Genomic DNA, 576716 nt, shown 5'->3' on the forward strand with positions numbered 1-576716 from the left:
GGCCCCAGCCAGTTACACACCTGTTGAACATCTGAGTGCTCCAAAACTAGATCCCTCCGTCAGTGAAAGGCGTAAGTGTTGCCAGCTGGTGCTTTTGCCTTGGGCGCGGGCCGTCGGGGGTGGGGGGGGGGGCGGGCTGTTATGAGACTCCGAGCCGGGCTGCTGTACAGCACCGGGAGTTGACCGGGGCACCTCGTTCCTTCACACACTGGGAGGAAATCTGGAAGCAGAAGTTGAGTAAATATTAACCCCTTACTCTAGCCCTATGCAATACGCAGTATTATATGTCTGTAGTCTTCTCTGTATTTAACATGGTGCTCTCGTCTGGTATTTTTTCTAAATATTAGGGTTGTTTGTTTGTTTTTTTTTTTAATGGACTTTAGGGGCATCTGGGTGGCTCAGTGGGTTAAAGCCTCTGCCTTCGGCTCAGGTCATGATCTCAGGGTCCTGGGAGCGAGCCCCGCATCGGGCTCTCTGCTCAGCAGGGAGCCTGCTTCCTCCTCTCTCTGACTGCCTCTCTGCCTACTTGTGATCTCTGTCTGTCAAATAAGCAAATAAAAAAAAATAATTAAAAAAGTAAAAAAATTAAAAATTTAAAAATGGACTTGATTTTTTATTTTAGAGAAATTTTAGGTTCACAGCAAAACTACCTGAAAGGTACAGAGATTTCCCACATACCTTCTCCCTCCCTCATCTGGTCTGTTTTTAATTGAATTAAAATAGACACACAATATTGTATTAGTTTCAGGTGTACAAGATAGTAAGTATATTTTTATACATTATGAAATGATCGGCATCATAGGTCTAGTTGCCATCTATCACTATACAAAGTTATTACAATATTATTCACTCTATTCCCTATGTTGTACATTACATCCTCATGACTTATTTATTTTTATCTAGAACTTAGTGCCTCTTAATCCCCTACACCTATTTTGTCCCTCTTCTATCTGCCTCCCCTCTGGCAACCACCTGTTAGTTCTCTGTATCTATATATCTATAAGGCTGTTTATGTTTTGTTTTGTCTTGTTTTTAGATTTCATATATAAGTGAAATTATATGGTATTTGTCTTCCTCTGACCTATTTCACTTAACATAATGCCCTCTAGGTCCATCCATGTTCTTGAAAATGGCTAGATTTCATTCTTTTTAAGGGCCGAGTAATATTCCATATATATTCACTGAACCTTCTGCATGAATTTACATTCCAACCAATAGTGCACGCCCTCACCAACACTTGTTATTTCTTGTCTTTTTGATAATAGCCATCCTAACAGCTGTGGGTGGCTATCTCCTGATGGTTCGGACTCCCATCTCACTGATGACTAGTGATGCTGAACATCTTTCATATGTATGTCGACCATCTGTGTGTCTTCTTTGAAAAATTGTCGATTCAGGACCTCTGCCGATTTTTTTAAATGAGGTTGTTTGCTTTTTGTTATTGAGTTGTATGAGTTCTTTATATATTTTGGATATCAACCCTTTATCAGGTATATGATTTGCAAGTATCTTCTCCCATTTGGTAGGTTATATTTTGTTTTATCGGTGGTTTCCTTCACTGTGCCAAAACTTTAGTCAGAGACAGTCCCATTTGTTTATTTTGGGTTTTTTTGCCCTTGCCTGAAGAGACATCAAAAAAATATTGAGTGATAAAGAGCTTACTGCTTGGTTTTTCTTCTAGGATTTTTATGGTTTCAGGTCTACATTTAAGTTTTTAATCCTCTTTGAATTTATTTTTGAATATGGTATAAGAATGTGGTCCACTTTTATTCTTTTGTATGTAGCTGCCCAGTTTTCCCAGACTGCTTTTTATTTTTTATTTTTTTTTAGATTTTATTTATTGGACACAGAGAGAGAGAGAGAGGACAAGCAGGCAGAGCAGCAGGCAGAGGGAGAGGGAAAAGCAGGCTCCTCTGAGCAGAGAATCTGAAGTGGGGCTCAATTCCAGGACCCTGAGATCATGACCTGAGCCAAAGGAAGTTGCTTAACCAGCAGAGCCCCACAGGTGCCCCTCCCAAACTGCTTTTAAAAGATACTGTCTTTTCCACATTGTGTTCTTGCCTCCTTTGTTACAGATTGGCCATGTAAGCATGGGTTTATTTCTAGACTCCCTGTTCTGTTCTACTGATCTGTGTGTCTGTTTTTGTGCAAGTAACGTGTGTGTCTGTTTTTGTGCAAGTAACGTACTGTATTGATTACTATAGCTCTGTAGTATAGTTTTATCTGAAAGCATGATACCTGCAACTTTGTTCTTTCTCAAGATTGCTTTGCTGTTCTGGGTCTCTGGCAGTTCCATACAAATGTTAGCATTATTTGTTCCAGTTCTGTGAGAAATACTATTGGTATTTTGGTAGGGATTGCATTAAATCTGTAGATTGCTTTGAGCAGTGTGGGCATTGAAATAATACTAATTCTTCCATCCTGTAGGTATGGCATGTCTTTTCATTTATTTGTGTCATCTTCAGTTTCTTTTAGCAACGTCTCATAATTTTCAGCATATAGATCTTTCACTTCATTTGTTAAACTTACTCCTAGGTTGGGGCACGTGGGTAGGCTCAGTTGGTTGAGCATCTGACTCTTGGTTTCAGCTCAGGGCATATTCTTAAGGTCATGAGATCAAACCCCCAAGATCAAACCCCATGTCTGATTCCATGGTCAGCACAGAGTCTTCTTGTCCCTCTCCCTTTGCTCCTTCCCCCACTCATGCTCTCTCTCTCTCTCTGTCAAATAAGTAAGTAAGTAAGTAAGTAAGTAAATAAATAAATAAATAAGTAAAATCTTAAAAAAAAACTGTTCCTAAGTATTTCATTCTGTTTCATGCAATTGTAAATGAAATTTTTTCTTAATTTCTTTTTCTGATAATTTGTTATTTGTGTACAGAAATGCAACAGATTTCTGCATATTAATTTTGTATCCTGCAACATTACTGAATTCATTTGTTCTAATAGCTCTTTGGTGAAAGCTTTAGGGTTTTCTATATATAATATCATGTCGTCTGCAAATAGTGACAGTTTTACTTCTTCCTTTCCAATTTGGATGTTTTTATTTGTTTTTCTTGCCTAATTGCTGTGGTGAGGACTTCCAATACCATGTTGACTAAAAGTGGGGAGAGTGGCCATCCTTGTCTTCTTCCTGATCTAAGAGGAAACCTTTTAGCTTTTTGTGTCGATTATGATGTCAGCCGTGGGTGTGTCATATATGGCCTTTGTTACGTTGAAGTACATTTTCTCTATACAGACTTTGTTCAGAATTTTTATTGTCAAATACCTTTTCCTGACTCTATTATGATAATCATGGGATTTTTTTTTTCTCCATTTTGTTGATGTGGTATATATCACATTTGTTTGCAGATCTTAAACTATCCTTGCCTCCCTGGATGAATCCCATTTGATGATGGAGTATGATCCTTTTAATGCATTGTTGAACTTGGTGTGCTCTTCTGGGTGTTCTCTGGTTCCATACAAATATTAGGATTATTTGTTCCAGCTCTGTGAAGAATGCCGATAGTACTCTGATAGGGAATGCATTGAGTGTGTAAATTGCTTTGGGTAGCATGGACATTTTACCAATATTTGTTCTTCCAATCCATGAGCATTGAGTGTTTTTCCATGTCTTGTGTCTTCTTCAATTTCTTTCATAAGTGTTCTATAGTTTTCAGAGTACAGAACCTTTACTTTGGTTAGGTTTATTTCTAGGTATCTTATGGTTTTTGGCGCAATTGTAAATGGGATCAATTCCTTGATTTCTCTTTTTTTCTGCCTATTATTGTATAGAAATGCACCTGACTTCTGTGGCTTGATTTTATATGCTGCGACTTCACTGAATTCCTGTATCAGTTCTAGCGATTTTCTTGCTGGAGTCTTTTGGGTTTTCTACACAGAGTTTCAAGTCATTTATGAAGAGTGAAAGTTGGACTTCTGCCTTGCCATTTGGATGCATTTATTTCTTTTTGTTGTCTGATTGCTGAGGCTAGCACTTCTAGTACTATGTTGAACAACAGTGGTGATAGTGGACATCCCTGTCATGTCTGACCTTAAGGGGAAAAGCTCTGTTTTTCCCCACCGAAGATTATATTCCTTGTGGGTTTTCCATATATAGCTTTTATGATATTGAGGGATGTACCCTCTACCCCTACACTGTGGAGAGTTTTAATCATGGAAGGATACTGTATTTTGTCAAATGCTTTTACTGCATCAATTGAGAGGATCATATGGTTCTTGTCCTTTGTTTTATTAATGTGGTGTATCATATTGATTGATTTGCAGATGTTGAACCACCCTTGCAGCCCAGGAATAAATCCCACTTGGTCACGGTGAATAATCCTTTTAATGTACTGTTGGATCCTAGTAAGGTAGCATCTTGGTGAGACTTTTTGCATCCTGGTTTATCTGGGATATTGGTCTGTAGTTCTCCTTTCTAGTGGGGCCTTTGTCTGGTTTTGGGATTGGGGTAATGCTGACCTCATAGAATGAGTTGTAAAGTTTTCCTTCCATGTCTATTTTTTGAAACAGCTTCAGGAGAATAGGTATTAGTTCTTCTTTAAGTGTTTGGTGGAATTGTGCTGGGAAGCCATCAGCCCTGGGCTTTTGTTTGTTGGGAGATTTTTGATGACTGCGTCAATTCCCTTGCTGGTTATGGGCCTGTTCGGGTTTTCTATTTCTTCCTGTTTCAAATTTGGTAGTTTACAAAGTTTTTAGGAATGCTTCCATTTTCTTCCAGATTGCCTAAATTATTGGCAAATAATTGCTCATAATATTCTCTTATAATTGTATTTTTTTTGGTGTTGATTGTGATCTCTCTTCTTTCATTCATGATTTTATTTATGTGGGTCCTTTCTCTTTTCTTTTTGATAAGTCTTTCCAGGAGTTTTTCTCTTTATCTCTGAAATTTGCAAGCTTCACTATTATATGTTGAGGTGTTGACCTATTTTTATTGATTTTGAGGGGGGTTCCTTGTGCCTCTTGGACTTGAATGCCTATTTCTTTCCCCAGATTAGGGAAGTTCTCAGCTATAATTTGTTCAAATAACCCTTCTCCCCTCTGTTATCAGGGTATTATTTCGCTTTCTGGCACTGCTGATTTCTCAAGTCTCCCTTGGTGATCCAGTAGCTGTCTTCCTCTCTTTTTCCTGGCTTCTTTTCCATCCTTTTATTTTTTACATCACTGACTCTCTCTTCTGCCTCATTTATCCTTTCTGCTAGAGTTTCCATTTTTGACTACATCTCAGTAATCGCCCTGCCCTGCCTGTCTCCCAAAAGTAGGACACAGAGCTCCACACAGAGCCCCATGTGGTTCCTGCCCCTGTGGTGAGGGTGAGGAGACTGGAGGGGCAGGCCTGGTCCACCAGACGTCCTTGGCCTGGTGCCTCCCTGCCAGGCTCATTTCATTTGCTCTGGATTGCACTATGTGGTGCTGTTTTGCTCCCTCAATGCTTTCAGCACCAAGATGGGGGATAAATATGGCAGTGCCCAGACCTCTAGCCCCGGAGCTGAAAGCTCGCATCCCCCATTCTTCAGTGATCTCTGACAGAAAAGCAGTTAACCCCTCTTGTCCCTCTATTTTCCATTAGAACTCTGTGTTCATTCAGCCTGTGACTGAGTGTTTTCATCTCAGGCATTGGACCCAGTTTTGAGTCTCAAGACTTTACAGACTCCTGGGGTGTGCACCCACACTGCTCCTCCCCGGCGAGGTAGGGAGGTCTCCCCACCTTGCCTTTTGTCGGGCCCCTGTCAGGAAAGTAGTTGCGTGTTTATGGCAGTTTATGGCAACATCGAGCAAAAAGTGGGTGCGTAGCCTGGCTACAGACAGCTTCCCCGCTCTGATGCCCAGGAACCCTACCACACTCGGGCACCCCCATTCTTTTAGTGGCCCCAGGGATCCTGAGACTACACTGTCCCACCTGGGATTCTGGCCTGCTTCACCACCTGAGCACCTTTAAGCCAGGGACATCCTCTACCGTGGCAGGCTTCTAAAAGTTCTGATTTGGGGCTGCTTATAATACTTTGCAGTGACCTCCTTAAGCCGGTGCCCTCCCTCTGCCATATCCTCTGATAGATCACCCCGACTCATGTCTCTGCACCACCTACCTTCCAAAAAGTGGTGGCTTTTCTATTTGTAGAATTGCAGCATTTCTTTTCTCAGGTCTCTGATTGATTTCACAGGTGTTCAGAATGATTTGATCATTATCTTGCTGAATTCTAGGGATCAGAGGAAATCAGGGTCCCTTGTTCCTCCACCATCTTAACTCAAGAAGCAGACTCTTAATTATGGAAAACAAACTGATGGTTACCAGAGGGGAGGGGTTAGAGGTTGGGTTAAATAGATTATGGCGTTGAAGGAGTGCACTTGTGATGAACACCGGGTATCGAAATGGAAGCGTTGAATTGTTACATTGCACACCTGAAGCTGATGTAACACTGTATGTTAACCGACTGCAATTAGAAGCTGAAGAAAATGACATTGTTACTCCCCCCACGACTCTACAAGTAGTTTCTACTATTTACAGTTCTGAGATCTGAAGACATAGTGTTAAAAAAGATTAATACACTTGCTTACAAAATCATTTCTGATGATATATCCAGGAAATGAGAGGAGAATAAAGGTCAGTCTTTTTTTTTTTTTTAAGATTTTATTTTTTTTATTTGTCAGAGAGAGAGAGAGCACAAGCAAGGGGAGTAGCAGACTCCCTGCTGAGCAAGGAGCCCAATGCAGGTCTCGATCCTATGCCATATGGTACTATACACGTATTTTTTCTTAGGATTTTCTTAAAAACATGTTCCTGTCTCTAGCGTAGAGAGACATTATTGTGAGAATAGAGTATATAATACATATACAAAATATGTGTTAATTGACTGTTTATATTATTGGTAAGGTTTTTGGTCTGTAGCAGGCTATTAGTAGTGAAGTTTTGGGGGCATCAAAAGTTATATATAGATGTTCAACTGCGTGGGGAGTCAGCACCCCAAGCCTGGTATTGTTCAAGGGTCAGCTGTACAAGACAATGTCCGTAGAGATAAGTAGTATGAAAAGACATGAAGCAAAAATAGGATGTAGGGAGGGACTGGGGGCCATATTTCAGAAGGATTGGCCAGGAGATATCTTTGTGAGAAGGTGACAATAGAGAGAGAGACCTGAATAAAGCCAGGAAGGGAATCTTTCAGACGTGCAGAAGAAGAGCATTTCGAGCAGAGGAAATCATGACTGCAAATGCTCTCAGGGGAAAAGGAGTCTGGGGTGTGTGGCTAGGAGAGAGAGGTAAGAGATAAGAGAGGTTAACTCATGGTGAATCATGGTAGGGTTTGAAAACTGATGGGAAATCACTGAAGGATTGAAACTGAAGAGTGACATGCTTTAACACATGTCTTATGATGATGATTTGGCTGCGGTGTAGAGGACAGACTGTAGCGTTGTGACCTGGATACAGGACAGCTGGCTAGGAGACTGTGACAGTCACATCGGTGCACGATTACTGTGGCTCAGAGAAGGGACATGGCGACGGGATTGACGAAAAGTTCCAACAGGAATCGCTGGCGGATTGGATGAAGAGTTTAGGAGAAGGATCTCTTTCTGCAGTTTCTTTGAGTCGGGGGTCGGAAATGGGTGCAGCTCCACGATGGAAGGAACCATTGCTTTCGGAAGGTCACTGTGCTGAGGAGGCTTCTAGTTTGTTCTCATTCATTTCAGTTTATCTCAGCTCCTTATTCTAGTTCCCTCCTGTTTAATATCTGGCTTTTCCTCCGATTCAGGTGAACCACTAGCTGCACGGCTTCCACGGATTTATTCCCCAGCTCCCACAACTGTGTAAGGTCCGTCTCTGTAATAAATTCCTTGTTCTGGATCAGAGTGACTGTACTTTCCTGGCCAAAATCCTGACTGATACACATATGATTTATTAGCCCACTGAATAGAGATGTTCAATGGCCAGTTGAATATGTAAGGATAAGTTTTTGCTATTTCCATGAGTTAGGGATAACTCGTGTTCTGTTATTATCCCATGGTAAATAATTTTTTTAAGCATTGGCTTTTAATTATGTTGCATTGTGGTCAGAGAATGTGGGGCTATAATTTCTTTGGCATTTTTTCAGACATTGTAGTCTTTTTTTTTCTTTTAATGTTTCATGTGCTTGGGAAGAATGCATATTCTCTGTGTGTTGGGTAAAGGATCTTATGGGTATCCACATAGTAGGTGAATGTAGATATTCATAGAACCCTTAATAACTCTTAATAACCAAGAGAGTAGAATTTTAGGTGAATATTGATGGGCACTAAGAAGTTCATTACATATTTGTAAAAGAAACAAGCCACCAAGGAGACCTAACAGTCATAAACTTATAGACACATCATACATAGTCTCAAAATAAATGAACTATAAATTCAAAGAATTTTGGTTTATAATTTATGCAAATTAGTAACAAGAAGTAATTTAAACCCAAATCATATTTATGTATATGTATGTGTTGCTCTGCCACTGAAACAAATTATATTTACTATGACAAACAAATTTTAAAAAGATTTATTAAACAACTATAAATCTATTTTTTTGGAAAGTTGAAGTTCAACATTCTTAAGGTAGAAGTTCAGCATTTGTGCATTCTTATCTCAACCTGAACTTGAATTTATAAAATGAAAACTAACAGAGCATTTATTTATTTTTACTATGCAATTATGATAAAGGTACATTTTGTAAACACATATATATGAGAAATATAGATTCATTTATTTTAGAAGGCACGTCTTTCAAGTGCTGTGAGCTGCTATACATTTTCATACAAGTTAAATACCTAAAGAATTCAAGAGGCTTGTTCTAGGAAAAAAAAAAAAAGGGAAAAAAAATCTCAGTATTGTCCTTTTCAAGCCTGCCTTTCTAGGCCTATAATCTCTGTTTCTGATTTATGTATTTTATCATTTCCTTGTCTGTTTGAACATTTCAAAGTACTTACCTTATACTTCTCTTAGATTGTGGTATATTTCGAGTTTCTCCCGTTCATTCTATCTGTGGATTCTGTGGATTTCCTGGCACTGGAGTTCTTCATGCATTTTATAATTTTTTGTTGATGAGCTCATGTAAATATGCCAATTTCTCTTCTGTCTTCAGTCTCATTATTAATTTAAACAGTGACTACCATGCATAGTGGATGCATTCATACCATTAAACTAAACTTTCTGTTTCAAAAGTTTGGTTTCAAAAGTTATCCCAGAAAGGAAAAGATGCCTAATGGTCTTTGAACTGGTTATGCACTTGCCACAATAATAGTGTATAACAATCACAAAATATCACTGGCATATAACTATGAACTTATATTTCACGTTTCTGGGATCAGCTGGAATTTGGCTTACGTAGCTTTCATAATCTTGGCTGCGTTTACTCAAATACCTGGGGGGTCATCTGGCTGTTGGTTGACTGAGCCTGGTCTCATCACTGCTCCCCACGTGCTCATCCTCTTCTTATACCAGGCCTCTGCTTCCATGACAGTTGAGTATAAAGAGAGAGATGGGTTAAGCTCAACTGTGCAAGTAATTTACATGCCTCTGGGCTTGGCTCCCTGTCAGAGGTGACTGGGTATGGCTAATAGGAAGGGATGAAGAATTGAGGCCATTTAATGCGATCTATCACAATCTTAGAAAAGAGACTCTCTCTATTATCATTTAATTTTCCCTACTAAAGTAATAAACTTAAAAGAAGAGTGGTTCTTTTTAAAAACAACAAATATTAAAGTTTGGACATGATAAAAGTCATGATCCCATTTTTATTACATTAAAAAAGTAACAGGGACTATGTAACTATAAAGGAAAAAAGAAAACTGTAAGATATACCCTTTAGAAAAAGATGGAAAGAAATACAAATTCTTGAGTATTTGTGAGATGATTAATTTCAACACATTTTGACACTAATTCACTCAGCAATTCCAGGCATTAAAATAAATCTCTTTCCAGCACTCATCTCCCAGGTCCTCAAGGTATAAAGTTTCTTTCTTTTTTTTTTTTTTTTAAGATTTTATTTATTTATTTGACAGAGAGACACAACGGGAGAGGAAACACAAGCAGGGCGAGTGGGGTGGGAGAAACAGGCCACCTGCCAAGGAGGGAGCCCGATGTCAGGCTCTATCCCAGGACCCTGGGACCACGACCTGAGCCAAAGGCAGATGCTTAACGACTGAGCCACCCTAGGTATGAAGGTTCTTAGGCTGATTTGGTCATTTCTCATCCCTTCTGTTACTATTTCATTCCTCTCCAATGGACCCAATGGCTCTTGTTTTCTTTTCCCCAGAGCATTTTGCTTATTTATTATTGTTTTTTTAAATGCCATCATACCTTACTCATATGTGTAAGGAGCTGGGGTGAGGTTGCAGCAGGAGGGACGTTTCATATCAAAAACAGGGGTCAAATCTCACATGAAGCAGAAGAATGAATTGTGTATTGCTAGACCATGAACTCTGTGAGGCAAATATTACCATTTTCCCCCTGTACCCAGCACAGTATTCAATAAATGGTTAATTCAAGGAAGGTGGTGTGTGGTGGTGTTGAGTGTTTGGCCTCTGGAAGGAGTCCAGCCTCCCATTCAGATCTTGGCTATATCATTTGCTTTGGGCAAACTAATTGGCTTCTCTATGTTTCAGGTTTTTGTCAGCTTAAGATAGGGATGTAAGTTATCTCATAGGGTTATACATGAAAAGCACAAATTAGTTCTTAAGTAGTGAAAAAATTCATTGTGATCACAGTCATTTTCATTAATCCACTGATTAAGTAGATGCCACAGGGGTGCCTGGGTGGCTCCGTGGGTTAAAGCCTCTGCCTTCAGCTCAGGTCATGATCCCGGGGTCCTGGGATCAAGCCCCGAATCGGGCTCTCTGCTCAGCAGGGAGCCTGCTTCCCTCTCTCTCTCTCTCTGCTTCCCTCTCTGCCTACTTGTGATCTCTGTCAAATAAATAAAATCTTTTAAAAAAATAGATGCCACAATATTAATTATTGATTTATATACTAAACTATTTTAAAAAGCAGTAAACTTACAGGCAATGTTTTTTATTCCTTCTGTGATTTTTGTAAGAGCAATAAAAGAGCCTAGTGAACAGTGTGGTTCTAAATATAAGTTAGCTTTTATTATTATTACTGTTACTGTCGGGGCTGATGACATGTGGCAGGAAGGAGGATAACATGGGATTGGATTGTGTCCCCCATAAATAATACTTTGGAGTCCTAACTCCCAGTACCTCAAAAACATGGACTTATTTGAAGTTAGGGTCTTTACAGAGGTAACCAAGTTAAAATGAGGCCATAGAGCGGGCCCTAATCCACTATGACTTGCTGTCCTTATAAAAAGGAGAAATTTGGACACACACACACACACACACACACACACACGCAATGTCACATGAAAATGAAGGCTGGGGTCTCTGAGCCTAGGAAGGCCCAGGATAGCCAGCAAATCCCTGCAAGCTAGGAGAGCGGGATGGGACGGATCCTCTCTCAGAGGGAGTCAACTCCACCATCACCTTGATCTTAGACTTTCAGCCCAGGTTAAGCCAGTTTGTGGTCCTTTGTTATAGCGGCCCCAGCAAAGCCATGTGGAGGGTCTGTAGCCGTAGGCAGCCCGCATCCTTCTTTGGCGAGTTCACACTGACTGGATTCCTGGCATACCCCATGGCGCGCCAGATGGATAACCGCCTCCCTCTCCCACCCTCCTGGCCAATTTCTTCATGGTTATACCAGGTCCAGGAGCTCAGGACCCCAAGAGATATTTTGTGACAGGGCATACCTTTAGCCCTCAAGATAAAGCCTGGTGGCCTTGAGCAAATCATCTCTCCTGGCCCCAGATTCTTTACCTCCAAGAGAAAATTCGTCAGACAGGAGTGTCCAAGTGTCCCTCCCCAGCCAAAATTGTAAGGTTTTCTGCAGCAGTGATAAAGGTTAGCCTGACCTTCCATTAATTATTCATTTCTCTTCATTAATTATTAGACAACTGTCCTCTACAAACATACCTAAACTGTGTCTGGGCTTTAAGATATATGTGCCTTTCCCCCCCCCACAGTTGTCAGCTCTGTGTGTTGGAAAAGCATGGCCACAGAACTGGGGAGATTTGAAATCTAATCTTGATTTCAGAATAATGATCAGATTAAAATATCAAATAACATCATCTACTTTCTGTAAATTATGGTTTAGGTTAATTTTTTTATTATGCCTTAAGAGAAAAATTATTTTCAGTTAGAATGAATCTAAAGTAACCCAGAATGTGCATAAAAGTGCAATATTGAAGCTTCTCTGGTTTTTTGGTCTCTCAGTCCTACCCACACTATCTGATGTTTTTTTTTTTCCCCTCAAAGAATAACTCAGCTTCTGACTGCCCAGCGACAGCCACACGGTGTGTCTTTTACGGACTCCCAAGACCATGGCGATATTGGGAGCTCCGGTACATGCCACTGGACACAACATTTCTGCCTACTGCTCTTTTCTGAGGGTCACCCTAGGTGTTGGGCTGTAACCTGGAGTCTTTGTGGAAGCATCTCGACACGCAGGAATGTAATAAAACCGTGTGTGCCTGGTTCAACATGAAGGACACTCACAAGCACGGCCCACGTGGCTTGTGTGCTGTCCTAACAGGCATACAGAAGGAACTCGTTACAAAACCTGTTCCATTATTCATGGATTTGTGAACACGTACTCTGCTCTTTTGGTAAATAATTTTTCCAGGGATGGTCTCTCACAGCAGCTGACCGCCTTCCGTGCTGTTTTACTGCTTACATCCAGTGAGAGTATGAGCATGACACAAACTGTTATGCATTACCCTAGACTTCTGCTTGCAATAAGGAGGACACACGATGCCATACCAAAGTGAGTTTATTGACATTCCTTGAAGGTGGTATGATGGAAGAGAAAGCTCGGCCTGAGTATCACGTGACATTTTTCTTGATGGAAGCAAAAGCAGCCCAGCTCTGTGGACTTCTCCTGCTACCGACTAGAACAAAGACTTTTAACAAAACTGTTATAGACATTTCCTTAGGTAAGTTGGAAGCTGCAGGAAGTAGGCTAATGGAACAAGATTTACTCTATACACTACCTCTAGGCACCTTTTTTTCTACGAGAACAAAGGGACTACATGTCACTAACAGGAAAATAACATTTTCTCTTTTCAACCGTATGATGGGTAGAATATCCATCCCAGATTTTTATGATATAGTATTGCAGTAGTTTTAATACTGGACACTGAAGTACATAATAATAATAATAATAATAATAATAATAAAGCACCACATTTTTTTATGTAAAGTTCTAACTACTTGCATTTGAAAGTGTTTCATCTTGACTGGGAAAACATTTGTGGCAATTGAGAAATTTTTTGAACCCAAATTTTGGACACATGGTTTGACACATGGACTGACAAATACCATAGATGTAACATTAGAATTGTTCTGGAAATTCTGGCTTATCAACTTGCCACACAAAGATACTTACCATTAATAGACATATGGTCATGTATTAAAAGAGAAAAAAAGATTTAAAAATCTGCCAAAGGATCCTTTTTCTCTTTTTCTCAATTTCCTCATCGCCCTTTAAACAATTGTGCTACGATGGTAGGAAAAAAAGTTCTCACAACTGCTGTCAACTTACATACGCAGGAAGCTATAAAGAACTACTGACCCAGCAGAGGCAGTTTCTGTCTTCGTATGATACAATAAAATGTCCTATCCATGAAATTATAATACTTCGTAGCATTTTACAAGTATTTTTCTACTTGAAATGTATGTTTTCTCTTATTAATTGTTGTTTGTTCACCAATTAAGCGTAATATATTCTTACCAGAACTAGCTCTAAAAGGTCTTGTTTTAGGGGAATGGTGGTTTATAAGTGATTGATATTATTATATGCCTCCATGGAGAAAACTCATACTTTGAATTAAAAAAGAAAATATAGGGGCGCCTGGGTGGCTCAGTGGGTTAAGCCGCTGCCTTCGGCTCACGTCATGATCCCAGGTCCTGGGTTCGAGCCCCACATCGGGCTTTCTGCTCAGCAGGGAGCCTGCTTCCTCCTCTCTCTCTGCCTGCCTCTCTGCCTACTTGAGATTTCTCTCTGTCAAATAAATAAATAAAATCTTAAAAAAAAATAAAATAAAAATAAAAAAGAAAATATAGTGGTAACAAACAGATCTGCCTCGCTGGTTGTGTCATATGATTGGGGGCGGCTCACATCTCCAGCTGGTGGAATTAATAGCATAATTATATACACACGATTTTCATGTATTCTAGCCTCATATATTAGTGAATAATAGCTAAAGAAGCATCACTTGGAACATAGAGAAATCATAGGATCTTTCCATAACAACTGTATGTACTGCTTTTCTCTTTGTTTACCTTCCTTCAGGATTCTACGCGAGGCTGTCACAGAATCCGGGACCCTGCTCAGCAAACTTTGCATCCTTTCAGCTAACTTTGACATCAGTACTTCTTTTTGGAATTTTATACTTTTACGAAATACTGATCCTGCAAAGCTTTGTGGGATACATTTAGAGTCAGGGCATCCGGGTGGGAGGAGGGGGAACAGGAAGAAGGAAAACTTAGTTGAAAAACCATTCGTGCCCAAGGTATCTACCTCTGTATATTTCCTAGGATACCTTGTTCCTTCTGTGTATCGGTAGAATGGGTATCAAGTAATCTAATTAATATGTTAATTAGGTATTTGTGTAAATTGCAAAGCTCCCCAGGAGCCTGTTCCGTCTTTTGAACACCTTCCTCCCTTGCCAATGCCTAACAAATAAGGTAAGTACTAAAAAAAGAATCAAGTGATTGAATTAATTAAGAGTATTTACACATGGATAACACCAAGTTCTAAAAATGAAAGATGCTCCCTAAACTAGAGATGCTGTTCAATGAGGTAAAATGGTGAGATGATTTGCATTATTCTATAAATAATAGCTCTATTGGAACCCATAACTTTTCAGATATGGACATGTGTACTGAATTTTACAGATCCCCCAAATTTATGTTATGTGACTTACACATTCCATCTTACCTTGGTAAATATTCTTTTCAGACAACAACAGAAAGCTAAACTTCTGTAACATATTATTTCCTGATTGACTACGGATACACAGCAGCCAGGGGTGCTGGGCATTATAAAGAATTCCTACTAAAAGAAGTTTTCCTTTTGGAGCCCAGGAAACACAATGTAGTGCCTGGACACACACTGATACCATGAGCACAAGGCATGGCTTCCTGCTGGATTAACTCTGTCTCACATTTCTCACATTTCTCACTCTTCTCCCTTGCTTAATATATTAGAAGTAACAATGTGACATCTCAACAGTGGGGGAGGGGCCTTTAACTCTTCTTTTCCCAGTGAAGAAAAACACTTTCACTTATGACATATTTCAGACAACACGGATAACAAGGTTAGAAAAATAGAAATGACCATTAAGTTTGGGCTTATTCCAAATGTAATCAAGAGGTTAGTCTGTCTCTGGAGCCGGCAACTGTTTTTCTGAAAACACTTGAGTTTTCTGAGCTATCTCCTCACTGAGTGCTGAAAGAAACTGGGTATTTATTTTGACAAAACTACGTGCCTTTGGGGTGTTAGGTGTCTGCTCCAGGAGGACTGCTGCGGATGAAGGAGGAGTATTATATTGCCCTTGACCCCGAACAAGCACCGTCACTCTCTGCAGCTTCTCGTTTAACGTGTCCCCATGGACAATCCCATGTGAAGGAATTCGAACACCACAGCAAAGAAAAGTTAAAAAAAAAAAAAAAAGCATGAAAAAAACATCAAAGTTAAAACACAAGTCCACTTGCCATTTCCCTTTAACAAAAACCATGAGATGATCTTTACATTTTCTTTTCCCTTTGCGAAGGAGAACCATAGCTTGACCAAACAAAGCAAAGCAAAGGAAAACAGAATAGAACCCCGGTATTCAAACTAACCTAACGTGGCCTTCTTCCCTCTCTCCTGTTCGCTCCGTCACGTTCTACTGCACACCATGGGGGTGGAAGCCTCGGGCTTCAGGCTACGTAATGAGATCTCCTTCGTGTGCACAAGCTTCTGCTTCTTGGTGGTGAGTGTTCACGGGGGCTGTGCCCCTCCTGGACTTCTCTAAACTCAGGCTAAGCCACAATCCCCACAACCAACGAGATACACTGTGTTGCATCAGCAGGGGGCGTTTTCCCGTTGTTGTTACTTGTTGGAAAGTGTGGTATTTGCACCATTATGTCTAGGCCAGTTCCAGCTGATGGGACTGATGCCACACAGGACTCATGAGTTGAACGTATAAAAATTTCAGCTTTGCCACTGCTGTTTCTGGATGGATGGTATGCATGGGGCAAAAGGAGAGTGGGAGGAAAAGAAACTGTTGATTGGCTCCTAGACCTGGAGTTGGTTGTTAGAAATTATAAAAAATGGTGGCTCTGCTCAGAAGAAGACATGGGCGTATAAAAGCTCGGAATGCTTAATGCTCAAATTTCCCTAAAATTATATAAATGGAAGTAAACTTTGATTACCATTTGGTCAAGTGTAGCATCGTTTGCATTCCTATTTCAGTGTTAGTAATGGAGGTATGTGGAGATACACACAGACCTTGAGACGGCTGCTGTTTAATATTGCATACAGGCTAGCAGTTGATCGAGAATAGAGGTGATAAGCCTGAAGGTTGGATCTCAGAAGAAGGCAGTTCTTCATGCACAGCTTTTGTCAATCCTGATTTGGTCTGAAAATCAAAATCATGGGATACCAAAAATCAAAGGAGAATTGATTTAGGGAAAGGGCACGGGGATCATCCCGGAAAGGGCGATGTGACTGCCAGGAAAATGTCAGGTGAGTTTCCAGGTCCTCATTCAAGTCCAAAGGTGCTGGTTTCTTCTACTGCCGTGAGCAGCTTTTCATACAACATGGAGTATGAGGGATACGGTGGAAGATCCAGTCGGTTGAAGCACGTGTGTGCCCTGAATGGGGAAAAAAGACCGGTGAAGGCGTTTGCATGTATCTGCGATCAGAAGCTACGAAGCAAAAGGGAGTACAAAGTGAGCGCAACCATGATTTCGGACCACCATGAAGCAACTAGTTTAATCTTGCAACTAAGAACAACAGCCTTCCAGACACACATGAACCAGCTGAGGGAGGAGAGTAATGGAAACAGACGGTTTGCCTTCATAAGCAAACCATACTAATGCAGGGCTGTACTGGAGGATCGGCCGGCTTCTCTGTGGGGTCTGCTCTATTCTGCGCCTGAGCTGTGAACTTGGATGTGACCAGTGAAGGCGGCCGAAGCATGATCATTATTAGAGGATCATAGTCCCACGTCCCCTTGTCCAGCTCTGATTTCTGGGCCACAGTAAACTACGTGCATCAATGCATGGCTGCCACGAGATGCCCCGGAGTCCTGACATCCAAAGCTCCATCAAGTCAGGTGAGCCCTGGAGACGATCAGACTCCCCCACTTGCAGTGCGACACAGCCAACCTGACACCCGCACGTGGATTTCCAAGGACAGCTGAGCTCATGGAATAGTCTTCCCTGGTTGCCCGGATCATGCCTGCACCCTGCGTTCTGCCTTACTTGTCCTGTCCTATATTCATCCTCGGGGCCCACGCACGACAGCACCTGGTTTGGACAAGGAACGGTTTCCCCCACCAGGACCAGATCCTGTGTCATCCGTATGGGGCTCCGTGGGGAGCCCCAGAGACCCAGAACAGGTTCCTCCTGTGGAACTTCAAGTCACCTGACTGGTTTCTCCCTGTCAGATGGTCTCTGTTTTCACGGACTCTCTGGTTGAGGCCATGGCCTGCATTAAGTAGGGAGGAAGGCAGGTGGGTGCCCCTCAGGTAAACTGAATGCCTTTTGCTCCCTCGAAGGGGCGGTGTGTTGCAGCGGTGTTTTGAGAAGCCAACCAGCACAAAAAAGGGCACATTTAGAGGAAATGAAATAAAATAATAAAAAATAAATGAGAAGAAGATAACATATCACAAGTATATATACAAACAAATAAACAAAACTCTAACTGAAGAGACCATTCTCCCTTCATCTGAATTTCATTTGGGATATGGAATGCTTCTAATCACAAGATCCCCAGGGAAGTTGTGTATTATTTATTATACCTTTGTTTTCAGAGTTCCTGATGAGGCTGACCCAGTGCTCAGGGGGAGGAGACTGTTATGTTTGCCTCTCAACATCCATTCCTCCTTCACCTGGTCACAGCTCCCTCACTGTCCTTGGGAAACTACCCCCCAATCTCCTCCCCTCACAAGCGCCAATGGTGAGTAGAGGATAGTAGTGCAACTGGCCTTAGGCCTCAAGGACTTAACTGGGAAGAAGCATAAAAACAGACCAAGATTAGTAGAGGTCTCAGATTATGATCTAATATTCCAGTAGGCCTAGGTTGACTTCACAAGAGAATAATTAAAATATTTTACCTAAACTCATTTGAGTAAAAGTGAAAAAGCCCTCAGGAAAATGAGCAGGATGACAATGTCAGTGGCTTCTCTGTTTAGAAAGATTAAAACTAGGACTACTTTGGGCTCTGGCTAGCTATGTTAAGTGGGGCAGGAACATCCCAGTTATGCTTTTGAACCTGGCTGAGCTAGCTGGGTGCGAGATGTGAGCAGACATCATCGTCTTGGTTTTTTGTTTTTTTTTTTTTTAAGTGGCACTCATCGGTGGAAATGTTACAGCAAAAAATCCCCTATTTGCAAACTAAATGAATTCTATAAAAGGTAATTTCTGGGAATAATCTGAAAGCATTAGCAAATGGCACTTTTAAGACCTTGTGTGAACACCCAGAGTTTCTCTGCGGCTTTTACTGTTTTTATGACCAGCTTTGGTTAACGCTAGATTCTAGTTTGTGAACTAGGATGAACACACACAATCCAGTCACGGTTCAGTTTCGCATTCTTAGATGCTCACCGTCCTCCAGGAGCGGTTCTGCCCGCTCAGAGCTCCTGCTCACTTTCCCCGCTGGGCACTGGGCCCCGTGCTCTGGGGTGCACTGGGGTGCTGGGGAAAGCCCGAAACCAGGGGCTGGAAGACGTCTCTTTCGACTGCGGTCTAGCTGCTTATTAGCTTTATCCCCTTGGGAAAGTCAATTAGTCTTTCTGAGCCTCAGTCTTCTCCCTTGTGAAATGGGGGTAATAACATGTTTTGTGTACCTCGGGGGTCTATTGTGAGGAGCAATGTTAGAATACACATAAATGCCTCTTCTAATCCGTGATTCATCATTTAGACACAAGGTTCTCTCGATGTGGCCATGACTGCGGATGATTGCAGGAAGCATGTCGCACATGAACTACTGGCAGATGAGTCACCCGGATTTCCCATTTGTGCGGTTGCTATTTTGGAACTCCACACGGATCTTTCCAATCCTGCCAGGTCAATTTTCACTCTGTTGGTGTTAATCTAGGATTCCAGTATTTTGAGGTTAATTCAGGATTTAAATTGCGTCAATCACTGTATTATTTGCCCTTTAATTTGTATCATCTGCACGACTGATCTCCCTGTCTCCTCTGTTTTTTTTTTTCAAGTTACTGATGAAGATGGTAACCAAGGCCAAGGACAGTATGCTTCTCCCCAGAAGACACCACTTTGAGGCTGGTCAAAAGCAAACAACACTACTAAAATCAGGAAAATACCTGCCCCCTGCGGCTGCTTGTTCGGCGAGCTGTAAGGACAGTGTTCCATGTCCAGTCTTCCCTTCGTGCCGTCTTCTTCCCCACCCAACCACAGCCTCACTCTGTGATGCTTCTCACTCTTGTCACTACTGAACCTACTCTTTCTCAACCTCTTCGAGAACCTCTTGGTCCCCAATCCAAGGACCCATTCTCTACCCTCATTTACTCAGGCTCCTTAAGATCCTTCTTGAACATCTCTCTCCGCTTGGCTTCTCTGGTTTCTCAGTGGTTGGCAATTTCTTTTCTGAACTCCCAATGGCTCCCTGAAGCCTTACAGTCCGCAGAGCAGGGTTTCTCAGCTTGGTACTACTAACATTTTAAACGAATTTTCTGTTGGGAGGGGCTGTCCAGTGTACCATAAAATGCTTAGAAAGATCTTTGGCCTCTACTTGCCAGATGCCAATAGCACCTCCCCCCACAACCAGAAATGTCTCCAGACCTTGCTGAATGTCCTGTAGGGGGGCAAAATCACCTCTCCCAGCCCACTTGAGAGCCATCCCTATAGAGTGAGCCAACAGCCCACCTTAACCAGGCCTCCCCCTCCCCCGCGCTTGTGCTCAGTTTACTTCTGCAGTGAAGCTTGTTGTTAGAATTCCATTTGCAACTTTTATGCTAATCTGCCCATGACCCACAGTTCTGTAATCCCTGGTCCCTACTCCAAATGTAGACCCTGAAGTTTCTCTCCTCTCCTTTATTCCATCTCCATGCTGTCGTGTGCTGTGTCTACTCTAACTTCCCTGCTTTTCTTTTCTTTGGAGCCTCCCCAGTCCTTGTTCCATAGTAAGGAAACTCTCCCACTCTTCCTTTCTGGACATGACTTGCAAGTCCTAGCATCCCTTCCCAGCGCTCCTGAGTGGAGACGGCCCACGATCACTCTGCCACATTCTGGGATGTGGGTGAGCCCTGCTCACTCCCCACAGCCAATTCTAGATTGTTACTTTCAAATCCTCAATCAAAAATTTCTGTTCTTTTTACTCAGCCATAGAAAAAGGATGAGATCTTGCCATTTGTGACACCAGGGATGGACTTGGAGGGTATTCTGTTAAGTGAAATAAGCCAGACAAAGAAAGACAAATACTAAATGATCTCACATATACATGTAATCTAAAAAATAAAATAAACAAAGAAAAAGCAGAAACAAACTCATAAATACAGAAAATAAGCTGGTGGTGGCCAGAGGCGTGGGGGTGGGAGGATGGGGAAAATGCAGAAAGGGGAGCGGGAGGTACAGACTTCCAGTTATGGAATGAAAACGTCACAATAATAAAAGGCACGATCCAGGAAATATAGTCAATGACATCGTCATAGTGTTTTAAGGTGACAGATGGTAGCCACACTCATGGTGAGCACGGCATAACTTACAGACGTGGGGAATCACAATGCTGTACACCTGAAACTAATGTAACACGCTGTGTCAAGTACACTTCAATAAATATGGATAAATTTTAAAAAGAGGGAATCAAATGTTTAAAAAATTCTGTTCCTTCAACTCTCTTAAATTCTGCCCCCCCCCATAACTACAGGTTTTTTTTTTTTTTTTTTTTAAGATTTTATTTATGTATTTGACACAGAGAGAGAGATCACAAGTAGGCAGAGAGGCAGGCAGAGGGGGAGGGGGAAGCAGGCTCCCCGCTGAGCAGAGAGCCCGATGCGGGCCTCGCTCCCAGGACCCTGAGATCATGACCTGACCTGAAGGCAGAGGCTTTAACCCACTGAGCCACCCAGGAGCCCTAACTACAGGTTTTATCTGGCATTTTATTTCAATCCAACAGGAGAGATTAGAAGATACAGCATGTTATCTGCAGGCAAGGAGGTAAAGTGTCATCTTGAGGGACTTATATGTCAGACACACAGACACACACACATACACAAAGCAAATACGCATGGACTGGGTTGTAACGTTATATAAAAAACGTATTTCTTTCTGTGGCCTATGGTTAAAAAGTTTGAAAATTAGTGATCTCGCTCTATCTTCCATACCTTCTGACCTTCCAGCTAACTACATTTATTAAAACCTCTGGTTCTTTGCTTAAATCCTTGCCATTTCAGGTGTTCCCGCCAGATTGTGTGGTACCTGAGTCCACATGGTGACCTGCCTGTCCAATGCCCTAACCTGACAGCTCCTTGGCCTCAACCCCAGTGACTATCCCGCCCATCTGGTATGGAAGTTTCTTCACCAGACACTGTAAAATGACACCCTGGAAACCACTGCTCTCATAGTCCTCCTTCCTAACCCTCCTACAGTTTTTAGGAGGCAAGGACTTGAATTGATGTGAAGGTTTTATTTAGCCTGGGTTATGATTCGGGTTTGGTTGTGATGCTATTTGGCACTCTGGTCTGGGAAGCCAGCTGCCTCTCCATGGGGGGAAGATCTGAGAACAAAGTAGTTCCAGACCACCTTTCCTCCCAGTCTGGGCAGTGTGTGTTGGGCTTCTGTTCTTTGGGAAGTCCCGGGTTGTCCTGTGTCTGGTGCTCTGCTAGCTCTGGGCTTCCTACTATCTACCATGTGGTCTGGCTAGTATACCCAAACTACTGTTCTTGGAAGTCAGAAGTTATTTCTTTCTTTGAACACATTGGTGAACTTTTTCAGTTCTTGGATCTTCAGAAAATGCACAGGAAAGACTAGTTAGGGGTTACTATCCAGAGGGTCATTTTTACTGTCCTCCCAGAGGCATCTGAGCACTTGCTTCTTGGGACCCTCTTGGCCCAAGGTAAAGTCTCTGTCTCCCCAAGGAATCCTCTCTGTGGTTTGCAGAACAGCAGCTTTTTCAGGGATGCCTTGGCCCGGATGTGAAGAGCTCCATGATAAGCCCAATGTCCATCTTACAAACCCCTTGTGTGGGTTAATAGTATTAATGTATATTTCAAAGCTTCTCAAAGAAAATATGTAATTAGGCTCAATCTGTGACCTCTAAATGACAAAAAGCAATTCCTATTCCCTTTCCTAGAGTAAATCAGAGCCTCCTCAGCACAGCCCTCTCCCTGTGACCCACCAAACTATCTTTCTCAATCTCATCCCTTGTGAGCATCACTTTGGATATCTTGACCTCCACGCTGGTTCAGCGATCCTTCCTGCTTCAGCTTGGAACTCTGCTCTACTCATTTATTGCCCCCTCAGTGCTCACCTAAGTGCCATCTTCTTGTGGCATGTCCTCTTCCCAACTCAATCGGGATTTGGTCTGTATTCTACATTACAGACCTTCCCAGTACCTTCCATTTACACTCCTTCTCAGTGCCTCTCCGATTCCACTTCGTGTTGTAACTTATTATTACTGGGCTGTGCTCCTTCCTAGACTATAAGCTCCTCTGGGAAGGTAGACGGTTGTGTCTTAGCCACTCTTCAGAGTACACACGGTGCTGGTGTTGGGGGGGGGCGTGTGCTATCATCAAACAGTGATGCAAACCCATTTCTCTAAAAACAGACTGTTTCCAAATAACCTCATGTACCGAATCTGTCATTAAACTACATAAATGGAAATCTTGCCTTTTTATGCCTTATTTTCTTGCCAGATTTAATTCAGTAGGCTCAGCTCTCAGCAGACCCAAGCGAATGAGCACCAAGGGTCTGCTGAACAAGTCCATGAAGCCAGGGCTGGAAACTGTGCCAAGACGGTAGGCTGTCATTGACCAGGTGGGCATGTACTCTGTTTCCTGGGCCTCCTGACGCTCACTGACATCAGCTGACTAGTCTTCAGGACATGGGAAGGTCTGGGAGATCTGGATGCCAATCATAGTTCAGTAGATCCTTCCACTAGGATTTAGCAATAGTGTCCAGGAGACCATGTGGAAAGAGCCGAATTAAATGTGGATCGTCTTTTATAATCAGAAAATATCATAGTAGAAGAAAATAATATGGATCAGTCTTTTCTTCTGCTGTTGAGCAGTATTTATTACTGTGGTACCTATGCAGAGGTGCCCTTTTATTTCACTGAGCAGGAAAAGGCTGCTCAAGGTGGTTGGGGAAGGACCCAGGAAGTGTTAGAACTCGTGGTGGAGGGAATTCCTTCTGTTACATTGCCTAGATCCCTAGTGTCTCCTTTACTGCCTTTATCTCACCATCCTGTGTCTCACCAGACACAGGACAACCCGGGACTTCCCAAAGAACAGAAACCCAACACACATCTCACCTTGGCAGCCTGCCATACTGAAGTCACTACAGAGACTTGAGATACACATGGCCTTGTCCTCGCATGTTTCAAAACACAGTAGGAAAAATGTGACACGTACGAGCATAACCATCCTACCGAGTACAAGTCATGTGCCGGAGAAGGACAGATACAGAGCTGGAAGGCTTATGTTGGGCTTCTAGCCTCTCTTCCCACCCTTACTTGCTGAGACATTCCTCCTCAAGTTAAACTGGGCTACATACAGCTGGGAAGGCTTCCCACAACAGACACACGGGCCATGACACTACAGCCTAAATGCTATCAGTCATCAAAAAACCAACCAAGAATATGGTCTAAATTCACCTGCCAGAGACTCCTCACGGGTGCCTTTCGTCAGTAAGTCACATAAGAGTAACTCGGGTGGCAGGAAAGAATTCCATCCCGAAGGACAATCCCCCAAACTCCAATATCAAAGTGTGTGGCCCTCTTCGGTGGGTTCGTGAGGGCCGGCAGGAGCACCTACCTGGGGAGAGATGTAATCTTCCCCCACTTCTCTATGCAGAAGCGCCGGAGCCCATTGCTTCCTCGGAGGGCCGCAAAGCCTTCATAGGGCACACTCGACGTTCCCGTGACAAACTGAAGTAACCTCAGCCTCTGCTCATTATTGAAGCGCTCCACAGCAGCCCAGAACCAGCGGATCACAAGATGCCCGTCGTGGTAACCTGAGGGGAGCGGAGGGACGGGGACAGGGAGGATGTGCAGAGAGGAGAGGAGGAAGGGAGAGAGGCGACATGTATCGCAGGGGTGAGGAGGACCGAACTGCTCCTGTCGGTCTGCCAGGTTCTCTAACGTGGGCCTTCACACAGGTCGAAGGCAATCTGTGCACCTAGGTCAGGTTTTATAGCAAAAGCTGATTTACAAAATGGCCATTTTATAAGATTTTATGCTCTGAGGGATGTCCTCAGAGATGTCTGCTTCCTACGTGAACAACTGGGACCCCACCAACCGTTTTCCTGCCTGGTGAACGTGAGACAAGGAGTGGCTATGTTAATTTCACTGCAGTATACGTTTTCTTAAAAACAGACAACTGCATCTGGGCCAGCCCTTCGGCTCACCTCCCCGGTACTCCGTGTTATTCCGCCAGTCGTTCAGGTCGATCTCCGCCGTGCCAGCTATCACCAGCTCCAGCTCCCTGGCGTCGAACACGGAGACAAGCCTCGAGTCTACGACCTGAAATACACATTAGGCTTCAGGTCCAACCACACTGAAGTTCTAGTCGTTATTATCACTTCTGTGGTTTTACACTGGGAAACGGACCATCATTTCCAACTTTTTTCTTTTTTAAACCAATGTACTATCGTGTTCAAGTTCAAAGTCATGACTTAAACATTCTGAAACACAACCATCAATGAGCTGGGAACTCCAAAAAGGCCCCAGGGTTTTCACTACCTCTGAAAGTCCCTCTCAGAACGCTGTCATGAGCAAATCTGACTTGACTTTCTCTGGTCGCACTGAAGTTGCCAAGTATCATTGCATTTTAAAGGCAAAAGGTCCCAACATGTTGAAGTGGATGAGGGCTTTTACTATGATCATTTCACTTATAAGGTATCCTCTCTTCCACATAAAACTATGACTTATTTCCTAGAAATGGGCATTCTATATTAAAACAACTGTATTTCCCTTCCTTTCTCCCTTCAGTTCCTTCCTCCTGCCTTCAAAGATCTGGAAGGACCTCCTTAGCTAGGGCTCTGAGCTCTGACTTTACGCTTTGTTTTCAAATAGATCAGACACAAGTCACAGCTCCTCCAATCAGACTCATGGTGGACCAGCCAGTGAGCCATGTTGTCCTCCATTACGGGCAGGGAAAGAAAACCTTCCAAGGCCCGAGCCCCGAGAAAACATTTACAGTGTCTTGTTTCTAAACTGCAAAAGGTTAAGGATGTCAATATTTGGTGCATGGGAAGTTGGCAGCTGTCCCTGTCCTCTTGACTTACCACCTTAGTCATGGCACAAAGTGACACTATAACACGAGAAATCTAGCAGGAACGGACAGTGCCCTCCAATGCCTTCAGGTCACTTATTTTCATTTCACTGAATGAAAGGAAACACGCAGCATGCACATACCTTGACAGGAGATACTGAGTGTTTTCCTAACTGCCACAGCGGGGCCACAGCAACACCATTTTTGTGAGGGCATTTTTCACCTACCACAAGAGCTAGGTCTCCCAGAGAACTCTGACCCCTCTGTCATCTGTCCCAAGTGTGTCCTCTTTGCAATGTGGTGACTGGAGCCGAGCCCTTTGCCTGACTTGGTTCTTCTTCTCCTTTCCCCCTACAAGCTGTGCCGGTGACGAGGGAAGGCCCCGACTGCAGCCTGTCTTCCTCAGCAGGGCCTGGGCCTCACCTCACAGAAGCCCCGTACCAGGGCCTCGGTCTGCTGTACCACACCGCGTTCCACCCGCCACTTCACCATCCTCTCGATGTACTCCTTCTTGTTCTTCTCCGTCACCTGGGTGTTGGCCCCTCCGGATTTTAACTCCCTCTCTGTTACCTTGTGGGCAAACAGAAAGATGGCGTTGCTTGTCAACTCAGCTTATCTGGCCATGACACATGTCAATTCTAGGAGGACGAACGATTTATAAAAAGTCTTCCTCACATGGGTTCAGCATTATTACCTCCTTCAGTCTTTTTCCTTTTCTGGAAGTTACTAAAAAAAAGCTCTGGTTCTTCTCAGATGATGGTTTGAGCTGGAAGCTGGAAAGCTGCATTTTTGTTTTTTTTATTAAGGGGAAACATATTTCCTTAACTCAAGAGGCATAACAGAAATAAAAGAAAAATGCCCCTCGTTGTCCCAGGGAAAGAGATGAACCGGAAAGTCCTTATACTCAATTCCCCCAAATCCCACTTAGATCACATCCTCAAAAGCCACCAGCCTCCCCACCCAGAGCAGGTCATTGACAGGAAAATAGCAGAAGGTGGGAAGATGGTTTTTATAGCCGGTATAATATTGACTAAAGAATGACAGACTAACCTTGAGAAAGGAAACAGAAAATGACCTTGCCACTTTGTATAGTGGTGCTTGTAGGACAAAGGAATCATTAAGAAAAGCTATGATCTGTGCTCTATCTTTTGAAAGGCAGGAGGGTAGATAACATGTTAGCCATTTTTATCAGGAAGTGTTGGGGTGCCTGGGTGGCTCAGTCAGTTAAATGGCTGCCTTCGGCTCAGGTCATGATCTTGGAGTCTGGGGATTAAGCCCCACATTGGGTTCTCTGTTCAGTGGGGAGTCTGCTTCTCCTTCTGACTCTCCCCCTGCTCATCGTCTCTCAAATCAATAAATAAAATCTTAAAAAAAAAAAAAGTGTTGGTGTTTTAAGGAGTTGTCAGTCACTTAAGGGGCTCAGCTCACCACTCGAAGCTGTAAGAAATGAGGCATAACTGTATTTAGCCATGGGTTTAAGAAATGTAGATACGTACATTTGGCATTCAGGGACTTAGGTACCTAAACAAGCAGTCCACAGAAGTCTGATGGTTATTTTTTCTTCTATCACTTAGGTGACTAGTGCTAGTTACAAAATACTGGCTAATTCTAACATCTTAATTGCCACTCAGTATCCACATTCCGTGGAACCTCTGATTTTCAGCTGCCCAGTTAAAGACTAATTCCTAACCCCACCTGCAGCCAGGTGTGCCAGGTAACTAAATCTAGGCAGGTACGGTGTAAGCAGAAGTATTGTATGGCCCGTTCGGGGACCTCCTTGAAGGGAGGGGCTGTCGTTCCTTTGTCCAGCAGCCTCAGGCCCCACCATGATGGCTGGGCCACAAGTGCAGGTGCCCACGGTAGGCACTGTAGCCGTGGCTTGTCTGCCTCTATACTTGGATGCGAGAGAAAAATAAACTGTTAATTTCAGCAGGCTCATTTTGGGTTTCCTCACACGCAGCTGACCCTAATCCCAACTAACACACCCAGGAAAAGCCTATGATGTCCTTCACTGGCAGCTCTTCAGGATCTCATAACTTGCTAAAAGAAGGGCTAAGACTCAGTTCTCCAGAATCAAAGTCATTGTTCTTAGCGACCTCGTTTGAAGAAGAATGAGATCTGTTTACACTGTACGCAGAGAGACATTTTTCTAGATCTACACCACATCCTCATTTTTATCATTGGGAACACTGTGAACTTCTGAGTTGTTCCCATGCCACACACACACACGAGGAGTATGCTTTTGTATTTTCAGTGTTATTTTTTCCCTCTAATTTTGTGTATTCAGTTATGTGTAGCTTACTTCATTTTTCTCTGAGTAGGTAATATGTATCCACGGAGTAACATTCGAGCGGTATAAAAAGCCATGAGTGAAAAGCAAGTTTCTCTCCCATCTCATCTCCCAGCCATATAGTCTCCCTACCCAGAGAAAACTGCCCTTTACTTCTCTTCCAGGGAGAACTGACCAATATAGCAGGGAACATGTGTAAATCATCTCCTTTCCCCCATAAATTGCATATTTTACACACTATTCATCGCCGTACTTTTTTCACTTAAAAATGGACCCTGACAGTTGTCGTGAACCAATTCGGAACTGACTTACTCTGTTCTAGCTGTTGTTGTTGCAATTTCCCGTTCACTGTCTATGATTTACAAGGAAGCTGACGGGCTGGGATGTCTTGCACTTTTCAGTCCCACATCCCACTGGCTCACTATTCCACTGTGTGAATGTATCAGAATTTATTTAGCCAGTGCTCTATTTCTGGACATTCAGAGTATTCAGATCTTTTGCAACTATCAACAAGGGTGCGGTGAAGATCTTAGTATGTTACTCATTTGAATCAGGTGTGAATCCGTAGGACAAATTCCTAGACATGGGTCTGACTCAACGGCAGGTGCATTTGTTTTTTTATTTTTTTATTTAAATTCCAAGTTAGTTAACATACAAGGTAATACTAGTTTCAGGTGCAGAATTTAGTGATTCATCACTTAACATACAATACCCGGAAGGGCGGGTGCATTTAGAATGAGGGTAGCTATCATAAAGGTGCCTTTCACAGGGAGTGAACCAAACTTCCACTTACTCCCACCTACACTCCTGTGCAGCCATGTCTGCTCCCTACACCACCTCCCAAATGGAATATTGCTAACCAGTCCGATTCTTGACAATCGTGTAAGGGAAAACGGCATTTCACTATACTTTAATTTACATTTTTACAACTTGTGAATGAGATTATTTCCTCTTACTTCCTTTTTTGAGAATCACTTATGTTTTGCTGATTATCTACTTGTTGATCATTGCCTATTGGTCTGTGGAATCTCTTTCTATGTTGAAAGACTAGCCTTAGTCTATTCAATATTATGATGCTCTTACTTTGTTTATGCTGTATTTTTGCCACACAGAATTAAACAGTAATTTTAGCTCACTAGGTCAGTCTCTTCTTTTATGACTTTGAAAGTTGTGTCACATCTATAGTAGCATTCCTTACTGGAAGACTAAAAATAAAAATTCTATCATTTTTTTTTCTTATTTATTTATTTATTTATTTTTAATAGTCAGCTTTCTAATCTAGGTGGCATTTATTGTGATATAATGAGTTAGGTTAGAAATCTAACTTAAAGAGAAAAGAAGAGCTATATGCTCATATGTTCATAGCAGCGATGTCCACAACAGCCAAACTCTGGAAGGAGCTGAGATGTCCTTCAACAGACAAATGGATAAAGAAGATGTGGTTCATAGATACAAAGGAATATTCCTCAGCCGCCAGAAAGGATGAAAGTCTGTCATCTGCATCGACATAGATGGAAATGGAGGGGATTAAGATGAGTGAAATAGGTCAAGCAGAGAAAGACAATTATCATATGGTTTCACTTATAAGTGGAACACAGGAATAGCAGGGAGGACATTAGGAGAAAGAAGGGAAAAATGAAGGGAGGGTGGGAATCAGAGGGGGAGATGAACCATGAGAGACTATGGACTCTGGGAAACAGACTGAGGGTTTCAGAGGGGAGGGGATGGGGGGATGGGTGAGCCTGGTGATGGGTATTGAGGAGGGCACGTATTGCATGGAGCACTGGGTGTTATACGCGAACAATGAATCTTGGAACACTGCATCAAAAACTAATACTGTACTGTATGGTGACTAACATAACATAATAAAATTTAAAAAAAGGAATCTAACTTAAAATTTTTTTTAACTTAAAATTTTTTAAGATGGCTACTCCATTGTCTTAATAAAACTTGCTAAATGATTGAGCTTATTTTACAAATTTACCCTCTACTACAAGGCAAATGTAAAGAATGGGCCAAAAGAAGTCATGCACAGGGAAGTATATTTCATACTTTCACCCAGTACATGGCAGGACAGTTCAGTGAACTGTATATTCTTTTTGTTTTTTGGGGGAAGATTTTATTTCTAAGTAATCTCTACACCCAACATGGGGCTCAAACTTACAACTCCAAGATCGAGAGTCACATGCTCTATCAACTGAGCCAGTCAGGGGCCCCCAAAAATCATATATTTTTGAACATATTTAAATGTGCCCTCTACAGTTGTAAAAAGAAAAGAAAATTCTCAAATATGGAAGAGGGTATTCTTCAGAGGTATGTTTACAAAGAGGAAATTCAACAGAATGTTGATATCTTCCAGGACCTGTCCAAAATTCTTGACTATGGTACGGGTGCCACCAAGTTCAGTGGGTGCCTCTTACACTTGGACTCAGCAAGCCGCCCGCATTTGTGCTTATACTTACGCTCATAGGTACTTACAAAGCCTACCAACTCCACTCTCACAACAACCCATTACAAGTTATCACGTGTCACAGGCTTTTGAAATCTCTTGTAAATGACTCAGGTTATGGTTAACCTGATAAAACTGTAACCCAGAAGATTCAAAAATATATAAATACTGATGGACAAAAATGAGAAGCTTTATCTTATTAAATAATATTTATATACATGCATTTTGGAGGAGCAAATATCTAGATGCTAGTGATAAAAAGAAGTATTTTGTAGTGGCACAGATCACAGAAATACCTTCCAAATGTATTTCACACTTCATAAAAATGTTTTCTAATCCACTATCACTTTGATTTTCAAAATATCTATAAAGTAGATCCATGAAAAGGAAAAGAAGGAAGAAGACAAGGGCAGCTTTACTAAAGAAAGTAGTCCTCAACGAATTATATTTTAAATGAATGAGATTCTTTTTTTTCTAGATTAAAAACAAAAGAATGGAAAGCAAGGGCTTGAACAGATAAACGTACACCTATGTACACAGCAGCATTATTTACAATAGCTAAAACATGGAAGAAACCAAAGCGTTCATCAATAGGTGAATGGGTAAATTAATTTTTTATATGAGTAAATACATAAACCACACACACACACACACACACACACATACACACACACACACACACACATTTTCCACCACACACACATATATATGGTGGAATACTATTCAGCCCTAAAAAATAAGGAAATCTTATTATGTGCTATAATGTAGACAAACCTTGAGGACAATGTGTTAAGTGAAATAAGCCAGTCATGAAAAGACAAATACTGTATGAGGTATCTAGAGCAGCCGAATTCACAGAAAGAGAAAGTAGAATGGCTGTTGCCAGGGACTGGGTAGGAGGAAAAATGAGGAATTATTATTTAATGGCTACACTTCCAGTTGTGCAAAATAAACGAGTCCTAGAGATTGTACAACAGTGTGACTATATTCAACAATGCTGGACTGTAGACTTAAAAACAATTAAGGTGGCAAACTTTGTGTCATGTGAATGTTCAACAGTAAAAAACAAATGCTCTTTCCAAGCTCCGCATCTCACAAACCTGTCCAAAAACTTCTTCGTTAACAGTGAACGTGAGGTCTAGGATATCTGTGATATTGTTGTCCTTCATCCACTGCAAACTCTGGTGGAACTCCTCATCCAGATATTCCAGGTCGCTCAGATCGCAGGGCCTGGATGCATTCCAAGGGCAAAACGTAACCAGTTAGTTAATTGAACAGATGCCCAGCCTGGCTAAAACAACATAGGCTGATTCTAACAATTTTGATACTCTGGAATATACTGATGAGTCTTTTCAGTGCATTCAATGCTTGTTTTTGAAAATTTGTTTTTCAAATTGAAATTTGAAATTCAATTGTGAAATTGAATGCAATTATCCCAGTAATAAACATGGGATGATTATTAATGGCAACTGGAGAAACGTTTTTAAAAAATATTTTAAAACAATGAAGTTTTAGATTAATTCTACTTAGTGTAATGCAAAGTTTGCAATATAACTGTAATTATTTACATAAACTGATTCATTCCATTATATGAAGTTTTAATAGTCTTCTCCTATGCTTACATAAAAACTCCAAATGCCTTTATATTGTATTAAAAGTTTTATGTGACGTCTAAGCACTCAGAAAAGTCAACGAACAGGAATGGTTAGGGTAAACCAGGGACAGAGTCCGAGGTACCAGGGAGACCAGACCTTAGTGCGTGGACCGCGGCCTATAGTAATACACTTACAGTCTCAGGAGTGCCTTGTAGAAGGGTCTTGTGAAGAAGGCGTCAAGAAGGTACTGATGGATCAAAGCCAGGCCTAGGATACGACCACTAAACCTGAACCTGAAACACAGACAAGGCAGAAAAATTGAAGGGCAGGTGGAAATTCACATTGTTAAAAAATTTAATTTGTACTTGTATTTGATGTGTTTCTTGACAGTAAGCTGTTTATGGAATTTGCTATTGATGACACAAGGGAGGTGCCCATTCTCCTCCTCCTTACACTTTATCCTAAACCACGCCTGCGTGCTTGTTATGTATTAAAGGAACTCTCCTCTCCCCCAAGCACCAGAAGAGAGTCCTTCTGCTGGAGTCCTCTTCTCAGAGCTGACAGTATAAGGACCCAAGAGAAGAAACGCACTGGTAAAGGGGAAGTCTGGAAGCCCAGATAAAGAGTCCACATTGAACCTGAGAGGACCTGAACCCAAGGACATAGAAAGCTTTCTGGACCATATCTCCTTATCCATTCAAGCATTCCAGAGATACCACCGGAAGGTCTAATGTGTGCTCAATATACTCCAGGAGGCAGAAGACTTGAGTATGAGTCCTTCACGGCTTCTGTGCTCAGAGTCAGCAGGAAGAGCTCCGTGGAATCCCACTGTGGTAAGCATAAGCTGAGCCTACACGGCTATTTACTATTGCCACACACAAGCGAAGAACAGGTCTCTGCTGGGAAGAACTGGTCCTGTAGATTTGGCTACCTCCAGATACACGGGCCTTTAATGATTTAAATCCTTATCGGGGAAAATCCTGGGATTTTTTTTCTAATAATCTGGAATTTTCACTAATAACCTGCTTGGCTGATTGCTGGAGCTTGATCCCACGGCTGCCCTGCTCCTAAACCAGAAGCTCGTCTGCTTGGTCTAGCACACGGTTTCCTCACCATGTGGGCCTTGCCCATCTCTAGCTCCTGCCTCCATAACAGGGGTCTCCCTGGTCTCTTTCCATCTAAGCAGTCTTTCACCCAACTGTAGACTCTGCTGTGACTTTTTTTCAGATCCTCCCAGTTGGAATTTTCAACTAACCCACCTCCACTACCTTTCATGAGACTTTTTTCAGACTCAGAAGATTTTCTACCTTACAACTACTATAAACATTGTTACAATGAATACATCCTCTGATCCCATAGAATGAGCATAATTCTAAATAACACTTCAAACTGGGATATTTCAAGCGTTCAATTCTATTCGCAGGAGATAACATGCCAACATCAACGTACAAGTACGATCAACTCTGAAGAGAGTGGAGGTGAGGGGAATCTCAGCTGAGAGGCACTGTGGATGGGGAAGCTCCCAGAGTGATCAGATGTCTTGGAGTCCCTGAGGCCAGTGTGCCCCACTAGTGCTTTGTCCCAGGGCTGTCTCCTGACCCGCTTAATAAATGACCAGTCCCCAACATGAGGACCACAATACTGTATATACAAACACAGCTTACTTCTACCCCAATACAGGCGTGCCTACTCTAACTGGACTCCAAGCATTACGGCTGAGGCTTCTAGCGTTATGGTGGGGTCCAGATGGAGATGACTGAGACCACCCAAAGCAGGAAGAGCGCAAATATCAACCCGGGTGTCTGGCTGAGGACCCTCTTCCCTGACAGGAGGCCCCCAGAGGCCTGGTAAAGAAGAACTGTAATCTCAGCAGGCAGTAAGTATCCACAGATAGGGAGTAGATGAAAATATTACACAAGGACACAATTTTCAGTCAATGTTTTAAAAAATGGAATATTCCAGTGAATTGTAAATGTCCTAACAGACTATTAATTATTCAAATCTGTTCAGGAAGAAGCAGAAAACTTAAATAGGGAAAGAACCACAGTATGAACTAGAAAATTATAAGGAAAAAGGACTATATACAAAATTGATGCTGGGACTGGATACACACACACACACACACAAACACGTATTTAAAGATATATTCTTTCAAATCCTCCATGGATAGATAGAAAAACCTTCTACTATTTATATAGTTCCAGAAATCAGAAAAGGACAGAAAACTTCTTAATTCATCATTATGAGCTACCATCATCACAAAATGGAATCTGGAAAAAAGCAAAAGAAAGAACACTAAAGATATTTCACTTATATATTTAAAAAATTATAGTTTAAAACATGAGAACCTACCAATCCATTCCCAGAACAATGCAAAATGATTAAAGATATTTGATTTTAGAAAACTGAGGACAGTTTAATATTAGGTATTCTATTAGTAACACTGGAATTCTATTATTAAAATGAATTATGGGGGCACCTGGGTGGCTCAGTTGGTTAAGCCACTGCCTTCGGCTCAGGTCGTGATCCCGGAGTCCTGGGATGGAGTCCCACATTGGGCTCCCAGCTCTGCAGGGAGTCTGCTTCTCCCTCTGACCTTCTCCCCTCTCATGCTCTCTCTCTCCTTCTCTCTCTCAAATAAATAAAATCTTTAGAAAAATGAATTATGAAATCAAAAGACAAAAATCGTATGGCTTTTGCTGTTGTTGGAAGCTGAAGTTACCTGATAGTATCTGCCATTCATTTCTGAGGAAAAAAAATCTTTGTAGTAAACCACGAATAGAAGAATAGTCCCTTACCACAATGAGGAAGGTCGATCCCAGCACCCTATTTAACAGTAAAAACGCAGAAGGATGCTGGTTACCACCGCCCTTTACAATGTGCCAGGAGCTCCAGTGACTGCAATTACTTCTGAGTGAAAAATTGGAAACAGATTGGAAATAACTTTCACTGAATGCCTACTGAACCAACATGTTACTGGTATTATCTCCCTGACCCTTGCAACAACTCTATTTTCACAATTTTTCTATGTTCATTTCACAGATTAAGAAACTGAAGGCCAATATTTAGCCCCAAGCAAGTGGTACGGTGAAGACACCGATGTGTATCTGTCAGGCCTTTCCTTCTGTGTCCATTTGGAGAAGCCAAACGGCAGAGAAGTTAATCCTCTGGTCCAGGGGCCGGGCTGCCTGGTGTGTGATCTCCTGCAAGGACTTAACTACCTGCTCTCTGTTTCCTCTTTGGCAAAACGGCACTTTTTACATATTATTATCTTATTTTATGTTGACTTCCAACACCAACTTGTGTCAAGTGAACTTCAACTAGCTTAAGCCAAGGGGGGAATTCCTTGCAAGTTCTTGGTGGTATCTCATGGAATCCAGGGTCAAGAAGGCAGCTGGGAGTCAGCCAGATGAGGCACTGGAGTGACTTCACTGTCCCTCATCAACCTTCTCCCCTTGACTTCTCTTTGTGCACCTCTGCTCCTTTCTCCTCTCTTGCTGTCAAAACTTCCTGTGGTTTTCATCCTAGAAAGGCCAAGTTGACTCTTTCTGACTTAGTCCAAATTTCCAACACGATTCCCTGCTTTGTTGCGACTCAGGTTGGCTGCCCATCCTGGACCAATCGTAAGTGATCAGGAAAGCAAGTTCTGGGGAGCAGACTCAGGGTTTGGTGTCTTGCCAGTACCGTGTAGCGAAGATCGCCACCGCCTACCTCTCAACAAGGGGCTGCGACCCGATGGGAGTGCGGCAGATGGCCTGGTTTCCAGCACAGGACACTTGCAATGCAGACTACCAACAGACAGCTGCTGATTGACTTTGAATGGGTAGACTGTAAGATGGAATTTCTAAAGACAGAATTATACCAGTTTCACAGGCTGATGTGGGCCACTAGTAAGCTCTAGATATTTTTTTGTAGGTGTGTAAGCAATCCATGATAATGTGGCTTGCTTTACATAAACACAGACAGGATGGCTCATAGCCAGACCAATATATATTATATAGTAAAATATTTTCCAGAGCAATGAACTATGATCTGGGATGTGTCTGTATGAAGCACAGTACAATTGTACAACTCAAATCCAAGAGGATAGCTTAAAAAGCATGGATTGAAATGGAAAACCTTAACAGCTGGTGAATTGCCATGGTGTATAATTTCATTTATAAGAAAACATCTTCTAGTAATTGTGCACTTCCTTGGTTTATCTCACTTAGCTTGAACAACTACTTGCTAAGAAATTTATTATCCTTTTGTTACAAATGTGTAGGAATTATAAAATGAAAAGAAACTGTATATCTTTAGTCTCTGTATTGATAATTTAAGAAACTATACACATAATTTAAGCAAAAGAAGTTTATGTTTGTTCTAAATTACTTGGCACAAATAGTACTTTTTGAAGATTTTGTTTATTTATTTATTTATTTATTTATGAGAGAGAGAGAGAAAAAGAAAGAGAGAGAGAGAGTGCACAAGCGGGAGTGTGCGGAAGGGTAGAGGAGGAGGGTGAGGGACAAACAGACTTTATGCTGAGCGCAGAGCCCAATGCGGGGCTCAATCTCAGGACCCCGCGATCATGACCTGAGCTGAAACCAAGAACTGGACACTCCACTGAATGAGCCACTCAGGCGCCCCACAAATAATAAGTTTTAGGGACAAATAAAAGTCCCCATGGAAGTAGCAGACTGTGCCTCCCCTGCCTGTGGATATTCCTGTGTCACTTCAACATCCAGGCCCCAGGGTCCCCAGCTGCAGAGCCCCCATGTGTGAACTTGCAGGACCTCCAACCCTCCTTCCTCAGCAGGGACCCCACGAGGAGTCTCAGCTGATACTGCCGGTCAGCCTGACTCCCAGGGTGTGGCACTGTTCCTCCTTTCCCCGGCTGCCATTTTTGAAAGTGTACCGATCTCAGCCCATCCCAGCGATGGCTAATGTGCTCCATGATCTAGTGTGGTGCCACTGCCATCGACCCCCAGGCCGCTGCTGCCCAAGACCTGCTCATTTCTGTTTTGCTGGTAGGGCACAGCTCCTCTGTGTTGACCTGCTCTGTTGGACAGACTTCACAGCAGAGTTGCTAGGGACCTGAGAGTTTACTGGAACTACTTTTGAAGTTTACTCACTGTCCTTCAACCCCTCAGCTGGCAAAGTCATGGTGGACCTAGGGAGCAGCTCCCCCATCTCGGCCTCAGGCTTGTGGACCACTCTGGTTTGCTGTGCCATTCTTCTGCTTCTCTTGTGTTATTTCCGGGACCCCAGACTCCCTGCTCACACTTGCTTCCTATTGGGCTCCCCTTTGTGAGCATATCAGACAGGCCCACATGGGTCCAATTCCAGTGGGGGGCATCATTCAACTTCTCTTCACGGGAGGGGCCTCAGGTCCCAGGTACATCAGCAGGTGCAAGTGCACTCAGACACGGAGGTGTCTGAGGACATGGGAAGACAAGGCATGTCCCCCAACTGCATGTACCAGACATGACAGCTATACCACGCAGGTCTCTCAGGAACCCTGCCCCTGGCACTAGATGGTGGGTCTCAATCTTTCCTCCATTCCAGCCACCTGAAGGATACAGTACTCTGATGGGTCAGGAATGGGGCCTTCCTTCATCAGTAATCCTCATGTCTGGAGATGAGTTTCCCTCTAGCTCCACCTTGGGTATAATATGAAAACTCCTAGGATATTGTGATATGCCGTCCCCTTAAGATGTATTCCTGACTCTTTAAAAACACATAAGCCATTTTTTCCTATTTATTTCCCGATCAGAGATTAATCCACAGAAATCCATCCTAAGATGCCACAAAAATATGATCAATATACCAAAATACTAAGAACCCCACATTTAACAGGAAAGAAAAAATCCCTTCTATTGAGTCAGTCACCTATGGGTTTCATCATTACAAAGAAAGTGGACAGCTCACAGTGACATTTCTCAACCTAGCCCCACCAACCCTGCGATTTATAGAAACAATCCTTGGGACTCTATGTTCTTTTCCTTGGTTTTCCATATGTTACCAGTTTTTGGTTTTTGTTATCATCAACCCTTATCCTCCTGCCAAACAAAACAGAATTGGGTATTTTTTAGTGTAAAGAAAAATACACACGGCATAGAAGGCATCAAATAAAAGTACATCAACTCTGTCACATGCGGTAACGTCTTTGACCTTGATGGGTCTTCTTCCTGCATGTCAGTTACTGAGCACAGACACACTTGTGTGAATGGGACCACCTTGCCACTCCTGCTTCTCTGCAGCTTCCTCTTTTCATACCACAGGACAGCACAGACCCCCTCACATATCTGCAAATACAGGTTTTCATCATGCGATTTAAATAAACTCACAAAGCATTTCATTTCATAAATGTCCTTCACTTGGTTTGGCCCTTCCCACTCTGATGGAAACCCAAGTGGTTTTCATCTTTAACCATCTGCTCATCAGTATTGGGGGAGGCAGCAAGTAGCCAGTTAACTCTGGGACCCCTAGAAGACTTCTGAAGCAGGCCGGTGGCACTCTTCAAGCATCCTTCTGAACACCTCACCTCCACCTCCTCTGGAGGTTTGCCTCCGATGAAAGCAACAGCAGCCACTCTGAGCTTTCATAAAGACATGGAGGGAGGTGATGGCAGGAGATACGAAAGGAACCGATGGTACTGGCAAGGATTTATCTCAGTACCATCTGGGTTTTGTACATTTTAGTGAGTTCAGAAGGTAATGGAGTTTCACACATTTCTGGCACATCTTCCCACGTGGGTTGAAGGCCCAACAAAGACTCGACTCTCCCCTTGAGTATTTAACCATTTGCTGACTCATCATTCTTCGGGCCGTTAGCCAATAATCCAAAGAAGGCAGCGTGGTGGGAAGGACAAAACTGTAAGTTCCAATGTCAGGCTGCCTCAGTTTAACTCTTCTGACTCGTGTGACTTTGGGCAAGCTGCTAAACAACCACGGTCCTCAGTTTACTCATCTGCAAAATGGGGGTCAAAATGTTGTAGAGGGCAACTGCGAAGACACTACAAGACTTTGCCCAGGGACTAGTGGAGGTCAGTCCACCTGGGTGTTTAATAAACACCACTGCACACTGGCACGTCTGATCCCTCAGAACCCCAGGGCCATACACACCATGCTGGACTGAGGGGTGTGAATGAATGTGGACTGAGTCCGTGGCTGCTACAGAACTAAGGCTTTTGCTCTGCTCACACGCAACATTCACGCATCACAATGCCTGGCACAGGTTAAGGACCCCATTAAGCTTTGCTGAATTGAATTAAATTAAAAATCATCATCAGATTTTATCCCAGTGGAGCATGACTAGACAAGCCTACTGAACATTTCTCTGAGACATCATTTACCACTGGATGCCCATTTCCAATATCCACAGTAGACCCCATTCGGGAAGACAGGTGGAAAGATGGAACCGCAGAGGAGACTGTGTGACTTGAGTCAACGGATGGAAAGATGTGGCGAATGTTTCCCACCAAGAAGCCAACATAGCAGGCTTCTCCCTCCCTTCCTCTCCCTCTTTAGTCTCTCAGGTGGAACTTTGGATGGGAACATGTTTTAGCAGGAGGTAGCATGTAATGATTTCACAGTGTATTTTTCAACTGATTCTTGAAACAAAAGCAGTTTGCGCAATGGTGAAAAAATTCAGTCAGGAAGTTTGGGAGAGGACTTTCTTGTTCGCAGGCTGGATTTATGGAAGGGAAAGCAGATGGCTTGACAAAGAAGAAAATAAGACCTAATGATACCCTGGAGGACACTACGGATAGTGAAACAAAATACTCTTAAAAGGCTTCCAATTAATGTCTTTATATGAAAGTGATATAAAAACGTAATAAAACCCTCAGTGCAGTACCCAGGTAACATGTCAAGTCAAAAAGATTCTGCTGTGGTGTATCTGGTAGTTTGATCCCCTGGCATTAAACTTGGGCCCCTAATAATTGTGTCAAGGTATCTCTGGGTTTACTGATCTTCTCAGTTTCTTCTCAATCTGTAAGCCTTCAGTCTCCTCCTGTGTGACTCTGATTTCTGCATCTTTTTTTTTTTTAAGATTTTATTTATTTATTTGACAGACAGAGATCACAAATAGGCAGAGAGGCAGGCAGAGAGAGAGGAGGAAGCAGGCTCCCTGCTGAGCAGAGAACCCGATGCGTGGCTCGATCCCAGGACCCTGAGACCATGACTTGAGCCGAAGGCAGAGGCTTAACCCACTGAGCCACCCAGGCCCCCATGATTTCTGGATCTTTTGGTGCTCAGCATCAGAGAGACCCCTTGGATCAGCTTCAGCCTTGAACGAACTAAAGCTGACCCTATCTCCTGGCCTTCCTGCCTGGAAAGGTGATCAGACAGTATATTGGGCAAGAGGCTGGAAAACTGGTGATAATATGCTTGCCCCTGCTGCCTGTGAGAGGCTGGGGGCTGATGAGAGGCAGATGTTCAAACGTTTGGCAGGAAATGGAGGTCTGCTCAAAATCCTGTATACAGTCTGCAGACTTTGGAGGCCTTTTCAAAATGTCACAAGGTCTCCTAGAGCACAAACACCTGTCAGAACCAGCACTCTACTGGCAAATCCCAAGGGTTTGAGAACATTGTGCTGAGTCAACAAAGGAGGCCAGAGTGCTTCCAAAACTGTATGCATGTCTGAATGCTCCCAGGATACCATCACCATGGCCGGCCTCATAAGCTAGGGCTCTGTGACTGCACCCACCTGCTCACTGCCTAGCACCTGCAGACTGACAGTAAATGATTTGTGTTGGCTAAATTCTAGAATTCTCTCTGAAGCAGCTGTGTTTTCCATTCCTGCTACTTTGTAGATCATCCTAGGTCACTTCTTCCCTGCAAATGACAGGACTCTGCAGGGTTATAAGGTCCTTTGTGACTCTCAAAAGAATAGAGCTGGTTGGGGCGCCTGGGTGGCTCAGTGGGTTAAAGCCTCTGCCTTCGGCTCAGGTCATGATCCCAGGGTCCTGGGATCGAGCCCCACATCGGGCTTCTCTGCTCAACGGGGAGCCTGCTTCTCCCTCTCTCTCTCTGCCTGCCTCTCTGCCTACTTGTGATCTCTGTCAAATAAATAAATAAAATCTTAAAAAAAAATAGAGCTGGTTCCTCAGTTGTAGCATTACCGACTAGCTGTTCTCTCTCCCCCTCTCTCTTTTACAATAATAGTAGGGGACTTTATTTATTTATTTTTTACTATTTTTTATTGTGTTATGTTAGTCACCATACAGTACATCATCAGTTTTTGATGTAGTGTTCCATGATAAAGATGTGGTCCTTATATACAATGGAATATTATGCAGCCATCAGAAGGGGTGAACACCCAACTTTTGCATTGACATGGATGGAACTGGAGGAGATTGTGCTGAGTGAAGTAAGTCAGGCAGAGAAAGTCAATTATCTATGATTTCACTTATTTGTGGGGCATAAGGAATAGCATGGACTATTGCTGTTCTGTGCACTTTAAGACATCTGACACTACTGGTGGCCTTTTCCCACTAGCTGCCAGTACCAGTCATGATAGCCCAAACTGTCTCCAAACACTGCTCAATGTCCCTTGGTGGGAGTGAGGGCAAAGCCACCCTCTTGGAGGAATATCCAAATAGGTCATTATAGTCTCCTTTCTAACTGACATACGTATCACATGCCTCTCCTGGGCCCTCGGTGGCAACTAAGGGCACCAGTCTCAAGGCTTTGTTTTCCACTCTGCAATACCTGAGCAGTTTTTCACCACTCCTAGAATCTCTAAGAATCTCCAAGAATCTCCAGGAACCCTACTCCACCAAATATAATTTTATATTCCCACCAGAAACCCGGCCTCTAGGTTTCTCTTGGGGAAAAGATGGGAGGCAATATTGATTCCTTCCAAACACACCAGACTGTGTCATCCTTTCTGAGGGGATGACTTCTGATCTGAATTATGGAAAGGAGTGAGCCTTCAGGAGAATGAGCATTATACGTTGGGGGAACAGCGATATCCAAGGCGGGAACACGTACAGTTTATTTGAATGACAGAGAAGGGAGCAATGGGACTGGACCTCGGACAGAGAGAGAGAGGAGGATAGAACATGAGTTTGGAGAGACACCCAGAGGACAGAACATTAGGGCTCGGCAATCCATAGTAAGGACTTTGGATTTTATCCAAAGTATGATGGGAATCCCCTGCGGGTTTCGCGTAGGGTCTATAAATGAACTGACTGATTCAATGAAATGATCTCTCTGGATACTGCATGCAGAGAGGTGAGTGTGGCGAGAGTGGAAGCAGAGGGACCAGTTTAAAAGTTCCTGCAGTAATCCAGATGGGAGGTGATGGTAGCTTATACGAGGGTGGTGACAGTAGAGGCAATGAAGTCAGATTCAGGATGTATTTTCATGACAGAGCCAAAAGAACTTGCTGATGGATTGGATGGGAGATGTGAGAAAAAGAGAGGCACCAAAGATAATCCATGGTCTCAGACCAGAGCAATTGTGTGGATGGTGGTGCCACCTACCAGATGGGAAACACCAGAAGAGAAGGCTGCAGGACAAACTGGAGAGTTCTCTTTTACACACATTAAGGTTGTCATGCTTATTCAGTATCTGGGTAGAGCTGTCGAGCAGGCAGCTGTAGCAGTGAGTCCGTACTTCTGGGAACAGGGCCTTCTGCAGATGTTAATGTGAGGGCTGGCAGGATGTAGACTGCATTTGAAGTTATGCAGCTGGATAAGACTTTCCCCAAAGAGGTATGTGCAGATAGAGAGGTGGACGAAGGGCTGAGCATTTGTAACATGCACGGGTCTGGATGATGAGGAGGGACAATAAAATAGACTGAGAAGGGATAACAAAGAGGTTGGAGAGGAACCAAGAGAACATGCTTCAGGATGGAGGCAGAGACCAACAGTGTCAAGTGCCTCTGAGATCAGGTAACAGGAGGTCTGAGAGTTGCCCAGCGGATTTGGCACCTTGATGAGAGCTGTTTCCATGGGGGTAAAGGGGAGGAAAGGCTGGCTGGAGAGAACGGGAGAAAACGAAGTAGAGAATGTGGCAGGATAACTCTTTGTACAAATGTGTCTCTAAGGGGGAGTGGTAAATCAGGGTAGTAGGTGAAGGAGGGTGTGACACCAAAGGAGGCCTGGTTTGTTTTTCAGATGTAAGAGAAATTATGCTGTGTTCATACATTTTCAATTTCAACAAATTTACTGATTTTCTACCATGTGCCAGGTGTGTACAAAGATGCCAAAGGTAAACGTTCACTTTGAAGAGTTTACAGGACAGGGGGATAGATGTAACAATGCAACAATAGATAAAACAATGCCATGATTAATTGCCGTGTAAGACGTGCTTAGAAAAGTACTCAGGTGTGTGAAAACACAGAGGAAGGATGCCTGCTGATTTGGAAGGGATTAAATCTAGCTGGGCTCCTGGAGGAAGTGATGACTGAGGTGAACTTTGAAAAATGAGTAGAAATTAGGTCACGTAAGGCAGGGGAGGGCTTTCCAAGAAAATAACATCACATGAGGAAAGAGGCAGGAAATAGAACGGAATGTGTTCATGATGACTACAGCACACACACAGAGAGCAGCGGCAAGATTAGGTTAAAGAAAGAGGAAGTGGGAAGTCCTGGGAGGTCTTACTTTCCATGCCAACAAGCTCAGCTTTTTTAAATCCTAGAGAATGGGGACCTCTTGAAGGGTTTAAGCAAGGCAGTGATGTACTTGGATGACATTTTAAGAAATCGGTCTGCAGTCACGTGAAGGGATGGATTTGTTGAGAGGGCAGATTGGAGGGTGACTGACACTATGTCCAGGTCATTGTGAGAAAAATTTTGAAAGTAAAAATGTCAGGACATGGAGCGTCATGTGAGCCGAATGAGCAGTGAAGGATGGCAGGAAGCGGCTTGTGGGAGATTAGATAGATGCTAACTTGGGGGAGGATCAAAATAAAGACGTCTAGTAGCAACGCATTTGGATAAAAGAGTTTGCCGCTCAACACAGAGGTCAGATAAAACATATAGCGTTAGAATTTATACTGCAACATGGAGAGAACTTTAAAAAGCAGGAAACTTTGATTCTGTTATATTTTATATAGGATTCTATCTATCTTTCCATCCTATCCACCTATCCAACCATCCATAAAATATCCTGGAAGGACTGGAGTCCAAAAATATTTTTTTAAAGATTAATTTACTTATCTGAGAAAGAGAGAGAACGAATGAGAGAGCGTGGGGAGAAGGGCAGAGGGAGAGGGAGAGATGGTCCCAAGCAGATGCCCTGATGAGCACGGAGCCCCACGGGGTGGGCCTCCCTCTCACTTCCCTGAGATCACACTCTGAGCTAAAACCAAGAGACGGGCATTTCACTGACTGTGCCGCCCTGTGCCCCTCGAGTCAAAATATTAACAGTATTTGTTTCTGTGTGGAGATATTTCCTTATGCGAATTAAATTTCTTACAATGAATGCACATTACTGAGGTTATAAAATCATATATGTTTATTGACATATAAAAATCCGTGAGTAAAGGTTTCCACTAAGGTAAGGAGTGATGATAGCTCATCGGGTTTGTTGACTAGGTGGTCTGTGCTGCTCACGGAAAGGGCAGCTTTGGTGACAAATAGAGACATTAGATTCCGTAGGAGAAGTGAACAAAGGAAAGGAGCCATAACCAGGGGGAGAACGTGTAAAGGTGGGGAGAAAAAGGAAACTGTTGGAGCGAGGGCACAGAGGCGAGGGGAGTGGATGGATCCTGAGCCTGAGTGGAAGGGTCTGTCTTAAGCAGGAGGAGGGAGGGGCTGGTCAGCACCGGGCATTTGTAGTTGGGGTGTGAAATTGAGGGGAGAGCCTCAGTGTTTCTACTTGAGGGGGATCTGAAGTCATCTCCTCAACGTGGAAGAGCTTTCAGGACAGTGGAAGGGAAGAAGCATCAAAGGCCCGGGGAGCTCTGCTGTAGAACCTGCTGAGGTCAGACACTGTACCATCTCTCAGAATTATTTCATCTTCTTTGGTGCTAGAGGTATAGGAAATAGCTCTGGCACTGAATGTGGGAGAGTGCCTTATGACACTGATCCAAGGTGGCGTTTTGCGCATCAGATGGAGTGCAAGCACGGAGGCCTGGGGTGAAGGCAGCCATGCCAGATGGGTAGGGGATGGTGAGTCGGAGGTGCAAATGAACTTGGGGAGCAGCTGTGGTAGGGGGAGGAGGTGGGAACACCGCATGTACAATGATTGATGGTGGGATTTTAAATTTTTCAATTTCAGATATGGCACGGTTCTGGGTGATAATGAGGCTGGGAGGGCCGTTGTGGGAGCAGGTGGCCAGAGTGGAATGTAGTTCAAGGCCTCTGGGGTTAGGTAGATTATGTCTATTCTCTACACCCACCTTTATTCAGAGAATGTTTCAAGGAATGTGCAAAGAATCCCCTCTGTCACACCCCCAAAGTTGTTTAAATACTGCAGATGGAAGGCATGATTTTTATTTGGTTTTCATAGCTCCTTGTGTGAGGAAACAGTATTGCAATTAGCTGAGAAAACTTGAATTTTTCTTCATCTGCCATGAAAGAGACTCTGCCAACCCAAGATAATGACAGGATATTATCTTCTGATTGCTAATTAGCAACTGAAACGAATGTCTAGCCCTGATGCCTGCCAAGCGCCCACTATTAATATCAGCCCCACAGGGGGCAAACGAGTAAGAACAGGGCTGCTTGGTCCTCAATATGGTGGCCAAATGAGGGACTCCTTTTTAGAGAAAGCTCTTCTAGAAGGATATGATGCAAATTATCTGTGCCTTTTAGTGGGTTGAATGTTGGCCCCCAAGAAGATATGTCTACTTCCCAGATCCTGGAATCTGCTTTCCAAACCCTGGAACCTGTGAATAGGAAAAAGGGTCTTTGCGGATAGGATTCAGGATCTCAAGAAGAGATCATCTTGGATTATTCACGTGAGCCCTAAATCCACTGACAAATGTCCTTATTAGAGAGAGAAGGGAAGACACAGAAACAGAGGGAAAGGCCACAAAAAGACAGAAGAAGAGATAGGAGTGATGCAGCCCCGGCCAAGACATCCTCAGAGCCCCCTTACCAGAAGGTAAGGAAGGATTCTCCCTCTCGAGGCTTCCGAAGGAGGATGTCTTTGCCAACACCTTGATTTTGGGCTTCTGGCTTCCAGACTGAGAATGCCCAGTTTGTGGTAATTTGGTGTGGCAATCCTAGGAAAGGTATAGAGAACACAAATATGGAATCCAAAAATCGTCTTTAGTTTTCTGGAATTCTTCTCAATAAGCATATTATTGTGTCGTTTGTAAGTTGATCCACTAAAGTCATTTCATTTCATGCCAGAGGAGAATTTACCTAATTTCGAACGAGACATGGAGTCTGGGCCCACGCCGAGAATTATGCAGAGAAGTTGACCAGAAACGGACGCTTGCCTGCATAGCTAAAATGTTCTGAAATCTACTATATCATCATCTGAGTAATCCAGGAAGGTGAAGGTTGGAAAGGTCTTAATTATCTGAGCTACAGAAAGCAGAGAGTCTGGGAGAGCAACGTCGCCGTGCTCCAAGCAGAATCTACAATGCCTTGAAATGTTGTATCCCTCTCTTGCCTGTGACTCATTGAGCAATGCACGATATTTTACTAAAACTCAGTTTAGAAAGAAAACAATCGATCTGATAGAGCCTAGCAACTTTAGGTCTGCCTTCTTTCCTTCTGACAAATCATGAGCTCCTTACCATTTCTGAGAAACTGGGCTAGTTGTTGGGCTACTCAGGGAACCCAACAGATAAGGCTCCCAAGCTCCCATGGAGCATACTGTCTAGTGACATTATTAGGGTTCAGGAAGTGACTTCCTGAAGCTTCAACTTCAATGACATTCTATAGATTTTATGCAATTGGCAAAATAATAATGGCTCTGACAACATCAAGTTCTTATACCCCACAGGTACGGATACATCCAGAACAATAGGACTCCTTACAGGAATTTAAGTAATTGGTTCTGAATTAACTGTATTGATAGAGGGGGAGTATGGGAACATCATAAACCAAACAAAATAATAAATAAATATGACACTGAGGTGTGCAACTATGTTTTATCTGGCTTGACTGTTTTGAAGATTTATTGTTTGGAAGATTTGAAGATTTATCTGCTGACTTCTTTAGATAATAGAATTAATTGATATTCTTTGGGGCTAGAATATAAAAAGACAAAGTCCCTAGAAGTCTGGCCAGCAGGGAAAGCTAATCTTAAGGGTCTACCTTTGTTATTCATCATCTGAAAACTGGAAGCCCTTCTTTTTTTTTTTTTTTAATCTTTCATTTTTTTTTTTTTAATTTTTTTTATTTTTTTCAGCATAACAGTATTCATTATTTTCTGGAAGCCTTTCTTGCCCCTTTAGTGCCCTTACAGACTCCAAGGTCCCAAGATCTGTGCTCAGCCTGTGCCTGGGGATCTGCGTCCTGGATCATATCGTGCACCTCCTTAGAAGTCTAGAGTGATTCATGTGTATCTTTCAAAATGATACTCTTTTTTTTTTTTTTTTAAAGATTTTATTTACTTATTTGACAGACAGAGATCACAAGCAGGCAGAGAGGCAGGCAGAGAGAGAGGAGGAAGCAGGCTCCCCGCTGAGCAGAGAGCCCGATGCGGGGCTCGATCCCAGGACTCTGAGATCATGACCTGAGCCGAAGGCAGCGGCTTAACCCACTGAGCCACCCAGGCGCCCCTGATACTCTTTTTTTAAATTGAAAAAAAATTTAAAGCTTTTATTTATTTATTTGGGAGAAAGAGTGTACTGGCAAGCGGGGCAGGGAGAAGCAGAGGGAGAAGGAGAAGCAGACTCCCTGCTGATCAGGGAGCCAGATGCCAGGCTTGATCCCAGGACACTGGGATCACGACCTGAGCAGAAGGCAGACGCTTAACTGACTAAGCCACCCAGGCGCCCCATCACAATGATATTCTTGATAATCAGATTTGTATGTCTGCACCCATTATCCCCTTTCTCAGATCATTTGGAGCCCCCGATCCTATTCTCAACTTGGTTAAGGTTAAACATCTGTCCCTGGCTGACCTCTGCAAATGCCATTTCCACACTTTTTTTCAGACAGCTTAACTATTCTCAATTTAGAAAACCCATTCTGTGTGGGTTACATTGGCCCTGACCCTCAGTTCATTCCAGTTTCCGCTGCCGTCCAACTCAATCCTGCCCAATGCTCTGAAAGCACATTTCCTCTCCCGAGATGGAGGCTAAGCAGAAAAGAAGCCTCCATAGTTTCACAGAATTTGTGTTTTTTTAAACCTCTTCCAATAAACAAGATGCTGTTGACTCTGTTAGTTCTATTTGGTATTTAAACAAATCAGAAAACGAACAAATTTTGTGGGAAGTATATCTTCCAGTGACTTAAACAATAATTCCAACTTTGTGAATTTTTATACTTAGAAAGCGTCAAGCTTAGGGAATTCTTGGCCTAAATGTATTCATAAAAAAGAGTCTGAATCATGTAACCAAAGCACAATTTTTAATCCCTACTTCATATGTATGCTGAAGTAAGGTAATGTAAATAGTGTGGTCAAATTAATTACCTGTGATTCTTTCAAAAGCCTTCCTCAGGGGCGCCTGGGTGGCTCAGTGGGTTAAAGCCTCTGCCTTCAGCTCAGGTCATGATCTCAGGGTCCTGGGATCGAGCCCCGCATCGGGCTCTCTGCTCGGCGGGGAGCCTGCTTCACCCTCTCTTTCTCTGCCTGCCTCTCTGCCTACTTGTGATCTGTCTGTCAAATAAATAAATAAAATCTTAAAAAAAAAAAAAAACCTTCCTCAGTTTAAGTCCTAATGCACCAGGGAAATCAAGGGAACGGTAAGCGGCCTTCCCCATCCCTGTGCCGCAATGACCTTCTTCCATCCCTCCACCAACAGGCGATCATACACATCTGCTATAACTTCTTTTTCAATAATATAAGCATACAGGAAACCAAAGGCGAAATTACAGCCTGAAAACCCACATCTCCTATATGATGGGAACTTCTTTTTCTTTTAAGTCTTTTCAATTCTAGGTCTACATGGGCATGTCACAGCTTCTCTAGTCCTCTCTTCCCATCTACAAATAAGGGATAATAATGTTAAAATTTGCTTACCTACCTCATAGGAGAATTAAAAAGAAGAGTAATTTAATGTTAATAGGTTCTTTGAAGATGAAAAGCACTTCATAATTGCTAAGTTCTATTTCACTTTATAAACCTATCTCAAAGATACTCCTCTTTCCTTATGCTCACGGCAATTATTAATTAAAAATAATTATCCTTTCTTGACCTCATTACTTACATGCATACAATATTTATGATGTTCCCACACAACTGTATGCTTCTGTGCTTTACCCAATATTATTGCCTTCATTTTTGGAGCTTTATGTTTTTTGACTTCTCACATATTGGTAAACTGAGAGAAAAGCTATTGTTTCTGCCTGCGGTGATTTCGTTTCTCTGTGCGAAAACTGTACGAACACCTAGTTTTCCTCTTCTCCTGCTCTCTGAGGGCTCTGGAAGCTGCCAGGTCCATTAGACTCTGTGGGGTGGGTTCTGGAAGTATGCTTGTAAATCAAGTTTGGCATTTGCCAACTAAAGAGAATTACTCTAAATCCCTCATCATTTTTTTTTTTTTAAACTGGGGTGGGGGGAGGGGACGGGACGGGTGGGGAAAAATGGTCTGAAAGTCAGAAGTGAAGTTTTGCCTTAGGCATCGGCCCCCGCATTTTATGCGAAGACCCCAGAGAGGGCGTGGAGTGTAAAGACCCATCTCTTCTCAAAGCAGATGGGACACTTACACTCAGCCCACTCGCCCGCACCCACATGCATCTGTCTTTGCCACCTTCCACCACAGTAAACAGGGGAGGGGTTCTTCTTTTTTGCCCAAACTACCCCCCTCCGTGTGTCCCCAGCCTCAAGCGTGCACCTGTAACCCACACTTGTCATTTCTCTCCCTCCAACCCAAAGAGGGAGCCGTCCCCGGTCCAAAGCTTCTCTCTTCATTAGCGTGATGGGTCTTCTTCCCTCCTGCCTCCTCAGGGCTCTTTCCCATCAATTTCCTGCTCTCTCTTATAATTCTATATAATTCTCTCTTATAATTTGCCTCTCTTCTTATTATCTGCTCAGAAATCTTATATGCTTCTGCTGCTAGGCACAACTAGGCTCCCAGAAAGAGCCATTTTTAGGGCTATTGATTGCTAATATATTTTTTTATTCAATTATAACTCACATACTAATGTCCTACTAGTAGGACAGGTACATGTCATAGTAATTTAATATTTTTATACATTACAGAATGCTCACCATGTTGAGACTAGTTATCCGTCACCATACAAAGTGGTCATAATATTATTAACTACATTCTGTCTGCTGTACGTTACATCCCTATAACTTATGTGAGCAGAACTCCCTTTGGAAAGTGAACACAGGTTGCAAACGGTGGGGTCAAGGGCCAGCAATAATGACCTCCTTGCTATGGAGCTGTTCTGGCCTAGGTGTTAGGAAAGTGGAGCTGGGAACTCTTTGCGGCGCTCTGTCCTCCAACAGGGTGACATTTCCCCAGCTCCTTGCTCCCATGCCGCGCCCAGCATTGTTTTCGTTCCCTCTGTTCAGTGCACATTCCTGCCTGCTGAGTGCTGGGTTTGGCCCCAAGCTCATCTCCCGGTGCCACAGCTACTAGTGGGTTGGACTTGGCCCCGGCAGCCCCACCAGCAGTTTGCTCTGGTGCTGCTCCCTCCGGGTCTACAGGAAGACTGCCGTGGGGTACCAGGCCCTCCTGCACAGCTGCAGGCCCACTGGGAGGGAGCAGGTGGTCTGCGGGGCAGGTGACAGCACCCGGCCAGAGCGAACTCCCTGTCTGCAACCAGCCCAAGGAACCCCACGTGCCTCCTGATTCCTGAGAGGTCCGGCCTCTCTCTAAGCTTTGCTGCTGAGTCCAACAGGCAAGTGTCCTGGAAGCAAATGATTAAAGCAAGTGGGAGGCTCCCTTGTGGATGGACTAGAAGGAATCAGAGCCTGGAGTCAGGGACCTGGCGGCACCGAGGCTCTTACCTGGTCCCTGCTCAGAGGCTGGGTTATGAGGATCCAGTAACCAAAGATATCGAAAAAAAAAATGACTTATTCCAACACGAAACATGTTTTTACGACACGATAAGCCTGCAGAAATATTCTTTATCCTGCAAAAATGTGGCTGCCCTTGTTCAGCCGGGAGGTACTTTTCTTTGCCCAACCCCTTTCCATATAGGAACATAAAAGCAGGGGTCCACAACGGGGAGACGTCTGCCTCCCAGGAGACATCTGGCAACCTCTGGAGACATTTTGGGTTGTCACAACTGGCTACGGCGGGGGTGGCACAACCATTCCCAGAGAGCAGAGGCTAGGGATGCTGCTAAACATTCGACAACACACGGGACAAACCCTCCAATAATTATCTGGTCCCCAAATGTCACCAGTGCTGAGGTCGAGAAACTGTGGATGGAAGGAACCACTCTAGCTCTCTCTGGCACTTTCCAATGTGCTGCAGAACATCGAGGACAGAATGATGGCATCTACATGTACAACCTTCTGCTCTACTTTCTGCTCCATCATGCAGAACAGGCACCGTTCTCTCAAGGAGGCTGAGATTCAGATAGGTTAGGAAAGCTGCTCAGGTTCACACAGCACTGAAGAAGGGAGTAGAAATGTGCAAGCAGGTTTGCCAGGCTCTGAAATCATCACCTCATGCTGAGTGACTCCCCGGCTCAGGAACTGGGGTGCTGCCTCTATGCCAGACACCACGCTGGGTGCAAAGAGCAAAGACAGCAAGGTGTTGCCTGATCCAGTTTCCAAACTAACACAAATCTTCACAATGCGAAGACCCAGGGAGGCAGAAGGAGGATCTGAGTGGGCAAGTGAGCAGCCACCGGCACCTGACGGAGACTGGCTCTACTTGCCTTGTTCTAGATGCTGGATTGAACGCGCATTCCACTGGCGAGCAGTTTCAGTTGAAAGGGTTTGAACACCTTGGGTTCTCAAAGAACTCAAGAGAAGAAGCTGTTTTCCGGAAGAAAGTTCAGCAAAGAAATCTGGAAGGAACTACTAAATATTTTAAGTGGGCTTTAAGGGCGGATGAAATGTGGACCCCTATGACTGAGGGACAATAGGAACCACAGGGAGCGGAGGAGAGTGGAGTGTAGCCCTGGGAGACGCAGGAGGAGGACAAAGGAGGAACTGGTCAGAGAGGCAGACGGTGTCTCAAGGCCAGCTGTCTCAGACCTCCTGGGCTGTCCTGAGGATCTGAGGAATCTGGACTGCATTCTGTAGACAGTGGGAATTAGTACAGATTTTTGTGCTGAGTAACGGGGGTGGGTGGTGGGTGGGTGGTGGCAGAATGGGATAGAGAAAGGAGAGACCAGGTTGGGAGAGCAAGGCAGCAGCACGAACACGTAGCATTTATAACACGCCCGAGGAAGCTCGCTGGCAGGCAGGCTGTGTGACGGGCACCAAATCCCCAGGAGCAGGAGTGTGTGGAGGGGTTCATATCTGAGACATGCTTCCAACTAGTAATTCAGCTAAGCCCTTTGTACCAAATGGCATTTTAGTCTTTAGGAATGTATTTAAAGATTTGTTTTTAAAGATTTATTTATTTGAGAGAGAAGCAGAGAGAATGCAAGCGGCGGGGGGAGGGGCAGAGAGAGTTTTAAGCAGACTCAGTGTCAAGTGCAGAGCCTGACATGGAGCTCCATTCTGGGACCCGAGATCATGACCTGAGCCGAAACCATGAGTCAGATGCTTAACTGACTGTGCCACCCAGGTGTCCTTAGGAATTTTAAAAAAAATTTTTAAAAAGATTTTATTTATTTATTTGACAAAGAGAGACACAGAGAGAGAGGGAACACAAGCAGGGGGAGTGGGAGAGGGAGAAGCAGACTCCCCCTGAGCAGGGAGCCCTGTGTAGGGCTTGATCCCAGGACCCTGAGATCATGATCCGAGCCGAAGGCAGATGCTTAACGACTGAGCCAGCCAGGTGCCCCTACGAATTTATTTTTTAAAAAATTGCACATGTTATCTTTAAATAAATTCATTAAAATGACCATAGATCCATTTTTTAAGCTTGCCTTTTGAATTTGTTTGTGGTATTTCTGCCATAAAAAAGTCTTCTGATTTTTATATATATTCAAATGTCTTTTCTATGATAGGTTCTAGGGTTCCAATCATGATTTAAGAAGTCTCTACAACACAAGGTTTCTTGTTTCTTTTACATCCTCAATAATTTTTATATTCTAGAATATTTATGGCACCTAGATTTGCTTGAAGAAATTTTGCTATAATTTTTACATATGCTTTCAGATTAGAGAGAAATTTAACCTAATGTTTTGTTGCACAGCTCATTGTATTGGCATCATTAACGGAGGAGCCCACTCTTTCCCAACTGAATTGAGTATTTTAAATATACTAAATCCTCAGGTCTATTTCTAGATAATGCAAGTGTTCAAAGTGAGCATTCTTTCTAAGTTTTGAAATCTTGCCCAAACTTCCTCGCAAGTTCTGAAGAAAGCTGGGTTAATAAAGGAACAGAATGGACACAATCACAACAGGTCACGCACACTTTAATGGTGATTTCTAACCTAGTTTCTGTGCCATAGTGACTTGATAGCACGGCTGGGAAGGCTACTCAGATTCAGCCAGACAGGACCCATGAAGCTCTTGGTCCACAGAAAGCCCTAGCGACTGCTGCTGGATGACGTGGCGTAAGGGAGTTTATCTGATCCTGACTCAAATAAAAACTATACACTGAGCTCTTCTGTCAGGAGGGATCCTGGGGAGGTTGAAAGGCCAGGAGACATCCAATGGGATCTTGTGATATTGTGGTTTCTACCTACTAATTCAAGACTCTGCACATGTAGCAAGGGACATTTAAAGTATGTTATCCAGGACTTCTTAAGTTCCATAAAACTCTACAATTACACTTAATACCCACTTGGCCAACCTCTAAACATGTTCAAAGGAGTCTCCCTCCTCCCCGCACCTCCCTTTGCTAAAGACCTGAAAGCAGAAGATTTTTACCACCCAAGTAGTGTCTGCTTGGAAAGGGAGAGAGGCCAAGGCAGAGGCAAAAGGAGGGGAAGAGTCTATGCTACAGTTACAAAGCTTCTTGGAGATTTTGACTTGAGAGGTCTTAGAGTTCTGGTTATGACACTGGTAGGGTCAGATGGGTCACCGTCACTGACATGAAATGACCACACGGACCTTCTAGCTGTTGAACAGAAACTGATTAAACAGTGTCAGATTTGAAGCCTGGCTTCTGAAAATCTGCTGCTGATGATAATGTAAAGAGTGACTCACATCACAGTAATTGTTTTAAAGTGATGCATGCTAGTACTTAAAGCAGAGCACGTGTGACACTCTAGCACTCTGCCTCAGAACAGAGAAGCCATCCACTTGTTTCGATTGTTTGGTCTTCAGCGCTAAGATCTTAGGTTTGCTCTGGGAGAAGCAGCATTTAGAATCACTGAGACAGGAAAAGAACTTCCACTGGTGATCTTAGAGAGGACAATTGGTAGAATCTTAAATGACATTCAAAAATGAGCACTGTTTTTCTGAATCCCAAATATTCTGAACTAAAAATTGAAATGAGGGGCACCTGGGTGGCTCAGTGGTTTAAGCCTCTGCCTTCGGCTCAGGTCATGATCTCAGGGTCCTGGGATTGAGCCCCACATTGGGCTCTCTGCTCAGCGGGGAGCCTGCTTCCCCCTCTCTCTCTGCCTGATGCTCTGCCTACCTGTGATCTCTCTTTGCTTCTACATGTATTTATTGAGTGCCAAGTTTGTGACTAGGAAAACAAGGCCGTGGTCTTACAGAGCTTACATTCTAGGGGGAGAGACAAATCAATAATGAGTTATAAATATATAAGATAAATATATAAATATACTTTATTTCATACGGCAATAAGTTCTGTCACTATGAAAAGCTGTTAAGTTGGAGAGATATAAATGGATGGGCTATTTTATTTTTTTTTAAGATTTTATTTATTTCTTTGACACAGAGAGAGAGAGAGAGATCACAAGTAGGCAGAGAGGCAGGCAGAGAGAGAGGGAGAAGCAGGCTCCCCACTGAGCAGACAGCCCGATGTGGGGCTCGATCCCAGGACCCCGAGATCATGACCTGAGCTGAAGGCAGAGGCTTAAACCACTGAGCCACCCAGGCACCCCTGGATGGGCTATTTTAAATCAACTGATCAGGGTAAGCCCTTAGAGGAGATATTTAAACTGAATGTGAATCTTTCCTACTCAAACATAATAATTTGAAAATATATGCATTTTGCACCATTCATACTTTGTATTAGACATAAAAATACGTTTAGAGCTTTGCACATTACAGTTTTGTCACCTTCATTCAGAATACATGATAAGTTTTTACTTGGTATTTTCTTATATATCACTTTATAGCAAGTGGAAAATTTCATATACTTAACTCTCTATCATCTATGATTCATCACCAAGCTTTGCTCATTTGCCCATTCTCCTTCTGAAATAAGTCCATTCCCACTGCTTTTGCCCTATTTTCTTTTGAAAGAACAGTTTCAACAGCCTCTTAAATGACACCCCCATTGCCCACTCCAATTCAACTACTTATAACCAGAGTTGACTTTTGAAAATACAGATCTGATCAAGACATTCCTCTAAAGATATCACATTGTCATCTTCATGATAAAATCCAAAGTCCCTGGCATGCCATCAGATGCCCTTTCCTACTAATATGAGGACGCCTTTAGAGCCTCTTTATCTCTGTTTTGTAGCCACACCAAACGGACACATGTGTGTTCACACTGCCACCCTGCTGGGAATGTTGGGACCTCTATCTGGAAGTCCCTTTCCCCACACATTTATTTATTTTTTTGACACAGAGAGAGAGAGAGAGAGAGAGAGGGAGAGAGGGAGAGCACACACAAGCAGGGGGAGGAGCAGAGGGAGAGGGAGGAGCAGGCTCCTGGCTGAGCAGGGAGCCCAAGGTGGGGCTCGATCCCAAGATCCTGGGATCATGACCTGAGCTCAGGGCAGAGGCTAAATGACCGAGCCACCCAGGTGCCCCAACTTCCCTTTTTTTTTTTTTTTTTTTAAATATAAAGGATACTTATTTAAATGTTCACACAGTTTTTTTAAAAAAATGGAATAACCCAGGCACCTGGGTGACTCGGTTGGTTAAGCATCTACCCTCTGCTCAGGTCACGATCCCAGGGTCCTGGGGTCATTCCCCGCTCAGGGGGGCAGGTCTATTTCTCCCTCTCCCTCTGCTCCTCCACCTGCTCCCTCTCTCTCTCTCTCAAATAAGTAAATAAATAAAAATCTTTTTAAAAATAGAATAAACCTAAACGTCCAACAATATAATACTCTCGCGCTCATTCTTAAGGCTCTTGTACCTAATGCTCATTACCATACAATGTGGTAAGGGCATAACATGTTATATATAGCAATTATCATATTGTATTGTAATCTGTCCATTTAAATACCTGCCTTTGCCCTAGTAAGTGGTCTAGAGCCTGATGCTGGAGCCAGGATGCCTGGGTTCCCCTCTCTACTTGGTTGGTGACTGTCTCTGTGACACTGGTTACATCTGTACCTTATTGTCTTCATCTGTACCAGCATCTTCATCTACTCAGTATCTGGGTTATAATATTGTTACACAAAAGTGTCTAGAACAGTGCCTGGCATGGTTAGCAAGCTTTCAATGGATGTTTTATTATTTAGCTTTGTATTAGCTCCTGTATTTCCAGGCCATAAAATCAGTCTAAAATAGCAATTAAAAGAATAAAAAGGTCAGCATATGAGCACCTCGTTAATATGCAAATGGCAAAGAATGAAGATACAGACTTTGGAATAGGACTTGGAGGCTTCTGTAGTCAAAGACACATATGATAGACACACAGAGTCTAGCAAATGGTAATATTCTGAGCTCTAGAGGCTCTTCTAGTTATTTTTAATCCTGGCCTTTCACCTCCATGGGTTTCCCACCATTCTTTGCCTTGCACAGTAACCCTGGGGACAGGCTGCTATGGGCTGCAATGTCTGGAGATCCCTTGCCCTCTGGTTTACGGGTGGTTTGGCCAGTGGGGCTGGAGGATGGGAGAAGAGTGTCGAGATGCTCTTTACCAGCCCACTGCTACCTGACTCATGTCCAGCAGGGCTGCATGCTCCTGTGACTGTAGCTTCTATGGAAGGATCTCTCTCTTACTTGTCAGGAGTGTTATCACTGCTGACTCTGACAGGGTCCTTCTCATTTTGTAAAGTCAGTGGACAAATAAGTAAAGAAACAGCAATTACAAGAAGTCCCTTTAGGCCTATGACACCCCCCCCCCCAAATCAGATTTTTTTCAGTTTCCTTAATGTGTGTACAATATATTCACTCATACTGGGATCTTTCAACATTTGAGTAGGTACAAAGGGGAGTGGGTAGAATCCATATGCCCCATGGTATAGGCTTCTGATTTCACTGGCTGTTTCCCAGCGTATGTGAAGCCCACACATTAGCAAGCAGGGGCCAGAGAATTTCAGGTAGCTGCAGTCAAACGGGAGCGGGCAGGGAAGGCTCCTCTGCCCATCTCTGCGGGGAGGCTGGCCTGGAAGCAGCTGATGGAGAGGCCCAGCACAGTGTGAGAAGAGGTGGAGGCTCTCCATCAGTAACAGCAGAGTGCAAAGCTCCCAGGGGACATGTGCATTTATTGCTGACACTGTAAGGGCTTTAAAATCACAGATGGCAACAAAGGGTCACCTTTGAGCAACTAATTGTACATGGAAGATAGGAGCCCTCTATTTTAACGGCCTTGGTACAAGGAAGTGACTGGTGTGGCTTGTGGAGCAACACTCAGTTATCCAGCCAATCCTCAAAGACAGGTTATTTTAACACTTCAAATTGGCAGGCATGTGCTAGAGTAAAAATAAGACAGACCTGTCTCTGCTCCAATGAAGGTAACTTTTCCAGGGAGAACCACATAAATCAGAGTATGGGACACAGAAGAAGGCCAGTGACAGATAAAGATCAGTAAACAAAAAGAAAGAAAGAAAAAAAAAAAAGACCAGTGCAAGGATGCCTCCTCCAGCCACACCTGAGCAAGGTTTCCATCCTGGGTGATGTCGGGATCCTGTAAACCTGATGAATTTTCTCTCTGTTTATTTCTGGTGTGTAGAGTGAAGAGGTGGGCAGGGGGCAGGAGTGACTCCTCCTTCCAGGCAGACCCCTGCCCAGGCCTGTTCTGCATCGGGGACAATTTCCAGCTTTACAGAATCAAGGCTGCAACCATGATGGGTCCTCTACTCTTTTGGTCTGCTTTCTGCTTTTGGTCTGCAAATGTGTGAAGTATTGGTCACAGCAAGAATCATCCTCCTGAGAGCCCACGTGGATCGTGGGAGAAAGAGTCCTGGGAGTGAGGAAGGAAGGAGAGCCCTGTACCTAGACCCGAGATCAGCCACAGCCCCGCCCATCCTGCTGGCGGGGGTGTGGCACCTGCTTTGAGGTTTGAGAACTCAGGATTCACTGTGTCATCATCTCCCAGCTGCAGGAGTGACATTGACGAAGCCTCAGGCAGGGGCCTCGGCACCCACTCCGTGCTCACCCATTGTGTAAGGCCCAGAGTGACTCCAAGATGTGAGTCCTCCTTGGCGCCCCTCTTTAAAATGTCTGCCAATGAGCTGACCGAGCACTTCAGGGTGCTCAGTTTTCTTTGTAAAACTATTTGCTACTAGGCACAAGGACAGCTCCTATCAAGACACCCAGAAGGAATATTCTCTGCGATGCCCACAGCCCAGCAGGGCTTCCCATCTAAAGCTAAAGCAGGCTGTGCCCTAGTGGCTCGAGTTTTCTCAGCCATGGCTCTGACCGCCCAACAAGCTTGCTCCCCACTCCCAGGCCCCCTACGCGCAGACGAGAGAAGGGTCCGAGTCTCTGTGAGGCTCCCTGTGCTGTCCAGCTCCTGTGCTCGTTCTGCACCCCCATGTCTCTACTGGCCCAGGGTGTGGAGGACTGGAAGTTTCCAGTTTCTGCCTTGCATCAAAGGGGAAGTCCCTGCTCACCTTATAACGATTCTCCCTCCAATGTACAGCACTACAGCGGCCTCGTCCGCCAGGGCTCCGTGGAAATGGCGAGCTGCTCAGAAAGCTACCTGCAGTTTTGTTCTAGGCTGCACAGCCAATATACTCAACACGAGTAGGGACCTTGGCAGAGCAAAGTCCCCAGGTACTTTCCTCTGGAAAGCAGTGGTTTCCTACTTCTGGGTACAGGGTACCTACTTCTGGGCCTCTGATGTTTATAAAGCATTCACCCAGAGAACTCTGTGAATGCTTGTAACACCCCTGTGTAACAGTCCCCTTCCTCACTGCAATAAAGTGTAACTTACACATCTACATGGCTGTCCTCCGCCGCTCATGCCAGAGGTGAGCAGAAGGCACCCGAGTCCGGTGTGAGAGCAGGGGCTGGGCGGCGGCCTAGCAACCTTCCCCAGTGGAAAGTGACTGAGGCCACTCCCGGGTAGCAAGCCACAAGTCTTTGTTTGTGGCCTTGCTCTGTGTTTGCACTAAAACATGCTTGACTGCAAGGTTTCCTTCAAAACTCTGGGTCCCAACAATGCCACCATGGCGCTGACCCTGCTTACCTTGTGCCACCATCCAAATGTAGCCCCCTTGGTCATCTGAATGCCCTTACTTCCTGGATCCCCTCAGTTCTGTCCACCAAATGCTAGGTTCTGGAGCCCTACAGACCCCATTCTGCTGCCTACATGTCCCCTCTGCCTCCCCCTCTCCAGACTGCCTCCCCTGTCCCCAGCAGGCGTCTCCTGAGCACCTTCTGCTCCCACCAGCGTGCTCTTTTCCTCATCATGCTCCTCCCAGGAGCTCAGCTCTCAGGTTCTTCCTTCTTAGCTCTCTCAGGGTCTGCCCATGCCCAGCGCACCCCCTCTGTCCCCGTCTTGTGGGCCTTGGCTCTGCTCATCGTCTGCACAAGCTCTGAGGGCTCTCTCCTCTCCTCTCAAAGTGCAGCCACTCTGCAATCTCAGTTTCTACCCCGGCTGCTCTCCAGCTCACCAGGGCCATAGTTCTAGTTACACAACACATCAACCTGTCCTTAGAGAAGAAAGTGCAAACTACTGGCCAAAGGGTGAATTCCTCATCTTTCCTCTAAACATCATTGAGGGGCACCTGGGGGGCTCAGTCAGTTGAACATCTGACTCTTGGTTTTGACTCAGGTCATGATCTCCCTGTGGTGGTGAGATCGAGCCCCGTGCTGGGCTTAGCACTTGGTGGGCGGCTGCTTCAGACCATCTCTCCCTCTCCCTGTCCCTTCTGCTCATGTGCTCTCTCTCTCTCTCTCAATTAAATAAATAAAATCTTTGAGTACTGTTTACCTCATGTAACTCCCATCACAGCCAGTAGTATCGGCCCACCCAACCAGGCAACTCTATGCTTCTCTCCTTCCCTTGAGGCTCCATTACTTCAGTGAGCCAACTAGTTCAATCTCTTCTCCGTCCAAGATGCCCTTCAAGCCAGTCTCTTCCTTCCTGGGACACCACCTCTGCCTGAGTGTGAACCCCTTGACTCATCAACAGCTTTATAGCTGGTTTCACTCTTTCCAGTCTTACCCCTCAAATGTGTCTCCCCGCAACGGCAAGATTTACTTTTCAAAACCACAAATCTAATTACAGTATACTCCATGTAGGTTATGACCAACTGCCTCTTCTGCCCCAGCCTCACTTCCCACCACAACCCTGAGGTCATTCTCTGCTCTGATATGTCTGCACTGCTTGCGGAAGCTCCATTTCCTCTCATGCTTTTCAGTTCTTAATCCCTATTTGGTTCCTGGGCATATCTTCTCTCCCCTTCTCTGCTGAGTCTCTCATCCCCTCTTTTTGTAAGATCCACTGGCTTCACTCCCCACACCCCCACCTTGTGTGGAGTGGTTTTGAGAGTTGTACAACGTATTTCAATACATGGCTTTAATACAATGTAGTACAATTTTATATAATACAATTCTCAGGCTTATATATGCATCCCAGGCTTATACACACATGTGCATGTGTGTGAAGTATGTGTAGCCTGGCATTTAAGACACTGCAGCACAGCTGTTGGGTCAACGCACTCCACCACTCTGTGGGAGAAAGAGCTTCCTCATTTCATCTTTGTATCTCCCTGGCACACAGTGTGTGTTTGGTTCGTCAATGCTAAATTAATGAAGACATCCCCACAACACCTTAGCACAGTCGTATATTTGAAGGAAATACTTCTTTCTTGATCGCTGACTGTAAGTCACTACTTCTAAGACACCATCTTAAATGTCACGCTCGCAAACTAAGGGATAATTGAGGGACTGTACTGAGGACAACATGCGTATGCATGTACTCTCGTGTCGCGGGTGCTACCGCGCTCTCTACTGTTGGAATGAACCCCGCCTGATGTGACCTAAGTCAGAGCTGGCCTTCAATTCTCAGGGTCACAAACCCCTTTAGTGGCCACTTGCACGCTCCACCTGCCCTGCCTCTGTGCTTCTGCCTCACAGACTTCAACATCCACTTATGGATAAACAGGAAATGGAACAACAATGGGCAACTTTGGGTTCCTCACTTGGGCCAAACACTGAGTGCAGATACACTGCGGCTCCGCTCAAGAACTTCCGAGCTAAGGGTTTTTGGAGAGAGAGGACATGTGCAATAGCTCTAAGTCTTAGCAGAGGTGGGTTATTCTGATGCTATACATCAAAATATGGGCATCGGGGCTCTAAGCCAGGAGGCCAGGGATCACCCCAGGAGCTCCATCCCCCAGCAGCTGTCACAACACATCAAAAATGAGCAACGTAAGATATTATCAGTTTCTAGGACTCATTTCCCTCTTAACAGCAGTAGCTCCTACAGTGAGAGTAGGAATACTTTTCAATCAGGCGTGGTGGTGCCACAGCAGGAAGAAGCTTGCATCCTAGATGTACGACACAACTTTCTGGAGACTTCTAATACCCACATCTGAGGTATCTCACACACAGAATGGCAGACAGTTGACTGACAGTTATCTTCTTACACATCTCGGTTAAGTGGTAATGGACGCCTCCATAAAACAAACCAAAGAAATAATGAATTTTCAAGCTGAGAGGATGTTCGGAGAGCACCCGGCCCAGCAGCCTTACTTGCTTCACAGTAAGAGGCACAAGCTGATATCGACAGTTCTGGAGCCACTGGTCCACCGTCAAGAACATGTCCAGCCCAGTGTATACTTCCAAGAAGCCTCCACTGGGGACTCTCATGATTTTAGTAGACTTTTCAACATTTGGTAAACATTTCAACGTTCAACTACGTCTACTTACCTCAGTGTTTCCTCAGAAGGCAATTACTGGCTCTTTCAGCGATTTGCCGTTGATAGTATATCTGCAGTGTCTTTAGTAATTCCTTTCATGTTCTGGGTGAAAACTAACAGAATCTTCTTTCTAGGGCTTTCTTGTTCACTCTCATTACCCCTCTTAGTATCTGGCCCACTGCTCTAAACAAGAAATAGTGCTGCTCAAGTCAGTACTACTGACGTCTGACTGAGAAAGACCAGAACTTTTGAGCAGAGAAAGCGAGCCTTCCAGATCTTACCATTCAAGATGGTTTTCCACAAACGCGGACATGGGGCTGATCTGCACTGTGTAGGTATCATTTGCAGAGTACTCAAAGAGTCCGTAGTAAGGGTTGAATAGCTCCTGAGACAAAAGGAAGAAGAACTCTCGCGAAGGACCACTGTAGTCCAGGCTGCAAAGGAAGCAGAGGCCCAAGAAGTCTGTTACTTGTGGGGGGAGGGGCCTGTTTCTACCCAGGTGCTAGTCTGTTCTTTCAGTCAGTGTAGGGAAAGCAGATGCCTGTGGGAGCATAATCTGCTGCAGAAAGTGAGGAAGCAGTTTCGGGATGTTTCTTACTAGATGTCCATGAAAAAATTCCTATGGCAGTGTTTCTTAGCCTTTATTCAATCATATGATCCTACTGGATAAAACACACAGCTGGCCCATTTGAAAGAAAGAGCTTGCTGTGAGAGGCATAAAAGAGTTTCCCATGATAGTACCTGTGTGAGAACCAAGAAAACTTCCAAGTTTGTTGTGATACGCCCTCCTAGGTAGGCTTATCTTCCAGTGTTGGAGATGGTTTTTCACAAAATCACTGAAATGCTAGGGAAAATTTGCTATGTAGTTCTTTATGTGCACTCTAGGAGGAAGAGCTTTTTGATCAGATACTCAAAAGTGTACACAACCTGAAAAAGTAAAGATCCATTAGCTTAAGTCTGAATTTTTGCTTATGCACAGTATAAATGTGTAACCTCAGACTATAGCACAAGCCAATAATCTTGGGCTTTTGAAGAACATAATTCTAAAGTTTGGCAGTGCCTGGAGAGAGAAAGACCTCCTGGAAGGACATGATCAGAATCACCCTGGGGCAAAGGCTAAGAGCTACCCTGCTCTTTTTTGAGAAAAATCATGAAGATCTGGTGACTATGGCCTGCCCACACTGAATTCGGTGTTTGCATAAAACTGCTGGTGCCTCACCCCTCCTCTCCAACAAAGGTGACGTAGAGTTTGTTTCGCTGAAGCTCCTTCCGGGAATAGGCCATCACCTGATTGAAGGTTCCCTCCAACAAATGGTCCCGACGAATGATGAGCCTGGGAAGAAGCCATGTGGGCAGTGAGTAGTGGCTCTGGGCTCTGATGTTGGAGAGTGCTCTAGATGAGTTGTGAGCACCCAAGCTTATGGTCTGGCTTGGCGCTCACAATGAGACCTCTCCAACTTGGTGCAGATCCCACGGGTTCAGCAATGGATTTATTTTAATGCTCTTTTCAAAACACTGGGAGCACAAGAACAACATGTACGTTTTTATAATTGGATGCTCTCCATCATATTGCCCTACTTTTAGGATTCTTTTGACCAATTCCAAAGAGAATCTCTTAAGTTGGATTCCTGAGTTAAGATTTAGTTTTTAAAGATGAACACAATAAACCCAGAGGGGAAAAATATAACTATTCACTTAGACCTCTGTTACAAAGTTATAGAATGTATGAATTTGACCAATGAATTAAATTTGCTCCAAGAATAAGTAAGAGGAAATACATAATTTTTAAAATTTAGTTCAAGATTCTTGGTTTTCTGGAAGGGTCTACCATTAATTTTGTATATGCCTTTGTCTGAAATGTTTTTTTCTCTCTCTCCTTCTCTTCTCTTTCCTTCCTTCCTGCTTCTCTTCCAATTTAACTTCCTTCCTTCTTTCTTCCCAACTTTTTTTTTTTTTACCTTCCTCCTTTCTATGAACATAACTGTTAGCACACCATAGAATCCGATCTCCAAAAAGTATCACAAAGGTATAGGGGAGAAAAGGATAGGAACATCTAGCATCCGAATTCGGTAAACAAGCATTGGAACACTCACTTAATTTTCCCTGGACCCTGACCAAATCCTTTGGCTTCCAATTTTCGGTAGAAATTTCGGAGCTTGGCTTCAAAGTCTCTCCGGTAGGGTGAAGGGGCTCTTGCACTGGCTCTCTGTAAGCCTGCAGAGAGAAGCACACGGTCTGAAGGTCATCACTGATATGTGGAGCAATGTCAGAAGAAGGGCCAACCGGAGGCACATTCCTATGTCTTATTTTTCCTCTCAAAAAAGCTTCCTTTGATTTCCATTACTCTTTCAGTTTCTTTTGTAATAAATGGAAGTAATATAATAAAGAGAAAACTGAATTCTGATGACAATAAACATTTATGTCTTCCACTCCACCTCAAGTTGTATTTCTCTTAACAATACCTTGGTCAGCATATCTGTTGGCTGAACTGTACTTAAATAACCTAAATCAACATATCAAACTAGTCTAAATTTTTCTTGTAAGTTTCTATGTTATAATAAGTGATTGTAACTATAACGAGGCAACTCAGACTATCACATGTGTATGTCGTACTTGTCTAACTATACTGACCCTAAAATAAACAGAGGTGTCCTGTAGGGCCCAGAGCATTGAGAATTTTATATTAGATTATCTTGTATCATAGTGGAAACATTTGTAATAATAATAATAACGACTTGCTGATTCTATTTAGAAAAGAGTTTTTATATCACTGTTTTGTGAATGCTTTGTTATCCTTATACACTTTTTAATGAGAAAAGGAGTGGAAAAATAACATTCTTCTCCAAGTTTTACAGATGACCAGAATCATGGCCTGCCCTTTCAATAACTACTATATTCCAGGTATTGAATTAATATTCTAAAGAAGACTGATACCAATAAACTCACAGGAAGGACAATATAATTACAAGTTGAGATGACTGCTAGCTATGAAGGAAAGGAACTCAGTTCTCTGATATCAGAGAACACTCTGGCCAAGTTTGGGAAGGCTTCCCTGGGGAATATTCCCTGGGGAAGAATAAGTAAGCATGAATTAGACTGAATTAGTTGGGAAAGGCTTCCCTTTAATTAAGACACAAGATGAGCTGGGAGAAGAGCAGTCTAGGTAGAAGATCAGCATGTACAAAGGTACTGAGGCAGAATGGAAAGTGGGGCTCAGGGTACATGGATCAGAGTGATGCAAACAAGGTTTGCGAGGTGGGTGGATGATCAAAAGGATAAGGTCCATTCAGCTAAACAATTCTGTTTAATACTAAGCACAGTAGGAAGCCACTGCACGAGGACTGACAGGATGACAATTGAGTTATGAAAACATTAGTCTTTCTGTAGCAAAGAGAAAAATGAGAGGACTGGGGTGGATTTAGAGAGCCTAAACTGGACTAGGGTGGTGTCAGTGGAGTTGAGGAGGGGATAGACTGTGGTATGTTTAGAAGGCAATGAACTGGACATAGGTAGTGAGGGAGAGGTGGGCTTTAGATTTTTGTAATTGAAGGAACTGCACTGATAATCACTGAGATGGGAACAATGAAAGAACAAATCTGGGGGGGGCGGAGCTTAGTCTTTGATGGTGCTACCCTTGAATGTCTAATTGGAAAGAGACATGTTTTGAGAGAGAGAAGAGAAGAAACCTGAGACTGAGTTTTGGGCATGGCAGGAAGTGAAGGATGAGTCTGCACTGGTGGCCAAAGAAGTAGTTGAAATGCATACAGTAGTGTCACAGAAGCTTACTGAAGAGGTGACTTAAGAGGGGGAGCAATCAATAATGTCAAATGTGGCTTAATGTTAAATGTGAGAATTACCCACTGGACTGTGTGTCTGGAGGTCATGGTGACCTTAGTGAAGGCAGGTCCTCTGATGCCCCAGTGTGGAGTGGAAGGAGGGGTAGGTTTTAATTTGAATCTCCCTGATGGCTAGTGATGATACAGGGGTAGGCTTGGAAGGCTTGTAGGATTGGCAGCAGGCATTTGAGAAAATGTCTACCTAATGGCTTCAGTTTTCTCAGTGAAGGGAGAAGGGACATCATTTGCTTGATGGAGAGAGGGAGAGACACAGAGAGCTGGAGTTTTGAGGGGCGCATAAACATTCAATATAGCAGTAGGGGGCACCTGGGTGGCTTAGTTGGTTAAGTGTCTGACTCTTGATTTTGGCTCAGAGGTCATGATCTCAGGGTTTTGAGATCAAGCCCTGTGTTGGGCCCCTCCCCCTGCATACTCTCTCTCTAAAAAAAAAAAAAAGAAAAGAAAAAAAAAAAAGAAAAAATAAACAGCAGTAGGGAAGTTTACCTAGGAAACATGGTCAAGTTTTCTTTTGGGTATTCAAGGTCCAGGTGAGGTAAGAGATGACTAACATATAGTTTGTAATCTGCCCTGTCAGATGAATTTGCCCAAGAGGTCCTGAGCATAGATGCAGAGGAAGCATAGTATGTTTATCAAGGGGCAGAGTTCTGCAAACAAAATGGAGAGGACTGGGGAGTTTAGGCCATTGGCATAGATGTTACGAAGAAAATGAACTGTGGAATTTATGCTGGGTAAGGGAAGAACAGAAAGGAAAGGAGAGACATGCATGAACTAAGGTCCTGATGAGGACAAGGGACAGTAATGGGGAGAGTAGTTGAACAAGCATGTTGGATGGGAGTAAGATGCTTGAATCAGTGATTTTAGAGATAATGACAGGGGTGGGAAGATGACTGTGGGAACAAGTGGTTGCACTGGGGGGAAGGTCATTGCAGACCAGAAATTCCAGAAACCAGGAGCCCAGGGAAATGAATGGGTGTCCTTGTGTATGCTGAAGTCATTCAGGATGATGGAAGCACTTGAGAAGGAGAGGGAGATTATGAGACAGGTGCCGCAGTCTTTGAGAATGACAGAAAGGCTGGGAGATGACAGCAACTGGGGGTGGTGGGAAGAGACAGCTGAGTAGTATAATCAAGGAAGCATGAAGGGCCCTAGCCTCACCTTTGTGCCCCCCAGCACCTGAGTGTAAGGGAACCAACAGCCACCACTTGAAAAGAGCTATCCTAAGTGAAATGACAGGTTTCAGGCTACAGGTTCAACTAGAATACAAGTCTTGAGGTGCAAGTAGCATTTTCTGCCCAGTAGAATGCAGTGTATTTTATAATATGACTTCTATTACTGCTGGTACTACCACTATGCCTATGATCACTACTATGTATTTTTCTAATAATTTATGCTTTACAAAGTACTTTGGCATAAATATTTATGATTTGCTATCTCTGTAGCACCGAGGTAAATTTCATGAAGGTCTAAAAATATGGGAATTATAAAACTTAACATCAAAATATTTGGATTACATAATCTAGGACCCCATGATCAGAGCTAGGAGAATTAAAAATTAAAATGAGTTGGATGATTATTTGGGTTCGTGGTATTAGTAATGCCTCATTAGGAAAGTTGATGCCTTTTATAAAAGTTATGCAAATAATTATCATTTAGCAAATAACTCTTTATTCTCTTTTATTTTTCTATTTGTACTATGATATCTCCCCCATGTCAAGATGTTAAAATCATACTCTACTGTCAACTGTTTGAACCAAAGTGCAGATACTTTATCAGGCTAGGACAATATCTATGATAAAACGAAAGATCATGGTGGAGACCCGCAGTTGTCCCCAAATGGAAGGCTCTGCTCCCCAAAAGTAAGTCATCCTGTGTGCACCAGAAACATTTGGCTGTCCTGATGTTGGCTCAGGCAAAGCTCCTCATCCTCCTTTCCCAGGTCACGGCATCTCAATTACACTGTATGTCCTTAACTAAGCCTTTGGTGCACTGGTTTGGAGGAAGCAACAGTGAGGAGATACTGACTTAGAAACAGATTCTAGCAATTAATAAAACTACCTCTAAGAGATAATTCTGAGTGACATGACTTGGAGGAGCCAAACTAATATATTCGTTTTAGAGACCTACAGCAGATCCAAGTAATGCCGAGTGAGACATCCCTTCGGAGGGACGGAACACACTATTATAATCTCTCTCTTGTGACTTTCTCCAGTGGCTTCAAAAACTAAGCTTGGACAGACTCTAGAGGCTGTGAGATATGAACCTACTAGATTTTTATTTTATTATTTTTCTCCTTCCTTCCTTCCTTTTTAAATTAAGTTCAATTAGCCAATATACAGTACATTAGTTTTTTTTTATTGTGTTCAGTTAGGCAACATATAGTAGATCATTAGTTTTTGACAGTGTTCAATGAGTTGAGTTCAATGAGTTGCGTAGAATACCCAGTGCTCTTCACAACATGTGCCTTCCTTGATACCCATCACCCAGCTACCAATCACCCACCCTTCTCCCTTCTCAAACCTTCAGTTTATTTCCCAGAATCTATAGTCTCTCATCGCTTGTCTCCCTCTCAGATTTCTTCCCATTCAGTTTTATACATCATTAGTTTTTGATGTAGTATTCAATGATTCATTTGTTGCGTATAACACCTAGTGCTCATCAGATCACGTGCCCTCCTTAATGCCCATCACCCAGTCACCTACCTACTACGTTTTTATAACTAAATCCCTTTACTTTTTAAGCTATAAAAAGAAATTTGGGTTTACCACCAAGACTCTGACCAAGGTGGTATGTAAACCAAGTAACTGAGGAAAAACTCTACAATGTCTCGATCCCATTTGGGAGTATGGATTTTACTTAAACTAATCATTTTGATTAGATCTGATGAACCCTTTGTCACTAAAGAGTTCAGTTATTCATTTCCTTATTTGGAATGGAAGATATCTATAAAGAATTTCTGTATCATAAGTAAATTAATCCTAATACATAAAAGAAAACAGTGGGGGAACAATTGTGCATGTAAGAAAATTCTTCAACGTCTTCATGGGGGACATTATGGTGGCCCCCAGTAACCATATCACTGAGCAATTCCTTTACATCTTAGCACAAAGTTACCAAGATTGGTATCTAGTAACATTCTGAGTCATAAGGCAGAATGTTTTGGAAACGGTTCTTCCCTTCTAAATGCCTGCGGGGTACCTTGGGATACAAAAGCAATTTAGAGCAGGGTCAGCAGACCTTTCCTGTGAGGGGCCAGATAGTAAATATTTTAAGCTTTTGCAGCCATCTGGTCTCATCGTTATTACTCCTCTACACCCTTATAGTGTGAAAGTTGCTACAGAAAACACAAATGAACAGGTGTGGCCGGGGTCCAATAACATTTTATTTACGGACACTGAGATTTGAATTTCACAGAATTTTCACATGTCATGAAATACTGTTTTTGTAAAAAAAAGATTTTCCAATTATTTAAAAATGTAGAACATAGGGGCTCCTGGGTGGCTCAGTGGGTTAAGACCTTTGGCTCAGGTCATAATCTCAGCGTCCTGGGATCGAGCTCCACATCAGGCTCTCAGCTCAGGGGGGGAGCCTGCTTCTCCCTCTCTCTCTCTCTCTGCCTGTCTCTCTGCCTACTTGTGATCTCTCTCTCTGTCAAATAAATAAATGAAATCTTCAAAAAAAAAAAAAAAGTAGAACGCAGTATTACACAAACAGGCAGCAAACTGTCAACACCCAATCTTGGCAGTGTGCTTTCAATCAGAAAATTGAGAGGGAGGAAGAGAGAGAGGGCACGTATACAACTGCCCTTCTCCCACCTCCGTCTGCGGGAAACACGGGTGGCCATTGACAGGAGACAGAATGCCAGATGCTCAAGTTACCTGGGGAGTTCTGAGGTGAGGAACAGGGTGAACAGCGGGGAGAGAAGCTGTACCCGGGGAGGAAGGCAGCCTGCAGTGGGACGTAGGACATAATCTCTTCTTCAAAGAGACTGCAAAATAAAAAAGAAGAAGAGAAATAAGAAGAAGCAGAGGAGAAGGAAGAAGAAGAAAGGAAAAAAGTTAGTTTTCTGTCCATGAGAGAATATTCATGAACTGGGGTAACAGTGGTTACAGTTCTCACAAGGCAACAACAAAAGCACTTAGGTTCACTTAGGTAGGCAGATGCCGGCATGCAATAGTCTCAGCGTTATTTTAAACCCTAAATAATCCTGACATAATAGTCTCTATTAAGGACTATGCACAGTTCTTGATACCCCAGTTGTAAATGTAAAGGAGGCAATGGACAGCAGGTACAAGGGTGGGGGACCTACTTTAGTTGTAGCCAGCAGAATCCTCTAGAACAAACAGTGAGTGTTTCAGTCATAGCTGTAGTGGAGGAAGACTGCCCAGAGCAGCCTTTCTAGAAGCGTTTCAGGTTTAGGCCCTTACCTTAGCAAAATGACTAGATCTGCATCACAGGACAACTTTTCAAGCCCATGATTACCCTCAGTCCGAATGTAATGGATTTTCTCCCTAGAATAGTGTGGGAAACAAAGTATGAATTACCAACAGGTAAGTTAGGGAATAAATCCCCCGTTTTTTCCTCTCTCTGATGATATTAATGTGAACCCAAATCCTCATCATTACTTGCATATTTTCAGGCAACAATATAATAAATTTGACCTTTTGGTGGGTATATTTTTGAAAAGGGAAAATTTGGGCCTCTACAAAGATACACAAAATAAGATTAAACAGAGAAATGCACTGTGACTCAACCTCTCAGTATAGGTAGCCCATCAAAACCTGGGGGATGTTCACAGTGTCTTCACTGACTGGGGTTTTGAAAAATGGAGTGGAACTGTCCGCACCACTTCGCAGGGAAGATGTGGAAGCCCAGCCGAGTGTGCAAGTGCCATGCCTCCTCCACCAGCTGTCTCTCCCCTCATGTTCCTGTTCTCGACTCCGTGTTCCTGAGCGTTGGCCTCTAAATTCTGATACCACCTCACAGAACTCTTGTTTGGAAGACTTTGGTGGATCTGCTTCCCTGGACTACTGACTCAGCCTCACAAAGAACTCTCAAATTTATGTCCTTCCAAAGACAGTGCCCCTGGGGCCGATCATCCCATTCACCAAGGGACCTCTATGTGGGAAAGCCCCTGGTCTCTTTGTCTGGAGGAAAAATGGAAAGAACATTCTAGGGATTGCCCTTTGTTCCCAGTGTCCCTGAGGACATGAAGTCCAAAGCGGGTCAACTCTACTAGTGCAGCAGAGTGCCCACAGAAAGTGGCATTGCCCTGTAGTGGTTTTATTATCCCACTGCCCACATGAACCACATCCATATATGAGAAAGCTGAACACAGTTTTCTGAGACTTTCAGTGGCTCTCCATAGGACATAGCACCTTCTGTCATGTCTATGAAAATTTCATGCAGACCCAGTCGTCTGGGGGGCCTCCAAATGCCCCTGGGACTCAATCCCAAAGGTACTGGCACTGGGAAGGATCTAAAGGTTAGAATACCTCTCTTACACATAACCCTTGCCCACCAGGAAAACTCCAGTGCAAAACTCTCCTCAAGACTCTGTTCACTAGAGCCACCTGCCTCCTTGACATCTTGACATCTCCCCTTGTGGCCTCAAAACTTATTATCCAAAGGAAATCCTTGAAGTTCATTCGTCTTTATCGCTGAACTCTGATCTTGTCCTTTGTGGCCTTTAACACATTCTATAGCTATATATTTGGCTTAAGGGAAAAAAAAGGCAAACTTGCCTATCATCTGCCTTCCTCAGTAGATGGCAAATACCATGCAAAGTAGGGCCAATGTCTGCTTTGTTTTGCTACTGTGTACACAGCCTCCCACTGTTCTGATTCAGAACACCGGCACAATAAAAACACCAGGTGAAGGAAGAATGAATGAATGAAAACTGCTACCATGATCCTTAAAGTGAAGAAATGTCATTAGCCGCTGGGTTTTCCGGCTCCATCTTCCCTTTCCACATGTGGCTTCCTTATGATTCACTGCTGTCTGCTGAACAGTTTTCTGAGGACTCACCCTCCACCCTTTAACCCAGAAACTGGCTTTGTGGACTCACGATAGTGGATCCATGGCTCCCTGAGAAGCGCAAGGCTGAACAGGGGTCACAGCCCCACCTGGAGACCACAGAGGAAGCAGTAATTTCTTCCTCTGAACAGTGTCATGGGGAAAGAAGGTTTTCTTTTTAACCTCTGGGCTTTTTTTTTTTTTTTTAAGATTTTTATTTATTTATTTGACAGACAGAGATCACAAGTAGGCAGAGAGGAAGGCAGAGAGAGAGAGGTGGAGGCAGGCTCCCTGTGGAGCAGAGAGCCCGATGCGGGGCTCGATCCCAGGACACTGGGATCATGACCTGAGCTGAAGGCAGAGGCTTAACCCACTGAGCCACCCAAGCGCCCCATCCTCTGGGCTTTTAAAATAGAGCTGACTCACCCTCCTGTCATACTCAGGGGCAAGCACAGGCCCAGTCATAGCAAGTAATGCCCAGCTTCCTGGCTCCTGGAAGCTGCCTCCCTGAAGAGCAGTTTCTTCCTCTTACTGTTCCCCCTTTTTTAGTCCATAGCTTCTTAGTTACTGTGGGCCTTCAGCTTTTGACGAGATATTCGGGCTCTCATCCTGGGCCTACAGGTCCTTAAAGGAGTCCATAATCTTTTTTTTTTTTTTTTTTAAAGATTTTATTTATTTACTTGACAGAGAGATCACAAGCAGGCAGAGAGGCAGGCAGAGAGAGAGGAGGAAGCAGGCTCCCTGCCGAGCAGAAAGCCCGATGCGGGGCTCGATCCCAGGACTCTGAGATCATGACCTGAGCCGAAGGCAGCGGCTTAACCCACTGAGCCACCCAGGCGCCCCAAGGAGTCTATAATCTTAAAGACGCTATTAGTTTCTGTACTAAATAATTGCCAAGATTTTTTCCAATTACAAGATGTCCTAATTCCAAGCTCCCCCACATCTGGAAAATTGTAATTGTACAATTCTGCACTGCAACAAAGCCTTTAAGGTTTCTTGAATTTTGTTATAATGCAAGACTATGCAATAGTGTTGAAAATAGTTTACTTTCACTCTTTTACCCATGGGATTACATTTTTCACTTTTAAAGATGATTTAAATGAGACTCTAGTGCCTTTGGTGAGTTCAAATTCCTCAAAAGAATTAGCTACGAACTCATTACTTAGTAACAGAATCAGTAACATATAAAATGTTTAAGAGCAGCAATCTCTCAGAAACTTTCCAGAGAGTACAATCCCTCTGAAAATCCTTTGGAAATTCCCTTAAATTATGATATACTGTGAGTCATAGAGTAGCCCACAAATAAATGACCCATATGACTGAGTATGGCACTGCCTTCTGTGGCACAGTAATAAAATGGGCAGAGCTAACAGAAGTGGATGTGACAATCACTCGTGCTGAAGGTCACCTGTTCACAATAAAGATCTTCCATTCACTCTAAATGTAATTAATGTTTCTTATCTTCAAAGCAGAGGACTAGGTTCTGAGGGGGAGAGTAGTACAAAGGCAAGGACCAGAAGGTCCTGCTGTAAGGAGCTTACATATCACAGGGAGACATCAGTACAGACAGTACTCAAGAGATAATGGAAAAAATATAGTAGAAGGACAAAAAAGGAGTATTAATAAAGTAAGGCAAAAGAAGTACTGAAGTTTGTCTAGGTCAGTGAACCTTGCCATTTGGTTTGAGCCTTTAAAAGGAATGAGAGGTCCTTAAGAGAAAAGCCATTCCTGAGAGGGCAGAACAAGGAGAGGACACAGCTTGTTTAATGGAGGTGGAAGACACCAGAAGGAAAAAATTAGCACGGGATGGAGAGTTAGGTTAGGGCCAGACTTTGGAAACTGTGCTTAGAAATCCTGACTTTATTTTATACACAATGGAAAGCTTTTTTAAAGGCCAGTGTGATGATTTATTCTGTGCTATAAGAAGGTAATTTTGTCCTAGATCTAGGGGACACCTTCTAGGACACCCCTACAAAATCCAGGAGAGAAATGTTGAGCACCCAAACACAGGCCATGATAGGGAAGAAAAAAAAAAGAAAAATAAAAAGGCTGGAAGAGAGGAAGGGAGAGGCAGACGTTTGGATGCAGAGACAGGGAAAGAGGGAAGAGTGGAGATCTGGCAACGGGGAAGGCAGTGATTCTAATTCACACGGAGTAAAAAGCAGGGAAAAGAGGTGTCTGTGAGGGTGTGAGGGTGTGTGGGGGGAGAACAGTGAGTGATCCACCCAGGCAGGAGTAATAGGAATTTGAATAGCAAAGAGGCTATGTTCAGGTGTTGGTGATTCACTGAGGAAGTCAAAGCAGAGTACTACAGTTGTCGGCTAGATGCAAAAGACCACCAAATGGGAGATGACGAGTCAGTGACTGCACTCGTGCCCACCTTCTCTGATCCTTTACACATACTCATAAAAGCATCTCCACAGTGCCCACCTGATAACTGTATCTGAAGAGATCAAGGGCATCTATGGGCTGAATAACAGGCCCAGATCAATGGTCTCTAAGAGATGGAGTAAGAATTCAAACTCCAAGAGGAAACACTTAACCATCACGTATAGCCAGCTTCCAAATGTTATGTAGTCAGCTGAAGCAGAGAGATACCTGAATATCTTGCAAAGAAAGTGGGATCTAAGTTCAGAGGATGTGTTCTCTTGTTATCACCTTGAGTGGCTGTCCTTTCCAAATGAAGTTGGATTCAGTTTCAGAGACACTCATGCAACAATGACACTAATGGATATTAAGATATAAGTAGTTAGAACACAGGATACTTCTGATACTTTTGGTTTGCTTGTTGGTGTATTTTTGAATATGTTCATCTAATAGTTGGTTTACCATTAACTGTGATATTTTAAAGATAAAACATTTAAAATGGATTAAAGACCTAAATGTGAGACCTAAAACCATAAAATTCCTAAAAGAGAACATAGGCAGTAATTGCTCTGACATTGGCTGTAGAAGCATCTTTATAGATATGTCTCCTTTGGCAAAGGAAACAAAAGCAAAAATAAACTTTTGGGACTACGCCAAAATAAAAAGCTTTTGCAAGTGAAGGAAACCAACAACAAAAGACAATGTAGTGAGTGAGAGAAGATATTTGCAACTGATATACCCAATAAGGGGTTAACATCCAAAATATTTAAAGAACTTATACAACTCAACATCAAAACCTCCCTAAATAATCTAATTAAAAGTGGAAAGGGGACATGAATAGATATTTTTCTAAAGAAGACATCCAGATGGCCAACAGACACATGAAAAGATGCTCAACACCACTCATCATCAGGGAAATGCAAATCAGTACCACAATGAGACATCACCTCACACCTGTCAGAATGGCTAAAATCAGAAACACAAGAAACAACAAATGCTGGTAAGGATGTGGAGAAAAAGGAACCCACAAGCAGTGTGAGTGGGAATACAAGCTGGTGCGCTACTATGGAAAAGAGTATGGAGGTTCCTAAAAAAAAAAAAAAATAGAATTACTACACAATCTAATAATTCCACTAGTGGGTACTCACCCCCAAAATTGAAAACACTAATTCAAAAAGATATATGCACCCCTGTGTTTATGGTAGCATATATATGTAACAGCCAAGATATGGATGCAATCCAAGTGTCCACCCACAGATGAATGGATAAAGAAGATGTGGTACATGGAACATTACTCAGTCATAAAAAGAATGAGATCTTGCCATGTGCGACAACATGGATAGATCTAAATGGTATAATGCCAAGTAAAATAGGTCAGTCAGAGAAAAATACCATAGGGTCTCACTCATATGTAGAATTTAAGAAACAAAACAAATAAGCAAGGCAAAACAGAGACAAAGAAAAAACAGACCCTTAACAACAGGGAAGAAACTGATGGTTACATGAGGGGAGGTGGGTGAGGAAATGGGTGAGATAAGTTAAGAAGGTTAAGGGTACAGGGACCACGATGAGCACTGGGGAATGCACAGAACTGCTGAATCACTATATTGCACACCTGAAACTAATATAACATTAGTTACTGTGTTAATAACACTTGAATGAAAAATTTATATGGTGCTTTACATAAGTAATTCTTTCATGAAAGCTATTTTACTTTTCCTGTGCCTCCCTCCGAATCAACGGAAGTCATATTGGCATTGTATGAATAGTATGTGACCCGGCAACATGGCTAGCTCCAATTATTGTGACACCGCAGAGAATATTAGAACCCCCTGGATCCTTCCTTTTCAGTATTTAAGACATAATTAAATACATGAACAAAACACATCGTAGGCTTCTGTTCTCTCCCCACGGAGGTGCTGTCCCACCTGGAAGACCAGCTGGAGAGACCCAGAGCTAGAGGATGAGGGACAAGCCCCTACCTGAGTGCGTGGTTTCTCGCCAGGCTTGGCTGACGCTCTTGCAGCATTTCAAAAATGTTTGGTTGGCGAAGAAATGCCACAATCTTGTCATTATATGCTGAAACAGACAGAAGGGCGAGTTGTGGTTGAGTCTTCAGCCCAGAGGTAATTTCTCTAATGGTTGGAAAATGGCTGCTTGATACCAGGATTAACCCAGGAGTTTGAAGGGCAGGTGACATACTCTTCAAAAAATGTAAGCTCTTGCGGGTTGTTTTCTGTGACATAATAGCATTATCATTTTTAAAAGAGCAAACCAAAAAGGAACCAGATCTAAGTTAATTATCCTTAATATTCCAGGAACTTAACTGCGTGTTGTTAACTCATCCCTGTGTGAACAGGTGAAGGAAAATAAAATAGCTCTTCCATGAGGAGAGTTGTATTCTCTTCCTTCTGACTTCTCTTGGTCAGTTATTATGGCAAAAAATTTTACATGAATTTAAAGAAACCGTTTTTTGAGCACTTGACCCTGACAACCTGTAGCCAAGGTTGATTTCCCAGTAGTGATAATGGAAATATCCAAATCCACTGGGGCTCTCTCACCTCACTTCCCTTGATACAAGTGGCATGTGCCTCAGGAGGTAACTGAGGTTAGGAATGAAGACTGTGCTGACTTATCCCCATACACGAGAGAAGGGAGTTCTAAATCAAAAACTGCATCTAAGAGTAACAGGTCCCATCACCTCATTTAAACTATGCTCTCCTGGACTCAGCTAACAAATCACTGACTGGAATACAGAAGAGGGGGACGAGGGTCAGAAGAGAGCAGAAGAGAAACAGGGAAGATGGTAGGTCAAATTGAGGAGCGAAGGGAAAGGAAAAAGGGGCAAAATGGGGATGGAAATAAAGGGTAGGGGTAGATTACACCATAGGGGAGGAAAAAAGAGAACACAGAATCCTAAATATTAAAAGATTCATGACAAGAAAAAAAAAAAAGGCTAAGTGTTGGGTATCCGGGGTCCCCAAAGCAAGATACGTACCTAGTGGCAATGACTCATGTTGGTGTTGGCTTCGAATAGCAGCTACTAGGCTGTGTCCTGGCCTGGCCAGTAAAGAGGCTCCTCTGTTTCTAGAGACTTCTGAAGCCTAATTTCAAAATAAAATTGTTAGCATTGGAAATCTTATCAATTTCAGATGGTCTTTTGATACTAATTTTTCAATACGAGGGGTAAAAGATCCTGATATCACCTAAGTTAAGAAAGAAATGAAGTTACAGTCCTGAAAGTGAATATTAAGCAAGTTAATAAAAAAGGACTAAATAGGATGGTTGATGGTTTTTTAAGAAAGTGAATGTGCCAAATGTTATTAATGTTATCCGAATTAATACACTGTATCGACTAAGAAACATTTCTCTTCATCAATACGTTGAAGAGACTTATTTCCTCCAGTCCTGGAAATAAGTCTCTTCAACGTATTGATGAAGAGAAATGTTTCTTAGAGGGTTTTGGAGGGGAGGGGGTGAGAGGAGGGGTGATCCTGGTGGTGGGTATCAAAGAGGGCACGTATTACAAGGAGCACCGGGTGTGGTGCATAAACCATGAATCTTGGAATGCTGAAAAGAGAAAATTAAATTAAAAAAATAGATTGAAGAGACAAATTCAACATGAATACTCTCAGTAAAGATTAAGCATCTGTTTGACTCCTCTCCTGCTATTAGCCTGCATCCAATACCCTGGTTTTGGATGCCCATTTTGATAAAATTTCATAAATATAAAATTTGCTTAGCTTAAAACTGATATTTGTGATGATTAATTAAGCTCAGTTTTAAGTTTTAACAAACGCCCTAAGTTCTAGAGCACAGCAGTGAGCTTCCTACCATGATTCCATGCACCTCTGTTCCTTAAAGGACCCTGTAGGGTAACCTATTTAAACAGAGGCCCTATAGATTTTCCCCATTGGAGTACATTCACCAGATATATGGGGTTTGCTGTAGAGTATGACTCATTCGATGGTGTCTGGTAAAGTACACCAATATAGGCTTTGCAAACATTTCAGAATTACATTGACGATTACTTTGTGATATTACTTAAAAAGTGTGCAACATCTGGACAAATAAGGAAAGAAAATTCTCCCTCTGAGAGTGGTGCACGGTTCACTTCCACCGAATTCAGGAGCATTATTGAGATCCTATGCTACGAAGTCCAGAAAGGGGACTTTCAGGCTAATCCGCGTATCATATAGCAAATGACAAATAGGATAGATGACTTAGGGCTTACTCATTAAAGACATGGTAATTGCTGGTTTTCATTTGGGTTCTCCTTCCACACTCCACACAGAGACGGGTAACATCCTTTCTTTGCAAGATGTGCTAGCAGTTCTGTCTGTACACGGCAGTCTTTGAATTGCTCTTTTTTTTTTTTTTTTTAAAGATTTATTTATTTGACAGAGAGAGAGATTACAACTAGGCAGAGCAGCAGGCAAAGAGAGGGGGAAGCAGGCTCCCTGCTCCTAAAACCCTGAGATTATGACCTGAGCTGAAGGCAGAGGCTTAACCCACTGAGCCACCCAGGCACCCCTGAATTGCTCTTGTTGAAGTAGTAGCCATGGAGATCCATCCTTTCTCTCCTGGCCCTTCTCCTTGCCCACTGCTTACTTGGGGGACCAGGACATAGATTCCTTGGGCCACTGAGGTGGACTCCTCACTTCGATGCCATTAGCTCTCAGCTCTGTACTGCTCCTGTTCAGCCACCAAGATTTAGAAGCTAGTACTTCTGCAACAGCACTTTCTAGTCCCATTTACATGGTTACAGTGCAAGGTGATGAAAGAAAAGCTTGCTGATTATTAAAATAGGCAGTGTGGAGTCTTTACATTTCTTTCTCCTTGAATTAATACATATGTGAAGCTTTTCTGGGACTGAAATGATAGGTCTCTTTTCCTTGGAAGGAGTTACATCAGTCTGCTTGAATGTGTGTTTGAAATATTTTGGATGCGGCAGAGACAGGACTCTGAAAGACCACTCAGTTGAAGATTATCTAAATGATGTATTACAAACCGAGGAAGCAGGTCTGATAACAGACCTCAGGAAGGCATGGCTGTATTCCGAACACAGGGGACGCCTGCTGTCCCACCCTGAGCCAAAGTGTCTCCTTGTTGGTGGCTTGCCCTGAAATAAAGGGCACTCTGAAACAGGAGGAGGCTCACTTCTATTCCTGGCTGCTGTAGGGAATTCATATGTCGCAGATACGTTTTAGGGAAACCTGGTGCCTACTTCTGAAGTTGCCTGCTCACTGGCAAAACTAAGCCCGATGGAAAAACTTCAGAAACCAGATGAGGGCCAGCTACCCTGCAGGTCGATGACTGACTGATGAATGTGCTTCAGGTGAACTAGGAGTGAGGTGGAGCAAACGACACAGGGGGAAGGGAGGGCTCATGGGGTACCTGAACCATGAGAGACATCTGCTGAGGGTAAAGGAGGTAGCGGAGGGCCTACCGATGAGGACAGATGGGAGGGTTAAATAGAAACAGGCTTGTCCAACCAGGAGCCAGGAATTTATAGAGATGGAGAGAATTTCAAGCAGGGCTGGGAAAGACTTTGACATCGGTCTGGAATTTACTATGTGCTAGAATCCTTGTACCCCTCAAGTACTACTAAATGGTCCATCCTGAGGAATGTTTGCTATCAGCTGAGTGACCTGATTTGGATCTCACTGCAAACATGATGCTAACATTTGTCTTCCTAACTACTGAAAATGACTAGAAAAATGGATTTTCCATTTAAAACCAAAATTACATGACTCACTGAAGTGCATTTGACACTTTTTGTGTTATGAGTTTCTCACAGGTGCGTGTGTGTGTGTGAGACAGAGAGACAAAGAAGGGACACCCCTGCCCTTGCACAAGGGCCCACCCCTCCCCAGATATGCCATGACTATTCTATGACTGGCTAAAACCCAGTTTGCAGTAGGAACTAATTTAAAGATTTCTTTTCCTTTTGATGCTGAGATAGCTTTAATCATAATTGCAAATGTGAAAACTTCAAACATTTAGCTCTCTAGAAAAAAAAATATGCTCAGAAAATAGTTTTCAGTAACTGGTAAACAAGCTTCTCTTCTGTGTTGCAATTTAGAAATGTAAACTGGTGGTTTTTTTAAAGCCCTGATTGAAATTGCAGGTTTTAGACTGAGTTTGGGTTAATAATCAGCTAACGTTCTCTTTGAAAATGCTGGAGACCTAATGATAAAATATTGAGTTCAGAGGAAAGGCCCAAGTGATGAATTTGCACTCATCTCTAGATTCCTTTTGTATTCTGAAAGTAGATCATTAACAGAGTTTTCAGAATTATCTTAAAGAAACAAGAGAGAGATCTATGCTTGAGTCATTTAACATATTTATAATAGTGAAAGTGAATAATAAACATAATTACAAAGGAAGGCTTGAGCTAAATTACGGTAGATTCATAAGATTAAAATACAGAAGAATTTTAATGGCCTGGGAACCGTCTCCAGGGTATTGTACTGGTAAAGCAGGATACAGAACCATGGACATGATTCAATTTTTTATTTCTGTGTAGACCAGAAGTGTCTCCAGATGGGATATTATACCCTCCTTTCAACTTCTTTCCCATCTGTGTCTGTGTTTTCTACACTCTTTACTTACTGTTGATTCAAAACTTTATTTTCATAAGTGTCTGAATTTTATCAACGTCCAGTAAAACCTATAACCACGTACAGGTTACATGGAATCAAGAGGAAAATTCCCAATTTTTAGAAGTGGTAAGGAAGTTACCTTCCCCAAAGGCAAGCTTCCTGAATGATGACTTCTCTGTGTCATCAGAACCACTGGAATAACTTCTACCATCAAAAAAAGCTCGCTGCAAAGAATGACCCAGAGTGTACTCTGCTTTCAAAGTGAAAAGTCAGTTTCTCTTCTCTACCAGATCCCTGCCCTTCCCTGAGGCAATTACTATTATCCTTTCTTGTGTGTACCCTTCCAGAACTTTCCTATGGCTAATGACTTTCTAACCTGGCCAAAATAAGGTGTTAAAAGAAATAAAAATTATGTACCCTGTTATCCATCCATATTGTTAATTTATACTGTTACTTGCTGTAAAAACAAGACAAATGTGATCTTTAGTCATTTCCTTACTGAGAGGTGGGACCCAATATTTATAGCCCAATACGCTCTTTCCATTTATCTGTGTCCATTTCCTTTTGGACACTATGGGAAGAGTTAGGCCTGTTCTGTTAACACCTTTTTTTTTTTTTTTTTGTATATTGCAGACAATGTGACACTGTACTAAAATGCAGGCTAAAGCATCCAATCATGATCTTTTTATGCATAAAGTACTATATTCCTGATAACTGCTTTCAGCAAAATGCCTGAAAAATTTTCATTTGAAGTAAAAAAAATCTAAAAGAAATGTGACAGTGCCTCTGTTAATAACCTATCACGGGGGTTTGAAGGAAATTTTTACCATTTAGGATCCTGAATATAGGAGCTGACTTCACTTCTGTCTTTAAAAGCAATTGATAAAACATTCAGTGCTGAGCAGCACTCAAGGGAATGGCTCATGAAGGTGAAACAGAAAATACTGATTCCTAAGGTTGTGGCCTAAGAAACATCTATAGCAAATTCCCCGGTGCCCCTGACATGTGACACATAAAAATCACGGATTGTGGAAATAGTTCACTGATTATTCCCAAGTCTCATATTTCCATCTGCTTAACTATCATTTCAAATTGAATAGCCTACTGCTTTCTTACTCACTATCTAACTTACATGAGAGCAAACCCGCCATCTCCCCAACTGGCTCTCCTGTTCATCTCACCTGTGTGTTGTTAATGTGCCACAAGGCTCACAGACTGAGAATCACAGAGCCAGCCATCTAGTCCCCCGGTGCCCCCTGCAGATGAGGGAACTGAGCCCCCAGAAAGGAAAGGAAGGACGAGTGACACACACCTCCTCTGTGGCAAAGCCAGGGCTGAGACTCCATCTGCTAACTGAGGTCCCAGGTACCCCTTCCTCCCACCTCCTGACCTCTGCAGTCTTCTTCCCAAGGGGTGTTCTTCATCTTGGGTCTCTTGGCCACCTCCAGTGACCTCTAATGGGCCTTTCTCTTGCAGATCACTCCTTTCTTTCCTCTTCCTGGCTGCCATTGTCTGTTTTCTAAAATACTAGTTTACACTGGACTAGGAGTTAGATCTGAACTGTGGTCTTGAACTCCCTGTGTGACCTGAATTTCTGACTTTTAAGTTTGCCTGACTATAAAATACAATTCTTAACTAAAGTGGTACGACCACATGGGAATATTTGGAAACGCTTAGAGGTATTTTGGGTTTTTTTTTTGTTTGTTTCGGTTGTCATAGTGATGACTGAGGTGAGGGCTCTCCTGACAGTTAATGGATGTGAGCAGGAAAAAAGGTCCTGCAATGGCAGGGGACAATTCCACACATTACAGAAGTGTCCTCAAAATGCCAATAGTCTTCTCCTCTAAAGCCACTTTTCCACAAAAACCATCATGTTATTCCTCTCAAATTCATTCAGTGGGCTCATGGGGAAGTGTCAACCATATGGCATTCAATGCTTTTAAAAAAGAGCCAAGATGCCCTTCAACAGATGAATGGATAAAGAAGGTATGGTTCATATATACAATGGAGTATTATGCCTCCATCAGAAAGGATGAATACCCAACTTTTGTATCAGCATGGGTGGGACTGGAGAGGATTATGCTGAGTGAAATATGTCAAGCAGAGAGAGTCAGTTATCATACGGTTTCCCTTACTTGAAGAGTATAAGGAATAACACTGAGGACATTAGATGAAGGAAAGGAAAAATGAATTGGGGGCAAATCGGAGGGGGAGATGAACCAGGAGAGACTGTGGATTCTGAGAAACAAACAGTTTGGGAAGGGAGGGGGTGGGGATTGGTGAGCCTGGTGCTGGGTATTAAGGAGGGCACGTATAGAATGGAGCACTGGGTGTGGTGCCTAAAAAATGAATCTTGGAACACGGAAAAAGTAATAAAGTAATAATAAATAAATAATACATAAAAATAATAAAAAATAAATATAATTTAAATAAATAAATAAATAATAAAAGAAAAAAATAAATAAAATATATAAATATAAATAAAAAAATTTTAAAAAATAATAAATAAATAAAAAACCAAGACAAAACACAAGTGGAAACCCTATTCTGGTCACAGTGATATATTCGTTGTCTCTTTACTGCCCTTTCTCGACCCTACCGCTGCACCTCTGCTCACGCGGGCTCTCTGTGGGGTGGCCCTTCCTCTTCCTTTGTACCTGGCTAGATACTACGGTTAGGTCAAGTACGTTAACTTTAAAGATGTCTTTCCTTGGCCTCTTTTGAACTTCTGTGGCACTTGTCCTAACATCTCTCTTGGCACGCAATCATATTCTAATTGTTCTTGATACTTAACTCTGTGTTTTCTGGCCTGGCTTCAAACACAGGCTATAAAATCCCCCAAGGCAGGGATCATATCTCATACTTCTTTGCATTCCACAGTGCTCATAGCAAGCCACACACTTAATCGATGTTTGCTGAGCAAAATCATATCACAGCAAACACAATTAACATTTCCCACCACCCCCTCCTCCTGTTTTTATACCAAGATCCTCCTGTCGTCTCATTCCCTGGGCTCTGGGCTTTCACAGCAGGACGAACCAGAAACTGATTTTCATAGACGCTGGGTCTTTGTTTTCTCTGGAATGCTACCCCAATGAGCGATTCTCTGCCTCCCAGCTTTTCTCGGTTTCTCCTTGTGTCAGCGCAAAGCGACCAGGGGATGTGCGGAGGGATGGGATGGGTTTAAAAACCTGATCAACTGAGTCAGTGGGAGAGTGAATGAATTAGGAAGAATGCAGATGGCTGAGGCACACGTATGCCCTGTCACCATTCTTCGTTAAGTGTTACAGTCTTTCTTGGCTGATGCAGGTGGGACTCTGTCATTAATGTTGCTATTCAGTGTAACCGCGCTTGGGCTCTTCAGTCAGATTAAGTAAGTGTTTCAGAGAGGGTAAGGCAAGTGGCACTCATGACTTGAATCTCATTTCAACAGAAATGTCTTAATACTTGTATTTTCAGGTTACTTTCTTATACATGTAAGAGATCTAGAGCTTTAGGGGGTTTACCTTAGGTAGGTAGGAGGTAGGAGGAACCTACCTTTTCATTTTATTGACAGTGAACCTGACTTGAGGACTCAGCTTCTTTTATCAAATGTGGTTCATCTCTCGTAACAATGAAATCGCCTTAATAATACTAAAGACCTTGGATATTTTAAATAAATTAAATGGCATATTTCAAGTTGATTCAGAATCTTGAGTTTATCCACTATGATCTCATAAATGCCATACTTTCTGAAGTGTTATAAGTGAGTGCCACCAGAGAGGGATACAATCAATGCCTGTTGAGCCGGGAAGTTGGGCGCTGCTTTTTGTCATCTGCGAGCATGGCAGCTGCAGAATGTCTTGCTATCTGTGCTCCTGACACCCACGTAACCTGCGGGAATGCATAATATTTTTCTCTGCATGGTCAGGTGCACATTTTACATATACGCAGAACGAAAGAATCAGCATGTTTTCAGCAGTATCCTAAAACAAAACCCAAGATGACCCATGAAAGAGAAATCCGTTTTCTCACACTGGCATTATACCGTGAGCGCCCTCGGTTGGGAAGTGTTAGGCCTGTCAGGATACAGATGCTTCCCCTAAAAGAGTAGTAAACTGGTACCAATAGGTCAGGAACAAGCTCTTCCCTTGAGACTTGCTGTCTGAGGCTGCCAGGTGGATTGTTATTTTCCCCATTTCTCCTGAGACATTCACCCTAGTTCTCCCTGGAATGATGCGGGGGCAGTGGGGAGCCGCACACATGCGCGTGCACGCGCACACACACACATACACACACACACACATACACAACTTCTTCTTTTACCCTGTACTACTTCATTTTTTGCCTCATTGTAATCCAACACAACAGGCTGTTTTACGAGAAAGGGTTCTCAGTGGCCACCACCTCCTGAGATCCTGCTGGTCTCCAGGATGGTACTGATACCTGGGAAACATCAGTAAGGGATTTACTTAAAGTATTGCCAGGAACGGACTAGAAGTAGAAAAGAGCTATGTTTGGAGTTTTGGTTTGAGAAGGGAGGCCAGGAAAGGGTATGGGATAAAGAGATAGTACTTGAGAAAGGCAATGCCCATAATGTTTAAGAAGGACAGTTTCACGATTCAACAGAAGGTGACCATAGGCAGTGACTAAAGATATAAACCAGGAAAGAGCACGTGGTAGGATGCAGAGAGAGTATTCATGTCCCCAGTGGATTTCCCCCAGTTTTTGCTCCATGCATGTCTTGGTACTGATGTCTTCTCCGGGATCTATGAAGAGCCCAAAGTTTAATGTCAGTCATATCCTTAGGATCGTTTAGGAATTCACATGTGACTGGCAGGCCTAAGGAAGCACAGTCCAGGACTGGTGTGCGGGTCTCCTGAGCCTGCATTTTCCATGTCCCTTAAGCTAGACACAGTGGCGACTGTTAGGACAAAACGGAAGGCAGAAGGAAGGCGGTCTGAAGATGGGTCTATGGAGTTCAGTGGGTGTCCCTGACTCTGAATTCTTCTAAAGACCAGTGGGGATATGGCAGAGCCCTTTGGGGAGCAGGCAATCCTAGATCCCAGTCACGAAAACGGACCAAGGCCTGTGGAACCATGAACCTGGCGGGAAGGGGGGGGGGTTACCTCTCCAGCGCTGTAGCTCCGAAGCCTCTGCAGGTGCTGTCGGTGGGTCAGGTGGTTGGGGAGACGCCCGTTCTGAAGAGGGATTCGGGGGTCAATGAAAGTGGTAGCTCGACTGTTGTGGTCCACGAAGAAAGACTGCAGATAGACCAGTAAAAAAGCGCACTGCATGAGAACGAGCCAGAGTGAGGTCAATAAAGTAAGGGAGTGCTACAGAGCTCAGTCTTTGAGTTTATTTCTGACCCTCCTTTTTATCTGCTCAAAACTAGATGGAAGATGGGGGCATGCCAGTCACTGATAAACACTTCACAGCGGAGTTACAGACTCGTGGTCATAACACTTTACTCACCGTGGAAAGTAAGAGAAATAGAGCCTTCAGTGTATTAAAATAACACTAGTAATAATTCATGAAACATTTTATTTTAAAAATAAAGTCTCTTTCTTTGATTATAGAATTAGCAGTCTCATTGAGAAAAAAATTTAAAAGGATAAAAAAGTAAGAAGAAAATCAAAATTACCTCAAATATCACAATCCAAGGGTAATCATCAAAATATTATGGTGACCTTTCCACCAGTTTTTCTTTTCTCATGCAAATATACAAATATTTACATATTTTCCCCACAGCGGCACCTACAATTTTGTTAGAAGATTTTTTTCCATCTCCTATTTTATGAGAATTTCCCTAAGTTATCAGACATTCTTTTAACACAATTTTAGCAGGTATATACCTTGATGGATGTATAGTAATTTTGGTACCCTCTATCATTGGACATTTTACTTTTTTACTGTTTTAAAAATAATGCTTCAATAAACATTCTTGTTCGTAAATCTTTGCAGCATGTCTGATTACTGTACATGTTCCAATATGTGACAAAAGTTATTCTCTAAATCTAAAATTACCTCTCATAAAATTGGTACCTTCTCAGGAAAAAAACCCCTTTTGTACTACTAAACAATCTTTCAAATACTATCTTGAACAAAATGTAATGTTTGGTGAAGGTGACTTCCTCTTAAAGACCTCAATCATTGCTCATTGTAGACGCACTCAGATGCCACCTCACATAGGTAGTCCAAGTCAAATACAGATGTAAAAATTATTCTTGGGAAGTATGAGCTTATAATTTCAAGTATTACATGTCCTTGCAAACAAGTCTCTTTTGTTAAAGAGCTCTATAAAAAGTGATACAGGAAGTGCTTTCATTATGGGGACCAAAAGTTACCTCCACAGGACATATAGGAGATTAACTCCCCTAATATCATGTGACTCAGTATCTGTGACTTGCTGTAAAATTCCCAGGACAGCATTCCACACAGATTCAAAAAGGCCTATTTGGGGGCATCTGGGTGGCTCAGTGCCTTAAGTATCTGCCTTCGGTTCAAGTTGTGATCTCAGGGTCTTGAGATCAGCCTCTAGTTGGGCTTCCCCTCAGTGGGAAGTCTTCTTCTTCCTCTGCCCCTCCCCCTGCTTGTGCTCTCTGTCTCTCAAATAAATAAATAAAATCTTAGAAATATAAAATAAAAGTAAAAAAAGTCTGTATGTCCAATCTGGATGGGACTAAAGATGATGTGCCCTGAAAAACTGGGTTCGGTGTTTCAAAAGTGGCACTGGTGATATCGAAAAGATGAGTAAAGAATCTGAAGAAGAAAAAATGTGAGTAAAAAAAAAACCAAAACCATTTATCAACGTGTTTCTATAACATGAGATTTTAAACACACAAGTATAAGCTGAAGTCAATATGTCAAGGGGTCTTTTTATTATTGAACTATATGCCTGCAAGTTTATAAATTAAAGTTAAATGGGTTTCTTGTTATTAGTGCATATGTGGCAATTCTTTAGTATAAATTCCTAAAAGTTGAGTTAATTACTGGGTTAAAATTAGAAAAAATTTGCTTATTGGTCTATATTAACAAATTACCTTCTTATCCTCATCATAAGTCCACGAGTGCTTTTCATGGACTTTATAAATGTGGAGTATTTGAAAGACCCCTTAGAAATGCTGAATGGTAAATGATGCTGAATTATTGCTTACAGGGGACGCCAAACATTTTCTCACAGTTTTATGGGTTAGTTAATTAATATGTGGTACAATATTAATTAATTTCAGGAGTAGAATTCAGTGATTCATCACTTAGAAAAAACACCCAGTGCTCATCACAAGTGCCAACCCTCATCAACCCTCAGTTTCTTCTCTATCATTACGAGTCTGCTTTATGGTTTGCCTCTCTTTTCCCTCCCATGTTCATCTGTTTCATTTCTTAAATTCCACACGGAATGAAATCATACAGTATGTCTTTTCCTGACTGACTCTAAATTTGTTGTTTAAAATTTAGCTCTATTGCTTACGGCCATGGAATGCAACATGAGTATTTTATGCTTTTCTGTTTCCTTTGTGTTATAAAATATTATCATTTATTAAAAAAAAGCTCCAAGGATCTCATAAAGGAGTTATAAACTGTTTTTTTATTTTTTTAAGAAAATTGTGGTAAAATGTACAAAACGTAAATTTTGCCATTTTAATCAGTTTTAAGTATACAGTTTAGTGGCATTAAATACATTCTCATTGTCATGTAACCGTCACCATTGCTCATCTCCTGAAGTTTTTCATCTTCTTAAACTGAAACTCTGTACTCATTAAGGACAAACTCCTCATTACTTCCTTCCCCCAAACCCTGGGAATCTCTATTCTACTTTCTGTCTCTATGAATTTCACTATTTTTAGATACCTCATGTGAGATAAAATATTTGTCCTTTTGTTTCTGACTTGTTTAACTTAGCATGATATTTTCAAGGTCCATTCATGCTGTAGCATGTGTCAGAATTTCACTGCTTCTCAAGGATGCATAATCTTCCATTGTATGGGTGATACCACATTTTGTTTATCCATTCATATAACTTCTATTTTTTTCTACCCTTATTGAGGTATAATTGACAAATAAAAATTGTATGTAATTAAGGTCTACTACATAAAGTCTATTTTTAACAAAATAATATATATCCATTATTACAAAACTATATTATTCAAATCCTGACTTATTTTGTCCTTCTGTCAAACTGATAGATATAAAACTCATTTTCCTACAATGCATTTTTTAATTTCCTTTTGTATTTCTCTTTTAGTTTTCTTTATGTATGATATGATGCTATTTGGCTCATAATATATATGAATAATGTATCTTTATTTTAGTTGTGCCTTTGATTTATAAAAAATCTTATTTGACTCCATTTAATGGTGTGAATTTGAACTCTTCTTTCTATGATATTAATATACCACCACTGATTTTCTTGTTATGGTTTTTACATTCTATTAATATTTATTCTTTTATTTTTTAAACTTTGAATCATTTCTTGGGTATGTCTTTTACTAAGCTGGATCTGTTTGTTACCAAATCTGAAAGTGTTTTCCTTTTTGGTACATAAGTTTATCCTATTTCTACCTATCACTATGACTATTACGCTCGGCTGTACTTTTGTTATTTTATTTTGGTTATTTCCAATTTTTTTGCTTCCTGGTGGATTTTTGGGGTATTTTGCTAGGTAAACCGTATTTTGCTTGATCTTATTTTGGTAGAAATTTGAAACAGAAAAATCTTGCTTTCAATGGTACAAACAATTGTCTTCTAAGTTGATCAAATAACTATATTTAGCCATTGTTTTTCAAATTACTCAACTATGAACATTGGCACAACTTTCCTTGCCCTGTTCACTGGCCCTCTTCCCTTGTCCATTTTATTTTAGGTTAGGAATATGATTCAGATAGTTGTTATTCAATTTTTCCATTTTTGTTATACATATTCTCCCATATTTTATTGAATCTTTTTCAAAATATTTTAAAGCATTTTAACAATTATTTACACTTACATTCACATATTTGATTGATTTAAATATTCACCACCATAGTCCTTTTATACTGTTTTCTCCATTATTGATTTCCTGTTCTGCTTCATTTGTAAGTCATCGGGGGAATGGATTTTGGTGTTTTCTTTGGACAGGCAAGAGAGTACATGTAATCCTGCATGTAAGGTGGTTTTTCTAGTATTTTCACACTTGAATGACACCAATTTGTTTGGATATAGAATTTGGGGGCTGCAAATTTTTCTCATCAATAACCTGTACTCCTTGCTCTGTGAATTTCTGTAGTTGAGTTTCATGGATGGAAAATTTTAAGCTTGCCTGATTTTTATTCTTTTTAAGGTAACTTTCATATTATCATGGCTATATACTGATAAGATTTTTAAAAAAATCCCCATTTAAAGATAATTCCAGAGTATGTGTATAGAATTTTAATTAATTTTAATATAGCTCAGCGAGCCCCATTAATCTGCCTACCTGAACAATTTATTTTAGAGCACAAAATTTTATTTTCAATATTTAATAAGTGAATTTTTATATTTCCCCAAATTTAATTTTTGTTGTTCTACCTATTATTCTGGTTTCTTCTTTAGGAACATCCCTAAACCATTCCCCAACAGAGATTTTAACTGAGTGGTAATTATATGCTAGGAATATTCTAAGCCCTTGGGGTTTCATCAATGAGCAAAGATCCCTGCTCTCAAGGAGCTCAAAATCTTGTCAGGAGAAACAGACAAAACAATAAATCTAACAAGTATATAACTTATATGGGGGAGCACATGGGTTGGGGATCTTGGGTGCTTTTGGTATTAAATAAAATGGTTAGGACAGGCCTGGCTGAGAAAGAGATATGGTCTTTTTGCTTTTATTTATTTATTTATTTATTTATTTATTTATTTATTTATTTATTTTCAACTTACCCCTCCCTGTTTGCGATCTGGTTTCTTCCCCCATTTTGGAGGTCGTTTCCATGTTCTCTCTCAGTGATCGGATTTTTAAATAGCATCAGTTCTGCTCGCTTTTATCCCTATGCTATTACATGTTGTTCTTCCTTGCGATCTTAAAACGTTTACTTTCAGCCTTTTTTTTTTTTAATTTTAGAAGAACATGTGAGACTTAATCACTTATTCTCTAACAAAATTTTAGCCGTATGGTATTAAGTGCACAGAGCAGAACAGTATTGTTAACACAAGTCTGTACAGCGGGTCTCTAGAACTTTCTCATCTTGTATAACTGAAACTGCACCCATTGAACCCAAACTCCCCATTTCCTCCTGCCCCAGCCCTGGCCGCCGCCATCCTGCTCTGTCACTCTGAGGCTATTTCCAAATACTTCCCGTAAGGGGAATTATGCAGTACTTGTCCCTCTGTGACTGGCTAATTTCACAGAGCATAATGTCCTCCAGGTTCATCCTTCATTTTTAAGGAACACTGAATAATGTTCCACTATACGTATATACCACATTTTCTTTTTTTAAATAAGTTTTCGAATTCCAGTTAAGACATAGTATCATATTGGGGCACCTGGGTGGCTCAGTGGGTTAAAGCCTCTGCCTTCAGCTCAGGTCGTGATCCCAGGGTCCTGGGATCGAGCCCCGTATCAGGCTCTCTGCTCAGTGGGGAGCCTGCTTCCTCCTCTCTCTCTCTCTCTGCCTGCCTCTCCACCTACTTGTGATCTCTCTCTCTCTCTGTCAAATAAATAAAATCTTAAAAAAAAAAAAAGACATAGTATCATATTAATTTCAGGTGTACAATACAGTGATTCAACACTTTCATGCAACACCTGGGGCTCATTACAAGTTCACTGGAGAATCCCCATCACCTATTTCCCCCCATCCCTTCCCACTCACCTCCCTCCTAGTAACCACCAGTTTTTTGGGTGTTGAGTTTGAAAAGGCGGGCACATATTGCACAGAGCGTGGCATGTTATATGCGAACAATGAATCTTGGAACACTGCATCAAAAAACTACTGATGACTATATGGTGGCTAACATACTAATAAAAAAACAAAATCAGGGCGCCTGGGTGGCTCAGTGGGTTAAGCCGCTGCCTTCGGCTCGGGTCATGATCTCAGAGTCCTGGGATCGAGGCCCACATCGGGCTCTCTGCTCAGCAGGGAGCCTGCTTCCCTCTCTCTCTCTCTCTGCCTGCCTCTCCGTCTGCTTGTGATCTCTCTCTGTCAAATAAATAAAATCTTAAAAACAAAACGAAACAAAACAAAAAACAAAATCAGTTTGTTCTCTATAGTTAAGAGTCTCTTTCTCAGTTTGCCTCTTTCCCCCCGCCCTCTGCTTTTTCACTTTGTTTCTTAAATTCCACACGTAGGTAAAATCACACAGTATTTGTCTTTGACAAGACTTATTTTGCTTAGCGTAATGCACTCTAGTTCCATCCACATCCTTGCAACTGACAAGATTGCATTCCTTTTTATGGTTGGTAACACTGCACTGTATTATCAGTTGATGGGCACTTGGGCTGTTTCCATACTTTGGCTATTGCTGACGCTGCTGCTGTAAACACTGGGGCCTGTATCCCTTTGAATTAGTATTTCTGTATTCTTTGGGTAAATACCTAGTAGTGCAATAGCTGGATGGTAGGGTAGCTCTATTTTTAACTTTTTGAGGAACCTCCATACTGTTTTCCAGAGTGGCTGCCCCAGTTTGCATTTCCACCACCAGTGCAAGAGGGCTCCCCTTTCTCCGCAACCTCGCCAACACCTGTTTAACACTAATATCTTAATGAAAGATGCTACTTGACAGACACATTATGCACTGTGCAGTTTCACTGAGTTAGGAGCAGTTCTATTCCCATATGCTTCTGCACATACATTTACAAACATACCTTTTAAAAAGTTTTTAGTTTAACTCCAGCTCGTTAACATACAGTACATTAGTTTCCAGTGTACAATATCGTGATTCGACACTCCCGTATGTCACCCAGTGCTCCTCCTAACACATGTACTCCTTAACCCCCATCACTGTTTAACACCCCCTACCTCCCTTCTTATACACCACATTTTCTTTACCCATTCATCTGTCAGTGGGCATTTAGGTTGCCTGATTATTGTTACTAACGCTTCGAGGAACATAGCAATGCAGGTATCTCTTTGAGATTTTGATTTCAATTTTTTCGGATACATATTCAGAAGTGGGATTTCCAGATCATATGGTAGTTCTGTTTTCTTACATCTACCTCCTCTCAGCTTTTCTCAGTTCGTGGCTGCTTCTTCTTGCTCAATAGAAACCACGTGCTCCTAAACCATCTTGTGTATGATTGGCAGGTGCCTTTTAAATTCTTTTATTTTCTGAAGGAAATTATACTGTAAGATTTTTTTTTTCTCAAAGGTTCGGTTTCCTTCATGTAGTAGTGGGTCTCTTCATAGGCTCCTGTTCATTTTGCTGTTGTGTGTTCATTCCTTAGTAGAGGCTGCCTCTGTCGCATGCCGGCCACAGGCAGACCCTCCCCTGCCCACCACCTGCAGCCCCACACCTTCTCTGGATGATAAGCCTCCCCCTCACTCAAGCCTGGAACCTTCTTAAGGTCCACATCCAATCTCTACCGAAGCTGGCAGAAGGCTATGACCTCCTTTCTCAGACTTCCAAGACAACGGATGAATCAGATGCCATTTGGGCCTTCACTCTGGTCCTCCCGAAGTGGTGCCACTCTCAGAGCACTGTTCCTGAACCCCTTTGTGGTATGATCATTCATTCAAAGACATCAAACAGCCAGCCCTGGTCTTCTATGCCCACCATGGCGTACACTAAAAACAAAGGCTGTTGTCTTCACACATGTCAATAAAGCAAGAAGCAGATTGGCTAGAATGAGGAACCAGAAGGTGCTGTGGCATTCTGGAACCTTCTCTGGCCATCTGTGAAAATGTCTTTTGCATAGAAAGCTATGACCCCCTGATTTTTCAGTGAGTGCTGTTCCTAGATCCCAGGCTCCTGTGCACATTCTTTCCAAGTCAGAGAGGTGAGCCTGAAGGAGACAGTCCACAAATGTTCTTCTCAACCTATTCCCATCATCGATGGCTTTAGCAATGAGGTATTCTTGTATTTTCTCCAGTTGCCAGTCCGATGTTGCATTTTTTTGGATTGGACAATTCCCACAGCATCAAGAGGAAGAACAGCAGGAATTACTAATCTACTCTATTATCATGGATGCCCACATTCACTTATTTACTCTTTATAACTGGCATGAAGGCAATAATAATTATTGCTACTTTGTGACGGACAAAGTGAGGCTCAGAGCAGTAAAGGAACTTGCTCATGGTCATGTGTTTAGAATGGAATGGGGTAGTCCTTGTACACCTTCCCCACTATCCTCCATTGTTCCTCTCTACCCTATGGATTGTGATAATACATTTTTTTTTAAAGATTTTATTTATTTATTTGACAGAGAGATCACAAGCAGGCAGAGAGGCAGGCAGAGAGAGAGGAGGAAGCAGGCCCCCTGCTGAGCAGAGCGCCCGATGCGGGGCTCGATCCCAGGACTCTGAGATCATGACCTGAGCCGAAGGCAGCGGCTTAACCTACTGAGCCACCCAGGTGCCCCTGTGATAATACATTTTTAATTGAAGGCTACTTCCCCTTCCCCCACCCCCGCAACAATTCAGTGCATGGTATGCTTCTTAGAAGTTTTTGTTTGCCAACTCTGAGTCTGTGTGTGCTCAATTAGTAAAGAATTAGACCATTTTATGTGTGTGTACCTAGTCACACAGCTGGTTTGTGTCATAACTGAAAGCAGAATTCAAGCCCTCTCATTTTAGATTCAGACTTCCTTCTTTCTTATATATGGTACCATATCACTGAACAAAATTAGGGGGAAAATGTTTTGCCAGAAATCCCCTAATATACATTTCAAAATGGCTAAAATTTTTTTTTTAAACATTTTATTTATTTATTTGAGAGAGAGAGAGACAGTGAGAGAGAGCATGAGCAAGGAGAAGGTCAGAGGGAGAAGCAGACTCGTGGAGCTGGGAGCCTGATGCGGGACTCGATCCCAGGACTCCAGGATCATGACCTGAGCTGAAGGTAGTCGCTTAACCAACTGAGCCACCCAGGCGCCCTCAAAATGGCTAAAATTCTTGGTGCAAGTCTCAGCTACTGTGTTTCTTTGCTAGTGTGATGCACCCTGGAGAAACAGGGCTGATGGCACTGGGGGGTTTCGTAGCATTCTGCTGGGTGTTTGCATCCTAGTGTGAGAGCTGTATGCACTTAGGGAGTTATGGAAATCTGGGCTAAGCAAGTTGTTTGCATTAGTGTGCTATTTGCATAATAAACCATAATGACCCTTTCCGTTCACTGATTCCTAGTGGTGTAGTCTTGACAACTTAGTTAAGTAATAATGTAAATATGGTGACCACAGACCACCAAGATGAGGCACGGGCACTCTGGTTCCTTTCCTTTCTATCTGGCTCAGGATTTATTTCCCACCCTAACACACATCCTCAGGTCCTCCCAGCATAAATCACTGTCATTCTCCAAGTGGAGGACACACCCAGTAAAAGAGAAGGTCCTTAGGAGCAGATTCTGGCTCTCAAGGTTTTTCTACTACACAAAGCACACCCCTCACCCAAGACCCTTTTCCAATTCACCCAACTACACAGGACCCGGTCATACAGACTTACTGAGTAACAGACTTGCATTAGTGGACACTCTTTCTCCACACACTTCAGAGAGTCCAGGTACTGAGACATGCTAAGGGGTTTGTGGGGAGGAGGTCCCCTGTGGTTCCCAGGGGACAATGGCACCCTATCAGCCCACTTTGGGGAACTGTGGCACATTGAACTTCACAGAGACTGAGACATGTCTACTGACAAAATTTCTGATTCCTTTGACCCTAAAAAAGGGAGGGATTCTCTCTACCACAGACCCCACCTCTCAAAAAAATATTACACAGAGATAAGTCTTTCATAAACTGTTTGGCCTGTCCTATAAATACATTGATGTGACTGGTGATGATTAAGAAAGAACATTTTTGCTGCAGCAAACTCAGCAAGGCTTCCAAAGCATCCCTGGGAAAGATCAGTTTTGGCTAAGGTCACACAAAGGCAATACGCAAGCCAGTAACATCACATGGGCCCAAGATACCCTGCCCATTTGTCAGGCTGTTTTAATGAGAACTGAAGGCTTATTAGGAAAATCACCACAAGTAATCTAATAACGTCAATCCCACTTAACTAATAATCTCATTCCCTGAGAGTTAGCTGTCTATGGAGGCATAACCATAGAAAGGTCATTGAACAGACTCTGGTTTCAATTTCCAAACACATAGGCAGCAATTCTCAACTGGGCATGATTTGCTCTCTAGGGAACATCTAGCAATATCCCAAGTTGGTGTTGATGCTATTGGCATCAGGGGGCAAGAGGCCGGGGACGCCGCAGGACAGAAACCCTGCTGCAGGACGGGAACCTCTCTTCCTCCTGGTAGCTGATGGCACATCTCTGAGACACAGACTTTCCTGTCCTCACTCATCTCCCCCACCCCTCGCTTTCTCATGGGTCTTCTTCAGATAAAGAGCTGTTGAAAGGCCCACCTGTCAGTCACACTCACCTTTCCCTGCTGGTCCGTTTTGATCTCCCAGCCCCGGGGCAGTTCCAGCCGCGTGTCTGCAAACATGTTGATGAAATTCACCAAGTCGCGGTTGTGCTGGTAGCGTTCGAAATTGCGTGCGTCCCGCCGGACTTTCAGAATCATGTGCTTTAAGCAGGTGCTACTGGTGAAGACTCGGTAGGCACCCTGAGAGGGGGGTCAGGGCCGGTTGGGATAGAGGGTTGGGGGAAGGGGGTAGGAAAAATACAGACCAAGTACACCTTGAGCACCTTATCGCAATGTAACCTGATTGCTAACACAGTGATTTATTGTGCGCATGGAGGGGGAAGCCTCAGAAGGGGAGATCTTGCTCAAAAATTAAATGTGCACGATAAACACACATGGATCTGCTTGATCTGTATGGGTGTTTCCTCAGCCTCTGATACGGTCACATTCTGGGCGGGGCAGGGGGGGACACTCAAAGGCTCCCCTCCCCCTTCTCCCCAGTCAGCGCTAGGCTGGGCTCTCCTCAGTCTCCCTCCATCACTGGGAGCATTGCCCCCTTCTCTTCTCCACCCTTCTCTGCCTGCACCAGTCCTCCCTTGCTCCACTTCTGCGTCTATAACAAGGAGGATTAATTTAGGGTCCCTGGGGACTTAAGACTGGCCTTCAGAGGTCTGTCACAAACTTCTCTGTGTGGAGGGGATGGGGATGAGAAGAAAGGAAAACGTTTCCAGAGTTTTTAGTTGTGCCAAATGATGATTTTCTGGTCTACAGGGCTGGAAGCCAACCCCACTTGCTGCCAGAGTGGGGCCGTGGCTCGTCCTGGCCAGGGCCACCTGGTGCCCAGTGCTTGAGGGCATCAACATCTGGCATCCTTGTCCCCCTTTGTGACTCATCCCTGCCCCAGTAGGCAGCCACTCTGAATCTAACGAACAGATGTCCCAGAGGCTTCTCAAATAAAACCTGCTAAAAACTGGTCTCCTCCCACTGTCACCTAATCAAATAATTGCACCTGCTCAGGTGCAGGTAATTTCACCCCTAACTCAGGTGCCCAAAGCAGAAAAGACTCCGACTTTCTCGAGTCCTCACCCTTGCCTGTCTCCATCACCATGGTCCGACCCCTTTCTGTCCTCCCAGCCCCTTCCCCAGGGTGGGCCTCGATCATCTCTCACTTGTGACACTGGATCAGCCTCTAGCCTTATAGCCCCCCAGTCTCGGCGCTTCTGATAGAGAAGATGTTTAATCGAACACCTGATCCTGTAATGTAAATGCCTAGGACTGTTGTTTGTTCCTACCGCCTTCTGAGGCATAGCTATGCTTCTTCTCATGACTTCCCCTGAGTTTTGCTACTTCTTCTCCAGCCCTTCCTCCTACCTTTGCCCGTCACCACATCCCAACCTCACATACCCAACCCTGAGCCTCTTCATAGCTGCGTCCTTTCTCCGTCTCTCTGGAGCTTCTTCCCACTCCCTTGCAACCTTCCTGACTCAGCTCAGCAGCCCTGTCCTCGGGGATGCTCCCCTAGACTGTATCTTTGGTGTTTCCAGAGCATTTGATTCCTCCCTGAGGTTGGGTGCTGTCCTCTCACGTCAGACTAGTCTTTGTACGTGTCTGTTGCTCCACAAATTGGGAGCTTGTGCGGTTCAGCTGTCATGCTGTGTCTGTGAGGCCAGCACCTAGATCTGCATCTGTCCACAGAAAATGTTTATCTAATGAAGAATTAATGAATATAGGGAAAGCATGTAATTGCTTTCTTGAAAATACAAAAAAAAACTATATATGCAAAAATAACTTAAGTATGGTATTTGAACATCTCATTTCATTAAAGGGAAAACTAGATATTTATCTAGGAGAAATCTAATTTAACATTTCTTTAATGAAAGTGATTTTATAAAATGATACAGGCTGAGGGGACTCTGTCAACTTCATAATCTTGTTCCTTTAAATAAAATTTTAGCAGTAACAGAAACACCTGTTTCCAAAGGACTTTCACTGATATTGATACATTTGTGCCTAATGAGAACAAAGAAGCAACAGCATTGCCAAATCCAGCTCTTCTCCTTTTTGGGAGACTCCCAGATAGAAAGAGTGGACTGAGTTGTTTTGTTTTGTTTTGGTTTCAGTCTTGCCTGGGTTAAAACGCCTTCCTTTTTCATCCTTTAAACAACTTAGCAAAGGAGTGTTTTGAGTTTTGATGGAAGCCAAGTGGGTCCCCCCTGTATTCAAGAGTACTCACATAATTGGCGTGTAGTACAGTGAAGAACTCGGGGTTGGTGATGAACTTCACCGCTGGGGACTGCAGCAACAAGGTGATTTTCTGTGAAGTCACTGGAGAAAGTGACCCTTCTCTCCGCAGATCTGGAAAAAGGAAAGCAAAGCAATGGACACGTTGGAAAAAAGTCATTTCAAATGCAGTACTTCTCTCTCTATACCAGCAGTGCATTAAGCTTTGACTGGACAGCTGGGACCAGACTGTGGTTCTGAATAGTGATAAGATCAGGTATCCCGGTGATAGGACCAGGTGTCCTCTCATGTTGTGTGTGCCAAGAAGAGTCATTATCTCCTAGGAGTGCTCCTGCATAACTCCAGTAGGCTCACGTCCTCGAACATCTTGTCCCTTTTATAACAATGTCGTTCTTATTTTATGAGTGGCTAAGCATAGTTAAGGTGGTTTGCAGAAAGAGGCACAATTCTTCCCCTCCCTGCATCCACACCCACCTGCACGAGACTCTGCACTTCTCCTCTCGCCGAACTGAGCTAGCCTGTGTCTTCCTTAGAGTAACAGAGTTTGGCAGAACTTGTAAGCCAGGGTTCCAGGAAGTCTTCACGTCCCCACTCTGTCTTAGGACCCTGCCACCACTGTGAGAACACGCTTGGGCTAGTCTGGGACAAGATGAGAAGCTATAGGGAGCAGGGACCAGCCAGCCCGATGAGACCACGTCAGGGTAGTCAGCCTGCAGCGGACTGGGCAGCGGACTGAGGACGCATGCGCAAGCCCCACCGCAAATACAATTGCTCTCCTGTGTGATAAATGCAAGGCTGGGAGTTTAAGCTGCTACCTTTTGGGATGGTTTGTTACATAGCAAATGCAAAACTTCCCAAAACCAAACTCAGAAAGGGATTTTCTATTCCTTTTTTACCTCTTGCTTTTAATTACTTGACCACTTGAGCACACCTCTCTCAGAGGACACAAAAATGAATACATAGGAAAACTAAAACCAGTCAGTTTAACTGGCGTATCTGGTAAAATGAAGAGAGTGGACGCACTTACAGTCGTTGGTGGGACTGTGTGTGTGCACGGAAATCCACTGTTCTGCCCCGAGCTTCGAACGTGCCATCACTCAACCCAACTTAAGAGAAAGTGGATTGGGATGTCACTGTAATAATCTTTTGTCATTACGGGTATAAAAAAACTGAAGCCAGTCTTCTATGCCTCTTGAATATTCTCGTCTGAGTCCACTCAGGCAGATTCAAAGAAATGAAAAGCAGACAACTGGCGGAGGCCTGGCCTACAGTATTAGGTAACCAGGCACAGGGGCAGAAGAGTACCTAAGGTAAGCTTTTGGGAAAACCTCTTTCCTCCCAGGTTGCTCCCTCAAGGGGGAATTGTATTTTATTTTAAATGCAAACAAATAATTATTCCTAGTGTTGTTATGTAGGTTCTTTGATGTAGACTGAATTTTCAATGCATGTTTTATTTATAAGTGGAAAATTCTTAGGACACCCACAAATAAATTCGCTCAATGAGAAATCATTAGGCCACTGGAAAAATTGCCTCAATGCACAAGTATGAGTACTCTTACTATGAATTCACTTCTCCTTTATGTTCATGGTGGGAAACTGCTATCTGTTTCACACTGCTGACACCAAGCCTCTTTCCCCTCCCCCCTGCCTGACCGCCCCCATTCCACTGCTCTTCCCCTCAGGACCTAGTCCATCCCCAAGGCAGGGCAGGGGTCCACACACTGTCACGCTGCCACCGGATGCCAACCCAGGAGACTCAGGTCCCCTCCTTCCATACCTAAGCTTGACTGAGAAGATTCAGCCTCTGAGTCGCTCCCACCACCTCCTCCATTGCCTCCTGCCGGGACCTGCTCACAACTCTGGCTGCCAGAATCTTCTTCTGACCTCTCTGTTGCAATGGTTCGCTGAATGTTTTGATACCTTTGCATCAGAAAATGGAAAGATAGGAGTTAACTTTTGCTTATCGCCTTGCTGGGGGCTGATGCTCTGAATCAGGGAACTGGAGAAATCTGTAAAGAATCATCTTGAATACTGGCAAATAAATGCTTAAAATTCCCACAAGATACCGAAACAACTGGCAAGACAAGTGTGTCCAGATGAGTGGACTTCTTTTTGTTTTGTAAACTGTGATAAGTTTCAACTATGGTGACTTTTACACATTAACACAGATAATTAGTCACAAAAAAACCAGCCTCTCTGCCTTGCATTAAACAAAACCAGACTAAGTCTAAAAGAACGGTTTGGGAAATAACTTCAAATGTTACCACTAAGATATCAAATTACTTCTACATTATTGTACATATTGTGGTCTATAAACCAGAGTAATAATTCTACTCCCTTATTGTCATCTGACAGGTAACTGATACCACTGGCAGGAACTGTGGAAATATTACATACTAAGAGCATGCTGGCCGACTAGCAGATGTTTTCTGCTGATTTGAAGGCTCATTTTATTTTTCTTCCCAAGTTGAGGATTCGGCCAGTCAACCACCTTCCCAGGTACTTACTACGTATGTACTGACTCTCCCAATATGCCCAGGCTCCGTGCTGGACTTTCAGGTCCAAGTCAGGATGGGAATAGGATATTGGCCTCTGAACACACACAGTGGAGAGAGAACAAAGAGGGGAATGGCATGCAAGCCATCACTCTAACAATGTCAAAAAGCTGTCCCAAAGCACAATACACAGACGGGAAACTCCTCGATGCCTACATTTTGAATCAGTATGAGCCTGTTGGGGATCTTTCAGGGAAAGAATGTAGACTAACACAGAAGAGTTCAGTCTTGTGGAACTCTGAGCAGCTGGGTGGGTGCCCGGGAGGACTGGGGCTCAGGCAGCGAAGGGACCAGCAGAGGGGGAGGCAGGGAGCCTTGACAGGGTGCCCCTCTAGGGACGGGTTCTTGAGCTGCCGCAGAACCACCTGCGGGCTTGTGGAAACACAGACAGCTGGGCCCCACTCCCGGAATTTCTCAGATTCAGTAGGTCTGGGGAGGGAGGAGGCAAGACCCTGCATTTCTAACTAGTTCCCAGGTGATGCTGTTGCTGCTGGCCCAGGGACCAACTCTGAGAACCACTGTGGCAGGATCTGGCTAGTTGCTGAAAAAGAGGTTGAGCTAGCCACTGAGAATGAGGACTTCCGTCAAGGTGGGGCATGCACTGGAGGAGGAGAGCATGAGTTGGGGAGAGCAGCTGGGAAGCAGCCGCAGCAACAGCCCAGTCTGGAGGTGCTAAAGGCCTGGATGCAGGCGGGCATGGGGACGATGGTGGCTCTGCAAGCATGCTACTGGGGGAGGGGAACACCCCCACACGGCAGGGAGAATAAGATCTCCTGTCTCTGCCCCCAAATGCAGACATTTCCTAGACCTCCCTGCCTCTGATAGCCCGCTCTGCCTCATTTACGCTGTAATTTATAGGCCGATGTCTTGCCATGTCTTTCCTCTTTGCTCTACTTCCCTCAGTCCATGTAGCCCCCTTCTCCTCCCTGCCTGACCTCTGTTTTGCCTAATGTCTCAGCCTACCAAGGCATACACGCAGGCTTCAGCTTCCCCTTTCCTCAAGGCCCAGCAGGAATGGGAGAAGGAGCTGAATTCCAGAGAGACTTCGTGGCAGAATCGGTGTAATCTTACATGCAGACTGCGCAGGACTTGGGGGCCTGTCTGGATGCAGAGGTTGAAGAAGGAGGAGACAACTGTGACGGTAAGTGAGGGAGCCAACCCTGAAAAGGGACATGTAGGAGAACAGGCAGGAGGGAAGGGAAGATCTGGGTGTGGATTTGGACATGTTGACTTGGAGGTCGTTGATTTCATGCAAGTGACAAGAGGCAAAGGAGCATTGCTGTATGAGTCTTGCACCCATAAGGAAATACAGGGGTGGAGAAAGAGGTGTGAAGAGGAAGAGGAGAGTGAGAGCCCAAGGAACAGTGAATAACCAGGTCTCCGAATGCAATCCAACATGGGGCAAGGGGGAAATATCATTACAGAGTCCACTGTGACGGGGCTTCTGAAGACCAGAGACCTCCTTCTTTGGCCTTTAAAGGAATTTTTTTTTCTAAAGTGTGGTCTCTACACCCCTTGAAAGAGAATCAGCTGAGTGATTGTTATAATCACATAAATTGAAGCAAAATTGAAATCTGCATTTCTAAGAAGTCCTTCAGGTGGCATTACTTACATCTAGGTTTAAGAGTCACCAGTTGCTTTCTGTAAGTTGTATTTTATCTACAGAGGCTCAGCCACTCACTCATGACGTGTGTCACGAGACACCTTTGCCTGCAGCAGTTACTGTGAGGCATTTTTGAGAAGGCCTCTAATAAGAAAACAGGGAGAGGGCAGGAATGAGCAAAGGATTACATAGAGGAATACCCATGTTTATTTGCCGTGTCAACCTGTCTGTGGTCTGGAGGTTGTGGGGAAGGTGAAGGATGGCTGTCTGCTGTTCTGCTTGTTGGAACTCAGAGAGTGCTACCATGGTGGGAAGGACAGAGTGGGCCACTGAGAAGCTGCCTAAGTGTGTAACCTTGACCAGGCGAGGAATGGGACTGCCAAAGACCAAGGGAGCTATTGTCAGGGAGATTCCCTAAATGACTCACGGCAGGCTGCATTTTCCAAAAATGGCTCAACAATATTTTTAGTCCCACATGCTCTTCTGGGACCTAATTACTCATCTGTTAAGACATAGAATCAATGTCCCCTCCCCTTGAACCTGGGAAGAGCTTGTGGCTACCTTGACAAATTGAGGATAACATAAGTGACAGTCTGCAGTGCCCATGCTGTGAGGTCCCATGGAAAGGCCATGGATAGGTGTTTTGGCTGACAGTCACAGCCAGCATCAACCTCCAGATATGTGGGTCACCAGCCCCGGCCACCCTCTGCAACCACAAGACAATACAATACCCCAAGAGAGAATGGCTTCACTGAACCCAGTTAGCCATGGAAACCGTGACAAATAAAAGTGATATATAATAACAATGATGGTAGCAATAAATTATCATTGTTTCATGCCGCCAAGTTTGGGTGGTTTGTTACTCTGTGATAGATAACCCAGAACAGAGCACAGACAAATATAAAGTTGTAGCCTCACTTTTCCTTCCCAAAGTGCAGTGACCACAGAAGAGAATGTCTGTGAATCAATTCGATCTTATTTGATGATGAAAATGTCAGTAATTTCACAACCTGCTGCGTGTCCTCAGTTGGACTTTGGTTGTCTTGGGCTTTACTGTGTCAACAGCCTCAAGTCCCAGGTACTACACCCCAGCCCTGATCTGTCCTGAAGTACAGGAACAGTTCTGGGGAAGCAGGACACACAGAAGTTTGTGGAGGGATCACTCAGCGAGGGCAGCCTCAGACACTCACTCTGTTTTAAAGATGAGAGAGGAAGTCAGAACAGGTTCTCTCGCATTTCATCAAGAATTATCCTTCCATGTCCTCCTTCATGCTTTTAAAAATATTATAAAAAGAGTTTATGGCAAGATGGGATCGGGAGGGAGACTTTCAATCTCACAAAACAAACTGAGGGTTGCTGGGGAGTGGTGGGGGGTTAGGGATGGGGTGGCTGGGTGATGGACATTGGGGATGGTATGTGCTATGGTGAGTGCTGTGAAGTGTGTAAGACTGATGAATCACAGACCTGTTCCCCTGGGGCAAATAATACATTATATGTTAATAAAAATTAAAAAAATACTCTATTAAAAAAAAAGAGTTCATGGAAATTGGTAAGAAAGTCAGCCAGAATATCTAATTTATAAATGAATACACACACAGGGATGCACAAAACCAAGCAAGAGAAAAACCTTTCAGAATTGAGCCAAACCAAACACAAAAGCCCAAGACCATACAGTTCTCATGGGAGGAGCTACAACTGGTAAAAGAAAAACTTATGGAAACAAAAGTTGACCCTCCCTGTCAGAAGTCAAATATAAGAACCCAAATCCCAGGAGCACCTCTTAAGTCCACAAAACCACACCCAAAGATGGGACAGGAGTGAAGTTGTTGCTGGGAGAGTGAGCCCGAAAAAACACTTTAGGAAACATCAGGCATTGATATCAAATACCAAAACCACAGTGATCCCCCGTCGCCTGCTTTTTGGAGAATATAACTCCAAGGAAACACTCCTGTGAGACAATACTAATATTTTACAGGGCCTTCAGCCTTATCCAAAATAGTGATGAAAGCAATAAGGAAAACATCCAGCACTATGGCAAATGAAGTTAACTAAAGTACGGTCCATTCGTTGGAATACTATACAACCATTTAAATGATATTCTAAGTCTCTGTAGCAATATGAAAATGCTTATAGTGAGGCAAGTGAGAAGAGAAAATAAAACTAACTACATATTATCATTACAGCTACACAAGGTCTACGCATGCACATGGAAATTAAGGACAAGATTTTTTTCAAAAGGTAAAGCCTGGGGTCGTAGAATTATATATACATCATTTTTTTTTTTTCATTTTAAAAACTTCCATGTCTCAATAATAGAAATATTTTATCCAAATAACTAAAAAACCCCAAACTTTAGTTGATTATTTGAAGTGAGAATACATATTTATATTTTCTGCTTGTTTGATAAATATCTGTGAAGGTGCATCGAGTTAATTCAGAATATTCTGAAAGTGAAAGAATTAACTAGAGAAACTGTCTTACGCTGAGTCCTGTTAGACTCTGGTACCCACCAGGCATGGGGAGGGGTACCCAGGAGGACAAGGCAGAAAGTTTCAATCACAGAAGAGGCAACCACTAGCTGTGCGTGGAGGATTCTGGGAGATTTCAGGGACCACAGGACATTCTCATGGGCCTTAGCAGAATGGAGCATGCAGGCAGGTGGTGAGGGATGTCTCTGCCGCAGAAGCACATGGTCAAGCCATAAAGGCCAGGAAAGGTGTGCTGCGTTTGGGGACTGGCGCGTTTGCACGTGGTAGCCCTAGGCTGCATTGTGCACTCTGCCTTTCTCAGTGTGCGTCTCCTTGCACAAACACACTTGACTTTCATAATCACGCTGTCAGGAGTCCAGGGAAACCCCATTGATAAGGTCCAGGGCAGGCCACTCCAAAATACGCCATTTTGGCCTATTGATTATTTTGAATTAAAGTTACTTAAGAAACCACCAGTGCAGAAGGACCCTCTGACCGTCCTCTGTTCTCCGAAGGCAGGAAGTGAATTTCCCTTGTGAATTCTCACCTGGAGGGCGGTAGTCCTCATCACCAGGGATAGGGATTAGGCTCAAAAAGGCTGGTAAACCAACCTTGTTCCTCTTCACCAATTTACTACCCCAAGCCCAAACTGGTTTGTTAATTCTTCACACACAAAAAATGTTTCTTGTCATTTCTTTGAGTCTCATAGTTCTGTGAGCTTCCCTGCATATGAAATTAAATTTACTTTTCTCCTTTTAATCTTTTTCTTATGTCGATTTAAGTATTAAGTCAGCCAAAGAACTTAGAAGGGAAGAAAGAAGGCTTTCCTTCCCTTACACCTTGCAACACCGAGAAATATTTGTTTTGCTGTGAGACGGGATTGCTGTAAATTCCTTCTGATAACCAACAAAGGTTTTCAGAAAAAACACCCCCCAGGAGTGATCACATCCCGAAGACCAGCAGTATACTTTCTGTGGCCGCCTTATCATGCCAGGTCAGTGAAAAACTCTACAAACTTGAACTATTAGGTTAAGATAAGGGCTGAAGAGCCGGATGCTTATCTCGAGGTTATCTGGCCTTCCCTAAGTAGGTTTTCTCACAAGAAATAAGTACTTCCTCAAGTCGCCAAATTCCTTTTCTTTTTATCTGTCCAGATGGATGCGCCAAACACCACTTCCTGTTTCACAAAGTCTGGCTGCCTCTCCCAGCCGTTCAGCTCCTGGAGGGCACAGGAATTTACACATGAAAGCCTGTAGAACTTCTCTGGAGGCCTGATTCAGGATGGATTTGGCCCAATTTTTATATTATACAACCTGAATATGATGAATTTTCATGGATTTTTTGTCCTAAGTCAAGGTGCTTACTTCTGCTTCAACCTATTGTTTTCTTTCAGTGCTTGGAATTGTACCTCCCGTAGATAATAGCCTGGTGATACTCTCCCTATGTCTCAGCCTGCCAAGTTCAGCTCCTAATCAAGTTCAGCTTCTCTGTTTGGGCAGGAAAGATCTACAGACTATTTCTGCCTATGGAATCTCAGTGCAGTCTCTGTGTAAAATGAGCGTGCTGTGTCCTCCACTTTTTTATTGACAGGAGTTTCGTTGTAATCACCAGGAAAGGGCTCTCCTATGGATTTCTGGTACGTTCTTAACCAATAAAGTTGGGTTATCACAAGTTCTGTAACGTGTTTTCTTTCTGTGGGAACGACCGTAGAGAAATGTACTGCCGATGAACATCCCACACGGTTCTCATTAATGCCTTTAAATGCTCGGCTACTGATGGACAAAAAATGGAAAGTGAATGTCTTTCAAATGCTCGAGCGATCAAAGAATCCTGGCGATTTTCACCTAAGCGTGTTCTTCTGCGTGCAACAGTAACCAGAAGTTCAATTTTTTGCCTCTGTGTGTTTTTCATAGGACTAAATTGCCCACTTTATTTTTTCTGGCTGATATAGTCAGCTTCTAGTTCCTTATACTGTATAGTTCCTTTCAACTTTTCCTTTATTTCATCCTAATGAGATGGCTTGTGGATAAGGCTGAATTCAAGCATGCAGTTTGTGGTCCTGGCTACGAAAAGTATCCCAAAGCTGCCATCTTGGCCTTAAAGAAGCAAGAGGTCGGATATGAAGCTCGTGCGAGCTTACAGCGTGACAGAAATGTTATTTAGGATCTCATTTGCAGGTTAAAAACAAAATGGCATCTTGACAATTTCACAGGTAAGAGTCTGGTTTTTAGACCAAACAACCCTCAAAAACTGTTTTTAAACATTTTCTTTTTCTAAGATGAAAGCATTTTAGGAATTACTGAGTATATAGCAATGAGGGGACCGGGGCAGACATGAATACAGACAGACATGAATACAGGATGATACTGTTTTTTCTCCAAACAGCTTTTAGTGTTCTACGGAACCCATCTTTGGAGGGTTCTCAGCTGTTTGAGTTCTGGGCCCTTTTGAGAATCTCATGAGAGATATGGACCAGTCTGATGGGAAAATGTGCATCCACGTATAATTTTGCATACAGTTTCTGGAGGGTTCATGGACCAAAGGCATCCTCAGTGAATACCTAGGGAGGAGGGTGGTCTGAGAGCCCCTGGTTAAGGAACACCTGTTTTTGAGCACATGCCATCAAGAAGTTCAGAGAATTCTCCATCTTTAAATGACACTCAGGCTTAATTAGTCTCCTGCCACCAAATTCTAAACCTAGCTTTCTAAGTACCTGCTACAAATGGGTTTCTTAAGGTACGTAATTACTTTCCAGGCTCCTCAGACAGTCTGAGCAGAAACGTGTAAGTGGGGGGGATTTTCGCTGGCTGCCCTTCTCCTTTCCAAGGGGTTCCCAGGGGCTCCCCACATGCTGATCACCAACCGCCTGTTGAGTTGCTCCATCTGCTGGATGGACCCCGATCTCCGCATCCCATCAGGGGTGGCTGCTGCTGTCGGACGCTGCCAGGTGGTCGTGCGGTTCACGTGGTCCACATAGAAGACCCGCCCGTGGCTGTCAATGCGAGCTTCCCAGTCTGGTGTGTGATAAAAAGGCAAAAAGAGAAATCAAGGACAAACTCCTGATTCACGGGAAACAGATACCACTGCCAGGTCTTCCGTAGGTAGAACTCACTGTTGGTGACCTGCTAAAGGTCAGACCCTGCCCCCAGCACCCGCCATGACTTCGGAGGTACTAGTGCTGGACTGGCTTTCCGAAAAACAGCCTCCTGCGCTCAGCGTCTCTTAGTAGCTGGGGTTCCTCAAATATGACCTATGCTACGATTCTACTGTTTTCTAAATAGAAAGTCTGACGTTTACTTTATCTCTTCCCTTAACAATCTCCATCCTGTCAATCTTGTTGGCTACTCCAAGGACAGCTGCAAGACTGGAAACACCCTCCAGGGAGAGCTGACAGTCTGATGCTGGAGAATCCTTTCTTCGCTAAATCTGAGAGACAGCGACTCGTCAGTGAGGGGATGATGGCCCTCGTATTAAAACCACTTTTAGCTACAGTTCTATGATACTGTACCTGAAACTTTAGATGACCTCTATCCAATACTCTGCAACTTTAATTCATTGCCATTCCTCTTGAGGAAGAATGGAAGGACCTGAGCCCTTCAAACCATCCTTTCGGTAAGTTGTAAGTTCAGTGTATTTTCAACCCACCTGTGGCTGCCAAATATCTCTTGACAAAACAAAACAAAACCAATAACAACTATTAACACACATCAAGATTTTAAATACCTCTTCACTGATAAATAATGAACACACATCAAGCTTCGGACTACCTCTTTGTTGATAAGGAACCATCACAAACAGCAGGGGGAGCCCAAGACAAAGATAAATTCCTTTCCTGCTCGGATTTCAAAACCAACCAATTAAACGCGCACACATGGGGGGATACAGGACATAAATACACGGGGTAGGGCGGGGTAGGTGCCAAAGTCCTCAAAACCGGGAGAGCTGGAAGTAATATACACATAAATAAGCTTCACACAGAAGAGCAATGTCTGCTGTACAGCAATGGGCAAAGCTTTTAGAGTCCAAATGTGAAAACGTGGTGGAAATAATAGCTTCATGATAAAGTTATGCCGCAAAATGCGTTAGGCTAAGGAAGAAAAAGCAAAAAATGACTGCAAATGGAGGAAAACTATTCAGCCTTTTAAGTAAGAAAATCCATAGCTTTTGGGAGTAGGTCAGATATTAATTCTATTGAGAAATGATCATTCAGGTAATGACATAGCAACTCTCAATTTTTTTAAATGAGAAAAAACAATATACTTGGTATATTTATGGTTTTATGTATGCATGGTACATCTGTGACGATGATAGCTTATGTCTGACATTTACCTGAGGAATTGCCAAATAATGCACAATGGAAACCAAAATACCAGAACACAACAAATCTTGTTTAAGACACACTGAAGGAAAAACGTAGTCAGATTGTATAAATATGTTCTAGAATGTGTGGATGAAAATTGTCTACTAGATAATCCAGCTCAACTGTTAGCTGTAAATGAAAAATAGCCCACTGATGAAACTGGGTATATGTGTAACTACTAGGTAATTAATCTTGATCCAAAAATTGTTAAAATTTCAGTGATTCCCCAACTAGGAGAAACTGGACAATTTTTTTTTTCCTTGAACTCAACATGACTGTCATTCAACAAAGAAGGAACATGAGTCTTTGAAGAGGATTGCGGTATCTGGTCCAGTTGAACAAACTCCTCTCAGCACTCCCTATGAACGAAAAACTATGCCAGGTCCCATGGGCACACTGCTGAGAAATGAATGTCCCCACCCTCCAGGTTCCAGCCATGAAGGAAGGACTCCAGTCTCATAAATTCTCCAAGGAAAACACTAGCAAATGGGGTGATGCAGTGGTAATAACAATTTCTCTCTACAAGTTCCCATATTTCCCAATCTCTCGTGGAAAAGGATGGGAGGCCAGCCAGACATGTCCTTCTATCAATATATTAAATATGTAATAGTGCTAACTATAAATGCATAACTCTAAATTCATATAAGTATTCAGAAATATTTATATATTTCTATTTATATATTTATATATTCTTGTATATATTTCTTATATATATTTATATATTTATAATCTCTAGAGATTATAAGCATTTTTTTCTGGGTTAGTTTGTAAAGAATTTACTTTTACATATTGTGTAAAGAAAGATTTCCAAATAGAACTTCAGGCCTCAGTGTATCCTGACAGACATGGCACTGTGTTGGCTAGACAGATTACCTTTATGATGCTGGGGTAAGTTAGGGTGATTCATTTGTGACCAAAAGCCCTAGAAAATATAAAATTCTATCCTTTCCATGAAGTCTAGGAACAATGTAGAGCCTAAAAATGTACCATCTTTAGTTATTATACTAAAAAAAGCCTGTAAAATTATTCTCCCTTTTTTCTTTTTAACAAATGCAATACCATGTTTGTAGTCTACACCTTTCTCTTAAACTTCAGCCACACATCCAATTGCCTTCTTGACATCACTACCTAGATGACATCTCCAATAGAACATGGTCAAAATCAAGCTTCAGATCTTTCCCACCTAAACCTTATCTGCAGCCTTCCCTTCCCACCCCCGTTGAAGGCAATTCCATCTTTCTAGGTTAAAATGCTTGAGATCATTCTTGATTTCTTTTTCTGTCTCAGACATCACATCTAATCTGTAGGCAAACCTACCTATGGAACATAGGTCTGGAACTCAACCGCTCTCCTCGCTACCTCCACTGCTCCCACCCTGGCCCTAGCCTCCTCTGTCTCTCACCTGGGCCACAACAATAACCATATGTTGGGTTTCATGCTTCTATCTTTCCTCCTCAAAATTTAATGCCAGTAGAGCAACCGCAGAAAAACTTACAAAACTTAAGTCAGAGAATGTCACTTCTCTGTTCTAAACCTAAATGTTCTCCTTTCTTCCAGAGTCAAAGCTGAAGCTCTTAAGTGGCCTACAGGGCCCTCTGTGATCTGGGTCCCTGGTATCTCCCTGACCTTATCCGCCACTGCTGTCTCCCGGCTCCAGACACACTGGTCTCCCAGCTATTCCTCAACCTCCTCTAAGCCTAGCTTCCAATGTTGCCTCTCAAGGAAGCCTGCCTGAGCACCGGATTTAAAACGGCGAACCAGCCGCCAACGCATCCTCCAAATCCCACCTTGCCACACTCTGCTTGTGATTGCCCACAGCACTGTCCACCATCTAACCTGTTACACTATTGCCTTGTTCACTCTTTTCATTATGTGTGGGTCTCCGCCCGGCTACACCGTATGCTCCGCGAGGGCAGGGATCTTTGTCTATTTTGTTTACCTTTTATTGAATATTTGTTGCATTTAATGAATATTTGTTGAAAGAATGACTATCAAGAAAATTCTGTTGTTAGGCTTCCCTACCAATATTTGTCATATTTTTCAGGGTTGAATGAACAGAGAACTGAGACCCAACTGGAGAAATTTGTCTTCATTACTGAAAACAGCTTATATAAAGTAAATCTTTAAAATAGACTTATATTCAATTATTTACCAGGTCCGGAATATAACTAGTAATTACTCTTGCATGGATTGGAAGTCAATTCATGCACACAGGAATTGATAGGTTTTTGTTGTGGGGAAGTGTTCCTTTCCTGGTGAGAACATGTTATATATATGTATTTGTAATAGATATTTTTTACATAAGTGCTAAGTATAGTGACGCTGAAATTTTACTAGTCATTTGTGGACTATCCATAAATCAATATATAAAGAAAGGAATCAGGTATCAAAAATTAAAAAACATAATGTTTGCCCTGATCCCCCAAATAAATACCGTGTTCTTTTAAGTGTTTACATATTAAAGGTATTTATTCTTTTCTCATTGATAGATTACAACTGAATAGGACAAGAATGGTGTAAATGCAAAATACATCATGTTACCAAGAATAGATGAATCAGGAAATTTTTTTTTTTTTAACTGTAACCTCCTAATTTAAGCACAGGCAAAGGAATGTAAAGAAATATCGATTCCTTGCATCCTGGCAAGATTCTGCAGTTGTAAAATTTATCAAATCTTAAAGGTTATCTCTGCTTGAAAAATAAGCCTAAGCCAAAACAGAGATGTTCTAGAATTATTCATGAACATATATGATGTGAAGTGACTGTATAATGTCCAGGGTATCAGTTCCTTCTTAGAAATATATGATAATGTAGTATTATAAGGTTAAGGCCAAAATGATATCTAGGAACTACCCAGTCTAGATCTAGCATGTAGCTAATGAGAAAATTAAGGCTTTACTTTACAAATAAGAAAACTCAGTCTCTGAGATATTACATGATTTTCCCAAGTTCAAATGACTAGTTAAATAGTAATGAGTTACACCATTACTATGGATGGAACACCATCCCTAAAGATGATATTTTTTTTCTGGAAGCTGCTAAGAACTACCGAAGAAGTAGGCTGTCACCTATTGATGGAAGTTATAGCAAGGCAACACGAGTCCTTGCATCCTGATGGGTTGAATGTTTTATTATATGGAGGCGCCTGCGATATAACAGGTTCAATGGAGAACAATAGGATTAGTCTATCTTGAGCTGTGAACTTCTGAACAGAAAATAGTAAAATTCAGGACTTAAAGGTCATGTACAGTTTGCAAGGACTAGTCAAGTCTCGTAAGAAATACTCTGTTTCAGAAGCTGAGGGGCACTGAAGGTAATGGATTATCTCTTCAAGATCCCATACTGAAATCATTCATCAAAACACCCCATTTTTACAGTAGGTGCCATGTATATAAATGTATTTATTTTATAGTCATGTAAGGTATGGAGTTGGGGAAGACTTTGGATCTGTACACACAAGTTCATACTGACCTGTTTAGACTCTATAGGAAGAATTAAGACATAGACTTTAAACACTAAAGCTTACTTGGTGGAAGAGGCTCATCGATTGTTGGGTAGTGATGATGTTCAGGTCTCAAGGAAGGAAGCTGGCTTACTGGCTGGGAATTATGGAGTATAGGACATTCACCTATGGACAAGATAGTCAAGACATTCAGATTCACTCATTGCTGCAGCAACTTCATCAAAAAAGCATGACTGTAAAACAAATGACTACAAGGAAAAAAAAAAACAAAACAACCCAGAGCGGGCAATCTATTTTTGTGTGTGTCCGTTTGCTACATTCACAGTCATTCATGAGAGAGGGAATAGGGGGATTCTTTTTTTTTTTTTTTAAAGCCCAAGAAAATAAATACTTCACGACTATGATCTGTACCACACAGACTAGCATGTAGGATCAGGGTCTGATTCTGTACCCACTTGACTTTTGTTAATGGGAGGGTGGCATCAGACGGGGACACAAAAGAAAATGAGCAGAGCCTGACTTGAGCCCAGCTAAAGAAACAGGCCTGTTTGAGGGAAGTGCAGCATTTGTGAAGTCCTGTAAAAGCTTGGTGAGCCCATACAAAACCAAAGGTCCTCATTTGGATAGGTTTCATCAGAGGGCTGCCAAGAGGCTGTTTTACAGATTTCGATTTCAGAATGAAACTCTTAGATGGTGCCTTTCCAAGATGGCGCTGAGGAACTGGTGGGCCAAGAAGGTAAATTCCTATAGTATGGAAGCTTAGGGACTGGGGTGAGGAGCAAGTAGCTATGGGATCTTGTGATTGTTCTGGATTATTCTGAGGAAAAATCAGACAAGCCAGGGTACTCTGGAGAGAGAGAAAAGGACAAGAGATGAAGGAAGTAGATAAGAGGCAGGAAGACTGAGACAGGAAAACTTGAAACACAGAAGTGGGATAGAAGGAAGAAAGACAGACATGGAGAAATTTTAGAAATAAACATATCCATGGAATGCATACCTTGATTATTATAGACATAGTTAATATTACTGTCAGTCAGACTTAGAGTGAACTAAACAATGTGCTAAAATGATGTTGCTATTTCATGACGTCCTCAGGTTCTGGTAATCCTGCACAAGAGTGGCTATGTGGAGGGGAGGCCCATAGGGTCAGGTCACATCATCAGAGGCAATCGCTCTTGACCTTTGAAGAGCTAGGAAGGCCTACGCCATGAGACAGCCCCCATTCAGAGTGGTATCCCTCTAACTCACACACTCCTGGCTCACTGGCAATAGCCTCTATTGGCCCGAAGACAAAGGTCAGGCCTTCTCCTTCCTCTGCCCTCCACGGCTGATGCAAATAGCAAGCGTTCCATCATCCCTTAGGTCAAAAAGGAGAGAAACTAAAAAAGAGTGGTGAAGATCTTTATGGGATCCCAAATTTCAAACATGTCCTAGAATGTCCATACATGGAAAGGATAATTTCTTCTCACTCTAGATCCAAAACAAAAAACAAAAAACAAAAAACAAAAAACAAAAAAAAAACCAACCAAAAAAACCCCCAAAAAAACCTGATAAAAAAATTAATTAGGAAGGAAGTTAGGTGGGTTTAATTTAGCCATTTAATTCCTAGAGCTAACTGTAAAACAAAAACAGAGATGTATTCAGGAACCACGGGTCCTTTTAAATGCTAAATATATAGCATGATTTCTTGTGTAAGCTTTGGTATGTTACTCAAATCCTGGGGGCCTTCTGAGACCCTGAGGAGACTGAGGAAGGGGTCCCTTGTGCTGGTGCACCACTCCTTGTGACTGGACTCCTGGTTCAGACAGGGGCTCTCTTTTTAGTGCATCCCACATTCATGTTTGCTTTTGCATGTGCTCAGTGTCAGAAACGAAAAAGCGATGGTACCGTTGTTATGTCACCAGCTGCTGCATTTTTTAATTTGGTTTCTTAAAAAGAACAACAAACTTACCTCTTGTAATTAATTCGACCAATCGGGTTAATTACTCCTCCAAGCTAGTGGAAACACAATACTGCCGTTTGCTGGGGTTAATGGAGCGGACCCCACCTGCTCGTGAACCCCAAGCAAATGCAATGATGTGACAGGCGCAGCTCAGCCCACTGAATGGATGGAGCGCAAGGAAGAAGCAAGCGGGTCTGTTCTGCGGGAGGGCAGGGCGCCACACACTCACCCTTGCCTCAAACACAAAGCAAGTGGTCAGACCTGCTAGAATCCCTGAGAAGGAAACATACTCCACTTTCAAAGTTAGCCTCCCTGCTTCTCTGCCTGGAAGAGCCCTTCCTCGGTCAGAGCCGAGCCCTCCACGTGCATCATCTCATTTCATCCTTCCCAGAACCCTTGGAAAGCGAGTCTCCCTTCACACCCACTCCACACACGAGGCACAGAGCCTTCCAGGAAGCTGGCTTAGGTGGCACAGCTAGGAAGGGGTGGGAGACTGAATTAAACCCAGGAGGCCTGACTCCAAAGTCTGGAGCTCAAATCACATTATATTGCTCTTTTCATTCGATCTGCAGACAATTTTTCAAAAACTATTTTATGCTGAGGTTAAAAAGGAGGTTGTCACAGAGAGGGGAAGAAACAAAAGGGAGATACGGAACCCATCTTCCCTAAACGGCTGCAGATTCAGTTATGTGGGCACGTGTATGGCCAGCCTACCTTAGCTAACTTAGTGAAGGAATTCCCTGTCTTGGAAGCCACAGGAAGGGGCGAGAGTGAGTCTTGTGGAAGAACAGGGCACACGCGCCAAGGTCAGGCGGGTGGTGTGAAGCGCTGCTTTCTTCAAGCGTGTGCTGGTGAGGGTCAGTGACTCACCACCGAGAGGGGACAGGGCAGGCTCATGCAGCCTGTGCCCAGCTGTCATGGGACTGGCCATCTCAGGAATCTTTGCGTTGCCCCCAGCAGGCACCAGAGTAAAGCCTGTAGGTGCTTCTCAGCCATTTTTGAGTTTACAGTTGGCAGAATTCAGAAATTCACAATTTTCTTTCAAAATTGCCCTGCCTAGAGGTCCACTATGGCCCCCAAACACTTTCCTGTCCTTTCTGTTAAGGTGGAGTTTTCCCAGTTGGACTGTTCATCTGTCAAGGGCATGGAGAGTGTTTGTTCTGTTTTGTTTTGTTTTGTTTTTTTGTAAAACATGCCTTTGTAAACTGAACCAATTTTCAAGTAATGATTACCTCCCGACATGGTGGTCAAAATACACATCACAGGCTACAGCAGGTGACAAACCATGACTCTGGCCTTGTTATGCGGCTCTGAGCTAAGAATGGTTTTTACACTTTTAAGTGTAAAACTGTTAAAAAAAAAAAAAGTAGCCTTTGGGAAGAAGAGTAGCTTAATTTTGCCCTCTTGATCTACAAAGTCTAAAATACTCGTTATCAGGTCCTTTACAGAAAAGGTTTGCCAACCTCTGGACTAAAACACCCCGGCCAGCTCCTAGTTGTGCCTCTTACGTGTGTATCCCCAGATCTCTTTATACTATAATTATTTTTAATTCTGTTGTAATTACTGAGCCCCTCTCACACCTTCTAACAGTTGTCCATCTTCCTGGGCTCAGCACATAGCATCTGGCCCAGAGCAACTCAAAACATCCGCATTAAAGAAAGGAATTGTCCATCCCATTCTCAGTCCTGCCTTTCCATATTGTATGTCACTGTGGTTTTCCTCCCTGTGTTTCTCTTTCTTTACCAATCTCTTGGCACTCCTCCTTATCCCATGTGCTACTTTCCTCCACTCCGTCTTTCTCCGAAATGTAGAACTGGGCATTGTCGAATACTCAAAAGATTAATTTTTATGCTTTGGTTTTTAAAAGATTAATTTTTATCACTTTGGTTGCTATAAAATTTTATAGGTGCTAAGAATAAAATTTTATACGTGCTAAGAATCAATCAGAGAGAAAATACGGTTCTGGCCCTTGATGAGCTTACAATCTAGAGACAATACCACCACCTCTATTTGGAGGCTAATGTAAACAGGAGAGCAGGAAAATAGCAGAATCTGTATTTTTCTCCTTTAGAGCAATGGAATTATTTCATAGTATCATGTGACCTTTGAATTATTTCCCCCATGTCACTGTCATTGACTGGAAGATGGTTCCCAAATCTGGATAAAGAAATGTGACTTAATTTTATAGAAGATTCCACAGGGATGACTAAGAACAAACATCTCGGGTTAAAATATAGAATATATTTTAAAACTAAAGGTAGCAGCTTTTGGATCAGAATCCCACTTGAAACGAGGTGACTTACGAATTCATGTGATTTTTTCCCCCTTCCATTAGCCAAAATAGCCAAATTAAAACAAAACAAACAAGAAACAACAACAACACACAAAAAAAAACAAAACCAGAATTAGTTACTATAGCTTTGTAGTTTGAAATCTGAGTGTGAGTCTTCCAGCTTCGTCCTTTATCAAGACTGCTTTGGCTATTTGGGGTCTTTCATGGTTCCATATAAATTATAGGATAGTTCTATTTTTGTAAAAAATGCCATTGGAATTTTCATAGGGATTCTCACAATCTTGTAATACTGCTTTGGGCAGTGTGGACATTTAACAGTATTGATTCTTCCAATCCATCAGCATGGAAGATCTTTCCATTTATTTGTGTCTTCTTCAATTTCTTTCATTAATGTCTTGTAGTTTTCAAGAGAACAGGCAACAGATGGATGGTTGCCAGAGGCGGGAGTGGGAATGGGAGAAATGGGTGAGCTGTTTATATTTTTAGATTGAATAAATAGAATAATAGTAAAAAAAAACCAACAGTAACGAGAACTGAACAGACAGAAATAATGACAAATATATGTAGGCTATACATTTCCATATGTACATAGGCTACGTTAAATTCTAAAGCAAAGGTAAAAATCAATGTTCTTCAATTTATATTAACATTTATTGCTAATCTTCAGTATGTTTGGGGAAGTCAGCAGATATTTATACATTACCCACCGAATGTTGCCGAATATTTTCTGCTTGTATCATTCAAGACTACCTAGGGTGCTCTGGTCATTGTCAAGACCAGAAGGGTCACATGTACACTAACCAGTTCTGGTGATTAGGTAAAACAGACAGGCACGCATACTAGAGCACACTCACATGAGTGCACTAGTTGTACTTCTTGGTGTGTATCTGAGAGGTGGAGGATGTCTGCTAGTCACAGTCACGAATACTTACATACACAGATACACACGCACATACATGTACAGGACAGGCATACATTGCCCCGGCAACCCCATTTGAGACTGATCTCTCACTTGTTTTGAAACCTTGCTGGTGAGACCTGGGTCCCCCTGGTGGTCCTATTCTCACTCTGATCAGGTTTGAGGTCTAACCTTCTCTCCGATTGCTTGGCCCTGCCACGGGGGACTCCAGACCTTCCACGGTTCTTGCCACGCTCCCGGCGGGGGTGGCCAGCTCGTCGTGCCACGGCCCGGCCCCGTTGGCCGACTCCGGGTCCAGCTCCGGGCTCTGCACCGAGTCTGGCACAGACTCGAACGCACTGTTCTCCTCCTCGTCGTCGTCTTGCGACGAGAAGACAGTGCTCTCGGAGATCTTGGCGCTGTCCACGGAGGAGAAACGCGTGTGGCTGGCGAACCTGCTGCCGTTGTAGCAGGAAGGGCTGTAGCAGGAGGCGCTGTAGCAGGAGCTGCTGTAGCAGGACGTGCTGTAGCACGAGGAGCTGTAGCAGGACGGGCTGCAGCAGGACGTGTCACAGCCCTCGCAGCTGTGGTCCCCGCCCTGCCGGGGGCTCGAGTCGCTCTCACTCCCCGTGCTGGGCAGCAAGTCGCCATCGGGCACCAGGCCGTTGGTCAGGCTGGAGTGGCCCGGGGTCGCCGTGCCTGGAGTGGCCCCCTCGGGTCCCTCTCCGCCCTCCTCCAGGGGAGGTGGCGCGGCGGCGAGCGTGTCCACCTCGCTAAGCCCGTCCTTTTCCGAGGCATCCTGGAGGGTGACCTCCTCCTCCGGGCCGTCGTCGCCCCCCTGGGCGGAGGGCATGCTGTGCAGCAGGGTGTGGATGCGGATGTAGTGTGTCCGCGGGGTCTCGGGGTCCCCGCACGCCGACGCAATCACCGTCTCCAGCTCGGACACCGGCAGGGAGCACGGCCTGCTTTTCCTCTTCACGGAGGAGGCCCGCAGCGGCAGCCTGTCCTCCCCCTGCCCCAGGGCAGACACGTCGCCCTCCTCCTCCTCGGCCTGCTCCTTCTCCTCTCCCCCCGCGCGGCTCTCTGCGGCCGCTTCCTCCGCCTCCGGCTCCCCGGGGCTGCCCCGGGCTTCGCCGTCCTCCAGCAGCCCCGGCGGGGGCGCCTCCCCACCCAGCTCCAGCCGCTCGGCCAGTTCTTCCGCACTCAGGGCTGGCTCGGCGTCCTCGCGCCCCGGGCCCAGAAGCTCCCCAGCCCCGTCAGGTCCCACAGAGCCCGCGCCGTCGTCTCCTGCCTCGGTGGTACCTGCCGCTTCCTCAACCGGCTCGGCAGGCTGCAGGCTCTCGCTCCCGGCAGCGTCCCCGGAACTGCCCTGGCTCGGCGGCTCGGGCTTCGAGCTCCTGGAAGGCTCCAGGGCCTCGCCCGCAGGCTCCCCGTGGCTGCTGGCCACCAGGCTGTTCATGGGGCTGTCCTGAGTTTCCGCGGACTCGGGATCGGCGCTCAGGGATATCTCCTCGTCATCTGCGGGCGAGAAGAAAATGTCATTTCTCCCAGAAGAGGGCATTGTGGGGTTCGTGCATTAGTGTACTCTGCGGGCCCCGTAAGCCATCCTAAAGGATTTCTGCATGAGGATATCGGATGGAGGCGTTGATGAGGATTTCTCATAGGCCAAAGCTCTGCTAAAAAATTCTGTAAGAATGAATTCTCCGTATGTTAATGACAATTTGCGATCGTGATCTTTCAGAATTCTGTTCCAAGGGAATTCATAGTTTTGGTTAAAATACCCAAACCCTATACAACTACCCCAGTTTCTAGCACGTAGTGGGTGCTCAACAATGTTTGCTTCAGGGAAGACTGTACAGAAGCCTTTGGGGTGGGGGGCGGTTATAGGGCCTTGCCCTACAGGCAAGGCTGATGCTTGCTGAGTGTCCTCTGGTGGGGTCCAGCAGGTGGCAGAATGGGTAAGCCAGGTTCTTAGCAACTACAGAGCAGAAAATGACTACTTGATGGGAGCAACCAGGGTCCTTCTGTAGCCTGTTGCGGGTTATCGCAATGGAAAATAAACGAGGTCTCCACATCAACCAACCATTCAAGGAACAGCAAGCACTGTTTACTTCTACCTTCTCCCAGCTGCTTGCTCTGTTGGGTGCCTGCCTGGTGTGAACTTCCCATTTCAAGAGCACTAGTGCAATGCACTCACTGAAGATGAATGATCTCTCTGGTGAGCCGTGAGGCCATCTTTACCGCTACAGTGAAGGAAGAGTCCATTTCATTCTCAGGATGAGTGTGAAAGGACAAAGCAGTCAGGGTGTTTTCTCACAATCTGCATTATCTGTTGGGCACAGACCACTACAACTGGACTTTGACGAGTGGGCCGTGAAAAACTACAGACTTAAGAGTTTTCAAAGCCTCATTAGCTTTAACAGCAACTCATAAATGTGGCCCAGAAGGACTAATTCTGGCTAATTCTCAGCATGATCTACACTCAGTTAGGGGGTTGTGGGAGAACACCAAAGTAGAATTATGAGGCATCTCATCATTCTTGTTTGGAAATGTGTTTTGGCTTGACAAACAGAAAACTGGATGATTCTGAAGTTTTCTGTCTGATTTATGTTTTTCATTTTCCCCTGTGATAAATCCATTGTACAATAATAATTCTTCAATAATGTGATATGTATCACATTCATTCATGTTTCTCATTCATTCATTCATTCATGTATGCAATGATTAAGCATCTATGGAGCATCTCCGATGTGGGTGCTGGGAGTAAAATGATAAATTAGACACGGCTCCATACCCGTGCTGGCCTCATTGTCAATTCCCCCTCCACTGTCTAACCCTCTACCTTTGGGTCACCAGAATGAAGAGGAGCCTCTCAATCAAGGGGACAGCAACCTGGCTTCCAGAACAGATCACTGCCTTCTGGGTCTCAGATGGAGAAGGGAGAGAACCACAAAACCTAGGACATGTCTGGAGAGAACCATGGTTATTGTATTTTAAGAGAAAGGAACCACACCAACCCTAGGCTAGGACAAGACATAAAGCTGATGCCAAAAATACCTGGGTGGATGGAGGAAGTGATCTCAAACCGGAATTGCAGCTGTCCACTCACATGATCTGTTGGAAGCCTGCGGCCCAGTGTATAGCTGACCACCCTATCCCTAGAAGGAAATAAGCACCATTACAATCTGGTCAGTACCTCTCCTTAAAGATTAGACAGCATGCTGTCTATGCCGGTAGGTAAGATAGGCAAGTCCAGGGAGGCCCTGCTAACAGGAGGTGATGATCCACTCAGGTGCAGAGAAGACAGACAGAAGCTAAAGGTGAGGAAGTACATCTGCTCAACAGCAGTGAAAAAATTTAAGAAAATCCTTATTGAATATTCTACAGCAGGAGTCAGGAAACTGTAGCCCAGGGCTCAAATCTGGCCCCCTACCTTTTTTTTTTTTTTTTTTTTTTTTTAAATCTGAGCTCTGAGCTTTTTACATTTTAATAATTTTTTTTAAAGATTATTTATTTATTTATTTGACAGAGAGAGATCACAAGCAGGCAGAGAGGGAGGAGGAAGCAGGCTCTCTGCCGAGCAGAGAGCCCGATGCGGGGCTCGATCCCAGGACCCTGAGATCATGACCTGAGCCAAAGGCAGCAGCTTAACCCGCTGAGCCACCCAGGCGCCCCAGCTTTTTACATTTTAAAACGGTTAGAAAAAAAGCCGAGTAATATTTTTGTGACACATGAAAATTGTCTGAAATTCAAATTTCAGTTCCTCGAATAGAAGTTTTATTGGAATGCAGCCATGCTTATTAGTTTAGTTATTGTCTGGTGCTGCTTTCATGCCACAACGGCAGAGATGAATAGTTGAAACAGAGACTACATGGTCCACAAAGCCTAAAATATTTACTACTTGGCCCTTTATAGAAAGTTTGCTGCCAACCTGTGCTCTAAGCCAAGAAACCCCCCAAAAGACAACCATAACAACAAAAAAGACATGGGTATCTTTGCCTGCTTTTCCTGTGCAGGCTGACGTTTTCCAGTGCCCTCAATGGACATTGCCAGCAAGAGAGACATGTCTTGGAGTCTATATACATACTGGCTAAGAAAGGATGCTGTCATGGTAACTGGAGCGGTCTGGAGAGCTGTGGAGTGCTTCCAAAGGGCACCTGCTGCAGGACGGACTGAAGCAAAACTGGTAGGTTGCTTTCCAGTTATGCTAACTCCACGGTCCCGCATACAGACTCTGAAACTCTGCCCTGGAGTCTGGCATATTCCCCTCTGCCCACTCAAGGCTATTTCTTGATTACCAAGAAGAGAATTATCCAGGGGGAATCAACGTGAAACTTTGCTTTCATAGTTTCATCAACAATGGAGCTTTAGCAGAGCGCTTTCCCCTCCTCCCAGCCCACCTTGGCTTCAATAGGAAAGGTGACTATTTTGGATATTCAAGAATCAACAAATCCAGTTTAATAATAACAAGACATATTCCAAAACTGTTTGTTACTCAAATGATTCTGTATTCACTCCATTTATTCACTGGGCATGCTAAAATAGAAAGATAAATGGCTGGCTGGTAGCGTTTTAATGTTTCTAGAAAATACCAGCATTATGAAACAGCCTATATCCCAATGATACACTGAGTTAATATATTTCTTTGGTCAGCCATAGTTTAGCGTTTGAGGTTCCTAGGAGGTCCATTAAATAAAGCATTATAGGGAACAAAACCCAATGAACCACAATCTTTATTTAGAAAGGACCTTGGTCAATATTATGAAGCAAATCTACTACGACCACAGGAAAGAGATCTTGAACCCAAAAACCTAGTTGAAATCAGGGGATGCTTAAAGACAACCAGGCAGTGAGACAAAATTTAAATTTGCTATTTGTTCCAGGCTTTTCTTTCTTCTGTCCCTCACTCACTTCATTAACAAATATTTTTTGGAGCCTGTGCCACGTGAAAAGTGTCACCGTTGATACAAAGCTTGTAACGCATAGGCCTGCCTTTAAATAGCTTACATCCAGCTAGAGGCATAAGGCAGGACTACTCTAAAAAGTTCAAGGAAGCCACGGCTATCCCACGTGAAGCTGAGGTGGTCCAGCTATAGGACTCAGGGAAGGTGGAGAACCAGCCTAGGGCTGGGGTGTTACAGGCAAAGGAAATGAAGGTGCCTTCTGAGCTGCCTTTATTTTATAAGCCATGATTATGCTATTTTTTAAAAAAATGAACAGTCTAGAGTCTTTTAGTCCCTATGTGCCAGGGACTGCTTTGCATTCTTTATGTACATTTGTTTGTTTGTTTAATCCTCACAACCATAAACAGAAAGCGCAAACACTGTGTCTGACACAAGGACATGGCTGTAGCTCCATAAGTGTCTCTCCCTTTGGCTTGAGAGTTAATGGCACACCAGTATGCATGCAGATGCACACAGGCTATAATGCACTAATTAAATTATGATAATCATTTGTGATTCCAAAGTCCTGAAAATCCAAAAAGCTTTAAATGAAGACACTTGGAAATTCTGCAAATTCTCCTCATTCCTTCAATATCATTCTAAGGGCTGCAGTGGCACAACACAGCATAGCATACATTTATGTCCCAAGAACTCTACCTAGCAGTTTCAAATATAGTTGCTGTTAACTAGGGAAATATATACTATATATTAATATCTCATCTGCTAAGAGTCTGTTTTAATGAGAATCATGAGAGGACATGAAAATGAAAGATACAAACAGAAACATTCTTAAATATAACTGAATTCTGCAAGTGACCTAATTGCTGTTGTCCATGAGAATTCATGCTTTTAAAATTTCATACATATTATCTAGCATTTTCTACAAATACTAGCATCTTCTAAATCTCTCTATGCTAGTAACCCAGCATTTCATCTTGTTATAGATGTCCCAAATGATTAAATTCTATACACAAGCAGAAATAATATTCTCGATAGCAAAATAAATTTTAATTTCTACCTGTATAGAAAAATACCCCATTAAGGGCTCCTTTCAGTGTATACATCTTGGGATTTTTCTACTCTTCTGCAGAAATACCCAGTACATAAACAAGAGGAAAGGGAAAGGTTGGTGTAATTCAATGTTGTGTCTCGAGCAACATAATTAATGGGAGAAGCCAAGGAAGTTCAATACCACCATTTTAGTCTGAGTCCCCACGAGACTACATTGTGGCGGCTTGGAGGTGTCCCCTCGCCTGCTCACTGAAGACTTAGTGATACTGAGGTCTCAGGCACAGGTTTACCCTATGGCGTGTCTTTCCAGGAGTCTTTGGACAGGCATCGACAGCTTTCCCAAGAAGCGCTTGATGATGGGGCGGCTCTTAGCAAACTTGTCCTTCACTTCAATTTCCAGTACATCAGTGGGCAAGGACACAAAGCTGAATTGCTGTAATGAAACAATATGTCACATCAATATTATTTGATATTGATCAAATAATATTTTATTATTTTGATAAATAGAATATTTTATTTATTTTTATAATTTTTATAAAAATAAATATTTATATTTTTTATAAAAATAAACTTTATTTTTATAAAAATCATTATAAAAATAAATATTTTCATTTATTTTATTTTATTTATTTTATTTTCACCTCTCAGTTTTTAACTGAGAGGTGAAAGGGCTGGCCAATTCCCAGCCCATCTGCCTTGGATGAAGTCATTATAAAACATCCCAGTGGCAATATATATATCAAGGCCTTAGAAATGTTATGAGCCCTGTTTATTCAGTAAATGAATAATAACTACACTGAGGCACTTTTTTTGATGCTTAAAAATAAAGCTATTCTCCAAGATTTGAAGAATAAAAACAGCTCACCGTAAAGAGAAAGAATCCACTTAGGTCCCATTATACTAAAGGTATTAACATATTTAAAGAAAGAACAAGCATGAAGTCATCTATAATTAAGGAAATGCACTTTAAACCATAACAAAATACCTCTTTTTCTTGATTATAATGGCAGAGATTTAAAAATGTTTCATAGTACCCTGTGTTCTTGACAGTGGAAAAAGAAATCTCGCACTATTTTTTTTTTTTTAAAGATTTTATTTATTTATTTGTTAGAAAGAGAGAGAGAGAGAGAGAGGGAGCGAGCATGAGCACAGGCAGACAGAGTGGTAGGCAGAGGCAGAGGGAGAAGCAGGCTCCCCGCTGAGCAAGGAGCCCAATGTGGGACTCGATCCCAGGACGCTGGGATCATGACCTGAGCCGAAGGCAGCCGCTTAACCAACTGAGCCACCCAGGCGTCCCTGAAATCTCACACTATTGATGAACAATCCCATTCAACTGATTCAACCTTTGGGAAAGGAATTGGTAATATTTACTGGCATTTAAGCTGCAAATTCCCTGCAACTCAGAATCCCAATTTTAGGAATTTTCCCTCTGGATTAACTTGCACATTTGTGCAAATTAACAATAGTAAAAGACTGAAAAGACCAAAAATGTCCATCAACAGCAACCAGTTAAACTAAGGAGAGTAAATCTCTAAAATAGAAAACTCTGTTGTCATTAAAAAGAAACAGGTAAATATGTACCAACATGAATAGATACTTGAAAAACAAAGTAAAAAAGCAAGATGTATAACAATATGAAGAGTGGATTTCATTTGTACTTGGAACTGCAAAGAAAATGCCTGGAGGGGTAGGCTCCAAACTTAGCCTTAGGAAGTAGGTTAGTAGGGAGGAGAGAAAACATCTTTTGCATTTGATTCTTAAACTGTTCATTTTTTAAATAGCTGCATGACCAGTTAAATTAAGGATAGTAAATCTTTGAAACAGAAAACTCTGTTGTCATTAAAAAGAAACAGGTAATTTAAATTAAGTAGGCTAGTAGGCTAGAGGAGAGAAAGCAGATCTTTTTCATTTGATTCTAAACTGTCATTTTTAAAATAACTGTATGACTTTTAAAACAAAGGCAGCAACAATTAAAGAAAGATTGTGACCATCAGAAGGTGGCATAGTGAACAATGAAAAGTGTAGAAAGAATACACAACCTAACTTTATACCTAAAGGAGCTAGAAAAAGAAGATCAAATAAAACTCAATGACAGCAAAAGGAAGGAAATAAAGATTAGAGCAGAAAGAAATGGTATAGAAACTAAAACAAAACAAAACAAAACAAAAACAAACAAACAAACAAAAAAACAAAAAAAAACAATAGAACAGATCAATGAAACCAGGAGCTGGTTCTTTGGGGGAAAAAAAAATACAATTGATAAACCTCTAGCCAAACTCATCAGAGAGAGAGAGAGAGAGAGAGAGAGAGAAACAGAGAGAGGAAAGAGAGGACTCAAACAAAATAACAAAATAGAGAAATAACAACAAACACCACAGAAATATAAACAACTATAAGAAAATACTATGAAAAATTTTATGCCAACAAATTGGGCAACCTGGAAGAAACTGATAAATTCCCAGAAACATAACCTATCAAAACTGAAGCAGGAAAAAACAGAAAATTTGAACAGACCAATTACTAGGAAGGCAACTGAATCAGTAATCAAAAAACTCCCAATAAACAAAAGTCCAGGAGCAGATGGGAATATAGGGGAATTCTACCAAACATTTTAAAAAGAGCTGATACACATTGAGGTTGATACCTCAACAAAATACCAGCAAACCGAATCCAACAATACATTAAAAAAAATCATTCAGCACTATAAAGTGGGATGTATTCCCAGGATGCAAAGGTGATTCCATATTAACAAATCAATCAGAGTGATATTTCATATCATTAAGAGAAAGGACAAAAACCATATGATCATTTCAATAGATGCAGAAAAAGCATTTGACAAAGAACAATATCCACTCATGATAAAAATCCCTCAACAAAGTAGGGTTAGACAGTATATACCTCAACATATATGAACATCATACTCCATGGAGAAAACATCATACTCCATGGAGAAAATGGAGAGCTTTTCCCCAAAGGTCAAGAACAAAACAAAATGTCCACTCTCACCACTTTTATTCAACGTAGTACTGGAGTCCTAACTACAGCCATCAGATAAGAAAAAGGAACAAAAGGCATCTAAGTAGGTAAAGAAGAAGTCAAACTTATTTGCAAATTATTTTCAGATGACATGATGCTCTATACAGAAATCCAAAAGACCACCAAAATACTGCCAGAACTGATAAATGAATTCAGTAAAGTCTCAGGATACAAAACCAATGTACAGAAAACTGTTACATCTCTATATATTAATAATGAAGCAGCAGAAAAAGAAATTAATAAAACAAACCATTTACAATTGCACCAAAAAATAATCAAGTACCTAGAAACAGACTTAACCACAGATGTGAAAGATCTGTACTCTAAAAAGTATAAAACATACTGATGGAAGAAATTGAAGAAGGCACAAAAAAAATGGAAAGACATTCCATGCTTATGTATTGGAAGAACAAATATTGTTAAACTGTCTATATTACCCAAAGCAAGTTACAGATTTAATACAATCCCTATCAAAATACCAATAGCATTTTTCTCAGAACTGGAACAAACAATCCTAAAATTTGTATGGAACCACAAAAGATCCTGAATAACCACAGCAATTTTAAAAAAGAAAAACAAAACTAAAGATGAACTATCTCCAGACTTCATGTCATACTACAAAGCTATAGTGATCAAAACAGTATGGCACAAAAATAGACACACAGATCAATGGAACAGAATAGAAAACCCAGAAATAAACCCACAATTATATGGTCAATTAATCTTTGATGAAGGAGGAAAGAATATGCAGTGGGAAAAAGTCTCTTCAACAAATGGTGGTGTGAAAATTGGACAGCTACATGTAAAAGAATGAAACTGGACCACTTTCTTATACCATTCACAGAAATAAATTTAAAATGGATGAGAGACCTAAATCCATAAAAATCCTGGAACAGAGCACTGATAGTAATTTCTGAGACATCAGCTATAGTAATGTTTTTCTAGACGTGTCTCCTGAGGCAAGGGAAATAAAAGCAAAAATAAACTATTGGGACTACATCAAAATAAAAGCCTTCTGTACAGCAAAGGAAACAGTCCACAAAACTAAAAGGCAACCTAAGAATGGGAGAAGATATTTGCAAATGACATTTCTGATAAAGGGTCAGTATCCAAGATATATAAAGAACTCATGAAACACAACACCCAAAAACCAGATAATACAATTAAAAATGGGCAGAAAACATGAACAGACATTTCTCCAAAGGAGACATTCAGATGGCCAATAGACACACAAAAAGACGTTCAACATCACTCATCATTAGGGAAGTACAAATCAAAACTACAATATATCATCTCACACATATTAGAATGGTTAAGATCAACAGCACAAGAAACAAGTATTGACAAGGACATGGAGAAAAAGGAACACTTGGGTACTGTTGGTGGGAATGCAAACTTGGTGGAGCCACTATGGAAAACAGTATGGAGATTCCTCGGAAGTTAAAAATAGAACTACCTTGGGTGCCTGGGTGGCTCAGTGGGTTAAGCCTCTGCCTTTGGCTCAGGTCATGATCTCAGGGTCCTGGGATCAAGCTCTCTGCTCAGCAGGAAGCCTGCTTCCTTCTCTCTCTCTCTGCCTACTCTCTGCCTACTTGTAATCTCTCTCTGTGTGTCAAATAAATAAATAAAATCTTTAAAAAAAATAGAACTACCTTATGATCCAGTAATGGCCCTACTGTGTATATTTATGCAAAAACCAACCAACCAACCAACCAACCAACCAACCCCAAAAACACTAATTCAAGAGGATATATCCACCCCTATGTTTACTGCAGCATTATTTACAATATCCAAATTATGGAAACAGCCCACCTGTCCATTGGTAGATGAATGGATAAAGAAGATAAAAAAAGAATGAAATCGTGCCATTTACAATAACATGGATGGAGCTAAAGAGTGTAACACTAAGTGAAATAAGTCATAGAAAGACATATGGTTTCACTCATATGTGGCATTTAAGAAACAAAACTAATGAGCAAAGTGAAAAAAAGGGACAAACCAGAAACAGATTCTTAACTATAACTAAAATACAGAAACAAACCAAGAAACAGATTCTTAACTATAGAGAACAAACTGATGGTTACCAGAGGGGAGGTGGGTTGGAGGATGGGGGAAATAGGTGTTAGGGATTAAGGAAAGCATTTAACCATGACGAGTACCATGTGATCTATAGAGCTGTTGATTCACTATATTGTACACCCAAAAATAATATAACACTGTATGTTACCCATACTGGAATTAAAATAAAAACTTAATAAACAAACAAAAAAAAAGTGCAGAAAAGGAGAAGGTACATGTTGGCATTGACTAGCTCAGACTACCTGGGAGAAGGGAGTTATTAATAATATTGAACATCACAGTACCCTTAATCAAGGGTTGTATAACAGCTGAAATATATAATTATTTCCTTTTACCGTGATTAATTTCTAATAGCAATCTTTTAACTTTTGTTGATTTCGAATTACAGAGATTAAGTACGTTAAATACACTAATGTTAAAGTCTCCTTTGTACCATGACAACAGGCTAAGTCAAGCTGCAGTAACAACCAAATTTCAAGTTTCAGTGACTTTTGATGGTAAAGTTTTGTTCCTTGTTCACACTGCCATTGAGGGCTGGCAGAGGGCTCTGCTAGTGACCACTCAAGGAGCCAGTCTGATGAGCAGACACCTTCTCAAAAGTTGCCAGCCACAGTGACAGAGGAAAGGAGACTCTGGGGGGGTCTTCTCCCTAAGTGTTCACTTCCAAACCCAACTCCTCATCAAGACTAGACACATGGTTCAGCCAACGACAGGGAGGACTTAGGATCCTATAATGTGTTTGGGAGGCGGAGACCAGAAATATTTGACAAACAGCACTAATGACCTCCGTACCTCCATGTAGTGCTTCTAATTTCCATAATACATTAGTATAGTTCAATTCCTAAGAATCAATCATTTCATGTACTAACAAAACTTATGGACAGGCAAACTTGAGGATCAAACCAGGAATAGGTACTTCTCTAAGAAGGCCTACCTAAGCCAGAATCTAGCCCCAGTAACTGTCTCAGATCCTTAAAACTTCTAGATCTTTGATCTAGTAACTCCATTCTGAAGTGTACTGTAATCAATATCCTAACCTAAATGTCCACAATAGGCTAGGTACATTGTAGTAAATGCATATGATAGAATAGTTTATAATTTTCTAAATTATAATAAATTATGTTTGGCTTATATATATAGCTATAATATTATAATGTTGAACAAAAGATAGAAAATGCTTGTTTTACAATGTTAAATGATAAGAGCATCCTATTCTTAACATTTAATTCGTGATCACAAGAATATGAATTACATGAATAAAAAACCTGAAAGAATTACAATCGTTTTTTTTTTTAAGATTTTATTTATTTATTTGACAAAGAGAGATCACAAGTAGGCAGAGAGAGAGAGAGAGGAGGAAGCAGACTCCCTGCTGGGCAGAGAGCCCGATGCAGGACTTGATCCCAGGATCCTGAGATCATGACCTGAGCTGAAGGCAGAGGCTTAACCCACTGAGCCACCCAGGTGCCCCTACAATCAGTTTTAATGGCAGTTGTCTTTCCAAGTAGGATTGTTTCCCCCTATTTCTTTTTCTGTATTTTCCATACTTCCTGTAATGAGCATATATTATTTTCAAAATGAAAAACTTAATCACATTTATTAAAACAAGAGTATTTCTGGTTATAGCAGCCTACACTGGACACCAAAGTCAGCTTAGCAAAACTCACTGTGAAATTAAGTAGCAATGCTTGAGTTTTTCCTTCTTTCCCCATCAAGCTCTCCCCACTAGGCCCTTCCTTCCATTCCATAGATCCTGGAGTCCACGTAAGCCCCCAGCTATGTGAGGTTCTTCTAAGAACCAGTGAGCAGCTCTGAAAATGTAAAAGGCTGTCTATTCATGAGCAAGCTCCTTGTACTGGTGAGCCAAGGGTGTTTCTCCTGGCTGCTTCTGTTGACCTGGCTTTTACTTGAAGCTCCTGAAGAACCGTTGGTGTGACATTGGACTTGGTTTTTATTTCTAGTTCTGCACATCCAAATTCTTGTGTCTCATGAACAACCTCCCTGAAGCTATGCATCTTTAATTGTCAAATGGGAAAAGAAGTTTCATTCCATGTTAAATTAAACTGTATTATTTCCTTCCAATTCTGTTCTACCCAGACTCTATCTGCCACATCCACTACAGATCTTCAACTTACAATGGAGTTACATCCTCAAAAATCCATTTTAAATTAAAAATATCATAAGTTGAAAATACATGCAATACATCTAATACTAAACATCATAGCTTAGCTAGCCTGCCTTACACATGCTCAAAACACATTAGTTTACAGTTGGGCAAAATCATCTAATACAAGCCTTTTTTTTTTGCATATCTCATGTAATCAATTGAATACTATACTGAAAGTGGAAACAGAATGTTTGTACAGGTACAGAATGGTTGTAAGTGCATTGGTTGTTGACCATCATGATCACCTGGTGGGAGTTGTGGCATCACCAGATAAGCTAAGCATCATGAAAGTATAACACACCCATATCCCTAGCCCAAGAAAAGATAAAAATAAAAAATTTGAAGTATAGTCTCTACCGAATGCATATCACCTTTCATGCTGTCATGAAGTTGAAAATTGCTAAGTCCAGTCATCATAAGTTGGGGATCATCTATCCTATCTCCTTCTCCTTTTGACTTTCTAATTATTGTACTTTTTTCAAATTCCCTACCTCATTTCATCTGGCCCATAATGACCAATAATTCCATAGCTGTTTGTAGTAATCCATAAGGCCTGGTTCAAATACCTACAGCTCAGACAAAAGCTATAGTTTCCTACTGCTAATGTTCCCTCTGTCTTTCTATCCAGAGAAATGGCTTGGCTATTGGCCAAAAGAGAAATCTCTGAACTGTATCTGAAAAAGATTTTTTGAAAAGATGCATTACTGCTCTAAGCCCTCTCTGTTTGGGGAATTTTATCTTTTTTATCCTAATTCACCTGTGAAAGAAAACCAATGTGGCAAATGAAGGAGCCAACCCTGAACATTCTTAGGGTCTAAAGTCTGGGCATTTCCCACTTCACCCTCTTTTTGCTCATGGGCATCCAAAAGCAACTGAAACATTGTTGGTGAACACTATAAAGAAAGACCGCTGCTTGAGGGGCACCCAGATGGCTCAATTGGTTAACATCTGACTCTTGATTTTGGTTCAGGTCATGATCTCAGGGTCCTGGGATCGAGTCCCATGATGGGCACCGCACTCAGCGAGAAGTCCGCTTGAGATTCTCTCTCCCTCAACCTCTGCCTGTTCCCAGTCTCTCTCTCTCTCATATAAATAAAATTAGAAACTCTTAAAACACAAACAAACAACACTGATTGACCTGTGAGCTGGACCCAGACACAGCTCTTTGCTGCAACACACCCCCATCCTTGGGACGTGGGTTTGCTTGCCTTTCTTACTGCCAGAGGCTGCTCCAAGGACACAGCCTCGAGATGGTGATGTGATGTTGAAAACAGCTGCATGGTGCCTGTGACTAAACCCATTTAGGGCCTCTTCATCACCTTTTAAGATTTAGAGGGTAGGTATGGGGATCCATTCATCTTGCTGCTGCCCAAGACAAGCCTCATATATAAGTTCCCTTTGTTACTGTTAAAACTGCCATCTACCAACCTGGAATGGCATGCCTCTCTCTTCGTCTCTCCCTGCCCTCCACATATGGGGTGTGGTTTCAGACCACACCTGGGAAGTCTCCCTGGAGAACTGCGAATCTACAAACACAGGCTTGGACCAACCAATTCATAAATGGCTCCTTATCTCCACCTAAACACAAGACTGTCCTAAACAAAGGAACTCCTGGTGTCCCCAGGGTCAGAGAAGTTAAGTTCTTCAGGTCACCTTTCCATTATAGCATTGGATTCTGTTCTTGGGTGTACTTTAGGCAAATAATTGTCAGATCTCTTACACTTGGGCAGCAAGGGCAGGAAGAAAGCTATGCAAGGCCCAACACCTGGGTATAAGCTGGAGTGTTATATGCAGTACTCCTACAGCATCAAGCCTCCTTTTGGTTAAAAGTAAACTTCACAGAAAAGTAAACTTTCCAACACAAAGTAAAAGTTTTGCTTAAGCACATATTGTTGGGACTCTTATTTTTTGCTTTGGGCCATTGGTACACAGCTCCGGCTCTTGTTAGAATAATCTGGGAAGCTTTCACGAAAATACCTGTAAGTGGATCCCATTCTTGACTATTTAAATCAGATTTCCTTGGGGGTGGAGCTGGAAACTGGTTATGGTTCAAGCTTCCCAGTTTACTTTGCTGTGCACCCAGAATGAAGAGCCACAGTTCTCTGAGTAACAATCCATTTTAACTTCAAATACTCTCATTGTTAGGAAAATATTCCTTAGATCAAATCTAAATCTTTTTCTGTGGCTTAAATATTTAGTCCAATGATTCATAACTTATTATTCATCCCCAATTTAATAATTTTTTATTTTGGTCTTGGCATTCTTAATAATAGCAACGGATGTTAGTGGGTGTCTACCCAACAGATGCCAGTAATACCTAGTTGTGACAACCAAACATAGCTCCAGACATTGACCAATGTCCCCCGGGGAAAAAAAATCACCCTTGTTGAGAACCACTGACCTAGGCCTGACAACTTCAGTCTTCCAGAGAGATATGAGGACTGGTGTTACAATCTGTGGGGGAATTTGTTTATTTTGGTTTGCACTGTTACTCAATATGCCTTTTATAGAAAGAAGATACTTTATTTATTATGTCCCATTTTGCTTCAGGAAAAATACGAGGCAGATCTTTTATAAAAAGAACTTCCATGAATTGAACTTATTGAAATAAAAAGAGTAGCTAATTAAAGGGAATATTTAGTTGGCAATTATGTAAACTGGCAGCAGTTCCACAATGGGAAAGAAATCAGGAGTGTCATTAATGAAGGAGGCAATGACTCAGGAGAAGGGGAATGTTGTACACTCACTCAAAAACACTCACTGAGCACTGACTCTGAGCTGAGTGCTGATGGCACAGCCACCACCCTTAAGTGCTGGGGCCTTAGGTCTCTAACCTTAAGAGTCACAGTGTTTATGTTGCAAGTAGACAACCATAAGACAGGAAGTGCTATAGTGAGAGTCCCCAAAGGCTCATCCTAATGAATGAATAAAGAGAAGAGCTATGATGGTGGGGAGGAGCCTGATGGACAGGTAGAGATGACATCCCAGAGGGTGCAATGCTTTAAATGAATCTCAACACATAGGCACACATCTGCCAGGTAAAGAAGATGTGGGAAGAACATTCCAGGGAGGAAGAGTACCATGGACAAGGGGTTGAACTTCACAGAATGCACAGGTCCCTTTGGGGACTGTGCACTGCTCAGTATGTTTGGGTTCTGGTGCGGGTCATGTTGTGAGATAAAACTCCTGGCCAGAGCTTGGACTTACTCCAAAGGCATCTGGGATGAATCGAAGGATCTGAATCATGCAAATGACAGACACACAAAGGTCTTGCATTTGAGGAATGTAGTAGTGCTGAGGAGGTGGTCCATACATATGTCAGATCTGAAAGTTGGCAGATCAGGTAAGACAAGTGAGATATGAGGAGGAAGACCGGCAGGGAAGGAGGAGAGGGTGGCAGATTTGTGGACTGGCTAAATGTCGGTGAGAGCCATGGCATGTGGGAGAGAATGAGGATACAAATTTCCAAGATTGGATTCCCAGGATTGAGGGCATGTGGGAGGAATTATATTTAGGAATAAGAGAAGGGTTGAGTGACCAAATGTCCCAAAGTAATGAGAGAACAGAGTGATGGAAATAAAGAGTTGGGTATCAAACAGTTGACTGTAAAGAAAGCTGAGAGTTTGTGATATTTTAACAAGATCTAGGGTTTAAGTGTTGGAGTGGATGGTTGGTGATGAATGGAAGTGAAGGTCAAGGAAACTGAGGAGGTTAAGGAAACTGGGAAGTTTGATAAGTCATTTGTGTGGACCATGATCATCCATAATAATAGGAGGTCTTAGGTAGAAAGGGAAGATGTCACCACAGGTAGAAACGTCTTTAGTGGTCACGTAAGTGAGTCCTTTAATGGGACTCATTATTGCCTCAATGTAGCTAAGATGATACGGGTATCAATGTGAGGGTGATATGATAATAAAAATGAGGAAATAGTCGTGGGAAATTTAAGAGACATGTTCATCATGATCTGGAAAGTATTTTTCCATTGAGTGTTTAAGGAGGGGTATGAGAAAAAGATGACTCCAGTATTTAACAGCAGTAGTATAGTGTTTTGTTTATAAACTTATGCAAGTTGGAAAAGGTTGAGAATCGAAAAATGGCAGAGATGGTTAACTTTGCTTTCGAAAAGGTAGGAGGATATTCAGGAGTAAGGCAGGGACACCAACTAGAAGGCAAGATTATGTAACTGGTGATATGGAGTAAGAGTGGTCCAGTTTGGTGAAACAGGTCAGTTAGAAGGGACATCTAGTTTTGCCTTGCCTCTCTTGCAGTGGGGCTTAATAGGGAAATAAGTCAGTTCCGTTCACCAAAGGCTGCTGGTACCAACCAGCCAACACTATTATTCATTGCTAATGAAAGTTAAATGGACTAGGTCTGCTACTTCCTCTGCAAAAGTTCTTCAAAGAGGAGGAAAGCAGGAAAGAAGCAAATGGAGCATACAAACTGCAGCTACTCTCCCTTGGAACCTTGCATGGTATATGGCTTTCTATCCAGGTGGCATTATTCATTGAGTTTAAAAATGGCCCTTGAAAGCAGGGCTGCCTAAAGTCAGGGATAGAAAAACAACTCCATCAGTAGAGCAATACTTGAATCAAGAGGAACTTTTTAACTCTCCCTAGCAACATCACAGGGTTTTATACTAAAAAGGGATGGCCCTGGAGTCCAGGCATAAGTCCCTCTAAGCAGTGTGTGGCTTAACTTTGTGCTAGGAAGGAAGTGCCAGAGACAATTCTGCTGGGACATGAGCCTTGTAACTGCAGGGAATCTAACTGTTTTGAATAGTAAAGTCTGCTCTTGCAAATCTGTGATATATACGAAGTTTCCATCTCTTCTAATGCCCAAGAGTGAACGAACTGGATTTTGACAGGGCCTCAAGCATCTCCATATGAGCCTCTAAGAATCCCCAGCTTCAGAATACAGTATTCTCAATTTCATTTTTAGGTACTGCTATGGCAAAGTTAGGCCAAGATTTACTCGTGGCTTGGTTGAGTGGGAAGTAAGATCTGTATGTGTGTGCCTATAAATATGTAATGTGTATATGATTACATATTACACATAAAATATATCAAAAGCAAAAGTGTATATTATATATACATGTACTCCATCTATATCCATCCATATCCTTATCCACATCTATATCTCTAATCTTTTATTTCTGGAGATGATTCCCTTAAACACTTACAAAGAAGGAATAGGATTAGGTTACTAGATTGGAAACAAAGACCAAAATTTGCTGTGTGATCACAAGCAACTTACTTAACCTTTCTGTCCCGACTTTATGGTACCCCTCACAGAGTAGAAAGAAAAGAGCTCTTCTTTCATCTTCAGCATCTGCACATGCTTTGTTGGTAAACTGCCATCATCACTGATGTGGTTCCTCACCTGAGCACCTTGGGCCACCCTACTTGTTCTTGTACTTGCAGAAGCTCAAATCCAGTCAGTCAGAGCCTAAACTCTCTTACTGACTCTCCATTCTCCCCTCTTCACTCTGGCTGCACTGGCCTACATATGGCTCTTGTCTCCCTGTATTCAGCTTCTCTCTTACAGTTGCCAGTAAAGGTATGTCTCTGAAACACAGATCTGATCATTTCATTCTCCTGCATAGCTATTTCCTTTTTCTTCTCATTTACAGGATGAAATCTAAATTTCCCAATGACGTGTCCAGCTCCTGCCAGCCTTTCCAGGTCCATTTAACATACTTATTCCCTGAAATACTCAGAAATGAAATGGAATACTCATTTTCTTTCACACATTCTCAGATTTGCTCTTTGCCTGGTAGTTGTTCTTTCCTTATTTCCTTGCCATGTTACTCAGGCTTTAAAAACTCATTCACATAAAATTTATTCCGTGAAGCCTCTTCTGACTTTGGGAACCACCAACAGAGGCAGTGACTCTTCTTCTGCTTCAATAGCTCCTCTACAGTCCATTTATTTTCTTGTGGTTAATAAGGATGCACATGTCGTATCTGTTTTTAATAAAGCTGTTTGCACACAGAAGCCACACATTACCTTTGTATCCAGCACACCAATAAATGAGGTAATGAATGACTGGCTAGTTCTTGAAGTAATTCCACTCCATGTGAAACACCAATGCTGTAAAAGTGGAATACACTCCAAGCTTGTGAGTGAGCCAAAATATTCTATGAACACTAGATTGAAATATCAGTGCCCATGCCACACTAGTTATTGTTCTGGAAGAAAACCTGGGAATTATACTATAGTGGACTTTTCTGAAATAAAAGGAAAGTGAAACTCCTCATTTGGGTATGTGATGTAGATACTCACAGGCTGGCAAAGATGAATAATAAATGTGGTAGGGAGAATTCTGAGATGACCCCTCCAGTTTCTCCCTTCTCCACCTGTGCCATATAACCCCCTCCACGGTGTGGGTGGGGCTTGTGAACATGATGGATGTGACACCCATATTTGGGAATTACCAATCAATGGACTTTGACCTAATACAAAAGAAAATAATCTGGGTGGGCCAGACCCAATCGGGAGGGCCCTTTAGAAAAGACTGGGCACTTTCTGAAGTCAGAGAGATGAAAAGTATTGAGACAGATTTGATGCATGGGAGAGTCCCCATTACTGGCTTTGCTGACGGAGAAGACCACATGACAAGGACCAGAGAACAGTCCATAGTGGCTGAGAGTGGTCTTCAGCCAACAACCAGCAGAGAACTGATTCTGCCAACAACCCTCATGATCTTATAAACAGTCTTTCTTCTAGACAAGCCTAGATGAAGACACAGGTCAGCTAATACCTTGATCTCAGCCTCTTAGACGGGGAGCAGAGAACCCAGATAAGCTGAGCCCAGACTTCTGACTTACAGGACTGTAAGGTAATAAACATTGTGGTTTTAAGTTGCTAAATTTGTGGTAACTTGTTACACAGTAATAGAAACCTAACACAGTAAGGTAGGGTAAGTAAGAGCAGGATGAGACCTTATGAATATGTATGTGATTATTTGTAGATAGTATTTAAATCAGTGTACTGTAGTATCTCTTGAACTGGTTTCCCCATCATGGTGAGAGGTCCCCCTCAAAAAAAGAAGAAAGAGAAAGCTCTGGTAAGAAACACTGAGCTAAACATAGGAAACAGTTCTTTAATAGCAGGTGATGCAGGGGCTTTAATTATTCAAATATGCATCATGAGTCTGCAAGATAGAATTCAGTGTTTACATATTTGACTACAGCACCTCTCTGGGCACATGTGCATGCATGCGTGTGTGTATGTGTGACTGTGTGTGTTGTTACGTGGTAGACGGCTGTAAGCTAGATCATAATCTGGGAAATTGGTGTTTTGTGCCCAGTTATAATTCAAAGTGCTGAGGGAAAAATAACTGTCAACCTAAAGTTTTATACCCACTAAACTCTCATTCAAGAGTGAAGTAAAAATTAAAAACATTTTCAAATAATAAAGACTTGGAGAAGGGAGGCAAGATGGCAGAAGAGTAGTGGACCTCATTTCACCTGGTCCTTTGAATTTAGCTAGATAACTATCAAATCATCTGTACACCTATGAAATCAACCTGAGATGAAAGAGAACTGCTGGAATTTTACGAATAGAAAAGTGACCACTTTTTACAAGGTAGGAGGTGCAGAGAGATGATTCAGAAGGGATATATTGAAAGATAACTGGTGGGGGTGTGTGGGAAAGGAGCCTACATTAAGCCGGCTTCCAGAAAGTGATATAGCCCCTGAGCAGAAAATTGGAACTTTTAGAAATTTGCTCCACTGAGAGAAAGGTTTGTCTGAAAGGTGCTCAGGTGGCAAAGTGGGACAGAATCCTAGCGGGGAGACTGAACCCTGTGGTCTCAGGATCCCTAGGGTCACAGAAAGAATGGGGGTGCCTGAGCCAGCAGAGTTCCCAAGCATTGGGGCGGGGAAACTGGCTATAGTCAGTGAGCCTGGGAGTGGGGTCTCAGCTGTGTTTGCCATAAAATGCAAAAAGTGGCAGGGTCAGGTGACTGCTCTCTGTGTGGGGGCTCTGCAAAGGGCAGAAACCTGGTGATCCTCCACCTTTCCTCAGGAGGATCGGAGCTGGTGTGCACCAAAGGAGTCTGCAGAGTTTGGTGCACACAAAAGTGAACACAAAAGGGAAGACTGTTTTCCCTGAGGATTTACTGAAGAAAGGCAGCCAAGATCTTTCAGGCCCAGGGCTGGAGATTGGCAGCGAGGGGGTGGGGAGTCATCTTTATTTTCATCCTCTGAAGTGGCATGGAAAGCCTTCAGGGAACAAAAGCCATATAGAAGAACCTGAAGCAGCTCACATTGAACCTGGACCCCAGCAATGAACAGTGCAACTCTGCCCAGGCAAAGACATCTGAGAATCAGCACAGCAGGCCCCTCCCACAGAAGACCAGCTGGAACAACAGGTGAACACGTTTACAGAGCATATAGGACTGCAAAACTCTGGTGCTAGGGGAAAACAGTATATAGAATTTGAGGTTTTTTTCCTCATGATTCCTTTCCTTTCAATTTAAAATTTTCATTTTCTTTTTCCTTTTCAACTAGTTTCCCATTTTATTACCTCTTTGTTTTTAAGTTTTTTAAAATTTTCACTTTTTTTATTTACATTTTATAGATATATTCTCATTTTTGGCTTCCTTTCACTGTATTCAATTTTTTTGTATATATATAAATTTTGCTTTCTTTAGAATTTTGAGATTTAGTGTCTTCTAACAAACATACCAAAATGCACCTAGGACCAAGTGGACCACCCTGTTTTGTCCACCTGGGAGATTATATTATCTCCTCCCCCTTTTTGTCTCTAATTTTTCTTTTCTTTTTCTGGTTTCAGATTTCTTCAAGTTTGTCTAGTGTGCACTTTACTTGGGTGATGGTTGATATTTTTGATTTTGTTCTCTTGTTCATTCTTCTCTGGGCAAAATGACTAGAAGGAGGAATTCATAACAAAAGAAAGAATCAGAGGTAATACTCTCTGCCACAGATCTAATCGATATGGATATAAGTAAAATGTTAGGGGTGGAATTTAGGATAATGATTATAAAGTTACTAGCTGGGCTTGAAAAAGCATAAAAGACACTAAAGGATCTGAGTGTAGAAATAAGATCTAATCAGGCCAAAATTTAAAAATGGTTTAACTGGATTTAACTAAACTGGATGCTCTAACAGCTAGGATAAGTAAGGCAGAAGAGAGTCAGTGACAGAGAAGATAAGATGACAGAAAGGAAGGAAGCCGAGGAAATGAGAGAAAAATAACTATGGACCATGAGGGGAGGCTTCGAGAAATCAGTGATACCATAAAGTGAAACAATATTAGAATTACTGGAGTCCCAGAGGAAGAAGAAAGAGAGGACCAGAAGGTATATTTTAGCAAATCATACCTGAGAAATTTCCTAATCTGTGGAAAGAAATAGGCATTCAAGTCTAAGAGGTAGAGAGAACACCCCCAAAATCAATTAAAATAGATGAACACCCCAATAGTGAAGTTTGAGAATTTCAAAGACAAAAGAAAATTTCTAAAAGCAGCTAAAGGCAAGAGCTCCTTAACCTACAATGGTAGAAACATCAGACTGGCAGAGACCTATCCACAGAGACCCGGCAAGCAAAAAAGGGCTATCATGATATATTCAGGGTGCTAAATGAGGGGGGAAAAAAAGTAGCCAAGAATACTTTATCCAGCAGGGCTGTCATTCAGAATGGAAGGAGAGATAAAGAGCTTCCAGGACAAACAGAATCTAAAAGAATTTGTGATCACTAAAGCAGACCTGCAAGAAATACTAAAGAGGATCCTGTAAGCAAAGAGAGAACCCGGAAGTAACAGACCAGAGAGAAACAGAGACAATCTACAGAAACAGGGAATTTACAGGCGATACAATGGCACTAAAGTAATATCTGTCAATAGTTACTCTGCATTTAAATGGGTTAAATACTCTCATCAAAAGACACAGGGTATCAGATTGGATAAAAAAGCAAGACCCATCCATACGCTATCTCAAGAGATTCATTTTAGACTTAAAGACACCTCCAGATTGAGGGTGAGGGGGTGGAGAATCATTTATCATGCCAATGGATATCAAAAGAAAGCTGGGATAGCAATCCTTGTATCAGACAAATTAGATTTTAAACCAAAGACTGTAGTAAGGTATGAAGAGGGGCACTATATCATACTTAAAGGGTATATCCAATGAGAAGATCTAACAATTATAAATATTTATGCTCCTAACTTGGGAGCAGGCAATTATATAAACCAATTAATAACCAAAATTAAAGAAACATGTTGATAATAATACAATAATAGTAGGGGATGTTAACACTCCACTCACTACAAAGGACAGATCATCTAAGCAGATCAAAAAGGAAATAAGGGCTTTGAATGACACACGGACAAGTTGGACTTCACAGATATATACAGAGCATTCCATTCTGAAGCAACAAAATATACATTCTGCACACAGAATACATACTGCACATGGAATATTCTCCAGAACAGATTACATACTGGGTCACAAGTCAGGTCTTAACTGATACCAAAAGATTGGGATTATTCCCTGCATATTTTCAGACCACAGTGTTTTGAAACTTGGACTCATTCACAAGAGGAAATTTGGAAAGAACTCAAATATATGGAGGCTAACAAGCATGCTACTAAAGAATAAATGGGTTAACCAGAAAATTGAAGAAAAATCTTAAAAATTCATGGCAACAAATGAAAATGAAAACACACTGTTCTAAATCTTTGGGATGCAGCAAAGTTGGTCCTAAGACAGAAGTACATGGCAAAACAAGCCTTTCTCAAGAAACAAGAAAGGTCTCAAATATACAACCTAACCTTATACCTGACAGAGCTGGAGAAAGAAGAGCAAATAAAACTTAAACCAAGCAGAAGAAAATTAATAAAGATCAGAGCAGAAATTAATGAAACAGAAACCAAAAGAACATTGGAAGCAATCAATGAAACAAGAAGCTGGTTCTCTGAAAGAATTAATAAGATTGATATACACCTGGCCAGACTTATCAGAAAGAAAAGAGAGAGAGGACCCAAATAAATAAAATCATGAATGAAAGAGGAAAGATCACAACCAACACTGAAGAAAGACAAACAATTATAGGAACATATTATGAGCAACTATATGCCAACAAATTCAGCAATCAGGAAGAAATGGATGCATTCTCAGAAACATAAAAGTACTAAAACGGAAACAGGAAGAAATAGAAAACCTGAGCAGATCCATAACCAGCAAGGAAATTGAAGCAGTCATCAAAAATTTCCCAAAAAAAAAAGATTCCAGGGCCAGATGGCTTCCCAGAGGGATTCTACCAAACATTTAAAGAAGAATTTAATACCTAATTCTTCCGAAACAGTTTCAAAAAAATAGAAATGGAAGGAAAGCTTCCCAACTCATTTTATGAGGCCAGCATTACCTTGGTCCCAAAACTAGACAAAGACCCTCCCCAAAATGAGAATTACAGACCAATATCCCTGATGAACACAGACGCCAAAATCCTCACCAAGATATTAGCCAGCAAGATCCAACAGTACATTCAAAGGATTAGGCACCGTGACCAAGTAGGATTTATTCCTGGGATGCAAGAGTGGTTTAACATCTGCAAATCAATCAATGTGATATACTACATTAATAAAAGAAAGAACAAGGACCATATGATCCTCCCTATAGATGCAGAAGAAGCATTTGGCAGAATACAGCATTCTTTCTTGATTAAAACTCCCCACAGTGTAGGGATAGAGGGAACATACCTCACTATTATAAAAGCCATTTATGAAAAGCCCACAGAGAATATCATTTTCAATGGGGGAAAACTGAGAGCATTTACCCTAAGGTCAGGAACATGACAGGGACACCCACTCTCACCACTTTTGTTCAACATAGTACTAGAAGTCCTAGCCTCAGCAATCAGACAACAAAAAGAAATAAAAGGTATTCAAATTGGCAAAGAAGAAGCCAAACTCCCTCTTCACAGATGACATGATATTTTATGTGGAAAACCCAAAAGACTCTAACCCAAACCTTCTAGAACTCATACAGGAATTCAGCAATGTAGCAGGATATCAAATCAAGGCACAGAAATCAATGTATTTGTATACACTAACAATGAGGTAGAGGAAAGAGAAATAAATCTGTCTTATTTACAACTGTATCAAAAAACATAAGTTACCTACAAATAAACCTAACCAAAGAGGTAAAGGATCTGTACTCTACAAACTACAGAACACTTATGAAAGAAATTGAGGAAGATACAAAGAAATGGAAAAATATTCCATGCTCATGGATTTGAGGAACCAATATTGTTAAAATTTCTATGCTGCCCAGAGCAATCTACAAATTCAATGTAATCCCTATCAAAATACCATCGACATTTTTCACAGAGCTGGAACAAATAATCCTAAAATTTGCATGGAACCAGAAAAGACCCTGAATTGCCAGAGGAATGTTGAAAAAGAAAACCAAAGCTGATGGCATCAAAATACCAGACTTCAAACTATATTTCAAAGCTTTAATCATCATCAAGAGAGTATGATGGCGTAAGAACAGACCCACAGATCAATGGAATAGAATAGAGAACCCAGAAAAGGACTCTCAACTCTATGGTCAACTAATCCTTGACAAACAGGAATGAATATTGAATGGAAAAGGGCAGTCTCTTCAATAAATGGTACTGGGAAAATTGGATAGTCACATACAGAAGAATGAAACCAGATCATTCTTTTACACCATACACAAAGATAAACCCAAAATGGATGAAAGACCTAAATGGGAGACAGAAATCCATAAAATCCCAGAGGAGAACGCAGACAGTAGTAACTTCTTTGATCTCTGCCACAGCAACTTCTTGGAGACACATCTCCAAAGACAAGAGAAACAAAAGCAAAAGTGAACTAATGGGACTTCATCAAGACAAAAAGCTTCTGCACAGCAAGGAAACAATCAACAAAACTAAAAGGCAACCTATGGAATGGGAGAAGATATTTCCAAATGACATATCAGATAAAGGGCTAGTATCCAGGATCTAGAAAGAACTTATCAAAATCACCATTCAAAAAACAAAGAATCCTTCTCTGCCTGCCTCTCTGTCTACTTGTAATCTCTCTCTGTCAAATAAATAAATGAAATCTTTAAAAAAAAAAAAAAAGGGGGCGCCTGGGTGGCTCAGTGGGTTAAGCCGCTGCCTTCGGCTCGGGTCATGATCTCAGGGTCCTGGGATCGAGTCCCGCATCGGGCTCTCTGCTCAGCAGGGAGCCTGCTTCCCTCTCTCTCTGCCTGCCTCTCTGTCTACTTGTAATCTCTCTCTGTCAAATAAATAAATGAAATCTTCAAAAAACAAAGAATCCAGTCAAGAAATGGGCAGAAGACATAAACAGACATTTCTCCAAAGAAGACATACAAATGGCCAACAGACACATGAAAAAATGCTCCACATCTCTTGGCATCAGGAAAATACAAATCAAAACCACAATGAGATACCACCTCACACCAGTCAGAATGGCTAAAATTAATAAGACAGTAAACAACAAATGCTGGAGAGGATGTGGAGAAAGGGGAACCCTCTTACACTATTGGTTGGAATGCAAGTTGGTGCAGCCACTTTGGAAAACAGCACGGAGGTTCATCAAGATGTTAAAAGTAGAACTACCCTACAGCACAGCAATTGCAGTACTAGGTATTTACCCCAAAGAATGTGCAAGTGTGATCCGAAGGGGCACCTGCACCCCAACATTCACAGCAGCATGTCCACAATAGTCAAACTACGGAAAGAGCCTAGATGTCCATCAACAGATGAATGGATAAAGTAGATGTGGTTTATATATACAATGGAACATTACTCAGCCCTCAGAAAGGATGATTACTTACAATTTACATCAATGTGGATGGAACTGGAGGGTACTATACTGAGCAAAATAAGTCAATCAGAGAAGACAATTATCATATGGTTTCACTCATACGTGGAATATAAGAAATATCGCAGAGGATCATTGGGGAAGGGAGGGAAAACTGTATGGGAAGAAATCAAAGAGGGAGAAAAACCATGAGAGACTTAACTATATGAAACAAACTGAGGTTGCTGGAGGGGAGGTGGGTGGGTGAGGGAGTAACTGGGTGATGGGCATTAAGATGGGCATGTGATGTGATGAGCACTGGGTGTTATGAGAAACTGATGAATTATTGAACACAACATCTAAAACTAATGAGCTAATTGAATTAAAAAAAAAAACTTGGAGAGTTTACCAGCCACAAATTTTCAGGGCCCTTTAGGTGAATAAAATCAAGGCATCAGATTAATACAAAGAGAAATAGTAGAGACATAAAAATCATACATATATATACACACACAGCATACGGCCTCCATATTTGTATCTTGTATATATTTTTATGAAAAATTTTATAAAAATAAATAGAAAACATGTAAATAGATACTTTCTAGAAAAATTTTAAAATTGATTCAGGAAGAAATAGGAAACCTGAATAAATTAATAACATTAAACAGTTGACTTGGTAATCAATCATTCTGTCACCAGGTCACTTTAGAAGTAAATTTTACCAAAACTCGTAGAGTAAATAATCTCTTCTTATATAAACTGTTCAAAGAAAGTAAAAATAAAAAAGGAGACAGCTACCCAAATGATTTGCTGAGGACGAGACACCTTTTCTACAAACTGTGCAATAATGTAAGAAAAGAAAATTAAAAATATCTTACTTGTTAACATAGATAATTGCACAAATTCTAAATAAAATTAGTTGCAAATCAAAATCAGCATTTGTATGAAAAGTACCAAAGTATGTCTTCTAGGCTAAGTACCACCTGTGTGACCATTCCTCTGAGATCAAAAGGCCTTTTCTCCTTGGTCATTCCTAACATTCTTCTAGAGGGTGCACAAGACTTTGAACATTCATTTTGTGTACTACATTCATCTCTACTAAAAATTTATTTCCTTTTTAAAAAAAAGATTATTTATTTATTTATTTGACAGGCAGAGATCACAAGTAGGCAGAAAGGCAGGCAAGGAAGGGGGGTGGGGAAGCAGGATCCCTGCTAAGCAGAGAGCCTGATGTGGGGCTCGATCCCAGCACCCTGAGATCATGACCTGAGCCGAAGGCAGACTTAACCCACTGAGTCACCCAGGCGCCCCCAAAATTTATTTTCTGATTTCCTTCTTCTCGCTTATATTAAATATATTTTATCTTGCTATATTGTATGCATTTTGTTTGTTTCCGGGCACAAGAAGAGAGGTGAATATTTAAAATACTATATTAAAATGTGAACTTTTTAAACAGTATGTGTGCTGTGTTGCCTAGATTTGGCACTTGTGGGCTCATAGGAAAAGTCAGGTCACTGAGGGGTCCATATCTAAAGAGCTGGTCCAACAAATGGAGCCAGAGTCCCTCCTCTTCCCTGCACCATCAGGTGGATTTGCTTTCTGCTTTTTCACGTTCTGTGTGGGCTGCCTGGTACCCCCTTTCCATCACTCTGGAAGTCACCAGACTAGTGCTGTATTACTTCTGTCTGAACGTCTCTTTCACAAATGTTCTAAGTTACACCCATACCCAGTAACGCCTCCCTTAAATACAACGGTTTCTCAGCCAAAGACGGACGCAGTTAGCAGCCTAGTTTACCAGATTTTTGAAGATAAATATATTCTCTTTGAAACAAACAAAACCCCAGGAACTGTGAGATTAGCTAATTAATCATGGTAGCACCATAATGATAATGTTATAATACAGGAAATCAATAGCCTAATAGTAATACCATTGTAAAAAATTTGCAAATTAAAGTCATTGATAATATGACACGAACTCTATTGATTTTCCCTGATATTTTTAACATTAAAAATACTGTTATCTATATTTACTTTTGTTCATATATCTTTATTGTTTTCCAGGTTAATTACCTACAGCACTGGAAAAGCTGACAAAGTTAAACAGATTAAAGACCTGACTTGGAATTTGTCCCTGGGGGACGGTCATTACTTCCAGCAAGACAAGCATAAGGGAGGCAAAGATGGGGACCTGCTGCAGGCCCCCAGAAGGACAGGATCACTGTCAGGGTTGGGCCTTACCGAAGCAGAATTTCTGCTGAATGAATAAGGAAAGAGAATGCACAGTATTTGGTTTCTATGACTTAGTCCACACTGGCTTTTTTTTTTCTTTCATTTTTTAAGATAAATGTGACCAGCTTATATGGCTACACTAAGCACAACTGCATGCCTCCTCTGAAATTTCTCACGGCCTCTTCCCACTGTCTGCTCCCCCATTCCTTATCCTTGTCTTCCTTGGTTCCTCCTCTTTGGCTCATCTGCATTTGATTTCTTTAACTCTCAAGTCTCTATTCTTGGAAATCCACTTAGATCTGTTTTTTACTAACTCTAGCCTCACTTTTGATTTTGGTATCAGCCCTATAGGATGTCATTAGCTTAACAGCCAGCTGACATCAAACCGTGTGCCTCTGAGTTCAGTGCAGGAGCCTCAGGCATCACCTGGGAAACAGAGGCAGTAGCTCTGGAGCCGAGCCCCTTGTGTTTTTACGCTGGTGTTCCATTCACGAGTTCCTTTCAGAAAAGTGTTCAGCTCCTGAATTCGTCAATTAAAATAACTTACTTGGTGCTGAGATTATCACTGTTTGTATCAGGAAACTTCGAAAAATCTTTATTTTTTTATTTTTTATTTACTAGAGAGAGAGAATCACAAGTAGGCAGAGAGGCAGGCAGAGATAGATGAGGAAGCAGACTCCCCACTGAGCAGAGAGCCTGATACGGGGCTCGATCCTAGGACCCTGAGATCATGATCTAAGCTGAAAGCAGAGGCTTAACCCACTGAGCCACCCAGGTGCCCTGATCTTTGTTTTGTTTTAAGATTTTATTTACTTATTTGTCATAGAGAGAGAGAGAGAGAGAAAGAGAGATCACAAGTGCTCAGAGCAGCAGGCAGAGATAGATGAGAAAGCAGAATCCGCGCTCAGCAAAGATCCCAATTCAGGACTCGATCCCAGGACCCCAGGATCATGACCTGAGCCAAAGGCAGCCACTCAACCGAGCCAGGCATCCCATTCAAAAAATCTTTTTAAAAACTACTGTCCTGGGACGCCTGGGTGGCTCAGTTGGTTGAGTGGCTGCCTTTGGCTCAGGTCATGATCCCGGGGTCCAGGGATCGAGTCCCCCATCGGGCTCTCTGCTCAGCAGGGAGCATGCTTCTCCATCTGCCTGTTCTGCCTGCTGTTCCCCCTGCTTAAGCTCTCTCTCTCTGGCAAATAAATAAACAACATCTTTAAAAAACAAAACAAAAAACTATTGTCCTGGGACAGGGCTGTTGTCTAGGGCTTCTCTCTTACCACCAGTGCCAGCTTTGCATTTTGAAGAATGCTTTTCTTCCATAAATGTGATTTTTGCGTTTATGAAAACTGTTCATCTAGTCCAGGTTAAAAGTACAATTTAATTTCTGGATTAAATTACCTTTCAATTTCTAATCAACCAGCACTGAGGTTAACCATCTTTTGTAAACCAATCAGAGCTTGATTAAAGCCTGTTAGGGCTGGCTGATTACAGTAATCATCTAGCATTGCCCTTACAGATCAGGGGCCTTAGCCAGGGTCCTTTATCTCATCTCTAGAACATGAAGCTTGTAGCCTAACGTGGTCCACTTGCTCTGCTTGGTCAGTGAGGTTTTTGGCAATCTCTCTGACAATAAGTCTCATTCTTACCCACTCGTGATGTTGCTGGGGTGATTAAATGTGAAAACTCTGGTAACAGCCTCTTAGCACTTGGCATCTACAAGAATGTTCTAAATGTCGAGCCCAAGCCCGACTCTTGTGAGTTTATGCCCACATCTGACCCATCTGGTGGTTTGTGGTTTGCTTAACTGTAAGCTAATCTTTTGGGGTTTTTTGTGCCTAATACTGGACTTACAGCCAGCCCCAGCACTAGATGCTGCTCTGAGCTACCTGCTAGAGCCCTATTTTAAGTGCCTGGTATCTGGGAGATATGGAAGGGACCCAGTAGACAAAAGTGAGGCATAATGGCTAATTATATCTACATCTACACTTCTCCATGTTCACTGCCACCTTTCTGGTCCAAGCTTCATCGTCTCCCACCTAGCTTCGGCAACTGCCTCCTAACTGATGTCCTTTCTCCCCCTCCTCCCTCTCACTCCGCCCCCACTATCAGCAGAGTGTGAGTCTTACTTGTTCCATACCTCACCAGCGTAGTCATTGTCCATTTCCTTCATTTTAGCCATGCTGGTGGGTGTGCAGTGGAATCACACTGCACTTTTAATTTTTAGTCCTGGATGACTAATGAAGCTGAGAAGCTTTTTATATGTTTATTGGCATTTGGACAACCTCCTCTGGGAGGTGCCTGTTCAAGTCTTTGCTCCATTTTTTTGTGAGTGTCTGTCCTTTCCTTCTTGATTTGTAGAGGTAGTGTGTGCTATCTAGATACAGTTCAATATATTTTCCCACTCTGTGGCTTTCATATTCTACTTAACAGCCCCCTCCTTTTTTTTCGGCTTCCATAGGGTCATGAAGGAATTCTCATGTTATGATTTAGAAACCTTATTGTTAAACTTCTGTAGCTAGATTTACAATCTATTGGGAACTGATTTTTGTCTATGCTATGAGACTACATTAGAGACTCATGTGCTTTGTATATGGATAGCGCACTGACCCAACATCAAATTCTGAACATGCTATCCTTCCCTTACTATATATGGCAGTACCACTGTTGTCATAAAACAGTGATACTACGTGTGTATATAATTGTCATTCTAATCTTTTCAACGAGCCATTCATCTATTCTAAGCCAACGCATATCATTGTAATTCCTGTCGCTTTATATTTATCATGGCATCTGTAAGCGTAAGTCCTTTTTTTTTTTTTTCAAGATTTTCCTGCCTATTCTTGGCCTTTTTAAAAATTTTTGTATAGACTTAGAATTAGCTTGTCAAGTGACATTAAAAATACCTCTTAGAATTTTGATTGGGATTTCACTGAATCCACAGATCAATTTGAGAATGAATTGCCCCCATACAATATTGAATTTTCAAATCCTTAAGTATATAATATCTCTTTTATTTAGGGTGTTTTTAATTTCTCTCAGAAATGTTGCAGTACTTAGTATAGACGTCTTTTATATTTTTGCTAGATTTACTCCTAGGTATTTGATGTTTTGTGATGCTATTGTAAATGGAATCTTTCAAAGTTTTCATTTTCTATTTGCATGTAGAAATAGTTTGTGTTTATATATTAACCTTTTATTTATTTAGTGACATTAAATTCACTTATTAATTCTAATGGTTTATTATTTTACACTGTTCACTTATATGACAATGTTATTTGAGAATAAGTAAGTCTTCCTTTCCAACTGTGGTATATTTTCTTTATTTTTGCCTTATTCCATTGGATGGATCTTCAGTAAAACAGTAAACAGAAGTGGCTAAAGCATGTATCCTTATCTTGTTCTCAAGGTAAAGTATTTCAATATGATGTTTACTCTAGATTTTATTCTTATTATTCTTAGTATTTTAAGTCCTCTTTCAGAGTGAAGAAGTTCTCTTCTATTCTCAGTTTTCTGAAAGTTGTTAAAAATCAGGAATAGATATTAAATTTTATCAACTACACTTTCTGGATCTACTAAGATAAACATGTTTTTTCTCCTTCATTAAATTTAAATAAATTTTAATAGCACACTTAAAATGAACACCACAGAAGACAGCTGGCCATTGTTGCTTCTTTACAAAAAATTCAAATTCTGGCAATGTCCAGAAAAATGTAAAAGGATTGCTTATATGTAAAAAAAAAAAATGTAAAAGGATTGTGATATAGTTGAACTGTGAGGACTTGTTCACTGAAATAAGAGACTGGGGGTCTTTGACTCGAATGCGGCTATAGTCTACTCCAATAGTGGTAAAGAGCAGCTAAAACTTCAGTAAAAACCCCATCATTGTTTTGGCTGGAAGAACCAGGCAAAGGAGCCTGCAGTAACCAGCATCACCAAAAAGTGAAGGAAAAGTGCCAGAAAGAAGAAAGGCAAAGATGGAAAGTGCCAAATTCTTTTTTTTAAACTCAGCCCAAGTTTCTGGCTGATCACAGAATCATATAGGTACAGGGAAAATGAAATCAGCTTGCAGTTAGGTCTTAAGGTCTGAAGTGCTGGCCACCACGTTCACAGCAGTGTGAGCCCAACCAAGTTAACTGCCTGCTACCACAAAACAACAAAATAATGAATAACAACAAAAAAGGGGCACATATGTTAGAATTATCAGGAAAGGACTCTGAAGCAACTATTTTAACTACACTCAGTGAGGTAAAGGAAAATCTACTTGTCATGAATAAATAGATAAGAAACATCATCAGCAAAACATAAATAACAAAAACAAGACCAAACTGCAACTTCAGAGTTAAAAATTCTAATATATGAAAAAAATTCACTGAATAGAGGTAATAGTAAAATGGAGGTGATAAAGAGTCAGTGGAATTGAAGACAGATTGACAGAAATGATCCAATTATAGGAAGAGAGAGAATTGCCTTAGAGACCTGTGGGACAGTATCTAAAGGTCTAGCGTATAATATTGGGAGTCCAAGAAAAAAAGGAGAGAGAGCATTCAACAGAAAAATATTGGAAGAAATGATGGCCAAACTTCACCAATTTGGTGAAAACATAAGTTTATAGATCCCAGAAGTTCAATGAACCAACAGGATAAATTAGAAGAAAACTGTTATAGGTTGAATTATGTTGTTCTCCAAAAGTGTGTTGAAGCTCTAAACATGTGAATGTAATCATATTTGGAAATAGAATCTTTGTGATGTAATCAAGTTAGGATGAGATCAGTAGACTGGGCCCCAGTCCAATGTGTCTGTTGCATTTATAAGAAGAGAGGAATATGGACACAGAGGCATATGGTGAGAATACCATGTGAAGAAGGAGGCAGAGATTGGAACAACACATCTACATGCCAAGGAATGGCCAAGATGCCAGCATCACCAGAAGCTAGGGCAGAGGCATGGAACAGATTCTCTTTCAGGGCAATCACAAGGAGTCAGCCCTGCTTACTCCTTGATTTTGGACTTCTAGTTTCCAGAACTATGAAATAATACATTCTGTATGTGGCAGGACAATGTATGCAGCAGGCCTAGAAAACGTATACAAAAACCATACCTAGGAATGTCATAATCAAACTTGAAAACCAAAGATAAAGGGACAAACTTGAACCAACCAAAGAAAAATGACACATTCCACACAGGAGAGCAATGATTCAAATGATTACAGATTTCTTAGTGGAGACTATGGGGACCATAACACAGTGGAACTACATTTTTAAAGTGTTGGGGGGGATACCAGTCACCCAGAATTTTATATTCAGTGAAAATATCTTCCAAGATGAAGATGAAATTAAAACACTCAGATAAACAAAAAACTAAGAGAACTGCCACCAGGCTCACTCTACAAGAAATGCCAAGGGAAAGATTTCATGCTGAAGGGAAATGATACCTGAAGGAAAACTCAGATCTTTAGACGTGAGTGAAAACATTAGAAATAGGAAACAAATGGGGAAAGTATAGGGGACTGTACTGTTTCTTAACTTCTTTAAAATACTTATGTCTGGTCTTTTTTTTATTAGAGATGGGGAGAGGAGGGAAGGGCAGCGGCAGAGAGAAAATCTTAAGCAGGTTCCATACCCAGTGTATAGCTTGATGTGGGGCTTGATCTCACAACCTTGAGATCATGACCTGAGCCAAAATCAAGTCAGTTGTTTAACCAAATGAGCCACTCAGGCACCACTAAAATACATATACATCTGTTTAAAGCAAAAATTATAACATAGTTATGTGGGGTTTATAATGTATGAAAAATGTACTATATATGGCAACCATAACATAAAGGATCATGGGCACAGGTAAATGCAGGTAAATATTGTTGAAATGTTACCACATTTTTGTGAAGTGGTATACTATTAAGTCAATGTGAATAATGAATATATAAGAAGGTATAATGTAGTCCCTAAAGCAACTACAAAGAAAGTTATCAAAAAATGTGTGGCTAAAAATCCAACAGATGAATTAAAACAGAATAAGTATTCAAATAATCCAAAACAAGAAAAAAATGAAAAAAAAGAGGACAGACAGAAAATAATAAAAGAACAGACCTAAACACAACCATATGAATAATGACATTAAATGACAATGAACTAAAGACTCTTATTTAAAGGTAGAGATTATTACACTAGGTGAAAAACTGTCTACAGGATATGCACCTTTTATATAGGAACACAAATATCTAGAACGTAAATGGATGAGAATAGGCATATCATTCAAATATCAAACATAAGAAGGCTGGAGTTATTATATTAATGTGAGATAAAATAGCCTTCAAGAGAAAGGGGATTGCCAAAGACAGGGTATTTCAAAGAGAGATATTTCATAATGTTAAAAGGGCCAATTCATCAGGACAACATTACTATGCATGTACCTAACAAAAGAGAGCCTCAAAATACAGAAAGCAAAAGTTGGCAGAATTGGAGAAACAGATAATTCCATGATCATAGCAGGAGATTTTTTTTTTTAAAGATTTTATTTAGTTATTTGACAGACAGAGATCACAAGTAGGCAGAGAGGCAGGCAGAGAGAGAGAGGAAGGGAAGCAGGCTCCCTGCTGAGCAGAGAGTCCGATGTGGGGCTCGATCCCAGGACCCTGAAACCATGACCTGAGCTGAAGGCAGAGGTTTAACCCACTGAGCCACCCAGGCGCCCTGATCATAGCAGGGGATTTAAACATCTCCCAATTTTCTCAGCAACTGATAAAAAGCTAGATAATTAGAATTTAATTTTTATAGACGACTACATAAAACATAGAATACACATTCTTTTCAACCGTACATAATAAATCCACCAAAATATACCATATACCGGACTGTAAGACATGACTGAATGTATTTAAATGGAATTGAAATCATACTAGGTATGTTTTCTGACCACAATGAAGTTGAATTAGAAATCAGTAACAAGCAGATATTTAAGAAAACCTTAAAATTTAGACTTTACACCATCCATTTCAAAATAATCCATGGGTCAAAGAAAGGATATTAAAAAATATGTTGAATAGGGCGCCTGGGTGGCTCAGTTGGTTGAGCGACTGCCTTTGGCTCAGATCATGATCCCGGACTTCCAGGATCGAGTCCCGCATCGGGCTCCCAGCTCCTTGGGGAGTCTGCTTCTCCCTCTGACCTTCTCCTCTTTCATGCTCTCTCTCACTCAATCTCTCCCAAATTAATAAATGAAATCTTAAAAAAAATATGTTGAACTGAATGACGAAAATTAAAAAGTATCAATTTTACAAAATGTGGCTAAACCACCAGTTAAAAGAAAATTAATGGTTTTAGATGAACACATTATAGAAAAAAATAAGTTTAAAATAAAAACCTAAAATGTCACCTTAAGAGGCTAAAAACAGAAGAGCAAAATAACCCTAAAGTAAGTAGAAGGCAACAAAGGAGAAAAATAAAATTAAGAGTAGAAACAGAAAGAAATAGAAAATAAAGAAAAATACAGAAAATTATCATCAAGAGCTGGTTCTTTGAAAAAAATTAACAAGTTTTATAAATACATATATTGGTTAACAAAAAAAAAGAGAAAATATAGTTCACCATTAATAAATGAGAAAAATATTATTCTATTTTTTTTTTAATTTATTTGACAGACAGAGATTACAAGTAGGCAGAGAGGCAAGCAGAGGGAGAGGAGGAAGCAGGCTCCCTGCGGAGCAGAGAGCCCGATGTGGGGCTCGATCCCAGGGCCCTGGGATCATGACCTGAGCCGAAGGCAGAGGCTTAACCCACTGAGCCACCCAGGAGCCCTGAGAAAAATATTATTCTTAATGGATTTATAAACATTAAAGGACAATAAAATACTATTTGGAACAACCCTATAAAAACTGCATGAAGAAAAATGTCAATATGCCTTGAGAGACACAAATTACAAAAGCTTACCCATGTAGAAATAGTTAACTTGAATAGCCCTATTTCTATTTAAAAATTGAACTCACGTTTTAATACTTTCTCACGTATTTAAAACTGCAGTCTAAAATGTCTTCATCTATATATTCTATTAAACATTTAAGGAGGAAAATAACAATTATACACCATCCTTCCAGAATATATAAAAGAAGGAAAATTTCAAAACTAATTTCATAAGACCAGATTACAATTATACCAAAATCAGACTAACAAAATTACAGATCAACATTCTTCATGAATGTACATGTAAAAATCCTTAAAAAACTATTAGTAAAAGAACCTCAACAATATATAAAAATAACGACACATTTGACGAAGTGGAATTTATCTTAGGGATGCATGGTTGATCTAATATCAGAAAGAATGAAAGAATAGAATGAATAGAATATTCATAGAATGTTCCATGAATATCCATAGAATATTCAATAGAATGAATAGAATACCCAAATTTTGGGTATGAATGAATGAATGAATGAATGAATAGAATATCCAGAAGGAATGACTACCCAATTTTTGCATCAACATGGACGGAACTGGAGCAGATCATGCTAAGTGAAATAAGTCAAGCAGAGAAGGTCAATTATCATATGGTTTCACTTATTGTGGAATATAAAGAATAGCATGGAGGACATTTGGAGAAGGAAGGGGAAAATGAAGGGGGGGCAATCAGAGGGGGAGACAAACCATGGTAAGGGAGACTATGGACTCCCGGGAAATAAACTGAGGGTTTTAGAGGGGAGGGGGGGTGGGAGATGGGTTAGCCCAGTGATGGCTATTAAGGAGGGCACATATTGTATGGAGCACTGGGTGTTATATGCAAACAATGAATAATGGAACACTACATCAAAAACTAACGATGACTAATGGTGACTAACATAAGAATAAAAAAAGAAAATCAACCATGGTAATTTACCAAATTAATAGAATAAAGGTAAAAATTGTGGAATCATTTCAACAGCTGTAGAAAAAGTGTTTAACAAAATTCAACATCACCTATGATTTAAAAAAGAACTCTCGGCAAACTAGGAATAGAAGGAAACATTCTTTTTTTTTTTTTTTAATTTTTTTATTTTTTCAGCATAACAGTATTCATTATTTTTGCACCACACCCAGTGCTCCATGCAATCCGCGTCCTCCACAATACCCACCACCTGGTGCCCCCAACCTCCCACCCCTTCAAAACTCCCAGATCGTTTTTCAGAGTCCATAGTCTCTCATGGTTCACCTCTAGAAGGAAACATTCTTAAGCTGATGAAGAGCATCTACAAAAATCTAGTAGCACTATGCTTTGTGGTGAGATATTTTTTTTTAAGATTTTATTTATTTATTTGTTAGAGAGAGAGAGAGCATGAGCACAGGCAGACAGAGTGGCAGGCAGAGGCAGAGGGAGAAGCAGGCTCCCCACTGAGCAAGAAGCCCGATGTGGGACTCGATCCCAGGACGCTGGGATCATGACCTGAGCCGAAGGCAGCTGCTTAACCAACTGAGCCACCCAGGCGTCCCTGTGGTGAGATATTGAATGCTTTTCCCTAATATCAGTAATAAAGCAAAGATGCCTTCCATCACCCCTTCAGTTCAACACTGTACTAGAGGCTCTGGACATTGCAATAAGGCGGACCACCAAAAACAAACAAGTCAAAAGGCATAAGTTTAGGAAGGATTGAGTAAAATTATTTTTATTTGCTGTGCATGTTTACTTAAATATCTTCACATGAAACAACTAGTGAATTAGCAAGTGAAATTAGTATGGCTGCAGGATTCAAGATTAATAGAGAAAAATTTATATATATAGGAAGCAAATAACTGGAAATGAAATGAAAAAAGATTCCACTTACAATAGACCCCCGCCCCCAAAATAGCAAGATTTCTATACTGAAAACCACATATATTGTCAAGAGGAATTAAAGACCTAAATAAGTAGAGATATATCATTTCATAGAATGGAATAGATAATATTCAACAAATTTCCAAGTAAGATTCCAGAACTTCTTTTTTTGCAGGTTCAAAGGTCTTTCTAAAATTTATCAGAAAATCCAAAAACTCTGGAGGAGCCAAAGCTATTTTTAAAAGACTTTATTTTTTAGAGCTCTTTTAGATTTACAGCAAAACTGGAGGGAGGAACAAAGATTTCTCCTACACCCCTTGTTCCACACATGCATAGTCTCCTCCATCATCCACATCACTCACCGGAATGGCACATTTTTTTTTTTTTAAACCAAGGATGAACCTTCACTGACACATCATAATCACCCAAGTCAACAGTTTACCCAAGGGCTAATTCTTCCTGTTGTATATGCTATTGGTTTGGACAAAAGTAAAAGGAGATTCATACACATCATAATATACCAAGTATTTTCATGGCCCTGGAAGTCTTCTGCTCTCTGCCTATTCATCCTTCTCCCCTACACATTCCTGGCAACCCCTGACATTTTACTGTCTGTCTCTATAGTTTTGCCTTTTCCAGAATGTCATATAGTTGGAATCATGCAGTATGTAGTCTTTTCAGATCTGCTTTCCTCACTTAGTAATATGAATTTAAGTTTCCACTATGTCTTTCATGACTTGGTAGCTTGATTCTTTTTAGTGCTAAATAACACTGCATTGTCCAGACCCATCACAGTTTATATATCCATTTACCTCCTGAAAGACATCTTGGTTGCACCAATTTTTGGCAATTATTCTTGTGTAGGCTATTGTGTGGACACAAGTGTTCAAATCCTGTGGATACCGAGGACCTTGATTGCTGGATCATTTAAGAGAGTATAGTTAGTTAAGAATCTGCCAAACTCTTTTCCAAAGTGAATGTACCACGTTGCAAGCCCACCAGCCATGTATGAGATTTACTGTTGATCCATATCTTCTCCAGCGTTTGTGTTGCCAGTGTTCTGGATTTAAGCCATGCTAACAGGTGTGCAGTGGTGTCTCCTTGCTATTTTAATTTGTATTTCCCTGATGACATAAGGTATGCAGCATCTTTTCATGTGCTTATCTGCCATCCGTGTATCTTTGGTGAGGTGTCTGTCAAAATCTTTGGCCCATTTTTAAATAGACTGCTTGTTTTCTTCTCATTGAGTTTTAAAAATTCCTTCTATATTTTGGATAACAGCTATTTATCAGCTATGCCTTTACAAATATTTTCCCCCAGTTTGTGACTTATCTTCTAACTCTCTTGATACAGTTTTTAACAGAGAAGTTTTAATTTGAATGAAGTCCAGCTTGTCATTCTTTCATTTATGGGTCAAGCTTCTGGTATTGTATCTCAAAAGGCATCACCAAAACCAAGGTCATTTGGATTTTCTCCTATGTTAATATCTGAGGTTTTATAATTTTGCATTTTACATTTAGGTCTATGATCCATTTTGAATTAATTTTTTGAAGGGTATAAGGTCTGTCTCTAGATTTTTTTCTTTGCATGTGGATTTCCAGCACCATTTGTTGAAAAGACTATCTTTGCTCCATTATATTGTCTCTATTTCTTTGTCGAAGATCAGTTGTCTATGCAGGAATCTAATTCTGGGCTATCTACTCTACTCTGTTCCATTGATCTAATTATCTTTTTTTTTTTCCTCAATACCACATTTTCTTGACACTGCAGCATTATAGTAGGCCTTGAAGTTGGGTAGCATTGGTCCTCCATTTTTGTTCTCCTCTAATATTGGTTAGATGTTCTAGGTCTTTTGCCTCTCTATGTAAACATTAGAATGAGTTTGTCAATATCCATAAAATAACTTGTTGGGATTTCAAGACTGCATTGTGTTTATACATGAAATTAGAAAGAACTTAACATCTTGACAATGTTACCTTCCTATCCCTGAACATATATCCATTTTTTAGTTTTTTTTATTTATTCACTATAGTTTTCATTCAATACAAATTTTGTTAGATATATAGCTAAATGTTTCATTCTGGGATGGTAATATAAATGCATTGTTTTTAATTTCAAATTCCAGTTGTTCATTGTTGGTATACAAGATAGCAATGGACTTCTTGTATATTAACCTGTATCCTGCAACCTTGTTATAATCAAATCATTTGCTTTATTTTTTTAAGAGTTATTTATTTATTGGGGGGGTTGGGCAGAGGGAGAGAGAAAGCTCAAGCAGACTCCCTGCTGAGCACAGAACCCAATGTAAGGCTCAATCTCATGACCCTGAGAACATAACCTGAGCCAAAACCAAGAGTAAGATGCTCAACCGAGTCATCCACGCACCTCCCCCACAAAATGTCTGCTTTAAATGAATGTAGTTTTTTGTTGTATGTAATGAATTGTATTTTTGTTTGTAGATTGTCCCTTAATAAACATAATGATAAAAATAATAATGTAAAGAGTATTTCCCATTTCATGGAACACTACATCAAAAACTATTGATGTACTGTGTGATGACTGACATAACATAATAAACAAAATTAAAAACAAACAAAAAATAATAATTCTGGGAAAAATATAGGGAAAACTAAGGAAATCTAAATAAAGTCTGTAATTTTGGCTATTAAAAATTATTCCCCATTGCCTCTAAATTTTCCAATTTATTCGCAAAATATTTTCATAGTACTCATCTTTTTAATACAAGTACAATCACTACATTGTAATTTTTGTTAACTTTCTCTGTCAGGTATTTGTTTTCTAGTTCAGTGATTTCTGCATTCATCTTCTTCATGGTACTGGTATAGTAGATTAATCACATGGAAACTCACATCACTGGGATCAGCTTATTTTCTAATTTAGCTGCATCCCATAAGTTTAAATATGTCATATATTCATTATTATTCAGTTCAAAATATTTTCTAGTTTTTATTATGATCTCTTCCTTGACCCCTAGATTTTTTAGGAGCTTTCTGCTTAATTTCCAAAGTGGACGGGCATTTTCTAGTTTTACTTTTATTATTTATGTCTAGCTTCTTAAGTTTAAAAACATAAAATAGTATTTAAAATCTACTTCTGATAAGTCCAAGAATAGGCATCTGTGTACTAAGGAGGGCACGTGTTGTGATGAGCACTGGGGGTTATACGCAACTGATGAATTGTTGAACACTACAAGAAAACTTATGATGTTACGATGTACTATATGCTGGCTATCTGAACATAACAATTAAAAAAAAGTCACCCATGGTCCATTCCTTTTGTTACTGAGGTCAGATAATATATACTTTTTAAATTTTTATTTATTTATTTTAAATTTCGTTTCAGTGTTCCAGAATTCATTGTTTATGCACCACACACAGTGTTCCATGCAATACGTGCCCTCCTAATACCCACCACCAGGCTCACCCAACCTCCCACTCCCCGCCCCTCCCAAACCCTCAGATTGTTTTTCAGAGTCCATAGTCTCTCATGGTTCGTCTCCCCTTCCAATTTCCCCCAACTCCCTTTTCACCATCTCCCCATGTCCTCCGTGTTATTCCTTATGCTCCACAAGTGAAACCATATGATAATTGACTCTCTCTGCTTGACTTATTTCACTTAGCATAATCTCTTCCAGTCCCGTCATGTTGCTACAAAAGTTGGGTATTCATCCTTTCTGATGGAGGCATAATACTCCATAGTATATATGGACCACATCTTCTTTATCCATTCGTCTGTTGAAGGGCATCTTGGGTCTTTCCACAGTTTGGTGACCATGGCCATGGCTGCTATGAACTTTGGGGTAAAGATTCGTCTGTATCTTTCTTTATATTTTAACTAATCAGAGACTGACTGGGCTGCTTGAGCTATCTTAAAATTTTCCACCATTGGTTGGCCCTTATTCTTTCATTGTCACCAGCCAGGGGTCTAACTGAGACTCTAGGGTTTTGCTAGGATATCTCCCCTTGGAGGATCCAGAACTTTAAGTTTTGTCTCTTCAGCTGTCAAACTACAGAACACTCCTCTTTGATCTTCAGCAGCTTTTGGCCTACTTTCTTATCCCTGTTACAAAAAACAGTTGCAGAAAGTTGGCTCACTTGAAATTCCTTTCTCTCCAGGATCTTTTTTTTTTTTTTTTTTTTAAAGATTTTATTTATTTAGGGGCGCCTGGGTGGCTCAGTGGGTTAAAGCCTCTGCCTTCAGCTCAGGTCATGATCCCAGGGTCCTGGGATCAAGCCCCACATCAGGCTCTCTGCTCAGTGGGGAGCCTATTTCCTTCTCTCTCTGTCTCTGCCTGCCTCTCTGCCCTCTTGTGATCTCTCTTTGTCAAATAAATAAATAAAATCTTTAAAAAAAAGATTTTATTTATTTATTTGTCAGAGAGAGAAAAGAGCACAAGCAGGGGGAGCAGCAGGCAGAGGGAGAGGGAGAAGCAGGCTCCCTGCTGAGCAGGGAGCCCAACGTGGGATCCCAGGACCCCAGGATTATGACCTGAGCTGAAGGCAGACGCTTAACCGACTGAGCCCCCGAGGCATCCCCCTCTCCAGGATCTTGGCCACACAAGTCCTGTTGTCCTGAACATCGGCTCACGATCACAGATCTTTTTTTTTTCTTTTAAATTTTATCTGGCTTTTCTTGGTGTTTTGTGTTAGTGTGCCACATGCTGTTTCATGACAGCTGGAAGCAGACAGCAACTGCTTCCATTCTACACAGAGCCGCAGGAACATTTGGATAAATTTTGATCGGAACATGATGCCTTCTTACCCCAATAGCATCTTATCACATTTGTGATAAAAAACCAACTACTTTCCCTGACTTATAAGATGCCGGTCCCTGCCTCTCTGCCCAGCCTCATTTTATCCCCCAGTCCCATCCCTCACACATGGTTATCCTCCAGCCACAATGACCTTCCTGCTATTGTGCAAGCCTGCCAGGCTTGGTACACTCAGGCCCTTCCTACTAGCTGCTTCCTCTATCCGCAGCATACATCTAACCAGGTCTGCATGTATTTTGTCTCTCAGTTCATACGACAACTCAGAAAGGCCTTCCTGGACCATGGCCATCTAAGTTAGCTCCTCTGCATCAGGTTTTGTTTGCTTACATTAGAACAGAAGCTCTAGGAGGCAGTATCTTGTCTTCTAATCTCGTGGCCAGATTGAAGCAGGCTGACACTGTACACGTGTGGGATTATTCCAGCCAGCTTTGAGGGCTGAGACAAAGAGAATGGAGTAGAGGCTGACAAACACCATGGCCTCAGGGTCGATTTTAATATTTGCTCAATCCACATGATATTTCTAAGCATTTGCTTTTAGAAATTCCTTGTGTGATTTAGAGGTTTAAATATACTCTCCCGATAGGCACTCTGAATAAAAACCCCAAAACCCTTCAGTTGCTGCCATTTTCTATTTAACTTCTCTGTGTGGATATAATCTCATTAAGTGCTCATTATATCCATTCAGGAAAGTAAACAGACTTCAAAATCAGGAGCGTTTTCCCTGTGTGAAAACAGTTTCTAATTACAGTAGTAATCATAAAAAAGAGATCAATCAACATGTAGTCTTTTTTAAAATATTTTTTAGTTGACATTATACTTAGTATGTATTTCTCTCAATTTTCTCTCATTTTAAAATTCTGATAGTAAAAATAAATAAGTAAATAAATAAAATTCTGAGAGTATTTTTTCTAAGGTTTAGCGTGTTTTAATTAGCAAAAACATGTTTTAAGTTTGAACTTGCATAAATCTGAAAAAATAACATAAGATTTTAATACAACATTAATCACAGAAATAAATTTAGCTAAATTATACAGTAAAGGATATTTTTGCTCTCAAGTGCAGGTAAATTCAAATATTTCAAATGAATGTGCTTTATATGTTAGCAGGTATATACAGAGAGTAGGACAGTTTGGTTCTCACTCACCTGTTTGCACAGATATTTAAAGATGTGCGTGAATTCTGTAGGAGCGGGAATCTTCATTTCATTCACCAAGGTGCAGTATGAGACCCAGAACCCAACATTAGGTTTTGTTTGTAAGAAATAAGAGAACCAAACTATGAGAGACTCTGGACTCTGGAAACAAACTGAGGGTTACAGAAGGGAAGGGGTGGGGGGAATAGGGTAACTGGGTGATGAGCATTAAGTGGGGCACGTGTTGTGACGAGTACTGGGTGTTACAGGCAACTAATGAATTGTTGAACACTATGTCAAAGACTAATGATATACTGTATGTTGTCTGACTGAACATGGGAAAAAAAAAAAGAAAGAAAGAAGAGAACCATGCTGGATGTATGCAACTGGTGTAAGCCCAGCCAAACAGCCATCATTTGTCTGTGTGTACCATGAGCTCCAACCACATGGGATTTCTTTCTTTATATTTTTCAACCACATGCCATTTCTGTAGAGATCCCCAAGTATTTGTGAGATGCCTTGGTAGTTTCACACATGCTGTTCCTTCTACCTGGAATGCCCCCATGGCACTCCCCAAAAATGTCTCATCACGCATCACGACCTAAGTCCCACAGCACACCATCTGGGAAGTCCTCCCATCAGCATTCTGCTGCATTCTGTCCATACCTTGATTAGATCATTTATTTCATTGTGTTGTCTCCTTTCACCAGCTTGAGAGGTCTTACCTATCAATCCTTTTTGTCCTTCCAGAGATTTCTATTTCTACCACAGAATAGATACCCAGTAACATTTCTTATATTAATCATCAGCCATAGGAACTTCACCTGGCTTTCCCCATTAAAAATGTTCTCACTGATCCTTCAAATTTACCCTTCAGAAGCAGCAGTTCATATGATTAGCTGAAAGACCATGTTCGACTTTTTTTTTTTCTTGTCTTTGAAGGAAGGAAAGTATTTAATCATGGATCAGTTGTTTAAGAGTTAAAGAACCATTCTTATTATCTACTTTTCTAGAGTGAGTTTTTTTTAATCATTTTTTTTTAAAATTTATTTTCAGCGTAACAGTATTCATTGTTTTTGTACCACATCCAGTGCTCCATGCAATCCATGCCCTCTCTAATACCCACCACCTGGTTCCCCCAACCTCCCACCCCCCCACCTCTTCAAACCCTTCAGATTGTTTTTCAGAGTCCATAGTCTCTCATTGTTCACCTCCCCTTTTTTGTTAACAGTCTTCAGCCTCATCATCCAATGCTATAGATTTAAACTTTATTTTTTTTTGGAAGGGGAGGGGTTATACTCATCACTTTGAATATCCGATAAAATCTATGGATACTCTCTCCAGAATTTATCCACAACCACCTATACCCAAAACTGATCAGTATCAGGCTCTAAGGGCAGATGACCTGCTTCAAATTCTGGTTCTGCCATTTACCAGCTATGAGACCTGGGGAAAATTACTTAACTTCTCTGTGTCTTGGTTTTCCCTTCTTTAAATGGAGATAAGAATACTACATTAGGGTTGTTGTGAGGACTGAGCTAATTACATAAAATGTTTCCACTGCTTGGCATAGTAATCCCTATATATAAGCCTTAGAGAAGTAGGTTCTCGGAACTGGAGATGCTAAGAAAAACTGGATATTAGCATCTGCCTGACGAGCTCAAAGGCTCAGGGGAAAGACGGATGTGCAAATAAAAAAAGGGACAGAGAGGAAGGAGCACTTTCCTCCTGAGGTCCAGGGTGGGAATCAAGGAAGGCCCAGTAGGGAGGTGGCATTTTAGCGGAGTCTTGATGGGTGAGCAGGACTTGCTAGTTGGATTCGTTGGGAATGTACATTTCAGGCAGACGTGAGCAAAGATTATCTATGCAGCCCCGTGAAAGCATGTGGGGCAGTGGGGGACGGCAGCTACTGAGTGTGTAAGGTACTGGCGAGTGGAGCTGAAGCACACTGCACACACTGCAAATTGTTCTATTCGACACCCATGTTCAACCACCTTCTCCCTTCCCCTCCTTATTTAAGAGCTGGGGAATCGAAGTACTAGATTTTCCCAAACAGGTGAATGTCTGTGACAGGTAACAGGGCTTTTGCTGGGAAGGGCTTCTCATACAGAATAAAAATGCAAAGACTTACATGGAGAAGGCTTTTTGCCTTTTTGCTTTCTTCCTCCCTTGAACTTGAGGTTGAGGCTTTAAGACAGGACGATGAGCGTCACCTGCTAACAGTGTGGTAGGAAGACCCAGAGAGCTCGAGTCCCTCGTTGGTGTTCTCAGCAGCTGCACTTCCAGAACCCCTCCCTCTGGACTTCTTGTTTGTAAAAAATACCACAGCTGGTCCCACTTCCTCTAGCTCAGAGCCAAGGGCATCCGTTATGGACACAAGCGGTAAGTAACGCTGGGACAGCCAAGTCCTTGAGTGCTCTGCACAGGAGAGCATTTAGGGGTGGAAAGTGCAGATCTTCAGTCAAGTTAGCTGATATTTAACTTGAGAAATCAGTTACGCTCAGTCTGAGCCTCACTGGGGAAACCTGTGGCAAAACTTACTGTAGAACACCAACTTTATTTTTTTTTTACTTACTTAAATTAAATTAGTTAACATACAGTGTATCATTAGTTTCAGATGCAGAGTTCGGTAATTCATCAGTTGCATAGAACACCCAGTGCTCATTATATCTCATGCTCTCTATAAGGCCCATCACCCAATCCAGTTAAGGAAAAAAACCAAAACAAAACAAAACAAAAAAATCACCGACTTTAACCAGGGGAGGCTGGATAGAATGCAGGAGGTCAAAAGCAGAGGACTAGTGAGAGTGTGCTAGGATCTTTCCAGAGTGAAGTAAATCTTAACTAAAGACGCAGAAATAATTTCAGAACTTAAAGTGGATTCCAGCTGACATTTTTAGACCAAAAACATTCTGATAGTGGTGGGTTTCTGAAATGTTCTTTGAGACTTATAATACCTTTGTGACTAAATGTTTTAGAACAAGTTGCTCTGAAGTTCTTCGGAAGAGAGAAGCCTTCGCCCCCCCCACCCCCACCCATGTACTATAAATTCCTGTGGCATCTTGTATTATCCCCAGGAATGCAGTGAGGAGTCCAGAAATAATTGGTGACAATAGCCAGGACTGAAGGAACAAATAATTTAAGATTCATTATTCCATGCTACTGTTACTCTCAGTGCTTTAGAATCTGTTGATAACCAAAGCAGTAGGAAGTTTTAGTGCAATTCCTTTTCCTTTACATTGCTCTAACTTTAAACATTGCTCCTCTGTAAGGCCTGGGTCAGCGTTTATTAAGCCTAGGAAGTGGGTGGTGTAATTTAAGAGACAATGAATGAGATTTGTCCCCAAAAATCTAATTACACTTTCTTATTCAAGGACACTTATAAAGTCTACAACAGAGATGACCTATTCTGAAGAATAAAGGAAGGAAACCTGTCCAAAGCAAGTCCTTGGGAAGGAGGAGCACATTCCCATCAGTAACAGCCTGATGAAGGTAACTTCAGGCTCAGATTGAGAATCACTGATTTCTTCAATCCACATGAGCAACAGGACATGCTGAGATTTGAACCAAGATTTGTGTGGCTGCAAATCTTTGCCTTTTTTTTTTTAAAGATTTTATTTATTTGACAGACAGAGATCACAAGTAGGCAGAGAGGCAGGCAGAGAGAGAGGAGGAAGCAGGCTCCCCACTGAGCAGAGAGCCTGATGCGGGGCTCGATCCCAGGACCTTGGGATCATGACCTGAGCCGAAGGCAGAGGCTTAACCCACTGAGCCACCCAGGCGCCCCAAATCTTTGCTTTTAACACCAACATTATATGGTAGCCCCTCCCATGCCCTAAGCCTCCCTGCTGCCCAGCCCACACAGTCAGCAGGTCACAACCTCAAGCCAAAGCATGTGAGTTAACCTGCCCAGCAGGTTGTGACAACTTTGTTAGTTCCCTAGGAGAGAACTTAGTCACCGTGAGGCCAAGCCTGACGTGCGTGTGTGTGGCTTTACTGAGGAACGTTCTCACTCCTGGCCAGTAGAGGACACACATTCAGGAGTGGAGACAGGCCTTCATGAGACAGAACCAACCACTCGATACTCCAGCAAGTTACCGAACTCCGTTCAGACCAGGAAGGTGGGATGCAAAATTAGGGTTCATGTTTATTTAAATCAAAAAATATGTAACTCCCAAGGGTATAGTAGGGCTTCATGATTTACCTGTCCTGGGAAACGGACAGTTTTAGAATCTCTGGAACTGGTCTAGAGGGAGACATTTAAAATCTGGCATTCTCGCCTAAGGACTGCACACATAGGAAGAGTGTAAGAATGCTTCTCTTCTTTCTCCCACACAGAGGTACCAGGAGGCTGTCTTGCTCTCAGATGCAGGTTCTGAATCAGATGAAGAAGCTACAGCAGGCCTACTGAGTGTAGCTGCAAGTTTCCTGGTATTGCCTTGAAGGCCTCCAGCAAGATCCCTGAATTACAACCCACAAAGAACACTGCTCTCTTCTCAGACCAGAGAGCCATGAACTTAGCAGCAGTCTGGGGCTCCAAGAAAGGAGGGCATGGTATGTGGGCTGGTTTATGGTCAGTTGGTTCAGCTGGCCACTCAGACCTCTTTTCAGGGCCCACAACACTCACCTCGGCCTGCCAGATGGGGTTCACGGTGTTGCCTATGATCTTGGATCTCCTCTCCTGTCCATGGTGTGGAAGGGCAGGGAAGATGCTGTGCTTTCCAGGCTGAATGGAAATCTTCAGGTAAGGGTCTGGGTTGAAAAACATCCCTTTCTTCAACCCCATGGCCTGGAAATCTATAAAATTGGAATATTTTAATTTAAATGTGTTTTGGTGAGGTTAAAGATCATATCAGGCTTTACACAAGGAGAAAAGTCCATCTAAAATGTGGAAAAGTCTTTCCAACCTTTAGACTGTTTTCTACCTCATTACAAAGACAGACTGATATGTCTACAGAACCCATTATATGGAGCAATTACTGGCATGTAGAAAACCATTCCTTGTCAGAAATCAATACAACAGATATTGTAGTTACTATGTGTTTTAAGAGAGGATGGTTGGCCCTTCCTGGACTGGACTTCCAGCATTCCTCAGGACAGCTGGGGTCCTGAAGTCTTGAGGGCCTGAGGTCACCTCAGGAAACCTGGTGGACTCTGAGAGAAGAAATCCAACTGAAAATTCTATGGGTCTAAGTGAAAATTCCTCTGCAAAGTGGAGAGGTAAGAAGGCCAAGGGCTGTAGTCTCACAGTCAATATAGTAGGTCTATCAACCCATTTCTATGTGGCAGAACCAATATGGGAACCAATTAACAGAGATATTGTCTCCTTCCCCAGCCCCGTGCTGCCCATCCTACATGGCATCCCGCTCAGGCTTCAGGATTTCACTGAGTTTTGGTTAATGAAATTCCCTCTTGGTTTCTGGAAGGCAGTTGAGAAGTTTTCTACGCTTCTGCTGTTTCTGCAGGTTTGCACAGATAACTGTTATTTCTCAAGCATTCTAACAGGAACATAAGAATGGTAAATCAGGAGTTGTCAGCTTTATGCCCTAATAACACAAAAGTATTGAGTTTCTTCTTCCTTTTTCTTTAACTTAGATATATGCTAATGTCATCAACTATTTTTTTTTTTAAATAAAAGACTTTATTTTAAGGGGGGGAGTTGTAGGTTCACAGCAAAATGAAGAGGAAGTACAGATTTTCCTATATACCTCTTGACTCACACATGCAGAGCCTCCGCCATTATCAACATTCCCCACTAGTGGGGCGCATTTGTTACAACTGATGAACCTATACTGACACATCATTACCCCAAGTCCATAGTTTACATTAGCATTCACTTTTGGTGGTGTATCTTCTATGGGTTTGGACAAATGTATCCATTATTAGAGTATCATACAGAATATGTATACTGTCCTAAAAAGTCCTCCGTTCCCACCTCTCCCATAATCCCCACCTCCACCCTCAGGCAACCACTGATTTCCCTACTGACTCCACAGTTTTGCCCTTCCCATAATGTCACATCATTGGAATCATATAGTATGTAGCCTTTTCAGAATGGCTGTTTTTCACTTAGTAATATGCATTTAAGGTTCCCTCATGTCTTTTTCTGGTCTGACAGCTCATTTCCTTTTAGCAACGAACATCAATCCATTGTCTGGATGTACTACAGTTTATTCATCCATTCACCTACTGAAGGACATCTGAGTTGCTTCCACGTTTTGGAAATTACAAAAAAAAGTTTCTATAAACATCTGTGGGCAGGTTTTGTACAGAGTTAAGTTTTTAATTCCTTTGGGTAAATACCAAGGAATGCAATCACTGGGTCCTATGGTAAGAATGTTTAGTTTTGTAACAAATCACCAAACTGTCTTTGAAAGTGGCTGTTTCACTTGCAGTCCCACCAGCAACCACTGAGAGTTCTCACTGTTCTACATTCTTGTCAGCATCTGGTGGTGTCAGCATTCTGGATGTTGGCCATTCTAATAGGTATGTGGTGGTATCTCGTTGTCTTTATTTGCATTTCCCCAGTGACATACGATATGGAGCATATTTTCATATGATTTTTTGTCATCTGTATGAGATGTCTGCCACCATCTTTGGCCCATTTTTTAAAGTGAGTTGTATGTTTTCATATTGAGTTTCAAGAGTTCTTTGTATAATGGATAATGTTCCTTTAACAGATGAGTATTTTGTCAATATTTTTGCCCAGTGTGGCTTGTCTTCTTATTCTCGACATTGTCTTTTGTGGGGTAGAAGTTTTTAATTCTAATAAACTTCATCCTTTACCAATTATTTCTTTCATGCACCACATCTTCAATGTTGTAGCTAAAAAGCAAGCCATTGTCATACCCAACATCATGGAGATTTTCTCCTGTTACCTTCAAGGAGTTTTATAGTTTTGCATTTTACACTTAAGTCTGATCCATTTTTGAGTTATTTGTAAAAACTGAGGTATACTTGACATATAAAATTATATTAGTTTCAGGTGTACAACATAATGGTTCATGAATTTGTATTATATTTGTATGAATGCAAAATGATTACCAAATAAGTCTATTTAACAGCTGTCACCACACATAGTTATAACTTTTTCTTCTGATAAAAACGTTTAAGATCTATTCTCTTAGCAACTTTCAAATACACAATACAGTATTATTAACTTTAGTCACTATACTGTACATTACATTCACATCATTTATTTGTTTTATAACTGGAAGTTTGTATCTTTTGACCATCTTCACCCATTTTGCCCAACCCCAACCAATCTACAAGCTTGATTTTTTTTTTTTTGAGTCCATGTATAAGTGAGGTTATATGGTCTTTGTGTTTCTCTGTGTGACTTATTTCATTTAGTGTAATGCCCTCAAGTCCATCCATGTTGTCCAAATAGCAAGATTTCATTCTTTTTTTTTAGCTGAATATCATTATATTATGTATATATATGCCACAATTTCTTTATCCATTCATCCATCAGTGGACACTTAGGTTGCTTCTCTGTCATGGTTATTATAAATAATGTCTCAATGAACATGGGGGTGCATATATCTTTTTGAGTTAGTGTTTCCATTTCTTTGGATAAACACCCAGAAGTGGAACTGCTGAACCCTATGGTAGCTCTATCTTTAATTTTTTGAGGAACCTCCATACTGGTTTTCATAGTGGCTGCACTAACTTACATCCCCACCAATAGTGCATGAAGTTTCCCTTCTCTACCACCTCACTAACACTTGTTTCTCCTTGTCTTTTTTTTTAAAATATTTTATTTATTTATTTGATAGAGAGAGACACAGCGAGAGAGGGAACACAAGCAGGGGGAGTGGGAGAGGGAGAAGCAGGCTTCCCACTGAGCAGGATGCTGGGCTCACCCAGGACCCTGGGGTCATGACTCGAGCTGAAGGCAGACACTTAAGGACTGAGCCACCCAGGCGCCCCTCCCTTGTCTTTTGATACTAGTCATTCTAATGCGTGTGAGAGGATATCTCATTGTGGTTTTGATTTGCATTTCACTTATGGTAAGTGATACTGAGTATCTTTTTGTGTACTTGTTGGCCATCTATATGTCTTCTTTGATGAGATGTCTATTTGGATCTCTGCACATTCTTAAGTCAAAAAAAATTTTTTTTTTCTGCTGAGTTGCATGAATTCTTTATATATTTTGGATATATAACCCCTTTATATATTTTGGATGTTAACCCCTTTTCAGAAATACAATTTGCAATTATTTTCTCTTACTCCTTTCCATTTCGTTGACAGTTTCCTTTGTCGTGCAAACGCTTTTTAGTTTGATGGAGTCCCATTTATTTATTTTTGCTTTTGTTGCCTTTGCTTTTGCAAATCCCCCCAAATCACCAAGACTCAGGTCTATGCTTTCTTATAAAAGTTTTGTGATTTCAGGTCTTATGTTCAAGTCTTTAATATATTTTGAGTTATTGTTTTTGTATGGTGAAATATAGGGTCTTGTTTTATTCTTTCGCATGTGGCTGTCCTGTTTTCCCAGAATTGTTTATTGACTAGATTGTCTTTTTCTCATTGTATATTCTTGGCTCCTTGCTGTAAATTAAATGGCCATAAAAGAATATGTTTATTTCTGGACTCTCTATCTGTTCCTTTGATCTATCTATGTGTCTTGTTTTTATGTTAATATCATACTGTTTTGATTGTTATAGTTTTGTAATATAGTTTGAAATTGGGAATGATTCCTCCAACTTGGCTCTTCTTTCCTCAGATTGCTTTGGTTATTTGGGGTCTTTTGTGGTTCCATACAAATTTCAGAATTCTTTGTTCTATTTCTGTGAAAAAAATGCCATTGGAATATTGATAGAGATTGCACTGAATTTATAGATTGCTGTGGGTAGTATGGACATTTTGACTATTAATTCTTCTCATCCATGAGCATGGACTATCTCCCCATTTATTTGCATTTTCTTCAATTTCTTTCATCAGTGTTTCTTTTTTATTTTATTTTATTTTATTTATTTATTTGACAGAAATCACAAGCAGGCAGAAAGGCAGGCAGAGAGAGAGAGGAGGAAGCAGGCTCCCCGCTGAGCAGGGAGCCCGACTCGGGACTCGATCCCAGGACCCCGAGATCATGACCTGAGCCGAAGGCAGAGGCTTCAGCCCACTGAGCCACCCAGGCACTCCTCATCAGTGTTTCTTGTTTTTGGTGTACAGGTCTGTCTTTCCTTAGTTACGTTTATTCCTAGGTATTTCAGCCTTTCTGATGAAATTATAAATGGGATTATCTTCTTAATTTCTTTTTCTGAGAGTTCATCATTAGTACAGAAAGAGCAGATTTTTGTATTTTGATTTTGTGTCTTCCAACTTTATTGAATTTATTAGTTCTAACAATTATTCAGTGGGTTAATTTTTGTGAAGGGTGTAAGTTCTGGATATAGAGTCTTTTTTTTTTTTTTTTTTTGGCATGGAGATGTCCAGTAGTTCTAGCACCATCTGTTGAAAAGACTGTCTTTATTCCACTGTATTGCCATTGCTCCTCTGTTAACGATCAGTTGACTAAATATATATGGGTCTCTTTCTGGATACTCTATTCTGTTCCACCGATCTATCTGTCCTTTGACAATATGACACTAACTTGATTACCATAGCTGTAGTAAGTCTGAAGTTGAGTAAGTCAGTTCTCCAACTTTGATCTGCTCTTTCAATACTGTGTTGGTTTTCTGGGTCTTTGCATCTCTCTATAAATTTTAGAGTCATATATCAGTATCTACAAAATGACTTACTGGGGTTTTAATTGGGATTGCATTGATTCTATAGAAAAATTAAAATCTTGACAATACTGATTCTTTTAATCTATCAATATGGCATATCTCTCCATTCATTTAGTTCTTCAATTTCATTCATCAGAGTTTTGTAGTCTTCCTCATACAGACCTTGTACAAATTTTGTTAGAGTTATATCTAAACATTTCGTTTTTTGTGGGTGCTAATATAAAAAGGCATTTTGTATTTAATTTCAAATTCCATTTGTTCATTGCTGGTATACAGGAAAGCAACTGACTTTTTGTTTATTAACCTTTATCCTGCAATCTTGCTATAATTATTTACCAGTGGCTCTTTAGGCACACATTTGCTTTACTGGGGCTCACTTAGACATGAAAAAAATGCCAATTGACTGTCTATCTCCCAAGGACACTCACGTACTTAGTGTCTTTGGTCTTAGCTCTCTGACATTCATGGCCTGCGACATTTGTTGATTGACAACAAGCTAAGGTAACAGTTTTCTGTGTTCCATAGAGTCCTCGAGCTTCATGCCATTGTGTCTCCCCAAAGACCACTTAGGATGGAATTTAATGTGTAGGGCTCTGAGCTTTGTATATCATTTTAGGCAGAGTAACTCAGTTTTTCTTTTAATTTTGAAATTATTCTGGATTTACAGAAGAGTTGCAGATATTTTCAAGATATCTTTACCCAGTTTGCCCCGCTATTAATATATTACAGAACTATAATGCATTATGAAAACTTAAAAATTAGATTACTCAACTAAATACTATTAATTAAGTTACATACTTTATTTGGATTTTCACTGACTTTTCCACAAATGTACTATTTTGAGCAGCTTGGTTTTTATGTTTTACCAAATGAGCTTCATGTGAGACTTCATTTAGACAGTCTGCTGGTTGCTTCTCTTCCTGGGTTTTCCCCTACCTCCACTTTATAAACTTTCAGATAATGCTAGTGACGATGGAGGCAAAGTGCAATGGCAGCTTTCATTCTTATCATCTCAAAGTGCTTTAGCATCTATTACTTACTGACTCTCCCGATATCCTTATGAGGTCAAGGAAAATGGAGCAGATATTTTTCATTTTTGTTTTAAATTAAATGTGGAATTAAACTAGCAGATGGGGACACTGAGGCACACAGAGATGGAGTAACTTGTAGGTAAGAGTCAAATTGAAGTAGGTCACCTAACTGTTGGTTGACCTTTTTATTGTCTCCATAGGCCTTCAGGTGAGCAAAACATACCTGAGAGAGAAAAGCTGATCAGCCTCCGACTTCCTTGGCCTTGGACAGTCTCATCAGAGCCAATGCTTTTAAAAATCTGTAAGAAGGAAAATGGAGACAAGCAAAACAAGCATTGAAATAGATACTCACACTGCAAAGCAAACATGCTTAATCATAGTTATTTCTCCAACTATAGTCTACAAAGACAGCAGTGTTGTGATTTTATTAGGCTACTATTGATTAAAACAAGCTTCGAGCAATCTTATGTCTTTCCCAGTAATAGAAGATCTGCTAGTGGGGAGGAAGGGTATTTTTCAGAGTAATGGAAATCAACAAACACAATTACTGTAATATTAGAGGCTCTTTGTAACTACTTATGTAAACAACATCTTTTCACATTCAAATTTGCAAAAACTATTTATTAAAGCAGACCCTAAGGCAACAGAATGATAGGTCAATAGATGTTTACTGCTGTAATTATAATGTGTTTCCATTTAGCAAAGTATGCTGTAAAACTGCGGTACCTCCATTTCTTCTGATCTGTATTATTATCTAGGGATTTCCAGGAAATTCTGTGTATTAGGGAAGAGCCTGAACATAGCATTAAGAACTACTCTGAGGTCTCTCTTATTTAATCTGGGAAATTTCAGAAACATAATTGTTACATGGATTATCTGTAGTCTGGTAAGTATTTGCAAGTCAAGTTGCTAAAATGTTTTATTTTCCAGCATTGCTCAATATATATCTGCTAATATATTAATCAGAACACCTAAAGTCCTTGCTTCCATTTTCTCCTAGGAAAGTTCTACTCAGAAATGATCATGACTATTTATTCAAAGGCAGATTTACTATTTAAAGCACTGCATTTGCAGAAAATAATTTTAAAAGTCAGATTATTAAGCAAATTCATACAGTGTCCACTTCTTTTTTTGTAAGGATTTTATTTATTTTTTCAACAGAGAGAGAGAGAGAGAGCACAAGTAGGGGGAGAGGCAGAGGGAGAGGAAGAAGCAGGTTCCCTGCAGAGCAGGGGAAGCCCGATGTGGGACTCCATCCCAGGACTCCAGGATCATGACCTGAGCCGAAGGCAGTGGCTTAACCAACTGAGCCACCTGAGCCCAGGTGCCCAAGTATCCACTTTTTAGAAGATAATCTGTCCTGAGAAAGGAGAAGATAGAAAACTTGAACTTGTCGACCTCTAGCTCAAAGTCTCTGTTGTAGGTTCTGGGGCTGTTTCTATTGCCTTTCAGTATCCTTGATGCTGTAAGAGTGTGACTGTATGTTACCATCAAGCCGCCTTTGTAAGACTTGAGTGTAATGATTGGGCATCACTAGGGCTCACAGCTTTGGCCCAGGAGAGTACAAAGGGATTTCTAGAATCCTTCCTCACACCAAAGCTGGTGCCCCTGGTGTGCCTACGTGCTTGGCTTTAGCTAATGTGCAAATCTCCTCAGTACACCTGTTTTCAGACCCAAGTGCAAGGTGCATCTCAGGGCTCCTGGGCTGCCGGCAGAGGAAATCAATGTCAGTGGCATATGGAATGGATCTTGGCATCAAGTGAGATAAGAGATAGGTCTGTTCTCTGAATCTCATTTGATAATAAACAATCAGAGGAAGACACGGCCTGGGATTTGTGGGTTGGGAATATGGACTAGTCCCAAGGCATTATCTCCCCTCAATTTGGAAAGCCTGATTCTTCCTACTCTGGGTGTGGTCTTCAACATCGCCTGGCTGACACAGAGCCAGAGAAGTCAACAAACAGCTCAGACACTGTGTCCTCAGCCTTGATCCTTCTCCTAACTCTTGAAGTGGCCAATACACCTAAGCATAAATCAAAATTCCTTAATGTAATTTTTTCTTCTTTGTCAAACCTATGTCCAGATGAAGGCCATAGGGGCTCTCAATAGGCTGGCCACAACCCCTTACGCTGCTGTACGTGCCAGAGTAGGACAATGACAACTGTCTTCCTAATTCTAGTTTAAAGATGCCAACATCTAGCTTATCTCCTCAGAATATAAGTTCACTGAAGACACAACAAAAACCATACTTTAATAAAGACTTGTAGAATTATACGTCTAAAGTGTGTGCATTCCAATTTTTAAAAAGTGGAGGATTAAACTACACATTTCATAACAGGCTAACACAAGCTTAAACCTGCAATCATAGCAAAGGATAGTTTGAAGCATACATATTTTGCTTCTTCCTATTTAAATATTCCTCTGCTCATTATGCAGGATATTTACAAACTATTTCTTCATCTTTATGGTATCAAAAAACAGGTCTGTAGACAAAGAGAGAAGTGTGTATTTTTCAGAGGCCACTAAGCTCACGGAGGAGACACATTTAAAACCCCACAGAAATCTACTTAGCTCGTGGATTTTTATTAACATTATTTACAGTCATCTTGGCGCCAGATTGACGATATGAACGTGGTGGCCAACAGTAACCATGATTAACATTTTCCAGGAAGTAAAACTGTTTGCGTGTTTCAGGAAGGTTCTGCATCCCGACGTCTTGGTGGAGGTGAGTTCCACGAGTGTGTTTGAGGTTAAAAAACCTGCTGCACATATAGACGCCCTCCCATTTATGGACTGTGAAAACGGTGTGAAGACTCAGCCAGAGAGTTCACCCTGGAACCACTTGAGTGAGGTGATGGAGGCAGGTGAAGGCTGCTCATCTTCTCGGGTCGGTAGGTTCTCTTAGTTCCCTTTGCTCTTTCCCATGTGTGATGCCTCGCTGTTACCCTAACCGCCTGGTGCTAGTCTGGAGTTCCCCCCTCGGATGAAGCCCTCGCCAGTTCATTGGTTGTTTTCCACAAAGACGTCTCCACAACAAGCCTCCTCAGCAAATGGCTTAACAGATTCATAGCCCAATCTGTTGGTGGTGTGCAGAAGATTTCTGAAGGCTATGGAGAAGGCCCCTGGGGTTGAGTGAAGGGCTTTGGCGTTAGTTCTGATATATCTCTCCTACTCATATTCTCATTTTCTCTTTAGGTCTGCTATCTGAAAGGCTCTAAGTATGAATCCACACTGTTACATGCTCCCAAAACACAATTAGGCAAAAATTAGAGTGGAGAGCAGGCCTTTTTACCCTGGCAGGGGAACTCTGCTTCAGCAGTATGAAGGTGTGTAGCTGTTTGCTGGAAACCTGCGAGCCTCGAACATGCAGTCACATGAGTGTGTTAACCTATATCCTCCGTCCCCTAGTCTCTGAGAACACAGAAGTTTCTCGACGGGTGCCCGCTCCTTCCCAGAGGTAGGCAAGTGTGCCCCGGGGTAGGGTGGAGGGGGAAAACATCTGCTGTGGAGCACCCACTGTACTCAAAATTTGGGGTAAAACTAATTTAAAAACAAACATGAAGAGCTTTAAAGTCGAATGCAAAATATGTGTGCATTTTGAGGTAAAAAAGGAGTTTTCAAAGAACTCTCTTGCATGGGAAAGGTGACTCTGAGTTGTTTCTGTAAATGTCCCGGACCTGGCTCTTCTTCCTCAGGTAAAAGCTGGAAAAGCTCCATGTAGCACACTGCCCACCCCCAGCATTTCCAACAGGGGTGTGGCCACAGTATGCTCAATTCTAATGCATTAACTCCATTTATATAGCCACAATTATTCTCAAATAATTGTAGATGACTCTTCCTCCTAAGATGCTGACAAGGTTTGTGTTCAGTTCCAGAACAATTCAAGCAACAATGATGCCAGAAGTTGAAATTCATGACTTCACTGAACTTTTATTTATTTTTAAAGATTTTATTTATTTATTTGACAGAGACAGAGATCACAAGTAGGCAGAGAGGCAGGCAGAGAGAGAGGAAGGGAAGCAGGCTCCCCGCTGAGCAGGGAGCCCGATGTGGGGCTCGATCCTAGGACCTTGAGATCATGACCTGAGCTGAAGGCAGAGGCTTAACCCACTGAGCCACCCAGGCGCCCCTGAACCTTTATTTATTTACCTGACTCAGGTAACTCTCATTTTCCTATAAATGCAAAGTGCAGGGCTCCATGATTGTTAATATGAATTTAAAAATCGGGTGCCAGCTAACACAGCATTACCAATAATGAGCTATCCAAGCTGTGGCATATTAGCAGCCAAGAGCAGGGAATTACAGGTTCCATTTTAGATCAGAGATCAGTGGTTCCCATACAGTTCAATATATTTTGCCTCCATCTAATAATTAATCTGATATGCCTCCAAGCTGCCTTGGAAAAAAACATAAAAAGAAATCAAACAAATCCAAGTTTCAAGTTTCCTTTCTACCTTCAAGTCTCTGAAATGTTCAATGTGCAAATAATAAACAAAGAAACACATTATAAATGTTTATAGAGCACTTTTAAGTACATTTGTCTTACTGAATCCTCATAATATGATTATGAGGTGGTTAGGCAACTCATTCCAAGTTCTCTAGCAGAAAGGTCTATAAGCCTAAAGCGCAAAGTCATCTTTAGGGGCATAAAAGAATGAAACATAAAATTCTAACAGTCAGCCACATCCCAGGCCATTTCCCAACCCCAGGGACACCTGTGATGGAAGACTTACAAGGCCCATCCAAGGGGCAAGAGACAAGTTACAGGGATGAAGGCTGGTGACATGCCAAGCCCGGAGCCAGTACTTCTAGACATACTCTTAGAATGGTTTGCAAATTAAGCATCATTCACTCATCACTAGTTCACAAGTGTGAAAGCTGAGCTCAGAACAATTTGTTGGCTTCCCCAAATGCACCTGGGATGAATCCATCTCTGGTCCCTCTGGCTTAAATAGAATGAGTTGCAGAACTTGCGACAGAGCCCTTTAGCCCTGTGAGGCCATTTCCTCAGACCCAGTCTGGCTGCTCAGCTCTTCAGCTCCTATTCTGTTATTTTGCTTGCTCCTCTCTGCCTTCTGATGCTGCTGTCACCAAGTCAGCTTCGAGAGTCCCCACTGCTCCTACTTTATTGCCTTGAAGGCAAGGCATGGGCTTCCCAATCTCAGGGGTCTTCTGCTAATCACTTTGGGAAAAAAGAGAGGGGTTGGAAAATGAGGTATTCCTCCTAGTTTTCATTGTGTGAATTGAATAAAACATGTAACTACTGGGGAATGATTTTCTAGCTCTGACTGCTTTGGGCAACACAGAACTGCAGACATTAGCACCAGAAGCAAATCTCCTTGGGGACAAAGGGCTGCTGTGCCTGAGAGGCTAGGCATTTGGCTTTCTTAAATAAAGTGAGGAGACTGGATACAGAGCAATGCTAGCTGGAAGTAAGCAAATCCTGGATGTTCCCTGATGATTTTTAGTTTTTCTAGCTATTTGTTTAAAAAATAGTTTCTTGTGTAGTGTAGACTATTCTGAAAGTAGGCGTATAACAAACTCTACCAAATTCTAAGACATAGTTGAGTCATTCCCTTTGTTCCAGGGCTGAGGTCTCTGACTTTAGCATGCATCAGAATCACCCGCGGGGCTTCATAAAATATAGATTACCAGGCCCCATCCCCGAGAGTCTGATTTTGTAGGTTTGGGGAGGGCCCAAGAGTCTGTATTTCTACCAAGGTTCAGATGAGGCTAATGCTGCTGAGAGGACCACACTTGGAGAAGCATCAGTCTTAAGTGTTGATTTCTTTCAAACAGTAATAGAAAGATGCCTTAGATTTGTCTGTAGCTCTTATCTCAAACTGTCCTGATCCTATTTCCAAGCACCAGAAGCAGGTTCTGTAATGCCTTGGCCCATGGAGGCCCCATGTGCTGTGTTCAAGCCTGTACCAATTAGAGACGAAAAATCCAATTCTCTGCAGATCTCGCTTCCTTGTCTGGATGACTGTCACCTAGACAGTGAGGCCCTCAGTCTGTGAAGGGTCCTCCACTCTACTCTCTTCGAGCTGATCACTGCTGCCTGCTTCCACCTGCAAAAGGCACTCTTTTGCACTCACTGAGCACAAGTGACACTGCGGGCTGTATGGTCTAGTGATGTGTTTTCTTTGGCTAATACAGTCATAGAGTTTTAAAAAATTAGTTTCCAACATATTTTTTTAAATTAAACTATTTAAAATGTGGGTTTCAGACTTTTCCAGAATATCCAGAGTAAGCAAATGAAGCTGAGAAATGGCAGTAGCAAACCTCTCCCAGGCCATCTTTCCAGAGCTGCCTTCATCAATCCTAAGACACCCATTGCTTTCCATGTTAATGCTGTGAAATCAGGGTATCGCTAATCATCAATGTGTCTTATAATTCTAATTGGGAAGCTTTTTCCAGCATGGTGGTATGAAAATCAATGACGCATCTTAATATCCATGGCATTTTAGATTCCATGAAATGTGATACCAACATGGCTCCCTGGAAGCTTTTGGTGTGTATGTATGTACGTATGTGTGTGGTATGTATGTATGCATGTGAGTATGCATGTACGTGCACATGTATGGGTACACATATATGTGTGAGGGCATGCACGTACTGTGTACACATGTAATCATGTACACATGTGTGCATATGTGTATGTACATGGGTGTGTGTGGGTATGTATGGATGTATTTTTTACTTTTTTCTGTTTCATTTAAAATAATTTAGGAGGTGAAACTCACATAACATAAAAATTAACATAACATATTTTAAAAAATTAACATAACATATTTTTAAAAAATATTTTATTTATTTGACAGAGAGAGATCACAAGCAGGCAGAGAGGCAGACAGAGAGGGAGGGGGAGGGGGAAGCAGACTCCCCGCTGAGCAGAGAGCCCAATGTGGGGCTGGATCCCAGGACCCTGAAATCAAGACCTGAGCCCAAGGCAGAGGCTTAACCAACTTAGCCACCCAGGCACCCCTAAAATTGACCATTTTTTTAATTTTTTATTTGACAGACAGAGATCACAAGTGGGCAGAGAGGCCGGCAGAGGGGGGGTGGAGAAGCAGGCTCCCCGCTGAGCAGAGAGCCCGATGTGGGACTCGATCCCAGGACCCTGGGATCATGTCCTGAGCCAAAGGCAGAGTTAACCCACTGAGCCACCCAGGCACCCCTAAAATTGACCATTTTAAATTGAACAATTCAGTAGCATTTAACACATTCACAATATTGTGTGACCACTGTCTTCTCTATTTCTTAGACATTTTTAACGACTCAGAGTAAAATCTTATACCTTATGCCCATTGAGCAGTTTCTTTCCACTCTTCTCTCCTCCCCAGCCCCAGGAAACCTCTAATTTACTTTCTGTCTCTGTGGACTTACATATTTTAGATATTTCATATATATGGGTTCATACAATATATGGCCTTTTGTGATTGGATTCTTTCACTTAGTGTAATGTTTTTGAGGTTTGTACGAATCAGGGCTCTCCAGAAAAACAGAACCAACAGTGTGTGTGTGTGTGTGTGTACACGCGCATGCGTGTATACACACACATATAATAAGGAACTGGGTCACACATTTTTAGAGGCTTACGAGTCCTAACATCTGCAGTCAGCCAGCTGGAGACTCAGGAGAGCTGACGGTGTAAGTTCCAGTGTGAAAGCCAGCAGTCAAGACCCATGAAGGGCTGATGGTTCCGTCTGAGTCCTAAGTCAGGGAAAAACTGATGACTCAGCTAGAAGGCACTCAGTCAGGCAGGAGGAATTCCCTTTCATTTAACAGAAGGTTAGGATTATTTTCTATTTAGATCTTCAGTTCCCAGGATGAGGCCCACCAACATTAGGGAGGGCAATCTGCTTTACTCAGTCTATTAACGTAAATGTTAAGCTCATCCGGAAGTACCCTCACAGGAAAACCCCAGAATAATTGACCAAATATCAGTGCACCCTGTGTTCCTGTCAAGTTGACACATAAAATTAACCATCAAAACGTTTCCCCATGATTAATCCTCTTTATTGCAGAATAATCCATTGGATGTATATGCCAGTTTTTCTTGTTGTTGAAATTCTGTCAAATTATTTTTCCCCTAGCTTTGAGATATAATTGACATATAATGAAGTTGTAAGTTTAAGTCATACAATGTGTTGGTTTGATACACTTATATACCACAGAATGATTACCACCATAGTTTTAGGTAACTCCTCCATCATGTCATATAATTACCATTTCATTTTTGTGGTGAGGACATTTAAGATCTACTCTCCTAGTAACTGTCAAGTTCATAATGTAGTAGTATTAACTATAATCACCATGATCGACATCAGATCCCCAGAACATTATTCATGTTACAATTAAAAATTTGTATGCTTTGACGAAAATCTCCCCACCATGTCCCACCTCTCCACCCATAGAATCCACCCCTCTACTACTCTGTTTCCATAAATTTGGCTTTTTTGGATTGCACATATAGGTGATACCATACAGTATCTGTCTTTCTCTGTCTGCATTATCTCACTTAGCACAATGCTCTCAAGATTCCTCCATGTTGTTGCAAATGGCAGGATTTCTTTTTTTCTCATGGTTGAATAATATCATTCATATATCTATATACCTATATTTATCTCACATTTTCTTTACCTATGCACTCACTGATGGACACTTAGGTTGTTTCCAGAGCTTGGCTACTGTGAATAATGCTGTAATGAACATGGCAATGCAGATATCTCTTCAAGATTCTGTTTTCATATTTTTGGATAGACACCAGAAGTGAGATTGCTGGATTATATGGAAATTCTATTTTTAATTTTTTAAAGATTTATTTATTTATTTGTCAGAGAGAGAAAGAGGGAGGGTGGGAGAGCATGAACAGGGGGAGTGGCAGGCAGAAGGAGAAGCAGGCTCCCTGCTGAGCAAGGAGCCTGATGTGGGACTTGATCCCAGAACCCTGGCATCATGCACGACCTGAGCCAAAGGCAGACGCTTAACTGACTGAGCCACCCAGGTGTCCCTATATTTAATTTTTTGAGGAACCCCATACTGTTTTCTAGAGTGGTTGCACCAATTTACATTCCCACCAACAGTGCACAAGGATTCCTATTTCTCCACATCCTCACCAGCATTTATCTCTTATCTTTTTGATGGCCATTTTAATAGGTGTGAGGTGATAGTTCATTGTGGTTTTGATTTGCATTTCCCTAATGATGAGTGATGTTGAGCATCTTTTCATGTGTCTGCTGCCCATCTGTATGTCTTCTTTGGAAAAATGTCTATTCAGGTCCTCTGCCCATCTTTAAATTGGTTTGTTTTTGGCTACTGAGGTCCATTAGTTCTTTATATATTTTGGATACTGGCACCTTATCAGATAACATGATTTTCAAGCACTTTCTCCCACTTTGTAGGTTGCCTTTTCATTTTGTTGATTTTTTTCTTTTGCTGTGCACAAGTTTTTTAGTTTGATGTCGTTCCACTTATTAATTTTTTCTTTATTGTTGATTTTGCTCTGTTGCCTGTACTTTTGGTGTCCTATCCAACATATTATTGCCAAGACAAGGTCAAGGAGCTTTTTCTGTATGTTTTCTCTGAGGAATTGTATGGATTCTGGTATTTCACTAAAGTTTTTAATCCATTTGAGTTAATTTTTGTGAATGGTAGGAGATATAGGTCTAATTCATTTTTTCTGCATGTGGTTTCCCTAATACCATTTATTGAAGAAACGGTCCTTTCTACATTGAGGATTCGTGGCTTCCTTGTCAATATTAGTTGACTATATATATATAAGGGTTTATGTCTGAGCTCTTGTTTCTTTTCCATCAGTCTACTTTTCTTTGTGTATGCCAGTGCCATCCTGTTTTGATTACTATAGCTTTGTAGTATAGTTCAAAATCAGGAAGTGTAGTATCTCCAGCTTTGTTCTTTCTTAGGATTTCTTTGATTATTTTGGGTCCTTTGTGGTTCCATACAAATTTTAGGATTTTTTTTTCTATTTCTATGAAAAGTGCTATTGGAATTTGGATAAAGACTGCACTGAATCTATCCATTCCTTTGGGTAGTTATGGGTGTTTAATAGCATTAATTCTTCTGCTCCATGAACATGGAATATCTATTTTTTTGTGTGTGTCTTCTTTAATTCCTTTCATCAAAGCCTCATACTTTTCAGTGCACACTTTTTACTTCTTTGGTTAAATGTATTTCTAAGTATTTGTTTTTGATGCTATTGTAAGTGGTATTTTTTTTCCTTATTTCTTTGGCATTTTCCGATAGTATATAAAAACAACTGATGTACATATGTTAATTCTGTATCCTCCAACTTTACTGAATTCACTGAGTAATTAGTTCTAAGAGTTTTCTGGTGTGGTCTTCAAGATTTTCTATATATAAGATCAGATTTTTTAAAAGACTGTATCATTGCAAACAAAAGACAACTTTACTTTTTCTTTTCCAATTAAGATGCATTTATTTCTTTTTCTTGCCTGATAACTTTGGCTAGGACTTCCAATACTATGTGAATGGGGACCTTTATCTTATTCTTGATCTTAAAGGAAAAGCTTTCAACCTTTCTTGTTGGCCTTTCACTCTGGGCTTGTTATATATAGCGTTTATTACACTGAGATATGTTCTGCCCAATTTTTTGTATTTTTTTTTTACCATGAAAGGATGTTGTATTTTATCAAATGCTTTTTCTGCATCTGACTTGATCACATGATTTTTATCTTTCATTTTATTAATGTTTATTTTACTTATTGATTTGCATATGTTGAACCATTCTTGCATCTGAAGGATAAATCCCACTTTGATCATACTGTATGATCCCTTTAGTGTACTGTTAAATTCTGTTTGCAAATATGTTGTTGAGGATTTTTGCATCTATATTCATCAAAGATATTGGTTTGCAGTTTTCTTTCTTACGGTGTCCTTATCTGGCTTTGGTTTTAGGGTATTACTGGCCTTGTAAAATGAGTTTGGGGGTGTTCCCTCCTCTTCATTTTTTTTTAAGTTTGAAGAGCACTGGTGTTAATTTTTCTTTAAATGTTTGATAGGAAAAACCAATGAAACCATCTGATCCTGGAATCTCTTGGAAAGTTTTTGATTACTGATTCAATCCCCTTACCTATTATTGATCTGTTTAGATTTCTATTTCTTCATGATTCAGTTTTGGTAGGTTGTATGTTTCTAGGAATTTCTCCATTTCTTCTAGGTTATCAAATTTGTTAGTGTATATATATTCACAGTCATCACTTATTAGCCTCTGAATTTCTGAGGTATTCAGCTGTCTCCTCTTTCACTTCTGATTTTATTATTTCAGATTTCTTTCTTTCTTTTTTTTCTTAGCATAGTTAAAGGCCTGTGGATTTTGTTTATCTTTTCAAAAAAATTAGTTCTTAGTTTTGTTAGTCTTTTCTATAGTTTTGTTGGTCTTTTTTCATTTATTTCTGCTGGGATTTTTGTTATTTATTTTTTCTGCTAACTTTGGGCTTAGTTCTTTTTTTCCTAGTTCCTTTAAAGTATAAATTTAGGTTGTTTATTTGATCTTTTTTTTCTTAATGTAGACATTTATCACTATAAAAGTCCTTCTTAAAACTGCTTTTGCAGCATTCTACAGGTTTTGATATGTTGTATTTTCATTTTCATTTGTTTCAAGGTATTTTTAAATTTCTCTTTTGATTTCTTCTTTGGCCCATTGGTTGTTTAAAAATGTGTTGTTTAATATATAAATACAGACATATAGATATAGATGGTAGATAGATGCTATAAATAGACCCCTTTGTAATTATATGATGACCTTTGTTTCTTATTACAGGTTTTGGCATACACAGTGATGAAGGTCAGCCATGGGGCTCAAGGGTGGCATCTTGCATTTGCAACAGCTGCAGAGGCCTAGGCTGGCTCCTGGTGTGGTTTGCAGGCTCTGCTGGAAGGGGGTAGAGTGAGCTAAGATGGACTGTGATAGTTTGCACTGGCAGACACAAGTACTTATGGGGCAAAAGCTGGTAAAATCTGGAGGAGTTCTGCCACAACTGAGCTGGTCATTAATTCCTTTTACAGTGGTGGAAGCTGCTGGGTTTGTCTATAGAGCAGGTCACCGTGAATCATGATCGTTCCTACTGCGTGCTGCTATTGGTAGACCTTATTTTCCTTCCTTGTTCCTAGCTAGCTCTATACAGCTCAGCTTAGCTGGTCTGGTTGTGGTGAAATCCAAGTGGGACCTTTGTGTTGTGCCCTAAAATACTGGGGACACTCACTCTGTCCTTCCTTTCCCAGACAGGGGAACTCCTTCTATCTGGGGGCTTCCCTCAGCATCCCTGGGGGTACTGAGCAGTGTCAGCCTGGGAAAGGAGATGACGATGCTGCCAAAGCTGTCTTCCTTCTATTCTTGTGTGATTATTCCTAGGATTTTTTGTTCACTGCATTGCTGAAGTTTCTTATGTGGACTCCACAGCTCCCCCAGAGCTGTTTCTGCACATGGACAGCTAATTGTGGATGTTTGTGGGGTGAGAGAAGCTACAATCTCCTATACCACCACCTTGATGACATCACTCCCACAGTTTGTTTCCTGCTCTCATATTTCACCAAAAAATGTATGGAGGTTGTGATAAGCAGGTGTTCTATTGGGTGTTGACAGCTCAAGCCAGAGTCTGTGCACCCCCTTCTCTGCTGGCTTCTCTTCAGTGTGTGGCCCAAGGCAAGACAATCAACTCTTCTGAGTCTCACGTTTCCTTTCTGCCAAACGGAGGCCAGAACGGAACCTCCTCTCAGAGTTCTTCTGAGACCTGTATGAGGTGCACATCAAACACTCAGCACAAAGGCTGGCACACTGTAGAAGCTCTCAATGAGGCCAGTGTTGTTATTTATACTGTGACTTGTTTTTGAGCCTCTGGCTTTTTATTGTTAAGTATTATGTTAGCGGGTTATCTAATATTTGATTCTTTACTCTTCAATGAAGAACATGAAGCATAAAGAGGTCAATCGAGGCATCTGCTTGGCTGGCTCTGAAAAAGAGACGTGACCACAAGGTAGTCTGAAAGCTGCCTCCAGGCCTTCTGCATGTCTGGGTCAGTTTTCTGCTCTGCCAGACTCTCTTATAAATCTACACCTCAGGTGAACAAATGCATTGTCTGCTATGCCACACTCATCTGAATTAATGTACTTGGAACCTTGTCTATATTTTTCTATCCTCAGTTTTCCAACAAATTCATGTTAAGCTGCTATTTTAATCATCTTGGCCTTCATGAAATAGAAAAACAGAAGCAACTGTGCAGTAAGCTTATGTTAGCTTCTACGCTCTTCAGTTGGCCCAGAGAGCGGATGAGCGCATCTTGCTTATTGTGGAGCTGATCTAAGGGACCATGGGTCTAGGATGAAGGGTCACAAGTTGAGATTAGGGGTCACAGAGCTGCAGCAGGCAGGGAGGTGGTGGTGGGCAGAACTTCTGGAAAGGTTCCATCAGAAGACAGGGGAAGCCTGTAGGGAGTTCTGAGGATCTCCCTGGTTACTTTGTGGTAAAGTTGGACTAAGAGCAAGTACTTGGCAGCTCATGGGGAAGGAAGGGTGGCAGCTCTGTTTCTTCAGAGACCATGTGCATTCCTGGGAGTGAACATCTACATAATGTGGGTAGTTAGGAACTCCGGTTGAGTTGGTTTGGCTTGTCTCTTTCCTCCCCCATCTTTAACCCCCAAAACTGGGAGGTCTGAAGGGGCCCTTTTAAGCCTTGTGGCAGGAAAGAAGGGTCCTAAGAGTTTTCTTGGACCAGGAAAGAGCTTCCAGGGGCCTCAAGGTTTCCTGCCCCTGGTATACCAGCCCTGCATAATCCCAGGGACTGATCCCATGATTAGGTGATGGGATATGTCACAGTTGACTTTGAGAGGCAGAGATAATATGGTGCATCTAATCTAATCACATGAACCCTTTAAATTTGGGTCCGAAGGGCAGAGAGAAAGAGAGAGTCCGAGTTTCAGAGTGAGAAGGATTTGATGCACTACTGCTAGCTTGAAGAGCCACCAAGGAAACAGGAACTACAACCACGAGGTACTGAGTTCTTCAGCAAGACTGGGCTTGAAAGCAGAATTCCCCTGGAACTCCCAAACGAGAACTCAGCCTGGCTGATGCCTTGATTTTGTATTTACCTGCAATCCACTGAGCAGAGAATGTAGCCATCATGTGTGGGACTTCTGACCTTCAGAACTGTGAGCTAATCTGTGCTGTTTTAAGCTGCTAGCTTTGTGGTCATTCATTACACAACAATAGAAGACTAACACAACCTTCTTCACTCTATTTCCTTTATGAGCCAGAGCTCATTTTCCACACATTCTTCTTGCCTTTTGAAAAACATCTGCCCTTTCTTAGAACCAACAGGTGTACTTCTCCTGAGCAGCTGTGGCCAGTTTTCATCCCTGGTAAACCATGAACTGTATAACTGGACTTGTTCTCTCCTGTTAGCAAGGACCACTTGAATACAGAGCCATCAGCCCCCACCACAGCCCTTTTAAAATGTGTGCCCACCATGGTCCTGAGCACACGAACCTGACTCAGGAGCCCCACCCTTCACTGCTTGTGTATTCTGTTAGTAGCCTGAGATCCTCCTTGGAGCAAGGCAGGGCATGTGTGTACACACACACACACTTTTCCCTGTGTTTCCAGACTCTTAGGACACTTTGTAGGGGCAAGAAATTGACACTTCATGATTAACAACTGGAGCCACTGCTTTAAATTTAAAACACCTGGAAAGGTGTTTGGAGGGTAAATATATTAACTGTATCATTTGGAAATATAACTAACCTACTATCTAAAAAAGAATTTATTCTGTGTTTCTCAACTTTTCAGAAATACCTATGTGTGTATAAAACCTCATATAGCATACAGAATAACTTATGTTGTATATTATAAACATGTATATGTATGTACATGTGTATATGTCCGTATGCATAAATGTATAGAACTTCTCTAGTCTCCTTGAATGATACCCTCCCCTTAAGTAACAATTCTTTCATTGTTCATCAGTCTCTCAAATCAATCATTTTGTGTGCTTTGTGCACTGACAGACCACACTTTCACTAAAGCCAAACCATGCCAGAGCACACTCTGAAAGCCAGGGGGAAGAAGTCAGGGAAAGGTGCCACAAAAGTACATGAAGGGGAGAGTGGCAGTGGGAGAGGCAGGGCCAGGGGGTCCACCCCCAAATCTCTCTCCTGCAGCCCTCGAGTGCCATGGGGTACTTGGCATTTTCCATTAGGATGCTGATCTTCTGACAGGCAATGGATTGCTTCAATACTGTGCAGCTGGAGGTATGGCCCAGTTTGCTCTGGAGCTGAATATTCCTGAACTGGGTATCGCTGGATGAGGTGGAATGAGCCAAGGGAGGTAGGGGAGGAAGGAGGTTGTAGGCAGACAGAACCGCTGCAGTGAAGGCAGATTGATGCAAACTAGCCTGGTGTTCTGGGAGCTGCCAGCACTGCCCCATCCCTGAGCTGGAAAGCATGGTGTCCCTGAGACTCTGCAGTGTCAGGAAGTGGAGGCTGGTGTTGCCATGTTTGGGACATTTAAATGTATGCTTTATTTTTATTTCTTTTTTATCGTGGTATATGTTTAGGAACTTGACCTTTACCTATAGGCAAGAGAGAGTCACTGAATGTTTGGTTTTATTTTGGGGGGAATAACTTTATCTTTAAATGATCTAATTCACTTCAGAAAGGAAGACATACTCATTGCAGAAGTGTGGTGATGTTCTGGACAGGAGTTCAAAGCTTAGATTGTGCTCCAAAGGCTCCCATGGTCATAGCCCGGAGGCTGACATGCAGGGCATTTCTGTATCTACATCCAGGCTCTCCAGACCCGAGGAGGTGGACCCTCTGGGTGTGGCAATCCTTAAAGCTCCCCCGGTTAGTCTAGGTTACACCTCAGGCTGCCGACCATGAGGTCAGAAGCCACAACACTGAGGCAGCTGCAAGGGCCCAGGTGAAGCACGGATGAGGGTCCCAACAGTGTGGGAGGACAATGGGGAGGAGGGGACCTTGCTCCATTAAGTGGTAAACGAGAGTGCTCAGGGAAAGAGAGGAGCCCTGTACTGAACCTCTGTCTTTGAATCCTCTTGGAATTTAGAAGCTCGTTCTAACAGATTATGAAACTTGTCAAGTCCACTGTCCTTTTGGACCTGGGTTTTGTACTTTACCACCACCAGTAGCTAAGAAGGCAGGCGCACCAATAGTTAGGTCTTTGCATCTAAATCTGTGAGGTTGGGGGGGAAAAAGAGAACGGCTTTAATTCTGCTTTTTGAAAACAGCTGTTATATTAATTACCTGAAAACCTCTGGGTAAATGAAATCATGGGGAATATGTCAGCAGCTATTTCTGCTGGTGAAAGAAAAGGACTGCATTCTGCACGGAGCTCTTTGTCACCATCTACTCCCTCAGACTGAGCAGACCAGCAATGTGAGGGATCACCCAGGGAGGGATGGGCAGTGTTTGGTGAAACTGTGACAGTATGTACCCCTCACCCAATGAAAGATGCTCCTGAAAAGATGCCTATAAAATGACTTTGCTTCCACACAAACCATTTCCCCCTTGCTAACTTGCTCTAACATTTCTAGGATGCATTCTCACGTAAAAATGTATTTATGTTTGGGCAAACAAGCGTATCTGCCTCTCTCCAGTATAATGTCTTTTGTCCCATGACATGCCACAGGGATACTCATTTTCCAAGAGAAACTAGGAAGAGCCTGCTAACATCCAAGGATGGGCTTGCTGTCGGTCCCCAGGCACTCTGCCGCCACAGGGCCCTTGAGGAGCAGCTTCCTACTCTCCAGATGCATCAGGGGCCTCCTGCTGCCTACACTTTGCAGGATCATGTGATGAGTGGGTACTAACCCTTCTCTCACATAAGGCAGGAGAGTTCTTGCTCTTTCATTAAAGACTGCTCAGCATCCACTAACCTCATACCTACTTCACACCTCTGCATTCCCCAGGGCTTTGTAGAAAGCCAAGGCCCTCCTTCTAGTTGCCTAAACTGTGCTCCTCAAAGACAAGGTCTCTAAACAAGACTCGTACACTAGAAGTAATCCATACTACTTCCGATCTAGTTCTTTTCTTACAAATATTTGTTAAAATAAAACCCATAACTCAGCCATCATTTGGAACTATTCCCCATCCACCCAACCATCCATCCAACCATCCATTCATCCATCCAACCAACCATCCATCCATCCATCCATCCATCTATCTCATGGGTACTATTCTAGGGCCAGTAAATTCTTTTGAAGAAAACATCTTTAATGAAAGAATTAAACTCTTGCTTACAGGTACTAACTCATTACTTTTGGCATTTTCAAACTTTCAAACAAATCATTTAGATAATATACTTCCTGTATATTATCTAAACATGCATTTAGCTTCTCTCTATTCTACTGATACTGAAGTCTATGTATTTTGCAACCAGAGAGCTGAAGCAGTCCCAGAGAGAAATGGTTTCAGGATTAGTGCATGCTCATCATAATATGAATTAATCCTTATTGTAGGCACATTACCTGATAAACTAGTACTGAAAGTGTCACAGGCGCCATTTCATCCTCAGACATCCTTCCAACAGTCCTGTGAAGTGGGTCCATTTTTATCACCTACCTATATCATTGAGTCTCAAAGAAGTTTAGTAACTTGTCCAAGGCCACCAAGTTAAGTGTCTGAGCCAGGGCTTGGACCCAAGCCTACTGGGTACAAATGTTTTATGAAGGCCCTCTTACATGCTAGATATTGTTCTAGCTGGGTGCTGGGAAACAGCTCCATGACCCTGGAGTTACCCTTTAACATGGGAGCAAACACAGACAAATTATAACACAACCCCAAACAAAGCATGGGGGTGTGTGGGGAACAAAGATTTCACCTTGGGTGGTTACAGAAGCTTGCTCTGTGGAGATATGTTGAGAAAAATCCTAAATGAAGAGAGAGAGTATCCCATTTCAATATTTGGGGAAATATTCTAAGCAGAGAAATAGGAAGTGTAGAAGGCCCTGAGGACAGACCAACTTGCTATATTCAAGAGTCAGAAGGACAACCAGTGAGGCTAGAACTAAATGGAAAACAAGGAGGTGGCAGTACGCTGACCATCTAAGGGTAGACCATCTAGGACTTGAAGGCTATGGCAAGAATGATGTTTGGGGAAAAAGTCCGTTTTGAGCAGGAATGTCATGTGATGGCTTGGGAAAGCTCCAGTATGGGTAAGAACGGACTATGCAAGAGCCAGATACTACTTCCAGCATGAGTTTCTTAGAAGGCAAGATGGGATAGGGTGCTGCACACATGCAGAGGCTGACCTGGCAGCAATAATAGGAGGGGGCATCGCCCACATGCAGGCAGGCTCGTAGACCAGGTAGTGTGGGTGCAAGCTGGTTGTGTTCTGATTGCCTCCATTTTCTCAGTGAAGGAAGACAGGTCATCAACTGACAGTGAAGGAGTGTTGAGGTTTGAGGAAAAAGAAGAAAATGTGAAATAGCCTTCTCTAAGTGTGGGAAAGGCAGAGTGCTTCTGGGGAGTACTAAAGGGCCCCTGAGGTTTGTGGTCAGAGACTAATGGAAGATTCTTCTGCTTCCTAGAAGCAAGTAAAGAGTAGATGGAATTGGGCTTAACCAGGACTGGGTTTAGCCACGTGACAGTGACACAGCGACTAAAGGGGCAAGCAACAGATTGGAGTGATATATGGTAGAATCTTAGCCAGGGAGGAGAAAACATGAGTGCAATAGGCAGGGTGGGGAAGTTCGCTGCAAAGTAGGGAGAGGATGGCCCAAGAGTCATGTACTCTTGGAACTGAGAATTTGGAAGTGATGCTGTCACTGGTGGTATGAAGGTGTGGAGCAGAACCATGGGAGTCCATGGCTGGAGTAGATTGGTGTTAGGAACTGAGAAGCCAGAGGGTGGAACAGAGGTTTCTTTTGTGTGATATGGAAACCATCATATCATCAAGAATAACAGTGGAACTACCTTTCAGCCCCATATCATAGTACAACTCTGGATGATAAGAACAGTGGCCACTGACTTTTGTCCATGCAGATACACAGACTTAGAAACCCAGAGAGGACAAATCCTGGACCCATCATGCCCCGAGTTCTGGACCCTAACTCTACATGAATAACCCTGCTGACCAGGAGTATGAACCCATCTCAATTTTTTTATATCCCTGTGTATTGTTTGGGAAATACAGGGTAATTGGATATTTTAATATTTGGCAATGAATGAGGAAAGCATCAGGCCAATTTTAACATGTATAATCCAAGTAAGAAGAAAAATTATGACAAAAATGGTATTATCTGTTTCTTTATTCCATATTTCCACCTGTATTATTGTTGTTAACATTTTAAGGGTGGGAACTAAATATATGAAGGAGTAAAGGAAAAAATGCCCATACAACTGTTGGGTTTGGGTATCTTATTCCCAGCTTCAAAGACATACAGTTAGTAGGTCAGAGAGCAGGGATTTGAATCCAATTCTGTTTGCCTTCAGTATGTTCTTACTTCCTACTCCTATTAGCTTAAAAAGGTGTGTGCCCACGCATGTACATGTGTACAGACTCGGGCACACACACACACACAGACACACAGAGACACACACATGCACACCCAGAAGCAGTAATTGGCCCCTGTGTCCTATACCTGGGATGTATGTTGCCCGTATGTCCTTTTTAGTTCAAAGTGCTTCATCATGCACCATTGGAATGTCTGAGAGAACAATACAGACTCTTCCTAAGACAGGTTGTCTGGGAGCATACCATAAACCATAGGATTGTTCCAGGTTACAGAGCAGCTCTTTGAAAAGTCAGATTCTCCTGCTCTTGAATAAACTTCCTCCTGAGAAGTCCCCTTTTCCCTCATCCAATAGTTACTATGCACCTAGGAGAACAAAATCACTTTATATTAGCTCTTTAAGTCCTTAAGAAAAGGCAAACTAAAGAGTTAGACATTGCTAGAAAGGGTCTCAAAAGAGAAAGAATAATGATTTCAAATAGCTAGATTAAAAAAAAATCTTCAGTTAATGTTAGCAATTTTAAGCAAGGATGATTTTTTTCTTTTAAATCTGAAAGTGTAATACACATATATTGTATACTTGGCCAATAAAATTAAATTGGCTCCAGTTATAAGGAAATATCAACAACCTGTTAGTGACTATATAGAAATGTATCTATTTGGATGTATAAATAATAAAAATTCCTACTCCTATTAGCTTAAAAAGGTGTGTGCCTGTGCATGCACACATGTACAGACACAGGCACACAGACACACAGAAACACACACACACGCATACACCAAAGCATCAATGCTAAGATTCTACTGACCTCCTCTGAAATGCAGACAGAGTATCATTTTTCATAAAAGATGTCTGCAGTCAAGAATGTGGGAGGAGAAATTATCCACAGCCCTGGGAGAGGTATAAGAAAATCCAGAGGATCAGACTTCCACTTTAGATCCTAGAGCTGCCTGATAATTATGACTTCCCTTTGGTGGAAACAGATAGAAGGGCCTTTATACCACGGCAACATGCCTGAAGACTTTATTAATTTTAGGGCTTCTGCCACCTTTGTCAAAAGCAACACAGAAAAACTGCAAAGGATAAAAAGTAATTCTCTCTCTGCATTAAAATGCAAGGAATGGATTCTGACTTTTTGAAACTCTAATGAGACAGCATCTGGGAAGATGCCAGATCTACAAATGTTGGCCCTGGCTTCCCAGTCAGCCACAGTGCCTTAAATGCATGTGGCTATTCAATTTCCCAGCAACATTTATTGAAGAAACTGTCCTTTTTCCATTGGATGTTCTTTCCTGCTTGTCAAAGATTAGTTGACCATAGAGTTGAGGGTCCATTTCTTGGTTCTCTAGTCTGTTCCATCAATCTATGGGTTTGTTTTTGTGCCAGTACCATACTCTCTCGATGATTACAGCTTTGTCATAGAGCCTGAAGTCTGGAATTGTGATGTCACCAGCTTTAGTTTTCTTTTTCAACATTCCTTTGGCTATTTGGGGGTCTTTTCTGGTTCCATATAAATTTTAGGATTATTTGTTCCAGTTCTGTGAAAAGTGTCAATGGTATTTTGATAGAGATTGCATTAAATTTGTAGATTGTTCTGAGTAGCATAGACATTTTAACAATATTTGTTCTTCCAATCCATGGAATGTTTTTCCACTTCTTTGTGTCTCCCTCAGTTTCTTTTATGAGTGTTCTATAGTTTTCTGAGCACAGATCCTTTGCCTCTTTGGTTAGGTTTATTTCTAGGTTATTTTATGATTTTTGATGCAATTATAAATGGGATCAACTCCTTAATTTCACTTTTGTCTTTATTGTTAGTTTGTAGAAATGCAACTGAGTTCTGTGCATTGATTTTATATCATGCCATTTTGCTAAATTCCTGTATGAGTTCTAGCAATTTGGGGGTGAAGGCTTTTGGATTTTCCACTTAAAGTATCATGTCATCTGCGAAGAGTGAGAGTTTGGCTTCTGCTTTGCCAATTGGAATACCTTTTATTTCTTTTTGTTGTCGATTGCTGAGGCAAGGACTTCTAGTACTATGTTGAACAACAGTGGTGAGAGTGGGCATCCCTGTTGTATACCTGACCTTACAGTAAAAGCTCTCAGTTTCCCCCCATTGAGAATGATAATCTCTGTGGGTTTTTCATAAATGGCTTTTATGATAGTGAGGTATGTTCCCTCTATCCCTACAGTGTGGAGAGTTTTAATCAAGAAAGGATGCTGTATTTTGTCAAGTGCTTCTTATGCATCAATTGAGAGGATCATATGTTTCTTGTCCTTTCTTTTTTGATGTGCAGATGTTAAGCCACCCTTGCAGCCCAGGAATAAATCCCACTTTGTGGGATTTTTGGGACTATTGGTCACAGCCAATAATACTTTTAATGTACTATTGGATCCTGTTGACTAGTATCTTGGTGAGGATTTTGGCATCCTTGTTCATCAGGGATATTGGTCTGTAATTCTCCTTTTTGGGGAGGGGGGGCTCTTTGTCTGGTTTTGGGATCAAGGTAATGCTGGCCTCATGGAATGAGTTGGGAAGTTTTCCTTCCATTTCTTTTTCTTTTCCTTTTTTTTTTTGAAACAGTTTCAGAAGAATAGGTATTAAGTTCTTCTTTAAATGTTTGGTGGAATTCCCCCGAGAAGCCATCTGGCCCTGAACTCTTGTTTGTTGGGAGATTTTTAATGACGGCTTTCAGTTTCCTTGCTGTTGGGTCTGTTCAGGTTTTCTATTTCTCCTGTTTCAGTTTTAGTACTTTTATGTTTCTGAGAATACATCCATTTCTTCCAGATTGCTGAATTTGTTGGCATATAGGTGCTCATAATATGTTCTTATAATTGTATTTCTTCAGTGTTGGTTGTGATCTCTCCTCTTTCATTCTCTTCTCCTGCTTGGTTTAGGCTTTATTTGCTCCTCTTTCTCCAGTTATTTTAGGTATAAAGTTAGGTTGTATATTTGAGACCTTTCTTGTTTTTTGAAAAAGGATTGTATTGCTACATACTTCCCTCTTAGGACCACTTTTCCTGTATCCCAACGGTTCTGAACTGTCCTGTTTTCATTTTCATTTGTTTCCATGAATTTTTAAAATTTTCCTTTAATTTCCTGGTTCACCCATTAATTCTTTAGTAGGATGCTCTTTAATTTCCATGTATTTGAGTTCCTTCCAAATTTCCTCTAGTGTTTGAGTTCGTTTCAAACCATTGTGGTCTGAATATATGCAGGGAATGATCCCAGTCTTTTGGTATCAATTGAGACCTGATTTTTGACCTTATTTGTGATCTATTCTGGAGAATGTTCCATATGCAATCAAGAATAATATATTCTGTTGCTTTAGGATGGAATGCTCTGAATATATCTTGAAGTCCATTTTGTCCAGTGTGTCATTCAAAGCTCTTGTTTCCTTGATCTTCTGCTTAGATGATCTGTCCTTTGCAGAGTGTTAAAGTCCCCTACTATTACTGTTTTATTATCAGTATGTTTCTTTAATTTGGTTATTAATTGGTTTATATAATTGGTTACTCCTATGTTAGTGGCATAAATATTTCCAATTGTTAGATCTTCCTGCTGGACATAATTTTTAGGTATGACATAGTGTTCTTCCTCCTCTTTTATTACAGTCTTTGGTTTAACACCTAATTTGACTGAGAGAAGGATTGCTACCCCAGCATTCTTTTGATGTCCATTAGCATGATAAATGGTTTTCCACCACCTCACTTTTAATCTGGAGGTGTCTTTGCATCCAAAACGAGTCTCTTGCAGACAGCACATTGATGGGTCTTGCTTTTTCATCCAATCTGATACCCGCTGTTTGGGCATTTAGCCCATTCACATTTAGAGTAACTATTGAAAGACAGGAATTTAGTGCCACTGTATTGCCTGTAAAGTACCTGTTTCTGTAGATTGTCTCTGTTCCTTTCTGGTCTATGTTACTTTTGGGCTCTCTCCTTGCTTAAAGGATCCCTTTTAATATTTCTTGCAGGGCTGGTTTAATGATCACAATTTCTTTTAGTGTCTGTTTGTCCTGGAATTTTTCTTTTTTTTTTTTTTTTTTAAATCTCTCCTCATATTTTGAATGACATCCTTGCTGGATAACATTTTCTTAGCTGCATGTTTTTCTCATTTAGTCCCTGAATATATCATACCAGTCCTTTCTGGCCTGCCAGATCTCTGTGGATAGGTATTCTGCCAGTCTAATTTTCTACTGTTGTAGGTTTTAGACCTCTTGTCCCATTTGCTTTCAGGATTTTCTCTTTGTCTCTGAAGTTTGCAAACTTCACTATTATATGTTGGGGTACTGACCTATTTTTATTGATTTTGAGGGGATTCTCTGTGCCTCCTTGACTTGAATGCCTGTTTCCTTCCTCAGATTAGGAAAATTCTCGTCTATAATTTGCTCCAATATGCCTTCTGCCCCTCTCTCTCTTTCCTCTTCTTCTGGGATCCCAATTATTCTAATATTGTTTCACTTAATGGTATCACTTATCTCTCAAATTCTCCCCTCATGATCCACTAGTTATTTATCTCTCTTTTCTTAGCTTTCTGTCTTCTGTATCACTAATTCTCTCTTCTGCCTCATTTATCCTAGCAGTTAGAGCTTCCATTTTAATTACATCTCATTAATAGCTTTTTTTAATTTAGACTTGATTAGAATTTAGTTCTTTTCTTTCTCCAGAAAGGGATTCTCCAATGCCTTCTACAGTTTTTCAAGTCTAGCTAGTATCTTTATAATCGTTATTCTGAACTCTAGTTCCAACATCTTACTTATATTCATATTGATTAGGTCCCTGGCAGTCAGTACTGCCTCTTATTCTCTTTTTTGAGGTGAGTTTTTCTGTCTTGTCATTGGTGGAGAAAGTGGTTGCTTTTCTATTTGTACAGTTATAGGTCTTCTTTTTCTTAGATCTGTGGTTGAGTTCACAGGTGTTCAGAATGATTTAATAGCTGTTTAGCTGAATTCCTGGGACTGTACAAAACTAAGGTCTCCTAATTTTGATATTAAAAACTTCTAAAGGGGCACCTGGGTGGCTCAGTGGGTTAGGCCTCTGCCTTCAGCTCAGGTCATGATCTCAGGGTCCTGGGATCGAGCCCCGCATCGGGCTCTCTGCTCAGCGGGGAGCTTGCTTCCCTTTCTCTCTCTCTGCCTGCCTCTCTGCCTACTTGTGATCTCTCTCTGTCAAATAAATAAATAAAATCTTAAAAAAAAATTCTAAAAAAAACACAAACTTCTAGTGTTTCATGGCTAAGTGTTGTAATGTATGAGTATATATTTGGTTTGATGGATTGTGGGAAGATGATCAAGCTCATGTAAATAGGAAAAGAAAAATCGATATATATATAATTATATATATGCATATATATGCATATCTATATTTATATCTATATCTACATCTAAATCTGTATTTCTATATCAGATCAGCATTCTTCTCCTGTGTTGTTTCATTATAGAGTCCCAGAAAATCAGACTGAAGTCCTTACATTTTAATATATATTAAATATATAATTATATACTTATGTGACAATATGTATTTATATAAATATATAAAATATATATTATGTACAACAGTGGTGGGTAGTGAGCTAGCTGTATGAATTCCCCTGGAGCACAGGCACTGTACAACAGACAGCTAGAGTACACTTTGTCAAGTCAGCCCAAGGAAACTGACTTATGTCTCACAAAATTCATATGTTCATAAGTCCTAATGTAACTATATTTGGTGATAGAGCCTTCAAAGAAGTAATTATGGTTAAATGAAGTCTTTAGGGCAGATCCTTAACTCAATCAGACTGGCATCTTTATAAGAAGAGGAAGAGACACCAGAAATGCATGTGCAGAGAGAAAATGCCAGTGAGGAGGACACAGGGAGGAGGAGGCCATCTGCTAGCCATAAAGAGAGGCTTCAGGAGAAACCAATCCTTCCAACACCTTGCTCTAGGATGTCTAGCCTTCAGAAAGCTAGAAGAGAGAAAATAAATGTCTGTTGTTTAAACCATGCCATCTGTGGCATTTTGTTATGGCAGCCCTGCCCGCTAATACAGTCACCGTGTTAGTCCTCTTTGGTGGTCAGGAATAGAAGTGAAGCTTATTGACATATAGAGGCATACTTCAATGGATTCAACATGCAAACCTTCATTTTCAACATTAATAGATCAGATCTATGGGTATAAGCTGCCTACCGTGGACACCTGCCCTTGAGAGGTTTGTGGTGGCTAAAGGCCCCACTGAAGTCCCTCTGGGCCTCAACAGGTATGACACTCACTATTTGGTTTAAACAAGTATTCCTTACCATAGCAAGTCTTGATACTGAGGGGTTGTTTGTTTGCTTGTTTGTTGTAAGGAGTTTTTAAGGGGCGCCTGGATGGCTCAGTTGATTAAATGTCTGCCTTCAGCTCAGGTCATGATCCCAGGGTCCTGGGATCGAGTTCCACATCAGGGCCCCTGCTCAGCAGGGAGTCTGCTTCAGCCTCTCCCTCTGCTTCTGCTCCTTTTCATGCTCACTCTCTCTCTTTCAAATAAATAAATAAAATCTTTAAAAAGAGAGTTTTTAAGAGTGCCTTTTTGATTGTTAAGTTTAAAGTACTTTTTGTTCAACCCATTTATGCAATAAATCACACAATATATATTTGAATAATAAAATAATAATGTATCCTCACAATTATTGTGCCTATCATTTTATAACTAATTAGTTTCCTTACTCACTTTCAACACTTTCAACCACAATTTCCTCAGACTTGGGATTGTATCTTCGATGTGTGGGCAATTTCTATATTCTTATATGCTTGAGAATATCCATCTTCCCTTGTCCTCACATATCTTTGACAGCTGAGACAGTAGAAAACAAAATGTTTCCTTTAAATACTCATCTTGCCACCTTTAGTGCCACCATGAGTTCCATGGATCTGTATATCTTTAGTGCTGTGGAGGAACATTCAAAGTTTCTTGGGTTTTGTTTTTTTCCAAGTATCCTGGAAGTTTCTCCTGCTTGTTTATAGGATTCTTCAGTTTGAAAATTCTTCCAGATATTGTTCCACAGGCTTGCTGCATGTCAGGTTATCATTTTTCCTTCTTATTTATGCACTTACTAAATTTTCTACCATGAACATATATTCATGTATTTTACTATGAAATTCAGATATCTTAAATATAATTAGGATTTTCAATGTTTATTCTAAAGTATATATTTTTTGAGATCAGAAAAGGCTTTTATCTTTTATTTCATTGGCAATGCTTTTTTTTTTTTAATCCTATTGTACCTAGATTTGATCTCTAGATCCTCTTTATTCTTTCTCTATTTTTGTTTCTTATTTCCACTCAGTTCTAGGTGAATTTTCTTAGGTAGTCTTCGAATTCAGTGATTTCCTGTAGCCTTTAGGTTTTAAAGGCTGTTTAAAGATGCCCCATTATCTTATATCTGTCATTTCTTACAAAGTCATTCTCTTACCAAATTTCAAAGATACAATGTTGTTTCATATTTGCTTTCTGATTGGAGCATCTCTCTTTTTTAAATTGACTTTATTTTTTTTTAAGAGCAGTTTTAGGTTAACAGGAAACCTAAGCAGAGAGTACAGAGAGGTCTCATAAACCCCCTACTCCTACACATACATAGCCTCCACCATCACCAACATCTTCCATCTTTGTTGCAATGTATGAATCTACGTGCTTCCCCATCATTTTCACTGAAAGTACCTAGTTCACACTGGGGCTCACTCTTGGTGTTGTACATTTTGTGGGTTTGAACAAATGTATAATAACATGCATGCATCCACCATTATAGTATCATATGGAATAGTTTCACTGCCCTCAAAATTCGCTGGGCCCTTCCTGTTCAACCTCACCTTCCCACAACCCCTGGTAATGAGTCATCTTTTTACTGTCTCTCTGGTTTTGCTTTTTCCAGAATGTCATATATTTGGAATCCTACAGTACATAACATTTACAGATTGGCTCCTTTCACTTAGCAATATGCATTTAAGATTCCTCCATGTCTTTCCATAGCTTGATAGCTTGTAATAATATTCTATGATCTGGATGTACCATAATGCACCTAATGAAATAAATCATCGTTGCTTCCAAGTTTTGGCAATTATGAAGAAAGCTGCTATAAACATCTGGGTGTAGGTTTTTGTATGGACTTAAATTTTCAACTTTTTGGATAAACACTACAGAGTGTGATAACTGGATCATATAGTAAGAGTTTGTTTGGGTTTGTATGGAACTACCAAACTGTCTTCCAAACTGTCCGTTTCATTTGGCACTACCACCAGCAATGAATGAGAGTTCCTGTTGCTCCACATCCTTGTCTGTTGGCAGTGTTGTCTGGATTTTAGGCACTCTAAGAGGAGTGTAGTGATCTCCTTGTTTTAATTTGCATTTCCCTCTTGACATATGATGTGGAGCATTTTTTCTTGTACATATTTGCCATCTGTGTATCTTCTTTGGTCTGGTGTCTCTTTAGATCTTTTGCTCATTTTTAAATTGGGCTGCTCATTCTTATTGCTGATTTTAAGAGTTCTTTGTATATTTTGCATAACAGTCCCTTGTCAGATAAATCTTTTCCAAATATTTTCTCCCAGTGTGGTTGTCTTTACATTGTTTTGATGGAGCATCTTTTTATGTGCTTACTGGTGATTGTACTTTTTTCCCCTAAAAATGGACTTCAGGCTCTTTGCCTGTTTCTAAAATAGTTTCATTTCTTTAAACAATATAAATGAGTTCTATGTAAATTAAAGAAGTTAGCTTTTCGCCTGATTTTTTTAAATCAATTTCTTCTTTTTGTTTTCTACTTTTTTACTTTTTAGAATTTTTTTTCCATTCAGATTTTTTAAATGTACCGAATGCAATTTATTGCTACTTTTCATTTATGGTCTTAGGCTTTGTGTTCTGATTATAAAGAACTATTCCTCTCCAAGACTTCAAATTATGCATGCCTTTTTTACTAGAATTTTTTTTTTAAGATTTTATTTATTTATCTGACAGAGAGAGATCACAAGTAGGCAGAGAGGCAGGCAGAGAGAGAGGAAGGGAAGCAGGCTCCCTGCCGAGTAGAGAGCCCGACGCGGGACTCAATCCCAGGACCCCGAGACCACGACCCGAGCCGAAGGCAGCGGCTTAACCCACTGAGCCACCCAGGTGCCCTTTTTTAACTAGAATTTTTAAGTTTTTTAAGTATTGAAAATATCTATCCATTTGTACATAAGGAATTAGGAATAATAAGAGGGTTTGATGCATATATATATATATTTTTTTTCAATAGTTTGTTTAGCTGCCATAATACCAATATGGTAAAATCTCTTTCCCACACTGATTTTAAATATAACCTTAACTGTTAATTAAGGTTCCCAATATCCTGGGGTCTATTTTCTTACTCTCTTCTCTTCCATTGTTCTATTAGTCTCTTTCTTCATTAACAATTTTAATTATTATAGCTTCATAGCCCGTTTTAATTCCTGGCAGGCTAGTCTTTCCTTATTATTTTCATTTCCCAAAACCATTATAATTTTTCTCACATATTGGGTCTGATGAAGCTAGGGTTACTTTGCTATCAAAAGCATCTTATTTATATTTTAATTGCAGTTGTGTTGAATGTTAAATTAATTTACAGGGAATTTATATAGGTTAAATGCTGCTTCTGAAACAAGGACACAGTTCATCTTTGCATATATTTAAATCTTCCATTATCCTTCAATAGTTCTAAATTTTTCATTAAATTGGTCTTGTACAGGAGTGCCTGGGTGGCTCAGTTGGTTAAGTGTCTGCCTTCAGGTCAGGTCACCCTGGGGTCGAGTCCCACACTGGGGTCCCTGCTCAGTAGAGAGCCTGCTTCTCCCTCTCCCTCTGCCTCTTCCCACCCACACTCATGCTCTCTCTCTCTCACTCTCTCTTGCTCTATCTCAAATAAATAAATACAGTCTTTAAAAAAATAAAAAATAAATTGGTCATGCACGTTTTTTCCACTTTCACTGAGATATAATTGACATATAACATCATGTGAGTTCAGCCTTTTTAGATCCCACATATGAAATCATACAGCATCTGTCTTTCTTTTCTGGCTCATTTTTCTAGCATGATGTCTTTGAGGTCCATCTATGTTCTCAAAAGCAGGATTTTTTTTTTTTCATGTCTTAATAATATTCATCTATCTATCTCATATAATCTTCATCCATTTATCTATTGATAGACAATTAGGTTGCTTCCATATCTTGGCTATTGTGAATAATGATGTGGTGAACATTTGAGTGCAGATAACTCTTTGAGATCATGGTCTTGCACATTGCTTATTGAGATATATATATATTTTTTTGGTTAATGTAAAATGAAAACCTTTTTTTCCATTATGTTTTCTGATTGGCTTTTCTTTGCTTATAGTAGAGCTATTAATTCTTATATATTAGAGATAATTTATTGTTTCTAAGAGTCTCAATCAATTATTTTACATAATACAGTCAAGTCATTTATAAGTGATGATAATTTCGTTTCTCTTTCCAATATTGAATCTTCATTTCTTGCCTATGTTTTCTGGGGAACCACTAGAAATGGTTTCATTAAAGTTGAGAACAAGACAAAGAGATCGCTATTAATACCTCTAGTAATACCACTATTAGCATTGTTCTGAAAGTACAAGCATCACTAAGAGAAAGAAATGTCAGATGCTTTTTTTGTATCTATAGAGAAGATGATGTGGTTTTCTGTTCACATAGTATAATAATACTGAGGCAACTTTACAACTTGGGTATAATTCTTTATTTTAATAATGCTTTTGAAATCTATTTGCCAATATTTAACTTAAGGATTTTATATTTATATTCATCAATAAGACTGACCTATGGTTTCTATTTAGTGCTCTTTTTGACAGTTCTGGTTTCAGTGTTGTGGTGGGTAAGGAAAATTATTTAGAAGTTTTTTTCTTTCTTTTTGCTCTAGAATGTTTAAACTCTATCTGACTTACTTATACCTCAATCATTTGAAACACCTTACCTATGAATTCACTTTGCTTTGTTTTAGGAAGAATAAATACTTTGTAGTTTGTCTACTCTGTGCCAAGCTCCCTGCCTCTAATCCCTGGACATCAACATTTGTATCCTGCTGCAAAAGAAAAACAAAAAGATTTCTGTTTAAGAGGCCTTCATTTAATTTTCATGTCCTCCTATATCAGGCTCATGGGGTACATTCATGTCTAGATTCATCCCTTTTCTAGATTTGTGTCTCTTATCTAGGTATTTACTACGTGTTTCCTTTCATTAAGAACATTCTTGGCTTTACATAGGGTTGCCAAAGACTAGGGTGTTTACTCCAATAAAGGCAAACGTAGACTTTTAACAGTACAAAGGCTCACAAATTAGATCTCTATATCAGCAAAGAGTGTTTTCTCTAACAGTGATGAGCTTTTTGGGATGATGAACCCTGTTCAGAATCTGATGAATGCCTGGGATCCACCCCTAGGACATGCATGAACACATCCATATAATATCAGAGCTTCACAGACATCCCAACTCCAGTATAAGAACACGACTTTTACAAACACAGAGAGGATCTCCACTTCCCATGAGTGATATGTGTCTAGGTATTTTCAAATATGGTTTCTATGGGAAAATGCAGAGAATGTTATTTGGCACTTGCTTCCTACACCCCAGGAAGGAAGGATGTAGACCACCCCTATGCCAAAACAAAGCTGGGTGAAGAACCTTATCAGGAAACACCTCCAGACTCAAGACCCCAAAATTCCACTTTAGAATAAGCTCTGAACCTCTTCCACTGAAATAGAACAAATTTCTTAATGTTGGGCCACAATGGAATCCAAACTTTCAGGGTACCTTTTTAAGAGGTCTGACTGTGGGCAGGACCTGCATAAATTCTCTAGAAGAGGACGTTTGGTGTGGTTGTGATTTCCTTTCCTCTTATTTCTGTTTGACAAGGATGAATCCATCTGATGTGTTAGCCAAAATACAAATGTCTACATGTTCCCCTGCTTTAGTCTAATCAAAACCTCAAGGGACTTTTGCTGAAGATATGCATATGAATAACTCGCCCCTACACGTGGGCAAAACAGTGTAGAAAAAAAAAAAAAAAATAAAGGGCTTGATCAAATCCCACCTGTGATTTGGTCTGTTCCACTTAGAAAGCCTTCCATCATGTTCTGGGCATGCTCATCTTTGGTCCTCCCAAAGTGCCCCATGTGTCCATTCCCACAGCACTTAGAATAGTCCTTTGTTATTGCCTCTTTTCTTGTCTGTCTCCGCACTACTCAACCCATCCCAGGCAGGTGGCTTCAAGAGGATGGGCATTTATTCTGTTCAGTTTTGGATGACTAGTGGTCAACACAGAAGAGCTCACTAATAAAGAAATAACTGTATAAATGAATTATGGAAGCCATAGGCTACACAAAGGTGTACAGAATAACTATGTTCTCAGCAGAACTCCAAGGTGGGGGAACCAGAGTGCTGCATATATGGGGGAGGGTTGCTGCTGAGGAGGTGGGAGTGGTTTCTGGGGAAAGAGGATTAGAGGCAAGAAGCTCTGAGCACCATAAAACAATTTGCCAGGTTGGGAGTGAGACAAAACGTGGCTACAGATTCTCAAATATAAGAAATGATATGTTATGTCAATAACCATAAAATTGGTTCAGGGGATGAAAAGGTTAAAAAAAAAACCACAAACCACCAACTTCTCCCTATTCCTCTGAGAAACCCCTTTCCCAGTGCACCCTAGACTTTGTGGAATGGAGACAGACTTTAAAGTCACAACAGTCAGGAGATCTTGTAAAATACCCCCTTATAAAGTCATCCTATAGCTTGCTGGTAAATGGATAACACAGATCCTTTGCATGTAAATAAATCATGCAAGAAGTTTTAGAAGGAGCATTCAAGTTTACAATTGTTGTGTTTTATTTGTAGCATTTGGTTTAGGCTTCTACAAATCAAAACGTTTTCTTAAGTTCTCTCCGAAAGAAAGGCTAAGAGGCATAGATATAAAGGTAAGAAATGAAAAATTAGAATAATGTACAGTCTAATCATGTCAGACTTCTTGCCCTTCTAGCGTACCTGAGATTATTTCATTAAGAATCTGATTTTCAGAATATTAGGGACTAAGCCTCAGAATTTCATGTCAACATAGGATTTTTGATGAAGTTCTTTTCTAATGCCTGGTTGGATAGGTACTGGTGACAAGCTACAAAAACGAATTATGGATGTGTTAGTAAGAAAGCAGACAAAACAGAATTAATTCACAAATGCCTCCTATGGCTATTATAAAATCCACATCCAATTATAAAATAAACATCATGTCACCTTCCCAAAATGTCATGGGGCCAGGTTTCTAGAATCAGAATGGGAAAAGAGGGCAGACTGAGGGATATGATTGTAGGGCACAAGTCTGGGGGAGATCGCAAAAGGCTCAATTCTGACTAAAACCTTACAAGACCCAGTTTTCTTATGATTTAAGGAAAAGGGCTCTGAACTTTCCTCAAGTCCTTCTTCCACTGTGTAGAAGCAATTCTTTACACAGCACGACTCATGTAAAATTATGAAAAAGAAGCCCTTTGGGAAGTGCTGCTATCCCAAGGTCTGCTCAAGGTTGCCTGTGCCGGGTCTCCCGTGGATCTAATGCTAAGGTCACTCCAGCATCGCGGTGCTGTCCATCCCAGTTAAAAAGAGGGATGAACTCTTACTCCTCCTTTAATTTTGGAACTACTTCTTGACAGACTTGGGGGTGAAGCTGAGACTCCCTGTGGACACACAGGATGGAGGGGACCCTTTGGTAAACTGGGAGACCTTCACCCCCAAACTGATGATACATTGCCATGGAAGCTTATCAAGAAGGACTTCATTCAGCAACTCGTCTTGCCACTTCATCTCTCCCAATAATAAACCACAAGATCATTTTACCCTCTTTAATGAAGCTGATCAAATGATCAGTCCATGTCTAACAATTCTGTTTGACAGTTGCTCCCATCAGTCACTTGACTGTGAGTTAATTTTGCAACTTACTTGGCCAGAGTGTTTTCCAGGCAGTTTGCAACCTTAAGGTAAGCTATTCTACAGTTATCTTTAATGATTTAAAATATTCTTTTTCTGAAAAATCTGCTTTAAAACTCCCAAGACAAATATTACTAGAAAAAAGTTTATTGACTTGAAGTTTGGGGGCTATTTTTCAACTATTTGTTCAATGGCCATTGCAGGAGACCCAGACTGCAAAGAAAACCTTAACCTGATCTTATTTTATTTTTTTAAAGATTTTTATTTTAGAGAGAGACACAGAGAGAGCATCAGTGGGGAGAGGGGCAGCGGCGAAGGGTCGGGGAGAGGGACAAGCAGATTCCATATATCCAGGTTCCAGAGTTTGGAGCCTGAGGGGGGTTCGATCTCAGGACCCTGAGATCATGACCTCAGCCAAAACCAAGAGTCGGCCACTTAACTGACTGAGCCACCCGGGTACCGCCATGAACCTGATCTTATTTTAGAGTAATAACAGCCTACATTTCTAGACAAATGGCCTATTCAGTTTTGTTTTGTTTTGTTTTGTTTTGTTTTCAAATAGGAGAATGTGACCTCTATCTCTGCTGGGTGGTCTGACAAAGCAAATGAATGTGTGAACATGAATTGATAGAAAGATATCTTGAGTTCTGGCAGAAAACTTTGCTTTGAACTTTCTGCTGTTCAATTATTACCGAAAGCTTGGCTGCAGAGACACTGGATCAAAGTGGTAGAAGAAGGAGCAGAAATGGATATGTTCACTTCCAATTTCTCACTGAGAAGGCCAAAAGATACTAATAGGTAGCCAGACAATAGCAATGTGAGTTAGGGATTAAAAACAATACAGAATAACAAAATTCTAATGAAATTTCCATAAATTAAAATCTTGATGAAGACTGAGGAGGAATATAACTCCTGTCTAAATGGAAATCTGGAGAACCAGCTACAGCAGGCCCCAGATACAGCAGGAACGAACATCCCCTGCCGACCCTTTTCTGCGGTGGCCCTTCCCCACTCCCTGGACCCTGCTTGCCCATCCTGCCACAGATATGTCTCCAACAACCGTCTATTTTCTGTATCCAGAGGCTACAGTCCCCAGGCCTTGTCGCGTTTGGGGATGAGGGAGCACATGGTGATCACTGCACTGTGCAGTGAAGGCTCCTCAGGGATGGACCTGGAAAGCATGTGTGCAGGGCATACACTGAGAACAGGGACACGTTGCATCTGAATCTCTTGCCCCGTAGAGAACCCAGCAGGTGGATGGAGAGCTCTCTCCCGAGCCCACTAATAGATCCCACTGGATGACACTGCTTGGTCCACAAAAAAGGGAAGAGCAGATGGAAAACCTGTGTGGAAGCATGGACCTGAAGGGAAAGCCGGAAAATTCACAGTGTGCCGAGCAGAGAACAATTTACCGTCCTCGTCTTTTGGCAAATTGGGGAGATTTCTGTCCTTCGATGTATGAATAGGGAGAGGAAAAAAAAATACCAAGAGGCTTATAAGAGGGACTATAATGCACAGGAAAAGGAAGCAAAAATACTGAGAGAAAGAACTTATTTTAAACATGATTTTCTACAGAAAATGTAAGTAAAATATAAAATATATGCTAAGTGCTCCCAATAAGATGCAAACAGTATGAAAAACAAAGTACGGGGTGATATATGGGAAAAAATTAAGTAAAAAGTCTTATATTGTTTAGCTCTAACACAATGTAGGTCTCCTCTGTCACGCCAGTGGTACTTCACAGCCCCACACCTCTGCACTTGTCGTCCTTCTGCCAGTGCCTTACCTTCCTCCAGGGCCTCGCAACTCCCTTCCACGCTGCCCACACACCACCTCCGCCCAAGGCCTTCCCAGCTGCTGCAGGCACCGCCTCATGGCTTACACCAGCCCAATGGGTTTTCACAGCCCAGCACCAGACACTTCAAAGAGTATTTATAATTCACAACAGAATAACCATGAGTTCTCAATGCCGGGATTTGTATTTCATTTACTCCCATACCCCTTACTCATCATAGTTTCTGATACACAATTAAGAATAATAAACAGATGAGAGCCTTGGAAAGATAAGGATAGGTGACGTCTTTCCCCACCCCCCACTGGGACCTCAATGACTGTCAGTAGGACAAAGGCAAAGGATAAGATGGAATGAGGAAATGAGAAAAGGAACTAAAACATACTGAGAATCTGCTGTGCTCAAAATATTGAAGTGCTGATTATATACTAAGGGGGCATTTGGCATCTTTTCCCCCTTTTCAAAAAATTATACTTTTAGATTATTGCCACAAACTAACTCATTGATCCTTGGGGCATGACATAATGGCCGTTGGCAGCCATCTTTTCAGAAGAGATTAGCGCAGCACCAGAAATCCCTCATTGGAAAATGGATACTCAGAGTTTATTGGCAAATTGATTTTGGAAAACTTGAATAGCATTTCCCCTTAGAAAAAGTTTGCATAAGTCCTTAGACCAGATGCTGCTAGATTATTTCAGAAACAAAACCGAGATTTGTTTCAGCTCCATCACCAGATAGCCAAATGGTCCTGTAACCAAAATGGTATTTCCTGCCTATCTCACAGATGTGCTGTGAACCAACTAAAATTAGGCAAGTGAAACTCCTCTGAAGAGTGCACCATGCTGTAAGAGCCAGTAGTTTAACTATTATAAAACCCAAATGCATATTAAAATACTGTCTCCAGGAAAATGCATGCTCCCTCTGCAAATGACTCCAACATGGCAGAGGGTAGACGGCTCTGCTCCTGGCATCATTTGGCCTTGTGATCTGGGGCTCACGTGCGTGCAATTAAGAAGAGAAACAAAAATTGTCGACCCAAGTGTCTACTGATTTATGTGAGAAAATCATTATGGAGATAATCATCAGGATGACGGCAACATGTCAACACATTTCAAGATGTCTGAGTACAAGCAATGGTAACACAAGAGGAGTAACAAAGATGAGGTCAGGGCTGACTCAGATTCAATGCTGTCTCCTCTACTTCCTGTCAAATAATAGGCTGAAGCTGTTTCTCTCCTCAGCCTGTTTCTCCTCAGCAGCCTCTGGAAAGCCTGTTTGTTGAGAGTTTATCCCACTTGGTAAAGCCTGTCCACTGTGCTATTCAGGAAGTTTCCAGGGAGCTGGCACCTTATTTTCTTTTAGGCTTGAACTGTACACCTACATTCCTGTGATCGTGTGTCTTGCATTGGTCTGAGAAGCAGATGACATCTGGAGTCCCCAGGAGGCTGAGTTCAGAGAAGCCACATGTTCCAGAGAGCCTTCTCCAAAAAGGAATCCTAAAGATTCTAGGGCTGCCCAAGCTCCCTCACGGCACCACTCATTCCAGCCTTGAGCCAAAAAGGCTCATCCATCATTGAGCAAAGCCCCTTCTGGCTGAGAAGTCAGTGTGTCTGGAGAGAAGCTGCCTCGTTGCGTGACATGCTGTGCCTGCACCTGGAAGGCTTTTCCTGCGTCAGTTGCCTCCACTTCCGGGCTCCTTTCTTCCTTGTCTGCTGTGTGCTCAGGGCCTCCATGCTTTGTCCGCCTCGCTTCTGGTCAGTTCAGCCCCAGCTCCAGCTTGGCCGACTCCGCTGAGCTGACCCTCCTGCCTGAACAACTGGCCACTTCCATCAAAGCCTCTTTGGCCTTTCCAGGCACCCTCTTTTGATACTTTCCCACACGTGTTGGGCCCATCAAGGGGGGGTATCTGGCATTCTGGGAATACTTCCCCAAAACCCTTTCATTCCTGTCCTATCCAATAAAATGACAGACATCACCTCCCAATCTGGCTGGCTAGTGTAGGAGAAAATGGTACAACCAGTGAGAAGTACAGATGGTCCCTCTCTCTCTCCTCCCCTGCCGCCCGCCGTATGTCATCTGACAGGGAGCCCTGGGACGCCCTCTCCAGCCAGCATCCAGTTCTGCACCAATTCTCTGGATCGAGGCAGCCCAGACTGTGGTCCCAGGCCCTGCCTACCTTGGTTATACCACCAAGGACTCAAGTCACTCATCTTCCACACCTTGAAGGACTGACTTATGAAACAGCAAAACCGTGTCTTTTAGAGGCAAAGGTCTTTCCAAATCATTCATATTTCACTTCAAGTTTTCACACTGGAACCCACTGTGGGGCTTGAACTCACAACCCTGAGATCAAGACCTGAGCTAAAAATCAAGAGTCCGATGCCTAACTGACTGAGCTACCCAGGTTCTTTTTACATAGGGGAAACCAAACCTTTTTTACTTACATGCCACCCTGACAAAGTCCTCACCGGTTTTGGTCAGCCTCCCCCACTGACTAATCTTTATCTTATGTGAAAAAGACATGGAATGCCACCTGAAGGTAGATTTCAGCTAATCAGACGCATTGAGAACAAAGATAAGCAACACCAGGAAGATGCAAACTAGATTGTAATTTAGGAAAAGGCAGCACTTGTTACTGGAGTACTGAGCAAAACCAGACAACAACAACAAAAGACGTGACCTAAATCTCTGATCTGCAACTGTGAGCTTAGGTCCATTACTTAGGCATGTCGGGCAGTTTCCTTATTCATATAAAGGAAAAAAGGACCAATGATTCTAGTCTTTCCTAAGCCTACCATTTTATAATTTTATGAACCAAATCAGTCTGAGATTATAAATTTCTATTCCATAAATTTCTTTATAAGCTTAAAAAGAAATTCAAATATATGGAAATATAAATCCTTAAAAACCAAGGAATTTTTAAAAATGCACACCAGAGAAACACTTGTTCTTCACAACTGTGAATCATGAATCTATTACAAACATCTCACTATTAAAGCTTAACATTTCACAAACAAAAAGTGGTATGATTTTAATAAGTTTGCCTTTGGATCTCCTTCCTCCTCACTATTCTGTCTACTTAAAATCTATCACTATATGTCCATATGTGTATATAAACACACACACACACACACACACAAAGTGGGAGAAAGCAAAGAAGCACCAAGATTAGCTCTGACCAAAGAGGAAGAAATGGGACTTACGGGAGCTGCGGAGTTTTTGACTGTGACACTGGGGGTGGTGGCTCGCAGGGCTCCGCTCACACCGTGGTAGTATTTGAAGCAGATCTTAGTTTCAGCTGAAAAATAAAAATCAAATGGTACTGAGAACTAGGGTATGACCCAGAAGAGAGAACCATCTCCAGAGGGACACCCCCCAGAAAATGCCCTGTAATTCCTCCCATGAGCCAAGCAGATCTCATCTGCTGATAAGCATTCGACATGTAGCTCTGTGGTCAGGTCTGACATCTCTCTAAAAAGGTGTCCTCAAAATTTTCTCTTTGTACCCAAGTGAAATCCATTATTTCAACTTCTCTGCATTCATCCAACCTCCGCATCAGGCTCTCTGCTCGGCGGGGAGCCTGCTTCCCCCTCTCTCTCTGCCTGCTTGTGATCTCTCTCTCTCTGTCAAATAAATAAATAAAATCTTAAAAGAAAAAACTTAGTGGATTAAAACAGCAACCATTCATTAAAAAAAAAAAGTTATTTGTAATAAACCCTTACTTCTGAGATTCTATCTGGTGTAATGCCTACCACCAGCCTGTTCTGTAATTTTTGGTTATTGAATTCATTGTGATTACTATCTTAGCAACTTGGAGGACGACTATGAGAAGTTACTGAAATACACGGATGGGAGGCATATTTTCTAAACTGTGATACCCATCAATGATAACCTATTTGCCTCATGGTTTGTTTTTCTTCAAAGTCCTTTCTATGTAAGTAGGAAAGATATGGCCATGGGGCCCCACATGGGCTGGGTTTGCCTTTTGGCTCCATTCCTGACAATCTGTGAGACGACAACAAGCAAGTCCCTTAACTTCCCTTACCCCATGTTTCCTGTAAAATAAACAGAACTAACAACAGTACCTTCTTCATAAAGTACTGGATAATCAAATAAAGATCTTAGAGTGCAAATAATGCAAGATGACTAAAGACAAAATCTGTGGCCAATCTGGGTCTAGTTCATTTGAAGGTGACTTGTTTTTCCCAATTTACTGTTTATAGGATTTTTCTTTTAAATTTGAAAAATTTGCCAGACTATGTCTTAGCCCCTTACTTAATTTTGTTTGGAACAACATGAGAAATCTCAAATTTGAGATCCTGTTTCTCAAGTCTGGGAATCCGTCATCAGCCTCAGTGTTTCAAAAAATAATGTCTATAATTTTCTTAGCTTGCATTTTAGATATGCTCATTATGGAAAATATGGACAATGAAAAGTATAAAAAATTCTTCTATGAGTGTTTTTATGCATATGTGGGAGTATAAGCTTAATACTATATGTAATGTAGTAAAATAATAATGTAATAAAACTGCATTTTTAAAAATTAACATTAAACAGGTTCAACTATCAAACCTTTGTTGGTAACATTCGTTGTTTTATGGAATCATTGACTTGATTTGTAATTGTAGGTATTCATGTAATTTTGAAAATTTGGGCTCTTCCCTAAAAATGAATGACTTTTTGAAAATTCTGTTGAGGTTCAAGTTTGTTTTTTAGGATAATGGAGTAAAACTTGCTGGTTATGTATCCAACATCCACTCTCCCTTTCCTCCTTAATACAAAAATCTGTATTTTATTTTGAATAGTAATGTCCAGCTAAAGCACTATATTTTGGAGCCTCCCTTGCAGAAAACATTTCTGTTGTTTTCCACTGTTATTTTGGTATTTCTGTTATCTGTAAATTTTACAATACATAGAAAGCTTGCTTTCTTTTTATTTTTTTATACTTTCATTTTTTTATTTACAGAGTTCAAGCACAAGTTAAAAGCACAATTAATTCTTGACACACAAGATAGGAGTACTGCAATATTATTCCTTAGAAGATGTGAATATTTTAAGGATTCCCCTTTCTTGTGGGCAAAATGCTTCTCAAAAAGCACTTTACACTTTCATCAGGAAATGTAGCCCTTGTTAATATTAAGTATTATCAATTAATTATAAGTTTAAGTAGTATTTCATCTTTATTTCATGTATTTGATTAGTAGTGAGATTAAGCATTTTTTCATCAAATCTTTTTTTTTCTTTAAAGATTTTATTTATTTGTTTATTTGACAGACAGAGATCACAAGCAGGCAGAGAGGCAGGCAGAGAGAGGAGGAAGCAGACTCCCTGCTGAGCAGAGAGCCCAATGTGGGGCTCAAAGCAGGGCTCGATCCCAGGACCCTGGGATCACAACCCAAGCTGAAGGCAGAGGTCTTAACCCACTGAGCCACCCAGATGCCCCTCATCAAATCTTAATTAGTCATTCGTATTTACTTTTTATCTATTGAACTGTACTTGTCAAGACTTCCCACCGCCTGGATGACACTTGGGTGCTCACTTTTTAGTGGATATGTTCTTCTTTTAGATACACCAATACTTTCCATTTCCCTCCTAAGTCATTCTTTCCTTGCAGTGATTTTGCATTACTGTTGATTGCCTTTTAAGCTCTTGGTGGACAATCCTACAACCCAGTTCTGTATTCTTCAAGATAACCTCACAGTTATCTGCACATTGTTAGGTATACACAACCAGACCGAGTCCTGCTCCAGCCTGTAGGTTAGGGATTAGGAGGGAACACTGAATAAAGCAGTGAGCCTATATAGCTAGGCAACCTCACTGAGCTGGTGCAATTTAAGTTCCTCTGCTTGTAGGTGCCATGACATCAGCTTGGAGGGGCCAATGGCTTCAGTTCAAGCACAGCTGGGTGGAAGGAAATTTTAGGTAACAGGCATTCTAAACAGGCACTACTAGCTTTCCTTATGAATAAGATTATTCCAATGCCTTTAAGTAAGAAATGTCAGGGGAGATAAGAGCCATATGATCCTCTCAGAAAAGCATTTGACAAAATATGGTATCCATTCTAGATAAAAACAAAGAAATCAACAACGTAGGGATAGATGCAACATACTTCAACATCATAGTGATATGTGAAAGACCCAGGGCTAATATGACCTTCAAAGGGGAAAAACTGAGAGCTTTTCCTCTACAATCAGGAATAAAACAGAGATGTCCACTCTTACCATAACTATTTAATGCAGTACTGGAAGTCTTAGCCTCAGCAATCAGACAACAAAAAGATATAAAGGCAACAAAACTGGAGGAGAAGTCAAACTTTCACTATTTGCAGACAACAGTACTCTATGTAGAAAACCTGAAACAATCCACCCCCCCCCCACAAATGCTAGAACTAATACGTGAACTCAGCAAAGTTGCAGGATATATGATCAATTAAGAAATTTGTTGCATTTCTATACACCAATAACGAAGCAGCAGAAAGAGAAATCAAGGAACTGATCCCATTTATAACTGCACCAAAACCCATAAGATACCTACAAATAAATCTAACTAAAAAAGTAAAAGATCTGCACTCTGAAAACTACAGAATACTTAAGAAAGAAATAGAAGACAACACAAAAAAGTGGAAAAGCATTTGATGCTCATGGATTGGAAGAACAAACATTGTTAAAATGTCTATACTACCCAAAACAATCAACACATTTATTGTAATCCCTATCAAAATACCACCAGCATTTTTCATAGAGCTAGAACAAACAATCCTAAAATTTGTATGGAACCACAAAAGACCCTGAGTAGTCAAAGCAATCCTGAAAAAGAAAAGCAAAACTGGAGACACCATGATTCTGGACTTCAAGCTATATTACAAAGCTATACTCATCAAGACAGTATGATACTGGCACAAAACCAGACACACAGATCAGTGGAACAGAATAGAAAAACCAGGAATGGACTTACAACTACATGGTCAACTAATCTTTGACAAAGCAGGAAAAAATAACCAGTGGGGCGGGGGCGGGGGGGGGAGACACTCTTCAATAAAATGGTTTTGGGAAAACTGGAGAGCAACATGCAGAAGGATGAAACTGGACCACTTTCTTACACCATACACAAAAATAAATGAAAATGGATTAGAGACTTAAATATAAGATAGGAAACCATCAAAATCCTAGAGAAGAACACAGGCAGCAACTTTTTTGACTTAGGCCATTGCAACTTCTTACTAGACCCATCATCAGAGGCAAGGGAAATGAAAGCAAAAATGAACTATTGGGACTTCATCAAGATAAAAAGCTTATCAACAAAACTAAAAGGCAGCACATGAAATGGGAGAAGATATTTGCAAGTGACATATCTTATAAAGGGTTAGTTTCCAAAATCTATAAAGAACTTACCAAATGAAACACCCCCCCCAAAAAAAATCCAGTTAAGAAATGGGCAGAAGACATGAATAGACATTTTTTTTTTAAGAAGACATCCAGATGGCCAACAGACACATGGAAAGATGCTCAACCTCACTCATCATCAGGGAAATGCAAATCAAAGCAATGGTGTGATACCACCTCATACTTGTCAAATGGCTATAATTAACAACACAAGAAACAAGAGGTGTTGGTGAGGATGTGGAGAAAGGGGAATCCTCTTACACTGTTGGTGGGAATGCAAACTGGTGCAGCCACTCTGGAAAACAATATGGAGGTTCCTCTAGAAGTTAAAAATAGAGCTGCCATACAACCCAGAAATTCCACTACTAGGTATTTACCCAAAGGATGCAAAAATACAGATCTGAAGGGGTACATGTACCCTGATGTTTACAGCAGCATTATCAACAACAGCCAAACTATGGAAAGAGCCCAAATGTCCATTGGCTGATGAACGGATAAAGAAGATGTGGTGTACACACACACACACAAACACGCACACACACACGTGCGCGTGCGCGAATATTATTCAGCCATCAAAAAGAATGAAATCTTGCCATTTGCAAAGACACAGGTGGAGCCTACATTATGCTAAGGGAAATAAGTCAGAAAGACAAATACCGTATGATCTCACTCATGTGGAATTTAAGAAAGAAAACAGATGACCATGTGGGAACAAGGAAAAGAATAAAAAAGAGAAAGGGAAACAAGCCATAAGTGACTATTAATGATAGAGAATGAATTGAGGGTTGATGGAGGGAGGTGGTTGGGGATGGGTAGATGGGTGGTGGGTATTAAAGAGGGCACTTGTGATTGTGATACAACACTGGGTATTGTATATATGTGATGAATCACTGAAGTCTACTCCAAAAACCAATATTGCTCTGTATGTAAACTAACAAAATTTAAATTAAAAAAATTGATGGGAGAAATTGAGGGTACACAAAGAAATGGAAAAACATTTCGTGCTCATGGATTAGAAGAATATTATTAAAATGTATATATTACCAAAAGCAATCCACACATCTAATACAATCCATATCAAAACACAAACAGCGTTTGTCAGAACTAGAGCAAAAAATTCTAAAATATGTATGAAACCACAAAAATCTCTTACTAGCCAAAACAATCTTAAAAAAAAGAAAAGAAAAGAAAAAAGCAAAGCTGGAGAAAGCACAGTTTCAGACTTCAAGTCTGAAAGTCTGACATGGTAATCAAAATGGTATGGCACTGGTGCAAAAATAGGCACACAGTTCAATGGAACAAAATAGGAAACCCAGAAATGAACCCACAACCATATGGTCAATTAATCTTCAACAAAGTAGGAAAGAATATCCAATGGAAAAAAGACTGTTTCTTCAACAAATTGTATTGGGAAAACTGGACAGTAACATGCAAAGAAAGAAACTGGATCACTTTCTTAACACCATACACAAATGAATTCAAAACGGATTAAAGATGTAAATGTGATACCTGAAATAACAACAAAACCTAAAGAGAACGCAGACAGTAACTTCTATGACATCAGCCACAGCAACGTTTTTGTAGATATGTCTTCTGAGGTGAGAGAAATAAAACTAAATATAAACTATTGGGACTTCATCAAAATAAAAAGCTTCTACACAGTAAAGGAAACAATCAACAAAAACAAAAGGCAACCTACAGAATGGGAGAATATATTTCCAAATGACATATCAGATAAAAGGTTAGTATCCAAAATATATACAGAACTAATAAAACTCAATACCCAAAAACAAAGAATCCATTAAAAACCGGGCAGAAGGCATGAACAGATATTTCTCCAAAGAAGACATCCAAATGGCCAACAGATACATGAAAAGATGTTCATCATCACTTACCACCAGGGAAATACAAATCAAAACTACAATGAGGGGTGTCTAGGTGGCTCAGTTGGTTAAGCAACTGCCTTTTGCTCAGGTCATGATCCTGGAGCCCTGGGATGGAGTCCCACATCAGGCTCTATGCTCAGCAGGGAGTCTGCTTCTCCCTCTGACCCTCCCCCCCTTCTCATGCTCTCTCTCTCTCTCTCTCTCAAATAAATAAAAAAAAAAAACTTTTTGAAAAACGTTTTTTTGGGGGGCCCTGGGTGGATCAGTGGGTTAAAGCCTCTGCCTTCAGCTCAGGCATGATCTCAGGGTCCTGGGATCGAGCCCCGCATCGTGCTCTCTGCTCAGTGGAGAGCCTGCTTCCTCCTCTCTCTGTCTGCCTCTCTACCTACTTGTGATCTCCATCCGTCAAATAAGTAAAATCTTTATTTTAAGTTAAAAAAAACACTACAATGAGATATCATCTCACACTGGTCAGAATGAGTAAGATCAACAACACAAGAAACAAGTGTTGGCAAGGATGTGGAGAAAAAGGAACCCTCATGCACTATTTGCGGGGATGGAAAGGGGTACAGTCACTATAGAAAAAGAGTATGGAGAATCCTCAAAAAGTTAAAAATAGAAGCACCCTGCAATGCAGAAATTTCACTACTGAGTATTTACTGAAAGAATTAAAAAAGCACTAATTCAAAGAGACACATGCACCCATATGTTCATAGCAGTGTTGTTTACAATAGCCAAATTATGGAAGCAAACCAAATATCCATCAGTTGAATGAATAAAGAAGTTATGGTATACATATACAATGGGAATTTATTCAGCCATAAAAAGAATGAAATCTTGCCATTTGCAACAATATGGATGGAACTAGAGGGTATTATGCTAAGTGAAATAAGTCAACCAGAGAAAGACAAATACCATTATCACTCATATGTGGAATTTAAGAAATAAAACAAACAAGCAAAGGTGATAGTGAGACAAATGAAGAAACAGACTTTTAGCTATAGAGAACAAATTGATGGGTACTGAGGGGGAGATGGGTGGAGGAATGGGTTAAATAGGTGATGGGGATTAAGGCGTGCACTCGCCTGGTGAGCCGGGTGATGTATGGAATTGTTGAGTCACTACATTGTACACCTGAAACTAATATAACACTTTATGTTAATTAACGGAATTGAAATTAAAACAAAAAAATAGAACTACCATGTGATCTGGCAATCCTACTGGCTACTTAGCCAAAAGAATTGAAATCAGGATCTTGAAGAGGTATTTGCACTCCCATGTTCACTGTACCACTGCTCACAACAGCCAGGATGTGGAAACAACCTAAAGGTTCATCAATGGATGAATGGATAGAGAACATATGGTATACAATGGAATATTACTGAATCTTCAAAAAGAAGGAAATTTGAAATATGCAACCATATGGATGAAACTTGAGGATGTTATGCTAAATGAAATAAGTCAGTCGCAGAACAAATACTGTGTGATTCCACTTATATGTTGTATATAAAATAGTCAAATCATAAAAGCAGAGAGTAGAATTATGGTTTCCAGGGGCTGGGAGGGGAAGGGAAATAAGGACTTGATAATCAGTGGTATAAATTCTCAGTTACATAGGATAAGTAAGTTCTAAACATTTGTTGTATTAAATTATTCCTATAATTACCAATACTGTATTGTACACTTAGATATTTGCTAAGAGGGTACATCTCATGTTAAATGTGTTTACTACAACAGAATAAAAGTAAAAAAAGCAAAAATAAAAAAAAACAAAAGTTACAACAATTTGTCTTAATAGTTAATTAGCAGTTAACATGTACCCAGTCATACTACTAAATCTGACCCTCACAAAATCCCTATGAAGTGTAGGTAATTATTATTAATATTGTTTAAAGTGCTTAAGACAATGCTAAGCATATAGTAAGACCTCAACAAATGTCATCTAGTATTCTTTTTTTTTTTTTACATCTAAAAAGAATGAGACCAAAATATGAAGCTAATTATACAAGGTCACATATGTAGTTCATGGCAACTAGGATTTCAGTAAACATTTTAAATTCCATTTGGTGATTTGTCTTTTAAAAATTTTTAATAACTCAAGATTGTTGACTAGGTAGGTAACAGCAAACTTCTTATTCCAGTAACAATGTACTAGTTAATTCAGAAAACATCTAGAAAAGCTGGAAAAGCATGGATATCAATCTGCCTGAAGTAGGATTGCCAGGTAAAATATAGGATACTCAGATAAATTTGGTTTTCAGATAAACAGAGAATATACTTTTAATATAAGTATGTTCCTATTATTACATGGAACAGACTTATACTAGAAAAGATATTCATTGTTTATCTCAAATTCAAATTTAGTTAGGTAGTCTTGGAATATTTTCCCTCTAAAACTGGAAATTCTAGTCCAAAGTCATCAGAGACCTGATGAGAATGGGAATATTGAGGACAAGATCCAGAAAAAGAAAACCCATAAATGAGCCTAGGATTTGGGGTTGTTGTTTCCCTAGTTGAGGCTGAGGACTATGTTAATTCCAAAAAATGCAGCTGAGAAACTGGAAAAGCTAAAAGAACTTTTTCTAGACTTGCAGGGCTAAGGGTATCAAACATAAGGGTTCAAAGGCCTGCCAAAGAGGAAGATTTTGGTAAATCCTTCATAATTCAAGTTGGAACCCTGAACAGCAGAAGAGATATGCTGCTGAGAACCTACTTGCCCTTCAAATCATTCATGTCTTAAAATTCAACTGAGCTCAGTCTGGATTGCTGAATATCACCTAGAAGGAAAGGAAGTCCTTTCAGGAGGGAAATCGTAATAACATGATTCTTAGCCTCAACTTATTTCTGCAAGTTTTCATTTACAATGTCCAGTTCTGTGTGTCCAGGTACACACAGATACTAGACAATGTACAAAATACCAACAGAACAAGTAGACATTATAAGCTGATTCATAGGGCTTCTAGATACTGGGTTATCAGACACAAGCTTTACTGAACGTATACTAAAAACATTCAAAGAAGTAAAATATAAGATTAAAAATATCAACAAAGTATGAAGCCTATAAAAATGAACCAAACAGAAATTCCAGATCTAAAAAACTACAATTTTGAAATAGTGTACTTAATAGATGGGTTTTAAAGCAGATTAAACAAAACACACGGGCATATTTAGGGCATTGGAATATAGGTCAGGAAAAAATTCAGAATGAAGCAAGCAGAAAAAAAGGTATAAAATATAAAAGAGAAGTAAGGAACATATGGGATACTAGGGGGTGGTCTAATTTATGTATAAATTGGAATCCAAAAAGAGAGGAGAGAGACAGAGGTGTTAAAGCCAAAAATTCTCCAAAAGTGAAAAATTCTCCAAAAACTTCCAAAAGTTATAAAAAAACATCAAGCTATAGATTAAAAAAATCCTATGAACCAAAAACAAAACAAAACAAAACAAAAAAAAACAAAAACAGCACGCAGATATCACTGTAAAACTTTAAAAAAAGAAGAGAAATCATCAACATCATCAACCAGTGAAGTTAAAAGCTAGATTATCTTCATAGGAACAACAATTTGACATATGACTATTCAGTATCAGCAGAAATCACAGACAACAAAGGAATGACAGCTTCCATATGCAAAACAAACAAACAAACAAACAAAAAAAAAACCCAAATAACAACAAAACCCAACAACTGTTATATAGAATTCTGCAACCCAGAAAAATATTCTTTAAGAATAAAGTGATTATTCCTATTGCTGTCCGGACATTGCAGATTGCCATCACCATGAACATCTGAACTTCACGGTAAGTTTTTAGCTATTCATACGTTACCATGTCTGCAATGTAGAAATGCCCAAGTCTTATGAATCAAAATATGATCAGCGTAGATGACTGAGAAAGACATTTGGACCAGCACAGAAATAAAATGCCATCCTTTACCACTTACTTGTGCAGAAAGAATGAAATTCTCTGTTCAATAACATTCTGTAGCAAGAAAAATGAGCTTACATCTAATATTTCATTTATAAGAGATGTGAAACAAATGTAAACTCTATCTTCAACATCCAAGAAAAGCAATTTTAACTCAAGAGGTTATAATAACTGTGAGAGAGTCAGTCCCAACAGTTATCTAAAAGGAGTAATGGAGAGTACAATATTTTCAAGTGCTCAAAAAGATCAAGAAGCAATGGAGAGGATGTGGAGATAAAGGAACCTTCATGTACTGTTGGTGGGAATGCAAACTGCTTCAGCCACTGAGGAAAACAGTATGGAAGTTCCTCAAAAAATTAGGAAAATAGAATGACCAAGTTATGGAAGGAGCTCAAGTATCTATTGATAGAGGAATGGATAAGGAAGATGTGGTGTAAATGTACAATGGAATATTACTTAGCCATAAAAAATGAAATCTTGCCATCAGCAACAACATGGATGAAGTTAGGGTGACATAAGTCAATCAGAGAAAGACAAATACCCTATGATTACAGTTGTATTTGGAATGTAAGAAACAAGTAAACAAAGAGACAAACACACAGACTCTTAAATACACAGGACAAACTGGTCATTGCCAGAGGGGAGGTCCAGGGGGATGGAGAAATACATGAAGAGGATTAAGAATACACTTATCTTGATGAGCACCGAGAAAAGTATAGACTTGTTGAATCATTATACTGTACACCTAGAACTGATGTAATAGTGTACGTTAAACCTCAATCAAAAAAGAAGCAGTGGAACAATAAGATACAAATTAAATTTTGAATCTAAAGAATACTTAGCTTTAGCAAGAGGAAAAAATACCAAGAGCAGTATTTTTATTTTTATTTTATTTTAGGTATATATGTTTTAGTTGTGTTATGTTAGTCACCATACAGTACATCATTATTTGTTTATTTTTTAATTTTTTTAAAGATTTTATTTATTTATTTGACAGAGATCACAAGTAGACAGAGAGGCAGGCAGAGAGAGAGTGGGGGAAGCAGGCTCTCCGCTGGGTAGAGAGCCCGATGTGGGGCTCAATCCCAGAACCCTGAGATTATGACCTGAGCCGAAGGCAGAGGCCCAACCCACTTGAGCCACCCAGGCGCCCCTATCATTAGTTTTTGATGTAGTGTTCCATGATTCATTGTTTGCATATAACACCCAGTGCTCCACACAATACATGCCCTCCTTAATACCCACCACTAGGCTCACGCATCCCCTTACTGCCCTCCCTTCTAAAACCCTCAGCTTATTTCCTAGAGTCCATAGTCTCTCATGGTTTGTCTTTCACCTCAATTTCTCCTCCATTTTCCCCTTCTCCTAATGTCCTCCATGCTATTCCTTATGTTCTACAAGTGGTGACACCATATGATAACTGACTTTCTCTGCTTGACTTATTTCACTCAGCATAATCTCCTCCAGTCCCCATCCATGTTGATGCAAAAGTTGGGTATTCATCCATTCTGATGGCTGAGTAATATTCCATTGTATATATGAACCACATCTTCTTTATCCATTTGCCTGTTGAAAGGCATCTCAGCTCTTTCCACAGTTTGGCCATTGTGGACACTGCTGCTATAAACATTGGGGTGCATATGGCCCTTCTTTCCCTACATCTGTATGTTTGGGGTAAATACCCAGTAGTGCAATTGCAGGGTCATAGGGTAGCTCCATTTTTAACTTTTGGAGGAATTTCCACACTGTTTTCCAAAGTGGCTGTACCAACTTGCATTCCCACCAGCAGTATAAGAGGGTTCCCCTTTTCCACATCCTCGACAACACTTGTAGCTTCCTGTCCTGTTAATTTTGGCCATTCTGATTGGTGTAAGGTGGTATCTCAATGTGGTTTTGATTTTAATTTCCCTGATGGCTGATGATGATGAACATTTTTTTCACATATCTCTTAGCCATTTGTTTGTCTTCATTGGAGAAGTGTCTGTTCATGTCTTCTGCCCATTTTTTGACATGATTATCTGTTTTTCGGGTGTTGAGTTAGAGGAGTTCTTTATAGATCTTGAATATCGGCCCTTTTCTGTGTGTCATTTGCGAATATCTTCTCCCATTCCATGGGTTGCCTCTTTGTTTTGTTGACTGTTTCCTTTGCCGTGCAGAAGCTTTTGATCTTGATGAAGTCCCAAAAATTCATTTTTGTGTTTGTTTCCTTTGCCTTGGAGACCTGTCTTGAAAGAAGTTGCGGTGGCCAGTGTTGAAGAGGTTACTGCCTATGTTCTCCTCTAGGATTTTGATGGATTCCTGTCTCACATTGAGGTCATTCATCCATTTAGAGTTTATCTTTGTGTATGGTGTAAGAAAATGGTCCAGTTTCATTCTTCTGTATATAGCTGTCCAATTTTCCCAGCACCATTTACTGAAGAGATTTTTTTCCATTGGATATTTTTTCCTGCTTTGTCGAAAATTATTTGACAATAGAGTTGAGAGTCCGTATCTGGGCTCTCTACTCTGCTCCATTGGTCTATGTGTCTGTTTTTGTGCCAGTACCATGCTATCTTGGTGATCACAGCTTTGTTATACAGCTTGAAAACAGGAAACATGATGCCCCCCAGCTTCGTTTTTCTTTTTCAACATTTCTTTGGCAATTTGGGGTCTTTTCTGGTTCCATACAAATTTTAGGATTGTTTATTCCAGCATTTTGAAAAATGCCATTGGTATTTTGATTGGGATGGTGTTGAAAATATAGATTGCTGTGGGCAGCATAGTCATTTTAATGATGTTATTCTTCCAATCCCTGAGCATGGAATGTTTTTCCATCTTTTTGTGTCTTCTTCAACTTTTTTCATGACTGTTCTGTAGTTCCTAGAGTACAGATTCTTTACCTTGTTGGTTAGGTTTATTCCAAGGTATCTTATGATTTTTGGTGCTATTGTAGATGGAATCGATTCTCTAATTTTTCTTTCTACAGTTTCACTCTTAGTGTATAAGAAAGCAACTGATTTCTGTGCATTGATTTTTGTATCCTGCTATATTACTGAATTGCTGTGAGTTCTACTAATTTGGGGGTGGAGACTTTTGGGTTTTCCACATATAGTATCTGTGAAGGGAGTTTGACTTCTTTGCCAATCTGAATACCTTTTATTTATTTTTGTTGTCTGATTGCTGTTGCTAGGACTTCTAGTCCTATGTTGAACAACAGTGGCTAGAGTGGACATCCTTGTCATGCTCCTGATATCAATGGAAAGGCTCTCAGCTTTTCCCCATTGAGAATGATATTTGCTGTGGGTTTTTCATAGATGGATTTTATGAAGTTGAGGAATGTTCCTTCTATCCCTACACTCTGAAGAGTTTTAATCAGGAAAGGATGCTGTATTTTGTCAAATGTTTTTTCTGCATCAGGTGAGAGGACAATGTGGTTCTTGGCTCTCCTCTTATTTATGTGTTCTTTCACACTGATTGATTTATAGATGTTGAACCACCACTGCATCCCAGGATAAATCCCACCTTATCGTGAGGGATAATCCTTTTAATGTACTGTTGGATTCTATTAGCTAGGATCTTGTTGAGAATTCTGGCATCTGTTTTCATCAGGGATATTGGTCTGAAATTCTCCTTTTTGACAGGGTCTTTGCCTGGTTTGAGGATCAAGGTAATGCTGGCCTTATAGAAAGCATCTGGAAGTTTTCCTTCTGTTTCTATTTTTTGAAACAGCTTCAGGAGAATGGGTATTATTTATTCTTTAAATGTTTGAGAGAATTACCCAGGGAATCCATCAGGCCCTGGACTCTTGTTTTTTGGGAGGTTTTTGGTCGCTGCTTCAATCTTGTTACTACTTACTGGTCTATTCAGGTTGTCAATTTCTTCCTGTTTCACTCTTGGAAGTTCATAGTTTCCAGAAATGCATCCATTTCTTCTAGGTTGCTTAACTTATTGGCATACAGCTGTTGATAATAATTTCTGATGATTGCTTCTATTTCCTTGGTGTTAGTCATGATATCCCCCCTTTCATTCATAATTTTATTGATTATCCTTTCTCTTTTCTTTTGGATGAGTCCGGCCAGTGGTTTATTGATCTTATTAATTCTCTCAAAGAACCAGCTTCTAGTTTCAATAATGTGTTCTACTGTATTTCTGGTTTCTAATTCATTGATCTCTGCTCTAATCTTAATTATTTTCCTACTCACACGTGGGTTAGGTTTTGTTGTTGATTCTCCAGATCTTTAAGGTGTATAGATAGTTTGTGTATTCAGGATTTTTCTGGTTTTTGTTTTTGTTTTTTGAGTGAGGCTTGGATGGCTATGTATTCCCCCCATAGGACCACCTTTGCCATATCCCATAGCTTTTGGATTGGTGTGTCTTTGTTCTCACTGGTTTCCATGAATTGATTAAGTTCGATGATTTCCTGGTTGACCTGAACATTAGCAGGATGATCTTTAGTTTCTAAGTGTTTGAAATTCTTCCAAACTTTTTCTGGTGATTGAGTTCCAGTGTCACAGCATTGTGGTCTGAGAATATGCAGGGAAAAATCTCAATCATTTGGTATAGGTTGAGACTTGATTTGTGATCCAGTATGTAGTCTATTCTGGAGAAAGTTCCATGCATGCTTGAGAAGAATGAGTATTCTGTTGTTTTAGGGTGGAATGTTCAGTGTGTATATCTCTGAGGTCCATCTGGTCCAGTGTGTCATTCAAAGCTCTTGTTTCTTTGTTGATTTTTCTGCTTAGATGATCTATTTCTGAGAGTGGTATGTTAAGGTCTCCTACAAATTAACATATTATTACCAATATGTCTCTTTATTTTGTTAACGATTGGCTTATTATAGTAAGAAGTATGGTTGCTCCCATGTTGGGGGCATAGATATTTACAATTGTTAGCTCTTCTTGCTGGATAGATTCTTTAAGAATGATATAGTGTCCTCCTGTATCTCTAGCTACAGTCAAATCTAAGCTGTCTGATACAAGAATTGCTACCAGAGCTTTCTTTTGAGGTCTGTTGGCATGATAGATAGTTCTCCATCCCTTCACTTTCACTCTGGATATATCTTTAGGTTCAAAATGAGTCTCTTGTAGCTAGCATATGGATGGGTCCTGTCTTTTTATCCAATCTGCAACCCTGTGTCATTTTATGGGAGCAGTTAGGCCACTCAAGTTGAGAGTAATTACTGACAGATAAGTTGCCTGTGAAGTTCTTGTTTCTATAGATTGTCTCTGTATATCTCTGCTCTGTACCATTCTTGGGGTCTTTCTTTCAAAGAACTCCACTCCCCCTTAATATTTCTTGCAAGGTTGGTTTAGTGGTCACATACTCTTTCAGTCTCCACCAGTCCTAGAAGCTTCTTATCTCTCCTTCTATTCTGAATGACAGCCTTGCCAGATAAAGAATTCTGGGCTGCATATTCTTCTCATTTAGTACCCTGAATATGTCTTGCCAGCCCTTTCTGGTTTGCCAGATCTCTGTGGACAGGTCTGACATTATTCTGATGTTCCTCCCTCTCTATGTAAGGAATCTCTTTGTCCTAACTGCCCTTAAAATGGTTTCCTTGCTTCTAAGATTTGACAGTTTTACTATTACATACCTGGGGGTCGATCTTCCTTCATCAGTCTTGGGGGTTGTCTTTTCTGCCTCTAGGACATGATTAGTTATTTCATTCCCCAGATTAGGAAAGTTCTTGGCTATCATTTGGTCAAATATATCTTCTAGTCCTCTCTCTCTCTCCACCCCCTCAGGGATCCCAATAATTCTGACATTGAAATGTTTCACGGTGTCATTTATTTCTCTAATTTTGTTTTCATGGATTTTAAGTTTTTCCAGGCCTCCTCCTGCTCCTTCTTTTCTATAAGTTTGTTTTCAAGATCACTAATTCATTCTTCTGCTTCATTTACCCTGTTAGAGTACCTAGATTAGATTGCATCTCATGAATAGAATTTTTAAGTTCTGCCAGATCTGCTCTCACTTCTGCCCTTAACGAATCTATGTTGCCATTAATAGTTTTCTCCAGCCCATTGTCTTCATAATTGCTACCCTGAAGTATATTTCTGACATCTTGCTTAGATCCATATTCATTAGATCTGCTGGAGAGGCCACTGTCTCTGGATCTTTTCTTTGTTCGGAATTCCTCCTCCTTGTCATTCTGTTGGGTTGTGACTAAAGGGATGTATAGCTGAAAGTATCAACCACTATCCAGGCAAGGTACACCCTGGGAAGTTTCAGAGCAACTGGAAGTCACCGCCAAAGAGAAAAGGGGAAAAAAAAACCCCACCCAAAATGAGCCCCAAGAGTAAGTTTAGAAAGTACAAAACCAAAAACAAACAAAAAGACTGACAAAAGAAGAAGAAAAACCCAGACAAAATGAACCTCCAAAATAAGATTTATCAAGTACAAAAACAAAAACGAACAAACAGAAAGACCAACAAAAGAAAAAGAAAAAGGGGGGGGGGGCAGGTGACAGAAAGTTGGTTATAATCCCTTGATGTGGACAAGGAAGGGTATTTCAATTCTTCTTGGGTGTATCTTGTTATCTTTGTTAGAGAACTCAAGTTTCCAGAGATACAGGGAAATTAAAACTGGTATATACATAAAGGCAGTATTGAATAGGGAAAAAAGGACTATACTGAAGCTTATATCTCTCTATATATATTTAAAAAAAGAAAAAGCATATGTATGAAAAAATTCAAGTTAGAAAGTTTCTATGGAATATGCTGTATAAAACATCTAGTTGAAATGGTAAGTAGGTAAAAAAAAATAAAAGAAAAAGAATCGTGAGAATTAAAAAGAGAGAGAGAGAGAAAGTTGTATCTAAAAATATACAGGCCATGAGGCACTACCAGGAGCTTAGTATACAGTTTTCCCGGGATGTTGGGCTTTTACAGTTTTACGGGGACCCTGTGGTTGTTGTCCTCTTGTTCCTTCAGCTTGTCTTCTGGTGGAGGTGGGGGGCTGCTGCATTGTTTTTCAGTCAGTCCTGCTTTGCCGGGGTTGCTCTGCCCCCTATCAAGGGGCTGGGCTCTGTGGAAACTGGTTTTTCCAGCTTTTGTTCTCTAGAGGTTTTAGTTTTCTGGCGGCTTTTCACACCTTTTCAGAGGATCAGAGCAAAGTAAACTGCCCGCACCCAGACCTCTGTGGCCTCAGAGAGAAGCCACAGTCTGCTCCCCTCTGAATGGTCTAGAACACACAGGCTCCCCCGTCAACCCTGCTGAATACCGCAGCCTCCCGCAGGCGGTGCGCACCCCCAGCCACCGTCTCAGTGGTCGCCCAAGGTCCCCACTTTCTGCACCCCCGTGCCACCAAAACCACAAGCAATACTGGTCCAGGTGAGCCCGGTCCCGACACCCGCCATTCTCAGGACTGCTGACTCAAGCCCCTGGTGGGTCCTCTCAGGCAGGGGTGGGGGATGGCTGTGGCCAATTGGGAACTGTGGGCTTAGGTCCACACCTGCAGCCACCTGGTCCTAACGACTATCCTTTATGGTCCTTTGTTCTCTTTGAGTACTGTTATTAGTCCCTTCCCATCTCACAGCCACGGGTCTCCAAGAGCAGGAACTTTCGTACTGGGGTAGTACTTTCCAATGGCTCACTTCTGGTGGCTCTCTCCTCCTTCTGTTTATCCTCTGATATATGTCCACACTCTCCCAACTCCTCTCTAGCTCTCCACTGATGATCCTCTGCCCGCCTAAAGATCCAGAAGTGTGTAATCTTACATCTCAGGCTGATTTCATGGGTGTTCCAAGTGTTCTGGCAGATATCCAGCTCAATTCAGAGGACTGGTTTAAATAGGGTCCCCTACTTCTCTGCCATCTTGCCCTTTCCTCTCCCAAGAGCATTTTTTTTTTTTTTTAAATTTTTTAAAAATTTTTTCCATTTTATTTTATTTTGTTTCTTTTCAGTGTTCCAGCATTCATTGTTTATGCACCACACCCAGTGCTCCCTGCAATACGTGCCCTCCTCATTACCCACCACCAGGCTCACCCAACCTCCCACCCCCGCCCCTCCAAAACCCTCAGTTTGTCTCTCCGAATCCACAGTCTCGCATGGTTTGTCTCCCCCTCTGACTTCCCCCAACTCATTTCTCTCCATCTCCCCATGTTATTCCATCTCCGTGTTATTCCTTATGCTCCACAAGTAAGTGAAACCATATGAGACTTGACTCTCTCTGCTTGACTTATTTCACTCAGCATATTTTTAAAGAAATAATCAACACTAATGATATGAACCTTCTTGGGGTCTCCCAGTCTATCCTACATAGCAATAAGTTCATTTCTATTTTTCATTTTAAAATTGAATTAAATGGAAAAAAATAAAATGGAGTTAAATGGATTTTAAGAAGTAAGTAGCTTAGAGAAAGGCTGTGATTTTTGACAAAAACAAAAGGAAGGCTTCCTAATAAATGGGAATAAATGGAATTAGTGTTCACTGACAAGGTGCCTAACACTGAAGATTCCATGATATATGTAAACAGTTAACACTTGGAAAAGTCACTTTAATTTAAAGCTGATATTATCTGTTGGATATCTTGAAAGTAGAGGTTTAAAGCCTTTCATGTATCAGGCCCTGGTTTTGGACTAACACCAGAATAAAGCAGTCTACCTTTTACATAAGCTTGTCCAGTAACATTTCATTTAAGCAGTCTGCATTCAAGAACTCATTCAAGGGGCGCCTGGGTGGCTCAGTGGGTTAAGCCGCTGCCTTCGGCTCAGGTCATGATCCCAGGTCCTGGGTTCAAGCCCCACATCGGGCTTTCTGCTCAGCAGCGAGTCTGCTTCCTCTTCTCTCTCTGCCTGCCTCTCTGCCTACTTGTGATTTCTCTCTGTCAAATAAATAAATAAAATCTTAAAAAAAAAAAAAGAACTCATTCAAAAAAAGGAAAATATGTAAATGTGAATGCCATAAGAAGTTGTACCAAAAAACTTTGTTCTCTATACATAGATCTGAAAACCATGGTATTTTCACTTGGCAATCAAATGATATTTTTGTAGCAAAATTCTCATTAAAGTAATATATGACTCTAATAGAAAAAAAGTCATTGTATTACAGAATATCAAACTGATTTGTCAAAAGTTTGTAATTTGGTAAGATATTATCCCACTTAAATCTGCATTTCCAGAAGTGGTTTAGAATGCTATATTACAGACTAATTATATTAACTTTGTAATTTGAAAATAATTGAAAAAATAAAGTCATAAATTTTGAATAAACAGAGAAGATGCTCACATCTTTAAGTATTTCAGATTTGCCTAACTTATAAAAATTGCTATGAGGAAAAAAAAAATTGCCAAGAGGTAAGGTCACTTTTCTCTAATAGCTAAATTATGATTACTTCAATGAAAAATATTTAATTGTAACTTCTTTCTGAAGTAATTATAATAACTGATATTTCTCTTTTTACATGAAGAACTATACATTATTTGAGCAATTTCCTATTTAGAGCAGCAGTATAAATCCTATGTTCGTGCTTTCAAATATGGCACCACAGCAAAAGAGGGATATTGATCAAACTAAACCATTAGGTAAAATAACATTACAACTTCAATTTATGGACAATATTTATTTCAGGTGCTAGAGGGCTGATTCTAAACTCAACAATGATCCAATAAATGTACTTAGTTTCCTGTTTCAGTGCAGGTTATTAGACAAGTTTTCTATTTCTGGTCTCTGGGATCTTGCATGTGGAGTATTTGCTAAAAGGCAATTAGCGACTTCCTCTTCCTTCTAGAACAGAGTAATTGTAGCAGATAAATGCTTCTGCTGCTAACTCAGTAAGCTGATTTTGAAACAAAATGTTTAAGGCACTGCGGAGCAATGGAAACAAGAGAAGGGAGAGACCAGTCAGGTGAATGATAACCTACATACCCTTTCCTTGGTGGCAGAGGACAGGCACAGCAGCTGCTGCCTAAGTGGGACCAGAGTGACAGGACTGGAGACCTCAATACCCAGCTGATTTCCCCTCACATTTTGCCAAATCTTAAGCTTTTAGGGCAAAAGACTAGAAATCTAATCATGGAAACATCTGAAAAGTAGAGCCCGCATCTTCTGTCCCTTGGTCGGGAGGAGATCTGGCGGGGAGAGGGTCAGGGAAAAGTCCCTGGTGAAAATCCTTGGCTCCCTATGCAAGCCCTGGAGAGGGGTCCCTAGGAACACAGTGAGCCAGAAGGAGATTCCGGCTCACCAAGACTGAACTGCTCTTCATTGAGCTCATCCTCTCGTTGGGTCCCCACCATCAGCACCTGCACCACTGAGCTGAGGAAAGGGCAAATGCCCTCCAGGAGGAGATACCACCACCAAAGCTTCTACCTTTCATGGCCAACATATGATGATGGATAGAAAACTGCCAGCTATGATAAGAGACAGAAATAACTGACCTAAAGCAGGAACCAAAATGGAAATAGGGCCCTGATACTAAAGTCACTAGGCAAAGACTTTAGGTTTTTTTTGTAATTTCAATCAATTAATTAACATATAGTATATTATTAGTTTCAAAGGTAAAGTTTAGCGATTCCTCAGTTGCATATAACACCCAGTGGTCATGACATCAAGTGCCTTCCTTAATGCCCGTCACCTAAGCAAAGACTTTAAAGAAAACAGATAAAGTGCAACCTTTGTCAGAAAATTAGAACCAATAGAAATGAATCAAATAGCAACTTTATTACTGAAAAACAGAAGAGCTGAAATTAATAACCCAATACATGGGCTTAGTAGTATAGCACATATAGCAGGAAAAGGGTCAGTTAGATGCATTCGTAGAGCACATCCACACCGAAGGAAGAGAGAGAAAAAAGAATGGTAAATACAGGGGAGGGAACAAGGGATATATGGGACAGCAGAATGACTGGAATCCCAGAGAACTGGGCAAATGTAACAGGGGAAATAATAATAACTTGTCATCTAGCCTCAGGATAAAAACAAAAATCACTCTTTAAAACATCATAGTTCAGGGGCGCCTGGGTGGCTCAGTGGGTTAAGCCTCTGCCTTCGGCTCAGGTCATGATCTCGGGGTCCTGGGATCAAGCCCCGCACCGGGCTCTCTGTTCAGCGGGGAGCCTCCTTCCCCACCCCCTCCCGTGATCTCTCTCTCTGTGTCAAACAAATAAATAAAATCTTTAAAAATAATCATAGTTCAGCTGCTGAAAACAAAAGACAAAAGGAAAAGTCTTAAAAAGCATCAGAGGAAAAAAAAAGCCATATTTTCAAAGGAATGAAAGAGTAACAGATGACTTTTAAGAAGACAGAGAAGTGACAGACCTAAGTGCTAAAGAAAATAACAACTAACCTAGAATTTCATATAACTGTGAAATTATTCTTCAGAAGTCAAAGTGAAATAGTGATATTCTCAGACAAAAATGGAGGGGTTTATCACTAGTAGGCCTGCACCAAAAGAAATACAAAAAAAGAAGCTCTTTCCTTCTAGAAGGAAAGTGACCCCAGACAGAAACAAAGAAGTGCAGGGGCTTGAGCTAAATGGAGGCATAGAAGTAGAACCGTAGGCTTGTCTCATCCCCTAAAAAGAGCTGTAAAACTAATGATCAGATCAACCTGAGACGTAGCAGAAGAAACCCCACAACTAGAGGAAGAGAAGAAACCACTTCAAGGGAGGGAGGTAGTATATATAGCGACCTGGTTTGGGGCTGAAATGGATCACTGGTGCTGTGGAGCTGGGGTGGACAGGGTTGTGGGCAAAGGTGGGTGAGAGAGAGAGAGAGAAAGAGAGAGACAGAGGAGCACACAGGGGAAGGCACAAGGAGAACATTTCCCCAAAGCCATTGGCTGGGAAAATGAGAGGGGCTAATTTCCTTGAATTCTTGCAAACAGCAAGGCTTGAAGGCAAGAGTTTTATCTATCTATCTATCTATCCTTATTTTAATTTTTTTATTATGTTAGCCACCACACAGTACATCATTAGTTTTTGATGCAGCATTCCAAGATTCATTGTTTGCATATAAACCCCCAGTGCTCCATGCAATATGTGCCCTCCTCAAACCCATCACCGGGCTAAGACCAGAGTTTTATTTATTTTTTTTTTAAAGATTTTATTTATTTATTCGACACAGAGAGATCACATAGGCAGAGAGGCAAGCAGAGAGAGAGAGGAGGAAGCAGGCTCCCTGCGGAGCAGAGAACCCAACACGGGGCTCGATCCCAGGACCCTGAGATCATGACCTGAGCTGAAGACAGAGGCTTAACCCACTGAGCCACCCAGGTGCCCCTAAGACCAGAGTTTTAAAGGTCGGTGGGCTTGGCTGGGATGAAGCCCCGAGGGTGCCCCTGGCCTGGAGAGAAGACAGGCAAGCAACCCTGGGGGCAGATGACCTGGAAACAGCAATCTCAGGAGCTCCTGGGGCACAACGGGGGGCACACTGTTCACTCTTCTTGGAGCTCATCCCCCAGAGGTAGTATTCACAGAGGCTCCTCTCCAGGAACAAAGGAGTCAGTTGCCACCATTTCCCTCCCTTGACCCTCAGCCTAGGTGCAGAGCCACGGCAGAGGGCAGCCAGCCCAGCACTGGCCGCCTGGCCTGCTCACTCCGAGATCCAGCCCCCTGCACTCTGCTGCAACTGCCCTTCTTAGTCAAACCTCTCTCAATCCAGTGTGGTGGGACCCACCCCCAGAAAACCAGTGCAGGCCCCTGCCCAGACCCTGTTTCAAAAGTGAGCAGGCTCGGCTGGAATAGAGCCCAGAGGGCATTGAGCTTCTTGAGGGGAGAAAAGGCAGGCAAACAAGCTGGGGGCAGACAGTGTGGAAAAGGCAGAGTGAAAAATGAATGGGACACATGGAGGGAGATCATTTGCTGGTCTCAGAGTGCTTCCCTGAGAGCCAACATTTACTGAGGCTCCTCTCTGGGGACAAAAGAGTTGACTGGTGCCATTTTCCTCCCCTGCCCCTCAACATAAGCACAGAGCCTCCTGCAGGAGGCAGCATGGGGCCTACGTGGGCTGCCTCGCCTGCTTACACCACACACACTCCTGAGCTCTGGCACGGCTGTGTTCTCAGGCGAGGGCGCCTCCGTCCCGGCACGGGGGCCCCCTTCCCCAGAAGACCAACCCCTGCCCACACCGTATCTCCCAGGCAGAGAGATCAGCAGGGCCTCAGTTCTAGCAGAAGTAGCATCAGATCTCATTTCACAAGCAGACCAAAGCACACACCTCATTAAAACTTCCCACTTCTGGCCAGGTACTAAACACTACCCAAGGCAGACAAGGAAAGTCTCGGCAGACAACTGGCCTGAAGGATAAATGAGACGAAAGACAGCCACAGAATGCATGCGGCACACACCTGAGACGTTCCCAGGAGCACCAGGCCCTGGACACGTGTATGATCGCTTCTTCATAAGGCCATTACTTCTAGGGGCAGGAGCTATAACTGGCTTTTCTTTTCCTTTCTCCCTCCCTCCCCTCCTTCCTTCTTTCCTTCCTTCCTTTTTAAATATTTTATTTATTTATTTGACAGAGAGAGACACAGTGAGAGAGAAAACACAAACAGGGGGAGTGGAAGAGGGAAAAGTAGGCTTCCCACTGAGCAGGGAGCCTGATGTAGGGCTCCATCCTAAGACTCTGGTATCATGACCCTAGCTGAAGGCAGACACTTAACAACTGAGCCACCCAGGTGCCCCCATAGCTGGATTTCTAATACACAAAAGAAGGCAGAGACTTTGAATGCTAAGATGGAGGAATTCACCCCACAAGAGAAGGTCATGCCAGAGATCTAAATGAAACAGATATAACTAACATGCCTGCTAGAGAATTTAAAGGAATGATCATAAGGCTACCCGCTGGGCTTAAGAAAAGAATGGAAGCCTTCAGGGAGGCTCTTGGTACAGGGACAAAGAGTTGAAAAACATCAGTCAGGAATGAAAAATGCAATTACTGTGATTTGACTGGATATAATAACCACCAGGCTGAAGAAGCTGAGGAGTGAATTACTGACCCAGAAGACAAAAGAATGGAAAATAATGAAGCTGAACAAACGAAAGAAAGCAGAATTATGGATCATGAGAACAGACTTAGGGAACTCGGGATCTCCATCAAACGGAATAGTGTTCATATTATAGAAGTACCAGAAGAAGAAGAGAGGAAAAGGGGGGCAGAAAATTGATGAGGCAATGAAAGTTGAACACTTCCCTAATCTGGGGAAGGAAACAGACAGGTTCTGGAGGCACAGAGAACTCCCATCAAAATCAGCAAAAACAGTCCAACACCAAGATATATTATAATTAAATTTGAAAAATATAGTGATAAAGAAAGAATCTAAAAACAGCAAGAGAAAAGAAATCCTTAACTTACAAAGAAGACCTATAAGGCTTACTGCAGATCTCTCCCCAGAAACTCAGCAGGCCAGAAGGGATATATTCAGTGTGCTGAATGGGAAAAATCGGCAGCCAGGAATACTCTATCCTCCAAGGCTATCTTTCAGAATAGATGGAAAGATAAAGAATTTCTCAAACAAGCAAAAACCAGAGTTTGTGACCACTAAACCAGTCCTGGAAGAAATATTAAAGGGGACTCCAAGTGGAAAGGAAAGACTAAAAGAGACAAAGACAAGAAAGGAACAGAGAAAGTCTCTAGAAAGAACAAAACAAGTAATAAAATGGCACTAAATACATATCTCTCAGTAATTAGTCTGAATTACTAAATGTTCCAATCAAAGACACAGGGTATCAGAATGGATTAAAAAAAAAAAAAAGACCCATCTATATGTTGCCTACCAGAGACTCATTTTAGACCTAAAGACAACTGTATATTGGAAGTGAGATGTAGAGAAACATTTATCATCAAATGCACGTCAAAAGAAAGCCAGAGTAGGAATACTTATATTGGACACACTCGACTTTAAACCAAAGACTGTAACAAGATATGAAGATGGGCACTGTGTCATAATAGAGGGGAAAATCCAAAAAGAAGATCTAACAATTGTAAATATTTATGACCCCAAAATGGGAGCACCCAAATATATAAAACAGTTAATAACAAACATAAAGGAACTCATTGATAATAACACAATACGAGTAGGGGACGTTAACACTCCACTCACAGCAATGGACAGCTCATCTGAGCAAAAAATCAACAAGGAAACAAGGGCTTTGAATGACACACTGGACCAGATAGACTTAACAGATACATTCAGAACACTGCAACCTAAAGAAGCAGAATTCACATTCTTTTCAAGTGCACATGGGACATTCTCTAGAGAAGATAACATAAGAGGTCACAAATCAGGCCTCAACAAGGACAAAAAGACTGAGATCATACCATGCATATTTTTCTGACCAGAACACTATGAAACTTGAAGTCAATCACAAGAAAAAATTTGGAAAGACCTCAAATACACGCAGGTTAAACATGTACTAAATTGAAAAGAATAAGAATTAAAAATTTAAAAATTACATGGCAACAAATAAAATTAAATAAATACAGGGAAACAAACGAAAATGAAAATATAATGGCTCCAAACCATTGCAATGCAGCAAAAGTGATCCTAAGAGGGAAGTATATAGCATTACAATCCTATCTTAAGAAGCAAGAAAAGGGGCGCCTGGGTAGCTCAGTGGGTTAAAGCCTCTGCCTTCGGCTCAGGTCATGATCCCAGGGTCCTCGGATGGAGCCCCGCGTCAGGCTCTCTGCTCCGCAGGGAGCCTGCTACCTCCCCTCTCTCTCTCTGCCTGCCTCTCTGCCTACTTGTGATCTCTCTTTCTCTGTCAAACAAATAAAATCTTAAAAAAAAAAAAAAAAAAGAAGCAAGAAAAATCTCAAATACAGAACCTAATAGACCAAATAAACACCTAAAGGACCTAGAAAAAGAACTAGAGGGAACAAAACTCAACATAATAAAGGCCATATATGAAAAACCCATAGCTAATATCATTCAATGGGGAGAAACTGAGAGCTTTTCCTACACAGTCAGGAAAAAGACATGGATTTCCACTCTCCCTGTTATTTAACATATTACTGAAGTCTTAGCCATGCCAGTCAAACAACAAAACGATATAAAAGACATCCAAATCAGCAAAGAAGAAGTCAAACTTTGACTATTTGCAGATAACGTGATACTCTATATAGAAAAACCAAAAGACTCCACCAAAAATTGCTAGAACTGATGCAGGAATTCAGTAAAGTCACAGGATACAAAATCAAGGTACAGACATCTGTTGTATTTCTATACACCAGTAACAAAGCAGCAGACAGAGAAATCAAGGAATTAAATCCCATTAACAACTGTACCAAAAATAATGAGATACCTATGAATAAACCTAACCAAAGAGGTAAGAGAACTGTACTCTGAAAACACTGATGAAAGAAAAAGACAACACAAGGAATTGGAAAGACATTCCATGCTCGTGGATCTGAAGAATAAACTTTGTTAAAATGTCTATACTAACCATTTAATGCAATCCTTATCAAAATACCACCAGCATTTGTCACAGAGCTCCAATAAACAATCCTAACATTTGTATGGAACCACAAAATTACTCTGAATAGCCAAAGCAATCTTTAAAAAGAAAAGCAAAGCTGGAGGCATCCCAATTCCGGACTTTAATTACGTTATAAAGCTATAGTGATGAAGACAGTACGGTACTAGCACAAAAACAGACACATAGATCAGTGGAACAGAACAGGAAACTCAGAAAAGAATCCACAACTATTTGGTCAATTACTCTTCAACAAAGCAAGATTTTTAATGGGGAAAAAAGCAGTCTCTTCAACAAATGGTGTTGGGAAAACTGGACGATACTGTGCAAAGAATGAAACTGGACCACTTTCTTACACCATAAACACAAAAAAAATTTTGAAATGGATTAAAGGCCTAAATGTGAGACAAGAAACCATTAAAATCCTAGAGGAGAACACAGGTATTAACCTCTTTGACATCAGCCATAGCAACTGCTTACTAGATGTGTCTCATGAGGCAACAGAAATAAAAGCAAAAATAAACTATTGGGATTTATCAAAATAAAAAGCTTCTGCACAGCAAAGGATACAGTCAACAGAACTAAAAGGTAACTTAGGAAATGGGAGATGTTTGCCAATGACATATGTGAAAAAGGGTGTGTATCTAAAATATACAAGAACTTATAAAACTCAACACCCAAGAAATAAATAACCCAACTAAAAAATTTGCAGAAGACATGAATAGATATGTTTTCTAAAGGAGACATCCAGATGGCCAACAGACACATGAAAATATGCTCAATATCACTCATTATCAGGCCAATGCAAATGAAAACTACAATGAGGTATCACCTCACACCTGTCAGAATGGGTAAAATCAACAACATACGAAACAACAGGGATGTGGAAAAGGGGAACCCTCTTACACTGTTGGTGGGAGTGCAAACTGGTGCAGCCATTCTGAAAAACAGTATGGAGGTTCCTCAAAAATTAAAAATAGACCTACCCTACAACCAGCCATTGCACTACTAGGTATTTATCCAAGGGACACAAAAATACCAATTTGAAGGGATACAAGCACCCTGATGTTTCTAGCAGCATTACCAATAATAGCCAAATTATGGAATGAGCCCAAATGTCCACTGGCTGATGAATGACTAAAGAAGACGTAGTACATATACATAATGGAATGTTATTCAGCCATCAAAAAGAATGAACTCTTGCCATTTGCAAGAATGTGGATAGAGCTAGGGAGTATTATCTATGGGAAATAAGTCAGAAAGACAGATACTGTAAGATTTCAATTGTATGTGAAATTTAAGAAACAAAACAATCATAGGGAAAAAAAGAGGCAAACCAAGAATCAGAGTCTTCACTGTAGAGAACACACTGATGATCACCAGAGGGGAGGTGGGTGGGGGGATGAGTGAAATAGGTGCTGGGGACTAAGGAGGCACATGTGATGAGCACTCGCTGTTGTGTAGAACTGCTCAATCAGGAAATTTTACATCTGAATCTAATATTACACTGTGTGTTAAGTACCCAGAATTTAAATAAAAACTAAAAAAAGCAAAAAGGCTGCAAGATTAAAAAAAAGAAAAAAAAACCCACAGATGTACAGAAAGGAGGGAGGAGATACAGAATGGGTTAAAATGTGAGTAAAGCTTTGCTTCTTGATTTGGGTGCTGTGTACATGGATGTGTTCACTTTCTGAAAATTCATAAGCTCTGCGTTTAAATTTGCACGTTTTTCTGTTGTGTTATGCTTCACTTAGAATTTTACCAAAACAAAGCAAAACAAAAACTGCTTAGTGGAAAATGTACAGCTTTAAATGCATACATAGAGAAGAATAGCTAAAAACCAATGAGCTATGCAGCCATCTCAAGAAATGAGAAAAAGAACAACAAATTAAACCCAAGGGAAGAAGATGGAAGGAGATCATAAAAATAAAAATAAGAGCAGAAAGGAAATAAACAGAAAACATATAGAGAGGATCAAGAAAACCAGAATTTGGTTCTTTGAAAAGATTAATAAAATAAGATTTAAAAAATCCCTGGTAAGGGGTAGATAGAAGGATCAAAGAATCTGAAGTGAAAAAGAAGTATCATCTAGTTGCTGACACTTTCTTTGTCCTCTCTCCTGGCTGGAGTTGTCCCTCAACCTCCCTGGGGTATTCAAGCTGGAAGCAAGGATCCCAATAGATCCTCGGAGGCCAAATACAGGATTGGCCATACACCACAAAATCTAGCACCTTCCGTGCCACATATTTTTATCCCTCATCCTGGATTACGGGGGTCAGTCTCTGCATTTCAGTCCAAGTAGTGGGAAGGCTTTTAACTGGTCAGATGGTGGAGAGCTGAGTTCCCTAGGGTTGAGATAGGACACGTAAACTAAGAACGACAGACTATCCTACCAAAGAGGTCCAGATGGTAGAAAGTACAGTTCCTGGCATAAAGGGACAAGGTCAGGGTAGGAGACCCTACCCCACATCCTATCCTGATCACTAATAACTTAACCCAGCCCTTGACCAGCTGGTGTGTGTTCTTGAACTCTTTCAGGGAAGCATGTACTTTTTTAGGGTACTCGCCAAATTCTTCCAGACTGGAGGTGCCATGAAGTGCAAGGACGCATTGGGGCAGAGTGTATAAAGGACAGCATTGAGAGTGTACGGGTGGAGGAGGGAAGCAATCTCAGCGAGACTTTTAAAATGAACCATTTAGGATCAGTAAGACATTTTGAATATTGACTTATAAAGCTGGATCAAGGTGAGAACCACAAATGAATGTCAGCAGCCTGTTATCAGAAGACCTGACCGTTGACAAGTTTTCATGACAACTGGGGCATGAGATATACTGCACTACGGCAGTAAAGGGGGTCAGAGCTCCACACCCATGGCTCTTCAGGAGGTTGGGAGGGTAACTTTAAGCTAACTGGGTACGTCCTTGACCATGCACAGATCTTAGGGATCTAAGGCAGAGTAATTTCTGATACCTGGTCACCAGATACCAGATAGCCCTGTGACCATATTTAACAGGGCTGCTATGCTACCAGCTCCAGGGATGCGGCTCACAGAACTCTACCAAAATAGCTCTCCGGGAGTCACGTAACACAGACAGTCACGCTTTAATCTTGCGAACAGGCTGCATGACAAGGTAAGATCCTCAGAGGTGGGCTAGCCTGGCAAAAAGTGCAGCATCCGGCCCAGCAGAAAACGCTGCTTTGTCTCCACATTCCCCTTTGCCTCACAGGGAGCCTCTCTTCTGCCCCTACCCAATTTTCCCTTAGATTCTAGGAGACACTTAATTTTTTCACCATCTGATGCTCAGGCAGGACTAACGGGGTCAGCTGCAGATGGGACCACGGTTTTCTGCGGAGAGAATCTTGCAGCCTAGGAATATTCAGACCTGCAGGTCCGGCCCAGGAGAGCCCACCCACCAGTCTGGCTCCCAGCCACACAGGATGTGGTAGCTCGAAGCTCATATAGAAATGCCAGGCCATCTGGCATGCTGCATATTGAATTGGCTGCTGCTTTTCCCAGGTGCAGCTGATTCCAAAGCCTAGGACACAGCAACTGAATCCTGGGTCTCTCTAAGAGACCTATGCATCAAAAAAAGCAGCCTTACGGCAGGCAAATTCCTTGCCTGAGAAGGGGACAATGCACTCCAGTGATGTGGGATTTCACGAAAAAAATAACATTTGCGGGTTTAGAATTTACTGCCTCTTGGAAAAAACCCATTTCTGAATTGGAGTCATTGATCTTCACTATTTGGCTGAGTTGGGGAGACCATTCAGGAAGAGAGTCCGCAGACACTGGGAGGGTTGATGGGGCAGGTTAGTGTCAAGGCTGTTAGAGAAAAAAGTGATGAATGAGGCCTACATGCCATCCCATAAAACCCAGAACTATCAACCTGGCTAATGGTGCAAGCTTCTGATGGGCTCGCAGGGCCTCCTTTTCCACATGTCTGGCATCCACAGACCAATCTGTGGAACTGGAAATTTCAGGATCTCTTTCTGGGTAAGCTCAGAGAGGAGTCTATCCCAGATAATCAGGAATTGTCCTAAAGGAAAGTGTGTGGAGGTGGGAGAGGTGACAGAACATCATCAAACACACCAAGTTCAGCCTCTCCTTGCTTGTGTCAGAGGTGGTCAAGCAAGAGGAGCATGCATCATCAGCAACAGTCTTAATTTGACGTAATTATCCCAATGGTAACTACTACCTTACTTTTCTACACTTCCTCGAGGCGGCCGGAATCACAGGCTTTATGAACTTCTTACTACCTTGCATCTGGCTTAGCTTCTTGCCCGCAGCCAGCCTGGAGCTTCCTCTGAGCTTTGCATCATCCTTCCGCGTTTCATACAGAGTCTCAGGACACCCTGATCCTTTAGGCGAGTTTCGGGTTACCTGGCTCCTTTCCAGCCCTGGCAGGTGGCCCCCGCGCAGGAACGACCTTCTCCCGTTCCTCTTCGCTCCGCCGCCGACAGAGGGCGCCAGAGGGGCTGCGCGTCGGAACCCCAGTTAGGACCCTCGTGAGCACTCGCGGGGGGCCGCGGGGGCGGGTGGGGGGTCGGATCTTCTTTCAAGAGTCCATCTCTTACAAGAATTTGTGCAGTTACCTCGTGTGGTTACTTCGTCTGTGTCCTGTATCCAGAGCTTCTATTTAACGGGTTCTGATGTTTTAAGTATTCATTGTTTTGTATTGAGTTTTGCCTGAATTTTTTCTCCAATTTGGGAACCACCTGTGATTACGCTAGTAGAAAGAGTGAGGGCTCGCGGTAGAACATTTTGGTCATTCTTTTCCATGTTCCCACACCCTTCTTCCCTTTTCCCTTCTGTTAGTTTGTTTGTGTTTGTGTTTTTACATCTTCTCTTCCCCTTCTGAAAAGTATTCCATATTACATATATTCTTTATCTTTTCATCTGTTCCTTTGTTAAAGGGTCAGACAGGCCTTAAAATTTTAGTACTCACAAGAAATTCATGTTCTCTGTTATGGAAAACCCACACTGTAAAATAAGTCTCCTTTTTTTCGGGGGGTAACTATTAATGGAGAGAGGGGGGGGGAAAGATATCAAGAGGTTTTTAAATAGAAGGAATAGAAGACCCATGAAAGGCTTTGAATATAGAGGTTCAAATTTCTAGATTCTGTATAAAAATAGCAGTGCTTCATATATGTCATTCTCTGGTAGATGGTGTGGTATTTATAACTATATTTTCTCCAAGGATATGGAGGGCATAATGACACAGTTCCTCCCTTAGAAGTCACGTTCTCTGGTTTGGATTTTAAAGACAGATTGGTGCTCATTCTGGTGAAACTGAAACACAATTAGCTCCTTTCTCCTTTCAGCTTTTTGTCTGTCCTCTTCTCTCAGGTAACAGCCGGCAGTAGAAACGTGGGTCTAAATATGGACCAGGACCTGCCGACTCTGGTTTTGCTTAGGAAGCAGGAAACAGTGCTAAGACTAGCAGCTACTGCAACAGAGAAGGCATTGTTTGCATTTTCTAGACCTTGTGGATGCTGTTAGGTTTTTCAGTATTCTTGGGTATCATGTGAATTCTAGGATTTTGAGAAAGTGAGACTCATGAGTGACTGAGGTCTGGATTAATGAGAATTTGTGAGGAGTTAGTGCCTTTTTTTTTTTTTAACAGTACATGAACTCTGAACTCTTTCTTGGCTCTACAAAGTCTGTAAGGACAGACAGCATCACTGGCATCATTTGAAAATGGCCTTGGGAGTTGACTCAGGGAAAACCTGTTTTGGTGGATGACAGCAGCTCCTGGGGGTAACCTCTGAACTGGCCCCAGGTATGTGCAAAGGACAAGTGTCTAGGAGGTCACACATGGTGTTCAGGCAGGTTTCCCTGACCTTTGTGGGTCTCTTGTCCTCAAGAACACTACAGCTGTGCATGACATAGACTTGACTAAAAGGCTCAGTGGGTCAAAAGGAAGAAAGCTGGGAATGTAGTAGAAAAGGGAAAATGCTCCCTTTCCACTTTTCTTCTAGCATCTAGCTTCCAGGACCTGAATCAAAGAAGGAAGAGTTCCTAATCACTAAGACCTGAACCAAAGAAGGAAGAGTTGCTAATCACTAAACTGATTGGTCCAGTTCCCAGTGTGGACTGGCCCATGTTAAGGGAAGAGCAGAGTAAGTCTGCTTAAAAAGGTAGTACCTCTCTGCCACCTCCTTATTCCAAGAACTGGACAGATCAGAACTGCATGCTGTCTTTGTAGTACCCGGTTGCCATATGCATCTGCCTGGGGACCACTTGGTTCCCTCCCTTACCCATATTTCTCTGTCTCTTCCTCTAGATGGCTCAGAGGCCAGGTGTGGGAAAGAGAAGACAAATGGTTGTTATCCTTGTGCATAAGTCTCTTGCTTTCTACACAGGAGTTCTGAACACTAGCTTAATTAATTCACTAATTAATGGAATATATATTTCTTAAGCCTCCCTAAGAGGAGATGCTACTAGCAATAAAAAGAAAGTTTTAAAAAGTTATCTTGTGTTGAAATTATGGGTGATTTTTACTTTAATCCTTTCTTCAGATTTTGCTGGGAATAGGTAGACTTTAAAAAAATGTCTATACAAATGGGATTCATACACATCTAACAAATACATTGAAACAGAGAAGATTCTGGATTTATGTGTGAAGGAGTAACTGACATCTTGGATTGCATCTGTCTTCTAAGCTGAACTTTATAGCTTTTTATGGTGGAGCCTACGAGCTCCTCACTCGGAATCATCTGGATGGGAGGAAGGCCATATGTTAGCCACCTCCACTTTCCTTCCTCTGGTCAGGGATTTGCTAGAGCAGTGACATCCGGATTCCCATTCTGATGGCCAGTCATTCTGGGAGATATGCCCCCACCCAGCACTGACTCCGACTTCAAAGTTCTATCTAGTATATTACCTGATAACCCACCCTCCATGGGACCAGAACCTTGCACTGAAACTCCACCTTACTGGTGGGGGTCCTTCTGGTCTACTTTGACCTTATCAGGACATCATGGTTGGCTCTGAGGTCAGAGGGTCAAGGTTCAAGTCCTGGTCCTACTCTGTGAATAGTGGACCAGTTGCATTCTCTTTCTGCATCTCAGGAAGAAAAGGGGAAAATACCATTGGCCTCCCAGGGTTTTCATGAAGTTAAGTGGGACAATACATCTTAGGTGTTCAGCATGGTGCCTGGCATGCTGACATCAGCCTTATGCCAAATGGCAGCCCAGGGGCCAGATCTTATAACCCATGCACAGATCCCCAGGGACAAGCACAGGCCACCCCCTGTGGGATGGCTGCAGCCCCCTTCATGCCCATCTGCTCTATCTGTCTAAATGAACATCAGCTGGCCATGCCCTTCGGACGTGGCTTCACCTACCTGGCTGCAGGTCCAGACACAGTATCTTAGTTAGGTCAGGCTCCCTTGTCTGCCCCACATACTCTCCTGCCAAATGTGGACTCTCTCTGCCCTCACCCACATGGGCCTTTATGAGCGAGCTCTTGTGTCCCCATCTCACGGAGATTAAAATGGGCAGAATACTCCCTCCTTACCTTGTCAAAGCACTGTCTAGAGCTATAGAGAACCTCATCGGTCTGCTTATTTCTAGCTCCCTGTGTCTGCGGTCTTGACTAAAAGAGATTAATTCTGTGTGCAGAGAGGCTCTGAGAGGGAGCCTTTTATTGGGGAGTGCTGATTTCACTCTACCACATCTGTACAGGTGAAAACCACTCCTGAGTTCTTCCAGTTTCTTCTTCTCTCCCGTCTCACGAGGAAAGGGGTGCTGTAAGGTTGCTCGCACATGCATTTTTGTCCTCGAGTCCTGTTCCTATCCTGCCCCAACATACTTCTAGTCACCTGGTCCCTAGCAGGTCAAGGGCTTCCAGGACAGGCTGGGCTCTTCACTTTCTCTGCCTCCTGTCCTCCCGGCTCCTTCTGAACCCCAGTCCAACTCTCCACAGATGCATTCCAGACCGTGTCTCCCACGCCTCCTCCACTGGCACTCACCAGGTCGTGTTGACAATGCCTCCTCTCATATTTTCTTCTCCCTAATTGCCCTGGCCCCACTCTTTTGGTTTCTCTGATGCTATGTTACTGTTGCTCCATAACAAAGGAAACAAGATCTTAACAGCTTAAAACAGCACTGTATTAGGATCTCTCCAAGTTCTGTGAGGTGACTGAGCTCAGCTGGACAGCTCTCCCTTGGGGTCTCGCATGCTGTTACCATGGATAACAGCTGGGCTGCACCTGCTTTCCCCTGGGTGGGGATGGCTGGAGCAGCTGGGCTGGCCAACCGTCTCTCCATGCAACCTTACACATGGCCACCTTGGGCTTCTGACAGCACAGCTGCCTCACAGCTCCAAGAGTGAGTTTTCTCAAGGGTAAGGAAATGGAAGCTACCAGTCTCTTAAAATCTGGGCCTGGACGTTGGCACAGCATCACTTTAGCATGAAAACTCATGCGGGAGAGGAGACTTGAATGCCTCTTCTCGAGAGGACTGTCAAGGAGTTTGTGGCTATACTTAATCCTGCACATTGGATGATTGCTCTTCCTCCTCCTCCCTCTGCTCCCATTCTTTGTCAGGACTGTCCTCAACTCTCCCTTATGCCTGCCCAACCCCCTCCTTCGGCCCCCTCCGCCATGCCTTCCGGTCTTTGCAGGTGTCCCTTACCTGCAATGATCTCTCTACCACTTGGCCCCCAATACCAGCCCTTCCCTCCCACTGGCCCCATCTGCCTACAAGCCCCCCTTCCTCATGGGTGATGATCAACTCCGTACCGCAAAGCTGGAATGGGTGCTCCTTATTGTCACTGATACCAGAACACAGTGAGAGGTATGTGCCCGGAGATAAGCACATTCCTACTGGAATGCAACAAATAGCCTTGGCTGGCAGGGACCAGGCCTCTCCCTCCAGACCTGAGGTCCTGAAGATGCGTACAGTGCCCAGGAGGCTTCTAGCACTAAAGGGTTCAGAGAGGCAGGTGAATCTGTATGCTCTTTTATCGACACGGTGACTCAAGTTTCCTCCAGAATAGTCTCAGTCTGTGGTAATAGGGCCTGACCATTTATTTGTGTTAAGAGCTTTCACCTCATTGGGAGAACCTGACACATACCCAGCTAGAAGCCAGCAGCACATGTATTGCTGCAAATCTGAACTACTTGGTCACACCTTTCTGTTGTCTGTAATAATGCTTAGTTACTCTTTGTATTGTCTTTACTTAATCTGACAGACTGACACCTTTGTGGACCAAAGATCACTGTTTCTGCTCTCAGATGTAATGGAATATTGGACATGGTGAGAAGTGACTGCAGTCCACAGCTTGGCTTCTCACACTGGGTAGACTGAGGGCAAGCCTGCTGTGTGTGTCTCCACCCTTGTATGTCCCTCTATGACTTGTTTTCCTGCATGGACCTCTGCCCTCCCACTGCCACATTCCCATGGTCTCATTGGCCCTGTTCAGCCAGAGCCACTGCACACTTAACGTTGGCCTCTGCCCAAACATGATTACTGTGTGAATATTGCCAACCATTTGGCTCTGGTCTGGTGAGGGGTTACTGATTGTGTATTTGGTGACATGGTTCCTTCCTCTACCATTCCAGGGGATTTATCTCCATCAAGATTACTCCTTTTAGGCTTTTAAAGCAAAACGTGAAGGATATAAGGAAGGGAAGAAGGGCACCGTGAGTGCGAGCTACAATTGGGAGGAGGTAAATGGAGAAGTTTAGGTGGGAGGAAAACTGGAGGAATTGTGTGGTGAAAGAGGAAAATTAATTTCAGGAGTGTTGCTGTGAACTGCAAACTCTTTTCTCAAACTTTAACAAATATAAGAACATCAGCGATATTGAAATTACTTTGATTGTTGTAGAGAGCAACTTTGACCAGGACGTCCCTTTGGGATAGCATTAAACTGGATGAACAATGGGGTTGTCATGGTGTCCCAGGAATTATATAATAAATATAAAATGACATTATAATAGGAGTGTCCAGTGTCTTGCAAATATGTGTATGGATGGCTCCATACACATGGATGTCTATGGATGGTGATCCTTGTTCCTCACAAAACAAACAACAACCAAAAAAAAAACAACCTGTGAGGCCGTGTGAGTGCCATGTGAGTGTTTAGTCTTCCCAAGTAGACTTGAGATTTCCTGAAGGCTCAGAGCCTATGACTCAAATGTTTACCACACTACAAATGGAGACATCTCCTTGGAAATAACAAATTGGTGACTGAAAATGGCGGCCAACAGTGTCATTCTTCGCCACACCAGTGCTAACCACAGAGCAGTCCTGGTGAAAGTATGCCCAGGTTCAAATAGAAGGCTGCAACAATGTGTCACCTGAACCATCTGGGTTGCCAACCTGACAGGATCCCTGTGTGCAATCATGGATCTGGGTGGCCTTCCAGCTCCAGCAGGGCTAGTCCTTGCTCTTGCTGCATTGCCGGAGAGGAGGAAGCATGTGCCAGAAATGCCAATGAGGGGAAGCCAGCTAGTTCTCCTGGAGCCTCGCTTTTCCTCCAGTGCCCTTCAGTCTTCAACTCTAGCTGCAAAGCATCTCCCACAGAAAACTCCCCAAACAAAGCTATTCAGTTCACAGTCATCACCAGGACACCCACTTGTCCATTCTCTGAGGAGAAATGCCACGTGGAGTGTTGGCTGCTGATCAGACCCCTCTCAGAGAGCCACTGCCACTCCTAATTCAGAGTCTTCTACTCACAGAGCAGACGGGGCTAGACCAGACACATCGGGCACTCACGGCATAACTCAATTCATCTTCACGGGGCTGCCATCTCAGTGTGAGGCAATAACTTCATTTTATAGATGAAGAAACAAGAAGAGGCCACACCGGGGGGGATGTTGAGCTCACATACCTCTCGCCTGGAAGCCCCTTGCCCAAGTGTGGACCGAAAGGCAAAACCTGACCCCCTCCCACCTGTGTGAAGTTCGCCTCATGACACTCAGTGGGTGTCGTTTCAAAACTTACAGCAGGACGAGTGCTTAGATTTGCTGTTAAATATAATCAGGGGTCGCTGTGTGTTTTTTAACTTTGGGATGATGGATGGAAAAGGACTGGAAATGTGCTGATGTTTGAGGGCCATTCTTCCAACAAATGCTGGGTGGGAGAATCAGCACAAGCAGGAATCAGCGTGTGACTCTGGAAGTGAGAGCAGAGATGGGAAAAGGCTGAATGTGCCAGCGTGAACGTAGGACAGAACCAGTGACCTGAGCAGGGGCAGGAAACCAAGATGGGGAAGAGCAGTCAGACGGGACTGCGGGTTTCTGGTTTACACCCAGACAGCTGTGAGAAGGCCATGCTCATGACTGTGATAATATGACACAACCCAAGGTGGTCCCTCTGGGAGAGACTCTTCTGGCCGTCATCAGTGGCGGCTGAAAGCACACTTCTCTACTCTTCATGCTACTGATGGGGAGCGATGGTGAACAGGGAGCTATCTGGAACAGATCTGGGAAAGAGATCAAGAAAAAGATGCCTTCTCTGTAGAATCACTGCTTCTGGGCAATGCAAGCCCCAATTCTGAAGGAGTTCTGATAGCAGCACACAGTCAGCAAGACCTGGCTGGGGTGACTCTTGAGGCTTGAGTCTGGCCTGCTCTAAGCCTGACTGCATATATTAAAAGATAGTCATGGGGATACAAAAATGATACAACATTGTAAGGCTTGATCGGGTAAGGAAAGCTGAAACTTCACTAGTTCTTTCTTTTGTCAGTGTTAAAACTTGTATCTTGGGCGCCTGGGTGGCTCAGTGGGTTGGGCCTCCGCCTTAGGCTCGGGTCATGGTCTCAGGGTCCTGGGATCGAGCCCCGTGTCAGGCTCTCTGCTCGGTAGGGAGCCTGCTTTCCCTTCACTCTCTCTGCCTGCCTCTCTGCCTACTTGTGATCTCTGTTAAATAAATAAACAAAATCTTAAAAACAAAACAAACAAACAAAAAAACCTTGTATCTTATTGCAGTTCTCAGATTATAGCAATTATTACTATAGTCAAAAGCAGCCCACTAGGGAAAAAGTATGCCAGAGAAAAGGAAACCTTTCTTTTGTGTTTTATCATGCATGTAACTCCTTGCAGAGTGCAGGAAATGGTTGTTTTGAATGGTCCTCATTTAGTAGTACTTTCAAAATCTGATTTAGTCAGACCTTAAAAAAAATTTATATAAATCAATAGCAATTTCCTAATTCTAAATTGAATCATGACCCCAAAGAAATGTACTATTAGAACATTACAGATCCCAGGTAATCTGCGATATAGCTCTACTCCTAGAAAAGGACAAAAATAAAAAGAGAAAATAAAAATAAAATAAAAACCTCATCTATTATTTTAATTTAATCCTCAGATAAAAAGAATGGTCTTCTGTCCTATTTCAACATTTAAAATCTGGCCCATGTGCTGTTTGTAGAACAGATTTTAATTTTAAGAAGGTATAATTTACCAATTAGATTAATGCATTTAGTACTATTTAGAGACTATAGGAGTCTGATTTTTATTAATATCAAAAACTTGTGTAACCTTCCGGGTAATGGCCTGGCTTCTGCATTCTTATTATACCTCTGATGCTTTTATTGCATTAATGAAAGATAGCCATATCAGAACATTTTGTACATTCAAACCCTTCCTATTTGTTAACCTGGCACTTTTCCAATAATACATTTTGAAAATATCAATTATTTCACATTAAAAATATGAATTCACATAGCATATTATATACAGTTTTAATGTACTCAGACTCCTAAAGCTATTATCCATTACCACGTTCTAATTTATTTGATTTATAGGTGTGCCCGGAGTTAAGATTCTCATCATTTGCGAACTCAATTAAGTTTTTCCTTGATAAATTTTTCGTTTTTGACCCATTAGATTACATTTGTACAGAATAATACATTCTCCGTACATTGAACACAGCTTTGATGTATTTGCAACCACCTTCTCAATTTCACTTTCATCCACTTGAGATAGTTCTAGTCCAGCAGGTGCACTGCCCAGCGAGACCTTCTCAAGTTTGCACCAAGACGTTTGCAAAATGTCATTTTTCTGACGTGTTCCATTTTTAGTTATTTTTGAATATGACCTGGCAAGCCATTTGTTTATTCTAGAACGTTGCTACTTAACCGAGTTTGAATACACTTTTACTCAATTATGACAATATTTTATATAATTTACAGAGCTGGCTTTATGTTATAGTATCTCTCTAGTGGCACTCTAAGTGTCTCTTCATCCTCCTGACGCAGACAATTATGTTAAATGGTTTGCTATTTGAAATGAAAGAACAGCACTACTGCTAGATTAATTTATACACAACCCACTTTTTCACAGTAGCTCATAAAATTTCACATTATCCTTAAGAGTTATTTCTTTGTCTCTAAAAAAACATATACTTGTAGGATGTGCTCCTTCCTGCACCGTTTTGAGCTGATACTACATTTTGACCCTAAACGGCTTCTTTCTCAATTAGTTAGAACCCCAAAGAAGATAACAGGTGTACAGTAAAGACGGCCTCTCCATCCAACTTCCAACACAGACTAGAGAATACAGTCAGTTCTTGTGTCTAATATTCATTACTAATGCAAGTTTTTACCTTTTTTGTTCTTACCATTTGGGAAGTCACACTAGGGACCACTAGCTGGAACCCACTGTTAGCCCCAGATCAAGCCCATCTATGTCCTTCATGATCAATGATACTATTTGTGGGACGGGGAAGATACTGGCATGACTTGGGCAAAGGAGGGCATGCTGGGGAGGATGGGGAAGGGGGCTGAGGGAGGAGAATGGGTCTTATTTGGTCTTGGCAGTAGGGCGGAGAAGTTTCAGTCCATGGAATCAGAAAACAGAGCCATGAGGCTTTTGGCCAGATGGTATCAGAGTTGAGTTCAAGGCATTTTGCTTGGTGTTAACATGCAAAATGGATTAGGAGGAGGAAAGCTAGAGTCAGGGAGCCAAATATTAAGGAAAAGGAAATCTCTTGTTGGGAACTTCATTATGACTAAACCAAAGTCAAGGGCCCAACCACATCTCATAAAATCATTTCACCTCTACATCTGACAGTATCAAATCGCCTGTCTACACATTCTGCAGGTGCTAATGCAAAATAAGGGGGCATTTGTGTCATTTCTAGGAGAGATGCCATAAGCTTCTAATGGGCAGACACTAGACCTTTCATTTTCAAATCCCTCATCTTTGAAATATAGTAGGTCTTATAAAATGCTTACTGAGTGGATGAATGGAAATGAGAGTGAATAAAAATGGCAGCAAAACATAAGCATTGAAAGCATACAGTTTTTCTTGAACAACGAGTCCAATGATAACAGACAACTCTAGGTTCCTGGCCACATATGCTTTCCTCTGAGAACAGGATGGTTGGAACAAGGGAGTATCTCATCATTGCCTTTCAGAAGAGTTACACTGCCTGAATCCCGGCTATGAACGAGAAGGTGCAGGAAAGGATTTGCACATTCAGCACTCTCCAGTACACAAGTGGGAAGGGAAGGACTTAGAGATAAGGGTAAACTGTGCATTCCTTCAGCTGGTAAACATAAGGCCCACAAAGCTATTTCGTCGTGCAATGGGAAATGCATCAATATGGGGACCTATGAAAAGAATCCTTCTTTCACTGTAAGAATGATTTTTTTCAAAGACAGAAAGTTTCGAAAATATCTTAGTAACATACATGATGACAAGTTTATAAACCCAGAAATGTCAGTAAGTCAGGAGTCAAGGAAACAGGCTGTTGGTAGTAATGGATCATCCGCGCCCTGGGGAACTGTGGCCAGAGTCAAAGGTCAGGGCAGCGCAAGGAACATCCCCAGCATGGTGGGGCCATGAGCAGGGAGCCTTGAAGAACCTGCTCAAGTCAAGCCAAAACTGGATGATAAGATACAGCAGGGCAGCTACTGCAAGGTTAGCACGGGGAGGAGCCACAGCGTGAAAGTTAAGGGATTTAAGGCAAAAGGTCTTGAATGCAGAGGCCTATGAATGACTATGAGCCAAACTTCTCTTTGAAATGAAAAGGAACGGCCCCCTGGGCTGGTCTGGATGGCTGTTGCCCAACTAACCCAGAGCTTACTTCTTATTTTTAAGCATTTCATAAACCTATGACTCTCTTACATGGCACATTTCTAAGGGGAGGCAATGCAATGAACAACAACAAAATTGCCGCTGAACTCTGCTTAATCCTGAGCAACAAGAATAGGAAAAGTACTTACGTTCCACAAAGTAAGAGCTGGCATCAATCTTCCAGATGATCTGGCCCCGATGAGAACCATTGACTCCACGGTTTTTATAGTCCAGAAAGTTTTCTGACAAGACCTCATCTAAATGAATAGCAGAACAGAGAAATATATTAGCTTACAGCATATTTAGAACAAAAAAAGAAAGAAAGAAAAAGAGCAAAGGATATTAAGGCCAAAGTACTTTTTCAGCCAACTCAGCCGAAGAAAAAGTACCTGGAATCAGAATCAGAAAGCTGGAAGTATCCTCAGATACTCTCTGAACCAACCCCTTTATAATGCAAGACTCCTCCCCACTCTGCAGTACTCCTAAGCTCATCCAGCTGGTTCGTGAACACTTCCCAGAACACAAAATGATTGCTCCTGTGGCGATCCATTTCACTTTTGAACAGCACTTCCATGTGCGAAATCTGAGTGTGAAAATCTCCCTAAAACTTTCAGTAGCTGGTCTCTATGGGGGTCTGTGAATGAGCCATAAGGAAAACATCCAATCACACTTCCTATTGGGTCCCAATCATCACAGGCTCCAACCAATAGCATTTCTTCTCCAGCCTGAATACCATCATCCTGTAATACCTGGGACTCGTCCACGGATGTGTCCATCCGTCCTTCACGCACTCATACATTCATCTATTCATTCAACAGATACTTATTGAGCTCCAACCGTCTGTCATGCTGGGGAATATGCAGGAGCCACAGTTGGGCAAAACCAAGATGGTCCTTTTTGAACTAAAGTTTACAAGCAACTGAGGATACAGACTTGAAACAACAAGTAGAGAAATAAAGGTATTATTACAATTTGTGATAGGGGATAGGAAGGAAAAGATCAGGGTGCTCTGATGGGAAATTTCAAGGAGGGAGGAGGGAGGAGGGAGGCCAACAGGGGTTCAGGGAAGTACTGAGGGATAAAGAAGCCACAAGGGCAGAGATGAGGGTGGTGTGTGGAGGGCAAAGAGAGAGGTCCTGATGCGGTGTCCAGGGCTCAAGCTCAGGGAGAGCCTCCTGCCTGGTAGCACCGAGAGGAGCTTGTGGGGAGATGATGTACTTTTTCTTTCCTGCTATTTCTCTGCTCAGTACAGTGCAACAGTCAATATCCTTTCTACAGCTGGTGTCCAGAGAGGAACACAGCATTCCTGGAGAGGACAGATCTCTGAAGACCCAGCTGACTTCCTCCTCTCTGGCTCTAGACCTCATGTTTTCGGTGCAGACTAAGACAGAGATATGAATTTTACTTTGATCATCCGTGGTGCCCTTGGCGGTTTCCTCTTCACCAGAATGTAACCACTTAAGCTGGATGGATCTGAGGCTGTGGGGAAACCTACTTGAGAATCCAAATCGACCACAGTGATGGGAGGAATAAAGAGAACTCAGGGGCTCCTCTACAGAAAGCAGCTAGGTCACGGTTATCCTTTTTGCAACTAGGATATCCTGAGGTTCACATCCTGTATCTGAATGGACTGGAGAACAGGCTAGAATGATGGCAGGGCTTGTAGCTGAAGGACCCAGCTCTTAAGGCCCTTTGTGCCGTGTACCAATGGCATCACCTGCAAAGTTGCGGGGGACGGGGCGGTGGAGTCCTAATAACTAGGACCTCCTAGTGGAGGATTAAATGAGATAGCTGGTCAATGTGCTTGTGACCTGCCATGCTGATTGCACATTTTGGCTATCTCTTCTTTGGCAAAGATGATTGGGCAAAGCAACACTACCTCTGCTTCATTAGTAACAAGAACTCTTTGTATCCCTCAGGAAAATCACTTGGTTGCAACATTTGCCAGTCTTAATATTCACAGCGTGTGCTCACATCCCTGGTTAGGTTACTAAGATGATTGCATAATATGTCTTTTAGAGTAATTGCCTCCTTTCTGCAAAAAAGGTGTAATATTTTCCTAGCTCCCTGGGTCTTCAGTACAGATATAACGAGTCTCACATCCAGATAGAGATTTGCCTCATTATGGCAATTCTCTAAGGAGAGGTATTTACTTGAATCTATCCACTCTGATCACCAGAATATTCATTTAAACAGTTACAATCAGATGTCCACGTAACTAATACCTAGAAGGGAGGTGTTCATTCATGCATTAGTCAATGGTGTAAGATTTCCTCCTCTTCAGGCAACATTCTAAACTGTGGGGACATACTGGCAAGTAAGATATGGTCTATGTTCACAGAAAGTTTCTAACAGATTTGGGGATTTATTCAAGAAAACAGACAATGTCACTAGATTACAGTAAGTATAAGAATGGGTTAAATATCAAGAAAGCCCAGGGCCACAAATGAGAAAAGGATGGGCTGAGTAGGGGGGGAAGAGTGAGAAAAGACTGAACTAGGATGGCAAAATAAAGAGAACAAGATCCATGTGGTTGTACAGGTTTAAACACGACACATTTGGGAAGGAGACAAACCAAAAAAGACTCTTAATGTCACAAAACAAACTGAGGGTGGCCAGGGAGAGGGATATTGGGAGAGGGTAGTGGGGTTATGGACATTGGGGAGGGTATGTGCTATGGTGAGTGCTGTGAAGTGTGTAAACCTGGCGATTCACAGACCTGTACCCCTGGGGCTAATAATACATTATATGTTTATTAAAAAATTTAAAAATTAAAAAAAAGAAAATAAATAAATATTTTTTGAATTGCATGAAAACACTAAAAAAAAAAAAAAAAAGGACACATTTTAAGAGACCGTCAACTGCTCCTAATAAATAGCCCATTCTCTTGCACTGACAATACTTCATAACAGATACCACACCAGAAAACAGAATAGTCTATATTCTTGTCTGGCCCATCTGTGCTGAGAGGTCAGCTCCTTCCCCAAGGGCATTTATGGCCAATTTTTAGAAAAGTTACTGGTCTTTGCTTGGAAATCCAAATGTACTGTGGGGGTCAGATGCAGAAAAACAGAATCAGTCCAGATAGTTCATGCAGAGGGGGATTTAATGCAGAGAATTAGGTTTTGGAGACATGGACGCTAGGCCGGGCCTCTGAGAACAGCCCCAGAATAACAGAAAAACTCCAAGGCCCAGCTCCTGCCTCGCTCACAGAAGCCTTGTGGGAACTGCTAAGTTCCTCACAGAGCAGCTGCAGCCCATGAGCTGAGAATTCAAAGCAAAGAGAGCACAAGGAACACAGCAGGGGGCTGCTGCCCTACTAGACCGCGACCAGGCCAGGGCCCAATGAGTACCCGCCACCTTGAAGAGAGGGAGCAGGCATAAGGCATCCTGGTGGAAAGCTGAATTTCTCAGCCACCAGCTAACCAGTAGGGGGATTCCCCAGAGCTCAGATCCTCCTTCCCCATCTTGCTTAAGTGCACCTGACAAGGGGACCAGCGTGCATCTGAAGATGGCTGCACAGGAGTCAGAGACATTTAAGGTGCTGGGACCAGATTCTGCACTAGAAGGCGGCAGTGGAGAAGAGAAGAGGCCTGAAATGGATGGTGGGGGCCCAGCCAGGCCCTTTGCCACCCTGAGGACTGGCAGCCCCTAGACCCTACATCCCAAAGTTTTTTTTCCCATATTCTTTGTCATGGTGGAAGTCTTTTTTGGGAGCAATGTTTGTGTGGTTACAGGGAAATTTACAGCCCCTTGAGGAAGGAAGGCTAGGCTACCTTAGTAGGTATGTGATTTTATGCATCTTATTTAATCCCTCGGTGTCTTTCCTTCCTCACTACAACCTGGGTATATTATCAATGCCTGCCCCAAAAGTCTGTTGTGAAGACTGAATGAATAATACAGGGAGTGGTCTTAGATCAGTGTCAGACATCACCAGTGAGGAGATACTTCTGTTTACAGTCTGGGCTAACAATAGCGCTCTCTATGGCAAAGCTCTATGATGCACATGCAAAACCATTAATAATAACCTGAAACATTAGCGTAGGCCAGTGCTGTTTAAAGTTTTGTCATTACTCATTTTGTACAGAACACATAGAGATGCATTAAGTTTCTCAAAAAGAGATTATATTTGCTGAATGATATTTCTTCTGGCGTGTAGACTCCTACTCCCTATTCCAGTCTATAATAGAGAAAAGATCTTTACAGGTTGTTAAAAATTTGTATTAGAAAGTTCTAGTGAAGTTTACTGAAACAGCACACATGGGAAAAATGAAATGTACTTCTCTTGCTTTGTCTTCAAAATGAAAGCATAGGAGCTATGCTTTCTATACCCTAATCTGTAATAGAAAAGACTACTGCTGCTGAGAGTGGCATGGACAAGGAAGCACAGAATCAGATAGAAAGGACAACTGATCCACTACATCTAAGCCCAACAAAGAAAATGCAACCTGGCTTCCACTTCTCAGAGGAACTCGTGCCTTCTGATAATCGAATGGGGGCAGAAACACCCTTGATTGAGAACGTCTGGTCTCTGATTAAAAGCACTCATCATAAGGACAATAAGAAAAATGTAATTTTTAGATTGATAGATCAATCTAATGGAAAGAAGAAAAGAATCAAAAAGAAAACGCAGTAGATAAGGAATATGAAGAAATGATAAAAATAAATCTTCATGTAACAGTTAAGACAATAACGGAAAAGTGCTGTTCTGGCCAGTTAAAATCCAGAGACTCCTAGATCAGAATATAAAAGCATACACAAATGCTACATTTAAAGAAAAGATGAAGTCTGAAAATAAAGTAAAAGATTAAGCAAATATGAAGCAGAAGGAAACTGAGAGACTAATCTTAAATAGTTTTAAAAAAAAGAATTCAAGGCAAAGAGTAGCACAAGGAACACAGATAGATCTGTAATAATAAACTAAGAAATGGTAGTAGAAAAAAGATATGAAACATTTATGTAGCGGGTAATTCACAGCAACATATACAAAGCATAGAATCTACAGAAGTGAAGGTAGAGATAGATAAATTAAGATTAAAATTTATACATTTTTACTAGCAATTTTGACACAATGCATTCCAAAATCAGAAGAGACAACAAATCAGAATATACCTGATTAAACTTTCCACGTATTAAATACACAGGAGAGAGAGAGAAAAGTCCTTGGTTTGCAAGGCGCCCTGTGAACTGAAACTTGAATGTATCAGAATCGTGTCCTTGCTCTGCAAAGTTCTTGGAAACTGCTACCATTGTTACCTCAGCTGCTATGGAACTGGGCAAAATGAGGATACAGCCTCAGGACAAAGTTTGGGAATTAAGGTAATTTGCTATCCCACACCCAGAGACTAGAGCTCCCTGACAAGGTAGATCAAGACATGAAGTATCGATCAATAGGCATTAAATGTGCATTAAATGTCTCACCAGTTCAGTTCAGTAATTCTAGAAGAAAGTCCTGTTTTCTCCTCTATTTTGGATAGGAAACCTCGAGCTCTGATGATGATACCTGGCTGGGGCCATACATTCTGGCCAGCCACAGGACAGGATTCTAAACAAGGTCATGCTGTCACTGAAACCATGTGATCATTCCCCATTCTGTGTCACTAGGAGAGAGAATCCTTCATTACACTGTATCAAGCTCACGAACCACTCCCTAAAGGACGGCAGCTAAATGGGATTTCACCGATGATGATAATAACAGGGATGCTCCTGTTACTGACCCCGACTCCACTGCATTCCTGGCTAAGGACAGCACTGGGATCAGTAGGAAGGCCACACATCCCCCTCCACATCCAGGGGTCTCACTCTCTCCCCAGTCATGTTTGCCTGGGGAGCCTGAAGGTCAGAGCTGAAAGCATCCCAAACCTGGCCTCCCATGGGCATTTCGGTTTTCCTTGGATATAGAACAGCTCCCATTGGATACCGCACCAGGAAGTGCTGAGATGTTCCTATGGGCAGCAAGGGGTCTGAGACCAGGCCGGGCAGCTCTGTGGCCTTGAGAGCCACTGCACTGGCCTCACTTCCATGGCGAAATGACAGATTAAATTAAATCATCACCTCTAAAGTGTTAGGTCTACGTCAATGATCTGATCTTTGGCAAGGCACTGCGAATGTGACAGATAAATTACTAAGGACCTACAAATTATGAACTCTTAAAACTCCCAGATAATGTTGGATTTGGAAATTATTTCTGAAATGCTATGTTGCCTAAAGTGTTGGCGTTCTGCATTAAATAACTTCACAGTTATATATATGCAGCTACTATGAGGAGAACAAACTGTCAAGTTAAGATTCTAAGATGATGAGCTGTGTTTACTTTTGTCTTAGTCAAAATGTCATGTTAACACCGGATCTGATTCATTCTCAGAGTTTCACGACATTCGATGCTGCTGACCACTCCTTCCTTCCTCTGCCACCTTCTCTTGACTTCTGTGACGTGGTCTCCTAGTTTGATCCTAAGTCTCCACCCCTCCTCTACCTCCTTTGTGGGTGCGTCCGCTGCCCCGTCTCTGACAGAGGCTTTCTGGTGCTCTTTTCTACACAATCCACGGTGACCTCATCAACTCTTGGGGGGCCCATTACCTGAAGCCTCCACCCCCAGCCCGGATTTAGGGCTGAGCTCCAGATCCAGCCATTCCTTCACTTTGGATGAATGTCCTTGGGTGTCACACCTTCCCCCATCACGTGCTCCTCCTCCAACGGTTCTCTGGCCGGGGAATGAATGGCACTGCACGAGGGTACAGCTTTAAAGAGTTGCTTCAGAAACAGATCTGTGGTCAAAATCTAATTGCCTAAGTTGCTAAACAAGTAACATCCATAATGAATGAATGAAGGTAGGGACGGATGGGAGGGAGACTGTGGAAAGACTGAAGGGTACAGATAGGCTACCCAAAGCAGCTAATGCTTAACTTTGGTGAACTAAAGCCAAGTAGAATGATGGGCTCGGGCTGCCAAATTGAGGGTTTTTGTAAAAGAAGCTAGAAATCTGGATTTCACTGTGAAATCTCTACAGTGTTGGTAACTCATCAAATTTAAAATAATATGGACTAAAAATATGCTTGGGGGGCTCTTATTTTACAAGCTCTGTTGTAGTCTGATGGTATCCAAACAATTTTACTCAAGAACTATTCTGAAGCAAATTACACTTTACCTAAGTCCAATTGATCTAGTAACCACTGTTTGCATACAAATTTCAAAAATTACATTTCTCCATCTTTATAACAAAGAGTCTATTGTAAATACGCCAGCCAAGCAGATTTCTAAACCTTTAAGAGAGCTAAAAATATTTCCCTGATAGCTAGTCAGTTAAATAAGATCCCCTTTATTTTATCAGAAAAACAGGTCGTAAAATACTCATAAAATCCACTGGTTTCTGTGATACTTCATGATATTAAATTGGGCATTTTGTGTCCGAATGTGTAGTTTGTTTTTTTTTAAGATTTTATTTATCTACTTGACAGAGACACAGCAAGAGAAGGAACACAATCAGGGGAAGTGGAAGAGGGAGACGCAGACTCCTCGCCAAGCAGGGAGCCTGATGCGTGGCTGGATCCCAGGACCCGGGGATCATAACCTGAGCCGAAGGCTGACGCTTAACGACTGAGTCACTTGGGCACCCCTGAATGTGTAAATTGCTCCACACACAAACTGATAGCAGAAGGCCTGGCCTCCCGAGTTTGATGCCTGACTCTAGAGACCACCACGAGCCCCCCGCCCCACCCCCGCAGCAACCACAACTTTGCTTCGTAAATGCACTGATTTCCAGCACATCCGATTCTATCAGGAACAAAAGATTAAATCCATGTTTCAGGTGAGTTCAAATTTGTGAGATCTGCTGACTTGTGCATTCTCCTCTCAGCTACCACTCTGTTCCTCAGCCTGCCATGTGCTCGCTCTCACTGTACATCGAATCCAGTGACATCTTTTGAATACAAAGCAGTAAGAACATGGAAAGAGCAAGTGAGAAGAGGTGCCCCACGATGCTGGAAACAGTGAAATTCCCTCCATGGAGATGGGAGCACATCGCTCGTGTTTATGGTGTTGCTTTGGTCTTAGGAACATACGGACTTGACAAGAGGCTTGTAATGCTAACTTATTCATAAGTAGAAGAGCTTCTACACCTGCCAATGGTAATGACGTTTGTGTCCAAGCACTCCCAGCCCTTCCATCTTAGGATTTTCTTCCACTGAATGGAGGTAGCAAGAGAAGCCTCAGTACCTGGTCTGCAGTGTGTTAGAATCTGGTGTGTATGTGACACAGGTGACTGCAAGTTGTGGGAGTCTGTGACATATGAAAGCATACATAAAAGGGCACCGTGAACCACACACTTGCTGAACAGCCAAACCACGGTGTCCAGACCCTTCTGTCTGCAGCACACTGCGGGCTGGTCCTGCTAAGTGCATCTGACTCACCGATGAGATACATGCCAATCCAGTCTCCGGCGTCCACTTCCTCCTTGATGTCCCAGTGGATCACCAGGTCCTGCGAGTGCCCTATGGAGTAGTAGGAGCTGCTGACCATAAGCGTGGAGCGGCTGTCCGAGGTGACCAGGTCGGTGTCACTGGTGGAGCGGGGGATGGTGACGGTGCCATGGGGGCCATTCCTGATGGCCATGCTGTGGAACTGGCCAGGGTTGTAGCTGTGACGGAGCGGCTCCTTGCACCGGCGTCGATTCTGGGAGGTTCTGGATGGAGATGCCATGGCGGCCAGGCCTAAGAACCTGTTCTGGTACAGATTCTGTGAGGGCAAAGAGACAATGAGCAGGGGTGTGAGACCTGATCCCGTCTTCACAGGGAGATGAGCTGTGAGTGAGCAGCCCTCCGAGGAAGGTCTGAACTCCGGCTCGGGCTTCACACAGAGGAGACAGGAACAAGAATGCAAGCTCACCAATGGGCTGGGCAGTGCCACGCTTGGCTGGGGTCTGTCTCTCCCCTCACTCCCTCTAGCCCGGGGGTCTCAGAAGGCCCAGATGGCTAAGGCGGGGTGACCGCCCCAGACAAACAGCCATCTCTTAAGAAATCCAGCACCAATTCACTGAGAACAAGTTTTATCCTTCTTTAGGGTAGATCACAGTTATTATCACTGAACATTTTAGTGATCCCACCAGGATTCGACAGCCTATACACAGCCCAGAATCAGAGGTGGTCCCTGCATTACAACTCTCCCCATTACAACTCTATGCCCTACAGAATGTCCCCAGTCGTCTGGGATTTCTATTAAGGACCTCCAATACCTAGGGATCTCCCAACACCGTAATTTTTGACAAAATCCAATCTCAGAGGACTAGGACTCCCTTGGAGCCAATGTTACTGTAGAAACCATTGGATCAGATGAGGAAAAGGCAAGCTTTGTACTGTTCACAACACTGAGCACTTCATATGAGCTGAGTGGATACACAGTGATAATAGCTGGATTGTTCTGGATACAGATGGCTTTTAGAACATGGGTGGGGGGCGCCTGGGTGGCTCGGTCGGTTAAGTGACTGCCTTCGGCTCAGGTCATGATCCCAGGGTCCTGGGATGGAGCCCCACGTCGGGCTCCCCACTCAGTGGGAGTCTGCTTCTCCCTCTCCTCCCTGCTTATGCTCTCTCCCTATTTCTGTTCTCTCTCTCTCAAATAAGTAAAAATTTTTTTTAAAAAAGTCTTAAAACATGGGGGAGAAACATCATAGTGAACTTACTACACAAGAGACCCTTTTTCTTTTTTTTTTTTTTTTGGCGCTTCATTTACATTTATTGGCTTTATGATTAAAAAAAAAAAAATACAGCTCAGGAGCCGCCAAAGGCGAGAGATGCAGAGGACAAGGGTTGGAGAAGGAGCTCGGAGCTTCCATGTCCTTTCTGGGGGTATCACCTTCCCAGTACCTTGATCACCAGCCTGGAGGCTCTCTGAACCCCTTTGTGTAGGGTTTTTTTAAATGGAGGTTTTCTAATGTCGGTGTGAAGGATTAAATCCTGAGCCATTGGTGAGTGACTCCATCTCTAGCCCCTCTCCCATCCCTGGAGGTTGGGGTTGGAGCTGAAATTTCCACCCCTCTTTTTTTTTTTTTTTAATTTTTAATTTTTTTTATTTTTTCAGCATAACAGTATTCATTATTTTTGCACCACACCCAGTGCTCCATGCAATCCGTGCCCTCTACAATACCCACCACCTGGTGCCCCCAACCTCCCACCCCCCACCCCTTCAAAATTCTCAGATCGTTTTTCAGAGTCCATAGAAGAGACCCTTTTTCGAAACAAGGAAGGGTGATTCTGACTTCATCAAAGTATATTAAAATAGGCATTTAAATGTATCATTTTGGCCATAAAACCTGGCTATAAAAGTACATGCTGGTCTACAAATAGGAACACTTTCATTTTTTTTTTTTTTTTAAGATTTAATTTACTTATTTGACAGACAGAGATCACAAGTAGGCAGAGAGGCAGGCAGAGTGAGAGGAGGAAGCAGGCTCCCTGCTGAGCAGAGATTTCCCCGTGCGGGGCTCAATCCCAGGACCCTGGGATCATGACCTGAGCTGAAGGCAGAGGCTTTAACCCACTGAGCCACTCAGGTGCCCCAGGAACACTTTCAAGGAGAGAAGATTAAGGGGGTGCCTGGGTGGCTGGGTCAGTCAAGCATCAGACTCTTGATTGCAGCTCAGGTCATGACCTCAGGGTGGTGAGATCAAGCCCTGAGTCAGGCTCCACACCCAATATGGAGCCTGCTTCAGGTTCTGTCTCTCCCTCTCCCTCTACCACTCCCTGCTCTTGCTCGCTTGCTCTTAAAAAAAAAAAAAAAAAAACCCAAAACAAAAACAAAACTCCCCAAAAGACAACAGAAGAGAAGATTAAGGCCTGAAAACGGGTTGAGTCATGCAGTTTCGATCCCAGGAAAATTACTTATTGCACACATCCATCAAACCAAGTTTCTGTTTATGGGTCACGAGGCCCAGGCCTCAGCGGCCGTCCCCTCTGCTCTTGAGATTACGTAAGTCTGTTCAGTAGTCACTCAGGCCTGTGCTTTTCCCATCCTCCAAGACCAGGGCCCTTGTAAAAAGTCCATTAACCTGATGAAGCACAATGTTGGCATACTCCATCTCAGGCCTTAATGGCCATGTGGCAGGACTATCCGTTCCTTCTTTGAGTCTCTCATTAGGAATTCCTCAGGCCCCCCTCGTGGTAACCATGGCATTACTATAGGCAGAAAAGCCCAGACTTCAGAAAGCATCTCATCACACTACTGACACCATATGGTCTTTTTTTTTTTTTTTGGTTTTGGGGTTTTTTTGTTTTGTTTTGTTTTAAATGCTTGTCATTGCAACAGTATGAAAATGGACAGACCAGTGTCACCTGGAAACCAGTCCTCCTTTCGGAAAGACAGGCAAAGCCCAGGAGCCTGGGCCATCCACGCACTCAGCAGGCCCCCTGGCTCTTCTGGGCAGTTCAGAGAGGACATCGTTAGCCTGCCCATGCTCCAGTGGGGTTTGCCCAGAGACCTCCAAAAAAGAAAGGCTGTGGCTAGAGCATGACATTTCTGCAGCTCATATATACTTTATGTGGACAAATAACATCTTATAGTATTATTATGGAGAATAAAAACAACTTGCAAGTAAGTAGTCAAGTTTATGATTACAGGTTAAACCAAAGCTGGTGCAGCACCTACCAAACTCCAACCTGCGTATCCCTAGACGTTTTACTTCATCTTCCTGGTCCTCAGTTTCCTTATTTTAAATGGGTTGTTGTCAGAACTTACTGAGAGAACGCAAACCAAGCTCTTGGCATAACAGGCACTTAATAAATAAAAATCTACTAAAACACTACTGGTATTGCTTTACTAAGAAAGCCTCACTGAAACATATGTCCTGGGCAATCGGCTGGGCTCACTCACTAGCCAAGGGTCCCCTCACATCATCCTCAGAGACCTCACACTTAATTCCTCCTGCAACCAAACCCCAGATTTTTTCCCAAGTCACGGCCCCGCAGTTACAAAACTGAAATGCCAAGCTTAAACGGTCTAGTGTATTTATAAATGTACCCTATATACCAATTTTTTGGAGGGGAATGCTCCCTTTATCTGTAAGGTCTGTGCTTGAATAGGATGTTTTTGTATTAATGTTGAGGCCGAGGGAATTTTATCGATGTAGTATCAGCCGGGGGCCTCACAAAAGATTATGGATTGCTTTTCTTTTGTTGAAGACATTTCTGCTGTGGTATTTTTATTAGACTTCCCTGGAAACCAGGCAACTCCCCTGAAACTCAAATTACACCAGTGCTCACTGTCCAGGTGGTGGGAACAAAGGCATAGAAGGAAACATTAGCCAAGGAAGACATTTGTCGGTAATTGAGTGGATTGGAGGAACAGCATTTGCCCAGAATAAGAAGGGGCGCTTCAAAGCTGCTCCTTGAACACCGCCCTCCCCCACTCTCCCCACCCGTCTTTGTCCACACCCTTTCCATCTGTACTTGCAGGAATTGTATTTCTGCTTTAAGATTCTGCCCCAGCACCAATTCTGTTATAACCTCCCCTTGTACCCTCTTCCGATTCCCCAAAATGTGGGCCTCGGCTCTGCGATCCCACAGGAATCCCCTTCCCCTGGAGAGACTCCTACTGAATTATTGCTAGCTGACCAGTTCACTCACATCCCTAAGCAGTGAAGACTTCAAGCCAGCGTTCCCTGCTCTTTATAGCCTCTGGAATTGGCATGACTCCTGGCACACAAAAAAAAGGCCCTCGAAACTTTATTTTATTCAATGACGTCCCTTCTTTTTGCAGAAGGGTTTAAGTGTGCTATTACAAATAGATAAAATATAGAAAGACGTAAGTTAGTAGACAGTGCAGAGAGAGAAGAGACAAAAAGTTACGTACAAAGGCTCACATAAAACTATATGCCATCACGTCCCTAAACAGGTGTTCTTGCTAAAGACCCACGACAGCTGCCTCTCAACGCCACCGGTGGATAGTTGGTTGATTCCCAACATGTGTTCCTTTGTGGCTCCGTTTTCCCCAGCCATTCACGTGTTCCAAGCTCACACTACAGACTCACCCAGCTGGAAGAAACAATTTAATCATTCTCTGTTCACATCTGAACTGTGGGAGAGAGAGGCTCTGTCCTGTTTTCAAATAGCCCTGGATAAAAGACCACTCTCTTCCCAGAAAGGGATTGCACTGTTTACAACCTCAGCAATTCTTCCTAATCTCTAAAGCCAGTCTCGTGGCACAGAGACCTGCCTTCTCCCTCGTCCCTACAAAGAGCAAGCAAGAGTGGCTTGCTTTCCTGTTATCTATGAGAAGGACGTCAACAAGTATCACTAGATTGTTTCCAGCTTCTTCTCCATTCCACTAAGCAATTCAGTGTATTTTCCCTTTCCTTGGGGATGGGTAATTGACATGGATAAGAAACCAAAAAAATACTAGTAACAGTTTCAGCGACACCGTAATTTTCCAATTATTGGTTGTAATCTAGTTATGGGCTAGTTTTCAGGAAAGACTCCAATGAGTGAGTCACTGAAGACAATCTGATCACATTGTGACCTTCATAGGGAGTAAGATTCCATTTGCTGGCTTGTCTCCTGTTTGCTGCTGAGGATTCAACAACATGTTTTGTTTACTAATTTTGCTTTCCAACTTAAGTAACTCAAATTGTTAAAAATATTTTTAGTCAAGTTACATGTTCCTGGATTTGAAAAAAAACTTGGAACAGGTCTCACATGTTTAATATTTTTTGTTTAAGATTTTTATTTATTCATTTGACAGAGATCACAAGTAGGCAGAGAGGCAGGCGGGGGGGGGGGGGGGGGGAAGCAGGCTCCCTGCTGAGCAGAGAGCCCGATGTGGGGCTTGATTCCAGGACCCCGGGACCCACTGAGCCACCCAGGCGCCACTCACATGTTTAATATTTTAAGTTATTCTTATGCATTATAGTACAAAGCAAGACCAAAACATGTAAGGAGATGGAATCCTAAAAGAAAAAACTGTCACTTCTAGGAAAGGGGTATGTTGTGGATTTTTTTTTTTTCAGAACACAGGAAAACAAAGATTCTGCTGCGTCAATTTCTAACTGACAAAGTCATTAATAGCTGTTCTGTTTTGAAATATATAAAGCTATGAATACCATCTCAGAAATGAAAAGAAAGTGGACAAAAGCCACATCTGTAACAGAGAAAATGATTCTTAAAAAAATTGCCTCTACACTGTGAAATCAAAACAGTGAGTGAAAAACACAAGCCCTGAAGGAAACCTCACTAAAGTGTATAAGATGAGGGTATAGAAATGGGCATTAGGTAGCTGGGCGAAGAGCATAATAGTTTTGGAGTTCAGGAACAGATTTTATTTTGAGCAAGTAGATGCCTGAAACTTTTTTTTATCTTACACTCAACTTGGGTTATGCCATCAGGGCGGTAATGGAACTTAAAACAAAATTATATGTAAGTTTTCTCTTTTTATGACAGATTTGAGAAAATTTACAACAAAAGAAATGTACAAGGAACTAGGGAGATAAAGACTAGACAGAAAGCAGGAAGTAGCGGTATGAAAACAGCTAATAATTATGAACCTTCACTCTATGCAGGGGACTTCAGGCATCATCACATTAAAAACCGATCAAACATCACTACTCCCCTGTTGGTGAAAAACCCAGCTCAGAACAGTGGTTAATAAACATTCCCAAGGTCCTCTCGCAGCAGGAAATGGGGATTTGAGCCTGTTCTGTGTGACCGTGAGGGGGCACTTTCATCGCTCTTAAGCACTCTCCCCAAATTGTAACATGGGCAGACAGACTTGCAGAAATTGATTCAGATGGAGTATCTGATCTTCTTGACAGCCAAGAAGACAGAAGAAAAGCATAGTTCTAGGGTGCGTGGGCGGCTCAGACAGGTAAGTGTCTGCCTTTCCCTCAGGTCATGATCCCAGAGCCCGAGCCTGGCATCGGGCTCCCTGCTCAGCGGGAACTCTGTTTCTCCCTCAGATAAATAAATACAATTAAAAGAAGAAAAGGAACGCACAGTTCTCATGATCAGAATATTTGAAATTTTTCTCCCTCCACATTCTTAATAAAATGCTTCATTTAGACTTTCTCCAGAGAACACACCATGATGTGGTGAATGTTCTTTAAAACACATTTTATAAAAATTACCAACGGTGGCAGATTCTTGCACAAGTTTTTGACCAAAGTTGAGGTTATAATATAATATAGTCTATCTGGGGCTGTGCATGGCTGTGTTTTTCTGACCACATTCAAAAGCCCCCTTGGCTTATTCTACCCCTACTGCCCCCAACCTCCTGCTCCCGATCGAGCGCCTATTCTCAACCTCACATCTCTCTCTCTCTGACTTTGAAACAGATAAACAGGAGTTTGGAGACCTCTTCTATCTGCAACTTTCTTATTTCTTAGCAGTGCTGCTCTACTAAGAAGCAGGTGCCAAGATAGCACGGGCCTTGCCCGGCCCTCGTGGGCCTGCATTTCCATGGTGAGAACGTAGTGGGTACTCAGTAGATGTTTTGTTGGATTGGGGCGCACCTGCCTCTGGTCCCAGAGCCATGTCATGAGCTCTGCTGCTCATGACCCTTCTGGGAAGGAACTGGGAAGGAACCCTTCCCAGTGCCTATCTTGCCCAAAGCACAAGGCTTGCTGTCCAGAATCCTCCATTACCAGATCCTGAATGACACTGGTCAGAAGCGAGAGGAGGGGATGAGAGGAGATCCCACTCTGTGTCTCACCTCCTAAGATCCGATTCCTGCCTGTAGGTTTGCACATCTGCTTGGGAACAGCAGTGGCGGAGTGAGGTCATGGGACAGAGGTGGCCGAGACCTGCCAGATGGCCAAGCCCTTCTGCGGAGGAAAGTGGGAGGCGGCTGCAGTGTTACCATCTCTAGCCAACTCTTCAGCTCCTCACACCTGTCTCTGAAACTGTGTCTCAAAACTGTGTTTTTAGCCTTGAACCATGTGTTGAAAAAGCTGTTTTGTGCTGGCCATTGTGCAGAAGAATATCACAAAATTATATAAACTAAATTGTGTGGGTTACTTTTCTTTGAAGAAGAAATAGAATCCCACACATTGCCAACAGGAAGGGAACATTAGACAGAGGAAATTTTAATAAGCAAATCAAACCAAGTCAGGGACTATCCACATAGGAAGTCATGATTTAACAGACAAGGGACCTGTTAAAATGACAGTCAAATGAACTATTTTAGGAACACAGAAAGCCTCACCACTAACGAGAAAAATCCAACAATAGGTTTGAGAGGAACAACCCCCATCCCCACTTCTCTCTGGGGCCCCTGGTGATGGCAGCAGAGAGAAGTCTTGGCTCCTTGCTTCTCCAATGCCATTCTTGCTCCTTGTGCCCAAGAGAGGTGAGCAGGAGGCCTGGCCATGCTTTGTGGGATATGCAACTCTTCTCTTTGGTCAAATATGAAATTTCTGGGCGCAACTCTGAGGCTCTTGGAAGGGTTATGCTTAGACATGTTCAAGAATGAAGCTGTTGAAGCCTGGGTAGTTACTATGGCCAGACTAATGGGGCGGGGCGGGGCAGGGGAGGGACGTGGGTGAGGGGAGAGAGGAAGACTGGAGGCAGCAGGGGCCTTCCTATGTTATTTAAGGGAAACTCCTGATCCCCAGCACCATCTCCTTCTATTACTTAAAAAGAAAGTTCACTGAAAGTGGTATTCCTCTGTGTGTGTGTGTGTGTGTGTGTGTGTTGTGAGAGAGAGAGAGAGAGAGAGAGGCAGACAGATAGACACACTGACAGAGACCAGGATAGAGAATGAATAGGAATGCACAGATGTCTTTCCCTTTTCAGTCTCAGACATGCCCTTTTCTTCCTCAGGATGGTCCCACCTTGATACAAGCTGGGAAGGTCCCTTCCTTCTGTGTTGACACAAGCCAAAGTAAAGGATATGCTCTTACTTCCCAGAACCACAGTGATACCCGGCTGGTCGCGGCGCCTCAGCCCCAGGGACCCTGCTGAACACTGAGGAGCCCACGGTGGGACTGCAGAGGAGCAACGCGGCTGCAGAATGGGGCAGCCGTGAGCAATGCCCCTGACCACCGCAGCCCCACTCCTGGAGCTCCCCACGGCTGCTGTGCCAAGCAGGGTGACTGTGTCTCTTTCCTAGCCAGCACACGGTCACCTGCCTCATGACCAACGGTCAAGTCCTCAACCCCACCCTATAAAGCCAAGTCACAGGGACTCCCAGAGTGAGTGGTGGGAGGTCACGTCCAGCCTCTCCTGCTGCTCCAGAAGGGCAGCAGCCTGAAGTGAGCAGCAGAGCCACGACTGGAACCTCAGCCCCATGGCTGGGACCGTGCTGCCTCACTCAGGAGGGAGCATCAGGCTTGCAGAGAATATGTCACGGCGTGTTTTCCTCCTCTATTCCCAGTCCTGTTCAGATTTGCTAAGAGGCAACGTGGCCAGGCAATGAATACGCTTCTAAGAAGGACAATTCAACAAGACTGCAAATGAGGTGCTACGTTTGCATACACACTGAAGTTAGCGTTCAAATACCTTATTATTTGTTGCAGAAGTTCAGGGTTCCTGTATAGATGCCCTCTTAAATTCTCCCACCCCCTGGGAGGTTGGGCTCAGCAGAGTTGGTGAGATTTTTAGGTAAACTGTTCTTTTTTGTTTTTGTTTTTTTCCTTCCTTTAGCCCATTCAACGAACAAATGTTTATTGAGTCATTAGTATGTACTAGACACTGTGCCAAGCATCGAGTATGCATAGAGAGATGAATTAAACAGTGCTCCTACCCTCAGAGAGTTTGCACAGGAGGCAAACATTTAAGCAGGAAACTTTGACACAACACCAAGGCCCATGAGAGGAGTAGCAGGCAAGATCCTCATGGGAGAAAAAGGGATGCTGGAAATGCCCTCCCAGATGGGAGAACAGTGACACTGTATTTGGAAGGAGGAGTAGGGAGGTCACCCAACTGGTCAGGGGCAGAGGGAAAGCCACTCTCCGCAGAAGGAAGTCTCGGTATAAAGGCAGAGATTTTCGAACAAGCATGGCGCGACAAGCATGGTGGGGCTGTGTATCCGGAAGAGCTCCTCCCAGCTGCCTGCCAGAGTGTCAGGAGGGGCATCGAGAAGTGCTAGAAAGGGTCTCCCTTGACTCATCAAGACACAGGACCTCCCCGCCTTACAGGATGGGAGGGCCATAGGAGATTTCTGATCTGGGAAAGGATATAATCTGTTTGCCTTAGCAACATCACCCTGCAGCAGTGACAGGAGGGCAAGGCGCAAGGAGCCCACTATGTCTGGGGAAGTCCAAACTACAGCAATCCTGAAAGTCAAGTGTGCCTTTAGGGAGAACCTTCATCAGATGATCCCTTAGTGCCACCTGGGAGCCAGGCACTAAGTCTCGTTGTGGGAGGATGAAATGTAAAAAACAAGGAATGGCCTGCATCCTGGAGGGGAGTATGTAAAAGAAGGAACAATCGAAAGACACAGTAATAGAGGCCACCAACAGCACCACATGTAGTCTGTTTCTACTGAGATCTCATGGCCATGGCATTCACCCAGGAGGAGGGCAGTGCCATGCACCACGCCATGCATTCTAAGGCAAGTGGTGTCTAATTTTATCATTGGGGACACTGCCCCAGGATACTTTCCTCCTCAGAACTAATCAAAGAGAAGTAAATTTCAGGACTTTGGCACCCATTGTCATAGCTTAGACAACACTTCCATCGATACAAACTGAACTAGACTGACCTTCTGGAACATACCATATTTATAATCTTATTTTGCCATGGAATACAATACAAAGGCTATACTTCACTGTTATATAGTAAAGTAATGTCACCAGTGGCATAGCAGAGCTAACTAGCATATCAGGTAAACACACGTGAGCAAGGAGAACATGACTGACACCACACCAGAGGTGAGGTATATGCTATGAGCTAGATACTATCTAGTGATGAGAAGATATATAAAGTAATCATTTCAATGTAGGGTGAAATCAAACAAGGGTAGAGTTATTCACAAGACAGGAAGATAATTATTCATTTTGTCAGATAGGGAAGGAAATAAGACTTAGGGAGAAATGGAAAAAGTATATTTAGGCAGAAGGACAATAGGCAAAGGCATGCTGAGCATTACAAACACTGCCCACACATATCCAGGGGACTGGAAGACCAGTGTGTCCAAAGCATGGGGAGTGGTGAGGTTGGAGCTTAATCAAGACCAAGATCAAGACCAAGGCCATGTTTCAAGGAGAGAGGTGTTTCTTTTGGGGACACTGAGCTTTTTTGAAGACAGGGAAAGACGTAGTGGTTGGCTCACCCACACTGTGCTCTCGTGAATACTGTGATGTTGAACACCTTCTTCCAGGAACAACATGGCAGAAGTTTCTGCCAAGGCACTAGAGGAAGCAGTGGTAGGTCAGGTAGCTAGACAGGCCCAGCTCTCCCCTCAGGAAGTTGGGGGTGGTCAGCACTGTTCTTTCAGATCACCCAGCAGGACAGAGAAAGGCACAACCCAGGACCGCAGTTCTAAGAGAAAGGCCAGTCTTGAGGGACACAAGCCAGATGGCCCATTATCAGCACACAGGTGAACTGAACTAGCTACACAGCACTCTGGTTATCAAACGGAGATAAGTTCCGTGTTAATACCTGAGACCATTTTTTGGAAGACAACTTATGGCAGGGACGAAGAAGAAAATAAACAGCATCTGGTCTCTGCCTCCTGTGTCATTCTAGTTTCTCTACCTCCCTTGAGAAGTGACATGGACAGTTCATATCCCAGATGGAGTCACAGGTAATACGTTCCTTCCCAAGGGCCCTCCCTCCCATCACTGGGCCCATGCCTGTGGTATTTCCAGTCCAGGTACTCAAGTCCATGCTAGCTGTCACTCATTCTCTCGGCCACAGCAGGTTTGTGCCATCACAGCACCCAGGCTATCATATGAGGGCCAACAGGGCCAACTTAAATTGGGAGATATCTGTTGGGAAAAGAAGGAAATGATTAAGAACTGGTGCTATTAAAAAAGAATTAGGCCTATCTCCAGTGACTTATGATAAAATGATTGGGAGATTGGAATGACAGGGAGAAAAATCAACCCACCAGCATCTCCATCAAGCTTTTTCTCTTTTATAGGAGAAAAAAATAATTAATACAAGAGCAGGACATAGCATTGCTTTTTAAGTGAACCACAACTAAATGAACTGAATGTCTAAATCTGTGAAAATCCCTTGGAAGTTCCCACAGCCTCAAGATATCCCCATGGTCAAAACAGCAAATCAAGTGACCTACTAAGTGACATACTACTGTATTATCAATCACTTATGGAAATGACCTAAGGAAGAATTCTATTTTGAAAACAAAACAAAAAAACCCAGGACAAGTTATTTAGTTCTGTTGGCATTGGGGAAGCCACCATGAAGATTATGGCTGAAGCAAACTGGGAGCTCACAGTCAGGCTGTGGTCATTCAGACATCTGGGCTCCCTACTTGACTTCTCACGTGTAGGGACCACCCCAGTCCAAAGCCTTGCTCGGTTTTAAGAGAACTTTAAGAGAAAAGAAACACTTAGCCATTACTTTTTCAAACATGACACATGGCGAGATCCTTGAATACCTTTCATAGACGGTCCCATTCTGACACCTTTTATACCAATGAATCTCTTGGATTTGTCAGAACTAGGGAGAAGGGGTAATCAGTTGAGGCTTCTTGGAATCTGTGAATCACAGACAAAAGCTACCAGGAGACACGGTTTTCAGTTTTCCAGACTAAAGGAATAGAATGGCTTTCTCCTAATCTGTCTCTCGTTTGGATGCCTGGGACCATCACCATAGCTTGTCTATGACACGCAAGATATGGCGGACACCGTGGAATTCGAACCCCCAGTGCTTCTCCCAACAATTCCCAGCCACAGGGAATCTTTGCTCAATGCTATAGGTTTACATTACACTCAATGAGAATACAATTGAATTTGATTCTCTGTAGCAATCACCAGAAAGCAAACTAGATTATCATCCGGCTAAGTCATTTTTTATTCATACAAGTCGTGGGTCTCCATGATACGGTAATATATCCAAGAGCACGGACTGCCATTTCTAGGAGTTTTAAAAGATAAGCTGCCTACCCAGACAAATAGAACTCAGAAGTCTCAATGATCTGGATTATTTTAGGGAAAAAAAAATCTTTTTTTTTTTCCATTTGAGGCTTGAATTAATTATTCAAATAACATCTCTAATTTTCCCTTTTACCTTGTAGGTAGGAAGATTAAAGTTCTGTATCCCTCCAGGGCGTGACAGCTGTAGGAGGAGTCAGGGGATGTAGCAAGAGCAGACACAGCCCTCCCTCCCTGGGTGGCAGCAAGAGAGACTGGGTCATCACAACGAGGTGAGCTCATCAGGCTTTTTCACAAGGCCCCAAAAGACTGTGGTATTAAAAGGAAAATGAGAAAATGCAGTAATCTGGGTTTCTGGAAGGCTGTTCGAGATGAAACATGAGCTCCAAGGAAGCAAGAGCCACAGGTACGTGCTAATGAATCTTAAGTACATGCCTTTCCAACACATTAGCTTTGTTCTTTGCAGAGGACAAGTCTTATCCTCTCTGTGACAATGTGCTCCATGTCAGAACCTCAATTATGACCCACATCAGAGGCCAGCATTTTACTCTTGCTTTATTAACATTACTCAGAGATAGCCTGGGCCACATTTCAGAATGGCTTTAAACTGCTAGGGGTGCACTTCCCAGACAACCTTCATGTATTTATTCATTTGGTCAACAAATGCATATGTTAAACACTGGAAAATGAACGAGAGCATGAGAGTATAAGCTGTGGGATCTGCCCTGGAAAACCAGAACACACTTGTGTGAAAAATTAGCAGCCCCCAGGTAGTCTGTGGAGTCTTACCGACTCTACCGCCAAGGTAAGAGTTACCAGAAGAATCACAAAGGCAGGGTGAGAGCCGGGTGGATATTCCCAGTAGGGAAAATGGTGCATAATGATCAGAAAGTAAAGGAACCGAGACCCATATTTTAAGTCCTACTCAATTTAGCTTTGCAACTATCTTCTCCCATTTGGTACATTTCCTTTTCATTTTTTAAATTATTTTATTTTATTTTTTTTTTTTAATTTTATTTATTTGACAGACAGAGATCACAAGTAGGCAGAGAGGCAGGCAGAGAGAGAGAGAAGCAGGCTCCCCACTGAGCAGAGAGCCCGATGCGGGGCTCGATCCCAGGACCCTGGGATCATGACCTGAGCCGAAGGCAGAGGCTTTTAACCCACTGAGCCACCCAGGCGCCCCATTTCCTTTTCATTTTGTTGATGGTTTCCTTTGTGTGCAGAAGCTTTGTAGTTTGCCATAACCCAAGTTGGTTGTTTGTTTCTGTTTCCTTTGGCTTTCGAATCAGATTAAAAAAAAAAAAATCACTAAGACAAACGTCACATACATCCAGTAAGGAGTTAATATCCAAAATATATGAAGAACTCATGGAACTACGGCCATAAAAGCCCAAATAACCTGATTTTAAAGTAGGCAGAGGATCTAAATAGACATTTCTCCAAAGACATACAGATGGACAACAGGCAGGTGAAAGATGTTTGGCATCATTAATTATCAGAGAAATAGAAATAAAAACCACAGGGAGATATCACCTCCCACCTGTCAGAATGGCTATTATCAAGAAAAGAAATAACAAGTGTTGGAGAGGATATGCATGAACGGGCACCTCATGCCCTGCTTGTGGGAACGTAAATTGTGCAGCTACTGTGGAAAACAGCGCAGAAAGATCTTTAAAAATTTAAACAGAACTACTCTATCATCCACTTAATCCATTTCTGGGTATTTATCCAAAGAACAGGAAAACACTAATTTGAAAAGATACATGCACCCTTGTATTCACTGCAACTTTATTTACAAGAGCCAAGCTATGGAAACTATCACTATTTGCAGATGATATGATAGGAAACTACCGCCTATGTTTTCTTCTAGGAATTTTATGGTTTTAGGTCTTACATTCCAGTCTTTAATCCATGATGAATTATTTCTGTGTACGATAAAAAGAGAGCGGTCTTCATTCTTTCACATGTGGCTCTCCAGTTTTCCCAACACCATTTGTTGAAGAGACTTTCCTTTCCCCACTGTATACTCTTGGCTCCTCTGTCATAAATTAAGTGTATGGGTTTACTACGTGAGCTCTCCATTCTGCTCCATCCAGCTGCGTGTTGCTATGCCAACACCATACTGTTTCGACTAGGATAGCTTTGTAGTATAGTTTGAAATCCAGCTTTGTTCCTCTTTCTCAAGATTACTTGCTTTGTGTTTTGGGGGTATCTTATGGGATTCCATAGAAATTTTAGATTTATTCTATTCTATGAAAAATGTCATTGGGATTTTGATAGAGATTGTTTTGAATCCATGAGCATGGAGTATCTTTTCATGTACTTGTACTTGTTTGTGTCTTCTTCAATTTCTTTAATCAGTGTCTTACAGTTTTTAGCGTACAGGTCTTTCACCCCCTTGGTTAAATTTAGTCCTTAGGTATTTTATTCTTTTGATGCAATTATAAATGGTAGTTTTCTTAATTTTTTTCTCTGATAGCTCATTATTAGTGTACAGAAATTCCAACAAATTCCTGTATATTGATTTTGTATCCTGCAACTTTACTGAATTTGTGTATTAGTTGTAGTAGCTTTTTAGTGGAGTCTTTAAGGGTTTTCTATATATAGTATCTTTAGATTGCTTTGGGCATTTTAATGATGTTCTTTGAATCTATTCATTAATCTTTTCTATTGTCCTTTTAGTCTCTATTTCATTTATGTTTATCCAAGAGCACGGACTGCCATTGCTATGAGTTAAAAGATAAGCTGCCGGGGTGCCTGGGTGGCTCAGTTGGTTGAGCAACTGCCTTCGGCTCAGGTCATGATCCCGGGGTCCTGGGATCAAGCCCCATGTCAGGCTCCTTGCTCAGCAGGGAGTCTGCTTCTCCCTCTCACTCTGCTGGCTACTCTGCCAGCTTGTGCTCTCTTTGTCTCTGTCAAGTAACTAAATTAAAAATAAATAAATAAATAAAAGATAATCTGCCTACCCAGACAAATAGAACTTGGGAGTCTCAATGATCTGGATTATTTTCGGGGAAAAAAAATTTTTTTTTTTTCCATTTGAGGCTTGAATTAATTATTCAGATTATATCTCTAATTTTCCTTGTTTCCTTCCTCTATTCACTTGGGCTTCATTCTTTTCCCTAGTACCTTTAAGTATAGATTATTTATTTGATACTTTTCTTGTTTTTTTGAGGTAACCTTGTATAGCTACAAACTTCCCCCTTATAATTGCTTTTGCAGCATCCTACAGATTTTAAACTATTGTATTTCCATTTTCATTTGTCTCCAGGTATTTGTTATTTTTTCTTTGATTTCTTCATTGTTCAGTAGCATTTTGATTAATTTCACATATTTGTGAATTTTTCCAGTTTTCTTCCTGTAATCACTTCTAGTTTCTTACCACTGCAGTTGGAAAAGATGCTTGATACAATTTCCATGTTGTTGCATGTATTGAGACTTGTTTTGTGCCCAAACATATGATCCATCCTGGAGAAAGTTTCATGTGTACTTCAGAAGAAGGTGTATTCTGCTGTTTTTTAATGGAGTGTTCTATCAAGTCTATGAAGCCCATTTAATCTGAGACATAATTAAAGGGTCATTTTTTCTTATTGATTTTGTCTGGATGATCAATCCATTGATGTATGTGGGGTATGTGTGTGTGAGTCTATTTCAAATTGATAGCATCTTATGTTTGAACATGTTCTAATAACTACCTTTTTACTCCCCTTCATGTGTTCTGTCTTTGAGGTCATACATCTTCTTATTTTGTGTATCTCTTAACTAATTATTACGTTATGGCTAATTTTACTATGTTTGTCTTTTAACCTTCATATTAGCTTTATAAGTGGTTGGCCCAATACCTTTACTACACCTGCATTTACCATTGAGCTTTTTACTTTCATGGGATTTCTTGTTACCAGTTAGTAACAAGCTTTTTATCAGCTTAAGTACATCTCTTTAACATTTTTGGTAAGACCAGTTTAGTGGTGATAAACTTTTTTAGGTTTTGCTTGTCTAGAAAACGATATTTCCTTCTGTTCTTGCTGGAAGACTCTTCTTGGTTTGAGGTTTTTCCTTTTAGCACTTTGAATGTATCGTGCCACTCTCTCTGGCTTACAGTTTCTGCTGAAAAATCAGCTTAGAGCCATATGGTGGTTTCCTTTTATGTAACAATTGGTTTCTCTTGCTGCTTTTAACATTCTCTCTTTATCTTTAACTTTTACCAATTTAATTATAATGTGTCTTGGTGAGTAACTGTTGGGTTCATTGTATTTGGAAGTCTCTGGGCTTTCTGAAGCTGGATGTGTGTCTCCTCCCACAGATCAGGGATGTTTTCTGCCATTATTTCTTCAAATAATTTTTCTGCCCCTTTCTTCTCTTTCTGGGATCTTTACAATGCAGGTATTTTTCCACTTGATGTTGAGCCACAAGTCCCTTAAGCTATCTTCATATTTAATTCTTTTTTCTTTTTGCTGTTCTGTTTAAGTGATTTTATACTGCCCTCTCTTCCAGGTCACTGATCTGTTCTTCTACCTTGTGTAGCCTGCTATTGAACCTCTCTATGTATTTTTCAGATCAGTTATTGTATTCTTTAGATCTCTGACTTGTGTTTGGTACTTTCTTCTGTTTCCCATCTCTTTGTTAAAGTTCTGTGATCATCCTTTCTTCTTTCGAGTTCAGTCTGCATCCTTATGACCATTACCCTGAACTCTTTATCAGGTAGATTACTTATCTACATTTCATTAAGGTCTTATTCTGAGGTTTTGTCTTGTTCTTTCATTTGGAACCTATTTCTCTGCTTAACTCTCTCTGTGTTTGCTTTTATGTATTAAGCAAAACAGCTATGTTTCCCAGTCTTGAAGAAGAGGCCCTGTGCAGATGATGAACAAGTTGTTCAACCTTGCCATAGCTTTGGCTGTTCCTCAGACCTTTGTGATTGTTTAAGTAGCCTGATTTATTCTTGATAGGTCCCAGTTGTTGAGAGTGTGCCAAGACTTTGTAGCTTTGTTGTGTTCATGGGAAAAGGTGAGTTAAGGATCCTCCTATGCTGCCATCTTGAACCCCACATGTTGAGCATTTGAAGGTTGTTGGAATGCAGAACAACTCAAGAACATCCAATGATACAATAAGTTCATCACAGAATGGTTTCAGATTGATACTGGGTCCCTCACCAACCTCAAGAAAATTTCCATGCACCAAGATATACTGTAAAACACTGCACGACCCAAGGACACATCCCTTTTAGGTATTAGGTTGGCTTTCAGAATCCCAAAGCCTTAGCTAATGGTATCCTTAACCTCTGAAGAGCCAAGCATGACATCTGGCACACCTGCTTATCTTATGTCTAAAATCTATGGTCCTAGAAGCAATAAATATCTACAGAAATGGCAAAATCTTCCTAAAAACAACCTAGAATTAGGAATTTTCCAGTTAAATAAAATCATTTAAGTGCACTTAAAAGTAAGAATTCTAAAATTAAACAGAATGGGATACTTGTTTTAATTGGTATGCATAAAGATTCAAAGGTTTCAAAATTCAAAAATGGCTGCATTGAAAGATTTTCCATAAAAGGCTAATGAAACATTAAAGACACAAGAGGTACCTAGAACAAAGAAATGTAAGACTGATGTAACTCCTACCACTCTCTACCTCCCTTTATTCAAGTCCTCATTCTAGTTATGCTTTGTCAGAATTGTCTTTATATGACTATTAACAAAAGTCCTCCAAGTTAATGGTCTTACAGACATCCCCATTATCTACCTTTGAAGGAAGGTCCCCAAACATGCCTTTCTCAGTGTTGAGACCCTGAGAGATTTTCTGGTAAACTACTATATTATTGTCTCAAATAATATAGCAAAATTAAAATAAAGGAAAATTAAAATAAAAAATAATGAAAAACCTTGCCCAATTCTGGGAAATACTGGAGCTACAGATGGGAGCCTAGAGAAACTGACAAAAGCTAGGTAAAAGGAAGCCTTTATGAATCTCTATCATGCCCAGTCAATAGAGAAAAATAAAACTTCACATTGTCCCTGTCCTTCCAAACCCATACCCATGGGTTAATGGGTCCTTTCTTTCCCGGGGATAGTTATCACCTTCTTGCTGGTCTCAGAGTGTGGCTTGGGTTTCTGACTGCCTGGGACCTGTCAGTTTCTTCTTTTGCTACTTTCAGGAGTGACTCTGGATCTTGGGGAGATAATAACCCTTGTACCCTCTTGAGGTCACCTTTTTTTTTTTTTTAAAGCCTCCCAGAAGCATGTGCTCATGTCCCCTGATTGGGCCCTGAAAGCGGGCTAAGGCCAAGCTCCCCAGGCACTGAAACAGGGCAAGCCTCGGTCTTGCACTACTGCTCCTGAGCCCAGCTCCCTCTGCCATGCCCCTCTGCTTCTCAGTCCCTCTCCTCTCCAGAAAAGTGGGCCTAAGCACCTGAGGGCCCGTCCCAGGTCAGGCAGCTGGGTTAATTGCACTCACGCATAGCCCAGTACCCTGCCCCTGGAGCAAGTACGCAATTTTATTTTTGCCTTCCTCTACAACTTCTGAGGCTCTTGGCTCCATGGGGCCAGGACACAGGCTCCTACTTCCCTCCTCCTCCAAGCAGGGCTTCCGGGGGCTTCAGACAGGCCACAAGAATAGCGCCTCTCCAGGACTGGGGGGGAATCCTAGCCTATAAAACCCCCTGGAGACTTTCTTCATTCCTGTAATAGCTTTCACATGGCAAGCCAGGAGCTAAGAATAGGGTTTTGCTGAAGGAAAAAAATCAGGTTGATGACCCCTGCCTCCCTAGCTGCTTCCAACGTTCCAGGACCTCCTCTGGACAAGTGCCTGGCTGGTGGGAGGTGGAAAAGAGTCCTGGGAACAGCAAAGCAGGATGGAGAGGAGCTTTGAGTCCTGTGTTCAGGGCCTCCCATTCTGCTGAGTTTCCCATGGTGCAGTGCTGGAGGGCCTCCACCCCTTCCTCATCGCCCCATGGGCCCGCATGACCGCGGGTCCCAGCCAAAATCACAAAGTAGCTCTGTGGTTACAAGTTGGCTAACTGCACAGCCTAAAAGAAACTTTATTTTAGGCTTCTCCCGCAGGATAAAATAAAGCTATATTTGGGAGGTGGGGGGAAACAAATCTTTTAAAGCCTTCATAAAAAGATGGATGGATGGATCAATCTAGGAGGTCATTCTAATTGCAACCCAATTCTTGGAGAGATTGTGAGCAACTGTTCTCAACTTATAAATCTTTGCAAAACTAGAAATGCAACTCTAATGGAAATTCAAACATCACCTATTCCTTTTTACCTTTCCCAAAATCTCCCCTATTTATATTAAAAGGCTTGTAACTTGCCGTTTCTCTCTGTGCCTTTGAGACATAAATGTTGAAGTACAAACTTCAGAGAGGTAATCCTTATCAGAAGAAAAACCAAAGGGGGAAAGTTCATTTAAAACTTAGCTTCAGAAGGGGCACCTGGGTGGCTCAGTGGGTTAAAGCCTCTGCTTTCGGCTCAGGTCATGATCTCAGGGTCCTGGGATCAAGCCCCGCATCGGGCTCTCGGCTCAGCAGGGAGCCTGCTTCCCCCCTCTTCTCTCTGCCTGCCTCTCTGCCTACTTGTGATCCTTGTCTGTCGAATAAATAAATAAAATCTTTAAAAAAAAAAAAAAAAACTTAGCTTCAGAAGGGGCACCTGGGTGGCTCAGTGGGTTAAGCCTCTGTCTGCCTTTAGCTCAGGTCATGATCTCAGGGTCCTGGGATCGAGCCCCGCATTGGGCTCTCCGCTCAGCGGGGACCCTGCTTTCCCACCTCTCTGTGCCTGCCTCTCTGCCTACTTGTGATCTCTCTGTCAAATAAATAAATAAAATCTTTAAAAAGAAATAAAACTTAGCTTTAGGAGCACCTGGGTGGCTCAGATGGTTAAGCATCTGTCTTTGGCTCAGGTCATAATCCCAGGGTCGTGGGATTGAGCCCTGTATCGAGCCCCACATCAGGCTCCCTGCCTGGCAGGAAGCCTGCTTCCCCTCTCCCACTCCCCCTGCTTGTGTTCCTGCTCTTGCTCTCTCTCTCTCTCTCTCTCTGTCAAATAAATAAATAAAATCTTTAAAAAACAAACCAACAAAAAACTTAGCTTTAGACATCTGAGCAAGTAGCCTTCACTTAATTCTATCTACCAGAGAAAAAACATAGATCCTATTTCTTTTGTAACTAGTAAAATAGAAACTACAAGTTTCTGTTTATATGTTTCTGTATGTTTATGTGTGTCTACATATGTGTGCTCTACATGTATTTTCCACTTTTGGATGATACCGCTAAAATCAACTTGTAAAAGAGCTCTATTTAATTAACTTAGATAAACCCTTGCATGAATTAAGTATCATTAAAAATCTCAGAAATGTAATAGAAATTAACCCAACTACTTTTCAGATTCATGTGATCTGGGATAATCTTTGCAAATGAAAGGTAGTTTAAGTTTGGTTTAATTAAAATAAGCATATCTTCAAAGTTACCAGCATTGTATATAATGCAAACATACAACTTCTATTTTACCTGGCTTTATTAGTCAATTAAGTTCATGTTATCTCACAAAATTTTTCAGCAAGAAAAATAGCTTGGGATGATGGCTCACTCTGACGTCTCATGAAGTTTAGTGGGTAATCTAAACATAATTATTAAGAACAAGCAAATTAAATAGATGTAAATAGAACAAAATGTTTTAGGTGAACCTTTTATTTTTTAATTTTTTAAAAAATATTTTATTTATTTATTTATTTGAGAGAGAGAGAGAGAGACAGTGAGAGAGAGCATGAGCGAGGAGAAGGTCAGAGGGAGAAGCAGACTCCCCGTGGAGCTGGGAGCCTGATGCAGGACTCGATCCCGGGACACCAGGATCATGAACTGAGCTGAAGGCAGTCGCTTAACCAACTGAGCCACCCAGGCGCCCTAGGTGAACCTTTTAAATAGTTACCCCAAATCATTTTGGTAACCTGAAACCTTAAAGTTTGGTAAGTTCACTTAAATGATGAATAGTCATTAAATATTAAATATATAAAATTAAATACCTCGATCATTTCCAAATAAGATAAAAAATACTAAAACATTACTCACTAGATGTAGACTTTCTTTTACAGAGGAAAGATATTTGGTTTTATTAATAAACATGTTTTGCATCATGCTGAAAAGAAAATGTACTATGAGAAAACATGTTTTTAGAAAATATAAACAGCATTTTAAAATTTGCTAAGCCACAGAATGCTAATATAAAAGACAATTCGTGGTTGTTTATTTTCACTAAAAATTGAGTTTTTAAATAATTTTTAAATTCTAATATATAACTGGGTGCCTGCATGGCTCAATTGGTTAAGCAACTGCCTTCGGCTCAGGTCATGATACCAGAGTCCCGGGATTAAGTCTGGCATCAGCATCCGGGCTCCCTGTTCGGTGGGGAGTCTGCTTCTGTCTGTGACCTTCTGCCTCTCATGCTCCCTCTCTCTCTCATTCTCTCCCTCTCAAATAAATAAATAAAATCTTAAATTCTAATATATAATTAAAAGTTTTTTAAAAAAAGTTTTTAATAGTTTATATTAAGTAGAATTTTTAGTTTCTCGTGTGAGAATTTGGGAGGAAAGTTTCATAGAATTTTAAAGTTACTTTAAATGCTATTTTACTCCTAGCAGGATAATATAGTTAGTAACTTCTGATAGCAGTGGATATTTTATTCTTTATATAAAATTGCTTTAAATAATGGGAATCAGTTCTGCAAATAACTGAACAGCTCTTTCTAAATATTTATACCCATTTGCTCTGGTAGTTCCACTTCTGAGAAATTTTCTTAAGTAATTTTCTTAAGTAATTTTCTTAAATATAGGAAACATTTATGCGTGAAGATATTCGTCTCGGTGTTTATTAAAAATGGAAATAACTTAAATCTTTAAAGGCATTTTAAAGTGTTTAAAGTAATAGGAAATCATTAAGGACACCACAAAAATTTTAGTAAAGTGAAAATTTTTTTTTTAATGTTAAAAGCAGAAACCTGGAAAACAATTGTGTCTATGATATAATCCCATGGAGATTATAAGTAGTATTTACTACCTTGAATTATGATAATGGAATACTGTATTTGAATTCTTACCCAAAGTACTAGACCTACTGTAGCACTGAATAAATGTTAGCTCTTGGTTTTCTATAAAAAAAAATATATATTTTTTTATTTATTATTTATTTATTTATTATTTATTTATTAGAAATTAAATCTACCAAGGAAACATCTGTGAATGCAAGTGAAGCAGGATGTATGTTTTCAGTAAAAGGTGTGAGGGATGGAAATGCATTTCTGTGGAGGGAAATGAAAGTAATTTTGTCTTAAAGAGAGGCTAATTATTTCAAAATGAGAAAGAAGAAAAACACAGGACAAAATCTTAATGTAAGAAAGAAATTTGTGAAAGGCTTATGGAAAAGGAATCTTTGAAAAAGAATTTAAATGTGTGGCTAAGCTAAGATTAGAATGAACTCAATTAAGTTAAACGAACTTTAATACCAAAAGTAGGCTGGTGCAAAATTAAATTTGGTTTTCTCTCTGTTAGAAAGGACAACATTTTCTTGGACAACTGGTTTGTTCTTAATAAGAGACTATAAAGAGTTTTTCTTGACCTTTTAAGTAACATGCCTAGAAAATAGATTTTATGTCTTGTGAAAATAATTTCCTATGTTCCTGTGTATTTATCAGTTCTTTCATTACTTAAAAAAACTAACTCCATTAAGAAAGCTGTTTTGTTTATCTTGTTGTTGTTGTTTTCACAATTTGACAAGCCACAGAACGATTTAATTTTTTGTATTTGCCTGTGAAACCTGTAACCCTCACGATATGTAAATGGATAATGAAGTATTGTTTTACAATGACCTGTAATCCTATCTGACCAAGTGTTTTAAAACCTTTTGATATTTTTTTACAAACTTCCCCCAAATCAAATTCTAAATAAAGTGTTTTTGAGATCTAAGTTTGGGATTTTTTTTTTTTCAGAGGATCCTAGAATACCTCAAAAGATTTAGTCTCTGTCCTTATAATAGGAGATAAAGTAAATTAGGCATATTTGATATGTTAAATTACATGGAAGCACTGTAAAATAAGTAATACTAGGCCTTCCCTAGGTTGAATTTGTACATGTAATTAGTTTCCTAGAAATCGTATGGAATCCTAAAGTCTGAGAGGTCCTAGCATAATGTTATCAGGCCTAACTCCAGTTATTATTTTAAAACGTTGTAGGCTACAGAAAGCACCAAATTTCCACATTAATATCATTTTAATGAACTCTCATTAGATCTTTAGCAACGGACATTTTTTTTACATTTTTTATTGTCATCTGTAGACAGCTATTGTTTTACTCTGATGACCTGTAGAAATATTCCTGCAAAAGTACTTCATCTTAAGGAGATTTAAAGAAAGGATTTTGACAAGTATAGGTTTCTGATCCTAAGAAGCCTGTAAGATCATAAAAATGAACTGGGTGAGAATTCCCAGAGCTAAAAACAACAACAACAACAAACCCAAAAAAACCCAAAAAACAAAGAACAAACAATGACAATTAAAAAAACACACCTGGATTCCAGCAGATTAAGAATTAATTACTTGGGACTGAATAAACCGAGGAGGATGATCATCATTTGTATGACTTCCCGTTTGAAACTGTGCTGGTTTTTTTAATGTTTTGTTTTTCCAGATTTAAGGAAATCTTTTCTATGAAGTTATCTTATGACTTACAACAATTTGGCAAAGCGTAACTTGGTAAACAAAGATGGAACATTTACTTTTTCCCCCTACAAGATCCCTCCAAAATTCCCTTCAGGGTGAAAGAGTTCTTTACATGAATTCAGTAAGAATCTGTTCAGAGTCTAACAGCTAAAGACCTCGGGTTGACTTTATGTAGCCAATAAAGCCCCTTGGAAAAGCTGGCGTGGTGTCTTCCTTACAAGCAATACTAAAAAGAGCTTACATGGTCAACCACTATTCTTGCTGCACTTATGTGAAAGGCCAGCTGAAGTCTAAGGTAAGCAAATCAGTTTTACTGTGAATGTCCTTGGAAAAAATGGGGATAAGTGTAGAGAAAAAAGTTGTATTTGCACCTCTGTCTCTATTAGATTCGAATCCTGTTTGTTATCTTTGAAGTTTTGTTATATACCTATAAGCTGGACTAGATCCTAAATCCTAGTTTCCTCAAATACCGGACATCAACTCACCAAACCAATGTTCCCAATTTTTTTCAACCCTCCTGACCTGGAATCGCTAAAAACAAAGACTGCCATTGACTCTCCCTAGAAGGAGATACGAAGTTCTTTTCACTACTCAGATGGCAGCCGACCTTCAGGGACCTAATTCTTAGATATCCATCCCACAGCTGAAGAAGGCCCCACTATACCGGCACTGGAAACATCGAAATCAAACAGGCGAAGAGGCTAGGCTGACAGTCAGGTAGACTGCTTACACACAAGATACCAGGGCAAGACTTCATACTTTAACTGACCATAAAACCTTTGTTTCTTCTTGCTCTTTCCTTCACTCTGGCATCAGCCTGGAAAGATAATGCCCCCCACACCCCACATTTGTTTCTCCCAGGCCACAGCTAAGGGGGTGTAAACGTTGCCTTTCAGACTACTGGACTTGTCATCAAAAACTCCTATCTGTCCCTTAACAGTGCCAGCTTAGTCGGGGTGATTCGGCCCCCGACGGGATCTTTGTCTGTGGTAGTCACCATGCTCCTTGAGCCTCTGAATGCCTAGAAGGCAAGACATAACCAGACAATGTCTCCAATTACTGAACTGTACCCCTAACTTTCCACAAACGAAGACGCCTCATTTGTGAACTATCCTGGATCTATACCAGCAAGTTAGGAAGGAGTGACCAGGAGGCCTTCATGACTCAGGATCAGGATTCACCTCCTTTGGCAGGGCCAGGTTTCCCTGGTTCAGAGTAAATGTCAGTAAGAATATGATCAGAAACCTCTCTTTAGCTCCTGGAGATCCACTGATAAACAATAACTACCCACAAGATTCTCCAGCCAAAGTTGTTCTTGGTAAGAGGATAACCCTTGATTATCTCTTAGCTGAGCAAAGAGGGGTCTGTGCTGTGGCCCAGACCACCTTCTGCACCTGGATTAACACTTGTGAAGAAGGTTGAGACTCGGTTACACACCATCACTGAGCAATCCACTTGGCTTAAAACGGTGACTCCTTCAGCAGAGTCTTTGACTTGATTTTGATTGGTTTGAGCCTTGGGGACCATGACTCCAAAGTACACTACACATATTGGGTATTATCCTGTTTGTAACAGTCACAACGATCTCCTTGGTGCATTATATTCTCTCCAAAGCTTTAAGTGCGTGTTTAAAGCTGCATGTTTACACCAAGAAAATGATCTGCCTAAATGATCTCGAATGTCAGAAAAGGAGCAAAGAAAATGGCCAACTTAGAAACCATGAACCCGAATTCAGGACCTGTGACTATCACAGAGATCAAGCAAAAGACGTCGTTTCTTGTGAATACCACACAGAGGACTGACAAAAGCTACAAGAACTGTAGAGCAGTAGCTGATGGGGCTAATGCCTTAAATTTTAATCACATCTCTCTGTCAAGCTGAGAGTCTGACCAAAAGGGGAGCCTTGTTAAAAAGGAGACAGCATTCCCAAAATTGAGTAACCTGTAATAAATCCCACGCCAGCAAACCAAGGCTTCCTACCTAACCTAACTGCAGTTTCCACCCCTCCAGGAATGCAACCTTTTAACTAGACAACATGGAATTACCTGGTCAGCACTAGTGAGATAATCCACCCAACAGACCCCTTCCCCGTTCCCTTTAAGAAGGTTGCATTCTTTGCTAGTAATTTCCTCTTCCCACCTTTCAAAACCTTTTCTTTACAGTTTGGCAGAGCTCCTTCCAGAGTCATTGCATAAAACCAATTTAATCTTCAAATTTACTCAGCTGAATGTTTGTGAACACCACCTAGGACCAGAGGTAACAAGGCAGTCAAGTGCACCCCGAAGGTTCAAATGTCTTGAGAGCTGCTAGGAAGAATCTTGGGACAGATTCTAAATGGATTCTTCACCAGCCTTCCCGCACATTTGACTTCATTCCTCAACCTAGGATGGTGGAAAGGGACCATAAAGCAGACTGAAAAGAAGAAAATGAGTTGGCTCCCGATCTGAGAGTACCAGTGGAGGATTAGCAGGGACACGGTCACCTTCTTTCATCTCTGCCATCTGACAGCTGTGCATGGCCGGGCAGCCGACCTCAACTATAAGCTTCACTCTCACCACTGCGCAGACCCTGCCACAGTCTTTCCTGGGCAAGAAGAAAAGCTGAGCCACATTCTGCACATTTCCAGGACCCAAGGAAGTCCAGAGTTGGGATTTTTGGAATGTAAAAATAATAAATGCTAAAAACTCGAAAATATGCAAAATTTTTAAAAAATATCATGTCCCCGTAACTGTATCATTCAGAGGCTCCCAGTAGGGTCATTTACAATATTTTCTTCTTTTTTCCTCACCCATTTTGTCAGGTAACTGAGAAGACACATTCTGGTATCTTGCTTTTCATGCATAACAGAGTATAAGAATTTCTCCATGTGATTAAAAATATGCTACAAAAGTCATTTCAATAGCCCTAATTATTAGCACATGGGTATTTATAGTAATTACCACACTAATTTATTTTTAGAAATTTCGATTGCTCAATTTTTCTCCATTGTAAATAATGCTAATTAAGCTGGCATGACCACATACTAGTGAAGATGTCCAAGTCAAAAGCAGCATTTTGAGATCTTAAAAATGATAATCTGTAATTTGAGATGTTAAAAATAATTTAAAACAATAAGCTTTTGTCACGGATGCCATTGATATTTAAAAACAATTTAGTGGAGCTTTGTCCGCAATGAACGGGCTTACAACCACTTGTTTCTTTCTTACCAAAGGGTCCTGGGAACCACCGCTTAGAGCTAGGAGAGATCATCAGATCTAAACAAAGGTCAATTTGAAAGCATTTAGGTTGTCTGGAAAAGACATACGCAAACCCAGTGTCCTCTTCTTTCCCTGCCTTCTGCTCGTTCCTCCGCCAGCTGCCCCCACCCCCTCCTCTCAGCCTCCGGTCTTCCCCTCAGTCTGTGTAAAACCTCCCTCCAAGAGTGGGCTGACCCAGGTCTGTCGTCCAGAATGGTTCTCGGTCCTCAATCCTGCTGCCAGCCCAGAATGGCAGAGTAAGAGAATGTCCCCGCCACTAACTTAAAGGCTGGGGTGGGGGGTAAAAGCCTTTGAACTCAGACTGATTTGGGCTTAAATACACTTCTAACTGCTGTGTGATCCCAACCTTTCCCAAATTTCAGTTGATTCAATAAAATAAGACCTGATCTCAGCAAACGGTTGCTACAGCTGGGGTAGAGTCAGGGACGAGGCTGAGGAGCCAGTGGAAGAGGACTAGTGAGAGGAATAACCCACCCTTGTTTGGCCTTATATACACGGCTTCAGCGGGACTATTAGGACAGCGGCAGGCAATCCCCCAGGACCATCTCTGAATCACTTTACTTCTCTCTGCTAAGAAACGCCTTTTCAGAAATACCCTCTCTCCCACCACCTGCCCCAGAAAGGCTGGTTGTAGGGCTGCTGCCATTGTCTTGATTTCCCCTGGGGTGCTTGCCTCCATGGCTACACGTGATGCTCTTGAGAAAAGGGGATGCCATGTTGAGGGGACCAGAATATCTGAGGTCCCAAGGGACGCCCAGGCTTTCCCCTAGTTATACGATGCACTAGAAGTAAGCCATTTCTAATGAAAAACAAGCAAACCAACCAAAATCCCACCTCTGCTCCAGAGGACTCTCTTTAGACCTGGAGAGTACCCTAGAGCACACAACGATGAAGAAGACGGCACCTTGGGTGACTGCCAATGACAGCAACAGAACATTATCTGCCACAAAAGCCTAGATTTTGCTTTGGACTATCAGAAAAGCTGAGCTGACTATAGAGGGGCCACAACTCCCCTGGAAACGCTACCTCACACACATGATACAGTCTGAGAGGCCCAGGGTGGCCTTAAGAGCGCTGGACGGAGGAGAAGGTCATCCAGTAGCGACTTGCTCACTCTGTCACCCTCCTCCCCCCCCATTGTGCCACTTGCTGCTGGTTGTACCCAGCCACCCCTGTAATGAGTCCTTAGAGGGGACGTATGGGGACACAGCAGGAAATTCAATTTGCTTTGATTCTGCTATGACATGTGACCCGGGTTATGAACTGGATTCCAGTTGTTTTTAGGTAACTTCTCTCCACTTTGGTGTCCATCACTGTGGCTGGTTCACTGGAGCCACAGGATAGGAAGGAGAAAGTACATGCTTTAGATCAGACGTACCTGTGCCAAAGGCTAGTGGTGTATCTTACTACCAATGTGATCCCAAACCCGCTATGCCTAGTCAGGCAGGGCCTTAGGCTTCCTCTGAGTCTTAGTTTCATCTGGATGGCTGTAAAGTCAAGGAAAATTGAAGAGAGGTGCTCAGCCCAGTCAGGCTGTTGGCATGGCACATTATTACTGAGTATTCTTAGATCTTGTCTTGATGAAAACTTCATTGCTCTCCTTGCTCTCCTGAAACTGGGTCCCCACCTTTTCCTGTCATTGTCCCTAGAGAAAGAACAGACCCTGATATTCAGTCCCGCAATCAGCTCTCAGATCTTCACCACGTCACTGACCAGGTGGGATCCCCAATCCTGGCCTCCCAGGCTCTCTCCGCTAGCTTGAAGACCAGTTACTCTACTCCTCCTGCATGGACCTGCCACTTGTCATTATTGGCTCTGGCCATTATGACCTTCCTGCCACCTCCCTTATACCACCTGTGGGTCAGGTCGATCCTGCAAATACCTGGTTCATTGACGGTGCTTGCATAAGTGTCTCCTGATCCTCATGCTCCTCTACTCTAGCTCATGACCTCCTGATCCCTTGAGTTATCATTCTAGCAAGTGAGAACACCAGGGAAGTCTTGGAAAGTGGGTAGAACCCAACCTCAGAAGGGGTAAGGCTACCACTACATATAGGAATAGCATCAGTATTAAAAGACTAGGGACGCCTGGGTGGCTCAGTTGGTTAAGCAGCTGCCTTCGGCTCAGGTCATGATTGCAGTGTCCTGGGATCGAGTCCCACATCGGGCTCCTTGCTCTGTGGGGAGCCTGCTTCTCCCTCTGCCTCTGCCTGCCACTCTGTCTGCCTGTGCTTGCTCTCTCTCTCTCTCTGACAAATAAATAAATAAAATCTTAAAAAAAAAAATTAAAAAAAAAAAAGACTATACTCCAGGGTGCCTGGGTTTAGCATGCTCGTTTAGCATCTGCCTTTGGCTCAGGTCATCATCCCAGGGTTCTGGGATAGAGTTCCATATTGGGCTCCCTGGTCAGCAGGACCCTGCTTCTCCTTCTCCCTCCACCTGTGGCTCCCTCTGCTTGTGCTCATTCTGTCAAGTAAATAAAATCTTAAAAAAAAAACAAAAAACTATACTCCATTCCTTCATTGAACAAATATTGTTGAGTGCTTGCTACCAGCCAGATGCTGCTGTAGACAGTGAGATGCACCAGCCAATTAAAGAGGCAAATGGCTCTGCCCTTGTGAAGCTTGCATTCAGCTGTACATGGCATACTTGGATGTTGACCGAATTGGAGAACTCGAGGGTAAAGTGAGAGAGGCAGGCTGGGAACAGGGTTGGGGAGGTCAGAATGTTGGGAAATTATCTTTGGGATTCACTTCCTCTGATGGGAAAGAAAATGCCATTGCATGTTCTTCAGGAAGGGCGGAGAGTAACAGAATGCAAGTGGACAGCCAGAAAAGCAAGACTGACAGAAGAGAACGGATAAATGGTAACAAAGAGCTTTGGCCTGGCATTTTCCAGTTATAGCTATCATGTCACACAATCATCCTGGTGACAGTGGCCAAGGAAGACAGCTTACAGCCCATTCTGAGGGGTGTGGGGTTCCTGCCTGGAGTCCCACTGAGCAGCAAAGTGGGGCCTCAAACCTCTGGCTTGTGGCTCCTGGTCTTCCAGTCTATATTTCCTTTCCTAGCAAAACTGTTATGTACTCCAAACACATTGCATGTTTTCTCTTAAAGACACAAACAAAAACAAAAAACAGGGCACCTGGGTGGTCCAGCAGGTGAGGCGTCTGTCCCCAGCTTGGGTCATGATCCCACAGTCCTGGGATCGAGTCCCACATCAGGCACCCTGCTCAGCAGAGTCTGCTTCTCCCTCTACCCTCCCCCGCCCTGCTCATGATTTCTCTCTCTTGTCCCTCAAATAAATAAATAAAGTATTAAAAAAAAACTCTCAATTTAAAAATCTTTAAAGCTTTACCACAGTGTTCCCACAAAAATGACAAGACGGAGGAATACTATCAGAATTACCCTGGGATTTTTTTCCAAATACATATGGGTACCTTGTTCCTCCCTCTGTCCTCTGCTTCCAAATTCTAACAGTGTCATTGTGATGCATGTGATTTGCAAGAGCTTCCTTTTAAAACAATTTTTTCTCATTTTTATTTATTTTTTTAAACTTAAATTCAAGTCAAGTGACCTACAGTGTAGTATTAGTCTCAGGAGTAGAATTTAGTGATTCATCACTTACATACAACACCCAGTGCTCATCCAGCAGGTGCCTTCCTTAATGCCCATCACCCCACACACCTGCCCTCCAACAAACCTGTCTGTTCTCTATATTTAAAGATTCTCTTACAGTTTGCCTCCCTCTCTGTTTTTATCTTTTTTTACTTTTCCTTCCCTTCCCCTGTGGTCATCTGTTTTGTTTCTTAAATCCCACATACGAGTGAAATCATAGGATATTTGTGCAAGAGCTCCCTTGATTCTGCTGTCTATCAGCCTCCTGTGCAGCCGGTCCGGTCAGTCCCCTCCCCCACTCACTGAGCACACTCGGCCCCGGCGGTTTCAGCTGTGTGTTCAACTGTGCAAGCCCGGGAGAAAGAGATGATGTTCCTAAAACACCATCAGAGAGAAAAAACATGGAGACTATGTCCCCATTTGTAACACGAAGAGAATCATAGGATTAATGCTGGTGGGTTCCCCCCAACTAGCAACATCTACTTGAATATGGACTCCCCATCTCAAGCACAACATGTCCAAAATACAAGTTCTAGGTCAACCCATCCCCAAGGCCTCCCTTCCCCACTTCAGTAGACAGTAACTCCATTCTTCCTGGTGCTCAGGCTGAACATTTGGAGGCACCCTTGACAATCCCTCCCATTCAGCACATCTACTCATCCCTAATCACCCTGCACCAAGAAGCCTCTTTTCCCTGTGTCCAATAGCTTCCCCCATCCCCCTGCACTGTCTTAGCACTTGACACCTGTTTAAAAAAATTTTTTTTAAACAGGTACCATTTTTGAGAGCCAGCCAGTGGCCAGCACTTTTGCTAAGTATTATTTTAAGTGTTTACTATAAAGAGACTGACACTGTATTTATACTCTCAGGGAATAAATGAGCAGAGATCAACTGCACAAACAGAAAAGAAGTAAGAACAGGAAACACCGCAGCTCTGAAGCCTTGAGGACCAGCCTAGCCACAAACTAAAGAAGAGAACCTTAGGGCTCCCTGCCCACCCCCAGCAGAGGTCAGTCTTCCTGGCGCGACTGCTGGGCTTTGTGCTGCGTGCTTCGGTTAGTCCCAACCACTGGGTCTCTGTAGCCTGCTGCTATGTCTCTTCCTCACTGAAAGTTTGTTTGGAATGTTTTGGTTTTTCATCCCATCTCTGTTCAATTCTCTACCTGCCCTCCCCAAACCCCTGCCCTCCAGGCTCCTGAGCCCCTTCCTTTGGAACCCAGGGCAATGACGCACTTGCTCTTACAGCTTCAAAGCCTCTGTGATCTATCTTTGTGGTCTTTCATTTATAGGCAAGGTGTTAAGGATAGACATCTACAACATCATCTACAACATGGACCAAGAGACTGCTGACCAGTTTCCGCAATTAGACCTTTGTCTAACTTGGATTCCTGGTGCTTTCAGTAGGACTTATCCTTCCCTGTCTAGGCATTTTCCTGGGATCAAAGAGATTAAAGCTTGCTGCTATTTGTTATTTGCTCCCCCCCCCCCCCCCCGCAACCTGCTCTGGGTCCTTTATTTTTTATGACTCAGAGCAAGTGCATTCCTTACCGTACTCCTTGTAAGGAGCTGGAATCCAAGTGCCATCCGCTTTACGAAATTCAGAGAGCCTCACGGATCTTTGCAGAGCTGTATTTTGACTTTCTAGTCCACTAGTTGTCAACCTGGGAAAGTGGTTGGAATAGCCCGAGTAGCTTTAACAAATGCATGTAAATGCTTGGTTGGACCCCAGCCCCAGGGGTTCAGACTTAATTGGCTGGTGGTCTGGCCTGGGCTCCCCAGGTCAGAGTCTGATTCATTTTGTCTCGATTTCTAATCCCAGGAAGCTCTGACAACAACCCATCCCACCTCCCACCCCACTCCCCCCCCCCGCCCCCGCTTTGTCTAAAGCTGCTTTTTTATAGTGAGGGCTCCAAGAATCACACTATGTCTATAAATATTCTCCAGCAATTCCCAGTTATTTGTAAAATCTGCTCTTTTAAAAAGCCAGCCAACTTATTTTATAGCAAAAAGTTATACTAAATTCATATAACCATGAGTTTAACAAATTTAAATAAAAACTAAAGCTTTAAATCAAGAAGGAAAAAAATCCATATTGGAAGCACATGAATGTGAATAAAACGCAGTGAATAAAATCACACCCCCTTGGGATTTTGAATTATAAAGCCTGCCCCTCCCCCTGGCTCTCTGCCTCCTGCTCGATACGCAATCTTGGGTACGTCTCTTACCCTCGTGCTTCCTGATTTCTTCATTTTTAACATCAAAATGAGTAAGGGACAGGTGGGGCTAGGTAGGAGGAGACAGGTAGGGGGCCATGGGACCACAAAATTCAAAATGGGGGAGATGAAAGGAAACCAGAGATAAGGGAACAAACCAGGTCTTGTTCTAACAGCTACTTGTGACCAGCCGAGAACGACCAGACCCTAAAAAAAAAAGTCAGTCACTGAAGGTGTTACCACTAGTCCTGACTCAATTGTGCTATCAATAGAGATAGTAAAAAGATTTTAAGTTTCCTGGTTTGCGTTCTGTAAAAGATGATCCCTAAAAGCCCTCAGTGGCGGCCTGGTCGGGACCCCTCTCACTCCTGAGAGCTTTTTTTTTTCCTGTATCGTTGCTTAATAAACTTCTATGGCTTTACTCACTCTCTGTTGTCCCTGAGACTCATTCTTCGACTCCGTGAGACAAAAACCTAGCTCTCCCGCATCATTTTGGTGCTGAAACCACGGAACAGTCCCACCCAAGGGTGAGTAAGAGCGGACTCTTTTCTTTCTTGGAAGAAATCTCTCCCTACGATGACCTCTTTTAACAAACAACAAAACCGGGCACCTTAAGTTAAAGGAGAATAGCAGGGCCCCTGGTCTTCTGTCTCAGGTGATAGGATTCTGGGGAAAGGTTTGCTCAATCCCCCTGCCACAGAAGACAGGAATATAGGCCTAACCCTACACTGTTTTGCTTTCCATTCATTGGCTTTTCTTAAATGGCTTTCTCCCTGCAGGGACTTGGCCTCGGGTCTTTCCAATCTCCAATCAGTACGCCCGGCTCACGAGGGATCCATTTCGGGGGCACCTTTATCCTCCCCAATTCTTTCTCTAAGCACCTGGGAATTTTAGGAGTTCAGTGATCCCTCTGACTTGTCACTAGGGGAAGAGTGTTGCCTATGTAGATATAAGGCTTTTTCATTTAAAAATGTCTTTCACAGCATTTAGTTCAGGATGGACAGGATAAGTGCTCAAGGGTAAGGCAAGGAAGCGTAATTGAAATTGGCTTATAATTGGCCTGACTGATCAGGCACCCTGGGGCTAGGAATGCAAGCGAATTTACATGCGCAAACAATGAGAGCTCAATCAAGAGAACTCCAAGAATGAAGTCATTAAAAGGATTCCCCGCTTTAAGGTTCATCTGGGGAACGCACAAAAGGACTGGCAATCCAGTGCTCTGAGCCTGCCCTTTGGTTACCATGGGTGACCTTGGGGTCTCGGAGACACATAAAAGGATAGAGATCTGCCCCTGGGGGTCACACCCCAGAGAAGCCTCATCTATAAGCAGCACACGCCTCCCACTAAGAGAACCTACCCATTTTGCCTGCATTCTTAGCCTTCTGAAAAGTATATCAAAGTGTAAACTGTTAACCTCTCCAAACCCTCATGATTAGGCCGGATAGGGAGTGGGGTCGCAATCCGGAGGAGAAAAGGAGGATCAGGTGACGGCGTGTAGGAGTGGCTCCACCCGCTGGCCTGAGCCATCCTCAGTCCAGGATGTTAGGCCCGTTTCTCACCTTCAGTAGGAAACCGTGGGATTCCTGGTTCAGGGGTGAGAACTCCTGTGGAGGGACGCCTTCAGAGTCCCCTCTTTGTAACAGGTACAGGGTAACTCCTACTGGGATTGCAAAATGGGAAACAAACCATCCTCCCAGGAGACGCCTCTGGATTGGGTGCTCCAAAATTGGGTAATTTCCCCTTGTAAAACTTCTCTAGCGTTTTTCATGGGTTAAACATGGCAGGTTCTTCAAGGCAAGGTAAAATAAGGCGTGACCTTTGCAGTAAGGCCTCCCCTCTCCAGTTTCCAAGGACTGTCCCTTGGGGTGCTTTTCAACCCCTTGGAGACCATTTGGATTGCAAATTTAGGAAAGGACCGAGCTCCTGTAATGCTAATTGCATGGCCACACTGGGGTCTCTCAGGTCTCTTCTGCAGGAAATGCGGCAAACAGACTGAGGTACCCTAAGTCCATACAGGCTTTCAGGGCTCTAAATCAGGACCCAGACATGGGGGCCCTTTGCAGAACATGCTTGGAGGTAACCAGACAAGTAAACTCCCTCCTGACATACTGGATAATTGTCTAAATAGTAAACCCCAAGTAAACTTTACTATATAGTAAATAGTTTACAAAATAGTAAACTCCAAGTAAACCCAGGTTGTCGGAGGAAACCCAGGCCCTCCCTAGCAAAGGGGATAGTGACTCTCTCTGTTCCTTCTAACGGATGTGAAGTCTTCTCCCTCATTCTTTGCCCAGGTTAATGGCTATAATTAGGAGCCAGCTGTGGTTAGTCTACCTTCCGGACCGGGATGTTAAGGAATATTCCCAAGCAGCTGCTGAAACTCCCTTTATTTCCGCGGAAATTCCCTGTCTTCTCTGGCCTGACTTCCACTTAGTGGAAAACCATGGCATCTACTCATCTGTCCCCATGCATGAGCTTTAGAGGCGGGAATCCCTTTTCTCTGCCTTGTGGTGGCACTTTGTCTCTTCTGTCTCCCCCCTCCTGTTTGTGCGCATGCTGGGTGCGGACTGCCTACAGCACACACCAGATTTCCCCACCAGTGTCTCAGGGAGAAACTGACAATGGAAAATAAATTGATTGACGTAAAGTGGGCCCAGGTGAGATACAATAAGTATTTAAACTAATTTAGGTTTCTTGGTTTAATTAAGATAGACTTGTCTTCATATGATAATTGCCCCTCTCTGACTTACTTTGCTTAGCATAATACCCTCTAGTTCATCCACATTGTTGCAAATGGCAAGATTTTGGGGGGTTTGATGGATGCATAGTATTCCACTATATATATAAACCACGTCTTTATCCATTCATCTGTTGGTGGACATCTAGGTTCTTTCCATAGTTTGGCTATTGTGGACAATGCTGTTATAAACATTAAGGGACACGTGCCCCTTTGGATCACTATGTTTGTATCTTTAGGGTAAATACCCAGTAGTGCAATTGCTGGGTCTAGGGTAGGTTCTATTTTCAACTTTTTGAGGAACCGCCCACCATACTGTTCTCCAGAGTGGCTGCACCAACTTGCGTTCCCACCAATAGTACAGGAGAGTTCCCTTTCTTGAGAGCTTTTTCTGTATCCTTGCTTAATAAACTTCTGTTGCTTTACTAAATCTCCTTTGTCTGCCAGATTCATTCTTTGACTCCGTGAGACAAGAACCTCGCTCTCCCACATCAAAAATGTAAATACTGGGGACGCCTGGGTGGCTCAGTGGGTTAAAGCCTCGCCTTCGGCTCAGGTAGTGATCCCAGCGTTCTGGGATGGAGCCCCGTATCGGACTCTCTGCTCAGCGGGGAGCCTGCTTCCCCCTCTCTCTCTGCCTACTTGTGATCTCTCTCTCTGTCAAATAAATAAAATCTTTTTAAAAAATGTAAATACTATGATTTCACATATAGGGAGAAAGTGGAATAGAGCTTGTGAATGTGTCTCAGAAAGTTATTTTATTAAGAATAGAATGAAAATTATATTAGATCATAGAAAAGACCGTCTTTGTATTTCTTAGTGAAATGGCTTATGACTAGTAGAGCCCACAGACTCAAAAGAGGATGGTCTTGAGACTCTGCTTGTTGTAGAGAAATCACGTCTCAAACACAGGTGAGCCCCTGCTGCTGGATGCCCCATGGTTACCATCACACAAGCTCCAGAGACCACCTCCCCCACAGCCCCAGAAGGCTGAGAGGTGCTCACGACCTAGCAGAATGGAGGCTGTGGGACGTTGGCATTATTGAATCACACAATTATCCTTAAACTGGTATATTGTAGCTCGAAATCAGTGATTCTCAGCATTTGGTTTCAAGATGACTTTATACTCTTACATATTGTTGAGAATCCTAACGAACTTCCATTTATGTGGGTTATATCTACCAATATTTATCACACTAACAAAGCTGAAAATTTTGAGTTAATGTATTATGTCATTTAAAAGAAACAATAAAAAATCATAAAATATTAACTTGGGAAACACTGTATGCAAAACAAGACAAAAAACCTACGTTTTTCCAAACAAACAAGAGAATTGCAGCATTGTTTTATGTTTTTGCAAGTAAAGGTCTGGTGTAATCAAAGACAGCTGAATTCTCACACCTGCTTCTGACTTTAGTTTGTTGATACAATACATCATGGAGCTTCTGAAAAACTCCAGGGCACATCATGAGAGAATGAGGCGGAAAAGGCAAATAAAGTCTTACTATTACTATAAATTTAGCATTGACCTTCAGACCCCCTCTGCTTTAGGGAATTCCTGATGGTTCAAGGAACCACAGAAAGGCTGCATTAGACTGCACATAGTGAGCAAGGAAAAGAGGCATGGGGCAGAGGGGGTCAGGGACTATGGGAAGACCTGCAGTTTGTTCTTAGTACAATGGGAAAGGCCTCGAGTGTGTCAGACATGATCCAACAGAAGTTCAGGGGTTCCAGGTATGAGCAACTCACATTTTGTTTAAAATGCTTCTTTTTGGGGCGCCTGGGTGGCTCAGTGGGTTAAAGCCTCTGCCTTCGGCTCAGGTCATGATCCCAGGGTCCTGGGATCGAGCCCCGCATCGGGCTCTCTGCTCGCCAGGGAGCCTGCTTCCCTTCTTCTCTCTCTCTCTCTGCCTGCCTCTCTGCCTATTTGTGATCTCTGTCAGTCAAATAAATAAATAAAATATTAAAAAAAAAATTTAAAAAAAAATGCTTCTTTTTACCTAACTGAAACACCTACATTCTAAAAGGGAACAAAAGAGCATTTTGCTTCTAGTACTCATAAAAATGTTCATTCTGGAACTTTCTCCTTGTATAAGTAGTCACCAGAAAAAAAATTAAAAAGGCAGCAGTGCAAAAGCCCAAGGCTGCCCTTTGTCTGCTGCTTGTTCTAAATGAGTTCAGGAAAATGCAAAGAAACTCAGTTCACGATCACAGGGTGTCCTCAGCTGGAAAGAAAGGGCCCCCACTTGTAACTCGAATACCCCTTCCTGAAACTCACCTAAACATTGCATCTAAGATAAACGAGGATGAAATATAACCTAGACCAGATCAAGGGAATTAAAAAATACGCATCTAAACACCTGCGTCCTCATTCTTACCCCTGAAAATCTTTGGGTTTATTTGTTCAGGCAGCTTGACTGTGTTCATGCCTCTGTGCGAGGCAGTGCCTCGCCTGGGCAGCAAACAAGACAAAATTCTCTTCCCTCTGAGAGCTTACATTTTAATGACGGAAGGGCCATAAACAAGTCAATTGAACCAATCACAAACCATATCAGAAAGGGATAAGAGCATGGAGAAAAATGAGGCAGGAAAGCGAATTCGGGAGTGGAGTGGTTGCAATTTTAATAGGGTGGTCAGGAAGGTTATTGTCTGAGGAGGAGAGGGAGCAGGGTGTCTGGATATCAGGGAACAGAGCGGAGACCAGGCACAAAACCCCCGAGTAGCTGTGTGGGCAGTGCCCCAAGACCAGCAAGGAGGCCTGTGTGGCTGCGGCAGAGTGAGCAAGGACAGGAAAGCAGGGACCAGATCATGGAGGTCCAGGGAGGCTGCTGAACTGGCTTTGGGAGCCTCCATCAGAGGCTCAGAGAAGTGACACATTCCAGACGGGGTTTGAAAAGGGGCACCCTGGAGGGAGTGTCACCATAGGCACCAAGGGTGGAAACAGGAAGAAGAATTAGGAAGCTTGCGCCCAGATCAGGGGAGCCTTGCGGATCCCCCCACCAGGGTGCTAGCTGTGGACATGCTGAGAAATGGTCTATTTTTGAGGATAGCGGTTTGGGTGTGTGGTGCAGAGAAAGGATGAGTCAGGGATGACTCCGCAGTTTTTGGCCTGAGAAACAGGAAAGATGAAACTGCCGGCAACTGGCACACTGGGGAGACTGTGAGTGGAGGACATTGGCGAGCCGGCAAGGACCTCAGGCAGAGAGTTGCTATGTGAGATGTTTATCGGGGGTCCAAACGGAGCTCCCAATCAGGAGCCGACCCCTCAAGTGTGCAATTCAGGGGAAAGGTCTGAAATGGGCGTATAAATGTGGAAGTCACCCGCTTACAGACCTTTTGTAAAGTCTAGGCAGTGGATGAGACCCCCAACGGGGAGGAGAGGGCCAGGGTCTGAGCCCTGGGGCAGGCCACAGTTCAAGGTCTGGGGGAGTTGGGAAAGAGCCCAAGAAACAGTCAGTGAATTAGGGGGAAAAAAACCAGGAAAGGATGTTTTCCTGGAAGTGAAGAAAAAACTGTTTCATGGGAGGTGCTGTCAGCCGCGTCGGGTGCTGGGAGGTGAGAACTGAACATTGACCAGTGGATTTTTCCAAAGTGGAAGCCAAAGGTGAACATAACAAGAGCTGGAGGTAGGGCAGCTTGATCAGAGGGTGGAGAGAAAGGAATGGGAGGAAGTCCAGATCGCTCTGAGGTCTTGCAGGGAAGAAGGGGGTGGAGATGGGTGGGAGAGGAGGGAGGCAGGAGAGGAAATCTGGGAGAAGGAGCTGGTTCACACTTAGGGGAATGATCTAGGAGAGACTGGGGGGCAGGGGTGGGTGTGTGTGCTGGGGTGATGTCCTCCTAGGAAACAGAGCAGGGGCTAGTGCTCGAGTGGGTCTAGAGAAGGGGTGGGGGTTCATCGACACTGCAAGGCAAGAAATTTCCTCTGATCATTTCTCACCCTCTTTTCTGATCTTTGCAGTTGTTCCACAAAGTCTGAAGCATCTAACTAGGAGGATGGGAAGGATATGGCGGAGATTCGTTCATCATCACATTTTAATTCATCGATGGATTCATTTTTCTTTCACAAATACAAAAATCTGTTCTTCCACAGAAAGAGGAAGAACAGGACTAGAAGGGGGAAGAGGAAAAAAGCCCCGAGCATCATGAGAACCCAAGAGAAACCCCAAATGAAGCTTCCAGCCAACAATGCGAGTGTCCAGCTGATATTTTCTGACAGATGAAGTGGGATAAGAGATATCTGCATTTCTGTTGGATGTACTTCCTATTCCACAGGCAAAGGAGGGCTGCAGTATGGTCCTTCTGATTCAGGTGGCTGACTTCACTTTAGAAAAACAAAACAGAAAGAAGACAAGCTAGGCTGTGTGCGATAAAAGGAACTGCTCCTCAGGAGACAGCAGAGCTGAACTAGGTTTGCAAATACTATAAAACATTAATCAGTTTTGGTTCGAGGTCTGTTTTCAAATGTAGTCTATGCCAGTGGACACGCGTGTTCCAAGAAGAGCTACTAACACGTTCCCAGCATTTTCAGCATTTTCCCAGGAGACTGCATTTGGCCTATGGCTATGCAAAAATAAATAGTATTATCTAAGAAATGAAACACTTTTTATTGGCATTAGTAACAATTCATAATTACACGAAGATGGTGGAATTCCCCTTAACATAGGAAAAGACAGGAGAGTTGAACACAGCTCTTAAAAGGTAATAATGATGTGAATTTCTGCCTACATTTTATTTTGAATAGTATCAGGTATTTAGAAAGATTAAATTTAACACCTATATTCTAAAAACCACTGTGGGAGACCGGTGTGTGTGTGTGTGTTTGTGTTTTAATTAATGACAAACTGGGAGCAGAGTCACAGGAGGTCTCTGGTCACGTGCTGGGACAGGGAGGGCTTCTCAGAGGAGCCACACACCCTTGGAGTTTGAGTCTCAACGTGGAAATCAAGGTTGCTGGTCTTCAGATGACTAAAGAACAGGCAGGCTGTAAGTCAGCCTGTTAGATGGATCCAAAACAAACTGTCTGTTGCATGGTTTTTATGTAATTATGCGATTTCCTACCATTTCTGGTATCCTTTACATAGGCAGCGAAATAAATAAACGTGTCACTTGCCACGGGGCCTCCATCAGCTGGAACCAGACTGGGGCCTTCTGCACAAACAGTTCTTAAAAGCATGATCTCCCCCTCCCTCCACCTCCTCCTGGCACCAGTATCAAATGCCATTCCCTATAATAGATCTCAATTTATGAAACAATTCTAACAACAAAAATCCAGGAAGGAAATTCAATAAAAGCTGACACCGAAAATCACTGGAGGAAATGGTCCCATGGATCAATTAGCAGGATATTGGCAAAAGCTCTTTAAAGCATTTGATTGAATAAAACTAAAGCCACTTGTCCTGGTTTTACATTGTTCTTTCCAACAGCGATTAGATTTGTTGCAGGGGGGTGGGGGTGGGTGGGTGGGTGTGGGTGTGTGTGTGTATGTATGTATGTATGTATGTATGTATGTATGTATGTGGCAGCGGGCTCCGGGTAGGGGAGAGAGAGAGATTATAAAGTTTAAGTAAATAGTGAAGGGAACTACACAGATTAAATTAATGACCAAGTTGCAAGGCAGCTCTGTAATTTGGGAAGATGCTCCCGACATCTACAGGAGTTCTTCCTTTTGCCTTTTCAAAACATATATATACTGGGGCGCCTGATTGGCTCAGTCATTAAGGATCTGCCTTCAGTTCAGGTCATGATCCCAGGGTCCTGACATCAAGCCCCACATCGGGCTCCCTGCTCAGCGGGAAGCCTGCTTCTCTCCCTCTCCCACTCCCCTGGTTTGTGTTCCCTCTCTTGCTGTCTCTCTCTCTCTGTCATATAAATAAATAAAATCTTAAAAAAAAAAACAAAAAACACAAGGGGCGCCTGCATGGCTCAGTGGGTTAAGGCCTCTGCCTTTGGCTCAGGTCATGATCTCAGGGTCCTGGGATGAAGCCCCACATCTGGCTCTCTGCTCAGCAGGGAGCCTGCTTCCCCCTCTCTCTGCCTGCTTCTCTGCCTACCTGTGATCTCTCTGTCAAATAAATAAATAAAATCTTTAAAAAAATTTTAAAAAAAACTAAAAAACCTTAATATACCATTTCTTTCTAATTCATAGTTTCTATGATCAAAACAATGCTACCTAATTAAAAATAGCTTATAAAATAAACAAAATCATACCGAGAAAAACCAAGAGCACCTCGAGCCCTATCACCTCAAGATCTGCACTGCTGAAATACCAGTGATTTCCTCTCCAACCATCTTCGAGGCACGCATATGCATTTTTCAGCCAAAAATGTTGTGCTGTGTACATTGTACTTCTATAACATGATGTCATGGGCAATTTTAATTTTATAAATATTCTTAGATTTGTTTTATAAAAGAGGCACACTATTCCATATAATGGTATTACTTTAAACATTTTAAGTCATCTTGTTGAATTCTATAAGATAGTTCTCATTTTTCACTATTGTGAATGTATGCTGCAAATAAACTATAGCTTATTCTTTGTACCAATATCTGAGTATTTTGTTATTTCCTGAGGACCCTGGTAACACATTGATACCTGCCGACTGCTAGCCAAACCTGTGACTCACATCAACTCATTCTGCGTAGTTTGAGTGCCTGTCCCAGTGCACATTTAACATTTTTTTTTGAAGGTTTTATTTATTTATTTGACAGAGAGAGACACAGCGAGAGCAGGAGTGGGAGAGGGAGAAGCTCGGCAGGAAGCCTAATGTGGGGCTCATCCCAGGACCCTGGGATCATGACCTGAGCCTAAGTCAGACGCTTAACGACTGAGCCACCCGGGCACCCCAACATTTAACACATTTTTAAAATTTTAGTATCATTTAAAAATTTTTTAGCTTGATAGGAAAAATGGAAGAGGGTTTTTCATTAATTTTTGTTTTGTGTTTTAGTACGGCTAAATATATTCTCGGTGGTTCAACAGTCTTTTACATGTATGACTCATACTACCACAGTGTCTGGCACATCATAAATGCCCAATAAATGTATATTGAATGAATAATCAGTGGAGAGGCAGCTCATGTCTTTTTTATTTTGTCATAGGATTTTACTGCCTTATTTATCATAAAAACATATTTTACTACTGGGGCGCCTGGGTGGCTCAGTGGGTTAAGCCTCTGCCTTCAGCTCAGGTCATGATCTCAGGGTCCTGGGGTCGAGCCCCACATCAGGCTCTCTGCTGAACGGGGAGTCTGCTTCCCTCTCTCTCTCTGCCTGCCTCTCTGCCTACTTGTGATCTCTCTTTCTCTCTGTCAAATAAATAAATAAAATCTTTAAAAAAAAAACAGATTTTACTACTTCTTATCTATTGAGGACATCCACAGTTTTCCATTGATATGACAGAATTTGCTGATCTTGTCTAATTTTGCTTACAGTGTTTTTTTTTTTTAATTACAGACAACTTAACATTTTATACTGGCAAATATCTGGGTTTCTTTTCCACTGTTATCATTCTGTTAGTTTATGCTAAAAACATGCGCTGTCTTCGATTCAAGGTAATATTCATCCGTATTTTCTTTTGTCTCTATATGGTTTCACATTTTATATTTAATGCAAATCTATTAAGAACTGTATATGTTCTTAATAGATTTGCATTATGGCTATGGTATATGGCTAATGGAGAAAATGATTACTTTTTTCAAGTAGTTAATTGTATCTAATATTTATTGTGTAAGATATTTCAAAGAGTCTTGTATTTCATCACTATTACTTACAAAATTTATGCTCAGGCCAATTTGTGGCCCATTTATATAGTTCCAATGATCTTCCATTATATTACTGTACTAATACCACACCACCTCAAATTACTTTAGAATATATTAATGTTAAACTGAAAAATCATACTTCTTTCCCTAAAATTTCTTGGTTATGTTCATGTATTTATCTAGATTGTTTCTGGAATTGTTCAATAAAATACATACAAAGAAAACATATAGGAAATTATAATCCAATCTTTGATGTCCCTTTGTGAAATTTTATATTTTACTTCAAAAAGTTCCCATGGACTTCTTTTTGCAGCTAGCTCTACCTACTTTATAACTGGATTTTCTTTCCCTCACATTTTCTAACTTTAATCACTAGTTTAGATGAAATCTACTGACATCTATTATATGTATCTATTTTGTTTCCTGTCATATGACTTAACTTTTAATTCTAATATTTCAGTTGGCCATTTTTTAATTTAGACAATTGGACACCTTTAGCCAGCCTCATAGAGGACTCCCAGTGATCCTGACCTCCTGGTGCTCACAGCATTACAAAGTGCCCTTTGCACTAAGTCAGAGCTGGTCTGGGTGACCAACACAGGCGGGCAGGAGTGACACTTCTCAGGCTAAGTCATAAAGGCCCTGTAGCTTCTACCTATAGGTTTCTTAGTTCACCTGCTCTGGAGGAAGACAGCTGCCATGCTGTGCCAACACACACTCGCAAACACACACTTGCGTGCGCGTGCGCGCACACACACACACACACACACACACACACACACACACACACAGTATGTTTACTGTGTTTCTCAACCTGGCTTTATATTTTAAGCAAGATGGTTCTTTACTATGGGGACTGTCTTATGCACTGTAGGGTTCCTGGCTTGTACAAGTCAGATGCCAATAGTAGCTACCCAACTGTGAAAATCAAAATGCCTCCAGACATTGCCAGTTGTTCTCTTAGGCCACCACCCCTCTCCCCCAGTTGAAAACCACTGCTTTGTATTCTTGGCTTCATTAGATCAAGTCTGTGTTACCAGACATTTCAGACTTCGGGCAGCTGTTACCAGTGCTCTAAAAATGCCCCACTAGGGGCGCCTGGGTGGCTCAGTGGGTTAAAGCCTCTGCCTTCGGCTCAGGTCATGATCCCAGGGTCCTGGGATTGAGCCCCATATCGGGCTCTCTGCTCAGCGGGGAGCCTGCTTCCTCCTTTCTCTCTCTCTGCCTGCCTCTCTGCCTACTTGTGATCTCTGTCTGTCAAATAAATAAATAAAATCTTTAAAAAAAAAAAAGGAAATGTTGAAAAACAAAAATAAAACTGGGGGCATCACGTTACCTGATTTCAAGCTTTACTACAAAGCTGTGATCACCAAGGCAGCATGGTACTGGCATAAAAACAGACACATAGACCAGTGGAACAGAGTAGAGAGCCCAGATATGGACCTTCAACTCTATGGTCAGTTAATCTTCGACAAAACAGGAAAAAATATACAGTGGAAAAAAGACAGTCTCTTCAATAAATGGTGCTGGGAAAACTGGACAGCTATATGTAGAAGAATGAAACTCGACCATTCTCTTACACCGTACACAAAGATAAACTCAAAATGGATAAAAGACCTCAACGTGAGACAGGAATCCATCAGAATCCTAGAGGAGAACATAGGCAGTAATCTCTTCGATATCAGCCACAGCAACTTCTTTCAAGATATGTCTCCAAAGACAAAGGAAACAAAAGCCAAAATAAACTTTTGGGACTTCATCAAAATCAAAAGCTTCTGCACAGCAAAGGAAACAGTCAAGAATACAAAGAGGCAACCCACGGAATGGGAGAAGATATTTGCAAATGACAGTACAGACAAAAGGTTGATATCCAGGATCTATAAAGAACTCCTCAAACTCGACGCACACAAAACAGATAATCATATCAAAAAATGGGCAGAAGATATGAACAGACACTTCTCCAATGAAGACATACAAATGGCTATCAGACACATGAAAAAATGTTCATCATCCCTAGCCATCAGGGAGATTCAAATTAAAACCACATTGAGATATCACCTTACACCAGTTAGAATGGCCAAAATTAGCAAGACAGGAAACAACATGTGTTGCAGGGGATGTGGAGAAAGGGGAACCCTCTTACACTGTTGGTGGGAATGCAAGTTGGTGCAGCCACTTTGGAGAACAGTGTGAAGATTCCTCAAGAAATTAAAAAAATAAAGCTTCCCTATGACCCTGCCATTGCACTACTGGGTATTTACCCCAAAGATACAGATGGAGTGAAAAGAAGGGCCATCTGTACCCCAATGTTTCTAGCAGCAATGGCCACGGTCGCCAAACTGTGAAAAGAACCGAGATGCCCTTCAATGTACGAATGGATAAGGAAGATGTGGTCCATATACACTATGGAGTATTATGCCTCCATCAGAAAGGATGAATACCCAACTTTTGTAGCAACATGGACGGGACTGGAAGAGATTATGCTGAGTGAAGTAAGTCAAGCAGAGAGAGTCAATTATCATATGGTTTCACTGATTTGTGGAGCATAACAAATAGCATGGAGGACAAGGGGAGTTAGGAGAAGGCATTTGAGGGAAATTGGAAGGGGAGGTGAACAATGAGAGACTATAGACTCTGAAAAACAATCTGAAGGGTTTGAAGAGGTGAGGGGGGGTGGGAGGTTGGGGGAACCAGGTGGTGGGTATTAGAGAGGGCACGGATTGCATGGAGCACTGGGTGTGGTACAAAAACAATGAATACTGTTATGCTGAAAATAAATTTAAAAAAATGATTAATAAAAAAATAAATAAATTGGGGGTCTTTCCAAGAATAAGGGTTATTAGCAGAGATAAATTTTTATCTGAGTTACTCATCTATATGGTAGGAGAAACATCCAATTACCAAACATCTGTGATAAGAAGATAGGAATGCTAGAGATTCCTAGAGATAGGAATGCTCCCATCCTCTGAAATCCTAGACTCCTACCCCTTTCTCCTTAGTCCAGAATGGCATATATATCTCCCTTTTTCCCTGTCTTAGGAATTTCCCTATCTGTGTGAATTACATACACTACTAAATTTGATTTCCTGTTAATCCACCTCATGTCAGTCTGGTCCTTAGTCCACCTAGATGGACTTTGAAAGGACACAAATTCTTGCTTCCCAACAACTTCACAAGTGTTTCTTCATTTTTTTCTCCCCCATTAGGTGAGACAGGGTAGCTAGAGTGGGTTGAGTTGGGCATTTCCCTCCTCCCCCCCACACCCTGGTCACTTAGGCTCTGATAATAATCTAACAGGTTAAACTCTGGTCAACTAATTTCCCCTGAGGACAGGCTTTGTTAAGAAGAACAGAGTGCTCTGAGGTATGTCAAGATGTTCCTTTTCCCCTCCCTCTGCCAGAAGTATGAGGGTATTTTCCCCTGATATTTATTGTCAGAACCAGGTTGAGCTCCTGGAGGTTAAATCGTTCAAAATCATGGTAGCCCCCTAACTCTAGGTCCCTGGGGTTTCTGATTCTCCGAGTTGTCTGCACTGAGCCTCCAGCCATTCATCAATTACGGCACAGGTTTTCTTCCCTCAGTGTGATTCCTGTGGCTGTTTCTTCTCATAAGTTTTCACTCGGGTAAGTCACAACTCCCTGTATTTGCCAGTCTGGCTCACCAGTCCTGGGGGGCAGCAGTGTGCCCTATGTCTTCCCCTCTCTTAACTACTCAGGAGGAGCTGGTGACTTTTCAGCGTGTTCAGCTTCCTGTTCCTTACGATGGAGTGGAAGTGTCCCAGCTTCTTCTTGCATGTGGAATCAGGAACCATCATGCAGCACCGAAAACTGGTATAATTTTTAACTTTATATATCATTTGGCTTCTGTGTAATAATATTTATGTCACATTTGTATGCCAAAGAATGAGTGAAAACTCTCAACAGATGTACATTTCTGCTCATTTCCTGCAGCTTTACCTATGTCAGGGCTACACTGTTAGGAGGAGCAGAGAGGTTCATGGCTCTTTCACTGGAGACTGTGATTTTCATCAATATGGTATTATCATCCTTGTCACATTAAGAAAATTTTCCCAGAAAACAGTACTTGACTTGATAGTAAGCTGACTTTTATTGTTTTTATTTCTCATTTTTCTCTCTTAATCATTTACTTTATACACATCTCCTTTAAATATGATCTACATGGGGCGTGTGGGTGGCTCAGTTAGTTGTCTACCTTGAGCTCAGGTCATAATCTCAGGGTCCTGGGATCGAGCCCCGCCTAGGGCTCCCTGCTCAGCGGGAAGGCTGCTTCCCCCATTCTCTCTCTGCCTGCTGCTCTCCCAGCTTGTTCTCGCTCTCTTTCAAATAAATAAATAAATAGATGATAGATACATCTTTAAATATGATACAAATAAATTTTGTAGTTTGATTCAGTTTGAGAATTTTCTGTTCTTAGGAGATATTCTTGTAAGAGGTGTGTGGTTTCAGGTCTTATATTTGGTTTTTGTTCTCAGTTCTGGCACAGAGCTACATAAACCCTTGGAATTTTCCTGAGTGATAAGATCGTCTTTTCTTATTTGGATAAGCCCCTTTCAACCATGCCTGAATTTATGCTGATGAGGTGACTCTTCGTGGGCTCTGAGCTTTAGGATGGGTCTGGTCACCAGAAAAACCAAACATGCAATCATAAGATTGGAACTTTCAGATCAGGTGCCAATGGCCAAGGATTTAATCAATCATGCCTACCTAATGAAGCCTCCATTAAAAACTCCTAATGACAGGGTTCAGGGGAGCTTCCAGGTTGGTGAATAAATCCATATGCCAAGAGGTACCCCAGCTCTATAAAAACAGAGGTTCCTATGGTTATACCTTTTAGGATCTTGCTCTATGTCTCCCTGGCTGCTAACTGGAATGATTTATGATACACTACAATGTTAAGTATAGTGTTTTTCTGAGTTCTTTAAGTCTTTCCACTAATCCTCCTGATCACCAGGAGGAGTTACAGGAACCCTGGAATTTATACTTGGCTGGGAAGAATTTATAATTGGCCTGGGCACCCCATTTGTAGGTAGGGCCTAAAGGGAGGAGCAGTGTAGTGGGGCTGAGTCCTTAAACTATAGGGTCTATGCTGATTCTGGGAGTTAGTGTCAGAAATGAACTGAATCTTTGGACACCCGGTTAGTGTCGGAGAATAGGAGAAACACATATTTGTGTCAGAAAAAAGACAAGGCATTTTAACCTTATCACTGTGAGCCTTATGAAATTGCAGTTTTTGTAGATCAAAATAGAATATTAGCAATTATATACATTGTAACTATACTTATATAAGGGTTCACTTTCTTTCTTTGCAGTATTGTTATTGTAATTTCCATTCACATATGAAAAAAATTGAACTTTAGAGAGGTAAGGTAACTTGCCTTGGGTCATAGAAATCAGCAGTGGCAAAACAGATACAAACCTAAAAAGTCTGAAGCAAGAGCCTATAGACTTTATTCAGTCTGCCGAAATTCTTCATTCACCTTACTGACCCTCAAAGCCTTGCTTTTACTATTAATGTTTAATATCATTAAAATTAGTAATGCAAATAAAATAAATTGCCGTTAAGTTTGCTTGGTCTGTATGACTATGGTTTGTCCTGGCCTTCTACCTCTTCACTAGAGGTTTGCCACTGTCCCTCCATCCCAGTGGGAAGTCTGAGCAGATCCCCATGCCTCCTGCTAGGGGGTCCTAACCGGCTCTGCTAATGTCAGCCTCCTTACCCGGAAGGCAGAATCCTGCTTAAATGTACAAATCCCAGGGCATAAGCAAGCAATCATGATTCAGTGGATGATGTTTTAAAAAAATGCTACATTTCTGAATTTCCCTCTCACACACCTGAAACTCTGTGAGAGGTCCTGCAGTGAAAAGAAATTGAATGTTTGCCTCAATCCAGTGTATCTCTAGCTTACTTGACCACAAAAGTCTTTATGAATGACTACTAACGTCTCCTCTTGGAATATCAACACACATGCCATATTTATCTAAACATCTGTTTGTGTCTTGTCCATTTGGGGGACCCCACAGCTCTTACTATGGTAATCAGTTAAGGGTCACAGGATAAATGAACAATGGAAAGAATGAGCAAATGCCTAGTAGTAAAACTGTAACACAAATTGTTAATTCTGGAACAGGAAAAGAGTCAACATTTTTCCTTTTTGTTTCCTGATTTCTGTATCAATTATACGAAAATATTTAGATCTCAGGTTGAAACTGAGCCTAACGGGAGCATAAGTAGAATCAAACGAATGATTGACAATACTTATCTATATCCATTTTTTTTCCCTTTGAGGGGAGGGGAGGGGGAAGCCATATACAGAGGAGGGAGATAAAGAGGAGAATGCTCTTTTCTAAGAAATATTGCTTTTAGGGCAGTAGATTTTACTTAACCAATTACTCCCTTGGCACACATTAGGCTAATGCATTACTTATTAATTATTCCAGCATTTCACTATGGTTTTAGTAATTGGGAGAAATTACTTCGGTGCTCATCTTTTACTCTGCTATATTTTTACTTGGCTTGAAATGTAATTCTTCCCTTTTATGGTGCTCAGTAGACCTCTTCTGTCACACATGGCTCTGTGACCAACATACTAACTCTGCAAATTTATTATTTTGGGTAGTTGGATAAAGTAGATAGCCAGTCATTATTCTTTCCTTGAAGACTCTCAAAATATTATGAGAGCCTACTACTGATCTAGAGTGTGCAGTAACATGAAGAACAATTGCCTAGAAATACAGAAGATGGTTTGCAAGGTAATGAGCAGTATGCTTTAGATATTACGAAGATTGTTCTGGAAAGATGAACTAGAAAGTATTAACTTGCTTTATTTTTCATACCTCTCCATGTTAAATAATAAGGTCAGATTTTCTTGGAAGCAGATGACATTAATTTTTATAATAAGAAAATCTCCCCTTCTTACCTCGTTAACTATAATTCATATGTCAATTCCCCGGTAACTGTCCCTTCCCTCAGGTACACTTCCTAAATCCCAGTCTAGGTAAATATCCCCGTTACGTGCGCTCTTAGAGCAATGTTCTTTTCCTTCTGAACGCCCATATGGGTTATGGTTTGAGTGAGTTTTCTCTTTCAGTAGACTGCATACAGAACAGCATCTGGCCCAGAGTGACCACTCTATAAATATTTATGAAGTAATGAATCTGTAGTAGGAAAGTATCTGTAGCACCTCAGTTGTTTTCATTTCAAACTTTCTGGCTTGAAAGTAGGATTCCAGATGAGGAATCATTATCAATGGGTTAGCAATGTGGATTGCATTGGGCACACCTATTGGGCTTCTAGATGCCTAATTCTTAAATAATGTAGAATTGGGACACTAATTTTTAATCTATCATAACAATTAACCAAGACATTGTACTCCCCTTCTTGACTTGCAACTACTCTTTTCACACATGAATGCTAAAAAAACAGAAAGTGGATTACTGGAATGAGCATACAGGAACTCACTGGACTGCCCAGTGAGTAATGAGAAAGTGACTTGAGAGAAAGTAATTCAAAATCCTTCCTTCTAGTGACAACATAGGGCCGTGGATACAATTTTAGACAGATAACAGTTACAGTTGGTCCTGTGGTTTTCAAGAGAGTAGAGACTGGCCATTTCTCTGGGATGTAGGACCAGTGCTGGCAGAGAGGGGAGGAGGGATGACAATTCAAAGCAGCTGGAGCTGAGAGGGCACTGGGTCCCCACACACTTTCCTATATCATGTTCTGGTGAGCTGGAGGGGTGAACTCTCTGCCAAGGAAAAACAATGGTGGAGGAAGCAAGGAGCTTTTTGTCGAGGTTTCCAGGAGAGTGGTGTCAGTGGACTGTGTATTGACTTAATGTTTGATAGATATGCTCTCTAGTACATCCTGCAAAACTTCTTGACATAGCTTTCCAGTCGGAGTGTTTATTGGAGATTTCCAAGTGGGCTTGGAAAGTAGAAAAGTGCCACCTGGCAATGTTTCATAAAACTAATTACCTTAGGGAATTCATGAAAAATTGCAGATACAAGTACTATAATATAGGGTTAGTGGACCATGTCATATTTTCTTCTAACAATTACCTAAATCATGTTATTTTTTCAGTTAAGTGGGCCTTTATTATTTTGCTCTCAGTGGTCATTGATTCTCCATTTAAAAAAGAAAAAAAAATCCTCTCTGGCCTCAGATTTGAAAAGACGTAAAAGTAAGACTAACTTAGCACTTGACTCAGGAAACAAAGATATTTCCCAGACAACTGTTAATCTAACAATTGGTGGGGATTCATCAGCCCTTAACCAAAAAGATTTGCCAGGGAAATTTTCCTTAATATGAACTTTTAGGGAGCCCTGGGTGGCTCAGTTGGTTAAGCGTCTGCCTTCAGCTCAGGTCATGATCCCAGAGTCCTGGGATCGAGCCCCGCATCAGGCTCCCTGATCAGTGGGAAGCCTGCTTTTCCCTCTGCCACTCTCCTTGCTTGTGTTCCCTCCCTCGCTGTCTCTCTCTCGCTTTGTCAAATAAATAAATAAATAAATAAATAAGAGCTTTTAGTATAAATACAGCAAACAGTCTTTCTATAGAGACCCAGGGTCCAAAGACCTGAGCCCCTTTGAGGTTGTGCAGTGAGCAGAGTTAAGCAAGCCCCTTGCTTCTCTGTGTCCTTATCCAGTGATGTTAAGATCACACGAGAGCTCTGTGCACCCCTTAAGATCAGACAGAATGTCAAGGGAGATGATGTACAGCAAAGCACCTGAAAAACTGAAAATACAAGGTAAACATAAAACACCATCATTATTATTCCCTATGCTGTACTTTTTGCCCCCATGACTTGTTTATTTTATAACTGGAAGCTTATTCCTCTTAGTATAATAGGTCAGCTATACTTCCATTAAAAATAAAGGTAAAAAACTTAAAATAGAACACCCAGAATTATTAAAAAGGAGGATTCATATCTGTGCAGGCCTAGCAGCCACCAGAATAAAATAATCCTATTTATTCTGACAATTTCTGTTACTGGGCTTCCACACTGATCCATACATAAAGTAAAGCTTCTATTTCAGAAAAAAGGATGCAGATCGGTGCCTATCCAGCAGGCGTATAAGTGGAACCTACACCATCATCATCATCATCATCACCACCACCATCATCAGTGCTCCCACCACCATCTTCCCCAGTACCTCGTAAAGAATCTATGATCCATCATTACCATCATCCCCATCCCTATCATCATCCTCGCCATGATCACTACTTGTGTTGAACAGCTACTCTGTGTAAGGCGTTTGACACAATCTTTCTCTTTGTGCTACCATTAAGTTCTCTAAAAAATCCATGTTACTCTCCTCATTTGAGAAAAGGGGAGTTAGAGCCTCCATGAGGGGCCTGTGGTTCCCAAACTCAACTGGGCTTCAAAATGACCTGAAGATTTTTCAGAAATTAGATGCTTGCCTCTCAGCAGAAAGCTACTGAAGCAGTCTTCACTGGTGGATCCCAGGCAGCTGAAGATATACTTTCAAGCCCTACAGAAGGTTCTATCTACTGAGCAGGGGAACTTGCAGAGGACCGGGCTGGTAACTTCCTCAAGGACCCTACATGTTGGCCACTGGACCCCCACATCAGCTTTTAATCACTTTTCTGTCTCACCTGACTGGTAATAACATCCTATTTAATTTAACAACTGTTTTTTAGGGACTTTAATTGCTTTTTCACGTTCTACATCCTCTGTTCAACTACACTGACAGATTGTTTTTTCCCTAATGACCATTTAGATGTTTTGATAAATTACTTAGCTCCCAAGGACATTTTATACTGTGGTCAATGCTTAAAGGTCTACATGAATTTCCTGGGACTCTTATTAAAATGCAGATACTTGGGGCACCTGGGTGGCTCAGTAGGTTAAAGCCTCTGCCTTCGGCTCAGGTCATGATCCCAGGGTCCTGGGATCGAGCCCCGCATTGGGCTCTCTGCTCAACGGGGAGCCTGCTTCCCTTCTTCTCTCTGCCTGCCTCTCTGTCTACTTGTGATCTCTGTCTGTCAAATAAATAAATAAGTAAAATCTTTAAAAAAAAAATAAAATAAAATAAAATGCAGATACTGAATGAGCATTTCCTGAATGGGCCTGGCAGTCTGCATTTCTGAGCTCCCAGCTGATGCCAGAGTTGTTGGTTTCTGCATTGAGGCAGCAGCAACCCTGCGGTGGGTAAAAAGAGATCCACTCCCGGAAAATGAGCCCGGGCCTGTGAGTGAGGGTCAGACTACCCCTCACTGACAGGGATACTGACCAGGGCAAAATGTTGTAAAGGACACTCAGACGTGTGATTCTGACATGAAGAGGGACACGTGCAACAGGTGAGAGGGCACTGCCTAGCGAAGAATCTAGTATCCATCATGGATTTAAGTGAAAATCACACTTACATACTGATTAGGGGGACCATAAACATTGGTTATGACAATCATATACCTTCAGAAATATCCAAACACTGGTTGAACCAGTTGAAACAAGGAGGAGGACGCTCCTGAGTGCTAACCTTCTTGGGAGGTGACCTGAGGATCCCAGAGCATGTGACCCAGGGAGCCTCAGGTCTAGCTCTTGGAATTCCTGCGGTCACACTCCGATGCCAGGTAACGAATGGCATCATACTCTGGAAAGCCACACTGAAAATGAAATAAATGGTAATTGGAACAAAATAACATACTTGGGCTAATTGCATTTTGGAGAAGAGAAAGCCCGGGAAGGTTTCGGTGGACTGAATTGATAAAGGACAAAAGATGAAATAACAAGAGAATGGGCTTGAGTTTTAATTAGGCAGGAGTGTAATGGGACCCAGAACTCCAAGAGCTTCTTAGTTACTTAGACCGGCAACTGTCATGCGTGAAAGAAGTCTAAGTCATTGAGTCCCCGCTCTGCCGGGCTATGTGAGATCCTGTGTGAAGGGAAAGATCCCCAGCGCCCATCCAGGAAGCAAGGCTCCCTCGTAGTCCCTCGTGCCCATCCAGGAAGCAAGGCTCCCTCGTAGTCCCTCGTACACCACCGCTCTGAGCATTGCAGGGCTGGCCTCAAAATGGGCTGGAGCCGGGGCTGCCTTCAGAGGCCAGCAGGAGGTGAGCGAAGCGGGAACAATGACAATCAGAAGGTCAGAAGGTCATACGTCCCCTGATCTAACAGGGACTGCCTCCCTCAGCTACTGACAATTGCCACCAAGCACAACGTGGACCAGATACTATAAGAACTATTGATTTTTTTTTTTCAAAAGAAGGTCAGACTTTGAATTTTTATATCAAATTGTCTGTTTTTTTTTAAAAATAAATTCATCAATAGAATCAGACCCATCCTCAACAACTACAAAAAAAAAATGCAGCCCAATAAAATAATCTTGCCAGGGAGGATAGAAGTGATGACTTGATGACTTCTGGGTTAAATTTTTATGCAAGTTCAGAGATAACATGAGTTTTTGGAGATGATACCCAAAGCTGGGGTACAATGGCAAAGGAGGCAACCCGAGGTGTCCCCGGGTCCTCTCTTCTCTACCTTCTCTACCCATCTCTACCTAGCCTTACCCTGCTCTCTCTTTCTTCATAGAACGTCCCAATTCCTGACATCATGCTGTAAACTTACTTTAATTTCTGAAAAACCCCCTCCCCCAACTAGGTAGAAATCCCCATGAGGGCAGGGGCCTGTTTGTTCACGACCATGTCTCTAACACAACTGTGTCTGGTACACAGTAGGTGCTCAATAAACAGTTGCCAAATTAATAATGCATGACGGGTCCATATCTCCATCTACATCATCCAAATCAGAATGAGTCTGTGTCTTCGGACCCTTATCCTGGGGTCTGATATCTAACACCTAACAGTTCATGAGGACAGAGTGACATGGATAATTTATATCCAAAACTTTTGCAGAAAATACTCCAAAATCCTACTTCTACTTTATGGGGGAAAACCCCCCCAAATCTGCAAGAGACAAAAGAAAATAGGTATCCATTCTTGGTACAGCATATATTTGGCCGTGATCATTCACAGACTGACTTATTGTTTGAAACCATGTAAAAGACGACTCTTCGCTAAGAAAGCATAACTAAGCAAACAGACCCAGAACCCACATCTGCTGACACACAGTGCTGGACCCAAACAGCAGCAGGATCCCAGCGATGCTGTGTTCTCTAACAACTCGGCACGATGCAAATGGGCATGAGGGGATAAAAAAGCAGTACGAAGGGACTTCCAGTTCTTGCTGAAAAAGAAGATTCAGGTTCTAAATCCAGCACTGCCAAGAAGAGAGGCGTCTCATTTGGGGCTACATATAAAGCCGGCACTCCCTTGCTTGAACAAAACCACTCACTACACGCTACTTCAAACAAGCAAAGCTCCAGACAATTAGCTACACACGCACGTTTCCAGCCACCTGCTGTCTGAGGAAAACAGCTCTGCAATGTGCATGCCCTAGTTTCAACCGATCTTTGAGTTGCACACAAAAGCGCCCTTCCCCTACCTGTCTCCCTTTCTCAAGCTGAGTCCACAAAAGAGCCTAGAAATAACTAAAAATACACTTCCCTTTAAGTGAGAGAAAAATATGTTTAAAGGACAGCCCAGACCTTGGATAAAAGCACTTACTTTGAAAGAACAGGACAGATCGTGTATTCAAAACAAGACACCTTCTAAAGGGCAGACCAAGAGGATGTTCAATGCCACAGCCTTGCTCTGTGCTGGAGGCTCTGGTCCTGCTGGGCATGGTGGACAGAGTTGAGCCTGTGTGGCCCGTTCCGCTGGGACTGCTGCGTCAGATGACGCCAGAACAATTATTGGGACAGGCTGTGAGCAAGTCAGCAGGAGAGTTTTATTTCTGGGCTGAGATTGCTGCTTCCTAATGGGAAAATACTGGTGGCAGAGCTCCTCCCAGGTATCAGACCGAGCCAACGCTCCCCAGGTGATCTGGGTTCTGAGCGAGGTGAGGAGGGGGTGCCCATCACGTGTTGGGGGGGGCAGAGGGCGAGTGGCCCCTGAAGGAGACCTCTTCTGTCAGGTCAGACCCCTTCTAGGTTCACCTAAGGATACTGGTCTCCTTGATGTAGTTCCTTGACTCTGCCAAGGGCATGACTCAGCTCACCCACTAGCAGTGCGAGATACACAATTTCTCTCTCATAGTCCAGTAAAGCTGAATTCAAGGCACTGAGTGGAGAATAGCTCAGAGGAGAGCATGGTGGTCCCCAACTCAGTGAGGTCTAGAGTCTGTGGCTTCACGTGCAGGGAATTTCAGAGCTTCTCCACTAGTTATTTCTATCCAGTGGCTTGGGGCTTCGGAACCTGCAGTCTATGAGGGGGTGAGGGATGGGAGAGGTGGAGGAGGAGGGGAAGGAGGTGAGCGGTGGATCTTTCAGTTGAGTTCCCAAGTCAACAAATGCAGAGAATTAATGATTCTCTTTGGCTGGTTTTCTACTGGTGTCAAGATGACCCATTGTGGGATGGACTTCAAGGCCTCTGATGACTTTCCATCTATGCCTGAGTGACTATAACTGAAAAGCAAGACAGAGATATGGTGGCTATTTAGGGAAGCTGGCTGTGGGCTTCAGATGCCCAAGGATCCCCACCTCTGTCTGCTAATACATTCTAGATACAGAACTCACCTCCAGGAAGTGATGGTGTGGGAAGAGGGTGTAGGAAGCCTTGGGATCATTTTCAGTTTGGAAGACTTTTTGGCAAGAATACTAAAGTTAGGAAGACATACAATTTCTTTTTGTCATATAGAGATTGAGGTCAAGGAGGATGAAGAGACAAGGAACATTCTGTTTCAGGAGAGGTGTGTGGTCTCGGGCAGACATGAAGCTGGGTGGGACAGAGGTGGACCCGGATCCCTTGAGTCCTACCCCTCTGAATGATCTGGGATAGTGCACAACCTCTCTGGGCTTCACTTTCTACATGAGGAGTTTTTAAGATCCCTCAAATCTTCATGCCCTGTTCTACCAAGCCCTGGCTTTTAGCACATGCCCTCATACAGAGAGAAGTCTAATGAGCCAAGTTTGTCTCCCTTTTTTTTTTCGGTTTCCTCCTCTCCCTCTACAGAAGACAGTGATTTCCAGCAAAGACCCCATCTTCATTCTGCCTCCCTATTCCAGCTGCTTCTGACCAAATTCTGAAAAGCCCAGAACCAATTTTTTATAAAGTCTCCAGAGTGTGTGGCAAACAATGGCACTAAGGACTCATTGTTTCCAGCTGCCAACTCCTCCAGGGACCCCTCAGCTTACTGGGTGTGGTCATGGTCTTCTTACAGTGCTCCGAGCTCAGGGGGGCTCCAAGTGCCTGGCCGTTCGCCACCCAACATGGGTGTTTCTGAGCTGGCAGGCCTTGCTCCCGAGGGTCCCCCCGGGGTGGAGGAGACCGTCAGGCTGAAGGCCCCAACCGGTTTTCCTTCCTCTCACCTTTCACAAGTGTTACTTCTCTCTTGCACAACCAGTATCTATGCCCTAGGGGACCCGACAGACACACAGAAGCTAACCGTTGCAACACATAAACCCTAATGTTTGTTTGCTTTTCCAAAACGGACCTGGTACAGGCTTTACGAAGCCTGTCTTTGAGCAACAAGATCTTCTCTCTAGCATGAAGATCTCCAGTGTAGATTTCAGTTCTATTCTCATTCACAGACACAAAGAGGTTTAATTCCCATCAGTTTTAGCCCCTGGTTCTTAACCAGGGGTGCATATAAGAATCACCCCCGAGACTTTTACAAAATGCAGATGACTGGGCTCCACACACAAAGCTATACTTACTGATCTGAGACCTACCCCTGGTTGAGAATCACTGGTCTCAGTATGAAATTTCCCCTTACTGGGGCTTCTTCTAGAGATTAGCATTCATCCTGCTCAGGATCATTCCAGAACCTGAAAAGTATATCTGCTTTATGCATTAGTGATCTCTCATTCATCTCCAGATATTTTTATAAATCCAGCTAGTAATGCAGACTTCTTCTGGACCATGGTGAATCTTCTGGGAAAGTATTACAGAAAGGCATAGGAAACCTTGGGATTATTTTCAGTTTTGAAGGTCTCAACAAAATACACAGAAGTAATGGGGCTGTAACATTTCCTTTATCAAGCAATTTGGGACAAGGAGTTTTGCACTGACTTTCCACAGAAACTGGGGATAAGGTTGTTTCTAGTGTCATTGTTGTGTAGGAAGTTGGGGCTTTGCTTATATTTCACAAAGTAAGTGCTTTGGGAACATAAGTCTGATCTCTGTCTTCTCCCTCCTGTTAATCAGGTAGAGCTCACTTCCATAAACGTCAAGGGAGAATAGTTGGACAGCGTCAAGGGAGAATAGTTGGACAGCGTCAAGGGAGAATAGTTGGACAGCGTGTTTCTTGGATTGCTGAATAAAATCCCTTGAGATTATCTGTGTACCCACTTAGCTTTGTAGTTGCAGTCAAGGCAAAGCTTGTAACTTTCCAAGATACCAGTCCTGAAAAGAGGCAAGTGAGAACATTCTCCCAGAAGGTTAAATGTATCCAAAAGGTATTTTTAAGTTTTCCTATTGTATCTTTCTAGCCAAAGAGAAAAATTCAAAAAGTCCCAGGGGAATGTAAACAGACAGGAGTACTGTGTGTTGGGAAAAGCATTCTCCTAAAGTAAGTTGAACCTTCCCGGAGGGGGAAGTCTAGTGGATGCGTAGCTGAGCAAACTCAGAGAAATAAAGCGGCTGCTGACAGCACAACAAACTGGGAAACAGTTTAACATTTAAAGTAAAACATTTAAAGTCATTGCCCTCGGATTGTCCCTGCACATTTGGGAGCATGGGATTACCTACTAATTTAATGCTTCCGGAACACAATACATAAAGTGCTCATTCCCTAAGCGCGTTACTCTGAACTTCCTAATTCAGACAGCTCCCTCGTGGGTGAGTTGGAGGCAGTGCTGGGGTGGAAGAGGGACCCGAGTGTGAGGCCGCATGCCTTCTGAGAGGTGGTGAATGCCGAGATGCTCACTGAACATCTCAGGGCTCCGCTCTCCTTCCCGCAGGGCTAGTTCTTGGATTAGCTGAATATGTATGTGGATATACTTAGTACATTTGCAAAGTACTATGCAGATGGGAGCTTTTCATTACTTTCCAGACAAAAGCCTCACTTACGGGTTGCCACACTAGGGCCTGTGGGTGGAGATGCCAGCTCAGATAGGCAGGTCCCTCCCTGCTCCTCACTTACCCACCCAGAGACTCAGTAGTGATATGGCCCTTCATGCCCAGTTCCCTCAAAAATAAGATGGGGACGACAGTCATACCTACCTCTTCAGATTGTTGTGGGGAGAAAGGATTCATGCAGTAAAAGCATCTAACACAGATCATGACACACAACGTCCACTAATGTGAACTATGATTATTACAAACCAGGGCTGTCCCCAACAGCTGTAAAGCTGTGATATACAGGAAGTAGGAGACGTGGCAGGAAGTCTGCGGGGACCCGGGAAAAGCTTTTCCAGGGAGAGCCCCCCACCCCTAGCTGCAAGAGACCCCCTCCAATGAACTAGCAACCTCCTGGTGGCTGGCCTGACCGAGTGAGCCAGAGAAACCGCGGCTCTGGTCTCCATGTGAATTTCAGTGCATTCACATCAGCCGTAGGTAGTTCCCAACAGCCCCGCAGAGTTCTCAGCTATCATCTTGGAAGGGCCATCCCAGAGTGCTTGTTTCTAGGTACCAATTCACTTGCGACAACTGTAGGTTCACATCACACAAGGGAAACTTGACATGCAAAAAAACATCATCTCGAAATGGAGCACGGTCGATAGGGGTGGATGCAGGGGGCAGGGGAGGGACGGGTGATGGATCTCAGATGTCAGAGCTGCCCGTGGAGAACTCCTGGGCTGGGCGACCATGGTGGGCGGTGGGCTGAGGCACATTCCATTATGAGCGGAGTGGGTTTATAATGGAATGACATGGATGGGTTCTTAGAATCAGAAAAACACACTGACCTTCACACTACACAGGTGCAGCAGCATAATGGCCCACCACGTGTACGCGCATCAATTCCTGGGGAAAAGGCCAACGAGGTTAACTCAGTGTGTATCCCGAGCAAACAAAACCAGCGACATTACCCGAAAGAAGGACGTCGTGCCCACCACCCTCATTGAGATATTTGGTTTGGGTGATCCCCAGGTGAATGGAAAAATCACACAAGGATCAAAATATTTTCATGACGTGGATCCAAGGTAGCAAGCCACGTTATTTTGCAGCATGGGTAATTTGATTTAGATTTTAAAATTTAAAGTCAAGGAATAAGAATCATAGAACTAGGGAGAAAAATTTTTTTTTCTTTTCAGGAAACAAGGATTTGGTGTGGGGTTTGTGGGGAGGAGATGGGAAAACTTCCTAAAAGCATCTTCAGACATGCCCCACTTACCAGATTCCCTCAAGCACAAAGGAACCAGAGCTACAGTTAAACCACTGGAAATATCACTGACTCATCTCAGCGCACTCACTCAGATGTGAATACTGTCCCTTGCGTCGCCAGGAGAGTATTACCCCAAATAACAATCCCTGGCCACACCATCTGCATTTCAGTACAGCAAAACCAGGTCCAAAATTAGGAGCTTAGAGGAAAGAAGCCAGACATGGGAAAATTGCTGGTGGTGTTTCCACCAGGGTCCTATTAATCCCTGTACCACTCTGGGGTTCATGAGTCTTTACTCTGGTAAAACTCTTCCTCTAAAGTTGAAGTTGCTATGGAAGGAATCAATATGGTTTCACTCCAGAAAAAAGGGGTATATGATATCGGCTTTCCAAAAACTGCAGTGAAACCTGAAGCTTTGCTGACAGATGGGTTTGGGTAAGAAACAAGTCACAAGTTTGCATTCTGAATGCGCAGATGATATTCTCATCCCTGGTCTGAGCAGATTTGCACAGGGGAGGGAGAATTTAAGGTCCATGTACTTGGGTCCTGCTTTGCGCCCTTCCTCCCCATTCTGGACACCACCTATGGCATTCAGGTCTTTCCCTATGGTGGCCATTGGCTTCGCAGCTGCTCCTCAGGCTGCCCCAGGCTCTTCCTCACTCACCTCTTCCAGGTTGGAGGTCTTCAGTCCCTCCCATATTCACACTAGGGGGCTGTATTCCCATCCATGGCCTCAAATTACTATCAGAGCACTGACAATTCCCAAATTCCCATGACAACTCAGAGCTCTCATCTGACTCCAAAGCAACATCCACTGGGGATTCTTACAGCCCAAACACAGTACAAAAAGAAGTTGGGATCTTTATCCTCGAACCCAAAGCCCAGAGTCACTGATGGCTCCTTACCCACTGGGTCTCCCTGTAAGTAACTTTGTTTTCCCTGTCAGTACCTTTTGCTACTACTTCTTAACCATTCTAGAATCCATTGCTTCTCACCATTTCTACTCCTTCATCATGACCCAAGTATCACTCCTACCTAATCTCAGTTAACCCAAACCTGTCTCCCCACCCTCCACATGCCCTATATATATACTCTACGACAGGTAGGATGCTTTTTATAAAAGGACATCAGACTGTGGCTCTTCTTTGTTTCCATAGCTGCACACTTCCTTCAGGCTAAAGCTGGAGACAGGTCGAGATATTTCATACGAGCGTGCAAAATGGATCTGGGCCTCCTGCCTGCCTCTTTACACCCCACACGTGACACCCCAGCCACCCGGGGAGCTATGAAGTCTTCAGAGACACTTGCTTCTCTTTCTCTTGGAGATGTCAGGATGCTGTCCCCTCTGTCTGAAACATGCTTCCCTCAGCCCCCCTCCACAGCCTTTAGTCCCTGGTCCCCTGGGCTCCCCAGCCAGCGCAGGTGCCCCGGGACAACACCCTCTACTTGTTTTTGGATTTTCCAAAATAATTCGAAAGAACTATTTGTTGAACATTTGTCTTGCGAAGCCAACACAAAGTTCTCTGGGAGCTCCGCTGCCATCCTCAGTACTAAGCACAGGTCTGGTCGAAGGGCTTAACTTACCGTGTTCAGTGAGACCTGGATGCATGAAAGAATTACTGAATGACGGGGACTGACTGTTTATGTCCTTGAGCGACTCACAGTCTAGACTTTAGAAGATAGGAAAGAAGCCTCTTGGTACACCTGTCCCACGCCAAATGTTGATCCAATTAATCAAACGTGCACGTTAGAAGAGTAAGAAGAACAGGAAAAAAGACCATTCAAATCACACATTCCTGATTTAGTGCTTAACCTGGGAGAATACTGGTGTATTTTACTTTACAGTTTACTGTACTTTTTTTTTTTTTTTTTTTTTTTTTTTTTTTACAATTTCCTTATAGTTTAGCTGCAAAACTTGATACTGGCCAAGAAGAATGAGAACAGAGTGGAGACTTTATAAACAAAGTAGGGATTAAAAAGGATCCAGCTCTAGATTCCAAAATCTCATGCCACCCCACCAACCAGGACCTGGATGGTACCTCTTCCATCAGGAATAGGTTGAAACCCAAGGAAGTTAAGGAATGAAAAGAGGACCAGGTGCCTGTCTACATGAACGCAACTGGAAAAGTGCCCTACCCTTTGCTTTTGGCCCATCTAAGCTTCCAAATCCACCAGGCTCTTCGAAGTATTTAACTTCGAAGTTAGTTAGAAGAAACCCCAACAGGAAAGTGTAACTGACAGTACTGGGGATCAACACAGTTGTACCTTGAAAGTAACCTGAGATTACACAATTCCTCCTTCAAATGCACAAGCATTTATATGCAGTTTTATCAATTTCTTCTACTGCACTCAAGGGGCTATGACCCTTGGGGGGACTCTCAGAGCGCCCTGCACAGGGCAGTGGGGAAACCAAGCAGGAAGGATGCTTCTGGAGATCACTATGCAGGGCCTGTGGTAGAAGCCCTAACAGCAGAGCAGGAAGGGCATGGCAAGCACAGTCCTCAACTAGGCCAATCCTTCCTGGTCCCCGAGTCAGCTCCCTGAGGCCCTGACATCCATGCTCGTGCCCTGCAAACTAGCCATCCAACAGCATCATTCTAGGGATCAAGGCTGAAAGGTGTCAACACTCTGCCCCTCCTACCAGGTCACCAGGGGAGAAGTTACCATTATTAAAAATCAAAAAAAGCAGATAAGATATCCATACAGGGCCAATATGGATCTGGTCCCTACCCAAATGAGCTAAGGTTAAACACTAAAACACAAAGTATAACACAATGATTTATGATGTGCTAAAAAGTTTGTTTGCTGTTTTGCTAGCCTCCTGTTCCCTTTGGTCTGGATGTAGGAAGTGAACGGTTTTGGAGAAAGACAGCAGTATCATTATAGGTAGAATGGATAAAAGGAGGCAATATAAAAGATGAAAAAGATGACAGATTTTTTTAAAAATCCTTTTTTGGTAATCATAGAAAAAAATGTACATTTGCTGTTTAAAACGCCAAGCCATACAGACAGTATGACAAGAAGTCACTCATAAACCCACACCTGAAGAAATCTAGAGATTCTGGTTGGGAGTGGGTTTCTCATTTCCAAGAAGTGGTTTCAGGGAAGCCTAGTCAAAGTGCCACCTTCTGGGCATCCTAGAAAAGCCCCAGAGATCCTGGCCTTCCCAGGAGGCCTGTGATATTGAAAAAGAATTACACTTACTCTAAGCGGATGTGTCTCATAGCCTCAGAAAGCTGGTCAACTCTCACAATCACCCCCCGTAAGAGACTTGCCATCATGACTATCAATTATTTTTAGTTGTCCTCAGAATGGATGATTGACAGTGAGGATCGACTGAATTCCAACAGGAGATGCCAACTCGTATGTGGGCAATTCCAAACGCAACACAAGGGATCCGCCTGGAAGGACAAATTAAGCTCAACTGTTCGTGTTTGGAATGAGATTTTTAAAAGCTTATTTCTTCTTGGAGACCAGAATATTGGACTTGCCGATTGAATAAAATGATTCTTGTTGAGAAATCCCGGTCACAAGCTGTGTCACTAGAACTTCCCGCACGTTGCTGTCACAGCAAGGACTCCTCTACTAACGGCCAGTGGGACAATGCACTCACACAAACGACTCTGGTCCGATTTTTGATTTCATGACCATGAGCTCGTCAGCACGACTGGGGGTCTAACTTGTCTCGTTTCATCCCGAGCTCATTTCTCTCAGTCCCTTGATTTGATGCCATTTGCATTTTCAGGACACACAAAATTTACTATCACATAACCTTAATGGCACTACTGTCGCTGAATTCCTTTTCCTGGGAAGAAAAAGCCCCTACCACGAACATCAATTCATGCCATTAACAACTTACAATGCCTCCCAAATTCTCAAGCCCTACCATCATATAGATCATTGATCTTAAATTTAAAAAAAAAAAAAAAAAGGCTTTGACAAACTAGTGAGGCTTTTCTCATCAAATATGGACTTGGCAGCATACCCACAGAGTTAGTCATTTTTTTAATCCTCATTTTATTAGTGTATTTTTGATTTTCATTTATTCATATATTTCTCCAGTTCTCTAGCATAACCATGACCAAATCTCTATTGATCATGATACACAGAAGGAAAATAAAGATGTCTTGACTTTCAACTTCCAAGTTCACTGAACTTCCATGTGACATTTTCTTCCCAGCCCAGTGACATGCTGATTCTAAGGAAGATTGGTTCCAAAGATGACCAGTTTGTCTTTACTGGGACAGGTCCAACTCCATGAGCAAACAATGTAAATACGTGAGTGCAGCTTCCTCCTCCTAGTACCTTGTTCCTCAGACCCCAACTCTGAGCAGCAGCATGGAAACGCCAGGAGGAGGGGTGAGGCTGAGTCCTATAGCCAAGATGGTAAGGACCAGGGGAGGCAGCCCCCAGCAGCCCTCCTGCGAGGGTCAGAGTTCTTGGCATAAGCTGGGTCCCCAGCCCACCTCTTCCACCCTTCCCAGGGCTGAAATTTACCACTGCTCAGCCCACGGCTGCTTTTCCTCAACCTTCAGGTTCCATCCATAGGACATCTGCGATGGGGAAACTCTCAACAGAACTCCATACTTGACTGACTCCACAACAAAGCTGTCTTCCAAGAATAATAGCTGATCCCAGGATGTTTTCATTAAAAACAGATTTCAGTGACAGACTAGCAAAACATTTTCCTTGTACAATAAGCAATAGGAAGGGGCAGAATTATGCAAAACATATGGGCTTCTCACTGTCCTCAGCAGCTAAGAACTCACTTACACTGTCTTCAGTAGCTCATTTAACTCATGGAAGATGGGTACGTGCAGGCTTCATCCTGCTCAGTGCTTTTCATGTTCCAAGTGGCCGAAGAAGAAGAAAGGCTGGTTGAGTTGCATTTCTGCTTCCATTTCCAAAATATGTCACCAGTTGTCTCTGAGGGGTGGGGTTTGCCTGTATCCTTGGAGCGTCAGAGAGGGGCTAGTAGCAAAGCAGGCTTAGCATCGTTCATTCATTGACAGTTTACCACTTGCCTGGCATCGTTTTCACACTGGAAAAATGCTGTGGTGAGAGCTAATATCTAATATTTATATAGCTTCTGATGCATCAGGCCCCTTTCTAAGTGCTTCACGTAGAGGAACTCCCTAACCCTCGCAGCAGCCTTGCGAGACGGTGGTTATGACTGTCTATAGCTTACAGGCAAGGAAGCTGAAGCGTGGGCTGATTATGTCACTTGCCAAGTGCCGTGCACAGAATGAGAAGCAGACCTAGGCATCAGGCTCCAGAGTGCAGAAGGACCTCGCCCTACCCTAAAGGAACCAATCTAGACAGACCAGACTGCCTGAATACAAAACCTGTCTTAGAGCACTGAATCCGAGAGCTGAGGAGGGTCCTGGCAGTTCCTGTTCAGTGACAGAAAGTTATTTTGGTTGGGAATACCTTTAAGACAGTAATGGGGACAGGCCTTCTGGAACCCCATTATGGTTCATTATATTTAACATCTGTTTCATTTTCGGTTTTGCCCCTACAAATAGTTTTCTAAGTGTTATTTGTTAAGCAATCATTCAATATATTAGAAATCAATAAATTTTTTATAAACTCACATATTTCAAGAAGATCAATCTCTTCTACTGTTCCTTCTAGTCATACATTGACACACAAAGTTTTCAGGTTTGCATGTACATGTGTATCCATATACACAGAGTAAAACATAAAAACCTATTTACTATATATTTATAAGAATAGATCACGTTGGGTAGCAAAAACGCTCCCTTTATTAATTTTTGAAATAAATTCTTCTGCTTGCATTTTTATTTGTCTAGAATCTGGAGAACCAGGGCTGCTATGGACACAGGGGGATGTGTAAATATGCCATACCAGTGCTATGTTTATCACAAGGCACTTACAGGGCAGGGAGCCAGAGAGTGCTGGCAACACCACACAGAAGACTCTGCCCAAGATTCAATGGAATGCAATCCTTACACTCAACTGGCCACATTCTAGAACATAAAAATCCCATGGATCTTGTTAGTGGGATTAAGTTAAACTAGCAAACGAGGAGGAGTCAAGATGGCGGAGAAGTAGCAGGCTGAGACTACTTCAGGTAGCAGGAGATCAGCTAGATAGCTTATCTAAAGATTGCAAACACCTACAAATCCAACAGGAGATCGAAGAGAAGAAGAACAGCAATTCTAGAAACAGAAAATCAACCACTTTCTGAAAGGTAGGACTGGTGGAGAAGTGAATCCAAAGCGACAGGAAGATAGACCATGGGGGGAGGGGCAGGCTCCTGGCAAGCGGCGGAGCAGCGGAGCACAAAATCAGGACTTTTAAAAGTCTGTTCCGCTGAGGGACTTCACTCCAGAGGCTAAACCGGGGTGAAGCCCAGGCGGGGTCAGCGCGGCCTCAGGTCCCGCAGGGTCACAGAAGGATCTGTGTCTGAGTGTCGCAGAGCTTACAGGTATTAGAACGGGGAAGCCGGCTACAGAGACAGAGCTGAGGAGTGAGCTCTAAGCTCGGGGTTACCTTGAACCGGTCGCAGGCTTGGTCAGCTCGGAGTACGGCCAGAGGCCAGAGTGACGGGAGTAACTGGGCGCTGTTCTCTGAGGGCGCACTGAGGAGTGGGGCCCCGGGCTCTCGGCTCCTCTCGGCCGGAGACCAGGAGGCCGCCATTTTCATTTCATTCCTACCCTTCAGAACACTACCGAAAGCGCTCAGGGAACAAAAGCTCCAGAAAGCGAACCCGAGCGGATTACTCAGCCTGGGCCCTGGTAAGGGCGGTGCAACTCCGCCTGGGGCAAAGATGCTTGAGAATCACTACAACAGACCCCACCCCCAGAAGATCAACAAGAAACCCAGCCAGGAGCAAGTTCACCTACCAAGGAGTGCAGTTTCAATACCAAGGAGAGCAGCGGAATTCCAGAGGAGGAGAAAGCAAAGCACGGAACTCATGGCTTTCTCCCCATGATTCTTTAGTCTTGCAGTTAATTTAATTTTTTTTCTTTTTCAATTTTTTTTCTCTTCGTCTGCTAAATTTTTTTAAACCCTTACCCTTTTCTTTTTAACGTTTTTTAACTAGTTTATCTAATACATATATATTTTTTTCTTTTTTATATTTTTTCTTTATTTGTTTTCTTTTTTTAATTGTTTCTTTTCTTTTTCTTTCTTTCTTTTTTTTTTTTCTCTTTCTGAACCTCTTTTTAATCCCCTTTCTCCCCCCTCATGATTTGGGATCTCTTCTGATTTGGTTAAAGCATATTTTCCTGGGGTTGATGCCACCCTTTTAATATTTTACTTGCTCCTTCATATACTCTTATCTGGACAAAATGACAAGGCAGAAAAATTCACCACAGAAAAAAGAACAAGAGGCAGTACCGAAGGCTAGAGACCTAATCAATACAGACATTGGTAATATGTCAGATATAGAGTTCAGAATAACGATTCTCAAGGTTCTAGCTGGGCTCGAAAAAGGCATGGAAGATATTAGAGAAACCCTCTCAGGAGATATAAAAGCCCTTTCTGGTGAAATAAAAGAACTAAAATCTAACCAAGTTGAAATTTAAAAAGCTATTAATGAGGTGCAATCAAAAATGGAGGCTCTCACTGCTAGGATAAATGAGGCAGAAGAAAGAATTAGTGATATAGAAGACCAAATGACAGAGAATAAAGAAGCTGAGCAAAAGAGGGACAAACAGCTACTGGGCCACGAGGGGAGAATTCGAGAGATAAGTGACACCATAAGATGAAACAACATTAGAATAATTGGGATTCCAGAAGAAGAAGAAAGAGAGAGGGGAGCAGAAGGTATATTGGAGAGAATTATTGGAGAGAATTTCCCCAATATGGCAAAGGGAACAAGCATCAAAATGCAGGAGGTGCAGAGAACCCCCCTCAAAATCAATAAGAATAGGTCCACACCCCGTCACCTAATGGTAAAATTTACAAGTCTTAGTGACAAAGAGAAAATCCTGAAAGCAGCCCGGGAAAAGAAGTCTGTAACATACAATGGTAAAAAATATAAGATTGGCAGAAGACTTATCCACAGAGACCTGGCAGGCCAGAAAGAGCTGGCATGATATATTCAGAGCACTAAATGAGAAAAACATGCAGCCAAGAATACTATATCCAGCTAGGCTATCACTGAAAATAGAAGGAGAGATTAAAAGCTTCCAGGACAAACAAAAACTGAAAGAATTTGCAAACACCAAACCAGCTCTACAGGAAATATTGAAAGGGGTCCTCTAAGCAAAGAGAGACCCTAAAAGTAGTAGATCAGAAAGAAACAGAGACAATATACAATAACAGTCACCTTACAGGCAATATAATGGCACTAAATTCATATCTCTCAATACTTACCCCTGAATGTTAATGGGCTAAATGCCCCAATCAAAAGACACAGGGTATCAGAATGGATAAAAAAACAAAACCCATCTATATGTTGCCTACAAGAAACTCATCTTAAACCCGAAGACACCTCCAGATTTAAAGTGAGGGGGTGGAAAACAATTTACCATGCTAAAGGACATCAGAAGAAAGCAGGAATGGCAATCCTTATATCAGATCAATAAGATTTTAAATCAACGACTATAATAAGAGATGAGGAAGGACACTATATCATACTCAAAGGAACTGTCCAACAAGAAGATCTAACAATTTTAAATATCTATGCCCCTAACGTGGGAGCAGCCAACTATATAAACCAATTAATAACAAAATCAAAGAAACACATCGACAAGAATACAATAATAGTAGGGGATTTTAACACTCCCCTCACTGAAATGGACAGATCATCCAAGCAAAAGATCAACAAGGAAATCAAGGCCTTAAATGACACACTGGACCAGATGGACATCACAGATCTATTCAGAACATTTCATCCCAAAGCAACAGAATACACATTCTTCTCTAGTGCACATGGAACATTCTCCAGAATAGATCACATCCTCGGTCCTAAATCAGGTCTCAACCAGTATCAAAAGATTGGGATCATTCCCTGCATATTTTCAGACCACAATGCTCTGAAGCTAGAACTCAGTCACAAGAGGAAATTTGGAAAGAACCCAAATACATGGAGACTAAACAGCATCCTTCTAAAGAATGAATGGGTCAACCAGGAAATTAAAGAAGAATTGAAAAAATTCATGGAAACAAATGATAATGAAAACACCACGGTTCAAAATCTGTGGGACACAACAAAGGCAGTCCTGAGAGGAAAATATATAGCGGTACAAGCCTTTCTCAAGAAACAAGAAAGGTCTCAGGTACACAACCTAACCCGACACCTAAAGGAGCTGGAGAAAGAACAAGAAAGAAAGCCTAAACCCAGCAGGAGAAGAGAAATCATAAAGAGCAAAGCAGAAATCAATGAAATAGAAATAAAAAAAACAACAGAACAAATCAACGAAACTAGGAGCTGGTTCTTTGAAAGAATTAATAAGATTGATAACCCCCTGGTCAGACTTATCAAAAAGAAAAGAGAAAGGACCCAAATAAATAAAAACATGAATGAAAGAGGAGAGATCACAACGAACACCAAAGAAATACAGACAATTATAAGAACATACTATGAGCAACTCTACGCCAACAAATTTGACAATCTGGAAGAAGTGGATGTATTCCTAGAGACAAATAAACTACCACAACTGAACCAAGAAGAAATGGAAATCCTGAACAGACCCATAACCAGTAAGGACATTGAAACAGTCATCAAAAATCTCCAAACAAACAAAAGCCCACGGCCAGACGGCTTCCCGGGGGAATTCTACCAAACATTTAAAGAAGAACTAATTCCTATTCTCCTGAAACTGTTCCAAAAAATAGAAATAGAAGGAAAACTTCCAAACTCATTTTATGAGGCCAGCATCACCTTGATCCCAAAACCAGACAAGGATCCCATCAAAAAGAGAACTACAGACCAATATCCTTGATGAACACAGATGCAAAAATTCTCGCCAAAATACTAGCCAATAGGATTCAACAGTACATTAAAAGGATTATTCACCACAACCAAGTGGGATTTATTCCAGGGCTGCAAGTTGGTTCAACAGCAAAATCAATCAATGTGATACAACACATTAATAAAAGAAAGAACAATAACCGTATGATACTCTCCATAGATGCTGAAAAAGCATTTGACAAAGTACAGCATCCCTTCCTGATCAAAACTCTTCAAAGTGTAAGGATAGAGGGCACATACCTCAATATTATCAAAGCCATCTATGAAAAACCCACCGCAAATATCATTCTCAATGGAGAAAAACTGAAAGCTTTTCCGCTAAGGTCAGGAACACGGCAGGGATGTCCGTTATCACCACTGCTATTCAACATAGTACTAGAAGTCCTAGACTCAGCAATCAGACAACAAAAGGAAATTAAAGGCATCCAAATCAGAAAAGAAGAAGTCAAACTATCACTCTTCGCAGATGATTTGATACTATATGTGGAAAACCCAAAAGACTCCACTCCAAAACTGCTAGAACTTGACAGGAATTCAGGAAAGTGTCAGGATATAAAATCAATGCACAGAAATCAGTTGCATTTCTCTACACCAACAACAAGACAGAAGAAAGAGAAATTAAGGAGTCAGTCCCATTTACAATTGCACCCAAAACTATAAGATACCTAGGAATAAACCTAACCAAAGAGACTAAGAATCTATACTCAGAAAACTATAAAGTACTCATGAAAGAAATTGAGGAAGACACAAAGAAATAGAAAAATGTTCCATGCTCCTGGATTGGAAGAATAAATATTGTGAAAATGTCTATGCTCCCTAAAGCAATCTACACATTTAATGCAATTCCTATCAAAGTACCATCCATTTTTTTCAAAGAAATGGAACAAATAATCCTAAAATTTATATGGAACCAGAAAAGACCTCAAATAGCCAAAGGAATATTGAAAAAGAAAGCCAAAGTTGGTGGCATCACAATTCCGGACTTCCAGCTCTATTACAAAGCTGTCATCATCAAGACAGCATGGTACTGGCACAAAAACAGACACATAGATCAATGGAACAGAATAGAGAGCCCAGAAATAGACCCTCAACTCTATGGTCAACTAATCTTTGACAAAGCAGGAAAGAATGTCCAATGGAAAAAAGACAGCCTCTTCAATAAATGGTGTTTGGAAAATTGGACAGCCACATGCAGAAAAATGAAATTGGATCATTTCCTTACACCACACACGAAAATAGACTCAAAATGGATGAAGGACCTCAATGTGAGAAAGGAATCCATCAAAATCCTTGAGGAGAACACAGGCAGCAACCTCTTTGACCTCAGCTGCAGCAACGTCTTCCTAGGAACATCGCCAAAGGCAAGGGAAGCAAGGTCAAAAATGAACTATTGGGATTTTATCAAGATCAAAAGCTTTTGCACAGCAAAGGAAACAGTGAACAAAACCAAAAGACAACTGACAGAATGGGAGAAGATATTTGCAAATGACATATCAGATAAAGGGCTAGTGTCCAAAATCTATAAAGAACTTAGCAAACTCAACACCCAAAGAACAAATAATCCAATCAAGAAATGGGCAGAGGACATGAACAGACATTTCTGCAAAGAAGACATCCAGATGGCCAACAGACACATGAAAAAGTGCTCCATATCACTCGGCATCAGGGAAATACAAATCAAAACCACCATGAGATATCACCTCACACCAGTCAGAATGGCTAAAATTAACAAGTCAGGAAATGACAAATGCTGGCGAGGATGTGGAGAAAGGGGAACCTCCTACACTGTTGGTGGGAATGCAAGCTGGTGCAACCACTCTGGAAAACAGCATGGAGGTTCCTCAAAATGTTGAAAACACAACTACCCTATCACCCAGCAATTGCACTACTGGGTATTTACCCTAAAGATACAAACGTAGTGATCCGAAGGGGCACGTGCACCTGAATGTTTACGGCAGCAATGTCTACAATAGCCAAACTATGGAAAGAACCTAGATGTCCATCAACAGATGAATGGATAAAGAAGATGTGGTATATATACACAATGGAATACTATGCAGCCATCAAAAGAAATGAAATCTTGCCATTTGTGACGACTTGGATGGAACTAGAGGGTATCATGCTTAGCGAAATAAGTCAATCAGAGAAAGACAACTATCATATGATCTCCCTGATATGAGGAAGTGGAGATGCAACATGGAGGGTTAAGGGGGTAGGAGAAGAATAAATGAAACAAGATGGGATTGGGAGGGAGACAAACCATAAGTGACTCTTAATCTCACAAAACAAACTGAGGGTTGCTGTCGGGAGGGAGGTTGGGAGAAGGGGGGTGGGGTTATGGACATTGGGGAGGGTATGTGCTATGGTGAGTGCTGTGAAGTGTGTAAACCTGGCGATTCACAGACCTGTACCCCTGGGGATAAAAATATATGTTTATAATAAACAAACAAACAAACAAACAAACAAACTAGCAAACGAATAGGGAAAGGGTTTATACACGAAGTTATTCCAACCAGGAACATGATCTCTTTCTCCACTTATTAAATTTGTTTTTTTTTTAAAGATTGTATTTATTTGAGAGAGAACGAGGGAGCCCAAGCTGGGGGGAGGGGCAGAGGGAGAGGGGGAAGCAGACTCCCTGCTGAGCAGGGAGCCTGATGCGGGACTTGGTCAATCCCAGGACCCTGGTATTGTGACTTGAGCTGAAGGCAGATGCTTAACCGACTGAGCTATACAGGCGCCCCATTTTTATTTTTTTAAATGAATAGTCTTAAGTTTCTTCATGTAGGTCCCACAAAGTCCTTGCTGTTTGTAGCCGAGGTTTCTTTCTTAAGATTTCAAGATGGTGGGGCGCCTGGGTGGCTCAGTGAGTTAAAGCCTCTGCCTTCGGCTCAGGTCATGGTCCCAGTGTCCTGGGATCGAGCCCCACATCGGGCTCTCTGCTCAGCAGGGAACCTGCCTCCTCCTCTCTCTCTCTGCCTGCCTCTCTGCCTACTTGTGATCTCTGTCAAATAAATAAATAAAATCTTTAAAAAAAATAGATTTCAAGATGGTTTCTAAAATTATCATGGGTGTGGGCTGAAGAATACCTTTCTTATTCTGTTTTTCTTTGTGTGTGTGAATAATGGCATTTTATTCCCTTCTGTTTCAGATTCTTTTTATTGGGCTAGTATTTGTGTTTGTTTGATCATATTTTATTACCGTGTGTGGTCGAATATTAACATGTTTGCTGCTCTGACATTCAGCACCAGCCAGAGAGGGAAGACTCCCACCTACATCCCCCTGTAGGAAGGACCAAAGTTTCCTTCCCTGCACCCACTCCTGGAGTAGGGGCAAGAGGTTCTCTATGGGGTTCCTCAATGGGGTGAGCTCCACCTTCCTTCAGAGTTTCAAAGGAACCCCTTGAGCAAGGTTCTGCCTGGTTCCAGGTGAGGATTCCCCCTTATCCAGGCCTTCTCCCTACAGGTGTGCTAGGGTTGGGCCTCGTAGGTACGAGGGTAGTCAGGATTGGCTCTGGCAGGGGACTGGTCTGATTTGCTGGTCAATCTCAATTCAGTGAGACAAGACAGAGGAGGACTAGCAGGACCTTGCTTTGGGTCTGCTGTCTAAAACCCTCAGAGAATCACAACATGACCTAACTTTGTTTTCATTTGCTGGGCATATATCTCCCTCCAGGCCTTCATGGGGAGGAGTCTTTCCATTCAGTCATATATTCAGCAAGGGTTCATTGAGGCCCAACCGCACACCAGGTGCTGGAGATGAAGCAGTGTTTGTGAACACCACAGACTATGAGGCCTGGCTGTGCAGCTCATGTTTGAGAGGAGACAGCAGCAACAACAACAAAGAACCACAATAAATAAGTGAAATACCCATGTTAGATGGTGGGAAATTTTAAGAACAAATAATAAATGAGAAACAGAATGTTAAGATGTAGATAGGAGGTGACATTTTAGATCAGGTTTTTCAATGGAAAGAAGATTTTGAGTAAAGAACAGAAGGAAGAAAGGGAAGTGTCTAAGGAGATGTCTAGGGAAAGATGGCTCCAGTCAAAGAGAACAGCAGATGCAAAGGTCCTGAGGTGGAAAGTGCCTGGGCTTTATTTGAGAAACAACAAAGAGGCTAATACGGCCAGACAGAACGAAGAAAACAGAGAGGAGAACAGTAGGAAATGAAGTCGAAGATGTAGCACGGGGTTGGATGGCTCCAGGCTTCCTAGTTCAGTAGAAATGCTCGGGTCTCCACATGGAGTGAGGTAGGGAGTCACCAGAGGGCAGGGAAGTGACACGACCTGGCTGGCAATGAGCAGAGTGTCTTTCACTGCTGCTTTAAGAGCATACTGATGGGGAGACAAGGGAGAAAGTCAGGAGACCTTGCTAGAATCCAGCATACACATGAAGGTGGCATGAATGGAGTGGGGGTACTGGGAGTTGTGTGAATTTGGTCAGAATTACAGAGAGAAGAGCACTGTCACAGGCAAGGCTGTTTTGCATTTAACTTAATGCCTCTACCTAGGCTTGCTGTTGGTCTAGCAACGAGGAGCTCTTGCAGACCGAAGGGGCTCCTTGCTGCTCCTTACCTGCTCATCTACCCACAGGGAAACTTCTTGCTGGGTAGGATGAAGCAGTTCCTCTTTCCCTTGCCAGGAATTGTCCTCTGTTTTCCTGCCTCTCTCAGTTCTGCCTTTGCTTATTGGAGGCATCACAGCTCCTATGCCCACTCTATCTCTATGTCCATTTCTAGCTGCACCACATTTGGGGAGTGGAAGACACTAGATGAAGACAGGAAGGGAGGAGAAATGGGAGGCTGGCCAGCAGGTGGGTTGGTGCTGGTCAGGCCCTGGTCTTCTGGGTACCAGTCATATTCTGTACCATGGAAATCAGTTCTGGAGACAGGTTTATCAGTCACTGTTCCTAGGCCCCAGAGTGCTATCATTGTGCATCATTTTGGAAACTTTTCATAAAATTATTTCCATAGATGTTGTACATGGGGGAGGGAGAGATATCTAGTGACCTCTGTCACTACCAGTCCTTTTGGTAACTGGATATTACCACTCTCTACTTCAGTCACACATTTTTCCACTGGATAAAATTTTAAGACTCTACAGACCCATAGAAGAGTACTTCAGTTACTGAAAAACAATAGCAGGTTTTCTTTGAATGCATAATCCATAAAGATATCAAAAACATAGGCATAAGCTGACCCAGATACATGTGATTGCATGTGCTCAACACCCATCTTTTCTACAGTGGCATCTCAAAGGGCCTAAGGACTAAATGTAAAAAATTGTGCCACTCAATGCTAAAATACTGCAAGGCAAGAAAAATTAGAATATCCAAGTGGTTTCATCAGAAACTTTATCTTTTCCACATTGATGGTATATAGGAACATGAAGAAGTTCCAGATGTAACATTTAACCCAATAATGTCACCGGCTGGGACAGGGAGACAAGTGTGAGATTTTTCACTCTGGTCTCAGCATTTCTGTTGGAGAATATTCACCTACCAAGGATCGTGAACCGGACAGGTCCTCATTTCCACCTCTGAAAATGTGGGTCTGCTAAAACTGAATGACAACTTTAACAATCTTACAAACCAGAATATCAAAACCACAAGTATCAGGAAAAACAGCCTATGAATATTATGTTTCTAGTGGTAAGGGGTTTCTGAGCAAAGAGCCCTGGCACCTGGGTTAGGGAGGGATTTATGGCCACCCTAAAGATAGAGACCTCTGGAAAGATGTCATCTCACCTGCTCTGGAAACATTTGTTTACTTGCTGGAGTGTAAGTCTTTTGCCTCCTCTGCTCAGAAAGGATTTCATCATTTTCCAGAACAAAGGTCTTTCTTCCGTTCTCCAGAGAGGAACATGGCCAGATGGGCCAGGAGCTCCCATATAAGGGCTGAGAGTCATAATTTCAGGGTTTCTCTCCTGTGGCACAAAGCTCTGCCTGTATAGGGAACCCCTGGCTCCCACTGCTCGACCCCTAAGGGGAAATGATGGTAAGACTGCAGAGAAATCAGTCTGTTCTCTCATCCAAAGACCTCATGGTTTCGGTCTGAATAAATGAAGACAAGTGTCTGTATCATTTCACACGAAAGGGTAGTTGGCTGTGATGGTGACACCATTCACATTCTCCTCCGCAGCGATCACACGTCCTGCCTGCCATGCAACTTGCTCGTGCTACGTGTGGGAAGACCAGAGACACCCCACCTCACACACTTTGGACTTGACCATGTACTATGTGCTATGCTCTGGCCTGTTAAATGGGATGTTCACTTCGGAGCAAGAAGTTTTAAGAGATATGAGTTTACACCACACCTCTTGCTCCTGTTCCCTCTCCCCCAGCAACAGCGTGTTCCAATTCTAGATTGGGCTATGCCTTCAGCCTATACCTCAGAAGGAAGAACACATATGCAGTCCAACCCACAAAGTGAAGGAGAGCGGCAGCCGACCCCCAGCCTAAGTGTGATGGGAAGGAGAAATAAATGTTTGTAGCGGGAGCGATGAGGTTATGGGGATGTTTATTTCACAGCCTACCCAGGAAAAGCAAACTGTGGGGATATTTGTTTCACAACATCACCAGCCAGCCAAAGCTGACACAGCTGCAAACCAGCCTCCGTCCTACTCCTCTCTGCACTGGGCCCCACTGCCCACACCCTGATTCTTCTGCACCAACCAGCATTTGGTATTTCCCTAAGCTGACCTTCTTTAAAAGAAAGGTCTTCTATTTCATGAGTGGGGAAGAGGTTTTAGAATCAATATAAACTTGTGAGATGGCCATGATCTAAAACATATCTTTCTTCTCTCCTGTCCCATTCAAACCATCGCAATCAATCAAGTCCTCTACTTTTTATTTTTGTACTTGCTGGTGTCTCTCCTCCATTGAAACTCCAAGCTGTTTTGATCGCTTTCCCCTAGGAACTGTCAACTCTCAGGTCAAATTTGTCTCAGTAGTCATTAGGTCAGGACATACCTTGTATCCTTCCCTCCTCAATATTTCCCACAAAGAACACATTCTTTGCCAACAAGGGAGAAGATTGGATTCTATTCGGTGGCTGCAATGCTGGGTTGCTGGTAAGGGATCATAGTTATATGCTTACATTTACTAAGTTTTTATCTAAAACATAGAAAACCACAGGAAACCGTCTCCTGCCCCATCAGAAGGCTGCATTTTCTGCTTTGATCTGCTGTCTCGAGTCCTTTTCAATCTCTTAGCTGGCAAACAGAAAGTCCCCTTTAGGACACGAACGCAATTACAAAATTGGAGTTTAACAGACTTAAACTGGGTCCTCCTGGAGGCATTTGCACTTTAGAATAAGAGCAGTCTCAGGTCATAGTGGCTGGGACAGGGAGAGAGTAGGACGGAGAAGACCTGCCAGGAGAGGTTAGTGTCTGGTCTCTCTTCACTGTCTACCATGGCTAAAAGGGGCTTCGGACAAACCACAGCCAGAGTCTGTTAGAGGTTGCTCACTTGAAGTCAAAGAGCTTAGAAGAACTCGAATTTACAGACTTAATGAACTCGGTCACTGCTTCATTTTGCCTATCCAGAATCTAATAGTTTAAGGAATAACAGGGCAGAGTTCCACGTGATTTTAATGGAGGCACACCGAGCAAATGGGATAACATAAGCCCGTACATATCAATTCAGGGAACCCACATCGTGTGCAACAGCTGTGGGGATGCATTAAGAGTTGTAAATACCCCGACAAAAAGAGTTGCTTTGAAAGGCTTGTGATGGGAGAGACAGATGGTTCCCAGATGTAGAACAAGCAGGAGGGCAGGGGGAGGTGGAGAAGTCTGAGTTCAAGTCTGCTTCTGCAAATTCCAGCTCTGGGACCCTAAGCAAGTTACTCAAGCTATCCAAACATCACTTGTAAATGAGGACTCTGAGTGTTTCCACTCCACGGTGCTGTTGGTGGATTGAAGTAGGAAAATACATGGAAAGTACCAGATACACAGCACCTGCAGGACTAAGAGAGACACAGAGCTCAGTATCAAGGAAGGCGTGCAAGTTCAGGAACTGAGGGGCCTTCCCACTCCAGCCAGAGCCTTAAAGAAGGACTAATGCTTGGCTGAGACTTCAACCACCCAGCCCCTTTTCTGCTTTATTTATTTTTTTAAATTTCAGCAAACTTCAAAAAGCTGTGAGAATATTACAATGAATTCCCTAATACATTTCACAAAGTTTTTCTAAATGTTAGTATTTTGCTACATTTGTTTTTTCTTTCTCTCTCTCGGCTTGTGTGTATGCATACACACATACTCATGCATATAAACATATATAATTTATTTTTTTTTAGTATATGTGCTGCCGAAGCGAGCACTTTATTTTTTTTTAAAGATTTATTTATTTATTTATTTGACAGAGATTACAAGTAGACAGAGAGGCAGGCAGAGAGAGAGGAAGGGAAGCAGGCTCCCCGCTGAGCAGAGAGCCCACAATGCGGGGCTCGATCCCAGGACCCTGGGATCACGACCTGAGCCGAAGGCAGAGGCTTTAACCCACTGAGCCACCCAGGCACCCCTACATATATAATTTATATAATTATGCATATTGATATGTGTGCATGTCTGATTTTTTTTTTGAACCACTGAAAAGCGGTCTGTAGATACTCTTTACTGCTAAATACTTTGGTGTATATTTCCTAAAAGCAAGAAATTATTTTATATAACTACAGTGTGATTGTAAACATTAGCTCATGAGCATTGACACTGTTTTGTTATGTAATCTATAGACCTCATTCAGATTATGCTGATTTTTTCAATAATGTCATTTATGGGAAAGGAAAAGCCCGAAGATCCCAGGGCACGTGTTGCATTCAGTTGTCATTCTTTGTATTCTGTGACACGGGTAGTCTTCTAGGCTGCAGACCAGTCATTTTGCGGAGTATCTCTTACCTTAAACTTGGCTGATGTTTTCTCGTCATCAGCACAGGCTTTGTTTTTTGGGCCAGAACACCAAAGAAGCGGAGCTTAATTCTGTGGGCACCATGTTGGATACACACGCTATCACTCCCCATTTCTGATGCTGTTATCTTTGATTACTTAGTTAAGGTGATGTCAGCCAGGTTTCTCCCCTGTAAAGCTATTCGATCCTTTGCAATTAGTAAGTATCTTATGGATACTTTGAGATTACGTAAATACATTATTACTTTTAGACATTCACCTACTTCTTTTAGCATCAATTAATTACTTTTGCCTCAATCAGTTATTATCTTGAGGGTATTAGCCCCTTTCTTAACAGAGGTTTTGAATTCTGGCTTTTGAGGAATATTTTCTACGGCAGTGAATTTTATAATGAGACTCACTAGTGTTACTATACTATAAAGCATCTTTCCAAAATGGCTCCTGCCTGATGTCAGCTAGTTGCAAAGACTAATTTATTAAAGGTAGACATAACCAACACTGGGAATATATTTTATTTGCCAGAAAGTGGATAAAAATTAAATTTCTCTTGACTTTAATTATAGTAGTCATTTCACATTTGGTTTCAACATAGTATTTCTCCCTCTCCTTCCTTCCTTCCTTCTTTTCTTCCTTCCTTCCCTTCTTCCTTATTTCCTTCCTTCCCCCTCCCCCTTTTTTCCTTCCTCCCTTCCTTTTTTTCTTCCTCCCTTTCTTTTTTCTTTCTCTCTCCCTCCCCCTTTCTTCCTTCTTCTCTCTCTCCCTCCCTTCCCTTTCCTCCCTCCCCTTCTTCCTTCCTTTATGAAAGAAACTTGCTCTTATTGTGGAAAATCTAAAAGCAATCAAAAGCGGAAAACAAGAAAAAAGGACACCCATAACTCGGAATCTCAAGCTGTAAAGCATTATTTTATATAAATACAGTACAAGTATAAAAATTAGGAAATCCCTATTACTCTTTTATTAACTGTCTGATCTTATTCTTTGCGTGTTTATCTACAGAAGCTTAGCATTTTTTTTACTTAAGTATAGGAGTTCTATTCACCCTAAAATATTAAGCTTTTGTCCAACATGCTTGTTGCAAATATCTTCCTCTTGTGTTATTTGCCTTTTAATTTTGCATATTTGAGGTTTCATTCATTTATTTATTTGAGAGAGCAAGCGAGCATAAGATTAGGATGGGGGCGAAGGGAGAAGCAGACTCTCCGGTGAGCAGGGAGCCCGACGTGGGACTCAATCCCAGGACTCTGGGATCATGACCTGATCAGAGGGCAGACACTCAACTGACTGAGCCACCCAGACACCCCAATTTTGTGTATTTGGATACGAGTGGAAGATTTCCAGTTTTATGTAGTTAAGCCTTTTCTTTCTCATTCCTTCTCGCACATTATCTTAGGAAGCCCTGCGCTCCCTTTCTTTTGTACCCAACTAGCTGCTGTGGCACTACTGAAAATGTTGGCTCTCATGTCCATCTGTAGCGTATTTGGGAGCATGTGAATAACATCCCTCTTTCTCCCTGATACCTGCTGCCTCTGGTTATGTAGCAGAATTTCCATGTGTTAAAATTTATTCTCATTCTGCAGTTCCAGAAATTTATCATTGTTTTCAGAGTCAAGACCACATTCTAGTCATTGCTGTAGCTTTGACTATGGTGATGTTAACCTTATTTCATTCTTTTTCTTTTGTCCTCTTTAAATGTATCTCTTCTATGGGCACCTGGGTGGCTTAGTCAGCTAAGCATCTGCTGGGGCTCAGGTCATGATTTTGGGGTCCTGGGATCGACCCCTGCCTCAGACTCTCTGCTCAGCATAGTCTTCTTCTCCTTCTCCCTCTGTGCTCTCTTTCTCACTCTCACAGTCTCTCTCAAGTAAATAAATAAAATCTTATATTGAGAAAAAAAATGTATCTCTCTGGCCTCCTTACTCTTTCAGAATACTTTAGAAAAATATTATCAATTTAAGTTAATTAAAAATTTTAATAGGAAAATTAAGTATATTTTTATTATAACACTGTACCCTATATATGAATTACCATGAAACAGATCCTCAACTTGCCAATATTCAGTTTTCTCCTGAAAGAACATGGAATGTCTGTGGATTAATGTAAGTCTTTTATGTTTCTTGGTAAAGCTTTGTAGTTTAATCTGCATACTGCTTGCACTTAATGATTACATATAGACATTTTATATTTTTATTACTGCTGTGAATAGGATGATTTTTAAATCACTTTACAGTTCTATATTCTGAATAGCATTAATTTTGTGAACTGCCTTAATTACTCAATTAACTAGCTATTTCTCTTCCATTTTACAAGTCTACAATCATATCCCTAGAAATGACTGCTGTGTTTTTTTCTTAACTTTACAATGGCCATTCACACTGCTTTTGTTCTATATTTCCTTTCATTAACCAGAACTCCAGATCAGTGTTAAATAATTACTCAACATGGTGGTCAATTTCACATCATTTCTGACAGTGACAGAAACATATTTAACATAAAGCAGGACACTGGCCATTAGGTTGAAATAGGCATTAATTTCCATCTTGTATTATCTAGATTGAGTAGATGCTTTATTAAGTCATTTTACTGTGAATAATGGTAATCACAGTCATCAAACATAAAATATGATAAGGCATTTTCATGATATTGTGGCAGCCCTGAAAAGGTAAATCAGATTTCTGACTGATGGAGATGGGCCGAGTTGTGCTCAGGAGCCCATGACCCACCCCGGGTGGCTCCTGCCCAGGGCTGGGTGTGGCAAGGAAGCCCAGGTGGGCCTCATTCCCAGGAGATGAGACGCTGTCCTGAAGGGCCTGGGAAGATCCACTCAAGCTTCTTTGCTCTCCTGACAAGGATCAGCCCTGATGTGCTCTGCCTCACAGCCCTTCTAGCTCCCACGCCACCTCCCCTTCCAGGGGTTTCTCCTAACTACCCCCCACCCCATGGCTAATCTCATCTTGTACCTCCTGCTCAGAGGACATGAAGTAACATAGACATGAAGAGTTTGGGTCTGTGATAGAAAATTCAGGCTGCTTCACTGTCCTTTCAGATCTGCCAATTGTTATTTCAAAATACATTACTTCAGTAAGATAAGAAGCTAAAGCATGTGGTCAGTGAATTCATAGCGACCAGCTTTCCTCCACACAGTTTCACTTGGTCCACCCCATCACACCATCAGCATCAGAGCACGGAAGCCTGTCCTCATTTTAAGGGGAACGCCAAACAACAGAAGTCTCAGAAAGTTCTAGTGACCTGAGCAGCTCTAGAAATAAGGAAAGAACCAGGGCCAGAGCTTATGTCTTTTTAATTTGTATTCAAAACGCTTTCCATTTTAACCCCCAATTCTCTAAATTCATATAGAACATACTAAAATTATTTGATTTACAAAAAAGTATGGTGTCTAGTGGCATTTTGACTTTTCAGGGATATATCTAGATAATAATCTAATAATGCAAATCAAAGATCTCTTCAAGTAGTAATTATGTATCCTGTGCATATTCTACATTACAGAAATCTCACAGAAAATTTTCCATTATTTTCTACTATTAGGATTTTTAACCTTTTTTTAGTGGCATGAACGAGTTCATGTTAGTTTACAAAAATGTTCCTCACATTCTAGAAATAACAATGTTATGTTTGGGATATTTGCCTACATTAGCACATACCTCTAGACTTCTGGTTTATTCACTATAGTATTTCATCGCTGTGTATTCCAGAATGTATTGATCTACTCTCCTATAAGTGAGAGTTTAGATTTTTTTCCATTTTTTTTTCTTTTGCCATATAAGCATGTCACTTTTTTTTACCCACAACCCATTACAACCCATTACACACATATAGGAGAGGTTCCTGAGAGTGTGCACAGGTGTGGGTTTGTGGGAACAGTAAGACAACTGATCCTTCACTTTCCTAGGGGGGCACTGTGCTTGCCAAAGGGGCAGAACCCATTCATTTCCCACATCAGTGTGGTTTCCATGTTTCTACATTCTTTCCAATGTTCGTTATGGTCAGCCTCCTTTTTTGTGCTGAGGGGCATAAAACTGTATATCACTATGGGTTTAATTTCTATTTCTCTTATTATTAGTGCTTAAGATTTACTCCCCAGTCAGGGTTTTGACTGTTAATTCTAGGCCAATCACCCTTTCATATCTCTGTGAGTTCCTTGACCCTCCTCACTGTGCTGCCAAGCCCTTGACCCATCTCCATTGTCACAGTGCTAGCTTTCATCCACCTTCATCCTTCCTGAACGTTCACTAGAGGTATTTACCTGCCATCAGTTTAATCTTGTTATTTCCTTGCTTAAAACACTGAATGGTCCCCCACTGCTTACAAGACCAAATCCACACTTGCCAGTGCAGAAAACTCAGCCTCCATAGGTTGGTCTCATTCCTCCTCTTTCCAGGATTATCCCAACCACTCCTACCCACATACCACACTGCGTCCTACTGTTCAGGGGTTCTAAAAATACTTCTTGCCAGCGTCCCTTTTCATATGGTGCTGTCTCTGCCTAAGATGCTTTCCTTTTCTTTCCCTGGAGACTCCCACTCTTCACCGCATTCACTGCCACATCTCCTACCTCAGCCAGATTGTTGGCGTCCTTCTGAACACCCAGGGCTTTTGTTTTTTAGCTGCAAGCCCATGAATCGCATTATACTGTGCTTGTTTGCACATCAGACCCTTGTAAGGCCTTGAGCTCAAGAGATCCACAGATGATGTCTTAGTGATCCATGCTGCTGGCAGGGGCCCAGTGGGCACTGGGTGACAAACACATGATGTTTTATACTAAACGGGGTCCAGGAATCTTTGGAAGAGCCAATATACCCATTCATTTACTGTATGTGCCTTTTCTAGGCACGAATAATACAACAGCGAGTAAAACAGTTGAAATGTCTTTTTCTACCATCTTGGAGCTTACATTTAGACTGAGAAGACGGATGACAAACAGAAGTGAATGAGTTATGTGGTGCACTGGAAAGTGATGTGAGCTTTGGGGAAAACAGGGCTCAGACACAGGATGAGCACTGGGAGGCGGGAGGCTGTGAGGAGCTGAGTTGTAGGAGGGGTGACAGGACAAAATGGATGTGACAGAGGGAGGGAAGGAGATATGTGGATATGTGGGGGAAGAGCTTACCAGGCAGAAGAATGGCAAAAGCTAAAACCTAAAGGAAGGGGCATGTCTGGCACAATGGAGGAAAGCAGGAACAGAGGCTGGGGAGGAAGGTAGAGATGTGGACGGGGAGGGAAGGAGGACGGCCACCTAGGTACTACCTCCTAAGTCCTAGTAAGGACTCTGATTTTGCTCCTAAGAGATAGGAAGCCACCGAAGGGATTTGAGCAGAGGTTTTAATGGGTTCTCCCAGGGTGTGAGGGTGACCAAGAGAAAAAGCAGGGAGACAAATTAGGAGTCTTTGCAGTAATTCCAGTGAGAAATGTTGCTGGTTTGACTAGGATGGGGGTGAGAAGTTGTTGCTGGATTTTATTTATTTATTTATTTTTAAGATTTTATTTATTTATTTGACCGAGAGGGAGAGAGATCATAAGTAGGCAGAGCAGCAGGCAGGGAGAGTGGGGGAAGCAGGCGGCCTGCTGAGCAGAGAGCCTGATGCAGGGCTCGATCCCAGGACCCTGAGATCATGACCTGAGCCGAAAGCAGAGACTTAACCTACTGAGCCACCCAGACGCCCTATTGCTGGATTTTAGACAAACATCAAAGATAGAAGCAAAGTGCCTGCTGCTGCATTGGCTGCAGAATGTGAGTGAAAGAGAAGGAAGATGCCATTGTTTGACCTGAGCCACATGGAAGGATAGACTTGCCATGAACTGTGATAGGGAAGGGTGGAGCAGAGCTTGGGGGAAAAACAGGAGTTCAGTTTTGGACAATTTATGTTTGAAAATGCTTCTGAGACATCCAGGTGGAGAAGGCAATACAAGTCTGGTATTCAAAGGAGAGATGTGAAGTGGAAATACAAATACAGAAGTCATCAGCATGTAGGTAAAACTGAAAGTCTTCAGAATAGATGGAACCACACCAGGGAAGTGAGTATAGAGAAGACGAAGGCCAAAGGCCTTAGCCCCAGAGTGCAGGAAAAGGAAGAAGAATCTGCAAAAGGAGCACAGGAGTCAAGATGGCCACGAAGGTCATCGCGTGGCCAAAGGAAGATAAACCGAAGGACACAAACCTCATACATAATAGGTTTCCAGATTAATTTCATAAACCGAAGCATCTGTGCAAGTTGCCCCCAACTGAACTTGGCTCTTTATAAAAAGCAAACAATTTCTCTAGACTAATTCAGTGGTAGCAGCAGAAGAAAATATTAATAAAAGATCTGACCTTCCAAGTTTCTTGTAAGGTTCCTCAAAGTACTTCAAGCATTTTCTTTGAAGTCCACATTTTGAAAACAGCTGATCCTAGATTGAGCGTGGCTCAAATGTAATCCCCTCGGACACAAAGTATCTCCCAGATGTGAATATTCTATAATTTTGCAAGATGTGCAAGACACAGAGATGGAACCAGATTTTATTATAAGGAAAGGTGAGTCAGTTTGTGACTATGCCATCTGATTTTCACAGTGAAAAGCCAGATTGTCCAGCTACATGCAAAAGAACAAAACTGGACCACTTTCTTGCACCACACACAAAAATAAACTCAAAATGGATTAAAGATGTAAAAGTGAGAACTGAAACTATAAAAACCTGGAAGAGAGCACAGGCAGTAATGTCTGTGATACCCATTATAGGAACATTTTTCTACATATGTCTCCTGAGGCAAGGGAAACAAAAGCAAAAATAAACTACTGGGACTACATCAAAATAGAAAGCTTCTGCACAGCAAAGGAAACAATCAACAAAACTAAAACGCAATGTATGGAATGGGAGAAAAGATTTGCAAATGACATATCCCATAAAAGGTTAGTATCCAAGATATATAAAGAATGTATACAACTCAACACTGAAAACCGAATAATCCAGTTAAGAATGGGCAGAAGACATGAACAGACATTTCTCCAAAGAAGACATAAGTATGGTCAATACACACATGAAAAGTTGCTCAACATGACTCGTCGTCAGGGAAATGCAGATCAAAAACCACAGTGAGGCAACACCTCACACCTGTCAGAATGACTAAAACCCAAAACACAAGAAATAGCAAGTGTTGGAAAGGATGTAGAGAAAAAGGAACACTTGTGCACTGTTGGTAGGAATGCCAATGGATGCAGCCACTGTGGAAAATAGGATGGAGGTTCCTCAAAAAATTAAAAATAGAATTACCATATGATCTGGTAAATGCCCAGTAGTGGGACCCTGGCAACCATCTATCTAAATACCCAGTAGTGGGTATTTACAAAGAATACAAAAACACTAATTGAAAAAGATATATGTGCCCCTATGTTTATTGCAACATTACGTATAATAGCCAAAATATGGAAGCAACCCAGTATCCATCAATAGAGGGATGGATAAAGAAGATATGCACACACACACACACACACACCACCCAGTGGATTATTAGCCCCGAAAAGGAATGAAATCTTGCCATTTGCTATGACATGACTGGACCTAGAGGTTATAATGCATAGCAAAATAAGTCAGTGAGAGAAATATATCATATGATTTCAAATTTTAAAATGATTTCAAAAATATCATATGATTTCATTCGCTTGTGGAGTTTAAGAAACAAAACACATGAGCGAAGAAAAGAGACAAAAAACCACCACAGACTCTTAACAATAGAGAAAAAACTGATGGTTACCAGTGGGGAGGTAGGTGGGATATGTATGAAATAGCTGAAGGAGGGGTACCTGGGTGGCTCAGTGAGTTAAGCCTCTGCCTTCGGCTCAGGTCATGATCTCAGGGTCTTGGGACTGAGCCCCGTATCAGGCTCTCTGTTCGGTGGGGAGCCTGCTTCCCCCTGTCTCCCTGCCTGCCTCTCTGCCTACTTGTGATCTCTTTCTCTCTGTCAAATAAATAAAATCTTTAAAAAAAATAAATAGGTGAAGGGGATTCAGAGTATACTTATGATGAGCACTGAGTAATGTATAGAATTGTTGAATCATTATATTGTACCCATAAAACTAATATAACACTATGTAAATTTTACTAAAAGTAAAATAAAATTTAAGAATTAATGAGGAAAAATTTTTAAAAAACCCACCCAGATTGTCCAAAATGACTGAAGCTGCTTCCTCTGGGAGTTACATGGTTTTTCTTGGGAGTTTTGAGAAATACCAAAGCCTGGTTTCCACCCACTGGAAGTCTGATCTAATTGTTCTAGGAGATGCTAATTGCCACCAGGCTTGAGAAACACGTTCCAGAATGGGCTTCTTAAATCTAAATGCATCTGAATTTCCCACATTGTTAAGCATTCTGATTCAGCAGAAGCCTGAACTCAACACTGCTATCAGTTTCCCAAGTGAGGGTGTGATTTAGTCTAAAGAGCACAGTTTGAGTAGCAAGAATCTAATGACCTCTACAAAAGTTAACTAGTATTACTATCTGTGATAACAAAATGTAGTCAACTCAACTATTAAAAGCTAGTTCTCCAGACTTTTGTTTAGGAAGTATTTACTGAGCTGTTCTGTGCATGCTTGGCATTAGAACCTTCAAGAGATCCAGATATTAAGAGGGAAAAAGTTGTGGTTCTGACCAGCATTAGGGAAGGTGAAATGGGCTTCAATTCAAGCATCTGGTCTGACTGAATGGCACGTATGTCATCCTTGGCCTAAAGAGATCAAAATATAGAATAACCCTGGAAAGTCAGCATCAGAAGCCACAGAGTCTTCCCTAAGCTCTAAGGTGGTACCAGTTACCATCGCTTTCATCTAGAACACAATGAAATGGGACCCCGGCAACCATCTAGCTAAACTCCCTTAGCCTTAAATCTCATGTGATTAACGCTAACTTCACTCTTTGATAAAGGACCTGTCAAACCGTGTTCCAAGTGCTTCCAGGCCTTAGAGGAAGGATTCATTTAAGACTTCAGCAAGTCCACAGAGTCTTGCCTGGGCGGACACCAAACGCTGTACCCTGCGTGTTCCTCTAGAGTAGCAGGACCTGACTATGAATATGTGTGAATCAGTGCTTCCTTCTGGGACACCAGCCGCACCTGACAACGCACAGGGAAGCCTGTGAATTTCTGACCCAGGGCTGCCCATTTCTAGAGCAAACATACCTCTTACCTTCTTGTTTGGAAAAAGCAGCCTGAGCTCTCGACGAGTCAAGAGCACGGCTCTCAAGGTGACCCCCGGCCACTGCATGAGGAAGAAGAACTGGGACCTGACTCCCCTCCTGTTCTCTCAGATCATGTTGCCACTTAGGAACAAAATTCAACCTGTGATCTAAATATACCTGAAGTTGAATGGGCCAGCATTGTGATATTGATTTTTTAAGTTAAAAATACAGGATGAGCTATTAGTTTTCACCTGGAAAATTCTGTCCCGAAAGCTTCAAAATCCTTTTCGACACAGACTGTTGGGCCATTCATACAGGTCTCCTCCAGAGGGGAACGTAAAATGCCGGCTAACTCCTCAGTGATACCCTGCCCCTCTCTCTGTTCTGCACCACACAAACCTCACTGCCTGTCCTTTCGGCTCAGGATTTCCTCTTCTTGGAAATTCTTCCCTCTCCCAGCCCCACAAGGAGCAGGTGCTGACGGCCAGGTTTGCCCTAGATGACACCACTCCCAGGCCAAAGCTGACTGCCAGAGATGGACATGGCACCAAGTAGAGCCAATTAATTGGCTGATCAGTGACCGAAAAGAGTTCGTTCCCTGATGGTTCTAAGAGACATGAGTGGTGGGTGTTAGTTCTGTGAGGTCATCCAAACCTCAGGCCAATGGAAGGACACGGACAAGCAAAGGAATACAGTCCAAAAAGAGAAATGGAGAGAAACCTAAACCCCTCGTGATTTTGCAAGCGAAGCTGTGTGTTGTAGGATTTTACAACCCTGCTCCTCTACAACTCCCCCTTTTTGAATTAGCTCAAATAGGTTTCTTTTCCTTGCAAGCAAGGATTCTGGAGGGAATCAGACATACCTTCCTCTCTAGGACACCACGATTCATCTATAAATGGAAAGAAACTGCAACAGATCTCATTAGTTTGATACAGACATTCAACTATAATCCAACACCGACCCTATTTGACAGAATTCATGCATTTTAAGTAGAAAGAAATATGTTTCTTATTTCTTATCAGCATTCCCAGGAAGAGACTTCATTTAGCTGGAGCCAAGAATATAGTTTGCATATCTAACTGAGACTCAATTTTAATGTATAGTACCGGGTTCAGGATTAGAATTTAAGCATAAATTATCTACGAAGCAAAATATGGAGAGAAGGTAAAAGTAAATGAGTCTCTAAATTTTTTCTAATTGGTGTAATTGGTAATAAGTGGCTGTCATTAAAAAGTGTGCCTCTGGCTCAGGTCATGATTTCCAGGTCCTGGGATGGAGTCCCATGTCAGGCTCCCAGCTCAGCAGGGAGTCTGATTCTCCTTCTCACTCTCCCTCTGTCTCTCCCCCCCACCCTGCAACCCTCACTTGTGCTCTCTCTGCTTCTCTCTCTCAAATGAATAAATAAAAACTTTTAAAAAAAGGAAGTGTGCATGGTATAGGGCTGGTACAAAAGTGGGAAAGCATAATCAGAGAAGGAGTTTTTAAAATGATGCCACAAAGGACTCTAATTCCACTTATGACCAGATATTTCCTTGAGAGCTAGTCCAAGGACGCTTTAAGACCGCACAGCCTTTGTCACTCTACTACAGGTGAGCAGGACCTGACCTAGGAGACTGCTATCTCTGGGTAGACAAAGCATCTGGAGAGCAGGACCAGGCAACATTTCCAGCTTGCTGTGGCCCAGGAGAAACAGGAGAAAGTCAACAGTGCAGAGAACTAAGCAGCATGGACTGCCTACTGCCATGGCTGAAATCTTAAAGGATTTAAAAACCTGTTTCATGTCACCAGCCTTAAACTTCCTCCCGTAAAACCCAGATCACACAAGATGGCATTCAGACCCACGTGACTTCCACGTCCATCTCTGTGCCTCAGAGGGCCTAAGTCTACTCCTGTGAAACACTGGGCAAATTATTTCTCCTTTGTGGGGAACTACAGTGATTTGTCTGCCCCCTCTTATGTCTGGATCTCCACACACTGTCATTACATGTCCTAGGGACAGCTATGACCAGAACAAAACTATTGAGGAAAGCCTTCAAGATCCTGACCCTCAAAGAATAGATTTGTTTTCTAGTATTCATGAACCATTTACTGAAACTAGTTATACATGGACCACAAAGAAAAACTAGACAAATTACAAGATATGAAAAGAATATGGATAACATATTCTGACCACAAAGCGACTAGGCTGGATATTCATAATGCAAGTTTGAAGTTTAAAAATACCTTAGCCAATTTAAAACTAAGAACCTAAATATCTTCTTGGTTAAAAGGAATTTCAAATTGCAATTATGGCCTTAAGAAATTAATTATGATGAGAAGGCTAGAAAAGGAACAGAAGCAAAACTGTACTCAAAAGGAGAATCTATGGTATTGAAGTTCTGTTTAATACCATAGATTCTCCTTTTGAGTACAGTTTTGCTTCTGTTCCTTTTCCTGTTCTGTCCAGCCAGTACTCACTGGGTCAGCCATCTGAAGGTTAAAACATCCAAACACTTCTATATAGGATGGCAAATAGCACCACTCTGTCTCCTAGGAATGCCAACCCTCTCAACTGTGATGGGTCAGATACTATACAAGACCAATAATTAAATATTATATACTTAACTGTTCTTGCGATGTAATAAAAGAAAAGGGAAATGAGAATTAAATTCTTATATTTTTCAAAATTAGAAAAAAAAGCAGAGTATTACTGATCTTGTTTTTCTATTTTACTCTCTTAATTTTACACATATATGTACGTATACATAAAAAAACAGAAAAAAATTTTGAAAAATTTTAAAAAGACCATAAAATTTAGAAATATATATGAAAAACCAAAGAAATATATACTCACACACAAATTTAGAAAAGAAAAACTAGAGAGAAAACGCAAATAAGCAGCATAATATGAAAGTATGTAACTACTAGTGGAAGGGAAAACAGTTTTAAGTATAAAAGAAAAGTATTTAAAAGTCTAACATAATAAATTCCAAACTCCTGATGAAATGTTTAATTTTTCTAAAAAATTGACTTTGCTTCTAAAATTTGATAACTGTAAATATGGAAGAAATTCACAACAATTTTGAGCCACCCAGGCCTACTTCATAACAATTCTAAAAGTGTGTTTTGCACAGACTTCCAGGAAAGATGGCAGAGTAGGAGGACCCTAGGCTCACCTCATACCACAGATACAACTAGACAACATCCACATCAATGTAAATAATCCAGACAATGGTAAAAAGACCGGCAGATCTAACTCCACAACTAAAGGTAGAAAAAAGGCCCCATCAAAGAGGGCAGGAAGGATGGAGAAGCATTTGGCAATTAACCAGACTGTGGGACTGTCCTGGGAGGGAGGTAATGCCCCCATCATGGAGAGGGGAGAGAAAGAGACCCCCACACTGGCAGTACACAGTGGAGACAAATCCCTTTGAAACCTTTTAGCTTTGAAAACCAGACAGGTCAAATTTCTTGTGTACCTACAGCTGGCAGACTAAAAGCCTGGAATTAAAAAAAAAAAAAAAAATGTAAGCTGGGCTCTGGAGAGGATGTGGGCAACAGAAACAGTGTTACCACCCTTAAAGAGAAAGCATGACAAATAGCTCAAGAAAATAAAGCATAAACAGCAGTTTGGAAGGTGCCTGGAGCATATAGGAAGGAGAGTTATTCACTAATCTCAGAGCTTGTCCTGAAGGGACTGAGATCACTAGGGAACTCCTACAGGAACAAAGGAACTGGAAGGTGCCATTTCCCTCCCTGCTCCCCAGTGCCTGTAGGACTCTACCAAACTTGCCAGCACTGCTGCCCTACCACTCCTGACTGCTCTCCCCAACCCTGGCCCCTGTTGTGCTTCCACCAATCCACCCAGAACAGCCTGTCTCAGTCCCAGGGCTTCAGGGCCTTTTCCAAAGAGGACCAGCCACACACGCAAAGCTTGCTAGCCTCACCCCACCCTGTGCTTCTGGTGGACTTGCCCTCTCCAATATTCTCATTGTCAGAGCGGATACAAGGCAGTGCCACAGTCTGGCAGTGTGCAAGCAGACACTGCAGTGGCCACCACCACTCCAAAGTGACTCCATACCAGCCAGACTGTAACCTCAACACTGGGCTGGGGGTAGACATCTCCTCTGACTACAAGCCCTGCCCACCAACAAAACCTTATCAGGGGACAACACAGGGAAAATACTCTGCAGTTGGTGCCACTGCATCTCTGGCAAGCATCTAGTCCAACTGAGTTTGAACCCAAGGCATCCCTGGTCTGCCCACTAACACCATAGTTACCAAATACTGCCCATAACAGGCAAAAAGAAATACTGCAGATGATTAGACTGAAGGAAAAGTGGCTCAGCCACAAGAGCAGGGCACACTCATCATATATAGGAGATAACTCCAAAGTGCTAGGTTCTGGTGAACAGGGGACACTACACAGCAGAGCTCTATAGGACATCTTCCTAAGACCACTACTTTCCAGTGCAGGAGACACAGCTATTCTTCCTAACAAATAGAAACAGACACAGAGAGTTAGACAAAATGAAGAGATGGGAAATACGTCCCAAATGAAAGAACAGGACAAAATCACAGCCAGAGACCTGAGTGAAATGGAGATAAGTAATATGCCTGACAGAGAATTTAAAGTAATGATTGTAAAGATAAAATGATCATAAAGATAGTCATTGGACTTGAGAAAACAGTGGAGGATATCAGTGAGACACGTAACAATGAGATTAAAACAAAAGAGCCAGTCAGGGACGAAGAACACAATAAATGAAATTTAAAACACACTACATGGAATAAATAGTAGACTAGATGAAACAGAAGAACAAATTGGTGACCTGGAGAACAGAGCAATGGAAAATAATCAAGCTAAGGAGGTGAAAGAAAGAAAAATTATACAAGAGAATAGACTTAGGGAACTCAGCAACCTCATCAAGCAGAATAATATTCACATTATAGGGAACCCAGAAAGAGAAGAAAAAAAGAGAAGGCAGAACATCTATCTGCAGAAATAATATCTGAAAACTTCCTGAATCTGGGGAAGAGAATAGAAATCCAGACCCAGGAGGCACAGAAATTCCCCCAACAAAATCAACCCCAAGAGGTCCATCCCAAAACACATAACAATGAAGATGGCAAAAAGTAGTGACAGAGAATTTTAAAAGCAGCAAGAGAAAAGAAAGGAGTTACATAGAAGAGAAACTCCAGAAGTCTATGAGCTGATTTTTCAACAGAAATATTGCAGGCCAGAAGGGCCTGGCATGATATATTCAAAATGCTGAAAGGGAAAAATCTGCAGCCAAGAATACTCTTCTCCAGCAAGGCTATCAATCAGAATAAAAGAAGAGCTAAAGAGCTTCTCAGACAAATTAAAATTAAAGGATTTCATGACCACTGGACCAGCCTTACAAGAAATATTAAAGGAGACTCTGAGTGGAAAGGAAGGACTATAAAAGCAAAAGCAAGGGAAGTGGGAAGCCCAAAAGCAATAAAAATAAATATATCTGTAAGAATCAAACAAGGGACTGTCAGAATAAAAGGATGTAAAATATGACACCATATATCTAAAATGTGGGGAGAAGGGGAGTAAAGAATGGGCTCAAACTTAAGCAATCATCAACTTAACAGAAACTGCTATACGTAGAACATGTTATATACAAACCAAATGGTAACCACAAATCACAAAAACAGTAATGGATATGCAAAGAATAAAGAGAAATGAATCCAAGCATATTATTAAAGAAAGCCAGCAAACCATGAAAGAGAACAAAAGAAGAAAGGATGAGAGAAAATCTACAAAAACAACAACAAAAAAGTAATAAAATGGCAATAAAGACATTATCTGTCAATAATTACTTTGAATGTAAAGGGACTAAATTTTCCAATCAAAAGACATAGAGTGATAGAATAGACAAAACAAAAACAAAATAAAAACAAACAAAACAAAACACCCCAAACCAAAAAACAAACAAACAAAAACAAACCCATCTATACTGCCTACAAGTGTCTCATTTCAGACCTAAAGACACTTGCAGATTGAAATGAAGGGATGGAAAATAATTTATCATGCGAATGGAGGTAAAAAGAAAGCTGGGGTAGTAATGCATATCCTTGACAAAACAGACATTCAAACAAAGACTGTAACAAGAAACAAAGGACACTATATAATCATTAAGGGGACAATCCAACAAGAAGATATATCAATTGCAAATATTTATGCACCCAGCATAGGACCACCCAAATACTTAAAGTAGTTAATAACAAGCATAAAGGAAGTAATCAGTAGTAATACAATAATAGTGGGGTATTTTAACACCTCACTTAAATCAATGGACAGAAATCAATAAGGAACAGGGGCTTTGAATAAGACAATGGACCAGAATGACTTGAAAAATATATTCAGAATATTCCATTCTAAAACAGCAGAATACACATTCTTTTCAAGTACACATGGAATATTTTCCAGAATAGATCACATATTAAACAAAAAACACACCTCAACAAATTTAAAAAGACTGAAGTCATTCTATGCATATTTTTTTGACCACAATGCCATGAAATTAGAAATCGACCACAAAAAAAAAAAATCTGGAAAGAGCACAAAATATAGAGGTTGAATAACATGCTACTTACTAGTGAATGGACCAAATAAGAAATCAAAGATGAAATAAAAAAATACATGGAGATAAATGAAAATGAAAACACAACAATCAAAAATCTTAGGGATGCAGCAAAAATGGTTCCAACAGCGAAATTTATAGTCATACAGACCTACCTCAAGAAGCAAGAAAAATCTCAAATAAACAATCTAACTTCATACTGAAAGAAAGAAGAATGAACACAACTTAAAACAAGTAGAAGGGAGAAAAAAATAAATTAGAGCAGAAATAAATGGAATAGAAACTAAAAAGCAATAGAATGGATCAATGAAACTAAAAGCTGGTTCTTTGAAAAGATCAACAAAATTAAAAATCCTTTACAGATTCCACAAAAACAAAAAGAGAGAGAGAGAGAGAGAGGAGACAAACAAAATTAGAAATGTAACAGGAGAAATAACAACTCACATCATAGATATACAAAGGATTGTAAGAGAGTATTGTGAAAAAGTATATGCCAGCAAACTGGAAAATCTAGAAGAAATGGATAAATTTCTAGAAGAAAATAATCTCCCAAAATTGAATCAGGAAGAAATAGAAAATTTGAACAGACAGATTACCAGCAATGAAATCGAATCAGTACTCAAAAAACTCCTAAGAAACAAAAACCAGGACCAGATGGCTTCACAGGAAATTTTACCATACATTTAAAGAAGATTTAATATCAGTCCTTCTTACACTCTTCCAAAAAAGAGAAGAGGAAAGCATATTTCTCAATTTATTCCATAAGGCCTGAATTATCCTGACACCAAAACCGGATAAAGACACCACAGGAGGGGAGGAGTTAAGATGGCGGAGAAGTAGGGTGGACCCTAGGCTTGTCTCTTCCCTGGAACACAGCTAGAGAGTTGTCAAATCATTCTGAATATCTAAGAAATTCAACTGGAGGTCTGAGAGAAGAAATACTGCAAGTCTACAAGTAGAAAAGAGAAAACCTCTTGGAAGGAAAGGGGTGCAGAGAGTTGACTTGGAGGAGATGAAGCTGTGGATATGGCGGCAGAGAGGGAATCTGCGTAAGCGGGCTACCACAAAGTATTATAAGCAGTGGAGCACAAAATCTGAACTTGTAGAAGTCTGCTACCTGTGGGTGACATGCCTGGCTTAAAGGTGCTTAGGTGGAGAAACAAAGTGGAGTCCCAGGCATGATAGTGTGGTCAGAGGATCTGCTGGGTCTCAAGAACATGTGGCATGGAAGGACTGCACTGTTCCCAGGCAAAGGAGTAGGGAAGCCTGCTGAGAGCAGCAAGGCTTGGTGCCTGCTTTGTCCTCTGTTTTGCCATAAACTGCTGCGTGTCATAGAAAGCTTTCCTGGCATGAGGGGCAAATGCCAAAAACATAGCAAGATCCTCCCCCAGAGGAAAAGCTCAAGTCTGCACTGTGGGAGTCCCTAAAATTTGTAGTTTTAAATCTCAGTTGAGGGCCTGAGATTTAAAAAAAAAAAAAAGGCTCAGACACAAGCAGGGTGAATGAAGGATTCTGATGGAACACAAGAGGGTTGATTCCAGGAACTCAAGAAAGGTGACTGTTTGCTCTTCTATATGGTCTCCTGAAGAGTGAGGGCAAGAGAACAGGGCACTACTATATTCATCCCATCAGCACTGAAAGTCTTCAGGGAGCAAAACAGCACCACCTAGTAGAGGACAGAGCTGCTCATGCCAAGCTCCCTGCCCTGCACCCTGGAGACCCAGTTCAACCAACACAAACAACTTGTTCATAGCAAGTCTACTGATCATGGAGTGCTGCAAAGCTTCAGCTCTACGGGAAAGAGGACCTGGTGTCCTAATTTTACTTTTATTATTTATTTGTTTATTATTATTTTTTCATTTATTTTCTTATTTTTTCAATTTACTTTTTATTATTAACATTAAAAAATTTTATTTACATGTATTTTTATCTACTTCTTGAATTTTTTAATTTTCAATTTGTTTTCTTAATTTTTGGAACTAGATTCTTTTAAAAACAGACCAAAACACACCCAGGAACTAGTATTTTTAGCTTTTGTTGTGTTTTTTTCTTTCTTTTTTTTTTTTCTTCTTCTCTTTTCTGGACAAAATGATGACATGGAGAAATCCACCCCAAAAGAAAGAGCAGGAAGTAGAAACAATGGCCAGGGATTTAATCAATACAAATATAAGTAAGATGTTTGAACTAGAATATAAAAAAAAAAATTATAAGGATATTAGCTGGGTTTGAAAAAAAGCATAGAAGACACTAGAGAATCCCTTACTGCAGAGATAAAAAAACTAAAATCTAGTTAGGCCAAAATTTAAAATGCTATAATTGAGATGCAAACCCAAATGGATTTAATAAAAACTAGGATGGATGAAGCAGAGGAGCATATCAGTGATATAGAAGATAAAATTATGGACAATTAAGGAAACTGAAAAGAAGAGGGAAAGAGGAATAATGGACTACCAAGGTAGACTTGGGGAACTCAGTAACTTATTAAAATGTAATAACATTTGTATCATAGGAGTCCCAGAGGAAGAGAGAGGAAAAGAGGCAGAAGGTTTATGTGAACAAATTATAGCTAAAAACTTGCCTTATCTGGGGAAGGATATAGTTATCAAAATCCAGGAAGCACAGAAAGCTCCTATTAAACTCAATAAAAGCCAACCATTGCCAAGACATACCATGGTCAAATTCAGAAAACACACAGACAAGGAAAGAATGCTGAAAGCAGCAAGGGAAAAAGAGCTTTTAACCTGCAAATGAAGACAGATCAGGTTGCCAGCAGAAATGTCCACAGAAACTTGGTAGGTCAGAAGAGAGTGGCAGGATATATTCAACATACTGAAAGGAAAAAATCTGCAGCCAAGAATATTCTTATCCAGCAAAGCTGTCATTCGGAAGGGAAGATGAGATGAAGATTTTCCCAGACAAACAAAAACTAAAGGAGTTCATGACCACTAAACCAGCCCTGCAAGAAATTTTAAGAACTCTTTGAGTGGAGCGCAAACAATGAAAAAAAGACTGAAAGCAACAAAGACTGGAAAGGACCGGAGAACATCACCAAAAACATCAACTTGACAGGTAACACAATGGCACTAAATTAATATCTTTCAATAATCACTTTGAATGTAAATGAACTAAGTGTTCCAATCAAAAGACAGAGTATCAGAATGAATTAAAAAAAAAAAGCAAGATCCATCTATATGCTGCCTACATGAGACTCATGTTAGACCTAAAGACACATGCAGATTGAGAGTAAGGGGATGGAGAACCATCTATCATGCTAATGGATGACAAAAGAAAGCTGGAGTAGCCATACTTATATCAGACAAACCAGATTTTAAAACAAAGACTGTAGTAAGAGATGAAGAAGTACATTATGTCATAATTAAGGGATCTATCCATCAAGAAGATCTAACTATTGTAAATATTTATGTCCCCAAATTAGGAGCACCCAAATACACAAACCAATTAATAATAAACATAAAGAAACTCATTGATGATAATGCAATAATAGTAGGGGATTTTAACACCTCACTTACAGCAATGGACAGATCATCTAAGCAGAAAATCAATAAGGAAACAATGGCTTTGAATGACACATTAGATAGATGTATTTAACAGATATTGTCAAAACATTTCATCCTAAAGCATCAGATTATACATTCTTTTCAAGGGCCCATGGAATAGTCTCCAGAATGGATCACATCCTGAGTCAGAAATCAGGTCTCAACAAGTAAAAAAGGTTGAGCTCATACCATCCATGATTTCAGACCACAACACAAGAAAAAAATTGGAAAGACCTTGAATACATGGAGATTAAAGAAGATCGTACTAAAGAATGAATGAATGGGTTAACCAAGAAATTAAAGAACAATTGAAAAAAAAATACATGGGAGCAAATGAAAATGCAAATACAACAGTCCAAAACCTTTGGGATGCAGCAAAAGCAGTCTGAGAAGGCAAATATATTGCAATACAAGCCCACCTCAAGAAGCAAGAAGCATCTCAAACACACAACCTAACCTTAAACCTAAAGGAACTAGAAAAGGAACATCAAATAAAGCCTAAAGCCAGCAGAAGAAGGGAAATAATAAAAATTAGAGCAGAAATAAATGATATAGAAACAAAAAAGAAAACAGTAGAACAGAGTAACGAACTAAAAGATGATTCTTTGAAAGAATTAATAAAATTGATAAATGCCTAGACAGACTTATCAAAAAGAAAAGAGAAAGGACCAAATAGATGAAATCATGAATGAAAGAGGATAGATCATAAACAACACCACAGAAATACAATGATAAGAGGATACTATAAAAAATTATATGGCAACAAACTGGGCAATCTGGAAGAAATGGACAAATCCTAGAAATTTACAAACTACCAAAATGGAAACAACAAGAAGTAGAAAATTTGAACAGATCCATCAACAGCAAAGAAATTGAATCAGTCATTAAAAGCCTCCCAACAAACAAAAATCCTGGACCTGATGACTTCCCAGGAGAATTTTAGCAGACATTTAAAGAATTAATACCTATTCTTCTCAAACTGTTCCAAAAGATAGAAATGGAAGGAAAACTTCCAAGCTCATTCTATGAAGCCAGCACTACCTTGATCCAAAAACCAGACAAAGACCCCACCACAAAGAAGAATTATAGGCCAATATCCCTGATGAACATGGATGCAAAATTTCTCAATAAAATACTAGCAAATCAAATTCAACAGTATATTAAAAGAACTATTTGCCATGATCAAGTGGGATTTATTCCTTGACTGTGGGGGTGCTCAATATTTGCGTATCAATCAGCATGATACACCACATAATAGGAGAAAGGATATGAATCATATAACCCTTCAATAGATACAAAAAATGATTTGATAAAATATAGCATCCATTCTTGATAAAAATCCTCAATAACATGTAGGGGGTAGGTGGAACATATTTTAATATCATAAAGGCTGTATATGAAAGAGTTGCAGCTAATATCATTATCAATAGGGAAAAACTGACAGCCTTTCCCCTAAAGTCAGGAACAAGTCAAGGATTTCCACTCTCACCATTACTATTCAACAGAGTACTAGAAGTCTTAGCCTCAGCAACCAGAAAACAAAAGGAAATAAAAAGTATCCAAATCAGCAAAGAAGAAGTCAAATTTTCACTATTTGTAGATGACAGGATATTCTACATAGAAAACCCAAAAGATTCTATCAAAAAATTGATAGAACTAATACATGAATTCAGCAAAGTTGCAGGATATAAAATCAATGTGAGAAATCTGTTACATTTCTATACACCAATAACCAAGCACCAGAAAGGGAAATCAAGGAATATATCCCATTTAAAACTACACTAAAACCCATAAACTATCTAGGAATAAACTTAACTAAAGAAGTAAAAGATCTGTACACTAAAAACTACAGAACACTTTTGAAAGAAACTGAAGAGGACACAAAGAAATAGAAAAACATACAATGCTCATGAATTGGATTGGACTGGATTGGAAGAACAAACATTGTTAAAATGACTATCCTACCCAAAACAATCAATACGTTTAATGCAATCCCTATCAAAATACAATGGCATTTTTCAGAGCTAGAACACACACTTCTAAAATTTGTACAGAGCCACAAAAGACCCTGAATAGCCAAAGCAATCCTGAAAAAGAAAAAGCTAGAGGCAACAATTCCAGACTTCAAGCTATATTGTGAAGATCTAGTCATCAAGACAGTATGGTACTGGCACAAAACAGACACACGGGTCAATGGAATAGAATAGAAAACCCGGAAATGGACCCACAACTATATGGTCACCTAATCTTCAGCAAAACAGGAAAGAGTATCTGATGGGAAAAGACAGTCTTTTCAACAAATAGTGCTGGGCAAATTGGACAGCAACATGAAGAAGAATGAACTGGACCACTTTCTTATACCATACATAAAAATAAATTCAAAATGGATGAAAGACCTAAATGTAAGACAGGAAACCATCAAAATCCTAAAGGAAAACATAGACAAACCTCTTTGACCACAGCCACAGCAGTTTCTTACTAGACACAACGCCAGAGGAAGGGAAAGAGAAGGAAAAATGAACTATAGGGAATTCAGCAATATAAAATGCTTCTGCACTGTGAAAGAAACAATCAACAAAACTGAAAAGCAGCCTATGGAATGGGAGCAGATATTTGCAAAGGACATATCTGACAAAGGGTTAGTATAAAAAATCTGTAAAGAACTTATCAAAATCAACACCCAAAAATCAAATATTCCAGTTAAGAAATGGGCAGAAGACATGAAGACACTTTTCCAAGTAGGACATCCAGATGGCCAACAGATACATGAAAAGATGCACAACATCATTCATCATCAGGGAACTATAAATCGAACCCACAATGACATACCACCTCCCACCTGTCAGAATGGCTAAAATTAACAACACTAGAAACAACAACAACAATCCTTGTTGGCAAGGATTGCACTGTTGGTGGGAATGAAAACTGGTGCCCCCATTTTGGAGAACAGTATGGAGGTTCCTCAAAAAGTTAAAAATAGAGCTACCTTCCTACAATCCAGTAATTGTGCTACTAGGTATTTACCCAAAGTATAGTTTCAAAAATACACTTTGGAAGGGGTACATGCACCCCGATATTTATAGTAGCACTATCAACAATAGCCAAACTATGGAGAGAGCCCAAATATCAATCAACTGATGAAAGGATAAAGAAGATTACTCTTCTTCAGCATCAAAAAGAATGAAATCTTGCCACTTGCAACAACTTGGATAGACCTAGAGTATATTATGCTAAATGAAATAAGTCAGTCAGAGAATGACAAATACCATATGATCTCACTCATATGTGGAACTTAAGAAAGAAAGTAAGTGAACATATGGGAAGGAGGAAAAGCAAGAAAAGAGAGAGGGAAACAAAACACAAGAGACTCTTAATGACAGAGAACAAACTAAGGGTTGATGGAGGGAGGTGGCTGGGGGATGGGCTAGATGGGTGACTGACATTAAGGAGGGTAACTTGTTGAGATGAGCACTGGGTTTGTTTTTTTTAAGATTTTATTTATTTGTTTGTCAGAGAGAGAGAGAGAGAGCAAGCGCACAAGCAGATAGAGTGGCAGGTAGAGGCAGAGAGAGAAGTAGGCTCCCCACTGAGCAAGAAGCCCGATTCGGGACTCAATCCCAGGAGTCTAGGATCATGACCTGAACCAAAAGCAGAGGCTTAACTGACTGAGCTACCCAGATGTCCCTAGCACTGGGTGTTGTATATAGTGATAAATCACTGAATTCTTCTCCAGAAACCAATATTGCACTGTACGTTAACTAAAATTTAAATTTTAAAAAAGATACCACAAAAAAGAGACCAGTGAAACAAAAAAACCTCAATAAAATATGAGCAAATCAAATCCAAGGATACATTAAAAATACTATTCACCATGATGAAGTGGGATTTATTCCTGGGCTGCAAGGGTGATTCAATATTTGCAAATCAATTAACGTGATACATCACATCAACAAAAGAAGAGATGAAAAGATGAAAACCACAGGATCATTTCCAGAACACACACACACACAGGATCATTTTAATAAACTATAGAAATGATCCCTGAAAGTATAGTCTTAGGATCATTTTAATAGATGCAAAAGAAGCATTTGTCAAAGTCATCAGAAAAACCTCAACAAAGTATGTGTATGGAGAGAACATACCTCAACATAATAAAGGTATAAAGGTAAAATAATTTTCATAATATGAAAAGCCCACAGGTAACATCAGACTCAATGGTGAAAAACTGAAAGCTATCCCCCAAGATCAGGAACAAGAAAAGACAAGGATGTCCACTATCACCACTTTAATTCAATACAGTACTGGAAGTCCTAGCCACAGCAATCAGACAAGAAAAAGGAGTAAAAGTCATCCAAATTGGTAAGGAAGAAGTGTAACCGTCACTATGTGAGGATGACATGATACTATATATAGAGAACCCTAAAGGCTCCACCAAAAGAAACTAATAGAAGTGGTAAATGAATTCAGGAAAGTTGCAGGATACAAAATAAATGTACAGAAATCTATTGCATTTCTATACATTAATAATGAAGCAGAAGAAGGATAATTCAGACAACAATCACATTTAGAATTTCACCAAAAGTAATAAAATACCTGGGAATAAACTTAACCAAGTTCACCTATACTCTGAAAACTGTAAAACACTGATGAAAGGAATAGAAAATAACACAAACAAATGAGAAGATAGTCCATGTTCATGGATTAGAAGAACAAATATTGTTAAAATCTCACAGACATTAGGAGAAGAAAAATGAAAATGAAGGAAGGGGAATCAGAGGGGGAGATGAACCATGAGAGACTATGGACTCCAGGAATCAAACTGAGGGTTTTAGAGGGGAGGGGGTGGGGGGATGGGTTAGCCTGGTGATGGGTATTAAGGAGGGCACATATTGCATGGAGCACTGGCTGTTATATGCAAACAATGAATCATGGAACACTGCATCAAAATCTAATGATGTACTGTATGGTCGCTAACGTAACATAATAAAAAAATTGTAAAAAGAAAACTCAATACTAGCCAAAGTAATATACAGATTTAATGCAATTCTTATCAGAATACCAACAGCATTTTTTGCAGAGCTAGAATAATCCTAAAATTAGTATGAAACCACAAAAGACACTGCATAGCCAAAGCAACCTTGAAAAAACAAAAGCAAAAGCAGAGGTAGCACAATTCCAGATGTCAAGTTAAACTACAAAGCTGTAGTCATCAAGATAGTATGGTACTGGCACAAAAACAGACACATGTGGTCAATTAATCTTTGACAAAGAAGGGAAGAATATCTAATGGGAAAAAGACTTCAACAAATGATGGTTAGAAACTGGATAGCAACATGCAAAAGAATGAAACCCGACCATTTTGTTATACCATACACAAAAATAAATTCAAAATGGATATAATACCTAAATGTGAGACCTGAAACCATAAACATTCTAGATGAGAGCACAGGCAGTACTTTTTTGACATAGGCCATCACAACATTTTTCCAGTTATGTCTCCTGAGACAAAGGAAACAAAAGCAAAAATAAACTACTAGAACTATACAAAATAAAAAGATCCCGCACAGCAAAGGAAACAATAAAACTAAAAGGCCACCCATGGAATGGGAGAAGATGTTTGCAAATGACATATCTGACAAAGAGTCAGTATCCAAAACATATCAAGAACTTATAGAATGCAATGCCAAAAAGCCCAAACACCCAATTAAGAAAGGGCAGAAGACATTAACAGACATTTCTTCAAAGAAGATACACAGATGGCCAACATACATGAAAAGATGACAACATCACTCATCATCAGGGAAATGCAAATCAAAACCATACTGAGATATCATATCAGACCTGTTAGAAGGACTAACATCAAACACTCAGGAAACAACAAGTGCTGGGGAGGATATAGAGAAAAAGGAACCTTTGTGCACTGTTGGTGGTAATGCAAATTGGTACAGCCATTGTGGAAAACAGTATGGAGGTTGCTCAAAAAATTAAAAATAGAACTACACACTACTGGGTGTTTAACCAAAGAATACAAAAACACTAATTTGAAAGGATATATGTGTCCTTATGTTTAATGCAGCATTATCTATATTAGCCAGATTATGGATGTAGCCCAAGTGTCCATCGATAGATGAATGAATAAAGAAGTGGTATATGTAATGGAATATTATCCAGCCATAAAAAAGAATGACATCTTACCATTTGCAAGAACATGGATAGAGCTAAAGAGCATAATGCTAAATGAAATAAGCCAGTCAGAAAAAGAGACATACCATATGATTTCACTCATGTGGAATTTAAGAAACAAAACAAAGCAACAAAAGAAAAAAGAAGAGAGAGAAAAACCAAGAAACAGACTCTGAACTACAGAAAACAAAGTAATAGTTGCGAGAGGGGAGGTGGGTAGGGGTTGATTAAATGAAAGGGATTAAGAGTACACTTATTATGAGCAATATATAAATTGTGTGTGTTTTCTGTTTTTTTTTTTTAAGATTTTATTTGTTAGAGAGAAAGAGAGCAAGCACAAGTAGGGGGAATGGCAAGCAGAAGGAGAAGCAGGCTTCCTGCTGAGCAAGGAGATGTGTGACTCCATCGCAGGATGCTGGGATCATGACCTGAGCCAAAGGCAGACGCTTAACCGACTGAACCGCCCGGGCGTCCTAAGCAACATAAAGAATTGTTGAATGACTACATTATATATCTGAAACTAATATAACATTGTATGTTAGCAGTAGAATTAAAATTAAAAAGCTTAAATAAATAATAAATTATAATAGATAAAAATAAAAGCATTTGTTGCTTAACAGAAAATTATTTCACAAATTTAAGGAACTGATAATTATTATATAATTTCCAACCTAATTTAACAAAGCAACACCTATGCTATGCTCCTTCCCCTCAAAAATTACAACCTACCCATTCTTAAGTAAATGATGCAAAAATTCTAAATCAAGATATAGAAAATGAATCTAGAAATATGTTTAAAGAATACTATATGAGTGGATGGGAATTTGGCACTTTTTCCCCAGTGATGTTAGTAAGCTGACTTTTCCGGAGTAGCAGGAGGCATTTGCTGATTTCTGTGGTATAAGTTCCCTCACCCTGGTCAACTTCAAGTTACCACTGGTTTAACAGCAGGCTCACAAAATTCCTGAAATTGTAGCAATCACTACTTGCACACCTATGCCTGAGAGGGCAGACTCCAGTACCCCAGTGCTATCTACTCAGTAATCACACTTCTAAGAAGTGAAGACACATCACCAGAATATGAAAATACAGATGCACAAGGATATCCATTGCAGCAACACTGCATTTAAAAAATACTACCTAATGACCCAGCATAGGATACTGATTGAATATACTTTGCTTCCTCCATTACTGCACATCTACAGTTCCCCTAAGCCCTCCTCTCTGGGCCCCATCTTCCACTGAGGTTGGCTCTGCCCCAACTCTTCTAGTCCTAGCTCAATTACTGGTGACTCCAGGAAGTTTTCATTTACCTACCTGAGATACGTGCCATATACTTACCATGCTTATTATTATACTAATGGAACCTTGTGATAATTGTTTTATTTCTATGTGAGCTCTATTATAGTTCTTTTCTTCTCTTCCAACATTTCTGTTACCGTAACTGCTAAATATGGTTTTTTTTTTTTTTTTTGGTGTAGGAATTTCTTTTTTTTTTAATTTTTATTTTTTACTTTTTTAAAATTTTTTTATTTTTCAGCGTAACAGTATTCATTATTTTTGCACCACACCCAGTGCTCCATGCAATCCGTGCCCTCTCCAATACCCACCACCTGGATCCCCCAACCTCCCACCCCCCCGCCCCTTCAAAACCCTCAGATTGTTTTTCAGAGTCCATAGTCTCTCATGGTTCACCTCCCCTTCCAATTTCCCTCAACTCCCTTCTCCTCTCCATCTCCCCTTGTCCTCCATGCTATTTGTTATGCTCCACAAATAAGTGAAACCATATGATAATTGACTTTCTCTGCTTGACTTATTTCACTCAGCATAATCTCTTCCAGTCCCGTCCATGTTGCTACAAAAGTTGGGTATTCATCCTTTCTGATGCAGGCATAATACTCCATAGTGTATATGGACCACATCTTCCTTATCCATTTGTCCGTTGAAGGGCATCTTGGTTCTCTCCACAGTTTGGCGACCGTGGCCATTGCTGCTATAAACATTGGGGTACAGATGGCCTTTCTTTTCACTACATCTGTATCTTTGGGGTAAATACCCAGTAGTGCAATGGCAGGGTCATAGGGAAGCTCTATTTTTAATTTCTTGAGGAATCTCCACACTGTTCTCCAAAGTGGCTGCACCAACTTGCATTCCCACCAACAGTGTAAGAGGGTTCCCCTTTCTCCACACCCTCTCCAACACACGTTGTTTCTTGTCTTGCTAATTTTGGCCATTCTAAGTGGTGTAAGGTGGTATCTCAATGTGGTTAATTTGAATCTCCCTGATGGCTAGTGATGATGAACATTTTTTCATGTGGGAATAAACCTAACCAAAGAGGTAAAGAACTGTACTCAAGGAACTACAGAACACTCATGAAAGAAATTGAAGAAGACACAAAAAGATGGAAGACCATTCCATGCTCTTGGATCAGAAGAATAAACATTGTTAAAATGTCTATACTGCCTAGAGCAATCTATACTTTTAATGCCATTCCGATCAAAATTCCACTGGTATTTTTCAAAGAGCTGGAGCAAATAATCCTAAAATTTGTATGGAATCAGAAGAGACCCCGAATCGCTAAGGAAATGTTGAAAAACAAAAATAAAACTGGGGGCATCACGTTACCTGATTTCAAGCTTTACTACAAAGCCGTGAGCACCAAGACAGCATGGTACTGGCATAAAAACAGACACATAGACCAGTGGAACAGAGTCGAGAGCCCAGATATGGACCCTCAACTCTATGGTCAGTTAATCTTCGACAAAACAGGAAAAAATATACAGTGGAAAAAAAGACAGTCCCTTCAATAAATGGTGCTGGGAAAACTGGACAGCTATATGCAGAAGAATGAAACTCGACCATTCTCTTACACAGTACACAAAGATAAACTCAAAATGGATAAAAGACTTCAACGTGAGACAGGAATCCATCAGAATCCTAGAGAACATAGGGAGTAATTTCTTCGATATCAGCCACAGCAACTCTTCCAAGATATGTCTCCAAAGGCAAAGGAAACAAAAGCAAAGATCAACTTTTGGGACTTCATCAAGATCAAAAGCTTCTGCACAGCAAATGAAACAGTCAAGAATACAAAGAGGCAACCCACGGAATGGGAGAAGATATTTGCAACTGACAGTGTACAGACAAAAGGTTGATATCCAGGATCTATAAAGAACTCCTGAAACTCAACACACACAAAACAGACAATCATATCAAAAAATGGGCAGAAGATATGAACAGACACTTCTCCAATGAAGACATACAAATGGCTATCAGACACATGAAAAAATGTTCATCATCACTAAATATGCTTTTTGAAAAACCATGTAATTGCATGTGTATTTTAAAATTGAAGTAGGAAATTTTCATCAAAAATTTCAATCACAGCAAAGGATGTTATTTCTGGTATATTGTATATATTGACTTTTGAAAATTAAATGGTTACATGGCTCTTTTAAATGTATCCAACAGACTCTAACATACTTCTGTGATGTTTACAACATACAAAGATCACCTTTTGTAATTCTCATTGCACTCATATTGCCATTTTAATTCCCTGACATAATTTTATCCTCATGTTACATACTTACGATGTAAACTCTTTTGTTAGTTATGCCTTTCTGTGACAAAATATATAGAGATTTAAGTGTAATTAAAAAAACATCAGGGCGCCTGGGTGACTCAGTGGGGTAAAGCCTCTGCCTTCAGCTCAGTTCATGATCTCAGGGTCTTGGGATCGAGCCCCGCATTGGGTTCTCTGCTCAGCGGGGAGCCTGCTCCCCCCTCTCTCTCTGCCGGCTGCTCTGCCTACTTGTGATCTCTCTCTCTGTCAAATAAATAAATAAAATCTTTAAAAAAAAAAAATCAATGACCCCACCTCTAAGTGTTAAACAACTTCTGGTTGGGTAATCAATTGTTAATCCTGTTATTATTATCAGCAGTGTACAACTGATCCAGATCAAATAAATTTGTTACAAATTTAGTTTTAAAAAATACTACTATAAAACATGATCAGAGGTGCATCTATCAATATATATAAGGGCTGTATCTCCTCAAGTAGCTTATGTAGCCATGATTAATATGACATTGCTAGAATGATGCAGGTATCTACATTAGTGTAATTCCTGTTATTACTATTATTATTATTATTATAGAATTAAGCAGTAACATATCTTAGTAATATAAATAAGTATATGTTAGTGGAAAAGATTTTATTATAGCAATACTATAATACAAATCTTTGAACTATTTCCAAGTTTTATAATCCAAATTCTATACTTACTCATCAATGAAATTATTTTTAATGATCATGAGCCAGCAACTCTCTTAGGTCCTGTTTTAGTTTGGTGAAAGTAAAGAACTGGAAACACCTGACTTAGAAAAGTGTGCTACTTGTCATCAGAGTCATTCACTTTCTGGGAAGTATGCAAAAAAAGGTTACTAAGATTTGTCAGATGATCAATATTCCTCTTTCACTTAGAAATACATTGATTAATTCGTGAAAAGTTGGGAGAGTTACTTATTAATTTCATTACACTTTTACCAATACAATATTTGTAAATGTATTTTTGGCATAATCTTGGAGCTATATATTTAATCATTCTATTTATGGAAATATTTACTATTTGACATAAATGGTAAAGCTATCTTCTCTGTCAACCCAAATAGCCAAGCAGATTTTTCTGTCAGAGAAAGTCTACCTTTATTTTTAAATTCAAATCAACGTGTTAATGTGTATTTCAAAACATAGATGTGAATAGATATGAAGTAAAAGGTAATTTGTAAGTTAGATTACTAAAAATATTCCAGTAAGATTAAAATGACATGATCTAATATATTTACCCTTTTTATTTATTTTTATTTTTATTTTTTTATTTATTTGACAGAGAGATCACAAGTAGGGGGAGAGGCAGGCAGAGAGAGAGAGGAAGGGAAGCAGGCTCCCTGCTGAGCAGAGATCCCGATGTGGGGCTCGATCCCAGAACCCCGGGATCATGATCGGAGCCGAAGGAAGAGGCTTTAACCTGCTGAGCCACCCAGGCGCTCCTATATTTACCCTTTTTAAAGTAAATTATATGAATTAGATAATAAATTCTTCTCATTATTTCATTTGTTCTGTTGCAATGTAATTTGCAGCTAAAATTATCAGTTATTTGAGAAGAGTGGAGCATGACAATACCCTTGGCATTCCTTCAATAATTGTTTGTATATGATTTGGTTTGAAGGTCAATTGAGTCTCATGTATAAAAATCTGAAATAACTCCAATAATTTTGTTAGACATAATTATCAAAACTTTTAAATCTATTTTAAAAAGTGAAAAGAATATATCGTTAAAGAGAATCGGTTTAGTAGCTAGCATATAATTACAGTTTTATTTTGTATAAATAGTGGTAGGAAGGAAATATTGATTATTTTAAATATGACAAATGATTATAGAAAGAGTTCACGATATGATTTGAAAAACTAGGTTTTGAGTATCTCCCTTAAGAATATACTGCTAATCTGAGAGAATTTGGGTGAAAGTTTCATTCGTACATTTTATTTAATAGCCTTGCAAATGCTGGTAGTTCCAGGAAACATTCTGATTGCTTCTGCAGGAATCAATGGCCAGGAGGATGAGCACTGAAAATGGGTGTAAAGAGTTACTCACATTGGGGTACCTGGGTGGCTCAGTGGGTTAAGCCTCTGCCTTTGGCTCAGGTCATGATCCCAGGGTCCTGGGATTGAGCCCTGCATGGGGCTCTCTGCTCAGTGGGGAGCCTGCTTCCCCCTCTCTCTCTGCCTACTTGTGCTCTCTCTCTCTGTCAAAAACAGAAAAAGAAACAGTTGCTCGCATTTATTTTATTTTTTAAGATTTATTTATTTGACAGAGAGAGACACAGTGAGAGAGGGAACACAAGCAGGGGGAGTGGGAGAGGGAGAAGCAGGCTTCCTGCTGAGCAGGCAGCCATATGTGGGCTCGATCCCCTGACCCTAAGATCATGACCTGAGTCCAAGGCAGACGTTTAAGGACTGAGCCACCCAGGTGCCCCGAGTTGCTTGCATTTAAATATGATGGCCTGTTCTCAGTATTCATTAAGAAGCTCTCCTTGCTTTGCTCTCCTGTTTATCTCCCTTAAGAACTTCTCTCACTATAGGCAGAGAATGGAAGAGGCCAGGTCATTAAAATGAAACCTGTCATTTCTCTACATCAGAACATCACAAAATCAGAGGCCAACTATCCCCTTTCCAACACCACGCTTCACTCTTAACAGAGCTACAGAAGACAGGAACAGAGGAGAAAGCTCCAAAGGTTTCTGATGTCTTGATTTATTATTTACAAAAAGATTTTCTCTCTCTTTGATGCCCTTGAAGTTTTGTCTCTGGGCAATGCATCAGGGTAAGATTTGAGATAGGTAAGGGGAATGCCTCCCTTTTGTAAAAAGTTATGGTGAGCACAGGTTCATCCAAACAAATTAATTTTAGAGAAGAATAGATAGAAGCTAAGGGTTTCAGAACAGAATTCTGTAAAATAGCCATGTTTGAGTACCCCTTGGCAAGTCCTTTGCCCCAGGGACTCACATCCACCACTCTGAGGACCATTGTCCCATGAAACTATGAGTTCCCAAGGATGGAGACAGTTTACCTATCCCTGCATCTCTGCCCCTCCAGCGGTGCCCGACATATAGCATTGCAAAAAAATACTGAACAAATTAGTTCATTCATTTACAGAAGAGAAAAGTGCCATTTCAGAAGGGATTTAAAAGTGAGAACTGCATGAATAAGGCCAAAGTAAGTTGTAAAGTTTAGATTTTTTTTCATCCTGGTGTTTAGCCTGCTTCCCTATCTCTCTCTTATACACACACACACACACACACACACACGCACACACTTTCTACTTAACCCTTCCTGAGTCCTATCATGTTCCTCCAAGCATCCACATATTCTGTCTTCTAGAAGCCCTGAGTCCCTCTCTATAATTTTCTGCCAAAGCCCTCCATCCCAGGCCTCAACCTTTGAAAGTTTCCTCATACTCACTCTGATATAGACTGAAAGTTTGTATCTCCCCCAAATTCCCATGCTGAAGCCCTAATCCCTAATGTGATGGTATTTGAAGGTGCAGCCTTTGGGAGGCCACTGGGTTGAGATGGGATCATGATGGTGGAGCCTGCATGATGAGGTTAGTGTCCTCACAAGAAAAGGAAATCAGAGTTCCCGTACTTTCTGTCACGTGAGGACACAGCAAGAAAGTGGTGTGAACCAGGGAGAGGGCTCTCCCCAGTGAGAACCTTGACCTTGGACTTTCCTGCCTCCAGAACTGTGATAAATAAGTATTTGCTGTTTCAGTCACCTAGGCCAAGGCACTTCGTTACAACAGCTGACTAGAACACACCCCATCACAGTGGATATTCAAAGACCCATCCCCACAAGTTATTTTTGGGCAGTGACAACAGACCCCTCTACTTCTACAAAATTCCTCCACTAAAGGACTCACTGACTACCAAGATCTCCCAATCCTGGCAGGCTGCAGGGTTTCTTGGCTTGAGGAAGGCCCTACGTCAAAAGTCAAAGACAGTGATTACAAATCCCTCTCAACTCTGCCCACCCTTTCAGAGAAGAACCCGAAGTTAGAGCTGTCGCACTATTCCTTTAGTTTCTAGTTCTCCCTCTGACATAGCCCAGTAAATCAACCTTACGTGCAGCCCCTGTGGGGCTGTACATCTCGGTCACCCCACAGTAGAATGCTATCCTGGTCCTTCCATGACTTTGTTCTCTTAGTTACTTTCCACTGTCCTGGTTCCTTCCTGTCAGGGCTCAGAAAGGCTCATTCCTCTCCCAGGTTCTTCTCACTCAAATAACCTCTTTATCTTCTCCCCTTCTCAGCAGCCTTGTGGAAAGACATTTACGGTCCTGGCTTCCCTTCTCCATGTATCCCGCAGATCCTATCCAGTTGTATCCTGGCTACAAACTCATTCTTCCACTGAAACTTCTTTCACAGAGTGAAAAAATACATACATGAATAAATAAAAACAAAAAACAGGGTTGGGGGAGGGGGCACCTTCTTGCAAATTCCAATCTGCAGGAGTCAAGAGACAGGGGAAGGAGTTCTCTTGCAAGTATTATTGGGATTTACAGAGGAGTCATGAGCCCTAAGAAAGAAAATAATCACCAGTCTGAAAGAGACAGAGAACCAGAATCCAGAATTATCTGCTCAGGAGCAGAGTAACGCTTCTTGTGTCTGGAGAGTGTCACAGGTCCCCAGTCACTGACTGAGGACACCTGTATGTGTGTGGGGGTCACCTGCTTCTGAGTCAGCAAGAGTGACAGGGAAGCATGGATCATCTGTGGGCCAGTGTGACCAATGACATCTCAAAACCATACATCACTGCAGCACTGTGGGCAAAGCTATGAAGGGACCTCAGCGGCTTTGCCGTCCGTGTTATACTGGCTTCATGGAACATTTTGGGGCCTCATGCAATAGGGCAAGCCAAGATGACATGAAAGGCCTTTGCCTCCTACTCCTAGTGCTGCCCCACCTGCTTCAAATACATAAAAATGCTAAATAGGAGATATTACTCTGTGTATATACCCAAGTTCAATACCAGAAGAGGTGCCAGGAATGAAAGGATAACTAGAAGCTGGAGGAGTTTGGCTAAAGCTGAAGCCACAGGCAGGCCCAGGCAGGTCAGAGCTGCACACAGGCCTTAACCTCTGGGAGTGTGGCTTTTGACGAATGCAGGTGCCGGGCTCCCTGCTGGAAGCCAGAAGCCCTGGAGGGCTGACTTGTCCCTTAGTGGAGAAGACACAAACAGTGCCCACCAGCTCAGGGACATGATGGCTCCAAGGAGGCCAAGGGTGATAAGAATTATGTAAGAGAATAATGCCCCAGACCTAACCCACCAACAGAAATAGAGTCAGAATTCACATATATGGGTAGTAAAGAGACATACAACACCTCCAAATACAAGGTTGCCCCGAACTCATTAACTGCATGAGGTCCAGAGAGATAAATATGAATAAACTGTTCCACTGGGAGGCAGTCATGGCCCAGGCCCATGGGACTCAGTGAGAAGAAACCACCATGAGACACAGTCAGCAGGTAAGAAATGGGAGACTTTGAACTCTGAAAACCAAAAATAGTGATAGATAACATTTATTTTAACATTATCTGAGATAACATTTATTTTTTTTTTAAGATTTTATTTATTTGACACAGAGAGAGAGATCACAAGTAGGCAGAGAGACAGGAAGAGAGGGGGGGGAAGGGAAGCAGGCTCCCGGTCGAGCAGAGAGCCTGATGCAGGGCTCGATCCCAGCATCCGGAGACCATGACCTGAGCCAAAGGCAGAGGCCTAACCCTCTGAGCCACCCAGGCGCCCCTGAGATAACATTTAAATTAAGACTGGCACCTTCAATTGCTCAAAGAGATAAAGGAAGAAATACGATTCATAAGACAGGAAGCTAATGGAAAAGAACAAGTGGATTTACAAAAGATGCAAAGAAAGTTTTCATATGAAATATCAAGCCACTTTGAAATAGTGAAATCTACAGATTGGCTGAAGACCAGACCTCAGAAATTAGCCTATTGGAAGAAAGACATGAGAAAATCATCTAGAGTATACCACCTGAGAGCAAAGATCTAGAAAGTACAAGACTTTACATAACATGGAGGGAAAATGAAAACATCCACTATATAGAAACAGGAAGCACTGAATAGAGAAAATGGGGAAGGCCTGATGGTGGAGACGTTTCTGGTTGGGAAGAATGACACGATCCCTAGAACAGGCCACACAGCATATCTCAAAGAGAATAAGCAAATCTTTACATGTACAGCACGGTGAATCTGCAGAACATAAAAATGCCTTAAAAATTGCCAAAAGGAAAGGAAAGATTATCTAAAAAGTAATAGCAATTAGACAAAAGCACATTTTCCCAGAGCAACAAAGGACTCCAGAAGACAACGTAATGATACATTCAACGTGCCAAGGGAAAATAGAAGCGCTAGGCTAGAATTATATACTTAGTGAATCTGTAATTCAAGAGTAAGGGTTAGCTTTCAGACAGAACAAAGACCCAGAGATTTTCTCGCTCTAAATAGCTTAAAGATTATTTCAGCACACCGGAGATTAAATCTAGAAATAAGTTGACTTAAGACACCGTATTAAGCAAAGAAAGGGACATGTTGGTTCATCTAAATGTGAACTGATTGTAAAAATGGTAAATGACCAGAGGGAAGTTCACAAAAAGACGGAAGTAAAAGCAGCGCCAAATATGGGAGGCAGGGGAGGGAAACCCGCATTTTTTTTCTTAAAGATTTTATTTATTTATTTGAGAGAGAGAGAGAGTGAGAGAGTGCATGAGAGGGGTGGTCAGAGGGAGAAGCAGACTCCCCAAGCCTCTGGGAGCCCGATATGGAACTCGATTCCAGGACTCTGGGATCCTGACCTGAGCCAAAGGCAGTCGCTTAACCAAGGGAGCCACCCAGGCACTCTGGAAGCTTGCATTTTGAGGCCTTTGTGTTGCTAAGGACAGCACAGAGATTAATGAACTTTAGTGTTTGTAAAGTTAACTACACCTCTTAGAAAGATAAAGTTAACCACTAAAAGAACTCAAATAGAACACATCATTTTGTGGAAGTCAGGGAGAAAGCTATAAAGAAAACATAAGTGATCCAATAAAAGGCAGAAGGGGCAGGGGAGGGAAGCACAGTAGATCTTTTTAGCCAACTCACCTCTTTGCACTGAATTTTGCTCTCTTCTGCCGGTCTACCTTTGTTTTCTGGAAGTTCCTCCTCAAAGGCTCCTTGCCCCTGCTGCAGACTGGCTGATGTTCCCTCGTATCTGCTCCCAGAGCTCCCTTACTTCCCCCCAGAACCCTTAAATGGCTTCCTTGTTAAGTGCCTCTGGCAGAGGCTTATCTAGATACATCAATCCATGTGTTTCCTATGTTCCTTGATTTACTCTCCTCACTGCAAAGGAGAAGCAGAGACTGGAAAGAGCCACAGCCTTAGGTGTCAGACAGTGTCTGCTTATAGAGATTTTAGCTCTCCAAAGAGAAGAGCAGTGACAGCAAAGAATGTTCTGGATATGGAAGGTTAAGTAAAGACCTTCTCTGTGTAAGACCAAAGGACAGGATGGAAGCAGTAGGGCCTACATTATACTCAGGGCATGGACCCACCCACTCACTGTGGACCACGAACAGTCCAAGAGTCCCAAAGTCTCAAATGACAGTGAGGGACACAGACATCTTGGGTGGAGATAGGACAGGAGGGATCTTGCCCACTGACCAAGATGGAACTTAAGGGAAGCAACTGGAAATTCTTCTACCAGCCGAGGCATCTGTGGCCGTAAGACTGCTGCACATGGCCATGCAGGCTATCTACCACACAACTCAGGTGTGGGTAGTCACGAACACAGCCTATGAAGTAAATGGCACTCCTAGAGTTGAACAGTGTGCAACCTGCACAGCTTTCCGGCAGTGCAATAATAAGCCTTATTTTAATTGGTTGTGTGTTGACAAAGAATCTCTCCTTAACCGAACTTTAGTTAGTAACCTGAGCCTGCTTCTCAACTAGGCCTCAACCTTGGCCTTTAAGAAGTACAACTTTCAGGATGAGAAGTATATGATCATTTTAATAGATGCAGAAAAAGCATTTGATGAAGTACAACATCATTTCACGATGAATAACCTCAACAAAGTAAGATTCAAGGGAACTAACTCAACATAATTAAGGCCATCTATGAAAAACCCCCAGCTAACACCATCTTTGGGGGAGGATAACTGAAAGCTTTTCTTCCATGTGCAGGAACAAGACAGGGATGTCTGCTTTCACCACTGTTATTTAACATAGCACTGGAAGTCCTAGCCTCAGCAATCAGACAAAGAAAACAAATAAATCAGCAAGGAAGAAGTTAAACTTCCCCTATTTGCAGATAACATGATACTCTGTATAGAAGACCTGAAAGATTCTACCAAAAGACCGCTAGAACTGATAAAAGAATTCAACAAAGTCCCAGGATATAAAATCAGTGTACAGAAATCTGTTGCATTTCTACACATCAATAATGAAGCACCAGAAAGAGAAATTAAGGAATCAATCCCATTTACAACTGCACCAAAAACCATAAGATACCTGGGGATAAACCTAACCAAAGAGGTAAAAGACCAGTACTCTAAAAACTAAAACACTGATGAGAAAGAAGATGCAAAGAAATTGAAAGATATTTTATGCTCATGGATTGGAAGTACCTTGTTAAAACGTCTATACTACCCAAAGCAATCAACGCATTTAATGCAATCCCTATCAAAGTACCACCAGCACTTTTCACAGAGCTAGAACAAACAATCCTAAAATCTGTACAGAACCACAAAAGATCCTAAATACCCAAAGCGATTTAAAATGAAAAGCAAAGCTGGAGGCATCACAAGTCTGGACTTCGAGTTATATTACAAAACTGTAATGATCAAAGCAGTATGCTCCTGGTACAAAAACAGATACAGTTATCAATGGAGCAGAATAAAAAACCCAGAAATGAGCCTACAACTATATGGTCAATTCATCTTTGACAAAGCAGGAAAGAATACCCAATGGGAAAGAGTCTGGTCTCTTCAACAAATGGTGTTGAGAAAACTGGACAGCAACATGCCAAAATATGAAACTGGACCACTTTCTTGCACCATAGACAGAAATAAATTCGAAATGGATCAAAGACTTAAATGTGAGACAGGAGACCATAAAATTTCTAGTAGAGAACACAGGCAGTAAGTTCTTTGACATTGGCCATAGCAAATTTTTTTCTAGATAGTTCCCTAAGGCAAAGGAAAAAAAAAGCAAAAATAAAGTTCCAGTAGTTTTACTGGGACTACATCAAAATAAAAAGCTTCTGCACAGCAAAAGAAATCAGTCAACAAAACTAAAAGGCAAGGTACAGAAGGCGAGAAGATATTTGCAAATGACATATACGATGAAAGGTTAGTATCCAAAATATATAAAGAACTTATAAAATTCAACACCCAAAAAACAGATAATCCACTTAGAAAATGGACAGAAGACATGAACAGATATCTTTCTAAAGAAGATATACAGATGGCCAACAGACACATGGAAAGATGTTCAACACTGGGACACCTGGATGCCTCGGTTGGTTAAGCATCTACCTTCAGATCATGATCCTGGGGTCCTGGGATCAAGTCCCACATTCGGCTCCCTGCTCAGCTTCTCTCTGCTTCTCCCTCTGCCTGCCACTTCCCTTGCTTGTGGTCTGCATCTCTCTCTGTCTCTTTGACAAATAAACACAATCTTAAAAGAAAAAAAAAAAAAGATGTTCAACATGACTCAGCATCAGGGAAATACAAATCAAAACTATAATGAGATATCACATCACATGTGTCAGAATGGCTAAAATCAACAACACAAGAAACGAGAGGTGTTGGCAAGGATGTGGAGAAAGGGGAACCCTTTTGCGCTGTTGGTGGGCATGAAGAATACAGTCTGGGACAAACTAACCCACAAAGAAAATGACTTAGGATCCTTGAATACATCTACTGCAAATGAAGAAATGGAGTGATCTCACTGTCTTAGATTACTTTTGTTTATTCAGTAAACTATACACAAATCATGCAAAGTGGTCTTTCCTTATAAGCTTTCTTCAGAGATTTACTCAGGATAAGAATGAACTTGTAGGGCACCTGGGTGGCTCAGTCATTAAGTATCTGCCTTTGGCTCAGGTCATGATCCCACGGTCCTGGGATGGTCCTGCTTGGCAGGAAGCCTCCTTCTCCCTCCTACACATCCCTGCTCGTGTTCCTCTCTTACTGTGTCTCTCTGTCAAATAAATAAATAATAATAATAAAAGAATGAACTTACATAATGACAGGCAGCAAAATCAGCTGCTCCAACAGCTACTGTTGAAGAAAGCAAAAATATTTATTTATCGTGGCACAGCAGTAGGCAAAACCATAATTTGCCAAGAACTGCAGGAATTACTCATCTCCTGAGCTAAATAGCCAAATCAGCCTCCTTGTAAAATAAAATTCCATTTGTTATTAATTACAACTTCAAAATACATCCTTCACAAAAAACAAAGAGAGTTCATTTATAATTCAGTTAGTACTTTTCCCCCAGCAACATACATCTAAACACAATGAATAAAAGATATTACTATGTAATAGCCAGACTCATCTGCTAGCAAACATAGGTAACTTAAGAAAGTGGGGGGTACACTTGCAAAGGATTATAACACTAAAATACACCCATCCTTGTGAGATTAGGGAGTAAATGACTGGGTATCTCATAACTGATAACCACATACAACTACCCATTAGGAAAGTAATGTGACTTTAGGGGTACCTAAGTGGCTCCATTGGTTAAGCCTCCGATTCTATTTTTTTTAATATTTAATTAATTTATTTATTTGACAGAGAGCAAGAAAGACAGCCAGAGAGCACAAGTAGTGGGGGGGAAACAGCGGAGGGAGCAGAGCGCTGGATGAGGGGCTCTATTCCAGGACCCTGCAATCATGACCTGAGTTGAAGGCAGACGCTTAACCAACTGAAGGCCTCCAACTCTTGATTTTGGCTCAGGTCATGATCTCAAGGTCCTGAGGTGAAGTCTTAGGTCTGGCTCTGCACTCAGGAGTGAGTCTGCTTCTCTCCCTCTGCCCCTCTCCCCTCTCCACTTTCCTCTCTCCCTCTCTCTCAAATAAATAAATAAATCTTTAAAAAAAAAAAAAAGTCACTTTAGTTTTGTAACAAAAACGTCTTTATCCTTTGTCTAGTAATCTCACTTCTGGGGATTTATCTTTGAGAAATGGCCCAGAGGAATTAAATAATTTATGAGACGATCACTGCAATATTATGTGAAGTAACACACAAAAAGGAAACCAAGAGAGGACTATCTCAATAAATTATGGAACATCAACTTATTGAAGCATTTTACAACTATTAGAACAATTATTATGAGGACAATGTGGCAAAATAAAAACATTTTATAAATAAAATAAGTAGAAAAAGTAGGAAACAAATTTTGTCTATTTGATGACTATAATTATGAATACATATGGACCTGGAAAGGAACATGGAAAACATGGAAAAGGAAAATACTCTTCTTTTTATTCTATAATGATTGTCATTATTGCTATGGTGTTTTACTGTGCACAAAACCCCAAAATACACATGCTACTTTTTAAAAATGAGGCAGCAATCCTGCAGGGTATAGATCCTGACCAAAACAGAGGGAGAAAGCTTCTAAAGCGGTGTGCATTGTACAGGCTGGAGAACCAGAATCAAATATTCAGAGTCTAACTTGGTATCCTTGCAAATTACTTAACCTTCATGTGCCCTGATTTCCTCACCTGTAAAATGGGAATCTTAACAGAAGCTATGTATAGTTCTCAGAGTTACTGTGAGGATTAAAGAATGCTGAAAACAGCGTTTGCTAGATATTTTTTTAAATTATCAAAACCCCTCTTACATGGAGAAAAGGGAATCTCTTACACTGTTGGTGGGAATACAAACTGGTACAGCCACCCTGGAAAACAGTATGAAGATTCTTCAAAAAGTTAAAAATAGAGCTACTCTATGACCCTGCAATTGCACTACTAGGTATTTGTCCAAATGATACAAACACAGTGAATCAAAAGGGCGTGTGCACCCCAATGTTCATAGCAGCAATGTCCACAATAGCCAAACTATGGAAAGAACCCAGATGTCCATCAACAGATGAATGGATAAAGAGGCGGCGGTATATATATATATACAACATAATATTACTCAGCCATCAGAAAAAGAATGAAATCTTAACCATTTGCAACCATGTGGATGGAACTAAAGGCTATTATGCTAAGTGAAATAAGTCAGAGAAAGACAAATACCATATGATTTCATTAATTTGTGGAATTTAAGAAACAAAACAGATGAACATGGGGAGGGGAAAAAATAAGATGAAATCAGAGAGGGAGACAAACTATAAGAAACTCTTAACTCTAGGAAACACACGGGGTTACTGGAGGGGAGGTGGGTAGGGGCATGGGGTAACTGGGTGATGGGCATAAGGAGGGCACGTGATATAATGAGTCCTGGGTGTTATATGCAACTGATGAATCACTAAATTCTACCTCTGAAAACTAATAATACACTATATGTTAATTAAATCGATTTTAAATTAAAAAAAACAAAAACCTCTTTTCATTGAAGACTCCTTGTAGCAAATTTCTCTGAAGTTTTCACAAAGCTACTACTCCCCAGTCATAGGTTACAACACTTCACAGTATCACAATTAACTTCTCCCTTAAACATATTCAGACATCCAAGTGTTTTCTTTTTGTTTTATATTTTAATGTTAATGACATCTTTGTACAAATAATCTGTTCCTTTAGTTGCAAGAATATAACAGATACTTCTCTACACAGCAGACCATTCTCTACACGTAGTTCATCCCAAATTCCCTAAGATTCTCAACTCTAAGGCCCAGGGGAACTGCTGAATTTCTTTTGCAACTTTGTGTGGGAAAAAAACGTGGCAAGGCAAAGTGTGAGTGTGAAGAAAATGTAACTTGAACCAATTATGGGTCACAAATCTACCGTGAGAAGTGTAAAGATGAATTCACGTTGGCTGTTACTATGTTTCTTAGAGGAATCACCTTAATAACTTACAGAAAAGTCCTCATCACATAGACTTCAGCTTCCACACGTCCTTCCTCTATGCTGTGAGCACAGCACAGCTTTGCAGGACACTCACAAAACCCCATCTCCTCACCTCTCACCTTGTAGATCTGTGGGTGTCTGGGGCTCACCTACCACCTTTATGACAAAGACTCAGAAATCTGCATTTCTAAGCTTCTAAAACCCTCTGTACCGGAATCCCCTGATTGGTCCGGTCTCTCTCATCCAGACTGTCCTTAATTAACCAAGCTATTGCTCTGCCCAGCACGCCGGAGGACCCTGCCAGCCAAAGGAGACTTTGATGAAAAGGAATGTGAGGGCCGGTACGTGATGTACTTAATGCAGCCTAGAGAGGAAGACCATCACTTCGTGTCCACCATGCTCAAGCTGGGTTTGCATGCAACTCCCCTCCTATGACTGCACTCCTCCCACGTTCCAAAACACAGGCATACCTCTTCCCCGCCATGAATCCCAGCCCAACTCTGGATGTTAAAACCTTCTGGAAATCCACAAAGAGTTGATGTAAAAACCTCCTTCACAAAGCTTCTTTCAATAAAGGTGCTTTTGTAACGTTTCCTGTATTTCCAGTTTTATACTGTTTTTGTTAAGGGTTAAGCATGGAAATAGAATCAGAAAAGAACATCTTGGCCCACGGTGCTGTATTCATTACGATATATGATCAAATGGGGACACGAAAGTGGTAAGGATGTTTAAAGACTCTGCTTCTTCTATTTCCCAGTTCAAGCCAAAGCATGCATGCGTGGCTCCTGAGAAAGCCTCCCACAAAAGCAAAGCAAAGGGCCTGGTACAAAATATTGGTGGCAAAAGAGCCTTAATTTATGGCAAGATGTGTGGGAAAGCTCCCGGATTTCTCTACGTAATTATCTTAGAAGGAGAATTCAGAAGTGAGCTGCTTGTCTCAGCAACATATGTCAACACACACTGAATCTAAAAAAAATAGGGAGATATTTTCTGGCAGAAAGCAAATCCGATTTGGCAAATTGATTTGCCAAAGAGGACTGGCTTTGCAAATTTGGCTAAAAGTGATGATTTTACTAATTACATGACCTACATGAGCTAAAATTGGCAACTCAATATTTGACAAAAATATTTTAAAATAGGTAGGGCTAAAAAATATTGCATTACATTGGAAAGGTGTACTAAGTTAACAACATTTCAATCTTACCTTTTCTAACTATATAGACCAACTTAGAGAAGGTGCTTCTAAGTTTAAGAGTAACAAGCAAAACTACTAGTCACTTAAGAAAGCCTTCCTGCTTTCTAACACTCCCAGAGATAAAGTGAAAGAGAACCTAATCAATTTGTCAGATGATAGGACCTTAAAAATAATGGTTGTGATTTTTGGAATGGGCCTAGAAGGAGTTTAAAAAACTGCATGACTTCCTTTCGATGTTATCCACAGATTATTACTATCATGGTCACCCAAACCAACCAGAAGTAAAGCTAAAAGTTGTCCTTAACTTTCAACTGTGAAAAATTTTTTTTAAATGTACAGAATCAGTGCTGACAACTGTCTCATTCTAGCAGTAAATCATATCCATCCATGGGTACATGAACATGAGAGAAATAAATACCCGTTCCCACTCAGGAAGAAATACATATACTCACGAGATGTCTGAGTGGTCCAGTCGGTTAAAGATCCAACTCATTACAGCTCAGGTCCTGATCTCAGGGTCAGGAGGTTGAATCCTGGCTTGGGCTCAGGAGTCCGCTTCAGAGTCTCTATCCTCCCCTCCCCCCACCACACCCAGTGTACTCTCTCTCTCCAAATAAATAAATCTTTTTAAAAAATAAATAAAATAAAATACACAGGCCCAGTGGACTCTAAATACTATAGTACTTTGATAGTCACTGTCCTCAATTTATAAAATTCATGTAAAGCTTTTCTTTAACATGGAATGTTTGCATTTCTCTTTATCTCCCGGAACTCATACATCTGTCTCACTGGCCCCACTGAATTTTATCCTGATATAAATATATTTTTATGCAGGAGGTCTCATTGATCATTGTGTCCTATCTTGCTGCAACAAAATATGCATGTAAGTAGGAATTAAGTTTTTTAAAATTTCTTATGAACATAAGGTTTTTCTGTATGTGAAAATATCTGAATGGATGAACTGTTACAATTGTGATTAGTGCACAACAGATCTCAATCAAATGTGTTATAAATCTTTATAAGGAAAAATATTAAATTTTATTAGAAATCTCTCCCTGGAGGTGCCCATTCACGTGCCATAGCATTCACTTCGGCACATGCTATTTTGCAAGACTGAAGGGGAACTCCCTCCTGTAAGCCATAAGCTCCAGGAGTAATCACCATGCCATTAGTAATTCTTTTTTTTTTTTCTTCCCAAATAAGTGGAATTAGCAAAATGTGACAGTTACCTACTGATCTTGTCATTTTTATAATCTGGGCATCCCTCTATCAAGAAAATAAACTATGCCTATTGCAACAAGGAAGGGGAACATAGTAATTGCCAAACTCTTGTGGGGGGGAAAAAAATCTCTCTGTCATTATAAAATAGACTTGTTTGCTTTTTTTTAATTTAAGATTTTATTTATTTATTTGACAGAGGGAGAGAGAGATCACAAGTAGGCAGAGAGGTAGGGAGAAGCAGGCCCCCCGCTGAGCAGAGAACCTGATGTGGGGCTTGATCCCAGGACCCTGGGATCATGACCTGAGCAGAAGGCAGAGGCTTTAACCCACTGACTGGTTGTCATAACCCACCTTTTTGGCTCATGGACAGTCATAACAGGTTACAACACCCTCTCCCCTCCTCTGTAGGAAGCATTTGCTACCTACAGAGCTTGGTCTCCATAGAGAATTTTGAAAAGAGGGATGTTAACTAAGCCAAGACCATCATCTCTGAATTTGACAAGGTTTTGTGGAAAAGAGGAAAGACACACACTAGGGTTTATGGTTTTTCATGTACTGCATCTACTCAGAGAAGATGCCAACAGTATCCCAGATTCATATGGACAGAGAAAAAGCTCATGTTAGGTCAGCGTTTATCAAACAAGATTAAATTCCCACTAAGTACAGAAACTAAGCTATATACACAACAAAGCTTTCTAGCCTTAGAAAATATGACATAGGGGCACCTGGGTGGCTCAGTGGGTTAAGCTTCTGCCTTCAGCTCGAGTCATGGTCTCAGGGTCCTGGGATCGAGCCCCGCATTAGGCTCTCTGCTCAGCGGGGAGCCTGCTTCCCCCTCTCTCTTTGCCTGCCTCTCTGCCTACTTGTGATCTCTCTTTCTGTCAAATAAATAAATAAATAATCTTAAAAAAAAAAAAAAAGAAACTATGACATGAGTACGTAAATTGCAACAGCCCTACAGGAATATAATTGTTCAATGTCTATCTCTAGAAACAACATTTAGGTCCTTTCAACCAGTTAGCTCACCATTGTCTTTGCAAACAGTAATATGAAAGAGAGAAAAATGATACATGATAAGTAAATGGTATATGTATAGTATAAAATACAGTAATAATCTGAAAAAGAGAAAACCTTATGCACAAATCCATTCGTTCGATGCTACACATATTACAGACAATCTGGATTGGCCAATAATATCCAAAAACAACATGGTTTCTTAAACTGCAAACTCTAAAAAAGATATATTTGCACCACTAAATGGATAGCTATCTAGAATTTATAGTAAGCTAGGAAGAGGCATATGTTACCATATCTAGGGAAAAGATCAGGATATAGAAATATATGTACAGTCTTAACAGTTGAAGATGTCTACGAAAATAAGATTATAAAAATAAAGTACACCAGAATGTTGACATTAATTGTCACAAATTGGTGGCCTCAAGGATGATTTTTTTCTTCTTTATACTTTTCTGTATTTTCCAATTTCCTAAAATGAGCATGTACAACTAACAATTACAATAATTAAAGAATTTCTTTAAAAAGAATCTTCAATAATGTACCATTTGTCGAAGCAGTACCAATTACTGGCTAGGCATCAAAAATGTCTTTCAACAACAAAAAAAAGTCTTTTCACATCGTGTCTTTCCATCAGTCCTATTCTGTTTGATGACATGAACTTGCTGTATCATTTGACATTACTCAGTTCTGCTAAGGAAGACAAGAAGAGCAAATAAAATGATGAAATGCATAAGCAACGTAAAGCATAATCAGTGAGTTAGCAAGTGGCTTGTGAGCCACAGGAGAAACTTGGTGCGCATTAAGTGCAAATAACGATTAAACAAGTGGCTTATGAGGCATGGGCAGAATTCATAGTGTGTGTGAGATGCTGACAGTAAGTTAAAAACCTATAATGCTAAAAATAGAAAGCAGAATATATGATGGCACAAATGTAAAGGTTACTCAAAGCTAGGGAAGGATGGACAGACCAAGTCATCAGCTGACAGCTGGGTGACTGCTGACATTGGCCATCCATTGGTGACATACCCCATGTCCCCATTCTGCATTCACACATACTATGCCCCAAAAGTGCAATTAGAAACCATGGATGTTTACCTGCTAATTGGCAAGCTACAGCTATGGGTTAATCACGTTTCTCAGAGCAAGGATGCATCAATGGCCGTAGGCACCTTCAGCCTGTGGGTCCCCTTTTTCAAACCCAACCCTGGCCATCCCTGGGGAAGGCTGCTACTGCGAAAGACAGGACACATCAACTTTTTTTTTTTTTTTAAGATTTTATTTATTTATTTGACAGAGAGAGAAAACACAAGTAGGCAGAGAGGCAAGCAGAGAGAGAAGGGGAAGCAGGCTCGCTGCTGAGCAGAGAGCCCAATGTGGGGCTCGATCCCAGGACCCTGGGATCATGACCTGAGCCGAAGGCAGAGGCTCCAACCCACTGAGCCACCCAGGCGCCCCAGGACACATCAACTTTACTCACCCAGGATTCAGACTAGTCCTCCCTTCTGATACCTTAGCACAACTATATTCATCTACCCCATGCCTCCCCTTGTTTTTATTTTAAGTGGATTTAATAAACTGCGGAATTTGAGCATCTTAATTTGGCCCAGAGCCTTCCTACGTTGGGACATCAGGAATACCTTGCCTGGTAGGTTCTTGCCTGATGTTCTTCCCTAAATACCAATGAAGAGACAAGCTTTCCTCTACTCCAGTCTCAGGAATGATGCTTCAGACAGACTCAGGTTTGGGATTTGATATGAACTCATACAATGAACCTATTAGCAGCCCGAAACTAAGACTGGACCTAGGTTAGTAATGATCCTTTACAAATATAGTGGAATTGAACGAGGGAGGAGTTTGGAACATGGAGGATAGAGCCTCACAGGAGGAAGCGTGCCTACCAGTGGGTTTGTTTGTAAACCGTGAGACTGCCCCACTTGCGGGGGCTGGCAGAGGGGCCATCTCTTGATTTACCCTATGGCAGGAAGCTCTGTGATTCTTGGACAGAGTCTAATGAGGACTGGAATTATTCTTGTTGTAAATACATCATTAATCAACTGAATACGTTATGAGAAATCATTCTTGATCTATGCCTCCCATAACAATGTATTCCACTGTCATTATCCTTTTGAAAATCCTTCAGGCTTATCAGGACTTAGTAGTACAATGAAGAAATGCCTTCTCCCTTCCCTGTCCAACTGTGACTGTAAAATACATTTCCTCAGCTGCGACCATGGGTGTGTGAAGGCAATGTCAGAGCAAAGAGCATTTCTTTTGCTTTGAATCTACTCAGCATGTCTTCCTCTCTCCCCAGATTAACTCCAAAGTGTTGAATATCTACCACAGCTAATAGTTTTCCCTGTATTTGAAAATAAAATACAGAAAAAGCTCCAAGGTTCAAGAGATAGTGCAGGTCTGCTATCATATTCTATGGAAAAGGCACCCTGGACTTGAGCAGTGAGATTGCCTTGACTGAGACCTTGTGAGATGCATCATTTAAAGCCTGGTTAATGTCTGAAAGAGTCTTAATAACTCCCCCTAATATATTCCAGGTAATACGGTATAAGCTCTTCTCCAGTATCAAGGTCTACTAACGTGAAAAGTATTTGGAGTAGAAGATTACTTAAAAACAATAAATGAACACCAGAAAATTTTACTTCTAACCCCAAACATCTATTTTTTATAATAGGATAAAGGTCTTTTCTTTGACTAGGCTTCTCCGAAGTGGAAGTCACATGCTTCCAATCACATAACCCACGCTAACACAATTTCCATACACTCCAAGGGAAGCATCTACAAAGTGTGGCAAGACTTAAGAGAACCAGTAGCACAGGCAAAGCAACTTAGGCGATGGTCTTCTGGATGTTAATGATGTTCCAGAAACCTTTTGTAACTGTCTCGTATTGTGCTGTTACCAGTGCAATCTATGGACCAGCAGTGTCACCTGGGAGCTGGTAGAAAGGCAGGGATCTCAACTCCCACCCAGATCCGCAGGAAGCCAGAATCTGCCATAAGCCACCCCTGGGTGGTTTGTATGCACATGGAAATGTGAGTAGCACTACGTGAAGTAAGTTGGTTATAGAAAGACAAATACCATATGATTTCACTCGTATGTGGAATTTAAGGAAAAAAAACAGATGAACACAGGGGAAGGGAAGGAAGAATAAAAGAAGATTAAAAAAAGAGAGGGTGGCAAACTGTAAGAGACTCAACTACAGGGAACAAACAAGGGTTGTTGGAGGGGTGGTGGGTGGAGGGACAGTGTAGCTGGGTGATGGGCATTAAGGAGGGCACATGAGGTAATGACCACTGGGTGTTATATGCAACTGATGAATACTAAATTCTACCCCTGAAACTAATAATACACTATATGTTAATTTAGAAAAAGAAAGAAAAGAAAGATGCTTTCTGCACACACAAAATTTGAGTAGCACTGATCTAATGTATACCTATTTCAGTAGCAATTTTTTTTCAAGATTTTATTTATTTATTTGACAGAAAGAGATCCACAGCAACAGAGGGAACACAAGCAGGAGGAGAGAGAGAGGGAAAAGCAGGCTTCCTGCCAAGCAGGGAGCCGGATGGCAGGGCTCGATCCCAGAACCCTGGGATCATAAACTGAGCCGAAGGCAGAGGCTTAATGACTGAGCCACCCAGGCACCCCTCAGTTGACTGAGCCACCCAGGTGCCCCTCAGTAGCAATTATTTTTTAAAGAAGATCCCCTCTTTCTTTTTGTCCCATATTTTATAATAGTAGGTCTGATTACAGAATTATATTTATAGGGACCCCTGGGTAGCTCAGTTGGTTAAGAGATTGAGATAAGAGATTGGTTTTGGGATTGAGCCCTGTGTCATGTTCCACACTCAGTGGGGAATCTGCTTGAGATTCTTTTCCTCTGCCCCTCCCCCACTCTCATGCACATTCTCTCTCTCTCTCAAATAAATCAATCATAAAAAAAAAAAAAGAGACTAAAAGTTAAAGGTGGGAAGAACCCAATAAACAGAATAAAAGGAATGATTAATATATAAGGTAAAATGAAATTTAAGAAATCAAATGTTGTGTTTTGGGAATTAACTTTGACCCACCTCAGTACAAAGGCAGAGTGCTTGTGTTAATCTGTAACCCAAAGGCAGTTCATTAACACCCGAAGCTCCTTGACCCAAATTCACTGCTCCCCAACCAACAGGCACAGTTACCTAGCATTGGAAGGTCTGTAGCCGAGTGTTCTCAGCCAAGAGTATGACTGTCCTTCAAAAATCCCAACCTAAATCTGCCTCTGGAAGATCATTAACTGGTCTACGGGATTTGGAGATAACTTTTCATTGACCAGAAGTATTGCTCAGGCAACTTAAACCTGGTATGAATGGGGTGGAAGAATCCAAGGAACCAGGAAAATAAATGCCTTTGCAGAGATATCCTTCATCTATAAGTCCTCTCAGTCCTGTGCCCAAAGAACATTCTCCCACCTGAACCCAGTACAAGTTTGGCTACACTGGGATGTTCACTGTGCTTGCACCAGAATTAGTCTCTCCTGCAAAGTGTGTGGGAGAATGCTGGAAAGGTTGCAGGTTGAGCCTTCACCGAGTTTACAGACAGGACATGGACATGTCTGAGACTTGTTTCTGTGGTAACATACCACTCTACAGAGTGGCTGTGGAGAGAGGTAGCACCCATTCACTTCTAAATGTCAGAGGTCACCCATAATTATCAAAAGACTTAATAATTTTATCAATAGAACCTGTTTAGTCAAATTGGGTCAGTCTGCAACTACTGATATGCAAAACAATAAAAAGCTTCAAATCAAGAAGACAGATTAAGAGAGATAAGGAAAGCATAAGGAGCTAAGTATAAATTCAATTATTGAAAGATCATCACAGTTAAAATAAAAAATCAAGTAATCATACAAATGAAAACCCAAAATCCAATCACATAAAATCAAGTGTTTCAAAGAACATTAAGAATATTAGTGATAAAAGTCACAAAACAAGTCTTTAGAATGAATAAAAAGTAATAGTGTCTATAAAAACAAAATATAGATAATGAAATGAACTATTACAAAGAAAATAAAAAATTTGAAAGCCTACATTAGAATAACAAAATGAACTAAAGTTCAATGAACTAAAGTACGGTATGTGGTCATTCAAAATATGTCCCCAAATTCTTGACACTACCGTTAAAAGGAGGAGCCTAATTACCCTCTCCTTGAGTGGGCTGAAAGCAGTGACTCACATCTGAAGCATAGAATAAAGCTGAAGTGATGGTGTGTGATTTCTTTTTTTTTTTTCTTTTTTTTTTTTTAAAGATTTTATTTATTTATTTATTTGACAGACAGAGATCACAAGCAGGCAGAAAGGCAGGCAGAGAGAGAGGAGGAAGCAGGCTCCCTGCTGAGCAGAGAGCCCGATGCGGGGCTCGATCCCAGGACCCTGAGATCATGACCTGAGCCGAAGGCAGCGGCTTAACCCACTGAGCCACCCAGGCGCCCCTGGTGTGTGATTTCTGAGAGGAGGTCATGAAAGCCTTCGTCGTCTCCTGCCTGCTCCATCTTGGATCTTTGGCTCTGGCGGAAGCAGCTACCATGTTGTGAGGATACTCAAGCAACCCTATGGAGAGGTCTGCGTGGCAAAGGGAATGGCCACGTGAGGAGTCATCTTAGAGGCAGGTCCTTCAAGACCAATCAGGCCTTCAGACACTCTAATCTTGGCTGACACGTGGCCTCCTGAGAGACGGAGCCAGAACCTCCCATCTAAGCCGCCCTCAGACACCAGACTCTCAGATGCTGTGTGAAAAAATAAGTATGTGTTATGTTAAGCTACCAAGTTTTAGATCACTTGTAAAGCAGAAATAGATAACAAACACAAATTGCTGGAGTTACTTTTAAAATAAGCCAATGTATTGGGGCGCCTGGGTGGCTCAGTGGGTTAAGCCTCTGCCTTCGGCTCAGGTCATGATCTCAGATTCCTGGGATAGAGCCCCACATCGGGCTCTCTGCTCAGTGGGGAGACTGCTTCTCCCCTGCCCCCTGCCTACCTGTGATCTCTGTCTGTCAAATAAATAAATAAAATCTTAAAAAAAAATAAAATAAGCCAATGTATCATTCATAGAGGTTAAAAAGGAGTCAAATAAGGTGTGTTCTACTGGAGCCCTTTCATTAGAGATAGAGGGGATCTCGAAGTATAAAACTCCCAGAGAAACTCTCAGGACCTTCTCGAACTAGACCTTTGAGCATGGAAGCCCCAGCAGCTGTCCCATATCTAGGACCTACCAATTAGAGGAGGCCCATCCTTTTCTGCAAACAGAATTCTTCAATCCATGCCCTCACACATATGCTTATACTGGCTGTGGGAGAAGACTGCTATTCTCTCAAATTATGCATGCCAGTTGTTAACTAAAACCATGAAATCATTATGAAAAATTAAATGATATCAACTTAAAATTAAAACAGTCAATTACATTGAAGAATAAGGTAATACACACTGAAGGCTCATCACATCCTAAGTATTTTACTACATCATACTATTTTTTGTGCTTTTGAAGTAACACCTTGGTACTGAATCTAGACGATGGAAATACTGTCCTGTGTATCTCTTCCCAACTGCTTGTTCAGTGGGACTCACACCGGGAACTGGAAATCATCCGGGATGGGAGTAATTATATTCTGGGAACTGGAAAGGGCTAGAAATCAGGACTGGATTTGCCTTTTTCAAAAACTGTCTATTCTTTAGGAAGTGATAGGGAAAATGTTAGTAATGCAGATGAATTTTGCAGTATTCTGTCATTTCTGTAGCTGTTACTTGTGGAATAGCACAAAGCTTTGAGGAAACATTTCTTCCAGTTCATCATGGAAGAATGAGCGATGTTCTAATGTGTCTTCACTGGTTTACTTTTTTTTTTTTTCCCAGAAAAAGAGAAAGATGCAGGGGGCGGGGGTGGGGAGAGGAAGAGGTGGTGGGGGAAGGGAAGAGGAAGAGGCAGAAAGAGGATCTTAAGCAGGTTCCACATCCAGTGCAGAGCCTGACGTGAAGCTCGATCTCACAACCCCGAGATCATGATCTGAGCCAAAATCAAGACACATAACCCACAGAGCCCCCCAGGACCCCCTCTGCCGGTTCACTTTTACCTTACTAGTTAAGGAAAATGAAAATACGCAACAACATGCAATTTGAATCACACTCCTCTGTTCATGGCAACTATAGGATGCAAAATACAAAAATCTGGCAGAAATTCACATAAACATTCTAGGAAAATCAACTGACTTTATGGAGCTTATAAGAAAAAAGATTGTATATTTTATTATTTGCAAACTGTATGTTACCTATCCTTTATATCAGCAGAATTTTTAATAAACCTGTATGTGTGTATATAGACTTCATTTTTTTAAAATCACCAGTTTTGAAACATTTGCCGGTATATCCCTGATCCTAACTCATGCTGACTGTAACAGGTGAATTATTTTTCTTAAAATAAGCCAACATTGTGGATGGCAGGGACTGTGCTGAGGGGTGGGAGCAGGAGCGTTCAGAATAGGGCCAGAGAACCAGGCGTGTTTCCCAGCCTGATGCCACCCACCAGATCTACAGGATGGAGGATCAGGCAGCAAAAGCTGGAAGAGTTTTCACAGGGGAAAGGTTTTGATTAATGTTATTTTGACATCTTTTATAATCTAAGTCATGAAGGCAAAGGCAAATGACAAGAGAGCCCCATCTTTGCTCCCACAGCCCGGCACCCACCATTTAAGGGTACTGAGTCTAGCAGATGCTCAGTAAATATTTGGTGAATGTCTGTTTTAAAATAAAGATGATGTGAGAGCTGCTCTCACTTCATAATTGTATGCAATTGGTAAGGCTTTCCCGTGTGTTCTTCAGGGATGCTTGGGAAGGTGCCTTTGGAAGCTATAGCCAAATTTGCACTTAAATCACTGAAAATATACTGAAGAATATACTGCACACAAAGGAGCCTAAGTCAGTTTGGACACTCAAAGTTGTTGGGTTCTTTAGATAGCCTCTAACCATTGGGCAGCATGGGGACTGGAGGACCTCGTCTCAGGAGCCACATTGCAGAGACAGTAAATTTCCATGTTTGTCCTGAGCAAACAATCTTCATCAGCAGGCTCAAACACAGTCCTAGATAAGGCTAAGGTCCTCAACCTTTTTCTGATTATTTTACCTTCTGCAGACAAATGCAAAGTTGCCTGCATAACCTTCCTGGACAAATTTCACCAGTGAAAAATTACTTCTAGTATCCCTTGAGCTAATTAATGAACACTTTAGGACTAATTGGAATATTGATAAATAAAGCTCAACCACACTCTGGATAGTGAAGTTTTGGTAGTTCTAGCGACCCAACTCCTGAGATATGGGCTCCTGATTAGGAATATTTGGTTCTCTAACTTGCCCTAGATATGAATAAGGCAGTCATAGTCTACACTGCAGGATATAACAAAGACTATATAGAATACTAAATAGATTAAAAACACATTTCTTTGTATTCAACTGTTCTTAAAGCTGGAAGTGTTGGGGCACCTGGGTGGTTCAGTCAGCTGTGTCTGACTCTTGATTTTGGCTCAGGTCATGATCTCAGGGTCATGGGATTGAGCCCTACATCCAGCTCTGTGCTGGGTATGAAGCCTGCTTGGGATTCTCTCTCTCTCTCTCCCTATGCCCCTGCCCACCCACGGTGCACTCGCACACGCACAGACACGCATGCCCTCTCTAAAAAAAAAAAAAAAGGTGGAGTTTTAATCTTTGCTTTTGGATATATTTGATCTCTCAAGCAAAACTGGAAGGAAGGAAGGACGGACGGACTGGAAGGGCTGGACTTCATTTTAATGGGTGACCATAATCACATTAAGGGATTTAGATGCTGATAAAATATAAAGACTACTCAATTTTAATACCACATCTAGGCTCTTAAACACAAGGAACTTCCACTGAAGTACAGTACAACTCAAGCTAAGTCTGGCATTAATATTGTCCTTGGAATTCTCAGACTACAATCTCCTTTGCTCGGTGTAGCGGATTTCAACCTCACCTTTGATGTGGCACAAATGACACAGCTTGATTCAAACTGGAGCCCTTGGGTAGAGCTGTCAGCTGTTCTCTCCAGCGTCTCAGGGTGGCTGTTTTCCATGTATTATTTTCCGTGGAAAGCAAGATTCTCTTTTGAGTGTCAACAACGTTGATGGTTTCTCACCACAGAAGAAAAGAGGATGAGTTATTCTGGAGAAAATGCTTTCTCCTTTCTTGGTGATATTTGTGAAGGCCCTGGCACTTCCAAGAAAGCCACTGATATTCTCCAAGGCCTTGTCCTCTAGATAATATTATGTTCAGGGTTTTATTTAAATATCCTTTAAGTGATTTAAACACCTTATGGAAGTATTAGCCTCCACAAGGAAGATATTTTCAGGAAGAGCTCTGAAAATGCCATTTTGCACTTGAGCTTGCCAATGCACCAAGCCCTCTCTAATTTAAAGAATGGGCAGTGAAAGGACCTTTGTAAGATTTCAAAGTCAGAAAGGGCCAGGGTAGGGCCAGAGGCACCAAGTAGCATAGTCCTTAAGACATGAGATCCCATTGGCTGTACATCCTCTAACTGGGAACTTGGGTGTGTTTTCTTTACCTCTTTATTTGTTTTTTTTTTTTTCTGAAGATTTTATTTATTTATTTGACAGGGAGAGAGCACAAGCAGGGGGAGTGGCAGGCAGAGGGAGAGGGAGAAGTAGGCTCCCCCCAGAGCAGGAGCCCGACGTCAGGCTCGATCCCAGGACCCCAGCATCATGACCTGAGCCAAAGGCAGATGCTTCCCCAACTGAGCCATCCAGGCACCCCTAAAATTCACCATTTTAAACGGAAAAATTCAGTAGCATTTAACACATTCACAATATTATGTTACTACCCTCCTCTCCCCCTTTCTTTACCTCTTTGAGACTCAAGATCTCACCTGTAAATTGGAGGTGTTAGAGAACCCAAGTCAAAAGGCCATTGCAAGGGTTAGATCTGGGATAGAGCTTCACACAGTGACCAGTGCATAATTAACTGCTAGCTATTATAGAGAGCAGAAACTTGGTAGACAGCCATCTGGAAGCCAAGTTGTGGAATTATTTGATATTTGAGCATTTCCTCCATGTTACGAAGTGCCTTTTTTAACCCAGCAAATTCCTGGGTAATAAGAAAGACATACAAAATTCCTCTCTATTAGGAATAGCATTAAAACAAGCTTTTAGTTGAGCACCTTTTATGTGTAAGGAGGCTTCTGTCTGGGTCCATGAGGATAAGCAGACAGGAATCCTGCCTGCAAGGACAGGGTAGGTAAGACAGGTACATAAAAGTCCCACAAAGCAGGGAGTGGTAAATGCCAAAGAAAGATAAAAATAAAATGTTACCCATATTGGAAGAGGGAGAAGTGCCTCCTGTAGGGGGAGTGATGGGAGACCCAAGGAAACTTCCAGGAAACAAAGCGGGAAGGCAAAGAAACAGGAGGAATGGTGCCAGCAGTTGAGCTCTTGTCTGTGTTCCAGATACTGCACAGAGTTCCATGACTTGTTTAATTCTCCCAAAGTTTTGCTGAGTAGGTGTGATTATTCTTATGTCATTAGGGATGAAATTGAGGCTCAAGGGGTTTAAGTCACTTGTCTAGAGTCACAGAGCTGACAAACAAGGGACAGTACCAGGATTGGACTTCAGATTTGACTCTGCAGACTTTAAAAATTTTTTTTTCTTTAAATTCAATCTAGTTAACTTACAGCATATTATTCGTTTCAAGAGGTAGAGTTCAGTAATTCATCTGCTGTATATAAAACACCCAGTGCTCATTACATCATGTGCCCTCCTTAATGCCTATCACCCAGTTACCCTACCCTCTCATCCCCCTCCCCTCCAGCAACCCTCAGTTTGTTTCCTAGAATTGAGTTTCTTACGGTTTGCCACCCTCTGTTTTTACCTTATTTTTCCTTCCTTTCCCCTAGGCTCCTCTGTTTTGTTTCTTTTTTTTTTTTTTTTAGAGAGAGGGAGAGAGAGCAAGCACAGGCAGACAGAATGGCAGGCAGAGGCAGAGGGAGAAGCAGGCTCCCTGATGAGCAAGGAACCCGATGTGGGACTCGATCCCAGGACGCTGGGATCATGACCTGAGCCGAAGGCAGCTGCTTAACCAACTGAGCCACCCAGGCGTCCCTCCTCTGTTTTGTTTCTTAAATGCCTCATATGAGTGAAATCATATGGCATTTGTTCTTCCCTGACTGACTTATTTTGCTTAACCTAATTCCCTCTCATTCCATCCATGTTGCAAATGGCAAGATTTCATTTTTACTGATGGCTGAGTAATATTCCGTTGCATATATACACCACATCTTTTTTTTTTAAGATTTTATTTATTTATTTGACAGACAGAGATCACAGGTAGGCAGAGAGGCAGGCATAGAGAGGAAGGGAAGCAGGCTCCCTGCTGAGCAGAGAGCCCGATGCGGGGCTCGATCCCAGGACCCTGGGATCGTGACCTGAGCCGAAGGCAGAGGCTTTAACCCACTGAGCCACCCAGGCGCCCCTATACACCACATCTTATTTATCCATTCAACTCTTGATGGACATCTGGGCTCTTTCCATAGTTTGGCTATTGTGGGCATACCCTGGAGCCTTTCCTAACATTATAGGAGGGGCTCGTCCTGGCTGGAAGATAACACAGGGAGGCTGACAGGAGGGAAATTAATGAAAACTTGGGTAGGGACCAACCCAGCCCAGATTGCTTTTCATTTCAGGCTATAAAGTCATTAAGTAGTGGGGAGTACATGAAATTTTGGGTTGAGCGGTAACATGATCAGAACTAAGTACCAGAAGAATAATTGTTGAGGTCCTCCTCACTGATGGTCTAATGAGGGGAATGCTGGGGCTTGCTTCTGACCTGTTCTCCCGGCCATCAAGCCTCTTTGAGTGCCATTTCCCACAGAAGCTGAGTCACTCAATCCCAAATTGTAAGACGGTAGGATTAATTCCTTCAGGGCCCACGGATTCTATTTTCTAGAGTAGTAGTTCCAAATATTTTGACTGTCCTGGAAAAATGTTCATATGCAAGTCACAAAAATATTTGGATACAATTTCAGGAAATTTCAAACATGAAACTCTAGAGAAGTGGCTCTCAAACTTTAATGTACTATAGAGAACAGCCAGAGAGCTTCTTTACAATCCAAATTCCCAAACTCTAGTCCCTAAAAGAGTCATCTAGGAGATCTAGGGATGAGGCCCAGGAACCTGCCTGTTAACAGACACCATCAAGGGATCCTAACGCAGGTGGTCTCTATACAAAGTCCAGAAACTCTAACCTAGGGGCCCCCTGACCCCAGGGGAAGAACCCCTGTTCTGGAGCATCACAGACACATACTGAAAAATGGCCCCCAAAATACAAAATTAGGTTGCTTCACAGCCTCTCCCTACAGTTCCATTGTATAGTTCTGGTTGTAGCCTGTCTCTCTCTTTCTGAAAAAAAAAAAAAAAAAAAAAAAAAAAAAAATATGGCATAGAAAAAGAGACACTGGGGGCATCTTTTACAGTCCCTCTCCCATGAAGCACTCTGCATGCAGTAATGGACTCCAGAATTGAATCCAGGGGTACAAAAGTTCCACCATGCTTTATCAGTAATTGGCCATATTTACCACTCTTTATCTGCAAATACCATCTGGTAATCTATTTTTCCTCCTCAAGGAGTACCTACGAAATAGGTAAACATTATGCTAAGAAAGTACCATGTGGCTCTCTGAGAAGAATTATCTAAAAGGTTACTCAGATGTGAGCAGGCCATTTAGTGCTATGAACATTAAGAGGAAATGTGATCTGGTGGGGAAGGAGGGAATAAAAACCTTGAGACATAATTAGCTATTGAAAAGGTAGCAGAACCAAGAGACTGTTCAAATAAGGTATGCCTGTGAGAAGGAAAAAGTGACTGAAATACTAAAAACATTCACCCATGAAAGGTCTGCATTTATCAAAGCGAGCAGTCCATTGAAAGGAAATGAGTGAAATGCCACCCCAGAGCCTCTGGGACTTCTTTGTTCCACAAAAACCTCCATGTTCTTCCCAAAATATTTCATCATACTTGCACAGAGGAGATAGAGCAAATATTAGTGGATTTACTCTGTCTATCCTTCAAATCAGTTGCATTTTGGCAATAATTTGTTGTGCTTGTAATGAGCCTTTCATCCGAGGATTCCCAGTCTTCGTGGTGAAGGGACTTCCTCACCACACACTTGAATAAAAATCAGCTAGCATTGACAGAGTACTAGGTGGCTGAAATTCCGTCTTGAATGTTCAGAAGGAATTTTTACTTGAAACCTAATGGAAATGTTCACAGTGAAATTCTTTCAGCTTTCCTGTCCATTTGCAAATTTTCACAATAAATTCTATGGGAAATGATATCAAGAAAACAGGAAGATGGGTTTGGTAGGCTGGGCACATAGGCATGTGTCCCTTCTGCTCTGATTCTTAAATTGTGAGATGGGTTTATTAATATGCCTAATCACTTATATATACATAGAACATCTTTTTTTTTACCAGATATTATATGATAAAAATTTCAATTAAATCGAACAAAATGAGACATGAAATTAAGTGTATTCCCTTCAAGTTGCTTTGGGGGCAGAGCAAATGTCAACTATTCTAAATCATTCTTTGGTTGCTGTCCACTGTCAGCACAAAAGAGACATTTTGACAGTGTCCCCCATGTATCAGTGAGTTGGCTGGAATAAAAACTTTGTGCATCCTTCAATAAAGAAACAAAATTCTCTAGACGTTCTTAGACTCTGACAAAAGAGACAGTGACTTGGGAGGGTGTGAAGTAGTGGCTGGGGGTTCTTCTCAGCTCACACCAGAGCCTGAGCATCAGGGACCCTTGTCCTAGGCTGGGCTGGTCCTGGTCCAGGCTGACACTGGGACAACACCTGGGAAGCAGTAGGAACTGGGGTAATCTCTGAGTCACAGTTTATTTTATTTTTTTTAAGATTATTTATTTATTTATTTGACAGAGAGATAGAGATCACAAGTAGGCAGAGAGGCAGGCAGAGAGAGAGGGGGAAGCAGGCTCCCTGCTGAGCAGAGAGCCCGATGTGGGGCTCGATCCCAGGACCCTAAGATCATGACCTGAGCTGAAGGCAGAGGTTTAACCCACTGAGCCACCGAGGCGCCCCTGAGTCACAGTTTAGAACAAGGACTAGAACAGCTGCTGAAGCTAAGGAAGAAAGCCCACTTGGGGGTTAGCTGGCAACAAGGGTACCAATCTGAGGCCACCTACCTATGACCCAGGAAACCCAGACTGATAAGCTTCCAGCTTCCTCACAAGGGATTTCCATAGACCCTCCAGCGCAAGGATGACAGCTCAGAAACTGGGTCTTTTGCCAGGCGCTGGGGTATGAACCCCTTCCTTATGAAGGAGAATTTTTATGCTAGCTTTCAATCTTACATGAAATTCCAATTATCAAGATTCATGAAGGATAACAGACAGGTAGCAGTGGGTATACTGTGCATCATCACATCCTCAGTAACTTTATTTAATCAGACTGTTTTCCTAAACACATAGTTAGGAGCAGACATCTTCTGGAGGGCAGCCTATGGTCACCGGATGCCAAGGGAGCAACACCCCATTTCGACACTATACATTTGATTGTCCAGAAGCAGACGAATCCCTCCATTCCAGGAACCAGACAGCAAAATCTCTGTGCCCTGCTCAACATTCCAAGTGGCCCTTTAATTTTCCTCTGGCTCTTTTGTCTTTCCTTCATGCGGGGGTGGGAAGAGTTTGTTTTTATATAATCCTTCAACCTAACCACCCTCTACCTTTGCCCACCCTATCCCATCCTCTGGGAATGAGAAGACTGTTGTCTTCTTTCTTTCTCGAGTACCTCCACTCCATGCCTCACTTGCCACAGACCTGAGAACGCTTCCCAGGTGGCCCAGATACTACTGGAACATTCTCAGCGTGGTCATTTACATCTGAAAGCTGGGGTTTGCTGTCTTTGTTAATGTTTTTTCCCCTAGAAAACCTTAGTTTCAGATTATATTTTACACAGAATCAAAATATACGGACAACAAGAGCAGCCCTAGTGACAAAGGGGAAGTCTGAGCTCTCCTTTGAACCTGAGACTTCCGTGGACACAGCATGAGAACAATTGCCTTGCAGGGAATGAGGGTTAGGAACCCAAAGCAGTGGGCACTTAAAGACACAGTGAGGGATTTGACAAGGGCAAACAAAACAACCCCAAGGGAGGGGGGTGGACTGGTCTAGCTGTTTGTGTCCTACAGGCTGTTTATCCTTTCCAGCCTGGGAGGAAAAGCATCCCTTTCAGTGAGCACATGGCTTTCTATGGAGCCTCTGACTGCTGTGTCCAAGGATTCCTTATAATGTGACCGAGAAAATAAGAGTATTTCCTAACACCTTGTATTCCTTTGAGCCTCTTATAATGAGGGCAGACTTCTAATTGTCACATTGGTTCCCTGTAGGGATCTGTGCCAATTAAGAGCATTCTGAGCACCAGGGGAAGGAATGGTGGGGAGGGGCAGGCACCAAGAGTTTCATGCCTCTTTTGATTATTTATTTTCCTCCAACCGAAAGCATGCTATTAAAAGTGATTTTGAACATGAAGGAACACATTACATTCAAGTGCACTTAATAATAGTTTAATTAGTACATAAGTATAATTTGACCTGTTAGTTTGAGTGCATATAAATTACTGCTTTAATTAGAACACAAGTAAAATCTGACCCTGTCTGTGTGTGTGTGTTTGATGTCAAACAGACATATATGAAAGGGTTTTTATGAAACAAACAAACAAAAAACTCAGAAGATTCTAAAGCCCAATGGTAGAGCTGTAGAGTAGATTTTTTGTTTTTTTTTTAACTTATAATAAGCATAAGTAACTCTCAGTGACTGAGAGAGTCTTGTATCTGCTTAAATATTCAACTCAGTGAAACGTAAAGCTCACCAGCAATTAATATTAAACTAAACTCAAAAGCTGTCAGATGAAATACCCAAAAGCATTTTATTTTTATTATCTGTAAGTGTCATCTTACTGAAAAGATTTCCTATAATGCAGCTGACAACAGGGAGAAGGGATAAGAATGCCCAACCCTTTGAGGGAGATTCTATATTAAACACTTTCAAGTCTGGTCATTTATCATTCACAGGCAATTCTTCAAATTTTAAGACTGTAGACTTCTCTAGGATATGAGCTAAAATTCCCAGGAGGGGGAAAAAGGATTCTCCTTCATTGCTTCTCATACATCTTCTCATATCATTGAATTAGATTTTCTGAGACTATCTTTTCCCACTAGATTGTCCACACAGAGCTCCTAAGTGTCCTATCCCTAGAGCCTAGTGGATTTGCTGAAAGTGTGATGCCTGAAATCCAAATGTTCACTCAAGTTTTGAACAAGACCTAAAGAAATTCCAGAAAGAGACACCAGGAAATAAAACCTGAGAATGAGATCTTATAAAACAACAGACCAGAACTTAAATGTGTGTGTGTTTGTGTGTGTAACTAGTGATTCTGAACAGCGTAACACTTTGGTGGAATTACATTTCTCATCACTCACAATAGTTTTGGAACTCCTTGACTGTCAAGTTGGAATCTTCATGCCATGCAGAATAAAGTCAGGCACTTTATTCTTTTATAAATCTACACCCTTATCTTGTTTTTGTTTTAAAAATTAAAATGTGAGGGATAGAAGAATACCGTTCAAAGCACATGGGTTCTCCATGTTGGCACTCTCCCATCTCGCCCACCAGTGTGCCCCCACTGACCTTCTATAAGAAGGCAAGACTGCACACCAAGCCACGCCAGCCTTGCCATCTCTAAGTTAGAGGACACTGGTTCCATTCATGTCCTGTAGCCGCCTAACCTATAGTCTTTCTTTCCTGTGTGCAAAAGGACACTTGCCCTGCATACATCCTTCCCTGGTCCTACTTACAGGTGAACCCATTGTCTGGTTCCCTTGGGACCAGTGCCCTTGATCTATCCTCACTGTCGCCCATCAGCTGGGCCACTTTCTCTCTCAGGGCTGTTGGAACCCACTTAATGGAGTCCTCCAAACCCTGCTCTTGTTCCCCAAACCAGCCTCCTGGCCTGGGTGCTCTGTGACCTAACGGCTCTTCTTTGGACAAAATAATGCTCCTTCCCCTAACACAGCTAACACAGCTGATTTAAAATCAGGCCCTGCTACTCCTCCGAGGTTGTCTTCCCCGCCATCTAATCTCTGCATGTGTGCTCCCCATTTGGGGCTTTTTCTCAAGCTGTAATCTTCTGGTGGCTGACTCCTTTTTTTGGTCTAAACTAGTTTGTGTGGATTTCTGTTACAACCAAGGGCCCTAGTGCATCTATGACTGGAAACGAAGTGTGTCCCCTGGAATGAACTTCTGTCCAGAAGTTCTGATGGAGTTCAACAAACAAAATTACTTTGTCTCCATAATCTCATGGCTCTGAGCTATCCTGGAGGATCAAAAGCTGCAATCTTGTCAGGCAGGGAGTTGCCCCTTCCTGGGCATGGAAAGTATATCTAAGATGGGAAGATAAGAAAAAAACAGTAAAATGTAATTTTGTCAAGGAGTATGTAAGAGCTGTGTAGGGAATAGCAAAGTACTAGCCCCTAATAATTAGGTCCCTAATTTTTTTCTTGCAGAAGTGGAATTGGGCTTTGGAAGTAAGGAAGACTAATTTCTTTCTCTGGGCTTTGCCTAGACTGGTGGTTCGTCCTAACTCAGGAGGTGGGCAGAGGACAGGGGTGCTTCTGACCATTCTCCATGGCACAGGACGACCCCTAACATCACAAAAGTGTTGACTCAGCCCCAAATAATAGTGCTCTTCATGAAAAACCCTGCTCTAAGTTCTATTTTCCCTCTTGACTAGTATTACCTTTATTTCCAGATCTTACATCACCAATCATTAAAATGTGATGGAAAGGTAACATTGTAACGCACATCCTGAGTCTTTCTTCCTGCTGTGAAAGCAACAATGAGTAACACATGTCATGACTCCTTGTAATTACCCAGTAATGTAAAATGAAGGGGAGGCTATGATTTCTTTTTTTATTAATTTTAAATATACAAGCAAGCCATGAACACATTCTCCTGCTAAAACAATGGAAACATCACAGATAAAAATCAAGTTTCCCTAGCAACCACCCTCCTTTGCCCTCCGAAGTAGACTAGACTACTAGACTTTCAGTTTATTCTCAGCTTGGTTTGCATCTGTCTGTAGTGAACAAGGGGCCATTTCCTGCCCCCCTTAAATGGCTTATTTCACCCATCTGGTGGGAGTAAAATAACATCCATTGTTGCTTACCTTGCATATTGTTAATTACAGGGGAAACGGAGGATCTCTTCATATGTTCACTGACAGTTTCTAGTTTCTCTAAGAATTGCCAGTTCATTTTCCTTGCCCATTTGTGTTGGTATAGGAATTGATTAGGACCCCACTGATCAGGACCCTAAGTGCTTTGACAAGCATATCCACGTGTTGCAAATGCATTCTCCCAGGTCCTCCTCGCCACTTGTGTTTGTTTTTATGTTAACCTCCTTTGGACGGAAGCTTTCAATGTTTTGCTAAGTGTCGAATTTGTCAAGTGTTTCCCGGAAAGGTATTGCTTCTATTGTTTTGTTTAACATCTTCCCAACTCGGTGATTTCTAAATTCCAAATTGCAATTCCTTCTTTTAGAATAAAGGCTGCTGCCCGCCATTCAGACAGCTCCTACAAGGCCAGGTGCTCAGGATGTCGGACCTAAAAACCCAGCCACCCTCAGACATCTGCACCCAGAGTCTAAAACCCACCAAGTCCCAAACAAATCATTGACTTCCCTCTGTCCACAAACTGCTCCCCAGTGACCACCCCCCCCTCACCCTGCCAAGGTATCCCTGCCTCCTCCCTTCCTTGACTTCTACATCTGCCACCAAGCTCTTTCGATCCTACTTTCCAGGGATCTCCACTTCTCACCCCTATATTTATCTAGATATTGACACTTATCAATATATAGAAAGCTGTCATCCCCCTTCCCATTGCCCACCCTCTCCTCACAGATTCACTGCCTCCAGTCCCAGTCCCCCACAGCTCATCTCCCACCATGCTGCTGGAGAGCCATTCTCAGAACCTGAGTCTGATTCTTCAATTCTTCAACTCTTTAAAGCCTTTCCGTTGTTTCCTCTGAATGAAGGCCAAACTCCATAGCACAACAGAAAATGTTCTGATGGCTTTGCCACTGCCTACCTGCCCACGCTTATTTCTGGCCACAACCCTTCCCTCCTTCCCTATCTCCAGCCATACTGAGCCACATGTAGAGCTTTTGTCTCTGCCTGGAACTTTCCCAGGCCACCCCTACACACCCTCTCAGGTACATGAAGTTCAGGCCTCAGGCCCCGAAAGCTGCCTTACCTGACCCTACCCTCCACTCCCCTCCCAGTCTCAGCGAAGTGTCCCTCTTAAGCTCCTCCCAAGGTCCTTATGCTCACTTCAATCTAGGCACACATCAAAATGTTCAATAATTGTGTTTCTTGTCTGTCTCTCACAGAGGCTGGATTATCAGTGTGGTTTGAATTAATAATATTCCCTTATCTGAGGAACACTCTGAAATGTGATCTTCATGCAATGCAAGGTGCAAAATACGGGGGGCACCACGCAAAAGCGAAATGGGTCCAGATCCTGCTCTCAAGACTTGCACACAATTCTGCTTACAAAGATAAACTAGTTAGAAATTGATAAAGGACAAAAGAGAAATGTATCCCATGTGGTATGGTGGGGAGGGCAAAGAAGGAAGAGTAATGGACTGCTGGTAGGGGTGGAGCGGGGGCATGTGATGTGTGAGTATTCGGGAGTCCTGCCTTTGGGAGTGCGGTTGCCTGGTTCGAATCCTAACTCCGGCATTTCTTTACTGGCAGATCACTTGGCCTCTCCAAGACTCAGCTGTTTCATCTCTATAGTGGGATGGGAGTTGATCGTCATAGTACCTGTTTCTGAAGACTGTCTAAGAATTAGATGAGATAATGGTAGTAACACTCTTAGCATACTAACAGTAACACTCTTAGTGCTAACCATAAAGTAAGATAAAAATAAATGTTATGAGCCATTATTATAGAAGGAAGAGTGGCATATGAGTTAAGACTTACGTCATGCAAATTTTATGGAGATTAGTTTTTTAACTCCATAACCTCTTAACCTTCTTACCGTTTCCTCCCTTATTTTCCCTAAGCACGCATTTCCTAAAAATCGTCTATCAGCCTCACTCTCCCCATGTACTCATTCCATCTCCTTGTGGGTGCCTGTTATAATGTCTTCCCAGGTCCTTCTAGATTCTGAGTATCTGGACCTCTCCAAGCCTGTCCCCATTTGTAGTTGGTCGATCGTGTGCTCTTAAAATTCCTATCTACCTGGAACCTCAGGGTGTGACCCTATTTGGAACTACGGTCTTTGCAGATGATATAACTAAAGATCTCAAGAAGAAATCAACCTGGATTTAGGGTGGGCTCTAAATCCAGTGACTAGTGTCCTTATAAAAGAGGAGAGGCCACAGCAACACAGGGAAGAGGGTCATGTGAAGACAGAGGCAGAGATTGGAGAAATGCTGCCATAAACCGAGGAACACCTACGGCCACCAGGAGCTGGGAAACAACAGGGGCAGATTCTCGCCTAGAGCCTTGAGGGAGCATGGCCCTACCTTCACCTTGACATGACATTTCTGGCCTCAGAATTAGGAGAGAATCAGTTCCTGTTGTGATAAGCCACCAAATTTGTGATAATTTATTACTAGGAAATGAATCCACTATCCCATCAAAATGTAATAACACAGGGTCCTTCTGAAACATCCTACTCTGATCATGTCTCTTACCTGCCTAGCATCCTTCAGCAGCTGCCATAACCTCTAGGAGGAAATGCAAAAGGTTCAGGCACGGCACACAGGGTCCTTCCCACTGGGCAATCTCTGAGCTCTTTAGGTGCTTCTGCCATCACACTTGGCCAGACGTTCCTTGGCCACACACCCTTTGCTTGTGCCACTATTCCTGGCCCCACCGCCTAGCCTGGCATCTGGCAGGTCCTACATCCCTCTAAGATCAATAATTTAAATGGACCCTTCCACTCAATGACCAGAATGCTTGTAGAACAGTTAAGGTCATTCACTTTAATTCCTCATTCCTCTCCAATGCCCACAGATTCCTATCACACTTTCTCTCAAGTCACTAATCATCTATAATAATCTATAAAGGGTAATCTGACGTATAACAGATGGTCATATATTACAGTATGAATTAAGCAGTTACTAGCAATTTTTTTGACATAAGGAGGCTTTTAAATGTGACTAATCACTATTCTTTCTAAAAGGATCAATAATAATAGAAATTTGGCTCAGAGGTCAGCTTTTCCAGGCAGCCTTCCCCCACTCATCTCTGCCTTACTGTTGATTAGGTGTTTCTTCTAGAACTAGATAACACTTTATCTGAGACAGCTTCTAACTTAACGCTTACCATATTAAATCCTTCTGATTTGTCAGTCTCCTTCACCAGACTGTAAGGGTTTTGACCATGTCCCACTCATCTTTTTGACGCAATGGCTATAACTGCTTTAACCACGTGGGGGTGCTTATAAGCACCAGCTGAATAATTAAATGAATGAGTGAGTGAGAAAGGAGTTAGAAGGGAGGTCTCCCTCTGGAACCTAGAATCTCAGCACATGCCAATGCCTTGTAGCATGCTTTCTTACCTCTGGCGTGACTAATTGATGGACATAGCCTCTAACTTTATTTGTCTGACTATAAAGCTCATGGCATGTTTTCATAACTGCTGGCATGGCTGATTGATAGGGAGACCATTGCCAAAAAAGTTAAATAACTACACTGCATTCACAATGCCTGTCTATGGATAAAAAGCCCCAAAGAAATGCAAAGAAGGATACCCCTGTCCTTTTCAAATGCACAAAGAGTAAAAATAAAAACACTCTAATGTCCCCAAAGTAACCAAACTTCACATAATGTCTTGCACTTTTTTTTAAGGGGGGGGTTGTGCATGGAGTGGAGAGGGGGACAAAGAGGGAGAGAGAGAGAAAGAGAGAATCTTAGGCAGGCTCACTCAGCCAGGAGCGAAGGTGGGGCTCAGTCTCAGGACCCTGCTATCAAGATCTGGGCCAAAGTCAAGAATCGGCCACTTAACTGACTGAGCCACCCAGGCATGCCCCAAACATCTTACACCTTTATGGATAATCTATTGAGTTGGTATTAATGACTTACGATGAGTGAAAGAAGACTGAATGTCAGAGGAGACTGTATCCACTCACACACACACCCGCGAAAGCTATTTCCTTGACATTATTTTCTAATTTTCTAACTTTATGATACTCAAACATAATTCACACAGAGTACACTATAATTAGAAATTTCAGTAAGGATGGGGCACCTGGGTGGCTCAGTCGCTTAAGCTTAAGCGGCTGCCTCTGGCTCAGGTCATGAACCAGGATCCTGGGCTGGAGCCCCACATCGGGCTCCCTGTTCAATGGGGAGTCTGCTTCTCCCTCTCCCTCTGCCTGCCACTCCCCCTGCTTGTGCTTTCTCAATCTCTGTTAAATAAATAAATAAAATCTTAAAAAAAAAAAAAAAGATTCTTTTTCTCCCTCTTCTTCTGCCCCACTCCTGCTCACCCTCTTTTCTCTCAAAAATAAATAAACAAAAAAACAAACAAACAAATAAATAAATATAAAAGAAAGAAAGAAAAGGAAAGAAATTTCATGTAAGTGGCTACTAATGTGTTTTAGAAAACTCCAGCTGTGGACACACAAACCTTTGAAAACAGGAAAGAAAACACACACACACACATATATACACAATAAACACAGATAGTTCCATAATGCACTGTAGTCACACATGAAATACCTGCCAGTGAAAAACTAAAATCTTTCATTTTCATTATTCATTACTGAGGGACTGAAAAGCCCTTACCATTAAAACTGAACTTCCAGCTAAACGAAGTTAAGGCATTTCTCAAAAAGTGGAAAGGTTCTAAGGGAGGGGAACAGTTAAGAATAAAGGCAGGTATATTCCCAGACTCACAGAAGGGAGGGACCTATTCTTCCTTCTGCCCACACCAGGGCTCCTCACTCCTAAGAGACTCCCTGATCAATGAGCTGTTGTGATGACGTGTGGCCTGCGTGACGATATTCTAAATAACGTGCCAGGTAAGTGCTCTGACACACTTGGCATTTCCTCTAATTCTGGAAAGAAGAGTCTGTGCCCACTTACCCTGCGCTGCCCCTCCTTAGTCATTCCTGGAGACCTGAGCTAGGTCAAGGTTGTAGCCATGGTGCATGGCAGGGGTGGGGTTGGGGGGGAGGGTCCACGGCCCCCTCAGCTCAATTTGTCCTCACAGAACTTCACCTACAGTTCAGAAATGTACTTTCCTGTTTTGTTGTTTATGTACCTTTTGTTAGCTGGCTTGGTTCTTTTTCTTAAGTAATTGAGGCATAAACAAATAAAAAAAAAATAACCAGTAAATAATGAATGGCAATGGAGCAGTCTTCTTCCCATTCTTTCTCCCTGCTTCTGCGTCTCCTACCCACCGGGAAGAGATGTCGGCTCCCCCAGCCTGATTGTCATGGCCCAGCCTGATCCGCAGCCTCCCCTTCAGGGAGAAGGAGAAAGCCAGGAGCATGTGGGGGGTGTGGGTGACCCTGGCTGGCTCCCTGGGTGACTGGACTGTGGCCTGGACCTTCCAGTTGAAGTTCTGAAGCTTGGTTCTGGTGGGGTAGGAACACAGACAGAAGCAGAACCTGCCTCCGATCCTACTTTTCACAGCACCTTCTTCTAGACAGAACAAGGGAGGTGGCTGGCATACAGACAGGAATGGAGGATGTGTGTGTGTGTGTGTGTGTGTGTGTGTGCGCACGCGGTGTAGTGGGCAGGCACACCCACGTGCAACTGATCAACCCTAACCAGGTTCTCCTTTCCCTGCATGGTGTACGATCCTCCCCAAGAAGAAATGTGGTGGAGTTTGCATTCTCTTCTCCAGTAGCTTGGCAGTAGAGGGAAACTGTTCTGGAAACTGGGCTGGCTGTTTTCACTGGGAGCCCTTGGCACTGACAGGCACAGCTAAAGACTTCTGAGACTCGCTCCAACTCGTCTGTACCACTGCGCTTCCATCCCCTCTCCTGCCTTTGCTGGTCAGGGTACAGGGGCTGATGCCGGGTTGCTTCTGTTCAGTGCGCATAACAGTCATGGTCGCACACGTGGTAACACACATAAGTGACCCTTCCCCCTACAGCTCGTGTCACCTTAAGCAAATTCCTTAACTTCTCTAACACTCATTTTCTTCATCTATAAAATAACAGGAATAGTTGCCTCCTCACAGACTTGTTGAGAAAATTAGCCAAGATGATCTTGTAAAGTCAGTTAGAATAGTGCCCAGAACATAACAAGTGCTCTATAAATTAGGGCTGCTATGACTATTTGTAATTACTATAGTGATTTGGGATGTTTGTTTGTAGACAGCACTAACTCAGCACACAGTGGCATCCCTGGGCTCTCCATGTGAGAACTTACTCAGTTTTCTTTTCTCCCGATGACCTCTCCCGGCTTACTACTTGGAGTGACGTGAATGGCTGTCTCTCCAAAAGAGATGTCCACACTCTAATCCATGGCATCTGTGAATGTGACTCTGTTTGGAAAATGGGTGCGCATGTAAGTAAGTCAAAGATCTTGAGATGAGGCGATCATCCTGGACTGTCCAGGCAGGCCCTAAATCCAGTGACAAGTGTTCTTCTAAGAAACAAATGGAGGAAAGACCCAGAGAGAAGAAGGCACACGGCCATGGAGACATAGGTCAGATCTGTGAAGCCACCAGCCAACAAAGGCCTGGAGCCACCAGAAGCTAGAAGAGGGAAGGAACCAATTCTCCCAGAGCCTCTGGAGGGAGCACAGCTCTGCAACCTCTTGATTTCAGACTTCTGGCCTCCAGAATAAATTCCTGTCGTATTAAGCTACCAAGCCCCTATTAATTTGTTGTGGCAGCCTTAGGAAACTAATATGCTTATAAATAAGTTTTAAATGATCTCCTACTTATTTTTTAATTTCTTTTAAAATTTCAGTTTGTTTGCTATAGCAAAATGAGAGAAAGTGTAGCAACAAGTGATTCTGTAGTTAGGTAAATGTCCTAATCTATAAATCTTGATGTTCGCTGAAGTGGAGATCCAACTGTTTACGGTATTAATAACATGCAATCATTTTTTTCTCCCTCCATCATTTATGAAGAAAGAGAGATCGCAGAGCAAGTGACAGATGTTTCCATCACATTTGCATATTTGAGAAAGACAAATGGGCTGCCAAAGGAGAAAGATGATGAAAAGCACCAGCATTTCCCAAGGAATTAACAGGAGATGGATCATAGCTGCACTCATAATTTCGAGGACACAAATGCACACAAGTAACATGACAGACAAACTTAGCATAGAAACAAACAAAGGGAAATAGGGCAAGGAAAAAAATGAAAGGAAAAAATTTAACACATAAGCTTAATTAGCCAAGAATAATAGAATCACTGAATCTTAGTGACACAGAGACCCCAGCCGTCGTCTAGTTCACCCTCCAACATAATGAAAGCGGTAATCACCTTCCCAGTACCCATTGACAGTTGTTATTCAGCCTGCGCTTGAATACTTCCAGGAACAGGGAGTTTACTACCTCACAAGCCTGCGTTACTGAAAGCTTTATTGAAATACCTTTCTTAGCCAGAGCAAAACAAAATATATCTCGCCACTGGTGTTTGTTCTTATTTAAGAGCTTGACACAATTCTTGCATTTCTTCTCTTGACAGATAGTCTCCAGGTCTGTGCTATGAGCCAGGCCCTGTAGTGACAAGGATCTAGAAACCCAGGAGAGAGTGTGCTCTGACAGCCGGGCCAGACACACGTCACACGGTGGGAGGCAGGCAGTGAGCAGACAGGTCCTCCCCTGTGCTGCTCACACGGTTACAATGGGACATCTGAGGAGGGGATTAACAAAGAGGGCTTTCTGGTAGGATGGCCCATGAGTTGGGTCCTGAAAGCTGATTAAGTCTCAGCCTAAGGAAGGGTGTGGGGCGGGAGGGGGGAGGGGGGATGTAGGGAACATCCAGGAGGAAGGGGATCCAGGCTTTCACTCATGAAGTCAAATATTTTTGAGCCCATCTAATAGGTGCCAAACATTGTTTTATTTGCACAGAGGAGGCACAGAGGAGGAAAGCTCAGCAGCTTTCATTCCTGTAGAGGACACAAACAATAAACTATATCATTGACGACACGGCCAATATACAAAATAAATAAGAAAATATATAGTACATCAGGTGATGACAGGTGCAATGGAATAGAATGTTGTAAAGCAGGAAATGGGTACAGAGAATGCCTGGGGTAGATGGGCTGAATTTCAACAGGGCGAGCCCAGCTGAGCACAGTGAACCAGGGAAAAGCCCAAGGAAAGGCGAGTGCTACCTGTTCTTTTCTCCACGCCCCCAACTTGACCTCAACACATCTGATGGTGTTGAGCCTACCTTCTCTCCACCAGCCCTTCTCATTCACAGGCCAAGCCCAAAACTTAGGGATATGAATGTCATTAAACAGAATGAAGAGAAAATAATTCTATCAACAGCAATAAAAAAAGGTCATCTCAAAGTACAGTACCATAGGAACATGCCAAAGGGATTCCTTTCAGAAAAGTGACACTGAAATTATTCTGTCACTTATTCCCAGTCAGGACCCACAGATCCACCTGGGCCTCGCAAGAGAGACACCTGCACTGGGCCTCACACAGTCACGGTCCTGCCAGTCCCTTCAGCCTAGGGACACACACACCCGGAGCCCACATCCCCTCAAGAAACAGAGGGAGAAAGAAGGTATAGAAATGAAGGAGAGATAAGTTCTAAAAATTAAATAAGGTAATTAAATTGAGTAAGGTAAAAACAAAACAAATTAAATGGAAAAAGGGACAGAAAGGTGGGCCACTGAAATTCATGGAAAAAAATGGTTAAAAGATATATTTAAAGGTCACTGAGGTAAAATTTGACAAAATTTTATTGGTCTTTCTGAGGGAACTAGACAAAATGGCATCTTATGTGGAAGTAGCCATTATAATTGCTAAAGAAATTTTGGGGGAATTAAAGAAAATCAATGAGATGCATTAAAAGCATTTTAAATGTTCAGTAATTAACAGTGTTGTCCTGTACAGAGGTTGACAGATCAATGGAACAAAAAGAAGTTCTAAAAATAAACCCTAATAATACATGTAAGACTCTGTGATTGATAGAAGTGGTATTTCTGAATAATGGGGAATGGACGAATCCCTCAAGAGTGGTTCTAGGAGATTTATGGAGAAAAACTATACCTTTATAAATTAAAAGTTTAAACACTGAAAAATAAAATTAAAAAATTAAAATTAAAGTTTTTAAAATTATAAAATTAAAATTTAAACAGTGAAACATGAAAAGAAATCCATTAAAGTAATAGTAACAGGTAGAGAGTTACATCCTGTTGGGAGTAAAGGTGACTTTTCTTTTTCTAACCATTTGGGCTAAAACCTGACACCATGAAGTGAGGGACTGAAGGCTCCAACTACAGAAAGAACAGGAAATGTTTTGTCTGAAAAATAATCATAAAATCCAAGGACAAACAACAAACTGGGGGAAATATTGAAGATGCATAAAAGACAAAAGTTGGTATTGCTTACAAATAAAAAGTATCTCAGGTTATAAAAAAAAAACAAGTAGACACGTAGATAATGCACAAAAGTCTCCAAAAATCAGGAAGTGCAGGCAGACAAAAGCATATATGAAGCTGCTTCATCTTACCAGTTATCAAAATAGCTCAAAGGAAAACAATAGTTGCATTTTCTCATTTATCAATTGGCAAAGATTTTAATAAATGATAAAATGCGACACTACATTTGTGAGATAACACAGAAATGCTGATTTTCATATTTGTTGGAATTATAAATTTATAACAACTTTCTAATGGCCTTTCTAATTTAATCTGGCAATAAAGATCAAAAACCTTAAAACTTTGCATATACATATACCCAACTTCTACTTTTAGGAAATTTTTTGAATGAAACTAACAAGTCTGTGTGTAAAGATTTAGCTAAAAAGACATCAATGTCCAAGTTACTTGTGTTAGGGAGAAATGGAAGGTTAAATAAACCATCACACTCATACAATGGAATGAATGTTTAAAGCACTGATTCTCAATGTATGGTCCTTAAACAAGCAGTTCCAACTGGGAACTTGTTAAGAACACAGACACTCACCTTTCCCAGACTTACTGAGTCACAAATTCCCCAAGGTCATGCCCAGCAATCTGTTTTAAGAAACGTTCCAGGTAGCTAACCATAAGAGACTCTCAACAACAGAGAACAAACTGAGGGTTTATGGAGGAAATTATTCTGAAATTATTCTGTCACTTATTCCCAGTCAGGACCCAGGCTGGGGGATGGGCTAGATGGGTGATGGGCATTAAGGAGGGCACTTGTTATGATCAGCACTGGGTGTTATATATAAGTGATGAATCACTGAATTCTACTCCTGAAAGCAATATTTTATACTACATATTAACTAACTAGAATTTAAATCAAAATTTGAAGAAAAAAAAAAAGGAAACATTCCAGGTGATTCTGATGCACACTATAGTTTGAGAAACTCTCATTTACTATATGAATCAGGGTCCTAGGAGGAACAAGACAGGACACTCAAACTGAATGGTTTGAGGAATTTTTAAAAAGGTAAGGTAATTTTACGAAGAATTTTACAAAGGTAAGTAAACTACAAGGGTGGTACGGGATTCTCAGACGGTAACAGTAGGGGTGCATTATTATCCCAGGAAGGGAGTGCCTGACCAGAGCCCCAAACCCCCAGTAGTCTCACAGGGCAGCAGAAATAGAATAAATACCCTTGCCTAGCTCTGCTTCCCCTCTCCGGTCTCTTCTGGTGCTCCTCACTGAATGAACCCAGAGGGCAGGGGAGACTCTTTTGTGCCCTGCAGCCCACTCCAGCCAAGCCCTGGGCACAGGCAGGATGAAAGGGCAGGAAGGTTTGGAGGGGCAGAGGAATTAGGCAACACTTGTAGCCATAGAAAAAGATTGTGGGGAATGATGTTCATATGCAAGGTGTTTATGAAGTATCACATTTTGACGTTTAAAAAAAGTTTTTTTAAAGATTTTATTTATTTATCTGACAGAGAGAGATCACAAGTAGGCAGAGAAGCAGGCAGGCAGAGAGAGAGGGGGAAAGCAGGCTCCCCGCTGAGCAGAGAGCCCAATGCAGGGCTCGACCCCAGGACCCTGGGATCATGATCCAAGCCGAAGGCAGAGGCCTAACCCACTGAGCCACCCAGGCGCCCCAATAAAACATTTTTAAGCTCACTTATTCATTTTTGGTAATCTCTACATCCAAAGTGGGGCTTGAGCTCATGAACCTGAGATCGAGTCTCATCTTCTTCCAACTGAGCCAGCCAGGTGCCCGGAGAAGGATCATATCTTTAAAAAGCAGAATATAATCCTTTTTCATTAAAAAGTGTGTATCATACATAGTTTGTTTACATGCACACATATACACATAAAAACTGCTTGCAGGACACCTACCAAAGTATTAACAGTAGTTACTTCTAGATTTTGAGATAATGGGTAAGTAGTTCTTTTTTTTTTTTTTTTTAAAGATTTTATTTATTTATTTGACAGAGAGAAATCACAAGTAAGCAGAGAGGCAGGCAGAGAGAGAGGAGGAAGCAGGCTCCCTGCTGAGCAGAAAGCCCGATGTGGGGCTCGAACCCAGGACCTGGGATCATGACCTGAGCCGAAGGCAGCGGCTTAACCCACTGAGCCACCCAGGCGCCCCGTTAATGGGTAAGTTCTTATAACTTGGTTCTTTTTGCTTGTCTTTGTTACTTGATTCTTTTTACTTATCTATATTTTCTAAAAGTTATTCAATAACCATGTAAGATGAAAAGTTAAGGAACCACTCACCAAATCATGAATAAAAGAATCTCAAAATTAGAAAACTGCTATATTTTCCTCATACCTTAATTGTTTATTTTTCATAATCATCACCCACATTGGGTACCTGGGTGGCTCAGTTGGTTGAGTGACTGCCTTCGGCTCGGGTCACGATCCTGGAGTCCCGGGATCAAGTCCTGTATTGAGCTCCCTGCTTGGCAGGGGGTCTGCTACTCCCTCTGACCTTCCCCTCTCATGCCTGCTGTCTTTCATCTCTCTCTCTCTCTCTCTCTCTCAAATAAGTAAATAAAATCTTCTAAAAAAATAATAATCACCCATATTTGGTCAACATGTATTGCCTTTTAACTTTAAAACATTTTGGAAACAATGTAGCTAAAGAAGGGGTAAATGTAGTGGCTAACAATATAATTAAATTGCCTAATAAACATTTCTTTTTTTTTTTTAAAGATTTTATTTATTTATTTGACAGAGAGATCACAAGCAGGCAGAGAGGCAGGCAGAGAGAGAGGAGGAAGCAGGCTCCCCGCCGAGCAGAGAGCCCGATGCGGGGCTGGATCCCAGGACTCCGAGATCATGACCTGAGCCGAAGGCAGCGGCTTAACCCACTGAGCCACCCAGGCGCCCCAGCCTAATAAACATTTCTTAAGGGAACACTATGAATACAGCCCTGGCACAAAGCGTTTCCTGACTTAGTGCTCACAAGAAGCTCTCAAATGTGAGAGTTCATTACTTCTACTATGTATAGCTAAGAAAACTAAAGCTCTGGTACATGAAAGGTACTAGTCTTGGACTTCATTATCACTGGGGGAGCAAAAATTCAGTGCAGACTAAGACCAAAATCTGAACTCTATATTTCTGCAGATGTGAATCAATTTGATTTTGAAAAGAACATATCAATTCAATCCCTAGAAAAATAAACCCTGTGACAGAGGGATTCACTGCATAATATCACACAGCAGGTTATTACCTAAGAGGGGAGCAATGGTTTCACATCAATTATTATTATTGATCTAATTATTGTAATTTCTTTAGAATAATATATTTAGTAATATTTAAAATGTATTATTATAAATTATAATTTAATAGTCCACTCAGAGAAGATTTGTATAGCAAATATGGAAACCTTTTAAATACTCTAGTCTTAAATAATACAGCCAGAAGAATGAATCTGCTGATAAAGTATTTTCTGAGTGTTTGAGAAAAGCCACTGGAAAGAATTCATTTTCAACCATGAAATCATTGGAGTTTATAGCTTTTTAATTCAAACCACTGTACCTGAAGCAATACCTCCCACAACTTTTAATCTATCCTATAAATGTTTGACTTATTATACTTTATTGTGTTTATTAAACTTATAGGCTGAGTGGTACTTTTTGTGCACCTGACCCTCTCATTTGGAGGGAAACTCCTCTGAAATAAAGATGCATATTTTATTAGTATTGGTTCCCACAATGACTAGAAAAATGCCCCGTTTCGTGAATGGGAATGCACCAGTCAGGACAGGCTAAATTAAAATGTGATAGCAAATAATCAGCCCAGATCTCATGGGCTTAAGCCAACGAAAATTTCTTTTCTGAATCGCACTACCTCCCAAACCTTGGTCAGTGGGAGAGGTCTGTTTATCAGGAATAGACACTGATGGTAGTTTCAGCTTAACACATGCTGTCTGGATCACTTCTGTGTAGAAAGATAATGTGTTAAATAAATAGCCTCATAAATCTTAACCTAGAGGTAAGACATTTTTACTTGCACCCTTATTTCATTGGCCATTCGAAGTGACATGACCATGCCTAACTTCGGCATGCAGTAAAGTACAGTCCTTCCTACACCACCTCGAAGATGAAATACGATGGCCATCTGAAGGACTGCCATAAAAGGTTTAAAGAAGGAATCATACGGTTATTAGTACTCATTAGATGTATTTCCTCACTGATGGTGGTCTGCTATGTCAGTTTCTTTTTCTTGATAATAATTGAAAGAAACACAGAAAAAGATGGCTTTATACATCTTCTTGACATTACAGTTGTATCACTGTTGAAATATCTATTCATTTTATCTCTTTATGTGTGGCAAATTCATACTTATTATACTTAGTTTCACCTTTCCATAGGTACAAAGATGAAAGCAATAATCATTGATTAACAATGACCGAGAAGAAAGGTGAGAAAAGAAAGAATGGCTTGAAGACATCCCATAATTAATTCACTTGATTCAGTGAACATCTATGCAGGGCCTGCTCTGACCCAGTTTCCTGAGAGACTCTGGAAGCATAAAGATGACGAAGATGTAGATTCTGGCCTCAGGCTAAAAGAAAGTACACCAAAATGTTTTAAGAGTGTTATAATGAATATTTTTTTCTTCGTATGGTAGTTTTTCATATATTAGACTTTTGTTATCATGTGTTCCTTTTATAATTGTGCTAAAAGGTAATTTTTAAAAATCAGCTATCTTTTTCATGAGAGTTCAGAAGTGGTGTAATTTACGTTCCCTAATTAAATGTCCTTAGGTACTTAACTGCAGCTGCTAATTTTCTTCCTGTCTAGCTGTCATAGGATTCATTCTGGATTTACTGTTTTAAACACTTAAACAAGAAAGGGACAAGTGACATGGAGTTCCTTGCCACTTCAAATGGCTTCATCCATGAATCAAAGACACTGAGCATATGACTTTCCTGTTCATTCATAAATTCACTAACTATTACACCTGTGAGATTGTGCTGGGCATACGAGGATGGCAGGGTCCACCTGAGCACAGCAAACCAGTAAGAGCAAGGGTTTCTACCAAATGCATTCCATAAAATAGGCGTCCTTGTATCCCATGATAAATGCCTGCCAGTTTTTTTGAATAATTTTTTAATTTTTTTATAAACATATATTATTAGCCCCACGGGTACAGATCTGTGAATTGCCAGGTTTACAGACTTCACAGCACTCACCATAACACATACCATCCCCAATGTCTATAACCCCACCACCCTCTCCCTCCCCATCTCCCCCCAGCAACCCTCAGTTTGTTTTGTGAGATTAAGAGTCTCTTACGGCTTGTCTCCCTCCCGATCCCATCTTGTTTCATTTATTCTTTTCCTACCCCCCAAACACCCCATGTTGCATCTCCATTCCTCATATCAGGGAAATCATATGATAGTTGTCTTTCTCTGATTGACTCATTTTGCTAAGCATAATACCTTCTAGTTCCATCCACATCGTCGCAAATGGCAAGATTTCATTTCTTTTGATGGCTGCATAGTATTCCACTGTATATATATACCACCTCTTCTTTATCCATTCTTCTGTTGATGGACATCTAGGTTCTTTCCATAGTTTGGCTATTGTGGACATTGCTGCTATAAACATTCGGGTGTACGTGCCCCTTCGGATCACTACGTTCATATCTTTAGGGTAAATACCCAGTAGTGCAATTGCTGGGTCGTAGGGTAGCTCTATTTTCAACTTTTTGAGGAACCTCCATGCTGTTTTCCAGAGTGGCTGCACCAGCTTGCATTCCCACCAACAGTGTAGGAGGGTTCCCCTTTCCCCACATCCTTGCCAGCATCTGTCATTTCCTGACTTGTTAATTTTAGCCATTCTGACTGGTGTGAGGTGATATCTCATTGTGGTTTTGATGTGTATTTTCCTGATGCCAAGTAATGTGGAGCACTTTTTCATGTGTCTGTTGGCCATCTGGATGTCTTCTTTGCAGAAATGTCTGTTCAAGTCTTCTGCCCATTTCTTGATGGGATTCTTTGTTCTTTGGGTGTTGAGTTTGCTAAGCTCTTTATAGATTTTGGATACTAGCCCTTTATCTGATATGTTGTTTGCAAATATATTCTCCCATTCTGTCAGTTGTCTTTTGGTTTTGTTAACTGTTTCCTTTGCTATGCAAAAGCTTTTCATCTTGATGAAGTCCCAAGAGTTCATTTTTGCCCTTGTTTCCCTTGCCTTTGGTGATATTCCTATGAAGAAGTTGCTGCGGCTGAGGTTGAAGAGGTTGCTGCCTGTGTTCTCCTCAAGGATTTTGATGGATTCCTTTCTCACATTGAGGTCCTTCATCCATTTTGAGTCTATTTTTTTTAAAGATTTTATTTATTTATTTGACAGACAAAGATCATAAGTAGGCAGAGAGGCAGGCGGGGGGGTGGGGAGGCTCCCCGCTGAACGGAGAGCCCCATGTGGGGCTGGATCCCAGAACTCTGGGATCAGGACCTGAGCTGAAGGCAGAGGCTTTTAACCCACTGAGCCACTCAGGCACCCCCTGCCAGTTTTTATTTAGAGGTGTTACAGTAGCGAAAGACCAAAACAACAATTTAATGCTTGGTGAATACAGGAATGTATATGTGGTTAAATCTATCAAATAGCATGTTTAAATTGATCTTCACATGTTTACTATACAAAGAATTTAAAAATATATATTTATAATTCTTTTACCAAAGTAAAATATAATTTCCATAAACACTGCATAGTCATTTTTAACAAGCTCATTTCTTTTTTAAAAACTTTTTAAAGAGTTTATTTATTTGTCAGAGAGAGACAGAGAGGGCACAAGTGGGGGGAGTGGCAGGAGAGGGAGAACCAGGCTCTCCACTGAGCAAAGAGCCCAGCGAGGGACTCGATCCCAAGATCCTGGGATCATGACGTGAGTCTAAGGCAGACACCTAATCGACTGAGCCACCCAGGCATCTCCAAGCTCAAATTTCTTGTCATATACATTGCTTTTCCATGTTCGCTAATTTCATTCTCTGCTTTTCTATGTGTGCTCTTCTTTTCATGTTTTATTCATCCAGAAAATGTGTCTGACAAGCTCTAAACCGTTATTGTCCCCAAAGTCTCCTTTGTTCTTCCCACTTTTAGTTGCCATGGATCCTAACCCTCTTGGTGTGGGCTCTATCTATTGTTTGTTTAAAACAATTTCACTTCCTCGAGGATATCTGAAAGAGTTGTTAAATTTGATAGCAGTATCTAGCATTTCCATAGAGACATTTACACTCACATGCAGTTTTATAATTTCTAAGGACTTTCCTATCTGTGATCTCATCTGGTAGAGCAAAGGACAGGTTTGTTTTCTTGAAGGTTATGCTGCAAGGTAACCAGTCACCCACAGGCTGTTCTTTAAGAAGTGCATGGATCCAGAGGTGCCTGGGGGGCTCAGTTGGTTAAGTGGCTGCCTTCGGCTCAGGTCATGATTCCAGGGTCCTCGGACCAAGCCCTGCATCGGGGTCCCTGCTCAGCAGAGAGCCTGCTTCTCTCTCTCCCTCTGCCTGCCTCTCTGCTTACCTATGCTCTCTATCTCTCTGTCAAGGAAATAAATAAAATCTTTTTTAAAAAAAAGGGGGGAGGGAAGAAGCACATGGATTTACAGCATGCTTTGAAAGGAAAATACAGACTCACTAAGTACTCCAAGGTACAAGCTGGGGGTACACTCTGTACCCTCTGCAGGTCATGCAAAATATAAACTTGAGGACTGGAGAGAAGTACCCAGGTGGATTCAACACGGTCAGTAATGTTCTGCCTCTGAGGTCACGTATCTTCTTTGCATGTATCACATGTTAATGATTTTTAAAAGAAAATGAAAAGACAACCCCTAACATTTCCACAGAGAATTACTGTTATTTCACTATGTAAGAAACATTACTCCAAAGATGCATCTAGAACCTACTAGTAACAGAAGCTGTGGTAAGAGCAGAGACCGCACTAGGACTGGCCTGGCCTCTGATTGAGCTTCAAGTAGGAAACACCACGGCTTGGGTTAAACACTCCTGCTTCCTGTCCTCAAATATAGGGAGTTCTTCAAATTTCCTCACTGATGGCAAACACAAGAACTGCTTCTAAAAATACTATCAGAATTGAGATGTAATTCAACTTACATATCGGGATTAAAGATACTTCTCCAAAGAGAAACTGCTTTTCTTCAAAATTATTAAAAGACCATGAAAATATTGAAAGTAAATATCTCATTTATCTTAACAGCAAAAAGCAAAATATAAAGGGGTGCACCTGGAAATATCCTATGCTAATGAAACAGTAAATAAGAACCATTTTTTAAAAAAGATTTTATTTATTTATTTATTTGACAGAGAGATACACAGCAAGAGAGGGAACATAAGCAGGGGGAGTGGGAGAGAGAGAAGCAGGCTTCCTGCCCAGCGGAGAGCCTGATGTGGGGCTCGATCCCAGGAACCTGGGATCATGACCCGAGCCAAAGTCATATGCTTAAAGACTGAGCCACCCAGGCACCTCTAGGACCATTATTATTTTTTTTAATCTCAGTTTTCTGTGCTTTAAACAGACTCTAATTCTCACTACAATTCCAGGAAGTAGCTGTTAATGTCCCATCTGGACCTGAGGAAAACGAGTTCAGGTAATGGAGTCAGCTCTAAGATGCCACACTGCCCCTAGCAGAGTCAGGCCAGCTCCCTTTATTTTTCTCCAAAGCACCCCCATGCCCCACTGTCCCTTAGTCAGTTGCTCAACCCGGGCAGAGAAAACAGAGATGCTGCCAAGGACATTTGAGCCGAATGTCAAGTCATCTTCATTCCCAGGTAGGAAAACTCAATATTAAAAAGAAATTCTTTTTTTTTTCCCCAAAGAAATGTACAGATTTAATGTAACTTCTGCCAAAATCCAAATGGGACTTTCTTTTTGGGAAAAGAGACCCTTTGTGGCAGTTTCCCCAAAGTTCACTGAAAAGCATAAAAAAGAAATGAATGCATGTGCTTACCTCTGCTCTCTCCTTTCAAGCAGATGAGATCACAGAAGACTTTAGAAGCAATGAAGTTACAAGAACAAGGAAATACAAGAGATAATGACAATGAATGAGAGATAATATACCCACCCATTTTTGAACAATGGATGGTAAAGGGGAACATGATTTAAAACAACAACAACAACAACAACAACAACAACAGATGTCAAAGAACAAGCCCAAAGAGACAGCAGTCAGCAGGAAACAAGCCAATTCACATCACAGAATCCCAGAAGGTTCCAGAACTAGAGAGTAAAAAAGAGGGGGCCAAAAATAGGAGACAGTATCAATAGGGAAGGTTGGCTTTCACGTCCTCTTCCCCCATCCCACAGCAATATGTAGAAAGTTTATCCTCAGAAGGAAGTTTTTAAAGAAGCTCCAGATTACAAGGCACCAAGTATGGAAGAGGGGAGAGGTATGTCACCGAACTGAGCTATGCTGACCCCTGCCTGATAGAGCTCCCAGAACTCTAGCAGTCAAGCTCAAACCCACAGGCAGGAGTCTGGAGCCTTCTTTTCCAGGAGAAAATGACCAGCCCAAAGAAAAACACCTATAAGATATGAGGATTGGAGGGTTCTGTCAATGAAGTGAGGCCCACCAAATGATAGACTAAACCTCATTCTTAAATATGACCAGACCACCAAGGATGACCATATATTTGCAGACAAGCTTGTAGTAGGAAATAAAGAGATTAAAATAAACAGACATGTTAAAAGGATTTGAAAGAAAAAGACATCAAGGAACAAAAGAAAACTAACAGCAAGGGGAAAAAAGTAATGTCATATGAGAGTTCATCCATGAAACAAGAACAGGAGTCTGTAAAAAAAGTGAAAAAGAGTAACATAAAGCTCTTAAAATTAAAAATGAAATATTTACTTCACCACCATACAATTCTTTTTAAGCCTGTTAGAACTTTAGTTCCAGAATATTATGATACTATTCATTTATGTTTCTTATTTTAGGCTGTCTTTTATCAGAGTTATATTAAAATTACTCCAAATATATGTTTTAAAACACATTTTGGCTACTCTAGGTGATTAGTGGCTTTGGTGTTTAATACTGTTCCGTGTATGCACTAACTTTCCTTTTGTTGGTTCTACATTGTGATGGATTTTAATAAATAGTGTACTTCCTTAAACCTTTTTTCAGAAATACTGGATTGATAGAACATTCCATGATACTGACATGTCACAAAGTATATTCTTTGTATGGCTGTGTAAATACTGCTTTGTCTACACGTCTACATGTCTACTCTTACCTCACAGTCCTGCTAATTCTTGTTCCTTTGTCACCAGGCAATTAGTGAAGCAAATGAGCTATTTGATAACACTATTGGTCTCTTCCATCTTTCTTTAAAATTTAAATGTTTATGAATTTTTTTCTTTTCCTATGAAATTATAACATATTGTTAGGATACGTATATGTGTGTATCTTTTTCAATATTCTATATGGGCTCAGTAGAACTTTGTTTCTTAAGGTTTTATTCATTTGTTTGAGAGAGAGTAGTGAGAGAGAGAGAGGGCAAGATCGGGCGAAGGGCAGAGGGAGAGGGAGAAGAAGACTCCCTTGCTGAGCAGGGAGCCCAATGTGAGGCTCAATCCCAGGACCCTGGGATCACGACCTAAGCTGAAGGCAGACGTTTAATGACTGAGCCACCCAGGCACCCCTCAGGGGGGACTTTTATACCAGAAACCTCAACTCTTTCTTTAGCACAGGTAATTTTTCTTCTAGATAACTTAAAATTTTTTCCTTCTATATATCTTTTCTCTTTTTTGAAAGATTTTATTTATTTATTTGACAGACAGAGATTACAAGTAGGCAGAGAGGCAGTCAGAGAGAGGAGGAAGCAGGCTCCCTGATGAGCAGAGAGCCCGATGCAGGGCTCAATCCCAGGACCCTGGGATCATGACCTGAGCCGAAGGCAGAGGCTTTAACCCACTGAGCCGCCCAGGCACCCCCCTTCTATATATCTTTAAATGATGCTACTTCTCTACCCTGCTTCAAGTTAGAGTGAGAAGGATAAATGTATGTTAGATACGCTGAATCTGGCCTCTTAGTCATTTATTTTTTTATAATGCCTACTTATTTACATTTTCACTCTATGTTCTGTGAAAATTCCTCTAACTAGATTCTAAATCCCTAACCCAATTCCTAGCAGTGTTTAATTGGCATTTGTTGCCAGTATTGGTGGGGCGGCAAGCAAATTTTCAATTTCCTTCTTCATAGCAGCCTACTTTTTTGGCACAATATCACCCTCAACGGTCCTTGAGATAGCTAATTGGAGTGTATTTAAATGCCTCTTCTATTTTCTATAGGGTTCATTCTACTTTACACATTTTCCCTGAACATGTCACATCTTACCCCCATTATGTGATCTCATCTGATAGAGCAAACTGTCTTCAGGTAGGAGTCTTCATTGTTTGCCCATATTTACCAAATGAAAATATAAATCAGTTGTTTTTACAAGAACAGGTTTGACTAAGCACTTTCTGTGCGCCAGGCACAGTGCTAAGTAATGTAATGTTATCTCATATAAACCCTAAAATAATTCTGTGAGATAAATGTTATTACCCTGAGTGTCACCTGGGGGTGAAAGGCATAGGTGGCCTTAGGTGCTGAGTTATGAATTCTGTCCAAATTATTGAGGTCTTTGGCCCTCCAACCCCACTTGGTCCTCCAGCCTCTGTTTGAGACCAATGGGACATCTGTGTAGTCAGAGCTATGAGTGCCCAGAAGAAGTCTAGGAGGAACACCTGAACTGATTTTTCTTTCTCTTTTCTGTATTTGTTGTGTGAGTACAGTCAGTGGAGACCTCCTTTCCTTTGCCCAGATAGAAGCCAGCTATAGCCCAAGCCCACCGGTTTGATTTCTTGGTCATTCTGATCTCTTTAAAATGTTGGTTCAGTGATGGTACCCTTCCTTCGATGTTAAAAAATCTGACATCAATTGTTATTATTACTGAGCAGAGTTATGGGCACTGTAACTAAAGGCTAAGGTTCCAAAGTTGCAGAACCTTGGTTCAAATCCTGCTTTACAAATTACTCTGAATTTGAGTGAGCTATTTTACTTCTCTAAATATTTGCTTTTCTATAAATTAGCAATAATAACAGATTATTGGGCAGAATAAAGCATTTAGCGCAGTGCTTGGTTTACAGTAAACACACTAAATGTTTGTTATCATTATTTTTGATTCTACCTCAGCAATCCTACCAGGGTATCTAAGACCACCACAATAATTTCGAATTGCTTGAGTTCTAGCTTCTGTGGAGGAAAAAGAAGTACAAATAGTAGAAAAGTAAAAAAAAACGTCATTATTGACATAACATGATGTATGAAGTCTAAAGTACTCCATTGTATATGTGTGTTTCTACATATAAAAATGGCTGAAAATTTTTTAAGGAATATACCTATAGATGTGTTTACTTTTTTAAAAATGTTTTAGTTTTAAATGATTTAGACTTACAGAAAGTTGCAAAATAGAACAGAATTCTAGTTTACCTTCCACCAAACATTATCTAATCTTAAAATCTTACCATGATGTGACAAACCATAAGTGACTCTTAATCTCACAAAACAAACTGAGGGTTGATGGGGGGAGGGGGTTGGGAGAGGGGGTGGGGTTATGGATATCGGGGAGGGTATGTGCTATGGTGAGTGTTGTGAAGTGTGTAAACCTGGCGATTCGCAGACCTGTACCCCTGGGGATAAAAATATATGTTTATAAAGCTGTAAAAAAAAAAAAAAAAAAGAAAGAAAGGATGAATACCCAAGTTTTGTAGCAACATGGACGGGACTGGAAGAGATTATGCTGAGTGAAATAAGTCAAGCAGAGAGAGTCAATTATCATATGGTTTCACTTATTTGTGGAGCATAACAAATAGCATGGAGGACAAGGGGAGATGGAGAGGAGAAGGGAGTTGAGGGAAATTGGAAGGGGAGGTGAACCATGAGAGACTATGGACTCTGAAAAACAATCTGAGAATTTTGAAGGGGTGGGGGGTGGGAGGTTGGGGGCACCAGGTGGTGGGTATTGTAGAGGGCACGGATTGCATGGAGCACTGGGTGTGGTGCAAAAATAATGAATACTGTTATGCTGAAAAAAATAAAAAAAATTAAAAAAAAAATCTTACCATGATGCATTTGCGAAAACTAAGTGTTTGTGTAATAGTATAAACTAGAGACTCCAATTGCATGTTTTATTGTCCTTTTTCTGTTCCAAGATCTAATCTAAGATTCCCCCATTGTATTTGTCATGTCTCCTTGGTCTTCTCCAGTCAGTGTCAATTTCTCAGTCTTTCCTTGTCTTTCATGATCATGACACTTTTTAAAGAGTTCTGGTCACGTATTTTGTAGAATATCCCTCAGTATGGGTTCATCTAGTACGTTTTCATTAGATGGAAGTTGCATGTTTTACACAAGTGTACACAGAAACCATACGCCCCTCTTAGTGCATCTTATAGGCAAGTACATATCAAAATGCATCATCACTGGTAATACCAACTGCAACCACTTGGTGAAGGTCATGCCTGTTATAAACTTACTATTTTTCCTCTGTAATCAATAAATTAGTGGGAGGAAGGAGCTTTGATATGATGAAAATATGATGTTTCTCCTCAAACTTTTACCTTCTAAAAGTAGCGTCCATCCACAGAGATTACCTGAAACAATTACCACAAGGGGGCGTTCTAATGGTGAGTTTCTATTTCCTTATTTCTTCTCTAATTACCAACTGGAATTATTCTCTAAGGACAAGCTGTCCCTCTGTGTTCAAGACCCCCTGAATCCCAGAGCTGGAGGAGACTTCAGGGTCTTCTGAGACCTCAGATGCCAGCAGCACTGGCATTACCGGAGAGCTCGTTAGAAATGCAGAATCTCAGTTTCCACCCAGGACCTGTTGGATCAACTCTGCATTTAGTACAAGATTCCTGATTTATGTGCTTTGTTCAAAGCTCATTTTAGCTCCGTATTTATTGATTTAACAACTGAAGACACACTTGGAGTTAGCAGCAGGGCCAGTCTACAATCTGTCTCCTGACTCCCAGTTCATGTTCCTCTTCTTTCTTGATTCACTCCCAAAAGAAACCCAAGGCACACAGGCTAAAGTCAGAGCTGAATTTAATTTAAATATTTAACACCGTTTATATGAGATACATGTTTGTGTGTGCATGTGTATGTGTGTGTGTGTGTGTGTGTGTGTGTGTGTGTGTGTGTGTATTTTCATCCTTTTTTTAAAAATTCAAGTATAGGGGCGCCTGGGTGGCTCAGTGGGTTAAGCCGCTGCCTTCGGCTCAGGTCATGATCCCAGGTCCTGGGTTCGAGCCCCACATCGGGCTTTCTGCTCAGCAGGGAGCCTGCTTCCTCCTCTCTCTCTGCCTGCCTCTCTGCCTACTTGTGATTTCTCTCTGTCAAATAAATAAATAAAATCTTTAAAAAAAAAATAAAAAATAAAAATTCAAGTATAATTAACATACAGTGTTATATTAGATTCAGGTGTACAATATAATGATCTAAGAATTCCATACATTACTGAGTGCTCATCACAATGGATGTACTCCTAATCCCCTTCACTTACTTCATCCATCCCCCACCTGACTCCCCTCTGGTAGCGGCTAGTTTGTCTTCTGTACTTAAGAGTCTGCTTTTTCGGGGCGCCTGGGTGGCTCAGTGGGTTAAGCCTCTACCTTCAGCTCAGGTCATGATCTCAGGGTCCTGGGATCGAGCCCCACATCAGGCTCTCTGCAGAGCAGGGAGCCTGCTTCCCCCTCTCTCTCTGCCTGCTTCTCTGCCTACTTGTGATCTCTCTCTCTCTCTGTTGAATAAATCAATAAAATCTTAAAAAAAAAGAGTCTGCTTTTTCTCTTTGTTCATTTGTTTTATTTCTTAAGTTCACATATGAATGAAATGATTTGGTTATTTGTCTTTCTCTGACTGCCATATTTAACTTAGCATTATCCCCTCTAGGTCCATCCATGTTGTCCCGAATGGCAAGATTTCATCTTTTTTATGACTGAATAATATTCCATTGTATATATACACCTTATCTTCTTTATCCATTCATGTATTGGTTAATGCTTCAGCTGCTTCCATAACTCAGCTATACTAAGTAATGCTGCAATAAACATAAGGGCGCATGTAACTTTTTGAATCAGTGTTTTCAGAATCTATGGGTAAATACTCAGTAGTGGAATTGATGGATCATATGATGGTAATTCTTTTTTTTTTTTTTTTGAGGACTGTCCATAATGTTTCCAGAGCAGCTTCACCAATTTGCATTCCCACCAACAATGCACAAAGGTTCCTTTTTCTCCCCATCTTCACCAACACTTGTTATTCCTTGTATTTTTTTTTTTTAATTTTTGCCACTCTGACAGATATGTCAAGGGATATCTCATTGTGGTTTTAATTTGACTTTCTCTGATGATGACTGATGTTGAACATCATTTCATGTGCATAAAGAAGACAAATATGTCTTCTTTGGAAAAATGGCTATTGAGGTCTTTTGCCCTTTTTTTAATTGGATTATTAGTTTGTATTATTTATTTGTTAACCTCTCTGACCTTCAGTTTCAACATGTGCAAATTGAAGGATATGTTAACCAACTTTAAGGATAACGGTGAAGACAAGAGATAGTATGTGAAAAGCCCTGGTGGAATAATGGACAAAACAATGTGTGCCATCAAGTAAGAAGGGCTGAAAACTAAACAAGATTGTGCAATTAACCAAAACACAGTTTTGGAAAGAGTACTATGGCCAGCGGGGGGTCCCTTTCCAGCCCAAATAATCACATCCTGAGATAGCTCCAACAAGGGCCACCACTGGGGATCTCTGGGTCAGCAGCAGGAGGGTCACACTTGCTTTCTGACAAAACAGAAAACAAGACACACCTGATATTAAACTAAAGTAACTCATTGTTTTCTGAAGACTCTTTGCTTACCCTTGATACAAGTCCACAGGCAGATGTCAGCAAGCTGTGGACACCCAAGTCATGAAGAATGTGGAACTGAGTTTTATAACCCTGCTTTTTAAAAATGCTTCTAAATATTTCTCCACACCTTTATTTCAGCTATTCTGCAATAACAAAAGAAAAACTACATCATGCTTCTATTGCAAAGGAATGTGCCCTGAAAGCAAAATGAAAATCACATTTCTTCAAGCAAAGGCCAAAATGTGCTCTATGTCACTATCTCAATAGGCAGAAAATAGTGTAAGACTCAGTTATTTACTCTGAAGAAAGATGTTTTAGCCTGAGGTGTTCTTAAAGCACACAAACACACACAACACACTCTTTCATGATTAAATCCCTACTGCCATTAGAAAAATCAGAACAGGCACATGAAAATGCTTGCCTGGGCACTGCCTATTATTCTTTAGCTCTGCCTTTGAAAGCTTAGTAAAGATTTCCTTGGAAGATAGACAACTTTAATGGTCTTTCACAGAATATTTTAAAAGTACAAAATGTCCATTGCCCACTGCGGGCCAGCGGAAAGTTGCTCAAGGCGTACACAATTGTACTAGCACATAAAGCAGCCTTAAAATCGTCTTTAGAAACAATAAGGCCCCCCAAGGTGCCAAATAACCCAATTCTTAGGTCCCCATTTATGATCTCTATGATCTACTCATGTTCTATGTCTTCATTTTCCATCTCCACATGTTCTGAATTATGAACGGTACCGTACCGGACAGTGGAAGCAGTGGAAAGCCTGCCTGTGTGCGGACATGGGGCTTGACCAGTACCCTGCGAATGATGGCAGCTGATACACCTCCCTTGTCTTGTTTGTCGTAGTGGAGTGGGCAGACCCAAAGAAGGCTGGGCCATTACACACCCTCCATTTCTCTGCTTCAGAAACTTCTCTCTTTAAAAACATGACAACTTCCATGAACTAAATGCTGCTTTAGAATCACCAGGTGAATATACTTACAGGGTTTCAGACCAGTTGCAGTGATGGTTGGGCAACTCAGAAAGGCTCTCTATATTAGGTCTATATGCAAATGTCCCACTCCCCATTTCTTTACCCATTAAGCCTTTTTCGTTTTGTTATTTATTGTTAATTTAAAATGTTATACATTGCCGTATAGCCAAAAATATTTTTGTGATGACTCTCATCCAAGGAGTGATTTTGCTTTCCAGGCGACATCTGGAAATGTCTGGAGAGATATTTGTCCGTTACAACTGGGCTTAAGTGGTGCTGCTACCAGTGGCAGAAGCCAGGGATGCTGGTAAATATCCTACAAAGCATAGGGCAGATCCCCACAAGAAAGGATTATGTGGCCCAGAACATCAAAAGTGCAGAGGTAGAGAAACCCTAAACACAAAATTGGAAAATTGAATGGAAAAGGAAATCAGGACAAAGCAAAAACTGGAAGCAGGATGGTATAATTCAGTAAGAGGCAAAGATTTTGCTGTAAGTGGCCTATGGATTTGCCTCTGAACTTCCTATCACCAAAACCAAAGACAGAAATACCATATGGTAGAGGAAACAGTGCCCACTAGATAAAAACTAACCACCAACCACCCTAGGGAAGTTTCTGCTGGCCCACAAATCTGGTGAGAATTCTTCCTAAGGCCAGCATAAAAGAGACACAGGGTGATGGAGAGGACCACGTCTTCTACCATAAAGGCCCCAAAGGATAAATCCAAGTGTGGTTTCAGGGCAGCTAGTTCTCATAGCAGCCCATAATGCAAGGATGAGACAAAAACCAACACAAGAACAAGTCTACAAAGGATCCAAACTGGTAGACCCAGTCCACTTCTGTTCTGTTTTGCCCTGGTGGTAATATGTAAAGAGTACTGGACAGACCATAGATTTTTCAGAAAATGTTTCATGTACTCTTTCTCACAGTCACACTCCAGTAACATTTGGGCAACAGAGAGTTTGAAGTTCTCTCCTGCTATTGGAACAGATAGGCTTTTCAATAAGGGACTTCCACAGAGGTACACTAAAAGAAAGCTCCATGGCCAAAGCAAGAAGCTAGACTTCCCAAGCAAGAAGACATGCATCCACTGCCTCTAGAAACTGTTCATTAAGATATAAGAAAACAAGAGGGCAAAATAATTCTGATTTTACCAGTGACACATCTCTCAGCTATATTAAGGGAAAATATGGACTAGACTGAGCTCACACAGCTTAACCCATAATCCAATTAATCCGTATCACAAGATTCAAAGACCAAGGAAAAGTTACTTAAAAAGTATAAAATGAATCCTATTGGAGAGAACTAGTAATTTATTTTAGAAAAATGTAAAATAGCTACTTGATACCATGTACCAAAAGTATAGCTTATAAATGTAAAAATTTAAATGTTAAAAAATATAGCCAAGAAATAATTAAGAGGATTTTTGTTATTTGGTCTATTTACATCATCTAGCCATCTATTCTTAGAAAGGAGAAAGTATTTTAAGGTTACCCTTCTTGCAATGCAAGAAAATAGTGAGTAAAATATTGATAATTTCACTAAATCAAGTTTAATGCCATGGGTTTTTGAACATCAAAAGTGTCATAAAACCTTGGGACACCTGGGTGGCTCAGTGGGTTAAAGCCTCTGCCTTCGGCTCGGGTCATGATCCCAGGGTCCTGGGATCGAGCCCCGCATCGGGCTCTCTGCTCGGTGGGAAGCCTGCTTCCCCCTCTCCCTCTGTCTGCCTCTCTGCCTACTTGTGATCTCTGTCTGTCAAATAAATAAATTAAAAAAAAAATTTTTAAAAAAAAGTCATAAAACCTAGGATCCAGATTGCAGTGCCTGATTCCATTCTCCGATAAGAAACCAGAGCTCCTTGGAGAAATAGCTGATTCTAGGACTGAAACAGGAAAGATACAAGATGGACCCAAGTGCCTTTTGCAGTACCAGGAACTAAGGAAATGCTCAAACCAAACCAAACCAAAAAACCCACACGGTGATGGTGTATGGCAAAAGAACACAAGAGTCAACTGAGATAGCTCCCAATGCCCAAAGCTGGAACAATTTGAGCAATGAGATAAATAATGTATCCTTGGACAATAACTTGAAACATAAAATATTCACAAATCCAAATCGACATAAACAAATGACTGAATGAACTATTGAGTGAAGAGAAAGAGACAAATCTCCTGTGAAGAAAAATTCCAAATAATTTATGTAGGTAGGTACTCTGCCCTCAAGGAAGTAGAGCATAGTCCTGACCCCTTAAATGTGAACTGCATGTTGTGACTTCCTTCCAAAGAACACCGTGTGCGAAGTGGAGAGAGTGGAATGGAAGAACCTGACAAACATACCTCGGACAGGTGATCAAGGTCAGCATCAAAAGTGACAAGTCCCTCAGACAGAATGTACCTTTGATACAAGGTGATGAAATGATGCTCTACCTTTATGGTCTTCCTAGTCAAAACACACGACCTCAGGCTAATCATGAGAAGAAATTCCAACAGAAGGATGTGCTACAAACACCTGACTGGCACTCCTCAAAACGGTCATCAAAAACAAGAAGCGTCTGAGAAGCTGTTACAGCCAAGAGAAGCCAGGATGACCAAATGTAAATAGCTATCCTGGGGGGAATCCTGTAACATAAAGGGGATGTTAGGAAATCTGGAAGTATGGCCTTTAGTTAATAATATATAAATACTGGCTTATTAATTGTAACAAATGTAACATTAATATTAGATATTAATAATGGGGACACTGGGTGTGAGGTATATTTAAATTTTCTGTAATACCTTCTCCAATTTTTTTGTATATCTGAAACTGTTGTAAAATTAAGTCTATTTTTTTAAATACCATAAGCCTTCAAAAAGTTACATGTAGAATTACCAAAGAACCCAGCAATTCCATTCCTAAATTTATACCCAAAAGAGTGAAAAGAAACAAAGACATGTTAACGGCAGTATTATTCACAATAGCCAAAAGGTGGTAGAAACAGCCCAAATGTCCATCAGCTGAAGAATGGTTAAGCAAATCTGAATACACACAATGGAGCATCATTCAGCCGTAAAAAAAATGACGTACAGACACGGGCCACGACTCAGAAGAGCCTCAGAAACATTATGCTAAGTGAAAGATGCCGGACACAAAAGGTCATATATTTAAAACAGATCACACAGATTTATTTAGAAGGAAGATTATCTTATTAATAAAACAGTGAAAATTGGCAAGAACCTAAAGGCCCAGCCACAGGACTTTCATTAAATAAACTGGAGAGCGTCTATATCTAAAACCAGCCGAACAGTGTCAAAGTCATCTCGCATTATTTGATGATGTTATCACAATAAGTTGGGGGGAAATGACTTGTAGAAGATTTAAATATATGTATTATGAGTGTATATTCATATGGTGATAGGAAAAAACCCTACATTTTCTATAATGAATATGGATCTCTATATATAGAGAAAAAATTTTTAAAATAGCAAAAGGCTTAAACAATGTTATATTATCCAGACAGATTTTTTTCACCTAGTGATGAAAAATTTACTTAAGGCCTCCTGCTTCCACATCTGAGTTCTGATCATAGAGCTGGCTTGAAATTAAGAACTAAAGGGGAAAACAATTTCGGAGTAACAGATAGCCAGTCAACAGCTTGATAAACAAAAGAATAGTGGACTTCCTTTTAAAAAACGGTAGAGGCCACACTGTGGGTATGTAGCCCTGGGACCCTGCCTGCTGGGTTGAGGATAGATGAAACCAACCCTCAGAGCACACTTCCATTGGCAGAATGTCATCACATGACCCCCACCTACTTTGTAGATTAACCAGGTAGGTAAGGCAAAGTTATTAATACCTAACCAGAAAGGGCTGTGAGGCCTACAAAATTTAAATGAATAACTTAGCCCTTCAAATAGAAAGCTGGTAAAAATTCTTAAATTCAGAAGCATCTCCTTTGAGTCCCAAAGCGGCAAGAAACAAAAAGTTAAATGGGCAACAGGATTCAGGCTGGCCCTGGCGGAGCCCCTGGTCTTAGCCAAACACTGCATCTCCCAAACGTGTGCATGCCTTCTGTTTTATTTCTTTAAGTGATAGGACATTTTTAGAAAGATTTCAATTTGCTATGGAACAATGATCCCCTTTTCAAATTCTGATTTGCGTGTCCTGTTAGGAACCTGGTCCATGTTTTTTTGGGTGTGGGTGGGTGGATGGGTGAGGGTATATGTGTGGTAATTTCATTAGTAATAGTTCTTTTCAAACTAAGAACTAGAAGATAAACCTCCAGGTGAAATCATAAATCTCAATTTATTCAGAGATACAGGTGCAATCCCTGACTCAGACTATAGAGGTCCTCAGAGAGCAGCGGGTCTCCCGCTGACTCACGTGCTTCCTCCTGCCTCCTCCCCCACCCCGTGCTGCATGGGAGCAGCTTTGCTACATCTGCGTAAAGAGGCAAAGAGTGGGGTGACCACTGGGTAGTAATAGTGCACAATTACTAAGCCTTGCTAAGGGCACTCTGGGCCAGTCCCAGGTTAACTGTATTACACGTATATCCTCGTTTATGCCAGTAATACTCGTAGGAAATGAGCACACGATTTTTCCAGTTTCACAGATGGAGAGACCAAACCTTTCAACTTGCCCGTCGCCCACAGCTAAAAACGTCTGCGGAGTCCATTCTCTTGACCTCCACGTCGGTCCACGCCACGAGATGCTCCTCTCCCCCGTATGAGGTCACTGTGCAGGGCCAGGAGCCCTGAATAAAGTTTGAGGAAACCAGGGTGGAGCGAGGGAGCCGCGAAGGGGTGGACGGTCCCAAATGAGGTCACTTCGTCTTTGGATGAGTGAAAAAGTGCACATTGAGTAGGGGAGAGGTAGGTGGGGAAGCAATGTCCCGAGTGCTAACACAGCATCCACGCCCCAGCGAGGGAGGGGAAGCTGCAGCGGCTGGGAGGCCAGTGAAGGAAAGGAGCCAGCCCATTCCTCACACAGCCATGGCCAGGAGGGAGAAGAGCCCCAGTGCGTGTAGGAGAGGCTCTGTGCCCTTCCGCCGCCACTTTTCCTCCCTGCAGGGCAGGCAGGAGAGCTGCTAAGGGCAGGGTGGTTGCAGGCAGAGGGGGCATGCAGGGCTGCGGGTTCCCTGAAGACCAACACCCGGGGTCAACAGAAACATCAGCTAGTCCTAGCGAAGATGCCTCACTTTTCTTGTGTGGTCAGCACTGGGAACAGGTGGTGGGCTTGGAGAATCCACATGAGGGGGGATCTCAGTATTTGTGGACAGTGCTCGTGTCCAGCCTGATGACAAGGGCAGCCAGAGGGTCTGTCTCAGAGCTACTCTCTCAATGTGGTGCCTCTCATCTTCATCCTGTCAGAAAGCCCCTCCTAGGGGTAGCAGATCAGGCCAGAACTGAGGAGGTACGACACATACCAGAGAGTTTTCTGGGGATGTCAAAGTCAGTGTTGGTGACAACACTGAGATATGGCAGAGGGTTGGTTCTTCCAGATCAGGGTGGGGTTGAGGGTTTACAAGAAGGAAAAACTGAGACCCAGGGAAAACTCGATAATGAATTAGAGCCCTACATCTGAGTGCACACTGTGGAGGCATGGTCCCACAGACTGCTCAGTTGCCACTGCACCCAAGAAAGCAGGCTGGGGCCAGGTGGGCCGTGGGGCAGGTATGACAAGATCTTGGCTAAATACTGCATGACATCCTGAAATCCTGCCTCGACCTGGAGACTCATGCCCATCGATCTAAGCGTGAAGGATGTGGCAGTTTGTCTCAGGCTAGGAACATGTGCGACAAGGGGTTTGAGCAAGTCCTCCACAGTCCTCAGTGGGGAGAGTGAGGTCACTCCATGTGCCAGGCTTTTGGGGACAGAACCAAAACCTCCCTCTCCCCCAAGGGCATGCATGCTGTCTTAGTCAGGAGTGTGCCCAGGCTGAGGAATTATAAGGGAGAAAGTACACATCCAAGTGGATGGATAGAATAAATGGTGGTGGGCTATGTAAAACAGGAGCTCCCGGTGCCCTGATCCATTGATTTAATAAGACCCCTCCAAGCCTTTTAAAAATTGGGGCAATGACAGAGGCAACTCATTCTGTTCTAGATGTGACTAGGAGGTAGAACCTGGAGCAGCTTATCCCAGACTACAGCCAACCAAAGGACTCTGGTCAAGTCTTTTTTTTTCCCCTCCCCTTAAAGCATGTACTTTTAGTAAACTGCCTCACCGTCTCAGCCAATGCCCAGGGAGAACAAAAGTCTTCACACATTGAAAGTTTGGTGGCAAAAAAGGGGGTCATTATGACTGACCACTCAAAACAGTCCTAGCCACAGCAACCAGACAAAAAGAAATAAAAGGCATCCAGATCAGCAAGGAAGTCAAACTTTCACTACCTGCAGATGACATGCTGGTCTACATAGAAAATCCAAGACTCCACCAAAAAATTGCTAGAACTGATATATGAATTCAGTAAAGTTGTAGGATACAAAATGAATGTACAGAAATCTGTTGTATTTCTTTACACCAATAATGAAGCAGTAGTAATAGAAATCAAGGAATCTATCCCATTTACAGTTGCACCAAAAATGGTAAGATACCTAGGAATAAACCTAGCCAAAAAGGTAAAAGATCTGTACTCTGAAAACTATAAAATATTAATGGAAGAAACTGAAGAGGATACAAAGAAATGGAAAGACATTCCATGCTCGTGGGTTAGAAGAACAAACATTGTTAATGCAAACCCTATCAAAATACCAACAGCATTTTTCACAGAGTGTGAAGAAACCATCCTAAAATTTGTATGGGGCCACAAAAAAACCCAACTCGTCAAAGTGACTTGAAAACAAAAAGCAAAGATGGAGGCATCACGGTCTGACTTCAAGTTATATTAAAAAGCTTTAGTGATCAAGACAGAATGATACTGGCACAAAAAGACCCAGAGATCAATGGGACAGAACAGGAAAGTCAGAAATGAACCCTTAAGTGTATGGTCAATTAATCTTTGACAAAGCAGGACAGAATACCCAATGGGGAAAAAAGCAGTCTCTTCAACAAATGGTGTTGGGAAAATTGGACGACACTGTGCAAAGAATGAAACTGGATCACTTTCTTATACCAAACAAAAAAATAAATTAAAAACGGATCAAAGAGCTAAAAGTGAGACAAGAAATCATTAAAATCCTAGAGGAGAACACAAACAGTAACCTCTTTAACACTAGCCACAGCGCCTTCTTTCTAGATACGTTTCCTGAGGCAAGGAAAACAAAAACAAAAATAAACTATTGCGACTTCATTAAAAAAAAAAAAAAAGCTGAACAGTGAAAGGAACAACCAACAGAACTAAAAGTCAGCCCATGGATCAGGAGAAAACATTTGCAAATGACATATCTGATAAAGGATTATTTTCTAAAATAGATAAAGAACTTTAAAAACTCACCCAAAAAATATAATCTAACTAAAAAATGGGGAGAAGACATGAATAGACTTTTTTCGCCTAGAAGACATACAGATGGCCAACAGAGATGTGAAAAGATGTTCAACGTCACTCATAGTCAGGCAAATACAGATCAAAACTACAATGAGATATCACCTCATACCTCTCAGAATGGCTAAAATTAACAGAAGAAAGCACATGCTGGTGAGGATGTGGAAAAAAGGGAACCCTCTTACACTGTTGGTGGGAATGCAAACTGGTGTAGCCACTCTGGAAAACAGTATGGAGTTTCCTCAAACTGTGAAAAATAGAACTACTCTATAATCCAGCAATTGTACTACTTGGCATTTACCCAAAGAATACAAAAACACTGATTTGAAGGGATATGTGCACCTTGTGTTTATAGCAGCATTATCTACAATAGCCAAATTATGGAAACAGCCAAATATCCAACAAGTGACAAATGGATAAAGAAGATGTGGTATAAATATGCAATGGAATATTACTCAGCCATTAAAAAGGATGAAATCTTGCTGTTTGCAATGATATTGATAGAGCTAAAAGTATTATGCTAAGTGAAATAAATCTCTCAGAGAAAGACATATACCATATGCGTTCACTCATGTGTGGAGTTTAAGAAACAAGTGAGCAAAGGGAAAAAGGTGGGGGCAAACCAAGAAACAGACTCTTAAGTATAGAAAACAAACTAATGGTTACCAGAGGAGAGGTGGGGGGTGGTTAAAAGGTGAAGGGGGTTAAGGAGTGCACTTGTGATGAGCACCATGAGACGTGTGGAGTAGGTCAATCACTAAACTGGGCACCTGAAACTAACATTACACTGTATGTTAACTAACTGGAACTTAAATAAAAACTTCCAAAAAAGATGGTAGCTGAAAAAATTTTAAATAATAGGTATTCAATTGGAAAAAAAAAAAAGAACAAGCATTCAGGCAGAAAATGAAAAAAAAATGGACTACATAATTTATATAAAAGCAATGCTATCACCCTCCCCTGAATGGACTAGGCGAGGTCTAAACCATTCTCCTTAGGGAGATGTGGGGAGGTGTTTGGGAAGGTGTGGATCTTCCTGGAACAATGCATCTCATGATGTTTGGAATGACTCAAAAAAAAAAGGTATACAATCCAAACACTCAAGTCACACTGCAGAACTTTGGGGAATAGAATTCCAACTGACTACTGTCACCTTCACCATTCCAGTTTTTAAATCCTGAGTCAAGGGGCACCTGGGTGGCTCAGTGGGTTAAAGCCTCTGCCTTTGGCTCAGGTCATGGTCCCGGGGTCCTGGGATCGAGCCCTGCGTCGGGCTCTCTGCTCAGCGGGGAGCCTGCTTCCTCCTCTCTCTCTGCCTGCCTCTCTGCCTACTTGTGATCTCTGTCTGTCAAATAAATAAGTTAAAAAAAAAATCTTAAAAAAAAAATAAATAAATCCTGAGTCAAGCAGCAAAAAATAAATTCAGCCATGACAATGTCATCTCATTTTCTGCACAAGTGAGGGTTTGTCAAGAAAGAAGGTAACACGCTCTGTCTGCCTGGAAGCACTTAGTAGGGGGTAAGGTGGAGGGGCTGGACTTGTGGTTCTCCTGCTTGCTTGATCCACATCTACCAGAAGGTGGGCAGGGAGGCCAGAATGGAACCACGGATCCACACAGATGCTTGTACTCAGCATGATGATCTCAGCCTTGATCATGCTGGGAGTCAGTGAGGAGCTCCCTCTTCATCCTATTGGCAAAGCCTTGGTAAAGGTGGTCCCACCAGATAGCACTGCATTGGTATAAGTGCCACATGTTGTGGACAGTCACACTTCACACTGGGGTTGCAGTTAGTTTCATGAATGTCTCAGGATGCCATGCCCAGGAAAGAAGGCTGGAAGAACCCTAGAGCAGCAGAACATCTTGTCACCTGTGGTGAGAAATTGACCTTCTCAGGCTCATAGCTCTTCTCCAAGGGGAGCTGGAGCTTGCTAGCCATCCCCTGCTCTAAGTCCAGGGCAAAACTGCAGGGCTTCTCCTTGAGGCTTCATACAGTTTCCTGCCTGGCATGGTGGTAAAGCTCCATGAGGATCTTCCAAGGCAATCTGTCAGATCCCAGCCAACTGGGTCCAGACACAGGGCGGCATGCCTACATGGATGGGCTCAGTGTGAGTGAGCGCATTGCTGGAGTCCACCACATGCCTGTGGTATGGCCAGAAGGGTAAAGGACAGCATGGCTGGCTTGGGCACTGGAGGTCGTGAATGTGATCTGGGTCGTATTCTCCTGGCCTTAGGGTTCGGGGGGGGGGGTCTGTCAGCTCATAGGGTGCTTGCTCCTCAAAGGCCACGTGCAACTTGCTATAGAATGTGGTGCTAGATCTCTTCCATCATCCCAGCTGATGACAATGCCATATTTGGTGGGGTACTTCAGGCTCAGAGGTCCCCTCTTGTTACAGAACCTGGACTGGATCCTGATGGAAAAAACCAAGTGGCACTCGGAGAACTTGGAGGATTGGAGGTTTCCCATGCACAGGAAATAGGGTAGGGAAGAACAACCCAGAGGGGCTTTGAGACAGGGACTGGAATTCCCTGGCTGGTTTGGTTGGCGATCTTACAGTACAGTTTTTCCCTTATCATTCCCCACTTTGATGCCCCTTCAAACACCTAGTTTAGAAGGCATCATTATCGTCTACTACGGGCCTGCAAGGCTAGTATCTGGGCAGTGGCTCGCCTGGTAACAGTGTTTTCTATAAACTTAGTAATCCATCCTAAGGGTCCTAAGGTTGCCCAATATGCAATAAGTTTCTGGGAGAAATTCCAATCAGAAAGGGCAGCAGCATAAAGTCTGACTCCTGAGGTGAAGGATATCACATCAATGATAGCCAGGGACCATAGCGAACAGATGTCCATCAGTCAGTGGGGTCTCACTGAAGGTGGTTCTGTAGGTTCTGGTTGGGCTTTCTACTGCTATGATTCCTCGTCCAACTGGTGAGCCTTCTTTACTCTGGAATGTTGGATCAGGGAGTGATAGCTACAACTCTAACAGCAGTGGGACATGCCAGTATCACTAGATGGGGGCCTGTCCAGGTGGCTTGGAAAAGCTCTTTTTTTAATCTTTTACGAATATCATGTCCCCTGGTTGTTGGGGATGAGCCCAGTTACCCATGGGGATTGGGATCCTTTCTAAAGCTTCTCGGGAGATGCACCTTAGAGTTTTACCCGGTGCTTGGAGGTGTTGGGATACTTCTAAGTCTCCAGTATGTTCAAGGTCTCCTCTAAGCCTGCTTATTATGGGAGGTGGCCTTCCATAGAGCCTTTGAGGTGAATTATAGCTACAGGAATCTTCTAAATCCAATTTCACTGAAATAAACAAGATCAATGACCTCCAACATTTATGCTCTACAGAAGTACAATGTTCAGGTCCAGGGATGAGGGTAGCTGGGTTTAAAGTCTGACAGGATTTAGGTATTATTTTTAAAGCACTGCCTGGTTTTATTAAATCTGCCTCCCATCGTCTACTGGGGGCCTCTGGTCTCTTGTCTAGCTTAGGTAAACATTATTCAAAGATAACCAGAACTAGAATTTAACATCCACAAAGTTATGTTATTGAAACATAATTTTTCTCTATAATAAGCTTTGTTTCCAGATATAGCCAAATAAGACTAATTTGTGTGAAAAACAAGTCCAGTTTTAACAAACAGCATAATTATTTACATAAGCTCAGTGAGAATGATTGATCATATAGATCTTTTAGAATCTGCTTTGCTGGAACTTTGATAAGGAATCTCTAGGTTGAACTTTTAGTAGCCTCTCCAGGCCAGAAGCCCAGCCAATTACTTGCCATCAGACATGCCTGCAATATCTGTAGATTTGGGCGAATTCCTCTTCCTGAGGTCCCCAGAGTATTCTGAGGTTCCTGCACCTGCCAGGAAGTGACATTCTTTACTCACCTTGTGCGGCTCCTGGGAACTCTGTAAGCACAAGGTATCAAGCCAACAGTTCCAAGGGCTCCAGGTTTCATAAAGTCAACCTTAGTTCCTTTAAGCTGTCCAGTCATATCCGAGTTCACGTGTCTTTCTCAAATACACATTCCAGTCAAAGCCTTGGTAAAATAACCAATTGTTTCCAATAGTGTCCAACAGTGTTACAAGGAGAACAGATTCTTACTGAACTTATGCAAATGATTATGATTGCCATGGAAGAAAGAATACGTACTGAGACCTTTGAATCTTAGAGGGTTCAGATAGAAAAGTTGAATGCTTCAATTTGTTCACAAATGAATACTTAAAGTTTTTCTTAGTCCCAGAAATTCTTACTCATTTCAGTTCTGATCTTGAAGATATTGAATACCTGTTTTTGTCCTACAAGTCCTTTACATTAACTTTCTTGAAGATGAAACTCATTTTGTAAGACAGTAAGAACAATTGTAAATGACAAAAACTCAGAAACAGACACTGCCAAGGGTCCAATACAAGAGTTCACCATGATACGACTGACAAGGAAGCTTAGTTATTCTGTGACTCGCAACACTCCAATAGCCAGAACACTGAGCGATTATCTTGTTTAGTACATTAAAACTTTAGGAACTGAAAAAAACAAAACCAAACAACTTTAGGAACTACACATTACCTCCAGAGTAGTTAATAAGACCCTTCCAAATGTTACCAAGGGTTATCATTTGTTTAACAGTACTTCCAGAGTGACTTAGCATATCAAATAAAAGGCCTAATAAGTTAAGAAGTCTTCATTCACAACTTAAATCTTGGGAAGTTTGTTAAAACCTTAGAAAGTTTTAAAGCACAGGCCTAACTAGGATTAGGGAGGGTAAAGACCTGATAAGGTCAGCACACAGAAACTGTTTTTTCTGGGCAGGCAGAGAGAAAACAACATTTGCATTTTCTTATCAAGAGCAGAGCAACAATTGGAGAATGCTTTGTCTTTTTGAACCGAGAGAAAGCAGACTTTCAATCTTATACCAGTGCACTTTAAAATCCATTCATTTCAATCTTGGCCCATCCCGACCACATCTAAAATTCTGTTCCAAAGTTTTCCCTCCATAAACCTTCTACAACTTTCCTTTATGTTCAGATTTTGTCCCAAGCCATTTCTTTCTAAACAACTATCTCATTTAGGACAAAATAACCTTCTTTTACCTTCGGACAAAAATGCATTCCCATTCCTTATCTTTCTTACATATTTCCTACTTTCCCACATACACAGTTGTTTTCCTTATTTCCATCAGTCTTAGTTACAGTTAGCAGAATTTTTCATCTTTAGAAATCTTAGTCTCTAGTAAAGACTAAGGAGTAACCAACTGTGAACTGTTACACCAAAATTCTTTAGAGGACAAATTTATGAATCAGTTAAGCACAAAACATGTTTACCAACAGATTTAAATACCCTTAGTTACTTTGTAATAAGAAGTCAAAAGCACAAACCTACGTCCAGTTATCAATGATTTAGCACTTTATCTTATTTGGAAAAGACCGAGATCTGCGATGAATTTAATTCCATTTATCATCCAGGCAAAACTTTAAGGTTTCAGGTTACCAAAGACTTTGAAAGCTATCTTAATAATTACCCATGAAAACTCTGATGAGACAGACAATTAACCATCATTTTTGTCATCTTTTTGCTGACAAATTGCAACAGAGATAACACGAGGTTATCTGACTTTCAGTAAACCTTGACAGAATAAAAGATTCACATTTACTGCTGATAACTTAAAAGACCTGTCTATCTTAATCAAACCAACAAACTTAACTTAGTTTAAATACTGAATTATGTTCCACCTGGATCCTCCCCATGGTCAGTTTTTTACCTGAGATGTGTGGGGAGATCTGGAGTGGGAGGTGTTAGGTCCAGGGGACACTCTTCTTGCTCCTTGACAGTGAAGGAAGAAGGAGCCACGGTGCCTGAGAGACCGAAGTCAGTGATGTAGGCCACACCCAAGGTGGTGCAGAAAGGGGAGAGGGGGGAAGGGGAGAGAGAAGAGACAAAGTGTTGCCAGAGCACAGAGAAAGGGTTCCCCGTTCAGGAGCTCATCCGCTCCAACAGAGGAGCAGACACCATGTTTTCCTGCCAGCAAGGGGGGTGGGGGGGATAGACAGTCCTTGTTGGAAATAAAGGGAGTTTTGGCAGCTACTTGGGAATATTCCTTAAATTCCCCGTTATGCGGAGTCCTGGGTGGCTCAGTGGGTTAAGCCGCTGCCTTCGGCTCAGGTCATGATCCCAGCGTCCTGGGATCGAGTCCCACATCGGGCTCCTTGTTCTGTGGGGAGCCTGCTTCTCCCTCTGCCTCTGCCTGGACTCTGTCTGCCTGTGCTCGCTCTCTCTCTCTCTCTCTCTGACAAATAAATAAATAAAATCTTAAAAAAAAAAAAATTCCCCATTATGAAGGACACCTGGGATCATGACCTGAGGGGAAGGCAGACGCTTAACCCACTGAGCCACCCAGGCGCCCCACCCCACCCTTAAAGGTAAGGATGAGAGTTCTTGTTATTTTACATCCTGTTTCTGTCTGGATCAAGTTTCCTGTTGGGCTGTCAGAGCTGCTAAATCAGAGATCTCCCCACACACACCACTTAGAAGCAGCAGGAGCACTGTCTTCCTGCAGCTCAGCTTTAGGTCCCTGCGCTTCCTGACATCTTTGTCCAGAGCTCATCCCCGTTGCTGCCCCTGATAGGTTTTGCTTCCTTACAACCTTTGGGCTGCAAATATCCTACTTTGGTCCTTCCTATTAGCACAGAATTGGACCCATGGGGGTAGATATCTGAAGCCAAGAATCAACATATGGGAATTGGTCAGGGTGTCCGGGAGTCCCAACCATAATTTTGTAAATGACCTGGACAGTGGGTAGGTCTTAGGGAATCCTGGGAGGGCCAGCTGACCCCAAAGGTGGCCCCTTCCAGTTCACATAATGTGCCTAATTTCCCAGGAGACGTTTTGACCCCATAGTCTCATGAGAATCCCTTCTTACAATTTTTTGAGCATACAGTCTAAGACCCTAGGTTTTGAAGAGCTCCCACCCATGAGGAGCATGGGCTACCTGGTCCACCCTGTGTGTTCCCTCCCTGGGTCACTGGCATAAAGACAAAGGAGGGTGGATGTCCCTCCAGAGGAGAGACCAGCAAGCTGCCTGCCTGCTCACCCTCCCAGAGGAGACCTGAGTGCCTCTTAGCCATAGCGAGTCCATATAAAGCCCGGACTGGAGCCCAAAAAGGGCTCACCTTAGACCTTATGAGGTCACCCGGAAACAGGTTAGGGCCCACTCGGACTCCGTAGGCTTCTGGGGACCCTTGGGGAGTCCGCCTGACAAGCCCGGTGGAACTGCACATTCACTCCCGCTTTCACTCCAGAAGATTTCCCGTTCCTGCCTTACCCCTGGGGGGATGGAGGGGTGGCCTGTGGAATTCCTTTTGGAAATCCCTTCCTGTCCCCGCTTTTGGGGGATTCCTGACCTGAAGGACCTCCCCCACCTCAGGGAGTCCCTTCCCGTGAGACCTCTAAGAGGTCTCTGGGAAGGGGTCAGTCTCCACTTCCACCCTCATGGGTGGGCCTGACTGGGTCCAGGGGCACCAGGCCTCACCGGAATCCGAACTTGGGACCAGGTCCTCACCTGCCGAGTCTCCTTTGAGTCCCGCGGGCACAGCAGGGCAGACCAGTCCGCGGTGACTGGGCGGGAGACTGCCGGAAATCAGCCAGGCGCGCCTTCTCCTTTACGACCCTCTTCCGTCAAGGCCCTGCCGGTGCCGCAAACCGGTGCCTATAAGGGGCCAGTGTAGCTGGGTTTCTGGGTCCGGAAACCAAATATTATGGAACCCGGACTGGGTCGTGGCAGAAGAATCAAGCGGCACTCGGAGACCTTGGTGGATCCGCGGTTTATTTAACATGGCAAGCTCAGAAAAGAGTGGTCTACCAAAGGTGTGAGCCTCCAGCACAAGCAGGGAGGGGAATTTATACCCTTCTCCTTCCGCATAGTGCTCCTGGCGCAGGCCGGAGACGGGAGGAAAGAAGACCCCGCAAGGGCTTTGAGACAGGGTCTGGAATTCCCTTGCTGGCTTGGTCGGCCAGCTGAGAGTGCAGTTTTTCCCTTATCACTCTTACTATGGGCCCAGTAACCCATCGACACGTCCTTCTGGGCCACGTGCACAGTCCTGCTGAGGGTTGCCCCACAAGGGAAGGAAGAACAGCCTCAGGGCTACGATCCTCCCTGACAAATGGAGGTGGGGTCCGGACAAACCAGGACCCCTCATTTCTGAGCACGAGACACACATGAAGCTAACAAGTGCATGCTGAAATTTGGGTCCTAAAAGAACCAATCTTTAAGCGCGGCAGGTCATCCAAAAGTTGTGTTGTCAAATTTCAAGTGTAAAACAAAATTGTGGAAGGCCTATCTGGTGGGCAGAGAAGCCGGGCCTGTAGGGAAGGAACGTGGGAGGCAGCCAGGCAGCGTGGTGGTGTCACTCCTGAGCTGAAATTAAGAGGACACACTGGCTCTAATTGTGAACAGGAGCAAGGCAGGGTGGTCTCCTCAATATGACAGCCAATCACCCTGGCACAAGTAGGAGCTCACTTCCTCCAGGCTCCTGTAGGATACTGCCATTCCCTATAGTAGATTCTGTGTGTGAATGTATTTCTAAGAAGTCTATTTGGGAGAGAAAGCAGCGCTTGAGGAACATGGGAGTGTGTGTAAGATTTACCCCCCGGGTTGGGGGTGGGATGGGGGTGGCGGGGCGGGCGCCTGGGTGGCTCAGCTGTTAAGCAGCTGCCTTCGGCTCAGGTCAAGATCCCAGGGTCTTCGTGCTCCTTACTCAAGAGAAACCTGTTTCTCCCTCTCCCACTCCCCCTGCTTGTGTTCCCTCTCTCGATGTTAGCTGTGTCTCTCTGTCAAATAAATGTATAAAATCTTAAAAAAAAAAAAAATTACCCAGGAACTTGTTTTGAAATGCTGATTTTAGGCACAGCAGGAGACAGTTTCCAGGGCCACATTCCTGGGAGCTCGGAATCTGCATTTTTAATTAGCCTCCCTCAAGGGCTTCTTATGTAGGATAGCCAAATCACAGGTTAAGAAACAAAAGCAGACATCCCACTCCTCAATCAGACCCCAGTGCTAGTCCATCCTGGTGTTCAGGTTCTCAGAGAAATCTGCATCATAGAGTGTGTGCAACACAGGACAATAGATAAATACAGAAGGCAGACCCCAGTCCACACATATTGTGAGCATTTTCTCAGGAGGAATAAAACATTGTAGTTAATTGCATTCAAAAGGCCAGAGACTAAACTAGGACCAGAAGCAAAAATCCGGTGGTATGATTTAGAGCCTGGCAGTGGTCCCTTGGGGGCTGACATAATTCAAGTGCTTAGTTCTCCTTACTGTCACCAAAGATTTTTATTTCCTCAGTTCCTTGCAAACTGCAAAATAAGTTTTCTAAAATCTAAATTTTTCACACGCATACAATACTAAAACCCAAGAGAAATTGTCAATGCTCTTGGCTGCATTCCAAGAAAAACACACTCCAAGGAAACCAGGAGCCCAAAAGGGCCCAGCCAATTGCCTCGTGTAGCTCAACTCCCAACTGTAAATGAAGCACTTTGATGGTCAGTGGGCCAAGGTGTCCTGCCTTTGGGCGATTCCTGGACAGGTGACTTCAGCTGGATTCCAGAACGATGTGGGTGGCGCTCCCTAGTGAGCCCGTGGAATCAGGAGTTTCCTCAGGACTCCTCTCAGTGGATTCAGGCAAAGAGCAGCAGAGCCAAGGGGGTGCGAGGCTTGAGTAGGGGGTGGAGGTGGAAAACGTCCCCCGCCCCCAGTGCTGGCAGACAGACAGGTCCCCAGCCAGCTTTCTCCTTACCTAAGAGGGAAATGGCAAAACTATGTTGGGCTCTCCTGCTCTATGGGAGAAAACTGAAAGAAATATATTAAATTGTCGTTATCATCTAAGCTTAGACGGATCATGACATCTCTAAGAAAATACCTTCCAGAAAATCACAAAAGACTTGACGGATGATGAAGGCCAGGGTGATGGACTTGAGAATTCTTTGCAGTGGATGCACGCTGCAAGGGAACAGCAGCATTCCACCGGCACTGGCGTCTGCTCAGGAGGAATCCAGGACGAGAGCACAGTAGGATTCTTCTGGAGAACTGACATGAAAGGACACGGGAGCCTTCAGAGGGGCAGTCACTGGTGTGAAAGAAAAAGCTCTTGTAACCTGTGCTCTCTTCATTGGTACGAGGACCCTCCTAATTTCAGCTCAGCCTCATCCCTCTGCATGTAGCCAGATAAAGGGAAGCCATAATAAAAATAACAACATTTGACAGAGATTTAAAAAAAATTAATGAAGAGATTATATATAAATTAAATAAAATAAAAAAGGAATTTCAAAATCCTAAATTTCAAGGATTAGAGATGAATAGGAAGAAAAAAATAGATAAAATCATTGAAAATATCAAATAAGGGGCGCCTGGGTGGCTCAGTTGTTAAGTGTCTGCCTTGCCTTCAGCTCAGGTCATGATCCCAGGGAAATGGGATCGAGCCCCACATCAGGCTTCCTGCTCAGGGGGAAGTGTGCTTCTCCCCCTCCCACTCCCCCCTGCTTGTGTTCCCTCTCTCGCTGTTTCTCTCTCTGTCAAATAAATAAATAAAATCTTAAAAAAAAAATCAAGTACAAATTTAACAACAAAGAGAGAAATAAGAACTTCAGATGCATTTAGTATTCAAACTGACTCATCACTAACTGCATTTTACAGATCAGAAAACAGGCATATTGGGGTGCCTGGTGGCTCAATGGGTTAAAGCCTCTGCCTTCGGCTCAGGTCATGATCACAGGGTCCTGGGATCAAGGCCGCATTGGGCTCTCTGCTCAGCAGGGAGCCTGTTCCCCCTCTCTCTCTGCCTGCCTCTCTGCCTCCTTGCAATCTGTCTGCCAAATAAATAAATAAAATCTTTTTAAAAAAAAAAGAAAGAAAGAAAAGAAAAAGAAAACAGACATAGACAGGGGTTAAACATCTTGCCTAAAGACACCTAGACAGGAGCTGGTGGAAAGAGCCAGCAAAATCCCATCCTCTGATTTCCAGGCCTGCCCCCTGGAGCACCACACTGTATTTCTTCTTCCAAAGATGAAACTGATGGGGTCCAGGGCAGGCCATCCCAGAAAATGCCGCTTTGGCATCTTGATTACTTTGAATTAACATTACTTGAGAAAACAGCTGATAGAAGAAGGACACTGACCATCCTCCATCCCCCTGAAAGGCAATAATACCATTTCCTATGGAAGGTACTCTCGCTGCCCCAGGAGTTAGAGAGACATTCTTAACCACCAGAGATAGGGAATTCAGGGCCAGGAAGGCTGTATAAACAGACTGCTTGCTTTTTTTCACTAATTAGTAGCAAAGTAAGTTTCTTTGTCTGGACGGTTCTTCAGAAATTTATTGTTTCTCTGTCTATAGCTATAAAAGCTGCCTTTGTTCACTTCTTTGTGTCTCATATTCTTATGGGGCTCTCATAGGTATGTAATTAAATTTATTTTTCTCCTCTTAATCTGTCCTCTGTTAATTTAATTATTAGACTAGCCAAGAGAACCTAAAGGGATGGGAGAAAATTTTCTATTCCCCAATAAAACCCTCAAAATTAATAATGAGAGAAAGCAATTAAGATAAAATTCAACCAAAGTTGAATTAAGGAAAGACTAGAAAGCTGAGAACAACAACAGCAAGTGGTGTGTTAAACTTCTAAATCAGAGAAAATTTAAAAAATAAAAAGGAGAAGAATTACCCAAAAAAAGGAAGCTATTTTCATAAAATAGAGGAGGAAAGAAAAAGAAAGCAAGTTAAAATGGCATATATGATATGAAAAATAACTTATTAAAGCAACGCCAAAATGCCAAGTGTTCTCAAAGAGTGAACGGGGCACTAATAAAGTAGAAAACGGAGTTCCCACAGCAGGCTCTCCCCCGTAGCACGAAGACCAACACTGGCATTTTCATTACACATAATGCTACAGAAGGGGTCTTTGAGCACTTTTAAGCCAGACTGGCAGAGAAACTCCAGCAAACCTCTGATTTTACCTTGATTATAGGGTTGACAACAGTCCGGGCTGTTTGACATGGTATTTCTCATAAGACACTACTTCTAAAATATATTCCTAAAGCAATTAAAGAGCCTTGCACCAGATGCTTCTGGGATGCCACTGGAATCCCCTCTGGGGTTGTGTCACTGGACCCCTCCAAGAGGCACAGTTCACATCAGAGCAGCGCAGTGTACAGCCCCACAACCTGTCCTGCTAGAGCTGTGTTGCAAACTACCATGCCAAAAGCCCTGAGAAGTCCTGCAACAAAGAAACCTGTCTCTCTTCGTCCAAGCTACCTTATTTGACCTTGAAAATCCCAAACTTTTTTTCCATGAGTAAGCTCTATTTTCATCCTAAAGCAGTTTTATGGGAAGCACTCTAGAAAATGTGGTCCTAACAATGGGTCCCTTGGTCTCAGATGGAGAGCGGGCTTGAATAAGGCATAACCACACCAATTTCAAAGCAAATGCTATAGACATGGTTAGGAAAAGGAAGCTTCCGTGGAGAGTGGTAAATGCATAATGCACACAAGTACATGTGCAGACAGAAAAGTCAGGCCTTTTATAATTAATTCAGGAGCAAGAAATGTGGGGGATAGGACACAACAAATGAACTCCACCAAGAAGACCCTGGAATTCTGCCTCCCGGAATAAAATCCACCTGGTGCTTCATGACTAATTTACTGGCAGTGCTAGAGGAGCCTGTGCTTTCGGAACCAAAACAAAATAAAAACCAGAAACAAAACAAAACAAAACTCATGTTTTCAGCAAAGAGATATTTAATCATCAGCAGAGATTAAGCCATTGACTCCATGTGCCAAGAAAGTAAAAAGCCTAAAATGAGACCTTCACCTGGCATTCCAACAGTCCATTTCAACATTCTCAGCTCCCTGGAGGAGGTCTCTTAGCGGCAGTGTGGTTGGGCTGGATTGCAAAACTGTGATCTATTCAGAGGGTAACTGAGTTATGCCAACCTGGCAGCACAATTTCAACTACAGAAAAGAATGACATCTTCTTACATTACCTCTCCAAGTCAGATGGTTATTAGTATTCCGACTTTTAAAGCTGGGGAAAAAGGTCTATTTATTGCTGTTCTTTAGGGAAATAGCATAAATAAGACCCTTAAATGAGTGATGTAAAAGAAGTTACATACAAATCCAGTGAAATTATTTCCAAATATAAAAAAATCCTATTCCATTTATAACGGGCAAAATTATTTTTTAAAAAAGTATGGGTAGAACAATCTGACAACTGGATTTGCGCTGGTTTGGGGGAAAGGGTAGACTCTAAATTGGCGATAAAGAATGCAGAAGGCATTCCAAGCAGAGAAATAAACAACATAGATAAGATTTTAAGAGCTGAGGATGAGCGCTGAATGGGTGTGTGAGATCTGCTAATGAGATGAGTATCCATCTTCAACAGCCAGTGAGAATCAATACTGGGCAAATGAATGTGGAATCCAGCTATGGGAGGTCTGTGAACCCGATACCGCACATCAAAGGAAGGAGACAAGGGTTCCTCCACAAAGTAGTCGCATGACTGCGCTTCTGTTCAAAGATGATGAAACTGGAATTGATATGCTTGTTGAGAGGAAGGGGAAAAGAGACTGGATGAAGGAGGTGAGCAGGAATGCTCTTCTGCTGATCAGACATGAAGTAATTAAATCTTGTGCGAGAGTGGCAGCAGTGAGAACGGAAAAGATGGAAGTAGACTTCTGGAACAACCTGAAAGGTATTTGGAAGGTAATACTTCTTGTGCCCAGCTGCTCGCCTCCTACATGTTAACTTTGCATTACTACAAGTCTTAAGGGCTAGGAGAACTACAATGTCATTACCATGAGAAGTCATAAATTTAGCTTTATATATATTAAACGTGACATAATAAAAGGATTTCTCAGATGAAATGCCTTGAAATGTCAGTGGGCTCAGACTCAGGTCTGGAAAATCCTGAGCTTGACTTGGCCACCACCCAAACAGGTGTGAGTCGACTTCCAATGATGGTCATGCTCCCAAAGCACAGACCTGGGGATCGATAATGCCGTTCGATATTTTCAGCTCCCTGGAAGAAGTCCCTCTTAGCTGCAGTGTGGATGGGCTGGACTGCAAACCTGTGATCTGTTCAGAGGGTAACTTGGCAGAAAGCAGGAGGCATGGCACACCCTTCAATTTCAGAAATGAAGCAAGAGCCACACCTTTCCAGAATATGCGCCTGACCCTTCCAGCACTCTGGAGGAAGAGCTTCCTCTGGTTATCTGTCTGTACAGAGATGAGAATGCCTCCCTGTGTTTCAACCCAGCTGAGGACTGGGCGTCAAGCAGGGGTCGACTGGAATCAGCCTCCCTTGGGAGTGGAGAGGAAGTGTCTCACAAGTTCATCCCTTTTTACTTTGATCCAGGAGCCAATTTCCATTCAGTGATCACAGAACCACATCCAACAATTGGGAAGCCAGATAAACCCCAGCAGATAAATGTCAAGGAGGCATTAAAATCTGACTGCATCTAGGTGTTTCACCTTGCCTCCAGTTAATCCTGGGACCCTCTGCTTCAGGCAGAACACACACAGAACCCAGGAGAACGGACAGGAGAATATGTGCCCCTGGAGAACATCAGCCTAGATGGTTATACCATCCAAAGGTGAACAAACTGAAAAGGAAAAAAATGTGTAATACACAGACAAGTGGGGATTCAGGGAAAAGCATACTTTGAGAGGTGGCACAGCATGTAGTAAAAGAGTCTAAACTGAATCTATTTTGCACTCCAAATAAATGTCAAAAATGCACAAAAGGCCTCGTGAACCCATACAACAGGTCAGGTAAAGAATAACTTGAGACCATTTCAGAAGACACTTAAATTCAGAGCTCAAAAGAGAGACTGCATGAAATGTAAGTTGAAATTAAAAAAAAAAAGATGTGGCTCAAATTGAGGACTAGATCAAGAAGAATTAAAAGGCAATAACAGAAATAAAGTCTGCTTTGGAGTGGAATTCAAATTAGAGATGTAGAAAAGCAATAAGAAGTTCCCTAAGAATACAAAAGAAAGGGTCAAAGGACAAAGCAACGTGTGAGAAGATGACAGCTGTAGACAGATAATTCACCTTTATGAAAAAGGCATTTGTTTGTTCAGAGAGCCATTTGGTTCAAAGACACCAATTGAAACAAAACAAGTCACTAATGGTGGCTTGGCAAGAGACAAGTTTGCTTTCTCTCCTGTGACAAGAAGTCCAGAGATGATATTTCTGGGATGGTAAGGCAGCCACTCTGCCAGGGACCTGGATTTATTTTTAGACCCTCTTCCACCAGCTTTAGTGTGTGGCTTTCTTCTCCAGCTCACAAGATGGCTGCTGGCACTCCAGCCACCATGACCACATTCCAGATTAAACATGGAGGAAGAGTAAGGGCAAATGTGGCATGCCAGATGAGTCAGCCCCCTTCAAAGAGCTTTCCCAGAAGTCCCACCCAGTGACTTAGACCTACATCTCACTGGGCTCACATATGTCAAATGCAAGGAAGATTGGGAATTGAGCTCTTAAACTGGGACCATTCCAAAATTAAGTCAGAGTTTGTGAGTCAGCTAAAAAGAGAATGGAGATACTGGTAGATAAGTAGCCTAACAAAACTCCTAATATAAATACAGTGACAAAGGAGCAGAGCCAATACACACAAATATAACAGGTGATGATTTTCTTGTGCTGTATATACAAATAAAAAAGAGTTTTGCCTGTTTCTAGTAAGGTCCAATACAAACAACAACAGCAACAAAAGCCTATGTACCTTGATATATTGGTAAAATGCTCTAATTCCACACAAATTTTCTACAAAGAATTTAAATTTAGGTTCTCCTCAGACTCCTCCATGATTCCCAAAGACAGGGGAACATAAAATAATATATCAAGAGTCTCGGGGAAACAGATAATAAACAAACGTGATAATCACAGTCAAAACACTACTTATAAAAGTAAGAGGAAAAAATCCTCATTACAGTGAAAGCATCAGAAAATAATCCCATAAAAACTAAATAAAATATAAAATTTTCACCCAAATCTATGAATGAGAAACTCATCACATTCATGTTTAAAAATAAATTTAGTCTTAAAATTTACGAATGGGAAACCTGTGCTAAAAAAGACCACAATCTGGGTAAATGTGAATCTGTTAGAGAGGTCTAGTAGCCAACTGCATTTTCCAAAGGCCGACACAGCAGCATGTTCTCTCCTACATGTGACAACGTATGGCTTGGTGTTGAGAAAATCCTGAATCCAAATCTGGGCTCAGCAGGAAAGGATGACTGGTGTAGAATTTCCATCACAAGATGGAAATAAATAAATTAGCTTTTTATCCAAGACAGCGTAAAGAGAAAAGCAAAAGAAACTCACAAAGAAGGTATTATTAAAAATAGGCGTATCTGTCTTTGGGGAGTATAACACAGGTGAGCAGAAAGGGACAACTTCTAGCTTCCATTTTATATTTTTTGAAAATTTTTTTGGTTTTGCTATGTTTCTATATTACTCTTGTAATTGAAGAAAGCTAGTGATTAATAAAACAAAATGTATGCAACAGAAAAAAAGAGACATCAATAACAACATTAGATATAAGAAAGTGACAAAGTAAACATCAGCTCTAGTTCTTGGGTTAAAAAGTAACAAATAAAATCCGAACAGATCTTATTTTGAAAAGGAAGGGAGGAACAGAGGGAGACAGGAAAAGAGGGACTGAGGGAAGGGAAAATATGAAATTAAAAAAAAGAAAAAGACCACTGGTTAGGGTGCAATTAAAATTTACAAAAAAAAAAAAAGTAATTTCAATTTAGGCAAATAGATAACTTTCTAGGAAAAAAAATTTATTTGTCTCAAGTAGAAGTAGAAACTCTAAATAGACCAATAACCATGAGATTAATGAGTTAATTTATCATGTTGCCTGAAAAAGGCATAAAGCTCAAGAAGATTTTCCAAATAAATCCTATCTGAATTCCAGGAAATAATATTCCTAACATCACATTCATTTTTGGGAGGACTAAAACAACAGTTTCCTAATACATTTTTGCAAATTTCAAATATATAGCATAATAAAAATGTAGAATAATCTCATTGCTTCATTTATACATAGAGTTATATATACATTTCTATATAGTTTATATTTAGCTTTAAATAAAGATATTATTACATGTATATATATAAAACTAAGCATACTGAATCAACACGGAATTTAAAAAAATAATAAAATACGTTCAGTTTGGGTGAATTTGAAGACAATACAAATAGTTAACTATTAGGAAATATAGTAACGCAATGGATCATTTCATTAGGTCAAAGGAGAAAATGCACTGGCTGACCTTTGTAAATTCCCCCAAATTCTGTGTTTACACCATGATTAAAACACATTCTAAATTAGGAATAGAAGAACACTAACTTCTTTTTTTAACTGAAATAAACAGCCTATACCATTTAATAGTGAAAAATGAAATCCAATTTAATTAAGGACAAGAATAAGATAAGAAGACTTCCTCTTACCATTTTTACTTAATACAGCTCTGGTTCTGGCCAATGTTATGAACACCTCCCACTCCAATGAAAGAGAAGGAAGGGAGGGAAGAGGGAGGAATGGATGGAAGGAGGGAGAGGGAAGAAAGGAGGAGGGAGAAAAGCAGGGCAGGAAATTACAAAGAAATATAAGCATTCAATTTCTTGTGCTAGAAAAGCATAAAAGGCTCCCACTGGCCAAAACTGGGTTAATTCGAGCATAAAAAAATGACTACAATTGATTGTATCACAAAGAGTAAATAAAAATTTATGAGAACCCAGTGATTCCTCTCTTCTCCAAAAAAGAAGAGAACAGAAAAAAGAGAAAGCTCTTTCTCATGGAAGAATGACAACTAATAAATGTGGAAGGAATTATATCATGGTAATGTCACCAATTTGCACTCCCCAATGTAACAATGGATCCAGGGAAAGATTTATTGGATGATCAAAGAATTAAGTGCAAGGTTATTGGGAAATAAGAATTTGTCCCTATTACTAACTGTGAAGACAAATTGTACCTTTTGATGGGGACCTCTAAAGATCACCACCTTAACCAATAGAGCATCATAAATAAAATTAGAAGACACATTATAACCACATCATATATGATAGAGTTAATATCTATGATATATAAAGACTGCATACAAGTTGGAAAGAGACCAAGACCTCGCCCAGGGAAGGTGTTGGCAAAACACGGGTACAGAGAATTTGCCAAATCAGAGCTTCACATCTCTTTGTCTTTTCATTGGCAAGTGGCAGAAGCAGCCCTGGATGGGGTTGTCTCTGCCTGCCTATCAAAAAACTAGCAAATTGGGCGCTTTACTATATAGCGGTATTTTTCCCAAATAGTGCCCCCAGGGACTCAGGCCCCCAGGCCATCTTTCTCTCCTCCTGCCATTCTTAGCCTGAAGTGGAAAGGGAAATATTGGTGGTAGCTGAGCCTGTCCTTTTTTATCCAGAAAACATCTTTCCCAGAAAGTCACCATCAGAGAAGTCACTTGGCCACAGTTCCCTGCAAAGTGTCAGCCTCCAGTATCCCTCTTTGGCTGATGAAAGGGCAAAAACAGAATGGCTAAATCATAGCAGTCAGCAGGGAGCACCCTTATGGAGCATTAGTGTGTGGTATACATTGTTACAACTTTTCCAAAAGCAATTTGTCAGCCTATTAGGAAACCACAGTGTAATTTCAGGATTGATCTGTTCTGCTTTGGGGAGTCGTTTCTAAGGAAGTGATGAGAAATTCAGTCAATGATTTGTATGCATTGATATTCATCAAAGCAGTATTTCTAAGATATACCCTCCCTCACTAAACAAATAAACAAAATAAGGTAAATTTAAGTGCAATGCCCAGTAACAGGTGAATGGCTGAAAAGGCACGGCTGGGGTCAGATAGGCTAGTGGTGTGAGCTGGTCAAGTCTCAGAAACACTTTCCACCTCAGGGTTCCCATCTGTAAAATGGAGTTAGTCATATTTCCTATATAAGTTTAGAAGGATTAAATAAAATTTTGTATGGAGGGCATACTGCAAAGTGCCACAATAAAAATAAGCATGATAGATAGATACATAGGGATGGAAAGGTATATAGATTATTATACAGTCAATTAAAATAACACATATAAACATCAAAAACTGTATGACAAGAGAATGCATTCGAGACACTATTAAATGCACATGCATGTGTATTTATGGTGTGATTTTGGTATTACAGATGCCCAGAGGAAACGCATTAAGATAACAATACGCGGCCATTGCATAACTGGTGGTTGTTATTTTATTCTTTATACCTGGTTTTATTCTCAAGCTATCTGATTGAATCAAGAATCAGGAAACCTTTTCTTAAAGGTTTCTTAATACTTAAATATTAGTAAATATTTTAGGTTTGCCAGCCTCAGGTTCTCTGCCTTCGCTACTCAGCTACCACCACAGCTGGAAAGCAGCCCTAGATCACATGCAAATTACGGGTGTGACCATGTTCCAACAAAACTACGAAAACTGGAGGCAGGCTCGCGCTAGTTTGCAGGCCCTTGCATAATGATATATACATGCTGTATTTTCAAAATAAAATCGGTAAAGTGGTAGAGCAAAAATAAAGAAAAGAGGAATTTTCCTAGTGGTGAAGAAGCCTTGCACAGTGCTTTACAGACAAGAGAAAACAGCAATTAGAGAGGAAGACGAAAAGCAATCCCTCAGTGGGAGAAGGAATCAAGCTGGTGGGGTTTTACTCAAAAAAGACGAAAGTGAGAACAAATTACACCATTGACCCCTGAACGACACACGTAACTGTGCGGGTCCATTTACACGTGGATTTTTTTCCCAGTAGATACAGTACCGTACTGTCAGTGTATTTTCTCTTATGATTTTCTTAATAATATTAAGAAATAATATAATAATAATAATTAATAATATTGCTTTTCTCTAGCCTACTTTATTGTAAGAATACAGCATGTAATGCATATAATATACAGAATTATATTCTGTATATTCGACCGTGTTCTTGGTAAGGCCTCTGGTCAACAGTAGGCTGTTAGTGCTTACGTTTTTTGAAGAGTCAAAAGTTATACTTGGATTTTCAACTGCATGTCGGATTGGCTCCCCTCACCCCCTACGCCATGCAAGGGTCAAATGCATAGGGTTTCACCCTGACAGTTTTGGCCCTTCTCCCATGGTGCACTGAGGCGGTAGGAAGCTCCCAGGTAGGAAGCCAAACCAGGTAGGACAGCCTTACAGCTCATCATGGAGAGCGTAATGGAAGGTACAGCACCCCAGGCCTCCACCCAGCCTCCCAGCAAAGGGCCCAGCGCCCCTGCTCAGTGGGACACTGGCACACGGATGCCTCACTGTTTTAAAGTAATTCTCAGTAACAGAAAATCCTTATTACTAATGAATCAAAATCTTCTGCCCACTCGTTCTCATTCTGGACTCAGAGCACGTCTCTCTGTCATATTTCCGGTTCCGGCTATTTGTAGCCATGCTCATGGTCCTTGCTTTCCATCCTAGAAATCCTCAAAGCACAGTTTCTCTAGAGCAAAAGTTGCAAATTAGAGGCTTACAGTTATGCCAGTCTGGCTCACTGAGTATTGCCATATTATTAAATTGAGTGAGTAGGGGGAAAAGAATCTTAAAAAACTAAAATTCTCTTAAATATTCAGTCTTGTGGTTTTCTTAGAAAAATCAGAACTAGCAACATGTTCGCACATGTCAGCAATTGGCTTGAAACTAAGTAGCCACCAGCACAGGCCCAGACTCACCATCCCCTGCCGGCAGCTTTCCTTCTCCCCCAACCCTGAAACCCATTATTTGCCTGGACTCCAAGGGATATACAAGCTTCCTGCCCAGACCTAAAGGGAGCTAGCAAATGGTGCTGCAAAGGGTCAAGCCAGGAGACCAGAGACAGCTTCTTATCCTAGGTCTCACAAATGCAGAGGCTGTCACCCTGAGAGATGGCTGTCTTACTGTGGGGACTGTGAGAGGGTTAAGTGGGACATGGCTTAGGTGCCTTCCCTAGCCAGCATTCTATGAATCTATAAACGGCTTAGCTAATTTTCAAACCTCACTGAGCTCATTGCCTGAAAAATACCGGAAGTCATGAGTTCCACCTGCTAATGGCACTTGGAAAAAATAGATTTGAAAAATAAAATATCTGGATCCCTCAAAAGCCATCTGCAAATTCATACCAAGATGTGCTAAATGGAAAAACAAAGCCATTCACTCTGCCTCTGAAATGAAATGTCAAAGGCAAGGGTTCTTACAATCATGAAAAAATTCCTGCCACGAAGTTTAATGTTTTGATAAAAATAGTGCATCGTTTACATGATTCAATTGAGACCAGTGAGCGCTTGAAACAGGGAGGGGTCAGGACCCCAGAATGACCTTCCTTTCCTTTTCTGGAAGTGTGACACTTCTGACACCTAATTCCTACCCTCCCCCATTACTCTCACAGCTTGGTTTAGATGTATTTTATTTCTCTTGCTATAACCCCTCAACTTTCTCTAAATAGCTGAAATGGTTCATTCAATACTTTCTCTAGAAGCTAAAAAATACCCTAGGTTAACACAATAAATGCCATTTAACCCAGAGCAGGATGCAGACCTCTGGAGAGGAGAATCTGACCATCCGTCCTCCTGCCTCCTTTCCCCACTCCCAGCAGTGGGAGGCCCCGCGTCCAGTGCAGTCTCCATCCCAGGCCTTGCCCACTTGCTAACAATGTGCACCAAACCCGGCCATTCACCTCGCCTGGTCCTGGAAGCCTATGGATCCTGAGCAGGTAGCCCATCTGAGCTACAGAATATCCCTTGACCCGGATGTTCACTGACGTCTCTATAAAATATTTAGATAAAAACTACCTCCTGCTCCCGAAGATTCTCTAGATCACTGGGGGAAAGTACCATTTGTGGCAAAGTTGTGAGTCATGAGGGAACAGGATTCTACAGCCCTGGGATCTCAAGCAATGGACCTGAAGGTCCAGATCAAGGACAGAAGCATTCGATTTGGTAAAATTAAGTTTAACTGAAGAACAACACAATGGTTTTCTAAGTCCCTGACAAGGGTGATGTTCTGTGTAATGACCAAACCGTGAGGATATTCTCAGAAGCAAGATGGTGAACTTGAAGGCCTCACCCTCAGCTCTGTGATGACAAGGACTCTGGCATATCCATTCACCAGGATAACCTAGGCCCCAGCCCAGTGTCTGGTATATAACAGACGCTCCATTAGCTGTGTGGAAATAAAACAGTCACCCCTGGGGGCCTAGTTCAGTCAGTGGAATGTATGACCGTAAATCTCAGGGTTGTGAGTTCGAGCTCCATGGTGGGTATAAAGATTAATTAAAAATTAAAAATCGTTTTTTTTTAAAAAGATTTTATTTATTTATTTGACAGAGAGAGATCACAAGCAGGCAGAGAGGCAGGCAGAGAGAGAGGAGGAAGCAGGCTCCCCGCTGAGCAGAGAGCCCGATGCGGGGCTCGATCCCAGGACCCTGAGATCATTACCTGAGCCGAAGGCAGCGGCTTAACCCACTGAGCCACCCAGGCGCCCCATAAAAATTAAAAATCTTTAAAAAAATTAAAAATCTTTTTAAAAATCACTCTTAAAAGATACAACTCTTTCAATTTGCTTTCTCAAATGAAATGTTTCTCCACTGCAGGGATTTTATTCTGCTGTATTTTTTTGCACACTTTTGCCCTAAACTCAAGTAGATTTTTGTCTAGAGGTAAAAATCCCGCACAAAAACAAATACTTGTCATATAATGGAAACTCAAGAAATGTCTTCTAGGTGAATAAAACAATTGAAAATTACTTGAAAATAATTAATTAGAACTTTACAAGTTTATATACAGTACTTATACATTTAATTATAATTATATTTCCATATTATCTGTACATAGATACGTGTGTATACATACACACAATGCATTTTTATTTTGGTTTGTGATCCAGTAGTCCCTAGGTCAAATTTTTCATTAGAAGCTTAAAGCCTCTTCAGTATATATATAGTGATATTTTTTCCTCTCTCCTGGGGAAAAAATCCGAAAATAGCAGTTAGTGACTTCCAACTATTTTCCCAAGGATGTCACACCAGGACCTGAATGTATGTTTCCCAGACAGATGCCTTTTACTTGCTTGCAACAAAAGGATGGAGAATGTTTGCAAAGTTCTTGTGAGAGATATTTCATCAAAAATTGTGCTAGCTTGCTACTCAAAGTTGTCATGAAGACAGAGAACAGCACTGCAATAAAATTCCCTGGTGAAATTTAACCAGATACTTTATTGTGAATTGTTTTTGAATCAGAGTGGATTTAAGAAACACTGACTATCTCATTCTTTCAAGTAGACACCAGGTTTATGCGAAGTCCCCAAACATGGCCCATCAGAGCCAAGGGGCCAGATCTGACAGGCATTTCCAAAAATGAATGGACCACACAAGCAGAATGGTAACATATAAATCTTGTTTCCTATTGCCTGGGGTCTGAGTCCTTTGACATTCTGCAATTTCTTCTCTATGGCTTCTTTCAGAAGATCTAAAAAGTCAGGTTTCTTCTGAAGAAGGAAGTCACTCAGACATTGGTAAGAAAGTAACACTGTGAACCTCCCTTTGGGGGTGCAGCACCTGGGTGGCTCTGTTGTTAAGCATCTGCCTTCAGCTCAGGTCATGAGCCTGGGGTTCTCGGATGGAGCCCCACATAGGGCTCACTGCTTGGCGGGAAGCCTGCTTCTCCCTCTCCCACTCCCCCTGCTTGTGTTCCCTCTCTCGCTGTGTCTCTCTCTGTCAAACAAATAAATACAATCTTAAAAAAAAAAAGTCCCTTTGGGAAAAGTTATCAGGCATTCTTCTGTTCATGCTGGGTAGGACAGCAGGGAGAAGACAGGTTCCATGTCTTATACTGCGTGATCTTGGGAAAGTCTCGCCTGTCCTCGGGCTTGCTCTTTTATATACAAGGATATTAAAAATTGAAGATATGGTCCAGCTATAAACTGCATTCAGCCTTTAAATAGTGAGTTCTGTTCCTGGGCGCTATTCTCGGCACTTAGGAAAATCGATGAAAAGAGCAGGATAGAAATTCTTGTCCCTGTGGAGTTCACCTCTTCCAAATTTCCACTTAGTGTTATGATATGCGTTTCATGGATGCATACATTGTGCAGAAAGCCATTCTAGAAGCAATGCAATACAGACCTTCTCAACTCAGATTGTTCCTCGGAGCACTCATTCATTTAACATTCAGAGACATATCTGCAATGGCAGATACCAGGACAAGTATTTTCAGGATACTAAGATAAACGTGACTTGGTCCTTAACCTTGGGGAGCCCATCATTTAGTAAGGAGGCTGAAATGCAGGAGAGTCAATAGTGAGCATACAGTGATCCCCATCACATGGGAAGTCAGTGCAGAGAGAATCCTATTGACTAGAAAACTCAGAACGTAAGAGTTAAGCTAGATCTTAAAAATGGGCAAATTTATAGAGAGTGAGGGGAACTGAGATTAGAACACAGTGTAAGGAAGAAGGTACATAATTACAGGAAAATGGAAAGCATGTTTGGAGAAATGAAAAGAAGGTCCAGTGGGCTGCGGGAGAGGTCAACGGGACATCCTGGGACATGGCTGGCTACCACCCACAGACTTGCAAGGCCAGCCTCTTTCTTGTGTAGACTGGGGGCTCCTGACGGTTTTGAACACAGGAACAACATACGAGATGAAAAAAAAATCAGTGTGGACCAGAGAGTTTTATCTAGTCCTAATAACAACAAATAACTTATTCAAATTTGAGGACAATGGAGTGACCAACGGCTACTTGCCCCCGGGGTGAGGAGGAAGCAAAGACAAGCTTTAACCGTGAGAGAATGCCAGCCTGGATTAGTAACACAGAGATTCAGTACCAACACAATACCCAGGCAGTACGGGGCACCTGGGTGGCTCAGTGGGTTAAAGCCTCTGCCTTCTGCTCAGGTCACGATCTCAGGGTCCTGGGATCGAGCCCCACATCAGGCTCTCTGCTCAGCGGGGAGCCTGCTTCCCCTCCTGCCTCTCTGCCTAATTATGATCTCTGTCTGTCAAATAAATAAATAAAATCTTAAAAAAAAATACCCAGGCAGCAATGAAGAGCCCAACCCCCTCCTTGTGGAGTGGGGGAAATCATTTATGGAAATCACTTATTGGAGGATCCAGAGACCTGAAAATACCATCCAAACTCTAACCCCACAGATTCCGAAAAGATTTTATTCTGTGAAGAGTGCGGCTACTCAACAGACAATGAGAAAATGCCCAACGTCACTCAGAAATACAAATCAAAACCACAAGGACACACCACTTCACATCAGTCAGAATGGCTAAAATCGACAAACCAGGAGACAACAGGTGTTGGAGAGGATGCAGAGAAAGGGGCACCCTCCTACACTGTTGGTGGGAATGCAAGCTGGTGCAGCCACTCTGGAAAACAGCATGGAGGTTCCTCAAAAATTTGAAAATAGAGCTACCCTACAACCCAGCAATCGCACTACTGGGTATTTACCCCAAAGATTCAGCTGTAGTGAACCAAAGGGGCACATGCACCCCAGTGTTTATAGCAGCAATGTCCACAATAGCCAAACTATGGAAAGAGCCCAGATGTCCATCGACAGATGAATTGATAAAGAAGATGTGATTCATATATACAATGGAATATTACTCAGCCATTAAAAAGGATGAAATCTTACCATTTGCAACAATGTCGATGGAACTGGAGGGTATTATGCTAAGTGAAATAAGTCAATCAGAGAAAGACAATTATCATATGATTTTGCTCACATTTGGAATTTCAGAAATAAAACATAGGGGAAGGGAGGGAAAAAATAAAATCAGACGAAATCAGAGAGGGAGACAAAGCATAAGAGACTCTTAATGCTAGGAAACAGACTGAGGGTTGCTGAAGGGGAAGTGAGTGGGGACACGGGGTAACTTGGTGATGGTCATTAAGGAGGGCACATGAGGTAATGAGACTGGGTGTTATATACAACTGAAAAATCACTGAACTCTGCCTCTGAAACTAATATGCAGCATATGTTAATTAACTGAATTTACATGAAATTCAATTAAATTAAAAAAAATAAAAGAGTGTGGCTACTATGTTCCAGGCACTGTTCCAGACACTGGGCAAATAAATAAGCCCCTGGTCTAAGGCGTTTACAAGTTAGAATGGGAGACAGACAATGGACGCATAAGGAAGCAAATACATCACAAATCGAGTGGTGCCAAGAAATGTGAAGAAAAAGAAAGCAGGGAGATGGAAGAGAAGTCTGTGTATACATGGGTGGTCAGGGAAAGCCTTTCTGAAGAAGTGATAGGTCATTAACTGAGGGTCAAGCTTGCACATACCTGGGAGAAGCCTCCCCTCCCCCCTCACACGCATCCCTTCTGGGTTAAGGGAACAGCACGGGAGACGAGAGTGTGAGTGGCTTGGTTTAGGAAGGTTAAGGAGGTTGGGGACATGGGCCTGGTACAACGGGAGTGGGAGCCCCAGTTATAAAGGGGCTGTTGGCCAAACAGGAAGTTTGGATTTCATTTTCAGAGGGCTGGAACCATCGAAGACTGTGGGCAAAGAAATAACAGAGATTTCTGATGTTCTGTGTTGTATTTATGCTGCATGCCAACACCTAAAATAATGCCTGACACACAGCAGACATTGAGTCAATATTTGGTGAACGAATGAATGATCATTTGGGCTGCCGTACAGAGAACAGATTGCAGATGGGCGGGCACGCAGGAGATTGGTTGGGCATCCGTGCAGAAGCTGAGAGATCATGGTGGCTGAGATAAGTCTGATTATGCTGGCCAGAGGTGATGATAAGAAAGGATAGCCATTTGCAAAAAGCCGGATTAGAAGAGAGACAGAAGTCAGGGGATCAAAGGCATTCGGCCTGAGCAACAGAAGAATGGAGGTGTCCCTTTACACAGATGGAGAGCTCCGAAGGGAAGACAGCTTTGAGGCGTGAAAATTGGGGTTTGTGTTTTGCACAGACAAATTTTAGATTGCACGGCATTCAGGGAGATGCCAGTGGTGGCATTCTAAGGTGAGCCGGGACCACTGAGATAGACTTGATGATCATCGGCATGAAAGCTGTATTGAGACCAAAGGCAGAAATACAGGTAAGAAGAGACATGAGAGCCAAGCCCTAGAGAATTCTATCACATAGGGATAAAAAAGTTGGGGACCATCAAGAGAGCCTAACAAAGAGATCCAGGGACACAGTCGGAAGCCAGGAGAATCTGGTGTCCTAGAAGCAAAGGGCTCAGGACAGAGAAAGCGGACCCCAGGGTGTGATCAGCGGCACTCAGATGGGAGCTGGCCTGGTACTGGATAAGCAGACACCGCCAGTGACCATCATGGGGACAGCGGGAAGGAAGGGTGGGGACCAGAGCTTGAATGGGTGCTCTGGGAGGTTGACGGAGAGATGAAGCAGGAGCACACAGGGTGCTTCCAATGAACCCACAGTATTCTGGTCTCAGGCTACATGGCTGGCTGGTATTTGTTTTATTTTCTTCATAATTCGCAGATATGTTAAACATCATGTTAGCGTCAATTAAACATTACACAATAAAATACGTTTTCACAGGCTCACACAGGGGGACTAAAGAAAGCAAGCATGGACAACTTTGTCCAGGTGTGTTCTGTAAGAGGGAACAGAACGCTGACCAGCCGGGAGGGGTGTGGAGTCCGGAGAGGCATCCAAAATGTCCCCTATCACAGCACGTTTCTGTGTCAACTGTTTGTTCCCATCAGCCCCTTTACACGCCAGTCCTTTGCCTTGTCAGGGACAGGGGTGACCCTCAAAACTACTTCTTTCTCAACTTCAGAAAGCTCATTTCCACAAAAATTACTTAGGCACAAAATAGAGAGGATGATTTTGTTAACTGAGTAGTCTTACATTTTGATGGTAAAAGGAATTAAGAATAACAACACAGAAAGAGAACTCCTTTTAAGAGTAAAAACCTATCGATCACATCCTGTGGTTTTCTGGCTGGTCAGTGTGTTGCAGGAGGGACCGTGATGGACGGCTGCGGTGGCTGTGGACAGCAAGCAAGCGAGGTCTAATGTGTCCAACCCTAGTCTCCCCTTAACCTGAACCTCTGAATTGCAGGACTGAGACTTCTGTTTCTCAAACTGTCATGACTTAAACCCCGAAAGCAAAAGCAGGGAACATGTGTGCAAGTTAAATGAGTGTCAGTTTAAGGACAAAGTGATTAAATCACAATCGCTGGCCATGGATGTGAATTCTGTTCTTCTTTTTTTCCCTTCCACACACATGATATTTCCCTGACATCTGTTCAATCCAAATAGATCTAGAAAGTGTGAAAGGGAAAATCTGCTCCACTAAATATATAAAAGGGACCCCGAGTGAAGTCTCCATGATGGCATTCGTCATTATGGGCACAGATGGCGTCCTTTTCCAGCACCCCCCACCCCAACAACACCAGCTGAAGTTCCATACACTGAATTCTCCCCAAAATACTGCAAGGCAACAGATACTGGGTAACCCCAGAATAGTCTGTCTGTACACTACATCCTTATTTATCAATCGTCTGTGTACATCAAGCTTTGGGCCAACAAATCAGGAAGAGCGTGGGTTCTCAACTAATAATGTGAACAGGGCACATCTCCTGGTTGTTATGGGGAATCCAGATGTCGTTGTCTAGTGACCAGGGGGCTTAGTGGTCTTGGTGATACCTTGCCCATAAGCAGTGACATTATTGTCATCATGCACGGACTGCTTATCATTTTCTCTACAGTGCCCAGGTCACAGAACATGACAACCACTTACCGATAAATACCCATACACCCAAATATTATGGTATGGGACATATAAATCACCAACATACTGCTTTATTTCCTAAAGTGTTGAAGGAGACTTTAGGACAAATGCCCAGTGATTAGAAAGTCCATGTTGATGTCCAACAAAATCATCAGACGAGCTAGTCTGCTTCTAAACCTCATTGTTATCTTAACTTGAGAAGCAACAGTTATGAAGAAAATAGAGGGGTGCCTGGGTGGCTCAGTGGGTTAAGCCTCTGCCTTTGGCTGGGGTCATGATCCCAGAGTCCTAGGATCGAGCACCTTATGGGGCTCTCTGCTCAGCATGGGGGCCTGCTTCCCTTTCTCTCTCTGCCTGCCTCTCTGCCTACTTGTGGTCTCTGTCTGTCAAATAAATAAATAAAATCTTTTTAAAAAAGTCTAAGAAGATAGAAAGTGTTGAGACAGATGGAAGATTATGAGGCACCCGCTTGCATCCAGTGGGACCGGGTAAGGGTGAGTGGGTGGAGCTACCAGTCCCAAATGTGTTATGGCTGAGGCAGGAGGTCAGCCCAACTCAAGAAGGGGCAGAAACACAAAACAGTAAGTAAATAAGTAAATAAATAAGAGCAAAGTGAGGGACCAGAAGGCAATGGGAACATTGTTAGATGAATTTCTGACCACCACGGTTACTCAGCTGTGAAACACACTCCATGATGAGAATAAAAACATTTTACTCTAGGTCCTTGAAACTTGACTATCAAACCATAAACTAGCAGACATTTTATACAAAAGTTGGGGATCATCCACTTTCCTCCTCACTGGGAACAGAAATGCCACAGATTTTTCCTTTCATATAGTAAATCTAATTTTACAAATAAGAAAGAACTGTGATAGTTACTTATGGACAATATGGTTAACAGAGATAACCCAGAGGTTAGCACACATAGCCTTAAGTATTTCTTGTAGATATACTGCAAAGTTAGGTTTACAAATAACTGTGAATATTAATATAATTATAATTAATACTAATCTTTGTCTCCCTCTAATTCAATTGAGTAAATCCACAAAAACCATCCCAGAATCACAGCGTTAGACATGACCTTTTGGATTACCTGGTTCAACTCCTTACTTTTAAAGAAGAGGAAATCAAACCTCAGAGAGGGAAAGTGACTTGAAAAAAGCCACGTGGAACATTCCACACTGTTTTCTCTAAAAGTCCATGAGTGTCAAACATGCTTAGGGCTGCCTTATAGGAAGGCATGTGGATTTGAAGTTCCTGGTTTCCTAATAGTAACCCGTCCTGCTTTTCAGGATGGAAAGGTAAAGAGGTCACCAGATGGAAGCAAGGGGTCTGTCTGTAAGTCACACCTGTTGGCGTAGAAATCTCTGGTGGCCCAGCAATGATGGTTGTCTCTGGTCTAGCTGCTGGCTCATTTCAGAGGTTACAATGTGATTCCAACAGAACAACTCTCCGCCAGGGGCATTCCCTAGATAAGTCCATCATCGGAGCAAGCTGTGGGTGTGGAACCAGTCTTAGAGAGGAAAAAGTGGCAGAGTGGGGCTCACCCTCACCGTCTAATTGTGGGCTGGAGTTCAGGGGCTGAATAAGTTCCCTTTTAAGGCCACAGTAAGACAGAACCAAGCAGCTATCAGATCAATTTTATCAAAAGATAACCCAGGTTTTTCAAGTAAGAAAGAACCCAAGCAGGCAGTCTTGCAATCTCTGTGATTTCTCCCTGAGAGCCGGGGGAGCCTTTCTCTGGGGCAGCATGAGGGAAGGCACGGATTTGAGTCCTGGCTCACCTGTTCCCTCAGAGGCTTACATAACCCCTCCGATCGACCCATCTGACTCATGAAGGGAAGAATTCCCACCTACCTCCTGCCTAAAAGAGTAGAGGGCATTGTTATGACCTGAAAGCACTCAACCAACATTCCTGAGAACATGCCCCGTCCCAGGCGAAGTGCAATGTCCCAGAGAGATGAGAGATGAATGGAACAATGTCCTTGTCCTCAAAGTGCTCCCAGCACATTCAAGGGGGCTGTGGTCCTTTCACACCTCCTGTAACTGCAGTATGATAAGAGCTGCCTCAGAGGTACGAAGGAGAAGGCTATGGAAACAGGAGAGGGGGTACTTCATGGCGCCTGGCAGGTATCCTTAGTCCCGGATGTTATTATAATTGTAACTTTAAAACAAATGAGCACAGTACAGTGGAAAATCGAGTAGTTAAGCATAAATCGATGACCAAATACCTCAACCTCTCCCAAACTGTAGAAATTACTACAAGCACATGAAAATGCTTTGCTTGCCTTAGCATAATGGTTGCCTCATTTCTATAATGAGCATCAGTGCTAGCAAGTTTGGTGAACAGTATCAAATTCTGTCAGGGAAAGTAAGTCAGACGCTATTACCAATTGCCAATGAAACAGCCACTTAGAGTCTTTCATTAAAAACAAAAAAAACCAATCATTGGAAATAAGCTATATTGTCCATTACTTACAAAAGATGAGACTGTAATAAAGAACTAATCCACAAACAAGGAGAAAATCGGTTACCCAGTATTCTTCTAGGTAGCCCAGACCCTACCAAATCTTTTGCTCTAGGGAATAAAAGCAAACAAATTTGACCTGTTTGAGTCATTGGCTAATTTCATCTAGAAGAAAATGCAGATACCAGAGTTAAAACAAACTGCAAGGTGTTAAAACAAACCATAAATTCTATAATCTGTCCCTTTGTTGTTTGCATAATTTGGGCTATAATTATTGGCCTTGATAAACTTGGTAACTTTTCTTAGTCCTCTACCATTATCACACAATGCTAGAACTGGAAGGAGCCCCAGAAATCAGCCAGTCCAACTTCCTCACTTCACTGATAAGGAGGGGAGATGGCAGAGGCTTGTCCTCCCATAATCACATCTGTCCTTTTAGTCCTCCCTGCATTGATAATCATATCTGATGCAGGCATCACAGAGACTAAAGCTTAAATGATCTTTTAAAAACACCCTTCTTTAAAAGCCAGAAGTGCTAAGGGAAGCAAATGACGGTACAGACACAAGTCACAGGCGCTGCAGTCTTTCTGTACTGATCCATTAATAGGCTGTGCCAGCTCAGAATGTGGTCTCCCAACCAAGTCGATAATGTCACAATCTAAACAAACTTGGGCAATTTGCCTTCATGAAATAACTACCTGAGACAAAATGAACTGTCATTCCACAAAGCTGCTAACCTGCCCTAGACTGGGACTCCAGAATTAGTCAGAACATGGTTTATTAAATGAAACACTCTAAAGTTCGATTTGCCTGTGGGTCTAGGAACTAAAATAGTGCTACCCCCCTTTTTTTTTTCCCCAATGCCACATTCCAGAGGAGGCGGCAAACAGAGGGAAGGGGCAGCAGGGAATTCTGCCACGCTCTTTTGCTCCAAGCACGCACACACATTCATACACACAGGGTAGGCATTTGGACTCTAATCCCTTCTTAGTGGAAAACACACATTTTCAAAATGAATCCCCGATCTAGAACGAATTACCGTAATAGCCACAGCCGGCGCGAGTCCGCTGATGAGAAATGCAGATCTGGCCACCTGCTTTGAGACGCCTTGGACCGCGACACTGCCTGGGTCTTTTAAGTCTGGCCTTTTCAGGTAGGGCATCTGCCCTCCTAAATCGCGTTTAAATCCCAGGAAAAGAGAGAAGATGCCTCCCTTAGTCTTTGAACTAGGCTGCTCGTCCTGTTTCCATTTCTGCTGAACACAGCCTTGTTATCTTTTCAAAGAGAAAAAAAAAATAAAAACAAGGGGAGAATTGCACCACTGCAGATCCCAAGAGAAGTAAGCACAAAACTATAACAACGTCAAATATCTTCAGCAACTAGGAAAATCCCCACATGCTATCTGGTGTCAGCTCAATGCAGACAGGGGCCGCTCTGTGCCCGGAACCACAGGAAGCCGGGCATCTCCGCAGCCTGTGTCCCTGCCAGCTCCCCCCACGCGCTCAAATTGGGCAGGGAAGTTATGGTCTCTGTGTGCAAGACAGAGAGACAGACCACGCACCCACACTCCGCAAATCTGCCAAGTGGCCGAGACGTCAAAACGGCAGAGCGATCACAAGGCACTGGCGGAGCGGGGGATGGAGGGGCCACATTGTTCGAGCCCTCGGATTTTGCTGCATTGCCACGGCCCGGGAATGTAGGGGTAGAAGGAAGCGCACCTCCAGCTAAAAATGGACCGGGCGCATTTTTCCCAGTGGCTCCCTCCCCGCCTGCGTGCGGGTCGCAATACGGTAGGCGACGAAACGGGCTGCTCCCGCTAAAACTCAGGTGGCAGGCCCGACTGAGCGGTGCAGCCGGCCGGGGACAGGGAGGCGCTGGAGCAGCACCCACACCGCGCATCCTCGAAGCCTGCCACCACCCAGGGGAGCACGGCCCCGACCTGCCCCGCGCCCCATGAGAGAGCACTGGCAAGCTCGCGCGGGGCTGGGGACTCGCTCCGCTAACCACGGCATTGCATGGGACACAATTGTCTACGAGGGAACCCGAGGCAAAGCCCAAATTCGGAGCCTTGGTTCGCAAGGGGTGGGTGTGGGCTAGGAAGGGGGATTACGTAGGTCTCTCCGCCCCGTCCCCTGACACCTCCTTGCCGCTGGGAGGGCGCCGGGGGCCGGGGGAGGCGCCACCAACCCGCTTGGGGGCTTCTTTGTTTCTCTCCGTGCCCCGCAGGAGGGCCCGGTGTGCCTGCCGTACCCGAGCCGGGGTCGGCCCCCGGGATGCCTGCCCAGCCCGGGCGGCGGCACGTCCCACGCTGACAATTGAACCTCGCGGGAGAAGCGAGAGGGTGGGGAGGAGGGTGGATCCCGGGCCCTGGGGAGGGAGGGCGCTGCCGGGGCCTCGGGAGCGGCGGGGAAGCCGCCCAGAGAAGGGCGGGGGAAGGGGCGGCAGGCAGAGTCCCCGCAAGGCGCTCGCTTACCTTGGCAGCCCCGGCCTGGGCACAGATCATGCTCCAGTCAGCGCGCAGGTTAGAGCCGGGGGGCGCACGTGCCCTGCATGGCGCGCCGGGCACCTGCCGGGGTACCGGGGCGCCCACCCGCTCTCGCAGCGCTCCGTGGGCTCTCGGCGAGCGGCAGCCGCCGCCAGGGCCACGGCGAGAGGCGCGCGCCGCTCGGTAGTGTACGCGCGAGGACTGGGCCGGCTCGGTCAGAGACGCACCGTGTTCGGGCAGCCACAACGGCGCCTGATGCGCGGTAACGCAGCACACTTCATCGCTTTATCCTCCCGCCCGCATCCCCTCCCTCCCTGCCTGCTCCTCTGTGGGTACCAGACTTCCCGAACCAACCACAAGCTGGGCTTGCTCTCATTAGCGCTGCCCCGCCCTGCAGCCTCCGCGCACCGCCCCCCCTCCCCCGCCCCCGCCGTAAATATATATTGATTCTTGTTACCGCCGGCCCCATCCTTCCTACACCCAGCAGGCATACTGGGCATATCCAGCACCGGCCCCGGCCCACTGGCCCTGTGTCGGAGCAAATAATATGTCCAGAAAGGATCTGGTAGAGACACCCTAGCAGGTACCGGATGACAAGTGTTCTTGGCCTCTGTCTTACACACTTTCCCCACCTACCCTATACACAGTTACGAACACTCACACATGTCTGGGCACCATCCTGTGTCTGCACCGCAAAAACACAAAACAAACATTGTAATTACAAATGCAAAGGGTGAAAATACTACCCCCCCACCCCTCCACACCGTCCCCCCAATCTATTGTTGGACAAGACTAGCTTTCAGACAGGGTTTCATACTAAACTGCACGCAGTATCAGGATGCTAGAACTGGAAGGAAGCAAAGAATAAATCCCTCCTTGTACAGCCAACCAATATGCATAGAGAACTGAAATGTTAGACGCTGTTGGCTGCTGGCTGCTCCGTGTATGTAAATCTATGTGCGTTTGGTCGGGATCTGGTCTGATGTATTCACACAAGATGCAGTGGTTTTGAGCACGTGCTCTCCATCATCTGTAATTCCATGAACTGCATTCTTCAGAATGCTTATTTATTTATTCCGATTCTCCTGCCCAGCATCTCCTGAGACATTTTACACACCAGGAGAAATCTTTCCCACACCCCAAGCTCAATCTTCCTCTAGAATAAACAAAGGGTGGCCCTGACTCCCCAACTCCTCACTCCTCTTTGAAGTCAGTGCACAGACTTCTCTAGACCAAGTCTTCTCCCCCAACCCTGTAAAATGGGATGTTTCTCAGTGACTCTCCCTTCACTGGCCCAAGTCTTGACTTCTCTCTCACAACCAGAAGTTTCCAGAAGTGGAAGACTTGGAAAACCACAGTGAAGGAAATTCTTTACTTCAGTTAATTGTCAAGAGGTTCACCTCTTTATTTTCAGGGTAACAGCATCAACCTGGCTCAGAGACTCTTTTCTGTTCTCTCTGTCATGGAGATAACTGGACAAATCAACATCTTTCGTAAGGGTTTTGAAGCAACAATCCTGAAAGTGTGCTTTATTTTCCTCTGGGGAGTTTCCTTTTTTATACTGAAGGCAAAAGATAAGAAAGCAGAAGTACACCAACTCTCTCCTTTTGGCACATGGAGTAAATTCTTAATGAAGCTGCTTCTCCACGTTGGAGGCAACGGCAGCACACACACTCACACACTTGTTGTCTTCTCCACACTCACATCATCATGTGAGTCATGCAGCTTGGGTAACAGCATCTTGTTTCCCAGAGAAGAAAACCAAGGTGACATGGGTTCTCCAGTGGCTTTAAGGTCTCATGGCCAGCAGAAGACTCAAGTCTAGAATTAACTGACTTTGGCTTCCTGAACCTTAAAGCGAGGCATATTGGGTGGAGAAATAAAAAGATTTTGTCAACAATTTTAAAGCCATCTATTTGTGAATCACATTTATGAAGCTTCTAATATACTCCAAACAGTGTTATAAGTACCATAAAATCAAGTTCCAGTCCTAGTGCCCCCAAAAGCACTAACCTTACATAAGAGGGCTAAGACGATGAGGCATATGCAAACACTGGGTGTTATCATGATAATGATGTCACCTTGTGTTTCCAACTTTTGTAACTCAGGGAGGGACTGGCACATATGCTCATCTCAGGCCACATGCAGATAAAGACAGACAAACAACATCCTTTGTTAGCAGCACCTACAGTGCTGAGAAAGCTGGTGACTTGAACCAACCAATGGATCACACTTAGGAACAGACCTCCAACATAATGGCAGAAGAGGAAGTCTTTTTTGTTTTGTTTTGTTTTGGACTTTATTTATTTATTTGTCAAAAAAGGGAGAGAGAACAAGCAGGGGAAGCCGCAGGCAGAGAAAGAACCAGGCTCTCCGATGAGCAGGGAGCCTGATACAGGACTCTATCCCAGGTCCCTGTGATCATGACCTGAGCTAAAGGTAGCCAGTTAACTGCCTGAGCCACCCAGGAGACTCAGAAGTCAACGTCTTATAGTGAAGTACCAAGCAGCTGAAACTGTGTTCATGGTGTCATGTCTGACATTGTCTCCATAAGACCAATGTACCCATGACACAAAATTATCATTCGAGGACACCTAAGGCTAAGGATAGTAATTCAGGCCAGGGTGTCCAATTTTGGTCAGCTCAACAAGCTACCTAGAGAAACCAGGCCTTCCTCTTATGAAGGAAGAAGGATTTTAATTAGCAAACGACTAGGGATTGACAGACTATCTTGGCAGCTATGAGAAACTTAAGGGGGTTTGGGATCAAGGTGGGTCAAACAGAGACAGAGGTTACATGAAGGAGCATAGAACTTTTCTTATATGAATTTATCTACTCATTCAACTATATTTTTAATGTGCTAATTTCTGGGGATATAACCTTGAAGAAGACAAAGTCTGACTTCATGGAGATCATAGTTAAGAGTACTAAAACCTCTAATTAAAGAAGTGAACACTCTGTATTTGATAGATGAGGTGATAGGTAAAACGGAAGGCCCGTCATCACCTATTACAAGGGCCACAAATTCAGACCCAGATGTGGGGAGTGAGGGTGAGGTCAAAGGACAAACTTCTTAGAATTAATGGTGCCTAAATTAAGAGTTAGTCTTAAAGGATCAGTAGGAATTGGCAGGTGAAGGGAGGAAGGAGAAGGAGCCAGATTAACATGGCAAGGTTAGAAGATAGGCAGAGTGATGTATGGTATATTGAAGAAAATTTCAGTCTGATTAAAACAAAGACAAAGGTGTATAGCCATGTCTTACTATGGTTTTAAATTGTATTTTCCTATTAATTAATGAAGGTGAGCTTTTTCTCATGTTATTTTTCATTTCTCTCTTATTTTCCATTTTTAGTGGAGAGTCTGTTCAAAAATTTTGCCCGCTTTTAAATGGTTTGTTTCTTTCCCGTTGAGTTTTAGAGTTCTTTATGTGTTCCAGATACAAGCTCTTTGTCAGAAATGTGATTTCTAAATATTTCCTCCCAGTCTGTGACTTATCTTTGCATTCTCTTAGTTTCTTTCACAGAGCAAAGTTTCTAAAGTTGAAGGAGTTTACTTTACCAACTTTCTTTTATGAATCATATGACTAACCTGAGGTTACAAAGAGTTTGGTTGTTTTTTGGTTTTGTTTTGTTTGTTTGTTTTTTACAACTTTTGCATCTTACACTTAGGTCTTTGGCCCACTTGGAATTATCATTATATTTTAGATGTGAGGTATAAGTTATGGGGTCTCTTTGTGTGTTTTTGCACATAAGTGTTAAATTATTCCAACATATATATTGAAAAGACTATCTTTTCTTAATTGAATTGCTTTTGTAACTTTTCAGAAATAAATATTGATAAGGGTCTCTTTCTGGATTCTCTGTTCTCTACCACTGATCTGTTTGTCAGTCCTTTTGCTAATATTACACTATCTTAATTACATAGATTAATCCTAAGTCTTGAAATCAGGTAGAGGCCTCCAAACTTGTTTTTTTCCCAAGTTGTTTTGTGTATTCTCACTTATTTGCTTTTACGTAAAAATTTTAGAACTAACTTATCAATCCCTACAAGAAATTCCTGCTAGGGTTTTAATTTAATTGTATTAAATTTATGTATCAATTTCAGGAGAACTGACCTTTTAACAATCTTCCCATTTCTTTCAGTGTTCCAGTCTATACCCTTACTGTACCTTTGTATTTCTTTAATTTATTTCATCAGTGTTTGAGGTTTTTAGCATACAGGTCATACACATGTTTTCTTAGGTATATACCTAAAAATTACAGTTTTGGGTCCTACTGTAAAAGGTATTAATTTTAATTTTGAATTCCACTATATATTAAAATGTACCTGGGATTCAGACATGTAGGCACAGAAATTATTGCCAAGAAGGAGAAAGTTTATAGATTTCTAGAAATAAGAAGTAGGACATGCCATGCAGAGTCTCATGGAACGTAGCTGGATCAGTCAGGAGGCAGAAAGGACAAGGGGAAACCATAGCCCAGAGCCTTTACATTGTTCTCTGCAGGAAGGAATCAGGGGAGTAGGACAGGCAAGTTGGCATAAACTTAGAACTGGAGAGTTTGAATAATTGTAGTGGGCTCTGGGCTAGAGAGGTGGCCTCAAGTTGTACTGTACTTGGCCCTGGGGAAATATTCTCTTGGTGTATGGAAATTAGATAAAGGAGATAGTTAGGAGTCAGAATTAGCTGGCTTGTATGTGAAAGTGTATTCACAGGAAGGTCGTTCACTTCCCAGGCGGCAAGGCCCCCAAAATGTCAAAATAGAGTGAAATACAGAAAATTTAAAAACATGATTAATACAGACTTGGTCATTGCTAGAATGGAGAGAAAAAATAAAGCTTTTTTTTTCTTAGTATATTTATATTTTATCCTGTGATTTGCTAAACTCGTTGATTAATTCTAGCAGTTTTGTGTAAGTTACTTAGAATTTTCAATGAAGACAATTATGTTGTCCGTGAAAAGGCAGAATTTTATTTCTTCTTTTTCAATTCATATATTTTTTAGTATTATCTCGCTGACTATTTTGTTCTATTTCTTACATATATATCAAAGCTATTAACTCAATAATTTATTAGTTATTGAGCTTCAGTGTAAGGATGAATAATACCTGAAGAGAATATACACTTGGGGTCAAGTTAATATATAAATACAGTATGATGTTATGATGTAAGTGCTGGGACAGAGATGCGCTGTCAGTGTGACGGGACTGAGCTTGCTAATTATGGCTGGGAACTCTGAGAAGCCTCCAATAATAGGGCTTTAAGGGAACAATAAGAATTTGCTGAATGGCCAAAAGGTGAAATACAGCCTAAGAAAAAATAACAGTGCATATGAAAGTGCAGAAATACTAAAGGAATAGAATGTGCTTGGAGATGGTGAGGCGTTCAATTTAGATGGAGCAAAAAAAGAAGTGATCAAAGATAACAGGATAGAAAGGTTTGGGATAGATTGTGGTGAGCTGAGTATGCCGTACTCTAGATTTTAGATTTAATTCTGTAAGTAATGGAGAACCATAATGCTTTTAAAAGCCAGGAAGTAAAACAAGAAGATTTGTTGTTGCAATGTATAGTAAAGAAAAATTTAGAGTGTGTTTTTAAATTTGTAATAATTTTAGGTTATTAAGATGTATTGATAACAGAATTGTTAGGACAGGATGGCAGCTGGCTAATTTGCCTTCACCCACCTTTCCATCATGATACTTATTAAGGAGCATAAGACAAGGAATAGTGACAGACTATGAACTATGAATGTTTATCAACAATTTATCACACTCTAGAAGGACTTCTCCCTGATCAAAGTTTGGCTTAGGCATTGAAACACAGCCAGACAGAAAAAACAAAATACAGAAACAGATATTGCTGCGTTCCCCTTTCTTGGAGATGCAAAGCCATCCTTTAGAAAAAGAAGTGGAGGATGGTGGTAAACAATATGGATTCATATCAATGACTGGGTTTGAAAACATGGTTCTACTATTGCTTTATGTTGTTAAAAAAGTTACTTAAATTCAATTTTTTAATCTATGAAATTGACTTATCAATATTATTTACCTTAAAAATTGTTAAGGTTGACGTGAGATGATAAATGTGACATTCGTAGCATTGAGCATGATGGCATTTGATATCCCTTAGCTTGTTCCATCAGTAATATTTTTCATACAAATCCATTTGGGAATTTCAGCATGCTGCAATGCATATACTGAATTTAAAAGCATCTGGACAAAAGTTAGATATTTAAAATATGCAAAAGATTTTTCTTTTCTTTAACTTTTTGAAAAAATTATTTATTTATTTATAAGAGAGAGAGCACACAAGCAGAGGGATTGGAAGAAGGAGAAGCAAGCTCCCTGCCAAGTAAGGAGCCTGATGCTGGGCTTGACCCCAGTACCCCGGGATGGATCACAACCCAAGATGAAGGCAGATATCTAGTCAAATGAGCCACCCAGGCACTCCTTAAAATAAGCAAAAGGTTTTTCAAAGAGATTTTTAAAAACCAGTTTATAGAAAAGAAAAGTGGGACAAAGTATGCTCAAAAATTATAGTGGATGATTTAAAATTAACAATGAAAGTATTAAAAACTTTTAATAGCCCTGTGAATCAAATAAGTGCAAATTAAATTGAGAGAACATTTGCACTCATTAAAGTGCCCCCCCAAGCACACATTAAAAAAAAATACTAATTGGGATGTATTCCACTTCTACTAGTGAGAAGTAAATTGTTCCAACATATCTGAAGTGCAATTTGTCACTTATTTATGAACCTTTAAATAGCTCATGTGTTAAATGTATCTGCACCAGTTAGTTTTTGCTGCATAACAAAGCATCCCCAAATCTAGCTGATTAGAACAACCACCATGTATTATTTCTCATCCGTCTGTAGATTGGCTATAAATTGGTGATCTGTGCCAGACTAAGCTGATCTCAGTTGGGCTCATCCATGTGGGCTGTTGGCAGGTTTCCTGGGAGCTGGCTGATCTAGGACGACCTCCTCCAGGACTGCTTGGCCGTCTTCCATATGATCACTCATCCTTCAGCAAACAGCCCAGGCTTGTTCTCATGGAAGCAGTTAGGGTTTGCAAGGGTGTGGGGGGGTGGGGGGTGGGAAGTATGTCAGGCCTCCAAGGTCTAGGGTCAGAATTGGCACACTGTCATTTCCACCATATTCCATTGGCCATAGCTTGTCATGATGCCAGCCCAGCTTCGCGAGATGGGGAATAGACTCCACCTCTTGATGGGAGTAACTGTGAGTTCACAGTGTTAAAGGGTCTGAATACAGAGAAAGATAGAGAATTGGAGCCAAAAGTGGCGGTCGTATGAGAAGCAAGAGACAAGATCGCATTGACCAAAACCTGAGCAGGATTCTCACAATTACATCCTTGATATGAAGACTCAGAAGTACATTCCTGGATTACGTATCACATGCTCTACCCTGCGGGATCTAGATGACTGACACCATATGACACCAGAGAAATTTGAAGTACTTATGGTTAGAATAATGATGAAATAATGGTGAAAAATTCAATTAGTCGACATATTATCAATAGTTCTAAGAATCAAACATACGTTTAATTGAATCAGTCATGAAGCATCTATAAAAATGAACAAGGTTACAAAGTAAATATTCAGAACATCTAAAGTGAGACATTTTATACCCCATGTGTTGCAATAGATTAACAGATTAAAACATCTTTGCATTACCTCACATTTTCCTCTATAGGATAAATATTCCCTGTTTTTTTTTTTTCCTTCCTAGGTCTTAACTGCAAAATCCCATATCTTGCTGGTGTACATTAGCGAGGTCCTGCAGTTCTTCCAGTGTAAAACCTATATCCTGCTGGAAGACAGACGTTAATCACCAGTACCTGACTCTAACTTAGCAGGATGGAAATAATGTCAGGAGATGAAGGAAAAGCATCATCATATAAGGTTTCTGCCTTAGGTGAACCTCTTTAAGGGCTAAAGCAAGGGAAGCTTTCTCTCCTTTATCAAGGGGGAGAGAGCTGCAGGCTCAGGTTGTTCCAGGAAGTCAACCAAAGGTCCCATTCCCAGATCTCAGGGTCCCATTCTTATCAGAGACCTCACTTTGATCTAGATAGCCTATCAAGGGTGTGCATTCAGTCTCCTGGAATCTGCTAAGATGTATTACAACCAGTGGTGGCAGGAATGTGTATGGATCAGAAGATGTTCAGTTGGACAAAGGAACCAACCCTGTGAAAATGTAAGGTGTTTAGAGGACATCATATTCATCAGCAGACCTGCTATTGAAAATGAATCCTTCAGCAGCAATCTCTTTCAAAACAACCCCTGGCCTGGTTTTCAGCGGTGTCTTTCCTGCAGCTGAAAGATCTAAGTGTTTCCCCAAACCCTGTCTTAGAGACCTCTGGCTTGCCTGGTGGACTCAGCAGGTGGATGGTTTGTTAAAGGATTCCAAAGCAATCAAGAAAACCCAGCCAGGATGTCAATCCCATGTACCTAAAAAATAGTTAAAATTTGTTTTGCTTTATTTTGAACAGCATGCACCAAAAAAGACAACCTTTTTCACTGACAAGATCTTTACCCAAATGTTCAATGTTTTTGCAACCTAGATGTCAGCTGGGACCACTCTACTCTGGGGTTAATAGTATCTTCACAATTGGCTCAAACTTCAGTTCTGCACTCTGTGGAAGTTTGAAACCTACTAAGATCTTCAAATTCCCAGTGTGCTTATAGTTTCACAGCCACCTCTGCCCACGGACAACTTCCTCAGTGTTTTTTGTAATGCACTGTGTTGACACAGATGTGATGCTTTTCTTCAGATATCCCTGTCAAAAGGTTGGGGGGAGATTAAAAGAAAAAAAAAATTCCTTATAAAAGCATTTCTGGTTGTTTGGAGGTAGGTTGTGGGGAGAGGAGGTAGCATTACAAATGATTCCTGACTCTGCATTTAACAATCTTATTAAAATTCTTTTGGGTCACCCTGCCACCCCATCTCACGGACTCTTTTCTTTCCAGTGTTGCTCACTTCCTCCCACCCAGATTGCCTTGAAATCCAAAAGAGTTTTTGTCCTTACGGTTACGGAGAGCTAAAGTTCAGCTTTCCTTTAATTCTTACTCCCAAACTTTCCCACACAAAACCTCAATCCAGCAGGAAAGGGCTGCTGTTCCTAGGAAGTCACTTTCGGTATCAGCTATACAAATTATAAATATAAAATTTGCTTTTCTCTAACACTTTCCTGCTCTTGTCATTGTTATCACCCAGTAGTCCCAGAGACATAGCCCCTAAGCACATACTGAAAACCTTTTCACAAAGAAGCAAGAACACTCTTCTAAAGTCAAGGTTTCCTTAACCCAAGGTAAAGATGCCTGTTCTGTCTTGTCCCCTCAACTTCGTCTTTTCCAGATCATTCTCAGCAAGAGGGGATCGCATGTATTTAGATATGTTTTTTTCAGCCTCTTTGTCTCAGTTTCTCGCATTTGAAAATGCAAATAATAATAATAATAATTTTTTTCAGGGCACCTGGGTGGCTCAGTTGATTAACCGACTGCCTTTGGCTCACATCATGATCCTGGAGTCACAGGATCCAGTCCTGCATCGGGCTCCCTGTTCGGCGGGGATTCTGCTTCTCCCTCTGACCCTCCCCACTCTCATGCTCTCTCCTCCATTCTCTCTCTCTCTCCTCCATTCTCTTTCTCACAAATAAATAAATAAAATCTTACAAAAAGTCTTTTTCATAAGTTTATTATGAGGATTGAATAAACAAATACACTTGGAACAGTGTACCTAGCACAAAAAGGGTTCAATGTTGGTTATTCATTTTTATTTTGATTATGATTATCATTTCTGAATTCAAGAGTCTCCTCATTGCCAGAAAGAAGAAAGTAAAACAGCATAATGTCATTGAATGCCAACTAGGTGTTGGATAGGGGTTATTTTGAAAATGTCACTATAGAATTAAAATAGTACTCCCTATAAAGCACCCTCTCTCATTCTTCTTTTTTTCCCCTCATATCAAACTCTACTCCATATCTCTCCAGCTAGAGACTACAAAATATGCTGAATGCCATGTTCTCTACACATATACACAGATGCATGCACACATACACACACGATGGAGGAAAAGAGAGGGCTACATACGGTCAGAGAGAGTTGGAAGAATATGCTTGTGACACCTTTTCTGGCCATGCAGACACCAGCTAGATTTCAGAACTTCCTCTTGGATAAAGCCCATCTGACACAATCTTGTTTCTGCGCATGCTCAACACTTTCTCTCTTTTCTCACTCTTTCTCTTTTTTTTTAAGGTTCTTATTTATTTGAGAGGGAGAGAGAATGAGAGAGAAAGAGAGAGCATGAGAAGGGGGAGGGTCAGAGGGAGAGGCAGACTTCCCACTGAGCAGGTAGCCTGATGTGGGACTCAGTCCCAGGACTCCAGGATCATGATCTGAGCCAAAGGCAGTTGCTTAACCAGCTGAACCACCCAGGTGCGCAAATACTTTCTCTCTTAAGGAATGTTGGGCTAATGTACTGCCAAAGTCCTGGCAGAGTCTCGCTGGGGGACTGTGCTCCTCTTTTTCTTTGGCCCCCTGTAGCAACTTACATTCAACATTTGCCTTTGTCAGATGGATAAGACCAGCAATGTGCCTTAAATAGCATTCTTATAATTAGAAATACGAATGCAAAGGTTAATTTTGGAATTTGTGCCTTATTTTTTTCCTGAAAAGCATACTTTTCTAAAATTTGAGAAAAAGTAATTTTATGTTCTTGGGCACCATTTTGAAAAAAGTCTCAAAGAGCCTTCTTGTTCCCTCCAATTTCATCTTGTGACCTGAATTGTGTAAGTTGAGAATAAATATAAAATACAAATGGTAAGAAAAACTAAGCATATTGTTTTTTGTCACCCACGTGATGGAGAAATCCATTATATTTAAAGAATAATTACAAATTAATGAGAAAAAGGGACAATCCATTAAGGGGGAAAAAAAAGAACGATCTAGCTAAGAAAGAACTTCAAGTCACCAAGGAACACGAGATAATGTTCCATCTTAATAGTAATCTAAGATGGACGGATTTAAGAACAATAATGATGAGTCATTTTTACCTAAGAAATATGTCAATACTAGTAATAAAAAGAAAAAATCTGATTTGGGTGATGGTGACAATGAGGGTAAAAGGGCACTCTCTTATTGTATAGAATAGGAGGATAAGTTGGTTCAAACTTTGTAGAAGGAAAAATTGGCTATGCTTTCAAGACCTTATTCTTTGGCCCCCAAATTTCCATTTATCTTAGAAATATATCTAAGATATACTTAAAAATGTATTCCTGGAGAGGCTTAATGGAGTATTTTTTTGTAATTAAAAAAGTTATAAACAACTTAAAAATCCAAAATAATATATTTATTAAATATTATATATATATGTATATATATAAAGATTTATTTATTTATTTTTGAGAGAAAGAAAGAGAGAGAATGGGGGAGGGACAATGGGAGACAGATTGAGAGAGAATCCTCAAGCAGACTTCCCCTGAGTGCCCAGGCTGACATGGGGTTGGATCCCAGGACCCTGAGATCATGACCTGAGCTGAAACCAAGGTTAAATGACTGAGCCACCCAGACACCCCTATAATATGATATACTCTTAAAATGGGCTATTATGCAAAAGTTTGAAAATGCTGATGTAGGATGTTTAGGTACGATATGGAAAAAAATATTTATGGCATTTTAGGGGAAGACGAAGGTGAGAAAACTATCTCCTTAGTTATGCTTTCTTAAAACAATTCAAAACATCAGCACTTCTCAAATTCCTCATTCAATACACTTTCTTCATTCACAGGTAAACCTCTCAACTCTTATTTTAATTAAAGGAAAAAAAATCTGCCAGATAGGACCTCTCTAAACCTCTATCATGACATCTACAAGTCTCCCGACTTACCCAGGGCCACTTCGTTCCCTCTTCTAGCATTCCCTCTTCTAGCCTCCAGCTCATTCTGCCACCTGGGCTTTTGGGAGCCATCTGTCCCCTGTATTATGTGAGGGCCAGGGCAGACGTTAAATGTGGACCTGCATATCTGTGTCTAAACATTTTAAAGTTTAGAAGTCAAACCAACTCTTATATGAAGTATGTTTCATTATCCTAATGAACAAATATGTCTCCCTAATGTCTTGAAAACCAGATTGGAATCCAAATTCTTGGGAAGTTCTGAGACAGAACAGGGTAGGTGCTGGAAGGGCCGGGCCTGGCACCACTCTCAGCCTGCTGTCCTGTTCCTCCCACTTCAATCTTCATCCCACACTGTAAAGGGGCCTGGATTTTGATGTCTGTTTCCTTCCCCAAATTAGGGAAGTTCACCATATAATTTGCTCCTACATACCTTCTGCACCTCTCTCTCTTTCTCCTTCTGGGATTCCAATTATTCTAATGTTGTTTCGTCTTATGGTGTCACTTATCTCTTGTTGAATTCTCCCCTTGTGATCCAGTAGTTGTTTGTCTCTCTTCTGCTCAGCTTCTTTATTCTCCATCATTTAGTCTTCTGTATCACTAATTCTCTCTTCTGCCTCATTTATCCTAGCAGTAAGAGCCTCCATTTTTTTATTACACCTCATTAATAGCTTTTTTTTTATTGTGACTTGGTTAGATTTTAGTTCTTTTATCTCTCCAGCAAGGGATTCTCTAGTCTCTTCTATGCTTTCTTCAAGCCTAGCTAGTAATCTTTATAATCATTCTGATCTCTATTTCTGACATCTTACTAATGCCCATATTGATTAGGTCCTTGGCGGTTGGTACAACCTCCTGTTTTGTTTTGTTTTTTCTTTGACCAAAGAAGAATAGAGGAATGAGAGAACAAAATGCTGAAAGGGTAACAACAATTCCAGAAGAATATATACTAAACAAATCAGAAGAGACCTGAAACTGAGGAGAAAAGAGAGGGAAAAAAAAAATCAGGCTGGTGAATAGAACAGAGCCACACTCTTGATTTTGGGTGTATTTTGGTCTGTTAGAAGAAATTGCCTCCCAAAATTTTAAAGAAAGAAAAACATATATATATACAGAAATAAGGGTAAATACAATGAAGAGAAGGAATATGACTGTAAAGATGAAAATAAAAAAGATTTTAAAAAAGGAATTGATGAGAAGTTGGTTGAAAAAAGAAAGAAAAGGGCGCCTGGGTGGCTCAGTGGGTTAAGCCGCTGCCTTCGGCTCAGGTCATGATCCCAGGTCCTGGGTTCGAGCCCCACATCAGGCTTTCTGCTCAGCAGGGAGCCTGCTTCCTCCTCTCTCTCTGCCTGCCTCTCTGCCTACTTGTGATTTCTCTCTGTCAAATAAATAAATAAAATCTTTAAAAAAAAAAAAGAAAGAAAAAATATTTTAAAAAAGAGAGAGAATGTTATCAGACAGGAGACTAGAACAAAGATACATACTAGATTTAGGGTATATTTGGTCTGTTAGAAGAAACTGTATCCCAAAATTTCAAAGGAAGAAAAGTTTTATATATATATATATACACACACACACATATATATAGCCTTATTGTGTGTGTATGTGTATATATATAATATACATATTATTTATAAGAAAACATATATAAAATCTTATTTTTGTGTATATACACAAAAATAAGGTTAAATATAGCAAATGGATAGAATATGACTATACAAATGAAAATTAAAAAAGATTTTAAAAAACATATTGCTAAAATAAGAAAAATAAGGAAAGAGGAAAAATCTAAAAAGTAGAAAAAGAAAAAAGAAAGAAAACTTTAAAAATGTAACTTCGAAAGACTAAATCATGGGGGAAAAGCCTTGAATTCTATGTGCTGTGTTCCCCGAGCACTAGAGTCTGCTGATCTCGTTGATCAGTAACCTTGGTCTCAGCTGGATGTTCTTGCTGATCTTCTGGGGGAGGGGCCTGTTGTCATGATTCTCAAGTGTCTTTGCCCAGAGGCGGAATTGCCCCACCCTTGCCAGGGGCCGGGCTAGGTCATCTGCTCGGGGTTCGCACTCTGGAGCTTTCGTTCCCTGATCGCTTTCCGTAGAACTCTGAGGATGGGAATGAAGAGGGCGGCCTCCCGGTCTCTGGCTGGAGGAGCTCAGGGCCCCACTCCTCAGTGCGCCCTCAGAGAAAAGCAGTCAATCCCTCCCATCTCCCTGGTCTTTGGCCGTGCTCCAAGCTCACCGGGCCTGTGACCGAGTGTTTCTATCTCTGGCGCACGGGGCTCTTTTGGAGTCTCCAAACCCACAAACCCAGCAGATTCCTGCACTGCTCTCCTGTGCCACTCTTCCTGGTGGAGGAAAATGAGTCTCCCAGAGCTGCCACTTGTGGGGTCCCTGCTCAAAGAGCAGTGGCCCGACTGTATCTTGCATCATGGTTTATAGCAACCCTGAGCTGAGAGCTCACTCCTCGGCTCCCTCTCTGCCGGCTTCCCCACTCTGGTACCTGGGAGCTCTGTGACACTCAGACACCCCCGGTCTTTCTGTGACCCCGAAGGACCTGAGACCACACTAACCCAGCTAATGTTCCACCCCCGACTTAGCCTCTGGAATGATGTCTCTCTCTAGAGCAGACTTCTAAAAGTTCTGATTTTGTGCTACGCGGCTCTCTCACTTGCCGGTAAGTGGCTGATGGAGGCGCCCTCCCCACCAAGGTCTATATTCCCACATATTGCCTTGGATTCACTTCTCCACATGTCCTACCTCCCAGAAAGTGGTCGCTTTTCTGTTCCTAGAATTGCTGCTCTTCTTTTCTTCAATTTCCTGTTGAGTTTGTAGGCGTTCAGAGTGGTTTGATAACTATTTAGCTGAATTCCTGGGACCAGATGAAGTTTAGGTCTCCTACTCCTCCCCTGTACTGCTTTGTAATTGTCACAGTCTTATACACACTTGAGTCTGTTTCTGGACTTTCTTTTCTATCCCATTATTTTTCTGTTTATTCCTACAACAATCCCACCTTGCTTTCCTTTTCCTCACTTTATAAGATGGTTTTATAACTCACAAAGTAAGGTGGATTCAATGTAGTAATTATAGACAATTCTCTTGACTCTTATAAATTCACAGGTATGAACTTTAAAATAATTTTGTCAGACTTTCTAAAAAAGCCTCATTAGACTTATGTTCTCAGTAGAATTGAAAATATAAATTAGTTTAGGAAGAAGTGATGTGTTTATAATATTAACTTTTTATGTCTAGGAACAGGATACGTCTGTACATTTATTCAATGAAATTCTTTTATTTACTTATCTTTAATTAAAGTCAACATATAATATATTAATTTCAGGTGTACAACATAGTGATTTGACAATTATCTATGTTACAAAATGCCCACCATGATAAATTTAGCTACTTTCTGTCACAAATTTATTACAATATTACTGACTATATTTCCTATGTTGTACTTTTCATCCATGTGACTATTTTATAATTAGAAAGTTGTAGTTTTTAATCTCCTTTTGTCTGTCCCACCCTAGCCCATTCCCCTCTGGAAGCTACCAGTTTGTTCTCTGGATGAATTTGTTCCTGTTTTTGAAAGATTTTATTGATTTATTTGACAGAGAGAACACAAGTAGACAGAGAGGCAGGCAGAGAGAGAGGGAAGCAGGCTCCCGGCTGAGCAGAGAACCTGATGCGGGGCTCGATCCCAGGACCCTGAGACCATGACCTGAGCCAAAGGCAGAGGCTTAACCCACTGAGCCACCCAGGTGCCCCTGTTCCTGTTTTTGTTTGTTTGTTTGTTTTAGATTCTACATATAAGTGAAATCATATAGGTTTGTCTTTAACCATCACTTTGTTATTTCACTTGGCATAATACTATCTGGATCTGTTCATGTTGTCATAAATGGCAAAATTTTGTTATTTTTATGGCTGAGTAATATTCAATTGTGTATATATGCTATGTCTTCTTTATTCATTCATCTGCTGATGGACACTTCGGGTTGCTTCTGTATCTCGGCTATTATAAATAATGCTGCGATAGAGATAGGGGTGATGATATGTCTTTGATATGTCTTTTCAAATTAGTGCTTTGGTGTTTCTGGATAGATACACATATGTGCAGTTACTGGGTTGTACAGTATTTCTATTTTTAATTTTTTGAAGAACCTCCATATTATTTTCTACAGTGGCTGCACCAATTTACACACTCACCAATAGCATACAAGGGTTCCTTTTTCTCAACACTTACTATTTCTTGTCCTTTCGATACTAGCCATTCTGACCGATATGAGGTAATGTCGCATTGTTTTGTGTATCTATGATAGGTTTTTCATCTGTGGTTATCATGAGATTCATATATAATATCCTATGTATATAGCATTCTATATTAAGCTGATAGTTGCTTAACTTTGGACACATTCTAAAAGCACTACATTTGTACTCCCTTATCCACTTTTTATGTATGTGTAAATTCATGCTTTACATCTTTTTATTTTGTGATTCCTTTGACTAATTTTTGTAGATATAATTGATTTTTGCCATTTTCATCTTTAGGATTCATGTTAGTTTTATAAGTTATTAATCCACTACCTTTACTGTATAAATGTATAGTGAATTTTTTCCTTTCATAATTTTCTTACTTCTAGTTATGGCCTTTTCTTTTCCATTTAAAGAAGTCCTTTTAACATTTATTGTAAGGACATTTTAGTGGTACTCTAACTTTTGTTTGTCTGGGAAACTTTGTCTCTCCTTCAATTCTGAATGGTAAACCTGCCAGGTAAAGTATTCTCAATTGTAGTTTTTTCCTTTCAGTCCTCTGAATATGTCACCCTTCTCTCTTCTGACCTGCAAAGTTTCTGCTAAAAAATTAGCTAATGGTTTCCCTAGTGTGTAACTGTTTGATTTTCTTTTGCTGCTTTTAAGATTCTCTCTTTATCTTTAATTTTGCCATTTTAACTATTATGTGTCTTGATATGGACCTTTTTTGCATTCATCTTATATGGGCCTCTCTCTGCTTCCCAGACCTGGATATCTGCTTCCTTCCCCATATTAGGGAAATTTTCAGTTATTTATTCTGATAAGTTTTCTGCTCCTTTCTCTCTCTCTTCTCCCACTGAGACCCATATAATGAGAACGTTAATGCTTGATATTCTTATAGGGATACCTTAATCTATCTTTGTTTTTGTTTTTTTCTTTTTTCTTTTTGCTCTTCAGCTTGGTTGCTTTCCGCTACCCCATCTTCCAAATTGCTGTTCATTTTTTGGCATCCTCTAATCTACTGTTGATTCATTCTAGTTGATTTTTCATTTCAGTTTTGTGTTCTTCAGCACTGACTGGTTCTTTTTTATATGTTGTCTTTATTGAAGTTCTCACTGAGTTCATCTACTTTTCTCTCAAGTCTGGTGAATATCTTGTGATAAACTTGAACTTTTCATTAAGTAGATCACTTATCTCTATTTCATTTAGCTCTTTTTTTCTGGGGTTTTGGCTTGTTCTTCAGTTTGGATCATATTTTTCTATCTTCTCGTTTTGTCTCTCTATATTTGTTGGTATGCATTAGGTAGGTTAGCTATGTCTCCTTGTCTTGAAAGTCGTGGCCTTACATAGAAAGTGTCCTGTGGTGGCCAGTAGTGCCATCACCTGGTCACCCTAGTCATGCATTTCAGAGGTGTCCCCTATGTGAGCTGCATGGAGCCCCTCTTGTGCCTGGGCATGACGGCTGTAAGTGCACAACCGGTTGGGACCAGCCCCCAGCCTGGCTGTCACCAATGACTGGCTGCAACTACAGTGGGTGCACTGGTGGGCAGGGTTTGCCCCTGGTCTGGCTGAGGAGGTGGGGGCAGTTGTAGCCACTACATGGATGCTGGTGAGTGGGCCTAGCTCCAGGATTAGCTGTAGCTACTGTGTTCATCCTGGCACAAATGCCCTGCTGCCCCAGAGGCTGGGCATGACTGCTGCTACTCACCCACTTCTTTGTTTACTTAGTTAAATTTCCATTCAAAGCCAGTGTCCGTGTGGTTGACCAATCCTAGGACTTGTACTCAGCCCTGGATGCAGGAGAAGCTGGGAGAATGGATTTCATCTTCTACCTCACACCAATACCCACAAAGTTCAGGATTCTCCAAACATACGAAGATGCAAGGCAGTAGCCCACATGCAGTCGAAAAGATGGCTTGTCCACTTTAATTAAGACTAATGAATGTGTTGCCTCCTTTAACCTATTAATGCGAAAGAGTAAACTAGAGTCCCTAATGTTGAATATCTGGAAAATTAATTCTACTTGGCTACATTATTCTTTATATATAGTTCTATTTTCAACTTATTCATACTTACCTATATTTATCATTGAGAATGGTCAAGAATTTTCTTTCCTGTGCTAACTCTGTCAGGGTTTTCAGAGTTATATAAATTGTGTTGGAAAGATTTCCCATTTTATTTCTGCCCTTGAGAAATTGATGTAAGAAGAGCATTATCTGTTCTTTAAAGGATTGGTCTAAATGATCAATAAAACAACCCAGTCTATTTTGGGACAGTTCTTTGAGAACATTACAAAATTTTTCATGATTATTGACCTATTCAGGTTTATGTGTCTTCTGGAGTCAATGTCTTAGAAAATGTCAAGGATTGAAGTTAGGATGTTAAAAGCTGTCAGATGCCAGAAAGAACTGGTTTGTAGTCCCTGAACATGAGTGATAGAGATTACAAATGCATTGTTTTTAGAAAGTGTGTAACAGAAGCCCTTTCAGTTTGGCAAGGTAAGGTTGTCAGTAAGGCCGTCACACTGTTAAGTTACCTATGCTGTCTATATTGAGAAGCTGTCTGTCCAGAGATGAATATTGGAGGTGTTTGGTTTGAGGTGTTGAGTGGATTTCTTCTTCATTAAATTGGTTCATCTCTGTTTGCTACAGTTCCTCAAAGTTCTAGGCCTTTGTACATATTTGCATCATCTCCAGAATCCCTGAAATAATTTTTTTTTAATTTTTAAAAAAGATTTTATTTATTTATTTGACAGAAAGAGATCACAAGTAGGCTGAGAGGCAGGCAGAGAGAGAGAGGGAAGCAGGCTCCCTGCTGAGCAAAGAGCCCGATGTGGGACTCGATCTCAGGACCCTGAGAGCATGACCTGAGCTGAAGGCAGAAGCTTAACCTTCTGAGCTATCCAGGCACCCCGGAATCCCTGAAGGAATTTAGTCTGTTTCCTTTTATGGCACCATGTTTTGGTTACTTTATGCTTTGAATATTATAATGATAATGCATGCACGTTATGTAATCAGATAGACAATACATTACAAATGTATATAATGCCAAAGCTAATCCTCTCCCTGACCCTCACGCATCCCCATGAGATAAACAGGATAAACAGCATACCCACCCTCTGCTCCCTCATTCATACACGTACCTTGAAATGTGTGTGCTTTCTTTGTGTCTTTGTTGCCTTTTACTAAGATGGAATCATAGTCTACCCAGTCTACAAATTATTTTTCTCTGAAGGCTTAATTTTAGGAAATCTCAAACATGTGGAAGTAGCAAGAATTCTTATATACTGACCACAGAATTGCAACACTTATCACCTCATGCTTCATCTTGCTTCAAACTCTACCCTTACCTGTATCATGAATTATTATTATTTTTAATATCCCTGTATCATGAATTATTATTATTTTTAATCTATAGCATCTCTCCCCAACATTTTAGTTTTTAAATATTCAAAGTTATAAAAAATGTTGGAAGGCTAGTCCAAAGAACAATTATCTATGCATCACCTGGATTTACCACTTGTTTGTCATCATGGAGAACATTTTATGAACATCTTCATATTGAGATATAACTTTACCTTCTTCCCCCTAATTCCTTGATGCAAAAATGCACATATATATTGCTTTTTATAATTACTATTTTTTTCTAGAACACTGTTGACGTGCAGAAGCAAGAGCTGGCAGAGATGCTTAAAACAAGGTGGCCAAGTTCACCCACACAGAAGGATTTAACCAAAACAGTTGCCAAGAGTTTAAAAAAAAAAACAACAACGAAAAACTCTATGCAACCATAGAGGCAGGCAATTTTTCATGCTTAGCTGGGGAACTCCAAAAACCTCTTCTGCTAAAGTGCTCACTGACACTTAACTTGAGGCCCAGGCAGCCATCTCTCCTCAGGCATGTGGGAGCACTGAGTCCTGGCCCTGGGCTCAGCAGACCTCTCCAATGACCAGTCTGATAGCCAAAGTTTCCTTTATTGAACTGCTGGGACGGCAAGTAATTCCAAGTCTAACTATTTACAGATCACTCCAATTGCCTTTTGAATTGGGCAAAGTTTACCACTAATACTGTGTTTCTGTCAATTCTCATATTTCTAACAGTTTGTGTTTTATATATTTTTTCCAGGTATTATTAGGGATATCAATCCATGGCATTCATTGCCTCATTTTGATTTTCAGTTTTTATAAAAGAAAAATGATCCAATTTGGTAGTAACAAACGGTATACGTTTGTCTAACTTTCTGTGTAGACATCTCTCTTGTAGCAGCAGGAAATAAGTCTTCTGAGTCTGAGAAAACTCAGATACCAGCCCTTTCTCTCCATAAACATTTCCCCATCTTGGACAATGATGAATTATACCACGAACCTAATGCCATGTAGGTGGTGGTTAGATCTCCTTTCCAGGTGTAGTTATGAAAGGGATTTTCATATTCCTAATTTAAGACTTGAAGTCTACATCAACTAATAGTAACATCATGAACCCAACAAACTGTTGTTTGCATTTCCCTTATTAATAGGTTTAACACTGTAACAGGTTTAGCATATCATTTTATTTGAGATTTGTTTGCTTTCACTTTCTTTTTCTAAGCTATTATTGTATAACAAATCACCCAAAGTGTAGTGACGTAAGCAGTAACAGTTTATTATGTCACAGTTTCAGAGTGTTGAGAATTCAAGACTGGCTTACTTGGGGGGCTCTGGCTCAGGGTCTCTCTTGAGGTGACAGATATGTCACCCAAGGAGACAATCACATGAAGAATAGATGGGGGCTGAAAGTCCTGTTTTCAAGATGCCTCTCTCACATGCCTGCTGGTTGCTGACAGGAGCCCTCAGTTTTTGCCACACGGACCTCCCTCTAATGATGTTTCAGTGTATCTTCATGACATGGTTACTGGCTTTCACCACTGTGACTGATCCAAAAGACAGAGCAAGGAGGAAGTGACCATGCCTTTTGAAACCTTGTTTCAGAAGTTACATATCATCACTTCTGCCACATTCTATTCATTAGAAGCAAGTAGCTAAGTTCTCAGTTAAGGGGAGGGGAGTGGACTTTAGGCACATATATATTAGGCAGCTTGACATTCTACTTAAGTCCACTGATATCTTATTTTTCTAAATCTTCTGCAGTGTCTAATTTACTATTAATCCCATCATATATTTTTTTTGACTCTGATATTGATTTTTTCATCTTTGGAAGCTAAATTTGGGTCTTTTTTATGCCCTCCGTGTTTCTTCTTAACATACTGTTTCTTTTCTCTACCTACTGGAATATCTGCGACAGAGTTGTTCCACTCTGAATGGTAAAAATACAAACCATTCTTGGTCCTGTGTGAATTCCCAGGATTGTTCCTTCTAATCCTCTTGGGAAGGTTTCTCATTAGCCTCAGATGTTTCTCACACACTTGCGATGATTCGTACTTAGTGGGAGATAGAAGAGGATCCCTCTGGAGAAACCCAGAGCTCTCTCTCCTCTCTAAGAAGCTCCCTACTCAGGGGCCCCTGGGTGGCTCAGTGGGTTAAGGCCTCTGCCTTCGGCTCAGGTCATGATCCCAGGGTCCTGGGATCGAGCTCCGCATCGGGCTCTCTGCTCAGCAGGGACCCTACTTCCTCCTCTCTCTCTCTCTGCCTGCCTCTCTGCCTACTTGTGATCTCTCTGTCAAATAAATAAATAAAATCTTAAAAAAAAAAAAAGAAGTTCTCTACTCTAGTACTTTGTTCTAGCCTCTGTGGCCTACTGAGTTCTTTGTCTCCTTAACTTAGTGAGATTTTCAGGCTCCTTTTGGGTTTCCTTTCCCTGCATTATAGTCTAGAAACTCTTCAGGTAATAAGCTGAGACAGTCTTTGGGTTTATCTCATTTGCTCCTCTTCTCTTAGGTCTTGTGCTTCCTGTATCTAAGGTTTGAAAATCTCTCTCTGTGTGTATGGGTGGGTTTTTTTGTTTTGTCTGACTTTCCTCCATAACTAACCTCCATTATTTTGTTGTGTTTGGCAATAGGAGGCTCTCCAGAAAATGACATTGAAATCAGCTTTCTATATAACTATAACTTTCTATATAACTGTTTCAGTTACCCATTTACCAACTTTTGTACAATAACCTCCCCAAGAGGAAGAGAAAAGAGAAAGAGAGGGAAACACACCATAAGAGAATCTTTTTTTTTCAAGATTTTATTTATCTATTTATTTGGAAGACAGAAATCAGAAGTAGGTGGAGAGGCAGGCAGAGAGAGAGGAGGAAGCAGGCTCCCCGCTGAGCAGAGAGCCCGATGCGGTGCTGGATCCCAACACCCCGGGACCATGACCCAAGCCGAAGGCAGAGGCCCCAACCTACCGAGCCACCCAGGTGCCCCACCATAAGAGAATCTTAACGATAGAGAACAAACAGGGTTGATGGAAGGAGGTGGGTGGGGATGGGCTAGGTGGGTGGTGAGTATCAGGGAAGGCCCTTGTTATGCTGAGCACTGAGTATTATTTGTAACTGATGAATCATTGAATCCTACTCCTGAAACCAATGTTGCACTGTGAGTTGATGAACTAGAATTTATTTATTGAAATATTTTATTTATTTGTTTGACAAAGAGAGAGAGTGAGAGCAGGAACACAAGCAGGGGAAGTGGGAGAGGGAGGAGCATGCTTCCCGCCAAGCAGGGAGCCCCATTCGGGGCTCAATCCCTGGACCCTGGGACAATGACCCAAGTAGAAGGCAGATGCCTAAAGACTGAGCCACCCAGGTGCCCCTAATTAGAATTTAAATACAAAACTGAAAAAAAAAACCTTCCCCAAACGTGGTTTTAATATGGCACCATTTATTTGTCCACAATTCTATGTGTTGATGATTTAAGATGCTTTCTTTCTTTCTTTTTTTAAAGATTCTCTCTCTCTTTTTTTTTTAAGACTTTATTTTTTTTTGAGTGAGAGAGAGCACATGAGAAAAGGGAGGATCAGAGGAAGAAGCAGACTCTACACTGAGCAGGGAGTCTGAATGAGGGACTCGATCCTGGGCCGCCAGGATCATGGCTTGAGCTGAAGGCTGTAGCTTAACCAACAGAGCCACCCAGGTTCCCTTAAGATGCTTTCAAGCCCAAATTTTTCAAAATGCTTGAACATTAGGTTCAGCTGGGAAACTCTGCTCTTTATGGTATCAGCTGTGCTGACTCATGGGTTTGAATTTTGTTAGCAATTTGGCTGCTGGCTAGTCTAGGAAGACCTCGCTCCTATGTCTGGCTGTTGATGCACATTTTGTCTGGGCTGTTGCCTCGTCAAAGCCTCTCACCCCTCCACTCAGTAGGCTAAACTAGGCTCTTTCACATGATTGTTGAGCATACTATTCTCTTTATCTTCCATCTGTGGCTGTGTGGAGACCACACTTTCTTCATCTTTGTCTTCCCTAGCATTTGTTGTTAAGATTTTATTTATTGGAGAGAGAGTGTGAGCAAAAGAGAGAGAAGGAGCAGGGCTGGGGCAGAGGGAGAAGGAGAAAGCAGACTCCCCACTGAGCAGGGAGCCTGCCGTGGTACTTGATCCCAGGATGCTGGGATCACGACCTTTGCTGAAGGCAGATGCTTAACTGGCTGAGCCACCCAGACACCCCATTCTCTAGCATTTTGAAAACAAACATGTCCAGACTGATTATTGTGACAGAAAAGGCCAGTGTTCACCAATATCCAGTTCTACCCTCCTTTCTGGGCCCAAAGGTAACTACATGTCCCAGCAGCTATCCCTTCCCCACCCCACATCTGGCTGGGACCAGTGGAATGTCAGCCCCGGCCATGGGACGGTCTGAGCTTCCTCATGCATCCCCTCTTTTCCTCTGTATGGCTGGAGTGAAGGTCTCTAGGATGGTGGAACCGTATGTTGGAAGAAGCCCCAATTCTTAGTAAGAGCCATTCAAACAGAAAATTAGCACTGTACTTTGGATGAATGAGAAATAAACCTGTGCTCTAGTAAAACCACTTGCTACAGTGACTAGTTGTATACTCAGACTAATACAGTTACCATCAAGATTCAAAAGAATTCTTTAAGTTTCTCTGATGTCATAGTGAAGAGCAAAATAGTATGGTTTTATCCACACTACTTAAGATGAGGACACCATAGCCTTCAAGTTTTCTTTCTTCCCTTTCCATGCAGTTCCATTTATTATATTTGTTAGTATAATCTCTGATATAATATTGTTATATAACTTATTAGTGATATAGAATATACATAATATAATATAATATAATACAACTTAATATAATATGATTTTAGATCTAGGAGATTATTGCTAAAACATCAATATTTTTATACCATATGTATACTTTTTAAAAAAATAATTCTTCGTTGGGGACCTGGCTCAGTCCATTAAGCAACTCAGTCAGTTAATCAACCTTCACCTCAGGTCATGATCCCAGGGTCCTGGGATGGAGTCCCGTGTTGGGCTCCCTGCTCAGCAGGGAGTCTGCTTCTCCCTCTGCCTGCTGCTCCCCCTACTTGTGCATGCTCTGTCAAGTAAATAAATAAAATCTTAAAAAAAAGAAATATTGTTTAAAAAATAATTTTTCATCTCAACGTTCAGTTTTATGTTCAGAATGGCCACAGTTATGTAGTCTTGTGTTGGAATTTTATTTGTTAGGTGCTATTTACCACAAGTCTTCTGGAACGTGACTTTCTTTTCCTAGGTTCTTAATTTTATTTCCTTTTTCCAGTTAGCTATAGGACATTTGAACGTATATTTTTCAGAATCCTTGAACATTTTTTCTTCTTTTGCCTATAAAATTTGTGTGTGTGTGTGTGTGTGTGTGTGTGTGTGTGTGTGTGTGTGTGATTCATATTTTTGTTAGCAAGGGTCTAGATACAAATTTCTTTTTTTGTTGATTTTTGCTTGGAATACTGTGAAGCTTTTCAATTTATACTTTTATGTTTTAACAGCTAAGGAAAATTTTTAAATGATGTCTTTAATTTTTGCTGCTTTCATTTGTCTTTGTGTCGTACTTCAGGAACTCTGTAATTCCTTGGTAGCACCCCTCTTCTCTGCATCTCTTAGATTCTACTGTCCCTTGCAACATATTTTTGCCCTTTTGTCTTGCTCTCTGGGAAACCTAATCAGATTTGTTCCTCATATTACTTATGCTGTGGTGACAAACTTATTCTTCATTTCTTGCCATAATGAGTGCTTTAATTCTGCTGTTGTATTCTGGGTTTCCTTGCATGATTTTCCTACTTTGACAAGTTTATTCTGCATCTTTAAACTTTACTCAGCTTCTTCTCTCCTTTTGTATTTATTTCAGAGGTCATGTTTTCAACTTGATTTGGGGATACAGGAAAAAAAAAAATCCTCCTGATCTGAAAGACACATGAGTAAAAGAGCTTCAATTATATGTCTTCTCTTTGATACCTTATGAACTTATTCCACTTGCCTGATTTTTCATACTTTTTTCCTAGCGTACTCATCCCTATGACACTTATAACTCATGCTGCTGTAAGGGGCTATTTGCAGACCTGATGTTTTTTAACTTGCTGTATAACCCTTTTCACTACCCACAATTTTTATTGCCAAATTTTCAAATAAAAGTAGCAGATAAAATATTTGTATGTTATACAGTCTATTCTTGTTATTCATGATAGTTACATTCTATAAAGTTGCCCTGGACACTGAGTTAGTGAATACAGAACCACTGCTCCTGGGGAAATTTGAGGTTAACTCCCGATATACCTCTAGAAACAACATTTTGTCAATTGATTAAAATATAACCTTGTTTTGTGTGTCTCTGTTCAAAGGCAAATTATTTAATCTATATTGTTGATTCATTAACATTGAACTTATGACTAACTGCACTGTAAGTCATGCCTGAATGAGACTGAGACTTACCTATATGCAGTTTTTTCTCCATAAGGCATATCAGGCCTTCTTGTACTTGGTAGTACTTCAGCACTACTCTTAAACAGAGAAATCACCATCAAGAAGAAAAAACACATGAAAAATTTGTCACTAAATAGGCTGAGGCATGTGTAAGCAAGTATGCAGAAGGTGGAGTGTTATCTTATCCAGCTGGGAATGTGTGGGGGGCAGCCCAAATTTTCCACTGCTCTGCACATGCCCAGGAAAGACTGTGAAAGGACTGTCAGTATTGATCTGGAGGTTACAAATACATTGTAACAAGTAGGTAAATTCTAACGTTGAATTAGCAAATAATAAATAACGCTGTAGATATTTGGGTCTTTCTGTTTTCATTAGCTACCATGTCAAATCCATCCAACCCAACAAACTATCTTAATGTAGCATAGATACGATCACATAATTTCCCTCCCTTTTCACCATCTACTGATAACTATTTCTTACAGAATGCACACAGCAAATTATGTATTCAGTACTGCCCAAGTGCCAAGCAGGTTGAGGCCACTTGCCCTGTCCAATGGACATTTTCCTGAGATTGGATTAAGGTATAATTTTCTCTTGTCTTTCTTGCTCTTAAGCTTTAAAACTATAAACAGGGTCTAATAAAATATTTTTATAACACTATAAAATATCCAGCAACATTTATCAAAGTGCATTTTAAATTTGTGGTATCTACACCTACTTGACTGCAGTCTCCCACTATGGGCTACCTGTTACCTGCATTCTGGTTTTCTGATGTTTGTGATTTCTGAATGCATGTACAGTCTGGGAAGCAGTATTCAGGTTGGAAGGGCTAGTATTGAAAGAGCATCTCTGAGAGAGAGGGGAATGGAAGCCAGCTCTCTTTCTGGTAACACTTGGAAGTCAGAGAGGGAAGCATTGCTCAGATTTTAGAAGGGAATGGCATGTAAGACCTTGGGAAGACGAATCATTAAACACCAACGTGCCCAGACTTCTGAAAGACCTTTTAGTTCCTCACTACTTTTAAGATATCATGGGGATTTGACCAAAAAAAAAAAAAAAAAAAAAAAACCACCCCAAAACCCAAAAAACAAAAAACAAAAACCACCCAAACCCTCAAAATCTTGTCATTTGCAATGACGCGGATGGAACTAGAGGCTATTAGGCTAAGCAAAATAAGTCAATCAGAGAAAGGCAATTATCATATGGTCTCTCTCATATGAGGAATTTGAGAGACAGGGCATGGGGCTGTGGGAGGAAGGGAGGGGAAAATGAAACAAGATGGGATCGGGGAGGGAGACAAACCATAAGAGACTCTTAATCTCAGGAAACAAACAGGGTTGCTGTAGCGGGGTGGGGGGGTGGTTGGAGGAATAGAGTGGCTGGGTGATGGACATTGGGGAGGATACGTGCTCGGTGAGTGCTGTGAATTGTGTAAGACTGATGAATCACAGAACCTGTACCCCTGAAACAAATAATACATTATATGTTAATTTAAAAAAAGATATCACAGGGATTTGAATAGTAGCTCATCTCCAGTTACTAGTGTGAATCAAAGGCCACAGGAATTGTATTGGACAGCACAATTTCCTTGGGACTTTTGTATGAAGACCAGCCAGGGATCCAGATCCAGCACTGCAATTAAATTTGATTTAGCAAATAAAAAAAAATATATTTCTTATAATTGTATTTCATACATCCTGTATGGTGGTACAAATTCAAACGACCAACTTACTTAAGCCTTAAGCAACTTACTTTGCCTTTTTAATTTTCAACTTCCTTACTTGTAAAATGAGGGCAGTTGTGTTTACCTTGTAAGATTGTTTTGGAGATTGGTTATTTTATGTGTAGGTCAACTAGTAGGTCTTAACACCTGATGCTCAGTCAATATTGTACAGAGTTCTCTCCTTCCAGCTGTCCTCTGAGTTCTCTGTCATTTTAAGGACATCCTTGCTGTCCAGCATTTATATTTGCCCATGTTCATTTTTTTTTTAAAGATTTTATTTATTTGTCAGAGAGAGAGAGAGAGAGAGAGCGAGCACAGGCAGACAGAGTGGCAGGCAGAGGCAGAGGGAGAAGCAGGCTCCCCACATAACAAGGACCCCGATGTGGGACTCGATCCCAGGACGCTGGGATCATGACCTGAGCCGAAGGCAGCGGCTTAACCAACTGAGCCACCCAGGCGTCCCTGCCCATGTTCATTTTTATAGAAGTTTGCAACTATGCATTTATACAGATACACCAATATTTTGATAGGGTCATATCCTCATTTCATCCACCGATGAGTCTTGGGTCCCCTGGGTTGATGCTCTGCTATTCTCTTCTTCTTAATCATACCTGCAAGTCACTCCAGATCTGCCTGAGCAGGCACCCTCTCCCTTTCCTTAGGTAAAATGACTCTTTCAACTTTAATTATTTCTAGTTTCTTATTTAAGTAGTATGTAAGTATAGGCATATAGGGTATTTTATCAGTTATTTTATTCATTTGCCCCTGAAATCTTCTTACAAAGACACTCACAAGTATAATATCAATTTAAAAATTACATTAAAACTAAGTAGGTAAAAAAATATGGGCAAAAGAAAAATAAAACTGAAAATTGGGATACCAGATTGTTTCATTAAAAATCCTGAATGTGCTGGGAAAAAAATGTATCAAACGTATAAAAAGTACATTAATGTGTCAAATATATAAAAACTATATTAATTCTATCGTTATGTTTTGTGTCTGATCAGGGAACTGTTTTTTTTTCTTTGCTATCCAAAAGATTTTTAAAAGTCCTCAAAGACAATGCAGTTTATGCTAACTTCCCACTCAATCTGTTATACTCATTGATCCATAGAGTAATAGTGACACTGAAATGAATCTTTATGCTTGTACTTATCACAGGAATTTAAAAAGAATATTAAACCAGATTTTGACAGATCTGGGCCAACAAGTAAATCTTTATTGGAATAAAAAGGGCTATTTTAAGAAAAGGGAAGCATAAGGGAAATAGTAATTATGTCCCTGAAGCATCAATATTTGCAAAAGAGACTATAGAAGAAGATTGTTTTCCATGATTTTAACAGAACACATTTACTTCTCTCTTAGAAAGAAGGCATCTCCCTGTAGTTCTCTGAAAGTGCTCAGAGCACGCTCTAACAGAATTTCTAAAGAATACCACCCCCACTCTGATGTGTACTGATAGCTTCAGAGGTAAGATTATTGACTATTTAAACAAGAAATTAGTTTTTATGCAAGACAAATTTAAATTCATCTTCAAGTGTTTAACATTGATAACAAATATCTTGAAAAGCAAGGTATTTTAGAACAAAAACTAGTAAATTCTTTTTAAAGTCAGGCAACTGGGGCGCCTGGGTGGCTCAGTGGGTTAAAGCCTCTGCCTTTGGCTCAGGTCATGATCCCAGGGTCCAGGGATAGAGCTCTGCATCGGGCTCTCTGCTCAGCAGGGAGCCTGCTTCCTCCTCTCTCTCTGCTTGCCTCTCTGCCTACTTGTGATCTCTGTCTGTCAAATAAATAAATTAAAAAAAAATCTTTAAAGTTTGGCAACTTAAAAAAATGTTTCTTACTGACTTGCTTTTGTCATATAATAGTTGAATTTTTGTAACATTTACTTAAGCTATAAACATAATAATGAAATAAACACCGGTGAGCCCTCTATTCAAATTATGAGTTAGGACCCTGCCAATGTCACTGAACTTTACATCTGTGTTTTCATGCTCCCACCTCCTTTCTCCCTCCCCAGAGGCAGCTACTGCTCTGAAATCCTTGTAGTTTACCACATATTTGTGGATCTTTAAACATAATGCTGTTCACCTTTACTTGGTTTTGAGCCTTAAAAAAAAGTTATAATCCTGAATGTACTATACATTAATATATTTGTAATTCTTACTTTTAAAATACATTAATTACATTTAATATATAATTATTACATTTAATAACACATTAATTGTATTAATGTATTATTGCAAGTGTAATTTGTATTATTACAGTGTAATTTTTATTCTTACAAATGGAATAAATACATTTATAATTTGTAATACATTTGTAGTTTGTAATGCAATCTGTAATTTGTTTTGTTTTTCTCAGCATTTCAAACTGAATAATTATTGCTAAGATTCATCCATTTTGTTTTATTTAGCTGCAGACTTCTAGAACACATATACGCTAGTGTATACCTGGGAATGGAATTTCTGGATTGCAGGAAACTCAAATGCTCAACCTTTTAAAGTGATACTGGTTCACATTCTCATCAACAGCATCTTTTGCTGCTTTCATTCTTCTACATCTTTCCTAACACTTGGTATTGTTAGAGCTCTTGCGTATTTATCCGTTGAACACCCTGTATTTTGTTTTTGGTATTTACCTATGCATCTTTTTAGCTACATATTTACTTATCTATCTACCTATTTAAATTTTTGTTCCTTTCCTATAAAATCCCTATTTGGTGCTTTGCACAATTCCCATTGAATTGCTGATCTCTTTATTATTAAACCACAGGGATTCTTTATACTGATAGATTTTATTTTTTCATCACTTATATCTGTTGTGTCTTCTCTCAGATTGTGAATCATTTTAAATTTTTTATTATAGTGTCTTGAAAAACAGTAAGTCTTAATTTTAACATCTTTAAATTTGTCAGTCTTTTATGTTAATAAGTTTTGGCTCTTGTTTAAGAAATACTGCTCTATCTTTAAGTAAGAAAGAGTGTCTAGTATTTCTTCTGAAAACTTTAAGAGACTTTTATATATATCTTGTATACTTAAGTCATTAATCTATTAAGTTTTGTGTGTGGTATGAGAGAGAAATTAAACTTCATTTTTCCCCATGTGGATTAGCCAATTATTTCTGGATCGTTTACTGAAAAATCTTACTTCTCCCATGGTTGGACAATTCCATCTCTGTAGTATATAATTTTCTTATATGCACTGGTCTATTTCTAGGCTTTTAATTTTGTTTCCTTGGTCAATATGTTTCATTCTGCACCAAAAAACTTATTTTAAAAATGGCCATTCTGGAAAAGTTAAAACTGTACAGAGAAAAGCCAGATCAGAGGTTGCCAGGGGCTGGGAATTGGGGAAGGGATTGATGAGAAGGGGACAGGGAATTTGGGAGAGATGGTAATGGGGATTTCCTACATCTTGATTATGGAGATTATATACTATATATATTTGTCAAAACTCAAAACTGAACAATTAAAAAGATTGAATTTTATTGGACATAAATTTTATTTCAGAAACTAACTTAGAAAAATTTCCAAAACGTTAATTTGATATGCTGTTATTTTTCTTTAGGAATGACTTCCATTCTTACTGGGCTTCTGCTTTTCTGTATAAATTTTAGAATCCTACTTTGAAAATTTCATCAAAACTAAACCTGTCAGGATTTTGATTGGAACTACATTGAGCCAGTAGATAAATTTTGGGATGTCTTATATTATCTGTGAAAACAGTATATTTCTCCATTTAGTTAAGTCTACCTTCATGCCATTTTGTAATTAAATATTCTAACATTCTGAGTACCTGAATATTAAATATTAAGATATCTTATACAAAAATAGGCTAGATTTTTAGGCTGTTGTCCCTTGTTTCAAGCCCATCTCTCCATATGCTGCTACGTGATACTGGGCTAGGTCTCTGCAAACTGTGGTTCTCCTTTGCCAAATGGTTTATTGTTAAGTTCTGCAATAGAGGATACTGGAGGGAAGGTGGGAGACAAGAAGGGAAGAAGAACCTTCATTTCGGCTCTGTGGTCTTTGCCAGTATCACTCTGGCAATAGTTTTTTTTATCATGGCAGGAGCTGTGGGTTCAGTTTCCAGCTTTCTTCCTCCCTTTCATACCCAAGTTAATTGTCTCCCCTTAGAGGTATAACCACCACCTGGGTAGGGCTCCTTCTCAGAAGCCTGAGCCCCATTCTGTGTGTCCCCTGTTCAAAGATTATGAGACACAAACAGGGAGATTCAAATTAAAACCACATTGAGATATCACCTTACACCAGTTAGAATGGCCAAAATTAGCAAGACAGGAAACAACATGTGTTGCAGGGGATGTGGAGAAAGGGGAACCCTCTTACACTGTTGGTGGGAATGCAAGTTGGTGCAGCCACTTTGGAGAACAGTGTGGAGATTCCTCAAGAAATTAAAAATAGAGCTTCCCTATGACCCTGCCATTGCACTACTGGGTATTTACCCCAAAGATACAGATGGAGTGAAAAGAAGGGCTATCTGTACCCCAATGTTTCTAGCAGCAATGGCCACGGTCGCCAAACTGTGAAAAGAACCGAGATGCCCTTCAATGTACGAATGGATAAGGAAGATGTGGTCCATATACACTATGGAGTATTATGCCTCCATCAGAAAGGATGAATACCCAACTTTTGTAGCAACATGGACGGGACTGGAAGAGATTATGCTGAGTGAAGTAAGTCAAGCAGAGAGAGTCAATTATCATATGGTTTCACTGATTTGTGGAGCATAACAAATAGCATGGAGGACAAGGGGAGTTAGGAGAAGGCATTTGAGGGAAATTGGAAGGGGAGGTGAACAATGAGAGACTATGGACTCTGAAAAACAATCTGAAGGGTTTGAAGAGGTGAGGGGGGGTGGGAGGTTGGGGGAACCAGTTGGTGGGTATTAGAGAGAGCACGGACTGCATGGAGCACTGGGTGTGGTACAAAAAACAATGAATAATGTTATGCTGAAAATAAATTTTTAAAAATGATTTAAAAAAAAAAAGATTATGAGACACTAACACCAGTCAAGCAGCTTCCCTTGATTTCTGTATAGAAATTAACTTAGATCTATGGATCTTATATCCAGAAACCTTGCTATATACTCTCTTATTTCCTACAATTTGTATGTACAGTCCTTTGAATTTTCTATGTAGCAACCATATCATATACAAATAATGACAGTTTTGTTCTTTTCTATTCTTTATGAACTTTCTCTTCCCCCTGCCCTTACTTGCTTGATAAGGTCTCCAGTATGATGAAGGATAAAAGTGGTCATAGTAGATACCCTGGTTTTATTCTGGATTTTAAGAAGAAAATTCTAATGTTTCACCATTAATAATTATATTCTTGTAGGTTTTTTAATAGATACCATCTATTATGTTAAGGAAATTCATTTATATTAATAATTTGCTAATATTTTTAGATATTTTTAGTCTACTTACTATTAGTTGTTTATGATTTTGGCCGTATGTTTATAAATGATATTAGATTATGAATTTTTCTTTTTCATTGGTGCCACTTTTGGACTTGGTATCAAAATTTCCTTTTCTAATTCACTGTCAACTTTACATAAGATTGAAAAGATCTGTTCCTTGAAGATTTTGTAGGATTTGACGAAACCATCTGAGAGCGATGTTTTTGTGGGAAGATTTGTAGTCTCTTTAGTGGTTGTAGAAATATTCCAGCTTTGTATTCCACCCTTTGAGTTAGTTCTGGGTAATTGTATTTCTCAAGAATTTTGTTGATTTTGTCTACATTTTAAAATGTGTTGGCATTAATTTTTTCATGGTCTTATTCCCCTTTCATTTTTTCATTTATAATTTCATTTATTTGTATTCTCGCTCTTTTCTTCCCCCTCTTTTCTTGATCCATCTTGTCAGGAATTTGTCATTTTTATAGGGATGCAGTGACATTCAGCTTTGATCTCAGCATTTGGTCAAAATATGCTTAAATTTCTGCTTCTCTCAGGTCTCTAGAAACCTGAATAGCAAATCCTTATCCTGTGCAAATCCCTGAATTTGTGCGTGATCAGTGATTATTTAATTGGATGGGCTAGTTACCAGAAGTGTAATGATAATAATAATATAACAAACATATATTAAGTCTTCATTATTTTTTTCACTTTTTAAAGGGTAGATAAAGCACCTAAGTTGTTTTAGATGAATAGAAGAAGCCTCCCAATTTTCAGCCAACAAAACCATTTCTACCATTACATTATCTATCTACTGAAACTTGGGAATTTACGAAGAACTGAAATTTCAAAGAACTCCCCAGACCTCAGATTGTTTAGTAAATTCGAGTTTCTAAAACTCTTTGCTTCTACTTCCATCATAAGTGGTATTTTTTTAGAAATACTTGCCAGATTTTCTCTTTGCCTTAACTAGCACACTGATGCTTATTTTCAGAAGTCTTTCTATCTTTATAATGATAATAGTACCAGTAGTAATAATAATAAATGGGTTCTCTCATATAGCACTTTATTTATTTTTTTTTAATTTCTTTTCAGCGTAACAGTATTCATTGTTTATGCACCACACCCAGTGCTCCATGCAATCCATGCCCTCTCTAATACCCACCACCTGGTTCCCCCGACCTCCCATCCCCCGCCCCTTCAAAACCCTCAGATCGTTTTTCAGAGTCCATAGTCTCTCATGGTTCACCTCCCCTTCCAATTTCCCTCAACTCCCTTCTCCTCTCCATCTCCCCTTGTCCTCCATGCTTCATATAGCACTTTTGATGTACTAGACATTATTCTAAGCACTTTGAATTTATTAAATCATTTAATTCTTACAATAGAACTCTGAAGTAGATGCTATTATTATCCCATTTCCAGATGAATAAATGGAGACACAAAAAGATAAAAATAACCTACTCAAGGGTAGCCTAGTGAATAAGTAATGGAGTCAGGATTTGAATCCAGTCTTCTGGAGTTCTTGCCCTTGATGGTATAGTGGATTAATTGCCACTTGGCACCAGTCACCCAGGCACCTCTGGTACTTGGTGCCAATATGCCTAAGAAGGGCCAAGAATTTCTTGCACTGATTATATGTTTATAAACTATATTCTTATGCAAACATATAGGTGCTCTTGGTCAGAAATGAATTTTCATTCTTTCTAAGAGTCTGTATTGGAAAAAGGGAAAGTGGTTGAGATTACTCTGATGCATGTTTAACCTGTTTATAAATGGGATGTCTGCAGATGAACTAAAGGTGAATGGGGACTTCAGATGACCAATTCCATCAAAGGATGCAAGAGAGAAGGGAAACTCTACTTAGGGTTCATAATTCTATAAAATCTCCTTGTAGAATAAACAGACCGAATAATGGTAAGGGATGGTATACAATGAGTCCCAAGATGAAGCCATGCGTCACTGAAATGCTAGATACTCTAAAGGAGCCAATAGTGATCTTCCAGGATTCTGTTTGAAGGAGAGCCTAACATGTATATGTTGCCCCTTTCTTTCCCACAAAATTTTATAAGGTAAGCAGATTAAGTAGGAGACAAAGTCAATGACTTAATGAGGTATTAGAAATCCATTGCTCTGGGGAACGCCTGGGTGGCTCAGTTGGTTGGACGACTGCTTTCGGCTCAGGTCATGATCCTGGAGTCTCGGGATCGAGTCCCGCATCAGGCTCCCAGCTCCACAGGGAGTTTGCTTCTCCCTCTGACCTTCTCCTTGCTCATGCTCTCTCTCACTGCCTCTCTCTCAAATAAATAAATAAAAAATCTTAAAAAAAAAAAAAAGAAATCCACTGCTCTGGAGGGACTGGATGTCTTGAAATTCTTATTGAAAATGTTTTGGGAGGGGCAGAGTGTGGGGAAGTTAAGACTTTTGGATAGGTAGAACCATACCACCTCACCATTAAAGTTTTAGTCTTTTAGGAATTAGGGGTCTATCAGTTTGCAGACCTTCCTGAAAAACAAGATCTCTTTTCCAGTCCCACAGGTCCACTCACTTTGGTAATGGAGAGGAATAACTGGAATAGGGCATCTGGTTTTGACATCTGTCTATGTACATGCATGGGTGTGTACACACACACACACACCTGCTTTCCTTAGTTTCAGCCAGGGACTTCCTCCCTTCTATGAAAAACCTGTCTTGCAGTTGGGATTCTTATATAAAAATATTGTCACAAAGAGAGGATGGAAAGCATGGGCAAGTGATGTTGTAGAAACCAAGAAAATACAGAATTTTATAATTTGTAAGAGGTCGTCCAAAAGTCCAAGGTAACCACATTTCTGTCGCATGTGTCCTGAATATAGGGTGCTGGATTTGGCAATGAGAAGATGGTAACTTCTCACACAGGTCCTTTAGGGGAGTACTAAGGGCCAGAATGCTTTGGATTGGAGAAAGAAACAAATGCATCTACTGAGTAGGTTTCATTTAGTTCAGTCAAAATCAAGGGCAAATTTTATTAGGAAGACAATAAGAAGGAAGGGAATTTCAACACATGAACAAAGGCATGAAGGCATATGGAGAACATTTTCATTTTTATTTTAAAATGAAGATCTTTTTGTCATTGGCTTAGTATGAATTTAATATTCTCTCTCGGGAAGACTCACTTTGTAAACCCTGGTTTTTAATTGTGAAACAAAGGGTAATAGGAAAAAAAAATTTTCTAGAGCCCCTGAAATTACTCTGTGTTGCTGGTCCTTATTCTGCTAACTCTGACTGTATGGGTATTACAGGCATATCTTGCAGAGGTAGTATAAGTTCAGTTCCAGACCACAGCAAAAAAAAAAAGTGAATATAATCATAAAACAAGTCAAGTGAATTTTTTGGCTTCCTAGTGCATGTAAAAGTTTCTTATACTGTACTGCAGTCTATTAAGGGTGCAACAGCATTATGTCTGAAGAAACCATGTACATACTTCAATTTTAAAAACACTTGATTGCTAAAGAATGCTAACTATCATCTGAGCTTGCAGTGAGCTGTAATCTTTGGTGGGTGGAAGGTGTTGTCTTGAGGTCGATGGCTGTTAACTGATCAAGGTGATGGCTGCTGAAGGTGGGGTACCTGTGGCAATTTTCTTAAAATAAGACAACAGTGATATTTGCTGCATTGATTGACTATTCCTTTGTCAAACAATTTCTCTGTAGCATGCCATGCTGTTTGATAGCATTTACCCACAATAGGACTTCTTTCAAAATTGGAATTGATTCTCTCAAATCTGCCCTGCTTTATCAATTATGTTTATGTAATATTCTACATCATTTGTTGTCATTTCAACAATCTCTTTTGGCATCTTCTGTAGGAATAGATTCCATCTCAAGAAATCACTTTCTTTGCTCATCCATAACAAGTAACTCTTCATCAGTGAAACTTTGTCATGAGACTGCAGCCATTCAGTCATACCTTCAGGCTCCACTTCTTATTCTAGTTCTGCTGTTTCTACCACATCTGCAGTTAGTGCCTCCGCTGAAGCCTTGAAACCCTCTCAGTTATCCAAGAGGGTTGGAGTTCTTCTAAATGCCCATTAATGTTAACATTTTGACAACTTCCCACAAATTACAAATGTTCTTAATGGCATCTAGTATGGTGAATCCTTTTCAGAAGGTTTTCATTTATTTTTCCCAAATCCATCAGAAGAATCACTGTGGCAGCTATGGCCTTAAAAAAATGTATTTCTTAAATAATAAGAATTGAAAGTCGAAATTACTCCTCGATCCATACACTGCAGAACTAATTTTATATAGGCAGGCATGAAAACAAAAATCTCATTGTACATCTCCCTCAGAGTTCTTGGGTGACCCAGGTGTATTATTCATGAACAATAATATTTTGAAAGAAATCTTTTTTTTTTTCTTGAGCAGTAGGTCTCAACCATGGCTCAAAATATTCAGTAAGCTGTTTTGCAAACAGAGGTGCTATCGTCCAGGCTTTATTGTTCCTTTTATAGAGCACAGGGTGGATTTAGTATTATTCTTAAGGACCTTAGGATTTTCAGAAAGGTGGTTTCAACCTAAAGTTACCAACTGCATTAGCCTCTAACAAGAGAATCAGCCTGTCCTTTGCAACTTTGAAGCCAGACATTGACTTCTCCTCTCTAGCTATGGAAATCCTAAATGGCACCATCTTCCAAATGAAACCTGTTTCACCGACACTGAAAATCTGTTAATTAGTGCAGCTACCTTCATGAATGATTTTAGTTAGACATCCTGGGAAACTTGCTGTGGCTTCTACATCAGCACTTGCTGCTCCACCTTGCACTTTTATTTTTTTTAAGATTTTATTTATTTATGACAGAGAGAGATAGCAAGAGAGGGAACACAAGCCGGGGGAGCTAGAGAGGTAGAAACAGGCTCCCCATTGAGCAGGGAGCTGGATATCTGTCTCCATCCCAGGACACCAGGATCATGACCTGAGCCAAAGGCAGACCCTTAATGACTTAGCCACCCCGGGGCCTCTCACCTTGCTCTTCTGTATCATGATGATGGCTTCTTTCCTTAGACCTCATGAGACCACCTCTGCTAGTTTCAAACCCTTCTTCTGCAGTTTCCTCACTTCTTTCAACCTTCATAGAATTGAAGACAGGGCCTTGCTCTGGATCAGGCTTTGACTTAAGGGAATATTAAGGCCTGTTTGATTCAGACCACTGAAACTTTTTCCACATGAGCAATAAGTCTATTTTATGCTCTTATGATTCATGTGTTCACTGGATTAACACTTTCAGTTTCCTTCAAGAGTTCTTCCTTTGCATTCACAACTTGGTTTTTTGGCTCAAGAGGCCTAGATTTTGATCTGTCTCATCTTTGACATGTCTTCCTCATGAGGTTTAATCATTTCTAGCTTTTGATTTAAAATGAAAGGGGGACGCCTGGGTGGCTCAGTTGGTTGGACGACTGCCTTCGGCTCAGGTCATCATCCTGGAGTCCCGGGATCGAGTCCCGCATCAGGCTCCCAGCTCCACGGGGAGTCTGCTTCTCTCTCTGACCTTCTCCTAGATCATGCTCTCTCTCACTGTCTCTCTCTCAAATGAATAATAAATAAATAAAAAATATTTAAAATGAAAGGAGTATGACTCTTCCTTTCATTTAACATGTAGAGGACATTGTAGGGTCATTCATTAACCCAATGTCAATATTGTTGTGTGTCAGGGAACAAGAAGGCATGAGGAGAGGGGGAGGGATGGGGGAACGCCAGTTGGTGAAGCAGTCAGTACACACAACATCTATCAGTGAAGCTTGCTGTCTTATATGGGTGTGGTTCATGGCACCCCAGAACAATTATAACAGCTCAAAGATTGCTGTCTACAAGTCACCATAATAAATACAATAATAATGAAAAAATTTGAGATATCATGAGAATTGCCAAAATGTGATCCAGAGACATGGAGTGAGAGAATGTTGTTGGAAAAAAATGACTTATCAATTTGTAAAAAAACACAATACCTGCAAAGTACAATAAAGCAAAGGCAATAAAATGAGGTATGGCTGTATTATAAGTTATTGTATCATGGCATATAGAAAATATATTCTTCAGTAAAGGAATGGTTTTACTGTTAGCATTTAATATAAGGAAACACTTATTCTATTTAGTCTCTCTTTTTTTTTTTTCCCCTGGACTGTCTGAAGTTGGACTTCACTTGTGATCTATAGTCCAACTTTGTCCAAATAGCATTTCAGAGGGTAGAAAAGGAAAATGGGATGAAGTGTTAACTCCTTTGGCCACCTGTTCTCATTTCACACCCTTTTGGAAAAAGCAACGGACAAGAAGAATTGTCAAAGTAGCAGGCTTCCTAAATTGCCAGCAAAGACAGTCCACAAATGCTACCTCACCAGGAGAAGAGTGTCAGCGTCTTCCTGTGGGTTTCCTCCTGTGTATCAGCAGCCCCCAGGAGAAACCTGTGTGGTTGTTTGCCCTGGTTGTCTAAGTCAGTGGGATACACAGCAGACCTGCATTAGCAAGCCTCACTCCATGGTTTTTATTCATAACCCTGAGATCATTGCACAAACCCTTCCAAGCTTGGTTTCCACCCTCTTCAAAGCCTCTTTGTTTATGAATAGTTTTCCTGATGAAGCCAGAATCAGTAACGAAGACAGTAATGAGGGAGACATGTGGAGCTTAAATATTTGTAAAGAACTTTCCACCATTTATATGAATCCTGGCCATATCCTTAATTAGTTGTAAGTGTAACTGAGAACTTTTTCTTCTTTCTGTCAACCATACAATCTTTCTATTCCTCATGCCACCCAAGCAAGATACTTAAACACTCCAAGTATGTATATCTACAGAAGACATTCTCTTCCTTATAGTTTCTTAATAAATACAACTATAGCCTGTATGAGTATTTATACACTTCCCTATAAATTAGCATTGTTTTATTCTAACATAATAGCTTTCCTTTTAGAAGATGCCTCTTTGTTTTCTCATAAACTTTTCTCATTTTTTAGACCTAACACTTCCACAGAATGCCTGATTTAAATATTCAGTGGGAAAGTAGCAATGTTTAACCCTTCTGGACCATCTCTGGGTCAGATTTCAGTGCACAGAGTCCCTAAAGTAGACAGCCAAAGAGGTTAGACAATTGCTTGGTGTAATTCCTCAGAGACTGTGGGTTTCCATCCTTGCAAGGTGCAGCAGCCTAATTAACATGCTGAAAATACCTTCTCAACTCAAATTGTGCTTAAGACATTTGCAGATGACTTTCAGCTGCCCACCGGGAAGGCAAGGAGCTTGGGCCTTGTTTGAAAAATAAATCTTGACGTGATTGCTAAGTTGCAGAAAAAGCTTTCAATTTTATCACATTCTTTGACATCCTCCTTTAAAGAGATTGGAAAAAATGTGTTTTGGTTTTTTTTTTTTTTTTGGTCTTCTTAGTCCCAAGAAGTGTTGGAATAAAAGCCTCAAAGCTTTGCAACTGAAAGAGTTAAAACAGTCTGCATGGCAGAATATCAAATCCCACAGCTTCTTCCTGCCAAACAGAGAAAAAAAAAAATCAAAGCAACAAGAAGGAAGAAGGAAAAGGGGAACATCCTTGTTAGTAAATCAATCAGTTTTTGTACAATAATCCTCTTAAATCCATCCCTCAAGGTGGGGAAAGCCCTCTTATCGGGGTCTTTGGTGAAATCTATACTAAAGTCTGTCGACTCTCTCATGGTTGACAGTCCACATCGAGTCCTATTTATCTGGATTTCAGGATCATCCTATGGAAATGATCCACTAGTACAATTATAGGAGTACTTAGTAATTTTATCCCTTTACTCATTAATATTAATTAGTGCTTGGAGGGGAAAGAGGACAAGGAACAGCTTCTCATATCCAAGCTAATTAACTTTGTTTAGCTTGTATGAAAGTGAGAAAGTACTTTATTAAAAACGATAAGATAAGCACACAAGGGACTTTTATTTTCTGCTTAGGCTAAACTGTGATAGCATTTGGCTCTTCGTGCAGCATCCTAGAATTGCCAGCAAGAATAAAAGGATTGTTACTGGAAAGTAAAGGCTCCCGCACGGTTTCCAAGGCACCCACTCAGCTGGTGGTAACGTAGATTTGACGTTTTCATGCTATTTTAGAAAATGAAGGGTGGTTTCCAAGCCCCATATTTAGGACATATAACGTTACAAATGACAGAAAAATAAGGTAACAGAAGTTACTTCTTTTTCAGTATTATAGATTTATATGTTATCTAATCTATATTGACACAGTGAGTTGAAACCCTTTTTAATTTAATGCCTAAAATGTATTTGGTTTCCAGTTAGGATTAAGAACATTTTTTAAACCAAAGATCTCAGTAGACATATTTCTCTTCTCTATGAATAAAATACTGTAGGAAATATGTAAGGTTAGTAGCATTAAAAGCTATGTATTCCACACATTATTTTTTAACTGTAATATTCACCGATTCTCTTGTTCTTTTGGAAAATTTGATTGAAGAAACTATGTCGAGCTCTAAAACTTTAGAAATAAATGCAAAATTTAAAACAAGTCATTTTTCCTCATGTTTATACTTTGTGTTTGCCCATGACCTTTGAGAAGCAGACACCGAGACAAGATTCAATGCGAGGATTTTATTGGGTAATAAAATAGAAAATGAGGAGCTGGGAGCTGAGAAAAGCCTGGGGAGCCATCAGACTGCACTGCAAACCTGCTCCTGAATGGCGGGGAGAGGGAAGGGAGGCTGAGTGGGGCACATTCCAGATCCCCAGGCAGCCAATAAGGAAGATGAAGCAAGACTGTCAGGGGGTCCTTGAGAAACAGTTACCTCTCAGGAGACCCATGCCTCCCTAAACAGGCCTGTGTTACTATCCCTGCTGCTCAGCTGATGGCTGGGAACAGCTCTGAGAAGCATGGCTTTGGTTAAACCATGGCAATGAATTTCAGAACAAGTAGCTGGGCTCTTGGTCATTATGCTTCTTGAACTTAGAGGCCGTGAGATGCACTCTCATGGCTGCCATAGGCTCTCTTCACATCTTTATTAAAACATTACCTCTTTGAATTCATCTTCCTGACATTTTTTTTACTAACAGTAAAAATTGGAATCTTATTTATGCCCGAATCAGGAAATGTTGAGTTTTTTTTGGTAGAACTAGATTTTGGAAACGTTTCTGTGAAATCCCTAAAATATCTAATTCTTTAGTCCAAAATCTAAACGTATTTGTGGTTTATATATTCAGTGCTTGATTCCAACCTGAAGGCAATGAAATGCATTTACAAAAAAAGAGCAAAGCTTTAAAATCTTTCATAACAAAATAGCATGCAAAATAGAGAGTATAGAGGAAAGCATGAGCGATATCCTAATGTGACTCTTATTTCTTCTGAGAATCCTGAATTGGTATCTTTGAACTGATATCAAACTTGATGTCTTTCCACCATTGAAATCAAGTTCACTGGGAATTCAAGGCATTGTCCAGCTTTATTGGTATCTTTCAAGTCAGGGTATCAGTTTAATTTGAGGCCGTTGGGGCTTTTTGACCTTTTGCCAGTTTGGAACTTGAGTGTTTTTGCTCTTTGCTTGCCATAATTCTCTATTTTCAGATGGCCTTACTGGCTTAAGTATTTGTCTGTATTTTTAGCGCTTTTGCAAAGTTTTGAAGTTTTGTGTCACGTGATGCAGAGACCATGGTTTTTGAGGTCAAACAGACCTCAGTACGTCACATCTGCCACTTATTCATTGCATGAATTTAGACAGGCCAATGAACCTTTCTGAACATGGTTCCTTCTCTATAATTTAGGCACAACAACTCCCACCTTGTAGGTGGAAATTGTGGGAAGAAATGAGGCAGCTACTCCATCTGAATCCTGAGGATCCCCATCTGTACTGTTACGCTAACTGGCATTTTGTCTCCTCGCATAGGGTCACTAGAGATGCCCAGGTCCAAAGCTGGCCGGCCAGATCGCTCCGGTGCTAAGCACAGGCCCTCAGCAGCTGGTTGGGCAATGCCTGTGCTAACAGCCTATGGCCTCCCATGGTTTGTGTTCCTGCAATCCGTCCTTCAGCTCCTGTACCAACTGCTCTTCCATCCCCTCACGCCCAACACTGTCCCATGATTGTAACAGTGAGGGAGTGTTGTCTGAAAAAGTGGAGGAGTGCAGGAAGCGGCACCTTCAGGGTCTTGTCTGTCTGGACCACGGACCGACCAGTCTATGGGCCTGGGGGCCAGCAATCAGGCATGTGTATATGGCATGGCCCCTCTTGCCTGGTTTCTCACTCATCTCCTATAAACTCTTCCTCTACCAAGGCTCTCATCATCATCTTCTCCTGCTCTTTTTCTAAATTAAGTTTTTAATGATAATTCCAGAGTAGTTAACATACAGTGCTATATTAGCATAGGTGTACGGTATAGTACAGTATAGTGATTCAACAATCTTATCCATTACTCAGAGCTCATCACGACAAGTGTACTCTTAATCCCCATCCCCTATTTCTCCCATCCTCCTACCACCCTCCTTTCTGGTAACCATCAGTTTTTCCTCTGTAGTTAAGAATCTATTTCTTCGTTTGTCTCCCTCTCTGTCTCTCTCACTTTCTCTCTCTTTTTCCCCTTTGCTCATTTGTTTTGTTTCTTAAGTTCCGTATGAGTGAAGTCATATGTTATCTGTCTTTCTCTGATTTATTTCACTTAGTATAATATTCTCTAGCTCCATCCATGCCATGGCAAATGACAAGATTTCATTCTTTTTTTTTTCTTTCCAAATTTTTATTTAAATTCTAGTTAGTTAACATATAGTGTAATATTGGTTGCTGAAGTAGAATTTAGTGATTCATCCCTTACATACAATACCCAGTGCTCATTATAACATGTGCCCTCTTTAATACCTATCACCGATCTAGCCCATCTCCCATCCACCCTCCTCCAACAACCCTCAGTATGTTCTCTATTGCTAACAGTCTCTTATGGTTTGCTTCACTCTCTCTTTCTTTTTTTCCCCTTCCCATGTTCATCTGTTTAGTTCCCTAAATTCCACATATCAGTAAAATCATATGGTATTTGTCTTTCTCTGACTGACTTATTTCACTTAGCATAATACACTTTAGTTCCATTCACAACCTTACAAATGGCAAGATTTCACTCTTTTTCATGGCTGAGTAATTTTCCATTATAGATATAATAATATATATTTCATAATACATGTCTGTATATACATAATACATATATATATCTCATATATATATCTCACATCTTTATCCATTCATCAGTCAATAGACATTTGGGTTCTTTCCATAATTTGGCTATTGTTGCTAATGCTGCTATAAACATCGGGGTGCATGTACCCCTTCAAATCTGTAATTTTTGTACATTTTGGGTAAAGATCTAGTAGTGCAGTTGATGGATGGTAGTGTAGTTCTATTTTTCACTTTTTGAGAAACCTCCATACTGTTTTCCAGAGTAGCTGTATCAGTTTGAATTCCCAATGTAAGAGGGTTCCCTTTTCTTCACATTCTTGCGAATACCTGTTGTTTCCTGTATTGTTAATTTTAGCCATTCTGACAGGTGGGAGGTGGTATCTCATGGTGGTTTTGATTTGTATTTCCCTGATGAGTAATGTTGAGCATCTCTGCTTGTGTTTGTTAGCCATGTGTATGTCTTCTTTGGAAAAATGTCTATTTGTGTCTTCTGCACATTTCTTAACTAGATGATTTGTTTTCTTGGGTGTTGAGTTCGATAAGTTCTTTATAGATTTTGGATACTAACCCCTTATCAGATATGTCATTTGAAAATATCTTCTCCCTTTCCATAGGTTGCCTTATAGTTACCTGATTGTTTCTTTCACTGTAGAGAAGCTTCTTATCTTGATAAAGTCCCAAAAGTTCACCTTTGTTTTTGTTCCCTTGTCTCCAACAACATTTCTAGTAAGAAGTTGCTGTGGCCAAGGTCACAGAGGTTGCTGCCTGTGTTCACCTCTAGGGTTTTGATGGTCTCCTGTTTCACATTTATGTTTTGCCTCCATTTTGAATTTATTTTTGTATACGGTATAAGAAAGTGGTCCAGTTTCATTCTTTTGCATGCTGCTGTCCAGTTTTCCCAATACCATTTGTTAAAAACTGCCTTTTCTCCATTGGAGTTTCTTTCCTGCTTTGTTGACCATACAGTTGTAGGTCCATTTTTGGGTTTTCTATTCTGTCCCATTGGTCTATGTGTCTGTTTTTTACCAGTACTATACTCTTTAGACCATAGCTTTGTAATACAGCTTAAAGTCTGGAATCATGAGGCCTCCACTGTTGCTTTTCAAGATTGCTTTGGTTAGTAAGGGTCTTTTGTGGTTCCATACAAATTTTAGGATTGTTTGTTCTAGCCCTCTTTTTGATGGCTGAATACATCTTCACCTGCTCTTAAATACTGTTTACCTGCCCTGAGTCAGGTTCTCTGCTCAGCAGGAGCCTGCTTCCCCCCTCTCTGCCTGCCTCTCTGCCTGCTTGTGACCTCTCTCTCTGTCTGTCAAATAAATAAATAAAATCTTTAAAAAAATACCATTTACCCTTCTCTCTTTACCACATTCACTAATTTCCTGCTTTGCCACACCTCAATTATATATCCTACGAGGGAAGGGGGTCCTAACGGTGTTAGGAATGTGCCTGATGGAACTCCTTAATGCCCTTTTACCTGGTTTCTTGCCTCTCAGAAGCAGCCATTCGAACTATGTGGCCTGACCTTGGAGCTCCTGCTTATCACACACCCTGGGAGATTCTCCTACAATCTGTGTGGTCTTTGAGAAGTGGTTGGGTTGGACTTTCCTGACAGAGGCTGAAAGACAGAATCTTGGCTGAAGTTTTTTAAAAGGCCTTTTTGTTACACTTGCAGAAGGGCAGACTTGTCTGTGTGCTCACTTCATACATTTGCTTTTTTGTTCATGAAGTCCTAGAAGGAAATAAGTGTTGAGCAAGGAGAAGCTTCCAGTCACACAGATTTCCTGATCTGCGGTGGAAGGGACTCTGCAGGGTAGGGCATTTGTTTTACATCTGCAGCTTACTTGGTTCCTTTAATTTCTTGTGTCAACCAGAACACACAGTCTCTGTGTTCACAGAGACTCAGTTGCAATGAGGGGTCTTGTGAGTTCAGGGGTTCTGAAAGTGCTGGGGGAGGTGGGACATCCCCACGGTTGGGATGACTTGCACAGCCCACAGTTTATCATGATGTGGGGATCCGGGGATAGACATTGTTGAATATTGGGTGCCAGGACTAAGGTGAAGTAAGTAGGCATTCATCGTGGCCGTGAAATGTGTAAGTCATATTCTTTTTTTTTATTTTTTTTTTAAAGATTTTATTTATTTATTTGACAGAGAGAAATCACAAGTAGGCAGAGAAGCAGGCAGAGAGAGAGAGGAGGAAGCAGGCTCCCTGCTGAGCAGAAAGCCCGATGTGGGGCTCGAACCCAGGACCTGGGATCATGACCTGAGCCGAAGGCAGCGGCTTAACCCACTGAGCCACCCAGGCGCCCCTGTAAGTCATATTCTAATGTGATATTTTTGAAAAGCAAACTGTGTGCAAAAAAAGATATCAAGATTTTAAATGAAAAAAAAAATTTTAAATGAAGAGAGGATCAGTAACGGTGTCATGTCAAGCCAGATGGGAGCTGGTAGCAAAAGGAAAAACCAATTATGCCAATTCTGTCTTTATTACAAGTTTTTAATAAATAAATGTCTTAATTTCTTGATCATAGATTTTTTGCATTCACTTGATTCTTCAAAGGACTGCATTAAAATATTACTTTTCTTTACTATTGAGTCTTTTAGCACCCTTAAACTTTGAGCCCAAGCAAGTCCTCACCCATCACACCCTAGTTCCAAACTTGCTGGTAGCCACTGGATTTAAAGAGCATTCCTTTGACTCCCTTTTATCTTTCATTTTGCTTCCTTTCAATCTTCTGCCTATTGGTTGAAGGTAGTTATGGCTCAAGGGCCACAAAAGTACCATATATCAGAAGCTGTATTGACAGTATTTAATACTAATCTGCATGAGACTTATTTTTGGCTTTGTAACTCATTCTGCTTCTCCACCAGAAATCCACCAGGGGAAGATTGAGCAGTACTAGAGTAACTTAATAATGGAAAAAAAAAAAGAAATGATTTTTAAAAATAGATTTTCAAACACTATAAACCTTCAGGCTGTTTTAAAATAAGAGCTTTATTTCTCACCCCAACACGTTTTCTAAGTAGAGTGATAGTCCTCTTGTTTATGAGATTATTGCATGGTGGTACATCTAAGGCATATTTCAACCTTTCACCAAGTGGGAGTTATCACTAGGAGGCAGCCTATGTGTGTACAGTGGTCGTAGGGTGCATGTGCTTTACACTGTGCCTCACACTCATATCATAAGGTAGCATGACACAGAAGGAAGTGCACAGGATTGATCAAAAGGCATTGATTTCTCATTTGTCACTTATTACCAGGGTAAGCTTCAATGCTTGTAAGTCTTGATTAACTACATTCTTTCAATAGAAATAACCATAGATTCTTCCCAGGGTTGTCGGAAAGAACAAATTGAATCACAGAGGGAAATGCTTTGAAAACTGCTAAAGGGCTCTGCAAATAAAACAAGTTCTTCCCTTGATCAATGTGCAACCATGGGGCTGATAGAGGCTCTGCAGGGAGCTGAGGCTGACTTCTCTAGAAGCCCAGAGAATATCAAGGTTGCACTTTTAGTGGTAGCCTGTTATTCTAAAACACACTAACTATGGTGGAAGGAAATCCTTAGAGGTCTTCACTGAGAAGTTCTTCCTTATAAAATGCAAAATAATCGTAAAGAGTAGCTTGCAACAAAGCTTCTTGAGAAGGGTACGTGGACCTCAAATGCATCAAGCTAATTGTGCAAGAGTTTCATTGATGTAAGCAGTGTCAAAATAATGAAGACGTGGAAAATGCTCCATAGAGAAAATAATTATTTCTTTAGGATATGAAAGAGTTGCACCAATTCCTGGAACTAAAGAGCCAATGTATCTTAACTAATTGGACTAGGAATTGGTTATCTCTGTTTTAAAAGTGTCCTAGCTATTGCAAACTGAAATAGTCCCTTAATATATCTGATGGGAAAACCAAAGAGATAAAAGCATCCTTTAGGATTTTCATCTGTCAGATAAACAGATGTCATTTTTAAAAGAGTAATTAATTTAAAAAGCCCTTAATTTAGAGAATGCCAGTTGTATTGATTTCACTGCTCTTTTCTGGTCAGTGAGCAGGTGATATACAAAAGTCTTGTCTTTAGTTAAGCTGATGGCAATGGCTTGCGACAAAGTAAAAATATTCATTTTTTACTGGCTACACTGTAGAATGTGCTGTTTGAACGCGACATTAGAGATGGATCAGCTCCTATCTGACAAGGTCCTTGGTTGGCATTAGTTTACTCTCTGGAAAACGACATGTTCCAGAAGAACCCTTCAAGGAAAATGTCACTGCCATGAAGGAGAAAGTAGACAGGTGCTTCTTATACTGTGCAGTTATCTCAGATCCCAAGAATGTAATTTCTTGCAGTGAAGGATTTATTTGGTCTAACATAGTGGTCAGGTCTCCTAAAATATTTTCCATTTGTAAACTAAAATATTTTAGTAGGTGAGGCTATTTTTAAGTGTCAGGGCTTATCAGGCAGCATTTTAGAAACTTGAGCATTATATAAAACCCGTTTTAGAAAAGTAGCAGACACTTGCTATTGATTTAGATTGTTTTTATTATACTGTTACTTAAAATACAACAAGCACTGTGATGCTCTGAGCAGAATCATCATGTGCGCACACTGGGTTGCCTGGGCAATACCCAAGAAGGGACCAGGAGATTCATCTTCTCCCCCTGCCATCAGCAGCTCCCTTCTTCTGACACCAGACCTGGACTGCCTTTTGCAGACTATTCCCGAGATTGCTGGTGCCCACATCCCCGGTGCTGCTCCCGTTACCCCCATGGACGACTTTATTCACATACCCGCCCAGTAAAGGGGACACCCACATGGGGAAGCTCCCCTACATGTCCATCAAATTACACTGGCCTTGGCTTTCCTCTCCATGGGGTGATGGAAAAAGGGTGATCTTGTGCTTTCCCTTATATTAATCTGGCCTCTTTGGTTTTTTCTTTGCTCGATATGCCCTATCCCTTATCGTTTTCCTTATGGAATTTGTCCCAAACAATGATGGAGAGTGCTGGGAGCTAGTTTCTATGACAAACATGAAACTAGGTGAAAATGCCCTATGAGTTTGGCTCTTCTACAACGCAGAAACTAAATTTTTAAAATTGAGTACAAGTATAAAAAGTCATACCAACTATCCATCAGGGAGATTCAAATTAAAACCACATTGAGATACCACCTTAAATCACTTAGAATGGCCAAAATTAGCAAGACAGGAAACAACATGTGTTGCAGGGGATGTGGAGAAAGGGGAACCCTCTTACACTGTTGGTGGGAATGCAAGTTGGTGCAGCCACTTTGGAGAACAGTGTGGAGATTCCTCAAGAAATTAAAAATAGAGCTTCCCTATGACCCTGCCATTGCACTACTGGGTATTTACCCCAAAGATACAGATGGAGTGAAAAGAAGGGCCATCTGTACCCCAATGTTTCTAGCAGCAATGGCCACGGTCGCCAAACTGTGAAAAGAACCGAGATGCCCTTCAATGTACGAATGGATAAGGAAGATGTGGTCCATATACACTATGGAGTATTATGCCTCCATCAGAAAGGATGAATACCCAACTTTTGTAGCAACATGGACGGGACTGGAAGAGATTATGCTGAGTGAAATAAGTCAAGCAGAGAGAGTCAATTATCATATGGTTTCACTGATTTGTGGAGCATAACAAATAGCATGGAGGACAAGGGGAGTTAGAGAGGAAAAAGGAGTTGAGGGAAATTGGAAGGGGAGGTGAACCATGAGAGACTATGGACTCTGAAAAACAATCTGAGGGTTTTGAAGGGGCGGAGGGGGGGGTGGGAGGTTGGGGGATCCAGGTGGTGGGTATTGGAGAGGGCACGGATTGCATGGAGCACTGGGTGTGGTGCAAAAACAATGAATACTGTTATGCTGAAAATAAATTTAAAAAATTAAAAAAAAAAAGAACAAACAAACAAAAGTCATACCAACAACATTAATGTCATACAATAATCAATTGTTGTTTGGGTGAAACCAAAGCATCCAAATTGAGTTTAATACAAGAAAAGAGTAGCCTTAATTTTGCTAGTATGTTAGTCTACTTCTGTATTGTAACTGGAAAGATATTAATTTTAGAGAATGCCTGTTTGGAGAAGTTCAATGGGCAAAGTGTTATTCATAACTTTAAGGCCTTTTTAGTACGTAGACCTCCTACTTAACCAAAATTCTGCCAGCAAGTAATTGTTGAGTGCATATTTTGGAGAGATGCCACATGGTAATTTGTCTTTACAGAGATGACTAGTTCATCTTAAAGTAAGGTCAGCATTGCGATGTTATTGAATCTATAAAAAACAGGTGCTTAATCCATTTATTCCCAGCATTGCAAAAAGAAAAAATGTTCATTGTAATTCCAGTAGTTGCTGCTAGTGAATTGTTCATCAGTACAGAGCAAGATAGGCTAAACTGTATGTCATGTACATGCCTGAAATGAGAAGAGAAGGCCCATTGCCCACTTGGTGTGGGCTCTTTGAGTTTTATGAACTCTGTACCATGAGCTGTGTGAAAACACACATCTTCCACCACTGTTTTCTAAAACATGAAAAGACATAAAACTTATGTGTGATCTGGCCATTGTTCATTCATTCATTCATTCATTCACTTACTCATTCATTCACCCAAAACACTGAGCACATGTGACAGGCACTGTTCTAAGCAATTGTGTACCTCACTGAACAAAACAGGCAAGATACTAGTCTTCGTGGAGCTCATACTTTAGCAGGGATAGACAGAAAACAAGAGATATGTGATGGAGTTAGTTTTATAGTGTGTTGGAAAATGATAAATGCACTTTGCAAAGAAAAGTAGAACGGGGCCAGGGCAAATTCTCCAGATGAATGTGCCTTGTGGGTTCAGGAAACAGTCAGTGTGGCTGCACATGAGTGAGTTAGGGTAGAAGAGGAGGGTGGTGAAATGAGGGCAAGGCTGTGTAAATGCTGAGAAACCACAGCAGCCACGTTGGCTATTTCTCTGAGAGGAAAGGAAAGCCACTGCGGCTTTTTGAGTGGAGGCACCATGTGATCTGACTTGCATTTTGGAAGGGTCACCCTGAAAGGATGGAGGTGCCTTCAACCAAGGTGGGGAAGCTGCAGGTAGGGCAGGTATGGGGGTGAAGTGAGATAAGGAGTTCAGTCCCGAGCTGATTAACTTGGGGACATCTGGTAGGCATCCAAGTGGAGGAGTAGTTGGACACAAGGGTCTGGGACTTGAGAGAGAGGTCTGTGCCAGAGATAAAGATTTAGGATTTAATGAGTGTACAGATGGCATTAAAGCCAAGGGACTGAATGAATGAGACACAGGGAGTAGATGAAGCTAGAGGGAAAGAAAGAGGACAAAGGTCACAACTGGGGTCCCCCATAACATGGAGGATGTATTTCCTGAAACTTGCAGGAGGTCTCAGAGTAGCCATCAGATGGTCCAGACGACACAATAACTACATTGTTCCAAATTATCATTAGAGTGAAAACATATATGTCATGCCAGAGGACTCAGAGCCCCTGATCATCATCTGTGGATCCTCATTTGAGAAATCTTGTCCCATGGAACTCAACCATGAGCAAGGTATTTCTTCAAACTGAGATGGATTAATGTGATTCTATAATCATGCTTATGACTGATTTGCTCCAGAGAATGATTTTCACATTGATGCCCTTGTTCTACTTTATGACTGTATCAGAAAAAAAAAATACTGAAAATATTCTACACCATAGAAAATGTAGCAAAACTAGAAATGGGTGTTTAAAAAATAAAGAGTTATGGTATTGTCCTGTCACAGCCCAGTGGGATATATTCCACTTGCCTTGGGGACGCTTAGCCTAGAGCTAAGTTGATAGGGGTTCATGTGTCCTGGGCTTCAGTCTTCAGGTCTTGAGGATCTTAAAACTCTTCGTCAGCACTGAAAGGCCTGGAACTCACCTGCAGCAACAACACTTTCTCTCATCCCTGTCAGCATATCCTTTCATGCACCGTACAAAAGATGTACCCATCTGGAATCTGACTCTGGTACAGTGGCTCAAGGTGTGGAAATCTCTAGGGCTTCTTTTAAAAATACAAAGATCAAAGGAGAACCTGATCCCAAGCGGCTTCTACCTCTTGCCATGGAAACACTGCTAATAATGTAGGGATATATGAAAAAGAAGCAGGGAACCCATATATTCGGTGAAGGAGGGGTATGACAGAAAATCAGCCTTGCCTGGGAAACCATTCCCACCTTCCCAGGTCTTGCCCACTGGCACCCATGAGAGGTGCAGTCAGAGTGCCCTCTCCCCCCGCTGGCATATGTGGAACATGTGTGGACCAGTCATCCTGAGTAAATCTTCCAGCACATCCTTCTGCAGACATGTCCTGAAACAAGTTCTCATTCATGCACTGACAGGGTTCAGTTAACTGAGCTTCTGGAGATTTCCTGGATGTATTTTTAATTCAATGAGAAAGTTCACATTGCGCATTACGATGAACTTAGAATACAATAAATTGTAACAAAAGATTTATTCATTTCTTCTAATTTGTTATAATTTATAATCTGGAATTGTGTATCAATATTTTTCCTGCATTATTTTTATATGTTAGTAGTTTGCACCTAAAACACTTTTTAAGTAGTATTCATTTCGTGTACAATTATATAGTATAAAATGATGATATTCTTTGCATATATATTTTTCCAGTTTATCAGTTCCTTTATGTAGAAAAAAGTATTGTCTTGAAATGCTGAATATTTTTCAAAGAGTGTTGTACTAGGCCCAGCAACTCAAGGTGCATTTCATGGAAAAAGAATAGAGAAGCAGAAGATCACATTGATTTCAGCTTTGCTTTCTAAAAGAGACCAATTACAGCACCAAAAATGCCAATTCATAACTAAATTACACAAAACAACAGAATTTGAACGTTATAAATAGCCAAAATATTTCTTCTGTGATTGCAGGGAGGAGAATTTTCCTATCTTATATTCTAAGAGTGTAATCTGATACCTGGAATTTAATGCCTGCAAATAAAGCTAAAATGCACTATTTCTTTCTTTGAATTATTTCTAAACTTTTACATCAACAAGAACCACAATGATGTTTTCAACAGACAGGCTCACAATTTAAATATGGTTGGAAGTATGTTTCTATCCATTAGTTTATATATGTACTTTTTCTCCTAACAAAAATTATACTTGCTATTGTAGAAAATTAAGCAAATTCAGGTAAAGGATAATGCTGCTTATTATATAGAGAGAATGCTTTTTTTTTTTTTAAAGATTTTATTTATTTATTTGACAGAGAGATCACAAGCAGGCAGAGAGGCAGGCAGAGAGAGAGGAGGAAGCAGGCTCCCTGCTGAGCAGGGAGCCCGATGCGGGGCTCGATCCCAGGACTCTGAGATCATGACCTGAGCCGAAGGCAGCGGCTTAACCCACTGAGCCACCCAGGCGCCCCGAGAGAATGCTTTTTCTTCAATTAACAAACTATTTATATCAATTACGCAGGTCACAATCTTTGAGTACAGTAGATAGAACTCGAATTCATTTTAAAAATAAAATGAGGGGAGAATTAAAACTAGATACTCCTGGGACGCCTGGGTGGCTCAGTTGGTTAAGACGCTGCCTTCGGCTCAGGTCATGATCCCATTGTCCTAGGATCAAGTCCCAAATCAGAAGTCCCTGCTTCTCCCTCTGCCTCTGCTGCCACTCTGCCTGCCTGTGCTCTCTCTTTCTCTCTCTGACAAATAAATAAATAAAAATCTTAAAAAAACAACAGAAAAAAACCCTAGATACTTCTAAATAAGTCTTGAGTGAAAAAGAAAGTTAAAATCAAACCACAGACTATTAGATAAGACATTATATTAGACAAAATAATGAGATTGGGTTAAAAGAAAATCATTATCTTTATCTTTATTTTTTTGTATGTGCACATACACAATTATTTTATGTACAACATAGGAGTGGGGAAGGGGAAAATGAAAGGACAGAGAAAACTATATTGTAGTAGTCGGGATGTGGTGGAACCAAATTGTGGTTTTGTGATTGAGACTGTCTTCTTGGTCTGGAGGAACAGAGTTCTGGAGTAAAGTAGCAGGTTCCCTTTTAAGTAGACACCTCTGTCTGCTGCTGGAACACATCACCTGTATCTTCACCCTCCATTTCCAGCTGTACAGGTGTCTGTTTCATTGACTGGCCGCCCATCAAATCAGAATCTGCCTTATAGACAAACCCTGTTGCTGTCATTAGGCTTTCCTCAGTTTACTAAGTGGTGTTCGCCTCTTAATCCTGCACCACACCACAGAACCATCACGCCTCTCCACCTTCACTGTAACCTGATTCTTGTTCTCGGTCTTGACTCCATCCTTGGGCTTTTCGTTGGCCATGGCAAGTGCTGGAGTCACCTGTGGTGCTGCTTCACATAAGGGGTGATAGGTCCACATCCAGCGAGCACCCAGGCAGCCCCAGGAGGAGGTGGTGGCCTCAGTGGAGAGCGAAAAGCCTTGGCTTTAATATGATTATTCAACAAGAAACAATATGTGGTTAAGCATTCAATAGATTCAATAGTTCAAAAATTCAAAAGATTCAATAATCTGGGCAACACAAATAAATAAAAGACACCATAAAGAAAAAATAGGATTTCAGCATTAATAACTTCTTAAACAAACCCACAAAGAATAGAATTGTTTCATTTAAGAGCAGCTAACCCCCCACTGTTTTTAGCTTTGCTCACTGGAGGAGCATTCCTAAGAGAATTGGATCCGTAATTTATAGTGTTGTTTTCGTTGGTCTCTTCATTATTCACGGCAATTACATCTTTGTTTTAGATTCTGCTTTTGATTTATGAAATGGCCCCTCCTTGTTCAAGTGATTCCTTCTTTTCATTCTAGTTGGTCCAGTATTAGTAGTCACTTCTGCTCCTTATTTGTGCTCATCTGGTGTGTCTTGGTCCATCTCTGGGAAAAATATGCTTCGCTTCAATTTGGTTTACATGTTTTTCTGAAGCTACTTTGGTTTGCCCAACCTGGTTTGAAAACTGTTCTCTTCTGAAGATGGAATTTGCCCCACTTCTTCTTATCTTAGTTAATGCAGTTGTGTTTCATGCTTGTTTGGTTTATCGTTCACTTTTTCTGTGCTTTCATGGGTTTTATTTATTTATTTTTCTGATGTGTTGTATTTTGTCTTGCTACTGATTTGGAAAACGTAGTCTGTTTGAGAACATCTTTCACTAAAAACAGGGAAACATTTATTGCCCTGTCATCATAATATTATCAGTAAAGCCTCAATGCCTCGCATAAGGTGAAGAATTTCGATTGCTTTAATTTTTTTCTCTGCTTCTCAGGTTGTGTGAGAATAATCTCAGATTTTAAAACCATTTTGACATTTTAATTACATATAATCATCTAAACAATAATTATTCACTAAGACCTTATTTTGTTTTCTTGTTATCACTATTGCTCCCCTCATTTACCTTTTTGAGTATTTTTAACATGGCATGGGTGTTTTGCTCTCTGAATACTTACCTACATCAGAGTATGGTTATCACCTCCTATGTTGTGATGATAAATTGTTATAGTTGGGAATCCCTGGCCACATTCTTTTCCCTGAAAAATTCTGTGGATATTGTTCCACTGTCTCGGCAGAATTCCATTGCAGAGAAGATGAGCTTAAGTCTGTAGTTAACATGATTTTACTGCTTTTGTCCTCTATGTTTGAAAATCTGAAGTTTTATCAGGATAAGTTTAGGTGTGATACTCTTTTGTTTTCAAGGTAAAAACCTAAACAAACCCTGATATTCTGAAAACTTTTTCAGTCTGAAGTTTCGAGAATTTCTTCTATTATTTATTTAATTGTGGGATATTTTCCCCCTCCATTGTTCTATTTCTTCACTGTGAATTTTCTTATTCCATAACCTCAACTCCACTGTCCCTTCACCAGTATTTTAGTTTTTCTTTCTTTCTTTTTTTTTTTTTTTTAGATTTTATTCATTTATTTGACAGAGAGAGATCACAAGTAGGCAGAGAGGCAGGCAGAGAGAGAGAGAGAGGGAGAAGCAGGCTCCCCACCAAGCAGAGAGCCTGATGTGGGGCTCGATCCCAGGACCCTGAGACCAGAACCCAAGCCGAAAGCAGAGGCTTAACCCACTGAGCCACCCAGGTGCCTCGGTATTTTAGTTTCTATTTAAATATCTTCTTCCAGCACATTTGGAAGGTTGTAAGGTTGAGAAGGAGGCAGGGAGAAATACAGATGGCTTCAGCTGTCTTGCAAATTAGCATCACTGAGCGGGGGCGGTGGCCTCCCCATACTTCGGAGATGGTGCTTGAGGAGTCTGGATTCCCAGCACCTGCATCTCCAGCACTCTTGGGCTGCCTCTGGACTCTCCAGATCCATCTTTCTGTGGCACCTGAAGCTCTGTGTCATAAATCTCCCACTTAGTAAGTGAGATTAAGCTGCTGGCATTAGCCTGCTGTACATACAACTCTCAGAACTTTCAATCACCATCTTGGGCAATTTCTTTTTCTTTCTTTCCCAGAAATGCATTCTATGAAGGAGTATATTCTGGCTGCCTTTGCAGAGTTCTGACCCACAGTGGGGCTCCCTCTGCCATTCCATCTCTCACTTTAATTCTGGATGCCTCTGGTCAGAACTTTTTCACTTTGAAGCTTTTGTTATGGTTGTTTCCTTCCCTCTTCCCACCCAAAATCCCAATGAAATGTTTGCAGGTTTTGACCAGGGATTCCTACTTCAGGTGATATGAAAATTGGAAGGGGTCATGTTGTTGACTTTAGGGTTGTTTGTTTTAACTTTTTAGCCAGTAAGTCCACAAATGGTCTTTGCATATGGCCTCCAAAATGCCCTAAATAGCTTAAAGAAACAGAAATGATACTCCCATTCATGACCCGTGTTCAGAAATAATCCAAAGTTAAGAAAATGGATTTCCATTTATTTCCACTGTGAATCAGATCCTGCTTTTTCCAGATGTAGGAGTCCTTTAGTCCTGTGGCTCTGTTCTTTCCAGAATGTTGTGAGAAGCAAAATGCCAAAAGATAGTCACATATTTATTAATTCCTGTAGAGATCAAAGTGTTGGTGTCCAAGCACCATCTTTTAATCTCTCGTATCCTGCTTCTGATTCCTCTGCCTCACTACCCTCTATTCCTCAGCCATCCTCTTTTAGGAAGGATTTGACACATCTGACCCCAAATTCAGTTTAAGGAATACCTTTCTTCTACCCACTAACTAAGCTTAGGGGTTAAAGGTCCTTTTATATTTATAGGTAATTTCTCCAAGACATCTTAATTGAGTCCCTTCCTTGAGTTGCCTACATTTTCTCCATGAATCTCCAGTAGCTCTACCAAGAGATAAGTACTTACCTGGGATGGCCAAATTCTACAACAGAATCTAGAAACCTTCTCAGGCTTCTGTCCTTTCATTGGCATCACAGCATGCAGCTGAATCCTACCTCTCAGTTGTGCAAAACTGATGTCTGGTTTGTATTAACTGATTACTTGCCAGAACAGCAATTGTTAGCATGGGAGTCCTGCTGGACAGCCACCAGGGCCTGGAACACTTATATTCTTTTTTCCTCTGACCTCTATTATTTAAGAGGATTGTGACTCTGTTCTTCCTCTTGTCACGAAAATGACCTTCTGTCTTCCTTTCCCTACCAGGAAGCCAGTTAGGACTGGAAACCCCGAAGCCAGATAATTAAGGATTTGCCATAATTGAATGATTTTTTTTTTTTTACCAATCTTTGCAGTCTCCAGAGACTCCCACTTTTGTGCTGATAGTCCACAACGCTAAACTGTGGATTTGCCTTTCTTCTTTGGAAGTGTTTCAAGAAAAACCCGGGCAGATATCAGCAAATGCAGCTAAATGAATCCAATGTGACGGCCAGTTGCCATGGAGTAAGCCTAGTTCTTTAACTCTACTTGCTGAATCCCCTTGGGAAAAGAGAATGATAGTAAAAATTTCTCTTCCCAGGAGATTTCATTTAGCTGTCTCTGTCTTATTTTCATGCAGGATTCCCAGCACCAGGCATAGTGCTTTTCCCTCTTACCGCTCTCCATAGGCTAAGGTAGTCTAATGAAAGCAATGGATCATTCACACTGCTTTTCAGAAAACTTATAGCAAGCAGGGTACTGGCATTTCAAAATGGGTTTTTATGCACTGCATCCTAATTATACATGAATACTGCACAATTATATCAAGACATTTATTAGACATTTATTTCTTTTCCTCTTCAAAGAAAGAACAAACATTTGGTGAGCCATAGCATGATTTAGGAGATAAACATTTTATGTAAATTAAAAAAAAATCTCTAGTAACAAGCACCATTCTTGTTCATGTCAATTTTCTTAATTTTGTACATAAGCATGTACTATTTTTAAGAGACAAGGGATATGAACATTAATTGGCATAAAAATCCTTGCAGCTATCTTAAAGTCATGAGTCTGATTGAAAGTAGCACTAGAATTCTTTGCTTATTGATGGAAAAGATTAGATATATTTCAGTGAGAGAAATAGTGCATTATAGTTTTGAACATTGAAGATGGAAACAACCTGGAGTGCTACGGAAAGGAATCTGAATTCTGAGATGCATATTACAAAGGGGAAACAACGCAAGTCTTGGAAAAAGATTCTAATTATGTAACCCAATTATTAATACAAGACATGCTTTTAGGTAATCTTTTTCATTGAACTCATTTTCAGTGAGATAGCTTGCTTAAAAGACTTAATTTTTACAGTAAATGCACTGCAAAAAGTAGCTACAAATCTATATCATTAAAATAGTTATTTGCATTGAATCTTGGAAGACTGAAAAAATAAAATAAAATTTTTTAAAAAGGAAAAAAAATAGTTATTTGACTTGTTATGGTTAACATTTTGGGACTTCCAGCAAACACTGTGATTCTGAGCATCTCTCCGCTGGGACATGAGGGAGAAGACATCAATCAGGATGACAGAATGAGACAAAATCATATTTCAGAGCCACAATTAGCATATTGTGAGCGCAGACCAAATCCAGGCAGCCTGCACAGACCTCTTTCATTGCTGGCTGTTTCCGGGTGGAAATCCTGGGAGACGCTCTGGGCTCTCAGAGCTCAGTTGTTCCTTTGGAAGAAGGAGGAGCAGGAACACATCAGATATGTTCTAATGCTCTTCTGGCTTTAAGCCTGTGATTCTGTTACTGTGACACTCACAGATACTTCTAAATGACCAGTATTCCACAAAGATCCAAGGCCTATTTTTCAAGACAAGCGTCCTCCAGAGTTCTCAGGCCTTGCCTGGGGCCCTGTCCCTCCCTCCCTCCCTCCCTCTCTCTCTCTCTCACACACACACACCTACACACACATACACACACATGTGTTGTCTTCCGCATCTCCTGCATGCTTTGAGTTCTGATCACACCCATTGGGTAACTTAAGTGCTCTGACATGACTTTAACTGGCAAGGGGTAAGAGAAAGAAATGGGGGAGAGGACAGAAGATTCATCTCCCCCCTCGATCCTTTCCCAGCACCCCTGCAACACCACTTAGTCACCTACCTTCCAGGGAACTCATATCACCACAGAATGTGGATGTTTCCTGACTTTGTCTTGTGACAGTCAAATAAATGGCATAAATACTGTCTAAGGTCCTATAATCTGCCATATGGTCATGAGGTAAAAATCTGAGACTACAAAGATGAGTCCTTAGACTTTGTCCTCAGAGTCTTAATCAGGTATGGAAAGAGAAATACACCAGATCAGCAGGAGCACAGTATTGATTGTACCGAGGTCAAGGTGGGGAAGCTCTGTGGGGAGCCCATGAGCTGAGGACTGAGGGCCAGTGGAGTTCTGTCAGACTTACCAGGCAGAGGTGAATAGGAAGACATAGAAACACATCTGAGTGTGGAATGTTCAGGGGAGGACAGGCTGCTCCCTGTGCCTGGTTGTAAAGTGCTTATTGGGGAGGGACCAGAGAGATGAGTCTGAGAAGACAGGTGAACTTGAAATAAAGAGCTGTGGATGAGGAGCTAAGTCCAGAATTCATCCTCAGCAGCAGTGATTCTCAACCTTGTCAGAGCCAGTGCCCTTTCTTATAACAAATTCTGTGTAATGTCTCCTGTACAGCGCAGTCTGAAATGAAATTCATATTACTATGAACTATTTACATACATAATGAAAAATTACATAAAAAAACAAAGACCCTTAGTGCCCTAGCTATGACATGGAGGAGAACATAATGGAAAATACGTCTTCAATATGTAAATGCCTGGACCTCACTAAAATAGAAGACAAAATGAAGTGGCTGGAGGTTTGTTCCTGTACACAGAATCACTAAGGATGTGACAGCTACATATATACACGATACGGGCGTGACTCAAGGACCTCATCGTCATCAGTGCTGGAATGTAAAAAAAAAAAACACAACAAACAACCTTTGAAGAAGTGCTGAACGCGAAGGACAACATTCCCTTGATTTCCTAAATGTTTTCACTTCTGGAAAATCAGAGTATATGACAACCATGCAAAAATATTTTGTGTGTCTTTGTAAATTGGAATTGGTCCCAAGTTTATATAATTATAAATAGCTTTTTCAATTATAGGAATGCTTAGTAAGACATACAAAAGTCACACTGCAGGGGGAAGGAACTATTACTTCTTAGAAAGGACAGTTCTGTGTGCGTCTGCAGGACCTAACTAAGCATGTACCTTTGGGGCCCAGGTGAGGGGACTTGTGAGTGGCTGTGAAAGTGAGACTCCCAGCCAGGGGGAGTTATAGCTGCAACACTCCAGCAGAGGAGTCGGAAATTTGCAAGTGTCCTAGAGAAAGAGGCAGTTTGAAACTACTGCACTGGCCTGAGGAAACCAACAACAGATTATATGGGTTATACTGGAGACAGCCAGGTCAAAGTTCTTCTGTCCCTGAGCTCTCTTCCCTTGCCATGCTTCAACACTGGAGGAGCCCCGTGAGTAGGGGGAAGAGATGCAGACACATTTTCTAACACACCGAAGTGTTAGAAAAATTCATTATCCCCTTGGGAAAAATTCATTATCCCCTTGGGAAGTTAGACTGCTTCATCATACCATATATAAAATTAATTCCTAGAGGAAATAAAATCTACAAATAAAAAATAAAATTGTAAAAGAACCAGTAGAAAATATTGATAATATTTTTAGAATCTTGGCTTAGATAAAGTCTTCTTCATAACAAGAAGTCACGAAAATGGACAGAGTTGGCTACGTGAAGCTTTAAAATGTCTCTGTGTTGTGAGATACCAAAACCAAAGACAAATGACTGCATAGAAGAAACTATTTATAAAATGTTTTACAAATAAAGGCATCTTGAAAATATGATGACGGTTTCTGGACAGCATTGATAAGAAACAGAAAAATAATTCCTTAGAAAAATCTAAAGAAAATGAACAGGCAATTCTTCAAAGAAAAGATACAAACAGAAGCCTTGGCAGAGGTAGTCTACAAATTAGTGAGAAAGAAAGGTCTCTTCATTCCTGCTGTTAGGTCAATTGTCTATGCACATGGGCAAAACGAAATTAGATGGCTAACACGTATTACAACAAAAACTAATTTCCAAGTGAGTAACTCCTTACATGAAAAAAAAGCAAATGTTAAAACACTTAAAATATTTTTTAAATTTTAATTCAACTAATTAACATATAATGTCTTATTAGTTTCAGAGGTAGACTTCAGTGATTCATCAGCTTTGTATAACACTCAGTGCCATTACATCACATACCCTCCTTAATGCCCATCACCCAGTTACCCTATCCCCCCCACCCCACTCTCCTCCAACAACACTGTTCTTTTCCTATGTTAAAGAGTTTCTTATGGCTTGTCTTCCTCTCTGATTTCATCTTGTTTTATTTTTCCCTCCCTTCCCCTACTCTCCTCTGTTTTGTTTCTTAAATTCCACATATGAATGAAATCATATGATAATTGTCTTTGTCTGATTGACTTATTTTGTTTAGCACAATACCGTCCTAGTTCCATCTACATCACTGAAAGTGGCAAGATTTCTTTCTTTTTTTTGATGGCTGAGTAATATTCCTCTGTGTGTGTGTGTGTGTGTGTGTGTGTGTGTGTGTACAACATCATCTTTAACCATTCATCTGTCGATGGACATCTAGTCTCTTTCCATAGTTTGGCTATTGTAGACATTGTTGTTATGAACATTGGGGTGCAGGAGCCCCTTCAGGTCACTACATTTGTATCTTTGGGATAAATACCTAGTCGTGTAATTTCTGAGTCCTAGGATAGCTCTATTTTAACTTTTTGAGGAACCTCCACACTGTTTTCCAAAGTGTCTGTACCAGCTTGCCTTCCTACCTACAAGGGTGAGACGGTTCCCCTTTCTCCACATCCTTGCCAACATCTGTCCTTTCCTGAGTGGTTAATTTTAGCCATTCTGACTAGCATAGGTCGTATCTCACTGTGGTTTTGATTTGTATTTCCCTGATGCCGAGTGAAGGGGAGCATCTTTTCATGTGTCCATTGGCTGTTTGGATGTCTTCTTTGCAGAAATGTCTGTTCAAGTCTTCTGCCCATTTCTTGATTGAATTATTTGTTCTTTGGGTGTTGGGTTTAAGAAGTTCTTTATAGACTGGATACTATCCCTTTATCTGATAACATATTTGCAAATATCTTCTCCCTTTCTGTTGGTTGTCTTTTGTTTTTGTCGACTGTTTCCTTTGCTATGCAATGCTTTTTATCTTGATGAAGTCAAAGTGGTTCATTTTTACTGTTTCCCTTGCCTTTGGAGAGGTATCTAGGAAGAGGTTCCTGTGACTGAGATCAAAGAGGTTGCTGCCTGTGTTCTCTTTTAGGATTTTGATAGATTCCTATCTCACATTGAGGTCTTTCATCCATTTTGAGTTTACTTTGTGCATGGTGTAAGAGAATGATCCAATTTCATTCTTCTGCATGTGGCTGTACAATTTTCCCAACAGCATTTATTGAAGAGACTCTTTTTTCCATGGAATATTCTTTCCTGCTTTGTTGAAGATCAGTTGACTATAGAGTTGAGTGTCCATTTCTTGGTTCTCTATTTTATTCCATTGATGTATGGGTCTGTTTTGTGCCAGTACCCTACTGTCTTGATTATTACAGCTTTGTAATAGAGCTGGAAGTCTAGAATTGTGATACCACCAGCTTTGTTTTTTTCTTTTTCAACATTCCTTTGGCTATTTGGGGTCCTTTCTGATTCCATACAAATTTTTAGGATTATTTGTTCCAGTTCTGTGAAAAAAGGTGATGGTATTTTGATAGGGATGGCTTTGAATGTATAGATTACTCTAGGTAGCATAAAAGTTTTAACAATATTTTTCCCTCCAATCCATGAGCATGGAATGTTTTTACCATTTCTTTGTGTCTTCCTCAATTTCTTTCATGAGTATAGTTTTCAGAGTATAGATCTTTTGCCTCTTTGGTTAGGTTTATTCCTAGGTATGTTATACTTTTGATGCAATTGAAATGGGATCAACTTAATTTCTCTTTCTTCTGTCTCATTGTTAGTGTACAGAAACGCAACTGAGGGGCACCTGGGTGGCTCAGTGGGTGAGGCCTCTGCCTTCAGCTCAGATCATGGTCTCAGGGTTCTGGGATTGAGCCCCACATCGGGTTCTCTGCTCAGCAGAGAGCCTGCTTCCCCCTCTCGCTACCTGCCTCTCTGCCTACTTGTGATCTCCCTCTCTGTCAAATAAATAAATAAGAAAATCTTTTAAAAAATGCAACTGATTTCTGTGCATTGATTTTATATCTTGCCACTTTGCTAAATTCCTCTATGAGTTCTAACAATTTTGGGGTGGAGTCTTTTGGGATTTCCAAATATAGTATCATGTCATCTGCAAAGAGTGAGTTTGACTTCCTCTTTGCCAATTCTGATGCCTTTTATTTTTGTTGTTGTTGTTGTCTGATTGTTGAGGCTAGGACTTCTAGTACTATGTTGAACAACAGCAGTGTTAGTGGGCATTCCTGCCATGTTCTTGACCTTAGGGGAAAAGCTCTCAGCTCTCAGCTTTTCCCCATTGAGAGTGATGGGCTTTTCATAGATGGCTTCTATGATATTGAGGTATGCTCCCTCCAGCCCTACACTGTGGAGAGTTTTAATGAAGAAAGAATGCTATACTTTGTCAAATGTTTTTCTGCATCATTTGAGAGGCTCATATGGTTCTTCTCCTTTCTTTTATTAATGTAGTGTATCACACTGATTGATTTGTGGTTGTTGAACCACCCTCACGGTCCAGGAATAAATCCCACTTGGTCATGTAAATAATCCTTTTAATGTACTGTTGGATCCTATTCACTAGTATCTTGGTGAGAATTTTTGCATCTATGTTCATCACAGATATTGGTCAGTAATTCTCCTTTTTGGTGGGATCTCTGTCTGATTTTGGGATCAAAATAATCCTGACCTCTAGAGCGAGTTTGGAAATTTCCCTTCCATTTCCATTTTTTGAAACAGCTTCAGAAGGGAGGCCACTAGTGAATGGAGTAGGGGATCTATAGATCACCCAAGCGACTTATGCAACCCTCCTTGTTTTAGTAGTCCCCTTTGTCTCATGAGCCAGAGATTTAATGCTAGTAGTTCTCAAAACTTTTGAGGATTCTGCACTGTAAGTCAAGGTGACTGTCAGCAGGATCCCCAAAAATACATATGAGTGTATGAAAGAGTATCATTCTAGACAAAGGCAGTTACATATATCTGGGCAGACATATCTGCATGCTGGGGTGCATTGCTTGACTGGAGAGATGTGGCCAGGATTTCAGCTCCAACTCAGCTGATTGGGTGCAATTATGCAATGAACAAGCCACACAAAATTGCCCTACTTCTCAGCTTCCTTTATGACCGTTTTGTGTCCACCTAATTGATTTCTTTGCATCCATTTTCCGGAAATGTGTTGCTATTGTCTTTCCCCTGTTCTTCCTGTTCTTGTGGATTTATGTGTTCTTGGTAAATGTCCTTTTTAATGTGATTTTTAGCATGGTTTGGGGAAGGAATAAAATTAAGAGAATGTATTTATCCATTGTTTAACTCAGGACTTTATTCCTTCTTTTGAACTACTACATTTTTCCAGGTCTTTAACTTTCCTGTTTGTTCATCATTACATGGAAGGCATTTGTGTTTGTTTCATACTGGGAATTGACCTGGGACCTGCCAAAATGGTGTCAAAAATATTTGAACATATATCAAGCCAAAACGAAGGAAGGAGTAGAAGTTTATGCTTCTTGCTATTAAAATGAATGCCCTTATGACCATCTTTGAAGGTACCTATTCTATTTAATTTTTAGCCTTCATCTTATCTTTTAATAAGAATATCCAATACACTTATACTTCTTGGTCATAATCGTATGAATAACTTCATGTTGTTGGCCTTGGTTTTGTTTTCTCTTTTTTTATCTTCCTTCTCCATATTATTTTTTTCTCCATTTTGTGTTATGTATTTACTTTATTTTCTTTAGATATTTTTTGCTTATAAGAATGATTTTGGTATATGCACTAGTTTTAAATTCTATATTTAATTGTTAGTGTTATACATGCAACATTTATATGAACTTGGTATTTGTTTATACTACAATTTTCCTATTCTTTTATTACTTTCTCAATTAACTGGAATTTTTTGATAAATATTTATAGGAAAGTTACATATGAGGTTTATTTTGGAATTGGTTCATATATGACCATTTTTCTGTTGCCATATTTTGGCTCTATTGTTTTATATTCTGTAATATTGTGAAGATGAAATCTAAAGCAAGCTTGATTTTCCCTCTGTGGAGGAGTGAGGTGGAAATTTTTTCCTATGCTGAAGTGGAATATTTTTATATGTGGGGTTCTTTTGTATATGTGTGTGTGTGAGTGTCTGAATGATCTGCTAAATTCTTTCTTTAATTTTGAAAATTCAACATTTCACTACAATTTGTTGAGGTATCTTTTGATCAATGCTTGGAGTGGAAATACAGATGACTTTTTTTTTTTAAGATTGTATTTATTTATTTGACAGAGAGAATGGTGGGGGGGAGAGGACAAGCAGGGGAAGTGGCAGGCAGAAGGAGAGGGAGAAGCAGGCTCCTCACTGAGCAAGGAGCCCAATGTGGGGCTCAAACCCATGGCCCTGGGATCATGACCTGAGCTGAAGGCAAATGTTGAACTGAATGAGCCACCCAGGCACCCCAGTACAAATGACACTTTTAAGAAAAACTTTATTATTATTGTGTTCAGTTCTATGATGCAAGGTTCAACAATTCATTAGTTGCATATAACACCCAGTGCTCATCACAACATATGCCCTCCTTAATACCCATCAGCTGTTTATCCCAACCCCTCAACCCCCACCCCCTTCTGTAACCCTCAGTTTGGTTCCTGGAGTCCAGAGTCTCTCATGGTTTGTCTCCTGCTCTAATTTCTTCCCATTCAGTTTTCCCTCCCTTCCCCATGGTTCTCCATGCTATGCCTTAAGTTCCACATATGGGTGAAACCATATGACAATTGTCTGCTTGACTTATTTCACTTAGCATAATCCCTTTCAGTTCCATCCATGTTGATGCAAATGATAGGTATTCATCCTTTCTGATGGATGAGTAATATTCCATTGTATATATGAACCACATCTTCTTTATCCATTCATCTCTTGAAGGACATCTCATCTTCTTCCACAGGTTGGCTATTGTAGACATTGCTGCTATGAACATTGGTGTGCAAGTGCCTCTTAGATCTGTATCTTTGGGGGTAAATACCTAGTACTACAGTTGCTGGGCTGTAAGGTAGCTCTATTTTTAATGTCTTAAGGAACCTCCATACTGTTTTCCAGAGTGGTTTCCCCAGCTTGCATTCCTACCAATAGTGTAAAAGGATTATTTCCCCTTCTCCACATCCTTGCCATATTTGTTGTTTCCTATCTTATTAATTTTGGCATTCTAACTGGTGTAAGGTGATACCTCATTTTGCTTTTGATTTGTATTTCCCTGATGGCTCGTATGTTGAACATTTTTTCATGTGTCTGTTAACCATTTGTATGTCTTTTTTTGAGAAGTGTCCATGTCTTCGGCCCATTTCTTGATTACATTATTTGTTTTGGGCGTGTTGAGTTTGAGAAGTTCTTTATAGATCTTGGGTATTAGCCCTTTATTTGATATGTCATTTGCAAATATCTTCTCCCATTCTGTTGGTTGCCTCTTAGTTTTTTTGACTGTTTCCTTCGCTGTGCAGAAGCTTTTTATCTTGATGAATTCCCAAGAATTCATCTTTTTGCTTTTGTTTCCCTTATTTTTAGAGATGTGTCTTGAAAAAGTTGCTGTGGCCAAGGTCAAAGAGATTACTGCCTATGTTCTCCTCTGGTATTTTGATAGATTTCTGTCTCACATTGAGGTCTTTCATCCATTTTGAGTTTATCTTTGTGTATGGTGTAAGGGAATGGTCAAATTTCATTCTTCTGCATGTGGCTGTCCAATTTTCCCAGCAGCATTTATTGAAGAGACTATCTTTTTCCATGGCATATTCTTTCCTGATTTGTTGAATGTTAGTTGGCCATAGAATTGAGAGTCCATTTCTGGGGTCTTTATTCTGTTCCATTGGTATATGTCTATTTTTGTGCCAATATCATACTGTCTTGATGATTACAGTTTTGTAATGTAACTTGAAGTCAGGCATTGTGATACTCCCATCTTTGGTTTTCTTTTTCAACATTCCCCATTCCCAATTTGGGTTTTTTTCTGGTTCCATACAAATTTTAGGGTTTTTTGTTCCAGCTCTGTAAAAATGTCAATGGTATTTTGATAGGGATTGCACTGAAAGTGTAGATTCCTCTGGGCAGCATAGACATTTAACAATGTTTATTCTTCCAATCCATTGGTTTGGAATGTTTTTATATCTCTTTGTGTCTTCCTCAGTTTCTTTCAAAGTGTTCTGTAGTTTCTAGAGTAAAAATCCTTTACCTCTTTGGTTAGGTTCATTGCTAGGTATCTTAAGCTTCTGGTGCAATTAATTGTAAATGGGATCAACTCCTTAATTTCTCTTCCTTCTGTTTCATTTTTAGTGTATAGAAATGCAACTGATTTCTGTGCATTGATTTTGTACCCTGCCATGTTGCTGAACTCCTGTATGAGTTCTAGTCTTCTGGGTTTTCTATGTAAATTATCTGTGAAGAGAGAGAGTTTGACTTCTTCTTTGCCAATGTGAATGCCTTTTATTTCTTTTTGTTGTCTGATTGCTGAGGCTAGGACTTCTAGTATTGTGTTAAACAATAATGGTGAGAGTGGGCATCCCTGTCATGTTCCTGACCTTATGGGAAAAGCTCTCAGTTTTTCCCCAGTGGAATGATATTCTCTGTGGGCTTCTCATAGATGACTTTTATGATATTGAGGTATGTTCCCACTATCCCTATACCTTGAAGAGTTTAAATCAGAAAAGGATCCTGTACTTTGTCAAATGCTTTTTCTACATCAGTTGAGAGGATCATACAGTCCTTGTCTTTTCTTTTATTCCAAAGGTTGGCCCACCCTTGCATCCCCAGTATAAATCCCACCTGGTCATGATGACTAATCCCAAAATACCAACCATGATCCAAACAAAATCCAGAGTAGTCAGAAGCCACCACCAAAAAACAAAGCCAAAATGAAACACAAGAATACAATTAAAAAAAAAAAAGGAAAAGAGGCGGAGGGGAATGGGACTCTAATCTCTCAGTGTGGACAAAGCAGGGTGTTAGAGGACACTATGTCCCAAAATTACAAGAAAGTAGAACAAACAAATATATATATATATATATTTGCAATATATATATATATATATATATATATATATGTATATATATGTAAGGTAAAATTGAATAGAATGAAATATATAGCTATAAAATATAGATGTGAAAAAAGCAACTATGAAATATAAATTGATGTAATAAACATCTAGTTGAAATGCAGAAAAGGTAAAAAGAAAAAAAAAGAAAAGCATAAGAAAAAGAAAAGGAGAATTTTATCTGAAAAATGAACAAGTTGTGTGGTCACACCTCGAGCGCAAGATACTGTCTTCTCCTGGCGTTGGGATTTTACAGTCTGATGGGATCCAGTCTGTCTTCTGCAGGAGGAGCCTGCTGGCTGTTTCTCAGGTAACCCTGCCTAGATGGAGTTGCCCTGCTCCCTGTCAGGGGGAGGGGCTCGGTGGAAACTGGTCCTCTGTGTGGTTTTCCTTCCCTGGAGGCTTCCTGCTTCTCTTCTGATGATCAAAGCAAACATGGCTGCACCCAAACCTCTGGCCCAGAGCAGAAAGATTGCAGTCTGCCCTCTTTAATAAACCTTCTAGGACAAACAGTCTCCACCTTCGTATGCAACGAAAAATGTAGCCTCCTGTGGGAGGCTTCCAGTGCAACTCAGAGGTAGTCCCAGGGGCCTGGGAGTGCCACTGCTCTTCGTAATTCTAAAAGCTCTAGCCGCCAGGGACTCATTTATGCAGCCATAGCTCCTGGATCATGTCTGGGTGCTGCTGTAATGCTCTTCGCAGGCTGCTACCCGCCTTGCAAGTTTTTGCCCATTCGTGGGCGCAGGTTCCCCTTTTTTTTTTCAGGCTGGTCAGGGAAAAAGCAATTATCCACTGGCTTGGTTTGGGGTTTATGGTGATCCGAGCTGAGAGTCCCTTCCAGGGCTCAGTGACCATAACCTGCTTCCTGGTTCCACTGCTCAGACACTCTACAGGTTCAGGGTCCCCCTTTTGCTTTGTAGTCCCTCAGATCCCGAGACCACAATTGGTCTTTTCGTTTCCAAACCCTGGATTTGTATCTTTTCATTTCCAGGGCCTCTTTCAGAGAGGGATGTCTCTCCCTAGAGCAGAATTCTAAGGGTTCTGATTTTGCACTCTGGTGTTATATCACTTTCCAGGAGCCAGCTTATCGAGACTCCCTCCCCCTTTTGTTTATCTTCTAATATCTCCCCACAGATTCATAACTCTACATGTCCTACCTTGCAAGAAGCAGTCACTCTTCTGCTTGTAGAGATCCAGAAATATATTGTTGCACCTCATGCTGATTTCATGGGTGTTCAAAATGGTTCGATACATATCCAGTTAAATTCAGGGAACCAGTTGAAAGGGGAATCCCCTACTTCTCTGCCATACTGCTTCCTTTCTTAAGAAGAACCAAAGAGGTGCTCAGTCCTGGGGTCACTGGGGGAAGCTAAGTTATCTTCACTACTAGGGAGAATGTAAATTTATGCAGATGTTCATAGAGCAGTTAGATAACGCCATGTTCTTATTGTCTCAGTCTTCCTTTTCCATCATTCATTTCTGACTCTCCTTGTCCTCTTTTTTTTTTAAAGATTTTATTTATTTATTTGACAGACAGAGATCACAAGCAGGGAGAGAGAGAGAGAGAGAGGAGGAAGCAGGCTCCCCGCGGAGCAGAGAGCCCGATGCGGGGCTCCATCCCAAGACCCTGGGATCATGACCCGAGCCGAAGGCAGAGGCTTTAACCCACTGAGCCACCCAGGCGCCCCATCTACTTGTCCTCTTTAATACAAGTTAATTTGTGTTTCCTCTTACCTAATTATGATTCAGCCAGCCAACCAACATCTACTATTGCATTTCCTGATAAAACAAGCTTGCTCTGAGTAATGACTGTTAATGTTGACCTAAAGTGCCTCTCGTGTGCAATTCTGAGGTCCCTTCCAAATGTACCTGGCTCAAAATAGCTTTCCCAATGCTGCCCTGTCCTTTCAGTCATCCCCAGTTCTATTCATTATTTCCCTGATGAAAGTTGAAATTTCTGCCAATTGGAAGTGCACTTAAAGCGCCCCACAAATGAAATAAAATGGAAATAATATCTGTGAAGCATCTCCTACAGCATCTAGGCCAGAGTGTGTGGTCAAAAATGTGTTTCCTATCTTTCCTTGTTGTTAAAAAAGCCTCACTTACCCTCAAAACAGCTCTGAACATTATGAAAACCCAGACAGGGGCACTTGCACAAAGTATAAGAATCCTTGTCTCTTTCAGAGAAATGTTCATTGGTGGGCCGAAGTTTTTAAATAATATTTTTGCTTATTTTTTGACAGGGATAAAAATACAATCTGTGAAATTGTAATTTCTCACAGATTAATTATACTAAGCTGTTTCCAACTAGTGAAATCCTTGTGGCGTTTCATGCTTAGATAAGCAAAGTGGTAGGCACAGAGAGCACACCACACGAAGCATGTAGACATGACACAAAGGGTGCATCCCATACAAGGGCAGGGGAATAACTGTCTTGAGTCAAGGTCAGAACCCCTCCCACTGCAGGGCCTGCTGGGTTATACCAGGTATTTCAGTGTGGTGGCGTTGAGCCAGATTCTTCCCATTTCCATACTGTGCTGATGACATGGCTTCCTGTAGCTCACTGTGGCTTAATTTGTTGGACTTACCCAAATTACACTACAATGCCCTAGACAATATTTATTCTGATAGTGGCCTAGTTTTCCTGGGTCTAGAGAAATAGATAAGAAGACTGAGAAATTGACACCTTTCTTCAAAAATGAGCTGCTGAGAAATTTAAAGAAGCAGTTGTAAATTCCATGAAATCATTATGGGTAGTTTATAGACAGCAAAATAAAATGCTATCCTGCATTCGGAGAAGACTCTTTTCTCTCTATAGTTTAAGTGAACACTTGAAACATTCGTGCAGGGATAAGTATTTGAGCTATCTTTTATTCCCTGATTGAAAGGGATTTGCACTAAACTCCTTCATCTGCCTCTTGCTCCCACATGGCCAGTGGCACAGAGCTTTTAATTTATTTAACTTGTTTATTTACTTATTACAAAAAATGTAGAGACTATTCTGCAAATAAACAGCCTTTTCAAATACTCCATCCTTAATCGTGGTCTCATTAGAATTCCTGCCCCCTGGAGACACCAACAGATAATCCCCCAGTCTTTGAGTTTCACCAGCCGTGATATGTTTCATTATCATCACGAAAGTTAGTTGAATGTGTTTTTGGCCCTTGATTTTCCAAAACTCTCAAACACTGTTTGTATAACTATGGGGACAATAATAGGAGTCTATGACTAATTAGAACTTAAGGGAAATGGAGAGTACAATTTGGAGACAACTATTCTTTTTCTAACTTCTATTTCCTGTCCCCAAGTCAGTGCCATGTCCTGCAGCTCTGTTCAAGGACATCTGCTTGTCTCTCACTGTACTTGACTCTACAAAGACATTGTTCACTTTCTTGTCTTCTTTGGAAGGGGTTCAGGACAAGCCACCCCAAAATGTGCCACTTTGGTATATTGATTACTTCGAACTGAAGACACTTGCACAAGGAGGTTTTCTTTCTTTAAGCTTCTTTATCTACCTAAAGACACGTCCTCTAAAAGGAACTCAATTGTCATAAATCCCTTTCCCAGAAGTTTCATCAACCAGGAAGATGTATTTGTCATAGGAGAGGAGACTAGAAGTCAACAGCACACCCAGAAACACTTGGTCATACATTATCACAATTCCTGTCTCTTCTTTTAAAGGCCCAATTCATCTCTTCTAAAAATCACTTACTTTCCAAATTGTCTACATACCCTCTGCTCTCATTCGCCTATTAAGATGGGTATATACAAGCTCTCAAATCTCACTACTTTTGGGGGTATTCACTTTTTCTCTGTGATGCCCTATGCATATAATGTTAAAAATTAATAAATTTGTATAGTTTTTCTCTTGCTAATCTGCTCATTGTCAGTTTATTTCATTGAGTCAGGTATAGAACCTAGAAAGGTAGAGTCTTCTTTTCCCTGAACTGTGGTCCCTATAGTACACATACCCTTGTGTCCTCCAGTTTTCTATTTTCAGCTGTTTCTAGGATATTGCCATTCATGTGATCCCAACGCACTCAGAACAAAGCTGCTTATCTCTTCCTGCCTCCCGCTTTGTATCCAAGATGTTGGTTGTCTCCAAGGGGCAGGAGTACTAATGAGACCACAATTAACAACAACAACCACAACAAACAAAATAAAACCCAACAACCCTCACTTTGAAAATCTTCAAACTTTCTTCTAAATGTAATGTTTCTGTGCACATAATTATGTTGTGCAATACACAATTACTGTGACTGGGTATAGCCTAAATTCTTCAAAGGCATTTTATTCTAAGGAATAGGTCTTCGGAGAATCTAACCTATAGTGGTACAAGAACTCTTTACTTTGATGCAAGAAAAACCTCAGCAGAGGCTTACCAAGAAGTGCATGAGATTAACACATTAACACCCCTCTCCCCTCTCTAAGAATTACCCTGGAGTCCTCGATAATTAATCAACTCTACAAAAAATTCTTTCCAGCTTTCTGAACTAACTCTGTTGCCACACAGGATTGGAAGATAGGCTGCAGGATTAAGGGCTTTACTATCAGACAACAATGGCTTGAATACCTAGGATGACTTTGTTAGAAAGATGCCACAACTCCCCCGTGTGCTGTCTTTAATGGAACTGATAAAATGAGAACTGCTTTGGAAAATGACTCCCTTTTCAAATGACGGTTGTGAAAGCTATTTACGATATCCTTTATTTAATGTCTTCCTGCTTACTGTGTTTTCTTTTTCTAATCCTGGAATTAACAATTAAATGTGTTTTGTTGGGTATCATCTAACATTTTTTTTTTCACTAAAACCTGTTCCATCTCTAACAGTAATGAAAACTCTGTGAATAAGTCTACTTTATGAAAACAGCTCGGTTATCATTGCCCTGACAGTTTTGTGTAGATCTAGGTCATGCATTCATTTAATTAAACATTTGCTGTCACTATTATTATTAAGTTATTATTGAGCACTCATTGTACAAGAAGCAATGCTTGTGTTGAGAGGGACGGAAGATGTATACTTACTTAAGTATACAAGGAGTTTAGATTCTATATGTGCTGCCAAAGCAAGCACTGGAGAGTTTAGATTCTAATAACAGAGTAGAACATGTAGCCTGAATAGCCACAATAAAAAGAGAATTAGAAATGTCACCCACCTGCCTGCTCACTTTGCAGTGCTGGGCCTCCCATATTCTATTCCCAGCATTCAACACTGTCCATTCTAGCCACCACCACTTTGCACATGAGAGTTTCCCTCCTCACCAGGCTCCCCAGCACCTGAGTCTAGACCTCATTTCCTGTTCAGAAGAGTGGTGCTCAAAGTCTTTGTGTCCAAGTACACATGCCCTTAGTCCTCTGTGTTTTATCCCTTCACTCATACATGCGTTGTAGAGGTGGGTCATTTCTAATGAAGCAGCCATCGTGCTTCCTCGGTCAGGCTGTATAAGGGGTTGACTTTCTTCTCCATGTCAGCGCTGAGCTGTAGCGATTCATTGCACTTTCTACCCAGAACACACCATTCCACAGCAACCATGCCCTCTCCCACTTCTTGTAGCATTCTTGATCACCAACATGACACTCTCGCACAGACCAAGGTACAACACAAAACAAATGCAAACAGGTGAAGGGTTCAGGGGAGACAGTCTGGCTATCTAGAAGCATCATAGGATTCAACCCCTTTTCCCTCAGGTCTCTCTAGAACCAGCCACAAAAGGCCCCAATGTGAATCCTCAATGACATAAAAGAGAAAAATAATTGAGCACAAGGAGGAAGAAGAGGAGACTCTGGCCTGCATCACACTCAGTTCTACTGCGAGTGATGATAGAAAAGATGTGGGCTGGAAAAACTGTTACTGAATCTTCCCACCATCTCAAGAATGGCCTGAAAGACACCAAAGCAGTCCACTGGATAATCCCCAGCCCTGGGGAAATCTGTGAGGGGATGAGGTAGTGATGTCATCTGCTCTATCAAGGATACTTATTGAGGATTTAACAAATTGTTCATTTCTTACTTTGCCCACCCTACATCTTTCCCAGACCTGACAGTTCTGATTCTCCTGTCCTTGGTAGTTTCAACAGCTTGATTCTAAACTCCACAGAGGACCTGGGTACTTACAGTCTAATAGCTCTTTCTGCATCATTTCCATCTTCTGCAAATAGCTTTTCAATTATTTCTGGAGGTCCTTGCACTAGAGTCTTTGAACTCATGCTAACTCAGAGGAAGATCCCCAGCTCTGATTCCTGCTTCCCCAAAGCCATCTGCCCTTTTAGGGTTATGAAATTCAGACAAAGAGCAGGTAATGAGAAGCTTGCCAATTGAAAGTTTTAGAACAGAATTGTTGAGTCAAGGCAGTACTAGACAAGTTGAACTAAGATGTAAGCTTTTGCAACAGTGACAAACAGCCCCAAGAAATCCAGTGGCTTGCAAAACAACAAAAATATTTCTTGTTTAAGTTAGAAAAGGAGGACTGCAGATCTGCTTCAGTTCTGCCAGTATGGGTGAGTTTTTCCTAACCTCTGCTCAGTTCTGGCCCCCAGAGAAAGAGAAGTTTCTATATGAGACCTGTTATTCTCACAGCAGAGGACATGAATGCAGTAGAGCCTGGGCCAATCCACACAATGTAAAACTTCCAGTTAAATAAAGCTAATCGCATGGACACTTGCAATCCATTGGCTAAAGCACAGTGGGCCAAGTCCTGATCACTTTACCCTCTTTCCCCACCATGTGGGACGGATCACTTAACACAGGGTGGAGACACATAATCCTATTTCAAAGAGAAACCAAATATTTGGAAACAGTATCGTGAGGACTATAGGTAAAGAGAAGGGAGAAGGAGACAGGATCTCAGTGACTAGAATGGGGTACAAAGCAGGGTTTTGTCCACAAGAGATGGGCAGTAAGTCAGTTACTAATTACCATAGTATAATTTTTTTATGATAAACAATAGACATCTAACTCAAATTAGTTCAATTGAAAATGACCTAATGGGTTGGCATCTCCAGATGGAGTTGACGGATGCAAGCTCTATGCTCACAGATAATTTCCCCAGGAATCACTTCCTGTTTTGGCCTCTTCTACACAGTTTCAAGATGGCTTCTGAAAGCTCTAGGCTCACAGTTTATCAGCTTAACACCAGTGGAAAGAAAGATGCCTATTGACCATTAGCTCTAATGACAACGACATTCATTGCTTCTGAATGTCTCATTGTTTCACATTCCTAAAACTAGTTCATGTGTCAGAGGAATATGATTGTTACCTAGACCTGGGTCACATGGTCACAGCTAGAAATGGAAGTGCAGTCAGCCACACCTGAAACATTTGGGTGAAAACTATGGAGTAGTTCTCCAAGGAACTTTGAGGTCTTCTTACCAAATGGGAATGCTAAGAGCCCCACAAAACCATTAAGGAGAATTGCTGGTTAAATTAAATTTATTCATGCTGGGCGAAGAAAACAAATTCTCACCAACATGGCAGGATTTTGAGAAGAGTAGGGCTAAAAAGGTCAGGTGGAATACTGGTGATGTTGGGCAGGGTTTTGGAAGTGAGGAAAGAGTAGGACAGGTGGATGACACTACCAATAGGTGGGAAGACATAAAGTGGGGATTTTCCCATAAACTGTTCAATGTAACATCTCTTTCCAGAGCAATTATAACCATTAGCTTGGCTCTTGACTGACTGTAGGTTGCATTAGGTTGCATTCTTGGTAAGTATCTGTTTCATAGTGAGGGGATAGGTGTCTGGCTGATAAAAAGAGAAGATGCCCCCAAGACGTGTCATAGTACTAGCCCAAGGATAGCCATTGGGCTTACTTGCTGTGGAGTCACTTGAATGACTAATCCAAGGCCCTTTTTATCCCTCTTGCCTGAGTACAGGGTTAGCTCAAGAGCTAGGTGAGCATTAAGAATTTTGAGCTGTGGTTATTGGCTCTCCGGTATTGGTTGGGAGGCAGTGGTGGAGCATGAGTGACATTTCTTGGAGTTCTCCACTGGTCATTGGAATATCCCTACAAGCTTCAGTTTCTCTTTCCATTCCTGAAAGCTATAGGCAGCATTGTTCTTCAGGGAACCAGGAAGAAGGCTTAGGATAATGGAGAACAGGACAGAGAGTGCAAAGTGGTGGACAGGGAAGGGAAGAGAATCTGTGATCAAGAAGAAAGTCAAACTTTTCCTTTTAAAATGATGGGGGTCACTATATGAAAAAAGCTAAGAGTCAGCCCATTTAAATGAAATACCACAGCCACTTTTCCATCAACAAGCACCAATAATTTCTTCCTCCCTTGCTTATACTAAAGACTCTTTTTCCCTAAGGAGACTCATAAATGGGGTTTAAAAAACTTTGTAAGTGCTCATTAATTCCTATGAGTTTAGAAAAATTCCCAATTTCAGTGCTCAGTGTTGCATCCCCTAGTAATTTTTGTCTGACGAAAAAAAGTAATTTTTCTTTCTTCTCTGACTGCCAGAGAATCTAACAAAAAGTGCTAAGGAAATAAGAATCAGGCCACCCCTGTGTGGTAGTAAGGACCTCGACAGTCACCATGTTGTGTGAACAGTCACTCAAAGGTACCCTTCTCTGTGCAGGGTCTTGGACCTCACTTCCAAACTCCTTTGTTTCCTAAGTTGTTCCTTTCTTTCCCATGCTTTTCAAAAACAATGAACACAATCAAATTAAGGGGTTAATGGCAGAAGCAATGAGACGCTTTTCTCTATTTTTCCAGTGTCTCTCTAAGAAGGGGCCTTCATGTAAGGCAATCACATGCCTTGATTTTTGACAGTAATGATTTGGTGAATTATTCCAGAAAGGCCAATTCAGAATTAAAAGCATTCTCCTAAAGAAAGATGAAGTTTTAAAAGGTGTTTTCTTGATGTTTAATGATAAGGTTATGTATGTGTAAGTAAATTGGGTCCAAATCGCAAAACGAAACATATCTATACATACTGCTTTATGGTTCTGATCTTTATGGGAGCCATTGTAACGGTCCTATCCTTACTCTGCTGCTCTCAGCACAATAGATTGAGTGAGCAACTTGTATTTATTGTAATTGCCAATGTGTGCATAGCTTGGCACCTGCTCACTTTCTAATAAGGACAAAATGAGAAGATTAGTTCTTCTCCTGTGCACTGTGCACAGCATATCATGCATGGAGAGGCAGAGTTGGGGCCACAGCTGCTTTCCCCATCCACAACTGACCAAAGAAATCATGCCACTTTTCACTGTGGTCATCAATAAGATTCGTTGTTTTTCAAAGATAAAAAGTGAATGAGCATCTGCTGAAAGAATGAACAAGATTTTATTTTTCAGCAAAAATAGAAGTGTCAATGTTGAAAAGCAAGACAAATATTTGGTTTGGGATATCATTAGGATGGCCTTTTTGTCTTGTGCCCTCCCAACAGGTATCTATTGCACATCCAACCCTTAGATTGTGCACGTGTCTCTTCTATAACTTTTAGGATGCACTGGAAACCCAATTGCCTAGCCTCTGGCCAAGGGAAATACGAAAGGATAAGAGAAAATCAATGAAAAGTTAAGTAAGGACTTACCATGTACTAGATATATTTTATGTGCTATACATATAATAAGTCTACTGTAAATATTAGAAAATACTTTGATTGGCTATGGGTAGTATTAGGGAAGGTTTGCCAGAATGGATTATAAAATGTTGAAGTTGACCAGATGTCTTGACCCCACAAGGGAGCCATAGCTGCTTCTCTCCTCCCATTCCAGAGAGAGAGGGATGGATGCCTGAAGGTGGGTGGTTGAGTCTAAGAATCACAAGAAAGCAAGATGTATCACTCTCAGTCTAAACATTACTTGCTTTAGCCCAAGCCTCACTAGCAGGGAAGCCAACCACCCCCTAAATGACATTGTCAGAACACAGGCAAGGATATTTTTCTGTAAGCCTGGGTTTCCTCCTCTATCAAATGAGCAAATTCTCCCAGTCGATCTCTAAAGCCCCTTCTAGTTCTAAAGTTTGATTATTCTTTTTATCCAGACTTGCCTCTCAAATAGCTTGTGAGACAATTATTTTTAACACCCCATGAGAAATGAGAGACAACTATTCTTAACCCTCCTTAAGGATGATTAAAGAAAGAGGAATTAATTTTGTACTTTACACATAATAATGTAACATTAATGAAATAACCAGAAATAGAATACAAATCCACAGATGGCTTGACTTGTGTAAAGTGCGTGCTATAAAGAGTGAGAATAGACTTTGGAGCCAAGCAAACAGGAATCTGAATTCCAGCTCCATTTCCACATGACCCCAAGTTTATTTCTTCCTTGTTGAGGAGGTAGAAGACTGCGCACAGCTCAGAGTGGTTGCAGGACTTACATGACTAAGCCATGTGACTAGTGTGGTGTCTAGTGTACAGAAGACCTCAGTGAGTCTTTGTTTCTCTCACAGCCACCCTCTGTTCTTCTATCTTCATTTCATTAGCCTTTCTAGGGGCCTAGTCAGTCAAGCCTTTGAACCACAGTTGTATTGTAATAAACTTTACCCGTAATTACATTCTGATTATGTGCCCAACACTATGCTATATCTCTACCGGCATTTCCTTATTTAATATTTACAAAAACTCCATGAGGTAGACACTATTCTTACTGCCCATATTTTCTAAATAAGGAACTTCTGTGTTTAGAGACGTATAATTCTCCAAGATCACATAACTAGTGGACCCTCATATTTGAACAAAGCTTAGTTAAGTACTAAAGTCCATGCAATCAGCCACCACTCTATAATTTCTTCTTCTTTTTTAAAAGATTTTTAAAAAAATTTATTTGACAGACAGAGAGGCAGGCAGAGAGAGAGGAAGGGAAGCAGGCTCCCTGCTGAGCAGAGAGCCCAATGTGGGGCTTGATTCCAGGACCCTGGGATCATGACCCGAGCCGAAGGCAGAGGCTTTAACCCACTGAGCCACCCAGGTGCCCCCTCTCTATAACTTCTAATTTACTATCACAGAAGGCATAGAATAAAAGGACAACATTCTTTTTCCTAGTGTAAAAATATCAAAACCAAGAAGGTAGAATTTAGGCAATGGGTTTTCATAGATAACAGATGTCCAGATAATCTTCTGGTTCTTGCCAGGGGTTGCTGTCACTGGCAAAATGCATACATCCCAAGAGTTAATTGTTGCTATTTTGTCTCCTGAAGTCACATTGACTAGAAGAAATATACATCAGGGAGAGAGGTTCCAATATAATAAATTATTATGTAAGATAATAAATCTTTGAAGATTGGATTCATATTAAGTTTACTAAACAGATACATACTTTCCATTATTGCTATTGTGTTGAATACTAATGCAGCAATAAAGATGTACAATACATGTAATCTGAAAGTTTTTTTCTGAGATGTGCATCATTACTTGAAGACTTTGGAGTAAGATTCCTTCTTTTTATCAGGAAAACAAAATTTAAAAATTTCGATTTTTGTCTAAGATGGCTCTATCCTAAATTAATGGATGTATTTTATTTATATGCAAACTTTAATTAGAGGAGGAGTTTCATAAGTACAGTCTTGTCATGGTATAGCATGATGACATATGCTTCAGCGTTAAGACAGATCTGTGTTCCAAATATAGCTTTACTCTCTACTAATTGAGCAATTATGAAATTCCATATACAAAATTAGTACAATTATTCTTTGTGTTCTTGAGGAACTAAATGAGCTTCAGGTTAAACATGAGGGCTCAAACACATACTATTACCACTACTCTCTCATAAAAATGAAAGCAATAGAGTAAAATGCATATACATCCTAAAGGGAAAACAGAACAGGAAAGAAAAGGATAGCAGATGAAGGATAGCAACACAGTTTCTGGAAGATGAAAAGTGGAAGAAAGGGGCACCTGGGTGGCTCAGTGGGTTAAACCTCTGCCTTCGGCTCAGGTGATGATCTCAGGGTCCTGGGATCGAGCTCTGCATCAGGCTCTCTGCTCAGTGGGAGCCTGCTTCCCTCCTCTTTCTGCCTGCCTTTCTGTCTACTTGTGATCTCTCTCTCTCTCTATCAAATAAATAAATAAAACCTTTAAAAAAAGAAAAGAAAGGAAAATTGGAAGAAAAAATGGCAACTTACCTAACACAGAAAGTTAAATCCTATGTGTTTAAAGAAGAGACAACCAAAAAGAAGTAGCCAGCTGTGTTGCAAAACTTCAGAAATATCCAGAAACAGGAGGCATGGTGGAGAGTGGATTAGACATGGGAGGGATTTATGATAAACTTTAATGAGGAATACCTAGACCCATAAATCTACTCCTTTTCTGACACAGCCAGGTGACTACCTCTCTCCTATTTCAGCATGAGTAAAGAAATGTATTTTCTTTTTTTAAAAATTTCTTTATTTATTTGACAGAGAGAGAAATCACAAGTAGGCAGAGAGGTAGGCAGAGAGAGAAGGGGAAGTAGGCTCGCCACTGAGCAGAGAGCCTGATGTGGGGCTCGATCCCAGGACCCTGGGATCATGACCTGAGCCGAAGGCAGAGGCTTTAACCCACTGAGCCACCCAGGTGCCCCAAGGAAATGTATTTTCTGAAGGAATTATGGACTGGTAGCAGAGAACTCAGAGGTAACGTGCATCAGAAGTAAATGTGAGGGGAACACTAAAGCAAGAGGATTAAGTGGAAGTCTACTCACTGAATGGTGATGTTAACATAATTGATATAAAGATAAAGAGACATATTTAAATTTCATTAATGGAAAGTGAAAAATTAGAGAGAAAGTTACACGAGGAGAAGAAAATATAGCATGAACCCAGATGGACATGAAAGATTCTTGGGTCTCCTAAGTGTTCTATAAAAGATACAGCTGACATTATCATTTGTCATGCATGAGGTGAGGATTCTGCCAAACTGAGGATGGCACCATTTGCTTTCTCCTTCAGTATTCTGCAAACTGCTTATAAGTCCACACAATCACCAGGTGGAAATCAATACTGCAAAGCAAATCCAATATATTCTTAAATTTTACTACAAATCTGGATGTACTGAAGGTCAATTGTCCAGTCATAATGAACCTCAGAATCCAAGGTTCTTTCTGAAGCCACCTTCCAAAAAACTGCAAGTTTCCCTCCAGATTACTCCACTTAGAAACTCACAAAGGACAATATTTGAGCACATAAAAGGATTGTGATCAATTTTCATGTGTATCACTCTTAACAATGTATTGTTAATGAAATTTTATCTAAATAAAAATAGAGACAAACCCAAACAGAAAAAGAAATTGTGACAGGAAAAAGATTATGAGAAAATTACGTGTGTGTGTGTGTGTGTGTGTGTGTGTGCAAATATGTGTGTGTGTTCTATGCAGAGATTTAATAAGATATTATAAAACACCAGTAAGGTGTTATATAAAAAAGGAAAAATTCCGGGTAATTCAGACAAATACTTATACTAAATAGAATTAAAATGCTGGGGAAAAAATCTGCTTACTGAACCAAGGAGATGAAAGACTTATACACTGAAAACCACAAAACGTTGCTGAAAGAAATTAAAGATAAATAAATGGAAATGCATCCCATGTTCATGGATTGGAAAACTTAACATTACTAAAATGCCAATACTACCAAAGCAATCTACAGATTCAGAGCAATCCTTATCAAAATCCCAATGACTTTTATTTTTTTGCAGAAATGGGAAAGTCCATCCTAAAATTTTATGGAATCTCAAAGGACCCTGAATAGCAAAAATAATCTTGAAAGTGAAGAACAAGTTGGAGAGCTCACACTTGCTGATTTCAAAATTTACTACAAAGCTTCAATAATCAAAACAGTGTGGTATTGGGATAAAGACCAATGGAATAACAGAGACACCCCTCCCCCACAATAAATCTTCACATATATGGTTTTCTACAAGGGTGCTGAGACCATTCAATGGGAAAAGGCTATCTTTTCACCAAGTGGTGTTGGCAAAACTTGGTATCTAGATGCAGAAGAATGAAGTTGGACCTTTACATTGTACCATATTCAAAATGGATCAAAGATCTACAGAAGTAGCTAAAATTGTAAAACTCTTAGAAGAACATATAGGAGAAAAACTTTATGACATTGAATTTGGCGATGATTTCTTGGATATGACACCGAAAGCACAGGCAACAAAAGGAAGAATAGAAAAAGTCACATATATAATAAGGAACTAATATCCAAAATATATTTTTAAAAATCCAAAAGAAGGATTTTTATCTTATCCAAAGAAGATATACAAATGGCCAAAGAGCATATGAAAAAATACCCAACATCACTAATCATTAGAGAAATGCAAATGAGAACCACAATGAGATGTAAATTGATACCTATTAGGATGGCTATTATTAGAAAGAAAGAAAGAAGAAGAAAGAAAGAAAAGCTTTGGAAGGATGTGGAGAAATTGAAATTCTTGTGCAATGCTGGTGGGAATATAAAATGGTGCAGCTCTGGTGGAACACAATATAGAGGTTCTTCAAAAAATTAACAGAAAACTACTATATGATCCAGTAATTCCACTTCTGGGTATAATCCCATAAGAATTAAAAGCATAATCTCAAAGAGATATTTGCACACTTATGTTCATAGCAGCATTATTCATAATAGTCAAAGGTAGAAGGAACCCAAATATCCATTAATGGATGAATAAACAAAATGTGTATATACATACAGTGGAGAATTATTCAGTTTTAAAAAGGAATGAAATTCTGACACAAGGTACAACATGGATAAACCTTGAAGACATTATGCTAAGTGAAATAAATCTGACATAAAAGGACAAATACCATATGATTCCACTTACATGAAGAATCAAGCATAGTTAAATTCATAGAGATAAAAAGTAAAATGGTGATTACCAGATGCTGGGGTGGGAGGAGGGAACAGGAAATCATTGTCTAATGGTTACAGAGTTTCAGTTTGGGGTGATGAAAATTTTCTGGAAATGAATAGTGGTGATGATTGCACATCAATGTGAATGTTCTTTATGCCACTGAACTTAAAAGTGGTTAAAATAGTAAGTTTTGTGTTATATACAAATAAATCTGCTGGAAGTTATCAGAGGCCTGACCAGAAGGTGAAGATTACTTGGTTAAGTCTGAGAGAAGGCAACCAAAGGCAAAACTAAAACAAACAAAACACTGAAACAAAACAAAACAAAACAACAACAAAAACAAACAAAACAAAAAACCCAGAAGATAATCCTAACACTTTGGACACTTTTTGCCCAGGAACAATTGTCAACCCAGAAGATGTAGCTGACAGCTACAGCCTTGTGAGGTATAAGAAAATATAAGAAAATGAAAATTTAAGACCATTGAAGAAGATGAGGCCTCTGGTAGACTCAATGTGCTCTAGGTTTGGGTCCTAAAGGATTGGTATCTTAGGAGTAAGGGAAAATTAGAAGTAAACTAGCACTCATTCACATTGAATCCCAGCTTCAAATCATCTGAGTGGCCCAGGACATGTCAAACTCTAAAAATGGAATAACATAAGCCTGTATTTCTAGGACTCCCCAGGAATGTGGCAAGAACACATGAAATTGTCTTTGGAGGAAAATTACATGTCTCTATGCTTTAAATGATTTCTACAAATTTCAAATACAATTCTTGGAACCCTCCCACCCCACAGAAAGAAAGACTTAAATCAGAGTAGGAGTCAGTACTACATGAAGGAGAACCAGCAGAAACAACACACAGTGTTTAGAACAGATCTACAGAGCTCAAGACACTGGAATTATTAGACAGAATTTAAGGTAAGTCTTCTTAATATGGTCAAGGAACTGAAACACAAGATTGAATATTTCTGCATAAAACTAGAAAAAAAATACATGTTAAAAATAAAATATGGGGGCATCTGTTTAGTTCAGCCAGCAGAGCATGCAATTCCTGATCTAGGGGTCATGAGTTTGAGCCAGCATTGGGCTTAGAGATTACTTTAAAAAAAAAATGTAATTATAGAAATAAAAAATATAATAACTAAAGTTAAAAACTCAAGGTTTATAGAAGATTAGAGACATCTGAAGAGAAAATTAGTGAAATAGATAAAATATCAGGAGAAAAATATCTAGAAGAAAGCATGAAATAAAAGGATGAAAAACACAGAGGAGAGGGTAAGAAGCCTAGGGGATACAGTTATAATTCCTAACATATGTAATGGCTTTTAACTTTATAAGACTAAACAAAGAATAGATTCACAGTCAAGAATTCCAAAAAATACCCAGGCCAGAATATAAAGATAAATTGAAACAAAAAAATATCCAAGTAAAATGGAAGTGAGAGGAATATGGAAGAAAAGAGAGAATAAAGGCAAAAAAAAAAAAAAATCACAAAAGCAGTCAAAGATTACTTTCAAAAGAGTAATAAAGCCTGAAGTTAGTGGGGTACTATCTTTAATATTTTGAATCCTACTTTGCAGCAAAAATGCCCTTCAAAAAGGAAGGTGAATTAAAAATGTGTTTTCAGCAAACAAAAGCTAAAATAGTTCAGCAGATCTGACCTACAGGAAAAACTTAAAGCTTTCTTCAGGCAGAAGAAAACTTATCCTAAGTGGAAAATTTGAGATGCAGGAGGAATGAAAATTATGACTATGGAGATTAATTAAAGTAAATATTGACCATCAATTATTATTTTCATAAGGTTTATATTGTAGGCAGAGTTAAAACTATAAGACATGAGGAGAATAAACTGAATTAAAGTGTTCTAACGTCCCTGCATTGCCCAGGAAGAAGGTGGATGTGTAATGTTCAACTCTGATGAGTCAGGACACATGCTATGACCTCAGGAACAATTGCTGGAAGAATCATAGCGTGCACTATGCTTATTTTCCAAACTGCCAATAAGTGGAATCATAGTTAAGAGAGGAGCAACAAGAGAATACAGAAAAGCAAGAAAAATAGAGACTATATACTAGGGTTTTAGATCTGTATTCAAATGTACAGATATATTCAATATAAAGGAATGATAACTCAAAAGACAAAGCTTCTAAGACTGATAGAACACATGCAATTTAGGAGAGATATAGCTAAAACACAAGAAGACAGATCAAAAATACATGAATAGAAAAAGTATTTCTTTCTTTTTTTTAAAGATTTTTATTTATCTATTTATTTATTTGTCAGAGAGAGAGAAAGAGAGTGAGCACTGGCAGATGGAGGCAGAGGGAGAAGCAGGCTCCCTGCAGAGCAAGGAGCCCGATGTGGGACTCGATCCCAGGATGCTGAGATCATGACCTGAGCCGAAGGCAGCTGCTTAACCAACTGAGCCACCCAGGTGTCCCGAAAAAGTATTTCTTAAACACAAACCAAAATAAAATTGAAATGGCAGTATTGATATCAAAGTAGATGTCAAGGGAAAAAATTACTAAATAGGAGGAAAGTCGCCTCAAAATGATAAAATATTTGATTCGCCTGGAACATATAACAATTTTAAATATGTGTGTATCTAAAAAAATCTTACACATAAGAAAAAGGCCGAGGAATATAGGGATATATAGGCAATTAGCAGCAAATGATAAAACAAATTGGCAAAATATCGGTAATGATGTAGATTTGAATTACACAATCAGCAAATCAGACCTAAAGGACATACATAAAATACTGCATCCAACAACTGAGGAATAAGCACTATTTTCAATGGGAAGTGGACCTCTTACGAATACTGATCATATTTTGAGTCATAAAGCAAGTCCCTACAAATTACAAATGATTAAAAGTATACAGTATCTTCTCTGATCATAAGGCAATTAGGCTAAATATAAATTCTAAAATACAGTCAGCAAAACATTTGGAAAATAAGAAAACATTTATAAATAATCTAAAGCTAAGAAATGCAGTAACAATTTAAAATTAAATTGAAATTAAAGAGAAAATGTAATGAAAATCAGAAAATCTTTCAAACTAAATGTCAATATTTCATATCGAAACCTAGGGAAAATTTTTTCTATACATGAACTCATCTACCTTACTACCGCCTTATGAACTAGGTGCTATTATTAGCCTTGTTTTTACAGATAAGCCTGGATTTTAAATAGCTTGTGCGTATCACACAGCTAGAAATGGCAGAGCCTGGAGTTACCCTGGGCCAGCCTAAGCCCTAAGACACATCCGAACTCGCAAATATATTACTCACCTAGTTACCAGTAGAACTCAGACAAGGAACCCAGACTTTCTCACTAATTATCAAGAGCTATGATAAATATTTTAGTGAAATGAATGAATTGTCAAAATCTCAACAGGCTTTTTTTTTTTTTTTTTGGCAGAGATTAACACGATGATTCTAAAATGATTATGGAAACCTAGACATAGGACATCCACAGCCATCTTGAAAAAGAACAAAAGTAGAGGACTTACACTACCTGATATCATGAATTACTATAAAGTTAGTCATCAAGAGAGTATGAATTTGGCGCAGCTTAAATTAAAAGTCAGAATAAAAGCCAAGAAATAATTTGTACTAACAGATTCAGGATTTTCCATATTTTCCAAAAGTTCCCCTTAAGGACGTCTTTCTCTCTCAGGGGAATGCTGTTCGACAGGAATTTCATGCTGCTAATTTAGACACTGTGGATATAAGAGAAAGCGGACCCAAGACAAGCGGAAGTAGGAGTTGAGCCTGCCAGGAGGCCAGCAGAGAAACTTGGACCATGGACAGCGACCGTCCTGGAGCCCTGGGAAGTGGGGAGGCCCGCGGGGTCCCTTTACAAACAGCAGGGAGCGAGCTCAGAATTCCATGTGCCCTGACAGTGAGAAAAGTGGTGGCTTTAGAAAAAGCTCTTGCATATTTCAAGTGATGCTTCAAAAAATTAATGAGTTTGGCCTTTATTAATTTCAAAATGAGATGTTTAAATAAGAGTCCTGACGATATCCAAGCAAACCGTATTAGTAAAGGGGAACAGATACAAAATAAAACAAAGATAAGGAAGTGAAGTTCTCTGAGTAGAATCCACCATCGTGGCAGCCCTGTGCGCACTCATTTTCAGGAATCTATGTCTAAAATAAATATATCTTTTGGGTAACTTACGCTGAGAATGAAAGGGTTAGAAATATTTTAAAGCCTCAGAACTATAGACTGGACGTTTCTGAAATCGCTTCCCATTGTACCAATAAATTTATAGAAGTAGGGGAAGCCAGTGTTCCTGAGAAATTACTTTTCCTTTTCATCCTCCTTTGCCATCAAGGTTGAAGTCACCTGCGAGACGGTTCCCCTGCAGGCTCTGGTGGTCCAGGGTTCTCTCCTTCTCCCACTCCCACCCAGGAATACCTGGGCAGAAATCCAGACTCCAGTGAGAGAGTTCCTCTCCCACTCTATTCGTGGGCAGCTGGCAAAGTTCACAACTCTACTGTAATATCATACCCAGGAGTGGAACAGAAAACTCCTGGACACAATGGACATTTACTACCCTGAGAGTGACCTGCTCTTTCTTTAATTGCCTAGTGGTAAACAAGGAGGTGATGGTGGCTGAACCTTAGCACAGAGCAGTGAGACTTCCTCTCTCTTTCTTTTATTTTCTTCTTAAAAAAAAAAAGAAAAGAAAAGATAAAAAATTCTTTTCTAGGAAAATTTTCCAGTAAGCCACAGAATAGTAGAACATTCAGGGGATTGATTAGATGAACTAGAAAAAAAAAAAAGACATTCCAAGTCACTAATATGAAACTGACAATATTTAAAATGTGGGAAATGGGGCACCTGGGTGGCTTAGTTGGTTAAGCACTGGCCTCTGGGTTTCTGCTCTGGTCATGATCTTGGGGTCCTGGGATCTAGCCTGATGTAGGGCTAGGGCTCAGTGGGGGGTCTGCTTATCCCTCTCCCTCTGCTCCTCCCCTTGCTTGCTTGTGTACTCCCTTTCTCTTAAATAGATGAATAAATTATTTTAAAATATTTAAATAAATAAGATGTAGGAAATACAAAATAGAACAAAAGGAAAACTGGCATGGATCCAATTAAAATATCTGTATCGTCAAATCTATAGAATAAGGGAAATCTAAATATAAAACTAAACAGTGGAATATTACTCAGCCATCAAAAATGAAATCTTGGCATTTGCAATGACCTGGATGGAACTAGAGGATATTATGCTAAGTGAAATAACTCAATCGGAGAAAAACAGTTATCATATGATTTCACTCACATGTGGAATTTAAGAAATAAGACAGAGGACCATAGAGGAAGGGAGGGAAAATAAAACAAGAAATAAAATAATTTTAAAAATAAAATAAATCAGAGAGACAAACCATAAGAGATTCCTGGAGGGGAGGTGGGTGGGGGGAAGGAGTAACTGGGTGATGGGCATAAAGGAGGGCACATGATGTAATGAGCAGTGAGTGTTATATAAGACTGATGAATCACTGAACTTCACCTCTGAAACTAATAATATACTATATGTTAATTAGTTGAGTTTCATTAAAATTAAATTAAATTTTTAAAAACCTGAAAGTGTTAAAAAAAACTAAACAGTATTGTGTTTATTAAAGATAGAAGGAGTTTAAAGATAAAGAAATAAGAAGGTTTACCAAGAGACTATCCCACTTTGCAGGTGAATTTTAATTTGGACATATAAGTTAATAGTTGTATAAGCTGAAGACTCTGATCCAAACCATTCTTAATATTTCCTTATTCCAGAATGTCACCCTGTAGCTTTTCTTTTGAAAGAAAGAGGACAAAGTTTTCTTTTGGAAATAGCCTGTGTGTCTTTTTAAATAAGAATTCCTCAGTTGAATACCTGAGTTGCCATCTGGGCTTACTGCACAAGAATCTCAATGTTGGAGTAGAAGCCTCTTTAAATTCTTTTAATTCCAGAGGTGATTTACAGAATCCTTCTGGTAGCATTGTTCCAAGCTTGGCTGAGGACGACCTAATGACTGTGTGTGGCGTTCAAATTCTAAAAATCTGTTTTGTTTTTAGACAATTCATCCCCCCACTCCAAGTTATAAAAGGAATCAGATTTTCATTCTCATATTTCATCTGGATGTTTTCAAAAGGAAAAGAACTCAGAAGCACAGGAGGACCTGAGACACGAGAAAGGTTAGTGAATGGGTTTTGTGAACCTTGTTAATGTCAAAGTAAATTCTAAGTAAGATTTCAGGGGGAGAGGAAAAACATTCCCTGTCATTCTAAAGCACTGTAAGTAGACATTTCCACCCAGATCATTGTAAATTCAGGTTGCATCTTTTGATGATTCTTTTAAAAATAACAAAGTAATAAAGAAATAAAGAAGAGGGAAGCCACATTAGTCATGTATCTTGACTCAGCCTGCTGTACAATAAAAGGTAGAACATTGAAGGAAAGCACAATGAGGCTCGAAACCTATTACTAATTCAGGAGCAAATGCATTAGGAGGGCTTCAGAGCAGCAGCCTGTCAGATGCTATTAAAGAACTGTACTTGGAGACAGACTCTTCATAATTCATGGGGCAATCTCACTTTCTTTGGGGGGAGAAGATTTCCTATCAATAGAAATTTCTCCTTGTGAGTGAATTGTTAGGAATACCAATTATGTGCTTGACTATTTAATTCTAACGCTACTCTTAGAGAAGTCATGAAAGTGTGCATGTAGTTGATCAAAATCATATTTCAGTATCTTTTTACAGTGTTGTTTTTCAATAGCTACAGTGTGGCTCAATATGAGCTGATACAAAATAAAGTTTATTAGGAACTTCTTTGATGTTCAAAATAGCTTGAAGACTGGAAAAAGAGGAAGGAAAAAAAGCAATCATTTAAGTATCAACGCTCCAGCTACTCCCTCATCCTAAAATGCTTCTAACTTTGATGCAAGTAACATTATTATAATAAAGTAACATTATAAAAACAAAATAAAATAATGTTACTTTATTTTATAATAAAGTAACATTATTTTTATTCAATGTTTAATGTTCTTGACTTGCTATAAAGAAAAATGTCCAGATAACAATACAAATGAAAATGAGTGGCTTCACTTAAAAGCAGTTCTTATGTAGTTAAAAATGTTAAAAAGGAAAAGGAGTTGTGGTTTAGATTATGATCTCTTATCCCTATGAAAAAAAATTCCCATCTATTACTAAGAATTACTGTGTTTTAAGTGTGTATTTATTTGCTGGAATTCAGCCCAGTGCCTGCAGCATTTGAGCACATGTTCTCACATAACATTAGTCCAGCTCACAACTATATGGGGCAAAAAAAAAAAAAAAGTAAACATTTTAAGTGGAAAACAATGAAAAGTATACTTAATGTCTGAGATTAGAAAAACCATAAATATTAGCTCTGGCACCAATTATGACATAAAGGGACAAGTTCTTTTTCTCCATGTAGGAATAATCTTAGGAAATCAAAAGGAACTTTGAAAAGAAGGTGCTTAGAGAAAAGTACTCTGTCTTCAAAAAATATATATTTGGGACTATTTCACTGGAACATGAACAAATGCCCTTTGCTTTTTCCCCCCCAAGACTATATGTTTTAGTATTCTGTTTTTGAAACAGACATGAAAATCGATGAATGCAACATAGCCACTGGAATGTTGAGTGATCTATAAGATTTATTTATACGCCAGAAATTCAAAAGTAGGCATGAAAGAGTCATAGGGACTTTGGGCAATGGCTTTTCCCTGGGAGGTTTGAGTGGTGTCACCTAGCATAGCAATAGATCTATGGATTTATGGTAAAGAAGATCTCCCAAGTGGACTGAAATTATCAGTGCCTCCCTTTCTACCAAAAATGGTAAAGAAATCCAGATTTTGATGTTCTGAAAGAGGGCAGTTATCAACATCTAGGGGAGACACAGTGGTTTTAGCAAGAGACCCTAATGCCAGACATTGAGCTTGGTGTGCTGTCCAAGTTCAGGAGGGTGATTGATCTGATGATAGAACTGTAGTAGTAGATTAACCACTAGGTAGGGATGGTTTGGTGAGAGGAGCTGAGATACAAGACTTAGAATTGGGGTATAGTCAGTTTGAGCGTCAGAGACAGGCTTTTCCATTGCTTTTAATTCAACATGCATTTGACTGTCAGTATAGAGATTTATTTACATAGTTGAATTGTTTTCTTAATATTCGGTATGGAGAATCTGCAAGGGGTTATGTTAATCATGGAGTTTTTCTAGACTTAAAAAACACAACCACCGTTTCACACATACTCCCACAGCATGTGCACAGTAGCAAATAATTTAACACTGTTCAGCACGCAGTGTTGAATGAGCAGCATTCATTGGGATGAGCAGCAATTTCTTACTGTTTCTTTATCCTTCTCACAAGTCTTGAGAATAGAATTAATTTTTGAACTTGAAACAGTTGAAAGGTTGTTGACTTGATATGGCTTCACATGTTTGAGTTATAATAATATTGGTTCCTCCAAAAGACATTTTCAGCATTCAACTGAAGATTAACTCATGCCTCAGCTAACATTACCAGATTCCAATAGAATGCATTTTTAAAATCTGAAGCACTCAAAGGACCGTGATGATTTCAAATCAGGTAAGCCTTAGTTATAGAAATGAAACTCATTCAAGTCTCTAATACGGTATTTACACTCATATGGTTACAGCAGTGTGTGCAAAGTAAGTTCATATTTTGGGGATGGGACCCTGTCTTTCCCTCTATTTTACCTAGAATTTCTACTTGCTTCTACCTAACCACTGGAAGAGATTACCCGGAAGCGAGTATGGTTGTGGGGCCAACTGCCCAGAGTGAGGTTGGGTCTCTCAGACTGGAGGCTGGGGACAGGAAAATGCCACCTAAGAGGAAGGGAGAAATCAGGGAATGGAGCAATTGGATAATCCAGGGCCCATAAAGGAAATTTAAGGACCAAATACTTGGAGAAGTGAAGATAGAGCGGGATCAGGGACGAAGGCTGAAGTGGAGTTTAGGAAGCAAAAGAAGGTGAAGGGGAGCTGAGCTACACTCTGGGATATTATTTTCTGGAAGGCTTCTGTGGTTCCTCTAGCTATTGTCTCCAGCTTTAAATCTCCCCATTAGTGACTTTTTAATGGCACAACAGTGATGTGCTTTATGATCTCTTGGGAGTATATTCACCTTACTAAATCCTTAAGGTCTTTCCTTCTGTACCTAAGTGAAGGTAACAGGGAGATAAGAAAGCTGGCATTTACTGAGCGCCTGCTAGGTAGCATGCATCAGTTTAAAGCATATTTATACATTATTTAATTGTGCACACTTGATAGATGAGGAAACTGTGGCTCATACTGCTGATCTCACAAACAAGGGAGGGAGGCAGGACGCAGTTCACCCGCTCCCCCTACCCTAACAGTTTACTTCTCAGAGCATCACCAGCCTGCTGTCCAGGTATGGAAGAGTGAGTCCTGCAGGCAGATCCTTTCTGTTTTTGCTCTGGAAACAGGAGGAAACCCAGGGACCAAAGCTAACTCCTGATTTCTGTGAAGTAGATGTTCCAGCTTGTGCTTTATTCAGGCTCGATTTCTTCCTTTGTCTGTCCTCAGCGTTTTGATCATTTTACTCGTTCTTTCATAAGACTGTTAGCCAGGGAAGCTGAGGCAGGACCAAGGAGAACTCTGGTGGGGAATTTCGTTGGAAGCTCAGGAGAAGTGTTGTAGACAGAAATTATTTGCTTGAGTTGGTTTTATGGAGTAACTTCTGACTTCATAGAAACTTAAAATCTCCTATTTTGAAGGAATCTAAGATACCACCCATACTATCCGTTCATTTCCTATTTCTCATTACAGATAAAAGGGACTTGCGGGACACACATTGGGTTGGAGGCCTGCTGTTATCTATTTTAAAGAATGTCCTGTGATTATTTTTTAAACATCTGTCTCTTTTTAATAAAGAAGGAGAAAAGGCTAATTATCTAGTGTCCCTTCCCTTTGGGCAGTAGAACCTTTGGAGGTAGATATTTAGCAGGAACTCTCCCAAACTGGAAACTAATTCCCTCCAACTTGGGTTAAATTTCTGATCCCTCTGCCAAAACCTCCAAAATGCACTGTCCTATCCCTGTGAGAGCTGGGGGTGCACTCCACACAGCTGTGTTGTTAAGCACAAAGGGCCTGTTTGCAAGATTTCCAGCATCATGTAGAACCCTTCTGAACCTCTCATTCTAAAAGATACATTCTCTTTGTGGCCTCTTCTCCGTTTCTGTTATTACAATTTGACCACAGGCCTTCTCTCCTTTGCAACCTCTCAGACAAGTGAAAACTGTACTGTTGTCTTTGAGTGGCAGGAAGCAAAATGAAAAGTAATGAGAAGTCTCTGCCAGAGAGATTTGTGTTGCTGCTTTCTTCCTTTTATGCATTTATCAGCTTTTATCATCTTGATTTAAAACCTTAGGTGACTATTAGGAGGTAAAACATAAAGGCCTAGATTTAAATGGTGCCAATCATGCCCTCTCCGTTTCACTCTTTTCTCTGTTTCACCAGAAATGAAATCCCTTTGATTTCTTTTCCTCATTCCGTGTAATGGTGTAGAGATCTGCCAGTGGAGAGAACGTGCCGTTGAGTCTCTTGTATTTAGTTAATATGCCCTTTCCTGCATTAACTCCAACCCCCCAGCTCTACGTTTGTGTCATTACATGCCTGGTTTGCACACATTCAGTTAGATGCACAATGTGCATCTCATAGTTTATTGAGTTGATTATAATAAGAATTACAATAAATGACATTGAGTAGCTTTAATTTATCATCCAGAAACTTTCATTCTCCAACATCAGTCAGGGAATTAAGAGTCGCTATTAAGCTGACCTAACGTGAGTCTTTTGCTTCACTTCACACTTGTTACAGCTCACGGTCCAGAATGATGACACTCATTCATTCAAACAAGGACCAGATACCAGTTGAGGCACAGGGGACATTAGTGAGATAACAGGCAACAAAATCCTTGTTCTCAGGGGGCTAACAAGCAAGGAGCAAAAAGGACGACAGACCAACAATCTACTGATGAGATATCCAGGGGGACAAACTAGGAGGGCAAAGGGCTCATGAGGGGAAAAAGGGAACTGAGGTCACAGTGGAGAGAGAAAGCCTCTCCAGAAAGCTGCTCTGAATGAAGCCGGGCACTGCAGTTGCTGGGCAGCCTTCCAAACCCAGGGAACAGCCCATGTCAAGGACCCAAGGATGGAGAGGGGGTGGCATGTCGGAGGAACAGAGAGGACACAAGATCTGGAGCACACGGAGCGTTGGGGAAGTGGCTGAGAATAGCTGATGGACAGATTCATGGAAGGCCTTGTGCGCCAAAAAGGCAACTTAAATTCCATTCTGATAAAGTTGGGACGCCACTGGAGGGTCTTGAGCAAGGAGACGTAATCTGACCTTTGTTTTAATAAAGTCACTGCAGTGGTAAAGAGGAGAATGCGCTACAGGAGTAAGAGTAGAAGCCAGGAAGGAGTTACACAATGACCCCATGAATGGTAACGGGGGCTGGACCAGGAAGGGATGGGGGAGGGAAGGCAGATAGGACGAGGTTCAAGTCAGTTCCGAAGGTGAAGTCAACAGGCTTTGCTGGAAGGTTGAGAGACAGTAGAACTCCAAGGACTGTGGATGCAGAGCTACATGGGTAACGTTGGTGTTTACTGCAAGAGAGAAACCTGAAGGAAGAGAGATGGAGGAAGAAATCGAGGGCTCTCTTTTGGACATATTAACCTAGAGGGTTGTTGGACATGTGGGTGGAGATGAAGTTCAGAGCTGAGGTTAGGTTGAACTGTGAGCCAAGCCTCTCTGGGCATCTACAGATCTTAAGTTTGAATCTATTTATGTAGGAAGTTTGTCTCAGTTTTTTCTCTCCCCTTATTCCCACCCCTAGGAATACACCTTATGAACTCTCCTGCCCCAAACCCGCAAACCAGGAATTCCTAGAACACTATGTGGGACCTAGAAAACTGTTTTGGAAAAAAGCAAATTCTTCCTCTCTAAAGTGTGTCTGGATTACTCTTCATACGCTTCATATGCAGTATGACTGAGAGCCTTTACATTCTGAACAATGAGAGAGATTCCTATTGAGAAAAATAATTGCCTATGGAATGAAGGCTGAATTTGTCAGGCTGGCATTTAAGTTTCTGAGTAATCTGACTCCATCCCACCTCTTCAAGGCTCCATATGTTCAACTTCAGAGGGCACCTCTACAAATCCAAGAGCTGGTCTGATCATCACTCAGTGGGAGGAGGCCATTACTCCTGGGCACCCAAGGAGAGCAGGTGGAGGCAACATCAAAGGAGGAAACAGATGGACAGAAGTTCAGTCCTGGGGGAAAGACCCTTGACTTGGAGAACACAGGTAGTTTAGTCCCTGAAGAGGTGACCTCGGTGCAGGGAAGAGCAACCTGACCACTGCTCAGACTTGGGACCAGCTTCCATGTTCCTCAGTGAACCTGCAGGATCTTGTTTCTGAGAAAAGGAGTGCCTTAAATTGCAGAAGTATTTGTATTACTTGAAATGGGGCTCCCCACCTCACAATAATCACTGATTAATACACTGGCGTTCTTCCTACAGATTATTCCTGTTTGCTGCATAAAGCTGAGGTTGAGTGTAGTCTCTGGAGCCTGTCCGCCTGACCTTGGAACCCACCCATACTTGGTCTGTGATGTGGAAGAAACTATTTAACTTTTTTTTTCTTCAAGATTTTATTTATTTATTTGACAGACAGAGAGAGAGAGAGAGAGCACAAGGTGGGAGAGGGATAAGCAGCCTCCCCACTGAGCAGGGAACCAGATGCAGGACTCAATCCCATGACCCTGAGATCATGACTTGAGCTGAAGGCAGACGCTTAACCGATGGAGCCACTCAGCCATCCCCTACTTAACTTTTTGTAACTCAATTTCTGCACCTATAAAACCTCCTCCAGAAGGTTGTGGCGAAGACTAAATGTCTTCATGTGAACAAAGTGCTTAGAATGATGTTGAGTATGAAGCAAATGCTTACGAGGGCGAGCTGTCATTATCGTCGTCCGTCTGCCTGTCCTGAGATCATCATAACATCTCTGGGTTAGACAGAAAATGCAATCTAAGGAGCTGAGAGGCTGCAGGGAAATCTTGACTTAGAAATGGACTCAGCCATGTGGTATTCTGGGAGGCTCTGCTGGTGAAATGTCACCTCTCTGTACCCCTCTCCTCTGGGACCCCGGGATGACTCCATCAGGTGGACCCATATTCTTTCTTTATGTCTCCCTGAAAATAGTAGTTCATTGGTGTATTAGTTATCAAATTCTTAATTATACAAATTTCTCCAAAACTTTGTGGCATAAAACAATAGGCATTTAACATCTCACAGGGCTCAGAATCTGGGAGCACTTACCTGGGAGATTCTGGCTCAAGGTCCCTCCTGAGGGTGTAGTCAAAATGGTGACCAGTCATCTGCAGGGTTGGCCACAGGCTCATCTCCATAATGGCTCCCTCAGGTAGCTGTTGGTGGGAGGCCTAAGTTTTACACTCACAGAACTCTCCATAGGGTTGTCTCTCTAGAGTAGGTGATTCAGGAGAGCAAGGTTGAAGCCATTATATCCTTTACAGTTAGTGTCAGAAGTCACCTGCTGTCACATCTGTCAAATCCCATTTGTTAGATGCAAGTCTGTATGTCCCACTCATATGCAAGGAAAGAAAAATTGAACTCCACTTTTTGAGGGAGAGGCTGACAAAGAATTGTAGATACTATTAAATGGCCTCAAGTAGTGACTGAGACTCAAGCCAGTAAGTTCTAATATTTAGGACAGTATCAACTCTGCCTCTGTCATCTTGAAACCTCACTGATTTATGGAACCTTGGCCTATCTACCAGGATAGTCACTAAAAACTCTGAGAATCCCAAATCAGGTCCTGTTGAGAAATCTGACCACATACAAGTCCCCAAAAGCATACATGACAAAGGGACCTATCGGGGATGGTAAGGAGAGCAGATGTGTCCCTGTGAGTGGCTGACTACCTGATCACTGTTGCTCAGTTACGGTGAAACCCACCTCTTGGAACTCTTGATATTGAAAAGTTTTTGTTTTTGTTTTTTTCTTTTCAGTCATGAGACTAAACACTGTTAAGATAAGTTTTGGCATCAGTGGAGAGCTCCCTTCAGGTTTTTTAGTTCCTTCATATACACATGATCTCAAAAGCATGATATAGTAAGTAAATTATAAGAAAATGATGGAACACACTTGTCACAGTATCATCCACAGAAATTATAGAAGGATCTTCACTAACAAGAAAAGATGTTTATAACATTAGAAGTGAAACAAGCAATATAAAATAATATACAAACCAGATCCCTTGTTAATTTAAAAATTTATTGTGGGGGGCACCTGGGTGTCTCAGTTGGTTAAGTGACTGCCTTCGGCTCAGGTCATGATCCCAGGGTCCTGAGATCGAGCCCTGCATCGGGCTCCCTGTTCTTGGGGGAAGTCTGCTTCTCCCTCTCCCTCTGCCTGCCATTCCCCCTGCTTGTGCTCTCTTTTTCTGTAAAATAAATAAAATCTTAAAACAATTTACTGTGGGTTTATATCAGTATGTATAGATCTCTAGCAACAGATTTATATTTTGAAGCATATACGCCAAAATATTGGTTAACAATGGTTATTTCTGTTAAAAATAGAGCTTCCCTATGACCCTGCAATTGCACTACTGGGTATTTACCCCAAAGACACAGATGTAGTGAAAAGAAGGTCCATCTGTACCCCAATGTTCATAGCAGCAATGGCTACAGTTGCTAAACTGTGGAAAGAACCAAGATGCCCTTCACCGGACAAATGGATAAAGAAGATGTGGTCCATATATACAGTGGAGTATAATACCTCCATCAGAAAGGATAAATACCCAACTTCTGTATCAACATGGATGGGACTGAAGGAGATTATGCTGAGTGAAATAAGTCAAGCAGAGAGAGTCAATTATATGGTTTCCCTTACTTGTGGAGCATAAGGAATAACACAGAGGACATTGGGAGATGGAGAGGAGAAGTGAGTTGGGGGAAATCGGAGGGGAAGACGAACCATGAGAGACTGTGGACTCTGAGAAACAAACTGAGAGTTTTGGAGGGGAGGGGGTGAGGGGATGGGTGAGCCTGGTGGTGGGTATTATGGAGGGCACATATTGCATGGGGCACTGGGTGTGGTGCATAAACAATGAATTCTGGAACACTGAAAAGAAATGAAATAAAATAAAATGAAAAAAAAAAGGTTATTTCTGAATGATAGGATTAGAGGGACTTATGCTTTACCTTTTGCTTATTGCTTTTTTCCTAATTTCTCAGTGATAAATACATATTGTTCATTTTATAGCATAGTTATTTCTTAAGGAAGAAAGTCTGGGGACAGCAGAAATAATATACACTGGAAAGTATAGTTAATTAAGCTATTGTGTTAGTGTCAAATGACAAAACTAAAACAATTCATAATGAGTTTGATGTTCTTTATTTAAGGAGAGACAACCCATGGATGGGGGAAAGTCGTGTCTCACAGACAGTGGAACCCTCTCCCCAAGGGATTTAGGGTGAGAGCAAGTTGTACACAGAAGAGGTAATGCGGAAATAGTTGCCTAGGAGGTCCTATTTTTTAGGATAGCGTAAGCGAGCCACAGCTAAGTTGGAGGATTTCACTAGTGTAGGTTAGGTTTCCTTGACGATGAGGCATTTCCTGTAAGTGCTGCAGCTTACTTAGGTTTAGATTTGTAACTTGCGTCAGTAGACTGGGATGGCCTCTATTTTGTGGGTACTGATACAAAATTAATTTTATCACTAGAAACTTTAAAATCACCTAAAGACTGGGTTCAAAACCTTGTCTGGATCCTGATGTGAGCTGAAAAACCAGCATGATATTGCAATTTATAAAAAGAATTATATATTTGGTTTTTCTCCCCATTTCTGGCATAAAGCTTCTAAAACCATTGGAATTTCCTAAGTGAATGAAAGCAATACAGAGGTCTTTTGTTATGTTAATGAGGCGATTTTGGGGAAGCCCCTATTTAAAAAACCCAAGGATGGGATGGTTGCCAGGGAAGCCAACAATGTGATTAGAGGACTGGAACTTTTGTTCCCAACTCCAATCTCTGGGGAAGGAAAAGGGGAGGCAGATTGAGTTCAATAACCAATGGGCAATGACTTTATCAATCATGCTTATGTAGTAAAGCCTCCATAAAAACCCAAAGGACAGGGTTTGGAGAGCTTCCAGGTTGGTAAACACCTGGAAATTTGGGGAGAATGGAGCACTTGGAGAGGACACAGAAGCTTTTGTGCCTTTCACTTATGCATCTCTTCCATCTGGCTATTCTTGAGTTGTATGCTTTTATAATAAACCAACAACTTAGGGAGAAAACTCGTTTCCTGAGTTCTGTGAGCTGCTCTAGCAAATTACTTGAGGGGAATCATTGGAAGCTACAATCTAAAATCAGTTGATCAGGAGCACAGGTAGCAACCTAGACTTGTAATTGTCATCTGAAGTGGAGGTCAGCCTTGTGGGACTGAGCCTTTAGCCTTGGAATCTGAGACTACCTCTGGGCCTATAGTGTCAGAATTGAGTAGAATTGTAAGACACGCAGCTGGTGTTCCAGAATTGTTTGGCGGTGTGGGAAAACCCCCATGAGAATTGGTGTTAGAATTGTTAAATAGTAAAAAGACATTTTGGAGGCAATCTGGGAAATCTGATTATAGACTGGATATTAGATTGGGTTTTGCAAACTATGGCCTGATGCTTGTTTTCGTAAATAAAGTTTAGTAGAACACAGCCACATTCTTTCATTTGTGTATTGTCTAAGGCTGCTTTCTCTCCATAGCATAGTAGAGGTTGAGTAATTACAATAAAGAACATAGTGCTTACAACGTAGGACCACTGGGGTGTCAAAAAAGTTACTATCTGACCCTTTACAGGAAAAAAAAATTGTTCATCCATTGGTGCTATTTGAAAAACATCCATAACTTTTGGAAGTGTAAACTGAGTAATCCCTATGTCCTTTATTATGCATGTCTACAACTTGCCTTAAAATACTTTAGCAAAGGAAAAAAAAAAACAGTTTTGATGAAACAAACCTTCATGATTGTTGAAGCTAAGTGAAGACAATACAGGGAATTATCAATCATCGTATTACTCTCTCTACGTTTGTTTGAATTTTTTTGGTACAAAGGATACAGAACTGTGTTTAATTTGAATCAATTAACATGTGTGATAGATTGTTTGCCAAAATGGCTGCCATTAGTTTCCTCCTTGTCCCCCTGCTGGGGACCAGATGAACAACGGCTGTACATCCATATGCTGGCATAGTATTCAGCAATGGAAAGGAAGACCTACAGATACACTCAGCAACACGTAGGAATCTCCACTGCATATTGTTAAGTGAAAGAAGCCTTGATTCCAAAGACTACATATTGTATGATTCCATGTCTATGGCTTTCTGGAAAAGAAGAACTAGAGGTATAAAGAAGCCATCAGTGGCTGTTAGGGCTTAAGGGTTGGGGGTGGGGTTGACTGCAGAGGGGATATTTTGAGGCATAAGGAGACTTTGCAGTGTCCTCAGTGTGGTGTGTCATGATTTTACACCTAGTCTCAAATGGTTCTAGTTTTTGTCCTTTACTATATTCCCTTTGTTGAGGTCTCCTGCCCCCATAAAAACTGTCCATACAAGATTTCCTCTGATAGCCCCCTCTCATCTGAATGCTTACTTCCCTTTGCATAACCTTTGTCCCCAGACTAGAGAGAGCTTCATATGCAGAACCTTAGGTTGTCACTTAGGTGTCTTTGGACAAGCTGCTGAGGATTTGGGTCTAGTTCTTAAGGAAAGGGTGATTAAAATAAGTTGAACAAGTTAAGTGAAGGAGCTGTATCCCAGAGGGTAATGTCAGAAAACTAAAGACCTGCCCTGCTTTATAGTCTAACAACCACCACAACAAGTATGTTTACCCTGGGAACTTTGGAGTGTAAGAGAGCCTAGTCCCACAGAAGGAGGAGTTCTGACAAGTGAACAAGCCAGATGATGTGGATGGTGACTTAAGTGAGGCCACCAGGGGCTCTTCTGGGGACAGCAAGCATGACAAGTAGGACCACTGGGGTGTCTGTGGAGCACAAAGTGGTCACAAGAGCACAAAAGCATGGCTCTTTTGATGTCATGGCGTAATGTAAAGCTGCTCTAGGATCTTGCTGTAAGGAAAGATGAGGTAGAGAGCTGAGAGGTATTCAGAAAAAGAATTCTGTGATGATGAAAATCACTTCTTAATTGTATCCTCTACCACAGAACCAGGAAATGCAGTCTCATGACCAGCATTTTCGTAGATGTGTATGATATGATGGACACTCTTAGACACCATCCCACACAGGATCATTCCTGCCCCTGCTTTCTAAGGAGGGGTGGGGAGGCTTCTTACTACCATACACAACCTCAAATGCCAGCCCCATGGGGAATAAAGTCTTATCACCTTTCCTGAGAGAAGATGTTTGTTCCACCTCCACTTGTTCAGAATCCCACCCGCCTTTGGCCATCAGTTGCCCACAATGCAAACCTCCCTTATCATCTAAACTTTTGTTCATGATGCTGTACCTTCTTCATAATTCTTCCTAATTAGGACCTTCATTTGACCCATCATCGTCTGAATCCTTCATTCCATCCCAATAAACTTTCCTTCATCTTCAGCTTCTTCAAAGAATATTCTCTTTATATCCATGCCTGGGCACATTGTCCCATCTCTGCATTGTGACTTCCTCTTCCTCCAGAGGCAGAACCTCCTCCACCTTTGAGGTCTTGTCACTTAACCCCAACTTCCTGCCGCAGATTCTTGGTCACTCTTCCTCATTCACTGAGGACTGAGCCACCCGAATCTTCCATCTCAAG

General features: G+C 41.3%; 1 protein-coding gene and 1 pseudogene across 3 annotated transcripts; both read right to left on the reverse strand.

Annotated features, from left to right (window-relative positions):
* Window positions 1–14135: 14135 nt before the first annotated feature.
* HECW1 (HECT, C2 and WW domain containing E3 ubiquitin protein ligase 1) lies at window positions 14136–474155 on the reverse strand. Of its 3 annotated transcripts, XM_047695806.1 has the most exons (29): window positions 474003–474155; window positions 323364–323421; window positions 262496–262820; window positions 254237–254344; window positions 212680–212774; window positions 174437–174512; window positions 168079–168248; window positions 124731–124873; window positions 121544–121644; window positions 118679–120004; window positions 113417–113518; window positions 108394–108544; window positions 100682–100824; window positions 98897–99018; window positions 96679–96864; window positions 86276–86410; window positions 77561–77666; window positions 76545–76641; window positions 70608–70691; window positions 70059–70168; window positions 64420–64540; window positions 63546–63659; window positions 62608–62760; window positions 32251–32349; window positions 31562–31691; window positions 26146–26292; window positions 24857–24971; window positions 24265–24463; window positions 14136–16918 (listed from the first exon to the last, which is right to left on the reverse strand). In XM_047695806.1, exons 2-29 carry the CDS (start codon window positions 323388–323390, stop codon window positions 16807–16809), a joined length of 4797 nt encoding a protein of 1598 aa, XP_047551762.1. In that variant the 5' UTR covers window positions 323391–323421; window positions 474003–474155; the 3' UTR covers window positions 14136–16806. The 3 variants fall into 3 exon arrangements, with proteins under 3 accessions (XP_047551762.1, XP_047551764.1, XP_047551763.1); XM_047695808.1 differs by lacking the exon at window positions 113417–113518; XM_047695807.1 differs by lacking the exons at window positions 323364–323421; window positions 474003–474155 and adding an exon at window positions 472569–472616.
* Window positions 474156–528362: 54207 nt separating this feature from the next.
* Window positions 528363–528643, reverse strand: LOC125081091 (small ubiquitin-related modifier 2-like; annotated as a pseudogene).
* Window positions 528644–576716: the final 48073 nt, after the last annotated feature.

The sequence above is a fragment of the Lutra lutra genome, chromosome 11 (assembly GCF_902655055.1).
Source record: "Lutra lutra chromosome 11, mLutLut1.2, whole genome shotgun sequence".
NCBI lineage: Eukaryota > Metazoa > Chordata > Mammalia > Carnivora > Mustelidae > Lutra > Lutra lutra.

Excerpts from the sequence above, each read along its gene's own strand:
- HECW1 (XM_047695806.1), bottom strand. The coding sequence starts at position 323,390 with ATGCTGCTGCACCTGTGTAGTGTGAAG. Across the intron at positions 76,642-77,560 it reads ACATGAGTCATTGCCACTAG|CATATAATGACAAGATTGTG; the intron begins GTACGTATCTTG and ends TGTCTGTTTCAG. Across the intron at positions 32,350-62,607 it reads GTGGAAAACCATCTTGAATG|GTTCAGGTTTAGTGGTCGTA; the intron begins GTAAGATCTGGA and ends TCTGTGTTTCAG.